General features: G+C 48.1%; 5 protein-coding genes, 1 non-coding gene and 1 pseudogene across 16 annotated transcripts; 3 read left to right on the forward strand and 4 right to left on the reverse strand.

Moving 5' to 3' along the window:
* Positions 1 to 23,471: 23,471 nt before the first annotated feature.
* Positions 23,472 to 48,689, forward strand: LOC146044980 (catalase). The gene is made up of 13 exons (XM_083163660.1): positions 23,472 to 23,630; positions 29,552 to 29,723; positions 30,409 to 30,519; positions 30,599 to 30,729; positions 31,314 to 31,418; positions 32,253 to 32,378; positions 33,810 to 34,001; positions 34,133 to 34,285; positions 41,153 to 41,291; positions 42,248 to 42,378; positions 42,892 to 42,999; positions 47,604 to 47,690; positions 48,058 to 48,689. The coding sequence occupies exons 1-13, from the start codon at positions 23,565 to 23,567 to the stop codon at positions 48,109 to 48,111; spliced, it is 1,575 nt and encodes a 524-aa protein (XP_083019786.1). The 5' UTR covers positions 23,472 to 23,564; the 3' UTR covers positions 48,112 to 48,689.
* Positions 48,690 to 49,014: 325 nt separating this feature from the next.
* LOC146044981 (catalase-like) lies at positions 49,015 to 105,872 on the forward strand. 5 transcript variants are annotated; one of them, XM_083163661.1, is made up of 13 exons: positions 49,015 to 49,083; positions 68,961 to 69,132; positions 70,378 to 70,488; positions 72,430 to 72,560; positions 73,038 to 73,142; positions 74,192 to 74,317; positions 74,583 to 74,774; positions 78,863 to 79,015; positions 80,995 to 81,133; positions 98,725 to 98,855; positions 100,487 to 100,594; positions 102,855 to 102,941; positions 105,265 to 105,872. In XM_083163661.1, the coding sequence occupies exons 1-13, from the start codon at positions 49,030 to 49,032 to the stop codon at positions 105,310 to 105,312; spliced, it is 1,557 nt and encodes a 518-aa protein (XP_083019787.1). In that variant the 5' UTR covers positions 49,015 to 49,029; the 3' UTR covers positions 105,313 to 105,872. The 5 variants fall into 5 exon arrangements, with proteins under 5 accessions (XP_083019787.1, XP_083019789.1, XP_083019788.1 ...); XM_083163663.1 differs by lacking the exon at positions 49,015 to 49,083 and adding an exon at positions 60,686 to 60,803; XM_083163662.1 differs by lacking the exon at positions 49,015 to 49,083 and adding an exon at positions 60,724 to 60,859.
* A 37,623-nt stretch (positions 105,873 to 143,495) lies between these two features.
* ELF5 (E74 like ETS transcription factor 5) lies at positions 143,496 to 164,167 on the reverse strand. The gene is made up of 6 exons (XM_083164997.1): positions 164,044 to 164,167; positions 153,058 to 153,282; positions 152,453 to 152,506; positions 146,898 to 146,966; positions 145,558 to 145,753; positions 143,496 to 144,502 (listed from the first exon to the last, which is right to left on the reverse strand). Exons 1-6 carry the CDS (start codon positions 164,165 to 164,167, stop codon positions 144,418 to 144,420), a joined length of 753 nt encoding a protein of 250 aa, XP_083021123.1. The 3' UTR covers positions 143,496 to 144,417.
* A 25,043-nt stretch (positions 164,168 to 189,210) lies between these two features.
* Positions 189,211 to 260,506, forward strand: EXT2 (exostosin glycosyltransferase 2). 6 transcript variants are annotated; one of them, XM_083163671.1, is made up of 15 exons: positions 189,212 to 189,441; positions 190,530 to 191,093; positions 193,490 to 193,579; positions 199,452 to 199,565; positions 200,261 to 200,456; positions 200,804 to 200,943; positions 202,223 to 202,316; positions 224,304 to 224,435; positions 234,844 to 235,033; positions 238,555 to 238,721; positions 247,549 to 247,692; positions 250,088 to 250,216; positions 252,158 to 252,240; positions 258,049 to 258,188; positions 258,235 to 260,506. In XM_083163671.1, the coding sequence occupies exons 2-14, from the start codon at positions 190,558 to 190,560 to the stop codon at positions 258,185 to 258,187; spliced, it is 2,154 nt and encodes a 717-aa protein (XP_083019797.1). In that variant the 5' UTR covers positions 189,212 to 189,441; positions 190,530 to 190,557; the 3' UTR covers position 258,188; positions 258,235 to 260,506. The 6 variants fall into 6 exon arrangements, with proteins under 6 accessions (XP_083019798.1, XP_083019800.1, XP_083019796.1 ...); XM_083163672.1 differs by having other exon boundaries at positions 189,211 to 189,450; positions 258,049 to 260,506; XM_083163674.1 differs by having other exon boundaries at positions 189,211 to 189,450; positions 190,535 to 191,093; positions 258,049 to 260,506.
* A 4,898-nt stretch (positions 260,507 to 265,404) lies between these two features.
* Positions 265,405 to 426,065, reverse strand: ALX4 (ALX homeobox 4). 2 transcript variants are annotated; one of them, XM_083163677.1, is made up of 4 exons: positions 425,989 to 426,065; positions 297,280 to 297,569; positions 280,798 to 280,926; positions 265,405 to 270,478 (listed from the first exon to the last, which is right to left on the reverse strand). In XM_083163677.1, exons 2-4 carry the CDS (start codon positions 297,526 to 297,528, stop codon positions 270,155 to 270,157), a joined length of 702 nt encoding a protein of 233 aa, XP_083019803.1. In that variant the 5' UTR covers positions 297,529 to 297,569; positions 425,989 to 426,065; the 3' UTR covers positions 265,405 to 270,154. The 2 variants fall into 2 exon arrangements, with proteins under 2 accessions (XP_083019803.1, XP_083019802.1); XM_083163676.1 differs by lacking the exon at positions 425,989 to 426,065 and adding an exon at positions 350,098 to 350,490.
* Positions 311,870 to 312,088, reverse strand: LOC146046476 (U2 spliceosomal RNA; annotated as a pseudogene).
* A 45,547-nt stretch (positions 426,066 to 471,612) lies between the features above and the next one.
* Positions 471,613 to 471,714, reverse strand: LOC146046504 (U6 spliceosomal RNA). Its single transcript, XR_014465905.1, has one exon. It is a non-coding gene; the product is annotated as a U6 spliceosomal RNA (small nuclear RNA).
* Positions 471,715 to 555,205: the final 83,491 nt, after the last annotated feature.

The following is a 555,205-nucleotide window of genomic DNA, read 5'->3' on the forward strand; positions in this document are numbered from 1 at the left end:
TACATTTTTGGGGAAAAAAAGGAATGAGAGATAGATACATTTACATTGATTCATCAGTGTCATTTCCCAGCACTTTACCAAGTATAGTATCTCCTACTAACTGCTTTGGGGCTCATCTACATTTGGATAGAAGTCATTTTAAAATATTCCACTCAGATATAGCAGTACACACCCACGCTTGTAAATGCCTCATTGACCAGCTCTTTTCACAATTTCTCCATATATGGAATTAGACACAGCCTTTGGGTGGAGCATGACACGCCCCCTCAATGGGGCACTGTGCAAAATTCTATTACCAACTATAATCTCCCTGAAACTCATTTTCAAAAGTAGGCAAGTATGCCACAGGTGGAAATAGCGTCCGGGATTGAATACCCCCTTAAATCTTGTAATTGATCCGCTTGTTCAATATTATGATGACACAAGACTTATTTAAATACCATAAATTATGTATTCAAAAATAGCAATACGTAACACAAAACATAAATGTACACATGTATACATGAATAATCACACAGAATAGTTCATTTAAAACCATGTAATGCGTTAGAATCTAGGGTTAGTTTAAAGCACCAACCTTTTATATTAATAGTAATCTCCGTTGCTCGCGTCCCAGCTAAATCTGAGTGGAAGGTTTGATCCTTGAAAAAACAGATGACAGTGAAGTTAGTAAATCAGCAAAGTTCCCTGACATGCATTTACAAATAGAGGACAGTAGTTCCTTAATAGCTCTTAAGGTGAGTACACACGGGTGCAATTTCATGTAAAATCGCTGGGAATATGGTCGCTGAGCGACCATATTGCCAGTGATTTGGAGCTCTAAAATTGCCAGCTAAAATCGCCAGCTGCGCGCTCACGTGTGCACTGCCTAATGGTCGCAGGAGCATGTTCCTGCGACCAGCGGCTTTCCCCGGCGATCGCTGTGCTGGGAGGTCAGCGCCGGGGAGATCAGCGTTGATCTCCCCAGCCCCGTGCCGCTGCTCCCTCCCTCCTCTCATCAAAGTGACAGCAGCAGCGTCTGCTGCTGCTGCGCTCCCCCTCCGCCCCGTAGCAGTGTCTCCTTTTCGCTGATGAAAAGGAGACACTGAGCAATATGATTGCTGGGGATATATTGCTAGCAATATATCCCCAGCAATCATATTACCCCGTGTGTACACAGCATCACTAATGGGTTAAGCTCCAGTCACTGACAGGTCACATTTGCAGTGAATATAAAGTGTGTAACCTTAACAGCAGGTACAATTTGATGCCATAGGCAAGATTTTTGTTGGCGCCCCTAGCAGATGATACCACCACCAAACTTGGTGTTTAGACACCTAAAATAACAAGTTGGTTTATGACACTTTTTATTGTTAAAGAAACCGGTGCAAAATGCACTATATATATATAAGCCAAAATTCATGTTAATGGGATTCATGTTAATGCCACACAAAATGATCCAAAATTCACGTTATGGAACCCAGATTGAGCCAAAATTCACATTATGCTACACCGAATGATGCAAAATTCTGTGGTGAAAAGAGGTCTCTTTTCAAGGCCCCCTCCACTAGTGAGGAATCACTTTAAAATGTAAAATGGAGATAGAATCTACCTCCATTTTACATTCCCTCTTCCCAGGACCCAGATAGCAGCATCTTCTACCTCCATTTTACATCCCCTCTCCCCTAGGATCCAGATAGCAGCATCTTCTACCTCCATTTTACATCCCCTCTCCCCCAGGATCCAGATAGCAGCATCTTCTACCAGGTAGAACCTGTTGCCAACCTGTCCCGCTGAGTCTAAAAACACAGGCAGTGGTGGGGTCCCGGCAGCAGATGGGAAGTCAGCGGCAGGGTTTCTGCGGCGGATGGGAACTAGTAGCAGTATTAATACCGCTACTAGTTCCCATCCGCCGCAGGGACCCCGCCATTGACTGCCCATCTGCAGCTCGGATCCTGCTGCCTCCCCAACGCTGCAGGGACCCCACTGCGGCGTTGTCCGGATCCTGCCTGCCTCTGTCCCGGACTGGGGGGGGCTGGTGTGTGTCTGTGGGGGCCCATTGCAGGGCCACACCCCTTCCCTAAAGGACATGCCCCCTTGAGCACCCACCAGCAAAAACATAAATTAGCACCCCTGGGAGAGGGGATATAAAATGGAGGTAGAATCTACCTCCATTTTACATTCCCTTGAAGCTGGCTTTCCTTGTCCCCTAAGATGCATACTGTGGCACTAGGAGCTGGCTTTCCCTGTCCCCTAGCATGTAGATTGTGCCACTAGGAGCTGGCTTTCCCTGTCCCCCACCCTAGCATGCAGATTGTGGCACTGGGAGCTGGCTTTCCCTGTCCCTCAGCATTAACATAGCTGCCCTCAACCCCCAAGAGGCAAGCAAATTAATTATATATGTGTGACAGTGCAGTAGTGCACCACTTTTTATAATCTGATCCCCAAGGTCTGCCACTGAGGAGAAATTCGCCGGGGGTCAGCGGGCAGCTGCCCAAGTGTGCTGCGCAGTGTCCATCAAAGAAGCAGAACACCAGTTTTGACTGGTGCATTAGCTCCGCTCAGCCCCGCCCCATCATCTCTCAATCCTCAGCGCCCCGTCTCTGCCCCGCCCGGCGCCAGCCAGACTCAGCATCTTGCAGCTGCATCACTGCCCCAGGCCCTGTCAGCAGCACCGCTGAGCACCCGCTCCGGTGCTATAGTGGGCGGGCGCCAGGCAGGCAGTGTTAATAGTATGCCTATGCCTAGGGCCGGCTCTGTCCTCAGGAATACCTCGCACATGCACATTATTACGTAGACCTCTGTTGTCTATATCCTCCAAGTGGTCGTGAAGGTTTTGGATTGCATCTGCCTGGAGCTTGATGGTGTTTACTAGGTCCTGCTGGAAAGTGTCTGAGGCCGCTTTGCTAGTCTCCAGGGCATCAACACGTGAACCCAGCTGTGTCAGGTCTGATCTAAGCTCTGAGACTTCAGCATGAACAGCCTCTCGTAGTCTATTTTCCAGGGAGTTGAGGTCTTCTTTGGTGGGCAATGATCGCAGAAGCCTAAGGACTTGCATATCTTGTTTGTCACTTGGGCCCGAGGCTGACGTAGAGGCTCCAATCTCAGAGGAGGTCTCAGAGGCAACCGAGTGGGTGGGAGAGGAAGGTGTCTATGGAGTGGACATGTCTGAGTCTCTTGGGGGGTTGAGGTAGCGTCTATGACCAGAGGAGGTGGGGGTCTTAGTTTGACGTGGAATGCTCTGTTTTTCCTTCCGCTTCCTACGGCTCATGAAAGGGCCGTTGTTAGCTGAGTGGTAAACTTCAAAAACACAGTGCGGTAGGCCGAGGGGCAAGCTTTCACAAGCAGGTATGGGTGCTCCAGTGGCAGGGAAGTCTGAACAGTGGTTAGTATGGTTACATGTGGGTATTAGGTTCAAATCATCGGTTCAGTATCGAGGAGGACATTAGCCACCTTCACACAGAGGGATTACATGATCGTTGAAGTAGGTGGAGACTCCCAGTGGAGGAGCATATATTCACATTGCGAAGGCAGCTTCCTTCTTATTATAATTAGTTTGTTGTTAATTAGGCTGAAATGTTAGGGGGTGTAGCTACAGAGCACACCACCAGAGGGAGCTCCAATATCAGGAGTTCTGCACCTCCGATGGAAAACAGGGCAGCTTTTAGATTCTGTATGGCAGAAACTTGCTATGTAATACTAGTTACACAGACCCTTATTCAATTAACATATCACTACAACTGCGTAGCTGTATGTCAGCATCCAAATATGTTATAACCACGGGGTAAAGTGTTGTTGGGAGGTCCCCAGCAGCGGGACATGAAAATAAATAAATGCTCAATCCAGTCTGTTAGGTGACACAGAGGATGAACAGACCGGTGGAACACTGCTGCCAGATGAATAAAGTAAATGGTGCTTAGCAGTGTTAACTGAAAATAAAAATGGCCGCCGCAGGGAATGAGGGGCACCCTGCAGAGTTTAAAGCGATGGGAGATGTGCAGCAGGAGCCCGGAGCAGCTCCACTACTCACTGTTACGCTGCCCTGGCCTGGGCACCAGGGACTATACGGGTTCCAGACGGTGAGATGATAAGGCGTGAGCCCACAGCCGGGACCGCCGGTTAGGACGGCCACAGCGGGTCCTACACTCTCTCTGTTGAGTCCCCGAGGCAGATGGCAAACCCCTGCGGAGCTAGGCTTCACCTGTGGCCGCCGCGTTCGAAGGAGCGAGTTAAGCCCGCTCCGACCCCGATGCAGCCAGGTTTTATGTGGTGACAAGGGGTAAGCGATCGCCACAGGGAAACTCAAGAGGATACGCTGACTAATGGACCTAACTGGAAACAGGCACCTAACTGCTGGCACCAGGCCAAGACGGGGAGTGCGACCTAGTCGCAGACACCAGCGGATGGAAGGGAGTCCCCAAGCATACACCAAAGGGACCGTGACTCCCAAAGCAGGGATCTGGATGAACGGTGACACTCCTGCCTAAACAGAACACTGATGATGGACGGGGGCAAGGGAACAATAACCAAAAGACGGGGACAAGGAGGCAACGAGGAAAATCAAGGATAATCCCACGGAGGGGCTAGCCACGGAGGGCCAGGGAACAAAAGAAGGGAAAAGACCAGGGCTCGACTGGAGCACTTATGTGACCCACGGGAGATGGAGACAGTGGGTCCACCGCAGGCTCACAGGCTGAGGATGGAATTCAGCAGAGGAGTCCAGGGAAATGCAGGAACAGAAGGATCCACGAGCAGACACAGACTGACAGGCTGGGAGACCAGGAAGGCTGCAGAGGAGAATCACTGCCAAGGATACTGGGATTGAGAACCCAGGGGACCGGAGAGCACAGCTGACAGCAAGAAATGAATAAAGCTATAACCGGCGTATGTGCCCAGCAGACGCCGGCTATTTATTTAAATTTCGCGCTGCCTGACTGACGTCAGGCACGCGCGTCCCTGGCCGCCGGGCGGAAGCTCGGGGACGTTGCCTAGCAACGCCCCGACGCTTAGCCTCAGAGTGAGGCTTGGGACGCTGCCCGGCAACGTCCCCCGCCATGTCAGATGACGCTGCGTCCGCAGCGTCAGATGATGCTGCACTCGCCGTCCGTCCGGGTGCAGGGATGCCCGGACGGCGGCGTGCAACACTCACCCCCACACACTAGTTACAGCTGCAGGATAGCTCCGGCCAAGCGTCTCCCCGCAGCCAAGCGTCGTCAGTGCTCTCTTACTGCGGGCAGGGCCGGATTTCCCATTAGGCCCGTGAGGCACGGGCCTATGGGCGGCACCTGCTGGGGGCGGCAAGGCATCCCCTCCTCCTTGCGTGGAGCAGGGTTAGTGATTTACCTGAAGGTGCGGTCGCCCGGTGGGTAGTGGAGATTACTGGGACGGCGTACCATTACGCGGCAGCTGAGAACCGAGGCGAGCAGCGGTGGAACGGCGGAGAGGAGCGGCGCAAGTACCCACGTCACAGCAGTGACAGCGCCGGAGAATAGAGCAGCAGCCGCAGAGGTGATCAACACCTGGGGCACAGGAGAGAGTCGGCCGTGGAGCAGATCAGCGGCAACCAGGCAGCAGCAGCGGAACCGGAGCAGGAAAGCAGATCCAGTGGTGGCTGGGGAGCTACTGAGTCGGGAGGCCGGCGCCATTGAACGGGATACCCACCGATGGTAAGAATGAGACCCCTTCCTCTCCCCACCCTCTCCGCTTCCACTTGTCACCTCTCCCCCTCTCACTCCAGTCTGATCATCCCATTTACCCCCTGTCAGCTCACCCAGTCACCTCCCTGTCAGCTTGCCCCCCCATCACCTCACCCCCTTGCAGCTCCTAATAGATGGTGGGGGGCGACAAAAAATGTGTTGCCTAGGGGCGGCCTGGCACTAAAATCCGTCACTGACTGCGGGGCGGGTGTCAGCCCCGCCTCAGCCGTCAGCTACCGGCTTCAATCACTCTCCAGTGCGAGTGCCAGCGTCTTCAAGCCTCAGGCGTCATTCCCCGATCCGGAGTCCGGGCCGCGGCAGCAAATCTAAGGGAGCGGGCAGGCCGTAACCCGCAGAGGGACAGGAGGTCCCTCCCGGCTCCGCGACAGCTACCCCTCCTGTAGTGGCAGGTGAGAGAGGGGTTTAGGACCTCCTCAGGGTGGTTTTGGGCACAGCAGAGGGTCTACAGGGCTGGGGATGAAGATAGATTGGGGAGAGCTCCACCAAGATCAGCCTGCTCCTGATGGCCGCCAAGCCACTCCCCCACTGTATGTGGTCCTGTACTGTTGTACAATCTCTCTGGTCTGAGTTTAAGGACTATATCAAATCGACCCTGCATATAGACTTTACCATATCCAGGTCTTGGGCGTTTTGGGGACGGTATTCCTCCCAAGAACGAAAACAATTCAATCCAGGCACTCGCCTTCTGCTTGTCAAGCTGTCAGCGACCATTAAAAAAACATATTATCCCAATGGATCTCCCCAGTCCCTTCCTCTATGTCGTTGGTTTCCCCTAGAATATCCAATATCCCACTTATTCATGATGAACTGGACAGAAACATCAACCCAAAAAGAGAAACTGACCGCAAAGTTTTTTGATACATGGATGCCATATATTTAAACTTTGTCACCCCCTCTAAAGGAGTCTCTTAGAAATTCTTTATCGAATACCTCTTGGTACCTTATAGACAGGGCTATTTTTGTGCAGGCTCCAGCAGGAACTGTGACCCTTATTCTAGTTCACTCTTTCTGACAAAATATTTCTTAGATGGACAAAACCATGTGCACTGCAGGTGAGGCAGGTGTTACTTGTGCAGAGATAATTAGATTTGGGTGGGGTTTTACACCTGCCTCACCTGCAGTGCACATGGTTTTGTCCATCTAAGAAATATTTTGTCAGAAAGAGTGAACTAGAATAAGGGCCACAGTTCCTGCTGGAGCCTGCACAAAAATAGCCCTACTTATAGAATCACTAAGTAAAGACCCCCCTTCTAACATATAATTATCATTGTTTGCTATGTAGAAGCTCTACCATGCTCTGTTGTAATGTTATGTATATCTGTAATATACCGTCAGTTGCTAATGTCTGATCGCACTGTATTGTGTTTTGTTGGTTTTTCCTGTCAATAAAAATTTCTTGAAAAAAAAAACCCTTGATATATTTGAAAGTTTCTATCATGTCCCCCCTTTCCCTTCTCTGCTCTAAACTATACATATTAAGATCTTTTAGTCTTTCCTGGTACGTTTTGTGATGTAGGCCATGCACCATTTTAGTTGCCCTTCTTTGTACAGTCTCTAATGTATTTATATCCTTCTGGAGATATGGCCTCCAGAACTGAACACAATACTCTAGGTGAGGTCGTACCAATGACCTATACAGTGGCATTATTACTTCTTTCTTTCTACTGCTGATACCTCTCCCTATGCAACCAAGCATCTGACTTGCCTTCTTCATTGCTTTGTTACATTGCCTACCTGCCTTTAACCCCTTCCCGACATTTGACGTACATTTACGTCATGGCCGGGATGTACTTCCCGACACATGGCATAAATGTACGTCATGACTTTAAACTGTCACTGCGTCTCGAGACGCAGTGACAGAGGGACGATGTCTGCTGTCCCTGACAGCAGACATGTCCCTGCATGCCCAGGGGGGGCTGCGATGTCGCCCCCCCGTCGGCGATCGCTGTGATTGGCTGTTCAGTGTGAACAGCCATTCACAGCGTTTTCCTGTGTTACCAGCGAATCAGACGCTCGGTAACACAGGTGTCAATCACCGCCGGGCGTCAGGGGGCATGAGGGGGTCATCGGTGACGATGACACCTCACCCCACCTGCCCCCAAGGCTGTGATTGGTCCGTGGGACCCACGGACCAATCACAGCCAAGGCGCGACATTTAAACTAACGGTGACTGCGCTGCAGACGCCATTCCGGTCTGGAATAGCGTGCAGAGCGGTCACCGTGCCTATCTGCCGTGATACTGACCTGATCCTTGCTAATACTTACCTGATCCTTGCAAATACCTTACCTGATTACCTGATCACTGCTTGTAGCGTGCTGGACGCTTCCTGGATCTGACTTCTTGGGACTTCCTGCTGCTGCTGCAGTGTGATAGAGAGATAGAGAGATAGAGAGAGAGATAGAGAGAGATAGAGAGATAGTGACAGAGAGAGCTATATTTTGTGTCTGCTACCCCCCCTTTTTGGGGGTGCAGGGTTTTTTATATATAAATAACTGTCAGTGCTGCTGCTGCTGCAGTGTCATAGAGTGATAGATAGTGATAGATAGTGATAGATAGTGAGAGATAGAGAGATTTGTGTCTGCTACCCCCCTTTTTGGGGGTGCAGGGTTTTTTTTTATATATATAACTGTCAGTGCTGCTGCTGCAGTGTCATAGAGTGATAGATAGTGATAGATAGTGAGAGATAGAGAGATAGAGAGAGATAGTGACAGAGAGTGATAGAGAGTGTATATTTTGTGTCTGCTACCCCCCCTTTTTGGGGTGCAGGTTTTTTTTTATACATATAACTGTCAGTGCTGCTGCTGCAGTGTCCTAGAGTGATAGATAGTGATAGATAGTGATAGATAGTGAGAGATAGAGAGAGATAGAGAGAGATAGTGACAGAGAGTGATAGAGAGTGTATATTTTGTGTCTGCTACCCCCCCTTTTGTGCTGATCAGTATATCTGTGCTGATCAGCAACTTTTTGGGGGCGCAGGGTTTTTTTTTTTTATATATATACCTGTCAGTTGCTGCCAGTTGCACTGTCAGTTGCACCAAAGGTTGTGCACCTGCTGCCCCTCACTGGTAATCAGTGTTGCATCACTGATCACCTTTTTTTTTTTTGAGGCTGCTGTGGGTCTTTTTTTAATTTTTTTTTTACACACACTGTGATTTTGTGGGTGTCCTGTGGCCACTGTGCGCTGATCAGTGACGTACATCACTGATCAGCTTTTTCGGCACAGGGTTGATCTATTTTTTTTTTTTTTTTGATCAAATTCCTGTTGCCTTTGAGCGCTGTTCAGTGACGGACGTTACTGACCAACATCTGTGCTCAATTTTTGGCGCAGGAGCTTTTTTTTTTTTTTAATTGGGTTCAAATTCCTGTATAAAGTATTTTTTTTTTTTCTGCACTACATACACACTACACACTACATACCCCCCGGGTTGAAATAAAGTTTGTACCCCCCCCTACACTATACACGTGTTGAAACATTTCACTACCAGTAACACAAAAATAAAAATGGCATCCCAAATGTCATCCCAAATGTCATCCCAAATGTCATCCCAGTCATCCAGAAGAATATATTCAGCGGAGGAGGCATATGCCATGCTTGCCTCTGATTCTGACACAGCCAGTGAGGCAAGCGGGGAATTTGAAGGATTCATCTTAAGCTCCTCTTCCTCCTCTAGTGATGAGGGACCCCCTCAAAGACGCCCCCGTAGAGCAGCTGAGACCCCCCCCCAATAATTGATCTCGTATGGACCCCACCACCAGACAATTTTGAGCCCCAGGTTCCTGAGTTTTTGGCCATGCCAGGAATCCAATTTGATTCCACAGGTCTCAGAGAAATTGACTTTTTCAAATTATTTTTCTCTGATGATTTTATAAATTTAATTGTGGACCAAACTAATTTATATGCCCAGCAGTTTATTGCTCAAAACCCCACGTCATCATTTGCTAGGTGGACCCCTGTAGATGCAGTAGAGATGATGACGTTTTGGGGTCTGGTGTTTCATATGGGCATAGTAAAAAAGCCAGAAATTAGGCAATATTGGAGTACAGATGTTCTGTACAGCACCCCATTTTACCGTATGGCCATGCCCCGGGCTCGATTTGAGACGATCCTTAAATTTTTGCATTACAACGATAATGCACAGTGCCCACCCAGAGATGATCCCACCTTTGACCGGCTATTCAAAGTCAGGCCGGTCATTGATCATTTCAGTGCCAAATTTGAAGAGATGTACATCCCAGATAAATTCATTTGCATAGACGAGTCCCTTATACATTTTAAAGGAAGGGTTAAATTCCGCCAGTACCTTCCCAGTAAGAGGGCAAGGTATGGCATAAAAATGTATAAGCTGTGTGAAAGCACCTCAGGGTACACCCACAGGTTTAGGGTATATGAAGGGAAGGATTCAAGAATTGAACCGCCAGAATGCCCCCCCTCCCTCGTAGGTGTTAGTGGAAAAATTGTCTGGGATTTAGTGCACCCCTTCCTGGATAAAGGTTATCACCTCTATGTGGATAACTTTTACACCAGCATCCCCCTGTTTAAGGCCCTTGGTTCAAGAGGTACAGCAGCTTGCGGTACTGTGCGCAAGAACCAAAGAGGCCTCCCAAAAACGCACATTGCCCAAGTAATGAGAAGGGGTGAAAGCAGGGGAATATGCACCGAAAATATGTTGTTGGTCAAATATAAGGACAAGAGGGATGTCCTTATACTGACAACAATTCACGGAGACAGTACCACCTCCGTCCCTGTACGAGGTACCAGTACCCACACCTCCAAACCTAATTGTATCCTGGATTACAATAGGTACATGGGCGGAGTGGATCTTTCAGATCAGGTACTGAAGCCGTACAGTGCCCTGCGGAAAACAAAAATCTGGTACAAGAAGCTGGCCGTGTATATCATCCAGATGGCACTGTATAACGCTTACGTGCTATTCCGTTCTACCGGCCAGAGGGGGACATTTATGCACTTTCAAGAGGAAGTCATAAAGGGCCTAGTATTTGGGAACCAGCAGGCAGAGGGCCCCAGTACTTCTAGTACTGGCCCCCGTATTGTACCAGGGCAGCATTTTCCTGATGAAATCCCCTCCACTGGAAAAAAGGGCAGGACACAAAAAAGGTGCAAAGTTTGCTATAAAAAGGGAATAAGAAAGCAAACTATTTTCCAGTGTGACACTTGCCCCGACAAACCCGGCCTATGTATAAAGGAGTGTTTTAAAATATACCACACATCTATGGATTTTTAGGTTCATCATTTCACCGTGCTTCGGGGGTCTTGCTAATGCCACATAGCACCCACCATTCATTCCACCAGAATCTGAGCCGCAAAATCCAAAAATCACTCCTTCCCTTCTGAGTCCTGCCATGCACCCAACTGGTATTTTTTGGTCACATGTGAGGCATTGCCGTACTCGGGAGAAATTGGGGCACAGATTTTGGGGTGCTTTTTCTCCTTCATACCTTCTGAAAATGAAAAATTTTGAGCCAGAACTGCATTTTTGTGTAAAAAAATGTAATTTTTCATTTTCACTGCCCAGTTGTATCGAAATTGGTGAAACCCCTGGGGGTTTGAAATGTACACTATACCCCTAGATGAATTCCCTGAGGGGTGTAGTTTGCAAAATGGGGTCACTTGTGGGGGGGTTCCACTGTATTGGTGCTTTGGGGGTCTTGCTAATGCGACATAGCACCCACCAACATTCCACCAGAATTTGTGCTGCAAAATCCAAATATCACTCCTTCCCTTCTGAGTCCTGCCACTTTTTGGTCACACATGAGGCATTGCCGTACTCGGGAGAAATTGGGGCACAGATTTTGGGGTGCTTTTTCTCCTTCATACCTTCTGAAAATGAAAAATTTTGAGCCAGAACTGCATTTTTGTGTAAAAAAATGTAATTTTTCATTTTCACTCACCAGTTGTATCAAAATTGGTGAAACCCCTGGGGGTTTGAAATGTACACTATACCCCTAGATGAATTCCCTGAGGGGTGTAGTTTGCAAAATGGGGTCACTTGTGGGGGGGTTCCACTGTATTGGTGCTTTGGGGGTCTTGCTAATGCGACATAGCACCCACCAACATTCCACCAGAATTTGTGCTGCAAAATCCAAATATCACTCCTTCCCTTCTGAGTCCTGACACTTTTTGGTCACACATGAGGCATTGCCGTACTCGGGAGAAATTGGGGCACAGATTTTGGGGTGCTTTTTCTCCTTCATACCTTCTGAAAATGAAAAATTTTGAGCCAGAACTGCATTTTTGTGTAAAAAAATGTAATTTTTCATTTTCACTGCCCAGTTGTATCAAAATTGGTGAAACCCCTGGGGGTTTGAAATGTACACTATACCCCTAGATGAATTCCCTGAGGGGTGTAGTTTGCAAAATGGGGTCACTTGTGGGGGGGTTCCACTGTATTGGTGCTTTGGGGGTCTTGCTAATGCGACATAGCACCCACCAACATTCCACCACCAAAAATCACTCCTTCCCTTCTGAGTCCTGCCATGAACCCAACTGGTATTTTTTGGTCACATATGAGGCATTGCCATACTCGGGAGAAATTGGGGCACAGATTTTGGGGTGCTTTTTCTCCTTCATACCTTCTGAAAATGAAAAATTTTGAGCCAGAACTGCATTTTTGTGTAAAAAAATGTAATTTTTCATTTTCACTGCCCAGTTGTATCAAAATTGGTGAAACCCCTGGGGGTTTGAAATGTACACTATACCCCTAGATGAATTCCCTGAGGGGTGTAGTTTGCAAAATGGGGTAATTTGTGGGGGGGTTCCACTGTATTGGTGCTTGGGGGGTCTTGCTAATGCAACATAGCACCCACCAACATTCCACCAGAATCTGAGCTGCAAAATCCAAAAATCACTCCTTCCTTTCTGAGTCCTGCCATGCACCCAAATGGTATTTTTTGGTCACATGTGAGGCATTGCCGTACTCGGGAGAAATTGGGGCACAGATTTTGGGGTGCTTTGTCTCCTTCATTCCTTGTGAAAATGAAAAATTTTGAGCCAGAACTGCATTTTTGTGTAAAAAATGTAATTTTGCATTTGCACAGCCCAGTTGTATCAAAATTGGTGAAACCCCTGGGGGTTTGAAATGTACACTATACCCCTAGATGAATTCCCTGAGGGGTGTAGTTTGCAAAATGGGGTCACTTGTGGGGGGGTTCCACTGTATTGGTGCTTGGGGGGTCTTGCTAATGCGACATAGCACCCACCAAAATTCCACCAGAATCTGAGCTGCAAAATCCAAAAATCACTCCTTCCCTTCTGAGTCCTGCCATGCGCCCAAATGGTATTTTTTGGTCACATGTGAGGCATTGCCGTACTCGGGAGAAATTGGGGCACAGATTTTGGGGTGCTTTTTCTCCTTCATACCTTCTGAAAATGAAAAATTTTGAGCCAGAACTGCATTTTTGTGTAAAAAAATGTAATTTTTCATTTTCACTGCCCAGTTGTATCAAAATTGGTGAAACCCCTGGGGGTTTGAAATGTACACTATACCCCTAGATGAATTCCCTGAGGGGTGTAGTTTGCAAAATGGGGTCACTTGTGGGGGGGTTCCACTGTATTGGTGCTTTGGGGGTCTTGCTAATGCGACATAGCACCCACCAACATTCCACCACCAAAAATCACTCCTTCCCTTCTGAGTCCTGCCATGCACCCAACTGGTATTTTTTGGTCACATATGAGGCATTGCCATACTCGGGAGAAATTGGGGCACAGATTTTGGGGTGCTTTGTCTCCTTCATTCCTTGTGAAAATGAAAAATTTTGAGCCAGAACTGCATTTTTGTGTAAAAAAATGTAATTTTTCATTTTCACTGCCCAGTTGTATCAAAATTGGTGAAACCCCTGGGGGTTTGAAATGTACACTATACCCCTAGATGAATTCCCTGAGGGGTGTAGTTTGCAAAATGGGGTCACTTGTGGGGGGGTTCCACTGTATTGGTGCTTGGGGGGTCTTGCTAATGCAACATAGCACCCACCAACATTCCACCAGAATCTGAGCTGCAAAATCCAAAAATCACTCCTTCCTTTCTGAGTCCGGCCATGCACCCAAATGGTATTTTTTGGTCACATGTGAGGCATTGCCGTACTCGGGAGAAATTGGGGCACAGATTTTGGGGTGCTTTGTCTCCTTCATTCCTTGTGAAAATGAAAAATTTTGAGCCAGAACTGCATTTTTGTGTAAAAAATGTAATTTTGCATTTGCACAGCCCAGTTGTATCAAAATTGGTGAAACCCCTGGGGGTTTGAAATGTACACTATACCCCTAGATGAATTCCCTGAGGGGTGTAGTTTGCAAAATGGGGTCACTTGTGGGGGGGTTCCACTGTATTGGTGCTTGGGGGGTCTTGCTAATGCGACATAGCACCCACCAACATTCCACCACCAAAAATCACTCCTTCCCTTCTGAGTCCTGCCATGCACCCAACTGGTATTTTTTGGTCACATATGAGGCATTGCCATACTCGGGAGAAATTGGGGCACAGATTTTGGGGTGCTTTGTCTCCTTCATTCCTTGTGAAAATGAAAAATTTTGAGCCAGAACTGCATTTTTGTGTAAAAAAATGTAATTTTTCATTTTCACTGCCCAGTTGTATCAAAATTGGTGAAACCCCTGGGGGTTTAAAATGTACACTATACCCCTAGATGAATTCCCTGAGGGGTGTAGTTTGCAAAATGGGGTCACTTGTGGGGGGGTTCCACTGTATTGGTGCTTGGGGGGTCTTGCTAATGCAACATAGCACCCACCAACATTCCACCACCAAAAATCACTCCTTCCCTTCTGAGTCCTGCCATGCGCCCAAATGGTATTTTTTGGTCACATGTGAGGCATTGCCATACTCGGGAGAAATTGGGGCACAGATTTTGGGGTGCTTTTTCTCCTTCATACCTTCTGAAAATGAAAAATTTTGAGCCAGAACTGCATTTTTGTGTAAAAAAATGTAATTTTTCATTTTCACTGCCCAGTTGTATCAAAATTGGTGAAACCCCTGGGAGTTTGAAATGTACACTATACCCCTAGATGAATTCCCTGAGGGGTGTAGTTTGCAAAATGGGGTCACTTGTGGGGGGGTTCCACTGTATTGGTGCTTGGGGGGTCTTGCTAATGCGACATAGCACCCACCAACATTCCACCACCAAAAATCACTCCTTCCCTTCTGAGTCCTGCCATGCACCCAACTGGTATTTTTTGGTCACATATGAGGCATTGCCATACTCAGGAGAAATTGGGGCACAGATTTTGGGGTGCTTTGTCTCCTTCATTCCTTGTGAAAATGAAAAATTTTGAGCCAGAACTGCATTTTTGTGTAAAAAAATGTAATTTTTCATTTTCACTGCCCAGTTGTATCAAAATTGGTGAAACCCCTGGGGGTTTGAAATGTACACTATACCCCTAGATGAATTCCCTGAGGGGTGTAGTTTGCAAAATGGGGTCACTTGTGGGGGGGTTCCACTGTATTGGTGCTTGGGGGGTCTTGCTAATGCGACATAGCACCCACCAACATTCCACCACCAAAAATCACTCCTTCCCTTCTGAGTCCTGCCATGCACCCAACTGGTATTTTTTGGTCACATATGAGGCATTGCCATACTCGGGAGAAATTGGGGCACAGATTTTGGGGTGCTTTGTCTCCTTCATTCCTTGTGAAAATGAAAAATTTTGAGCCAGAACTGCATTTTTGTGTAAAAAAATGTAATTTTTCATTTTCACTGCCCAGTTGTATCAAAATTGGTGAAACCCCTGGGGGTTTGAAATGTACACTATACCCCTAGATGAATTCCCTGAGGGGTGTAGTTTGCAAAATGGGGTCACTTGTGGGGGGGTTCCACTGTATTGGTGCTTGGGGGGTCTTGCTAATGCAACATAGCACCCACCAACATTCCACCAGAATCTGAGCTGCAAAATCCAAAAATCACTCCTTCCTTTCTGAGTCCTGCCATGCACCCAAATGGTATTTTTTGGTCACATGTGAGGCATTGCCGTACTCGGGAGAAATTGGGGCACAGATTTTGGGGTGCTTTTTCTCCTTCATACCTCCTGAAAATGAAAAATTTTGAGCCAGAACTGCATTTTTGTGTAAAAAATTTAATTTTTCATTTTCACTGCCCAGTTGTACCACAATTGGTGAAACCCCTGGGGGTTTGAAATGTACACTATACCCCTAGATGAATTCCCTGAGGGGTGTAGTTTGCAAAATTAGGTCACTTGTGGGGGGGTTCCTAAATTTTAGCATCTTATGGTGCCTAGAAACCTACATGGTGCCTAAAAAATAATCTCATAAAAAGGAGGCTCCAAAATCAAGTAGGTGCTCCTTCTATTATGAAGCCTGTGGTTTGGTCAACGTGCACACTAGGGCCACATATAGGATATGGTACTTGTGAGTTATCTGGACGCCCGATTTTTTGATTGTATGCCTTAAGTTAAGGCATACAATCAGATAGGATGCGATGCGATATCGCATCGCATCGCATCGCATGCGACCATCGGATGCGATGACCCGATTTTTCCATAGGAATCAATGTTAAAATGATTCCTATGGAAAAAGGGGTCCTTTTCATACCCCTACTATCCAAGTGGGCATGGAGTTGGATATAAACCTGTGGCGAGCGTAGCGAGCCACCGAGCCCGAAGCGTGGCGAGCGAAGCGAGCCCCGCGAGGGGACGGTATTCCGTGTCCCCTCGCGGGGCTCGCTACGCTCGCCACGCTTCGGGCTCGGTGGCTCGCTACGCTCGCCACAGGTTTATATCCAACTCCATGCCCACTTGGATAGTAGGGGTATGAAAAGGACCCCTTTTTCCCATTGAATTCCATGTTAAAATGGACTCAGTCCATTTTAACATTGATTCCTATGGAAAAATCGGGTCATCGCATCGCATCCGATGGTCGCATGCGATGCGATGCGATGTGCCCGATCCGACCCGATTTTGAAATCGGGCGTCCGGATAACTCACAAGTACCTAGGATATTTATGAAAACAAAAGAATTGGGGGAATCAATTTTTAGTCACATTTCTCTAGTAAAATGTACTGTGTTCCTTAGAAAAATGTATTAAAATTGCAAATCTGCAAAAAAAATGAAATTTTGAAATTTCACCTACACTTTGTTTTAATTCCTGTGAAACACCTAAAGGGTTAACAAACTTCCAAAATGCTGTTTTGAATACTGTGAGGGGTGCAGTTTTTGAAATGGTATCATTTATGGGGGTGTCTCACATACAAGTCCCTCAAAGTCACATCAGAACTGAACTGGTCCCTAAAAAAATCAGTGTTTGAAATTTTCTTGAAAATTTGAGAATTTGCTATTCATATTGTAAGCCTCCTAGTGTCCAAAAAAATTAAAAGGAAGTTGAAATAATGATGGAAACATAAAGTAGACATATGGTCTATGTTAGTTATTAACTATTTTGAGTGGTATGATTATTTGTCTCACAAGCAGAAAATTTAACATTTTGCAAATTGCAAAATTTTCCATTTTTTCACGACATTTTGGTATTTTTCACAAAAAAACACAGACTGTATCGACCCAAATTTACCACTAATTTGAAGTACAATGTGTCACGAAAAAACAATCTCAAAATCACTGGGATAAGTAAAAGCAAAAAAAAGTTATCCCCACTTAAGTGATACATGTCAGATTTGAAAAAAAGGGCTCTGTCAGGAACGCAAAAACTGGCTCTGTCAGGAAGGGGTTAAGTCACCTGAAATAGTGACACCTAGATCCCTCTCTTCCTCAGTAGTTTCCATTATAGTGCCATTTATACTATATTGAGTCTTTGGATTTCTGAGACCCAAGTGCATGATTTTGCCTTTTTTGGCATTAAACTGTAGTTGCCATGCTCTTGACCATTCGTCTAATCTATCTAGATCTTCAATCATTTGTTTTACCCCTCCTGGTGTGTCTACCCTGTTGCATACCTTTGTGTCATCTGCAAAAAGGCAAATTGTACCCTCAATTCCATTTGCAATATCACCAATATATTAAAAAGCACTGGTCCAAGTACAGATCCCTGGGGTACCCCACTGTAAACCTTTCCCTCCTGTGACTGCACTCCATTTACTTCAAGTCTGTTTTCTGTCCTGCAACCAAGATCTTATCCATTCAACCATCTTAGGATCCAATCCCAAGCTTTCAAGTTTATTTAACAGTCTGCGATGTGGGACAGTGTCAAAAGCCTTACTAAAGTCTAGGGACCCCATTTATCATTGATCGCATTTACAATGCGATCTGGGCGGAATATTACCGCCCAGGATCGCATTGTAAAATGCGATCATATCACCTGAATGTATGACCTGCTAGGCGCAGGGACAGGGCTCCGAAAGGAGCCCGTCCCTGCGATGCCCGTAGCCGGAAGCCGGGGGGTCTGCACTTGCGCGGTTATGCGCTGACCCCCGCTGACCGCACTGACGCTCGGGCAGTGTGATATGTAGCCATAGGCTACAATGGGCTATCGCCATATCAGAATGGCGATAGCCCAGGGGTGTGATGCCTGGCTGCCCAATGTTGATACATCGGGCAGCTTCGCATCCCCCATAGAAACCTATGGGGGATGCGGCCGGCGGCGCTGCAGGGGGGGATCGCAGCAGGGATCGGAGATTCCTGCTGCGGTCCGCTGTGATACATTAGGGGGATACTTAATATTTGCGGTTAACCGTTTAATTTAACCGCAAATATTAGTTGATAAATGCGGCCCTAGATATGCTACATCTACAGCCCCACCTAGAGCTATTACTTTAGTCAAAAAAGTCAATAAGATTTGTTTGACATGGTCTTCCCTTAGTAAACCCATGCTGTTTAGGATCCTGTAAGTTGCTGGTTTTGAGATATTCTACAACTCTTTGTCTTAAGAGTGTTTCCATCAATTTCCCTACTACTGATGTAAGGCTCACTAGTCGGTAGTTGCTTACCTAATCCTTGCTTCCACTTTTGTGTAGTGGGTCTACCTTTGCTATTTTCCAGTCCTCTGGGATTACACCAGTAGCTAGTGACTGGTTAAATAATTATGTTATTGGTTTTACCAGCTCCCCTTTAAACTCTTTTAGTATCCTTAGATGTATCTCATCTGGCCCCAGCGATTTATCAACTTTCAGTTTTGAGAGTTCTGTTAGGACTTTCTCCTCTGTAAATGTACTTGTTTCTCCCTCATTTTTCTGACTATACTTGAAACTTAACTCTTGCCCAGAGAGGGGGGACTCTCTTTCAGCAGTGAATACTGAGCAGATATAATTATTAATATGATCTGCTATTACATTGTCCCTGTCAAGAAGACTTCAACTCTGTCTTTCTCCACTTTTTTTTCCTTTCACTTATATACCTAAAAAAAGTTTTCCCCCTTTACAAACTGACTGGGCCATTTTCAACTCAGCCTGTGCTTTTGCATATCTGATTACCTTCTTAGCCTCCTTCTTTCTAATAAGATACACCTCTGTATCTTCGTTATTCTGCGTCTGCTTATATTTCTTAAAGCCCAACTTTTTTGCTTTCACAATACTTGCTACTTCTTTCGCAACCCACACTGGCTTCCTTTTCCTTGTGTTTTTCCTAACTCTTTTGACACAAAGTTCTGTTGCTTTTAGCATTGCACTTTTTAATTTTTCCCACTTGTCTTGCACTCCTTCCAAGTTCCTCCACTCTGCCAAAGAATCCCTTACAGAGTTTCCCATCTCTACAAAATCAGCCTCCCTAAAACTGATGAGTAAGTCTCTGTCTTTATTCTGAACCATACTGCTTGATGGTCATTGGATCCCAGGTTTTCACCCACATTTACATACACATTTAGATGTTCTGTCACCATTTGTAAGTATTAAGTCTAATATTGCATCCTTTACGAGTGAGCTCCCTCACCAATTGCTGGAGGGATGCTCCTTGCAAGGAATTCAGAATGTCCCTACTTCTGGTGGAACTTGCAACAGACACTTCCCAATTTACATCAGGTAGAATAAAGTCTCCCATGAATATTACCTCTCCTTTTAATGCCATTTTATTGATGTCCTTCAATAGGCTCTTGTCAAGTTCCTCTTCCTGACCTGGTGGTCTGTAGATCACCCCTATATGAAGAATCGACTTCTCCCCTGTTTCTATGGTCACCCAAAGGGCCTCAGATCTATACTGTCACCACTAGCTCCCTAGGAGGACATATCACATAGAGCTACAGGTGAGGAGCTGCTTGGGGATCCTGCTGTGATACTGTCCCCACTAGCTCCCTATTAGGACATGCCACAGGGAGCTACAGGTGAGGATCTGCTCGGGGATCCTGCTGTAATACTGTCACCACTAGCTCCCTAGGAGAACATGTCACAGGGAGCTACAGGTGAGGAGCTGCTCTGGGATCCTGCTGTGATACTGTCCCCACTAGCTCCCTAGGAGAACATGTCACAGGGAGCTACAGGTGAGGAGCTGCTCAGGGATCCTGCTGTGATCGGTCCCCATTAGCTCCCTAGGTGAACATGTCACAGGGAGCTACAGGAGAGGAGCTTCTCAGGGATCCTGCAGTAATACTGTCCCCACTAGCTCCCTAGGAGAACATGTCACATCGACCTACAGGTGAGGAGCTGCTTGGGTGTCCTGCTGTGATACTGTCCCCACTAGCTCCCTAGGAGAACATGTCACACGGAGCTACAGGTGAGGAGCTGCTCGGGGATCCTGCTGTGATACTGTCCCAACTAGCTCCCTAGGAGAACATGTCACAAGGAGCTACAGGTGAGGAGCTGCTCGGGGATCCTGCTGTGATACTGTCCCAACTAGCTCCCTAGGAGAACATTATGGCAACTGGGCAGTGACTCGATTGGTGCTCACATGAGGGCACTACACACTGAAAACAATTGGCATTGGCATAAGGTCTCTCCTGTGCTTTGCAAGCAGATGAGCCTGGCACAGAGTGTACTGTGTTCATCTGGGGTCAATGTTTTCTTTTTGTGTTCTTTGGGGGACAATTCAATTGTTTTTTTTTAATATGTGGGGACCAATGCAGGGTTGGCTACTTCTGGGATGCCCTCTGTGGGAGAGAACAGTTAGTTATTTAAAGGCAGCGGGTAAGGCCGCTGATGGGGTGAGAAAGGGGCAGGATGGGGCAGAGCTACAAGTAATGATGTGTTTGGGGGGCATGGTCTGAGCGATTGCATCTCCATGGCCATGCCACACGCCATGCAATGCTGGTATTTCAGGCATTGCACAGCGGGGGGCGGGGCTACAATGACATGTTTCATGCCAAGGCGGGGGGGGGGGGGGGGGGGGGCGGCCAAAGGAGACAGGCCGAATTCCAGGAGCCTTGCCCCCCTTTCTGGGGGCCGGGAGGGGGACACAATTTCTGGGACCCTCCTGACCATTCCGGGAAGGTAGGTATTCTGGACCAATGTGATAATTGTTTTCCTGTGGCTGCCAATGAGTTGGGGGTTTTCCCTGTGGGGGCAATGGGCTTGTGTTTTTCCTGTGGGGGCTATGTACAGTATTTTTCCCTGTGGGGTCTGATGGTGTGCTTTGGCAATTTGAAAATCTTGTTTGGTGTGCTGCAAGATGAAGAAGGTTGAAAGTCACTGTCAATGGGGGACATAATCTTCACTTGATCCAAGTGAGTTTTTATGCCTGCAATATGGCATTGTGTTTCCACTTCAGATCGGAATGAGAAGCGGCATTGCGGCAATGAAGAAAATGTGCCCGGCACCAGGATCCTGGACTACCAGAAGTACGACCCCCTCAACTTGTACTGATGGAAGGCGCCCCCCGTTCAGGATGTCAGCCATGTGTTTGAGGCACCTCACTATGGCCCAAAATTTGCAGCCTTGCGAGTCCCTTAGACGCCACGCGCTCCCCCCTCCCCCACCGCAATCCCCAGCACCCCTGCGAATTGGTGATTTGCATAAACATCCATTCTCCAGCGCACGCAGATCAGAGACAGCTCTATGGCAGGCATGTCCAAACTATGGCCCTCCAGATGTTGTGAAACTACACATCCCAGCATGCCTTGCCATAGTTTTAGAATTCCCTAATAGTAAAACTGTGGCAAGGCATGATGGGACTTGTAGTTTCACAACAGCTGGAGGGCCATAGTTTGGACATGCCTGCTCTATGGTGTCTCTGATCTGCGAACGCCCTGTGTGGGAAGTAGGTGGGAATGCCCATGAAACGCATAGTGCTCCCATGGGCTGTGCCCCCCCGCCACTGCCCCACGCCCCCCGGCACAACTGCAAGTTTGCCGTGCCCGCTCGCACCCTACATCTGCACAGAAATGCCCAAAACATTGGTCCCCCATCAGGGGTGGATTTATGGGTGAGGGCGCCCCTAGGCACAACAATAATGCCGCCCCCCGCCTAATTGTATTACTGTGACATTTTTTATTTGTTATTCTGTATGTATATTTACTAAGTAGGACAGTTTATCCATTTATACTCTATTCAAAATGGAATATGGTACAGTGCAGTAGATAATTTGCAGTTACTGGTACATTTCAGGCTAAGGGCCAGATGTATCAAGCTTCAAAAAGTGATAAAATGCAGAGTGATAAACCACCAGCCAATCAGCTCCGACCTGACATGTTTCAAACACAGTCTGTGACATGGCAGGCAGGAGCTGATTGTCTGGCTGTTATCACTGTCTATTTTATCACTTTTTAAAGTTTGATACATCTGGCCCTAACAGTACTATCACAAGCATCGGAGTGCCGCCCCCAAACATGTGCCGCCCCTAGGCACGTGCCTCACGGGAAATTCGGCTCTGTCCCCCATGCAAACGTACGGGCCACTGAAAGAACCAGAATAACCACCTGTATGTACAGAATCAGGCGGTGGGTGCCTCATCTGTACCTCCCCGGCTGGGTCACTGTTGATCCCTTCCCACTCACCCAAAATCATAACACTCTGGACCGCTAGCCAATAGGAGCTTGCGGTCCAGCAGCCACTCAGAAGCATTGGACTGCGAGCGCCTATTGGCTAGCGGTCCAGTGGGAAACTTGTGAATTGAAAATATCGGCGAGGAGCAAAAGAGCTGGGTGGTCGGGTGAGCGGGCTGCAGTCCCCTTGGCAACGGGCTATTTCAGTCCCCCTTGGCAATGAGCAATTTCAGTCCCCCTTGGCAACGAGCAATTTCAGTTCCCCCTGGCATCGAGCATGCAGTTCCTAGCAATGAGCATGTAGGTAAGTGGCACTTATGTGTCAAATGTGTAATGGGCATTATAGTTTGTTATATAGTATGTAATGGGCATTACAGTTTGTTATACGGTATGTAATGGGCATCATGTGTATTCATTATGTATTACAAAGTTCGCTATAATGTGCAATGGGCATTACGGTGTGTGGTATAGACCGTGCCCCTTTTTGCCATGCAAGAGCCTCGCCTACTACAAATCGGGGGCGCAAAACAAGCCCTTGCTCCGGGCACCGTGGCACCTAGCTACACCACTGCCCCCACTCCCAAAACTACTGCCATGTACATCTACCTACCAGCCACTGTTTATTTTCACATCCATCGATCGTCTATAAACATGGCCCGATAGACCTGAGCCTGCTCAAATCCTACCATTGGGAATTAGACAATCGATTAACACAGAGATCGAACATCGATGATATGACAACAACAGATGCCCATCACTACAGCCCGACCTCTCCTCGCCGTCCCCGCCCCTCCCAGTCCTCGCTCGCTGTCCCCATGTGACAGCCGCGCGACCTTTGTACACTGTTTTTTCCCCTCCCTCCGGCTCGTGCCTGTGAGTGACAGGTCCCACCCGCCAAACCGCCCCCTGATCCTCGTTGCTCTAGTCCAATCGCCGCCTCCGTGTGTCTGTGCGGGCGGGGCGCTGGTGTGTACGGTATAATAGCGAATGACAGCTGTGGCGGGCGCAGCGGCGCTGAGTGACTGAGGGGCAACATGGCGGAGCAGCGGGACAAGGCTGCGGACCAGATGCGTCTGTGGAAGGAGAGCAGGGGCAACCAGGTACCCCAGCACTGGCGTATGCTGCTGCTGCTCGGGGACTACTACTCCCAGCAAGCTCTGGCTGGTAGTCCCCCAGCACCTGAGGAGGCAGAGGTGGCTCATACTGGTAATGCCTCCTATTTGCAGAAGAGATGGACACAAGTGTGTAGATGTGGTGTGTATATATGCATGTGCATATTTGTATAGCTGTGCGTGTATAGATGTATGTATATGTGCTATGCATGTATGTATGTATGTATGTATGTATGTATGTATGTATGTATGTGTCCTATATAGATATGTATACCTGTGTGTGTGTGTGTGTGTGTATGACAGATGGTGTTATGGTAAGCATTACTGCCTCACAGCGCTGAGGTCCTGGGTTCCATTCCCACCATGGCCGTAACTGTGCGGAGTTTGTATATTCTCCCCGTGCTTGCGTGCGTTTCCTCTGGGTGCTCCGTGTTTCCTCCCACAATCCAAATATATACTGGTAGGTTATTTGGCTCCCAACAACATTAACCCCAGCGCGAATGTGTGTGTGTGTGTGTGTGTGTGCATGTACATGTGTTAGGGAATATAGAGTGTAAGTGAGGTCATACGCATGTTTGCTTTATTGGCGCACTGCATTGTTCAGTTACAGAGGGTGGAAGGGGCATATACAGAAGTCCCTGTGTTGTGTTCAGTGCTGGGGCGCACATCCGTTGTGGCTTCTTAAAACACCGACAGACGGGTTCCTGACTGCCACCGGCTATTCCCCCTTGTAAGGGTCCACGACCCCCATAGAGGGAGAATAGAATAGGTGGCGAGCGTAGCGAGCCACGGCGCCCGCAGCGCGGTGAGCGCAGAGAGCCCGCAAGGGGCTTTGTTGCACTAGCCATGCTGTCTGAGTCCGGCCAGTCGGGATCCCGACTGTCGGAACCCTATACCACACCCACACGTGTATACTTGGCATGTTCAGTGTATACTTGGCATGTTCAGTCACAGACTATCTGCAATGTATGTTCTCCTGAGTTCTATGCAATATGTGGGTGTTCTGTGCTATATGCAGCCTGGCATCTGGGTACATGGCAGTGCCCGGAGTTGTGCAGGACTGTGCAATACGGTATGTGGGTGTTATATGCAGCCTGGCATCTGGGTACATGGCAGTGCCCGGTGTTGAGCAGGACTGTGCGATACGGTATGTGGGTGTTATATGCAGCCTGGCATCTGGGTACATGGCAGTGCCCGGTGTTGCGCAGGACTGTGCGATACGGTATGTGGGTGTTATATGCAGCCTGGCATCTGGGTACATGGCAGTGCCCGGTGTTGTGCAGGACTGTGTGATACGGTATGTGGGTGTTCTGTGTTATATGCCGCCTGGCATCTGAGTTCATTGCGGTGCCCGGGGTTGTGCATGTGTTACTGCTGTATCAGGAGAGGTCCGAGGTTCCATCCCCAGCATGGCATTGCCCTCACTGTAGTACCATCTTTGTGGTTCCCTAGGAGATGGGTACTGTACCTCTGACGCACCACGTACATGGAAATCATTCTAATTAGATGTGATCTGCCGTTGCTGCAGCGATCTCACGCCTGCCACAGGCTGAAGTCAGCCCGAATTCACACAGAATAGCTTGGCGCCAGTGAGCCCTTTTGGTACAATTCATGCTGTCCCTATGATTTGCACTATATCATTGCATCTTATTGGACTGACCCCACCCCAGTCGTGGGCAGCTGCTGATATTATCACCTACATCATTTGCTCCGGGATATTATATTCATTTATGCAGCTGACAGTTCTAGCAAGTGGCAGCTTCTGTGCAGGACATAACACTGCATTGTGCCAGTTATTAAGTCAAGTTTGCAGGGATAAATAACTTGGGCCAGTTGCTGAAAGTTGGGGCGGTTGTCCATATGCAGGGGTTGGGGGCACATGGCTGTATGCAAGGGGGGGCGGTTGGTGGTATACAGGGGTTGTTTGGCCTTATACAGGGGTTGGGGGCGCATGGCAGTATGCTAGGGTTGGGGGGGGGGTGTGGTGGTATGCAGGGGTTGGGGGCGTGTGGCAGTATGCAGGAGTTGGGGGAATTTGCCCATATACAGGGACCTGACCTACTGTAACTAGGGCACAGGTCACTAATCGGCTGTAATCTATGTATCCTTGTTATCGGTTGCAGTGGTTTTCTGGACTTTAACCATGAACGCTCCGTCCTGTAGTAACATCGGTGAATGTGTACTGCGGTTCCTATATGTTGGCTCGCCACATTGGCTGGGTACACAGTGTGCCAGCTCTGCACAATTTGGAAGTGTGATCTGGTTGTGTCGTTACACAATAGGTGTGTGCTTGTTAACTTTTTTTATCGGTGGCAGACAACGTATGTATTATTGCAGACCCTGTACTGATAAGTGACCTTTACTATAGGGTTCAAGTCTGCTGGACTCTGCCCTTGTTACCCGATCACCTGTTTTCGGCTACCCTCCTGTGACCCGTAGTGCAGAGCGCCTTATTCTCTGCTACATAAGATGTTCCTGGGGTTATGAAATGCTTTGTACGCTCGCCTCCGGAATAATGCAGAAAGATATTACATTACAGGAGAGCTGGAAGTTCTAATCCCATGAAACTTGTTTGCAGAAACCTTCTTGCAGTGTTCTAGATCTGGCTGCTGAGCTGTTCTAGATCTGGCTGCAGATCTGTTGTGTAATACTGAAGAGTAAATAACCATTGTGTAGTGGGTGGAACAGATTTAAGGTCCTGAGTGTTTTTGCCCAGCGTGTATGCAGAGCGATTATGCTGAAAATCAGTGCATAGAAACTGAGCGATATTGTCCCGTTCAATCGATTTTTCACGGGGGTGGATGACTTTCCATAGCAGAATGCCGTCCACCCTGCCGCTCACCTGCTGGTAATTGGCGCTTGCCGCCTATCACCGTGCCATACACACTAGGCGGCTTTTGATCCCTGCCTGCCTGATCCCTGCCTGCCTGATCCCACCCTGCCTGATCCTGCCTGCCTTATCCCACCCTGCCGGGCTGCCTGCCTGGTCCCACCCGGCCGGGCTGCCTGCCTGGTCCCACCCGGCCGGGCTGCCTGCCTGGTCCCACCCGGCCGGGCTGCCTGCCTGGTCCCACCCGGCCGGGCTGCCTGCCTGGTCCCACCCGGCCGGGCTGCCTGCCTGGTCCCACCCGGCCGGGCTGCCTGCCTGCCTGATCCCACCCGGCCGGGCTGCCTGCCTGACCCCACCCACCATGCAAAATTTTATGGCTGTTGTGTGAGCAGCACAATGCTCGCACTTTACCCACTAGCTATGTAGCTGGGGATGGGGGCTTTTTGTGTGTTGCAGCTGCTGCAACTGCCTCCCAAATGATTGGTCGCCGCCACTACATCTGATATCTGCCATTTTCTCTGCAGATTTTGCCATGAAGCTGAATGGGGCCCATTGTGTGCTGGCTATAGCTGACCCTTCTGGCAAAAAAGGCAGCATTGGTGCGGGTGGCAGTGGATGTGTCGGGTCCTTGCAGGGTGCGTTGGGTGAAGTCAAGTTCTTGGCGGCAGGGAGTTTCCTGCCAGCCCGCGGAGAACACTGCCAGTGTGTATAACGCTGCTCGCTTCTGCGCCCATGGAGGCAGCAGTTCTTCTTCTACTATACGAGCAGTCTTCTAAAGACAAATGTCTTCGTGTGATGGAAAGGTGAACATGACAATGGTCAACCACAAGGTTTGAGGGGGGGGGGGGGGGGGGTTGTATCTTGTATGTATGAACAAAGAAAAAACAAATGAAGCACTAGTAGTAGTAGAAAAAAGTTTCTAAATAAATTGGATGATCTGAGGATTTTTAATAAGCAATAATTGAAAATGACACAGTTGGATATAAGACCAAGATAAGAAAAAGAAAAAATAAATGTTAAAAACTAAGAATAAATAATTTAGTAAGCGCCTTCTTCCACATTTTTGCAGCAGCAAAGGAGAGTCCGTTCCTATTAATGCCCAAGAATGAGTTATTTGTGAGGATAACAATTACCGCCCCTGGTTGTACAAGGATAGGTCCCAACAGAGTCCAAGTGGTCGGTCCAATGAGGGAAAAAATCACCGATCCCACTGGAAGGGGTGTTGTAAAGCTATTGGCAAATGGTGGAATACTGTATCCTTGGTCTCTCAATGGTAGTGACGCTTGAGGAGCGGTCACCTCTTATGATCTAAAGGTCCCAAGTGAGTACAGTGGAGATCAATATGAGGTCCTGATGGGCTGGTCCAGACTTCAATCCAAAGGTTGGTTTGTGGAAAGCGGGTAGCAGCAGTGCCTGAAGCGTTTCGCTGCACTTATCAAAGAAATCAACTAGCTCTGCATTTTTTTTTTCTTTGCTCCAATATATACAGGCCTAACTAACCTGGTTTAAGCAGCTGCTGAGAAACCACTCTTTCCAAGTGCCCCCAGTTCTGTCCCCCCACAAAGGGTCGGTCCACCCGCCCTGCTGTAATATTGTGTTGCCCGCTGTGACCTGAAGCCATGGGCCAGATCCTGGCCTGCTAGGCATATCTGTGGCATTGCAGTGTGGCCATAGCTCATTGGGGACCTATAGATGGCCTTACCCATCCAGTTCTGCCATGCAGTGGGGATGAGCTTCATATGCCAACAGTCAGGATTCAGGAGCCCGACTGCCGACATTACCGCCGGCCAGACTCCTGGCACTGGGGGGAGTAGTGGATGGGCCCTTTATTATAACTAACAAGTCAGCTCTGTTCTGCTGTTTGATCTTTGTCACAATCTCTTTTGAAATACACAAGTCTGAGCTGAAATCTCTGAGGTGGACCCAGGATCAAAGGCTGCCTGATGTCTGATCTCTGCTGCATTAAACAGTAACCAGGCCTTGGTGCTGTTTGCTACCCTCTGAGATCAGCAAATTTACTTTGGCAGCAGAGAAATCCCATGATCTGCAGAGGATACACATGATCTGGCTGGATGTGGAGCAAGAGTCTTTGGTTTTAGGCCAAGTTCTTATCCAAAAAACAAACTGTAGCGTCCATCTGCAATGTTTGTAATGTAGCCCGAGGTCTCTTTGACAATTACTGTAATGCTGCCCAACCATTTGTGCGATTGCACGCAATGTTTTCCTTAACTCTTCCCGTGCGATAAATCACATCTGAAGTGCTTTTTTCCAACTCATTAGATGAAGCTTCGCAAGGTCATCGATGGTTGCGTATACGCAGGTTCATTTCTGCGCATGTGCATACGGCAGGCTGGCCCATTTGCAGATGGGAACGCCCAGCGTTTCATGGGCGTTCCCATGATAATAGGCCGATGCCACTGGGGGAGGGCGGCTGAGATCACCAGATGTCAGCTGCCCGCCCACTTCCTCCCGAGCGTCCACGCATATATAAGTAACTTGAGAGTCCCTTATTCATATGCATTCGCCGACCATCGCATGATGTGGGTGGATACCACTAGGCATTGTGAGCGAATCAACCTTGCGAATGGGTGGTGGCTGGGTCACCATTCGCAAGGCGGGTGTGGTGGACTCTCAAGGCTGCAAGTTTGCAGCCTTGCAAATCAACCAGAATAACCCCCCTATATCTCTCAAGTCTATGAGCACCATAACACAATGCAACTAGGACGGCCTAGGTGAGCTGTGTGATATGTATAGTGTGTGTGTGTGTGTGTGTGTGTGTGTTGTGCAGAATAGATCTTGTATTGGGGAAAACTGTGGTTGCTATGGATGTGCCCCGCTACAGCCTTACTGCTTCCGTGGTGGCGTGCCAGGAGCAATCGCATCAGAGATGTGTACCATTGAAGTGAATGGGAGGTGGGCGTATGCGCAGGTCGGTTCTGATTCTAGTTAGTGGTATAGCAGCAGCGTGTGATTGTATACACCACGCTATGCTGCGCCAGCAAGGCTCCTTAAGATAAAGGCCAGTCCGGCATGACATCAGCCTTTATTCTCAGGTTTTTTTTTTCATTTGTTTACGCAGAAACCGGACGTCCTAACAACAGGTGGCGGGAACCCAGTGGCGGATAAACTCAACCTTCTGACTATTGGACCGCGAGGGCCCCTACTGGTGCAGGATGTGGTGTTCACAGATGAGATGGCGCACTTTGATCGGGAGAGGATCCCCGAAAGAGTGGTACATGCTAAAGGAGCAGGTAGCGCTTCCAACTGCTGTCTTATTATTTGTAGTAATGCTATTCCTGGTCATCCAGCGGCACACTAATAAGTACAGGTACTATAATGGGTGTCCTGAGATACATTTGTTATGGGGTATAGATATCGCCCATGGCTTCTGTGGTGTCAGTCGCAGGATTGATGGAGGCGTAGTGGTATGATACAATGGGATGCGGTCGGAATCCCGACAAACGAAATTCCGACTGCCGCAAATGCCGGCACTTGTCCCTCTATGGGTGTCCACGACACCCATAGAGGGAGAACAAATTGTGTGCCAAGCATAGTGAGGCACTGTGCCCGGTGCGTAGAGAGCCCGCAGGGGGGGGGGGGGGCTTGTCTGCATTTCGGCGGTCGGTATTTTGACCGTCAGGATTCCGACCGCCGGCATTTCATACCGAATCCGATACAACAGCAGACAGGATTTGTACACAATATAATTACACAGTTCTATGCTTTGTACTAGTATTTGTAAATTCTGATTAATAATTTTATTAATAATGAAACATTGTGGATGTGTTTTTCCTCCAATCTGTGGGGAGATGTGATATGCTGCACTGCAGCATGGCATTACCCTCGCATAGCCTGTATCCGTCTCCTTACACTATTGAGATATAACCATTTTCAGCCACTTCGTATTATAAACCAGTGGATCTTCCCTGTCTCTAGGGGCCTTTGGCTACTTCGAGGTGACACACGACATCGCCAAATACAGCAAGGCGAAGGTTTTTGAGTATGTTGGGAAGAGGACCCCAATCGCAGTGCGCTTCTCCACTGTCGGTGAGTTTCCTTCCCCTGTCTTATATATAGACAGAACACTATGGCCCTGCAGCAGCTAAGCCTCATGTCCTCTTCCCAGCTGGTGAATCCGGCTCCTCAGACACCGTGCGCGATCCTCGTGGATTCGCTGTAAAGATGTACACCGAGGATGGGAACTGGGATCTGACTGGTAACAACACCCCCATCTTTTTCATCCGTGACGCCATGTTGGTGAGTTTCCTCCGGCATTAATGATCTGACTGCTAAAGGTCGTCTCACACTTTCTAGGGAAATAAATTACAATTTGCGCTAAATCCTATAACAAATTAAATCACTAACTGCCGCAGTGAATGGAGTAGCCCAAAATCCCCCTATTGAAAAAAACAACAACCTCTTTTACACCTGAAATCAGGTTGTCACAGCTAATTCCCCCCCCCCCCCCCCCTAAGTTTTCAGTCCCACCTTGCCAATCAGATGGAAATACGTTTTTCTCATATCAATAGAGATGGGGTTCTCAAACTCGGTCCTCAGGACCCCACACAGTGCACGTTTTCCAGGTCATCCGACAGGTGCACTCATGACTCACTGACACATTTTAAAAGATCCACAGGTGGAGCTAATTATTTCACTTGTGATTTTCTGGGGAGACCTGTAAAACATACACTGTGCGGGGTCCTGAGGACCGAGTTTGCGAACCTGTGCAACAGAGTAAATGTTGATATAAGTTTGGAATTCGAGCATGCAAAAGCAGAATCCTTTGAAGTGGCCAGTGACATGTTGATCATTTTGTAAATAATACTATATTTGTCTTTCAGTTTCCTTCTTTCATCCACTCCCAGAAGAGGAACCCCCAGACTCATATGAAAGACCCAGACATGGTTTGGGATTTCTGGGCACTGCGACCAGAGTCTCTCCACCAGGTAATGCACCCCCTTTACTATTCCTGCCCCCTTGTTCAGTGCTGATAACCTACTGTTGGCACCGTTCTTGTTGGGACCCAAATGAAACCTAAGAAGAGCTTATATACTGTATGTTAGGGGACATTGTGGGTTGTTTGATGCTTTACATAGTAGTCAACACTGAAAAGACTTGGGTCTATCAAGTTCAACCCTTGTTGTATTTGTTATATCCCTATATGCGAATTGTGTATTTTGTTTTAATTTTGGACAAAATATGGTGGTTGGATGTTTTTAACCAATAAATGTTTGTCCTACCTAAATGCATTTATTGTGTCTGCCGACACCACCTCTCCAGGAAGAGCTTTCCAGAATTTGGTTACCCTCACCATTAAAGTTTTTTTTCCTTCTAAGGGTACGGAATCTTCTCTCCTCTAGTCTAAAGGCATGCCGCGTGTCCTGGAGTCCTTCCTCCTGCCGGTTCCTTATATTGGCCCCTGATCTATTTGTACATGTTTAGCAGGTCTCCTCTTAAACATCCCTTTTCCAGAGTAAACCATCCCAGTTATAAGCTAGTAATGGAGGCCTTGCATTGTAGGGATACTGCCACCTTGTAGCCAGCTGCTATACTCTATTGGGCTGTATGGTCCGTGTATCAACTGTATGGGAGATTCATTTTTCATTGTCACTTTGTGGGAATACTCTGCAGAATATCTCCCCAAACCTGATATTTAGTATATTACCAGCAGTAAGTTGCGAACCCTTTTTTGTGGCCAATGTGACTCTGGAATCGTGTGTGTGTGTGTGTGTGTGTGTGTGTGTGTGTGTTTCTCCTCTCACAATGGTTCGTCCCCCCAGGTTTCCTTCCTGTTCTCTGACCGCGGGATCCCAGATGGTCACAGGCACATGAATGGTTATGGCTCCCACACTTTTAAGCTGATCAATGCTAAGGATGAAGCTGTGTATTGTAAATTCCACTTCAAGGTATTTGCTACTGATACAATACTCTTGTATTTGTATTCTAAACGTCTACATCCAATTACTGTAAGATCTAAGTGATGCAGTTATGCCACATCGCCACTAGATGGCACCCACCACATAATCAATTCAATGCTGTATATGTTCTTCCAATTTGTAAGATGTTTGCAGCAGAAAACCATCCCATCTGCTAGGTGTTAGGGGACCGGATTTGGTACATAAAGCCCTTTATTGTCAGACCTCCCTTAAACACAGCGCTCGCACAGATGAGAAGGTGCATTATAATCACACATTTATTGGAAGGTAATGTAAAAACAATCGTCTCCTACATAACACCACCAGAGGGCTTTTAACAACCTCTCCTAATTATAAGATTGAGCAACAGTTTCCCCAGACGTTCCTGCAGAGTGCCCAAAGCTCAACAGAGGCCGTTACCCCGTTATAATACCGTTCCTACCAGGATCTCGCATAAACATCTGCAGCAGACTCTGCTTGGTCCTGTGGCCACTGTGCTGCACCAATATGGTGGGGTCCAAGCTACTTTACCCTGACATCTGCAGCTACAGGGTTATGACGGTGATCCTGTACCCAGCGTATGGGCGAGCAGTAAGTGCACGTGTGTCACTGAGGGAGAGAAGGACAAGCAGCACTCTTGGTAACGGAATGATTCGGAGTAAAATGAGCTCTGCCCAAGAGCTTACAGTCTAGTAGTGTTCTGTTGCAAGACTTGACACGGTTGTTTCATAACTATTGTAAAGTGATCTTTGTGTTTTTACAGGCACGCTGCCACGCTGCAGTGGGTTAATCTTTAAGCTGGTTTCTGGAACAACTTTGTTACTCGTCAATATTTGCATTAATACCTGGATTAAATGGGATGGTTTATACAGGTGGCCAATGCCTGGCACAATTAATGGGAATCTGTCTGTAGCATGATGTTGCAATCCCCACGATTGGCCCATGTTCTAAGGGAGGCTTATTTCTGATTTATTATGCACAAAAGGGGATACAGGGGTAGATATATTAAGCTCGGGCAAGTGGTAATGTGGCTGGTACTTTATCACCGGCCAATCAGCTCCTGACGGTGAAGTTCTAGGCTTGGTTTGAAAAATGACAAGTAGGAGCTGATTGGCCGGTGATAAAGACCAGACACTTTATCACTTCACGGAGCTTAATAAATCTACCCCTCAGTTACTACACTTTGGCTGCCTTCTCTGTGTGCGTCTGATTGGTGCATTTAGAAGCACATGTACTCCTATAGTTGCTGTAAGGGGGTAAGCTAGCCTTTATTTGTTGCCCCAGAAACGGCCACTGGATGCATACATTGGACCAAATTCCTGGTCCTTAATAGAAGCTGCTCTGATTGCATAATTGTCATTATCATTGAATATTGCATTAAAGTGTGATGCACTACATAGGTTATATGCTGTTTATTCTCAGACTGACCAGGGCATCCGAAATCTGACCGTAGAAGAAGCCAATCGCTTGGCAGCTGAAGATCCGGATTATGGTATTCACGACTTGTATGAATCCATCGCCAGTGGGAACTTCCCTTCCTGGACCTTCTACATCCAGGTCATGACCTTTGAAGAAGCAGAGAAATTCCCATTCAATCCTTTTGACCTAACTAAAGTGAGTTGCGTTGATGATATCGGGGTTCAGTAATGATGGCTAGTCGTACATTGCTGACTGCCATTGACCCTGTGCGGATCATTCATGTACTTTAGGATTATATGATGTCTAATACGATTTTCTTGTTCAAGGTCTGGCCGCACAAGGATTACCCTCTCATCCCTGTGGGTAGACTTGTTCTGAACCGTAACCCAACCAACTACTTTACAGATGTGGAGCAGATGGCCTTCGATCCCAGTAACATGCCCCCTGGAATAGAGCCGAGCCCAGATAAAATGCTGCAGGTGGGGAGATCTGCGATCGGTTACTATGTCCTTGCACTGACTGTAAATGCTGCTATTGTCACTTTGCTAAGTAGTAAGTGTGAATTAGAAACCAGACGGTGTGAGTCTGCACAGTTTCATGTCACAAAACTAGTTGTCCACTTAATATATATCAAGGTGCTTGTCCACTGGCTTTTGGAACCCCCCTGAAAGATGACCCAAGTCCAGCTCTGTCAGTCCACCTGAAAATACTCCATGTGGAACAAATCTTTCCTCTACCTTCCCCCATGGCAGCCATTACTATGGGTTCCTCCCTTCTGGGTAGTCCTTCGGAAAAGAAAAAAAGACACCAGCCCCTATAAGAAGGCTCCACCTCCCTGTTCCGGTGTCTTTTTTTCTTTTCCGGGTAGTTGGATAGTTGGATAGGGCTTACCCTGTGAAGTGCTGCCTGAAATACCGCTGCTCGGGTGTGAGGACCTTGCTGCAGCTGGTGGGGTCCGGTCCCTGTGATTGTGCCGCATGCAAGCCCATGCAGGGGTGAGCTGAGTCGGCGGCATCCTCAGGAAGGCACCATTAAGCGGCGCGGGATAGTGTCTGCGGTGTGCTTCCTGGCCTGTGTTAATCTCTGCAGAGAACAGGCAGGGTGTCAGGTGGTGCGCGGCGCGGCGGATGACGCATGCATAGCAAGTAGCCGGCTGAAGGAAGAAGCCGGAAGACGCCGAGTCGCGTGGACGCTGCTGCTGCTGCCGGACGGAGCGCGGTCTTCTGGAGGGGTAAGAAGAGATTCAAATATCCCACTGTACCACCAATGATTGCGGGGAGCATCCGGAGGTTGAGAAGTAAGCAGGCTTGTATTGTGCTTAAGTTAGTACAGTGCTAAAGGACGCAGGAGCAGTGGAGTGAGATCCTGACCAGTAGTGGGCAAGAGAAAGATTCTTAACCGGATTGGAGGTGATTGTGAATACAATGTTTTCCTGTGTATCAGAGGTGCAGTCGTTTTTATGCAAACTGAAAAACATACATATGTCTATACAGCGCACCACCTTAGAGATATGGAGGAGGAAAACCGGCAGGCTGGTAGAAAGTCAGGGTAAGCCCTAAAAAGAGAATGTGTTTGTAATGGTGGTGGTGATCAGTTTTTATTTTTTATAGCACCACTATGCTTGTTACTTAGGTAATATTCTTTGTTGGTAGGTCTGAGACCAGCAGAGAAAAGGAAGATAAGCGGAGGAGATCGCATAGAGCTAAATGCAGTTCTTGTGACAAAACTTTGCCTGAGAAGCATGTGGGCAGCCTGTGTGAGGCTTGTAAGACCCCGCTACAAATACCTATGGTTCAGATGAACAGTCTGGTTGATATGCTGAGGAAGTCACTAGCAGATACCTTTATGACTAAGGAGGATTTTTCCAAGATAAGATCCAAAAGGAAGCATGCTGTATTAAGTGATTCAGATGATTCAGTGGAAGCAGGCGGCAGTGTGCAGGTGCTGGATCAAGATCCTGACATTGATGATGAGGATCAGGTGCAGGACAAGTCTGAGTCTGACTTTAGCACTGACATGATTAATAACTTATTGGGACTGATTCACAAGTCTTTAAACATAGAGGATCCAGCAGAAGATCTTAATTTGCAAGAACTGCTGTTTAAAGATAAAAGGAAAAAGAGTAAAGTTTTTCCATTATCTCAGACTTTGAAGGGGGTGATTGCTGATGAGTGGAAACACCCAGATAAAAGGATTGCTATACCAAGTAGGATTGCAAAGATGTATCCATTTGAGAGGGAGCAAGTGTCATCCTGGGATGAGGCCCCTAGGGTGGATGCAGCGGTCTCTAGGATATCTAGGAAGACTACGCTTCCACTAGAGGACGCAAACATTTTTAAGGATCCCATGGAGAGGAGGATCGAATTGGGCCTTAAAAGGCAACACTTGGTAGCAGGAGCGGCGTTAAGGCCGGCTGCAGCAATGGCGGTAACCTCCAGAGTTCTCAGAGGCTGGTGTCAGCAGCTTGAGGCTGATGTACTTGATGGCATAAAGAGATCTGAACTAATCAAAATGATTCAGGACATACAACTGGCAGTCCAGTTTTTGTGTGAGGCCTCTTTAGACTCAGTGCGTCTGGCTGCAAGGGCAGGGGCCACTACAGCAGCTATCAGGAGGGCCTTGTGGCTGAAGCCATGGGCTGCAGACGTTCAGTCAAAGAACAAGTTAATGTCACTTCCATTTCAGGGTGACTACCTGTTTGGGAAGCAACTGGACGATCTGGTGACAAAAATTTCTGGGGGCAAATCGGTTTGGTTGCCTCAGGATAAAGCGGCCAAGAAAAATGTGCCTAGTAAGTTCAACAGATACCAGCCACAGGATTATAGGGAGGCCAGAAGCTATAGGCCTGGCAGAGCCTACAGAAGGGGATCCTGGATATCCAGGGCAAATTTTCGGACCCAAAGGGGCAGAGAAAATAGATTCCCTTCCAAAAAGGAACAGCAATGACGCCGACCCTCAAAGGGTAGGTGCCAGGCTGTTAAAATTTCATCAAGTCTGGCAAAGGTCCACCACAGACAGGTGGGTCTTGGAAATCATCCAGTCAGGATACAAAATAGAGTTCAAAGCGTGGCCAGGAAATCTGGTAGTAGAATCCCCTATTCCCAGGGACAAAGAAGAAAGGGAAGCTTTATTTTTAAGTTTGGAGGAGATGATGGCCCAAGGCGTGGTCACCATAGTACCAAGGGGGCAAGAACCTCTAGGGTGGTACTCTCGTTTTTTTGTGATAAAAAAAGCATCCGGAGGTTTCCGTACCATTCTGGATCTCAGGCGTCTCAACAAAAAGGTGCGCATCAGGCCATTCAAGATGGAATCTATCAAGTCCATACTTCCAGAGATAAGTCCAGGAGACTTTATGACTTCAATAGATCTCAAAGATGCATATCTTCACGTGCCAATATTCGAGGGACATCGAAAATTTCTACGTTTCAGGATCCTAGGGGTGAGTTATCAATTCACGGCCCTTCCATTCGGGTTGGCAACTTCTCCACGTACGTTCTCAAAGGTACTGGTAGTACTAGTGGCAAGACTAAGGCAAGAAGGCATCAAGCTATGGCCTTACCTGGACGACATACTCATAGTAGCAAGCTCCAGGGACATTGTGTTACGTCACACAGAAAGAGTGATTCAATGTTTGGAACAACATGGATGGCTGATAAATCGAAAGAAAAGCCATTTGGAGCCAACTCAGAAAATACAGTACTTGGGAGTCATAATAGATTCCAGTCAAATGAAGGTAGCATTGACCTCCGACAGGAGGGTGAAGTTGATTCAACAAACCAATATGATGCGGATGAGATCAGTTGTGAGGTCACAGGACTGTATGAAGGTGCTGGGTCTCATGGCCGCAGCATTAGAGACAGTACAATGGTCCCGGTTTCACATGAGGAAAATGCAGGCGTGTTTTCTCATGCAATGGAACAAGGACAGCAAGAATCTGATGCAAAGAATAGTTTTGACAAGGACGGCAAAATTAGATTTGGCCTGGTGGTCAGACGACGATCGGCTAAGGCGAGGAAGATCATTCGGAGTCATGGAACAAGTAGTCGTGACTACGGATGCCAGTCAAACAGGCTGGGGGGCAACTTGTGGTCCAGAGATTGCGCAAGGAAGATGGTCCCCATCATGGGGAAAGGCACACTCCAACGTCAGAGAAATGGAGGCAGTGGTCAGAGCGTGTCGTCAGTTCCAGAGTCAGATTCAAGGCAAAGAGCTCATCATCAGATCAGACAATCGGGCTGTGGTGGCCTATATAAATCGCCAAGGCGGAACAAGAAGTCGCAGTCTGATGGAAGTAGCAGACAGGTTGTTGGCTTGGGCAGAGACTTACGTCCTAAACATAACATCAGTCTTCTTAGCAGGGAAAGAGAACTACATGGCAGACGAATTAAGCAGGAAGACCTGTCTGCCAGGAGAATGGTCGCTCAACGACGAAGTTTTCACCATGTTGGTGAGGAGATGGGGGCTACCTCAAGTGGACCTCATGGCCTCAGCAGAAAACAACAAGGTACCAGTGTATTTTTCTCGCTTCAAGGATCCAAAAGCAGAGCAATGGGACGCATTGACGGCCACCTGGTGGATGAGGCGAGCCTATGTTTTCCCACCAATTCCGGTAATTCCGAGATTGTTGAGGAAAATTCAGAGGGAGAAAGTAGAGGTAATAGCGGTTCTGCCTTATTGGCCACGGAGAGCGTGGTTTGCTTCGGTGCGCCAGATGGCAGTGGAAGAACCGTGGACACTCCCGTCAAGACCCGATCTTCTAGTTCAGGGGCAAATATGTCAGCCGCAACCTTTGACCTGGAAGTTGACGGCCTGGCGGTTGAAACCAGGTCATTGACTGAGAAGGGTTTTGAAGGGGAAGTGGTGCAAACCTTGCTCAAGGCTAGGAAAGGATCCACTTCTGCAGCGTATTACAAGGTGTGGAAGAAATATGTGTCAAGGTGTAAGGAGAAAATGCAGTCGCCAAGAGAAGTTACATCAGTACTAAGCTTTTTGCAAGTAGGACTGCAGATGGGACTGTCCTTAAGTACATTGAAGGTACAGGTCTCAGCCCTGTCGGCAATGTTGGACTGGGACTTGGCAGGGGACAGGTATGTCCGAAGGTTTATTCAGGCAGTAAGAAGAATAAAGCCTAAATTTAGATCTCCCATGGCTCCCTGGGACTTGAACTTGGTACTAGGAGTACTTATGGAACCACCGTTCGAACCCTTACATGAAATTTCATTATTATTTCTTTCCTGGAAGGTTTTGTTTTTGGTGGCAATTACGTCTGCAAGAAGAATTTCGGAATTACAGGCGTTGTGGGCGGAAGAGCCTTTTCTAAATTTTTTTGAGAATAGGGTAGTTCTAAGAACTAATCCACAATTTCTACCAAAAGTTGTGACAGAGTTTCACATAAATCAAGAGATTATTTTGCCTTCTTTTTGTATGAACCCTGCAAACGAGAAGGAAAGGCGTTTGCATAACCTGGATATTGTGAGAGCGCTAAAAGTTTATGTTCAGAGAACAAAAGAAGTTCGAACAGTCAAGAATCTGTTTGTGCTAACAGCTGGTGCTAGGAAGGGGCAAATGGCCTCAAAGGCGACATTGGCGCGGTGGATTAAGGACTGTATCCTTAAGGCGTATCAAGTGAGGCAGAGAGAGCCACCTGTGAGTTTGAAGGCACACTCTACAAGAGCGATGGCCGCTTCCTGGGCGGAGAAAGGATCCGCTTCAGTGGAAGAATTATGTAAGGCGGCAGGATGGTCGTCAATACATACATTTACAAAACATTACAGACTGGATGTAATGTCTTCAGCAGACGCTAAGTTCGGAAGGAAGGTTCTTAGCGCAGCTCTGTGAAGGTCTGAAGAAGCTCTCTGAAACTATGATTTATGATTATTATGATTTCGAGGAGGCAACAATTCGGTGCTGGTTGTGAGTATGCCCTCCCGAAAATAATAAACTGCTGGGGTATGACCCATAGTAATGGCTGCCATGGGGGAAGGTAGAGGAAATATCAGATTATTACCTGGTAATATGTTTTCCTCTACTCCACCATGGCAGCATATATTCCCATCCCTTACGAATTGTTGTGTATTGTGTTATGTGGAATAATTATTTCTGTTTATATATTAAAGCTGGAGAATGCAAGACACCGGAACAGGGAGGTGGAGCCTTCTTATAGGGGCTGGTGTCTTTTTTTCTTTTCCGAAGGACTACCCAGAAGGGAGGAACCCATAGTAATGGCTGCCATGGTGGAGTAGAGGAAAACATATTACCAGGTAATAATCTGATATTTAACCTATAAAAGCTTTCGGTACTTGTTTCCTAGCACGGCGCCCACGATATTCAGTCGTATGGCATTGTATTCAATTTAACATTTATTACCATTGCATATGGCATACAATGCAATGCGATTTTTAATTGTATAAGCACCTTAATAGGTGCTTACAATGTTAAATGCACGCCACCGCCACTATCAACGCCAACCCGAAGGGTGGCGAGCCCGCAAGGGGTGGCGGTACATGTCCTCTGACCTTTTCATACCCCTACTATCCACGTCGGTGGGGAGTTGATTTTATATAGTGAGGGGACGCGTATTACTTTACATGTGTTCCGCGGGGCTCGCGCTCGCCACGCTTCTGGCTCCCCACACTATCTAAAATCAACTCCATGCCCACTTGGATGGTGGGGGTATGAAAAGTTCGGAGGACGCGTACTGCCGCCCCTCGCGGGCTCGCTGCGCTCACCACGCTTTGGGTTGGCGTTGATAGTGGGGTTGCTTTTTAACATTGTAAGCACCCATTACGGTGCTTATACAATTAATAATCTTATAGGGGGGCCATTTAACATTGAAAGCACCCATTAGGGTGCTTATACAATTTAAAATTGTATACCATATACAATGGTATACAATTTTAAATTGTATAACATCGGGTGCCATCGCATACCATTGTAAGACTTAGGGTATATGGTGCGATGGGTGCCGTGCTAGGAAACAAGTACCAAGCTTTCCCTGCTGGCTTATTGCTCCTTAGCTTGGTTGCGATGTTTGATGTAATCGGTTAAGCAGCTGAAACGGGTGACCAGAGCTGGCTGGCCGGCCACAGTCATCTCAGCAGGTTAGGTAGAACACCAGACAACAAGTAATGTATTGTGATAACTCGTGGAATGCCAACCGTTACTGGCTCCTTGGTTTGCCTGGCCTCCTACTTGGCAGTTCTGCTGACAAATCACGTGACATCAGTGCAGTGTACACAGCCGGACAGTAAAGCATTTCCTTCTGCTCTCCAGCTTGCAGTTCTGGACCTACAAATCCCTACACTTATGAAGGGGAAATGTTCACCTTTAAATCTGGCTTGTTACAGGGGCGCCTCTTCTCCTACCCGGACACGCACAGGCATCGCCTAGGCGCCAACTATCTGCAGTTACCTGTGAACTGCCCATACAAAGCCCGCGTGGCGAATTACCAAAGGGATGGACCGATGTGTTTCACCGACAACCAAGGTAATTGCCTTCGAGTCCTGCGTCTTGTAGCTACATCACACTCCAGGAGCTCCTCTATGGGAGAGACGTTTATCGAAGGAAGAGAAGTATTGGGACATGGGGAGGTGCGCTGAGGCTAGAGCAGGGGTGGGGAACCTCCGGCTATGGGGGCCGCATATGGCCCCAGGGCCTGTCTGAGTGGCCCTCCCGGAATTCTCAGGAGAGGTCGGTAGTTCTTGCAAGATTCCTATTAATCAACAGCAACTGTAGACTGTCAGTCTTATTCAGCAGCAGCCGCCGGAGCGTGGGACGGCTGCAGCAGGACAATTTGTAAGAGAAAGTTTTACATATGGCCCCGAAGGATTTTTTTTTCCCCCATACCAACGGCCCTTGGCACAAAAAAGGTTCCCCACCCCTGGGCTAGAGGCAGGGTCAAGGGAAAATGATTTCAGAGCGGGTAGTGGACACGTGGAATAGATTCCCATCAGGGTTGGTAGAGGCTAAGACCGTAGCCCGTTATAAATGCAGGGGATGGACAGAAGGGTTTCCTTACACAGAAGTTAGGATCAAATAATGTTTTAAATAACCATATGGTTAAAGGGTCAGAATGGTTCTTATATGCTGTCATGTTCTATGGGCTGTATTCAGTTGTTTTTTCTGCCATAGCCACTAGATGGTGCCCAACGATGACAAAACTGAAATGGGTGAAGTCACCTTAAATGTGCCCATTAGTTTGGTCTGGTTTAGCCACCATGCTCCCGTTTCTAGGTTTCCAAATGTCCTTTGTTTGCTACACAGTGTTTGTGTTTATTGCCGATAAACATGGAAACTTGAGGCCTTTATACTGTTAGAGCCCTTGTCCTCACTTGAAGCTGAGAACTTGCTCTAGAAGTTGCCATGTTTGGTTTACATTCCCAGTAAGTGACTGTTGCGTGAATATTCTGTACTTATTACTACGAAGTATTGTGTATCCACAGGGGGAGCGCCTAACTATTACCCCAACAGCTTCTCCGCTCCTGAGAATCAGCCTCAAGTGAGGGAGTGCCGCTTCCGTTGTTCGGCTGATGTGGCGCGCTATAACAGCTCCGATGAGGACAATGTCTCCCAGGTAAGTCATGGCACACACCCCCACCCCAGCAGCGCTGCATGCACTGCGGGGGACACGGTGATGTCACTGAGCAGGATCGTTCAGTGTGTACGCACAATATTGTATGGCCTTGGCATAGTGTGTACGAGATGAACTGTACCACCCCCTGCATATACAGTATAATATCAGTTAGCGATACATTCTCGCTCCATTGTGACATCTGCGTTTTGTGCAGTGTTTCTTCTTGGGATGTGAAGACATAAGGTGACGTATACCTGCCACGCAACCTCCCTCCGTCCCAGTGCTGACTGTCCTGTAAATAAGTCACACTCCCGAGCCGGCTGCCGCAGGCCTGTTCTCTGCTTGTCCTACACCTCTGACTAGGGGGGGTAAAAGTAAAAGTGAGGTGCAGAGTTAGGGGAACTGCTCCTGGTCATCCTCCGAGTGTACGAACAGTGTCCAGCCCGCACTGCGCTGCATCAAAGACTGCCCTCCTGTAACTGAGACTATAATCTCTGGTATGTTACCTTGCAGGTGCGGGACTTCTACACCAAAGTCCTGAATGAAGAAGAGCGCAAGAGACTAACTGCGAATATTGCTGGGCACATGAAGGACGCCCAGCTCTTTATTCAGAAGAGGGCTGTGAGTATCGTCGGTCTGCTTCCTATCCGAGCTTTCTATGTGTCGTTGGGCCGGGATTTAATGAGAAACTAATATTGCACTCTAACTCAGACACCAGAATATCTGACTCTTCCGAGCTCGGATAATGTAATGGTGTGCGACCTTTTACACTCAATAGGCAAATCTGATTTGACTGAAGGCCAATACACACAGTGGGCAATTTTGAGCTGGAAGCCACTCCGTTTTGTCGTTTGAGCTGCACAGAAACAAAATAACTCACTCAAATCTAATTCTCTCTGCACATTTTACATCTGCCCCACCTGCAGTGCACATGATTTTGTCCATCTAAGAGGGAATTTGTCAGAGAGTGAACCAAAAAAATAAACCCCCCCCCCCCCCCCCAAGTCTCACGCAGCCGCTCTATATAGTCAGACATAATTAGTGCTGGTTTGTTTGGGTGAGTTGTAATCAGAAATGTTTAAATAAGTAACATCTACAAAATAACAGCACATTTTGTAGTTAATCTCTAAAAAAAAAAAAGCAAAAATATACTTTCATTTGGCATAATGGCTTCTGTACCGTTCACGTCACTTTTCCGTTGTTTGTTTGTTTCCCACCCCTGTGAAATGCATCTTATGTGCATGGGAAAGCTATCTAAGAGCACAAGCAGCTTTTGCTGATTCAAAATATATATATTTGTCCAAAGGACCGGCACTCCGAATATCCAGGTAGGTACCTGGTTGCCTTCCCTCAGCTCCCGCAGTCGCAGAATCACAGATCTGTTGTAGGGCGGCACTCCAAGGTTTTGACAAAAGAGACCACACACGGCCAATCAGGTTGCATATATATATATACCATATTTAATTGTGCTTTTATCTGCATAAAGTGTTTTTCAGCAGCTGTGCTGCAGCCACCACCACTGTTTATCCGTTATTCACTGGTCTCTTACTTTCATGTGAGGACCAAATGATTTTATTTTCGTTACATGTGGGGACCAGTGTGATGTTTTTTTTTTAATATGGGGGCCAATGGGTTAGTTTGCTTTCTTCTGGGAGCCAATGTGTTTTTCAATGTGGTGGTCTGATGGTGCGCAGTGACCATTTTATAACTGACGTCAGGGGCGAAATGTAATAGGGTGCGTTTTTTTAGACTAAAAAAAAATCGCACCAAATCGCACCTTTAAAAATCGCGTTTTTTGCCGCGAATTCGCATATGTAATGAGATGCGAATTAGCGGCAAAAAATGCGATTTGCCGCGATTTTTAGTCATGAAAATGTGCGCATTTTCAGTCATGAAAATGTGCGCATTTTCATAAATGCGATTTTGTGCTAAAAAAAAAAAGTAAAAAAAAAAATGGCGTGGGGTCCCCCCTCCTAAGCATAACCAGCCCCGGGCTCATTGAGCCGGACCTGGTTCCAAAAATACGGGGGGACAAAAAGCATAGGGGTCCCCCGTATTTCTGAAACCAGCCCCGGACTCTTGGACCGGTCCTGGTTCCAAAAATACGGGGGACAAAAAATCTGGGGGTCCCCCGTATTTTGAAACCAGCACCGGGCTCCAACAGCCCGCGGTGTCATGCCACAGCCGGGGGACACTTTTTATACAAGGTCCCCCGGCCAAAACATGAGCACCGTGGCTGGTCAGCCTTGGACGGGGTACCTGGAGGAGTGGGGACCCCCCCAATAAAGGGGTCCCCCCCCCCCAGGCTTCACCCGTCCAGGGCTGAAGCCCGGGGCTGTCACCGGCGTCCGTGGCCAGTGGACGCCGGCCTGATAGGGTTAAATCCATCATACATATCATTACATTGCTTTTTACCGGCGAACTACAAGTGCCAGCAGACCTCCCCCGCATGCTGGGACTTGGAGAACCACAAGTCCCAGCATGCAGGGCATTAATGGGCCCGCTGGGACTTGTAGTCCACCTGTAAAAAGAATGTTTATAAAAAACACACACACAGAGAAGTACAAGTTTATTACACACACACACCTCAATTTTACACCACTATACTTACCATTCCTGGATCCAGCGCTGGTCTGGCTGCTTTACAGCCGGCTCCCCCCGCACTGACAGGCAGCGGGGAGAACCGCTTTCTCCGTTGCCTGTCACCGGCTTTCTCCGTAGCTTCTGTAGCTCTGTCCCAGTGCTACAGAGGCTGAGAGCGTGATTGGCTGAGCTACAGTATGCGTCTCCATGGAGACGCATAGCTCAGCCAATCAGGACTGAGCTATGCGTCTCCATGGAGACGCATACTGTAGCTCAGCCAATCACGCTCTCAGCCTCTGTAGCACTGGGACAGAGCTACAGAAGCTACGGAGAAAGCCGGTGACAGGCAACGGAGAAAGCGGTTCTCCCCGCTGCCTGTCAGTGCGGGGGGAGCCGGCTGTAAAGCAGCCAGACCAGCGCTGGATCCAGGAATGGTAAGTATAGTGGTGTAAAATTGAGGTGTGTGTGTGTAATAAACTTGTACTTCTCTGTGTGTGTGTTTTTTATAAACATTCTTTTTACAGGTGGACTACAAGTCCCAGCGGGCCCATTAATGCCCTGCATGCTGGGACTTGTGGTTCTCCAAGTCCCAGCATGCGGGGGAGGTCTGCTGGCACTTGTAGTTCGCCGGTAAAAAGCAATGTAATGATATGTATGATGGATTTAACCCTATCAGGCCGGCGTCCACTGGCCACGGACGCCGGTGACAGCCCCGGGCTTCAGCCCTGGACGGGTGAAGCCTGGGGGGGGGGGGACCCCTTTATTGGGGGGGTCCCCACTCCTCCAGGTACCCCGTCCAAGGCTGACCAGCCACGGTGCTCATGTTTTGGCCGGGGGACCTTGTATAAAAAGTGTCCCCCGGCTGTGGCATGACACCGCGGGCTGTTGGAGCCCGGTGCTGGTTTCAAAATACGGGGGACCCCCAGATTTTTTGTCCCCCGTATTTTTGGAACCAGGACCGGTCCAAGAGTCCGGGGCTGGTTTCAGAAATACGGGGGACCCCTATGCTTTTTGTCCCCCCGTATTTTTGGAACCAGGTCCGGCTCAATGAGCCCGGGGCTGGTTATGCTTAGGAGGGGGGACCCCACGCCGTTTTTTTTTTTTATAAAAACACTTTTACACATTTTTATTAACAGAACCATGCACAGATCTCAATGATCTGTGCATGGTTCTGTCAAATTCGCCTGTCAGAACCTGGTCTATTTTTTTTGCGATTTTTGGTAACATTGACCAAAAATCGCACCCTATTACATTTGCGAGTTGTATACTTTATAATGGGAAAACATCTGGATGCGAATTGAAATGTGACTAAAAATCGCACTTCTAAAAGTGCGATTTCGCGGTAAAAAGTGCGATTTTTTTTACCGCGATTTTCAACCTATTAAATGTGCGATTTTCGGAAAATGTGCGATTTCGGCCGTTTTTGACCAAAAATCGCACATGTCTAAAAAATCGCACTCTATTACATTTCGCCCCAAGTGTGTAAAAGATGTTAGATCATTCTGTTCACCCAAAGATGTAAGTAACATACTCTGCTCCCATTGGCTCGAGTTCTATATTTAACATAGGAAAACCTCTGGATCCAGCTCTTATTTGGCGTGGTAACCTTCCGTGTTTGAGTGAATTTGGATGCTATTGCATTATCTGATTTGAAAAATATCAGTTTGTTTTTGCGCAAAAATCTGACAATTCACAAATCATACAAATATCGCCTCCTATTATATCCCAGCCCTGGCCATCGCTTTCTTTTATGGTTAAACCCAAGGACACTCAATAGAAGGTAGATTTCCTATTCTGCCCATACTCCCAGCAGTTACCATGTTACTTATTACATAAGGGCTGGGGGTATATCATAGGACCCTGATATGCACTCGTAGCCAAATATATGGTCTACAGAATATACAGTGTGTATATTGTAGTAAGAATCAATTAAAACCAAACTTCAGTTTCCAAGCCCCAGATCCAAAATACCTGTAAAACATTTCTAGAGCTCCCTCTCTTCTCCTTTGTTGGTAATGAGCCTTAATCGCTGCTTTCCATCCTTTCCATTCCACCCATACCCGTATATAGTGGGTTCATCCAAGGACTGCATGTGTAATCTGCATACCTCCCAACTTCTGTCCGTATGAAATAGGGACACTCGCGCGGCTTCGTCCGAAAAGGGGGTGGGTCGTATGCAAATGAGGGCGCGGCTTATGCTAAATAGCCGCAACCTCATTTTCATACGAGAATAGACGCTGTGCGCATGCGCACAGCGTCTATTCTACTAGATTGGGGGTCTCCCAACTGCCACCCCCCGCAGCGGGACAATGCCTGCCGCGGGTGGGACAGCGGGACAGGACCCGAAAATCGGGACTGTCCCTCTAAAATCGTGACAGTTGGGAGGTATGAATCTGTCCCAGATGGTGACAGCCCCGAATCAGTCAGGTGGCTTGTATTTGGTGGTGTCCCTGTGTTCATGGACAGTAAGAGCGTTGTGTTGGTGCAACCATTTATAACTACATGAGCCTTGTATGTACAAGGCCTTTCACATGTCCTAAACTGCTATCTGTGTCCGCGCCAGCTTCATTTTCTCCTATAAGGATGAATGTTCTCTGCTACTGAAAGGATTTAACCTGTAACCTTCCCCCTTCTGCTGACAGGTGAAAAACTTCTCTGATGTTCACCCTGATTTTGGCAGCCGCATCCAGTCCCTGCTGGACAAGTACAATGCGGAAGGCCATAAGAAGGTAATCCTCATAGTCTGTGTGCTATCTCCCCATGTCGCTGTAGGAGCGGTTGGTGGGGGGGTGACTGCCATCTCTGTGTGCGTGCCGGGACTCCGACCTGGTCTGTATAGTAGCTGAATGTTTGCTTTTAATGAGCGCCATCTGTAGGTTAAATCTGCTGTGCTGGGCCACCCTGCTATTTCCTAATAAGTTCTGTTTTTACCACCCCCTTTGCCTCATTGCACAACTAGGAGTATGGCTAGGAGTAGCTGACCTTCGCATATGCAGGTTTACGGGCTTATACAGTGCAGCTGACTATAGACCTCATTCAGAATTTGTTGTAACAGCCAGTGCTGTGATTCTAACCAGACAACCCTTCCTCTTACAGAAAACTGTGCAGACCTACAGCCAGCACCCTGGGAAAGACAAATCCAACTTGTAACCTTCTTCATCCTTGTGCGATCCGTCCAGATCTCCTCCGGCCTTTGTAGTCTACAGCTTAGATGAGACTTCTACGAATGTAATGGTCACAGCAGATCTGTGCTGGACCAATACTAACGATCACCTTCAATTATTCTGTCTTCCGATTATTCTATATTGGCAATCAGTAAGATGGGTAAATGCTAGAAAAAGACGAGGCGATAATACACATACGAATGGTATAGTGCAGCCGGCTTCCATGTACTCTGCAGGTAATCTAATGATGCAGCAAGTGTAGCACCTTATATCGATACGCTGGGGACTGTTAAAATGATATAACATTGAGGATTCCTTCCTATGGTTGTAGCTGCAATTGGGCACAAACTTTAACTTGATGGTTTCAGAAGTTGGTGACAATCTCTGAAGCGGATTGTGAGCATTATGGGAATTGTAGTTCCTCTGGGTGATCTGCGGAGATCACTGCAGTATATATGTATACAGCAGTCTGCCCTCTGCTTGTTCTGCATCATCGCAAAGCGAATGTACACTAATTATAAACTGTTAATTTGTTTTTCTACAATAAATATATCTGATATAATACGCTCAGTGTCTTCAGTTACCTCCCACTGTTGGTCTGAGTAATATGGATGAAGGACCTTATTCATGTCCATACGCAGGGTGCGTGCACCCACGGCGAACATTCTGTCAGTGGACTCGCAAGGCTGCGAAATCAACCAGAATAACCCACTAAATGTAGTGTGTTCTAGAGCTCCTCCTTAACCCTTTAGCAATAGGTTTGTAGTGAGGGTCTCTGAGCTGGGGGGGGGGGGGTGGGGGGGGGGTTGCTGGTTATATGCAAAGGGTCAGACCATAATATTTAGTTTTTTAAAACCTGAGGCTGCTTAGATGCCAGTGTCCTCCCTGTCGCTCCACAGAGCCCATGAACTGTAGTCTGCAAAGTGTTTCTGGATCCTTGGATTTGGCCATCACAGAGGTACGGAGGAGAGAAATGTATAACCGCACCCTTTACTGCATGAAGTACAATACACTGGTCCTCAAGTACCTCCAACAGTGCATGTTTTTCCAGATCACCTGGCAGGTGCACTCATTATTCAGCCACATTTTAAAGATCCCCAGGTGAGCTACTTATTTCACCTGTGATTCTGTGTGGCGATGTGGAAAAGCTTCCCCCCCCCCCCCCCATAGCATCTAGATCAGTCCCCAGAGGCCACAAGCAGCACCTTTCTGCATCTCACCATGTAGTGGGGGGAGAGTTCCCGTACACAGGCTCCGTGCCGCCTCCACAGAACAAATGGAAGGTGTACACTGCGCTAGTGGATGAATATTACAGTTGCATTCATAGATAGGTGCCAATATTGATCAAATGAAAACAATTTATTAATACATAATAAAAACTAAGAAACATGAATAACAACAATAGGTGGCAATGAGTCCTCGAATATATGGAGCTTCTGGGAGGGAATAACCGTAAATAATCCGTACATACGGTACCGTATTTCTTTAGGGAGCAAAGGATGAGATCCGTTCCTATGGTGCCTTTTAGGATGTCCTTGTTGTGGTCCCCTTAAATGGGGGGTCCTGTTTCTGGTAGGATGGCGATGTATTTAGGGGGTAGCACTCCCCGGCCAGATGGTAAGGCGCCAAAACTTGGGGGAAGGACAAGATAAGGTTTGAGATGGGCTGGTTCGGACTCAGAAAGAATCTCCCAGTGCTTGCAGCAATTTGTATGGGACTGTAGGTTCCCTCTCCTCCACCAACGCGTTTTGCCTGTAGAAGAGGCTTTTTCAAGGTGTTTTTCCGTGCCGCCTCCAATCTGTGTGTAATGGGCCCCATACATCAGCAATCACAATTTATGGATTTTCAGATATAGGGATATTTTGGCCAGATAAATGGATTTTCAGATCTATCCGACTTTGCCCACACATTACAGTTTTTTTCAGTGATCGGCAGATTTTTCCCATCTAAAAATTGCATCTTCATATCTGGAAATTGCCCATACATCAACCTCAATCGATTGGCTTTTCAGCATAATTTAAATAATGGGCGGGGCACTGCGCACTCTGAGTCCCGTGCGGCCGTGCCCTACGAGGAAGGGAGGGGAAATAATCATAGCTGCCAGCCTGCCACAATACAACCATTTTAGGTGGCCCACTCCGCCCTGTGCTGAGCCATTGCCCTAGGCATTTGCCTAGCAAGGGGTGGGATGTTTATAGCTGGCCAGCGGCCGGATCTTTTATTATGGGCGGACCACCGGTGGACGCCTGCAGGACCTGTCAGCGCGGCGAGGGGGGATGTGGCTGGAAGAGCTGACACACTGCTCTCAGCGTGTCAGCTCTTCCAGCCGCATCTCGCCCCCCTCCCCTTCTCGATACCAGAGCGCTCACCTCACCACGTCTGTCTGTTCTCATCCTTCCCCTGCCGCTCATGTCAGGGAGGGAGTCCGGGCAGCGCTGCCCACGCCGCAGTTGTTCATGGCGGGGAGAGGGGTCCGGACAGAGCTGCCTGCGCCTATGATGTTCATGACAGGAGGGTGGAGGGGGTCGGGAAGCGCCGCTGGCTCAGCCACCCACCCCGCCCGCAGGACTCCCTGCTTGAGCCCAGTCATCATGGGGGTGCCGGGGCACAGCCATCCCCGCCACTCCCACCGATCGCAGGCCACCGGGAGAGGAGCTGCAAATAATTGAATAAGAATCCCAGAAAATAATCCCAGAGCCCAGACTCCCCCAACAGACCTTCCACACCTACCTCCCCCCTCCATCCTGTGCGGACGCCATGCTCCCGCCCCCAGACAAACATGGGGACTAAGTAAAAACCGGACTAATATACAATGATAATCGGCGGGACATACTCATTACTCTTGTATGTGTTCCTACATGCCAGGAGACATGCCACCAGCGCTAATCACCACCATGTACATACTAGTAACACATGTAGTGACCCCAGAACAACGGTATTAATGTTTGAACAATAGCGCAACCCCCTAAAAAAGATGTAGATGCACAAATAAAAAGTTTTAACAATTTATTGTGACATAGCAATTAATAACAAAACTTAGTCATGAATAAAAATACATACATATGAGTAAAAAGATGATGGTTTGAACCAGGCAATAAAAGGACCGCTGGTTTTAGCACATAGATAATGAATGTTCTTTTATCTCACCATAGAGGGAAGTTGCGGTGGGCTTTTACTTCCGATTGAAGTTCTGCGGCTCCACCGCAGGTGGCTTTCTATGGATAAAGTGCTTGTGCGTCCTTAAAGTGTCCTGGTGCTTCAAAGTGCAAAGTGGAAAGTGCACTAAATCAGGCAGTCTGTATCCAAAAAGGTAGCTGCAACGCGTTTCGGAGATCCATAAATGTCTCCTTTTTCATTTCTTTTTTTGAAAAAGGAGACATTTATGGATCTCCGAAACGCGTTGCAGCTACCTTTTTGGATACAGACTGCCTGATTTAGTGCACTTTCCACTTTGCACTTTGAAGCACCAGGACACTTTAAGGACGCACAAGCACTTTATCCATAGAAAGCCACCTGCGGTGGAGCCGCAGAACTTCAATCGGAAGTAAAAGCCCACCGCAACTTCCCTCTATGGTGAGATAAAAGAACATTCATTATCTATGTGCTAAAACCAGCGGTCCTTTTATTGCCTGGTTCAAACCATCATCTTTTTACTCATATGTATGTATTTTTATTCATGACTAAGTTTTGTTATTAATTGCTATGTCACAATAAATTGTTAAAACTTTTTATTTGTGCATCTACATCTTTTTAAGGGGGTTGCGCTATTGTTCAAACATTAATACCGTTGTTCTAAGATTTTCCTGGAAGGTGGTGTACCTTCCATTCTATGTTTGAAAAGCTGCACCTCACTTAATTGATTGCGCTATATTATTCCACAAACACCTGCTTTTTTGTGACATGTAGTGACCCCGGCACGTCTCATGGTCGCCTCAGCACAACTCTGTCATATTCTACATTCCACTACTAGACATTAATAACTTCCCCCTGCACTGTGCAGCACGGACCTGGCTGTGCTCCTAACGTGTGCCATGAATTGGATACAAATCCGGAACGGAGCAGCTCCCTGCAGCGACCTCTGCCACTATGCTACCCCAGCCCGGGTGTTGTCTGTGGCAGTGGAAACCGATGTGTGAGAGATTACAGCCACCTAGTATGTTCCGTACCATTCCGGCTTCTACCTCATCTCCAGAGCACACAGGGAGGCTGTGAAGATCTCTTCTCCTCCCCGGTGACAGCTGCCATGGGCACCCCCTGGACCCTACAGTGGCAGAGGTTGCTTCAGTTAGCCGAGCGTTCCGGATTGAATTCCACTCCCGCACATGACAGTGCACAGTGAGTATAAAGGTTGTCGGACAAGCGGCGCTCGCAGTACGGCATATGCCTACTGACCACTCGCAAGTTGGCATTGGTCTCCAGCAGCAGCCTTGCCTTTCTTCTCCCTCACAAATAGGCCACGCCCACATATACAATGATAATCGGCAGAACGGAATTAGGACGCCCACACATATAAAAAACGACCGCCGATAATACCAAAATATTAAGCATGCTTAAAAACCTGATTTGGCGATCCCCGATGGTTTTTGATCGGGATCGCCACAAGGAGGAGCCCACACATCTGAAATTAATTGTGGCAATCATCTCTATATCTGAAAATTGTCACAATTAATTGCTGATGTATGGGGCCCTTAAGGATCCCAGTCACAACCGGCATGATGAGCTCTTTGATCCAGTTGTCCTGCTCCAGCAGACAATTACTGCAGAGTCTGCAAGTTACCCGTGTTACTCCAGTTCTCAGGTGGTGGCCAGTGTCTGCCGGCATTAACCCCTCGTGTGCCTGTGTGACATGCAGGGATTGCAGCTGTCTCTGACAGAGAGTTCTAGTAACAAAACCACTATAAGCAGTAATATTGCAGAACATTATAACGCAGCTTTATATTAAAGTTTGTATTGGGGACTAAGGATACACGCGACGCCTGAACCTCCTGTGACTCCAGCATGGTAGGTCCCGATTCAAAGAAGAAATAAGTTGGGGCGTATGAATAAGTTCCGGCAATTTTTTTTTTTTTTTTTTTTTTCAGAGCTATCTGGATTTTTAGTAACATGGAGGCATGATCTCGTGCTTACATGCACTTCCAGGGCTCAGGCTTGCGGGCACTCCAGGTCTTGCACTAACCGCACGTGTGCAGAATCCCTGCATCTGCAGGACAATACATTGCACAGATAGGACACATACAGGTTGGATCCTGCAGTATATGCAATCCTTAGTAAATGGGCCCCTAAACCTTGATACGCCCTGTCCAATCTTTTGGCTTGAAATTAAAATCTTGTCATTACCCCAAACACTGGAAAACAGACAAAAATGGACATTTGATTTAATAAACTTATCCAAACAACCATTTTTGCCTGTTTTCCGGTTTCTGGGGAAACCATGACGCCAACCAGAAAGATTGGACAGATAATCTTCTAGTCTGTATCCAGCTTTATGCAGCGCTATGTCACCTGACAACACTTGGTGCTGGTTAGGTCCATCCTGGCATTCATCTGGGCCCAGCTGTGTCGGCCGTATGAGTCTGCAGACCACCTGTATGCACAGCCTGATGCGCCATCTACAGATATATCCGCCATCGGCGGTGCTGCACGGCCAACACCAACATACTGTCTGTATTCCCCCACTGACCCACTTGTGCTTTATCGGCCATTCCATCAAACGCTGTATGTAAGTCGTCCACAGTGTACCCGGTGTAAACGCTATCCGCCAATAACATAGACGGATCACATTCGCCTGCTGACCCATCTGCACCACATCTAGCTTCTGTCCCTAGCAGAGGCACCTCAGGGTGGGAGATGGAGGTCCCACGTCCTGTAATGGGACACTCGAAGAATAGAATAGAATCAACTTTATTGGCCATGTGTGCTTGCGCACACTAGGAATTTTTTGTGGATTACAGTGCAGCATCAGTGGGGGAGGGCAGAGCAAGCGTTCTCTGAACCTGTCGCTGTCGGCTACACATATAAAAACAGAACCTGTTTTTTCTTGCTGTCGGGCAGGTGACGCGTGATCAGAGCACGGCCTGCACAAGTATTCTATCCATGATACATCTGTGCACAAGTATTCTGTCCATCTATTCTATCGGTTATACATCTGTGCACAAGTAAGCTATCCATTATACATCTGTGTACAAGTATTACATAAAACTATTCTATCCATTATATAGCTGCACAAGTATTCTATCCATAATACATCTGTGCACAAGTATTAGATCCATCTATTCTATCAATTATACATCTGTGCACAAGTATTCTATCCTTTATACATCTGTGCACAAGTATTCTATTCATCTATTCTATCGGTTATACATCTGCACAAGTAAGCGATCCATTATACATCTGTGTACAAGTATTATATAAAACTATTCTATTCATTATACATCTGCACAAGTATTCTAGCAATAATTCATCTGTGCACAAGAGTTATAGCCATCTATTCTATCCATTATACATCTGTGCACAAGTATTAGATCCATCTATTCTATCCATTATACTTCTGTGCACAAGTATTAGACCCATCTATTTTATCCATTATGCATCTGTGCACAAGTATAGCCATCTATTATATCCATTATACATCTGTACACAAGTATTATAGCCATCTATTATATCCATTATACATCTGTGCAATATGTATGTGGGGGTGATGCACTAAACATGACAGGAGCTGATTGGCTGGTACTTTATCTCTCTCTCCGAGCTCTGATACATTTCCCCATATATCTGTAAGTATGTGAGAAGCGGACTGACATGGACCAGTTCAGGTGCCGGCTGGTTTCATGTTTGCGGTTCCTATGTCCTGAATTCCTAATTGGTGATACAATTATTTATTTATTTATTTATTTATTAACAGTTTCTTATATAGCGCATACAGATTCCGTAGCGCTTTTACAGAGTATAGTTGCTCATTCACATCAGTCCCTGCCCCAGTGGAGCTTACAATCTATATTCCCTACCACATGTACACGCACACACAGACATTCTAGGGTTAATTTTTGTTGGGAGCCAATTAGCCTACCAGTATATTTTTGGATTGTGGGAGGAAACCGGAGTACCCGGAGTAAACCCACGCAAACACGGGGAGAATATACAAACTCCGCACAGTTAGAGCCATGGTGGGTATTGAACCCATGACCTCAGCGCTGTGAAGCAGTAATGCTAACCATTACACCATCCGTGCTGCCCAATTATTCAGCATGTTCCATACACCACTAAACATACTACTCCCCCCCCCCCCCCCCGTGTGCCGCTCCAGCTGAGGTACTTGTGTAGTTTCACGGCGCCACCGCGCGCACAGTCTGTGTCTGAAACTTGGCAGCTTGCCAGATGCTCTGTGTTTACTGTGCGCGTGGCTGCTTTCCTTATGTAAGGTACGTTATCAGCATAGCGCTGGGCAGCAGCAGTGCACCCAGCACTGACAGGTCACTGTGGTACTTGTAGTTCCACAGTGAAATAGGCAGTCCTGCGCACCGCTGACAACCCGGCAATTTAGATGCTAAAGCGTCTAAATCCAGACTCCCTGAACTGGACACCCCGGCAATTTAGAAGTCTAGATTTAGACGTCTAAATCCAGACTCCCTGCAAACCACTAAGATGGGGGCATCTAAATTTAGACGCTAAAGCATCTAAATTTAGTAGGGTCTAGGGGTACACTATTAAACCTGTTCACAATGACACTAGTCGAAGTAACAGCTGTCGACCTTGTTAATTCCACTATCCACGCCAACCCGAAGCGTGGCGAGCGCAGCGGTACGCGTCCTACAACCTTTTCATATCCCCACTATCCACGTCGGCGTGGAGTTGATTTTATAAAGTGTGGCGAGCGGACGCGGATACCTTCACAGGTATCCGCGTTCCCTCGCGGGGCTCGCTGCGCTCGCCACGCTTCGGGCTCGCCACACTTTATAAATACCACAGTGACCTGTCAGCGCTGGGCAGTGTGCGCTGTTGCTGCCCAGCGCTATGCTGATAACGTAGCTTACATAAGGAAAGCAGCCACGCGCTGCACTGAGAACAGCTAGAGCGGCACGCGCACAGTAAACACAGAGTCTGGCAGACTGCCAAGTTTCAAATTTTCACTGTGCGCCCGGTGGCGCCGTGAAACTACACAAGTACCCCAGCTGCTGAACTACACATCACAGATGTGTAGTTCTGCAGCAGTTGGAGCGCCATGGGTTGTCCTGATATGTAACGCACTAGCTAAGCATGCTGGGAACTGGATAATATGGACATGTGACTTTACACCACAAAATGGCCTGCTGCAGATTTAGATCGTAGATGTGCGACCGTCATTATCCGCATACATGGACGACGTTGCTGAGTGTGACTCAGAATCAGGGCTACGAGCGTGTTACACTGAAATGATTGGGACACACTATTCCTGTAGGCAAGAGGAACTGGAAACACAATTGGGTAACGCACCTCTGACGTAAGCTCTGCTTCCTCCTCTGACAGCTGCAATCTGCTGCAGAAGGAGAAGTGATGCTCTGCAGGCAGCTGGGTCCGGCCACCCTGGCTGTAAGAGGGAAATACTTCTCATTTACTTATCATCCTTTATAGTATAATACTGCGCCATTCAGCAAACGTCATCTGGACCAAAGCGCCTAATGGGGCAGAAAAAACATTATTTGGTACTTGTTTAGTTTCACGGCGGCAGCGCAAGGACGCTCTAGCTAGGAATCTTGGCAGCTTGCCATCTGCCTGTACGTTCTCAGCGTTCTACGCTGACTCCTCCAAGGCAGCCCAGCGCTGGTACTCCTAAGCTCCTGTGAAGCCTAGTGAGCGCCTCTCACACAGCGCTTGTGCCGAGAGGCGCTCCATCTGTGTGAGACGTAGGAGTGTCTGCGCTCCATCTTTGTGATGGGATGCAGTTAAGATCCCGGCGGTCGGGATCCCGGCGTTCAGAATCCCGACGCCGGAATCCCGACCGCCGAAATGCCGACACATTCTCCCTCCTGGGGTGTCCACGACACCCCTGGAGGGAGAATAAATTAGTGTGCCGAGCGTAGCGAGGCACCGGGCCCGCTGCGTGGCGAGCGCAGCGAGCCCGCAAGGGGGGGCGATCCACGTCCCCCCCCTTGTCGGCATTTCGGCTGTCGGGATTCCGGCGTCGGGATTCTGAACGCCGGGATCCCGACCGCCGGGATTCAATACTGAATCCCTTTGTGATACGTAGGAGCGTTTCACGCACTCCAGCAGCAATGCAATGATACCCTCCTGTCTCTGACCTCTGAGTAGCTATTGCTCAGATGTATAATATGGCAGGTTTGAATGTGTTCCTGAAACACCCACGCCATCCCGAAGCATGGCAAGCGGCGCGGTACGCGTCCTCCTGACCTTTTCATACCCCCACCATCCACGCCATCCCGAAGCATGGCGAGCAGTGGCGGTACGCGTCCTCCTGACCTTTTCATACCCCCACCATCCACGTCAGCGTGGAGTTGATTTCATATAGCCCGGCAAGCGAACGCGGATAAATTCACATGTATTACGCGTCCGCTCGCCACACTATATGAAATAACCTCCACGCCGACGTGGATGGTGGGGGTATGAAAAGGTTGGGAGGACACGTAACGCCGCCGCTTGCCACGCTTCGTGATAGCGTGGATAGTGGGGGTATGAAATGGAGGCATTTGCCAATATGTAACATGGAGCACTGGCAAATGGCTCCTTCACTGTGCGTGATACGCAATTGCGTCCGCACCGGCTCTTTGGACTGGAGAGGTACGCACTGCTCAGACACAGGAGTCTCCTTGCTGGAGCGTCTGAGACGCTCCTACGCATCACAAAGATGGAGTGCCTCTCCGCCGGCGCCCGCATGATCCCCCTCTCCACAGAAGAGATGATATGCGGGCGCCAGCGCTGTGTGAGAGGCGCTCACTAGGCTTCACAGGAGCTTAGAGTACCAGCGCTGAGCTGCCTTGGAGGAGTCAGCGTAGGACGCTGATAACGTACAGGCAGCTGGCGAGCTGCCAATATTCCTAGCTAGAGCGTCTTCACGCTGCTGCCGTGAAACTAAACAAGTACCCATTATTTCTACCCATCTCTTATTGAAAGGGTATCAAACCTACAGGAGAGAAAAAGTGATGTTGCCCATAGCAACCAATTAGGTTCTAGCTGTCTAATGAGATAAACTGATTGGTTGGTCTCTATCTCTTCAAAACAACCTATGTGCGGCATCCGATGCGTTGGGCCTGATTCAGACTTACGGCAGGTTTCCTAGGCATGCCTGTGTTTCCTGGATAGTCCCAGCATTTCCCCAGCACTATGTATATTACCCAAAAGGAGAATAGGAAGATTGCGCAATCTTCCTATTCTCCTTTTGGGTAATATACATTTTGCTGTACAAGTTTGTGGTCCAGGATTGAATCCAGACCACAGACTTGGTACTTATTTTGCACTGACACTAGTGCAATTTTTGAAGATTGCTGCTCATTTAAAATATTATAGTAAAAAAAAATTTTTTTTCCTTACAAGTGTCCATTTATTTTTAAAGGGATATTAGCGCCCAAGTCCACCTCCGTTTCTTCGGTGGTAATACATTTCCCCAGCACTCCTGTGTTTCCCATACAGTAACAGCATTTTTTCCAGGCACTCCTGTTTTTCCTCAGACAGTCTCAGTGTTTCTCCGACACTCCTGTGTTTCCTGGATAGTTCCAGCATTTCTCCGGCACTCCTGTGTTTCCCGGACAGTCCCCGCGTTTCTCTGGCACTCCTGCATTTTCTGGACAGTCCCAGTATTTCCCTGGCACTCCTGTGTTTCCCTGGACACTTCCAGCATTTTCCTCTGCACTTCTGTGTTCCCCCAGACAGTCCCAACATTTCCTCGGCAACTCCTGTGTTTCCTCGGACAGTTCCAGCATGTCCCCAGCACTCCTGCATTTTCCAGACAGTCCCAGCGTTTCCCCGGCACTCCTGCATTTCCCGAACATTACCAGCGTTTCCCTGGCACTCCTGTGTTTCCTACCCGGACAGTCCCAGCGTTTCTCCAGCACTCCTGAGTTTCCCAGACAGTCCAAGCTTTTCCCTGGCACTCCTGCATTTCTTGGACAGTCCCAGTGTCTCCCTGGCACTCATGTGTTTCCCCGGACAGTCCCAGCATTTTTCCAGCACTCCATCGTTTCCCCGGCACTCCAGTGTTTCCTGGACAGTCCCAGCATTTCCCCGGCAATCCTGCATTTCCCGGACAGTCCCAGCGTTTCTCTGGCACTCCTGTGTTTCCCCAGACAGTTCCAGCGTTTCCCCAGCACTCCTGTGTTTCCCCGGACAGTCCCAGTGTTTCTCCAGTACTCCTGCGTTTCCCGGACAGTCTCAGCATTTCCCTGGCACTCCTGAATTTCCCAGAAAGTCCCAGTATTTCCCCAGCACTCCTGTGTTTCCCGGGACAGTCCCAGCATTTCCCCAGCACTCCTGTGTTTCCCCGGACAGTCCCAGTGTTTCTGCAGCACTCCAGCATTTCCCAGAAAGTCCCAGCATTTATCCAGCACTCCTGTGTTTCCCTGGACACTCCCAGCGTTTTCCTCGGCACTCCCACTAAACGGACGGTTTTCACAGCCAGATGCCTACTTCCTGTCAATCACCTTTCAAATGGTGTGCATTCAGTAAAAGTTAAGGAGTTCATTGCAGGATGACTTCACGCACGCGCAGTGTATAGATTATCGGCCACTGTGTGAAATTGCAGCCATGCGATCAGGTCTGAATCAGGCCCATAGTACAAATAATCAGTACTTGCTTGTGCAGGGCACATCCCTGACTGATTCAGGCCCAGTGCGCTCAGAAACATGGCCGCCATATGACTGTGCATCCTCCCAGCCACGGCCTCTAATCACACATTAACGGCTGTATCCGATGCACGGCCAGTAATCCTCCCGGCTCCTATACACAGTATACCACAAAAGCCACCGTGTGACCTCCAGCATCAGTATTAGGGTGAGATGTATCATGGCTACCAACAACCTAATCCCCCAGAAGACCTTTGTAAATAGCAGTATTTAGCCAAAACGCTGGCGATATCAGGGATCATGTGCAGACCACAGTCCCAGCTGCTGGACCCAATATACCAGGCTTAGCTTTACAAAGTTTGCATTTTTGCTGGAGAGGGATTTTCAGATCCCGCTCCAGTAGCTGCGGTGTGCATATGCGCAGTAGCGGCATCTAGATAGCAGAGTCTTTCAACGACAGAGTTGACCGGAGATCCGCTGACACAGTGCTATACACATCTCTGATAAAGTAAGGTGTTATCTATGGGGTGAGTATACCAATACATCATACATAGGTCGTAAGGCCAGAACAAAGCTCCCTGGGAGATGGAGTCAGTGTAACGCAGGCGGCCATTGCTCTCTCTGCATACAGAAGATGCTGCATATATGGCGCATGTATGAGGTTTAGGGATGAGTTCATCCGTCCTGTACGATCTGCGCACAGAGCTGTCTGTAAGTGACGGAAGGTTAGGTAAGAGATGTGTCGTCATAGGCTCCAGGTTTGGGGAGGGAGTAAGTATGAGGAAGGGAGGGGCGCCACTATTTACTCTAAACCTTAAAGTTCCTCATTTGTTCAGGTGCCGGGCACTAAGGAACTGACTGCAGCACAAAGGCGCTCACTATGGACCCACCCAGGCCACATACCCAGGTACTATGGGTTCATCTGACGGGGCATGTCTGCCAGGCCTGGCATCAGGAGCGCTGGTAATCTGTGCACAGAAAACGCATGGCATGCTGCCCACTAACATGTGAGGTCAAGGCGGGTGCTACTGTTTGTGCCAAGGGTAGAGGGATGGAGCTGTGTGTGTGCCAAGGGTGTGAGTGAAGGCATAGGATGACTGGGTGCCTGAGATAGGTCATGCCCGGGGTAAGTGATGTTTGTTTACAGCCTGAGGGTGAGAGTATCGGAAGAAGTGCAGCCCATGACCTGTGCCATGTAACCACAGACAGAATACATATATGTACATATAATACATCTGTAATGGCAGCACGCTGTGAGGAATGCAAGGGGTTAATGTGATGGCGCTGTGTGAGGAATGCAGGGGTTAATGTGACAGAGATGTGTGAGGAATGCAGGGGTTAATGTGACAGCGATGTGTGAGGAATGCAGGGGTTAATGTGACAGCAATGTGTGAGGAATGCAGGGGTTAATGTGACAGCAATGTGTGAGGAATGCAGGGGTTAATGTGACAGCAATGTGTGAGGAATGCAGGGGTTAATGTGACAGCAATGTGTGAGGAATGCAGGGGTTAATGTGACAGTGCTGTGTGAGGAATGCAGGGGTTAATGTGATGGCGCTGTGTGAGGAATGCAGGGGTTAATGTGACAGCGATGTGTGAGGAATGCAGGGGTTAATGTGACGGCGCTGTGTGAGGAATGCAGGGGTTAATGTGACAGCGATGTTTGAGGAATGCAGGGGTTAATGTGACAGCAATGTGTGAGGAATGCAGGGGTTAATGTGACGGCGCTGTGTGAGGAATGCAGGGGTTAATGTGACAGCGATGTCTGAGGAATGCAGGGGTTAATGTGACGGCACTGTGTGAGGAATGCAGGGGTTAATGTGACGGTGCTGTGTGAGGAATGTATGTTATAATGTGACCGTGCTGTGTGAGGAATGCAGGGGTTAATGTGACGGCGCTGTGTGAGGAATGCAGGGGTTAATGTGACGGCGCTGTGTGAGGAATGCAGGGGTTAATGTGACAGCACTGTGTGAGGAATGCAGGGGTTAATGTGACGGTGCTGTGTGAGGAATGCAGAGGTTAATATGAACACGCTGTGTGAGGAATTCAGGGGTTAATGTGACGGTGCTGTGTGAGGAATGCAGGGGTTAATGTGACGACGCTGTGTGAGGAATGCAGGGGTTAATGTGACTGTGCTGTGTGAGGAATGCAGGGGTTAATGTGACTGTGCTGTGTGAGGAATGCAGGGGTTAATGTGACTGTGCTGTGTGAGGAATGCAGGGGTTAATATGAACACGCTGTGTAAGAAATGCAGGGGTTAATGTGAAGACGCTGTGTGAGGAATGCAGGGGTTAATGTGACGGTGCTGTGTGAGGAATGCAGGGGTTAATGTGACAGCGATGTGTGAGGAATGCAGGGGTTAATGTGACGGCACTGTGTGAGGAATTCAGGGGTTAATGTGACGGTGCTGTGTGAGGGATGCAGGGGTTAATATGAACACGCTGTGTGAGGAATTCAGGGGTTAATGTGACGGTGCTGTGTGAGGAATTCAGGGGTTAATGTGGCGGTGCTGTGTGAGGAATGCAGGGGTTAATGTGACTGTGCTGTGTGAGGAATGCAGGGGTTAATATGAACACGCTGTGTGAGGAATGCAGGGGTTAATGTGAACACGCTGTGTGAGGAATGCAGGGGTTAATGTGAAGACGCTGTGTGAGGAATGCAGGGGTTAATGTGACGGCACTGTGTGAGGAATGCAGGGGTTAATGTGACAGCGATGTGTGAGGAATGCAGGGGTTAATGTGACGGCACTGTGTGAGGAATGCAGGGGTTAATGTGACAGCAATGTGTGAGGAATGCAGGGGTTAATGTGACGGCGCTGTGTGAGGAATGCAGGGGTTAATGTGACAGCGATGTCTGAGGAATGCAGGGGTTAATGTGACGGCACTGTGTGAGGAATGCAGGGGTTAATGTGACGGTGCTGTGTGAGGAATGTATGTTTTAATGTGACGGTGCTGTGTGAGGAATTCAGGGGTTAATGTGACGGTGCTGTGTGAGGAATGCAGGGGTTAATGTGACTGTGCTGTGTGAGGAATGCAGGGGTTAATATGAACACGCTGTGTGAGGAATTCAGGGGTTAATGTGACAGCGATGTGTGAGGAATGCAGGGGTTAATATGACAGCGATGTGTGAGGAATTCAGGGGTTAATATGACAGCGATGTGTGAGGAATGCAGGGGTTAATATGACAGCGATGTGTGAGGAATTCAGGGGTTAATATGACAGCGATGTGTGAGGAATGCAGGGGTTAATGTGACAGCGATGTGTGAGGAATGCAGGGGTTAATGTGACGGCGCTGTGTGAGGAATGCAGGGGTTAATGTGACAGCGATGTGTGAGGAATGCAGGGGTTAATGTGATGGCGCTGTATGAGGAATGCAGGGGTTAATGTGACAGCACTGTGTGAGGAATGCAGGGGTTAATATGACAGTGATGTGTGAGGAATGCAGGGGTTAATGTGACGGCGCTGTGTGAGGAATGCAGGGGTTAATATGACAGCGATGTGTGAGGAATTCAGGGGTTAATGTCACGGCGCTGTGTGAGGAATGCAGGGGTTAATATGACAGTGATGTGTGAGGAATGCAGGGGTTAATGTGACGGCGCTGTGTGAGGAATGCAGGGGTTAATGTGACAGCGATGTGTGAGGAATGCAGGGGTTAATATGACAGTGATGTGTGAGGAATGCAGGGGTTAATGTGACGGCGCTGTGTGAGGAATGCAGGGGTTAATATGACAGTGCTGTGTGAGGAATGCAGGGGTTAATGTGATGGTGATGTGTGAGGAATGCCGCTTCCCATTGTAGTAGTAATAGGGATCAGGATGGGTGTGTGCCGGGATCACAGTTACTGTTATAGGGCTGAGTGTACACCTGGGTGTGGCAGGCCCTATGTATCATCCAGGTGACATTAGTGTTGCTGTACTCGGCTATTGGGGGTTTCCAGCTTTCAGGATATGAAATGTGAGAGGCTGGTACAGTATTTGTAATTCCAGCCATAGAGCCATATATCCGGGGCCTGATGAAATGTCCCAGGTGCCCCAGGATAATACACATATAGCTCCCAGTGTAATGCTGTTATACATACGTGTATGGGCGCTCAGGGACTCACCAGTTATACGGGCCATGTGCATGTAATGCTGTTATACACATATGTATGGGCGCTCAGGGACTCGCCAGTCATACTGCCCATGTTCATGTAATGCTGCTATACACACGTGTATGGGCGCTCAGGGACTCACCAGTTATACTGCCCATATACATGTAATGCTGCTATACACACGTGTATGGGCGCTCAGGACTCACCAGTCATACGGGCCATGTGCATGTAATGCTGTTATACACACATGTATGGGTGCTCAGGGACTCGCCAGTCATACTGCCCATGTGCATGTAACACTGCTATAGACACGTGTATGGGCGCTCAGGGACTCGCCGGTCATACTGCCCATGTGCATGTAATGCTGTTATACACACATGTATGGGCGCTCAGGACTCACCAGTCATACTGCCCATGTGCATGTAATGCTGCTATACACACGTGTATGGGCGCTCAGGGACTCGCCGGTCATACTGCCCATGTGCATGTAATGCTGCTATACACATGTGTATGGGCGCTCAAGGACTCGCCGGTCATACTGCCCATGTGCATGTAATACTGTTATACACACGTGTATGGGCGCTCAGGGACTCGCCAGTCATACTGCCCATGTGCATGTAATGCTGCTATACACACGTGTATGGGCGCTCAGGGACTCGCCAGTCATACTGCCCATGTGCATGTAATGCTGCTATACACATGTGTATGGGTGCTCAGGGACTCGCCAGTCATACTGCCCATGTGCATGTAATGCTGCTATACACACGTGTATGGGCGCTCAGGGACTCGCCGGTCATACTGCCCATGTACATGTAATGCTGCTATACACACGTGTATGGGTGCTCAGGGACTCGCCAGTCATACTGCCCATGTACATGTAATGCTGCTATACACACGTGTATGGGCGCTCAGGGACTCACCAGTCATACTGCCCATGTACATGTAATGCTGCTATTCACACGTGTATGGGCGCTCAGGGACTCACCAGTCATACTGCCCATGTGCATGTAATGCTGTTATACACACCTGTATGGGCGCTCAGGGACTCGCCAGTCATACCACCCATTAGCATGTAACGCTGCTATACACACGTGTATGGGCGCTCAAGGACTCGCCGGTCATACTGCCCATGTGCATGTAACGCTGCTATACACACGTGTATGGGCGCTCAGGGACTCGCCGGTCATACTGCCCATGTGCATGTAACGCTATTATACACACGTGTATGGGTGCTCAGGGACTCGCCAGTTATACTGCCCATGTGCATGTAATGCTGTTATACACACGTGTATGGGCGCTCAGGGACTCGCCAGTCATACTGCCCATGTGCATGTAATGATGTTATACACACGTGTATGGGCGCTCAGGGACTCGCCGGTCATACTGCCCATGTGCATGTAACGCTATTATACACACGTGTATGGGTGCTCAGGGACTCGCCAGTTATACTGCCCATGTGCATGTAATGCTGTTATACACACGTGTATGGGCGCTCAGGGACTCGCCAGTCATACTGCCCATGTGCATGTAATGATGTTATACACACGTGTATGGGCGCTCAGGACTCACCAGTTATACGGGCCATGTGCATGTAATGTAGTTATACACATGTGTATGGGCGCTCAGAGACTCGCCAGTCATACTGCCCATGTACATGTAATGCTGCTATACACACGTGTATGGGCCCTCGGGGACTCACCAGTCATACTGCCCATGTACATGTAATGCTGTTATACACACGTGTATGGGCGCTCAGGGACTCACAAGTCATATTGCCCATGTGCATGTAATGCTGCTATATACACGTGTATGGGCGCTCAGGGACTCACCAGTCATACTAGCCATGTGCATGTAATGCTGTTATACACATGTGTATGGGCGCTCGGGGAGTCACCCGTCATACGGGCCATGTGCATGTAATGCTGCTATACACACGTGTATGGGCGCTCAGAGACTCGCCAGTCATACTGCCCATGTACATGTAATGCTGCTATACACACGTGTATGGGCCCTCGGGGACTCACCAGTCATACTGCCCATGTGCATGTAATGCTGCTATACACACGTGTATGGGCGCTCAGGGACTCGCCAGTCATACCGCCCATGTGCATGTAATGCTGTTATACACACGTGTATGGGCGCTCAGGACTCACCAGTTATACGGGCCATGTGCATGCAATGCTGTTATACACATGTGTATGGGCGCTCGGGGAGTCACCCGTCATACGGGCCATGTGCATGTAATGCTGCTATACACACGTGTATGGGCGCTCAGAGACTCGCCAGTCATACTGCCCATGTACATGTAATGCTGCTATACACACGTGTATGGGCCCTCAGGGACTCACCAGTCATACTGCCCATGTGCATCTAATGCTGTTATACACACATGTATGGGTGCTCAGGGACTCGCCAGTCATACTGCCCATGTGCATGTAATGCTGCTATACACACGTGTATGGGCGCTCAGGGACTCGCCAGTCATACTGCCCATGTGCATGTAATGCTGCTATACACACGTGTATGGGCACTCAGGGACTCGCCAGTCATACTGCCCATGTGCATGTAATGCTGCTATACACACATGTATGGGCGCTCAGGGACTCGCCAGTCATACTGCCCATGTGCATGTAATCAGGGCCGGTGCTAGGGTGTCCGGCGCCCTCCTGCAAACCATACATTTTGCGCCCTTTCACATTGCCATTGCAACAAGCTGCAGCCCGATTGTGGGAGTGTATGCAACATGCAATCCTATGGCGGATCTCGGGTGTATGTACATGTATGCATACACCATCTCAGTGCTGTGTCTGCAAAATGTTGCAGGCACTAAAGGTGCCCATACATGCTGCGGGAATCGCATACATTATGAGCTAGATCGCATCGCACGGCATGTATGCAATATGTGTGCGATGCGATCCGAAAGCAGTACAAAAAGAGGGGAGGAGATAGAGGGGGCGGAGTGTTGAGGACTGGCAGTGGCACAGCACACTGAGAAGAGGGAATGAAGGGGAGGCGGCGCTGCTGCCTGTTCGTCATTTGATTGACAGCTGACAGGCGCAGGGAACAAGGGGTAGGGGGCGGATCCGGATATAACATGTCATCCAGGCATTCACAGACAGTGCTACATGCCTCAGCGCATGTGTCCGTGAGGAAGAGGGGGCACGTCGCAGGAGGAGGACAGCGTGTGCGCGGTGCAGGGAGCTGCCCGCCTCTCCATACTGCCGCCTGCTATCAGACAGGCGCTGCGGGCGGCGTGCAGGAGGCAGTGACAGTGAGGGCTAAGGCAGCTTTAGCAGAGCAGGGAGGGAGACAGCGCCTTTTCAGCATGGCGCCTCCCTGCTTTGCAGGAGCTGCTGAGTGGGTAGCGCCGGCCCTGCATGTAATGCTGCTATACACACGTGTATGGGCGCTCAGAGACTCGCCAGTCATACTGCCCATGTACATGTAATGCTGCTATACACACGTGTATGGGTGCTCAGGGACTCGCCAGTCATACTGCCCATGTGCATGAAATGAAGGTCATACAGCTGGCATGTAGGATCTAATGCCTGTGGCGTGGGAAGGAGACTTTGGCGTTAGGCTGCATCGCCTAAGTAACACACACACACACACACACAGTACATCGGGACGAGTGATAGCTAACAACAAACATGCAAAAATGTTATTCCTCAGCTGTCACCTGCCCCAGGCTGCAGCCTATTGGTCAGTCAGGCCCTGCGTGTGTTGTCTTTCTCATGTCCCAACGGATGATAGTGTGAGATTATTGGGGTGCGGCTGTGTGCGAGTCTGTTTACAACAGATTACAGTATAATATCTATATACACATGGCTGGGACATTGGCTGCCTTCCGACCACTGAGCGCTCCCTCATGTCTGCAGCCAAGCACCACCCTAGTTATAGCAGGGCCGCAGCTAGGGCGTGGCATGGCCCGTGTGCTGGATGTGATACCCTTATGTGCATGCAGGGGGGGCATCCTTGTCCCTGGTGATGAGGATCCTAGTTTCAGGACTGTTTATAGCCTCACAGCTCATCACCAGATACGTCACAGGATGCAGCATGTGCAGAGCTCGGACCCCATAGGTAACTCTATCTGGGTGAGATGCACTAAGCTTTGAAAAGTGATAAAATAGAGAGTGATAAACCATCAACCAATCAGCTCCTACCTGTCATTTTTCAAACACAGCCTGTGACATGGCAGTTACGAGCTGATTGGTTGGTGGTCTATTTTATCACTTTTCAAGCTTAGTACATTTGGCCCTCTATGTGATATTACCCAGTAGAAGCCTCTGAGAGGGACCCTAAGAGATCCCTCCTCGCTCCCCTCAAAGTCCCAGGGTCACTCTGCACACGCAGAAGTCCTTGTAACATCTGTCCTTTGCCCTTGTAATGACATTTCTAGGTACATAGCGGCCCTATGACCCAATACGTGGCGGTGCGTACAGCCCGCCCTGTGATACTGACCTGCTGAGGTGGGAGGAGCTAACTAACTGCTCAGATGCCGCCAATTACTGAGTTTCTGTGATAAATAAGAGAAAAGGGGACAGCCATAATAACTAGACCACAGCTTCCTGGTAATGGGGTCCCATGCCGCCCCTGCGTTCTGCAATAATGCCCCCCTCCCCTAGGTTGGCACATGCGAGCGCAGATTGTGTAACGTCGGGGATGTGCGTTCATGTTGAAGTAACACATATCTGAATTAGATGCTATTGGGTATAATTACTATAGCAACCAATCCATTTCTACCATTTTCTAGGATGCAATAGAGAAATGAAAGACAGAGGGCCAGATGCACTAAGCTTCAAAAGTGATAAAATGGAGAGTGTGTTTGAAAAATGTTAGGTAGCAGCTGATTGGTTGCTTTTTTTTATTACTCTCCATTTTATCACTTTTAAATCTTAGTGCATCTGGCCCAGAATCTGATTGGTCCCCCTATGTGGTGTTCCACCGTCCCCTAAGCTCTTGTCCTTTGTTTCCAGGTGTCCTCTGTCCTGACCACCGGAGCCGGGATCCCCATTGGTGACAAGCTCAATGTCCTTACCGCTGGCTCCCGGGGGCCGCTGCTGGTGCAGGATGCTGTCTTCATGGATGAGATGGCGCATTTCGATCGTGAGAGGATCCCTGAAAGAGTTGTCCATGCTAAAGGCGCAGGTGAGGAATTATGGGTAACATATAGGCTGGGCACACACCTTAGCGATGCAGCAATATATTGTAGGGGGGCACTACATGGTGCCAGGCAGTGTATAGTGTGTGCCCAGCTCTAGGGGTACACACCTGAGCGGTGCAGCTATATATTGTGGCAGTACGGATGGTGTAATGGTTAGCATTACTGCCTCACAGCGCTGAGGTCATGGGTTCCATTCCCACCATGGCCGTAACTGTGTGGAGTTTGTGTATTCTCCCTGTGTTTGTGTGGGTTTCCTCCGGGTACTCCGGTTTCCTCCCACAATCCAAAAATATATGGGTAGGTTAACTGGCTTCCAACAAAATTAACCCTAGAATTCTACTATTGTAAAGCACAACGGAATCTGCTGCGCTATATAAGAAACTGGAAATAAATAAATAAATGTCTGTGTGTGAATGTACATGTGGTAGGGAATATAGATTGTAAGCTCCACTGGGGCAGGGACTGATGTGACTGTACAAATATTCTCTGTACAGCGCTGCGGAATATGTGTGCGCTATATAAATAACTGGTAATATTATTCTCTGTACAGCGCTACAGAATATGTATGCGCTATATAAGAACCTGTTAATAATAATAATAATGTAGGGTGGCACTACGTGGTGCCAGGCAGTGTATAGTGTGTGCCCAGCTCTAGGGACTGCAGCAATTCTGCGCCAGGTTCTGTCAGATGCGCAGACTCCACCATTCAGGTGCGCAAAATGTTCTTATTATTACCATATTTATTAATAAAATAAGAAAAGCGCAAGAATGCTGGCACTTGTAGTTACATAAGTGCAATATAAGCTGGGTACACACTGGGCGATATATAATCAACAATAAGGATGATATCGATATCGCATTATTGCTGCTTTATAACCTATGTTCATCATATCTCATTCATGTTCAGCGGGACGGATAGCACAATTGTTAGGTGATCATTTCCCCAGCAAGTTTTAGATAATGTTGTCCCTAGCAACCAATCAGGCTGTACCTATTGTATTACAGAATGTACTGGATAAATGCTATCACCTGCCGGTTACTGTAATACATCCATCGGTGATCCCTAATCATTAGATGCCCCTTCGGGTATCATTACTACATGCACAACTATAACCGCAGGATGACACGTGTATCCTGTAGTGTTGTGATGAGACTCTGCTGTGCATTTTTATGTCATTCAGAATATTCTCCTTTTCTGCAATATATTTGACGCCCCGTTTTATCACCAGGAGCCTTTGGATACTTTGAAGTGACCCATGACATCACGGCATTGACAAAAGCCAAAGTATTCGAGCACATCAACAAAAGAACAGACATCGCGGTCAGATTTTCAACCGTAGGTAAGACCCACGGGGGAGATGAACAACATAGACCAGTGGTGCAAGTAGTGGTACAGATAGCATTTGCCAAAAATCGCTGTGGTCACACAATATTAGGTGAGTGGTGACAATAGGGGTGTGTCCACATTATGCCACACACCGTAATGCCCTTTACACATTATGGGGGAAATTTACTAAAGGAAATTTGTAAAAAAATAGGTGTATTTGTATCCAGAAATACACTTATTTTTGACATTTACTATCCCGAAAATACGGCAATTCGTATTCGTATTGATAGCACATCAACACGAATACGAATTGCCGTATTTTCGGGATAGTAAATGTCAAAAATAAGTGTATTTCTGGATACAAATACACCTATTTTTTTACAAATTTCCTTTAGTAAATTTCCCCCTATATCACACACTGTAAGGCCTATTACATATTATACCAGACACCGTAAGACCTGTTATACATTATCATTAGGTGGGAAAGGGGAATGGGGAGGACGACCAGTGCACAGGTTTAGGTTTTTTAGCTGTAATAGGAGCAAAATAATGGTTTCCACAAATAAAATTTATCTAACGAGAATCCGTTGTTTCTCTGATAATTTGGGAGATGTGGAGGTGCACCCTTGAGAGTGAATTAGTATTAAATCGTATTAGCAAGAAAATAAGAAAATACTCTCTTTTTTGTTGGGGTACTCTTGTATTGAAATTAAATAGCTTAATTTATAATTAGTACGGGATGAGAAAAGATAGGTAGGGAAACGTAAAGGACTCAAGCTTGTGAAAGTTCAAAGCGAATGCTAGTATAACAATATGGAGGGGCGGGGAAGTGTGAGGTGAGGTAATGAGTGGAGTGTCTTTAAGAATTAACTTTTATTAATAATCTCTAAAATATTGCTAGACAGACATAAATAAAAATATAGACACACAACCTGGGCTGCTACCGGAGTACGCCCCCCGCAGGTTATTAATAAAAGTCAATTCTTAAAGACACTCCACTCATTTCCTCACACTTCCCCGCCCCTCCATATTGTTATACTAGCATTCGCTTTGAACTTTCACAAGCTTGAGTCCTTTACGTTTCCCTACCTATCTTTTCTCATCCCGTACTAATTATAAATTAAGCTATTTAATTTCAATACAAGAGTACCCCAACAAAAAAAGGAGAGTATTTTTCTTCTTTTCCTGTTATATATTATGCCACACACCATAATGTCTATTACATATTATACCACACACCGAAAGACCTGTTATCTATTATGCCACACACCATAATGTCTATTACATATTATACCACACACCGTGAGAACTATTATTCCTTATGCCACGCACTATAATGCCCCTTACACAATATACCACGCACTGCAATGCCTATTACATATTATGCCACACACTGTAATGCCTATTACATATTATGCCACACACAGTTTTGCTGCTGACACCATTTTATGTCTGGGTAACACTACACACACAATAGCGTAATTTTGCCTTTTGCCTCACCCCTTCCCAGTGCATTTTAGTGCCGCTTAAACGGAAAATGCCCCTTGTAGTGCCACTTTTACACATAGAGCCCCCTGCACTGCCGCTTACAAATATAATGCCCCTGTAGTTCCACTGTAATCCCTTGCTAGGGGGTTACATGCTTCTTGCCACGGGTTACATGTTTATTGCCAGGGGTTACAAGCTTGTTGGCATGGGGGTTACATGTTTGTTGCCAGTGGGTAGGTGTATAATGTGTGGCAGTGCTCCTGGTATCCGGCACTTTCTGGAGGTACTGGGCATGCTGCACTTCCAAGAGAAGCTAGTGGTCCAAAAGCCTCTGTCTCCTCCAAGGTGGCGGACATTTTTTGGGGAGCGCAGGAGAGGAAGCCTGGGGGAGCACAACCGGCGCCCGCAAACTGCTGGTGGTCCTGTAGTATGATTGTGACCCAGCTCTGTCCTCTCCTCCCCACAGCTGGAGAAGCCGGCTCTGCCGACACCGTCCGTGACCCTCGTGGATTTGCAGTGAAGTTCTACACGGAAGAAGGGATCTGGGATCTGGTTGGCAATAATACCCCCATATTCTTCATCCGGGACCCCATTCTGGTAAGTGATGAGTTGCTGAGCAGACTGGACACAAGGATCTGGGCATAAGCCCCCGTAATTCCCAGCCACCTCCCTACTGGACCATTAATATGTTGGGTAACATCAGCTGGTATCAGAGCATCGGTTATTGGGCCACATGGTTGGTGTTCCGCAGTTTGGGGTGACCGTCTTCATTAGATCAGTGGGGACACTCTGCCATAGTGAAAGCTATCCGCTATCCTGTCACACATCCATATGCAATTCAGGAAGCATCGAATGATTTCCCATTGTGTGCAGTCTGTGCGTAACTGGCCCTTCCACAAGTGTGGGACAGAGACTCTCATTGGACTAGCATTCCCGTGCTGAGAAATTTGTTCTGTCACAATAGGATTTCCTATTGTATGTTGCATACAGAATAGATTAGGATGGGAGCAATGTTATTACATAAGGTGTCCTAACCGCCTGGTTGCTGGGTATAATCCGATGTCTTCTCTGCAGTTTCCGTCCTTCATCCACAGTCAGAAGAGGAACCCACAGACGCATCTGAAGGACGCAGACATGGTTTGGGATTTCTGGAGCCTACGGCCGGAGTCTCTGCACCAGGTGAGTCGGGTCAATGCCACAAGGCCTATCACTGAGGTCAGTCCTTTCTGGGGTACTAGGCAACGTTACTCAGGGGGAATAATCTTGTTCATTCATACAAGTTATTAATCAATCATCTATTTGGAGTGCTGGGAGACAATGGAGTGCTTAGGAAACGATGGGGTGCTGGGGAAATAATGTGGTGCTGGGGGAACAATGGAGTATTGTGGGAACAATGGAGTCCTGGGGGAATGATTGGGGTGCTGTGGAAATAATGGGGTGCTGGAGGAACAATGGAGTAATTGGGGAACAATGGAGTGCTGGGGAAACGATTGGGGTGCCGGGGAAATAATGGGGTGCTGGGGGAACAATGGAGTGCTGGGGAAAGGATGGGGTGCTGGGGAAACAATGGAGTATTGAGGGAACAATGGAGTGCTGGGGAAACGGTGAGGTGCTGAGGGAACAATGGAGTATTGAGGTAACAATGGAGTGCTGGGGAAACGATGGGGTGCTGGGGAAACAATGGAGTATTGAGGGAACAATGGAGTGCTGGGGGAACAATGGAGTATTGAGGGAACAATGGAGTGCTGGGGAAACGATGGTGTGCTGGGGAAACAATGGAGTATTGAGGGAACAATGGAGTGCTGGGGAAACGATGGGGTGCTGGGGAAACAATGGAGTATTGAGGGAACAATGGAGTGCTGGGGAAACGATGGTGTGCTGGGGAAACAATGGAGTGTTGGGTAATCTGCCATGCTAGTTACTATTCACTGTAGTCCATGGATACTAAGGGGTAGATGTATGAAGCAGTGATAAGGGAGGAGAAGTGATTAAGTGCCTGGTACTTTATCACCAGCCAATCACTGCTTCATACATCTACCCCTCTGTGCTGTTGTGATTATCAATACGTTTCTAAAGATACAAGGGGCCATAATATGTAATACATGATAAAGTACCTGTAGCTGGTGCCCAGACCGTATTGCGATGGCGCCTGGGATTATTTTGTTCTTGTAGGGCCATTTCATCTTTATACCGACTATTAATAATTAATAATATTTTGTCACTGCCAGGTGTCTTTCCTGTTCAGCGACCGCGGTATTCCCGATGGACACCGGTATATGAATGGTTATGGGTCCCACACGTTCAAACTGGTGAATGCTGAAGGGACGGCCGTGTACTGTAAATTCCACTACAAGGTGGGTGTGATAGCAGTAATCCCACCCCTGGCCAAGCTGAGGGCAGTAATGGCTCCTGTAATGGCAAGCATTGTCCTGGCTCCTCCCATGTGCACTAGCATTAATTAGACCTTTACAGGGGAGGGGCATCGACAACTGCTCCGGGCACAGGTCCCATGTGAACAGAAAATACATTGATGGCAATTACAATGTGCCCGTCATTGATCTGGACTAGGGCTGTGGCTCTGAATATTGGGGTGAAAAACATGTTGGACCTTTCTTGCAGTCTAACCAAGGCATTAAGAACCTGTCGGTAGAAGAGGCGGACCGCCTTGTGGTGAGTGACCCCGATTACGGGATCCGCGACCTCTTCCAGGCCATTGCCAAGAAGGACTTCCCGTCATGGACTTTGTACATCCAGGTCATGACATTTGAGCAGGCTGAGAATTGTTCTTTCAATCCCTTCGACCTCACCAAAGTAAGTTCCGCTCGTTGTCGGGTCCCTTTGTGGACAGAGGCGGAGAATGAAATGACATTTATTGCCTAGGTCTGAGTTGTGTCATCATATTTCCTGGTGCCACTTATACTGCGCCCAACACTGTGTCATTGTGTTTAATGTATTGTGCAGTTGTGTTTTGTATTGTATAGATGTTTTATGGGTACTTCCTCATCTTTGCGGTCACCGATACGCCAGTTACTTTACCCGCTACTCAACCGCTACGTAAGGATTTTCAGCGAGGCAGTACCTCCTGTGTCCATGCTACCATTTATTACATCCAGTAAAGTTGTGGCGAGCAAAGCGAGCCCACGTGGGGACGATGATGCTATGTAAGTCCCATAGTGTAAGCGGTGGCTGCAAAGATAAGGAAGTACTGTTTTATGTATTGGGTAGTTGTGTTATGTATTATGCAGTTGTGTTATGTATTGTGCAGGTTTGTTGTCTTTTGTGGGTACTTATTTAGTATCTGGGCTGCCGATTTTTTGATTGTATGCCTTAAGTTAAGGCATACAATCAGATGCGATGCGATATCGCATCGCATACGACCATATCGCATGCGATGCGATGCCCCGATTTTTCCATAGGATTCAATGTTAAAATGGACTGAGTCCATTTTAACATGGAATTCAATGGGAAAAAGGGGTCCTTTTCATACCCCTACTATCCAAGTGGGCATGGAGTTGGATATAAACCTGTGGCGAGCGTAGCGAGCCACCGAGCCCGAAGCGTGGCGAGCGTAGCGAGCCCCACAAGGGGACGGTATTCTGTGTCCCCTCGCGGGGCTCGCTACGCTTCGGGCTCGGTGGCTCGCTACGCTCGCCACAGGTTTATATCCAACTCCATGCCCACTTGGATAGTAGGGGTATGAAAAGGACCCCTTTTCCCATTGAATTCCATGTTAAAATGAACTCAGTCCATTTTAACATTGAATCCTATGGAAAAATCGGGTCCATCGCATCGCATGGCATCGCATGGCATCGCATGCGATATGGTCGGGTGCGATGCGATGGACCCGATTTCAAAATCGGCAGCCCAGTTACTACATAAGTACCCTTTTGTGTAATTCCCAGGTATATTATGCATGCCACATGTTATGGACGGCATCGGTGCATTAGGTTATGGACGGCACAGGTAAAAGATTTGGGGAAGTTATTAACCTTAAAACACATACATAACTTTTGCAGCCATAAACACGTACGTGGAGTAACTTATTACTCCACTAATTAAAACTCATTAGCATTAATGTCTGATTATTTAAAAAAAAAAAATTGACCCTATGGACACCGCAAACGGGATAATTGCATTTAACACAACATATTTTTGTTTTTCGGTCCATAAGTGACATCTTCCAGATCTTAAGGGCCCCATACATCAGCAATTAATTGTGACAATTTTCAGATATGGAGATGATTGCCACAATTAATTTTAGATGTGTGGGCTCCCCCTTTTGGCAATCCCAATCAAAATTGCCAATCGATTGCTTAATCAGGTTTTTAAACATGTTTAATAATCTGGTGTTATCTGCAGATCTTTTTTATATGTGTGGGCATTCCCAATTCGTCTTCTTCATCTATTTACATTATGAACAGCAATCGATTGGGCAATTTCCAGATATGAAGATGCAATCTTTAGATGGAAAAATCTGCCGATCACTGAAATAAATCTGTAATGTGTGGGCAAAGTCAGATAGATTGTAAAATCCATTTATCTGGCCAAAAAATCCCTGTATCTGGAAATCCATAAATTGTGATTGCTGATGATGTAATGGATTTTACAATCTATCTGACTTTGCCCACACATTACAGATTTATTTCAGTGATCGGCAGATTTTTCCATCTAAAGATTGCATCTTCATATCTGGAAATTGCCCAATCGATTGCTGTTCATAATGTAAATAGATGAAGAAGACGAATTGGGAATGCCCACACATATAAAAAAGATCTGCAGATAATACCAGATTATTAAACATGTTTAAAAACCTGATTAGGCAATCGATTGGCAATTTTGATTGGGATTGCCAAAAGGGGGAGCCCACACATCTAAAATTAATTGTGGCAATCATCTCCATATCTGAAAATTGTCACAATTAATTGCTGATGTATGGGGCCCTTAAGTCACCTTCACCTCATGTGTTTGTACCCAGTATTCTTTCTATATCTTTAGATTTTACAACTTTTCTAGTCGACATTATCTACGAAATTAGAAAAAAATACATACAAGAATTACATACGTTAATACACACTGGGGTATTTAATTTCTGCAACATACCTAGAATTAAAAAATTATAAGGAATATTTTTAAGGCACCACTGACAAATGTTCATTCTTAACCTCAATTAAGACTACAAAGGAAATTGAGGAATTCCTATTGAGGGCGGCATCCCTCTACCAGAGGGCATCAATCTGTACAAAGCACGGCACATCTGTCCCTAGCACTCATATCTTGCTACTACTCAATTAAGAATACTAGGACACCCTCTAATGTACAACTAATGAAAGTGACATGGGCGGTAAGATCAAATTTATTTGGGGTATTTTATTACCCGTGTTCTAGGGTTAATACTGAATTCTCGCTCACCCTACAATATTCTTTATCTTTTAACAAATACTAGGATTTCCCCTTTAATGCCGCTTAGTAATAAGGACTCTGTACCTTTAATCACATTCATGGTCTATGTGTAATCAGGAATTTATTATTGTATAAAGAGAATGAAAAAAAACACCTTTATTTTGTGATAATAGAACAATGTGCTGGGTCAGACGGATTTCATATTCCTTCATCTCGTTACTGACAGCTGGACCCTATAATAAAGTACTAGCCAATTAGTCTTACACGCCAGGTGGGAGATGAGGTGGGTCAGTGTTATGCACCAGGTAGGAGATGAGGTGGGACAGTGTTACGCACCAGGTAGGAGATGAGGTGGATCAGTGTTACGCACCAGGTGGGAGATGAGGTGGGTCAGTGTTACGCACCAGGTGGGACATGAGGTGGGTCAGTGTTACGCACCAGGTGGGACATGAGGTGGGTCAGTGTTACGCACCAGGTGGGACATGAGGTGGGTCAGTGTTACGCACCAGGTGGGAGATGAGGTGGGTCAGTGTTACGCACCAGGTGGGAGATGAGGTGGGTCAGTGTTACGCACCAGGTGGGAGATAAGGTGGATCAGTGTTACGCACCAGGTGGGAGATAAGGTGGATCAGTGTTACGCACCAGGTGGGAGATGAGGTGGGTCAGTGTTACGCACCAGGTGGGTGATGAGGTGGGTCCATGTTACGCACCAGGTGGGAGATGAGATGGGTCAGTGTTACGCACCAGGTGGGAGATGAGATGGGTCAGTGTTACGCACCAGGTGGGAGATGAGATGGGTCAGTGTTACGCACCAGGTGGGAGATGAGATGGGTCAGTGTTACGCACCAGGTGGGAGATGAGATGGGTCAGTGTTACGCACCAGGTGGGAGATGAGGTGGGTCAGTGTTACGCACCAGGTGGGTGATGAGGTGGGTCCATGTTACACACCAGGTGGGAGATGAGATGGGTCAGTGTTACGCACCAGGTGGGAGATGAGATGGGTCAGTGTTACGCACCAGGTGGGAGATGAGATGGGTCAGTGTTACGCACCAGGTGGGAGATGAGGTGGGTCAGTGTTACGCACCAGGTGGGAGATGAGGTGGGTCAGTGTTACGTACCAGGTGGGAGATGAGGTGGGTCAGTGTTACGTACCAGGTGGGAGATGAGGTGGGTCAGTGTTACGTACCAGGTGGGAGATGAGGTGGGTCCATGTTACGCACCAGGTGGGAGATGAGGTGGGTCCATGTTACGCACCAGGTGGGAGATGAGGTGGGTCAGTGTTACGCACCAGGTGGGAGATGAGGTGGGTCAGTGTCACGCACCAGGTGATAGATCAGGTGGGTCAGTGTTATGCATCAGGTAGGTGGACTCTATGGTGACAGGCCCGTTCTCCTAGTGACACCAGGTTGTATGTCTCCATGTTGCTAGGTAACACACTGACCACACGTGTGCCTGTAGCGTGTGTGAACCCATGAGCTAATCCAAGCTGTGCTCTGCAGGTCTGGCCCCATAAGGATTACCCTCTCATCCCTGTGGGGAGACTCGTGCTGGACAGGAACCCTGAAAATTACTTTGCAGAGGTGGAGCAGATTGCATATGACCCCAGCAACATGCCCCCTGGAATAGAGCCGAGCCCAGATAAGATGCTGCAGGTAAGATAATGGTACTGTCCCTCTCTACGTGGTTCTCTGACTGACACTAGTGGGGGTACACTCTGTGTAATGCTCTGCAGGTGACATGGTGGGGTACACTCTGTGTAATGCTCTGCAGGTGACATGGTGGGGGTACACTCTGTGTAATGCTCTGTAGGTGACATGGTGGGGGTACACTCTGTGTAATGCTCTGCAGGTGACATGGTGGGGGTACGACTCTGTGTAATGCTCTGCAGGTTACATGGTGGGGGTACACTCTGTGTAATGCTCTGCAGGTGACATGGTGGGGGTACGACTGTGTAATGCTCTGCAGGTTACATGGTGGGGGTACACTCTGTGTAATGCTCTGTAGGTGACATGGTGGGGGTACACTCTGTGTAATGCTCTGCAGGTGACATGGTGGGGGTACCACTCTGTGTAATGCTCTGCAGGTGACATGGTGGGGGTACCACTCTGTGTAATGCTCTGCAGGTGACATGGTGGGGGTACACTGTGTAATGCTCTGCAGGTGACATGGTGGGGGTACACTCTGTGTAATGCTCTGTAGGTGACATGGTGGGGGTACACTCTGTGTAATGCTCTGCAGGTGACATGGTGGGGGTACACTCTGTGTAATGCTCTGCAGGTGACATGGTGGGGGTACACTCTGTGTAATGCTCTGCAGGTGACATGGTGGGAGTACACTCTGTGTAATGCTCTGCAGGTGACATGGTGGTGGTACACTCTGTGTAATGATCTGCAGGTGACATGGTGGGGGTACACTCTGTGTAATGCTCTGCAGGTGACATGGTGGGAGTACACTCTGTGTAATGCTCTGCAGGTGACATGGTGGTGGTACACTCTGTGTAATGATCTGCAGGTGACATGGTGGGGGTACACTCTGTGTAATGCTCTGCAGGTAACAGTGTGGGATTATGCTGGGTGTAATACTCTGCAAGTAACATTGTGGGGTTACTCTGGGTGTAATACTCTGCATGTAACAGGGTGGGATTATGCTGGGTGTAATACTCTGCAAGTAAAATGGTGGGGTTACTCTGGGTGTAATACTCTGCAGGTAACAGGGTGGGATTATGGTTATAAATTTCTCACTCTGGTCTCTCTTACTGCATTCCTCCCAACCGTCCCGTTTACCACAGGAACGTCCTGGTTTACGGGGACGTTTCCGCGGCCCGTTGTGGGCCAGCAGTGTCCCGCGGTTGCAGGGGGGCAGTTGTGAGTCCCCGCTGCCACCCTCTTGGCAGCGGGGTATAGACGCTGTGCATGCGCACAGCATCTATTCCCCGCAGGCAGAGGGGCAGCAGTGGCAAAATGGGGCGTGGCCCCGCGCAAGTTCCACGATTTGAAGGCCACGCCCCCGACATTTCGGGTGAGCGAAGGTCTCCCTGGACCACCAATAAAAGTTGGGAGGTATGTTACTGTCCACTCTCCCAGAGGCCTCTCATAACATTTTGTGGAGTTAAATTCATATGAGGCTCTCATGAGGTGCCACCCACTACTTATATACAACAACAATTTGTAGTAAAAAAAGAAAATAAGGGATACTTCCTCATCTTTGTGGCCACCGATTCCGCTACGGAACTTACGTAGTGTTTAGCAGCACAACTTTACTAAAGGTAATAGATGTGGACACAGGAGGGTGGCCGAGCCGTGGTCGCAAAGATGAGGAGCCTACCGACTCCTGATTGCCCGCTAGGCAGCCTGTGGGCCAATCAAAACATGTGGGCGAGGCTTATCGGGTGTCGGGGCGTAGCTATGCTCTGTGTCCACTTTGAAAATGAAACCAAAGCAAAACATCAGTTTTGCTATGCCATCGATGGAGGGAAACCATCTGGTTCTCCCTCATCGCTGACAAAAGTATTCAACATCGGCCATAAACCATCGATGATTTTGAATCATCCATGGTTGATGGCCATCCCTACGCATAGTACCTCCCGCCCATAGTCTGTTACTAACCTTGGACATCATGTTGTTTCTTTCAGGGTCGTCTCTTCTCCTACCCGGACACCCACAGGTATCGCCTGGGTGCAAATTATCTGCATATACCAGTCAACCGGTCACGGGGGGCAAATGTCTCCAACTACCAGAGGGACGGCCCCATGTGTATCTTCAGTGCTCCAAGTAAGGGCGAGCTGCCATACCTGACACGTATGTGTGCTCCTGCTGTATACCCATATACATCATATATAAATTATCCCCATACATGTATGTGTGCCTGTGTACATCCTGTATACCCTATACATCATCGGGGCCGCCATTAGGGGGGTGCTGTGGGTACAGCTGTCCCGGGCCCAGCCTGAGAGAGACGGGCTCAAGCCACTAATTTTGTCCACTGCACCCCCCTCCGCTGTGCTGCCTGTGCTGCTCAGTGTCTGAATGAAGCCCTGCAGGCTTCTTCACATCAGGACGCTGGCAGCCAATTAATATGCAGCACGGGGTGGTAAGCCATTCAGAGCTAGTGTACTGTAAGCCATTTAGAGCAGCTGCTGGTACATGAGCTCTGATTGGCTCACCACCCAGTGCCGCATGTTAACTGAACGCCAGCATCCTGAATCTGTCCGGGAGCAGGGCTTCGTTCAGCCACTGAGCAGCGCAGGCAACACAGCGGAAGGGGGGATGGGGAGCCAGGCGGTAAGTGAAAAGGGGGGCCCGGAATAGAAACCAGTCCCGGCCCCAAAATTCCTGGTGGTAGCCCTGTACATCATATATACATTATGCCCATACATGTATGTGTGCCTGTGTACATGCTAATATTCTGGAATGGCAGGGAGGCTCACAAAAATGTAACGATCCACCCAGACCCCCAGGAAGGTGGGCAAGTCCCCTGCTTTCCCTGGAGAAACCCAGCACCCTCCCCTTTGCCACCCACAACAGAGTACGGAAGAGGGGGCAGCAATGTATGGAAGTATAAATACAGGGGTGTCTGGAGACCTGCGCTTTGCCTGTTGTGCGGTGAGAGAAAGGCTGTCTAGACGTTGATGTGTATAACAAATGGTTTATTGAATAAAGCAAGAAAAAAACAACAATATTCTGCAAAGTGGCAGGTATTGGGTTAAATGCAGGGCTTAAAGTGCTCCTGGAGAGGTGGTGGAACTCCGTTCCCCTAACACAGACCCCCCCCCCCCCCCCCCCATTAGGCAGAGCCTAGACCAGTGCCAGGGAGTTTGTGCCCTACCACCCATAAAGGGACAATGGTCCCACAATACATATTAGCACAATCGTATACACATTACAACGCATGTAGTGCCCTTGATTCATATTAAATCACACAGTGATGCTTCTTATACACATAATGTCCACAATTGTTCATCTTAACTTTACATTACATATGCCAAGTCAGAAGAAGAAACCATTGGGACAGGCTTTCTTTTGGAATTACTGTTTAGGACTGTGGTAGAGGTGGAACTCAGTTCCCCCTACCATTAGAGGTGGTGGAACTCAGTTCCCCCCAGTTCCCCCTCACTTTAACCCCTGGTTAAATGTGCCAAAGAAGCTGGGGGGGGGGGGGGGAGGGGGGAAAAAAAGGGGGGGTGGTTGTCGGCTCACTGTTGCACCTGAAGAGGTGTCTGCAGCCTGGCTGACTAGGTAACAAGAGGTAAAACAATCGGGGCGAATGTGTGCAATAACTGTTTTAATGTTCACAGAATTGCATGCCTTTAGTTAAGAATAGGGGAGGGAAGAACCATGTAATAATGTCCTGGAGGTTCCCTCTAGCGGATGAATGAAATGAAAGTCCGGGGGGGTTTGAGGATGTCACACTGATAGCTGGTGATGGTGCAATTAGTGTCACCAGTGGCTGGCGTCCCTGCACTGCTGGTGGTGCACTAGCACATACCTTTAATCCTTGGCTTTCTCTCTGACTGTCCCATGTAGTTCCAGTCTGTGTGCGCCTGCAGGACGCTGTCTGTTCCCCACGCTGCTTCTAACACTGGTATCCGCTACTTCCGGGTTCTGCCTGTCAGCATAAGCCGGGAGCGCGGTACAGCGGAGTAGCGTGCGCCCGACTCCCTTGTTGGAGGGAGGAGACTTGGTGAGTGTAGGGTATAGCTCCAACGCGTGTCGACCTGCTGGAGGTCTTCTTCAGGGAGAGTGTGTAAGCTGTAAGGGAGTTGAATCCTTATATTGGCTGTTCGTGAATGCACGGTGGCCATCTTGGATGCTGGAAAGCCTGCCCTGACTGAGAAAGCTCATTGTATATGCGTCCAAACGGCCGGTGGCCATCTTGGTTAAGGGAAAAATGCCCTTAACGTATGTAAAGGCTGGTGGAAATGAACTGTTTTGTATAAATGGAAGGTGGTCACCTTCTTTAGGGGAAAGGTCCTTGCATATGTGGGGGGTACTGTGCATTAAAGGGTGAAAGAATAAATAAAAAAAAATAAAAAAATATAAATAAAAATAAATTAAAATAAAAATAGAAATAGAAAAAATAAAAATAATAATAAAAATAAAATAATAATAATGGGTTAAACGGCACTCTTGACCTCCTGGGTTTGCTGTATGGAAGGTACATAATGGGGATCTTCCTGAATATGGACTACTTATCTTGTTTTAATTAATCTTGTTTTAATTACATTGTGCTGATAGACCTGATCTCATTATCAATGTTCAGGCCTCTTGGAGTCAGTGTTTTTAATATATACATCCATCTGAGCTCCTCTTTGTTGATGGTCTTAATATAGTCCCCCCCTCTCCAATTTTTGTTGACTATCTTTATCCCTAAAATGGATAATGCATTGGGATTGCTCTCATGTCTATCTTTAAAGTGTTGGGACAAACTATGTGTCTCCTTTCCGTTACATATGTTCCGCATATGTTCACCAATTCGTACTTTCAACTTTCTAATGGTCCGACCTACATATTGAAGACCGCACGGACAGCTCGCTAGATATATCACGCCCGTGCTATTGCATGTAATGTAGTCTGTGATCCGGAAAGACTGCAGGCGCACTGTTAATGGCGATTAAATATGACCAGAGAGACAATAAGTGAAAAGCGCAGGTTACGTAATAAGTCCGCAACCTGCGTACCCTTTATACCTAACTACATGCGAACAAAACGTAGCGCAGCGTAGCGTACCTTTGATTGTATATTGTACACCAAGAACCAATACCTTAATAAGAGATTCCTTCGCAGTAATTTGTCTCTAATCTGCGAATATACCTTTAAGGACAGTGTCCGTAATATACCTTTATCGCTAAATGCGAATAACAGACACAAACCACAGTATAGAAGTAAGGACATAAGAACTCCATAAAAAGGTTGTATTTAAGTCCCTAATGGACAAAAGGGGGGTTACAGGAATAGAAAATACAGGTTTAACAAGTGATACAATATGCTAACAATGAATACTAAACAGGCTCTGCTAAGGGGAAAGAATACAGATACAAGACACAACCAGCCAATCAATACAATAAGGATAAATACCGTTAATGCAACCGTTACCCGTCTCATTAAATATGCGAAGCGCAGTCCGGTCAGAGCTCACTATCGTTCAGGGCTGAACTATAGTCCGGTAGACAGTCAGGGAAAGGTAGATGTGCCGAAGAGACTTTGGCTGCTCTGGGTCGCCTATCTTATAGGGTCAGAAAGGGGAGGTCAAAGGCCGTTCTCATTGGTCAGAGGTCGTATGTCAGGTCAGCTGTGATTGGGGGGTAAGATGATACACCTGGTTTGACTAGGTCCAGGGGAGTGAACTTTAAGAGTCCTTTGTTTGGTGGTTTCGGCGTCAGCAGTGATAAGAACTGGTTTCATCTAGATTCCTTTGTTACATTCTTTCAACAGAAACTGTCCCTGGAATATGGATTATGTCCATAACTGTCGAGCCGTGTATATTGTGAAATATTCGCAATGACCGGAATACTACGCATAAGAAACGGAACGGAACGGTACTAAACATGATACAGACAGATGTATGCAGGGCTAACTAAGCTATGTGTGGCGTTCTAAACCTTTAACTATATTTTATTTAGTGTCAGTATGTTATTATGAATTTATGTGTGATAGTATGGCTACTCTTCTGGTCCACTTTGTCACACATACTCGGGTATGGAAACTTTATTTGCGCAACTCTGCGAACCAAAATGGCGGCCATACTATCCTAAAATGGCGTGTGTGTAACTCGACTTCCATAGTCCACCCTTTAACAGTAAATATAAAACTGTTACATAAAAAAACATTTTACACGACAATACAGAAATTCATAATCCTAACAAAAAAATTGGGACCCATGAAATAAACATATAAGGGGAGTAAACCATCTGCTCTTGGCCGATCCAGGATCACGGATAAACGATGGGCCGCATTTATCGAACAATCTACTCAGGGTCACGAAGGATAATGTACAATTTTGGGATAAAAATAAAAACAAGGGAGGTTACGACATATACACGTTTTTCAGATATGGCATCCTTTGGTAGGTATTGTTTGTGACAACAGACCCTTGAACTCTTTGTTGTTTCTCTTTTTGGTATGCTTTTAAGTATGATGGTATTATCACCATCAAACATCCGGTCCTGGGTAATGTGTCAGGTTTATAGATTCTACCTTGACCTAAACTGGGACGGGTAACACACTCTCAGAACTCTGTATCGTCCGTCCAATGCCTGGCAGCACTGCGGCGGCGGTATCCTTGATTTTGAAGATAAGAACGGATAGTGGGGGGGGAGACAATAGAGAAAACAATAGAGAAAACTGAGAAAGGAAAAGATTTTTTGTTAGTGATCCTTCCAACCTGTTACCAGTGGGGTGTGTCACAGTCCCTTTTGTAGCTTGTACAGGTTGCTTGACCTTAGCTGCTCTCCAGTCCTCCCGAAATGGTGCCTCTTAGCGATTTCTTTCTTTCGCCCTCGAGTGTCAGGACCTTCTGGCTTTCTGTTCCTTTGGCAGTAGGACGAACGTACCCGAATCTCTCTCTCTGCGACTTTGTTATTGAGGTAGTGCTGGTCAACAAGATTTGGGGTGGTTCTTTCCAAAGGTCTATCAAGCAACCTGTATATGGCAAAGCAGGGGAAACAACAACATCTCCTGGTTCATGGTTATGACAGTTCACAACAGGTGTCAACAAAGTCCTTTTGCTGCAGTTTTCCAGGTGTGGATACATCACTTGCATTTGTGGTCTAGGATCTCCTTGTGGGATTACCCTAACCTGTGGCTGCCCGCCAAGCAATGTTTCGATGGGGACAAATGAGGTGGAGTTCTGAGAGTGATTCTACTACTACAAAAAGAGATTATGGGGTGTACCATCAGTCCCTGAAGGTTCACACATGACTTAAACCTTTCATATATATATTTGCATACTCAAGGGTGCTTCTGGGCTGCCATATCTATACACACAAACATCAACATATATATATATATATATATAAAAAAAAAATAACTTAAATGCTTCTAGAGTGGACTGTACAAAGCCAATTTTGTATTACCTGCAGAGGATCCTGCTGGAGGAGGGATGTGGAGATGGCTCTGTGGGAACAGCCGTTGCAGTTTCTTTCCCCCAGACAAGTAAGGCATGATCCTGTCGTCTTACCTGTCTGTGGGCACACTATAATTTCGGACTAATTTTTCCACCTACCTTCCCTGTCAAGACAAGTCAGGCCATGGGCTATCTCTGTCCTGACAGTTTGGCATGTTCTCAGAGTCACTGGTTTTCCTTGTCCATCTTTCTATTCCTGTCCACATCCCTTCTCCTTCCAGACTGCTTCTCCTGCAGGGGACACAAATCTTGTATTTCTATGTGAATATACTGACATTTACAGGGGGAACACAAACATTATCCGCAGAGCGCATGGCTCACCCAGCTGCCTTGCCAGCATGTTCATTATCAAGTGACACTGAATCCTCATCGAAGATGTGGGCTTTACACTTGATAACAGCCACTCTGTCCGGCAGCTGTGTGACTGTCAGAAATCTTTTAAACTTACAACGCTTGCGCCACTGGAGTGCCAGCTACTGAAACAAAACATCTGAGGCGCCATAGGGCCTAAGAGCTTCTGTATTACCCCAACAAACATACTTGGAGTCGGCATGAATATTGGCTGTTTTTTCTCTCTCAGCTCGCAGTACTACTAATGAGACTGCTGTTGCTGAGTGAGACGTCCAATGGGTTCAGCCTCTACTATGCCTTTTCCATCTATTACGGTATAGCCAGTGTACAATTTTTCCCTCTCGGTGTTGTGGAAAGAACGAGGGAGAGAAAAAAAAAATGAATTACCTCTTCCAATGGGTTGTTACCACCCTTTGGGGGCATGCTGCAAAAGGTCTGATTCGAACATGTCATGCAATCATATTCGTCTCGGCTCCCACTAAATTCCACCATTCCAGCAACCTCAGCACCAATCTACCCTTTGTGCCTTGGCGGGCACACCTGGTAAGAGTGTTGCTGGGTTTACAATATTACCCATTTTACTGGTAACATCAATGCAAGTTCCCATTTAGTGAACTTGGCTGATGAATATTTTTCACATGTTTAGGCAGAATTTTAGGAGTGTCCAGACTATATGAGGAGCATAAACAGTTAAAACACACCCCAACACCACATTCTCAGTTTTGTATACCGGTAGTGCTATGGCAACTACACTGTGTAGACAAGTATGAAGTGCTTAAGTAATAGGGTTTAATTGTACACTGCAGTACGACATTGGTCAGGCTGGCATCGCCAGGTTTCTTACGTCACTATATCTGTCGCCCCCTCAGCAGGTCTAATATTCTAAATCACATGGTCCCTTGTGTCAGTTTTACCCATGGCAAAAGGCTGTAATCAGGCCTGTTTCTTCTTCTTTACTATCCACATTTGTCTGTGAAGACATGGGTTTTGCGATTGTACCTATTTATATGTAAATGCGTTTTACAACCCTTTTCATTCTTTGTAGAAGGGGAATGCTTTGTGCATTACTTGGACTGCTTTTCACAAGATGGTGGCTGTGGTTGCCCTGGGTAACATTAGGAGCAATGCTTAAAGTTATTGGGACTTTGTTCAAGATTTATTGAAAAATATATTGTGACTACTCGCTTTATGGGGTATCGCATATTCACAATGGGTATTTTTCTCTGCTGGGAGTGCGACAGATTTTTCGAACTATTTTTCTATGATTTGTGGGTTTATGGTTACTAATGTGTCCCAGATTTCCCTCCCCCTCCCTTGTTCAGGCGCAACCGCAATCCGTCCTGAGATACCTTATGTCCTGCCTCAGGAGGATACACCAGAAGTTGTCTATCGCCAACTGCTGGTGCTGTGGATGAGGAAAGGACATAACAATAGATCATTAACCCATTGTATTGGTATTTACCCATTTGTGGGCCGTAAGGACAGTGTGCGATCTTGCAAGACCCGGGGGAGGGGCTTGGTGGCTTTCTGAGGTTTCTGGAACAGAAAAGTAGGGAAAGGAGAAAAAAAAATGGAAAAAGAGAGAGAAAAACTCAAAAAGGGTAGAAAATATTAATGACAGTAATGTGTACATTTATTTTCAACCGAAAATTTTTCTTTTATTTTGATGACACCAGGATTTAGCACTATGGGGGAATTGGCTCTCAACTATTTGGTTCTTACCCTTTTCAACTCCTGTTCTGATTTGTAAGCCCTCCCTTTCTTTCTGTTTCCCAGTGTGGTTGTGACTATGGGCTGTGTCTAGGGGTATTTAGCTAAAAGTTCCCTTTTGGGAACCTTGTTATTTCACTGGGTATTTTTCCAGCTCAACCTCAGATTTCGAATGGTGAAGCTGTACTTTGGGGCGCTATACTTTCTGTTTTTAACGGGGTTTCTATTGAAGCTATGGTTGCCATTGATCCTGTGTCCTTCCCATCTTTAGTTCAAAGGGAACTCGGTATTTGTGCTATAGTTTTTAGCTACCTTAGATGGATTTGACTCTATAATAGTGGAATACAACATTAGCCTCTGAGGACTGTCCAGCATATCTTGCACTTCTTGTGTAAGATTTCTAGGAGTGTCCAGAAATACCCCATCAGGGGTGCAATAGATGACACATCCCATTTTACATAGTAAATCTCTACCCAGGAGGTTAGTCGGGGCCGCTGCAGCCAACAGAAAAGAGTGTTTGGTATGCAGAGGCCCGCTTGTAACATCTGCTGGTTTCGTCAGTGGGTAATGCTGTATTTTTCCTGTTACCCCAATTGCTGCTACTAATTGCTTGGCACAACCTAGACCCGGAGGGAATGTTGTTAACGGGTTTGATACAAAAAGAACTTTATATTTAAACTATTCCACTTACCCATATCTGAGGCTCCTCCCTCAGATATTGTCTTATGTTACCTGGATGTGGGGTGTATGTGTGTCCTACTCCCTGTTTGCATATATGTGTCATGCTTAGGGCGGCGTTGGCTACTAGGTGGGGCTATGGCTATGTGTTGAGACCTACCTGTCTTCTCCCATTGTGTCTCTCAGTTACTTACATATGTGTTATGTTTTCTATGGTTACTTACCCTGCAATGTCTGGCTATGTGTCCATTGTTTCCACATTTGAAACATACTATTTGGTTTTGTCTTTCTGTCATAAATCGTTTGTCCAGATCAACAGCAGATTTCTTTAAAGTGTGTATTGACATCTGTCTGCCGTTGGGGTGAATGGTTTCTATGTTGGTTCTCAGATTTTCCCTAAGACCTTGTATCAGCACAGAGACAATCCCTCCCTTAAGATGTATGTTGTCCCTGGGGCTGGGGATACCAGAGTGTTTTGGCAACGCCTGTAAAGCACGGTTGAAATATCCGCTGGTGGACTCACCATCTTTCTGTGTGATGGTGAACCCTAGGGTATTTTCAACCGTCGCTGGGAAATATACACCCAATTGTATATTTATTAGGCGTATATTTTCCTGGTTGCCCTGTTCAGTTAAAATCTTATCGCCCTCCACACCACTGTCTCGAATGAACTTCTGGACATCTATGTGTGAAGGGAGGCAAGCTCTCAACATGTATCGCCAATCCTTATTGGTGGGCTCATCTGAATTTCCTCGCTCCCTTACAAATTTCTGACACTTTGCCAGATCTTTGCTGGGATCAGGGAAATTTTTGATGATTGAATGACGTTCCAATCGTGTCCATGTATTGTGCATGTTACTATCCTTTACAGGCATTACCTCATCCCCGTCTCCCCGTCCACAAGGAGGTTCCACTGTGTGCAGAGGGTGGATCTGTATCCCCCCTGCACCATTGGACAACATCCCAGGAGCAACTATCTCTGTGTTGTGTTGTGTGTACTTACCTGTGTCTCCAATCGTGTACCTGGCATCAGCCATCTCCTCGACCAGAATGGCAGCAGCAGCTTGGGCTGTCTCAGCCTCTCTCTCCTTTCTGCTAGCTTCGCAAGGGATGGCTGATGTCAGGCATCTCCCTTCTGGATCTATATCTTGCTTATAGGGGGTAAAAACAGGGTACAAGTTAGCAATGGATACATTATTACTCATGTCTTTCTTATGAGTCATTAACCCCTTCGGCACATATGGGGGTGGGGGAGCTGATTCTATTGTGGCAGCGGTTGCATTTTTATTGTGGCTGATTGCGTCAAGTATTGCCAGACCTCTGGTTCCCCATTGTTCCTGTCCTTCCTTCTGCCACAATTTAAGAATATCTATATGCTTCACTCTCTCCTTACGACTGGAGAGTAGGCATATTTCATCTTTTACTGCTGATAAGATTTCTGGATCGAAGCTACCAACACTGGGAAATTCTAACTTGCTGCCTTGTGTCATTTTTCTCCATTTATTTTGGTAAACAACTGCGAGTTCACCGTGCTTCCTGCACATAATAAAAGCAGCCGATCCTTTTGGCCGGCTTGCTTCCTCCCTAACATGCACGTTATCACAGCGTGACCCGTTATTACCCATAATTACAGGAATAAACGTTCACAGCTTAATAGATATCGGTGGGTTATTAATTGTCTGAGAGCTCCCCAAACACTCACTTCTACAGCTTCCTAGAACATCCCACAGTCAAGCAGGTGTGAAGGATACGAGGTACGATACTCAATCACCAAGTCTTTCAACTAGCAGCGAACTTCTAGCCAACTTGCTTGGTGCGGCACAATTTTTCCAGGGTATAACAAACTTGTTTTCCTATACCCCCAAAAATTGGATTTCTAAAGTAGCTAATCGGAAACAAGTGCGTTCCGATGTATCTTCTTGTACCCTCCTAGCGGAATCAATTCCACTGAAGGGGCAGTTCCTATGGGCACGTCGTCACGTGAACCCTGTCCTAACTGGACTGTCCTACACTGGACTACACTGCGCTTGAGTCGTGCCGTCACACACCCGTTCGCCTCAGTTATTTTTCACACTGGGCGCTGGTTACACCTTGGTCTTATGCATATATTTGAAATATTTCTGTACAGAAAATCTTCCCAGGCTGGTAGCTTTTCACTAGATACTTATGCAGGTATAAATCCCTTATAATACGCTATAGGAATCTATTAAAATAATGCTTGAGTTGCTTGCTTATGAGAAAATGAACAAAAGAAAAAAACTTATTTTCTCTTTATTAAATCACCGCCCCATCCACAGTATATTACTATACTGTTTTAAATAAGGCTAGTGGTTCAATACTGTTCACCTTTGAGTTCCTATGTGTGCTGCATGTGCAGTACCAATGAACAGCCACGTGTGTACGTGCGTTGCTCACAGGCCGCCGATGAATCGGCCACCCACGTGTTCTATAGTGTATTTGCAAGGTTGCACTCGGGTTTCGCTATACGCAGTAATTGCGCCTAAATGTGGAATAAATCCCTTAACTCCGTCCGAAAGTTACGTATCAAGATGCGAAATAAATCCCGCACTTAATCCGTAAATCACGTACAAAGATGCGAAAATTTCCCGATATGGGCACGTGCGCACGCACCTTGCGTAATACACAATAGACGCTTTACGTTACTGCAAAAGGCCCAGGGCTTGTCGCCACGTGGCGGAGTCTCTGGTTTTGCAGTAACTAACAATAAAAGTTATAGTTTTGCACAGAGGGGATCCTCTATGTACTATAATAAACACAGACTCCACGTGTGCGAACCTTATCGCACGTGGTACATATACTGTAATAAACAAGCAACTCAAAACACTATACCCCGTTAAACTACTTGTGGCAGGCAGAAGTACAGTTTACTAAACACTTAATATATGTTTTAAAACACGTGGCTTTCACTTATTGTACTCCGGGTTCAGCGCTAGCACTTCCCGAACCCCGCACCGCCGCGGACTCGGCCTATCCAGCAATAGAAACAAATAAATACTTCCACCCTTTTGCTGGTATAGGTCGGGTCGCACGCCTGGTACTGAGTTCTGGAATGTGGAGCGGACGGACGAGCCCTCAATTGTTAATGGCGATTAAATATGACCAGAGAGACAATAAGTGAAAAGCGCAGGTTACGTAATAAGTCCGCAACCTGCGTACCCTTTATACCTAACTACATGCGAACAAAACGTAGCGCAGCGTAGCGTACCTTTGATTGTATATTGTACACCAAGAACCAATACCTTAATAAGAGATTCCTTCGCAGTAATTTGTCTCTAATCTGCGAATATACCTTTAAGGACAGTGTCCGTAATATACCTTTATCGCTAAATGCGAATAACAGACACAAACCACAGTATAGAAGTAAGGAGATAAGAACTCCATAAAAAGGTTGTATTTAAGTCCCTAATGGACAAAAGGGGGGTTACAGGAATAGAAAATACAGGTTTAACAAGTGATACAATATGCTAACAATGAATACTAAACAGGCTCTGCTAAGGGGAAAGAATACAGATACAAGACACAACCAGCCAATCAATACAATAAGGATAAATACCGTTAATGCAACCGTTACCCGTCTCATTAAATATGCGAAGCGCAGTCCGGTCAGAGCTCACTATCGTTCAGGGCTGAACTATAGTCCGGTAGACAGTCAGGGAAAGGTAGATGTGCCGAAGAGACTTTGGCTGCTCTGGGTCGCCTATCTTATAGGGTCAGAAAGGGGAGGTCAAAGGCCGTTCTCATTGGTCAGAGGTCGTATGTCAGGTCAGCTGTGATTGGGGGGTAAGATGATACACCTGGTTTGGCTAGGTCCAGGGGAGTGAACTTTAAGAGTCCTTTGTTTGGTGGTTTCGGCGTCAGCAGTGATAAGAACTGGTTTCATCTAGATTCCTTTGTTACATTCTTTCAACAGAAACTGTCCCTGGAATATGGATTATGTCCATAACTGTCGAGCCGTGTATATTGTGAAATATTCGCAATGACCGGAATACTACGCATAAGAAACGGAACGGAACGGTACTAAACATGATACAGACAGATGTATGCAGGGCTAACTAAGCTATGTGTGGCGTTCTAAACCTTTAACTATATTTTATTTAGTGTCAGTATGTTATTATGAATTTATGTGTGATAGTATGGCTACTCTTCTGGTCCACTTTGTCACACATACTCGGGTATGGAAACTTTATTTGCGCAACTCTGCGAACCAAAATGGCGGCCATACTATCCTAAAATGGCGTGTGTGTAACTCGACTTCCATAGCACACAGACTGGAACTACGTGGGACGGTCAGAGAGAAAGCCATGGATTAAAGGTATGTGCTAGTGCACCACCAGCAGTGCAGGGACGCCAGCCACTGGTGACACTAATTGCACCATCACCAGCTATCAGTGTGACTTATCCTCAAACCCCCCCCCCCTGGACTTTCATTTCATTCATCCGCTAGAGGGAACCTCCAGGACATTATTACATGGTTCTTCCCTCCCCTATTCTTAACTAAAGGCATGCAATTCTGTGAACATTAAAACAGTTATTGCACACATTCGCCCCGATTGTTTTACCTCTTGTTACCTAGTCAGCCAGGCTGCAGACACCTCTTCAGGTGCAACAGTGAGCCGACAACCACCCCCCATTTTTTTTTCCCTCCCCCCCCCCCCCCCCAGCTTCTTTGGCACATTTAACCCAATACCTGCCACTTTGCAGAATATTGTTGTTTTTTTCTTGCTTTATTCAATAAACCATTTGTTATACACATCAACGTCTAGACAGCCTTTCTCTCACCGCACAACAGGCAAAGCGCAGGTCTCCAGACACCCCTGTATTTATCCATTATTGCCAAGAGGGTGGCCTCCCTCTTTTACTGGAGCCCCGCAGCTGAAAAACAGATCACCCCCAGAGAGCGCCAAACCCACCAACCTTTTTTATGTATGGAAGTATGCCTCAAGGGAAAGTATGGAGGTGAGGTCTTAGAAGTTCTGCAGCAGCCACCTGCATTAAGTACAACAAGGATTGTCACAGAATTCCTTGATATTTTGATAGGCAGACTTGGTGGCACCCCCCCAGATCCCGGCGCCCTAGGCAGCTGCCTTAAGTTGCCTAGTGGTAAAGCCGGCCCTGCATATATACATTATATCCCCATACATGTATGTGTGCCGTGTGCTCCTGCGATATACTCATATACATTATATATACATTATCCCCATACATGTATGTGTGCCTGTGTAAATGTTGTATACCCATATACATTATATATACATTATCCCCATGCATGTATGTGTGCCTGTATACATGCTGTATACCCATATACATTTTATATACACATTATTCCCATACACGTATGTGTGCCTGTATACATGCTGTATACCCATATACATTATATATACACATTATCCCCATACATGTACAGTATGTGTGCCTGTGTACATGCTGTATACCCATATACATTATATATACGTTATACCCATTGTGTACCTGGGGGAAGGGGCCACGTGTCCTCATGCTGTATACCCATATACATTATATATACGTTATACCCATTGTGTACCTGTATATATAAATATACAAGATGAAACAGTGCGCAGAGGTCAAAGAGTCTTTTTTAAAGGGAAATACAAGTCCCAGTGGTGAATGTCCCGAGTTTGAAATGGACCAAGTGTTTCACGATTCCACACCTATTTCAAATCTTTATAACACTTCGCTTATTGATAAGCTGGCAGCTCCACATAACACCCCAAAGGCTCTCCTCGATCCAACAGGTGAATTGATTCTAAAATGAAAGATGTGGGGGCTCCAATAGTGCAATTACCACTTTTTAAAATTGATTTTTATTGATAAGACATAGTATAGGACAATGGATGGGGTCACGTACCAAAAACAGCAGCTCTCAAAAGCCGCAGGTTTGACAACATAGAACAATGCACAGCACTTAGCAAGTGTTGGAACGGTTACAATCTCTCCAGCTCCACGTTCACGCCGGCGCTAGGTCATGACCCTAGGCGTTTCATCACGGAGGACTCAGAAGTCCTCCGTGACGAAACGCGTAGGGGCGTGGCCTATGGCGATCACAATCAGAGTCATTCTCTCACAGGTTTTTTACTAAATCATCTGATCTTACATGCTGCTTGAAAGATCAAAAGATTTATTAAAAGATCATTAGGAATACACAAGATAAACCTTTGGTGAAAATGTGCGCTTGCCTGAATGGTAAATGTAAGCTCACATGTTAAGATCGCTGATCTTCCTAGTGTGTGGGCACCTTTAGATTGGATTTCAGCCCCCCCCATCTTTCCCGTGGTGTCTGCAGGATCTGTAACCTACTTCTATATGTGTTGTGTAACAGTCATAAGACGTCTCCTGGGGATATCAGTCTTATTGGTGAGTCACACGCCTCATCTCCGTCATCTGCGGCTCACATGTCTGGATGAGCCTTCGGCTGCATTCCTTCTTCTTCTCCACTCATGGGATAAGCAGTGGGTCACGAGAAAGGGCCACCAAGTAAAATACAGGTTGTGTAACAGCTATCGGGATGGCCACATGTGGCATCAGTGGAAGGCCGATGCACATTCCTGATCGCCTACACATGTGTGGGAAATGTACAGGACATGCGTGTGCTGATATCACACCTCCAGAAAGAACCACAGAGAACTTTGAGGTCCAGAATCAGCCATTTGGGATAAAAGTTCCTGCTCACTGCGATGTCTAACGCTTCAGAGCCTTATTTCCGGCTGCTCGCAGGTGAGGTCCCGGGATACGCCTCATATATGTTAGCAGGAACATTCATATATTTGTGTAAGTTCCAAACAGTGCACATCTGACACATGGAGGAGATGTTCCAAGCACTATGCAGTACCAGTGGCAGCTCCTACCTCTTTCGGGGAGGTGGGCTGTCTCTGGCCACAGGCACCGCCCTCCCCCTGTCACCGCCGCCGTTGCCTCTTCCCATCCCTGGCGCCTGTCCTATGATGACAGGCGCCGGGACTGGCGCAGGCGCAGTACAAACATATGTACTGCGCATGCGGCCAGCTTCTATGGGCTGCTTCGGCAGCAGCCCATAGAAGTAATTATGGTCCCGGTGCCTGTACAATATAAGTTACAGGAATCGGGACCAGTGCGTGCGCAGTATCAATATAGGTACTGCGTATTTGCCATTTTTGCCCGGCAGCCCGCAACAAGCGTCCCTGAGGGAGGTAACACCTCCCAATGGGACTGCCTTTGTGACTGGCAGATCAGACTTCCAATAGGAAGTAACTGCCAGTCACAGTGAAGCCAGAGCAGTCTCATAGACTGCATCTGGCTTCACAACAGCGGCGGATTTTACCTGGGGGGGGGGGCTGCAGCCCTGCAGCCCATAGGTAAAAACCGCCACTGGTCAGTACTAGTACAGGAATTACCGCTGCCTTGTAGGATTGCCTGTGCAGGTAGAGTGAGCTGTAGTAAAGCAGTTAGTCTGTATATCTGTGCCGGGTGGGAAGTGAAGACGTTCTTCATCCCCTGGAGATGCCAATGGCTGGGTAGATTGTGGAGGTGATAGCAGATCCTTATGATACCTACAGTATAGAGTCCTAGACTTTTTCTATATCCCCCATCCTGCTGGAGGTGATGCTAATTGTACAAGTGGAGGCACTTCAGGGATTATGTTACGCTCTATTTATTTATTTATTTATTAACAGTTTCTTATATAGCGCATACAAATTCCGCAGCGCTGTACAGAGCATAGTTATGAGCAAACACAAAACAAAATTACATTACAAGACAGTTGAGGACAAGTACATGGTTAATACAGATAGTTGCATCAGGGGACAGGACACTGAAGCAAGTATCAGGGTGGCAGTGGTTTATATATTCTAAGAAAGGCACATGAGGGGAGAGGGCCCTGCCCGTGAGAGCTTACATTCTAAAGGGGAGGGTCTATGTGGTAACGCAGACATGGAAGAGTGGTGCATTACTACGTTCCCTTCTTATTTGCCTCCCCTGGGGCAGACAATCGCCCTGGAGAGTCCCCAGAGGAAAGGTTTGAGTGGAAGCAGAGACTCTGTGCCCGAAGTTCAGCTCAGATTTGGCAGTTTCAGAACACAGAGATTGTATTTAGAAACAAAGGCACTCTCAGGGGACTTTAAAGTAAAACTTATCGTATGGATCTTATGGATAGTAATTTTCAGTTGCTGATGATGTTATATATAACTAGAGGTTCAGGAGTTCCTGCTGGTTTCTGCTGAAAAGTACTCCTACTTGAGCATAAGTGAATCTAGAAATATGATAGCGGGTGGTCCCAGATTCAACTATTCACGTTGAAGGGACCCTGCCCATCGAAACAGCACGGCAAAAAGGGGCGTGGTCTCACAAAGGGGCGTGACATTACACAACTGATCTGGTGCAGACCCCCTCTGCTCTGGTGGCTGGTACAGGCCACCTCTGATCTGGTGGATGCAGGCCACCTCTGATATGGTGGATGGTGCAGGCCACCTCTGATCTGGTGGATGGTGCAGGCCACCTCTGATCTGGCGGCTGGTGCAGCAGGCCACCTCTGATCTGGCGGCTGGTGCAGGCCACCTCTGCTCTGGTGGCTGGTGCAGGCCACCTCTGCTCTGGTGGCTGGTGCAGGCCACCTCTGCTCTGGTGGCTGGTGCAGGCCACCTCTGCTCTGGTGGCTGGTGCAGGCCACCTCTGCTCTGGTGGCTGGTGCAGGCCACCTCTGCTCTGGTGGCTGGTGCAGACCACCTCTGCTCTGGTGGCTGGTGCAGGCCACCTCTGCTCTGGTGGCTGGTGCAGGCCACCTCTGCTCTGGTGGCTGGTGCAGACCACCTCTGCTCTGGTGGCTGGTGCAGACCCCCTCTGCTCTGGGGGCAGGTGCAGACCCACTCTGCTCTGGCGGCTGGTGCAGACCCACTCTGCTCTGGCGGCTGCTGCAGACCCCCTCTGCTCTGGCGGCTGCTGCAGACCCCCTCTGCTCTGGCGGCTGGTGCAGACCCCCTCTGCTCTGGCGTCTGGTGCAGACCCCCTCTGCTCTGGCGGCTGGTGCAGACCCCCTCTGCTCTGGCGGCTGGTGCAGACCCCCTCTGCTCTGGCGGCTGGTGCAGACCCCCTCTGCTCTGGCGGCTGGTGCAGACCCCCTCTGCTCTGGCGGCTGGTGCAGGCCACCTCTGCTCTGGTGGCTGGTGCAGACCACCAGCTGTCTATGATGGGTAATACAGATCTGGCAGTGGATATAGATTGCACAGTTGTGTGATACCATGCTCTTATCATGTCATATACCCAGTACCCAGTATCCCCTGGTAAGCTGCAGAGCCATGGCCGGGCTCTCTAGACCTTGGTAGTACTGGGCTGCCTCATACTGCCAATCTCCGAGGCCTCCTGTGGCTCCCGCCAGACCCTTAATGGTGAAATCCCTGGAATGAGTGGCATCTAGAAATGATGGATGGATGGCATTCTCACTTTAGGTTCAGCCTTTAACGTCATAATTTACCAAATGTCTCTTATTATCCAGGCAGTGTCCCGAACTATTACCCAAACAGCTTCATGTGCCCGCGAGATGTCCCCAAGCACAAGGAGAGCGCTTTCTCAGCTACCGGAGACGTGGATCGCCATGACAGCGCTGTTGAAGATAACGTGTCACAGGTGAGGGGTTGTATAATGGCAGCAAGTACAAGTAATGAGGAGACGATAAATGTGATGTCACCTTCTGCAATGTGACGTTACCTAGTACCATTTCCTGTCACTACTGCAATGAGATTCAATCCCGAGACCTGATTATTATTAAGTGTTATTTATAAGTGACCATAAGTGTTTCGCAGTGCCGTGCAAAGGGCACACACTACAGCAATAAATAAAATATCTGCTGGAAATTGGCTGCATACAATGCAGAAACACACTACTGGCACAATCCCCTGTTCTATCGATGCCTCGGTTGAGTGATCAGGAAATTGGACAATCTGTATTTGCCGATTGAGACCCAAAAATGCTCAAAATTGTAGAGTCAATGATTTCTCGGCATCTCGGAATCGCCCCTTAGTTGTATGGCTCACACTAGCCTTTAAGAATCTGTCAAATGGCAGCAGCAGAGAGTATTTCTGCATGTTGAACAGACAATTTCAGGCAAAAGTCCTCAAATAGTAGGAATTATTCTGGTACATTGTAGTAACTATTTGTAATACCACTTTCAGACATTCGACCCAGCAATCGCCTTGCATTTTGAGTGCCAGGTGCAGTCTGACCCCCTTTCACACTGAGCAGCAAATTACCTGGTTAAAAATGCCAACCCGGTAATTTGCTGAATTACACGGGTATTTCTTTAGTGTAAAAGGGTCAACCCAGGTCTCCTATCCTGGTAATACCCCTTTCAGACATGCGTGCCGGGACATTTTGTATGGCTTGTGTAAAGCAACCCCGTCTACTGTCGAATCAGGCCCTGAGTGATGGCTGGGGAACAGACCAGGCTCCTGTATGGAGCTGGATGGAAAATATACCCTGAGGTTCAGTATTGCTGCTGTATTTGTAGCTTTGGCACCTCCAGCGCCTGCACCAAACTGTGATTTCAGACACAGCAGACTTTTGCAAATAATACTCAGGCGCCATCTTGTGTACAGACACCTCCATTACCTGCATCTCAGATCCCCCGCTTACATACCAAGATGCAACACCAGGGACATGAGCAGCCCCATTGTGTCTCCACTAAGAGGCCTGGGCCGTAATGATATCTCAGTGGCTGATAAAGGACACATGCAGAAAACCAGGCAACACGTCTGCACCCGCCATCGCTAATGAATCTCTGCATATGCGTAGTGCGGCTGTAACACATGTGCAGTGGGCAAAGCTCGCCCCCAAATGTCCGTCAACAGCATTGCATCCAGCACGGAATCAGGCCCATGCCGCATTACGTCGCACCTTTCTCTGTCCTCTGAGCTTTTAGGGACTGATTCAGGGTTGAAGTTGTGTTTTCAAACGAAAGCGATGTGGCCCAATGTGGACTTTTGCGGGGAGATACTGGGTCATCCCCATCTGTGTCACATCTCATTTGTGGCGTAACCAGCGGCAATGTAGTCTACAGGGCAAAATTAATTGTGGCCACATTATTCATGTTCCACTGCGTTTCCAGCTGGTGCCAGTTCTTGGTCCTGAACTCAGAATAGCCCCTCAGCCATCAGGGCTTCTGAGAGGTCGGTCTTCTTGATTGCAAATAATATAAAGACATTTCCTTGTTATATTGGGGAATATGGTGACATCACAAGTGACAAAAAATTTGATTTCAGATGAGAAACTTCTACCAGAGGACGCTGAACGAAGCTGAGCGGCAGAGACTGTGTGAAAACATCGCCTCGCACCTGAAGGACGCTCAGATCTTTATTCAGGATAGAGCAGTAAGTGACGTTCAGTAACTCCAAACTACATATCTCATATGTTCCTCTATGCAAATGGGAATACACCCTTTGTGATGTCATGGGAATACACTCTTTGTGATGTCATCTGATAAAGCACAAAACATCCTCAGGGAGGAGAACCATTAGCATGCTTGTTCTCCGCTACTTCCCCATCCCATCCCTGGACCCAGACTCTGCAGTCAGTAACGGTAACATACTGCATGCTGGCTGAAGGGCACTGTGGTGATAAATGATCTCCTGTAAGATTGCCACCTTCCTCCATTACACTAAGGGGCCAGCAATCTAATAGGGCTACAGTATATATAATGTCGGTCCCATCTGGTGACACAGATATTGATAAATCCAGTAAAGTCAGCGGTTCTCAAACTGTGGGTCCTGACCCGTAAGTGGGTCCCGACCTTCTCAGCATGGGGTCCCGACTCCATGTTGCTGACCATCAGGCTGATGACTTTTCGAATCTCAGTCAGTGATTCAAGGAGTATGATAAATCTGTTGAATTGTCTGTTATTTTAGACTCCTCCCATCATTTTGTGCCTCCACAATGCTGCCATGTCTGTGCTGTCTGCTGTCTACATATGTGATGTGATGACCTTCTGCAGTAACTTGCTGGGGTCCCGCAATTATTTTTATTGTCTGATGGGGTCCCAGAGCAAAATAGTTTGAGGACCGCTGAGTAAAGTCATCCTGGGATGATCTGTAGCATAAATCCGTTGACTGTCTCTCCCACAAGTCTGTTTGCTTTATATTCTGGGCAAACGTTCCAGTAATTGCCCAATCACAGAATAGTTAAGGACAAACCTGCTTGATAATGATTAATGAGAAGGAAAAAAACTCAGAAATGTTGCTGGGTAAACAAGAAATGGGACCCTACTCCTCCTGATATACTCTGTGCTGCTGGGGACACTACTCCTCCTGATATAATGTGTGCTGCTGGGGACACTACTCCTCCTGATATAGTCTGTGCTGCTGGGGACCCTGCTCCTCCCAATATATATCTCTCAGTCTGTGGCCTTCTGCTGCCTCCATTCCCCCTCCTCACATCATGTCACTGTCCCTGTCACATGCAGCCCTGTCCTCACTGACACATCACTCATATCCTGTTATACTCTGTGCTGCTGGGGTACTCTGCTCCTTCCACTATATAACTCTCAGTCTGTGGCTTCCTGCTGCCTCCATTCCCCTCCTCACATCATGTCACTGCCCCTGTCACATGCAGCCCTGTCCTCACTGACACATCACTCATATCCTGATATACTCTGTGCTGTTGGGGTACTCTGCTCCTTCCACTATATAACTCTCAGTCTGTGGCTTCCTGCTGCCTCACATCATGTCACTGCCCCTGTCACATGCAGCCCTGTCCTCACTGACACATCACTCCTCCTGATAAACTCTGTGCTGCTGGGGACCCTGCTCCTCCCACTATATAACTCTCAGTCTGTCCTTCTAGTACAGTGATGGAGAGCCTTGTAACTAAACATCTCAGCATGCTTAAACTGTTGCAGGGCATGCTGGGATGTGTAGTTCAACAACAGCTGGAGTGCCAAGGCTCTCCATCACTGTTCTAGTGTGTACCCATCTTAAAACCCTATACACACATCGTTAATGACCCACTCCCTTGCCTGAACATGCACAGATGAGGAAGGTCCTTGTTACTGACACCCATGCTGCAGTTGCCTCGCTCCCCCCATCGCTTCCCCTGCCATCGCTCCCTTCCAGCCGGCATTGGCAAGTGTGTATGGATTTGCTGATGCTGGCACCCCTGCTGCTGCGAATATCGGCATCGGTGGGGATCATCTAGTGCAGGGATTCTGAAAATCTGTCCCCAGGTCACCCAGCAGGTGCACAGGTGCATTCATTACTCATTGACATATTTTAAAAGATCCACAGATGAAGCTAATTATTTCACTTGTGATTCTGTGAATAGATCTGCAAAGCATGCACTGTGTGGGGTCCTGAGGACCGAGGGGAAGATTTATGAAGCTATGGCGGGCAAGATGTTCATACATCTTGTCAGTCTCCCCTCCTGCTTCGCCTCGCTAATAAGGCGAAGCAGGAAGTGTTAACGCGCCGCTATAATACATCAACCCCCGAGTTTGAGAACCTGTGGTCTAGTGTGTATGGGGCTTAAGGTTGTAAGATTGTCATTGAAGGATTCCTTAGTGTCACAGTGCCACCTACAGGCTATAATATGGTATTACAGTCTCTGTTTCATGCATCCTAATCCTTTCTTAATTCCCAGGTGAAAAACTTCAGAGACGTGGATCCAGATTTTGGGGGCCGCATCCAAACCCTACTGGACAAACACAACGCGTCCGCCGGGAAGAAGGTACAGCAGCTTCTATAGGATAAAGCAACAACTGCACATAAAGTGATATTTGTGAACTGATTGGTGGTTTCCGTGGGGATATACAATGAGATTTCCCTTGTGATGTTCACACTTCCCAACATTGGAAGAGACGCAGGGGCAGATTTACCACGCGGTGGTGGGACTATGTAAAAACCGGACCCGGACTAAACCCCGGACCGTCGGACCGGACATCAAAATCTGCAGTCCAGAGCTTGTAGTGTCCGGTCCCGGGGGTGTCTTGTCCGGGGGTGTCCTGTTCAGGGGGCTGCCTGTGACACCTGGTTTTGATGTCCGGTCCCGTGTTCTTTTCCTGGTCCGGTTTTTACCCATACCCCGCGGTGGCTGCTCCCACATGGACTCTGGTTCCTGGTCCGTGACCCCTCTGAACATGTGACGCGGGCAGCCGCAGGGCATGCTGGGAGGGACCCGATTGCATAGGCTTCTATTGGATAACACCAGCTATAGCTCATACTTGCCTACCTGACCCTCTCCTTCAGGGAGAAAATGCTCTGTTCCTGGACTTCCCTGGTAATGTAGGATTGCCATTACCTGTGGGGAGCTGGGTAGTTGATAAGAAAGGTGTCACCACAGGTGATGGCAATCCTACATTACCAGGGAAGCCCAGGAACAGAGCATTTTCTCCCTGAAGGAGAGGGTCAGGTAGACAGCCATGCTATAGCTTCACCCTCCAAATTGGAGCCCTGGCGTCTGTACTTTAGTACATTTGGAAATGCGCATTTCTCCTCTAGCACATCCCACCAATCTCTCACCTGTGTACAAGCAGCCATATCGTGTGAAGGACTGGAGCACTGGTTCTTAAATGGTGTCCTCAAGATACCAAACAGTCCAGGTTTTTATGATATCCAGGCTTAGGCACAGGTGAATTAATTAGTACCTAAGTCAGTTTCATTATCCCAACACCGGACACTGCAGTCCTCAGGTAGGGTGGAGGGATGGTACCCATGTAGCAGGACACTACAGTCCTCCGGTAGGGTGGAGGGATAGTACCCATGTAGCAGAACGTTGCAGTCTTCTGATAGGTGACGAGATGGTACCCATGTAGCGGACACCGCAGTCCTCGGGTAGGGTGGAGGGATGGTAGCCATGTAGCAGGATGTTGCATTCCTCCGGTAGGGTGGCGGGACGGTACCCATGTAGCAGGACACCGCAGTCCTCAGGTAGGGTGGCGGGATGATACCCATGTAGCAGGACACTACAGTCCTCCGGTAGGGTGGAGGGATAGGACCAATGTAGCAGGACGTTGCAGTCCTCTGGTAGGGTGACGGGAGTGGTACCCATGTAGCAGGACACCGCAGTCCTCCGGTAGGGTGGCAGGACGGTACTCCTGTATAGGAACACTGCAGTCCTCTGTTAGAGTGGAGGGATGGTACCCATGTAGCAGGACACCGCAGTCCTCAGGTAGGGTGGCGGGATGATACCCATGTAGCAGGACACTACAGTCCTCCGGTAGGGTGGAGGGATAGGACCAATGTAGCAGGACGTTGCAGTCCTCTGGTAGGGTGACGGAGTGGTACCCATGTAGCAGGACACCGCAGTCCTCCGGTAGGGTGGCAGGACGGTACTCCTGTATAGGAACACTGCAGTCCTCTGGTAGAGTGGAGGGATGGTACCCATGTAGCAGGACACCGCTGTCCCCCGGTAGGGTGGAGGGATGGAACCCATGTAGCAGGACTCTGCAGTCCTCAGGTAAGGTAGCGGGATAGTAGTTATGTAGCAGGACGTTTGCAGTCCTCAGGTAGGGTGGCGGGATAGTACCCACGTAGCAGGACTGTCCAGCCTGGTTATGAGATATAAAGTGATGTAAGATTATGAGGCCATACAGAGCTGCCCAGACAAACTGTGGCCCCCCAGAGGCCATTCCAGGAGGTGCGATCACACTCCTTTTGGGAAAAGAATGAAGAATACCAGATGATGGCTCCTGAGGGGCCCGGTAAGCTGTGGATCGGTCCACTTCTCCTGCACAGCTTGCTGGGCAATGACAGGATTAGATGATCAGTACAACCTGTCCAGTCTGCACCCCTGAGGCCATATACTGTACATTACCCACTGGATGGCTACAATGATGGGTGGAGTCTGTCACAGGTACAGGTGTGATTGGAGCATTACCCACACAACCAGGAACTGATACTCTGTGCAGAAGCCCTGCAGGTGAAGGTCGCTAATGTTAACACAGCTTCCATATGGGGTCACGCAGTGTTAGTAATGCGCTATACAGTATATTAGGGTATATAATGTGCGGCTGATTGCCATTTATTGACTTTTGTTTCTCGCTGTCATTTAGGAGCCTCTGCACAGTTACACTCAGTGTGTATGTCCCTACGCAAAGTGACGGACAGGAAACGCGACGGGCGGCTTCCGATAAACCGTAACCCTGCAATGCTGGAAGAATTGTTTCATTGCTTATGCTGCGATTTCTGGCTCTTCAGTTGTTGTGGAACTACAAGACCCAGAATGTCCTTCTGAGCTGCACATTGTTCAACTGCATTTGCTTTGATTGCTTATTGTTTTATTGGCTGCAGGGAAATGTAATAGGGTCCGAGGTTGCGGGGGGTGCAGGATTTTGCCTGAGTCTTTTTAAAGCAGCAGACATAAGCAATCTCAGCCGAAATTCCAGACCCCCGCAAACTCGGACCTTATTACAATTCCCTGCATTACCAAATGTAAAAACCTTGTGGAGAGGTTCAGGGTTTAGTATGAGATAGAAAGTTATAAAAATGTGCAGCAAATAAACATTAGTGTGAAAGCGACACCTGCAGGCTGTGTGTGGTAGTGCAGGTCTTCCAAAAGAAAAATATTAAAACCCATTGTTTTATTGCTTTTTTTGATAGACAAAGCCAGTGACCAGTGATGTGATATGACTGATGTAGAAAATAAAAGTATATTTCATGATCGTGTTGCATACTTGTCGTGCTTGTGGATGTACTAAATGTTTCTTTTATACTTTAACATTTAATTCTAGCAGGACTGCATGGAAACGATGTGTCTGCCAACACTGACACCATACATACTACAGACTATATCATATGCCGACTGCAAAGTGATGGACACTCGGGGGGGGGGGGGGGGGGGATTATATAAAAACTATGCAAGAAATAAGGTGGAGAAGTTGTGTGCAGTAACCAATCAGCTTATACCAGAGTTGCCTAGCGCTGTCCATACAATGATACAATGACAGCTGGCCGCTATCGGCAACACCACACACACACACACACACACACACACAGATATTACACATACACACGCACACACAGAAACTACATAGATATTACACACACAGATATTACAGACACATTACACAGACACACAGAAACTACACACACTACACAGAAACACAGATATTACACACACTACACCAAGGTTGAAAGGGTCAAAAGGTCGGCAGGGTCTAAAGATTGACAGGTAAAAGGTCAACATGCTTAAAAGGTCGATATGGAAAAAGGTTGACATGAGTTTTTAAGGTTTTTAGGGTGCCTATATCGACATAGGTCGACATGGACACTATCTAAGTGTACCGCGTCCCCTCGCATGGCTCGCTGCGCTGGGCACACTATTTTATTCTCCCTCCATGCCCTAGTGGATGGTAGGGCATGAAATACCGCCTGTCGGCACATGTTCCTGCAGACCTGCTGGTAGATAAGATGAGCCATTGGTGAGGCTCAGACCGGTTTTTATGTTTTGCTTTGGTTCTGTTTCCCCAGCCAGTTAATGCCTGTATATGAGGTGGTGGCCTTCTTGGTATCCCTCTGTGCTTTGCTGAAGCACTGATCTCACCACTACAGTGGTCCCAGCTGGCGCTGCGAGAGTGGCTGCCTGTTACAGCATATCTTATTCTATTTACTTTGTGTAGTTTTCTGTCTATTTCTATTTTTCTATCTATTCCAGTCCACATTTATTTTTTTAATTTACTTATTTTTATTTTATTTTTTATTTGTTGTTGTAATGTTTGTGGTGGGAGGGAACCAGAACTGTATTGCGTACACCAGAGATCAACTGCTGGCTCTCCGGAGGGTGGAGACGCTAACTGCAGATAGACCAGTAGTTCCCCGCTAATTGAGGAGGAGGAGAAGGGGATGCCGTGCAGGGGTGAAGCGGAGGGATAGAAGAAGGAGATATAGGGCCTTATTCTGGTCGATGCGTAAATTTCCGAATTCTTTCGGATGGCGTTTTTTAGCCGTCTGCGCATGCGTAGGCAACGCTATGTGCATGTGCAGGGGCGCTGGAACGTTTTTAGGTTGGGGGGGGCAAGATATAATCTCATTTTGGCGCCCCCTAAATTGCTATGTTACCCCCGGGCACTATACACACTGGCAGCGGCATATACACGTGGGCATTATACACCGGGCAGCGGCATATATGCGTGGGCATTATACACAAGGCAGCGGCATATATGCATGGGCATTATACACAGGGCAGCGGCATATATGCGTGGGCATTATACACAAGGCAGCGGCATATATGCATGGGCATTATACACAGGGCAGCGGTATATATGCATGGGCATTATACACAGGGCAGCGGCATATATGCGTGGGCATTATACACAAGGCAGCGGCATATATGCATGGGCATTATACACAGGGCAGCGGCATATATGCGTGGGCATTATACACAAGGCAGCGGCATTTACGCATGGGCATTATACACAGGGCAGCGGCATATATGCATGGGCATTATACACAAGGCAGCGGCATTTACGCATGGGCATTATACACAGGGCAGCGGCATTTACGCATGGGCATTATACACAGGGCAGCGGCATATACACGTGGGCATTATACACAAGGCAGCGGCATATATGCGTGGGCATTATACACAAGGCAGCCTAGCCTAGCCGCCTCTCAGTGCGTGGCCGGCGGTGCTAATACTCGGGGAGGTCAGCGGGGGTCACAGACCTCTCCGCGCTCCCTCTGTCACCTGGCTGCGGCAGTCCCCGGCGCCGCGTCTCCTCACGCTGCTGGAGGTCGGCGGGGGTCACAGACCTCTCCGCGCTCCCTCTGTCACCTGGCTGCGGCAGTCCCCGGCGCCGCGTCTCCTCACGCTGCTGGAGGTCGGCGGGGGTCACAGACCTCTCCGCGCTCCCTCTGTCACCTGGCTGCGGCAGTCCCCGGCGCCGCGTCTCCTCACGCTGCTGGAGGTCGGCGGGGGTCACGCTGACGTCCCCGCTCTGCCGCTCAGCCTCCCTCTCTCCGTCCCCGCTCTGCTATTAACCCCTTCTCTCCTGGGGCTTACATAGGCGGACGGGCGGGGGCTGGATCAAGATTAATCAGCCGCCCGCCCGCACAGCTGATTTAGCGCCTCAGTAATTTTGGGGGGGGCAAGCTGCCCCCTCGCCCCCCCCCCCCGTTCCGGCGCCACTGTGCATGTGCCACGCAAGGTCTCCGTACTTGTTCTCACTAATACCGTACAGAAATGTGCACCGCATTCACTCGGGAGATATGGGCGTATTATGGGCGTCATTCGGAAGTACACAGGGGCGTAGTTTCAAAGTGGGCTAAACTGGGGATAAACATGGGCGTACACGAGGGAGTGCACTAATTCTGGTAGGCGTGCATTCAGACTGAACACCGACTGCAAACGAACCAAAAGGCAAGAAATATGCGGTGTCCATAAGCAAGTATTTCTTTGCTTCAATTGGAAAACTTGCAGCTTAAATGGTCCATTACAAAACACACAAATCTATGCTGAAAGCACGGCTGCATTTGTTAAACACATTTACACTGCAAGCAATGGACAGAAATTCCTATCACTAATATAAATATACATGTCACTTTTACATTTACCAATAACACCACACATTTGGGGATCAAAATATAAATTTATTAGACTAGGTCAAACATAAATACACCGCATCGGTGCGTACGGGCAGGTTCCCGTCCGTTCTGACGCTGTAAGACCGTACAGACGCTGTAAGTCCGTGCAGAATATGTGTGTGTCCACCGCACACGCATGGTTTGGATGTCGTCCGTAAACACGCCCTCTTCTGAAAGTGTGAGTCCGTCCGAATGCGGAGGACCGGTGGGCATTTCTTCGTACGATGTCCGCACAGCGTGGCGTGCGGACCGCTCCGAAAGAATTCGAAAATTTACGCATCAACCAGAATAACCTCCATAGACCTGTCCTTCCAACCGTCATTATGGGGAACGTTCGATCTCTCCCCAATAAAATGGAGGAGCTAACAGCGCTGACCTGGCACTAGCAGGTGTATCGGGAATGCAGTATCATGTTATTTACAGAAACATGGCTAACTGAGATAATACAAGACACGAATGCTTCTTTGGATGTCTTTTACTTGCTGAGGGCGGATAGGTCAAAAGAGAGTGGTAAGAGGAAGGGAGGAGGGCTGGCTGTATTTGTGAATAATAGATGGTGTAACCCTGGGCACATCACTATTAAGGATCAGATCTGCAGTAAGGATATTGAGCTATTAGCCGATGGCATGAGGCCATTCTATCTGCCTCGGGAATTCTCGCATGTTATTACGGTAGCTGTGTACATCCCCCCCTCTGCTAATGCTGATGAGGCATGTGATGTGATTAATACTTCTGTAAGCAAGATGCAGTCTCAGCACCCCAATGCCCTTCTTCTGATCTCGGGAGACTTTAATCATGCCTCTCTGGCCACTACTTTGCCAACATTTATTCAGTACGTCACTTGCAACACCAGGGACAATAAAATACTGGACTTACTATATGCCAACATTAAGGAGGCATATAGTTCATCATCTCTTCCTCCCGTGGGAAGATCGGACCACAACTTGGTACACATCCATCCGGTATATGTGCCTATTGTAAACAGGCTGCCAGTGTCAACTCGTACTGTGAAAAGATGGTCTGAGGAGTCAGAAGAGGCCCTGAAGGACTGTTTTGATTCTACTGTGTGGGATGTGTTCATAGACTCCCATGGGGAGGACATCGATGGTCTAACGGATTGTGTTACAGACTATATCAACTTTTGTGTGGAGAACACTGTGCCGGTAAAAACAGTACGGTGCTTCTCGAACAATAAACCCTGGATTAATTCTGGTATAAAGGCTCTTCTCAAAGATAAAAAGAGGGCTTTTAAGTCAGGCAACAAGGAGGAGTTGAGGTCTGTGCAGAGGGAATTGAGGGTGAAGATTAGGGAGGGTAAATTGAGCTATAGAAGGAGGATGGAGGAACAGCTCCAGCGTAAGAATGTTAGGGGAGTCTGGAGAGATCTAAAAACTATTTCCGGGTTCAAAGATGCGGTATCCCAGCCTAAGGAGGATTTTGAGTGGGTGAATAATTTGAACGTTTTCTTCAACAGATTTGATCAGACTGTCACCTCACCCCCGGTAAACTGTCACCACCAACAGCGGGGCCCTCTATCACCAAAGCCTGGGCATAGTTCCACCTCCACCCTGTCCTTTACAACAAATCAGGTGAGGGGAGAATTAAGTAGGTGTAATGTAAGGAAAGCTGAGGGCCCAGATGGTATCAGTTCACGTGTCCTTAAGTCCTGTGCTGGTCAGCTGTGTGGGATAGTAGCGTCCATCTTCAATCTAAGCTTGGAGCAAGGGAGGGTTCCGATGCTGTGGAAAACCTTGTGTGTGGTACCTGTGCCAAAGTCATCACGTCCTAAGGACTTCAATGACTACAGGCCGGTGGCGTTGACATCTCAGCTGATGAAGTCCCTGGAGAGGCTGGTCCTTGGCTATCTTCGACCTCTAGTGAGATCTTCTATGGACCCATTGCAGTTTGCTTATCAGCCTGGAATTGGTGTGGATGATGCTGTCATACATCTGATGCAGAGGGCCCTGCCTCATCTGGAGAGAGCTGGGGCCACCGTGAGAATAATGTTCTTTGACTTCTCCAGTGCTTTTAATACCATTCAGCCCATGCTCCTGGGGGAGAAAATGGTTGACTCAGGGGGGGATCATCATCTAATCACCTGGATCCTGGATTACCTTACAAACCGTCCACAGTATGTGAGGACCAAGGAGTGCCAGTCCGATACTATTATCTGTAGTACAGGGGCGCCGCAGGGAACAGTTTTGGCACCATTTCTCTTTACTCTCTATAGAAACATAGAAACATAGAATTTGACGGCAGATAAGAACCACTTGGCCCATCTAGTCTGCCCCTTTTTTAAACATGTTACCTCAAACCATATTTGATCCTTATTTTTTTGTAAGGATATCAATATGCCTATCCCAAGCATGTTTAAATTGTACTACAGTATTTGCCTCTACCACCTCTGATGGGAGGCTATTCCACTTGTCTACTACTCTTTCTGTGAAGTAATTCTTCCTCAAATTTCCCCTGAATCTTCCTCCCTCTAGTTTCAGTGCATGTCCTCGTGTTCTGCTGCTCCTCTTCCTGTGAAGAATGTCTCCCACCCGTACCTTGTTAAAACCCTTGATATATTTGAAAGTTTCTATTATGTCCCCCCTTTCCCTTCTCTGCTCTAAAGTATACATATTACGATCTTTTAGTCTTTCCTGGTACGTTTTGTGATGTAGGCCATGCACCATTTTAGTTGCCCTTCTTTGTACAGTCTCTAATGTATTTATATCCTTCTGGAGATATGGCCTCCAGAACTGAACACAATACTCTAGGATGAGGTCGTACCAGTGACCTATACAGTGGCATTATTACTTCTTTCTTTCTACTGCTGATACCTCTCCCTATGCAACCAAGCATCTGACTTGCCTTCTTCATTGCTTTGTTACATTGCCTACCTGCCTTTAAGTCCCCTGAAATAGTGACACCTAGATCCCTCTCTTCCTCAGTAGTTTCCATTATAGTGCCATTTATACTAGATTTAGTCTTTGGATTTTTGCAACCCAAGTGCATGATTTTGCATTTTTTTGGCATTAAACTGTAGTTGCCATGCTCTTGACCATTCCTCTAATCTACCTAGATCATCAATCATTTGTTTTACCCCTCCTGGTGTGTCTACCCTGTTGCATACCTTTGTGTCATCTGCAAAAAGGCACATTTTACCCTCAATTCCATTTGCAATATCACCAATAAAGATATTAAAAAGCACTGGTCCAAGTACAGATCCCTGGGGTACTCCACTTGTAACCTTTCCCTCCTTTGACTGTACTCCGTTTACTACAACTCTCTGTTTTCTGTCCTGCAACCATGCTCTTATCCATTCAACTATCTTAGAATCCAATCCCAAGCTTTTAAGTTTATTTAACAGTCTGCGATGTGGGACAGTGTCAAAAGCCTTACTAAAGTCTAGATAAGCTACATCTACAGCCCCACCTTGATCTATTACTTTAGTCACCCAGTCAAAAAAGTCAATAAGATTTGTTTGACATGATCTTCCCCCAGTAAACCCATGCTGTTTTGGATCCTGTAAATTGCTGGTTTTGAGATATTCTACAACTCTTTCTTTTAAGAGTGTTTCCATCAATTTCCCTACTACTGATGTAAGGCTCACTGGTCGATAGTTGCTTACTTCTTCTTTGCTTCCACTTTTGTGCAGTGGGACTACATTCGCTGTTTTCCAGTCCTCTGGGATTACTCCAGTAGCTAGTGACTGGTTGAATAATTCTGTTATTGGTTTTACCAGCTCCCCTTTGAGCTCTTTTAGTATCCTTGGATGTATCCCATCTGGCCCCATTGATTTATCCACTTTCAGTTTTGAGAGTTCTGTGAGGACTTTCTCCTCTGTAAATGTACTTGTTTCTCCCTCAGTTTTCTATACTTGCAACTTAATTGTGGCCCCTTCCCCTCTCTTTCAGCAGTGAATACTGAGCAGAAATAATTATTAATATTATCTGCTATTACATTGTCCCCCTCAAGAAAACTTCCACTCTCTGTCTTTAGTCTTATTATTCCACTTTTTGTTTTTCTCCTTTCACTTATATACCTAAAAAAAGTTTTCCCCCCTTTACCCACTGATTGGGCCATTTTCTCTTCAGCCTGCACATTTCACATGCAATTCATCAACCTGTCATCTGCAGAAGTTCTCTGATGACTCTGCTATTGTGGGCCTTATCGTAGATGGGGACGATATGGAGTACAGAGAACTTGTGCAGAACTTTGCTACCTGGTGTGTGGAGAACCATCTTCAACTTAACATGAGGAAAACTAGGGAGCGGGTAGTTGATTTCAGGAAACGTCAGCATACACCCCCCCCCCCCCCCAACTCCTGTGAGCATTCAGGGAATGGATATTGAAATCGTAAGAACTTACAAGTATCTGGGTTTTCACCTTAACAATAAACTGGACTGGTCTGATAATTCCGCTGCTCTGTATAGGAAGGGGCAGAGTAGACTTTATCTGCTGAGGAGACTGAGGTGTAGACACCCCAAAGGGGAAGGAGTTACCTTATAGATGCGGTGGGGGCCGTGCCTCCCCAAACTCACGGATCTCAGTCTGGAGTCTTCTCTTCATACAGGAATGGACACAGAACACTTGACCACTGGGTTAGGTTGACCTTTTATTTTCAAAGCAGTCACTATGGACGTCAACCTCTTTCAGTTAACAACTTAACAATATTATCACGACAAGTGAGCAAAGTGCAATAGTATAGAAACGTTTTACCAGATCCATCAACAATATAAGAAAGGTAGACATTGCACCATACCGTCGGTAAATGTAAGCGACAGGCAATGTTGCCAGGATTATTCCTTTACAATGCTAGGAGAGGAAACATGTTCCCAATACTTTTCAGTAGTACAACATGAAGGAAATGTTTTACTAAACTATCAGACATTACACAGAAGGAAATGTTTTACAGTGTTACTCAACAATACTCATTACCATTAAAGCCAATCAGTGCTTCTGACCTCTATTCAGGGTAGACTCTTGGCATTCACACAAACTAAGGTTACCGGTAACCATTACCACTAACTAAGGTCCCGAATTACAGGCCCTACTGACCTGACCCGTGCACAGGGATTTCGGTGGGGCCCAAGCGGTGATCCTAGCTGAAGAGGGGTCGGTTGATTGGGGCGTGGGTGAACCCCACTTGGAGTCCTGGAGGGGTTAGGTCAGTCTCGGGGGTTGGTAAGGAGGCCTTTGGCCCTTATAGTTACCCTGTTTCCTTACTGGGGTAAGTGTCTAATGGTCTAGGGGAGATAGCGGCCGTTAGCCTGGCAGGTGTGGGTAGGCGGCTGACAGGGAGGTGCTTGACCCAGGGGTAAAGGGGGCTGTCTCTGTGCCCGGTACAATTATAATGGGGCTGTGGCTGGTGTGGCGTCAGGCCTCTGGATGCCTCGAAGGCAAACTCACGGTTAGGTGCATCATTGACAAGATGGCGTCCGTTTCCTTCCTGGCCTGCGGGTGGCTGTCGGATCCCGCCTGCCTCCTCCTGCTGGTGCTGCACTACTCCTTCACAGGCTCCTTCTATGCTGCTGGTGCGGCTTGTGGACCGGGGCTGCAGGGCTCACAGCCTGTCCTCCCTGGGAGCAGCAGGACGAGCAGTGGTGTCAGTGGCTGTCAGGCTACGGCCATGATGTACATGCGGCTGCTGGCAGTGGGGTCAGCGGGGGTCACAGTCTCCCCGCGTTCTAATTGCGGCTGGTGGGTGCCGGACACTGAGGGATTCTTCCCTCTCTCTATCCCCCTCTATGTGCGTGGCCGGAGCGGCTGTTAGACGAGGTCAGCGGGGGTCACCGACCTCTCCGCGCTCCCTCTCCGGCTCTGTGCGGCAGTCTCTCCTCGCCGCGTCTCTCATCTCCGTCCGGGCGTGACATCACTCACCGCGGCTCTCTGCTCCCGGCGTCAGGTCACCGCTTATCTGCTGCGGGGCTTCTCCCGTACGCGCCGCCTGGCTCCAGTCTTCCTCTCCCCACACGCTGCCCTCGCGCTCTTCCTCTCCCCACGCTGCTGCCCGGACCTCCCCTTCCTCTCTTCCTCTCCTCCAATACGGTACGCTCCTGGCCCCGTCAGTCACAGGCTGTCGGGGCAGGTTTAGATTAACCCCTGGGGTGCTGGGGCTTACATCCGCCCATACTTTTTTTTGGTCGTGTCCTCACGCCACGCTACCAGAAACAAGTCCGAACCGTTCAAAAAGTTCTGCACACTGCTATTACTATATGCATAGCACAGCAGGCCCAGCCCTGACCGGGTTAATGGGGCCGGAGGCAGGGGCGAGCATTAATTGACAGCCCAGAGCTGCCAACGATTGGGGGAGGCAAAAGAAGGAGGAAGCTTAGGACTCACGTGAGGGGAAGAGGGCAGCGTGCGGCAGGAAGGTGAGGAGGAGAAGCATGGGTCCAGCCACCTTGATTGGAACCCCGCAGCCAGCCGGAGAAGAGAGAGCGGTGAGTGACGGCACGGGAGCGAAGAGGAAGAAGGCCGCGCGTCACCGTGACCCCCGCCGACCTCCAGCCGGGTGAGTCAGACGGGAGGCGCAGTGCAGCATCGCCCGACCTGCCGTGTGCACAGGAGGCTGTGACCCCCGCTGACCCCTCTACACACAGCGGGCGTCGGGAGCGGGGAGGCGCAGTGCAGCAGCGCCTGTCAAGCAGAGAGAGAGCGCCTGCACACATGGCTGGCTCTCTCTGTAGTGTTGGATTTGGCAGTGCTGGGCTCTGTAGTGCTCCACTCTGTAGCGCTGGATTCTGTAGGGCTGGGCTCTGTAGTGCCCCACTCTGTAACACTGGGCTCTGTGAGGGGCTGTAGGACTCTGTAGGGCTGGGCTCTGTAGTGCCCCACTCTGTAACACTGGGCTCTGTGAGGGGCTGTAGGACTCTGTAGGGCTGGGCTCTGTAGTGCCCCACTCTGGAACACTTGGCTTTGTGAGGGGCTGTAGGACTCTGTAGGGCTGGGCTCTGTAGTGCCCCACTCTGTAACACTGGGCTCTGTGAGGGGCTGTAAGTACAGCCCCTCACAGAGCCCAGTGTTACAGAGTGGGGCACTACAGAGTCCAGCGCTACAGAGTGGAGCACTGCCGAGTCCAGCACTACAGAGCCCAGCAGCCGTGGGACCCAGTACTTGCCGGCCATCCTGTGTAGCTGGGTCCCACACTAGCGTTCCCTGGAGGGTACACAGCACCGGCGTAGATCTGTGAACCCCAGCCAACCCCTGTCTCCCTATCCCTGCAGCAAAGAGACAACCATTTATTTATTTATTAAATATACTTATTTATATGCCAGCAGCCCACCAAGCCACCATGTGAGATGAGCTGCATCGGGTGCTGGGCCGGGGTCAGGGTGCCTGGGGACATGACCACGCCCACTTTACCCATGACCACGCCCCTTTTAAAAGTAGCCACGCCCCCTTGCCCCGAGCGCGCGCGCCTTCGGCGCGCGAATAATTACATCCTTATTTTTTGCATACCCCCACTTCTAAATTTCCACTTCGAGCACTGTATACACTTATATACATGTAACATTAGAACAGCATTATAAATAGCAGTGGAGCGTATTTATATACAGTACTGACAAGCCCTTGAGGCTTGGGAATTTATTCTTGGTATCGGGCTGGTAGCGTACCCCCAATACAGTTGAGTCCCGTCCGGTTCTCCGCTTCTGTGGACATTGATTGCTGCCGTTGCGTTCTTGGTGACCATGTAAGGTTCGGTCTCCCATGTATGGTGGAATTTACGCCGTAGACGACTGTTAACGATAGGGGCGAGGGGTGTCCATTCCTTTTCCGCAGCCGGCTTCTCTTCTCTATTGGCGGAGGCAGTGTTCACTCCTGAGGGTAGATGCCGTGGTACTGGGCTGATGGACATTGGTGCTCCTATCTACCCACCGCCATCCTCCACCGATTCCCCTGTGTGTAGAGTCCAGTGGGAGGGGGCATTGGCGTTGGTGCGGTAGCGCCCACCTCGACACCGGTAAGAGCGCCTGCGGGAAGGACGCCTGTCGGGGACAAACTGGTTTCCCTTTTCCGGCACCCCACCTGGGGCAGTTACGTTCACCGCTTTGGCACCCTTTTCTTCTTCTACCACATCGAACTCCATCGCCTCGCCCTCTCTGATACTGTGCAGGAACCTCCTTGGGTGGTTCCTCTTCATGGCCGTCCGATGGACAAAGACATCAGCTCTCGTGTCATTCCGGTTAACAAAGCCATATCCCTTTCGGACATTAAACCACTTGACCGTTCCTTGAATACGTGCGGTCGGTGCCCTCTTCTCCACCTGGCTCCCCTGGACGCAGATGATGTGTTGCAGGGTGATCTCCCCAGCCTGATCTTGGTTCACTTGCTCTTGCTTTAATGCCGCGATCAGCTCTTCAGGGCAATTTCTTAGTATGTTCATCCCCAGGATGATGGGGGCAACCCTTCCTTCCCCACAGGTGATCACTAAATACCCCTGTTTGGGTAAGTGTGTTCGTCCGATCTTCAGGTCGGCTTCCCAGTACCCGTTGCAGTTGACCTCTCGGCCGTTGGCAGCGACCACTTTTACTTCCGTGGGGGGCTGTCTAAATGGTACTTCTTTTCCCCAATACTTCTGGAGAATGGGTAACTGTATCATTGATACTTGTGACCCGGTGTCGATCATGGCCACTGTCTCTATCCCGTTGATCGCCACCTTGATCCTCGGGCATCGTCCTACGTATTGGGCCCACCATTCCTCCGGGTCTGAGTCTACTCCCGGTGTTCTCCCCGAGGTTCGGCCCTCTCCCTCGGGGCATTGCAGTTTAAATGGTCGGACGAGGGGCAGTTTCTCTCGACGCGCCCGGCCTCCTGACAGTGTCCACAGATGGGCCGGCCTTGAGGGTCGAATTGCTCCGAGGCTCGCCTCCTATCTTCTCGTGGTGGGTCCAATCGATTCCGGTTCGACTGCTGTCCTTCCGTCTTCCATCTGGCCTCCCCGCGGTTAGACGCGGTTTGCTGTGTCAGCTGGCGTATGTCTCGCTCCATTGCAGCCATCACGAGGGTCAGGTCTTCCACCTGGCGCTGGAGGGATTGGTCTGAATTTCCCGCTGGCGGTTGGCAACTCTGGATGGTCCGGTCTTTTAATCGGCCGACTTGTTCAAAGCTCGTGGCAACAGATTCTCGATCCCCCGCCATCTCCGGATATTCTGCTTCGGGGTCAGCGTGATTCCCGATGGTCAGGATGGCGGTGTTCTTAAAGTCGGCAAAGGACTTTCCCGGCATCTGCATCTTTAGGATTCGTAGCTGGGTCTTCATGATGGGGTTCGACGCTCCCTCCACGAACTGGAGAGTGAGAGCCTCGTCACTGTTACGAACCTCATCTTTGTCGGCCGCTTGGATGAGCTTCAGGGCCTTCTGTAGGCTAAGGGCGAAGTCCCGGAGGGTTTCGCCTGGTCGCTGTTTCCGACCGTAGAGTTGCATCTTCAACTCTGGGAGGGTGGCGGTCTCGAAGATCATGGCCAGCCGGTTCAAGATCTGTTCGGTGTCTGTCTTTTGGTCGTCCGCCCACGATTCGACCTCGCTGAGGGCGGAGCCCGTGAGTTGGCCGATGAGGATCTGTACCCTCTGCTCTTCTCTAGGGGTGTAGAGTTTGGCCATGGACTTCATCTGGTTCTTGAAGGCCGTGAATGTGGCGCCCTTGTTGGGGTCCCCACTGTATGTCAGCATCCATGGGGCCCCGAAGTAGTAGGGTAGTGTAATGGGAGCGTGAGGTGCCGTTGCGGGTGCAGGTATTACCACTGGGGCGGCCACCTGTTGATCGCCGCTGGGGGCCACGACGGGTGGTTGTCCACCTCCGACCTGTACTGCGTCCATCCTGGTATCGGATTATACTCCGCGTTGACTAGATCCTGTTCGTGACGCCAGAGAATTGTAGACACCCCAAAGGGGAAGGAGTTACCTTATAGATGCGGTGGGGGCCGTGCCTCCCCAAACTCACGGATCTCAGTCTGGAGTCTTCTCTTCATACAGGAATGGACACAGAACACTTGACCACTGGGTTAGGTTGACCTTTTATTTTCAAAGCAGTCACTATGGACGTCAACCTCTTTCAGTTAACAACTTAACAATATTATCACGACAAGTGAGCAAAGTGCAATAGTATAGAAACGTTTTACCAGATCCATCAACAATATAAGAAAGGTAGACATTGCACCATACCGTCGGTAAATGTAAGCGACAGGCAATGTTGCCAGGATTATTCCTTTACAATGCTAGGAGAGGAAACATGTTCCCAATACTTTTCAGTAGTACAACATGAAGGAAATGTTTTACTGAACTATCAGACATTACACAGAAGGAAATGTTTTACAGTGTTACTCAACAATACTCATTACCATTAAAGCCAATCAGTGCTTCTGACCTCTATTCAGGGTAGACTCTTGGCATTCACACAAACTAAGGTTACCGGTAACCATTACCACTAACTAAGGTCCCGAATTACAGGCCCTACTGACCTGACCCGTGCACAGGGATTTCGGTGGGGCCCAAGCGGTGATCCTAGCTGAAGAGGGGTCGGTTGATTGGGGCGTGGGTGAACCCCACTTGGAGTCCTGGAGGGGTTAGGTCAGTCTCGGGGGTTGGTAAGGAGGCCTTTGGCCCTTATAGTTACCCTGTTTCCTTACTGGGGTAAGTGTCTAGTGGTCTAGGGGAGATAGCGGCCGTTAGCCTGGCAGGTGTGGGTAGGCGGCTGACAGGGAGGTGCTTGACCCAGGGGTAAAGGGGGCTGTCTCTGTGTCCGGTACAATTATAATGGGGCTGTGGCTGGTGTGGCGTCAGGCCTCTGGATGCCTCGAAGGCAAACTCACGGTTAGGTGCATCATTGACAAGATGGCGTCCGTTTCCTTCCTGGCCTGCGGGTGGCTGTCGGATCCCGCCTGCCTCCTCCTGCTGGTGCTGCACTACTCCTTCACAGGCTCCTTCTATGCTGCTGGTGCGGCTTGTGGACCGGGGCTGCAGGGCTCACAGCCTGTCCTCCCTGGGAGCAGCAGGACGAGCAGTGGTGTCAGTGGCTGTCAGGCTACGGCCATGATGTACATGCGGCTGCTGGCAGTGGGGTCAGCGGGGGTCACAGTCTCCCCGCGTTCTAATTGCGGCTGGTGGGTGCCGGACACTGAGGGATTCTTCCCTCTCTCTATCCCCCTCTATGTGCGTGGCCGGAGCGGCTGTTAGACGAGGTCAGCGGGGGTCACCGACCTCTCCGCGCTCCCTCTCCGGCTCTGTGCGGCAGTCTCTCCTCGCCGCGTCTCTCATCTCCGTCCGGGCGTGACGTTACTCACCGCGGCTCTCTGCTCCCGGCGTCAGGTCACCGCTTATATGCTGCGGGGCTTCTCCCGTACGCGCCGCCTGGCTCCAGTCTTCCTCTCCCCACACGCTGCCCTCGCGCTCTTCCTCTCCCCACGCTGCTGCCCGGACCTCCCCTTCCTCTCTTCCTCTCCTCCAATACGGTACGCTCCTGGTCCCGTCAGTCACAGGCTGTCGGGGCAGGTTTAGATTAACCCCTGGGGTGCTGGGGCTTACAGAGGTCCTTTGGAGTGCAGGGAGCGCTCCTGAAGACCTTCTTCAACTGTGTAGTGGCATCGCCCATATTCTACGGAGTGGTCTGCTGGGGCAGCAGTGTTTCAACAGCCGACAGTAAGAGACTAAACAGACTGGTAAGGAAGGCCAGTTCTGTCCTAGGAATGCCTTTGGATTCTGTAGAGATTGTGGGTGAGAGGAGAATGATCAACAAGATGACATTATTATTGGATAATGCTTCACACCCGCTCAAAAACGTTTTGACGGATCTGTGTAGCACTTTCAGTGATAGGTTGCTTCACCATCGATGCTCAATGGAGAGATATCGCAGATCTTTCCTTCCGGCTGCAATTAGAATGTACAAATGTCATGTTCTGAAGAAGACCTGCATGTTCCTAGATTCTTGAGTTATATTGTTTGGATCTTATCTTATGTGTGTTCTTATTATTATTCTATTACTCTTATCTGTGCTTGAACCTTGCTGTAACGATTGAAAATTTCTCCATTGTGAGACGAATAAAGGAATTCTATCTATTCTATCTATGTTGACTGAAAATTTTGTAAAAAAAAAAAATGCATGTCGACCTTTTTCATGGCGACCTTTTCCATGGCGACCTTTAGTGGTCGACCATATGACTGTCTATGATGAGTCTATAGCCCTGTACGCACACATCGATTTGCTTTTGATTCGATGTTAGATGATATTTTCTATTAGATCTGGCATTAGATCTTTCCATTCGATTTGGCATTAGATCTGTACTTTTGCATTCGATATCGAATTCGATATACATTCATGGTACATTGTACACATTCGATTTACTGGATCGAATTCGATATTTCCTTGGCTGCACAGTCTATTTTTCTTCTCGATTTTGAGGAAACGGGAGCGCGCGTCGAATTGAATGCAGATCGAAAGTGACACAAAAACCATTCTATGTGGATTCGATTTTGCTTCTATAAGCAAAATCAAATCGAATATAGCCAAAAATCGATGCATGTGTACACAGCTTAAGATCAGTCCGGATACCCTCCCATGCACAAAACCTTTAGCTTCAAAAAAAAAATACATGCTGACCACAGGGGGTCCTAGCTAATGGGGGCCCAGTGGTACTGACCCCTGAGCCCACCCCCCCCTTAATCTGGCCCTGCACTACACAGAAAATACACACAGATATTACACAGCCACACAAACTACACTCACACAGACATACAGAAACTACATACACCGACACACAGATATTCATACCTCCCAACAGTCCCGATTGTCAGGGCCTGTCCCGATGTCCCACCCGCGGGCGGCAGTGTCCCGCGGTGTGGGGGGGCTGTTGGGAGTCCCCCCCTGTCAGCTGCTAAGCAGCGGGGAATAAACGCTGTGCGCATGCGCACAGCGTCTATTCCCGCAGCCAGGGGGCTGGGGGCATGGCTAGAGGCTCACAGAGCCTCTGGGTCATGCCCCCATAGCGGCAAAATGGGGGCGTGGCCTCGCGGGAGAGCAGTGAGTATATGCCATGCCCCCAAATTAGGCCACGCCCCCCGAAAATTTCGGAACGCCTCCGGCGCGCAGGAGCATCGTCCTGCCTGCAGAGCTTCAAAAGTTGGGAGGTATGGATATTACATACACACAAATTACACAGACACACAGAAACTTCACACACTGAGAAACTACACACACAGATTACACAGACACACACAGACATACAGAAACCACACACATGTACACACATAGAAACCACACACAAATTACACAGACACACATTGCAGACACACAGAAACCACACACACATTACACAGACACACTGAAGACACACACACACACATTACACAGACAAACAGAAATTACAGACACACATAAACTACACACACACATTACACAGACACACAGAAACCACACACACACACACACACACACACACATTACACAGAAACCACACACACATTACACAGGCACACTGAAACCACACACACACACACACACACACACAAACAGATACTACAAACACACATTACACAGACAAACAGATATTACAGACACACAGAAAAGACACACACACACTAGTGCAAACTGGAGACTCTAATTCTGGGCTCTTTGCTGCTATGTATCAAGGCACTGCATCTCGCACCCTTCGTGGACCAATTGCATGTTTTCTGGATATACCTGTTTATTGCCCTACTGCATAGGAATATGCAGGGTGGTTAGAATTGATTTAGCATTTGAGTCATACTTGCCTACCCTCCCGCATTTAGGAGGGAGTCTCCTGTTTTTTCAATCTCCTCCCGCTCTCCTGCAAATCCCTCCGTTCCTCCCGTTTTTTGTCCCATTCCCCCCCCCCTCCCCCCCCCCCAAAAAAATGGACTGCGCATGCTCGAGCGCCATGTTTTGGGGGCGGGGCCCTAGAGCGCGACATCATTGATTATGCAGGGTACCGCCCGGGGCTTTGTCGGTAGCCGTGGTGCGGCAGCAGCATTAGACTGTTGCAGTGCTGGAGCCGGGACTGGGGGTCGGGAGCAGCAGTAATAGTCTGTACACACGGGGCGATATGATTGCTGGCGATATATAGCTAGCAATATATCGCCAGCAATCATATTGCTCAGTGTCTCCTTTTCATCACTTCATGCTCATCACTTCATGGAGGCTAAACATTCTGTGACTATGTTAAAATATATGATCAACGACCATATTCCTGCCAGTCTTAGACGCGGTGACCGGTCTCTGAAATTGAGACGTGAAGCGCACTGGATACATCACCTTTATACATTGTCACCACAGTCACCTAGAGGCTTAAATGAGACTGATGGAGTGTACACACGGCAGGATATGCCGTGAGATGTGAGTCCCGATACGATCAGATCGTATCAGATAAGCCACTGCAGGACACACCCCTGGGTGGAAATAGATACGCCCATATGTGTCACTAGACACACCCTTTGGTCGATGACACACCCCTTTAATGGTGCGCGACGCTGCGCTCGGTGCATTTTGCTAGCATCTAAAATCTCCCTCATTTTGCTTTTCAAAAGTAGGCAAGTATGCACTACAAAGACACAGGTCACATGGGAGGGTCTTTGACAACTCCACTGTCAGGTAGGGGTCGCCATCGACCATTCGAAATCATCGATGGTTGATGGCCAATGTCAAACTATTTTTCCATCAATGGGGGAGAACCCGATGGTTTCCCACCATCGATGGCACGGCACAACCGATGTTACAGCACAACCGATGTTTTGCTTTTTTCCCCCCAAAGTGCCGGGACACCCGTGAAGCCCCATCCCCACATTCTGATTGGCCCACCGGTCAGTCCAAGAAAATGGATGACCATTTATAGGTAAACTATCAATGGCCAGTCATCACATTTAATTTTAGTTTATTTTATTTATTTTTTTATTATCTTTATTGAAAATTTTATAAAACAATACATAGTACTAATACATAGACAGACAAAGTTACAATACATTACACATATATATACACGTGCGCATCTATACAGTTACCCATTCATATTTAATCACTTTGCTACTTTTCAAATTCTCGATCTGCAGTTGTCCCTCAGGACTTCATTTCTTTTTAATCCTTTTATGTTATTTAATATGTAGAGGGCTGACAGGGAAGAGGGGGGGGAATGGATTATCAATCATATTTTATGGGAAGCAAGAAAGCGGTGGCAGCATTGGCGTAACTAAGTTTTTGGCGCCCCCCCCCCCCGCCGTTAGGGGGAGGGCGCCCCCCCAATCCCCCGCCGCCCATGCAAACCCCCCCCCCCCCAATCCCCTGCAGCCTTACCTATCGTGCTGGTCCCGGCGGCTCCGTTCTTCTTCTGCTGAGGACCACCACAAAATGGCCGCCCCCATACAGCAGATAGTTTCAGAGAACTGTGTGCTATATGGAAGTCGAGTTACACACACGCCATTTTAGGATAGTATGGCCGCCATTTTGGTTCGCAGAGTTGCGCAAATAAAGTTTCCATACCCGAGTATGCGTGGCAAAGTGGACCAGAAGAGTAGCCATACTATCACACATAAATTCATAAATACATACTGACCCTAAGTAAAATATAGTTAAAGGTTTAGAACGCCACACATAGCTTAGTTAGCCCTGCATACATCTATCTGTATCGTGTTTAGTACCGTTCCGTTCAGCTCATTATGCGAAGTATTCCGGTCATTGCGAATATATCGCAATGTACATTGCCCGAGAGATATGGACATAATCCATATTCCAGAGACAGTTTCTGTTGTAAGTAGTTAACAAAGGAAACTAGCTCAAACCGGTTCTTATCCTTGCTGACGCCGAAACCACCAAACAAAGGACTCTTAAAGTTCACTCCCCTGCACCTGGTCAGACCAGGTACAGCGTCTAACCTCCAATCACAGTGGACCGGACATATGATCTCTGACCAATGAGAATGGCCTTTGACCTCCCCCTTCTGACCCTATAAGATAGGCGACCCAGAGCAGCCAAATTCTCTTCGGCACATCTACTTTCCCTGGACCTTCCTACCGGACTATAGTTCATCCCTGAACGATAGTGAGCTCTGACCGGACTGCGCTTCGCATATTTGATGAGACGGGTAAACGGTTGCATTAACGGTATTTATCCTTATTGTATTGATTGGCTGATTGTGTCTTGTATCTGTTTTCTCTCCCCTTAGCAGAGTCTGTTTAGTATTCATTGTTAGTACATTGTATCACCTGTTATACCTGTTTATTCTTATTTCTGTAACCCCCTTCTGTCCATTAGGGACTTAAATACAAACCTTTTACGGAGTTCTAATCTCCTTATTCCTATTCAGTGGTCGTGTCTGTTTATTCGCATAATAGCGACAAGGTATATTGCGGACACAGTCCGATAAGGTATATTCGCAGATTAGAGACAAAGTACTGCGAAGGAATCTCTGAATAAGGTATTGGTTCTTGGTATACATAATACAATAAAAGGTACGCTACGCTGCGCTACGCTTTGTTCGCACGTAGCTAGGTATAAAGGGTACGTTGGTTGCGGACTTATTACGTAACCAACGCTTTTCACTTATCGTCACTCTGGTTATATTTTAATCACCATTAACAATTGAGGGCTCGTCCGTCCGCTCCACAGTCCAGAACTCAGTACCAGGCGTGCGACTCGACCTGTACCAGCAAAAGGGTGGAAGTATTTATTTGTTTCCATTGCTGGATAGGCCGAGTCCGCGGCGGTGCGGGGTTCGGGAAGTGCTAGCGCTGAACCCGGAGTACAATAAGTGAAAGCCACGTGTTTTAAAAGCATATCATACCTAAGTATTTAGTAAACTGTACTTCTGCCTGCCACAAGTAGTTTAACGGGGTATAGTGTCTTGGGCTGCTTGTTTATTATAGTATATGTACCACGCGCGATAAGGTTCGCACACGTGGAATCTGTGTTTATTATAGTACACAGAGGATCCCCTCTGTGCAAAACTATAATTGTTTATTGTTAGTTACCGCAAAAACAGGGACTCCGCCACGTGGCGACAAGTCCTGGGCCTTTTTGCAGTAACGTAAAGCGTCTATTGTGTATTAAGCAAGGTGCGCGCGCACGTGCCCATATCGGGAAATTTTCGCATCTTTGTACGTGATTTACGGATTAAGTGCGGGATTTATTTCACATCTTGATACGTAACTTTCGGACGGAGTTAAGGGATTTATTCCACATTTAAGCGCAATTACTGCGTATAGCGAAACCCGAGTGCAACCTTGCAAATACACTATAGAACACGTGGGTGGCCGATTCATCGGCGGCCTGTGAACAGTGCATGTACACACGTGGCTGTTCATTGGTACTGCACATGCAGCACACATAGGAACTCAAAGGTGAACAGTATTTAACCACTAGCTTTATTTAAACAGTATAACAATATACTGCGAATGAAGTGGTGATTAATAAAAGAAAATAAGTTTTTTTTCTTTTTGTTCATTTTTTTTTTAAACAAGCAACTCAAGCATTATTTTAATAGATTCCTATAGAGTGTTGTAAGGGATTTATACCTGCATAAGTATCTAGTGAAAAGCTACCAACTTGGGAAGATTTTCTGTACAGAAATATTTCAAATATATGCATAAGACCAAGGTGTAACCAGCGCCCAGTGTGAAAAATAACTGAGGCGAACGGGTGTGTGACGACACGACTCAAGCGCAGTGTAGTCCAGTGTAGGACAGTCCAAGTAGGACAAGGTTAGGGTTCACGTGACGACGTGCCCATAGGAACTGCCCCTTCAGTGGAATTGATTCCGCTAGGAGGGTACATCGGAACGCACGTGTTTCCGATTAACTACTTTAGAAATCCGATTTTTGGGGGTATAGGAAAACAAGTTTGTTATACCCTGGAAAAATTGTGCCGCATCAAGCAAGTTGGCTAGAAGTTCGCTGCTAGTTGAAAGACTTGGTGATTGAGTATCATACCTCGTATCCTTCGCACCTGCTTGACTGTGGGATGTTCTAGGAAGCTGTAGAAGTGAGTGTTTGGGGAGCTCTCAGATAAGTAATAACCCACCGATATCTATTAAGCTGTGAACGTTTATTCCTGTAACTATGGGTAATAACGGGTCACGCTGTGATAACGTGCATGTTAGGGAGGAAGCAAGCCGGCCAAAAGGATCGGCTGCTTTTATTATGTGCAAGAAGCACGGTGAACTCGCAGTTGTTTACCAAAATAAATGGAGAAAAATGACACAAGGCAGCAAGTTAGAATTTCCCAGTGTTGGTAGCTTCGATCCAGAAATCTTATCGGCAGTAAAAGATGAAATATGCCTACTCTCCAGTCGTAAGGAGAGAGTGAAGCATATAAATATTCTTAAATTGTGGCAGAAGGAAGGACAGGAACAATGGGGAAGCAGAGGTTTGGCAATACCTGACGCAATCAGCCACAATATAAATGCAACCGCCGCCATAATAGAAACAGCTCCCCCACCCCCATATGTGCCGAAGGGGATAATGACTCATAAGAAAAGTATAAGTAACAATGTATCCGTTGCTAACCTGTACCCTGTCTTATCCCCTTACAAGGAAGCCCGAGAGGAAAACGAGCAGCTGTTGGCACTGGCCGTCTCTCATGCAATTAATATGATTGAGGGAAAAGCTCAACCCGCTGTTGAGGCCCCAGCACAGGAGGAGGAGACGGCTGATGCCAACAGCATAGTATTGGACTCAGGTAATGATGCACCACACAGCACAGACACAATTGACTCCCAAGCAGGTCCCAGTAATGCGAATGTGGTACAAACATACCCTGTACGCACACTGGAGGTTCCCTATGGTAAGGCAGACAGAGAGGGTGTGATACCTACCAGAAAGATGACCATGCTAAACTCATGGACACGGTTAGAGCTGCGGTCCATCATTACAGATTTCCCTGACCCAAGGAAAGATCTGGCATTGTGCCGGAAATTTGTAAGGGATCTGGGAAACTCTGATGAGCCCACCAACAAGGATTGGAGAATCATGTTGAGGGCCTGTCTCCCCACTCACATTGACATCCCGAAATTCATTCAGGATAGTGGATTGAAAGTGGACAAGGAGATAAATGATGAGATCAACCAGGAGAATATACGCCTGATTAACTTACAGTTGGGAGTATATTTTCCTGCGGCAGTAGAATATAGCAAGATTTTCACCATCAAACAGAAAGATGGCGAAACTGCTGCTGATTATTTTACAAAGGCCTTACTGGAGGTATCAAAGTACACTGGTGTCTCCGAGCCTAAGGACGACCCCCACCTGGGGGAGATGATTGTCTCTGTGCTGGTGGAAGGGCTTAGGGAAAACCTGAGAGCCAGAGTCCAAACTTCTTTTCCAAATTGGCGTGGAATGACAGTGGATGCCCTACGGGAATCTGCTGTGGACCACGACCGCAACATTAAGAAGCACAGGGAACTGCAAACTGACAAACTGATGATGGTTAGCATCCAAGCCCTTACTAATGCCCCAAACAAAGCTGCATACCAACAACCACGAAACACCAGGGACACAGGTAGAAAACCAATTATCTGTTACAACTGCAATAGGGAAGGTCATTACTCAGCTCATTGTAGGGCAGGAAACCCCAGGAGTTACCAAACACATAAGCGAGAATGGTAATCTCACAGAGGTGAGACACGGAGATACCCAGCCCCTAGACAATGGGAGGAGACAGACAGGTCACGCAACATGCCTCCTCCCCATCTGATGGCTGACACTGTGCTAAGGGCAACCCAGGTCAGACCATAGGAAACAGGTCATACCTGTATCCTACAGCCAGTTAGACTAACACAACACCTTGGAGAGGAACCTCAGGTGAAGGTTGATATAGCTGGAGTAAGGCAAACCTTTTTGGTTGATACAGGGGCGGCCAGATCTGTTCTCAACACTCCTCTTCACTTGGGTTTCACTAACCAATCAGTAGCGGCAATTGGGGTAACAGGAAAAATACAACATTACCCACTGACGAAACCAGCAGAGGTTACAATCGGGCCTTTGCATACCAAACATTCTTTCCTGTTGGCTGCAGCGGCCCCGACTAACCTTCTGGGTAGAGATTTACTATGCAAAATGGGATGTGTCATCTATTGCACCCCCGATGGGGTATTCCTGGACACTCCTAAAAATCTTACACAAGAAGTGCAAGATATGCTGGACAGTCCTCAGAGGCTAATGTTGTGTTCTACTGTTGTAGAATCAAATCCATCTAGGGTAGCTGAAATTACAGCACAAATACCGGGTTCCCTTTGGACTAAAGATGGACAGGATGCTGGGCTAATGGCAAATGTAGCTCCAGTAGAAATCCGCTTAAAAGAAGGCAGGATAGCCCCAAAAATACCGCAGTACCCTTTAAAACCTGAAGTTGAGCTAGGAGTATTTCCAGTGATCCAACGATTGCTCCAACAGGAAATCCTAGTTAGAACTTCCAGCACGGCCAATAGTCCCATCTTTCCTGTGAAAAAGAGCGGGGGGAGGGGCTACAGACTAGTGCAGGATTTAAGAGGGGTAAACAAGGTAGTTGAGAGCCAATTCCCCGTAGTGCCAAACCCAGCTGTCATCCTAATGCAAATCCCACCTCATTGTACTCATTTCACAGTCATTGATTTGTGTTCAGCATTCTTCTCCGTCCCTTTGCATCCTGACAGCCAGTATCTGTTCGCCTTTACTTACAGAGGAGTACAGTATACCTGGACACGACTCCCCCAGGGATTCATAGACAGCCCCAGCATCTTCTCCCAGGCCTTGCATGATTGTTTACAATCCTTTCAACCCATGAGTGGTTCAATACTGATACAATATGTTGATGACTTATTGTTGTGTTCTGAGTCACTGGAGTCATCAGTGGATGACACTAGACAGCTGCTGATGCATCTCTCAGAGACAGGACATAAAGTATCAAAGGATAAGCTGCAATTATGCCAGACCAGGGTTAAGTATCTGGGCCACTGCCTTACCCAAGGGCTGAGACACCTCACCGACGACAGAATCCAAGCGATTCAGAATATGGTACTGCCACAGACCCAGCATCAGATCCGTACGTTCCTAGGCATGTGTGGATACTGTCGCAATTGGATCCCAGGTTTCTCTATTCTGGCATTACCACTACAAGAGATGGTTTCCTCAACTAAGCCAGATCGGGTCTCTCATACTGAGGAATCTGAACTGGCTTTCGAGGAACTAAAGGTGAGCCTAACAAAGGCCCCAGCACTGGGAATGCCAGATTATGGGAAACCCTTCGAACTGTACGGAACTGAATCAGGTGGGTGTGCGGCAGGAGTGCTTGTACAAAAACATGGTGATGCCAACCGACCAATAGCGTACTACAGTGGCCAGCTGGACACAGTAGCACGCTCACTCCCAACTTGCTTACGAAGTGTGGCTGCAATAGCACAACTAGTAAGTAAGAGTGAGGACGTAGTGTTGGGACACGATTTAACTGTTCATGCTCCCCATGCTGTCTCTGCCCTCCTAAATTCTGCCCAAACACGTCATGTGTCCTCAGCACGGTTCACTAAGTGGGAACTGGCGCTGATGGCCCCAGTAAATATTACCATCAAAAGATGCAACACACTAAACCCAGCCACATTCCTTCCTCATGTGCCTTCCAAGGCACAAAGGGTGGAGGGTGATGGGAATGTTGCTGAATATGGTAAAGCAGAGTTTAGTGAGAGTGAGGACAAACATGATTGCATGTCCTACCTGAATCAGACCTTCACAGCACGTCCTGACATAAGCGACAGCCCATTAAGTGAGGTAGACATAACCTTATTCACAGATGGTAGCTGTCATAGACAGACAGACACGGGAGAGCTGTGCACAGGTTACGCAGTAGTAGATGGAGAAGGTATTGTGGAAGCTGAACCCTTGGGACCACCTCACTCAGCACAAGTAGCGGAACTGGTGGCACTGACCAGAGCATGTGAACTGGCCCAAGGAAAATCAGTCAACATATATACCGACTCCAGATATGCTTTCGGAGTAGTCCATGATTTTGGAGCCCTATGGCGCCTCCGAAATTTCATGACGGCGGCTGGCACACCAGTGGCGCATGCGACATATATTAGGAGACTTCTGGGAGCTATTCAGCTTCCAGACAGAGTGGCTGTTATCAAGTGCAAAGCTCACACATCAGAGAAGGACCCGGTGTCACTTGGTAACAGCCGCGCTGATGAGGCAGCGAAAAGGGCCGCATGCCCTGTAAATATTTTCACCCATCCTACCAACCTTTGTACACTGAACATAGTATCCACATCCAAACTGATAGACATGCAGAATTTGTGTTCCCCACAGGAAAGAGCAGCATGGAAGTCGAAGGGATGTGGCCAAGAGTCTACCGGACTTTGGAGAGATGGACACGGGAAACCAGTGGCCCCCAGAGCATACCTTCCTAGTCTAGCCGAGGCGGCCCATGGGCTGACACATCTTGGGAAGGAAGGTATGTGCAAGCTGGTAAAGGCCTACTGGTGTGCACCAGGGTTCGCTTCTCAAGCAGGTAGAGTGGCAATGTCATGCCTCACCTGTTTGAGGAAGAACGTTGGAAAAGCCATCCCAACAGAGCCATCCCACATCCCTCCTACAGAAGGCCCTTTCCAGGTAATACAAATCGACTTCATACAGTTACCACCCTGTAGGAATTTGAAATATGTATTAGTTTGTGTTGACATGTTTTCTAGCTGGGTGGAGGCTTTCCCCGCTGCCTCCAACACTGCTACCTTTACAGCAAAGAAAATATGTCAGGAGTTTGTCTGTAGGTATGGTATCCCAAAGGTCATTGAGAGTGACAGAGGCACTCATTTCACAGGAGAGGTCTTCCAAATCATGTGTAAACTCCTGGGGATTAATAGTAAACTTCATACTCCATATCGTCCCCAGGCGAGCGCCAAAGTTGAGAGAATGAATGGTACTATTAAGAACAAATTGGGTAAAGTTATGGCTGAAACAGGGTTGTTATGGCCAGAGGCACTGCCTATTGTGCTGTATAGCATTAGGACCACTCCCAGGACTCCGCTCAACTTGTCCCCCTTCGAGATATTGTTTGGTCGGCAGCCACACATCATGATAGACCCACAGGATGATCTCAAATGTAACAATGAGCTAACTGTACAGTATCTCCTAAAGCTAAACAAACAGCTAAGGGAGCAACAAAAGCAGCTGAAACTACTGAACCCTGATATGCCTACAGAGAATTGTCATAATCTTAAACCAGGAGACTTTGTTATGATCCGAAATTTTTTACGCTCAGGTTGTTTGATAGACCGTTGGGAAGGACCGTACCAAGTTTTGTTGACCAGCACTACATCAATTAAAGTCGCAGAGAGAGAGACTTGGATACATTCGTCCCACTGCAAGAAAGCCAGTAACCCAGAGTCCCAGTGTGCAGAGAGCGAGAGAGAAGAAGTGTCGCTAGAAGCATTGTTTCGGGAACACTGAGAAGCAGCCAAGGTCGAGCAACCTGAGCGAACAAAGGTCTAAGAGCAGAGCAAAATAAAAGTCCCCTGGTAGAGATGATGGAAGGACTCCAAGCAAAAGGTTCACAGCTATGCATATATGTCTTTGTTTTCTTTCTGTGTTCTTTTATTCACCCAAAGATACTCGGTGGCTGCCACATCCTAGAGCGATCGGAGCGGAGTTCTGACAGTGTAATAATGGACCCAGATATGGGCGAGGTAGAATCCCTAAACCAGCTTGAAACTTTGCCCATGACAGGAGAAGGTAAAAGGTATGAGGGAAACGTAGTTCAAGGGCTATGTGATGAGTTATTGTCTGGTGAGTACTGTGTCTGTAGATATTGTCAACCTAAAATGGAAGAAGAATGCATCCAGCGATGTCAGTCGACAAGTAAGGCAACTACAGGCCGACATCCTTTGAGTGATTACCACTCACTAGTGGGTAAGGTCTTAAACCAAACAGAATGCTGGGTGTGTTCACAAGTGTTACATAAAAGGAGTAGTGTAGGCCTAGTCCCATACCCGCTTAATATTTCAGAGATAAGCGTATTAAATAAGGGGAGGCCATTGGATAAGAGATACCTGTATACCAGGTCCCCTAGTCTTAGATTACACCCATACCAAGTGGATAAATCCCTGGTATGTATGAACTTCTCAAGTTCCAGAGCGATTGGTACTTGGGAAGTGACATGGCATAACCAGACAATAACTTACTCCCAGCGTCCAGATGGAGAGCCTATTGATAAGGAATTGTTGTTAAAAATCCGAACCAGTGGGAGACACTATAAATATGTCTACACGGTGAAGAGAAGTAAAATGATGGCCGGCAGAGTATCAGCCGGCTACTGTAATGTAACCCTACAGCCAGAAATCTGTGAGGAACAAGTCAGGGAACAGGGGACGGGGATGTTCTTATGGATAATGTGTGACAAGATCATGAAATACTCTGTCCCCTATTTTCTCCCTGACGATGTTTATTATATTTGTGGTAGGAGGGCGTACAAATGGCTCTCCATGAACTACGTTGGTATTTGTTATCTAGGCAGAGTGTTACCGGAAGTGATGACCCTCACACATGATGAGATGATGAACATACACAGAGGTATTTCTCCTCCTTACACTCATACCCATTATGACCAAATCCATAAAAGGGATTTAACCATCAGGAAAGTACCCCTAGCTTCCGAAATGATACACGAGTCGTTCGGTATCCAACTCCTCATTGCTTTAGACATCACCCATACCGCCAGAGGAGTCATAAATTTTAAATATATACAAGCATTAGCCAGCTTGGTAGATAACATCACTGAGATTTATGATGACACCTTTAGATACACTGGGAAAGAGTTGCAAGCATACAAAAGAGAGCTGGTCCAACATCGGATGGTGTTGAACTATCTGACAGCTATGACAGGAGGATATTGTGTCACCCTTTCTACACAGTTTGGGGTGAAATGTTGTACATACATCACCAACAATACTGAAGACCCAGAAGAAATCATCGATCACCGGATGGATGAGATTCTTCAGCTTAAATGGGAATTTAGAAGGGAACATAATATCAGCCTGGCAGAAATAGGTAACAAAGTTAGTGAATGGACCTCCTGGTTGAATCCAATGCACTGGTTCTCTGGTTTAGGAGAATGGGCGCAAGGGATCATAGCTAGCATAGGAAAACTCCTTCTCTGTATCGGTGGTGCCATCATAGTCTTTGTGCTATTGTTCAAATGTATAAAGGTGGTGACCCGGGGAAAGACAAAACGTACCGAAATCATGAGTGTAAGAACGAGAGATACAGAGGAAGACCAGGGTTTGGTATATGACCCAAAAATCGAAACCACCTCCCTTTAAGGAAACCATATTTGTGAACGTGTATATGTTGTAACCACCCCTGTTTTTATTTTTATCCCAAAATTGTACATTATCCTTCGTGACCCTGAGTAGGTTGTTCGATAAATGCGGCCCATCGTTTATCCATGATCCTGGATCGGCCGAGAGCAGATGGCTTACTCCCCTTATATGTTTAATTCATGTATCCCAATTTCTCTGTTAGGATTATGAATTTCTGTATTGTCGTGTGAAATGTTTTTGTATTGTAACAGTTTTATAATTACTGTTAAAGGGTGGACTATGGAAGTCGAGTTACACACACGCCATTTTAGGATAGTATGGCCGCCATTTTGGTTCGCAGAGTTGCGCAAATAAAGTTTCCATACCCGAGTATGCGTGGCAAAGTGGACCAGAAGAGTAGCCATACTATCACACATAAATTCATAAATACATACTGACCCTAAGTAAAATATAGTTAAAGGTTTAGAACGCCACACATAGCTTAGTTAGCCCTGCATACTGTCACACTCAGCCGCGGCGGTGCGCGGCGGGCATATTACTCACCCGTCCGCGCCCGCCGTCGGCTAGCGTGTAGTGGTCTCCGGGTCAGCGGCAGCGGGCAGCGGCAGTCTGGTGGGCAGCAGGCAGCGTGGGACGTCGACAGGTGTAGCAGTGTGTGCTGTAATGGTGCCGGGAGGCCGGCGCCGCCATCTTGGTTAAGGGCAAAATAGCAGATTGGCCCAGGTCTGAGGTTTCCTCCCATACTGACCTGACAGCCAATGGCAGCCGCCCTCTTGGGATATAGGGGATCTGCCTAGGGCTGTTCAGTGTCAGTGCAAAGAGTCTCCAGAGGCGTTCACAGCTCCCAGCTGACTCCGGCTCTCTGACTCACCTCTCCTGACCTTGGTGCCTTGCTCGTGCTCTGTGTTGGTCTAGGTTGCTGCTTAACCCCATCGCTGCCAGTTCTCTCCACAGTCTGGTCTCTGCCTGTATCCCTGAGCTTCCTGGCCTAGCCCTTCAAGTCTCCTGCTTCCAAGCAATTCTTCAATCTTCATTCATCATTCATCTTCTTCCAGTCTTCAAGGATCCTTCATTTACCATCAAGTACATTCTCTTTCCGGATCCTCTTATTCTTCAAAGACCCCAGCCTGCCGTCCTATGCTATTTGAACTGTCATTATTCAAATGAACTTTCTTCTTCTAAAGTGCCTTACTGGCTCAAGTATTGTTTATCACTAACTGCCACTTTAAGAAAGTATTCAAGTGTGTATTGTTTCCATTTATGAATTCTATTATTAAACCTGCACGATTTAATCCTTCATCCTCTGGTCCGTCTCCAGTCGCTACACACCACACGACTTCATCCAGCCCTTCAGTCGTGACAGTTTGCACTGACCCGATGGAGTCGGGTGAAGTACAGGCTTCCATGGCGGACGTCTTTCAAGGTATCGTGACTCGTCTTGAACAAGTGGAAACTACCCAACGCCAAGTGGCTCAATTTCTTCAGGCCTTGTCCCCGCCCCAGGCGGCTCCCTCAGTGTCGGTTGCTCCAGCACCAGAGATTCCAGTTCCTGTTTCCACACCAGGATCCGTAGTTCCTCATCACATGCAACTCCCTACTCCCAGCAAGTATGATGGTTCGCCAAGGGCATGCCGTGGGTTCCTGAACCAATGTGATGTCCACTTCACCTTGCAGTCATCTCACTTCCCAACCTCCAAGGCAAAGGTGGCCTATATTGTGTCTCTCCTGGCAGGGTCAGCTCTGGACTGGGTGTCCCCTCTCTGGGAACGCTCTGACCCCCTGCTCAATGACTATGAAGCTTTTATTACCTCTTTTCGTCGCATCTTCGATGACCCTGGCAGAGTGTCCTCTGCCGCCACTGAAATCCTGAGGATTCGCCAGGGTAGCCGATCAGTGGGACAGTATGTTGTGCAGTTCCAGACCCTGGCCTCAGAATTAAAATGGAACGAAGAGGCTCTCCTCTCTGCCTTCTGGAATGGGCTGGCAGGTCGTATCAAGGATGAATTAGCTACTCGTGACTTCCCGGCTACCTTGATCGAGCTCATCTCTCTGTGCAACAAAGTAGATCTACGGATGCAGGAACGCCAACTAGAGAGAAATCGCTCTGATCGTCTTCGCCCTCGCTTCACCCCAAATGCTGTTCCCGTTCCTAGACCAAGTCCTTCCACAACTACACCACCTGATGAACCTATGCAGATCAATCGTTCTCGGCTCTCACAGGAGGAAAAGTCCCGTAGACGACGGGAGAATCTCTGCATGTACTGCGGGTGTGCTGCCCATTTGCTGTCCTCCTGTCCATTGCGTCCGGGAAACGGCCGCTCCTAACCTCCCCGAGGGAGGCCCGGTTAGGAGTCTTGCTTTCATCTCCCTCCTCAACTGTTTCCACCATTCCAATTACCATTGTGTGCCCTCAAGGGGAAAATAAAGTCCAGGCCCTATTGGATTCCGGAGCGGCAGGAAACTTTCTTTCTTCATCTTTCGTCTTTCAACACTCCCTGGCAGTACAACCCTTGACCCATCCCCTGGTTCTCACTGCAGTGGATGGGAGTCGTATCTGTAGTGGGCAAATCACCCTTAAAACCAATCCAGTGACAGTGCTAGTGGGTGCTCTACATCAAGAGACTCTAGAGTTCTTAGTTCTTCCTCAGTCATCACACCAGGTGGTCCTGGGTCTACCATGGCTCGCTAAACACAATCCTCATATTGATTGGACCAGCATGGAGATCAAGGCCTGGGGTACGAACTGTTTAACCACTTGCATGACTCGTATCATTCCACTCAATCAAATGAATCCTCAAGAAGAGGGAGGTTCCAGTCTTCCGTCTTCACCAGCTTCACCCTTGTCTATACCCACACCATACCATTCTTTTTCTGATGTCTTCAGCAAGGGAGGTGCCGATTCTCTGCCCCCTCATCGTCCTTGGGACTGTCCGATAGAGTTGGTACCCGGGAAATTTCCACCGCGGGGTCGTATCTACCCCTTATCTCTACCCGAGACCAAGGCTATGTCTGACTACATTCGTGAAAACTTGAATAAAGGCTTCATTCGTCCATCCACCTCGCCAGCCGGAGCGGGGTTTTTCTTCGTTAAAAAAAAAGATGGGACTCTCCGGCCATGTATCGACTATAGGGGTCTCAACGATATCACAATCAAGAACCGCTACCCATTACCCCTCATCACCGAACTCTTCGATAAGATCAGAGGGGCGTCTATTTTTACCAAACTGGATCTGAGAGGGGCGTACAACTTGATCCGAATCCGTTCCGGTGACGAGTGGAAGACGGCTTTCAACACCCGGGATGGCCACTACGAATACCTGGTGATGCCATTTGGCCTTTGCAATGCCCCGGCCGTCTTCCAACAGTTTGTAAACGACATATTTCGGGACTTACTGTATCATTCTGTCGTGGTGTATCTCGATGATATCCTCATATTCTCTCCTAACCTTCATCTCCATCGTCAAACTGTATCTGAAGTCCTGCACCGTCTACGCCAAAATCAATTGTTCTGCAAGCTAGACAAATGCGTCTTCGAGGTCACTTCCATTCCATTTCTTGGCCACATCCTCACCAGCACTGGGATAGAGATGGACCCAGAGAAAGTAAGAGCCATCCAAGACTGGACAGCGCCTACTACGCTCAAAGGTATCCAGAGGTTCCTGGGTTTTTCAAATTATTATCGTCGCTTCATCCGGGACTTCTCCACCCTTGCTGCACCCCTTACAGCTCTAACCCGCAAGGGAGTAGATCCTAGTCAGTGGCCACCCGAAGCCTCGCTAGCTTTCCAACAACTAAAGAATGCATTCGTCTCTGCTCCAATTCTTCTTCAGCCGAACCTCGACAAACCCTTCATTATCGAGGTGGACGCATCCTCAGAGGGAGTCGGGGCAATCTTGTCACAGAAAGGAGAGGACCAGGAACTTCACCCCTGTGCTTTCTACTCTAAGAAGTTTCTTCCAGCAGAGAAAAATTACCCCATTGGGGAGCAAGAGTTACTAGCAGTCAAGTTAGCGTTGGAGGAGTGGCGGTACCTCCTGGAGGGGGCACGACATAAGATCACGGTATACTCTGACCATAAGAATCTCTCATTTCTCAAGCATGCCCAATGTCTTACTGCTCGTCAAGCCCGCTGGGCCATGTTCTTCGAACGATTTGATTTCCAGATCAGATTCAGACCCGGGTCGATGAATGCCAAGGCCGATGCCCTTTCACGCTCCTTCGAGACTCCGGCCGACCTAGAGACTCCTCCTCGACCAATCCTCGACCCTCTGGTTTTTGCTCAAGTTACGGTCCAACCTTCACCTCCTCCGGGCAAAACCTTTGTTCCCCTCAATCTTCGCAAAAGAGTGCTGTCCTGGGCACACGCTTCCCGTTTTGCAGGACATACTGGTGCACAGAAGACCCTAATGTTCCTGTTACGTTCATATTGGTGGCCCACCATTCGTCAAGATGTAACCAGCTTTGTCGCTTCCTGTGTAAAGTGCGCCCAGCATAAGTCCCCCAGAACATCTCCTGCCGGTCCTCTTCTACCTCTAGCCATTCCTACAGAACCATGGTCCCACTTGTCTATGGACTTTATCTGTGAACTTCCTCCCTCCAAAGGGCATACGGTAATCTGGGTGGTGGTTGACCGGTTCTCAAAAATGGCGCACTTCTTCCCATTGAAAGGTCTTCCATCCGCTCCAGTTCTGGCTCAGCTCTTCATCTCCACAATCTTCAAACTTCATGGGTTGCCCAAAGAGATTATATCTGACCGTGGAGTGCAATTCGTTGCAAAGTTTTGGAGGGCTCTCTGTTCCGCTGTACAAGTCAAACTCAAGTTCTCCACTGCATTCCACCCACAAACCAACGGGCAGACGGAACGGGTCAACCAAGACTTGGAAGCCTTCATTCGTTTATTCATCTCTTCTTCTCAAGACGACTGGGTCGATCTTCTGCCTTGGGCGGAATATGCGCACAATAATTCTTATCATTCATCCTCCGGCACCACTCCCTTTTTTACTGTTTTTGGCAAACATCCCCGATCTCCAGATTTCTCAGACTTATCTTCATCCGATGTTCCTGCAGCTGCTGCTTCTTTACAACGGTTTGCGAAAATCTGGTCAGATGTTCATACCGCTCTCCTCAAAGCATCCGCTCGATACAAAAGGATGGCGGATAGGAAAAGAAGAGCGGCTCCCAAATTGAAGGTTGGAGATCGAGTGTGGCTGTCTACCCGCCACATACGCCTTCGGTTACCATCCATGAAGCTGGCTCCACGATTCATCGGACCGTTCCCAATCACGCAAGTTATTAATCCTGTTGCATACAGACTACAGCTTCCTTCTTCCCTGAAGATCTCAAATTCTTTTCATGTGTCTCTTCTAAAGCCCTTGAGATTGAACTTATATCAAAAGAAGGTGCCCAAACCGCCCAAGATTGGTTCTGAAAGAGAGATTGAGTTCGAAGTGAGACGCATCATCGACTCACGTTGTCGCAATGCCCATCTGCAGTATCTGGTGGAGTGGCTTGGATTCGGTCCTGAGGAGAACTCCTGGGTTGATGCTGCAGATCTCCATGCTCCCCGTCTGGTGAGGCAATTCTTTCAAAGGAACCCACATAAGGTGCGTAGGTGCCCTGGGGTCACCCAGAAAAGGGGGGGTACTGTCACACTCAGCCGCGGCGGTGCGCGGCGGGCATATTACTCACCCGTCCGCGCCCGCCGTCGGCTAGCGTGTAGTGGTCTCCGGGTCAGCGGCAGCGGGCAGCGGCAGTCTGGTGGGCAGCAGGCAGCGTGGGACGTCGACAGGTGTAGCAGTGTGTGCTGTAATGGTGCCGGGAGGCCGGCGCCGCCATCTTGGTTAAGGGCAAAATAGCAGATTGGCCCAGGTCTGAGGTTTCCTCCCATACTGACCTGACAGCCAATGGCAGCCGCCCTCTTGGGATATAGGGGATCTGCCTAGGGCTGTTCAGTGTCAGTGCAAAGAGTCTCCAGAGGCGTTCACAGCTCCCAGCTGACTCCGGCTCTCTGACTCACCTCTCCTGACCTTGGTGCCTTGCTCGTGCTCTGTGTTGGTCTAGGTTGCTGCTTAACCCCATCGCTGCCAGTTCTCTCCACAGTCTGGTCTCTGCCTGTATCCCTGAGCTTCCTGGCCTAGCCCTTCAAGTCTCCTGCTTCCAAGCAATTCTTCAATCTTCATTCATCATTCATCTTCTTCCAGTCTTCAAGGATCCTTCATTTACCATCAAGTACATTCTCTTTCCGGATCCTCTTATTCTTCAAAGACCCCAGCCTGCCGTCCTATGCTATTTGAACTGTCATTATTCAAATGAACTTTCTTCTTCTAAAGTGCCTTACTGGCTCAAGTATTGTTTATCACTAACTGCCACTTTAAGAAAGTATTCAAGTGTGTATTGTTTCCATTTATGAATTCTATTATTAAACCTGCACGATTTAATCCTTCATCCTCTGGTCCGTCTCCAGTCGCTACACACCACACGACTTCATCCAGCCCTTCAGTCGTGACACATACATCTATCTGTATCGTGTTTAGTACCGTTCCGTTCAGCTCATTATGCGAAGTATTCCGGTCATTGCGAATATATCGCAATGTACATTGCCCGAGAGATATGGACATAATCCATATTCCAGAGACAGTTTCTGTTGTAAGTAGTTAACAAAGGAAACTAGCTCAAACCGGTTCTTATCCTTGCTGACGCCGAAACCACCAAACAAAGGACTCTTAAAGTTCACTCCCCTGCACCTGGTCAGACCAGGTACAGCGTCTAACCTCCAATCACAGTGGACCGGACATATGATCTCTGACCAATGAGAATGGCCTTTGACCTCCCCCTTCTGACCCTATAAGATAGGCGACCCAGAGCAGCCAAATTCTCTTCGGCACATCTACTTTCCCTGGACCTTCCTACCGGACTATAGTTCATCCCTGAACGATAGTGAGCTCTGACCGGACTGCGCTTCGCATATTTGATGAGACGGGTAAACGGTTGCATTAACGGTATTTATCCTTATTGTATTGATTGGCTGATTGTGTCTTGTATCTGTTTTCTCTCCCCTTAGCAGAGTCTGTTTAGTATTCATTGTTAGTACATTGTATCACCTGTTATACCTGTTTATTCTTATTTCTGTAACCCCCTTCTGTCCATTAGGGACTTAAATACAAACCTTTTACGGAGTTCTAATCTCCTTATTCCTATTCAGTGGTCGTGTCTGTTTATTCGCATAATAGCGACAAGGTATATTGCGGACACAGTCCGATAAGGTATATTCGCAGATTAGAGACAAAGTACTGCGAAGGAATCTCTGAATAAGGTATTGGTTCTTGGTATACATAATACAATAAAAGGTACGCTACGCTGCGCTACGCTTTGTTCGCACGTAGCTAGGTATAAAGGGTACGTTGGTTGCGGACTTATTACGTAACCAACGCTTTTCACTTATCGTCACTCTGGTTATATTTTAATCACCATTAACAGCTATATGGGGGCGGCCATTTTGTGGTGGTCCTCATCAGAAGAACGGAGCCGCCGGGACCAGCGAGATAGGTAAGTCTGCGGGGGATTGGGGGGGTCTGCGGGGGATTGGGGGGGGTGTAACTATAGCACCGCAGCCCCCGGCGCCCCCACATGCACAGCGCCCCCCCCGCGGTGGCGGGGGCTGCGGTGCTATAGTTAAGCCGCTGGGTGGCAGGATGAAATGGGGAGATGAAAAAAAACAAAACAAAAAAAGAAAGAGAAAAGAAATAGAAAGAAGGGAAACAAAGGATGAAAAGGGGGACATGGATTTTTTTTTTTTTTTTTCATTAAATTCTTAAACATATTCGTGTGTGTAATGGCTACTACTTATTCACAGCCCTCACAGATACCCATAACTTCATAATTTACGATCTAGAGGTACTGAAGTACGTAACGCTTCTTTATAATTAGCTTCAGGTGAATAGTGTTGTCAAATAAGTGCAGTACAACTGGTATATATACTCTATACTAATACGGACAAAAAATGTAAGGTATTATTGTGCCAACTTCATATTCTATCGACGGCTCATTTACGTGAGTGAAGTCGTGGACCGTCAACGAGTTTACAGGTGCTGTGGTGCGTTATTATACATTGTTTTAATATTTCTCTGTGTCTTACAGTATCTATAACCATGCAGAGTTCCCAGTGTTCTAAATTTTAATTTTAGTTTAATACTATCGAAGGCTGGTTGCAGTATCACCATTGATGGTGACTGCACTGATGGCCATCCCTACTGTCAGGTGACAGATGGATGCCAAGAAGTAGAAGCGATCTCCTGCACTGGATTACAATGCGACAACACCTGATCCAGCTGTACTACTTATTTCCTCACTTCAACAGATACACTGGACGCTGCCATTGCACATTAGAGGCACTGAGGCACTTAGGGGGGGGGGGGCATTTATCAAACAATATTTGCAGCTAAAATCCCCGAAAATACCAGTTTTCAGGGGTTAGCCGCAAATATTAAGTATCATTGTAATGTACCAAAGGGGGACCACAGCAGGAATCTCCGATCCCAGCTGCGATCCCTCCTGAAGCTCCGCCAGCCGCATCCCCCGTAGGTTTCTATGTGGAATGAGAAGCTGCCCGATGTATCAACATCGGGCAGTCCGGCTTTACATCCCTGGGCTATCGCCACTCTGAGATGGCGATAGCCCACTGTAGCCTATGGGCTACGGGATCGCAGTGCTGCCGGGGCAGTGCGGTCAGCAGGGTCGCTGGGGGGGTCGGTGATAACCGGCATGCGCAACCCCCCGCCTTCCAGCTGAGTGCATCGCACGGGCGGGCTCCTTTCGGAGCCTGGTCCCTGCGAGTGAGAGATGATACATCCCACCTTTAGGTTCGCATTTTACAATGCGATCCTGGGCTGTAATATTCCACCCAGGTCACATTGTAAATGCGATCAATGATAAATGGGCCCCTTAATGAGAACAATGACGGATGAACAAGTTCCCAGGACACAAATATGCTGAGTTCTAGAAGTATTACTTCAGCCCATGAATGGCTTCCTTTATACTGTGTACAGTACACATCGCTGGAACAGGATGAGATTCAGAAAGTGAGAGATTTGGTAAGAAATCTACAGGTTTTTTTTTTTTTAAAGCGGCAATCATTTACACTGCAGAACCAGTTTTATTTTGCCGTGTAAGTGATTGCCGCTTTAAACAAAAAAAAAAAAAACCTGGAGATTTCTTACCAAATCTCTCACTTGATTCTCTCATCCTATTACACTTCACCCTATGTACCGCTCATATCCAGCGGGGACAGTTGTGGAGTATAAGAAAGTACAATACAACTAGAAGCATTGCAGCAGTGGAAGCTTCCAGGGCCGGTGTTCCTGCCACATACATATTATATAAGGAAGATGTTACACATACATACATACATATATATTTATTTTCAATTCCACTCAATAAGTTTTATATATAACCAGGAATTCCTGAAAATATTCTGAAATGAGCTTTTTAAAGCGACATGTACAGAGGCATAGAAATGAAGTCTATACACAGGGCCTGATTCAGGAAGAAGATGATGGTAGAACAAGAGGCTGCCGGATAATAAATAACATAACACACAGAGAACATAGACCCGGATGTTTGGCTCAGGGATCCCGGACCTTATGAGCCATAGAACAAAGAAGCCAAATAGTGAGGACTTTCTGTCAATTAACCATCGATGGTGATCCATTGATCGTTGGACTATGTACATGCCTAGATGGAAAACCACACATGTGCATATCGGGGATGGCAGCCATCATCAGCTGTAGATAAAAACACTCACCATCAGACCATCGATGGATGATACCCATCAATGGATACCTTTAAAGCCAGAAACACTGAGGACTGGTTCAGGAGAGCGATGAGACGATGGCAGAACAGGACACAAGGAGCTAGGGATGGAAGTGATAGGGGGTGATAGGATAGGAGGATAGGGGTAGCAGTACATACAGTCTTCAGTGCGCCCCGAGCCTGCAATAATATGACTGTACCATCATGGTTCTAGTAGGGGCTCAAATAATATCATTGCAGGGTGAGGGAGAGCCCAGTGATGCCAGGCTAACCTGCCGTAGTTGGGGGCATAGACTGGCAGAGGGGCCTCTTCTCTCCCACCTGCAATTGCGCCCTTGCACACTTGGTTCCAGCACCTTTGTGCTACAAGTTCTGGATGCTGCCTATGTGGGGCTTAAGGAATGGATAATACTGATGAAAGCCACAATTCTGCACCAGGCGGTGGCGATGCTTCAGTCGGGTGATTCATGGAATCTACATCTTAGTGACACTGAGGGTCCCCATCCCCTGACCGGCCACTGTACGCAGTGCGCAGCATGAAACGGGTCAGTGCCACCCATAGGCTTTCCTGCCGAACTTGTACACCAATCGCCGGTCCACTCGCTCCAAGATACCGGTCTTGTAGTAGTGCCTGCAAATACAGTATGGACAAGTCAGTGGTCTGGGCCCAGCGGCACCTTCCTATCCTTCCGGGTGTACAGCGCTCTAGAGGCAGCCATGGGACAGTTCTGGTCATTGTATAAAGCACAAATCTATAAAGATGCTAGCACACAAGCAGGCACTGCACAGGAACAACGCTAACATGTGTAAGTTACATGTATGAGTGCTGGGTTCAAACATGTTTCCAGGTGCAGTCATTACTCACTGACCCATTTCCCAGGTCCCCCGGCAGGTGCACATGTGTACTCATTACTCACTGACATTTCCCAGGTCACCCATCAGGTGCACATGTGTACTCATTACTCACTGACATTTCCCAGGTCACCCGGCAGCTGCACAGGTGTACTCATTACTCACTGACACATTTCCCAGGTCACCCAGCAGGTGCACAGGTGTATTCATTACTCACTGACACATTTCCTGGGTCACCCGGCAGGTGCACAGCTGTACTCATTACTCACTGACACATTTCCCAGGTCACCCGGCAGGTGCACAGCTGTACTCATTACTCACTGACACATTTCCCAGGTCACCCGGCAGGTGCACAGCTGTACTCATTACTCACTGACACATTTCCCAGGTCACCCAGCAGGTGCACTCATTACTCACTGACTCATTTCCCAGGTCATGTGACTCAATGACACATTGCCCAAATCATTTAACCTAGAAATCGCGTTGCATCGCATCTTAGGTTGCTTTGCAAATGCAAACTCCTTCTTTAATGGACAAAACCATGCTGCACAGCAGGTGGGGCAGATGTAACAGGTGCAGAGAGAGTTACATATGTGTGGGGTGAGTTCAAACTGAAATCTATATTGCAGTGTAAGAATAAGGCAGCCAGTATTTACCCTACACAGAAACAACATAACTCACCCAAATATAACTCTCTCTGCACTGGTTACATCTGCCCCTCCTGCAGTGCAGCATGGTTTTGTCCATTAAAGAAGGAGTTTGCATTTGCAAAGCAACCAGAATCACCTCCAATGTCCCTTGTCCTTCTGTTCTCTATCTATGGCCAGCACCCACCTCAGAGCCCTGCTGAGCTTCTCATAGTTCATCCTGTCGTTGCGTTTCCTCTGGCCCCACATCCGGGCCAGGGCCTCAGACTTCACAACGCGGAAGATCCCCTGCTCCCTATCCTCCCAGTCCAATATGCCATCATTGTCCTCAGGTGACAGGAGGAGGTCTCGGAGGAATTCCCACAGGTGAGAACTGTGTATACCTGCAAGATAGAGGACACCTGTGGTCCAAGACTGAGACATTCGCGGGAGCAAATAGTGTACGGTGCTGAGCGGGAATTAGCACTTATCCTGCTGTATTACATCCCTAATCCCTACTTTCCTATAGCATGCTGACCTCGGGTTGAAGTCATTTGGTCTACAGCATGATGGTCGACAGTCGTTAGGTCGACACAGGAAAAGGTCGACATGGGTCTAGGTCAACATGGTTCTAGGTCGAAAGGTCATTAGTTTGAAAGGTCATTAGTTAGACAGGTCATTAGGTCTACAGGTCATTAGTTCGACAGTGTCTAGGGTGACAGTCAAAAGGTTGACATGGGGTTTTTCACTGTTTTTTGAGCCGACAGGCGGTATTTCATGCCCTACCATCCACTAGGGCGTGGTGGGAGAACAAAATAGTGCGCCGAGCGTAGTGAGGCACTGTGCCCAAAGCATCGCGAGTGATGCGAGGGGATGCGGTGCACTTTTAACTGTGTCCATGTCGACTGCGTTGACATTAGGTAAAAAAACAGTGAAAAACCCCATATCGACCTTTTGACTGTCGACCTAGACACTGTCGAACTAATGACCTGTTGAACTAATGACCTTCCGACCTAGAACCATGTCAACCTTGACCCATGTCGACCTTTTCCCATGTTGATCTAATGGTGTTGACCTAATGACTGTCAACCATCATGCTGTAGGCTAAATGATCCCCAACCAGCTGACCGCTGACCGCTGACCTCTGTGTCTTATTAGCAGTTTGCTTCCAATTATTAAGTGTAATAGAATACGCTGGAGCTATAAGAGTAACTGTTAGTAACTAATAATAGCAGCACCAGATAATAGTTCAGGAGAGGTTGCAGAATTTGGTGATCATTAGACAAGGGGCGTGGCCAGGGCCTCACAGGACAGGGCATGGCCTAGCATCGTGGAATGGGACGATGGGGTGTAGCCTTGCAGGATGGGGCGTGTCATTGCAGGATTGGGCACGGTTTCATAGGACAGGTCATGGCATAGCTTACCAGTCTGCCTGCCCCTACTCTACGTCAAGTGTTACACATAATGTCACCGTTCAGCACCTGGCGTCCGTCACTGAGGAGGAGCAGCATTTGGTGCACCCCCGGAGGTTGGCCCCCGAACTCTTACCTGACCGACTCTGGTTGTGAGATCTCTGTTTATTCCCAGTTTCTGGTTTCGAGTCAGTTTTCTCCTCACCTGAAATATAAAGAGACCGAAATGTATTATTTCCCTCATTTTATAATCCCATTTATTACAGCTGCATAACATACAGATAGAGCCATCCTCATCCAGCCCTGTAATAGGATTAGTGAGACAGAACTCTTGGACATAGGGGCGCATTTATCAACATATTGCGATGCCGGCGCAGTGGCATCGCCGGACATCGCATTGCGGTGTTGAAGTACACCGCCTGAATGTATCATTAAAAGGGCGCAGGGACAGGGCTCCGAAAGGAGCCCAGCCCTGCGAAGCCCTGACCCGGAAGCCAGGGGGATCTGCGCATGCGCGGTTATGCTCTGACCCCCGCCGACCCCTGTGTCCGCACTACCCCGCTCAGCAGTGCGATCCCGCAGCCATAGGCTGCAATGGGCTATCGCCATATCAGAATGGCGATAGCCCAGGGATGCAAAGCCGGGCTGCCCGATGTTAATACATCGGGCAGCTTCGCATCCCCCATAGAAACCCATGGGGGATGCAGCCGGCGGCGGTGCAGCGGGGATCGCAGCAGGGATCGGAGATCCCTGCTGCGGTCCCCCTTTGATACATTTAAGAGATACTGCTGCATTGTTCTATGTATTGCAGCTGAGAACAATCGATGATAAGAAACCTTGGTGAGCCATGGCTCTCCAGAGAAGGCTTCATCACATAGACGCATATCTCCCAACATGACCCTCTCCAGGAGGGACACCATGCTCTGTTCCTGTTAATTTCTGATGATTACCATCACCTGTGGTGCAACACCTTTCGTATCCATCAACCAGTTTTTAAACAGGTGCTGGCAATCATAAATGAAGAGGGAAGTCCAGAAACAGAGCATTGTATCCCTCCTGGAATGGGTCATGTTGGGAGGTATGTAGATGGTGTTACAGGTCACCATTACCCCGGGCACCAAATGAATGATGTAAAAGTAAGACAAGACGCGTGTAAAATGGTCTTCTAGACTCTGGTGGCACCAGGGCCTTGGTCACCCTTCTCTGCCACCGGCCCCTGGGCCACTAATTCTGCACCTGCTGTACAGGATAATGAGTGTGTGCGCTGTAATGGATGAATATACATTTACCTAGATACAGAAGACGTGTGTGTGGGGATATATGTGTATGTTTGTGCATAGGCGTCCACAGCACATTTCATTAGGGGGTGCACCATCAAAGGGGTGTGTCTAGCACCACCAATTGGTGTGTCTAACACTGTCAATCAGCCGTGTTTACCACATACTTGCCTACCTGACCCTCTCCTTCAGGGAGAAAATGCTCTGTTCCTGGACTACCCTGGTAATGTATGATTGCCAGCACCTGTGGGGAGTTAGGTAATTGATAAGAAAGGTATCACCACAGGTGATGGTAATCATACATTACCAGGGAAGCCCAGGAACAGAGCATTTTCTCCTTCATGGAGAGGGTGACCCAGTGGCGGGCTGGGACGGGGGTCAGGATGCCATGTGCCCCCCGGGCCGCTCTACCAAGTAATGCTGCGGGCCGCCTGCTTGTTCGCCGGCTCATTCTGCTGTAGCCGGGGCTTTCAGTATATGGCCTCGGCTACAGTAAAATGGCCGCCTGCATTGATGACATGTCCAGGGTATGGCCGTGCATTCGGTTCCTCCTGGCAGTGACAGACGCAGCGGCCAGCGGGGGTGACGTCACGACGCCAACGCCACCCACCTGTGCATCTGCTGGAGGAAGAGCCGGCGGGTGGAAGGCGGAGGGCAGACTGCTGAGGACGGAGGATGACAAGCCAGGCAGGCAGGGTGAGCAGGCCTGTGGTGTCCTGGCAATATTTTTTTTTTTAAAGGGAGAGAAGCCTGTGGTATCCTGTTACTGTTATTATATAGTGGTGTGGTAATATTATTATTATACAGGAGGAGCAGGCCTGTGATGTCATTATTATTATTACTATACAGAGGGAACAGCCTGTGGGAGTACTCCTGTTACTATGCAGGGTGTGGGTGCATCTTGTGGTGTCCTCCTGTTATGCAGGGGAGCAGGCCTGTTGTGTCCTGGTATTATGCAGGGGAGCAGGCCTGTTGTGTCCTGGTATTATGCAGGGGAGCAGGCCTGTTGTGTCCTGGTATTATGCAGGGGAGCAGGCCTGTGGTGTCCTGGTATTATGCAGGGGAGCAGGCCTGTGGTGTCCTGGTATTATGCAGGGGAGCAGGCCTGTGGTGTCCTGGTATTATGCAGGGGAGCAGGCCTGTGGTGTCTTGGTATTATGCAGGGGAGCAGGCCTGTTGTGTCCTGGTATTATGCAGGGGAGCAGGCCTGTTGTGTCCTGGTATTATGCAGGGGAGCAGGCCTGTGGTGTCCTGGTATTATTATGCAGGAGGAGCAGCCTGGGGTGTTCTCCTGTTATTATGCAGGGGGGAGCAGCCTGTCGTGTCCTTTTGTTATTATGCAGGGGGGCTTAGCTGTTGTTATTATTATGCAGGGGGGGCTTAGCCATACCTCCCAACTGTCACGATTTTAGAGGGACAGTCACTATTTTCGGGTCCTGTCCCGCTGTCCCACCCGCGGCAGGCATTGTCCCGCTGCGGGGGGTGGCAGTTGGGAGACCCCCCAATCTAGTAGAATAGACGCTATGCGCATGCGCACAGCGTCTATTCTCGTATGAAAATGAGGTCGCGGCTAATTAGCATAAGCCGTGCCCTCATTTGCATACGCCCCGCCCCCTTTTTGGGCGCTAGCGCGGTTGGGAGGTATGGCTTAGCTGTTATTATTATGCAGGAGGAACAGGCCTGTGGTGTCTGGGACGTACTAAAAGGAATGACAGTGGAATGACAGTCTGATCTGCTGAAATGGAATGCCCATTGACTATAATGAGAGAAGATTTCATTTATATGTATATTTCAGAAATTATGAGACTTATGAACTATAATTTTTGTACACATCTTGCTAAGACCATTACACATACAAATAATGCGGAATGATGGCTGCCTCCTATGGAATGACAGCCCTTTAATTTGCATACTGGAGCTGTTTCAATGCTATTTTTGCTTAGGGATGGCGAATTAAACTGCCGTCATTCCATAGGAGGCAGCCGTCATTCTGCATGTAACATATATGTGTAATGGTCTTAGCAAGATGTGTACCAAAAATATAGTTCATAGGTGTAATAATTTCAGAAATATACATATAAATGAAATCCTCTCCCATTATAGTCAATGGACATTCCTTTTTAGCAGACCAGACTGTCATTCCACTGTCATTCCTTTGAATACATCCCCGTCCTGTTATTATACAGGGGGAGCAGGGGGTGGTGGTGGTTGTTGTTATACAAGGGGAGCAGCCTGTGGTGGTGTTATAAAGGGTGAGAAGCCTGTGGTGGTGATATACAGGGTGAGCAGCCTGTGGTGTCATGGTATTATACTCCAGTTGCTATAAACAACTGCAGGCCTAATCTTTTTTTATTAATAAGAAAACCCTCCATTTAACGCTGTTACTTATGGGCCAGTGCTCTGGACTTGCCCCCCAGGCTGAAAGTTGCCAGAAAGCCCCTCAGAGGGTCAGGAAGGCAACCATGGTCTACCATCATCTATTGGCAGTCACTGGAATATAAAACGTCTCTCAGCCACATAATCTCCGGCCTATATCAGTTAATCTTCTCATTACTCTGGGTAACAGTACATGCAAATGAAGTCACTACATATGTATGACACAGGTGTGTAGTGATATGGGTGGTGCAGGTGTGTAGTGATTTGGGTGACGCAGGTGTGTAGTGATATGGGTGGCGCAGGTGTGTAGTGATTTGGGTGACGCAGGTGTGTAGTGATATGGGTGGCGCAGGTGTGTAGTGATATGGGTGACGCAGGTGTGTAGTGATATGGATGACGAGGGTATGTAGTGATATGGATGACGCAGGTGTGTAGTGATATGGGTGACGCAGGTGTGTAGTGATATGGGTGGCGCAGGTGTGTAGTGATATGGGTGACGCATGTGTGTAGTGATATGGGTGACGCAGGTGTGTAGTGATATGGGTGGCGCAGGTGTGTAGTGATATGGATGACGAGGGTATGTAGTGATATGGATGACGCAGGTGTGTAGTGATATGGGTGACGCAGGTGTGTAGTGATATGGGTGGCGCAGGTGTGTAGTTGATATGGGTGACGCAGGTGTGTAGTGATATGGGTGACGCAGCTGTGTAGTGATATGGGTGGCGCAGGTGTGTAGTGATATGGGTGACGCAGGTGTGTAGTGATATGGGTGACGCAGGTGTGTAGTGATATGGATGACGCAGGTGTGTAGTGATATGGATGACGCAGGTGTGTAGTGATATGGGTGACGCAGGTGTGCAGTGATTTGGGTGACGCAGGTGTGCAGTGATATGGGTGATGCAGGTGTGTAGGGATATGGGTGGCGCAGGTGTGTAGTGATATGGGTGACGCAGGTGTGTAGTGATATGGGTGACGCAGCTGTGTAGTGATATGGGTGGCGCAGGTGTGTAGTGATATGTGTGACACAGGTGTGTAGTGATATGGGTGACGCAGGTGTGTAGTGATATGGATGACGCAGGTGTGTAGTGATATGGGTGACGCAGGTGTGCAGTGATTTGGGTGACGCAGGTGTGCAGTGATATGGGTGATGCAGGTGTGCAGTGATATGGGTGATGCAGGTGTGTTGTGATATGGATGACGCAGGTATGTAGTGATATGGATGACGCAGGTGTGTAGTGATATGTGTGACGCAGGTGTGTAGTGATATGTGTGACGCAGGTGCGTAGTGATATGGATGACGCAGGTATGTAGTTATATGGGTGATGCAGGTATGTAGTGATATGGATGACGCAGGTATGTAGTGATATGGATGACGCAGGTGTGTAGTGATATGGATGACGCAGGTATGTAGTGACATGACAATGGTCTAGTACAAGTAACAATGCAAAACACACATAACTGATTGATGGGCGCTTCTTGGAATATGGAATACAGTTCTAAAAAGTAAAAGTCTTTGGTAAAAGGTATTGCTAGAGACAGGGAGGTGTTTATAAGAGTGGGCACAGAATAAGGGTGTGCCTGTGCACACCTAACACTCAATGTGCGCACGCCTATGTGAGTGTGTTTGTGTATATGCATATGCGTGTATGTGTGTGCGCTGTAATGTATATTTACCTGGATACAGAAGACGTGTGTGTGTGTGCGTACGTGCGTGCATGCGTGCGCTGTAATGTATATTTACCTGGATACAGAAGACGTGTGGGTGTGCGTGTGTGTGCGCGTATATGTGTGTGCGCGCATTACACAATCTTTATAGTTACATAAATCCCGTACAGAAAGAGATAAATCTTTTAGGTGCAGAACTAGGGCAGTGAGCCTAAAGCTTCACAGTGTTGCCATAGTAACCAATCTAGAAACCGCTAGACAAATCTGCTTGGTTGCTATGTGCAACAACTGTCTGCTTTAGAAACTTTAGTAAATCTTTCCCAGGTCACTTCTCCGAGCCTATAGTACAGATGGAAAATGTTGTGGCACTTACGCTCTGCGCCGCGGGAAGGTGGCGCTTCCTCTGCCCTGGTGAGTACTGGTATGCCTGAAAGAATAGAGCAGGTTACTGCGAAACACGTGCCACACATTGCTGGTTATTCTCTAGAACAGGGGTTCCCAATCTTTTTTGAATCCCGGCACCCTAGAGTATTGGAATTTTTTCACGGCACCCCTAGGCCCCCCCAAAAATTATTAGATTGGGTTTATATGCAATTCTTAGGTTCAGTTATGTGGTAAAGGGCAGGATTTGCTTCTGATTGTACACATTGTACCATTGGCAGCCACCAGAACTGGTTTTGCCCATTAATAATTAACCATAAATAATTTGAATTGGTCCTGGATCACCAACCCGGGGCACCCCTGCAAGTGTTCCGAGGCACCCCAGGGAGCCACGGCACACATTTTGGAACCACTGCTCTAGAACATCATCATCATCATCTATATAAGGTGCAAGAGGAAATCTCTACCTGCACATAGTAAAACCAAACTGACTGAGCTACTAATAACGTCACCTGGGGTTAAGCATGGATATCCTGAAAACCTGGACTGTTAGGGTGCCCGATATAGGGAACCTCTCGATAGCTCAGGCTGCCTTACCATGTGTGCGGATGTCCTGGAGGAGGCTGTACAGATAATGGCCACATGCCCCAGCAGCCTCGGTGAAGTCCTCATTGGTCAGGCTGCAGAGCTCATGGCCCGTCACGTTGAACTTTGAGAAAGGGATACAGGTGGCGTCCAATTTGTAGTTGTCACAGCAGTACTGGAGCCATTCGCAGACGTGGTGCCGGGTCCAGTGCTCCGGGGGCAGGGAAATCCACGGGGCTGCGGGCACAGGCATTGGGAATTACATAGGACTCACACAGAACAGGGCTGTGGGCACAGGCAATGGGAATTACATAGGACTCACACAGAACAGGGCTGCGGGCACAGGTAATGGGAATTACGTAGGACTCACACAGAACAGGGCTGCGTGCACAGGCAATGGGAATTACATAGGACTCACACAGAACAGGACTGTGGGCACAGGCAATGGGAATTACATAGGACTCACACAGAACAGGGCTGTGGGCACAGGCAATGGGAATTACATAGGACTCACACAGAACAGGGCTGTGGGCACAGGCAATGGGAATTACATAGGACTCACACAGAACAGGGCTGCGGGCACAGGCATTGGGAATTACATAGGACTCACACAGAACAGGGCTGTGGGCACAGGCAATGGGAATTACATAGGACTCACACAGAACAGGGCTGCAGGCACAGGCATTGGGAATTACATAGGACTTACACAGAACAGGGCTGCGGGCACAGGCAATGGGAATTACATAGGACTCACACAGAACAGGGCTGCGGGCACAGGCAATGGGAATTACATAGGACTCACACAGAACAGGGCTGCGGGCACAGGCAATGGGAATTACATATGACTCACACAGAACAGGGCTGCGAGCACAGGCATTGGGAATTACATAGGACTCACACAGAACAGGGCTGCGGGCATAGGTGCCGATTTATGTTTTTGCTGGTGGGTGCTCAAGCCAAAATTATAGGGGAGTTGTTTCACGGGGAAGGGGCGTGGCCACAAAATAATACCAATTTATTTTACGCAGCACAGATGTCTCCATTATTTAAATTACGGCAGAAGAGTTACCCCCCTCCGCCAGCTCGTCACATTGCGAGCTGGCCAGAGGAGTCTCACCCCCAACTCCCCCCCCCATATGTGTCTCTTCCCACTCATATTACTGTTTTCCCCCGGACCACCTATCCATATATGCCTCCAAATGTGCCTGTTCCCCATATATATCCCGAACCCCACCTCAACCAGCACCAGGGCACATGCAGCACCCAGGGGTGGATTTAGGGGGGAGGGTGCCCCTAGGCACAACAATAATGTTTACTAAGTAGGACAGTTTATAGGGGCAGTATCTGCATGTCCTATCCATTTACACTCTATTTAAGATGGAATAATATACAGTACAGTGGATATTTTGCAGTTACTGGTACATTTTGGGCTGACAGTACTATCACAGGCATCCAAGTGCCGCCCCCAAACATGTGCCGCCCCTAGGCCGGTGCCTCACGTGCCTAATGGGAAATTCGGCTCTGGCAGCACCCAGCACCAGGGCGCACACCTCAACCAGCACCAGGGCACACACCTCAACCAGCACCAGGGTGCACCTTGCACTAGGGCTCACACCTCACCCAGCAGCAGGGCACAAACCCAGGGCACCCATGACTGAGGGAATCTGTGTACATGTTAGTTACATTGTATACTGAGGCTGGGGAGTGGGCATCATTAGAAACTAGTAGAAACTAGAGATGACTACAAGTACAAGTCTCCTACCTGGGACACAGACTCCGTGCTTCAACAGGACATGGTCAGGGGGATCTGTGAACTCTGACTCTACCTGCATGCTGTCCCCTCCTCTGAACAGCCACAGTCTCTAAGGGCCTTATTTTGGTTCATTCTTTCTGACAAAATCCTTCTTAGATGGGCAAAACCATGTGCACTGCAGGTGGGGCAGGTGTTACTTGTGCAGAGAGAATTAGATTTGGGTGGGGTTTTACTTCAAAGTGAGATCTATATTGCAGTGTAAAAATAAAGCAGTCAGTATTTTCCCTGCACAGAAACAAAATTACTCACCCAAATCTAATTCTCTCTGCACATGTTACATCTGCCCCCCCTGCAGTGCACATGGTTTTGTCCATCTAAGAAGGATTTTGTCAGAAAGAATGAACCAAAATAAGGCCCTTAGGGACCATGAGGTACTCTAACATCGGGCAGACAGCGGCAGCTCTGGCTGGAATGGTCAAGCCCCCCTGATGGTGACCCTGCTGCAGAGCCGGCCTTAGGCATAGGCAAACTAGGCAATTGCCTAGGGCCTTTGGAATGCATAGGGGCATCAGCAGCTTCTGCTGATTAAAATGATATGCAGCATGCCTATATTAAGTGTGTGAGTGAGGCTGTATCTGCATATGAAATAGTGTATTCATGGAAATCACTGTAACATATCATTCTATATGCAGGTACAGCCACAGTCACACACAGAATATAGGCATGCCACATATCATTTTAATCATTGGAAGCTCCTTGTGTGTGCTGGTCACATAAAAATGCAAATAAGACTAATTTTCAGCAAAAAATGCACCCAACGTTAGCAGAACTGGCCAGGAGCTGCATGGCTTATTGAGGCAAGATGTATGAGGAAACATCTGTATCCAAGCAGAGGCAGAGGTCACAGTGTTAGCGGCTGTGCGAGTGCTGTCTGTGGGTGGGTTGGTTGTGCAATAGTGTTCGGCATATGTGTAAGGGGCATTATGTGTGTCATGTATAAATGCATTAATAATGTGCAACATATGTGTAACAGGCATTATGTGTGTCATGTGTATAAGGGCATTAATAATGTGCAACATATGTGTAATGGGCATAATGTATGTCATGTGTATAAGGGCATTAATAAAGGTTGGCATATGTGTAAGTGGCATTATGTCTGTCATGTGTATAAGGGCATTAATAATGTGCGACATATGTGTAATGGGCATTATGTGTGTCATGTGTATAAGGGCATTAATAATGTGCAACATATGTGTAAGGGGCATTATGTGTGTCATTATGTGCATGATGGGCATTAATAAAGGTTGGCATAATGTGTAAGGGGCATTATGGTTATAAGAACATTAATAATGTGTGTCATGTGTAAGGGGCATTACTGTGTGGTATTATCAGGGGTGCCGAGAGAAAGGGGTAGGGGGTACAAATTACCCAGGCCAAAGTCTGATGGAAGGGCCCAGTGGGGGCCCTGGGCCCCCTCCCCTTAAGTGACAGCAGCAGCTGCAGCTCTTCTCCTCTGCCCAGCACGCACTACTTTGTGCTTCGTTGCAGTGTGGCCATGGAGGTGCTTAAAATACAATATTTTCTCAGGATTTTTTTCTAAGGGTATAATGTGTGATGTAACGTGAATAAGGGACACCATCGCATGATATAATGTGAATAAAGTGGCACTACTGTGTGGCATAATTTCAATTGGGGGTACTATTGTGTGGCCATGCCCCTTCCCAGCAAGAACACACCCCTGTTTGGGCTGCGCACCGAATGTGTGCACTGTTTCTATTTAAAATATTGCGGGTAGGAGCACCAAAATGATGACTGCTATGATGAGGGTTGATGGTGCTGGGAAAGGGGAGCAGGGTCAGAGGCGGAACTAGTGGCGGTGCTAGGGGGCACCAGCCAAAATCTTGCCTAGGGCGTCATTTAGGCTAGGGCCGGCTCTGCCCTGCTGTCCCGGAGCCGCCAGATCGGGAGGTGGGGGAGCGTGCGAGCAGGGTGGGTGAGCCGGCGGTGCATGGCTCTGGCGCCCTCCCTACGCCCTTGCTCCTGTGCCCCCTTCTACTTCAGCAAGTGGCCGTGGGCCCCTGTACTCCGGCCGGCTTGCGATGTGACATGCTGGCGTCAAACCACGCTCCCTCTCCCCGCCCTGCACTGTACTGACTCAGGAGGAGTACAGCGCAAGGCAGGGGAGAGCATGGTGTGACGCCAGCGTGTCCAGTGCATTATTATGGGTGGGCTGGCTGTGCAGCCAGCCACCAGCTGACTCGACGGATGGCGGGCCTGGTGGGTGCTTAAGATTTTCCGTGGGTGCTCAAGCCCCGGAGCACCCACGGAATCGGCACCTATGGCTGCGGGCACAGGCAATGGGAATTACATAGGACTCACACAGAACAAGGCTGCGGGCACAGGCAATGGGAATTACATGGGAGAGCGGTAAGTGTCAGTGCGGCAGGTGTAGTGCAGCAGATGTAGTGCTTCAGGTATCAGAGCTGCAGGCGGCAGGTGTCAGTGTGTCTCTGTCCACTTTATCTCTCTCCAAGGCTTAGTACATCTCCCCTTATGACAAATGTTGGCATGATAAAACAGATTGTTAATCACAAAGGGCCCCATTAATCGCATTGGCACAGTGTTCTGGGTATGACCCGCTGACCACTGACCACACATGTATAAGATACAGATGGCGAAAGCTGCGGGGGCTCTGCATTACAGACACTGGAAAATCGGGCAGTACCCATAGCGGTGGGAATGGAGGGATCGGACATATCTGCTGCCATCCTACATACTGTACATTCACCTGGAATGGGCCCCAATAAGTGTAATTATAGTATTGCAGCAGGATGTGCAGTCGCTGTACTAATAACGGATACATGACACCTGGGTGACGCCTGCGCCGCTGATTTGCCTACAGAGCACATGGGGAATCCCCGACTGCACATATAACAAGTACAGACATAGCAAGCGCTCACTGCCAACAGGTAATTAGTGGGAAGGGAATATTTAATCAGCAGCAGCAAGTGATGTCATCAGCAGTAATTAGGGTAATTATGTATTATCTGGGCTGCCGATTTTTTGATTGTATGCCTTAACTTAAGGCAAACAATCAGATGCGATGCGATGCGATATCGCATCACATCGCATCCGACCATATCGCATGCGATGCCATGACCCGATTTTTCCATAGGATTCAATGTTAAAATGGACTGAGTCCATTTTAACACGGAATTCAATGGGAAAAAGGGGTCCTTTTCATACCCCTACTATCCAAGTGGGCATGGAGTTGGATATAAACCTGTGGCGAGCGTAGCGAGCCACCGAGCCCGAAGCGTGGCGAGCGGACGGTATTCTGTGTCCGCTCGCCACAGGTTTATATCCAACTCCATGCCCACTTGGATAGTAGGGGTATGAAAAGGACCCCTTTTCCCATTGAATTCCATGTTAAAATGGACTCAGTCCATTTTAACATTGAATCCTATGGAAAAATCGGGTCCATCGCATCGCATGCGATATGGTCGGATGCGATGCGATGCGATGGACCCGATTTCAAAATCGGCAGCCCAGTTAGTACATAAGTACCGTAATTAGCATAATATATGCAGAGATGACAGCGACACGCATTAAACAAGATCACAAAAAAAGCTAAAAACTTGTTATAAAGCCATTGTTACAGGGTAAGTGCATAGGCAACATACAGATAGCATGATCATCTGTGCGGTTACCATCAATGCAGGGCATTGATGACGATACTGTAAGTAGTCATCGAGGTCAGCCAACTGTGCAATGGATGACCACACTACACAGCCCCGTGTCACCCTACACAGCCCCGTGTCACCCTACACAGCCCCGCGTCACCCTACACAGCCCCGCGTCACCCTACACATCCCTGCGTCACCCTACACATCCCTGCGTCACCCTACACAGCCCCGCGTCACCCTACACAGCCCCGCGTCACCCTACACAGCCCCGCGTCACCCTACACAGCCCCGCGTCACCCTACACATCCCTGCGTCACCCTACACAGCGCTGCGTCACCCTACTCATGATGGCGTTAGCTGACGTTACCAAGCTATGGAGGTAGCAATCAGACACATGGGAACCCCGATACCTGCTGTGGAACCCCTGTAGTTACATTATGTGTCCATTGCTATGGAGGCAGCTAGCACAATCAGACACAGGGGAACCCCGATACCTGCTGCGGAACCCCTGTAGTTACATTATGTGACCAATGCTATGGAGGCAGCTAGTGCAATCAGACACAGGGGAACCCCGATACCTGCTGCGGAACCCCTGTAGTTACATTATGTGCCCATTGCTATGGAGGTAGCTAGTGCAATCAGACACAGGGGAACCCCGATACCTGCTGCGGAACCCCTGTAATTACATTATGTGCCCATTGCTATGTAGGCAGCTAGTGCAATCAGACACAGGGAAACCCTGATACCTGCTGCGGAAGCCCTGTAGTTACATGATGTGCCTGTTGCTATAGAGGGAGATAGTGCAATCAGACACAGGGGAACCCCGATACCTGCTGCGGAACCCCTGTAGTTACATTATGTGCCCATTGCTATGGAGGCAGATAGTGCAATCAGACACAGGGAACCCCGATACCTGCTGCGGAACCCCTGTAGTTACATGTTGTGCCTGTTGCTATGGAGGGAGCTAGTGCAATCAGACACAGGGGAACCACGATATCTGCTGCGGAACCCCTGTAGTTACATTATGTGCCCATTGCTATGGAGGCAGCTAGTGCAATCAGACAAAGGGAACCCCAATACCTGCTGCGAACCCCTGTAGTTACATTATGTGCCTATTGCTATGGAGGCAGCTAGTGCAATCAGACACAGGGAACCCCGATACCTGCTGCAGAAAGGAGGGGAGGTTAGGGTCAGACTGCGGGAGGGGAGGTTAGGGTTAGGCTGCGGGAGGGGAGGTTAGGTTCAGGCTGCGGGAGGGGAGGTTAGGATCAGGCTGCGGGAGGGGAGGTTAGGTTCAGGCTGCGGGAGGGGAGGTTAGGTTCAGGCTGCGGGAGGGGAGGTTAGGGTCATGCTGCGGGAGGGGAGGTTAGGTTCAGGCTGCGGGAGGGGAGGTTAGGGTCAGACTGCGGGAGGGGAGGTTAGGGTTAGACTGCGGGAGGGGAGGTTAGGGTCAGGCTGCGGGAGGGGAGGTTAGGGTCAGGCTGCGGGAGGGGAGGTTAGGGTCAGGCTGCGGGAGGGGAGGTTAGGTTCAGGCTGCGGGAGGGGAGGTTAGGGTCAGGCTGCGGGAGGGGAGGTTAGGGTCAGGCTGCGGGAGGGGAGGTAAGGGTCAGGCTGCGGGAGGGGAGGTTAGGGTCAGGCTGCGGGAGGGGAGGTTAGGTTCAGGCTGCGGGAGGGGAGGTTAGGTTCAGGCTGCGGGAAGGGAGGTTAGGGTCAGGCTGCGGGAGGGGAGGTTAGGGTCAGGCTGCAGGAGGGGACGTTAGGGTCAGGCTGCAGGAGGGGAGGTTAGGGTCAGGCTGCGGGAGGGGTGGTTAGGGTCAGGCTGCGGGAGGGGAGGTTAGGGTCAGGCTGCGGGAGGGGAGGTTAGGTTCAGGCTGCGGGAGGGGAGGTTAGGGTCAGGCTGCGGGAGGGGAGGTTAGGGTCAGGCTGCGAGAGGGGAGGTTAGGGTCAGGCTGCAGGAGGGGAGGTTAGGTTCAGGCTGCGGGAGGGGAGGTTAGGTTCAGGCTGCGGGAGGGGAGGTTAGGGTTAGGCTGCTGGAGGGGAGGTTAGGGTTAGGCTGCGGGAGGGGAGGTTAGGTTCAGGCTGCGGGAGGGGAGGTTAGGTTCAGGCTGCGGGAGGGGAGGTTAGGTTCAGGCTGCGGGAGGGGAGGTTAGGGTCAGGCTGCGGGAGGGGAGGTTAGGGTCAGGCTGCGGGAGGGGAGGTTAGGGTTAGGCTGCGGGAGGGGAGGTTAGGGTCAGGCTGCAGGAGGGGAGGTTAGGTTTAGGCTGCAGGAGGGGAGGTTAGGGTCAGGCTGCGGGAGGGGAGGTTAGGTTCAGGCTGCGGGAGGGGAGGTTAGGGTCAGGCTAGAGGAGGGACGGTTAGGGTCAGGTTTCAGGAGGGGAGGTTAAGGGAGGGGAGGTTAGGGTCAGGCTGCGGGAGGGGAGGTTAGGATTAGGCTGCGGGAGGGGAGGTTAGGGTCAGGCTGCGGGAGGGGAGGTTAGGATCAGGCTGCAGGAGGGGAAGGTTAGGGTCCGGCCAGTGGCGTAACTAGATACATGTGGGCCCCATAGCAAAAGATTGTAAGGGCCCCTATTTATCACCTAATGCTGAAAAATGTATACAGCACATGATACTTTGACAGGAAAAAATTGGGCCCCTTTCAGCTCTGGGCCACATAGCAGGTGCACCCCATGCACCTATGGTAGTTACGCCCTTGCAGTGGCGGATTCAGGGGGGGGACACCCGGGCACTTGCCCCCCCTGTCATTTATTTTGTAGCTGAGGACTAGGGCTTTCCAACGAGCCCAGCCCCATGTCTCTAGCCCCCCGGGAACCGGAGATATCGCCTGGCAAACCTGTAACATTTTTTCCCCATAGGACAATATGGGACCCGTCAATTCCGACCCCCACCCGGTTCCGACGGCTGCCAGTTCCCGCACTGGCATCACAGAAGCTTGTGGTTGATTTCATTCAATTCCAAATCGCTGATCCTTCAATATGATACCAGGCTGGTCCAAATCGGTCAATCAGTTCCAGAGATATTGCGTGTAAACCGATTTTTTTATTTTTGAAATGTAATTTCAGGGGTATTATTTGAAATAGCCGGGACCTGCAGTGCTCTGAATACAGCCAGGCTCTGCCACTGTCAGTGGCTATCACTTCTGCCTGGCAGCGGCTGTCCCCCATTTACCACGAGCATGTATTCCCCCTTGGCAATGAGCATGTAATCCCACATGGCAACGAGCATGGAACCTTTAGCAATGAGCATAGAACCCTTGGCAATGAGCATGTAGAGAACCAGCACTTCTGTAGCATAATTTTTAATAGGCATTATGGTGTTTGGCATAACACATAATGGACATAATGGCGTGTAACTTAACGTGTAATGGACATTATGGTGTAAATGTTTAATGCTAGCCTTTGGTGGACAATGTCCCTGTTTATGAAGTGTATTGTGAATTTTGGCTTAATCTGTGTGGCATTATGTGAATTCTGGCTCAATCCATGTGGCATTATGTGAATTTTGTCTCAATCCGTGTGGCATTATGTGAATTTTGTCTCAATCCGTGTGGCATTATGTGAATTTTGTCTCAATCCATGTGGCATTATGGGAATTTTGGCTCAATCCGTGTGGCATTATGTGAATTTTTTCCCAATCCGTGTGGCATTATGTGAATTTTGGCTCAATCCGTGTGGCATTATGTTAATTTTGGCTCAATCCGTGTGGCATTATGTGAATTTCGGCTCAATCCGTGTGGCATTATGTGAATTTTGGCTCAATCCGTATGGCATTTTATGCATTTGGCTCAATTCGTGTGGCATTATGTGAATTTTGACACAATCCATTTGGCATTATGTGAATTTTGGCTCAATTCTGTGTGTGTTATTATATAAATTTTGGCTCAATCCATGTGGCATTATGTGAATTTTGACACAGTCCATGTGGCATTATTTGAATTTTGGCTCATTCCATTTGGCATCATGTGTAAGGGGCAAGTATAATGGGGTCTAGTATTTTGTTGCATAATGTGTAGAAGTTGCATATGGTGTTGAAACGCACCCTGTTGAGTGGCCACACAACCTTTTCCGGAGCGCGCCTTTGGCGCGCGCACAACTACATCCTTCACTTTTGTCGCCATGGTGGCCCTGCGTACTTTAAATGCCAGGGCCTATTTTTAATTCCATTCCCACCCTCTCCTGCCGCTCTCTTAGCATGTACACTGGCACCACTAACACCGCCCCTCCCCCACCCAAACCCTTTTTTATCATGGTGCCCCCCCTGTCATTTTATCCTGGATCCGCCCCTGCGCCCTTGGGTCCGGCTGCAGGAGGGGAGGTTAGGGTTAGGCTGCAGGAGGGGAGGTTAGGATCAGGCGGCAGGAAGGGAGGTTAGGGTCCGGCTGCAGGAGGGGAGGTTAGGGTTAGGCTGCAGGAGGGGAGGTTAGGGTTAGGCTGCAGGAGTGGAGGTTAGGGTCAGGCTGCAGGAGGGGAGGTTAGGGTGAGGCTGCTGGAGATGAGGTTAGAGTCAGGCTGCAGGTGGGGGAGGGATTAGGGTCAGGCTATGGCAGTGTTAGGCTACTGTGCTGTGCCACTGTATTCTGCGAGAGGTCATGTATACTCCTGTGATCACAGAAATTGGGAAGGGAAAGCACAGAATGTCTGGGTTGGTGCACCTTGAAAAAAATGTACAATAAAATGTAACTTTTAATAGGGAATGTCTAAAAGGTTGCGAAAAATAAAAACACACTAACACACATATACAAACAATGATTGTTAAAAAAGGATTAAATCCTTATGCAGTGTGCCCCCGAAATGTTTAGTTTAATATCGATAGGATGTCATATACTTCTCCTGGTATATCTGTGCACCTAGGAGAAACCCACTTAATAATGACTATCTGTTAATAATAAGGCAGATTGCGGTTTGTGCATAACCCATGTATCAGATCTACCATGAGATCGGGTTAGGAATGAATCTCCAGTCTGTAATGTAGGGAGGCTCAAGGCTTGTCCGGGTATGTAGGATATAACCCGTTGCGCTAGTAACCCATGCCGCCCGTCTGATGGTTACTGCTGCCGCGCCTAAGGTAATTGCCTGGTCCCTTACAGACAGAGGACGCCTGAGGTGTGTGCCCGTGCACAGCCTCAGGAGGACAGGACTGCTGCTATGGTCGGGTGACGGCCGTCAGACCCTGACCTGTCAGCAGTGGGGTTCCGTGTAAGCGGAGACCCGTAGGACGCAACTGGTACAGAAATCAAAATAGAATGGTAAGTGGGGAGGGGGTATCGGGGGACACACTGAGTGTGGTCGGCGCACGCTTCGCAAGAGCTTCGTCCTGGTCCAAAAGTGAATCCCACACAATCAACCAACCAATATAAGGGTCCAACCAATATAAGGGTCCACCCAATAACGATTGTTACTGTACTTTCCTGTGCGACTGGTACAAACTCTTGCTCTGTTTACTCCTGTGAGCACCACCGCTGCGCTGTGACACCATATACTGACCTGCGATGGTGGTTAACGCTATACTGCTCCATGATAATATTATCCTGGAGATTACTAGCATCAGATGCTTGCACATTACCTGGTGGTTCTCTGTGTGTAGGGTGCAGGTCGCTATAGAAGAGGTCTGTCCAAGAGAAGTGTGACTCGGTAAACGATGGCATAACCGTGCCGTGCGTAGCGGAGTCTATCATACCCTGTAACATACAAACAACAACACATCAAGGTCTCCTAATGGTGGGGGGGGGGGGTGCTTGCTGGGCATATAGTTACATTGTTGCCTACCCACAGTATATCAGTGTAATATAAAGATTAGGTGTTATCCTGATGATTAGTAACAGGACATGCGATTTGCTGGCCGCACTGATACCAATCCCCAATAGCAGTGATAGGGCTCATCGTGAGGCATCACAGAACCTGTACGTTTTCCCAGACTTTGGACAAGGGAGTATGTGGGGTAAGACGACTCCACAATAACATCTACAAACTCCCCTCCCATTGTTATCAAGATGTAGAACACAAACACAGCATTGTCCACACATCAACACAACCATTGTCAACACACACCCACTCACTGTGCAGGTGTCACAATGTATCTGCAGCGAGTCACAGAGGAATGCCGCCTGGTATATATGTCACCATATGGCAGCTTGGGAGATGCACGGTGTGTGTGTAATTGTAGGATCTCAGCCAAGTGTAACATTACCAGACACATCCACCTTTTCTAACAGATAGAAGTTCCAAAGTGGATGGGGGCTCCCTGTCCCGTCCCCCTGGGGCGTTACCCAAATCATGTTACCTGTGTAAATAAACAGACGTGAGAGGCACCTGTACAGTCACACGGAGGCCATCCGCACCTGTACAGTCACACGGAGGCCATACGCACCTGTACAGTCACACGGTGTCCATACGCACCATAACAGTCACACGGTGGCCATATGCACCTGTACAGTCACACGGTGGCCATACGCACCTGTACAGTCACACGGAGGCCATACGCACCTGTACAGTCACACGGAGGCCATACGCACCTGTACAGTCACACGGAGGCCATACGCACCTGTACAGTCACACGTTGTCCATACGCACCTGTACAGTCACACGAAGGCCATACGCACCTGTACAGTCACACGGTGGCCATACACATCTGTACCATCAGAAAATGGCGATACTCTTAGATACACCTGTGCAATCACACAATAGCGATACTCATACACACCTGTACAATCACACAATAGCGATACTCATACACACCTGTACAATCACACAGTGGCCATACACTAATACACACCTGTACAATCACTTTGTGGTGATACTCTTATACACACCTGTACAATCACACAGTGGCCATATACACCTGTACAATCACACAGTGGCCATACACACCTGTACAATCACACAGTGGTGATACACTTATACACACCTGTACAATCACACAATGGTGATACACTCATATACAGCTGTACAATCACACAGTGGCGATTCTCTTATACAGTTTGAATACATTCCACCCAAATGTAACTCTTTCAGCCTGTTACATCTGCCCCACCTGTAGTGCAGCATGCTGTTACCCAGGTCTCTCTGCACCTGTTACATCTGCCACACCTGCAGTGTAGCATGGCGTTACCCATCTGCAATAATTGCAGCCTCGCTAACAGGTCTGAATCAAGCTCATTTGGTCTCTGACAATGGCACATGTCACGGCACCTGAGTTACAGCCCTGGTTGCAGCTTTACAAACCGGTTGAATCAGGCCCAATATACACAAATAATCAGCTTTGAAGCTGAGCAGATCCACGTAGTGTGCGGCTGCAGGGGATTGGGTGGGCGACTGCACAGTACATACATCTGACTAGTTGCAATGGTTTTGAACTGACGTTTCCAAGTAACTTTGGCCCTTATTCTGATTGACGCGGACTTTACCGCGTACTTACGGATCGCGTCTTTATGGCGTCTGCGCATGCGTGGAGAACGCTACGCGCATGTGCCACGCCTTGACTCGGTACCAGTTCGGGCAAATCCCGTCCAAAACTGTTCACCGCTATCAGTCGGGAAATAGGGGCGTATTATGGGCGTCATGCGGAATGACACATGGGCGTAGTTTCAAAGTGGGCAAAACGGGGCGGAAACATGGGCGGACACGGGGGAGTACACTTATGTTGGGGGGCGTACATTCGGAAACCACTCCGAATGCACGCGATCAAAAAGGGAAGAAATGTGCGGTGTCCACAAGTGTACTATTGCTTTGCGGACACCACTCGTTCATGCGGTAGGCGAACGTACGCCTAATGACTACAAGCATTAACACCTGAACCCAATAGAATCGACTCCTTTACTCATTACTCACTAATAGGACGCTTGTCAGTGCTTTAATTGAAACCATTGCTGCTTCAAGGAACCCGTACTAAACACCCACATATGCTGTACTTGTCAGACACTTTCAAACTGCTAACAATGGACATGACAGATTTATTATTATTTGCACTTTAAATAGTATATGTGTAGATTGGTTATAATCTTTTACACAGGGTGTAATACAAACCATTGCACTTACATTGCTGTAAGGGTTAATGTGTGCAATGCATGTGTTAGGCATGCTTGTAAGGATATATTGGAATCTAATTGATTCCAATTCCAAATATGCATTTTTTTATGAGGATAGGTAATTGAATAAGTGGGTCATGTGATGTATAGCAGAAGATACTTCATAGTGGGTTGTTTGGCGTAAATACTCCGCTTACGTGCGGTAGCACCGCTTGGCTCCCGTTCGGATGCGGTATTCCCGAGCATACTCTGTAATACTCTGTAATACCGTGCCGAATCGGAGTGTTTCTCCCGCACACGCATGCTTTGTATGTCGTCCGTAAACACGCCCTGTTCTTAAAGAGTGAGTCCGTCCGAATGCGGAGGACCCGTGGGCGTTTCTACGGACGATGGCCGCACGCGGCAAAACACCGTGGCGTGCGGACCGCACCGTAAGAATGCGGGAATATCCGCACCGATCAGAATAAGGGCCTTTATGCAGTTCACATGCTTTCTATGCAGATGCACTTGAGTAAGGTGACTGACTGCAATGTAAGTGGTGATGGGTGCAAGTTCTGTGTATGACAATATTTATGTATGTATATCCTGTACTTACAGAAGCCTTGCTCTTGCCACTGTGAAAATCCTGGGTACGATTGGTAAAAATGTGTGATTTAAAGTAAAGGATATTGTGGCCCATTTGCACTGTGATCTGGGCATGATATTAGTGCACTGCAGAACGTGATCACATCGGGGAAGCATGGAGTCACTTCAGCGCAGTAGGATGTGGCCTTCGGAGAACGTGTCGCTAAATATGTCAGCGCTTCTGTATGACATATACAGAGATATATCTGTTCCCCTCAGGTGCCCAGGAAGCCCGCAGAGAAGAAAGTCTTCAGTTTACATGTAAATTACTAGTAATATCCTTTGTTATCATAAAAGGGTCAGCAATTAAATATGCAAATGTCCTCAACCAGGTGTAAGGAAATAAGAATCCACTGTAAACACATCTAATGCCAACGCCACAATATCTGCGCCCTGCCAGCCACCTGCCACCTCTACATCACGGTACAACCCTGAGCTTCAGACAGCTGATTGCAGGCGTCCATCCTCGCCACAAAGTGTCACCCATATCAAGTAGACCAAAGGGAGCACAATAATTATACATTAATTAGTCTAAATTTGGATAAAAAATATGAAATCAAATGTATCTAACAAATCTCTACAGTCATAGAAATATGTAGGGTGTGAAAATAGAGAACATATGATCCAAGCGCTGGGCGGTAGAAGGATCTGACCCATCCCGGCAGTGAAATAACCCCCACCGCTGGGTGGGCGGAAGGATCTGACCCATCTCTGCAGTGATATAAACCCCAGTACTGGGCGGGCGGAAATACCTGACCCATCTCAGCAGTGATATAACCCCCAGCGCTGATTGGGCGGAAGGATCTGACCCATCTCTGCAGTGATATAACCCCCAGCACTGGGCGGGCGGAAGGACCTGACCCATCTCAGCAGTGATATAACCCCCAGCGCTGGGTGGGCGGAAGGATCTGACCCATCTCTGCAATGACCCAATACATCATCGTCATCATCATCATCATCCCCTCTTTGTATATTTCGCCCCAGTGAGTACACAATGTTCTGGTGTCATATTCAGCTTTGCGAGTCCACCAGATGCTGCCCTGTGAATGCCAGTAAGCATGCCGCCCTCGCACGCTGCGTTCGTTTGCAGGGGCTGCGAATGGATGTTTTACATAAACACTGATTCGCAGTATGTGGGGGAACGCCCACATCGAATGATGTCAAAGGCCCACACACATCTAAGGTTACTCTGAGGTAACCTTAGATGTGCGTGGACATTCAGAAGGAAGTTGGTGGGCAGCTGACATCCGGTGATGTCAGCTACCCCCCTGGTGCCCATGTCACAGCCCGATTACAATGAAGCCCTGAAGAGGGATAAAGTAAGATCCCATCTCCCCTAGGAGATAAAGTATGGTCCCCTCTCCAAGGCTGCCTCTATGTCACCTGTCTAGGGCTGCTCTTACAAATGGATTTGGGGGTCACCCCGCTGGCAGCTGAACATCCTGGCAGGGAAGGTATCAATGCTTACCCTGTAGAGGTTCATCCAGGTCCCGCAGCAGCAGCAGCAGCAGCAGCTTTGTGTAGGACAGCCAGAGCCGCACTGTGATGTATACAGAGATGATTGCATGGGGACAGGTTAGGTCTGTTCTGCAGGTTTATAATCACACCCTTTATGTGACCAATAGGATGACTGTTCTGTGTGTAACACAGTCTCATGCTAAGATTCCCATGGACCACTGACGTTACCTGGTAGCCATCGATGGTCACCTCGTATGATATGTGTGTAGAAGAGGATGCACTGTACGGCATTACTGTAATAGACATGTTTTATATAAAGCATTAGTGCTATAGTCGCAACACTTACCTGGGTATGTCCTGGAAGTTTCTCAGACCTGATGATACAGTAAAGCAGGGTAGTCTGTGGGCTGGATGACAATGAACGACTGCATATGCGATGTTTCGTACCATGTGTGGAAGGTCATCCTGTGATAAAATCCTGATACTTTTTATATCACAGTCCATACGCAATGTACATACAAATACAGTAGTGCAATTTAAACATGCTTGGGATAGGCATATTGATATCCTTACAAAAAAATAAGGATCAAATATGGTTTGAGGTAACATGGTTAAAAAAGGGGCAGACTAGATGGGCCAAGTGGTTCTTATCTGCCGTCACATTCTATGTTTCTATGTTTGTGCACATGCTTCCAACCTCAGCCCACCTCCCACTTCTCTCATCATCCGACCTCTATCTCTTGAGTTAGTCCAGGGGCTGCAGAAAATCTTTATCAGGCAGCTTCCCCTCTCTTCAAAAACCACATTTGCTGATAAGCCCTGTCCCCTATTTCACTCTTTAGCCTCTTGGGGTGCTGGAAAAAAAAATCCTGCTTCCCATTGGTAAACAGCGGCCATCGTTATGTAGCCTGCTATGGGGGCAGACATATTTTGTTAGTTCCTACCACTGTATGTCTTTAGCTGTGTCCTGCAGTCAGACGGCTTCGAACACTTAAATTACACTGGCCTGGGGGGCAGATAGCACCCTGCCCCCCAGCCCAACCCGCCACTGCATATTAAGATATGTTAGTCTTTCTGGGTAAGTTTTGTGATGTAGGCCATGCAAAATTTTAGTTGACCTTCTTTGTACTTATTTATATCCTTCTGGAGATATGGCTTTCAGAACTGGGCACAGTACTCTAGATGAGGTTATACTAATGAAATATACAGAACTGGGCACAGTACTCTAGATGAGGCCGTACCATAGACCTATACAGAACCTAACACAGTATCTAGATGAGGTTGTACCAATGACCTATACTGAACTAGATGAGGTCATGCCATTGATACAATACAGGACTGGACACAGTACTCTAGATGAGGTTGTACCATTGATACTATACAGGACTGGACACAGTACTCTAAATCAGGTTGTACCATTGATACTATACAGGACTGGACACAGTAGTCTAAATTAGGTTGTACCATTGATACTATACAGGACTGGACACAGTACTCTAGATGAGGTTGTACCAATGACCTATACTGAACTAGGGGGGTTATTCTAGTCCATTCTTTCTGACAAAATCCTTCTTAGATGGACAAAACCATGTGCACTGCGGGTGGGGCAGATGTAACTTGTGCAGAGAGAATTAGATTTGGGTGGGGTTTTTCTTCAAAGTGAGATCTATATTGAAGTGTAAAATCATGCAGTCAGTATTTTCCCTGTACAGAAACAAAATAACTCACCCAAATCTAAGAATGAACCCCCTAGATGAGGCAGTACCATTAACCTATACAGAAATAGGCACAGTATCTAGATGAGGCCGCTCCAATGACCTATACAGAACTGAACACAGTACTCTAGATGAGGTCGTATTAATGACCTAACTCAGTGGCATTATTACTTCTTTCTTTCTACTGCTGATACCTCTCCCTATGCAACCAAGCATCTGACTTGCCTTCTTCATTGCTTTGTTACATTGCCTACCTGCTTTTAAGTCCCCTGAAATAGTGACACCTAGATCCCTCTCTTCCTCAGTAGTTTCCATTATAGTGCCATTTATACTATACTATATTTAGTCTTTGGATTTTTGAGACCCAGCATTTTTTTGCATTAAACTATAGTTGCCATGTTCTTGACCATTCCTCTAATCTACCTAGAACCTACCAGTGTATATTTGGATTGTGGATGAAAACTCCACACGGTTGGGGCCATGGTGGGAGTGGAACCCATGACCTCAGTGCTGTGAGGCAGTGATGCTAACCATTACACCGGTAATGGGCCAGGTAACATTACCTGGCTGTAACCCTCTGGTTGCTTGGGATCCAGGATAGAATGAGTCCTGCTGATATGAAGAGAAGTGAGTGTACAGTACCTACCAGTGTAGCAGAAGGGCTGATAGGGTAGGTGCAGCTTCCAGGTAATCCAGGTGTGGAATGTTATTTGGCCCTCAGGTGTTTGATTTGCATACATTACCAGAGAATTGTCGTTTCAGGAGAAGAGGATCTGCCAGAGATTTCACAACCATGGGCCGCGTTTCAAATACCTGCCAGCCGTCACCACCTGCGCTGTGTATAACAATAGAAATGTAGTATTATTATGTATCATATTATCTACGTCTGTACTGTGCGTTGCGTGTATCGGTGAGAACTGCTGCGATGCTGTGTCCTTCCCCACCACAAGCACACAAAAATTGCCCTTCCCCACACCCCTTAGAGTAAAGAGGTTGCCTGATAGGTCATTATATTGCTCCCAGGCCCTGATATTCTCAGCTTGTTTCCTCTTATGTCTATTTTCCAGGGTAAACAAACCTAGTGTTCCCAATCTGACCCCGTAGCATGATGACTACATCCCTAGTATTAGTTTGGTTGCCCTTCACTGAACTTTTTGCAGTTCTGTAATGTCCTTTTTAAAGTGTGGAGCTCAGAATTGTACCCCAAATTCCAGGTGGGGTCTAACTACTGCCCTGTAGAGTGGCATAATTACAATGACCTCTCTTGCTTCCATGTCCCTTTTTGTACATGCTAGGATCCTACTGGTCTTTGTGGCTGCTACATGGCACTGGGTACTGACCCCAAGTTTGTAATCTATATGCACCCCTAGGTCCTTTTCCGACTAAGTTCCCTAAAGGCCCATACACGCTGGGTGATTTTGAGCTGAAGTGTAGTTTTGCAGTATGAGCCGCTTTCAGCTCAGAAGACGCCCAGTGTGTATGGCCGGGCGATGATTGCTGATGAGCGCTTCCACATCGTCATTGACCACAGCTCATCTGCTGCTATTGGACAGCTTTCCATAGTGTCCTGCTAAAATTGCTTTGACAGGTGAAAATGCTCAGTGTGTATGCAATGAGCGATTTTCAGCCCAGTGATTTTTGAAATCATCTCTGTGCAAAAACGTCCAGTGTGTGCGCACCTTAAGTCTACCCCATTTATTAGAGTACCCATCTCTATCTCTATCTTTTTTTAGCTTAAGGTTTTGTGCATGGGAGTGGGGTAGTGCTGCAGCTTCACCTATCTGCCAATGTGACACTAATACCCCTTTTCCACTTGCAAAAATATCCCGGGTTTTTGCACATGAACGCGCATCAACCCGGGATTTAGTGCAGTGTGAAAGGGTCTTTGAGGGATATCCCGTGTTCAGCATTCCGGGATCTCTACCCAGGTCCTGACCTGGGTAGGACCCGGAATCGACACGGGATGCGGCCAGTGTGAATGGTCCCGTACCCGGGATCGGGTACACGGGACTTTAAAAAAGCTGCTGATTGGAGCTTTGTTTGGTCTCACAATGCTGATGTCATCTTTAATCGCACTGCAAAGCGGAAGAGAAGCCCTGGACGTGCGCAGATCGGAGCAGACAGGCATCATGGCGAACTGGACGGACCAGGAAGTGAGAGAGCTCCTGAGTATAAGGGGTGAGGAGGAGATAAAACGCCAAATTACTGGCACAGTAAAAGATGCCGTGGTGTATAAAAACATATCAAAGCTGCTTGAAGCCAGAGGCTTGATCCGGACACAACAGCAAGTTGTCAATAAACTGAAGACCCTGAGAAAGAAGTTCATGAAGGTGCATGACAACAACCGTAAAAAGAGTGGGGCTGGCCGCATCGAGTGGGAATATTATGACATCTGCGCAACAGTCTTCGGCCACACAGCTCTCTGCAATCCTGTGAGTCTGTCTTCAAGTTCAAAGTCCATTGCTGCAGAAACCAGCCAAGGCCCTGAAGATACACAGACAAGTGAAGTCTGTCACTCATCACCCCTGCTAATTGAGGACACACCTGATTGTAGTGAGCATGAAACATCCAGCCACCTGCCCAGCCCTGATGGCAGCATATCCGTCACCGGTGAAGAGGGCGTGGAAGCTGCGACCAGTGACAGTGGGTTTCCACAAAGTGCCGTCTCCCCAACTTTGCAGAGAAACAGTAAGTTTATTTTTTAAAGACACATAGCACACTATAGGGTTAGGTTGGGGGTGGGGTGGAGGTGGAGCATAGGGTTATGCACAGCATGACCAAATAGTGGTCCTCCAGCAGTTGTGGAACTACATATCCCAGTATGCCTTGGCACAGTTTAAGCATTGCCTAATAGCAAAACTGTGGCAAGGCATGATGGGACTTGTAGGCTGTGGGAAGGGGGTTTACAGGGTAAGGGGGGTGACATAATGTACAGTTATCAAAGTATAACCTGCAGTGATGTCGCAGTGTTAAGCAGTGTGTACAAGGGCGTAACTACCATGGGTGCAGGGGGTGCAGCTGCTATGGGGCCCAGAGCTGAGAGGGGCCCATTTTGCCTGTCAAATTATTATATGCTTTATGCATTTTTCAGCATTAGGTGAGAAATAGGGGCCCTTACAAACTTTTGCTATGGGGCCCACATGTTTCTAGTTACGCCACTGATTAAATAGTTTGCCAAAGCTTCTATTTTTATGTATGGTCATTTTGAATTTATATCTTATCTTTACAGTTTACAACGTTCCACCTAGAACGAAGAAAATGAACAAAGCGGCGCAAGCAGCTAGAGCCATGACAAGTGCCCTTGTTGAAGAACTCCGAGAAATGGACAATGCTATGTCCACACAGGAGAATGCAAGGATCAACACATTTTTAGAGGCCGAGCGTGAAATGCAGGACTCATTTCTTTCTAAAATCCTGTCAATGCAGGAACGCATGAATAGAGAGGCTCTTGAGCGTCATAGAGAATTGCAGCAAATGAACATGGCGTTCATGGAACGTTTGTTCAATAATCCAAAAGCTCCAAGCCAACACCACAGCTCACAATACCCTGAACCGGGTTATTCCACGTATAATCATGCACCATACTTTGGTTCAAGCAATGCTGCAAATGAGCAAACCTCAGAGTTTTCAGTTTTTCGCAATTTGTCTTAAAGCTATAGGCACATTTATTTAATTTTTTTTTGTTTGTTTTGCACTTAAAGTGCCTCGGCACTAGTTTACCTCAGTGTTTATGTACCTGTAGGTCATTGTTTTGCACTTAAAGTGCCTCGGCACTAGTTTACCTCGTTGTTTATGCACTACTAGTACATTTTGTGGTGCACTTAAAGTGCTTAGGCACCAGTTTACCTCAGTGTTTATGTACCTGTAGGTCATTGTTTTGCACTTAAAGTGCCTCGGCACTAGTTTACCTCGTGGTTTATGCACTACTAGTACATTTTGTGGTGCACTTAAAGTGCTTAGGCACCAGTTTACCTCAGTGTTTACATACCCTCCAACATGACCCACTCCATTAGGTACAAATGTTCTGCTCCTGGACTTCCCTGCCAGTGGCATTTACAGAGGTTGGACTCCAGCATAGTCCGCAATTCAAAGAGGGGGGTCACATCATGAGTCCAGGACAGTGATGTTTGGAGTGGCATTAGGTGTGGCTCCCCTTTTTGAACATTGGATTGTGCTGCAGCTCCAACTGTGCAACTGCCACTGGCAGGGAAGTCCAGAAACAGGGCATTTTGTACCTAATGGAATGGGCCATGTTGGAGGGCATGCGTTTATGTACCTGTAGTTCATTGTTTTGCACTTAAAGCAGGCATGTCCAACGTTGGCCCTCCAGACGCTCCGAAACCACACATCCCAGCATGCTCCGCTACAGTGTTGCTATTTGAGAATGCTAAAACTATAGCAAAGCATACTGGGATGTGCAGCCTCAAAACACCTGGAGGGCCAACGTCGGACATGCCTGACTAAAGTGTTAATGCACAACTGGTTGTGCATTCGGTTAGCTTGAAATGCTAAACTTCAAGCAATTCTTGTTTGGGATGGGGGGGTTGGGACGAGGGAGGTTGGGATGGGGGCGGTTTGGACGGATTGGGACGGGGGCGGTTGGGATGGGGGTGGTACGGGTGGAGGAGGGTTTCTTTATTGTTTTATTGTTTTATTGTTGTGTCTATACAAAGGCAAAATGAAAGGCAAATAAAAATTGCACCTATAATCCAAAGGTGCTAAACCAAATAAAAAAAATATAATTTTAAACACCCTTGTCATCACTTTTTTTTTTAAAATGACCATTTCATATGGTATTTGCAGGGATTTCCCGGGATCAGTATGAATGGGGCTGTCCCGGGTCGATCCCGGGTCTGAATGCAGTGTGAAAGGGTACATTCCCGGGTAGTGCCCCGGGAAGCATCCTGGGACACATTCCCGGGTCTGACCCGGGACTGCAAGTGGAAAAGGGGTATGATTAATGGTGTTGAGCATTGGGAGCCGAGGCACACTGAGTGCACAGGTGTGCAGTGCATTACTGGGAGTTCACTAAGTCCCATGAGACTTTGCACAAGAGGTCAGAGGCTGTGAGGGTCCCCAATCCGCGCTCAAATTTTGTGGAGCAGCACCTCTGAGGGATCCTCTGTTAGACAGAATCCAAGATACACATATGAAAGAGAAGGGGGTATTTCAGAGGGCGCTAGAGCAATAAAACAACTGTATTCACAAGTTATATTTAATACATAAAACATCGGGCAGCTTCACATCCCCCATAGAAACCTGTGGGGGATGCGGCCGGCGGCACTGCAGGGGGGGATCACAGCAGGTATCGAAGATTCCTGCTGCTGTCCCACTTAATACATTTAGGGGATACTTAGTATATGCAGTTAACCCCCGAAAATGGATGCTTTCGGGGATTTAGTCGCAAATATTACTAGATAAATGGGCCCCTTAATCTGGGCCTGTCCTGCAGCCAGCTACCTCTCCAACTACTAATGTTACCCTCTAGTCCACATTTCTTCAACCTGTGTCCCTCCAGATGTTGTGGAACTACATTTCCCAGCATGCCCTGACAGTTTTGGCATGCTCTTATAGGAAAAAATGTGGCAATGCATGTTGGAACATGTAGTTTCACAACATCTGGAGGGCCATAGGTTGAAGACCCATGCTGTAGTCCTAATGTTACACACTTCTATTATGTACATTACATGCTTTTATTATGTATATTACATGCTTATGTTATGTATGTTACATGTTTTTATTATGTATTATCAATACCGATATAAAAGTAACTAGAAGGACAATAAGTGAAGTGCGCAGTTTACGTACTGTTTCCGTAACCTGCTTACCCTTTAAACCTAGCTACGTGCGAACAAAGCGTAGCGCTGCGTAGCGGACCTTTTCCGTGTATTATACACGCTTAATCGACACCAGTAATTGAGTATCCCTTCGCAGCACTCAGTACCTAAACTGCGAATACCTTTTAAGGACAATGTCCGTAATACACCTTATCGCTAGATGCGAATAATAGACGAGACCAGGATATTACTCAAAGTGAGGAGATAGATTCTCCAAATAGTGTATTTTAGTCCCTAGCGGACAACAGGGGCTTACAGAAAGAGAGAACACAGTATAACACGTGATACAGTTAAATTAACTATACTAAGTACACTGCAAACTAACAGGGGAACAGAAACAGATACAGAATATAATCAGCCACATTACATAAACAGGTATACAAATGTTACCGTCATGGAATAGCGCAGCGCAGTCCGGTCGGAGCTCGCTATATTCAAATAGAACTATAGCCCTGTCAATGGTGAAGGGATAGATGCAGTGCCAAAGTGCCCGAGCCAGCTCAGGGATAGCTATCTTTATAGTGTCCAAACAAAGGGGGGGTCAAAGGCCGTTTCCATTGGTCAAAGGTTCAAATGTCAAGTCCTCAGGGATTGGAGCAGAGTACTGCACCCAATAAGGATTGGTGCAGGGGGAGTGTGCTTTGGTGTCCTTTGTTTGTTGGCATCGTCGTCGGGGTCGTAAATCAGCAACAAGAACCGGTTATAGCTTGATTCCTTTGTCTTACACAGTTCTAACAGAAATAGTACATGGAATATGGAGTTTGTCCGTAATTATCGGACCTTATGAGTTGCGAAGTTTTCGCTACGACCGGAGTGCTGCGCATGAGAAACGGAACATAACGATACTAAACATGAAAAGAAAGAATTGCATATTGTTAATTAAACTATGTGTAGTGCACTAAACCTTTAAATAAACATCCTTTACTCTGTTTTCTTGGGGTGGGTCCTGCGCACTGGGGTTGTTTGTGCGGTGCTAGCTGCTGCACTTGTCCGGTGACCGGTCCGGATTGTTTGGCAAATTGTTTTACTTTTGGGAGTGCTGCGCTTTGCTCCTTAGGTCGTGTGTGTGATAATGAATGGATGATTGCTGAGTGGTTGGAAATTACGTTTTATTTGAACAGGGTGCAAGGTTATACAAGGTGCATACAATGTAAATACAATGTATTTGTTACTTGTTACATAACGTGCAGGTATAAAATAACATATAAAATAACATATAAACATATGCGAATAATAAGTTCAAATAAAACGTAATTTCCAACCACTTAGCAATCATCCATTCATTATCACACACACGACCTAAGGAGCAAAATGCAGCACTCCCAAAAAGTAAAACAATCCTTTATTCTGTGTTAATGTGGGATATGAATTTATGTGTCTTAGTATGGTGGCTCTTAAGGTTTGCTTTGCTACACAGAACCTGTGTATAATACTTTATTTGCGCAACTCTGCGAACCAAAATGGCGGCCATACTATCCTAAAATGGCGTGTGTGCAACTCGACTTTAACAGTCCACCCTTTGACAGTGAATACCAAACTGTCACAGTACAAAATATTTCCTAAAAACACAACAGAAATTCATAATCCTAACAAAATTTTGGGATCCTTGAATTTTACATAAAAGGGGAGTAAACCATCTGCTCTTGGCCAATCCTGGATTATGGATAAACGAGGGGCCACATTTATCTAACAATTTACTGTGACTGTGATTTAGGGTGACGAAGGATAATATACAGATTTGGAATAAAAATAAAAACAGGGGCGGTTACACTATATACATTTTACAGATATGGCATCCTTTGGCAGGCATTAGTTGTGGTTCTAGGGTCACACACACACACCTCCTGGGTCCTGGGTAACGTATCAAGCTTAGGGATTCTATCTTGACCTAAACTGGGTCGGGTAACACACTCTCAGAACTCTGTATCATCTGCCCAATACCTGGCAGCAGTGCGAAAGCAGTATCCTTGACTTTGGGGACAAGAACGGATAGTGGGGGGGAAAGCAAAAATAGGACCCATAATAATGAAGGAGAAAAAATGAAAAACTTGTTAATGATCCTTCCAACCTGTTACCAGTGGGGTTTTTCACAGTCCTTTTTGTAGCTTGTACAGGTTGCTTGACCTTAGCTGCTCTCCAGTCCTCCCGAAATGATGCCTCTAGCGATTTCTTTCTTTCGCTCTTAGTGTAAGGACCTTCTGGGTTTCTGGTCTTTTGGCAGTAGGACGAACGTACCCGAATCTCTCTCTCTCTCTGCGACTTTGTTATTGAGGTAGTGCTGGTCAACAAGACTTGGGGTGGTTCTCTTCAATGGTCTATCAAGCAACCTGTATATGGCAAATCATGGGAAACATCAAAATCTCCTGGTTCAAGGTTATGACAGTTCACAACAGGTGTCAACAAAGTCCTTTTTGGCTGCCTTTTCCCAGGGGTGGATACATCATTGGTGTTATACTTGAAACAAGGGTCAGTTCGTGGTTGAGTCTAGGATCTTCTTGTGGGGTTATCATAATGTGTGGCTGCCAGCCAAGCAATGTTTCGATGGGGACAAATGAGGTGGAGTTCTGAGAGTGATTCTACTACTATGCAGCACAATGGGCAGTGCCCCTGGCCATAGCAATTCTCTTTCAGCTATAACTTTACCCAGTTTGTTCTTGATAGTACCCTTCACCCTCTCCACCTTAGCGGTTATTTGGGGTCAGCAGAGAGAGTGAGGTGTACCATCAGTCCCTAGGAGTTTACACATGACTTAAACGTTTCATATACACTTGCATACTCTGTGGGGTGCTTCTGGGCTACCATATCTATACATAAAACATCAACACATAGGAAAGGAATAACTAAACGCTTCTAGAGTGGACTGTACAAAGTCAATTTGTATTACCTGCAGAGGATCCTGCTGGAGGAGGGATGTGGAGATGGCTCTGTGGGAACAGTTTTTTTTTTTCAGTATCTTTCCCCAGACAAGTAAGGCATGACCTTGTCGTCTTACCTGTCTGTGGGCATACCAGTAAGTTTTGACCCATTTCCACCTACCTTCCCTGCCAAGGCAAGTCAGGCCATGGGCTATCTCTGCCCTGACAGTTTGGCATGTTCTCTGAGTCACTGGTTTTCCTTGTCCATCTTTCTATTCCTGTCCACATCCCTTTGGCTTCCAGACTGCTTTCTCCTGCAGGGGACACAAATCTTGTATTTTATGTGACTACATTGACATTTACAGGGGAGCAAAAACCATTATCCGCAGAGCACGTGGCTCACCCAGCTGCCTCGCCAGCATGGCCATTACCAAGTGACACTGAATCCTTATCAAAGGTGTGGGCTTTACACTTGATAACAGCCACTCTGTCCGGCAGCTGTGCGGCTGTCAGGAATCTTTTGAACTTACAACGCTTGCGCCACTGGAGTGCCAGCTACTGTAACAAAATGTCTGAGGCGCCATAGGGCCCCAAATCTTCTGTGTTACCCCAACAAACGTACTTAGAGTCGGTATAAATATTGACTGCTTTTTCCCTCAGCCCGTAGCACTACTAATCAGGCTACTGTTGCTGAGTGGGATGGTCCAAGGGGTCCAGCCTATACTATACAGTACCTTCTCCATCTATTACAGTATAGCCAGTGCACAATTTTCCCATCTCGGTGTCTCTGTGGCAGCTGCCATCAGTGAAAAGAAAGAGAAAAAAAATGAATTACCTCTTCCAATTGGTTGTTACCACCCTTTTGGGGACATGCTGCAAAGGTCTGATTCAAACATGTCATGCAATCATATTCGTCTAGGCTCTCACCAACTTCCACCATTCCAGCAACCTCAGCATCAACCCCCACCCTTTGTGCCTTGGAGGGCACACCTGGTAAGAGTGTTGCTGGGTTCACAATATTACCCATGTTACTGGTAACATTTATAAAATTCATCAATGCAAGTTCCCATTTAGTGAACTTGGCTGATGAATATTTTTCTCATGTTTAGGTAGATTTTTAGGAGTGTCCAGACTACAAGAGGAGCATAACTAGTTAAAATACACCCCAACACCATATCCTCAGTCTTGTTTACCGGTAGTGCTATGGCAACTACACTGTGTAGACAAGTAGGAAGTGCTCGAGTAACTGGGTTTAATTGTACACTGCAGCACAACATTGGTCAGGCTGGCATCATCAGGTTTCTTAAGTCACTATGTCTGTCGCACACTCAGCAGATGCCTAGTATTCCAAATCACAAGGTCTCCTGTGTCAGTCATACCCAGTGCAGGGGCTGTAATCAGGCCTGTTTTCGACACAACAACCACCAGCCATAGTGGCAGGTTCCTTTTTACTATTATCCACATGTGTCTGTGAGGACATGGCTTTTGTGATTGCACCTATTTATATGTAAATGCCTTTTACAACCCTTTTCATTCTCTGTTGAATGGGAATGCTTTGTGCACTTCTTGGACTGCTTTTCACAAGATGGTGGCTGTGGTTGCCCTGGGTAACGTAAGAAGCAATGCTTAAGGTTACTGGGACTTTGTTCAAAGTTTACTGAAAAATAGTGTGACTACTCTCTTGTCCACTTGTGTTGGTTTATGGGGTACTGCACATTCATAATAGGTATTTCTCTGCTGGGTGTGCGACAGAGTTTTGAACTACTTATTCTATCATTTGTGGGGTTAAGATTACTCCAGTGTCCCAGATTCTCCCCCTCCCCCCCACTCAGACACAACTGCAATCTGTCCTGCGATACCTTATGTCCTGCCTCAGGGGAATACACCAGAAGTTGTCTATCCCAATCTACTGGTGTTTTGGATGAGTCAGAACATAACAATAAATCATTGACCCATTGTATCGGTATCAAGCCATTTGTGGGCTGTAAGAACAGTGTGCAATCCTGCAAGACCTGGGGGAGAGGCTTCGTCGTTATAAAGTATCTGGAACAGAAGAGGAGGGAAAAGGAAGGATTAAAAAAAAATTAATGACAGCAATGTGTGCATTTATTGCAACAGAAATTTCTCTTTTATTTGGATGACAACAGGATTTGGCACTATGGGGAAATTGGCACTCAACTATTTGGTTTTCACCCTTTTCAAATCCTGTTCTGGTCTGTAAGCCCTCCCTCCTTTCTCTTACCCAGTGGGGTGTGACTATGGGCCGTGTCTAGGGGTATTAACTAAAAGGTTCTCTTTTGGGAACCTTGTTATATCACTGGGTACTTTTCCAGCTCAACCTCAGGTTTCAAATGGTGATGCTGTATTTTGGGGCGCTATGCTGTCTGTTTTTAACTGGGTTTCTATTGAAGCTATCATTGCCATTAATCCTGTGTCCTGCCCATCTTTAGTTCAAAGGGAACTCGGTATTCATGCTGTAGTTTTTAGCTACCTTAGATGGGTTAAAATCTATAACAGTACAGTGCAGCATTAGTCATGGAGGTATATCTAACAATTTTGCATCTTGTTCGTGCCTACTGTTCCTGTGGTCTCTAAGTTATGAATCTTCCGGAGCCCAGAAGCAGACATAACTTATCTTTCCAGGCGGTTCTGTGAATAGAAGGTAAATCGCAGCCGCTGCAGTCAATAAGACAGAATATTTGGTATGCAAGGGCTCGATTATGATCTCTATTGGTTTTACCAATGGGTAATGCTGCACTTTTCCTGATACACCAATTGTAACTACCGATTTGTTTTGCCCAACCTTAATCCAGAGGAAGGAAAAAAATTGTTGGCAGGGTTAAGCAAAAAAAACCTTTAGCTTTTAAACCATTACACTTACCCGTATCTGAGGCTCCTCCTTCAGATATTGTGTCATGTTACCTGGTTGTGGTAGGGCGGCGTTGGCTAATAGATGGGGCTATGGCTATGTGTTGAGACCTACCTTTCTCCTTCCGGTGTGTCTCCCGGTGTCTCCCGGTCACTTATATGTGTGTTTTAATCCCTATGGTTCTTTGTCCAGCAATTTCTGGCTAAGTGTCCCTTTGTACCACAGTTGAAGCATATCGTTTGTTTCCGTCCTACATCATTTGGGCCCTTATTCTGATTGACGCGGACTTTACCGCGTACTTACGGATCGCGTCTTTATGGCGTCTGCGCATGCGTGGAGAACGCTACGCGCATGTGCCACGCCTTGACTCGGTACCAGTTCGGGCAAATCCCGTCCAAAACTGTTCACCGCTATCAGTCGGGAAATAGGGGCGTATTATGGGCGTCATGCGGAATGACACATGGGCGTAGTTTCAAAGTGGGCAAAACGGGGCGGAAACATGGGCGGACACGGGGGAGTACACTTATGTTGGGGGGCGTACATTCGGAAACCACTCCGAATGCACGCGATCAAAAAGGCCAGAAATGTGCGGTGTCCACAAGTGTACTATTGCTTTGCGGACACCACTCGTTCATGCGGTAGGCGAACGTACGCCTAATGACTACAACCATTAACACCTGAACCCAATAGAATCTACTCCTTTACTCATTACTCACTAATAGGACGCTTGTCAGTGCTTTAATTGAAACCATTGCTGCTTCAAGGAACCCGTACTAAACACCCACATATGCTGTACTTGTCAGACACTTTCAAACTGCTAACAATGGACATGACAGAATATTAATACTAGCAATACACATGTGTATTTGACATGTACTCATGAAACCACACATTTTGGGTAAAGTAAACACATTTATTTATATTCATGTCACAGTCAAGTTTATGAGGATAGGTAATTGAATAAGTGGGTCATGTGATGTATTGCAGAAGATACTTCATAGTGGGTTGTTTGGCGTAAATACTCCGCTTACGTGCGGTAGCACCGCTTGGCTCCCGTTCGGATGCGGTATTCCCGAGCATACACTGTAATACTCTGTAATACCGTGCCGAATCGGAGTGTTTCTCCCGCACACGCATGCTTTGTATGTCGTCCGTAAACACGCCCTGTTCTTAAAGAGTGAGTCCGTCCGAATGCGGAGGACACGTGGGCGTTTCTACGGACGATGGCCGCATGCGGCAAAACACCGTGGCGTGCGGACCGCTCCGTAAGAATGCGGGAATATCCGCACCGATCAGAATAAGGGCCTTGGCCTTGTGTGTTGTGTGTTTTTGGTTGGGGCATTACTGAAAGCGTGACTGCTAACTGCCATCAATTTAAGCACACCATTTCTTTGCATTTATTTCATAATTCTTTTGTCTCGATCAATGGCAGATTTTCTTAAAGTACCTATTGTCATCTCTCTGCAGTTGGGGAAAATGGTTTCTATGCTGGTTCTCAAATTTTCCTTAAGACCTTGTATCAGCAAAGAGGCAATTACTCCCCTAAAGTGTACGTTGTCCTTGGGGTCAGGGACACCAGTGTGTTTTGGCAATGCCTGCAAAGCACGGTTGAAATATCCGCTGGCAGATTCACCATCTTTTTGTATGATAGTGAACGTCTGGATATTTTCAACCGTCGCAGGGAAAAATACACCCAATTGTATATTTATTAGGCGTATATTTTCCTGGTTGCCCTGTTTAGTTAAAATCTTATCGCCCTCCACACCACTATCCCAAATTAATTTTGGGATATCTATGTGGGAAGGGAGGCAATCTCTCAACATGTTCCGCCAATCCTTATTGGTGGGCTCATCTGCATTTCCCAGATCCTCTACAAATTTCTGACAAATTGCCAGATTTTTCCTGGGATCGGGGAAATTCGACATGATTGAATGACGTTCCAATCGTGTCCACGTATTGTGCAAGTCGATAACCCTTACAGGCATTAATTCATCTCTGTCTCCCCTTCCACAAGGAGTTTCCACTGTGTGCAGAGGGTAGGTTTGTATCCCCTCCGCACCATTGGAAAATACTCCAGGAATAACTATCTCTGTGCTGTGTTGTGTGTGCTTACCTCTGTCTCCAAGTGTGTTCCTGGCATCAGCCATCTCCTCGGCTAGGATGGCAGCAGCAGCTTGGACTGTCTTAGCCTTTCTCTCATTTCCGCTAGCTTCGCAAGGGATGGCTGGTGTCAGGAACTCCTCCTCCGGATCTGTACCTTGCTTATAGAGGGAAAAACAGTATACAGGTTATTCATTTGCATGTTTTTGTTCGTTCCACTTTGGACAGGAATTGTTCCCTCTTGTACATATTGGGAGGTAAAAACATTCGTATTCCTGTGGCTGATTACATTTGCATCTGATAAATAACCATGTTCCCTTTGAATTTTACTTTCCTTCTGCCACAAGTTTAGACATTCATTTTGTTCAACTCTCTCCTTGAGTGGCAAGAGCAGACATATCTTATCTCTAACTGCTGATAAGACGTCTGGATCGAAACTACCAACACTGGGAAATTCTACCTTGCTGCCCTGTGTCATTTCCTTCCATTTATTTAAGTAAACAACTGCTCGTTCACCGTGCTTCCTGCACATTATGAATGCCGCCGATCCTTTGGGTCGGCGTAATTCTTCCCTAAGTAGCACGACCCCCCTGTGCGAGCTACTGCTTCTCATTGTTCAAATTTGATTTATGAGAATGAGAGGTTCACACTAGAAGAGGCCGGTGGGTAATTTATCAGTGAGCAGTACCCAAAACACTCCTTCTCTGTAGCGTGGCACTCTTCCGCACTTAAGCGTGAAGCCCACTCTACGAGGTTGCGTCTACTCAATCACCACTCGCTTACGGTAAGTGACGCATCACAAACACGACTTGCAGGGTGCGGCCGAGTTTTGCAGAACACAAAAAAACTTGTTTTACCTGTATCCTCAAAACTGTTTTTTTTAAAGGGGCTAATCAGATTACTGGGTTCCGATTTAGCTTCTTGTACCCTTCCGGAGGATCCAAATAGGCGGGTCCACGAAAGGGGCAGTTCCTATGGGCACATCGTCACGCACACCTATATGTCTTATTTCAACACACAAATACTATCCTGATCTGGACTGCGCTGTGGGTCGCATCGTCACACGCCCGTTCATCCAATGATTTTCACACTGGATGCTATTTACACCTTGGCCTTACGCTTAAAACTTGAAATATTTCTGTACAGAAAACTTTCCCTGGTTGGTAGTTTCTCACTAGATGCTTATGCGAGTATAAACCCCTTAAATGGCTATAGGAATCTATTAAAATAATGCTTGAATTGCTTGCTTTTGAGAATAAACCAAAAATATTTACTTTTATTAATTACCGCTTTATCCACAGTATGTTAATATACTGTTTAAATAGAGCTTGTGATTAATACTAGCCACCTCTGGGCTCCTATGTGTGCTGCATGTGCAGTGCCCGCGAACAGCCACGTGTGTTTGTTAAAACCTGTTCACTGGCCGCCAATGAATCGGCCATCCACGTGTTCTACAGTGTATTTGTAAGGTCGCAATCGGGTACCGCTAAACACGGCAATTTCGCCGAAATGCGAAAATAATCCCAACACAAATCTGTAAGTTACGTACAAGGATGCGAAATAAATCTCGCACAAAATCCGTAAATTACGTACAGAGATGCAAAACTATACTTAACGTAAACACGTGTGTGCGTACCTTACGTAATACACTGCAGACGCTTTACGTTACTGTAAAAGGCCCAGAACTTATCCCTGACCCTGCAGTAATGGACAACAAAAGATTATAGTTTTGCACAGAAGGGATCCTCTATGTACTATAAAAAACACAGGCCTTTGCCTCCACGTGTGCGAAACTTTATCGCATGCGGCACATGTACCGTAACTATAAACAAGCAATTCAAGACACTATACCCCGTTAAACTACTTGTGGCAGGCAGAAATACAGCTTACTTAATACAAACACCTTATATGTTTAAACACAACACGCAATTTCTCTTTGGACTTCACTTATTATACTTCGGGTTCATACGCTAGCACCTCTCAAACCCTGAACCGCCGCGGACTTGGCCTCTCCAGCAATGGTTAAATGATCACTTCCACCCTTTTGCTGGTATAGGCTCAAGTCGTGCGCTTGGTACAGTGTTCTAGAGAATGTATCGCTCGGACGAAGCCCGCAATTATCAATACCGATATAAAAGTAACTAGAAGGACAATAAGTGAAGTGCGCAGTTTACGTACTGTTTCCGTAACCTGCTTACCCTTTAAACCTAGCTACGTGCGAACAAAGCGTAGCGCAGCGTAGCAGACCTTTTCCGTGTATTATACACGCTTAAACGACACCAGTAATTGAGTATCCCTTTGCAGTACTTAGTACCTAAACTGCGAATACCTTTTAATAAGGATTGGTGCAGTGGGAGTGTGTCCTTTGTTTGTTGGCATCGTCGTCGGGGTCGTAAATCAGCAACAAGAACCGGTTATAGCTTGATTCCTTTGTCTTACACAGTTCTAACAGAAATAGTACATGGAGTATGGATTTTGTTCGTAATTATCGGACCTTATGAGTTGCGAAGTTTTCGCTACAACCGGAGTGCTGCGCATGAGAAATGGAACATAACGATACTAAACATGAACAGAAAGAATTGCATATTGTTAATTAAACTATGTGTAGTGCACTAAACCTTTAAATAAACATCCTTTATTCTGTATTAATGTGGGATATGAATTTATGTGTTTTAGTATGGCGGCTCTTAAGGTTTGCTTCGCTACACAGAACCTGTGTATAATACTTTATTTGCGCAACTCTGCGAACCAAATGGCGGCCATACTATCCTAAAATGGCGTGTGTGCAACTCGACTTTAACAGTATGTAACACGCTTATGTATGTAGCACGCTTCTATTATGTACGTTACATGCTTTTATTATGTATGTTACATGCTTATGTTATGTATGTTACATGTTTTTATTATGTATGTACGGTATGTATGTAACACACGTATGTATGTTACACGCTTCTATTATGTTCATTACATGCTTTTATTATGTATGCAACACGCTTATGTTATGTACATGACATGCTTTTATTATGTATGTAACATGCATATGTTATGTATGTTACATGCTACGGTACTTGTATACTATCACGGCTCCCATCGCATGCCATATGCCTAATGCATTTGTGAAAAAATCGCATGCGATGCGATGCCATTATGCACAAAAATCATGGACATGTGTTCAAATCATGTAAAATGCACCCCAAATGGCATTTTTTCACACTGTATCACCCCCACTAAACGCCAACCCGAAGCGTGGCGAGCGCAGTGAGCCCCGCGAGCCCGCGAGGGGCGGCGGTACGCGTCCTACGACCTTTTCATACCCACACTATCCACGTCGGCGTGGAGTTGAGAATAGAAAGTGTGGCGAGCGCGAGGGGACACGGATTCACAGGGCGGGCTTCACAGGTATCCGCGTCGCCTCGCTGCGCTCGCCACACTTTCTATTCTCAACTCCACGCCGACGTGGATAGTGGGGGTATGAAAAGGTTGTAGGACGCGTACCGCCGCCGCTCGCCACGCTTCGGGTTTGCGTTGATAGTGGGGGTGATACAGTGTGAAAAATGACATTTGGGGTGCATTTTACATGATTTGAACACATTCCATGATTTTTGTGAAAAATGGCATCGCATCGGATCGCATGCGATGCGATTTTTCCCTGTACGATGCCCATCGTGGGAGCCGGGATAGTATACAAGTACCCATGCTTCTATTATGTACGTTAGATGCTTTTATTATGTATGTAGCATGCTTATGCAGGGACGGTGTAAGGCTTCTAAGCACCCTAGGCAAAACTTCAACCTACTGCCTCTCCCCCCCCTCCCATACTGCCACCAATAACCATTTTCCAACCCCGTAATGCATACTTGCCTAACATTCTGGAATGGCAGGTAACCTCCCAAAAATGTTGTGGTCCACCCAGCCCCCCAGGAAGGTGGGTAAGACCCCTGCTTTCCCTGGAGGCCCCCAACACCCTCCCCTTTGCCACACATAACAAAGTACAGGAAGAGTGGGCAGTAACGTAGGGAAGTATGCCTCAAAAGAAAGTATGGAGATGAGGTCTTAGAGGTTCCACAGCAGCCACCTGCATTAAGTACAACAAGGATAGTCACGGACATCATTGATTTTTTGATAGGCAGGCTTGGTGGCGCCCCCCTAGATCCTGGCGCCCTAGGCAGCTGCCTAAAGCTGCCTAGTGGTAGAGCCGGCCCTGCGCTTATGTTATGTACATTACACGCTTCTATTATGTACATTACATGTTCTTAATATGTACGGTATGTTACACACTTATTTTTTGTATGTTACACGCTTGTAATGGATGTTACGCTTCTATTGTGTACGTTACACACTTATATCACATTTTGCTTCTATAAGCAAAATCGAATCAAAAATCGTACACATGCATTTTGATCTTTCCCGATTTTTTATTCGATTTTGCTTATAGAAGCAAAATCAAATCGAATCCTAAACGAAATCAAATGTTTTTTTGTATCACTTTAGATCTGCATTCGATTCGATGCGCTCTCCTGTTTTCACAAAGTTGAACAGAAAAAACGGTACTTGTTTAGTTTCATGGCGGCAGTATGGCCGCCTGCTACTTCCGGGTTCGGCGCTCGGCAAACTATCTAAAATAAAGTCCATGCCAACGTGATATAGTTCATACCCCCACTATCCACGTTGGCATGGAGTTGATTTTAGATAGCATAGCGAGCCACCGAGCCTGCAGCGTGGGCGAGCGAAACGAGCCCCAAAAGGGGACACAGACGCTGCCGCCGTGAAACTAAACAAGTACTGAAAAATCTACTGTGCAGCCAAGGAAATATCGAATTCGATCTAGTAAATCGAATGTGTACAATGTACCATGAATGTATATCGAATTCGATATCTAATGCAAAAGTACAGATCTAATGCAAAAAAGAATGGAATGATCTAATGCCAGATCTAATAGAAAATCGAATCAAAAGCAAATCGATGTGTGTGTACAGGGCTGTAGTAATTACAGTGGTAGAAAATGACACCTCTGTACTTATGGGATACATGCCATGAGTCAGCCGCAGCAGTAGCACCGGGATTATATATTCTGTAGTTTATTAACATGCCGAGCAGCAATCATCGTTTAAAGCTGTAAGTGACCGATGGCGCTAATTATCGGATGAGCCCCCGCCATCGATGGTTACACATCAGGCAAAAGACCCGCCCTCCGGCGAGCGCCACCAAGCACCGCCCCTCGCTGCGATTGGCCCGCCGAGCAGTAGAGCGGGCATGTGACAGGAAGCGTGCTGACAGACGTGGTCTCTGGAATGATGGCTGCCGCTCACTGCCCTCCATGTTGGCGGAGACAGCTCGGAGGCTCCTCCGAGACCGCACTGTAGAGGGACTTGCTGTCTAATCCGCCCGGTGACGTGATATCTGTCTGCGGGATGAGGCTGTAACGGTGATTCGTGTGGGGGCGGCCCGTGGCCGGGAGCTGCTGCTACAGGGGTCCGAGGTTAGAAAGGTGGAGGTCTTCCCTCAGCTGCACCCGTCCATGTGATATGGTCCCCTCTGTCCTTCTTCCCCTTCCCACAGCTGCACCCGTCCATGTGATATGGTGGTCCCTTCTGTCCTTCCCCTTCCCTCTACTCTTCTCCGACTATCCCCCTACCTAATCCACCCCCCCTGGGCCATGACCAATCCCAACCCTCCTTCCTTACCCCTTAATAATCCTTCCCCTCCCCCCTCCTTCCCTATTCCCCTACTAATCCACCCCCATCCTTCCCTACCCCCCCTACTAATCCCCTCCCCCCTACTAATCCACCCCCCTCCTTCCCTACCCCCTAATAATCCCCTCCCTTTCCCTACCCCCTAATAATCTTTCCCACTACTTCCCTACCCCTTTCCCCTACTAATTCCCTCCTCCTCCTCTACTAATGTCCTTCCCCACCCCACTTACTAACCGCCTCCGTCCCTACCACACTTATCCCCTCCCCCTCCTTCCGAACCCCCTACTTATCCCCTCTTCCCCTTCTTCCCTCCACCCTCCTTCTATACCCCCTACTAATCCCCTCCTTCCATACCCCTTCCTCTCCTTCCCTTACCCCTGTACTGATCCTCTCTTCTCACCTTCTCTTCCTTCTCCTGTCTTTTGACTATAATTGCTGTTGCGTTTTGTTCACCATAGTAGTTGCACTGTTCCGCCCTTATGCAGACCACAACCATTTGCGTCGATACAGGTATTCATAGTCAGTGTGCTCTTGCACTAGCCCTTGTGTAAAAGATCAGTCAGAAATTGGGGTAACCCTGTGTAGCCAGCAATTGGGTCATCTCATCCTCACTGAATTAAGCGAAGACAGCCCAGTTACGCTCTGTAAGTCACAAATGGCTATGCACCTGCTGTGCATTGCCTGTAGTTCTCTTGCATGCGCAGAGGTAGAACCCACCATGTACGCTCCTGACATGGACTTACAACGTTTCATCGGCCCCCGCGGTTGTGAATGTTGTTTCTGTACTGATTTGCCTGTATCCCTTGGTTACTTTATAACTGCTGTACTGTGATGAGAGAGTTACTGATCAATGTCTGCTTCCCTTTGTCCGCAGCGCAGTGTCAGGGACTGAGAGGTCCAGTATGTGTGCCTCGGTTAAGTATAGCACACGGGGTCCGGTCCTCATCCCCAGAATGAAGTCCAAGCACAGGATTTATTACATTGCTCTCTTCTCGGTGGTACTGTTGGGTCTTATTGCCACGGGAATGTTCCAGTTTTGGCCTCATACTATTGAACAGTCCAGCGACTGGAGTCCGGAGAAGAGGAGTGTGCATGATGTACCCGCTGTTAAGCTGCCGGACGACAGCCCCTTACCCGAGAGGGGGGATCTGAGCTGCCGCATGCACACCTGCTTTGATGTGTACCGTTGTGGCTTCAACCCTAAGAACAAGGTCAAAGTTTATATATACCCCTTAAAGAAATACACGGACGAGTATGGGGGCTCAGTGGGCAGTACCATTTCCCGGGAGTACAACCAGTTACTGGCTGCGGTTTCTCAGAGTGAATTCTACACCGAGGATGTAAATCGGGCCTGTCTCTTCCTGCCATCCATTGATGTCCTCAGTCAGAATAACCTGCGCATTAAAGAGACGGCGCAAGCTCTGGCGCAGCTTCCAAGGTATGAGCAAACACTCCGCACAGGGACCACAGGTGGCATTATGTTAGTGGCAGCTTGTCGGCTACATCTGACAGTGGTGCAGCGAACAGCGGGCTGGGTGGGTTTACTGGGTTCACAGCACAATTTGGGTGAGACCTCCAGACACCAAGGACAGAGTGGGGTCCTCTTGTGAGTGTGAAAGAGCTTTTGTTGGTAGATTCGATATGACAGTCCGCCCTGTAATTCTACCACTATCCGGATGATAGGCCAAGACAAGACATGTTGTCAACATGGTCAAATAGTCAACATGAGGTGTATTTGGAACTTTTACTGCTTAACCATCCACGCGGATAGGACCATTACAGCATGCGGAGGGTACATGGTACGGTCCATGTGCCGAAATGTCTTCAAAGTGTCAACAAAAAACCTCATGTTGACCTCTTGCTTGTGTTTATCGTACCCATGTCGACCGTTTGGAGTAGACTAGACACTGCTGACCTTTTTAATACCATAATCTTGATACTCATCCTGCATATGTCTAGTGATAGAGATATGTCGTGGTGGCGATAGTGTGAGCTCACTTGGCACTGGCTTCACGTGTTATTATTATCGCCTGATGATGTAATAGTCATACACTGTATATCCGTGAAACGTAGCACCGAGTCCCCTCGTATGGCTCGGCACACTATTTTATACTCCCACCACACTGTAGTGGCTGGTAGGGCATGAAATACCGTCTGTCGGCATATGTTGGCTCAAAAAAAAAGGTGAAAAACCTCATGTTGACTTTTAAGAAATGGACTGTTCTCTAATAGGCTTGGCTCATTGATCGGGATACTTCTCTATATATACAGAGTGGAGGACATTATTATTCAAAAACCCGGGTCAATTTCATACAGATTTTATAGAAGGAAGGGTTTACACAGCGCTTAGAGAGAACCCTGGCGGCCTGCACTCCCGGGGGGGAAGTCCAGGTCCCCCTGGTCGTGAAGAAATTCAAGAAGGAGTTGGGAGTGTTGGCGCTCTGGGGTTGATGTGATTTGGAAACAGTTTACTATTGGGAAACTGGGAGCAACAACTGTAGGTTGTGATGGTGTGCGGACCGGGAGCGATAACTGTAGGCTGGGTGTTGGGATGATGTGCATATACTGGGAGCAATAACTGTAGGCTGGGTGTTGTGATGGTGTGCGGACCGGGAGCGATAACTGTAGGCTGGGTGTTGGGATGATGTGTATACTGGGAGCAATAACTGTAGGCTGGGTGTTGGGATGATGTGTATATACTGGGAGCAATAACTGTAGGCTGGGTGTTGTGATGGTGTGCGGACCGGGAGCGATAACTGTAGGCTGGGTGTTGGGATGATGTATATACTGGGAGCAATAACTGTAGGCTGGATGTTGGGATGATATGTATATACTGGGAGCAACAACTGTAGGCTGTGTGTTGTGATGGCGGTGTGCGGACCGGGAGCGATAACTGTAGGCTGGGTGTTGGGATGATGTATATACTGGGAGCAATAACTGTAGGCTGGATGTTGGGATGATGTATATACTGGGAGCAACAACTGTAGGCTGTGTGTTGTGATGGTGGTGCGCGGACCGGGAGCTATAACTGTAGGCTTGGTGTTGGGATGGTGTATATACTGGGAGCAATAACTGTAGGCTGGATGTTGGGATGATGTATATACTGGGAGCAACAACTGTGTGTTGTGATGGTGGTGTGCGGACCGGGAGCGATAACTGTAGGCTGGGTGTTAGGATGATGTATATACTGGGAGCAATAACTGTAGGCTGGATGTTGATGGTGGTGATAGGAGAGGGGAATTTCCAACCGTGGGTGATGGTATAGTAACCTGTCCCACGATGTGGCAATGCCTGATGTCTTATGGGCTGATGGTGGTGTAGCGATAACCTGGATTCCTCCACATCAAAACTCTGGGGAGGATCTGTGTACCTCCAAAGATAACGGCAGGAGTTCAGTATATGCAAATAGTGTATTATAAAGATGATAGTAGCTTACTGTGTGGTATTGATGTGTCGGCGAGTCTCACTCTGATGTTGGGTCCATGCAGTGCAAGTAGAAGGGCATACTGTCGCTGATCCTCTCCATGAGGGACTCCCTCATGGAGAGGTCTAATATTAATTCAGACCTGTATGCACCTCGTTAAAATTATTGGATATAGTCTTTTGACGGTCGACCAAATGCTTGTGTAGACATTCCTCATGTCGACCTAGTTGTTGTAAATCTAGTGACCGTATCCCCTTGGCTGACCTGGAAACCCCGTGGTGGGAACAGAGTCATATACGACAAGACTTGTACGTGCTTTCATCAGGAGAAATTTTTTCAACAGTTTGGAATCTAAAATTTTGCTGTGTCCCAAAAATGTATTACATGTCTCTAATTTGGTGACTTTTCAGGTGGGACCGTGGCACAAACCATCTTCTTTTTAACATGCTGCCTGGAGGACCCCCCGACTATAACACGGCTTTGGATGTTCCCCGTGACAGGTAATAATAATCCATATGCTCTTTTCTTGCTGTAGCACCATCGCCGTATGATTATAAGATGTCTGCGAGGCAGCCTGGGCGCTTATAACTAACCGTGACACCCCACCAACACCCTGGGCTGCAGCCTAATACATGATCAGACGCTGACCATTATCCTATGTATAAAACATTGGAATTGCAATATTTCTGTGTATACTGCATACAGGCATTACCACAATCTGAAAATGTTACAATCACAAAAAATGACATTACTAGCGCGCACAGAAGTGTCCACATGGGGGCACTCATGCCATTCGTGAGACAGTGTTTAAAAACAAACATGAAAGTTAGAGACTGTAGAATGGAAAGTCCTTGTAATCCCCTGGCGCACAGGTGCATTATTGTGATAAGTGCAACATCATGTATAAGGATATTATGGGACCTATTTATTAAGATTATCATCCTGGAAATTCATGGTGAAATAGCAGTTTTCAGTGGTTTTAGGTTTCCCTGCTATTTACCAAAAAGCTGAACCCACTAGATGTGAGGTCTTGCTCTGTCATTATGTAGCCAGGGTATAAAATAGTGTGTACACCCTTCTTGCTTCTGTATTGCTGCGGGAGGTAATCCCTGGGCAGTTCTGTTAGAACTTACTGGCTGCTGTTACCCACCGGGCACCTTCTCATAGCTGTCTTCTGTACGACCAGACTGAAAGGGAAGCTGATCGGTCTTCATGCACAAGACTTTGTTAGAGAACCTCTCCCAAGCAGTCCGGCATCATTGTAGAGGTTCCTGTGGGGATTTCTCTGAAGACCTGATTGTCTCAATCCTTAAGTTCACCACAAGTCCCTCTTTATACTGCAGTTGTCTAGTGTAGGGATGCTCCAGTGATTTTGTTTTGGGCCCCGTCAGACAATAAGAACTATTACAGGAACCCAGCAATTTACTTCAGAATGGCTGACACGTGTGGTCCGCAGACCGTACATACATGGCACCAAACAGAAGTGTACGCTAATGCAATCACTTAGGGGGTTATTCTTGTTCACTCGCAAAGTCAAACTCCTTCTCAAATGGACAAAACCATGTGCACTGCAGGTGGGGCAGATGTAACGTTCCAAGAGAATTAGATTTGGGTTGGGGTTTTACTTCAAAGTGGGATCTCTATTGCAGTGTAAAAATAAAGCGGTCAGTATTTTCCCTGCACAGAAACAAAATAACTCGCCCAAATCTAAATCTGTACAGGTTACATCTGCCCCACCTGCAGTGCACATGGGTTTGTCCATTTGAGAAGGAATTTGACTTAGTGAGTGAACCAGAATTATGGCCTTTAGTTTTTTACACAATTGCAATGACTAGTTCCTTATGGTGTTCCTGCCCCATAAATACATTTATGTGAATGTTAAAGCTTATTCCTGCTGTGAAGACTTTGGGGATGTCAGGGCAGCAGTGGGTGACAAGGGGAGGCACATGATGGAAGAAAGGCAGATAGTGGGTGATAGGGAGGAGCCAGAGGATTCCAGTGGGCGTGAGAGGATGGCAGTGGACTAATGGAAGCAATGGGTGACAGGAAGGAGACAGAGGATGGCAGTGGGAGACTAGGGTAAGCAGCGGGTGACAGGGAGGAGACAGAGGATGGCAGTGGGAGACTGGGCAGGCAGTGAATGACAGGGTTAGGCAGTGGGTGACCAGGATTAGGCAGGAAGTCTGTCTGATGACTCCTCCTATATCTGCACCAATGATAGGAGAAGTCTAAAGTAATGGACCATTCTACAGACCTTTCAGCCTCCTTGGATCACTGACTGAGAGATCAGAGAAGTCATCAGCAAGGTGACCCCATGCTGAGATGTTTATGACCCACTTTGGGGTCAGGAACTACAGTTTGAGAACCGCTGGTCTAGAGGAAGACATAAGGCCACCAGGGAAGTTTATCAGACATTGCATAGGACAAATATCCTAAGCGTGTCTGGTGACCTACAATAGAGTAGCTGGTTCATTTTATGTAGTAATGCTTTGAATTTGCCGAGTCAAGGTCCAGACCTCGACCAATTTTGAGATTCTGTCCATTGCACTTAAATAATGTCCCTTTCACATCGCCAAAATAACCCGGTTTCTACTACAAGAATTGTTGATCTGCTACAAAGATGAGTTCTGGTGTGTGATTGCGAATGCATCGCCATGGTTACGATAGATGGCAACCCTGATATTATAGGGACTCTTAGGGTAAAATCCAACACACAGAGAATGTCCTGCGGTGACCCTGATATGACTGCAGGAGGGAGTAGGAGTAGTAGTAGTAGGAGGAGGAGTAGGCGGCACAGGTGAGGTAAAGAGGTAGGGTAAGTACGTGAGGAAGGAGGGCCCTGCTCATAAGAGTTAACATACTAAAAAAAGGTGGGTGGACGAACAAAAAACAATAGGATAAGTAGGAACGGAGGCAGGATAGGAGAATCAAAAGAAGTTAGGAGGACGGATAGGCTAGTCGAAAAAAGTGGGTTTTTAGGGACCGCTTGAAGGAGGTAAGGGAATCAGAAAGCTGATGGGTGGCGGGAGGTTGTTCCAGTGCAGGGGGGCAGCGCGAGAGAAGTCTTGGACACTGGAGTGGGAGAAGGTGATTAGGTGACAGGTCAGCGATGGAGCGAAGAGGGAGGGAGTGTGGATAGAGATCAGTGAAGAGAGGTAAGGGAGCAGTGGAGGAGGAGAGAGCCTTGTAGGTCGTGGTGAGGAGTTTAAAGAGAACTCGTAAAGGAATGGGGAGCCAGTGAAGAGATAGACAGGGGGGGAGGCGGAGGTAGAGCGGCGGGAGAGGAAGATGAGCCTAGCGGCAGCATTAAGAATGGATTGGAGAGGTGCGAGGCAGGTGAGAGGTAGCCCAGAGAGAAGGATGTTGCAGTAGTCAAGGCGGGAGATGACAACAGAGTGAATGAGAGGAATGCGTCAGTGGAGAGGAATGGTCTGATGTGTGAGATGTTGCGTAGGTGAAAGCGGAAAGACTGTGAGAGAGCACGAATGTGGGGGGTGAAAGAGAGGGAGGTGTCAATGATGATGACACCGAGGCAGCGCGTGTGGTCGGTGGAGGTGATCTCGGTTTCACCAATGCTGATGGAGATAGGGTGGAAGAGGGGATGTTCGGGGGATGGAAGATTAGAAGTTCAGTTTTAGCCATGTTTAGTTTCAGGAAGCGCTGGGTCATCCAGGCTGAGATGGCCGTGAGGCATTCGGAGACCTTGGACAGGAGTGATGGGGATAGGTCGGGGGAGGAGAGATAGATTAGGGTATCATCAGCATAAAGGTGGTAATGGAAACCATAGGAGCTGATGAGGGTGCCCAGAGAGGTGGTGGAGAGGGCCAAGGACTGACCCTTGGGGAACACCGACTGGCTGCGGGGTAGTAGGAGAGGAGGAGCTCGGAGTGGAGATGGAGCGAACGGAGAGGTATGAGGTGAACCAGGAGTAGACCATGCCAGTGATGCCAAAGGAGCGGAGGGTGTTGAGCAGGAGAGGGTGGTCAACCATGTCAAAGGCAGCCGACAGATCAAGCTGGATGAGGATAGAGAAGAGGCCTTTGGATTTAGCCGATAGTAGATCGTTAGTGACTTTGGTCAGGGCAGTTTCAGTGGAATGTAAAGGGCGGAACCCGGATTGGAGGGGGTCTAGAATGGAGTTAGCAGTAAGGTGGCTTAGGAGACGATTATAGGTCAGAAGTTCTAGGAGCTTGGAGGCAAAAGGGAGGAGGGAGATGGACCTGTAGTTGTACAGAGAGTTGGGGTCCAGATTTTTTTTTTTTGAGAATTAGGGAGACAAGAGCGTGTTTGAAGGAGGAAGGGAAGATCCCAGAGGATAGGGAAAGATTAAAGAGGTGAGCCAGGTGAGAGCAGACTGACTGAGACAACGGATAATATTGGAGGGGATAGGATCGGGCAGGTGGAGGGAGAAGCGGATTGAAGGATAGAGTGGACTTCAGCGGCAGTGGTGGGGTAAAATGAGGACAGGGGTGGGAAGGAGGGGGGGGGAGTGGAGATGTAGGAGGGATCGGGTGAGGTCATGGCAGCAGTGATGGCAGTCCTGAGAGAGGAGATTTTGGTTGAAAAGTAGGTAGCAAAATCAGCGGCTACGATGGAGGACAGAAGAGCTGGAGGAGGGGGGGAGAGCAAGGAGTTGAAGGTGGCGTTAGTATCCAGCACACCTAGAATGTCCTGCGGTGACTCTGATATGACTGCAGGAGGGACTCTCAGGATTAGTATTCAGCGCATGTAGAATGACCTGAGGTGACCCTGATATGACTGCAGGAGGGACTCTTACAATTAGTATCCAGCACACAGAGAGAATCACCTGCTGTGACCCTGATATTACTGCAGGAGGGACTCTTAGGATTAGTATCCAGCACACGGAGAGAATGACCTGCGGTGACCCTGATATTACTGCAGGAGGGACTGTTAGGGTTAGGGTCCAGCACATGGAGAGAATGACCTGCGGTGACCCTGATATTACTGCAGGAGGGACTCTTAGGATTAGTATCCAGCACACTGAGAATGTCCTGCAGTGACCCTGATATTATTGCATTAGGATTAGTATCCAGCACACGGAGAGAATGACCTGAGGTGACCCTGATATGACTGCAGGAGGGACTCTTAGGGTTAGTATCCAGCACATGGAGAGAATGACCTGCGGCTCAGACAGGGAATCGGGCATCAGTTTGATCTGCTGGTTTTCTGCTTCTGTAATTATGTTCATTAGGTGTAATGGGAGGATAAATGCCTTGGTGATGACAGGTGCTTGTTATCAGTCTGACCCTGCTTTGCCCAAGCACACAGAACGTGTTCTCGCACCATTGGAGAGATGTCTGTGTCTCTTGTCAGTCTGTGCATTCCATTTGTGTCTTGTTAGGTTAAGCATAGCTGCCATCTGCATGTATGCTCGGGATCTCTGTAGCCTCCAGAGCTGGTCCGCATGGATATCTATTCTCTATTACATCATTGTGAGTGACAGCTGTGTACATCGTTCCCCTTTCTCCGGAACAGTTCCACTACTTTGTGCTGGTGTTGCCCAAATTCACATAAGTCGTCAGCCATCTTCCAACACAACTAGGACCTAAGTGAATACTGCGCTAAGTAATGTGATATGATACCAGTATACTCTGTGCGACTCAGTCTCCGATCTGTACATGAAGTGCTACAATGTATCAGATGCAGCTTCTCCCCAATACAAGTTCTGCTCTGTAACAGCTTTTGTCACCAGCAGTACACAGGTGTCACATATCACATTACTCAGCGCCGTCTGCTCCATATACAGCCTCAGTCGCACATCACATCACTCAGCGCAGTCTGCTCCGTATACAGCCTCGGTCACACACAGTATACAGGTGTCACATATCACATCACTCAGCACAGTCCTCTCCGTATACAACCTCGGTCACATATCACATCACTCAGCGCAGTCTGCTCCGTATACAGCCTCAGTCACACGCAGTATACAGCTGTCACAGATCACATCACTCAGCGCAGTCTGCTCCGTATACAGCCTCAGTCACACGCGGTATACAGGTGTCACATATCACATCACTTAGCGCAGTCTGCTCCGTATACAGCCTCGGTCACATATCACATCAGTCAGCGCAGTCTGCTCCGTATACAGCCTCGGTCACATGTATACAGACATCACATATCACATCACTCAGCGCAGTCTGCTCCGTATACAGCCTCAGTCACCCGCAGTATACAGGCGTTCCATATCTGATTAAGCAGCACAGTTTTATTAATATTAATCAATACAACTTCTGCATGGACACAGCCATATATATGCATTTCTATAGCACAGATCTGAGCAGTACCATTTCTATAGCAAGTACCACTACTACATTGTGGATATAAAGGTTATGGTTCCTTTCTTTCTTCCAGGGCGGTGCTGGCTGGAGGCGGGTTCTCAACATGGACGTATCGCCAAGGGTACGATGTCAGTATTCCTGTGTACAGTCCTCTGTCTGAGGTGAACTTACCTGAGAGAGCCCCTGGGTAAGTAGTCACCAATACAGAACTGGTACGCACCGGCAATGACTGTGGGGTAGCAGTCAGTATACGTGCGCAGTGCACCAATACAGAACCGGTACACACCGGCAATGGCTGTGGGCTAGCAGTCAGTATACGTGCGCAGTGCACCAATACAGAACCGGTACACACCGGCAATGGCTGTGGGCTAGCAGTCAGTATAAGTGCGCAGTGCACCAATACAGAACCGGTACACACCGGCAATCGCTGTGGGCTAGCAGTCAGTATAAGTGCGCAGTGGTCCAATGGGAGGGTATGAATACACAAAGCGGATCCTGATGGTCACAGTCCACCTCGCACGGCCTAATCCTAGCCTGAAGGCCTGTATTTACCTCCAAGTTCCTGATCCACTGGATCCCTCTGTCTGTATCCCGACTGGTGTATTCCCGTACAATATTTATGGGAAATATTCTGGCGCATCCAGAGGGAAAAAGGGGTTATGCCGGTTCTTCTGTACCCCTTATCGGGACATCTACCCTAATGTCCGCTCTCGGTGATATCGGTATATTGTAAGAAGTCACATTATGGTTTGTACAGTATGAAGGGTTATACTGTTTATATACTTTATTTAGAGAAATGCTAGAGTGGATATATAGAAGCTGTAACTTGGGGACTTTAGGACTTTGCTTGCAATGAGTATCCCTCTTTTCCCCTCTCTCCAGTCCCCGCACATTCTTCCTCCTGTCCTCCCAGACTGCCCTACACCCTGAGTTTCATGCCGACCTAGAGACGATTCGAGCAGAGAATGGGGAGTCGGTGCTGATACTAGACAAATGCAGCAACCTGTCCGACGACGCATCTCCTCACCGCAAACGCTGCCACAAGAACAATGTATATGACTACCCCCAAGTCCTGCAGGTAAATGGTGATCTATAACAATCACATAATGATCACACTGACCTGATATAAAGGGAGAAGAAGGCAGAATGTTCCTTGTGAAAAATAGGGATTGTATAGCATAAGGAAGTGCTCCTTAAATTGCAGATGGGACATGCCAGACACTGGTTACAGTAGCAAATCGCAGAATTATAGCAAAAAGGCATTTATTCAGTATGTGCTTACTGCAAATGAATATCTGCAATGCTGACAGCCACCACTAGATGTCTCACTGTGCTAAGAATGATTCTCCTGGGTATATGTACTGTATGTACAGCGTGGTGTGTGTGTGTACAGTATATCTAACTGTGCATCTATGGTATTTGCAGGAGGCTACCTTCTGCCTGGTCCTCCGCGGGGCCCGCCTTGGACAGGCAATTCTCAGTGATGTTCTGCAGGCCGGCTGTGTTCCCGTCATCATCGCTGATTCCTATATACTACCTTTCTCTGAGGTGTTGGATTGGAAAAGGTAATTTCTGATTTGTAGAGCCATTCAAACCAGCGAGAAAAGCTGCCCTTCCTGTAGCCGCGTTAAGGTCATGGGAAGTCAGGCAGAAGGTATAATGGCTTATAATGAGGTGTGGGTAGGGGGGCACTGTATGGCGTGGGTAGGGGGGCAGTGGAGCCCGTGGGTAGGGGGCGCTGTATGGTGTTGGAGCTGCATGGGTAGGGGGGCGGTGGAGCTGTGTGTGTAGGGGGGCGCAGTATGGCGGTGGAGCTGCGTGGGTAGGAGGGGCGCAGTATGGCGGTGGAGCTGCGTGGGTAGGAGGGGCGCAGCATGGCTGTGGAGCTGCGTGGGCAGCGGGCGCTGTATGGCGGTGGAGCTGCGTGGGTAGGGGGGTGCTGTATGGCGGTGGAGCTGCGTGGGTAGGGGGGCGCTGTATGGCGGTGGAGCGCGTGGGTAGGGGGGCGCGTTGGAGTTCTCTATATTGTATGGCACAGTGACCATTGGTTCCGAGAGGCTGTATTCTCATGAATATTCAGCATAACAAATGTCCGCTAGGGGTCATCTACGCACACCAAAGTCTGGTGTCGTATAACTTATTATTTCATTGTATATGATTGTATTTCTGTATATGGACAAATGTATTCAGACACCTGACCATTACACCAACAAGGACTGTAACGACATTGTATACTGTAATATGGAGATGGAGCCTGATGCATATTTATTCTGTAGGGCCCTAATGCAGGGTGAGCAGGCCTCGTGCTCACAATCTCTGTTCCAGTTCATCCCAAACTTGCCCAATAGGGTTGAGGTCAGGACTCCGTGTGGGCCAATCACGTTCTTCCACACCGACCTCCTTACACCAAATCTTTATAGTCATTGCTTTGTGCACTGGGGCACAGTCATGTTGGAATAGAAAAGGATCTTCCCCAAACTATAGTATTGTCCAACATAGCCTGGTGTGCTGAAGCATTAACCTCGCCCATCACTGGAGATAAGGGGCCTAGCCGAAACCCTGATACACAGCCCCCCTCCGCCAGTCCCAGGACCATTATCCCTCCGCCACTAGCCCCCTGTACCATTATCCGTCCTTCTCCGTCAGTCTCCCGTACCAATATCCCTCCTCCTCCACCATCCCCAGTACCATTATCCCTCCTCCTCCACCAGCAGTAGTCAGGCAACTTTCTCCTGACATCCACCAAACCCAGAATCATCCTTCTGACTGCTAGAGAAGCAGGATTCGTTACTCCACGGATCACGTGTTATCTTTATTTATGAGTTTTACTATGATTTTTCTTAGAGCATCTGTGGTGATCCCAGAGGAGAAGATCCTGGACATGTACAACATCCTGCAGGGCCTTCCCCAGCGACAGGTTGAGGAGATGCAAAGACAGGTGATTGTTTCTCCATGGATCTATTAGGGGATGTGTGGGAGTGAAAGTATTCAGCCGGGGCATTATGGAGTAGGGAGCTGGGATGCTAGGATGTGGGTGTAGGGAGCTGGGGTGTGGGAGTAGTCAGCCGGAGTGTTGGGGTGTAGGGAGCCGGGATGCTCTGGTGTGGGAGTAGGCAGCCGGGATGCTCTGGTGTGGGAGTAGGCAGCCGGGATGCTCTGGTGTGGGAGTAGGCAGCCGGGATGCTCTGGTGTGGGAGTAGGCAGCCGGGATGCTCTGGTGTGGGAGTAGGCAGCCGGGATGCTCTGGTGTGGGAGTAGGCAGCAGAAATGTTGGGGCGTAGAAGTGAGTGTATGGAGCCGGAGCACTAAAAAGCAAAGAACATCCCCTTCCCATCAGTCTGCAGTGACGGTGTGGGATTCTCAGTCTTTATACCTGTATGCAGGTGACCAATGTGAGGTAGCAATCTGCGTGAGTAGCTCATTCTCCCCCTGCTTCCCTTCCATCTGCAGGGAAGTAGTAGTGGAGAAGTTGTTACATAGTAGGTAAGGCTGAAAAAAGACTTGCGTCCATCTAGTTCAACCTGGTATAGATATCCATTGCTGATTTGGTAGGTTCTGGTATTTTACAGACAAATTATATTTCTTATTTGTACCCATGGATGTTTTTCTCCAGTAAATGTTTGTCCAACTTTGCCTTGAACGCATTTAATGAGCCAGCCGTTACCACCTCTCTGGGAAGAGAGTTCCAGAGTTTGGCTGTTCTGACCATAAAGAAATTCTTTCTACTAGCTGAATGAAATCTTTTTTTCTTCTAATCTATACTCATGCCCTCGTGTCCTAGATTCCTTTCTAGTAGAAAAGAGGGTGTGTGACAGTTCCTTATATTGGCCCTTGATATACTTGTACATGTTGAGCATATAGTCCCAAATTGCTTAATCTCTCCCCGTAGCTTAAATTCTCCATTCCCCTAATAAGCTTTGTTGCTCGCCTTTGGACTTTTTCTAATTCTATGATGTCCTTTTTATAGTGTGGGGCACGGAACTGCACTCCGTACTCGAGGTGAGGTCTCACCAATGCTTTATACAGTGGCATAATTACCCTTGAGTCCCTAGTTTCCATTCCCCTCTTAATACATGCCAGAATTGTGTTGGCCTTTTTTGTAGCTACATTACAATGGGCACTACACCCCAGTTTGCTGTCTATTTGGACTCCTAGATCCATTTCAAGTATGGAATTACCCAGTTCCTCTCCGCTAAGGTTGTAACTTGCACACTGGTTGTGTCTCCCAAGGTATATAACCTTACATTTATCTACATTGAACCTCATCTTCCATTTTTTTGCCCACTCATCTAGAATTGCAAGATCATTTTGAAGCATGGTGACATCTTCTGATGATTTGATGACTTTGCTAAGTTTTGTATCGTCCGCAAAGATGGATACATTGCTGAGTAACCCTATCCCGATATCGTTAATATAAATGTTAAACAAAATGGGCCCCAAAACCGAACCCTGGGGCACTCCACTTAGTACCGGTATCATATCTGATACGGCACCATTCACAACCACTCTTTGTTCTCTATTACATAGCCAATTCCCTACCCATCTGCAGATATTTTCACCCAATCCTAGGTTCTCCATTTTATTAATCAATCTCTTGTGTGGGACAGTATCAAATGCTTTAGCGAAATCTAGGAAAATCACATCTACAGCATTTCCATTATCGAGGTTTTCTCTGACATGCAGCAGGGACCACTGGAATCACATCGGGTATTAGAGCTGGGAATGCTGGGAGCTAGGCACTTCTTAATAATAATTAGGGGATACTGGCTCCTCCCCTCTAAGACCCACAATCCCCCAGTGAGAAAATTGTGCCAGGGAGTTAGGTCACAGTTTTTTCTGCTCCTGCACATTTTTCTAGTTTTTGCTATATACATAGATTTTTACATCTTTCGCTTGATAGCAGTGTGAATCCCTTCCCCACTTATTGAAAGGTGTGGGTCCGGGCATTCAGCGCCCCTGGAGTTCCAGGTCGTCAGTCAGGACCTCGCTAAAGGTACCTGCCTGCACGGGTTCCGTGCTCCTGCCGCCCCTCCATCAAAGGGGACGCCAGTCACGAAGGAGAAGCCTCCGGTGGTGAGTAGGGCGCTGAGCGCACTTTCCACACGCCGTCCCCTGCTTCTCCGTCTGCCGCGCTGTGCGCGGGTCTCTGCAGCGTTGTGAGGACGCCGCCATCTTGCAAACGGCGCGTACCTGTGTACTAGTCCCACGCGGCAGAACTAAGTGCCGGAGGCATTACACGCAGTGAGCGCTAGCAAGCGGGTGGCTCTGGGCGCTGTCAGGACTGCACAGGCTGGCTAGGTAGGAGGGAGAGGGGACACGCTGTTACACGGAGGCGGGCATGGCGCGGCCATTACGCAGATACACAGTAAGGCTGACTCTTTCCTGTTCACAGGTGACTGCAGCTTAGAGGGCTCTGAAAAAAGTTTTATTACTGACACAGTGTTTTGCGCTGTATCGGTCTTGGTGTAACAGGGCTCATTCTCCTCCAGGTCTCACAGAACCCTGAGGTTTCTGGCTTGTGAGAGGTGTATCTGTACTCAGTGTGTGTGTGTGTGCAAGATCCTGTATCGCACGCTGTTGTTGGACCGGGCGAGCAGGGATCATGACGGGCAAGTCCAAGGCCTCTCAGAAGGTTTTCGCTTGTACTGTCTGTACAGCAAAGTTTTCTCAATACACAGCTGAGGGCAATGCCACTGTTTGTCAGTCATGTTCAGGTGCTGAATCTGCATCTCTGGCGGGGTCTCAGGCGCCCCAGTGGGCCTCAACCTTAGTGGGTACTATGTCAAAACTCACTTCTGAATTGGCGCTGGCTCGCAGAGCAGAGCCATCTTGGGCTACAGCCCTAGCAAGGTCTGTGGAGGGGTTAGCTAACTCCATGAACAGACCAGAGAGGCCTTCTGCATCCAGCAATAAACGTCCTTATCAGGCTATTATTGTGGAGGATGATTTAGAGGAGGAACAGGATCCATTTCACGAGATGGAAGATGGTGAATGGGAAGAGGTTCAGGATGTCATTCCTGAGGGAGAGCCTACACCTTTAGGGATAGAGGCTCTTATTATGGCGGTAAAGGAGGTTCTTCGTTTACCGGACGATCCCAGACCAGAGCCGCAGGAATTTGATCTGTTTGGTGGGGTTCAGAAAACATCAGTGGTCTTTCCCTGTCCAAATCAGGATCAGCTTGTGGCTGCATGGAAGAACCCGGACAAACGGTTTCAGATTCCCAAACGTTTTCCTTCTCTGTATCCCTTTGAGCCAACCGCCCTAAGCAGGTGGGAGACTCCACCTCCTGTGGACACCTCAGTTTCCCGTCTGTCCAAGAAGACAACTCTGCCAGTCCCGGGGGCTTCGGCCTTGAAAGATCCCTCAGATAGAAAGATGGAGGCGACTCTCAAGGCCATTTATGTAGCAGCAGGGACTCAACTCAGACCGGCTATAGTTTCGGCCTGGGTAAATAGGGCAAATGTAAAATGGGCGGAGCTAATCATTGAAGGATTGGAGACAGGTATGCCCATGGATGAAATTCGCTGCTTAGCTGAACACGTTAAGGAGTCTGCTATGTTCTTAGGAGAGGCGGCTAAGGATGTATCCTTGATCTCTTCTAGAATCTCAGCAAGCGCCATTTCTGCACGGAGAGCCCTCTGGCTTCGCTCTTGGCAGGCGGACGCGGAATCTAAGAGAGCTGTGGAGGGGCTTCCCTTTTCCGGGGACATCCTTTTCGGTCCTGAATTAGATAAATGGATCTCACAGGCGACGGGAGGAAAGTCGGCATTTTTACCGTCGGCAGCTCCTCCTCCTCCTAGACGACAGTTCACAGGTCCGTCTTTTCAGTCCTTTCGGACTCAGCGCCCCTTCCGGGGCAGAGGAAGAGGTTTCCAGTCGACCAGAGGTTCCAGGGCCAGAGCCCGACCTCAGGCTGCTCCAAGAGTCCAGGAACCTAAGCCCCAGCAGAAGCCGGTGGCATGACGGTTTACCAGCTTCCGTCAACAGTTTACCCGTAGGTGCCCGTCTGTTGGCCTTCGGAACCCAATGGTTCTCCCTTTCGGAGGATCCTTGGGTTCGCAGGGTGGTGTCAGAGGGGTACCGAATTCAGTTCGATTCCACTCCTCCGGTACGGTTCTTCACAACGGTTCTACCAACATCTCAGGAAAAGAGAACGAGCCTGTTAGAGGCCATTTGGATCTTGCTGGAGGCTCAGGTCATCATGCCGGTCCCAGCAGCTCAGAGGAACACAGGGTTCTACTCAACCCTCTTTGTAGTCCCCAAGCCGGATGGGTCAGTCAGGCCCATTCTCAACCTGAAGCCTTTGAATCTGTTAGTCTCGTATCAACCATTCAAGATGGAATCAATCCACTCAGTGATTGCTTCGTTGGAGCCAGGGGAGTACATGATATCATTGGATATCAAGGATGCTTACCTACACATCCCGATTTGGATCTCTCACCAGGCCTTTCTTCGTTTTGCCATCGGTCGGGATCATTTTCAGTTCAGGGCTCTGCCTTTCGGATTATCGTCAGCGCCCAGAGTATTCACCAAGACTCTATCAGTAGCCGTCGCATACCTCAGATGTCAGGGGGTGACAATAATCCCCTATCTGGACGATCTCCTAATCAAGGCTCCAACGAGGGAGTTACTGGAGAGTCAGGCGAGGTTAACTACTCAGACGCTCACCAGCCTGGGGTGGATAATGAATTTCAAGAAATCCTCTTTAGTTCCATCCAAGAGGATCTTGTTCCTAGGTCTTTGGCTAGACATGGAGTCTCTGAGGGTCTTCCTGCCAGAAGACAAGATCCAGGCTATCTTGCTCCTAGTTCAGAGGATCTTACTTCCACAGAGGATCAGCCTCCATTTGTGTACCCAGCTGCTAGGGAAGATGGTGGCAGCCTTCCCAGCTCTGACGTGGGGGCGCTTCCACTCAAGACCTTTTCAGTGGGATCTTCTCAGAAAGGGTGCGGGCTCGCACCTGAATCTGCACAAAAGGATCCACTTGTCGGCCGAGGCAAGACATTCTCTTCTGTGGTGGCGACACAGAAGGAACTTAATAGAGGGTCGTCGGTTTGCAGTCCAGGACTGGATTGTGTTGACAACGGACGCAAGTCTCTGCGGCTGGGGGGCCGTAGTGCTTCATCTCTGCCTCCAGGGCAGGTGGGACCTGCAGGAAAGTCGCTTGTCCATCAATGTGTTGGAGATCAGAGCCATATACAATGCTCTGTTGGAGGCTCAGGAGTTCCTTCAGGGTCAACACATAAAGATAAGGTCGGACAATGCCACGGCAGTCGCCTATGTGAACAGGCAGGGCGGCACGAGGAGCAGCATGGCCATGAAGGAGGTAAAGAAGGTTCTTCAGTGGGCAGAACGGTCAGGAGCAATTCTGCTGGCAGTGTTCCTTCCAGGTCGGGAAAATCTAGAGGCCGATTTCCTCAGCAGGGAGGACCTTCACCCAGGCGAGTGGTCTCTCAACCCCGAGGTATTTCGGGAGCTCACCGACAGGTGGGGAGTTCCCGAAGTGGATCTGATGGCGTCTCAGAAGAATCACCAGCTACCAGCATACGTGGCACGTACAAGAGACCCTCAGGCCTTAGCGGCGGACGCTCTGTCGACTCCGTGGGAGTTCAGTTTTGTCTACCTGTTCCCGCCACTTCCACTTCTGGGCCAGGTGCTCAAGAGGCTCAAGAGGGAATCAGTGCAAGCTATTCTGATAGCGCCCTTGTGGCCTCGCAGAACGTGGTTTTCAGACATCCAGATGTTACTGGCAGACGAGCCAGTTCGGTTGCCCCTCAGACCGGATCTTCTTCTGCAGGGACCCTTCTTCCATCAGAATCTGCCACAGCTACATTTGACGGCGTGGCTGTTGAGACCGAGGTCTTGCGGGAGAGGGGAATTCCAAGAGCTGTAATCCCTACGATGTTAAGAGCTCGAAAGCCCGCCTCAGCAGCGCATTATCACAGAATATGGCGCTCATATGCGGGTTGGTGCGAGTCTAAGGGCTGGCCATTCCGAGTATTCAAATTGTCCCGCCTTCTGTTGTTCTTACAGAAGGGGTTGGATGGGGGTCTGAGACTGGGTTCTCTTAAGGTCCAGGTTTCAGCCTTGTCTGTTCTCTTTCAGAGGAGATTGGCCATCATTCCTGAGATACAGACATTTTTTCAAGGGGTGCTTCGAGTACAGCCTCCCTTTGTACCTCCCACAGCTCCTTGGGATCTGGACTTGGTACTAGCCTTCTTGAGGTCTGAGACCTTTGAGCCACTGAACAGGGTGGAACTGAAGTTCTTGTGCTGGAAGACAGTACTCTTGCTAGCCCTTGCCTCAGCTCGCCGGGTTTCGGAGCTGAGTGCTCTGTCCTGTAAGCCTCCGTATTTAATTTTCCACGAGGACAGAGCAGAACTGCGTACCCAGGCCGGGTTCCTTCCGAAGGTGGTATCCTCATACCACATTAACCAGCCTATCGTGGTTCCGGCCTTCCAGGGAGATTATCCAGAGCAATCCTCCTTGGACGTGGTCAGGGCGCTTCGGATTTACGTCAAGAGAACCAGGTCTATACGCAAATCGGATTCCTTATTTGTACTCTATGACGCTTTCCGCAGGGGTTGGCCTGCGTCAAAACAGACAATTGCACGATGGATCAAGTGGACGATCCGTAGTGCTTATCTTCATGCGGGACAGGTGCCTCCTGTCTCCTTAACGGCACACTCTACCAGATCGGTGAGTACGTCGTGGGCCGCTGATAGAGGGGCCTCTATCTCTCAGCTTTGCAGAGCGGCCACTTGGTCGTCTCAGAACACGTTTGTTAAGTTTTACCAGTTCGATACTTTTGCATGAACGATTTTTCACGAACCCATGTTGGTTAGTACTGAGTAGACGGTGATGATCTAAATCAGGCATGTCCAACGTTGGCCCTCCAGATGTTTTGAAACTACACATCCCAGAATGCTTTGCAATAGTTGTAGCATTCTGTAATAACAAAACTGTGGCAAAGCATGCTGGGATGTGTAGTTTCACAACATCTGGAGGGCCAACGTTGGACATGCCTGATCTAAATATTCCTGGATACCATCCCTTAAAAGCCCCTCCCAACAATCTGTCGACTTGGTCCGCGATGTGCCGTACCCGAGCACCCGGGAGGCAACAGACCGTGGGGCGATCGCGGTCCCGATAGCAGATTGCCCTGTCTGTTCTCCTAATGATGGAATCCCCTACCACCACTATCTGCCTTGGTACCTCACTAACTGTCATCCCGTTTGAGCTAGAGGGACCGCTCCTCTGGTTGCTAGAGGGAGCAGTCTCCTCCAGCTCCGTCATTTCGTCTCTATCCTCCCCCGAAACTTCATCCAACCGGGCAAATTTGTTCGGGTGTGATAGATCCGAAATGTCGTTCCTGTCCCTCTTGTTTCCCCTTCTAACAGTGACCCAGCTGGCTGCCTGATCCTCCTCCTCTACCAGTGACCCCATCTGCAACTCCTCCACCGTTCTATTTGGGCTTTGCTCAAGATTGGAAATGTCTCTCAGTCGCTGAACAGTCCGCTCTAGATCAGTGACCTGGGCTTCCAGGGCGGGCGTTCGCTCAGATCTCGTGCAGATGTATTCGCACTGGGACTCTTGCTCCAGGTGCGCATACATCTTGCACAACATGCACTGAGTGAGATTCTCAATCGGGGCCCCACCCATTTTATCTACCTCCCTGCAACTAACCCCCTAGTATACAATAGAGAGTTAAATTACAATGCAATTACACACTACAAGTTAATTTCTATCAAAATATAAGAAAGTTGATACTTATCTGTTCCTGCAGCTGTGTCACACTCCTGGTGTCCTCACACCTGATGTGTCTGCAGCAGCGACAGTAGGGCTCTAATCTTGTCCTCTGGTCTCCTGCTGATACTGGCTGTCTTGCAGTCTGCTGACACACCACTCTGTATCTGTCCGCTTCCTCTGCAATTTCTTCCAGTTGCACGTTTTCCTCAGTGGCCCACTCTCAGATCATGCAGCACACTATCTGCACTTTGTGGACCCTTTAACAGGTCAGGCACCTGGGCTTCAAGCAAGGAGAAAAAAAAATAAAAAAACAGAAGGGACAGAAGCCACTTGCAACCTGGTTTAACCCCTTCCTGAATGTTACTCCTTCTTGGATATAACTCTGCACTTATTAAAAATGGCACTTAGAATAAAATGGCAGTTCAAAATTCACAAGTTCATTACATTCACTTGCCCCCTGCTTGTTATTTGGTGCTGGGTCTCAGCTCCCTCCTGTGTTCCTGTCTGTCTTTTTTCCCCGCAGTATCTCCAGGACTCAGCCTGCAGCCGCATCATGAACCCGTTCTTACGGACACAATTTTCCAATCTCTGGTTTCCAAAGTGGATCTTCTGAACCTTGATCTTAAGCCTACGCGTTTTGTCTCCAACAGAGTTCAGGGTTTTCTTTATGTTGGAATAACACACGCAGTGCTATTCCCTTCAATAGCTCAACTATTTAACGTCACGAATATCGGGTGTGGTATGCGGTTCCGACAGTCGGGATCCCAACAGTCATTAGCCCGACGTCGGACTCGGACAGCGTGGCCAGCGCAACAAAGCTCCTTGCGGGCTCACTGCGCTCGCCATGCTGGACCCCCACGAGGGAGAATAGCCGATGACCGTCGGGAAACCGTCCGTCTGTGTTTTAACAGTCTGATTTAATGACTGTCTGGATCCCGACTGTTGGGACCCCTTCTGGCACCCACGAATATCACCATGGAACAAATCAGTCATTCTCTTGATCTGTTCAGTCACAGAGATCCCTTATATTGGATGGCTTACCCTAAATGAGCCGTGTTCTACACATACACACGTTCTAACAGGCTCACAGTATTACAATAACCACAGCTGATTTCACCTATAAAGTAACACTCTTCTTGTGTGTAATTAGCAGTATATTGTACTATACGCTTCCGCTCCCCGGGTCCTCTGTATCACTGAGCCAGCTGCTGCTGTCCTGCCACTACAAGGTGGAGTCTCATCAGTCCCCTCTCTCTCTGCTGTCTCGGGACTAGAGTAGAGGCTTCTGCCTATTATCAACTATAAATGGTGGAGTCTCTGCAGACCATCATTGATCTAGAACCTGAACAATCTGCAGCGTCTATGGACACCATGGGCTATATTCATTCTTCGGGACATGTTGGGCCACAGGCTTAGCGCTGGGTAGTGGAGTGGGAGAGTGAGCACTCCAGCACCCAATAGGTTAAACTTCTTCTGCCTCAATTTTATTTTAATTCTTACTTTTACACTGACTGTGTGGTCAGTCTGCATGGCTGGATTGCCCCCCCCTCCTCAGGGGTAGCTCTTCATCTCATCACCTCCATCAGCATGACTCTGGATTCACGGATTGAGAGGATGAACAGGATGAGGAGGAACCTGTAGGTGATGATGCTGAGGAGGAGGATGCCTCATAACGCATTGTTGTGGGGGCCTTAGTCACAGCTGTAAAAGAGGACCCTGCTGAACCACCTAAATCCTCGGGCTCTATTTTCAAACACCCTAAGCGGTTTCTGGCTTTATTCTCCAAGTCTGAAGACTTGGGAAAAAATCCTCTCAGAGGCTTGGGAGGTACCAAATAGGAAGTTTACACTTTTGCCTCCATTTACCCCCTCCCTCAGGAGTCTAGATTTTGCTGGGAAAGTGCTCCTAAAGTAGATGCACATGTGGCTAAGCTAGTGAGATCCTCTGTGCTGCCTATCCCAACTGCATCACTCAAAGACCCAGCAGACTGGAAGTTGAAAAACGTCCTAAAACTCAGTTACACCACTGCAGGTGCAGTAGCTAGGCCTGCCCTGGCTTCAGCCTAAGTGGCTAAGGCCATGGTGAAATGGGCAACTACTCTAGCAGCTGACGCTGCCGAGGGCGTGCCCACGGAAAACCTGTTGCCTACCATCGAGCTGGTACATCAGGCCACACTCTCCTCCCATGCATCCGTTTTGGCTGTTGCGGCACCAAGGTTTTTGTGGCTGTGCTCTTGGAAGGTGGACCCTGACTCTTAAGAGAACCGTAGAAGCACTTCCTTTTGAGGGTTCCCTCTTGTTTGGATCCGAACTGGATAAAATTGTGGCTACGGTAGCGGCTTCTAAGGGAGCTTTCCTACCATCCGCTCCTACACCACGTCCCCGTGTTGCCTTCCAGTCCTTTCGCTTCCAGGGCAGGGGACATTCTTCTTCAAGAACCCAGCCCCAAGTGGCCAAGTCCGCCAAGGGTAAATGTCCCTGGGCCACAAGGCACCCTGACTCTAAAGCTGGGCATACATCAAGGCGATTTGGTCCGATTTTGGCCGATTGCGACCAATCGGCCCATTAAATCGGACCAAATCGCCTCTCTGACATGTAGTCGGGTCCGATGCGTGGTCCTGTGAGCATTGGACCCGACTAGGTGGTCGGACCGGCTGGCCATCCGACCACCCGTTCTGGGACGGGCGCTAAGCAGGGACGCATGCGATCCATCACAACGGATCGCATGTGTCCCTTCCGCCGGAAGGTCCCGGCGGCTTGCAGTCCATCGGGTGTCCGTACACTGCTGCGAGACATCGCAGGCAGTGTATGGGCACCTTAAGTCAGAGGACAAACCATGGTGGGGCGGGCCTTCACCTGGGGGATCCCAAGGTGGGAGGCTGTCTATTGGGGTATTGAAACGTCTGGGTGGAAACCACAACAGATGCATGGGCTCTGGATGTTGTCTCCCGAGGCTACTCCCTCACCTTCTGGCGTTGTCCACCAAACTCGTTCTTTTCCACAAGTTCTCCAAAGGCCCTGGAAAAGTTCAGGGCTCTGAAGCAATCCATCCAGAAGCTCGTACAGTCCGGAGTCATAGGACTGGTCCCTTAGACTCAACAAGGCTCAGGATTCTATGCCAGCCTCTTTCTAGTCCAGAGACGGATTCAGTATTGAATCCCGGCGTTCAGAATCCCCCGACGCCGGAATCCCGACAGCCGAAATGCCGACAAGGGGGGGACGTGGATCGCCCCCCCTTGCGGGCTCGCTGCGCTCGCCACGCAGCGGGCCCGGTGCCTCGCTACGCTCGGCACACTAATTTATTCTCCCTCCAGGGGTGTCGTGGACACCCACGGAGGGAGAAAGTGTCGGCATTTCGGCGGTCGGGATTCTGAACGCCGGGATCCCGACCGCCGGGATTGTAACTGCATCCCGTCCAGAGACCCAATGGGTCATATCCCGTTATCAACTTGAAAATACTCAACAAGTTTGAGTCCTGATGTTCCGAATGGAAACTTTGAGGTCATTGTCTTAGCCTTACAACCAGGAGACTACCTGGCATCCCTGGACATCCAGGATGCGTATCTGTACATCCCCATCAGGCTGCAACATCAACGGTTCCTGTGGTTTGCACTGCAGCACTGTCAGTTTGAGGCTCTGTTTTTCAGACTGTCTACCGCCCCTCAGGTGTTTACAAGGTCATTGCCGTGATGGGCAGCAGACTTTGCAACCAATGTGTCCCGATACTTCTGTATCTAGATGACCTGTTGATTCTGGCATAATCTGCAGACGTTCTCAAGGACCATTTGAAAACAGTGGTGACGGTCCTAGAACATCACGGCTGGATCATCAATTTTTCCCAAATCATCCATGATTCCCACACAGTCTATGATCCATCTGGGAGCCCAGTTGGATACAGTACATCAAAGGATCTACCTGCCAGAGGACCGTCGCCGGACTCCGCAGTCTCCTCTCCTTCAGATGGGTGTCAGTTCATGCCTGCATGAGTCATAGGTTCGATGGTATCAGCCTTTGACATGGCGGAATATGCCCAATTTCACTCCCATCCACTACAACGGGAGATCCTCATCAAGTGTTCAGGATCCTACACCAACATCCCGTCACAGCTGATTATCACTGGCCGTTCGTCTCTCCCTCTCCTGGTGGCTTCTAGACCAGAACCTCAAAGCAGGGAGAACATTTTGGATCCACCAGTGGACCCTCCTAACAACGTATGCCAGCCTCCATGGCTGGGGGGCAGTAACTTGCCAAATATTGTTCCAGGGACTTTGGAAAGCTCAGGGAACCCAACTATCAATCAAACTCCTCAAACTGAGGGCAGTCTTCCGGGCTCTTTGCTTGGCGGAACCCTGTCTCGGGGGTTGTCCTGTGCAGGTTCAGTCGGACATTGCGACGACGGTTGCTTATATCAACCACCAGTCGAGCTGCTATGGCGGGGACATCCTGGAGACATTTTTCAATGGGCGGAGAAGATCCCTCTCTCAGCGATCTTAATACCGGGAGTCCTCAATTGGAAAGTGGACTTCCTGGCCAATGGGTCCTCCATCCGGAGCGGTTCCAGATGCTGATTCAAAGTTGAGGCAGACCCAAGGTGGACTTGATGGCATTGCACCACAACCACAAGGTCACACTCTACGGGTCCATCTATCGCGACCCAGGGGCTTGCATGGTGGATGCCCTGTCAGCCCCGTTTGCTCTCATGTATGCTTTCCTCCCATTTCACTTCTCCTGAGAGTGATCCGCAAGTTGAAGGCGGAGTGTGGCACACTGATCCTGGTGGCTCCCAGTTGGCCCAGATGGATCTGGTTTCTCATATCTACAGGCGCTCTCAGGGATCTGTACCCATATCTACACCCGGATTTGCAGTGTCTGACTTTGGCGGGGTTACTGTCTAGACCTCACTGTTAAGGGCTAGAGGTTTTAACTCCAGAGTAATCTAAACCTTCTTCGGATGGTGCTTTCGATCGCATCTGTCTGGCTTAGTTTTCCTGGTGTCGTGCTTGCCACATCAATCCCAGGGTTTACCGTTTGGCCAGGATTCTGTCTTTCTTGCAGAAGGGCCTGGAGGCTGCATTGCGGTTATCTTCTTTCAAAGGTACAGGTTTCGGCTTTGTTCATCTTGTTCCATAAGAATTTGGCGTTGTTGCCGGATGTCTGCACATTCCTGCAGGGCGTCCTACATATCCAGCCTCTCTCTGTTCCCCCGGTAGACCTGAGGGACTTTTCCCTGGCGCTTGCTGCTCTTAAAGCCCCACCGTTTGAGCCCTCATGGTCAGTGGACCTTTGTTGGCTTACCTGGGAAACCGTTTTCCTGTTAGCGAGTACTTCTGCCAGGAGGGTGTCTGATCTGCCAGCTCTGTCCTGTGGGTCCCCGTTTCTGATCTTCCATTCTAATGCGGCGGTTCTTAGAACCGTTCCTTCTCACCGCCCTAAGGTGATGTCAAGGTTTCATGTAAACCAGGAGATAGTGGTCCCTTCCTTTCGAGGGTCGGATGCTTTTCCTGTGCAGGCTTCCTTGGATGTGGTCTGTGCATTACATATCTACTGTATGTGCGCCGTGCTGAGACTCTCCGGAAATCGGACTCTCTTTTTGTGCTCTATGGGTTTCAAAAGAGTTGTTGGCTTGCTACTAAGCAGACGATTGCCCGCTGGATTCGCTTGTCTCCTGCCTTGGCTTGTTAAAAATTGAATTGCCTGGGCTGGAGGCAGGGTAGAGGAGAGGAGGAGCCTGGACTGCCTGGGAGGCAGAAGAAGTTTAAACTCTGTGGGGCTGGAATGCTCTCTCCCACTCCACTACCCAGCGTTAGCCCTGTGGCCCCTGATGTCCTTTAAGAGATTTAACAGGTAAGACATAAATCTCCTTTTACTGCAGTCCAGGATATGTTGCCCATAGCAGTAAGCCATTATAATCTTGAAGGTTTTGGATAAATAAGTACAATCGGCCGTCCTCCCTTCTCTGACCTCTGGGGGCCGCCGTCCTCCCTTCTCTCGAAGCACCGCCTCCCTTCTCTGGTCTGCTGATCCCTGCCACTGCCTTGCTGGGTTATGTCAGTCTTAGGCTGCATGTACTCAGTATCCATCAGTGGACTAGGAGATAAGGAGTGAACCCAGAAATATCCGATTGGTATACGGCTGCTACGCAGGATAGCCTAAGGACTAGCTGTATATATCACTGAATCACTGGAGTCCACCACCTGGCTGCATGTAACCTTGGTGGGGCTTTCCCTTCTCTTACTACTATTGTACAAAACACTTCAGAAGAAGTATTCTTTTTTGTATATTGTTGTAAACGTGGCAGATTATTGCAGTGATCAGGGATGGGATTTCACAGACATTTAGCATCGTTGTAATGACTTTCTGAGGTTTACAGAACCGGTCTGCCATTCAGTGAGAGGTAAGACAGGACAGCTCCGTTTCCTCTGGAACATATCAAAATATTGGCTTGGCTAGTTGCAGTTCCTACAGCTGCCTGCAGGTGTCGCTAGCGCTTCATGTGTTGCAATGTGTACAGAGCCAGCCTATGATCAGCATTTCCTCTCGCGCTCACATATATATACACACACCTGCAGAACAGCAATGCCTGTATTATTCCTAGCTGGCCAGTCTCACATGTAGAGAAGATATTTGCCTGATATCGCCGTGAGCCCAGAAATTCACCTAAGCTACCAGATTTCTCCTCCGTGCAGCCAGAATACAGCACTGGATAAATAGCATTGTATTCCCAGTATCTACAATGACCTCTGTCTTACATATCGAAGATGTCGCCATTTAGCTGACACTATGCTCTGCAAGGGATGAGTTTATCCAATCAGCTGGTGAGCCGAAGGCTACCTACCTCACTCAGATAATGGCTATACAGTATGTTGTGTACCTTATAGTTTCTGCTATTGTCGGTCTCCATCTGCTAACGCTCAGCATTTGTTGTTCCATTGGTGGATATCTAATGGTACCCATACACGGTGCGATAGCACCATGCAATGTGACAATCGCTCCCGCACCCATCGCATCTCACAGTACAAAAAGCATGTGCTGCACATACTTGTTGTACTGCCCTCGCATCGCATGCAAAATGCATGCGGTGCAATGCGATCCAGCCCATAATAGGTGCAATCATCGCACCGTGTATGGGCACCTTTAGTGTTCCCCCTATTGATCTACTATGAGGGCAGAAGACGTTCCCCTTAGTGCACCCCTATTCTCAGAGTAGACTTTATCTTTCAGGTTTAATGGACAGAGTGGACAGAGTGAAGCAAGAGGGGGGGATCTGCAATATGGCTGTCAGGTGATGTGTATACCATTCCCCACCAGTACTATTTAATAAGCCTATTCTGTAGCTGATGTAGTAGTAGTCGGTCTCTAATCTTCCAAAGTGCCGCACATTTCCCTTCATCCTACTAATATACCATCATACATTTGTTCAAAGAAAGAGACGTCTGTCTATATATTAGTTGCTAACAAACAGGACCAGGAAGGGGTTTGGGGACACGGGAGAAAGCTCTTAGCCCATTCTCACCCTTTTTCTGGTATAACTAAAATGTTGTCTGAAGAGCTGACGGTCATTTCCTCAAGATGTAGATCAAAAGTAACCTTTATTAACTGAACTTATGGTTTTTGACATCTCTGTTGGGTACATGAATCCCTGGTGTGTGTGTGTGTGGTTGTGTGTGTGTGGGGGGGGATCCATGCTAGCAAAGAATAAAACTGGCCCAAAACTAAATTTTAAGAGCTTTGATGGTCTAAGAAGTATTTAGGTGCTAATGCTCTCACACAGAACATGTTACGGGTGTATGGTATAATGTTACACACACTGTTACAGTGTATGGAACACAGAACATGTTACGAGGTGTGTGGAATAATAATGTTACACACACTGTTAGTGTATGACGCACACATGCTGCCATATTTCGCCTTGTGTTAGCCCACAATAGTATAGGATTGATCTGGAATTATTTGCCATTATAATATAATACTCCAGCCTCCTGTTTAGATAAATAACCTTTGGTTTTACTTTGTACAGCAGTGTCCTGTATTATTACAACCCCCCCCCCCCCCCCCCCAGAATACTGGGTGCCTATGACGGGACTGCAGGGTCCTGGGGGTAGCTGTGGAATAACATAGGCAGAGTACAGTAAGAGTGTATATGCAGATTGTACACAGTGATTGGCCGAGTGGTCATGTCATACAGGCAGAGAGGGCGCTAAGCACCTGTCACCTTCTTATATGCTACCCTGCTCAGCACCCGCCAACCTGTCATCACCACAGATAGCTTCCACACAGATGTGGCCACATACACCTATCCTCCGCATGCCACAGACTTTGCCACACCATGTATCCTACCACACAGGTTTGTAGTGCGTTTCCATCTTGGGGGTTATTCTGGTTCACTCGGAAAGGCACAATCACTCTCTAGTGGAAAAAAACCATTTGCACTGCAGGTGGGGCTGATGTAACATGTGCAGAGAGAGTTAGGTTGTGGTGTTTTATTTCTGTGCAGGGTAAATACTGTCTGCATTATTTTACAAACCCCACCCAAATCTAACTCTCTCTGCACATGTTACATCTGACCCACCTGCAGTGCATATGGTTTTGTCCATTAGAGAGTGAGTGTGCCTTTCTGAGTGAACCAGAATAACCCCCTTATTTGCATCACTAATGTAGTAACCAAATTTTCATAGTGTATCCTGACCACTAAACAGTCCTGAGATCTCCTTACGATAAATAACAAACATTTTACACCCCCCCCCCCCCCCCCCCCCCCCCCACAAAAAGAAATAGAGGTTTGACCTTGATACGTTGCTACTGATTGCTCTTGAAATGTAAGTTTCTCCTGGAAAGGGCAAATCCCCCGCACATCAGGTAGGACAGGAACAGAGCAGCATGTGGGGGTCAGGAGGCCTGGGGAGGTGGTAACAGATCTGTGAGTTATCTGCAGAGCGGCTTCTGCTGGCATTTGGCCGGTGGCTTCTGCTTGAGTAACCTCTAACCCCGTGAGACTGAAGTACGCAACTCCGGGACCAGCTCTGCTTTCAACTCTCCCATTCCGGCCCCTCTATCATTTAGGGGGGGACATTTGTGTTTCATGCTTTCCTCTCTGCATGTTGCTATTTCAGTGATGGTCAGAAAGAGGGATTTATCTCTTCACTTTCCCTGGAAATGTATAGCCGGGGAATTCTACACTGCATATTACTATATTCTCCCTATTCTGTGGGCAAATCATGTATTAGTTGGAGGACGGAAACCTTGAACGTGTATCATTTAATATTCTCTAACAATGATACATTGTATACATATTCCATTTTTTCATCAATGAGAAAATGGCATGTCTGCGATTTGTTAGGATGTTTGTGCTGCCTGTATCTGCAATCTGTACGTACGTATGTAGGAGATTGTCCCCGGCGGCTGTGGGATTGTGTGAGTGACGACTGCCGGTAAATATTCGACATTTAGCAATATTCTGAATGGAAGCCTGTTGCGGAGAGTTCAGTTCTTCTGTACCTAGGGGGGCAGCACCTTTAAAACCAGGTTGTGCCAGACCTACAGTCTATTAGCCGCTACGTGGATCGGCGATTGTCCCCTCGTGGGCTCCGTGGCACGCTCCGCTCGTCACAACTTTACTAAAGGTAATAGATGGTGGCGTGGACCCCGAGAACCCTCGCGGCTCGTCGTACGCTACATAAGTTCCGTAGCGTAAGCGGTGGCAGCAAAGATGAGGAAGTATCATAATATTTATCTTTAAGGCAGGTATCCCATTTGGGAGGATTGTGCCCAAAAATAACACTTGGTTCAACTATTTGAGCCACAGCTGCGATGAGATCACGCCACTCCCTGGTTCATTATACAGTTATGACGTAGTTGGCATGTAAGGTATCAGCCACTCGCTGGCACGACACTGGTCAGCAGAGAGCTGGAGACTGCCGGAACATCCCTATATAATGGTGACTGCCGCCTTGGAGGACATGTCACTGATTACGGCCGAGTCCCTGCAGTCGTTGGCAGGACTTTCACCAGGGGATTGAATTTAATAAGTAGGAAAGAAAACCACTCGGTTCCCTTTAGATCTTTTCCAGTATTTATTATATGCCTGTCCTGATCCTTGACCTGCGCTGCTTTGAGCTGGCGGAGAGGGGGGGAGTGTGATGGCCCAACTATCCCCACAAAAGAATTAAGAAGGGAAACAGGGCTTATGTAACAGGAGAAATGAGCACCCTGCGTCAGTTTCGGGGCTGCGCTGTCCCCTGGCGACACCGAGCAAGTTAATCACAGTCCCGGATAAAGAGGGGGAGGCTGAGAGGCCATAAATAACCCCTCTGAGTTATGGACGGCTGTATGTAAAACGTCTGCTCTGATTTGCCACTGAATATTTAAAGTGTGCAGCCCTTAATTTAAAACCCAAACCTTGCAAGCTTGGGACCTGGCCGTGCCAAATTAGGGGCTGCCTAACGAGGCAGGTTTGGGGAGTGATGGATGACTGGTGGCGCAGCGCCAAAGCCGCAGAACATTTAAAGGGCTACGGAGCTTGAAAGCTGTTTATTTTGCAAAAAAAAAAGGTCTTATACAAGCGGCAGCACTGGAGCCTGACAGATGATCAGATAAGGCTTTTGTTGGTGCGTAGTGTTCAGGTCCACATGTAGCGCGCAGGTAAACTCGGCTGGTCTGTCGTCCTATGTCTATGGAAAACGTACACTTTTTATGGGATGTTCACACTTTGTAGCACTTATTATTCAAGGGGCCTTCAGTGTGGTGTTACACAATCATTCTCTACCCGCCTCCCAACCTGCAGCCAGACAGTGAGTGGCTGCTATCATGGTTTTTGGTGGATGGGTAGAGCTATCCTCCAATCAGAATGCCGCATTCTCTATCCGCCCCCCAACCTGCAGCCAGACAGTGACTAGCTGTTGGCATGCTGGTTGTCGATGGCTATAGCTACTGTATGAACCAATCAGAGCGCTGACAGCTGGTCACTGCATGGAAGAATGCAGAGTGATGGCGTGCTATGGTTTCTTAAGCTTATTTCTTAAATCTGTAGTTGTAATATAACGTACTGGGAATGTTTTCCTTGCGCTCTTGTTGGGATCCTGCATTTTCACATAAACCGCGGCACTTGTGCAGTAACATTCCTCCTAATTAATGGGCGCTGTGTGTGTGTGTTTTAGGGCTTTACCCTCTGTCTGTTCGCTTCACATAAGCATGGCGATTCCAGGAAGGTGCACGCGTGTATAATCCTGGCTGCGCTGACTCTGTACACCTTGTGACGCCACACACACGTGTTATAACATTGCTGGATAGGTGATGTCACTGGACATGTACAGCCCTTACAACCAAGAATAAGTCATCCTGTGTGTGTGTGATGTCACTGGGTCCTAGTGACCTTTATAGGCTGGAGAATATTGACCCACAAAAATGTCAGCCTCCACTGTAGGAGCTTTTTTTGTCCACACACTAGAACACACTAGAACATATGGTATAAAGGTTGGAACAAACTTAAATGTTAAGTATGTTGGAATGAGCGTGGATATTCAGGGTCTGATTTACACTCACGTGTTGTATTGGACGTACAGAAGGCAAATGTGAAAAATACTTCTAATTGTACTCAAACATTACAGGGGTCGTCGGGTGTGGATCGTATTGTCGACCCGACTTAGGTCGACAGGGTTCTATGTCAACATGGGTGAAGGTCGACATGGTTTTAGATCGACATGGGGATCCAAACAAGAGCGCACGGGAAAACATTCCCAGTACGTTATATTCCAACTACAGATTTAACAAATAAGCTTAAAATACCATAGCACGCCATCACTCTGCATTCTTCCATGCAGTGACCAGCTGTCAGCGCTCTGATTGGTTCATACAGTAGTTATAGCCATCGACAACCAGCATGCCGACAGCTATTCACTGTCTGGCTGCTCGCAATGCTTCGGGCATGGTGCCTCGCTGCGCTCGCAATGCTTCTGGCACGGTGCCTCGCTGCGCTCGCAATGCTTCGGGCATGGTGCCTCGCTACGCTCGGTACACTATTTTATTCTCCCACCACACCCTAGTGGATGGTAGGGCATGAAATACCGCCTGTCGGCTCATATAACAGTGAAAAAACCCATGTCAACCTAGACACCTGTGGACCTAGTTGCCTGTTGACCCAACGATGTCGACCTAATGACTATCAACCTAAGTCGGGTCGACAATACGACCGTATCCCGGGTCGTCCACCTTTGGGCAGCCCTTGCTATTTAATAACTGTATTGATAATTTAATGGTAGAATAGTTCACATTGAACATCCAATAGACTTTTATCTCTGCCTGTTCAACAAATAATTCCCTTTATCAAACGCTGTTTGCTTTGTTTCTTGTGTTTTGTGTGTAATTTACCGTAGACAAGTCTTGTATTTAATGATTGCAATTAGCAGAAGTGAGGTGTCATGCATATATGGCACTGGGTAGGGACCAATTTCCCGTGTTACCTGGTTAATATAGACTATGTGATGGATTTTGCAGAGCTTGTACGAGCACTGAGCAGGGAAATGCGGTTTTAATGGGCTGTTAATCTTTATAACTTGTGTGCTCGTGTGAAAGCTTCAATCTATCCTTATGTCGTACAGGCTTTCCTGATTGGAGTGCGGTCCCAGCCTGTTGTGTCCTGTATAGTGCTTGGCCCATTGTCTGGCTGATGGAAGCACTTTCTACGACGGCTGTACACACAGACATTGGCTTGTTTCATGTCCTGCAATTGTCAGTCTTGACTATAAGTGTGATCTTCTATAAAGGGAGAGAACGTCTGCAAACGGGCTACTCACTGTAACGGTCCTGATCTTTATTGGTGCTTCCTGTGCGGACAGCCGTCTGTTCTCCAACGCAATTGTTTGTATATTTGTGTCCTAGCTCTCAGTCTTGCCCCTAAAACATGGAGCCCCCCACCCCTTCGTCCTCTCCCTCACTCGCCCGCCTTCATGTACAATTTCCACAGGGCCATACTTAAACCCTGGAGGCTGTAAATTAAAAGCACTTTATTTGATAGTCGGCCTGTCAGGGGCCCCTCTCCTTCAAACTTTTTGTAACTCAAGAGGCTTACAGCATGAGGTCAGGGTCCCTGAAGGTATAATGCTTGGCAGAGCGGGATTCTGGGAAAGAAAGGACGACTTCTGGGACTCTGGTTACAATGTAATATTCCAGCACTCTGATCCTTAAGAAAAACATTTCTCTCATCCTCTGTAGAATGTAATTTTCTGTTACATTTTGCGTCGTAGGCACAGCGGAACGCAGCTCACAGTATGGGTGACGCAGAGCTGCAACTTCAGATGCACAAGCAGGTGATCCGATGTCGGGTCACTATATATACAGCCCGCTGATCAGTGCGCACTAGCAGGTGATCAGATGTCGGGTCACTATACACACCCCGCTGATCAGTGCGCACTAGCAGGTGATCGGATGTTGGGTCACTATATACAGCCCGCTGATCAGTGCGCGCTAGCAGGTGATCAGATGTCGGGTCACTATACACACCCCGCTGATCAGTGCGCACTAGCAGGTGATCGGATGTTGGGTCACTATATACAGCCCGCTGATCAGTGCGCGCTAGCAGGTGATCAGATGTCGGGTCACTATATACAGCCCGCTGATCAGTGTGCGCTAGCAGGTGATCGGATGTCGGGTCACTATATACAGCCCGCTGATCAGTGCGCACTAGCAGGTGATCGGATGTCGGGTCACTATATACACCCCGCTGATCAGTGCGCACTAGCAGGTGATCGGATGTTGGGTCACTATATACAGCCCGCTGATCAGTGCGCACTAGCAGGTGATCCGATGTCGGGTCACTATATACAGCCCGCTGATCAGTGCGCACTAGCAGGTGATCCGATGTCGGGTCACTATATACAGCCCGCTGATCAGTGCGCACTAGCAGGTGATCCGATGTCGGGTCACTATATACAGCCCGCTCTATACACATTGTGTCTGTAATGTGTCTATGCTATGTGCCCTGGAGCAGCTTATATATATTATTAGTGGAACGTGTCTGTGCCTGTCCATCAATACTGACCATTATCAGTGATATCACTTGTTTTTCTGCAGTCTCATGAATCCAGGCCACAGAATGGCAGCAACCACACTGCGTAGGCAGTGGAGGCCTAGAAATATAATTGGGACAACATTAACTCCAACATAAATGTATTTTTTTTTTCAGGCCCGTTGGTTCTGGGAAGGTTATTTCCGCTCGATGAAATTAATCGCATTGACGACGCTCCAGATCATCAATGACCGAATCTACCCCTACGCCTCCAGATCATACGAGGAGTGGAACGACCCCCTGTCTGTGGTAACGTGTCTTCCTGTAGCATTATGCTTATACACATATGTAGCTGCGCGAAGAGGTGGCTATCCTGGGCTTTGTGGTCACTTCATGAAAAACGTGTGTTCAGCAGCAAAAGTCAGCATCCCCCTACAGGGGGGGGGGGGATAAAGTGAAAGAGACTCCGGGGAATGTTCTATCCAAGTCTTAGTAAGGAATGCTACCTGCTGGAAGTGGCAGCGTCTGCCTCTGTGGCTGATGCTAAACCTTGTTTGATGGATCATTTAGGACCGGTTTATTCTCCCCGTCCCCTTTCATATAATTTTATAAGATGGTTTCCATCCCAAACACCGCGAGTGTCGGCATTTGGACCATGTACGTAGCTTTGTATATAGAGAATTACTTTCTACTTTGAAGCATATGTTACACTGCAGAGAAGCATGTAATGCAAGGTCATATTAGGGATGCAGCAAATCCAGGTCTCCCTGAGCGGTCACCACTGAGGACTTTACCCTCACTTGGCTTCTGGCCCTTATTCAGATCTGATCGCAGTACAGATTTGTTCTCAAAATGGGCAAAACCATGTGCACTGCAGGTGGGGCAGATGTTACCTGTGCAGAGACACAGGTGACTTCATTAGCACCTCAGTCAGTTTGATTTAGCCATCTGTGCTTAGCCAGGGATATAATTAATCCCTGGCCCGAGGAACCTCGCCCATTGATCCTGGCCAGAGGAACCTCGCCCATTGATCCTATATGAAGTGCGTAGTCCAGTGGTTCCCAAACTGTGTGCCTAGGCTCCCTGGGGTGCCTCTTGACACTTGCAGGGGTGCCTTCGGTTGGTGGACCAAGATCAATTCATATTATTTATGGTCAATGTACCAGGCAAAACCAGTGGCTGCCAATCATAATATATGTGGACAAACAGAAGCAAATCCTGTCCCTCACCAGATAACTGTGACATATAAACACAATGCACTTCATTTAATATTTTTTTTTTCTGAATTCCTCGATAAAAAGCATTTGGCCTAGGGGTGCCTTGAAAATATGTTGATGCTCTAGGGTGCCATGATTCGAAAAAGTTTGGGAACAACTGGCATAGTCCAATGGATCGCAGACGCCGTCCTCAAGTCCCTCCCACAGTCCAGGATGTGGGGATATACATGATGGTCCAGATATTTAACTCGAGCTGCGTTACTAATTAAGTCACCTGTGCTCAAGCATGGCTAAACTTAAGAGCTGGACTGTAATTGTCAAGTCTGGGAACCTCTGGCCTTATCTCTACAGTCTCTGTAGTGGGTGGTGGTTTCACACGTTTTATAAGCTGCTTACAGGGTCCCCGTCTTGTATGTAAGAGGTGTCTACACTAATTATACCTGACCTTAATGAACTATATGAGGGGTTTCCAGCTCCACTTGTGGATGTCTGTAATCATGCACAGGTGAGACAATCTATGTTCCCAGGTCAGTAATTATCCCACCTGCGGACACAGGCAGACACCCACAGAACATAACCTGCTGGTGTGTAGGGCTCGCTGTATGGCCTACGCTGCCTTTCCCAGTGCTGACAGGACACCTGCCGACAGGTGTGGGGTCCCCAGTTGCTGTATATATGGGGGGATGTTCTTCCCTGCAATCAGAACTGGGAGCCTGGAGCTATTGTTTCCTGCCTCCCGTCATTCTTAAAGGAAGAGCACAGGTGGGGGACAGGACGTGTGACCCATCTACCCCTCAATTTGTCACCTTGAGGAAAGTGTCCCCCAGCGTGGTCCGTTTTATGCTTTTCATTCCCCCACCCAGTGACGGCACCGTCGCGTTTCAGCCTCATGATCTGCATTAGTGTCTGGTCACGTTACACTGATCATCTGCTACTTATTATCCCAGGCACAATAGACCCTACTCTCCAAGCCGGGACGTCACTGCAATCATGGGCGGGGTCCCATTATAGGGATGCCACGCCCCCACTCTGTCATGTGATGTATTGCATCACATTTGGCGCTGTCTCCCGCCACTTAATAATGGGAATGCTAAAAATATATATAGCTACGATATTGTGTGTTCATGTTTCGGCATACATGGCCTTGATGTGTGCTAGTGCGGCAGAATACACGGATGTGCGTCCTATAGAGGATAAGAATAGTTACACCGTGTTCCCCCGGTGGCTGTACCTAGTTGGGCAATAATCGCCAATGCCCGACGGTGACCGAAGTGTTTCCCCTGTATTCGGGATTACATTATTATTCTCGCTCGTTCTCTGTCCCATCACCAGTAATGCCGGCCTGGCAGGCACGTCTCGGCCAGGGAAGGGTTAATCGGGCTCCGCTTATGGCCTTTAACCACTGCGGGATGAGAATCATGCTGACATTCTTTCTCAGCGTATGCTGTGGAAATACATTGTGCATAATTGGAGCAAAACATAAAATAAATCAAGATTTTCCTTTTTCTAAGGTCTGGTAATTCATAATTGAAACCACATTGGTGGCTGCGGGTTGGTATTTAAGAAGCAGAAGAAGAAAAAATGTCAAAATACCAAGAGAAGCTAAAACGAGCCGTGGGCTCCATCCGTCATGACTGTGCGTTCACATGGCTGCCCGGCGCGGCCTTGTAGGCCAGGGATGAAAGGGAACGCGGAGGTGGGAGGGGCCATGGTGGCGGCAATTTCCAGGCCCTTGATGACAGCTGTATGTGCTTCTTACACTAGTAATGGCTGAACAATGATTGTGATCATTGATGGTCTGTCAGACACGGGACACCTAGAACCCCAGCTGTCACTGAGGAAAGCAGACTGTTGTAGATCAGACCTGGGTGACCCACGGCCGCTCAGATGTAGTAGAGTGGGGTTACTATGAGCCCCACAGTGCAGGAGAGGGACAAACCCAAAGTGGCTGCTGGTGCAGCCAGCCTGTGAGGACCCACGTGGTCAGACGTGATCATATTGTATGGCATACACAGCCTTTAGTAACCGATGACCACTTAGTTCCCAGTATCCTATTCGTGTAAGGGTGGAGGTGTGATCTGAAGAAATAGCTCTGCATGTCCGCGAGCCACTAACATGATGGAGCACCAAAGTGGCCATATGGCGCAGACAGGGATGGATGCGTGCTTGGGTGCTGTCGGGCCCTGACAGCAGCTTATATTCTGCTTTGCTGGAGTCGCCGCCATTTCTGAGATGTGTAGTTACCAGCGTCCTGGGTACATCTATCTCCAGAGACTGTTCCGGCACTCTCCAGTCACATGTTTATTATTCAGGGCTGCCTGTTACATGAGAGTATTCCTTCTCCTCCCACGCTTACATACATGTGCAATAATTATCTCAGGTTACCCCTCCCCCACACGCTTTCATACATATGTAGTGATCATCTCAGGTTACCCCTCCCCCACACGCTTACATACATGTGTAGTGATCATCTCAGGTTACCCCTCCCCCACACGCTTACATACATGTGTAGTGATCATCTCAGGTTACCCCTCCCCCACACGCTTACATACATGTGCAGTGATCATCTCTGTAACCCCCCACGCTTACATACATGTGCAATAATTATCTCAGGTTACCCCTCCCCCACACGCTTTCATACATGTGCAATAATTATCTCAGGTTACCCCTCCCCCACAAGCTTACATACATGTGTAGTGATTATCTCAGTGTAACCCCCCACCCATGCTTACACACATGTGCAGTGATTAACTTAGTGTTCAATCGGGAAAGCATATTAAAAATTAGTTTTTCTTCTAGGACGTCACAGTTGTGGGCAGTCCCAGGCCGCCGACGTCACAAAAGGGTCGTGCCCGGGCTGCAACATCATGAGATGGGCGGGCCCGGCCGCTGCCATCACTAAAGGGGGTGGGCCCGGTCCCGCCAAAGTTCCTGTACTGCTGGGGAAGCGCCGGGCATCGCCGTCTACAGCTTCCCCACGCACACCGTTGGGGCAGGCACCCAGGCTCTTTTAGCGGCGCGCTGCTAGAGGGGCAGGGCAAATTTTGCCCTTTAAAAATCGGGCAGGGCGCAGCGCCCCGCTAAAACAGCCTAGCGGGAACACTAGAAGTTTAGTTTACAAAAAAAAAGCATATATAAAAAGATACATACATGTGCACCAAAAAAACATGAAAAACTTGTGTCAATCACAAGCCCGTCTGTCTAATACTGCCCATACACTTGTGAGATGTTGCATGCAATCATTAGATTTCGACCACATCTAGCCGATTAAATTGAATGATTTGTATGCATTTTTAAGGAACCATTTCACACGATATCCAATGTCGCGTGGATATATAGCACAGAATATCTATTAAATTGCTGGAGCGATCACATGTGGCTACACTCAATTGCAATCCACGGGTGGAGAGCTCTCTCAGCCAATCAGGGGGCGGCACAGTGTTTCTGCCGCCACCACTGACCCCTGCTAGCGCTAAACTACGCCGCCTCCCTCTTCCAGCACCCGATGTGGCATCTCAAGCACTTGATGGCATGCGCCATCGGGTGCTGAAAGGGAGCAAGTTTTGAACGATAAGATGCGATCGGATTCGATGGGCATCACACTTCGATTTAGCATCGAATGCGATCACATAGGTGTACGAGTGGCATAACGCTTGCGTCTATTGCTGTGTACACACCAAAACGATTTGGATTTATCTTGCGATCCGATTTTGCATACGATCCGATTCCATCTGTATTCAGATGAATGGATCTTATACAGATCCAACCTGCAGCAGGTAGGATCAGAATCGGATCCAACCAAATGATTTTGACCCAATCTGCATCTAATCCGTCTGAATTGGATCCAGATTGATGGGATTGTGCCCAAATCGTTTTGGTGTGTACCCAGCATAACTTCTGTTACTGTGGATCTAGACTGGTTCCACTAAGTAGACTATATCACATACATGTGCAGGGAGTATCTCCACGTACTCTTCTCTCACAGCACACTGTATCACATACATGTGCAGGGAGTATCTCCACGTACTCTTCTCTCACAGCACACTGTATCACATACATGTGCAGGGAGTATCTCCACGTACTCTTCTCTCACAGCACACTGTATCACATACATGTCCAGGGAGTATCTCCACGTACTCTTCTCTCACAGCACACTGTATCACATACATGTCCAGGGAGTATCTCCACGTACTCTTCTCTCACAGCACACTGTATCACATACATGTCCAGGGAGTATCTCCACGTACTCTTCTCTCACAGCACACTGTATCACATACATGTGCAGGGAGTATCTCCACGTACTCTTCTCTCACAGCACACTGTATCACATACATGTGCAGGGAGTATCTCCACGTACTCTTCTCTCACAGCACACTGTATCACATACATGTCCAGGGAGTATCTCCACGTACTCTTCTCTCACAGCACACTGTATCACATACATGTCCAGGGAGTATCTCCACGTACTCTTCTCTCACAGCACACTGTATCACATACATGTGCAGGGAGTATCTCCACGTACTCTTCTCTCACAGCACACTGTATCACATACATGTGCAGGGAGTATCTCCACGTACTCTTCTCTCACAGCACACTGTATCACATACATGTGCAGGGAGTATCTCCACGTACTCTTCTCTCACAGCACACTGTATCACATACATGTGCAGGGAGTATCTTTTTTCCATCGCGTTCTTACCCCTGCACAGTAATGGGCCGGTAGCTGAGCAGTTTGCCCCTAACCTTGTGTCAGACTTCCGCCCCTCCTTCCAGCCCAGCTGATTTATTGGCTATCACATTGGAGAAGGTCAGGAGGTCTCAGACGGCAGACATGCAGGCAGGGGTCCGCCCTTTCACGACGTTTGGAAATAAACCTTAAAATGCCTATATGAAAGGGTTTACTTTACTGGGGTACTTTGTTATCGGGAAGCTTATAATGGCACGCCTGGTCCGGCTGTTGGAGCGCTGACCCCGGGCCCCTGCTCTGGCTGTCGGAGCGCTGGCCCCGGGCCCCTGCTCCTATGTATAAGCTGCTCATAGGTCTCTCCAAACCCGTCCAGTTCATTATTTCCCACTGCCCCGGCCACCAGCACCCGATACCCCATAACTGGCTGTGTCCCCGGTGTCCCGTCAGGGTCAGCAGGTGCTGGCAGGGACAGCTGCTGCATAGCGTGTGGGTAGAACCTTTTGATTACCATGGTCTGTATTCTCTTACTGGGCCACAGGTGCTGGTGTCATCTGGGTACAATGTTTCATGTCTTTACTATCTCTGGCGCATTGGGATTGCTGGTGGCAGAGCGAGATGCGGGCACATATTACACTACACAGCGCTTTATAAGGGTTATACCATTGTATTAATAGCGCTGACTGACCAATCACACGCTGGATACAAGTGAACCTATAAACTGACATGAAATGTTGCACCAACCTGTCCTGCAGCATATGCCAGTGGGTGTGTACTGGTGGAGTAGGTTTTATTGCACACCACCAATAATTATAAAGTTTGCCCCATTTGTATATTACTGCTGTAATGTGGAATTGATGTTTCCGTGTCTGGCTCAGACCACTAGCGGACCCTCCATCTGCGGCATTTGGCGCTGAATAGGTTAATATTGTAGTGAGACGGAGGGGGCTCTGGGTCACATCATACCGCAAGGTGCTGTGAAGTCTGACTTGTTTATACCGTGTTCCACAACAGTATAATTGCTAGTGGCACAGCCGGCTGACTGCTTCCATATGCACACCCCTACTTGTGAATATGCATCAGGGTGATGGACAATGGGGGCCTTGTGTACGGGGGAGGTACCGGGGATGTGCCCAATCTTATCCGTGCTTTGCTGCGTTCACCCTGGACCCGAGCTTAGCATGGTGTGCGCTGTACTCTTCCATGTAGCGTACAGTATATACCTCTATATGCGTTCTGTAGGAACTCCACGGGGCATGCTGGGACTGGATCTCTGTACTGGGTGGGGGGCTCTGTAACTGGGGACCCTTATCCTAAGTACTGCAGAGTACGGCGTCAGCTGACCTGCTCTTTGGTGACCTCATTGAGGCATGAGGCTCTTCGTGCCCCATGACTATGTTATATAATTAGTATTAGTGATTTCCTGCTCTGTGTTCTAATAACAAATGTTGGCTTCAGTTGTACGGATTAAGGTGGGTTCCAGTTATCGCAGATCATTGATCGCCGTACGTGGTCCTATTAGCCCCGATAATCAGGTGCCTCAGACGGGCAAGGCAAAATCCCCGATGGCATGTGGATGGCTGGCAGACCAGGTCTTGGTCATCAACATATGATCGACACAAACTATAGGTCGACATGGTCCCAGTGCGTTTTTCATTACTCCCCCCCCCCCCCCCACGTTTGTTTGGCCTTCTTCGCACGGGGGCTGGGATTGGGAATGGTAAAGTGGCTGAAGCATGGCGAGCGAAGTAGTGCACTAATTGGGGATTCCCGTGCCCAGGTGTCGTCATTGACCCAAATAAAAGTGAAGAACTGATGCTGACCTTTTCATGTCCACCTTTTTCCAGCGTCGACGTAATGCAGATCGACCTGCTAGACCACATCCGTCCCAGATAGGCGCCAGCTTTTTGGGGGCTTTGGAGGGGAAAACACAGGTTATATGGAAGCTTTGCCGGAATGTGTACCCCCGTTTATGGGTATTGGGGTGCTGGAATGTGTACCCAGTTTATGTGGATTGGGGGTGCAGGAATGTGTACCCTGTTTATGGGGGTGCACGCATGTGTACCCTGTTTATTGGGGTGCAGGAATGTGTACCCTGTTTATTGGGGTGCAGGAATGTGTACCCTGTTTATGGGGGTGCAGGCATGTGTACCCTGTTTATTGGGGTGCAGGCATGTGTACCCTGTTTATGTGGATGGAGGGTGCAGGAATGTGTGCCCTGGTTATGGGTGTGCAGAAGTGTATGCCCCGTTTATGGTGGTGGGGTGCAGGAATGTGTACCCTGGATATGGGGGTGCAGGAATGTGTACCCTGGATATGGGGGTGCAGGAATGTGTACCCTGGATATGGGGGTGCAGGAATGTGTACCCTGGATATGGGGGTGCAGGAATGCGTTTATGGGGGTGGGGTTGAAATGCTTCGTGGCGAGCGCAGCGAGCCCGCAAAGGGGGGCGATCCGTGTCCCCCCACCTTGTCGGGATTCCGACCGCCGGGATCCCGACCGCCGGGAAATCGTATCGGATCCAGCATAAGAATGGAGGTGTAGGACTTTTTATAAAATAGCCCCTAAGTCTGCCATGCACATCTCACCAGAACCAGACCACAGAGGCGTACTTACCCGGGAATATCTCTACCATAAATATATAAGGGGGTAAAAAATCCCAAACACAGTAAGGGTCAGACTCCCTGTAATGGGTGTTTATGGGAGAATGAAGTGATCATCTTGCTGACATTTGACCTTGGGACTGTCCATTCAGAGAGCAGCAAGACTGAGTAGTACTGCGTGTTAGTCACAGAGCTCACCAAGCTCCCAGAACTGTGCACGGGACGCATTCTCTGGCTTATTGTTGGCTTATTCATTCATGTGCCCGTAATGCTGTTTTTGTGTTACCTATGTGTTTATTGATTCCTGTCCAGTGGTGCCCATTAGGAAGTGGAGCGCTCCCACCCCCCCACCCCCTACTCCCTGTCTGCACAACTGTTGCTGGCGTTCTTATTAGGAACAGACTGTGTCCCCCTCGCTTGCCAACCCCTCTGGGTTCCATCTCCTTGGCAGGACTCGGGAGTGGGGCTTAGAGTCAGGGTCGCCCTAATTAAAATTCAAATCTTGTAACTCTGTAAAACGAATGTTATAAACGCACTCGTAGTTATTTCTCTTTAATGGACTCCTTGGCCATTTTGTCTTGCCAAAGAACAACTGTAGTTTTTGTTTGAGTTATTTAATCTGTCTCTATCGCAGACTATTTACCTTTTCTGTTCTGTCCGTGCCCACTTTGTGTCAGTGCTATGTCTTTGCTACACCGCGTTCCATTTCCTTTCCCAGCGTCAGATGCGCGGCACTTTCCAGCCGCTGCCAGGCTTTGAGTAGGGAGGGCGATTTCCACTCTGAGGATGACTTAACGGACTAACGTGAGCTGTTCTTTCCCCACGCCACTTCAAAGTCCCCCTACCCCCATCTCGCGCTCCTTCCTCTGCTATTATATTAGTGCAGACGATCGGACCTATGTGATACAGTCACGTCATCTGCTGCCTTAATATCTGCCAACTGCATTTAAGTTTTCTGGCTGCAAGGAGAATCTCCGGCACCCTTGGAAAAAGTTTATTGCACCTTCGGACGACTTTAACTTAGCAGTTGGTGTGTTCTCTCTTGCAAGTACATTGGTTTTTTTGTCTAGCTTCCCTCTGCTGTATTCAGCCATGTCTTTATATTATCAGTAGGTTTTATGTTGAATCCAAGCACTACAAAAGCCAAGTCTGCTTGTTGATATACATGAATGAAAAGCACAGAGAAATGTAGAAGGAAAGCTTAGGTGCATGGTAATAATGTGAAGGTGCCGGCTCCAATGTTTGGTCCTCCGATGCCGATATGTAAATAACATGAGCATCCAATCAGGTGATGACATTACATGGGCACATCCGGAGCCGACACACACTGAGCGCACACACACGCAGGTTACATATGTGTCGGAGTTGTGCTTTGCAGGGAAACTGCTCTGTATGATAAATACTGGGCCAGATTGTGGGTGACGTAGGAGCGCCTGTTTCTGGTGGAACAGGTGTAAGTACTAATAGCGCTGTGAATGTGCAGGCTTGGAGCAGTGCTGTTATACACAGAGGGTGGTAAATCTGCCACATTATTGTGCCTGCTTGTGTCAGGATTACAGTAACTTCAGTATTAATTATTAGGGTTATATATGATCATCATATGTTTCATGTACTTGGTTTATTTTGGATGTTTAATTTTGAGAGACAGAAATGTAATTGGAACGTGTGTTCTGTGGCACAGTCAGCTCGTAATAACGTGGCTGGTATTACGTGTCACTGATGATCCTGGTATTACGGGTCATAGAAACATAGAATTTAATAGCAGATCAGAACCACTTGCCCATCTAGTATGTCACTGAGGATCCCGGTGGTGCGCGTCACTGAGGATCCCGGTGGTGCGCGTCACTGAGGATCCCGGTGGTGCGCGTCACTGAGGATCCCGGTGGTGCGCGTCACTGAGGATCCCGGTGGTGCGCGTCACTGAGGATCCCGTAGCACCTAGAACCTGGCACTTCCCCAGTTACAGAGCTTCCTCATTACTCTGAGGTATTGTACAGTGCCGGATTATAATCCTTATGAACGTTCCCCAGTTGTCAGTGTACACACCATGGTGATGCCTAAACCTCAGCCATTTGTATCCCTTGTCTCCTGAATAAGAGGGGCTCTGTTAGTAATTTCGATCAGTGGCGGGGGGGAGCAGATTGGGTACGGTGGGTGACTTGGCCTGCGCCTAGCATCTAACATATGGTGTGTGTTTTATTTTGTCTTCTAGAAATGGAGTAGCGTGAGTAACCCCCTCTACCTGCCCCTAATCCCACCTCAGTCTCAGGGGTTCACTGCCGTGGTGCTGACCTACGATCGGGTGGAAAGTCTCTTCCGAGTCATCACAGAGGTCTCCAAGGTCCCCAGCTTGTCCAAGCTGCTGGTGGTGTGGAACAATCAGAACAAGAGCCCGCCTGAAGGTAATCCTCTGCCAGAATGTGCGCATGCAGGCCCCCCCCAACACACACACCGCCTCCGTCGTCTTATATAGCGCAGCAGATTCTATTACAGTCTTATATAGCGCAGCAGATTCCGTTACAGCGTCTGATATAGCGCAGCAGATTCTGTTAGTGTCTTATATAGCGCAGCAGATTCCGTTAGTGTCTTATATAGCGCAGCAGATTCTGTTAGTGTCTTATATAGCGCAGCAGATTCCGTTAGTGTCTTATATAGCGCAGCAGATTCTGTTAGTGTCTTATATAGCGCAGCAGATTCTGTTAGTGTCTTATATAGCGCAGCAGATTCCGTTACAGTGTCTTATATAGCGGAGCAGATTCTGTTAGTGTCTTATATAGCACAGCAGATTCCGTTACAGTGTCTTATATAGCGCAGCAGATTCCGTTAGTGTCTTATATAGCGCAGCAGATTCCGTTACAGCGTCTTATATAGCGCAGCAGATTCCGTTACAGTGTCATATAGCGCAGCAGATTCCGTTACAGTGTCATATAGCGCAGCAGATTGTAGACAGTGGTAAAACAAACATAGCGCAGCAGATTGTAGACAGTGGTAAAACAAAAAGACAGACTTAGGAGGTAAGAGGGCCCTGCTGCATGACAATTTACCATTCGGAGATGAGTCTAATCTCCTTTCCTGGGTGTATATAATGTGTGCACCAATCTGTGAGCGGAACCATTCAGCTCACCCCTTAGCGTGTTACAGCGTTGTATCTGTGATTACACTCCTTGTTACAAGGCTGGATGCCGTCCTTTAAGGCTGGATGCTGTCCTTCCATGCCCCCTCCAGTCTGTGACCTATCGGTCAGTAAGGGGACATACTATCTGGGACAGTGTATGGGGATTATGCAGGGGTCCAAGATAAATGCCCCACCCCCACATCCCCTAGCAGTGACCTTACCCATCAAAGCTGCTGTCATTTAGTGACCATTAAAGGCAGGATGTGTCTGAGGAGTTAAGCCTGAGGATTGGGTTTAAAGTGAGCAATAATCTTGACCGTGGCAGATAAGCCCCTTCTCATCCCTCCGCAGAGACACCTTTTATGACCACATCTATTCCTTGTAGTTGTAATGGTGTTCCACCTCCAGCCCTCTGATAGACCTATAAATATCCCGCGCTGGGTAAGTGCACTACATGCCGCTCCAGCCCTCTGATAGACCTATAAATATACTGCGCTGGGTAAGTGCACTACATGCCGCTCCAGCCCTCTGATAGACCTATAAATATCCCGCGCTGGGTAAGTGCACTACATGCCGCTCCAGCCCTCTGATAGACCTATAAATAGCCTGCGCTGGGTAAGTGCACTACATGCCGCTCCAGCCCTCTGATAGACCTATAAATATACTGCGCTGGGTAAGTGCACTACATGCCGCTCCAGCCCTCTGATAGACCTATAAATATCCCGCGCTGGGTAAGTGCACTACATGCCGCTCCAGCCCTCTGATAGACCTATAAATAGCCTGCGCTGGGTAAGTGCACTACATGCCGCTCCAGCCCTCTGATAGACCTATAAATATCCCGCGCTGGGTAAGTGCACTACATGCCGCTCCAGCCCTCTGATAGACCTATAAATATCCCGTGCTGGGTAAGTGCACTACATGCCGCTCCAGCCCTCTGATAGACCTATAAATATCCCGCACTGGGTAAGTGCACTACATGCTGCTGCACATGTATGTGAGAACCCATATCAGATTTACTGTAGTAAATGTTCTAGGAGATGGCGGTCTGTAGAGATGGCGGGTGGCTGTGTAAGGGGATATTGCTGCACAGCAGGCCGGGGGAATGTGTGTCAGAAGACTGTTAATGGTATGTACAAAGCGTGATCACAGAGGAGAACGTTGGTGCGGTGTGCCGCCGGGGGCCTCCTTACAGTAGCCGACATGAGTGATAATTAGCGAGCCTGGCATTGGCTGCGTCTTAGGGACGTCTGCAGAGATTTCCAGGTCTCTCCCTGGCTCTCCGCGTGTAGCTTTTATTTCAGTTAAATAAATAGTGCGGTCAGACTAGTGCAAGCGGCAGCGACCGCGCTCAGAGTGCAGCCAGCCCATACTAGATGTGTATTTACCTTCATCTGCTTTGATGCCCCGTCCTTCCACTACACTCATTTATTTAACTTTCTTCTTAGTTAAATGAAGTAAGAAATCAAATCTTGGAAATCAGTTATGGTCTAATGTAAGGGGGGGGGGTCTGTAAGATTGCGGGGGGGGGGGGGGGTTTCTGTAAGATTGCGGGGGGGGGGGGTTTCTGTAAGATTGCAGGGGGGTGGGGGTTCTGTAAGATTGCAGGGGGGGCTCAGCTCTCTAAGATAGCTGGGGGAGGGGGCTCAGCTCTGTAAGATAGCCTGGGGGGGGGGGGGGTCGGCTCTGTAAAATAGCTGGGGGGGGGTCAGCTCTGTAAAATAGCTGGGGGGGGGTCAGCTCTGTAAAATAGCTGGGGGGGTCAGCTCTGTAAAATAGCTGGGGGGGGGTCAGCTCTGTAAGCTAGCGGGGGGAGGGGCTCAGCTCTGTAAGCTAGCGGGGGGAGGGGCTCAGCTCTGTAAGCTAGCGGGGGGAGGGGCTCAGCTCTGTAAGCTAGCGGGGGGAGGGGCTCAGCTCTGTAAGCTAGCGGGGGGAGGGGCTCAGCTCTGTAAGCTAGCGGGGGGAGGGGCTCAGCTCTGTAAGCTAGCGGGGGGAGGGGCTCAGCTCTGTAAGATAGCGGGGGGAGGGGCTTAGCTCTGTAAGATAGCGGGGGGAGGGGCTTAGCTCTGTAAGATAGCGGGGGAGGGGCTCAGCTCTAAGATTGCGGGGGGAGGGGCTCAGCTCTGTAAGATAGCGGGGGGGAGGGGCTCAGCTCTGTAAGATAGCGGGGGGGGGGGGCTCAGCTCTGTAAGATAGCGGGGGGGAGGGGCTCAGCTCTGTAAGATAGCGGGGGGGGGCTCAGCTCTGTAAGATAGCGGGGGGAGGGGCTCAGCTCTGTAAGATAGCGGGGGGAGGGGCTCAGCTCTGTAAGATAGCGGGGGGAGGGGCTCAGCTCTGTAAGATAGCGGGGGGGAGGGGCTCAGCTCTGTAAGATAGCGGGGGGGAGGGGCTCAGCTCTGTAAGATAGCGGGGGGGGAGGGGCCTCATAGTTCGGTACCCTGAGGACAATCTTAGGCTCCAAACCTGTGTCGGTGTTTACCTTTATGCAATAAAGCATTTCTCTGCTAAGATGTTCCCTGAGTGCCATCTTCTTCGCTTGCTGTGTGTGTGTGTGTGTGTGTGTGTGTGTGTGTGTGTGTGTGTGTGTATATATGTGTGTGTATAAAGTTGGTTCCTTTTTGCACCATGTGTTTGGGATAAAACTTTTTTCCAGTTGATGATGAAGTCTGAGTGCCACTGATTTTTTTTTTTTTTTACCTCCAGTATGTATGTATGTATGTATGTATGTATGTATAGATATATCTATATCTCATGCACCGTCTGTTTACTCGCCCTTGATGCCGTCATATCTTACTGTTGTCCATTTTGCAGATAGTCTTTGGCCCAAGATCCGCGTTCCGCTGAAAGTGGTGAGAACTCTGGAGAACAAGCTGAGCAACCGATTCTTTCCCTATGATGAAATCGAAACAGAGGCGGTGCTTGCCATTGATGATGACATCATCATGTTGACATCGGATGAGTTGCAGTTTGGTTATGAGGTAAGAATCCTATTTGTCACTTGGAGAACGCAGCTGAATAACACGTTTTCCTTTATGGACCCATGGGAGCTGTGTTGGTAATGGCCCTGATTATGGCAGTTTACCAAGCACCTGAAATGGCGCTGCGCCGAAATACCAGCTACCGATTCCCTTCGGTACCGTGCGAGGGAATGTGTACAAGAACATGCCTCCCTTAGCAGGGGAAATCATTTGTGGATTCAGGAAATGGACATTTCTTCCAGATTTTAGATAAATCTAGAACGGAATAACAATAATAATAGAAAACCGGCACTGAGGGAGCGAGAAGGTGACTCGTGTTGTCCTGCCCATTCAATGCAGACCGGATCTGAGACCAAAGGTGGCGTTCCGCTATAACTGCAGAACTGTGATGCCCTGCGCTGTCTGTATAAACGGAACATAAACTTCCATACACTGGAAGGAGAACGAGGGAAGAATGTTATGTGTCTGTGATGTGAGACACAAACTATGTTCTGGGAAGTAACCCGCTTCTCTAGAAGCTGGCAGACCCACTTTCCTTACCGTCCCCTTGTGAATTAGGCAATAGCAGTGATGGTGCCAGCTGCCAGACAGCGTGGTTCTGTGGGAAGTGCGCCCCTTGCCGCCTTCCACGCTGTCCGGAGAGGGTACATTGCAGATACGGAGGAATAAGCCATGTGACTTCTATTTATACCGCACGTTGCTGCTTTTCTTCCCTTGTTATCGATTTGCCTCGTTTTCTGCTTTTAATACATTCGCTGCTGGATTTGTTAAATGCTTTGCAGCTATGTGTTTGTATCATCAGACTGCATGGTTTGCGTAGTGGAGGACGGCTTTACACGGGTCCCTGCAGAGTGTTGTAACCAGTGCACAGTGCTGCTGGGGCAATAGGAATCCTGCTCCTGATGACATACAGATCATCAGAGGTCTGATGTGGGGTGTGAGCTTTCCCAAATAGCCCATTGGAAACATATATACAGGTGTTTATATGTTATTGCATATGGGGAATAAGAATATTACAAGCACTGTAGCACTGTGTTGTGCATATAACCTTATATTGGGAATAAATAAGGTAACACACATGTGACATAGTACCGCTGTCACACCACACCTGTACGTCCTAGTTTGGTGGAAGGATACACATGTGACATAGTACCGCTGTCACACCACACCTGTACGTCCTAGTTGGGTGGAAGGATACACATGTGACATAGTAACGCTCACACCACACCTGTGCGTCATAGTTGGGTGGAAGGATACACGTGTGACATAGTAACAATGTCACACTGCACCTGTACATCCTAGTTGGGTGGAAAGATACACGTGTGACATAGTAACGCTGTCACAGCGCACCTGTACGTCCTAGTTTGGTGGAAGGATACACAAGTAACATAGTAACGCTGTCAAAGCGCACCTGTATGTCCTAGTTGGGTGGAAGGATACACGTGTGACATAGTACCGCTGTCACACCACACCTGTACGTCCTAGTTTGGTGGAAGGATACACAAGTAACATAGTAACGCTGTCAAAGCGCACCTGTACGTCCTAGTTGGGTGGAAGGATACACGTGTGACATAGTAACACTGTCACGCCGCACCTGTATGTCATGGTTGGGTGACTCCCTATATTTTGGTTTGTGTATTTTTTTTGTAACCAAATTGTTATTAGTACATTTGTGGCACAACAGTCACATGAAATCTCTTCCGCATTGTATATGAACATCTTTTACATGTGAGCAAACATGACTGGTTACGGGTGCAGCTTACATGCGAGCAGTGTGATCGGGTACGGGTGCAGCTTACATGTGAGCAGTGTGACTGGGCACGGGTGCAGCTTACATGTGAGCAGTGTGACTGGGCACGGGTGCAGCTTACATGTGAGGAGAGGTGACTGGGCACGGGTGCAGCTTACATGCGAGCAGTGTGACTGGGCACGGGTGCAGCTTACATGTGAGGAGAAGTGACTGGGCACGGGTGCAGCTTACATGCGAGCAGTGTGACTGGGCACGGGTGCAGCTTACATGTGAGGAGAGGTGACTGGGCACGGGTGCAGCTTACATGCGAGCAGTGTGATCGGGTACGGGTGCAGCTTACATGTGAGCAGTGTGACTGGGCACGGGTGCAGCTTACATGCGAGCAGTGTGATCGGGTACGGGTGCAGCTTACATGTGAGCAGTGTGACTGGGCACGGGTGCAGCTTACATGTGAGCAGTGTGACTGGGCACGGGTGCAGCTTACATGTGAGGAGAGGTGACTGGGCACGGGTGCAGCTTACATGTGAGCAGTGTGACTGGGCACGGGTGCAGCTTACATGTGAGGAGAGGTGACTGGGCACGGGTGCAGCTTACATGCGAGCAGTGTGACTGGGCACGGGTGCAGCTTACATGTGAGGAGAGGTGACTGGGCACGGGTGCAGCTTACATGTGAGGAGAGGTGACTGGGCACGGGTGCAGCTTACATGCGAGCAGTGTGACTGGGTACGGGTGCAGCTTACATGTGAGGAGAGGTGACTGGGCACAGGTGCAGCTTACATGTGAGCAGTGTGACTGGGCACGGGTGCAGCTTACATGTGAGGAGAGGTGACTGGGCACGGGTGCAGCTTACATGTGAGCAGTGTGACTGGGCACGGGTGCAGCTTACATGTGAGGAGAGGTGACTGGGCACGGGTGCAGCTTACATGCGAGCAGTGTGACTGGGTACGGGTGCAGCTTACATGTGAGGAGAGGTGACTGGGCACGGGTGCAGCTTACATGTGAGCAGTGTGACTGGGTACGGGTGCAGCTTACATGTGAGGAGAGGTGACTGGGTACGGGTGCAGCTTACATGTGAGGAGAGGTGACTGGGCACGGGTGCAGCTTACGTGTGAGGAGAGGTGACTGGGCACGGGTGCAGCTTACGTGTGAGGAGAGGTGACTGGGCACGGGTGCAGCTTACATGTGAGCAGTGTGACTGGGTACGGGTGCAGCTTACATGTGAGGAGAGGTGACTGGGCACGGGTGCAGCTTACATGTGAGCAGTGTGACTGGGCACGGGTGCAGCTTACATGTGAGGAGAGGTGACTGGGCACGGGTGCAGCTTACATGCGAGCAGTGTGACTGGGTACGGGTGCGGCTTACATGTGAGGAGAGGTGACTGGGCACGGGTGCAGCTTACGTGTGAGGAGAGGTGACTGGGCACGGGTGCAGCTTACATGTGAGGAGAGGTGACTAGGTACAGGTGCAGCTTACATGTGAGGAGAGGTGACTGGGCACGGGTGCAGCTTACATGTGAGGAGAGGTGACTGGGTACAGGTGCAGCTTACATGCGAGCAGTGTGACTGAGCACGGGTGCAGCTTATATGTGAGGAGAGGTGACTGGGCACTGGTGCAGCTTACGTGTGAGGAGAGGTGACTGGGTACGGGTGCAGCTTACATGCGAGGAGAGGTGACTGGGCACGGGTGCAGCTTACATGTGAGGAGAGGTGACTGGGCACGGGTGCAGCTTACATGTGAGGAGAGGTGACTGGGTACAGGTGCAGCTTACATGCGAGCAGTGTGACTGGGCACTGTGCAGCTTACATGTGAGGAGAGGTGACTGGGCACAGGTGCAGCTTACATGTGAGGAGAGGTGACTGGGCATGGGTGCAGCTTACATGTGAGGAGAGGTGACTGGGCACAGGTGCAGCTTACGTGTGAGGAGAGGTGACTGGGCATGGGTGCAGCTTACATGTGAGCAGTGTGACTGGGCACGGGTGCAGCTTACATGTGAGGAGAGGTGACTGGGCACGGGTGCAGCTTACATGTGAGCAGTGTGACTGGGCACGGGTGCAGCTTACATGTGAGGAGAGGTGACTGGGCACGGGTGCAGCTTACATGCGAGCAGTGTGACTGGGCACGGGTGCAGCTTACATGTGAGGAGAGGTGACTGGGCACGGGTGCAGCTTACATGTGAGGAGAGGTGACTGGGCACGGGTGCAGCTTACATGCGAGCAGTGTGACTGGGTACGGGTGCAGCTTACATGTGAGGAGAGGTGACTGGGCACAGGTGCAGCTTACATGTGAGCAGTGTGACTGGGCACGGGTGCAGCTTACATGTGAGGAGAGGTGACTGGGCACGGGTGCAGCTTACATGTGAGCAGTGTGACTGGGCACGGGTGCAGCTTACATGTGAGGAGAGGTGACTGGGCACGGGTGCAGCTTACATGCGAGCAGTGTGACTGGGTACGGGTGCAGCTTACATGTGAGGAGAGGTGACTGGGCACGGGTGCAGCTTACATGTGAGCAGTGTGACTGGGTACGGGTGCAGCTTACATGTGAGGAGAGGTGACTGGGTACGGGTGCAGCTTACATGTGAGGAGAGGTGACTGGGCACGGGTGCAGCTTACGTGTGAGGAGAGGTGACTGGGCACGGGTGCAGCTTACGTGTGAGGAGAGGTGACTGGGCACGGGTGCAGCTTACATGTGAGCAGTGTGACTGGGTACGGGTGCAGCTTACATGTGAGGAGAGGTGACTGGGCACGGGTGCAGCTTACATGTGAGCAGTGTGACTGGGCACGGGTGCAGCTTACATGTGAGGAGAGGTGACTGGGCACGGGTGCAGCTTACATGCGAGCAGTGTGACTGGGTACGGGTGCGGCTTACATGTGAGGAGAGGTGACTGGGCACGGGTGCAGCTTACGTGTGAGGAGAGGTGACTGGGCACGGGTGCAGCTTACATGTGAGGAGAGGTGACTAGGTACAGGTGCAGCTTACATGTGAGGAGAGGTGACTGGGCACGGGTGCAGCTTACATGTGAGGAGAGGTGACTGGGTACAGGTGCAGCTTACATGCGAGCAGTGTGACTGAGCACGGGTGCAGCTTATATGTGAGGAGAGGTGACTGGGCACTGGTGCAGCTTACGTGTGAGGAGAGGTGACTGGGTACGGGTGCAGCTTACATGCGAGGAGAGGTGACTGGGCACGGGTGCAGCTTACATGTGAGGAGAGGTGACTGGGCACGGGTGCAGCTTACATGTGAGGAGAGGTGACTGGGTACAGGTGCAGCTTACATGCGAGCAGTGTGACTGGGCACTGTGCAGCTTACATGTGAGGAGAGGTGACTGGGCACAGGTGCAGCTTACATGTGAGGAGAGGTGACTGGGCATGGGTGCAGCTTACATGTGAGGAGAGGTGACTGGGCACAGGTGCAGCTTACGTGTGAGGAGAGGTGACTGGGCATGGGTGCAGCTTACATGTGAGGAGAGGTGACTGGGCACGGGTGCAGCTTACGTGTGAGGAGAGGTGACTGGGCACGGGTGCAGCTTACGTGTGAGGAGAGGTGACTGGGCACGGGTGCAGCTTACGTGTGAGGAGAGGTGACTGGGCACGGGTGCAGCTTACGTGTGAGGAGAGGTGACTGGGCACGGGTGCAGCTTACGTGTGAGGAGAGGTGACTGGGCACGGGTGCAGCTTACGTGTGAGGAGAGGTGACTGGGCACGGGTGCAGCTTACGTGTGAGGAGAGGTGACTGGGCACGGGTGCAGCTTACGTGTGAGGAGAGGTGACTGGGCACGGGTGCAGCTTATATGTGAGGCTGGGCACGAGTGAGGAGAGCTGCCTGGGGATTGGTACAGTTCTGTGGGTATCGGACTTATTGTGTTTCTGTTCATTTTTAAACAAGGGGTAAATCTGTCCCCCGCCGTTCCCTCAACCTTCATGCAAACGTCTGACCTCTCCCTTCCCACTGCAAGACTGTAAATCAGGCCTAGTTAATGTGGCCAGTAGCATGTTTAACATTTTGGGGTGCTGCTAATGATGGCCCAGCCTGTTCTCATTTTCCTGTAGTTTTGATCCTCTTGTCAGCAGTGGAGTTATGGATGAAGTGACAGAGATGGGGTCTGATTGTATCCAGCTGCATACATTGGGGGTGACACATCTGTCTGCGGCAGCGTAACAAACCCTGCACAGCAACCCCTTCTGTCCCATGGCATTAGCTTCCCCTTGTCCTGCAGTATCCGCTGTGGATCATTGTGCAGAGCTGTGTCGTTATTGGGGAAGCTGGTAACAAATGAGTGAGGGTCATTACAGCGACACGATTACTATCGATGTATCCAACATTAGATGAAGAATTGGTCACATGCAATAGAGCGGGCAGCTCCCATATCCGTATATCACATTATACACATCACCCGGAGACAGACGCGCAGTCTGGTAGTAATGCACTGTGCATGCCGCTGGTTATATATCCGAGCAGCTCCCGTATCCGTATATCACATTATACAGATCACCCGGAGACAGACGCACGGTCTGGTAGTAATGCAGTGTGCATGCCGCTGGCTATATATCCGAGCAGCTCCCATATCCGTATATCACATTTTACACATCACCCGGAGACAGACGCGCGGTCTGGTAGTAATGCAGTGTGCATGCCGCTGGTTATAAATCCGAGCAGCTCACGTATCTGTATATCACATTATACAGATCACCCGGAGACAGACGCGCGGTCTGGTAGTAATGCAGTGTGCATGCCGCTGGTTATATATCCGAGCAGCTCACGTATCCGTATATCCCATTATACACATCACCCGGAGACAGACGCACGGTCTGGTAGTAATGCAGTGTGCATGCCGCAGGGTATATATCCGAGCAGCGCACGTATCCGTATATCCCATTATACACATCACCCGGAGACAGACGCGCGGTCTGGTAGTAATGCAGTGTGCATGCCGCTGGTTATATATCCGAGCAGCTCACGTATCTGTATATCACATTATACACATCACCCGGAGACAGACGCACGGTCTGGTAGTAATGCAGTGTGCATGCCGCAGGGTATATATCCGAGCAGCGCACGTATCCGTATATCCCATTATACACATCACCCGGAGACAGACGCGCGGTCTGGTAGTAATGCAGTGTGCATGCCGCTGGTTATATATCCGAGCAGCTCACGTATCTGTATATCACATTATACACATCACCCGGAGACAGACGCGCGGTCTGGTAGTAATGCAGTGTGCATGCCGCAGGGTATATATCCGAGCAGCGCACGTATCCGTATATCACATTATACAGATCACCCGGAGACAGACGCACGGTCTGGTAGTAATGCAGTGTGCATGCCGCAGGGTATATATCCGAGCAGCTCACGTATCTGTATATCACATTATACACATCACCCGGAGACAGACGCACGGTCTGGTAGTAATGCAGTGTGCATGCCGCAGGGTATATATCCGAGCAGCGCACGTATCCGTATATCCCATTATACACATCACCCGGAGACAGACGCGCGGTCTGGTAGTAATGCAGTGTGCATGCCGCTGGTTATATATCCGAGCAGCTCACGTATCTGTATATCACATTATACACATCACCCGGAGACAGACGCGCGGTCTGGTAGTAATGCAGTGTGCATGCCGCAGGGTATATATCCGAGCAGCGCACGTATCCGTATATCACATTATACAGATCACCCGGAGACAGACGCGCGGTCTGGTAGTAATGCAGTGTGCATGCCGCAGGGTATATATCCGAGCAGCGCACGTATCCGTATATCACATTATACACATCACCCGGAGACAGACTCACGGTCTGGTAGTAATGCAGTGTGCATGCCGCTGGTTATATATCCGAGCAGCTCCCGTATCTGTATATCACATTATACACATCACCCGGAGACAGACTCACGGTCTGGTAGTAATGCAGTGTGCATGCCGCTGGTTATATATCCGAGCAGCTCCCGTATCTGTATATCACATTATACACATCACCCGGAGACAGACTCACGGTCTGGTAGTAATGCAGTGTGCATGCCGCTGGTTATATATCCGAGCAGCTCCCGTATCCGTATATCACATTATACAGATCACCCGGAGACAGACGCGCGGTCTGGTAGTAATGCAGTGTGCATGCCGCAGGGTATATATCCGAGCAGCGCACGTATCCGTATATCACATTATACACATCACCCGGAGACAGACTCACGGTCTGGTAGTAATGCAGTGTGCATGCCGCTGGTTATATATCCGAGCAGCTCCCGTATCTGTATATCACATTATACACATCACCCGGAGACAGACTCACGGTCTGGTAGTAATGCAGTGTGCATGCCGCTGGTTATATATCCGAGCAGCTCCCGTATCTGTATATCACATTATACACATCACCCGGAGACAGACTCACGGTCTGGTAGTAATGCAGTGTGCATGCCGCTGGTTATATATCCGAGCAGCTCCCGTATCCATATATCACATTATACACATCACCCGGAGACAGACTCACGGTCTGGTAGTAATGCAGTGTGCATGCCGCTGGTTATATGTCCGAGCAGCTCCCGTATCCGTATATCACATTCTACACATCACCCGGAGACAGACGCGCGGTCTGGTAGTAATGCACTGTGCATGCCGCTGGTTATATGTCCGAGCAGCTCCCGTATCCGTATATCACATTATACACATCTCCCGGAGACAGACGCGCGGTCTGGTAGTAATGCACTGTGCATGCCGCTGGTTATATGTCCGAGCAGCTCCCGTATCCGTATATCACATTATACACATCACCCGGAGACAGACGCGCGGTCTGGTAGTAATGCAGTGTGCATGCCGCTGGTTATATGTCCGAGCAGCTCCCGTATCCGTATATCACATTATACACATCACCCGGAGACAGACGCGCGGTCTGGTAATAATGCACTGTGCATGCCGCTGGTTATATGTCCGAGCAGCTCCCGTATCCGTATAACACATTATACACATCACCCAGAGACAGACTCACAGTCTGATAGTAATGCAGTGTGCATGCCGCTGGTTATATGTCAGTGCCAGATGTCATGTGACTGGAGCTGATGTTACATGTCTTTTTACTCCTACAGGTATGGCGAGAATTTCCTGACCGGCTGGTGGGATACCCGGGGCGCCTGCACCTGTGGGACCATGAGATGAGTAAGTGGAAGTATGAGTCGGAGTGGACCAATGAGGTGTCTATGGTTCTGACCGGAGCAGCGTTCTATCACAAGGTAACAGACTCTTGTATAGTATTATAGCGTCAGGCTGGACCTAGTCACACATATAGACTGAAATAACACAGAGCAGTGGTACCCTGAAATTATGGTACCTAGAGTCTCCTATGTCACACATATACTGATATAATACAGAGCGATGGTACCCTGAGTCCTCTGTCACACATATAGACTGATATAATACAGAGTGGTGGTACCCTGGGATTATGGTACCCAGAGTCTCCTGTCACACATATACTGATATAATACAGAGCGGTGGTACCCGGAGTCCTCTATATTACACATATACTGATATAATACAGAGCGGTGGTACCCGGAGTCCTCTATATTACACATATAGACTGATTTAATACAGAGCGGTGGTACCCTGGGATTATGGTACCTAGAGTCTCCTATGTCACACATATACTGATATAATACAGAGCGATGGTACCCTGAGTCCTCTGTCACACATATAGACTGATATAATACAGAGCGGTGGTACCCGGGGATTATTATACCCTGAGTCCCCTATATCACACATGTAGACTGAAAGAATACAGAGCGGTGGTACCCTGGGATTATGGTACCCAGAGTCTCCTATGTCACATATAGACTGATATAATACAGAGCGGTGGTACCCTGGGATTATGGTACCCAGAGTCTCCTATGTCACATATAGACTGATATAATACAGAGCGGTGGTACCCTGGGATTATGGTACCCAGAGTCTCCTATGTCACACATATACTGATATAATACAGAGCTGTGGTACCCGGAGTCCTCTATATTACACATATACTGATATAATACAGAGCGGTGGTACCCGGAGTCCTCTATATTACACATATAGACTGATTTAATACAGAGCGGTGGTACCCTGGGATTATGGTACCTAGAGTCTCCTATGTCACACATATACTGATATAATACAGAGTGATGGTACCCTGAGTCCTCTGTCACACATATAGACTGATATAATACAGAGCGGTGGTACCCGGGGATTATTATACCCTGAGTCCCCTATATCACACATGTAGACTGATATAATACAGAGCGGTGGTACCCTGGGATTATGGTACCCAGAGTCTCCTATGTCACATATAGACTGATATAATACAGAGCGGTGGTACCCTGGGATTATGGTAACCAGAGTCTCCTATGTCACATATAGACTGATATAATACAGAGCGGTGGTACCCTGGGATTATGGTACCCAGAGTCTCCTATGTCACACATATACTGATATAATACAGAGCGGTGGTACCCGGAGTCCTCTATATTACACATATAGACTGATTTAATACAGAGCGGTGGTACCCTGGGATTATGGTACCTAGAGTCTCCTATGTCACACATATACTGATATAATACAGAGCGATGGTACCCTGAGACCTCTGTCACACATATAGACTGATATAATACAGAGCGGTGGTACCCGGGGATTATTATACCCTGAGTCCACTATATCACACATGTAGACTGAAAGAATACAGAGCGGTGGTACCCTGGGATTATGGTACCCAGTCTCCTATGTCACATATAGACTGATATAATACAGAGCGGTGGTACCCTGGGATTATGGTACCCAGAGTCTCCTATGTCACACATATACTGATATAATACAGAGCGGTGGTACCCGGAGTCCTCTATATTACACATATAGACTGATTTAATACAGAGCGGTGGTACCCTGGGATTTTGGCACCCTGAGTCCCCTATATCACACATATAGGCTGATATAATACATATATGGGTGGTACCCTGGGATTATGGTACCCTGAGTCCCCTATATCACACATATAGACTGATATAATACATAGGGGTGGTACCCTGGGATTAAGGTACCGGGAGTCCCCTATATCACACATATAGGCTGATGTAATACATATATGGGTGGTACCCTGGGATTATGGTACCCTGAGTCCCCTATATCACACATATAGACTGATATAATACATATAGGGGTGGTACCCGGGGATTATGATACCCTGAGTCCCCTATATCACACATGTAGACTGAAAGAATACAGAGTGGTGGTACCCTTAGTCCTCTGGGATAACCCACGCCAGTGTTTTATCTTCTCTGTGACACTCTGTGTGAGAAGCGACTGCTGCATCGCAGCAATCCGTGCACAGATATACGTGTGTCGCATATCAAAGTGATCAGTACAGTCTTGTCGCCCTTGACCTTATGTAAAATAACACCGCCCACATTTTGAGCGAGAGAAGATGCAGGGTCGAGTCTCCTCGGATTGCCAGGTTCAGTGGAAGTTTGGTGCAGCTGAGGACACGCCGCTGCGCTGAATTCTTCGATCGCTCCCCATCTTTTGACTGTAAAATTCTTTACAATACATAAAAATGTAGATTGCCTATTTAATCATTTTTTGTTCTTTCTTTGATTTTTCCGGCAGTATTTTAATTACATGTACACGTACAAAATGCCAGGCGACATCAAGAACTGGGTGGACGCCCATATGAATTGTGAAGACATTGCTATGAATTTCTTAGTCGCCAATGTGACCGGAAAAGCTCCAATAAAGGTGACTCCATTCTCTTATGCGTAAAGTACTCCTACATCTGCATGCACCCCCCAATCCAACACCCGCCCGTCAATTACTGCACAGATGGCCGCCCGTCATGTATCACAGGGTTCCGTACACACCTAGTACAGTATATAACTGCACAGATGGCTGCCCATCATGTATCGCAGGGTTCCCTACGTACCTAGTACAGTATATAACTGCACAGATGGCTGCCCGTCATGTATCACAGGGTTCCCTACACACCTAGTACAGTATATTACTGCACAGATGGCCGCCCGTCATGTATCACAGGGTTCCCTACATACCTAGTACAGTATATTACTGCACAGATGGCCGCACGTCATGTATCGCAGGGCTCCCTATGTACCTAGTACAGTATATTACTTCACAGATGGCCGCCCGTCATGTATCAGAGGGTTCCCTACGTACCTAGTACAGTATATTACTGTACAGATGGCCGCCCCGTCATGTATCACAGGGTTCCCTACATACCTAGTACAGTATATTACTGTACAGATGGCCGCCCGTCATGTATCAGAGGGTTCCCTACGTACCTAGTACAGTATATTACTGTACAGATGGCCGCCCGTCATGTATCAGAGGGTTCCCTACGTACCTAGTACAGTATATTACTGTACAGATGGCCACCCGTCATGTATCACAGGGTTCCCTACATACCTAGTACAGTATATTACTTCACAGATGGCCGCCCGTCATGTATCACAGGGTTCCCTACGTACCTAGTACAGTATATTACTGTACAGATGGCCGCCCGTCATGTATCAGAGGGTTCCCTACGTACCTAGTACAGTATATTACTGTACAGATGGCCGCCCCGTCATGTATCACAGGGTTCCCTACATACCTAGTACAGTATATTACTGTACAGATGGCCGCCCGTCATGTATCACAGGGTTCCCTACATACCTAGTACAGTATATTACTGTACAGATGGCCGCCCGTCATGTATCACAGGGTTCCCTACACACCTAGTACAGTATATTACTGCATAGATGGCCACCCGTCATGAATCACAGGGTTCCCTACACACCTAGTACAGTATATTACTGCACAGATGGCCGCCTGTCATGGCGTATCGCCCACATAGGAACAGTCCTGACCTTCTCTCATTGTCACTTGTTGACGTCCGTACAGTTTAGCGCGGTCCTGGTCTATTGAAGAGCAGACGCCAAGAACAACCATGGTCAGATGCTTGGAGCTGAATCCCTGGGTGCCCTATATAGAAGACCATCTGTCTGCCCGGGGACAGCTGACTAGAGGAATGTTAATTACAAATTTCACCCCTGGTGAATGTTAATTTGAAAGTGATCTTGCAATCATCTTCCCCAATCCCCCGGCATTACCGGGGTATCTTGGCGATAGCGGCCTTCCTTTGATCTCCAGGCCTTCACACATTCATTTCCTGTGGTGTCATGGGCAGCCTGTATCATCAGGTGCTGATGCGGCACCCCTTGGCTTGTAAGCGGCAATGTAGGTGTCTGACCCTTGGCTCCTGCCAGTTCTGTGAACGGTTTAAGGCCCAAAGCACTGGCAGTATTTATCTCCCAGGGATTACTCCGTGCTGATGCTGGTAAGGGGAGAACTCAGCCGGCTTGTTGTGTTGGGTGAAGGTTACAGAGAAGCCGCACACAGTTGGAAAACTCCCCATGAGCAAATTATGTTTACACAGGGACCTTGGCGGTGTGAGAAGTAATTAAAAGAGAATTAAAGGGCTTGTCATCACCAATTCTTTCTAGCACAGAATGAAGTAAGGGGGGGCATGGAAATCGTGTGATCTGTTTTCATTGGCTCAGCGCTGAGCTACTGGATTCACGGAGCTTTCAATGAGTGACCAGTATATACTAACAAAGTGATATTCTGTATTTTCTAATACGTTGTTTGCTTGCTGACTGCCTCCCTCTTCTATCTCGCCTACAGGTTACTCCACGAAAAAAGTTTAAATGCCCCGAGTGTACGGCAATAGATGGGCTGTCGCTGGATCAGACACACATGGTGGAACGGTACGTAGCCATGGTGCTATCCTGTAATTACCGGGGTACCTCGGTTCCTGGGCTAGTGTTACCAGAGCCTGCGCTATAAGTAATGTGATGATTGGTTGTACTGTAGAAATGATGGTCATACTCTGCAGGCTCTCACGTGCCATCCTGCATCTCCCGGATGTTGCTAGAACCTTTCATTGGTTCCTCCGCTCTGGCTAGGTCTGGGAATCACAGTACAATGCATTACATTTAGGTCAGCACAGTTGGCATAGTGGTTAGCATTACCGCCTTGCAACACTGAAGTCTTGGGCTCTTCTTCCATCTTTGGTCTGTAGTTTACATGTTCTTCCCATGTGTGCATGTACATGTGGTAGGGAATATAGAGTAAGCTCCACTGGGGCAGGGACTAACATTTCAAATATTTTCTGTACAGCGCTGCGGAATATGTGTGCGCTATATAAATAACTGTTAATAATATTCTCTGTACAGCGCTGCGGAATATGTGTGCGCTATATAAATAACTGTTAATAATATTCTCTGTACAGCGCTGCAGAATATGTGTGCGCTATATAAATAACTGCAGCAAGTACACTTTTGCCAAAGGCCGACTCCTGGGAGGCAAACGTATCAAAACGCAGAAAGATATTAGCGGACAACCAAGTCACCACCTTGCAAGGTTGCTCTGCTGTTGCACGGCCCCTAGCAACCCAAGACGCAACCACAGACCTCGTGGAATGAGCCCAAACCCCCGCAGAAACCACGAGGGAGGTGCAAAAGTATGTCTGCTTGATGACCGATCGAAGCCAGCATGCAATCATCTACTTAGAAGCAGGCCAACCTCTCTTTTTTGATACGCCTAGAACACAAAGAGAGAGTCTGATTTCCGAAGAGCCTTAGTGGGCCAAAGAACGGACCACAACTAGAAAAGACTGTTCAGGAGAGGCATCCAGTCGTCGAGAGGCAGGGAAGACAATCTCCTGGTTGACATGAAATTTAGACACCACCTTGATGAGGTGAGAATGAACGGTTCGCAGAACCGCCCAGTCAGGATGGTAGATTAGGAAAAGGGACTGGCGGGACAGATCCGATAGGTCAGACACCCTCCGGGCCAAAGCAAAAACTGTAAACCATTAAGGTTGGTGGACCTTTGTTGTCTTAAACGGTGGGGCGTGAAGAGCCCCGAGTACCAGGGAAATATCACACGGAGCAACTGGGGGAACAAAGGAAGGTTGGATATGGAGGACACCCTGCATGAAAGTGCAGACATCCTACTATAATGCCAACTTCCTACGGAACCGGTTAGACAGAGCCGAAACCTGTTCTTTTAAATAGAATAAGCGCAATCCAGCCTCCAATCCCTTCTGTAAGAACGTCAGAATCCTGGCCAAGTGGGAAGTCCTGGAATTGAATTGGCGAGTGCGACACCAGGAAAAGTAAGCCTGCCAGATACAATGGTAAGCACCAGCTGAAGACGGTTTGCGGGCCTTGAGCATAGTTGAGATGACAGGGACATTTCAACACCCACCCTATCAAAGCCAGACGCTGCAGGTTCATATGTAGACATGGACCCTATGTGAGCAGGTTTGGAAGTAGAGGCAGACGGATCGGAGGGGCCACTGACAGTGCCTGCAGATCTGTCTGAGCCAATGTGCCCCCTTCCACTTGTGGATTACGCTGAGGATGAATCTGTTGAGCCATTTCAAGTTGACAATGGGACGGAATTACCCGTTGGGCTTCCGGACCATGAACAGGCTGCCGTAGAAACCTGTGCCTCGCTGTAACCAAGGCCACCACATCAATGCGTGATGAGGCGTCCCCCCTGGATGGGTCGTCGTCATCATCATCTGTGTCATCTACCAGTTGCCCATTCTCCTTCGAATCAGTAGCCTAATGGAGGAGGGGTGGGAGGAAGGGGCAGCCATGACTGGAGTCTTGCGGTTCTCAGTCCTACCCTGTAAGGATTTTTGGATACCCTGGACAGGCTCCGGGTGGGCATACCCACTGCTCCAGCGAGGTGGGGGGTGCGGGCATATCCGCTGCTCCAGCAAGAAGGGGGGGGGGTGCAGACCCGCTCATCCAGCAGGGATTAGGGGGGTGCAGACCCGCTGCTCGTGGGTGGGGTTGTGCAGGCAGACCTGCTGCTCGGGGAGGGGGTCCTGGCAGACCTGCTGCTGTAGCCCTGGCTGTGGTCGGGGGGAGGTGTTTTCCAAGGGGGTGCAGATGTGTATAACGCTGGTCTATCCCTAGGGTGGGCGGGTTTGTGTATAACGCTGGGCGGGGGGAGGGGTGTCCTAAGGCAGAAGCTATGTGTGTATAACGCTGTCAATCACTCTGTGTTATAGACACAGGGGATAAGTGACAGATCTGGCTAAATATATGAGATTCCCTACCACATATACACGCACACAGACATTCTAGGGTTAGTTTGTTGGGAGCCAATTAGCCTACCAGTATATATTTGGATTGTGGGAGGTAACCGGAGTACCCGGAGGAAACCCATGCAAGTACGGGGAGAATATACAAACTCCGCACAGTTAGGGCCATGGTGGTCCCATGACCTCAGCGCTGTACGGCAGTAATGCTATCCACTATGTGCCCTGTGCTGTGGGGCGACACTTATATTTTAGCGTCCTGTGGCAGAACCAGGCAATGACTCGGACTAGCAGATGCTGCAGACATGACTTTCTCTGAGGGGGTTAAATGATTGTGAGCTTAGGAGGACTTTAGCTATGTCCATATATTTCCGCTATCCAGACCTTATCTAGAGCAGGGAATGGGGGGTTCAGGGCTGATTGCTCTCCTGATGCTCTGACAGGCGCAGGGCTTCAGGAATGGCAGGAATTTGGGGAGGATTGGAAGATACAGAGGAGAGAAAGTGTAGTAGTATCCCCTATGCAGGGCTCCTGCTGGCCTGTCAGGTTAACCCCTTATCTGCCCCAGCAGCTGGCAGATCTACCTGGATGTGCGTGTCTCTGGCACGAAGCACTGTCCCACTCTGTAAGATACGGTGCAGCGTCTTCTTACCGCTTCACTACTCCCATGTCATTCCATCAATCATTATTTGTAAATGTTTATAGAGAAGGATGACCCCATGGTGAGAGATGTGACGGAACAGAGAATTGTCATTTGGGGTTATTCAGACCTTATCACATCATTGCGATTTCGCAGCAATTAGCGATAGCGAGGCTGCCCTGCTGTAAAATCATGCACATTTTCTCGCTGTACGCAAGTTGAGTAACATGAGGCAGCGTTTGGGGTGGTAACCGACCGTTTTCTGGGGATGTCAGGGAATACGCAGCGTGTCCGGGTGTTATGAAGGAGGGCCTGTAACGTCCGCTCCTGCCCCCATCAGTCTGATTCTATGGCAGACTGCGCACACTGAGAATCATTCCATGGTGAGCGCTTGTTATCTGGGAGTGTCAGGTAATACGCAGGCGTGGCCAGGTGTATGAGGGGAAGTCATGTGATGTTAGCTCTGCCCCTGATCAGCCTGATTCTATCACAGCCGCTAAGTAAGTCCTGGGCTACACACACTGCACACACGGGGGAATCATTCCATGGTGAGTGGCTGTTATCTGGGAGTGTCAGGGATAATGTAGGCGTGGCCAGGTGTGTGAGGGGAAATCATGTGACATCAGCTCCGCCCCTGATCAGCCTGATCCTATCACAGCCGCTGAATTGTAGGCTACACACAGACTGCACACACTGGGGAATCATTACATGTTGAGCAGCTTGCGGATGGATTTGCTGGGAATTGCCAATCCAGCTACTTTGTGTTACAGGTGATGGATCCCCTGCAGGTAGGTGTGTACGTGTGATTGGGGGTGGATCCCCTGCAGGTAGGTGTGTACTTGTTACTGGGCATGGGTCCCCTGCAGGTAGGTGTGCATGTGTATGTGTGATTGGGATGGATCACTTGCAGGTAGGTAGGTGTGGAAGTAGTACTGGGGATGGATCCCCTAAAGGTAGTTGTGTACGTGTGATTGGGATGGATCACTTGTAGGTAGGTGTGTGATTGGGGATGGGTCCCCTGCAGGTAGGTGTGTGATTGGGGATGGCTCTCCTGCAGGCAGGTGTGTGGATGCTCCGGGCTGTGTGTGGGGTTGGGGTTGGATCCCCTGTAGGTAGGTAGGTAGGTGTGTACGTGTGATTGGGGATAAATCCCCGGTAGGCAGGTGTGTACGTGTGATTGGGGATGGATCCCCGGTACATAGGTGTGTACGTATGAAAGGATATGGATCACCTGCAGGAAGGTAGGTGTGTACCTGTGATTGGATCTCCGGTAGGTAGGTAGTTGTGTACATGTGCTTGGGGATGGATACCCGGTTGGTAAGTGTGTACATGTGCTTGGGGATGGATACCCGGTTGGTAAGTGTGTACATGTGCTTGGGGATGGATCCCCGGTTGGTAAGTGTGTACATGTGCTTGGGGATGGATCCCCGGTTGGTAAGTGTGTACATGTACTTGGGGATGGATCCCCGGTTGGTAAGTGTGTACATGTACTTGGGGATGGATCCCCAGTAGGTAGGTAGGTAGGTGTGATTGTTGATGGATCCCCTGGTTGGTAAGTGTGTACATGTGCTTGGGGATGGATCCCCGGTTGGTAAGTGTGTACATGTGCTTGGGGATGGATCCCCGGTTGGTAAGTGTGTACATGTGCTTGGGGATGGATCCCCGGTTGGTAAGTGTGTACATGTACTTGGGGATGGATCCCCGGTTGGTAAGTGTGTACATGTACTTGGGGATGAATCCCCAGTAGGTAGGTAGGTAGGTGTGATTGTTGATGGATCCCCTGGTTGGTAAGTGTGTTCATGTGCTTGGGGGTGGATCCCCTGCGTGTACAGATGAGAACACATGTATGTCCAGCAGTGAAGGTGATGCATCAGCAGATGCTTTGTCTGTACGACTGGACTAAATATCTCACTTCAGTTGTGAAACATTATGAGACTGTTGGAATCTGTTCCTGTCGGGATATCACCCCTACCTCAGGGGATTGTATTACATACATTTGCTGTATCTTAGTACATCACATACGGTTTCACTTCACAGCCTGCCACAGAGACGACCTGGAAATGGGCTCTGTACATATCCACGCGTACTACACTCCCCCCAGCACTGTTACATCTGTAACCCCCCTCCCCCCATGGGGTTACCAATGTTCAGATCCTTGTGCCTTTTTGCTCTGCTCCTAACTCATCACCGGCATTCAGCAATCACGGCGAGGTTTGGTCACTAACCTTCCCGCTCATAAACATCCGACATTATTATTATTATCGTTTATTTATATGGTGCCACAAGGGTTCCGCAGCGCCTAACAATACACAGATGAGCAACAACAGAGAACGAATTACAGTACAAGACAATTGAGGACAAGTACATGGTAAATAAATGTCACATCAGGTGACAGGACACAGAAGCAGTTATCAGGGTGACAGAGGTTTACATATTCTAGGAAAGGCGCATGAGGAGAGAGAGACCCTGCTCGTGCGAGCTTACATTCTAAAGGGGAGGGTTAGACAGACAGGGGTGACACAGAAGGAGGAGAAGTGAGCATAAACAGAAGGTTAGGATGAGAGCTGGTCAGGTTTTATGCAGTAGGGTGGGAACAGCTTTGGACATCTATATACGTTTAATCAGACTTTACCGATTGGTTCTGTCACATATCAGGGCTGCAGTGACATACTGTAGGTCATTGTGATTGGCCACATTCCATGTGTATCGGGCACAAGGCGCTGCATGATGCTGAGATTATATATATATATATATATATATATATATATATATATTACGTTTTTTTACTTAGTCTCCTGTTCTCTGATCTACCCACAGGTCAGAATGTATTAATGAATTTGCCACAGTGTTTGGCACTATGCCCCTGAAGGTGGTGGAACACCGGGCGGATCCTGTACTGTACAAGGACGACTTCCCTGAGAAGCTGAAGAGTTTCCCCAACATCGGCAGCCTGTAACCTCCACGAGAAGCTGAAGAGTTTCCCCAACATCGGCAGCCTGTAACCTCCACCATCACAGTGTGCCCTCAGACTGTAACCTGGAGACCATCGCAGTGTGCCCTCAGACTGTAACCTGGAGACCATCGCAGTGTGCCCTCAGACTGTAACCTGGAGACCATCGCAGTGTGCCCTCAGACTGTAACCTGGAGACCATTGCAGTAAGCCCTTAGACTGTAACCTGGAGACCATTGCAGTGTGCCCTCAGACTGTAACCTGGAGACCATTGCAGTGTGCCCTCAGACTGTAACCTGGAGACCATCGCAGCGTGCCCGCAGACTGTAATCCGGAGACCATCGCAGCGTGCCCGCAGACTGTAACCCGGAGACCATCGCAGCGTGCCCTCAGACAAACCTGGAGACCATCACAGCGTGCCCTCAGACTGAAACCTGGAGACCATCGCAGCGAGCCCTCAGACTGTAACCTAGAGACCATCACAATGTGCCCTCAGACTGTACCCATAGACTCCACCATCGCAGCGTGCCCTCAGACTGTAACCCGGAGACCATCGCAGCGTGCCAGCAGACTGTAACCTGGAGACCATCGGAGCGTGCCCTGAGACTAACCTGGAGACCATCGCAGCGTGCCCTCAGACTGTAACCTGGAGACCATCGCAGCGTGCCCTCAGACTGTAACCTGGAGACCATCGCAGCGAGCCCTCAGACTGTAACCTAGAGACCATCACAATGTGCCCTCAGACTGTACCCATAGACTCCACCATCGCAGCGTGCCCTCAGACTGTAACCTGGAGACCATCGCAGCGTGCCCGCAGACTGTAACCTGGAGACCATCGCAGCGTGCCCTCAGACTGTAACCCGGAGACCATCGCAGCGTGCCCTCAGACTGTAACCTGGAGACCATCGCAGCGAGCCCTCAGACTGTAACCTAGAGACCATCACAATGTGCCCTCAGACTGTACCCATAGACTCCACCATCGCAGCGTGCCCTCAGACTGTAACCTGGAGACCATCGCAGCGTGCCCGCAGACTGTAACCTGGAGACCATCGCAGCCTTCCCCTTAGACTGTAACCCGGAGACCATCGCAGCGTGCCCTCAGACTGTAACCTGGAGACCATCACAATGTGCCCTCAGACTGTACCCATAGACTCCACCATCGCAGCGTGCCCTCAGACTGTAACCCGGAGACCATCGCAGCGTGCCCTCAGACTGTAACCCGGAGACCATCGCAGCGTGCCCTCAGACTGTAACCCGGAGACCATCGCAGCGTGCCCTCAGACTGTAACCCGGAGACCATCGCAGCGTGCCCTCAGACTGTAACCCGGAGACCATCGCAGCGTGCCCTCAGACTGTAACCCGGAGACCATCGCAGCGTGCCCTCAGACTGTAACCCGGAGACCATCGCAGCGTGCCCTCAGACTGTAACCCGGAGACCATCGCAGCGTGCCCGCAGACTGTAACCCGGAGACCATTGCAGCGTGCCCGCAGACTGTAACCCGGAGACCATTGCAGCGTGCCCGCAGACTGTAACCCGGAGACCATTGCGGCGTGCCCGCAGACTGTAACCCGGAGACCATCGCAGCGTGCCCTCAGACTGTACCCATAGACTCCACCATCGCAGCGTGCCCTCAGACTGTACCCATAGACTCCACCATCGCAGCGTGCCCTCAGACTGTACCCATAGACTGCACCATCACAGCGTGCCCGCAGACTGTAACCCGGAGGCCATCACAGCGTGCCCTAATTGTGTCTAGCCTGTGGGAAATGTGGAATAATTACCCGGTTCTGGTCTCATGTATACAGTGGCCTTTTCTGGGTGGCCCCAGTTGGGCCGTTCTTGTAACACTTGTGCAATTGTTCCCATCCTGGTTGTTGCATTACTAATATTTTTATAATATCCTTGTTTTATGGTTTAACAAACATGCGCAATATTCTATATTTTATTCATTTAATCCTGTGTATGTGCAATAGATGTATATGACTGTAACCTAGACCCACCAGATGGCACATACCTTCCCCTATTATCACAGACCCATCCTGCGGGGACATCAGTCGGAACTGGTTACACATCTCATCTATGGGTCATCATTTCAATTGCTCTATAAATTATTTACTGACTTCTCCCTTAACTCTATTCAGCGTGAAGAAGTAATGCCTCCTAGTGCCCCCCCCCCCCCCCCCTCCCCCATTACATGTATTACAGGGGGTGGCACCTGTATTATGTTCCATATTCACCTCCTGCTGTTCTGAGAAATGAGACATTTCTGACCCGTCTGTGGCTGCCAGCCGGCGTGTAACTGTGAATAAAGCTAGTACCCCGTATTATTCTGTGTTACTGTAGCAATATATTGGGGATTCTAATGAAATGTGTCAAAAAGCACCCATATCATGTATATACTTGTGAGCCTGTTAGGTTTATATGGACAGCATGGTGGCACAGTGACTAGCATTGTAGCATCTATTTTTTACCACTAGTGTATGTGTATTATAGCTGCATCTACAGTTGTGCTCATAAGTTTACATACCCTAGCAGAATCTGTGATTTTCTGGCCATTTGTCAAAGAATATGAATGATAACTCACAGACTTTTCTGTCACTCAGGGTTAGTGGTTGGGTAAAGCCATTTATTGTCAAACAACTGTGTTTACTCTTTTTAAATCATAATGACAACAGAAACGACCCAAATGACCCTGATCAAAAGTTTACATAACCCAGTTCTTAATACTAATGTTTTGCCCCCTTTAACCTCAGTGACCGCTTGAAGTATTGTGTTGTAGTTGTGGATGAGGCTCTTTATTTTCTCAGATGGTAAAGCTGCCCATTCTTCTTGGCAAAAAGCCTCCACGTCCTGTCAATTCTCGGGCTGTCTGGCATGAACTGCACGTTTAAGATCTCCCCAGAGTGGCTCAATGATATTGAGGTCAGGAGACTGAGATGGCCACTCCAGAACCTTCACTTTATTCTGCTGTAGCCAATGACGGGTCGACTTGGCCTTGTGTTTTGGATCATTGTCATGTTGAAACGTCCCATGCGCAGCTTCCGGGCTAATGAGTGCAAATTTTCCTCCAGTGTTTTCTGGTAACATGCTGCATTCATCTTGCCATCAATTTTGACCAAGTTTCCAGTGTCTTTGTAACCCGTGTTTCACAGTAGGAATCGTGTACCTTTCATCATAGGCCCTTGATGGCTAACCTTGACACTCCAGCTGTTGTTGAACTACACATCCCAGCATGCTCTGCTTCAGTTTTGCTAATTGTCCATGCTAAATCTGATGCAGTGCATGCTGGGATGTGTAGTTCAACAACATCTGGTGTGTCAAGGTTAGCCATCAAGGTCATAGGCCTTATTGACTCCTCTCCAAATGTAACGTTTATGGTTGTGGCCAAAAAGTTCAATTTTGGTCTCATCACTCCAAATGACTTTGTTCCATAAGTTTTGAGGCTTGTCTCTATGCTGTTTGGAGTATTGTAAGCGGGATGCTTTGTGGCATTTGCGTAGTAAGGTCTTGGTGAGCTATTCTGTTCGTATGTTAACCTGATGTACCTTGACATTTACAGCTCGGTGTTGGTGAACGGCTGGAAGACTGACCCCTTCTCAGTTCTGTCTGGGGTCAGACAAGGCTGCCCTCTTTCACCTCTTCTTTTTGTTTGTGTTATAGAGCTCTTCGCTGTATCCATCAGGCAAAATCAAGAGATCAGAGGGATCACCGCACCGGGTCCAGACCACCCAGAGGCCAAGTGTTCGCTGTACATGGATGACGTCACTGTGTTCTGCGCAGACCAGAGATCGGTGACAGCACTCGTCCAGACCTGCGAAGACTTCGGCCGTGCTTCAGGAGCAAGGGTCAACCTTGGGAAGTCAGAGGCTATGCTCTTCGGAAAGTGGCACCTGTCGTCCTCCACTCCATTTCCATTCACGGTAAAGCCAGACCTCATCAAGATCCTTGGTGTCTGGTTCGGGGGAGATGGAGCGGCCCTGAAGTGCTGGGATGAAAGACTTGCGACAATGCGTCAGAAATTGGGATTGTGGAGTCTCAGAGACCTTACCATCGAAGGGAAAACACTTGTGCTGCGGAATGAGATTCTTCCCGTTCTTCAGTACACCGCCCAGGCCTGGCCACCTCTGGCGGCGATCTGCAAGGCCATCACACGGGCTGTTTTCCACTTCATCTGGGGCTCCAAAATGGACAGAGTCAAGCGGATTGTTATGTACAAAGATCCCCTCAAAGGTGGCAAAGGCATTCCAGACATTCCAACTATGCTGAGAGCCTTCTTTGCATGTAACTGTATCCGCAGAACTTTGATTGACAATTGTGCCGGCTCTGCGGGGAACTCCATGTCCCGCTTCTTCCTCCTACCTATGTGGAGGACCCTTAAATGGGACAAGTGGGACAGCTCCATCCCTTACAACTGGACTACTCCATGGTTCTACCTGGATGTGTCCAAGTTTGTGAGGGAGCACCAACTGGAGGGATTGAAGCCCGACTTGTGGAAACCTAAAACGGTCCACAAGCTCATCAGAGCCCAAGACGTCATGGAACCGATTTCAGGGCTCCCTTCAGCAACTGCCAAGTTTGTCTGGGAGTATGTGGCCTCCAAAAGGCTCACAAATAGACACAAAGACATGTCATGGATGGCCATTCAGGGGGGCTTACCTCACCGGTCATTCATGCACTCCCGAAACTTGTGTAGGTATAGACATTGTCCCTGGTGCCTTGTGCATGAAGAAACCTCCATGCACATCTTCTGGGACTGCACCTACGCACAGTTGTTGTTGGATGCCCTAGAGACTGAATTCAAGGACTCCGTGCCCAGGAACTGTCTTTCATACCTTTCGGTATTGTATGGACTATTCCCAGGCACCCACACGTATGGGGCGACCCAGGAAGCCTGGCGCCTTATAAACTGTGTTAAGGACGCTTTGTGGTTTGCCAGAAATCGTCTCATACTGCGGAGGGAGAGAATGTCCGTTCAGGACTGCCGCAGGCTGGTTCACAGCCTGCTCAGAGACTATTCCATTCGGGATAGCCCTGAGGAGGAAGAGGACTAAACCCCTTTTCTTCTGGTCCTTTCCCCTTGTTTGGACTGTTTTATAAGACTTTGGGACCGTGGCCCCTTCCCCCTCACTTCACAATGTCTGTTGTTTTGTTGATGTATTTCTATTTATTGCCCTCCCCTTATATGTGTCTGTCTGGTCAATAAAGCTTCAGGCATGTGATTCCTCCTCCCTCACCCCCTACTCTCCACACCCATAGTCTTGTATACTGTTGTGTAAATGTTACCGTTAGAATGCATAGTGCATAGTATAGTCTATAGTGTGAGTTTATCTTGTACTGTATTTTATAATATGTACTATACTGTTTGCATGTGTACTGTGTTTTGGCTGTGCTGCGACACGGTATATGTGTGATATTTGTTATCGTCTGTTTTTTGCATTCTTTATGTACAATAAAGACCTGCTTTTTCAATCAAAAAATGGCTTTCTTCTGGTGACTCGACCATGCAGACCATTTTTCTTCAAATGCCTCCTCTTGAAACAACCACACCACTTTTTTCTGTCCTGTATTTCAGCTGAAGTTATTTGTGGATTTTTCTTTGCATCCTGAACAATTTTCCTCACAGTTGTGGCTGAAATTTTTGTTGGTCTACCTGACCGTGATTTGGTTTCGACAGAATCCCTCATTTTCCACTTAATTAGAGTTTGAACACATTTGGCATTTTCAATTGCTTGGATATCTTTTTATATCCCTTTTCTGTTTTATACAGATCAATTACCTTTTCCCGCAGATCCTTTGACAATTTTTTTGCTTTTTCCATGAGTCATAATCCAGACATGTCATTGCAGCACTGGATGAAAGATGCAAGGGTCTTTCAGGAGACCAGAAACTCACTGACCTTTTATACTCACACACTCTGATTACAAGCAAACAGATCACAGGTAAGGATGGTTACCTTTAGTAGCCATTCAAACCCGTTTGTGTGAACTTGTGAGCATGTTATCAGGCCAAAAACTCCTGGGTATGTAAATTTTGATCAGGGTCATTTGGGTAATTTCTGTTGTTATTATGATTCAAAAAGAGTAAACACAGTTGTTTGACAATAAATGGCTTCACCCAACCACTAACCATGAGTGACAGAAAAGTTTGTGAGTAATCATTCATATTCTCTGATAAATAGCCAGAAAAATCACAAATATTGCTAGAGTATGTAAACTTATGAGCACAACTGTACAATAATAATAATGGCATGTGTATTATAGCTGTGTGTGTGTGTGTGTGTGTATGTATGTATGTATGTATGTGTGTGTGTATATATATATATATATATATATATATATATGTATATATATATGTGTGTGTGTGTGTGTGTGTGTGTATGTATGTATGTATGTGTGTGTATATATATATATATATTTTTTTTTTTTTGCAGCAGCATATATAACAATGTTGTGTGTGTGTGTGTGTGTGTGTGTGTGTGTGTGTGTGTGTGTGTGTGTATATATGTGTATGTATATATAGGTGTGTGTAATTTATTTTTATTTTTTATTTAGTGCAGCATATATAATATTGGTATGTGTGTTACTGGCTCATTCTCCTGTAACATTCCTGCTGCTTCTCCTTAGAAGAGGATGTAGAGATTCTGGGGGTCTCTCCGCCCCTCTAACAGCAGGACCCCACATTTCCTTGGTCAGCCGCCTCCTGTTTCTAATCTAGAGCCTCTCCAATCTGTCCTGTGCCTTGTCAGCAGCTCTGGGGCCGGTGCCTGGCCTGGACCTCTGCAGTCATATATTACCTGTGTGTCACAGTGTGAGGAGGAGAGCACCAGGGAGCGAGGTGCTGATTACTGCCGCATACTTGCACAACAGATTCATCAAAGCTGTGTAATCCTGAGCGCCACATCCGGAGTCACAGCTTGGGATTCATAACTAGAACCAAACGTGGCGTTCCTTCTTGCCGTAACGTCCGTTTACTTACATAATCACAGCTATAACCGATCCACCAATCAAATGTGATTTCTTTTAGCGGTCTTACATAGCCACATGGTGGCTGTTCTCTGATTGGATGTGATGGCCTGCTGGACGGGTTTATCACACTGGTGGCGGCTGTTAGGCGGAAGGATGATGCCTGGTTACCATGGAACAGAGGTTGCAAATAAAACATAGTTCGGATTTATTTAAGAACCATCATTTTAATACCTCATTGGCATAATACATATAGCGATGGCAACAGCCTATATACAACTTTTTTTTTTTTTTATTAATACTTTAATGTTAAAATGTGTTCAACCCAGTCTTGTTAGGCAAAAGCAAATGTATACTCAAGCAAAACCTTATACAGAGGAACGGCGTTACACTGAGGTTCTGTCCTCGCTCACCCCCCCCTCCTCCAATGGATTAATCTGCATCAGAATCAGTAGTATATAAAAGGGTTCCCCAACCAGCGGCTGCAGATTTGTGACGCCCGTTGACTCCTCTTTCCACTGTGCAGTTGTCACACACATCCCTTCTGTTACGGTTACACATGTATAGGGTCCTGTAGACACAGACACCAAGCATGTACCACAGCAATGCCTCTAGTGAGCCTATGTTAAGGGTGCAATGGGTTCAGGGGTCCAAAATGGGTGCAAGTTTCATGTCTTTATTGTATGAATGAAGCCCAGAGGTGGGTGGGGTGTATAATCTCCTGCTTCCCCTGCTGGCGGAGGTCATTATTTACAGATCAATGCTGATCCCCTGGGTTTAGGTGGTAGGATGATTGGCCAATCAGATCTGAATATGCGTAGCCAACGCCGTTATGTAATTACTCCTGCTTTCCTGGGTGGCGCTTTCACCCAATCACCTGGATTTATTCAAAGGTTCATTATCGTTCTTGTTGACTATAAGAACAACCCTAGCAGACTGTGTGACAGATGACATTGTAAGTGCAGTGTATGGAGCAACTGGGGCTACACCTCTCACTGTAGTGTATGGAGGAACTGAGACTACACCTCTCGCTGTAGTGTATGTAGTATGGAGGAACCAGGGCTACACCTCTTGCTGTAGTGTATGGAGCAACTGGGGCTACACCTCTCGCTGTAGTGTATGTAGCATGGGGGATCTGGGGCTACACCTCTCGCTGTAGTGTATGTAGCATGGAGGAACCGGGGCTACACCTTTCGCTGTAGTGTAGGTAGCATGGAGGAACCGGGGCTACACCTCTCGCTGTAGTGTAGGTAGCATGGAGGAACCGGGGCTACACCTCTCGCTGTAGTGTATGTAGCATGGAGGAACCGGGGCTACACCTCTTGCTGTTGTGTATGTAGCATGGAGGAACTGGGGCTACACCTCTCGCTGTAGTGTATGTAGCACAGAGGAACTGGGGCTACACCTCTCATAGTGTATGTAGCACGGAGGAACTGGGGCTACACCTCTCGCTGTAGTGTATGTAGCATGGAGCAACCGGGGCTACACCTCTCGCTGTAGTGTATGTAGCATGGAGCAACCGGGGCTACACCTCTCGCTGTAGTGTATGTAGCATGGAGCAACCGGGGCTACACCTCTCGCTGTAGTGTATGTAGCATGGAGCAACCGGGGCTACACCTCTCGCTGTAGTGTATGTAGCATGGAGGAACCGGGGCTACACCTCTCGCTGTAGTGTATGTAGCACGGAGGAACCGGGGCTACACCTCTCGCTGTAGTGTATGTAGCACGGAGCAACCGGGGCTACACCTCTCGCTGTAGTGTATGTAGCATGGAGGAACCGGGGCTACACCTCTCGCTGTAGTGTATGTAGCACGGAGCAACCGGGGCTACACCTCTCGCTGTAGTGTATGTAGCATGGAGGAACCGGGGCTACACCTCTCGCTGTAGTGTATGTAGCATGGAGGAACCGGGGCTACACCTCTCGCTGTAGTGTATGTAGCACGGAGGAACCGGGGCTACACCTCTCGCTGTAGTGTATGTAGCATGGAGCAACCGGGGCTACACCTCTCGCAGTAGTGTATGTAGCATGGAGGAACTGGGGCTACACCTCTCGCTGTAGTGTATGTAGCACAGAGGATTTGGGGCTACACCTCTCATAGTGTATGTAGCACGGAGGAACCGGGGCTACACCTCTCATAGTGTATGTAGCATGGAGGAACTGGGGCTACACCTCTCGCTGCCAGTCTGTAGTTAGGCCGCAGTGTATTGTACAGAATGGATGAGGCCAGGGCTATATAACCAGGGCTATATAACGCAGGACATGCACCAGTGTCGGGGTCCGGCTGCTCACTGACTGCAGTTCCACATTCAGGAGAATGACGCAGGATACGTCCTCTGTGTGTTCTATATCTGATTCTTAACAGCAGGCTGGTAATGTATATGCTTCTGTACCCACACAATGTGGCAAGTGGGACAAATTCATCCCATGCTGCTATACAAGGGGAGCAAATGCATTTATTTGTCTCTGTGCAGGGTAAATACCGCCTGCTTTTGCATGTTGCCCACAGATGTTAGACTGCTTAATTCTTACACTGCGATTTAGCTTTCAGTTTGAGCACACCCCACCCAAATCTAAACTCTCTGTACATGTTGCATCTGCCCCCTTGCAGAGAAGCATGGTTTTGCCCATCTGTGTGCTTTTTGTGCTTTGCTAACCTAGCTGAATCAGGCCCAGAGTGTGCTGCGCCGCTGTGCTGGCCGCTGAGTGGTTACGGGAAGTAGTAGCCACAACATCTACAGTTTGTGCTGCGCTTCTGGACCATCCGCTCCTGGGCCCCGTTCTGTCTATCTGAGCACATACAAGGGGCAGTGACGGGTCTGTAGGGTCAACTGGAATCCCCCCGAATATGTTGTTATAGAGCTCTGTGATTGTTACACCCCAGACTGAGAAAAGTGGGGGATCTTCCTTCCTTTGTAGTTTGGGCATCTCCCCTGGGTACTAGCCATAACGCCAGGAATCCGAGTCATGGGTCATTATCCCCTGGCAACTGGAGATATATAGTAACTGTCACACCCAGTACATTCCCAGCAGTGGTCTCGGTCCCCAAGTACCCCAACAAGTCACGTGTGCAGGATTTCCATGGGTCCTGCAAAATGGATTAACCTAGCTGTGCATGATAAAAAGAAATCCAGAAAACATGGCCTGTTAGAGCACTTCAGGACTGTACACATGGTGTTTTTGGCTTACTAGTGCCCTTACCCTGCAAGGGACGTGACCACAGATACCAACTGTAACTGAAGGCAAGTATACCTATAGTAAGGCAGCGGCGCTATGTGTGACGCGCTGGGTGCACAAAACGTCTCTATTCCACTGCAATATGAACCTAGCAGATCTCTCGGGCTTTGGGCTCATTTTCTAAGTAGATCACGCTTCATAAATCTCATCTCCCTGTGTCAGCGCCACTTCGCTTTCTGAGCGCATCTAACCCAGGAGACCGCTAATGGAGCTGCGCCGGGGGATTTACAAGACCACTTCTGTTTTTGTGCACTGGAACACGGAGAAGAGAAACGGCTTCTTTGGAGCTTTTCCAAATAGCTGGGGATAAAAGAGGACGTTACATGCTGATGTGTACACTTAATCCGAATACAGGGTTCTCAATGTTGGACGTCTGTACCTGCTATCACTACACACAGGCACCCAGGGGTGAAGTGGACGGTGCAGTAGCCAATTGGCTCCAAACTTTCATGATACAGGCTAGGTTTAGAAAATGACCAGATCTGATTGGCTGATGTGTTATCAGCTTCCACTTTATCACTTCACCAGGCTTAATCCATCTGCCCCCAGTCTCCGATTGCCAGGGCATCTGCCAGAGCATCTGCCAGAGCGTGATGGAACCGCATATAAGTATGGGCCCCACTACGTCCAGCTGTTGTATTGGATTTGGTGGACGCTGACCAGCCACAGTGGTTACACTGCGCCTGGGCCCAGATGAAGCCATTTCGCATGTGTGTTTTATACGTTCCAGGTTTCAATGGCTGATCTGGCTCTGAACTCTGAAAGTTTATTGAAGAACACAGCGGGGAACCTTTCGGAGAACAATAGTTTGCATTTAAGCTGTACACGCACAAAGCAATCTCGGTCCGCCTGCTGGCTGGTTCTCTGTGGGTGGTTCTAGCATGAGAGCGGCGATGATTAAAATAAGTGCAATCAATGTATTTATTGTGAGGGGTTAAGGGACTCTCCGCACATATGTGGGTTCTATTGTGACTTTCACCTTGTACTAGCTTAGTGCATTCTGCAATGACCTCTGTATTGTGTATTGTTTGTGAATACCACAACCATTTTGTATATGACAAGCCGGCTTGGGGGTCTTAAAATTCACCCCATGGGGTCAATTCAATCAGCTGCGAGCGGCACCACACTGCCATTAGAGAGATGTGGAAAGGTTGGCATCACCGCCTCGTCATCCCGCAGATGTTTGGGCAACTAACTGAATTGATCCCTGTAGCTCAGATCTCGCTGCTAAGAAATGAGGATGAGAATCCGCACTCACACAGACACACGCCAACCGGAATCCCAAACGTTACAGCATAAACTCCGCCTCTGCGTAAATTGACAGCCGCCCGGACTGCAGCGTTTCCTTGTGGGCTCTTTGGGAAATGATATAACCTTAGGGCAAGTGCCAAGTTTGCCTGAGTAGGGTAGCGCCGGCCAGGGCAGGGTCCCAGCTACCCGCTGCACCTTGGCCTGTTGAACCTGAGCAGGAACAAGCCAGTGGAGGAAGATATTCTAGACTCAGTGATACCTCAGTATTACAGGCCTCTATGTGCTGCAGCCATCCTTGGCGTGAAGGTGAAATATCCCTGATTTATTAACCACATCTATGTCTGCATCGTCCATTCATTTAACCCACACTCGCTCTATCTGCAAACCCAGCATTTCGTCAGCAGCGGGCAAGGTTAGCTTCTAGTCCTTGGGAAACTAAGTAGCAGGCATCCCCATTATACATGGTGAGTCCGGGCCACGAGACTGGTGTAGCGTCAGTGTCTGGCTGGCAGCAGGTAGCGCTGTCATGTGGCCCAAGACATGGCCGCACTGTGTTCCTTGGCTTTCATCCTGAGCGCCGCAATGCTGGAACTCTTGCGGTCGGGCTCAGTGTTCAAGTCGTAACCGTTCATGCCAGGTCCCACGGCTGCGCTGCTGAAGATTCCGCCCATGTGTGTCTGAGCTACGTGCGATCCGGGACCTTGGACGCTGAGATAATCTGACACTCCACCGGCAGTGTGCGGATGAGCGTGGGGAGACATGCAAGATGACACCGTGTCACATGGCACCACGCAGGCGGGGACCGGAGAACCCCCACTGTTATTCCCAATCCAGGACGGGTTCTGGATCTGTGGGGAGACAAGACGGGACATTCATTAGTGCAACGCAAGCCTTCAGTATTACAACCAACAACACAACATCACAACTCTTCAGTATTACAACCAACAACTTTTCAGTATTACAACCAACAACACAATACTTCAGTATTACAACCAACAACACAATACTTCAGTATTACAACCATGGCACAGTTTTACAACCAATAACACAACATCACAAGTTTTCAGTATTACAGCCAACAACACAACTCTTCAGTATTACAACTAACAACACAACACTTCAGTAGGTACTTGTTTCCTATCACGTGCCCATGATTTTCAGTCGTATCTCATCTTATGCATTGTATCGCATCGCATGCAATATACCCGCATGCGATGCAATGTGATTTTAAATTGTATAAGCACCCTAATGGGTTTTTCAATGTTAAATGGCCCCCCTATACGATTTTTAATTGTATAAGCACCGTAATGGGTGCTTACAATGTTAAATGCACCCCCACGCCACCCCCACTATCAACGCCAACCCAAAGTGTGGTACGTGTCCTCCGACCTTTTCATACCCCCATTATCCACGTCGGCGTGGAGCTGATTCTATAAAGTGTGGCGAGCCACCGAGCTTGAAGAGTGGCGAGCGGAAGCGTATTACTTTACATGTATTCCAAGTCCCCTCGCAGGGCTCGCTGCGCTCGCCACACTATCTAAAATCATCTCCACGCCGACGTGGATGGTGGGGTTATGAAAAGGTCGGAGGACGCGTACCGCCGCCCCTCGCGGGCTCGCTGCGCTGGCCACGCTTCGGGTTGGAGTTGATAGTGGGGGTGGCATGGGGGTGCTTTTAACATTGTAAGCACCCATTACGGTGCTTATACAATTAATAATCTTATAGGAGGCCCATTTAACATTGAAAACACCCATTAGGGTGCTTATACAATTTTAAATTGTATACCATTGTATATGGCATACAATGCGATGTTATACAATTTTAAATCGTATACCATCGGCTGCCATCGCGCAACATCGCATCGTATACCATTGTATGGCTTATGGTATGAGATGCGATGGGCGCCGTGCTAGGAAACAAGCACCCTTCAGTATTATAACCAACAACACAGAATCACAACTCTTCAGTATTATAATCAACAACAAAACATCACAACTTCAGTATTACAACCAACAACACAACACTTCAGTATTACAACCAACAGCACAACATACTGCTTTGTGGGGTGGGGGGTTCCTTTAAACAGCAAGCATTAGAATGTTTAGGTATGTATCTTTTTGTTATGTGTCCTTCATATTATCTCCTTTTCAATATCTCCCTGGAGGGCAGACATGCATGGCGCTTCTAACAGTCCCAATTGTTAAAAGGGGCAAATAAAAAGCATATAAAAGGCAAAACCACCCTGGATATCTTGTGAATCATTTCCCTTTAAAGCATTGGGCAGACTCACCAGAAACGCGTTCATGTCGGTAAATCACACACTATCACATTTACCCAACATTCCAGGTTTTAAGTATATCCTTGGCTCAGAACAGATGGTTACATCCAGTGCCAGATTAAGCCTTCGGGGGGCCCAGGGCACTTTAGACAGGGGAGCCCCCTTGCACTTGTCAGTACTGGCCGCAAACTGCATGGGGGAATATTACACTGTCAAAACACAGAGTAAAGGCAGTATAAACTTGGTCAATGGGTAACTTCAGGGGATATATATATATATATATATATATATATATATATATATATACAGTACATACATACATACACACACACACACAAACACATTCACACACACATACATACATACATACATACATACATACCACATGCAAAGCCTGTGTTTGTCCCTCTGCACCTTACTCTGTAGACCTCACAGTCCCAGTGCTACCTCTGATTAAAAACCCTCCCATGACTAGGCTGCTGCTGTTATCCATGGGCCTGAGAAGCATGTAATGTGCTCCACCAATCAGAGCTCAGCACAAACGTCTCAGTCTCTGCCCTCTGGTGCAAAGTGTCATCGGACTTAGTCAACTCCCAGTAATGCACTGCACACTTGGCTCCCGATGCTCAGCACCATTAATCATTGTCACATTGGCAGATAGGTGAAGCTGCAGCACTACCCCACTCCCATGCACAAAACCTTTAGCTAGAATTTTTTTTTTAAATACATGCCAACCACAGGGGGCCCCTAGCTAGAGGGGGGCCCAGGTGCACTGACCCCTTGTGCCCCCATTATAATCCAGCCCTGGTTACATCAATGTGACTGGGATACTAATGAAGTCATCTTCAGCCAAGCATGGATATACGTAACACCTGGGCCGTGGAAATGCTTGAGGATGAGTTTTGGATCCTCTGGAATTAATTTGCTAACATGGGAGTTCTATTGACAATGGGATGTTGCTATGGGTAACCAATTGGATTTCATCTATTATCTTCTATAAGGGTCTAAATAAATAAGATTGTTTGCTATGAACAACATCCCATATTCAATACAACTCGTGTCTTCGTAAATAAACCCTTTAGAAAGTCATGTGTTTGAGAGGGGACGAAGGGGGGGGGGGGGATTTTACAGACAGAGCTCATAAGGGTGGTCTAGAGCTGCTTTGCTCACTGCATCATGTGTTGTTGTCACATGACACTGTGGAAACTGCTGATTTGTCCATCATTAATAGCAGTCTGAAGAAACAAACCAAGGAGAAAAAGAGGAAATTACAAGGATTCTTTATGTATCCTGCGGCAGTTATTTGTATTGAAATATTGAAATCCAGGATTACGGATGCCATGTCATAGTCATGTAATAAGCCCGAAACTAATCAGTACTGGATTAAACCCTGTGGTGGCCCCTAGGGGCCCTTTAGCAAATTATTTCATAATACTCTTTTAAAACTTTATCAACAGTCTACGATGGGTGTTAGCAGTTTCCTATGTGGACTGACAGCCATTTTTATCCCTTACTCATATGTGTTGGGTGTTCATCTCACTTTTAGGTGTGGTGGTGGAGGGGGGATCGGCAGAATGTTCTGTTAGTAAACTAGAATCTGGCTGGGATGCCTGAGTTTATGTGCTGGGATGGCTGATGTACCGTGCTGGGGTGCCTGATGTTACGTGCTGGGGTGTCGGATGTTACACACTGGGTTGCCTGGTGTAACGCAATGGGATGGCTGGTGTAACGCAATGGGATGCCTGGTGTTACGCGCTGGGGTGCCTGATGTTACGCGCTGGGTTGCCTGATGTTACGCGCTGGGTTGCCTGATGTTACGCCCTGGGGTGCCTGATGTTACGCGCTGGGTTGCCTGATGTTACACCCTGGGGTGCCTGATGTTACGCCCTGGGGTGCCTGATTGTTTGCGCTGAGGTGCCTGATGTTACGCACTGGGCTGCCTGGTGTTATGCGCTGGGTGTATCCTGGGGGCCAGGGATGGGCAGCGCGATCCACTTAATAGGCCGCTCCCAGTCGTGTGAAAGGCCCATATACTGTTTATTAATTGGTGAATATGTTTCATCAATGGGACACCTACATGTAATAACGGCCCTCTAACCCCCAAGTCTGTCTGTTGTTACCCAGTTTGTTTTATCACTGTCTACTATTGTAAAGCGCACCGGAATCTGCTGCGCTATATAAGAAACTGTAACGGAATCTGCTGCACTATATAAGTAACTGTAACGGAATCTGCTGCGCTATATAAGACACTGTAACGGAACCTGCTGCGCTATATAAGTAACTGTAACGGAACCTGCTGCGCTATATAAGTAACTGTAACGGAATCTGCTGCGCTATATAAGACACTGTAACGGAATCTGCTGCACTATATAAGAAGCTGTAACGGAATCTGCTGCGCTATATAAGTAACTGTAACGGAATCTGCTGCACTATATAAGAAGCTGTAATGGAATCTGCAGCACTATATAAGAAACTATAAAGGAATCTGCTGCACTATATAAGAGACTGTAACGGAATCTGCTGCACTTTATAAGAGACTGTAACGGAATCTGCTGCGCTATATAAGAGACTAACGGAATCTGCTGCACTATATAAGACGCTGTAACGGAATCTGCTGCGCTATATAAGTAACTGTAACGGAATCTGCTGCACTATATAAGAAGCTGTAACGGAATCTGCAGCACTATATAAGAAACTATAAAGGAATCTGCTGCACTATATAAGAGACTGTAACGGAATCTGCTGCACTATATAAGAGACTGTAACGGAATCTGCTGCGCTATATAAGACGCTGTAACGGAATCTGCTGCACTATATAAGAAGCTGTAACGGAATCTGCTGCGCTATATAAGAAACTATAAAGGAATCTGCTGCACTATATAAGACACTGTAACGGAATCTGCTGCGCTATATAAGAGACTGTAAATAAATAAATAACAGTCAGGGTATTAAACATCTCCACAAGTTCTGACAATCACATATGACTCAAAGTATGGAGATGGAGGATGGTCACAGTTTTGCAGCATGTTAGTAAATGTCTCCTTACACCTTTAAAACAACATTCCTCAATACAGGTTTATTTTTATTTTGCTGTGAAAATATGGACTAAATGTGACGATAGTGGACGTGGTCGTGTAGAATATCCCGTTACTACGTTATTACCCGCGCCATGCTTCCATTACCCGACGAGATGTAAATGTGGAAATCGCATACAGAACTAGATCCAAACCCTGCATTCTCTCAGCTTCTCTCGCTGCCACTTAATGACCTGCAGCCCATATATCTCCTATTCCGCTGTAACTGGAAACTCGGCTTCCTTCTACAAAACTCTCCATTAACGTGAAACCCTGAATGACCTCAGCACATCTCCAGTCTATAAGGCCCAGAGCCGCACGCTACGCTAACATGAGCGCAGTCCCGCCATATTCTATGTACTACTGAAGGCGGAATTCTGTTCCTCCCATTCATTATCAGTGGTGTTCTTTCCCCTTGTTCCACAAAGGGGAGAGGGGTTTATCATTTGTTTACCCTGTAACAACTACGCATGTGGCCGATTGTTACCGCGCCTGACGGAATCGGATCCGGACGCAGGAAGGGAGGGTTTTAGTGGCCTTTTCTGCTAGATCTTTTTTTTTTTGTGACATATTTTTAACAATTAGGCTTTTTAGTCTCTCTTAATACTGCAGCATTTGAGCAATAGTCATTCAGTTCATCATTATGACATCATTAATGCGTGTGACATAAAGGGGACAAATCTTCCATCTCTCCCAGAGCCGGCCCTAGCCTAAATGATGCCCTAGGCAAGATTTTGGCTGGTGCCCCCTAGCACCGCCACTAGTTCCGCCTCTGACACTGCTCCCCTTTCCCAGCACCATCAACGCTCATCATAGCAGTCATCATTTTGGTGCTCCTGCCTGCAATATTTTAAATAGAAACAGTGCACACATTTGGTGCGCAGCCCAAATAGGGGTGCGTTCTTGCTAGGAAGGGGCATGGCCACACAATTTTACCCCAAATTCAAATTATGCCACACAGTAGTGCAACTTTATTCACATTATATCATGTGAGAGTGTCCCTTATTCATGTTACATCACATTGTAGTACCACTTTACCTTATATACATTACTCATCAAATTATACCCTTAGAAAAAAAATCCTGAGAAAATATTGTATTTTAACCACCTCCATGGCCACACTGCAACCCAGCACAAAGCAGTGTGTGCTGGGCAGAGGAGAAGATCTGCAGCTGCTGCTGTCACTTAAGGGGAGGGGGCCCAGGGCCCCCACTGGGCCCTCCCATCAGGCTTTGGCCTGGGTAATTTGTACCCCCTACCCCTTTCTCTCGGCACCCCTGATAATACCACACAGTAATGCCCCTTACACATGACACACATTATTTATGTCCTTATAACCGTAATGCCCCTTACACATTATGCCAACCTTTATTAATGCCCTTCATACACATGACACACATAATGCCCCTTACACATATGTTTCACATTATTAATGCCCTTATACACATGACACACAAAATGCCCATTACACATGTCGCACATTATTAATGCCCTTATACACATGACACACATAATGCTTGTTACACATATGTCGCACATTATTAATGCATTTATACATGACACACATAATGCCCCTTACACATATGCCGAACACTATTGCACAACCAACCCACCCGCAGACCGCACTCGCACAGCCGCTAATACTGTGACCTCTGCCTCTGCTTGGATTCAGATGTTTCCTCATACATCTTGTCTCAATAGGCCATGCAGCTCCTGGCCCTTCTGCTAACGTTGGGTGCCTTTTTTGCTGAAAATTCGTCTTATTTGCATTGTTATGACCAGCACACACAAGGAGCTTCCGATTATTAAAATGATATGCGGCATGCCTATATTTTGTGTGCGACTGTGGCTGTACCTGCATACTGAATGCTATGTTACAGTGATTTCCATGAATGCACTATTTCATATGCAGATACAGCCTCACTCACACAGAATATAGGCATGCTGCATATCATTTTAATCAGCAGAAGCTGCTGATGCCCCTAGGAATTCCAAATGCCCTAGGCAATTGCCTAGTGTGCCTATGCCTAAGGCCGGCCCTGATCTCTCCGCACATAATAATGAGATTCACCAAGTATATACAGACGGATTCGGTATGAAATCACGACGGTTAAAATCCCGACAGGGTCAAAATACCGACATATAGAATGTACAAGTGAAACAGTCAACATGACTTTTCGTCGACAGGTCGCGAGGTCGACATGGGTTTTTTTTTTTTCGTTTTTTTTACCCGAATGTCGACACAGTCGACATGGACACAGTTGAAAGTGAACCGCAGCCCCTCGCAATGCTTCGGGCACACTATTTTATTCTCCCACCACGCCCTAGTGGATGGTAGGGCATGAGGGCATGAAATACCGCCTGTCGGCACATGTCGGGTCAAAAAACAGTGAAAAAATCCATGTCGACCTTGTGACCTGTCGACGGAAAGTCATGTTGAGTGTTTCACCTGTACATTCTATATGTCGGTATTTTGACCCTGTCGGGATTTTGTCCTTGTTGGTATTATGACCCATTCGGGATTTTGACCCTGTCGGGATTTTGACTGCATCCCATACAGACACCTTAGCGGGCTCGCCGGGGACGGAAGTCTGTTCTGCTTGGTGCAGCAGTAAATGATTCTGAAGTTGCCGTATTCTCTTACAGATGTGCACGTTTCATACCACAGTCAGATATAGGTAAAAACCGGACAGGATTCATTTATCAATATATGTAATTCTGGAGCTTGTAGTGTCCAGTTTTACGACAGTCTGGCCTATCAGGGACGGGCTGCTAGTCACTAATGCTGTGTACACACTTGTACAATGTGCATGAGATTGCGCATGAGATGCGATCCCGATGCGCGCTCCCGTATCGCAGCAGATCTGCACTATATGGTCTAAATTGTAGGCAAATAGTCAAAATTGTATATATTGTATGCAGATAGTCTAAATTGTAATATAGTCATGATTGTACAAGTGTGTACACCCCATGAGTGCAATGCGATGTGCACTCCCGCCGGCATCGCATAGCACAGTACAAAAAGTATGTGCTGCGCATACTTTTTGTACTGCCCGCGTATCGCATCACACGCAAATTGCATGCAAAACGCATGCGTTGCAATGTGATCTGCCCGATAACGCGGCGCATTGCACACTGTTATTGCATGGTGTATGGGCACCTTAACACATAGTCACTTCCTGTTTGGGAAATGTACACAATGATGATTGTTTTGCAGTTGAGCGATTATCAGCCGACTGAATAAGTCACAAGGGTCTTGCAATGGCTGCCACAGAGTGACTGCCGTATTTCAGCCAAATCTGGGTCTTGCTGGCGCACATGATAATTGTATGATCTGCGATGGACGCGGCACCTTTGCACGCAGTTGCCGAGATTTGCGCGGCCACTTGTTGGCATTTACATATTTTAGCACATGAGCTGCTGCGGATGCGTCAGCCTCCGTCTCTCAATCAGGCCCGGTATGAGTTCTGAATTATTGTGCTGTCAGGAAGGCAATTCCATTCACTGACCTCAAAATATTATTTACTGACGGGTGAAAATGTTGCATCTGTTTAACTGAAGCACAATGAAGTGACAGATGTTGGCAAGTGAGGTGGCTGGTGACACGGTCAGATTGTGCAGATACCCCCCATGTCCAATGAAGCTTCAGCTCATATTTCAGAGAGCGGACCCCCATCCCTGAGGGATAAGAGAAGGGAGTATGCAGAGAAGGAATGCAGGAGCAGAGCATCCAGATGGGAGAGAGGAGCCTGGAATTCCAGCACTTCTCCCGTACATCTGACCTTCCTGCAGATCATTCCTCTCCCTGCTCCTGTACATCTGACCTTCCTGCAGCTCATTTCTCTCCCTGCTCCTGTACATCTGACCTTCCTGCAGCTCATTCCTCTCACTGCTCCTGTACATCTGACCTTCCTGCAGCTCATTCCTCTCCCTGCTCCTGTACATCTGACCTTCCTGCAGCTCATTCCTCTCCCTTCTCCTGTACATCTGACCTTCCTGCAGCTCATTCCTCTCCCTGCTCCTGTACATCTGACCTTCCTGCAGCTCATTCCTCTCCCTGCTCCTGTACATCTGACCCATACTTGCCTACTTTTGAAAACTAGTTTCAGGGAGATTATAGTTGGTAGAATTTTGCAGAGCGCCCCATTGAGGGGGAGTGTTATGCTCCACCCAAAGGGCGTGTCTAGTTCCATATATGGAGAAAGTGTGAAAAGAGATTGTGAACGTGGCACCTAGAAGCGTGGGTGTGTACTGCTACATCTGAGGGGAATCTTTTATAATGACTTATATCCAAATATAGAAGAGCCCCAAAGCAGTTAGTAAGAGCGACTATACTTGCTAAAGTGCTGGGAAATGGTGCTGATGAGTCAATGTAAATGTATCTATCTCTCATTTCTTTTTTCCTCCAAATATGCGACAGTGTAATGTGGACTAGGTGAAATGAGGGAGATTGGTAGACTAATGAGGGAGAGAGGGAGATTGCTGTTATTTCAGGGAGTCTCCTGCAGAATGCAGGAGGGTAGGCAACTATGATCTGACCTTCCTGCGGCTCATTCCTCTCCCTGCTCCTGTACATCTGACCTCCCTGCAACTCATTCCTCTCCCGAACTTCCTGCAGCTCATTTCTCTCCCTGCTCCCGACCTCCCTGCAGCTCATTCCTCTCCCTGCTCTGCTCCTGAACATCTGACTTCCCTGCAACTCATTCCTCTCCCTGCTCCTGTACATCTGACCTCCCTGCAGCTCATTCCTCTCCCTGCTCCTGTACATCTGACCTTCCTGCAGCTCATTCCTCTCCCTGCTCCTGTACATCTGACCTCCCTGCAGCTCATTCCTCTCCCTGCTCCTGTACATCTGACCTTCCTGCAGCTCATTCCTCTCCCTGCTCCTGTACATCTGACCTCCCTGCACCTTTGGTGTGTTTTCTTTATTCGAGTGCCGGCATCCTCATCAACCTTGCATATATGTGAACAGCCTCGCTGCTTCAACATTGGAGGGCACTGATTTATTCAGCTATCTTTATGCATGACTGGGAGTGCCGCCTTAGAGATATATATATAAGCGGGGTAGCCGGCACTCAGCTCCAGAAGTTCCTCTGTGCCCCGTGCCTTCAGTAAGGACCCTGGGTCAATGTACAAACAAAGGAGGGACCGCGGCACTGGGGTCTAAAATAATGAAGACTGACGCTTGCCTTTGCAGGTTAACGTTTCAGCCTTTATTCAGGCTTTTGTCAAAACAGCATACATGATGCTGTTTTGACAAAAGCCTAAATAAAGGCTGAAACGTTAACCTGCAAAGGCAAGCGTCAGTCTTCATTATTTTAGACCCCAGTGCCGCGGTCCCTCCTTTGTTTATATATATATATATATATATATATATATATATAAATATAAAAGAGGTCGCTACAGGTACCATCCTCTCGTATATGTACTAGAGGTGCAGAAATCCCAACAGGACATTTCCCAATAAGAGGCGATTACAGAAAGTGGGTCACCCACCTTGGCTCAATAAAGTGTATCCGTCCCCTTCATTTTTATAATTAGCAATGCATGATACTCAATAATCCGATAACACACGATAATGGAGATATTGGTGCATGCAGTCTGTGTATCTGGCTCAGTGGACAGGTGCTGGGTGCATGCGGCCGGTGTATCTGGCTAAGTGAACAGGTGTTGAATGCATGATGAGGCTGGTGTATCTGGCTCAGTGAGCAGGTGGGTGCATACGGCCGGTGTATCTGGCTCAGTGGGCAGGTGTTGGGTGCATACGGCCGGTGTATCTGGCTCAGTGGGCAGGTATCATTGTAAGATGAAATACCTGTGCATAGTTTTCAGCTCGGGTCAGTAGTGGCAGCTCATACGCAGAGGAAAAGTGAGTTCGCACTTGTTGCATTTGGCCAAACCTCTCTCTTTTTCTCCACTTCGCCCTCCGGTTCTGGAACCATACCTAAAAGACAGATGAGACACACAGACACATGCATCATGTTCACAGGTAATGGCACAGAATGATACATTGTGCACTACAATTACCAGCATACTCAGATGAAAGGACAAGAGAGGATCCAAAGGTCAACATGACAATGATATTATTAATTTCTTTTATCCCTGTCCACACTTAGGCATCACTCATTTCCTGATATACTCTGTGCTGCTGGGGGACACTGCTCCTCCCACTATATAACACTCAGTCTGTGGCTTCCTGCTGCCTCCATTCCCCTCCTCACATCACTGCACTGCCCCTGTCACATGCAGCACTGTCCTCAGCGACACTTCACTCATCTCCTGATATATTCTGTGCTGCTGGGGGACCCTGCTCCTCCCACTATATGACTCTCAGTCTGTGGCTTCCTGCTGCTCCCATTCCCCTCCTTACATCATGTCACTGCCCCTGTCACATGCAGCACTGTCCTCAGCGACACATCGCTCATCTCCTGATATATTCTGTGCTGCTGGGGACCCTGCTCCTCCCACTATATAACACTCAGTCTGTGGCTTCCTGCTGCTCCCATTCCCCTCCTTACATCATGTCACTGCCCCTGTCACATGCAGCCCTGTCCTCACTGACACATCACTCATTCCTCCCCTCCCATCTCCTGATACTATTCCTATGTACAGTACGTTTATTGCTTTGTGTGTTTTGGACACTTGATTATTATGACATTGTAGCAGCAGCTCAGCTACAGCCATCGCCTGAACCATCTCCTTGCAGTGTCTGGAGATCAGATTTAGGCAGCTGCATTGGGCACAAATTCAATAATAATCCAACATACATATCCTAGTTTATGTACATGCGCCTGATGTACAGGTCTATTACATGCTATCTTATGTGTGTGTGTGCCTGATGTACATGTCTATCACATGCTATCCTATGTACATGCATCTGATGTACACGTCTGTCACATGCTATCCTGTGTATGTGCGCCTGATGTACACGTCTGTCACATGCTATCCTATGTACATGCATCTGATGTACACGTCTGTCACATGCTATCCTGTGTATGTGCGCCTGATGTACATGTCTGTCACATGCTATCCTGTGTATGTGCGCCTGATGTACACGTCTGTCACATGCTATCCTATGTACATGCATCTGATGTACACGTCTGTCACATGCTATCGCTATCCTGTGTATGTGCGCCTGATGTACACGTCTGTCACATGCTATCCTGTGTATGTGCGCCTGATGTACACGTCTGTCACATGCTATCCTGTGTATGTGCGCCTGATGTACACGTCTGTCACATGCTATCCTGTGTATGTGCGCCTGATGTACACGTCTGTCACATGCTATCCTATGTACATGCATCTGATGTACACGTCTGTCACATGCTATCCTGTGTATGTGCGGCTGATGTACACGTCTGTCACATGCTATCCTATGTACATGCATCTGATGTACACGTCTGTCACATGCTATTCTGTGTAGGTGTGCCTGATGTACACGTCTGTCACATGCTATTCTGTGTATGTGCGCCTGATGTACACGTCTGTCACATGCTATCCTATGTACATGCATCTGATGTACACGTCTGTCACATGCTATCCTGTGTACGTGCGCCTGATGTACACATCTGCCACATGCTATCCTATGTACATGCATCTGATGTACACGTCTGTCACATGCTATCCTGTGTATGTGCGCCTGATGTACACGTCTGTCACATGCTATCCTGTGTATGTGCGCCTGATGTACACGTCTGTCACATGCTATCCCATGTACATGCATCTGATGTACACGTCCGTCACATGCTATCCTGTGTATGTGCGCCTGATTTACACGTCCATCACATGCTATCCTGTGTATGTGCGCCTGATGTACACGTCTGTCACATGCTATCCCATGTACATGCATCTGATGTACACGTCCGTCACATGCTATCCTGTGTATGTGCGCCTGATTTACACGTCCATCACATGCTATCCTGTGTATGTGCGCCTGATGTACACGTCTGTCAAATGCTATCCTATGTACATGCATCTGATAAACACGTCTGTCACATGCTATCCTGTGTACGTGCGCCTGATGTACACATCTGTCACATGCTATCCTGTGAACGTGCGCCTGATGTACACATCTGTCACATGCTATCCTGTGTATGTGCGCCTGATGTACACGTCAGTCACATTCTATCCTGTGTATGTGCGCCTGATCTACACGTCTGTCACATGCTATCCTGTGTATGTGCGCCTGATGTACACGTGTCACATGCTATCCTGTGTATGTACGCCTGATGTACACGTCAGTCACATGCTATCCTGTGTATGTGCGCCTGATGTACATGTCTGTCACATGCTATCCTGTGTATGTGCGCCTGATGTACACGTCTGTCACATGCTATCCTATGTACATGCATCTGATGTACACGTCTGTCACATGCTATCGCTATCCTGTGTATGTGCGCCTGATGTACACGTCTGTTACATGCTATCCTGTGTATGTGCGCCTGATGTACACGTGTCACATGCTATCCTGTGTATGTGCGCCTGATGTACACATATACACAATAATATATCTTTTTTGGTCATCAAAATGCCCACTTAAAATATGAACAGTTAAGAAAACTCAGATGTGAAACAAAGAGTACAACATAGACAAGAACAACATGAAGGGCGGGATGTACTAAAGGGAAAATGCGGTAAAACTGGGGTTTTAACGCCTTTTCCTATGTCCTATTACCCGTCCGCCCCGTTTTCGCCAGGCAGGGTATCGCCACCCTCTGGGTGGCGATACCCTATAGAAGCCTATGGGCTTCTTTTCACCGCCCGCCGCGACCTCGCCGCCTCGCCGACCCCCCCCATTTCCCCCTTCCTTGGGCTTACCTTCTTGCAGGTCCTCCAGGACCCCGGAAGGTAAGCCCTTCCTCCCCCTATCAACGCAGCCGGACGTCCTTCCGGCTGCAGGGGGGAAGAGGAGGCGCCGGGGACAGCCTGCTTAGCTGTCCCCGGCGTGTAGGCATCAGGAGCCGGCAGGGAGGAGACGCAGACAACAGTACAGGTATCGCGGGGGGTCTCCGTTACCGCGATGCCAGACGCATATGTTAGTACATATGCGGCAGCATCGCGGCGGACACCCGGCAAAGGGTGGCGATGTATATTAATACATACCGCCCGAAGTGAGCAACATCTGAATACAGAACCGCGCTTCATTACAGCCAATGCTCCTACTAATTATTTAATGTAAGAATTGCTGCTGGAAAGAAACTCTCTAAACCGTCCGGCTCTACACAGGATCCTTCCAAATATTTTTGAGATTTCCATGTACGTGTTGGATACTTGGTAAGGCAACCCCGATTATTCTACGTGCCATTGATACCACAGAGATTTACGGTCAGCGGCAAAGCAAGGACCAAACCATACAAAAACACTTTCAATAATACAAGAATAGAAATTCACCAGAGTTCTCTTGCACAGACCATACAAATTTAGTTTCCTCAAGATAAACATCCGCCGGTGAGCCATCTTTATGACAATGTTTATGTGCGTACTCCATGACAGATCTTTTGACATGTTTATGCCCAAAAAATGTAAAAGACAACTGCCTCAACTTGTTAGCCATTCAAAATTAGTGGACAATACCGTATGTATCTTGGTGGCACCTCCTAAAGTCCACAAAGTCTTATACACATTGAGGACCAGACAGTTGTCCCTACTCCAGGACTCCAATCGGAACACTTCCAACCTGTACTCTGTTTCGTTACTGTTAACAATAAGACCCACTATAGCAATGTCATCTGCAAATGTAGTAATTTGGACAGATTCAAAGCTCGAAGAGCAATCGTAGGTAAATAATGAGTACAGCAGAGGGCTCAAGACACACCCCTGTGGGACCCCTGTACTGACCGTCCCTTCACCAGATACGTGGTCTTTTATTCTGACAACCTGCGGCCTATCTGAAAAAAAGTCTAAAATCCATCTACCCACGCACCCGCTCAACCCAATATTAGAAAGTTTGCTCACTAACGATGATGATATTACTGTGTTAAAGGTCGAACTATAGTCTACATATAAAACTCAAGCAAAATAACCCTTTGAATCAAGGTGAGCCAGAGTGCCTCTTTACAAGGCATTGGTGAGACCACACTTGGAATACTGTGTTCAGTTCTGGGCACCGCACCTTAAAAAGGACATAAATGAATTGGAACAGGTACAGAGAAGGGCGACTAAGCTAGTAAAAGGTCCCGAATCACTAGAATACAAAGATAGGTTAACCAGGCTGAATATGTTTTCACTGGAGAAACGGAGATTGAGAGGTGATATGATTGGTATGTTCAAATACAGGATTGGGAATCCTATGGAACTGGGAGATGATTGGTCACTAACAGGCCTATACTTAGGACACGCGGGCATGTACTGAGGCTCGAGGAAAAGAAATTCCGTACTGAATTAAGAAGAGGGTTCTTCACCATTAGAGCAGTAACATTCAGGAACTCATTGCCGGTGGGGGGTGATTACAGCAACTACTGTTAATGAATTTAAACTGGATACATTTTTGGTCACTAGGAAAATCCTAAAGATATGACTTACTCAAGTCATTAGTTACAAGTTAGATAGGTTGAACTAAATGGACTAGCGTCTTTTCTCCCTCCATTGCTCGGGATTAGAGGTTACTGTAGGACTAGTAGATGGTCCCAAGCCCCTTTTCCTGCCCAGTATTGCTCCCACCCTCCGGCCCATCTATCATCCAGCCCAGGCAGCCAGACTCCACCACATGAGCACGTACATGGCGGGAGGTGTATGAGGTCACAGGAGCTCTGTACGGACTGTACAGGGAACCATCAATCAGGTGTTAGGTACAGGAGACCCCCGAGCCTCTGCTTCACATTGGACATGGCTGCTGTACAGTGATTACCAGGGGCTAGCGGTGTCAGATGGGTGACAGTCCTCACACCCGATAACTGGGGGGGTTTACAGATTCAGGGCAATCCCCTCCCATTACTAATGCGCCAGGGTCACTGGCAATGCATTATATCATCAGTACATGGGCGGCTGTGTCTCACCCCCCCCCCCCCCCCCCTCCTTCCCCTCCATTTATATTTTTTCATGCCTGAAAGGTGAAGTGCATGCAGTCATTGAGCAGAGGAAGTGTAACGGAACAGTCCTGCCAAGCCTGGTGTATGGTGCTATATGCCCCATCAGGAAGGGGCGGGGGCTAGATGCCCCATCAGGAAGGGGTGGGGGGGGGGGGTATATGCCCTGTCAGGAAGGTGCAGGGGGCTATAATAATGACTGTAGGATTTGCTGTAGGTCAGGTGGCTGAGGGGGGGAAATATGCCCCATCAGCAAGGGGTGGGGGGTCAAATGCCCCATCAGGAAGGGGCAGGGGGCTATATGCCCCGTCAGGAAGGGGAAGGTGGGTATATGCCCTATCAGGAAGGGGCGGGGGGCTATATGTCCTGTCAGGAGGGGGCCGGGTGGGGGGCTATATACCCCATCAGGAAGGGGAAGGGGGGTATATGCCCTGTCAGGAAGGGGTGGGGGTATATGCCCGTCAGGAATGAGCGGGGGCTATAATAATGACTGTAGGGATTTGCTGCGGGTCAGGCAGGGGGTGAATGCTATATAATATTAACGCTGCAGATGCCACCCTTCCCTGGATCCTTGCGCACACTACAGGGAGACCTCGGAGCACACTGTCAGCACTGTGTCCTGGGAAAACAGCTTGGGATGAGGGGGTCAGATAACTTGTGCTTGTTTGTATTGCGTCTTTAATTTCCTGCAGCCTGTAGTTTTCCCTGACACAGCCCCCCGTGGTTTGTGGGGGGAAGGGATGGGGGACAGTGAGTGCACAGAGAGATGCAGGATAGAACACATGCCCAATGTGCAGTAAAGGTGTCAGGGCAGAGGTAGCCACTGGCTGTTGTAGAACTACAAGTCCCAGCGTACTGACACATATACAATAACTGTATTTGCACTGCAATATGAGATCACCCCATGTAATAATGAGCATTGAGCAGTGTCCCTGCGCAGCTGAAGCAGGACTTATGCGGACTGCTGACCATGGGGGCCATTGCTGGGGAGGGTTCTGAGGGAACCCTCTGCTGGCTAACTATGCACAGTGTGAGAATGGCTGGGGGGGGGGGGGTGTTCAGGCTGTGGAGGTGGGGGTTAGGGTCAGGCTGCGGAGGTGTGGGGGTTAGGGACAGACAGTGTGGGGGGGGGGCTAGGTCAGGATGCAGATTATCAGATGGATTTGCATGGTTTCTTATACAGCGCAGCATATTCTGTTTTGTAGAGGCTTACTTGCCTACTTTTGAAAACTAATTTCAGGGAGATTATAGTTCGTAGTAGAATTTTGCACAGTGCCTCATTGAGGGGGCGTGTCATGCTCCACCCAAAAGGCGTGTCTAGTTCCATATATGGAGAGATTGTGAAAAGAGATTGTAAACGTGGCACCTAGAAGCGTGGCTGTGTACTGCTACCTCTGAGAGGAATTGTTTAAAATTACTTATATCCAAATGTAGATGAGCCCCAAAGCAGTTAGTAAGAGATACTATACTTGGTAAAGTGCTGGGAAATGGTGCAGATGATTCAATGTAAATGTATCTGTCTCTCATTTGTTGTAATATAGCAGTGTAATGTGGGCTAGGTGAAATGAGGCAGATTGCTACACTAATGAGGGGGAGAGGGAGATTGCTGCTATTTCAATGAGTCTCCTGCAGAATGCCGGAGAGGAGGTAACTATGATGTAACAGTGCAGGGCCGGCGCTAGCCGCTTAGCAAAGCAGGGATGCGCCTTGCTGGAGAGGGCACTCATTCTTACTCCCGTCGCGCCTATGGTCCCGACTCGTGTGAGCAGCTGTCTCTTTCCCTTCCACCCACTTCCACCCACTTTATACACAGTGTCCCGGCCCGGCCTCCGGGACCTCTCTCCGAGTCCCTCCCTATCTGTGATGGCGCACTGAGCGCGCTTCCTCCCTTCCAGGAGGAAACAAAACCTTTGACAACTTATTGCCCTCAGCCTGGGTGCACTCAGGTAGGCACCCATGTTACTTTGTATACACATATACAGTATACAGTATACGCATATCCAGCACTACAACCCCTTTTTTTATAATAATATATATATATATATATATATATATACTAGGTGATTCATCGCGCCCTACGGGCGCTCTTCACACCGTCGTAAGGGGCTGCGCCCCCTTAATTTGTGAACATTTGCATATGAGAAAGATGGTTAGAATTGTATGAAAGATGGCCTGTATTGCAACTTGAGTTATAGGTGAAATGTGTTAAATAGAGAGCATATGATGTGGAAGGGGGTGTGTATTGTTTTGTTTAATTAAAAAGCGGTTACAGAGTAAGATGTACATTGATAGTGTGGATGGTACAGTGACATTTGTGGGTGTGGGGGGGGGGGGCTGTGTGTGCATGTTGTTTAGGTGTGTGTGTGCAATAGTATAGGTGTTTATGAGTCAGCGGCTCCCCACTGGCGGATGCCACGACACAGGAAAACAGGAGGCTGGGTAGTGATAGGGGTGTGTGGGCATAAGGGGGACTAAAGAGGAGGGTGGGAGATACTGTGCAGCTTCTGCCAGTGGGTGAGGGTCCAGCGTGGCAGCACAGGAGTACAGGATGGTGGCCCTTAGTCAGTGTCTCCTCCTACTGGGTGGGAGTTCGGGTGCATGAGAGCAGGAGGCTGGGCTATGAGGCATGATAGGGGCATGTGGGCAAAACAGCGTCAGCAAACTCCCCAGTGGTGGAAGTTACTGTTCAGGAGAGCAGGAAGCTGGGTAGTGATAGGGGTGTGTGAGTATACGGGGGACTAAAGAGGGGCTTAGGGGTGCCGTGAATTGCGGGAGGGGCGCGGGGGTGCCGTGAATCATGGGAGGGGGGGGCGCAGGTGTCGGCGAATCGCGGGAGAGGGCGGGGGTCCGCAAAGCGTGGGAGGGGGCGTGAATTGCGCGAGGGGGGGTTGCGAATCGCGGGAGGGGGGTGTGCTGGGGGTCCGTGAATTGCAAGAGGGGGGGGGGGCACGGGGCGCGATGAATCACCTAGTTGGTTATATATTCTTGTAGAAGGATGGTAGGATGTTGCTGTCATTCAGAATGCATTTACATAAACAGTAATAGTAGCAGTAAAAGGTCTGACTTAAAACACCTACAGTAAAACAGAACAGGTGTTACATATTATACAAAGAATTGGTTGATGATGTGTAGGTTGACGTGCACATAGTACATAGTTGTCACTGGAAAAAAATTGCTACAAGAAAAAATCAACACAGAAAGTTCAACACATGTAAATATTGACATAAGTGTGGCACTTCATCGGTGTCCATGTCGACACATGAGAATGAATATGAAAACATTCAAAAAAAGAAAAATAAATCTTCAAAAACTCATGTCAACCTTTTTCATTGTCGACCATAGCCGTGCCAGTGTTTTGCATGTGCCATTTAATCCTGGGGTTGCCGTGAATCGCGCGCGGGGGTGGGGGGGGGGTGGAGGGAGGAGGTGAGGGGTGTCCGCGAATCGGGAGGAGGGGTCGTGGGTGGATGCCGCGAATTGTGGGAGGGGGGGGGCGCGGGGGGTTGCAGTGAATCGCGGGAGGGTGGGTCGCGGGGGCGGGGGGTTGCCGCAATGACAGGAGGGGGGGTCAGTGGTGGGGAATCGCGGTAGGGGGGGTCGTGGGGGGCACCGTGAACCGCGCGAGAGGGGGCCCGGGGGGTTGGCGCGAATCGTGGGAGGGGGTCGCGGGGTGCCGCGAATCGCAGGAGGGGGGTGTGTCACGGGGTGGGGCCGCGAATCGCGGGAGTCACCGGGGGTGCCGCGAATTGCGGGGGGTGCCGCGAATCGCCACAAGGAAAAATCAACACAGAAAGTTCAACACATGTAAATGTTGACATAAGTGTGGCACTTCATCGGTGTCCATGTCGACACATGAGAATGAATATGAAAACATTCAAAAAAAGAAAAATAAATCTTCAAAAACTCATGTCAACCTTTTTCATTGTCGACCATAGCCGTGCCAGTGTTTTGCATGTGCCATTTAATCCTGGGGTTGCCGTGAATCGCGCGCGGGGGTGGGGGGGGAGGGAGGAGGTGAGGGGTGTCCGCGAATCACGGGAGGAGGGGTCGTGGGTGGATGCCGTGAATTGCAGGAGGGGGGGTCGCGGGGGTGGGGTTACATAGTTACATAGTAGGTAAGGCTGAAAAAAGACTTGCGTCCATCTAGTTCAACCTGGTATAGATATCCATTGCTGATTTGGTAGGTTCTGGTATTTTACAGACAAATTATATTTCTTATTTGTACCCATGGATGTTTTTCTCCAGTAAATGTCTGTCCAACTTTGCCTTGAACGCATTTAATGAGCCAGCCATTACCACCTCTCTGGGAAGAGAGTTCCAGAGTTTGACTGTTCTGACCGTAAAGAAATTCTTTCTACTAGCTGAATGAAATCTTTTTTCTTCTAATCTATACTCATGCCCTCGCGTCCTAGATTCCTTTCTAGTAGAAAATAGGGTGTGTGACAGTTCCTTATATTGGCCCTTGATATACTTGTACATGTTGAGCATGTCCCCCCTTAAACGTCTCTTTTCTAATGTAAATAGTCCCAATTTGCTTAATCTCTCCCCGTAGCTTAAATTCTCCATTCCCCTAATAAGCTTTGTTGCTCGCCTTTGGACTTTTTCTAATTCTATGATGTCCTTTTTATAGTGTGGGGCCCAGAACTGTACTCCGTACTCCAGGTGAGGTCTCACCAATGCTTTATATAGTGGCATAATTACCCTTGAGTCCCTAGTTTCCATTCCCCTCTTAATACATGCCAGAATTTTGTTGGCCTTTTTTGTAGCTACATTACAATGGGCACTACATCCTAGATTGCTGTCTATTTGGACTCCTAGATCCTTTTCAAGTATGGAATTACCCAGTTCCTCTCCGCTAAGGTTGTAACATGCACACTGGTTGTGTCTCCCAAGGTGCATAACCTTACATTTATCTACATTGAACCTCATCTTCCATTTTTTTGCCCACTCATCTAGAATTGCAAGATCATTTTGAAGCATGGTGACATCTTCTGGTGATTTGATGACTTTGCTAAGTTTTGTATCGTCCGCAAAGATGGATACATTGCTGAGTAACCCTATCCCAATATCGTTAATAAAAATGTTAAACAAAATGGGCCCCAAAACCGAACCCTGGGGCACTCCACTTAGTACCGGTATCATATCTGATACGGCACCATTCACAACCACTCTTTGTTCTCTATTACATAGCCAATTCCCTACCCATCTGCAGATATTTTCACCCAATCCTAGGTTCTCCATTTTATTAATCAATCTCTTGTGTGGGACAGTATCAAATGCTTTAGCGAAATCTAGGAAAATCACATCTACAGCATTTCCCTTATCGAGGTTTTTGCTAACCTCTTCATAGAACCCTAGTAGATTAGTTTGGCATGAACGATTTTTCACGAACCCATGTTGGTTAGTACTGAGTAGATGGTGATGAACTAAATATTCCTGGATACCATCCCTTAAAAATCCTTCAAATAGTTTACCCACAATTGATGTTAAACTAACGGGTCTGTAATTAGCTGGATCTTCCTTTTTTCCTTTTTTGAATATTGGCACTACCTCTGCTATTCTCCAATCTTTTGGTACTATACCTGACGATAGTGACTTGCTAAAGATATAATGTAGGGGGGTAGCTAGTTCATCCCTTAATTCCATTAATACCCTCGGATGAATCCCATCTGGCCCTGGTGACTTATTTGCTTTGAGTTTGCTTAGCCTCAGTATTATTTCTTTCGGCGTGAAATCCACAATGAGATCTGGCGTATTTGTCCCGTTTGTGGTAAATGTTCGTTCCACAGTCTGCTCTCCCTTAGTAAATACTGATGAGAAGAACTCATTCAACAGTTTTGCTTTTCCCTTGTCCTCAGTAACACTTTTTCCACTAGTATCAGTTAGTGGGCCTATGTTTTCCTTAATTAAACGTTTACTATTTATGTATTTAAAAAACTTCTTTGGGTTGGTTTTGCTTTCAGTGGCTATGCACTCTTCATATAATATTTTAGCTGCTTTGATTACCCCTTTACAAGTTTTGTTTGATTCTTTGTATTTTGCGAACGCCTCCTCATTCAAGTTATTTTTATAGAATTTAAAGGCTCTGGTTTTATTGTTGATAGCTGACCTTACTTCTTTGTCCAACCATGGTGGCTTTTTTTTGTTGAATGGGTGTGTGGGTGCCGCGAATTGTGGGAGGGGGGGGGCGCGCGGGGGGTTGCAGTGAATCGCGGGAGGGTGGGTGGCGGGGGCGTGGGGTTGCCGCAATGACAGGAGGGGGGGTCAGGGGTGGGGAATCGCAGTAGGGGGGGTCGTGGGGGGCACCGTGAACCGCAGGAGGGGGGGCCCGGGGGGTTGGCGCGAATCGTGGGAGGGGGGGTCGCGGGGTGCCGCGAATCGCAGGAGGGGGGTGTGTCACGGGGTGGGGCCGCGAATCGCGGGAGTCACCGGGGGTGCCGCGAATTGCGGGGGGTGTGCTGCAAATCGCGGGAGGGGGGTCGCGGGGGTGCCGCGAATTGCCACAAGAAAAAATCAACACAGAAAGGTCAACACATGTAAATGTTGACATAAGTGTGGCACTTCATTGGTGTCCATGTCGACACATGAGAATGAATATGAAAACATTGAAAAAGTGAAAAATAAATCTTGTCAACCTTTTTCATTGTCGACCATAGCCATGTCAGTGTTTTGCATGTGCCATTTAATCGTGGGGATGCCGTGAATGGGGGTGGGGGGGGGGAGGGAGGGAGGTGCATACCTCCCAACATGACCCTCTCCAGGAGGGACACATTGCTCTGTTTCTGGACTTTCTTCTTAATTTATGGATTACCATCACCTGTACTTAAACACCTTTCTTATCAATTACCCTGTTTAAAACAGGTGATGGCAATCATAAATTAAGATGGAAGTCCACAACCCAGCGTTACAGCTCCAGACACACTTTGAGTGACAGATGTAGCCAAATATATAAGAGATATATATATATATATACACACATATTTATTATATATTTGCTTATATTAATTGATTTAGGATATAGGTGGGATTGTTGTTGTGTTTGAATATTGTTTGTTTATTTTTTATTATTTTTTATTTATTTGTTTTTTTTTGTAATCTTTATTACACACATGTTGTGTGTAATTAGTGGGTTGCTTACACATTCAGGGGTAGATGTATGAAGCAGTGATAAGGGAGGAGAAGTGATAACATGCCTGTACTTTATCACCAGCTCCTGACTGTTAAGCAACGGCCTGGGTTTAAAAAGGGACAGTTAGGAGATGATTGGCCAGTGATAAAGTACCAGGCAGTTATCACTTCTCCTTCCTTATCACTGCTTCATACATCCACCCCTCAGGGCCTTATTCTGCTACCTTTGCTCCCCCACACATTCACACGGGGAGCGATGTTTGGCATCTGCACATGCAGATGCTGGGTGAGAACGGACATGGCGAACTGCAAGTTTGCTGTCCCATTTGCATGCACCAGTGCATGCAGAGGGCATGGGGTGGCGGCGGATGGACGTTCCCATGGAAATAAGGCAGTGTTGCGGCTGTCTGGGGCAGGCAGCTGACATCAACAGATATTACACAACGCTATGTGGGCCAACACAAATTAAAGTAAGCGGCACTACTACTGTGGGCATTGTGTATAAGGGTTATTGCTGTGTAGCTTAACATGAAAAAAGGGGTACTAATGTGTGTCATAATGTGAATAAGGTAGACTACTGTGTGATGTATTGTGAATTAGTTTGTGCTACTGTGTGGTGTAATATGAAAAATGGGTACTATTGTGTGGCCATGCAGTTCTTTTTGTTGCTGTTGCAAGGGCGCAAATTTATATTTCGCAGGAGGGCGCCAAACACCCTAGCACCGGCCCTGTAACAGTGTAATGTGGGCTAGGTGAAATGATGGAGATTGCTACATTAATGAGGGTGAGAGGGAGAATGCTGCTATTTCAGGGAGTCTCCTGCAGAATGCAGGAGGGGAGTTAACTATGGCAGGTATTCAATGCGGCTGGCAAGGGGGTTAAACAGCGAGGATTGCAGAAAACCAGAGATCCTCGCTGTTTAACCCCCGCGCCGGCCGCTTGCTCTATTCAATGTTCTAGGGAAATCAAAAACAGCGAGACCCGCAGCTAATGCAGAAAACTCGCTGTATTTAGCTGCGAGTCTCACTGCTTCTGGAGCCGCATACGCCAATTCCCCCTCGCTCAAAAAATGGAGCGAGGGGAAATTTGTGTATGAGGGGGCTGCGTTGAATACTGACAGGGTGAGTGGTCCCAGCAAGCAGGAAGCCCTGCTCGTTGTCGCCGCTCGCCCACAGCATTGAATACCTGCCTATGATGTAAGTGTAATGTGGGCTAGGTGAGATGGGGGAAGATTGCTAGACTAATGAGGGAGAGAGGGAGATTGCTGTTATTTCAGGGAGTCTCCTGCAGAATGCAGGAGAGGAGGTACAGTAACTATGATGTAACAGTGTAATGTGGGCTAGGTGACATAGAAACATAGAATTTGATGGCAGATAAGAACCACTTGGCCCATGTAGTCTGTTTAAACATGTTACCTCAAACCATATTTGATTTTTATTTTTTTGTAAGGATATCAATATGCCTATCCCAAGCATGTTTAAATTGTTCTGCTGTATTTGCCTCTACCACCTCTGATGGGAGGCTATTCCACTTATCTACTACTCTTTCTTTGAAGTAATTCTTCCTCAAATTTCCCTTGAATCTTCCTCCCTCTAGTTTCAGTGCATGTCCTCGTGTTCTGCTGCTCCTCTTCCTGTGAATAATGTCTCCCACCTGTACCTTGGTAAAACGCTTGATATATTTGAAAGTTTCTATCATGTCGCCCCTTTCCCTTCTCTGTTCTAAAGTATACATATTAAGATCTTTTAGTCTTTCCTGGTACGTTTTGTGATGTAGGCCATGCACCATTTTAGTTGCTCTTTTTTGTACAGTCTCTAATGTATTTATATCATACTTGCCGACTTTTGAGCTGCTCTGTTCGGCAGGTGGGCGGGGCCATAGCTGGGAGTGAAAAAGAGCTGGTTCGGGGGCGTGGTCACACAGATGCTGCCCTGTTGGGGGTGTGCCTACAGCATCACATCATTTTAGCCCCGCCCCCGCCATGCAATGCCGGTATTTCAGGCATTGCACGGCGGGGGCGGGGCTAAAATGCCGCGATCGCATTAGCTGTATTTTACCCGCGGACCCCCCTGCCGAGGGACACATCGCGGGAGCTGGGGGGGATATGCGGGAGGATTGCCACCCTTTCCAGGGGGCCGGGAGGGGGACCCGATTTCTGTGACCCTCCCGGCCATTCCGGGAGGGTAGGCAACCCTGATTTATATCCTTCTGGAGATATGGCCTCCAGAACTGAACACAGTACTCTAGATGAGGTCGTACCAATGACCTATACAGTGGCATTATTACTTCTTTCTTTCTACTGCTGATCAGGGGTAATGCTTAAAAGTTAATTTTGGATATGGACAAAATGGATATGATTAAAAGGACAAGAAAATATCAAATAAAAAGGAAAAAATACAAAATAAAAAGTAAATTAAAGTCCTTATGGTACCTTCAGTGCACTTATCAAATAAAACATTATTAGCCGCCTTTTTTCTCTCCCCCACCTTCCCAGAAACACTCAACCGATTTACCAAGTCAGCCATGGGAGAAGTGGGCTGCCACCCCACAGACCTGTGTGTCATGTGACCTTCAGCACCTAACCTAACACTGGTTACACTCCTCAAATAATCACACTCCTACTGTATATATTCCAATATGGGCACCTTCATTGCTGTGACTCCTTATAAGTTATATGCAGGAGCGTTGTCTTTTTCGTTTTCTTCCTAACGCTCCGAAGCTCAGCTGTGGTCATGTGGCATAAGGGAGAACAGGGGTATGTAAATAATATGTGACCTATATCTCACAGTAACTATTGCTCACCTGCAAAGTGACAAAGAGATGAAGGGGACGCCACGCAATGTGCCACAATTCCACACACCAAACAATGCCCTTAAACAACATTTTGGTTGGTAAGCTGCTCAATCAGAGGTGTGTCATTCAGGTGCCAAAAGGGAGGGGTAATTCTGTCTAGGAAAAAAAAAAAACATTTTGTATCCCAATTGCACACTGAATGAGAAAATAACTACATATTGATCAGATAATATCTGATCAATATGTAGTTATTTTCTCATTCAGTGTGCAATTGGGATACAAAATGTTTTTATGCCCTTAAACAAATCATTAACAAACACATATCGGACTTGTACTCTGTTATCATACATCATATGGAGAGTAGTGACCTGAAACCCAACGAGTTTCATCCTTCACAGCATCATTCAGGACGTCCTCAGGGGTAAGAGTGCAAATCACATTACCACACTCTGTACCTGGCATCTGTATGGAGTCACCATGTATGAATCACTTGCCCGCATGTAGCTGCTGCCAGTGGGAAGGATAATAAATATTTGGGTATTTCATGAGCTGGCAGCAAATGGGACTTATGCCGCCCATACACGCTGCGATTTCCGGTGGTGTGATGTGTGCTTTGAGGTGCGCACTACCGCGGCACCTCATCGCACAGTACAAAAAGTATGTGCTGCACATACTTTTTGTACTTGCTTTTCATCACATCGCATCGCATTGCATGCGCAAGGCATGCAATGCGATATGATGGATGCTATTTAAGCCCGGAACGCACGCTGGGATCGCAGCGTGTATGGGCAGCTTTACTGCTACTGTAGTTCTGAGGTGGGAGCGGAGCTAAAAAAGCCCTTGGTCAAAGCACGCTAGGTGCAGATACATTTATATATAATGCATGCAGGGCGAATACTGTCTGCTTTTACATGTAGCCTATGCATGCAGGAAGCTTTACGTATTATATTAAATACATCTGCATACGCTGCTCCTCAGTTCCTAATCTGTCTGTATAAACCAGCCCCATCTGCAGGGTAACATGGCTTCACCCCGGGCCTTGTCTTATATGTTGTGCTCCCAGATCAGAATCGTGGGGTCAGAGAACTTACAGATGACATTGCTCGGGTACCCTCCAGCTGCGGTAATATACTGTACCACCCTTAGATATGTGCCCCAGCAGGTACCCACAATCCTGTCTTGCTGACGTACACCCTTCTCTGTGTGTTATCATGGCAATATATGCCAGGTCAGCTAAGATGCCCGTCCATAAGGCCGAGGGCGCAGTTAAGGGCAGCTTGCGTGAGGGCGCAGTTTTATGGCATGTTGCGCAGATGCTTTGCTAGTACTGGGCTGCCAATCAATCACTGTACCTGCACTCTGGCCTCCGTTAAGTCAGTCCTCATGGCCAGCTGCTCCCGGGCATAGACATCGGGGTAGTGCGTCTTTTGGAAGACCTTCTCCAGCTCCTCCAGCTGGTAGCTGGTGAACGTGGTCCTGTTCCGCCTCTTCTTTCCTTTGTTGCTCTCAGACTCTGTCTTGTCCATGGCCAGATCACTGCTCCCTCTGTCCTGGGAGTTCTTTCCTGTGGTCTCCTTACTGGTTAGGTAGCCACTGTCCATTCCCGGGGGGTCACTGTTTGGTGTCAGGGAACCTTCTTTGCCTGCAGAAATAAAGCATAAGAGTTTACCAGGTATTCTCTGAGAGAGAGGATGGAGGGGTCTCACCCATTGGTGTGTACTGCGACGTTCTGGTCTACTACAGGGGTATTTACCAGGTATTCTCAGAGAGAGAGGATGGAGGGGTCTCACCCATTGGTGTGTATAGCCACGTTCTGGTCTACTATAGGGGTATTTACCAGGTATTCTCCGAGAGAGAGGATGGAGGGGTCTCATCCATTGGTGTGTACTGCCACGTTCTGGTCTACTACAGGGGTTGTTACCAGGTATTCTCCGAGAGAGAGGATGGAGGGGTCTCACCCATTGGTGTGTATAGCCACGTTCTGGTCTACTATAGGGGTATTTACCAGGTATTCTCCGAGAGAGAGGATGGAGGGGTCTCATCCATTGGTGTGTACTGCCACGTTCTGGTCTACTACAGGGGTATTTACCAGGTATTCTCCGAGAGAGAGGATGGAGGGGTCTCACACATTGGTGTGTACTGCCACGTTCTGGTCTACTACAGGGGTATTTACCAAGTATTCCCCAGAAGAGAGTATGGAGGGGTCTCACCCATTGGTGTGTACCGCCACATTCTGGTCTACTACAGGGGTATTTACCAGGTGTTCTCTGAGAGAGAGGATGGAGGGGTCTCACCCACTGGTGTGTACTGCCTCGTTCTGGTCTACTACAGGGGTATTTACCAGGTATTCTCCAAGAGAGAGGATGGAGGGGTCTCACCCATTGGTGTGTATTGCCACGTTCTGGTCTACTATAGGGGTATTTACCAGGTATTCTCCGAGAGAGAGGATGGAGGGGTCTCATCCATTGGTGTGTACTGCCACGTTCTGGTCTACTACAGGGGTATTTACCAGGTATTCTCCGAGAGAGAGGATGGAGGGATCTCACCCATTGGTGTGTACTGCCACGTTCTGGTCTACTACAGGGGTATTTACCAGGTATTCTCCAAGAGAGAGGATGGAGGGGTCTCACCCATTGGTGTGTATTGCCACGTTCTGGTCTACTATAGGGGTATTTACCAGGTATTCTCCGAGAGAGAGGATGGAGGGGTCTCATCCATTGGTGTGTACTGCCACGTTCTGGTCTACTACAGGGGTATTTACCAGGTATTCTCCGAGAGAGAGGATGGAGGGATCTCACCCATTGGTGTGTACTGCCACGTTCTGGTCTACTACAGGGGTATTTACCAAGTATTCCCCAGAAGAGAGTATGGAGGGGTCTCACCCATTGGTGTGTACCGCCACGTTCTGGTCTACTACAGGGGTATTTACCAGGTGTTCTCTGAGAGAGAGGATGGAGGGGTCTCACCCACTGGTGTCTACTGCCTCGTTCTGGTCTACTACAGGGGTATTTACCAAGTATTCCCAAGAAGAGAGTATGGAGGTGTCTCACCCATGACCTGGCCATGACCATAATAAATCTATTGCACCCTATACAGACATAGGACACCCCAACATGTCCTGACCACTGGCCATAGTACTTCTAGTACATCTTATACAGACATAGGACACCCCCAACCCCAACATCTACTGACCACTGGCCATAATACATCTATTACACCCTATACAGACATAAGACACTACACCCCAACATGTCCTGACCACTGGCCATAATACATCTATTACACCCTATACAGACATAGGACACTACACCCCAACATGACCTGACCACTGACCATAATACATCTATTACACCCTATACAGACATAGGACACTACACCCCAACATGTCCTGACAGCCAGCCATAATACAACTATTACACCCTATAGAGACATAGGACACTGCACCCCAACATGTCCTGACCACTGGCCATAATACATCTATTACACCCTATACAGACATAGGACACTACACCCCAACATGTCCTGACCACTGACCATAATACATCTATTACACCCTATACAGACACTACACCCCCAACATGTCCTGACCACTGGTCATAATACATCTATTACACCCTATACAGATATAGGACACTACACCCCAACATGTCCTGACCGCTGCCCATAATACATCTATTACACCCTATGCAGACAAAGGACACTGTTCCCCAGTTTGGGGCCATGAGTGCATATTCTTGTTCTCTCTGCCTATTACTGTGACAGTACCTATTGCAGAGGGCCGATGCTCCCTTTACTACTGGTGCAGTATATATGTAACTATGATAAAGGGTAATAATGCGGTTTGTGCCCAAATTATTATTTATTGGAGGGAGCTACACAAATGTATTTGACCATAATACATCTAGGGCCCTATTCTGCTTGTTTCAGTAAGCAGCGAAAGTGTGGGCAGGTGCTGACATCCTGTGTCATCAGCCGCCCGCCTGCCTTCCCATGGTCCAGCGCCGCTTCCACCCCTGGCCCTCCCTCCCCACAAGGAGCATCCCAGCGACTGTGTAAGTCCTCACCGCCATTCGGTGCCGGGGTGTGCACATGTATAGATAGGCGTGTTCACAAACCTGGCCCATCTGGCAGGGGCCAAATTCAGATCACAGTAATCCTGAATCGGCCCCTTATTACGTTCTGTTCCACACCTAGAAAAAGCTGCTTCCAATGTTATGGTTGATATCGTTCTTGTTGACACGTTACATGTCAGAATTATAACATCCATGTCGACATTCTGTACCACACTCACAATGTGCATTTTCTAAGATGTCGATGTCACAATACCCCAGGAAGACCCCCAGCTCTATTCCCCCCTCAGTCAGCACACAGCTTCTCTATTCCCCTCGTATGGGCCTTGTGGGGAGGTGGGGGGTTGTGAGTAGGGGAAGGGGGGCAATGTCGGTTAAAATAACAAAATCCCTCAGCTTCAGGATTTACAGGATTTAGAACCGATATTTCCTAACTCAACTTTGTCTGACCTCTGATAGTCATTTGTGTCTTACTGGGCCCACAGCGGCACATTAGATTGTCAGCTCATCTGGTGGCACTGATTCATTGCAGCCACAACATCATAATGAAGGGAGATATATGGCTGTGTAGGGCCTGGAAGGATTTGTATAATCCCGGTGGTGCTGGGGGATCTGGCCGCAGTTATCTCTCAGACGTTATGATGTAGTTATGGCTGGGGTAAGGGCGGGGGAGATAAAGCTGTGTAATAAGTTACATCTCATGGGTTACTACTGGAGGCATCTGGGCACCCTCATTACGGCCCCACCAAAATCTTATTATTTTATGCTCCTTATGGAAGAGACGGAAGATCTGTCCTTGGTGGGAATTATCACAAAGGTCACGAAGCAGCGGAACGATTTTCGGTCCAAGGCGACACTGACCGGAGTCAGGAAATGTGGCCCTATGGATGGCCCGACCAGTACCATACAGACAGACACAAGCTAGTGCAATATTTCTGGCGCGTGCACTTGGCTGGCAGCCTGACTCTCGTTTTCTATTTAACTATGAAAAAAGTAGAAAAATATAAAGACCCTCAAACTGAAATTTTTTATTTTATTTTTTATTTATAGCATTTTTAGCTGTGGGCCCCCGTCTATAGCACCACCCAGCGCATTAGTGTACCAACACGGCATACTGTGGCTGAGAAATAGGCTTTGCCATGCTGCCATCGCAGGTAGTACTTAATAACATGTAGGGGGGAATTTACTAAGATGTGTATTCTACTTCACTTGTGATGTTTCTATGGGCAATGCTATGGGCAACCAATCAGATCATGTCTACTACCTTCTAGAGGGTGCTAAATAAATAAGAAGTCGTTTCTGATTGGTTGCCCATAGCAACATCACAAGTAGATTGCACATCTTAGTAAATTTCCCCCGTAGTATCTCTCCTCATTTCTACATACAATAGATTAGGAAATACCAATAAGTACTTATCCCTCATTTACATGTTTGCATATATTTGCATGTGTGCGCTAAAAGTAGTCATACACCGTGGTACACGGGGGAAAATGTCTAGGTCAACGCCAAAAGATCAACACGCACAGTCGACACATGAAAATGCCAACATGAGTTTTTAATGTTGTTTTAGTGTCAATGTCGACACCTGAGCGCATGGAACCCCAAATAGTGTACTGCGTCCCCTCGCCTCTCTCACCATGCGTTACTGATCCCTCGTCAATGATAAAGTCCCAAAAATTTGAAAAACTTGTGTCAACCTTTGGCAATGTTGACCTTGTAGTGCCGGCCTGTTGCTTTTTGACCCAGACACTGGGCCAGATTCTCTAAGCTTCAAAAGTGATAAAATGGAGAGTGATAAACAGCCAGCCAATCAGCTCCTGCCTGCCATGTCACAGGCTGTGTTTGAAAAATGTCAGACAGGAGCTGATTGGCTGGCTGTTTATCACTCTCCATTTTATCACTTTTGAAGCTTAGAGAATCTGGCCCAGTGTCCGCCATCTGGATATCGCTGTCACGCAGGTTCTCGCCAGCTGTATCCGTGCATAGTGATGCTGGGAATAATGGCGAGTGTACAGATTAGGGGGTGCACTGGGTGCAGGTCTTCTGTGGGGGCGTCTGAGCTGCAGCAGAGGCTTCGTTCTGTGATAACCTGATAACCTGGTCATAACTCTGTGCTCTCATTCCCTCCCGGGCCAGAGACAAGCAGGCGCTGGGAGAGGCCGCAGATAAGGGCCATGTGGTGACAGATCCGCACCTGGCCACTATGTTCAAAGGCGGAAATGTCTCCATGCAGAGGTGTGAGGCATTAATATGACTGAGGGGTCTATTCCACATGTGGGCTGTGCACTGGGAGGAAGAGGTTATTCAACTGGGTCAGGTCTGAATCTGACCTGGGGGAAGTGTGTGCGGCGTTGTACACTCGCCAGTGACTGTGCAATAGATACATAGGATGTATGTGTGTGTCTGCTGCCTGTGTGTGTGTGCGCACCTGTGTGTCTGTGAACCGGCTGTATATGTGCTGCCTGTGTGGATAGTTGCGCTCAGACACCAGGGTACACAGAGGCCTGGGAATACCTGCTGATAGCTGTGCTCAGACTCCAGAGTACGCAGAGGCCTGGGAGTACCCACTGATAACTGTGCTCAGACACCAGGGTACACAGAGGCCTGGGAGTACCTGCTGATAACTGTGCTCAGACACCAGGGTACACAGAGGCCTGGGAGTACCTGCTGATAACTGTGCTAGGAGACCAGGGTACACAGAGGCCAGGGAGTACCTGCAGATAACTGTGCTCAGAGACCAGGGTACACAGAGGCCTGGGAGTACCTGCTGATAGCTGTGCTCAGAGACCAGGGTACACAGAGGCCTGGGAGTACCTGCTGACAGGGCCGGTGCAAGGCACCGGAGCGCCCCAGGCGAGTCGGGGTGGGGGCGCCCCGGTGCCGGGCGGGGGGGGGGGGGGGGGGGTCTTGTTTGGTACCTGCGTAAAAAAAACTTCTGTCCCCGGCGTCCCTGCTGAGTGCTGGTGTAGGGGTGTCCGTGCCGCCGGGGGAGCCTGCGGCGCTGTTATCGTGTATACGCTTGTCGCGCCCGGCGGGGTCCCTACAGTGCATAGAAAATAACTAGCGCTATGCGCGCGGCGTTATTTTTTATGCACTGTAGGGACCCCGCCGGGCGCGACAAGCGTATACACGATAACAGCGCCGCAGGCTCCCCCGGCGGCACGGACACCCCTACACCAGCACTCAGCAGGGACGCCGGGGACAGAAGTTTTTTTTACGCAGGTACCACAGTGCAGGGGGTGAGGGGCGAACTGCCGCCCTCCAGGTGCCGGCGCCCTAGGCAAATGCCTAGAGCTGCCTAGTGGTGGCGCCGGCCCTGTGTATACGCTTGTCGCGCCCGGCGGGGTCCCTACAGTGCATAGAAAATAACTAGCGCTATGCGCGCGGCGTTATTTTTTATGCACTGTAGGGACCCCGCCGGGCGCGACAAGCGTATACACGATAACAGCGCCGCAGGCTCCCCCGGCGGCACGGACACCCCTACACCAGCACTCAGCAGGGACGCCGGGGACAGAAGTTTTTTTTACGCAGGTACCACAGTGCAGGGGGTGAGGGGCGAACTGCCGCCCTCCAGGTGCCGGCGCCCTAGGCAAATGCCTAGAGCTGCCTAGTGGTGGCGCCGGCCCTGCCTGCTGATAGCTGTGCTCAGACTCCAGAGTACGCAGAGACATGGGAGTACCCACTGATAACTGTGCTCAGACACCAGGGTACACAGAGGCCTAGGAGTAACCACGGTACTTGTTTCCTAGAACGGCCACAATCGTGAGTGATCGTGGCTCTTAATTAAGGGACACGATCCTCACGATGTGGCCGATTTTTTACAATTTTTTCCCTTTGATTGACAGAAATCGGGTCAATCGGTCGGTCGCGACCAATTAAAATCGGCCGCGATGCGACCGACCGATTGACCCGATTTTTCCATAGACTTCAATGTTAAAAAATCTTTTAACATTGAAATCGGTCGGTCTTGTGCCATTATAATGGCACAAGATGAGATGGGCTTGATTAAGTCCATCTCACATAGGGAAAAATGATAAAAAAGGTGAAATGGGCCAATATGACCCATTTCACATTTTTTATGTGCCCGCCATGACCCCACGATAGACGTCAACCCGAAGCGTGGCGAGCGCAGCGAGCCCGCGAGGGGCGGCGGTGCGCGTCCTCCGACCTTTTCATTCCCCTACTATCCACTAGGGCGTGGAGTGAGAATAGAATAGTGTGGCGAGCGCAGCGAGCCACCGAGCCCGAAGCGTGGCGAGCGCAGCGAGCCCCGCGAGGGGACGCGTATACCTGTGAAGTTATACGCGGCCCCTCGCGGGGCTCGCTGCGCTCGCCACGCTTCGGGCTCGGTGGCTCGCTACGCTCGCCACACTATTCTATTCTCACTCCACGCCCTAGTGGATAGTAGGGGAATGAAAAGGTCGGAGGACGCGCACCACCGCCCCTCGCGGGCTCGCTGCGCTCGCCACGCTTCGGGTTGACGTCTATCGTGGGGTCTAGCCCACTTAGTAACATTTGGGGGGGCAATTGAAAATAATCATGTGAAAAAAAAAAAAATCGGGTGAAAAATCGGTCGGTCGGATCGGTCGCATCGCATGCGACCAGATCGCATGCGATGCGATCGATCCGATTTTTTATCTTACGACCACAACGATCTAAATCGTTGTGGCCGTTCTAGGAAACAAGTACCGTAACCACTGATAGCTGTGCTCAGACACCAGGGTACACAGAGGCCTGGGAGTACCTGCTGATAACTGTGCTCAGACACCAGGGTACACAGAGGCCTGGGAGTACCTGCTGATAACTGCTCAGACACCAGGGTACACAGAGGCCTGGAAGTACCTGCTGATAACTGTGCTCAGACACCAGGGTACACAGAGGCCTAGGAGTAACCACTGATAGCTGTGCTCAGACACCAGGGTACACAGAGGCCTGGGAGTACCTGCTGATAACTGTGCTCAGACACCAGGGTACACAGAGGCCTGGGAGTACCTGCTGATAACTGCTCAGACACCAGGGTACACAGAGGCCTGGGAGTACCTGCTGATAACTGTGCTCAGACACCAGGGTACACAGAGGCCTGGGAGTACCTGCTGATAACTGTGCTCAGACACCAGGGTACACAGAGGCCTGGGAGTACCTGCTGATAACTGCTCAGACACCAGGGTACACAGAGGCCTGGGAGTACCTGCTGATAACTGTGCTCAGAGACCAGGGTACACAGAGGCCTGGGAGTGTAACCTGCTGATAGCTGTGCTCAGACTCCAGAGTACGCAGAGACATGGGAGTAGCCACTGATAACTGTGCTCAGACAAGAGGGTACGCAGAGGCCTGGGAGTACCCGCTGATAACTGTGCTCAGACACCAGGGTATACAGAGGCCTGGGAGTACCTGCTGATAGCTGTGCTCAGAGACCAGGGTACACAGAGGCCTGGGAGTACCCACTGATATCTGTGCTCAGACTCCAGAGTACGCAGAGACATGGGAGTAGCCACTGATAACTGTGCTCAGACAAGAGGGTACGCAGAGGCCTGGGAGTACCCGCTGATAACTGTGCTCAGACACCAGGGTACACAGAGGCCTGGGAGTACCTGCTGATAACTGCTCAGACACCAGGGTACACAGAGGCCTGGGAGTACCTGCTGATAACTGTGCTCAGACACCAGGGTACACAGAGGCCTAGGAGTAACCACTGATAGCTGTGCTCAGACACCAGGGTACACAGAGGCCTGGGAGTACCTGCTGATAACTGTGCTCAGACACCAGGGTACAGAGAGGCCTGGGAGTACCTGCTGATAACTGCTCAGACACCAGGGTACACAGAGGCCTGGGAGTACCTGCTGATAACTGTGCTCAGACACCAGGGTACACAGAGGCCTGGGAGTACCTGCTGATAACTGTGCTCAGACACCAGGGTACACAGAGGCCTGGGAGTACCTGCTGATAACTGCTCAGACACCAGGGTACACAGAGGCCTGGGAGTACCTGCTGATAACTGTGCTCAGAGACCAGGGTACACAGAGGCCTGGGAGTGTAACCTGCTGATAGCTGTGCTCAGACTCCAGAGTACGCAGAGACATGGGAGTAGCCACTGATAACTGTGCTCAGACAAGAGGGTACGCAGAGGCCTGGGAGTACCCGCTGATAACTGTGCTCAGACACCAGGGTATACAGAGGCCTGGGAGTACCTGCTGATAGCTGTGCTCAGAGACCAGGGTACACAGAGGCCTGGGAGTACCTGCTGATAGCTGTGCTCAGACTCCAGAGTACGCAGAGACATGGGAGTAGCCACTGATAACTGTGCTCAGACAAGAGGGTACGCAGAGGCCTGGGAGTACCCGCTGATAACTGTGCTCAGACATCAGGGTACACAGAGGCCTGGGAGTACCCACTGATATCTGTGCTCAGACTCCAGAGTACGCAGAGACATGGGAGTAGCCACTGATAACTGTGCTCAGACAAGAGGGTACGCAGAGGCCTGGGAGTACCCGCTGATAACTGTGCTCAGACACCAGGGTACACAGAGGCCTGGGAGTACCTGCTGATAGCTGTGCTCAGAGACCAGGGTAAACAGAGGCCTGGGAGTACCTGCTGATTGCGTACTCTGGAGTCTGAGCACAGCTGAGACATGGGAGTACCCACTAATAACTGTGCTCAGACACCAGGGTACACAGAGGCCTAGGAGTAACCACTGATAGCTGTGCTCAGACACCAAGGTACACCGAGGCCTGGGAGTACCTGCTGATAGCTGTGCTCAGACCCCAGGGTACGCAGAGGCCTGGGAGTACCTGCTGATAGCTGTGCTCAGAGACCAGGGTACACAGAGGCCTGGGAGTACCTGCTGATAGCTGTGCTCAGACTCCAGGGTACGCAGAGGCCTGGGAGTACCTGCTGATAGCTGCGCTCAGACCCCAGTGTACCCCGAGGCCTGGGAGTACCTGCTGATAGCTGTGCTCAGACATCAGGGTACACCGAGGCCTGGGAGTACCTGCTGATAGCTGTGCTCAGACATCAGGGTACACCGAGGCCTGGGAATACCTGCTGATAGCTGCGCTCAGACCCCGGGGTACACCGAGGCCTGGGAGTACCTGCTGATAGCTGTGCTCAGACCCCAGGGTACGCAGAGGCTTGGGAGTACCTGCTGATAGCTGTGCTCAGACTCCAGGGTACGCAGAGGCCTGGGAGTACCTGCTGATAGCTGCGCTCAGACCCCAGTGTACCCCGAGGCCTGGGAGTACCTGCTGATAGCTGTGCTCAGACATCAGGGTACACCGAGGCCTGGGAGTACCTGCTGATAGCTGTGCTCAGACATCAGGGTACACTGAGGCCTGGGAATACCTGCTGTTAGCTGCGCTCAGACCCCGGGGTACACAGAGGCCTGGGAGTACCTGCTGATAGCTGCGCTCAGACCCCAGTGTACCCCGAGGCCTGGGAGTACCTGCTGATAGCTGTGCTCAGACATCAGGGTACACCGAGGCCTGGGAATACCTGCTGATAGCTGTGCTCAGACATCAGGGTACACCGAGGCCTGGGAATACCTGCTGATAGCTGTGCTCAGACCCCAGGGTACCCCGAGGCCTGGGAATACCTGCTGATAGCTGTGCTCAGACATCAGGGTACACCGAGGCCTGGGAATACCTGCTGATAGCTGCGCTCAGGGTGGAGTTTATTCAGTTGTCCCTGCAGCGCACTCAGATACCGGCTGGATGATCCGCCGCAGGAATCTCTATAGGAATTGCCGTAGCTTATTTCTCGCAGGTCTGAGAAAATAGTGTGGCACTACAAATCCCAGCATGTACTGTCAGCAGCTGCAGTGCCTATCCCTGGTCTAGAGGAAAGACATATTGGGGGAAATTATGGGCAACCAATCAGATCCCGTCTAGAGTCTAGAAGATAGTAGACAGGATCTGATTGGTTGCCCATAGCAACATCACATGTGAAGTAGAATACACATTTTAGTAAATTTCCCCCATTGTATGAAATATAGTAATAAAATGATAATAAAATGATAATAAAATGAAACTCTTGGAAGACACAAACTGCAGATTGCTCCACATGAAGACTCCATTGTACTGGATACAATAATATATTTCCAGCACACATCTGTCCTGCTGCAGAATAAGCCCCGGACGTGGCGGCCATGTGTGGCCCCGCGCCTTCTGTCCCAGCCATGTGTGGCCCAGCGCCTTCTGTCCCAGCCATGTGTGGCCCAGCGCCTTCTGCCCCGGCCATGTGCCTATATACGTCTCCTATTATATACGCTGTCTCTCTACTGGCTGCTGTCATTAAATACATCTGGGCTACACAGAGCAGGAACCACTGGAGAAACCAATGATGTCAGTGGCCTCTCATTAATAGTTCTGTCATATTACTTTGTGGATCGGGGACGACACTCGCGTCACAACAATAAAATGCCTGCTAAATAATTTGTCTCTGCCTGCAGCACATCTCCTGCACTGCGGTGTAAACTGGAGACCGACGTGCAGCTTCCTGGGGGAGCGTAACCAGAGCGCAGGACGGGGCGATGCGCTAACTGTAATGCTGTGTACACACGGTCCGATTTCCTTTCCGATGTTGACGATATAGTCAACATCGGATCGGCATCGGATCAACATCGGATGCAGATCGCAAGGGTTTTAACCCTTGCGATCCCGATCCGCTCCCGATGCGCGTTCACGTATCGGAAGCCAGAAAGTCTTGGCTGCCTTGTCTATATAGTGCAGATCTGCACTATATAGTCAAGATAGGATGCAAATCGGATGTGCCTTAAGATCCTATCCACGATCCTATCTGATCAGATCGTGGATAGGATCTTAAGGCACATCTACTGTGTGTACACACCATAACGCCAGACCCCGTTAGGATAATAGAGAACTTGGATGGCTGCTGACGGCTACGGCAGTAATCCTGCACCCCACCTCCCCACATTTGTAATAGGTGCAGGGTGTGTGGTTGCTATGGGATACGCCCTGACAGCAGCCCAGGCTCTAGAATCACTCCCTAATGTGGGCCGCTGCCTAGCGCATAGATACAGTAAATAATTAACAGCAAGCGCAGGAAGTAAAATCTGTGTAACAGGAGGTTTATTATGAGTGGTTCCCGGGGTGCGGAGGTGATGACGGGGCTCCTGGATGTGATGCTGGGCTGCTATAATCCAGCTCTGGAGCACAGTGGAAATGACAGGAAAATCCCTTTTATCTCTGGCAAAATGAAAATTCAGGATATTTTCTTTGGCATGAGCTGCGGAGTCTATGGAGCCGCAATCTCACTGCACTCAGCTCCCAGGCTCAGACCAGAGGTGTCTGTGGCTCTGAGTGTGACAGGGGCCACGTGCTGCCCACACCACGCACCCTTCTCACCCCGCTCCCAGGCTCAGATTATAGGTGTCTGTGGCTCTGAGTGTGACAGGGGCCACGTGCTGCCCCCACCACGCACCCTTCTCACCCCACTCCCAGGCTCAGATTATAGGTGTCTGTGGCTCTGAGTGTGACAGGGGCCACGTGCTGCCCACACCACGCACCCTTCTCACCCCGCTCCCAGGCACAGATTATAGGTGTCTGTGGCTCTGAGTGTATTACAGGGGCCACATGCTGATCACACCACGCACCCTTCTCACCCCACTCCCAGATTATAGGTGTCTGTGGCTCTGACTGTGACAGGGGCCACGTGCTGCCCAAACTACACACCCTGCTGACACCGCTTAACTCTAATCACACTGGCCGGGACCATCAGACACACACAGCTGATCACACTGGCTGGGTTCATCGGACACACACAGCTGATCACACTGGCCGGGTCCATCAGACAGACACAGCTAGTCACACTGGCCGGGTCCATCAGACACACACAGCTGATCACACTGGCCGGGTCCATCAGACACACACAGCTGATCACACTGGCCGGGTCCATCAGACACACACAGCTGATCACACTGGCCGGGTCCATCAGACACACACAGCTGATCACACTGGCTGGGTTCATCAGACACATACAGCTGATCACACTGGCTGGGTTCATGGGATACACACAGCTGATCACACTAGCCGGGTCCATCAGACACACACAGCTGATCACACTGGCCGGGTCCATCAGACACACACAGCTGATCACACTAGACAGGTCCATCAGACACACACAGCTGATCACACTGGACAGGTCCATCAGACACACACAGCTGATCACACTGGCTGGGAATATCGGACAAACACAGCTGGTCACACTGGCTGGGTGCATCGGACACACACAGCTGATCACACTGGCCGGGTCCATCAGACACACACAGCTGATCACACTGGCCGGGTCCATCAAACACACATAGCTGATCACACTGGTCAGGTCCATCAGACACACACAGCTGATCACACTGGCTGGGTCCATCAGACACACAGATGATCACACTGGCTGAGTATATCGGGGACACACAGCTGGTCACACTGGCTGGGTGCATCGGACACACACAGCTGATCACACTGGCCGGGTCCATCAGACACACACAGCTGATCACACTGGCTGGGTATATCGGCCACAAACAGCTGATCACACTGGCCGGATCCATCACACACAGCTGATCACACTGGCCGGGTCCATCAGACACACACAGCTGATCACACTGGCCGGGTCCATCAGACACACACAGCAGTTTGAAGAAACTCAGGAGCCCGAGGTGTGCTCCCTACCACCAGTGCTGTGCCTAAACACGTGCAAAGGGGGCCGTGCGATCTAATGGGCTTATCTCCCGAAGGAGACGGGCCCCGTTTTTCCCCTAAACCCTCTCAACCATAAGGCCGAAGAGGGGAAAATAGGGAATGGTGGGTCCTCTTCGCCGAAGCTTAGAGAGACCCTCTTTCCTCAACCCCCGGAAGCAGGGGCGTAACTACCATAGGTGCAGGGGGTGCAGCTGCTATGGGGCCCAGAGCTGAAGGGGGCCCATCTTTGCTGTCAAACTAATATGTTTTGCATAAATTTATCACCATCAGTTGCTAAATAGGGGGCCCCTTACAAACTTTTGCTATGGGGCCTACGAATATCTAGTTACGCCTCTGCCCGGAAGGGTTAGGACGGTGGGTCCTCCGCACCCGAAGGTTTGGAGAGACCCTCAGTGGACTTCCCTCTGCCTTGCGGCTCGGGGTCGTCCTCGGGGGGACCGCAGCTCTCCCCAAAAGGCGAGAGCTTTGGCACGTTGGGGAAATGGAAGGCCCGTAAGGGTCGACCACACTACCCAAAAAAACGTGACAAACTACAGAAAACAGAAAACGTGAAAAGTGCACGAACGTGAAGAAGAAGAGAAACAAATAATAAAGAGGACCCCAGACAGAAGGCCGGGGTGGGGGTGTGAAAAATTGTCCTACCTCATCCAAAAGGACGAGGTAAGGACGTGAAGCGATAACCTAGAGGGAAGTGCGCAGTGCTAGTGCATGGTGATTTTGGGATCACCCGTGCATGTTCGGCACCCCCGAGTTTCCCCGGGGGCACAGTGCAGCCTCGGACTCCAAGCAGCCGACCGATCAGCGTCCGACCAAGTGTTTCTCTGCTCCCATCGTAGGGCACTTTCCAGCCCCTGGCATGGGAATGGGTACTCCACTGGGTTTTTCGAAAGACTCCCTTAGGGGCTGCAACCCCCTCGGAAGAGCAATCTACTCAGTCTTAGTGTTTCTCCGATCCCAAGGTTAAGGTACTAAATTGGGCCTTTCGCGGTCTCCCCATCAGAGGCTACGAACCTCTGGAACAGGAGCCATCTACTCAGTCCCAGCCTTTCTCCGCTCCTTGGGAATGGATACTAGACTGAGCCTTTCGCTGTCTCATCCTTCGGGGGCTACGAACCCCGTCAAGAGAGTCAAACTACTAGGCCCAGTGTTTCTCCCCCCCTCTTACCAGTGGATTTACGGAAACAACACCTCCTACCAAAGGCAGAGGTGAAGGTACTCAGCCAGACTTTTCACCACTCCCAGGCAAAAAAGAGGGGTCCCACACCCTCCGCCATCAGAGCAGCTACTCAGTCCAGCCTTTCTCTATTCTCTGCCAGAGGCCAGTCCATACCCACTGATAAGAACAGATACTACACTTGATCTTAGCCAAAAGGCCGAGAAGCGATCAGACACACACAGCAGTTACACATGTGCGATAATATGCCAATGCTGCGTCAATCTCTGCCTCCTGCAGGCTGCTGTGATCCGATGCTGCGTCACAGGATAATATCTTATGGTGGTAATATATCACATGCATTGTGTTCAAAGGCCCGAGACCCTATATCAGGCATGCCCAAACTATGGTCCTCCAGCTGTTGTAAAACTACAAGTCCCAACATGTCTTGCCACAGTTTTGCTATTAGGGAATGCTAAAACTATGGCAAGGCATGCTGGGATGTGTAGTTTCACAACAGCTGGAGGGCCACAGTTTGGACATGCCTGCCCTATATTATAGCAGACCCCCAGAGAAACATGGGGGCCTGCCTCTGCGTCCAGCATCTTTGGATGTCCATTATTTGCCAATAGCTCCTGAAATTGGGGGTTTACGGGGATATCCAGCAGTATATATACGCCCATAGCAACACCGCTGGCTGTTAGTTTGCAGAGCTCCTGAAAACCTTTCTTTCCCCTCAACATGAATTCAGAGAGATGTTCCAGACCTATCTCTATGGTGGACGTATGAATTCCTGGCAGCGCTCAAACTCAGCTGCCAGGTGACGTTTGAGTTATGAGTCCTCACAGTAATCAGCAGCGATGCGAGCTGATTGGCTGGCACGGGAATGCGTTCTGTACACCCTGGAATGGCAGAACGCTTTCCCCACTTGCTGGCTTAGATAAGCCCCCGAAACGGAATCAGCCGCAGTCACCGCACTTCCCCCACACGGCGTTGTCCTTAGTAACCTACAGAAGAGGCGGCACATTAACCATCCATGCACCACGAGGATGTCAGCCCTCTGAATAGTTAAAGGAGGAACGTATTAGTCATGTGTCTGCACTTACAGATGTGGAACATGGCCGAAGCCCAGAAATAATAGACATGATTCTTTGTATCAGAACAAACATAAGTAGCTTAAAATGGTATTCAGGCATTTTATGGTTCATAAACATTTATGGAAGCACATATCTCTCTCCAGAAGGTAGGCGATGATTTACAGGCCCGCGGAGCAGACCGCCTTATCCCGTGCTGAATACTATTACAGCCGCAGGGTTATGGGCCCTGGGGGGGAAGTAGGGACTCTGTGACATAATGGCCAGTGTCACCCACTCGCTGGAGTGTGCACTCGGCTTAGTGCAACATTTGAGGATTTGAGATCTGTGCTGGATACAGGCTAAGGGGCCTGATTCGGAGCCGCATGCTGGAGTGTGCGGTCTGCAGCTTTATGCGGATGGCCTACAAACTCCGTCCGTGGTGTACACAACAACACAAGCAAAAAGGGTCGACCTGTGATATATTAGGTCGACAGTGGCAAGAATGTTGACACACTCCGTACCCACACCTTATCCACCTATCCAGGTTTGAGGACGAGCTTCACAATGATGCTCAAGGTGGATGGCGTTCCCTATAGCGCGTGATCAGATCACCGTTTTACAAGGCCACATCAATTACTTCGTTTGGTGCCACAGCTAGTGGCCGCCAGCACTCAAAACACTTGAATTTCTCCCATAGAGGTGAGGAGTAGCGTTTGCCTTACATCATATAGGCTATGTTGTACTTTTTGGATCTGCTTCACAGCTGTTTAAATGACTCTACCCAGGGCCAGTGACCGGGTGGTCGGTCCCTGACCGTGTAAGGGGCCCCAAGGTTCTGAATACCTCCCAACATGACCCACTCCAGGAAAAGTTTTTGGATTCCCTCTTTCTCAGCGGGATGTAATACTATACATTGCCGCCCAGCCGCCGCGATGCTACACATATGCAGTAACATATGCGGCTAGCATCGGGGTACGGTGACGGAGACCCCCGCGATACCTGTAATGTGCGGGGGTCTCCGTCACTTCCCGGCGGCTGTCAGTGTCCCCGGCGTCTCCTCCTCCCCCTGCAGCCGGATGTCCTCCTGGCTGTGACACCTGTGCGGGCAGCAGGTGGCGATAGAATCCCATAGGGATTCTTTCTGACAAAATATTTCTTAGAAGGACAAAACCATGTGCACTGCAGGTGAGGCAGGTGTTACTTGTGCAGAGATAATTAGATTTGGGTGGGGTTTTACACCTGCCTCACCTGCAGTGCACATGGTTTTGTCCATCTAAGAAATATTTTGTCAGAAAGAGTGAACTAGAATAAGGGCCTCAGTTCCTGCTGGAGCATGCTGAAAAATAGCCCTGGGTATTGCCACCCAGAGGTGGCGATAGCCTGCCTGGCGGAGACGGGGCAAACGGGTAATGGTACATACGAAAATGCGGTAAAACTTCCATTTTACCGCATTTCCCCTTTAGTATATCCCGCCCAATGTATGATTGCCGTCACCTGTTCTAAACAGGTAAATGGTTAAGAAAGCTGTTTCCACAGAGGTGATAGCAATCATACATTAAGAGGGAAGTCCAGGAACAGAGCAAAATGTCCCTCCTGGAGATACACCCTGCCTGGTATAAACAGCAGCCCTAACCTGAGGCGCGCTGCTGACAGATCCGCTGCCACGTCACGTCCACCAGACGCGAAGCACAACATACAATAAGTAGACGATAAATCGGCAGCTGCAGCGTTTATCTACGGCAGTGGCGTCTGCTCAGCCGCACAGGAAGATTTATTACAGGAATATACAGCTAATATGTATACAGGGGAAATGTTTATTAGAGCCACTTACTTCCGCATCAGCGGATATCCTAATAAATATGGCAAGGTGCGGCGATCATAGGGTGGTATTCTGGGTGAAATTTAATAGGGTGAGTTTCAGAAAGTGAGAGATTTGGTAAGAAATCTACAGGTTTTTTTAAAGCGGCAATCATCTACACTGCAAAATCAAACTGGTTTTGCAGTGTAAATGATTGCCGCTTTAAAGAAACTGGGGATTTCATACCAAATCTCTCGCTTTCTGAATCTCTCATCCTGTTACATTTCAGTTCTAGTCGGGGTCAGATTGACGTTTCCATAACATCCCTCCCATCTCTCGTCACCAGGGACGCGCTCACCATTTCACTACTCTGCTCTCCAAACCAGAATAATCATAAATAATATTTAGCTAGCTGTGCTATTAGGGCAGCGTTCCAGAAGTACAATATCCAGTGCTCTAAGACTTCCTTCCCTAAGTACTGCGCGGTATTGTGTTACCACCGGGATTCCGGGATACGGTGGTGGCGGTCAGGGGTCTGGGACGCGTGGCGCATACAGTGCAGCCTTGTTTCACAAGGTTACAAGTTAATTATCTTTATGAAGACGAGCTCATTTCACAGAGCAGCGATAATAAAACTGATTGGGAACATTTTCACTAGAACCTACAACCAGATGTTGTTTGTGATAAGAATAAGTTATTTAGATCTATTGGCGAAGACCCTGATACTGAAATAACACAAAGCAAAAGTATCTGTGTGTGTAGGATTGGCGATGTGTGTTACACAGGAGGATGTCTGGGCGGGGCCTGTGTGTAGGATTGGCGATGTGTGTTACACAGGAGGATGTGTGGGCGGGGCCTGTGTGTAGGATTGGCGACGTGTGCTAGACAGGAGGATGTCTGGGCGGGGCCTGTGTGTAGGATTGGCGATGTGTGGGTGGGTCCTGTGTGTAGTATTGGCGATGTGTGTTACACAGGAGGATGTGTGGGCGGGGCCTGTTTTTAGGATTGGCGATGTGTGTTACACAGGAGGATGTGTGGGAGGGACCTGTGTGTAGGATTGGCGATGTGTGTTACACAGGAGGATGTGTAGGCGGGTCCTGTGTGTAGGACTGGCGATGTGTGTTACACAGGAGGATGTGTGGGCGGGACCTGTGTGTAGGATTGGCGATATGTGTTACACAGGAGGATGTGTGGGCAGGGCCTGATATGGCTGCAGTCTAGGGCACCAGGACTGTGTGTGTGGGGGGGGGGGGGGGGGGCTCATCTTCCTCTATGCTCCCCCTAACCCTCCTTTTCCTTTGTATCCCCCTATGCCTCCTCTTGCTCTGTACCCCCCAAGGACTCCTCTTGCTCTGTACCCTCTAGCCCTCTACTCCCTCTGTACCCCCAGCCCTCCTCTTCCTCTACACCCCCAGGCCTCCTCCTGCTCTGTACCCCCCAGCCCTCTTCTCCCTCTGTACCCCCCCCCCCCAGCCCTCCTCTTCCTCTACACCCCCTGGCCTCCTCCTGCTCTGTACCCCCCCAGCCCTCTTCTTCCTCTGTACCCTCCCAGGCCTCCTCTTCCTCTGTACCCCCCAAGGCCTCCTCTTGCTCTGTATCCTCTTCCTCTGTACACCCCTCCCCAGCCCTCCTCTTCCTCTACACCCCCAGGCCTCCTCCTGCTCTGTACCCCCCAGCCCTCTTCTCCCTCTGTACCCCCCCCCCCCCAGCCCTCCTCTTCCTCTACACCCCCTGGCCTCCTCCTGCTCTGTACCCCCCCAGCCCTCTTCTTCCTCTGTACCCTCCCAGGCCTCCTCTTCCTCTGTACCCCCCAAGGCCTCCTCTTGCTCTGTATCCTCTTACTCTGTACACCCCCCCCCCCCCCCCAGCCATCCTCTTCCTCTACACCCCCAGGCCTTCTCTTGCTCTGTACCCCCCCCCCTAGCCCCCTCTTCCTCTGTACCCCACAGCCGTTCTCTTCCCCTGTAAACCCCTCCCCCCCCAGGCTCCCTCTTCCTCTGTACTCCCCCAGCCCTCCTCTTCCTCTGTACCCCCAACAGTTCTCCTCTTCCTCTGTACCCCCCAGCCCTCCTCTTCCTCTGTACCCCCCCAGCCCTCCTCTTCCTCTGTACCCCCAACAGTTCTCCTCTTCCGCTGTACCCCCCAGCCCTCCTCTTCCTTTTTTCCCCCGCAGCCCTCCTCTTCCTCTGTAACCCCCAGTCCTCTTCTTCCTCTGTGACCCATCCCCAGCCCTCCTCTTCCTCTGTACCCCCCCCCAGCCACCCTCTTCCTCTGTACCCCCCAGCCCTCCTCTTCCTCTGTACCCCCCAGCCCTCCTCTTCCTCTGTACCCCCACAACCCTCCTCTTCCTCTGTACCCACCAGCCATCCTCTTCCTCTGTAAACCCCCCCACCCTCCTCTTCCTCTGTAACCCCCCTGCCCGAAGCGCAATTGTTTCCTGGATGAACCTGTTTGTCTATATACCAGTAGTAACTATTCTATAAAGGCTACATCTGTGTCTGGATTCAGTATGAAAAACTGACGGTCAAAATACTGACGGTCAAAATACCGACAGCTATTGACCGACGGTCAAAATCCCGAAAAGGTCAAAATCCCGACATGGTCAAAATACCGACATTTCAAATCCCGACAAGGTCAAAATCCCGACAAGGTCAAAATACCGCTATTTAAAATCCCGACAAGGTCAAAATACTGACATATTGAATGTAGACAGGTGAAAAAGACAACATGACTTTCGGTCGACAGGTCGTGAGGTCAACATGGGGTTTTTCACAGTTTTTTACCCGAATGTCGACATGGACACAGTTGGAAGTCAACTGCAGCCCCTCACAACGCTCGCTTCGCTCACGATGCTTCGGGCATGGTGCCTCGCTGCGCTCGACACACTATTTTATTCTCCCACTACACTATTTTGACCATGTCAGTATTTTGACCTTGTCGGGATTTTAAATATCGGTATTTTGACCTTGTCGGTATTTTGACCTTGTCGGTATTTTGACCTTGTCGGTATTTTTACCGTCGGTCAATGGTTGTCGTGATTTTGACCGTCAGTATTTAGACCATCGGGATTTTGACTGCATCCCCTGTGTCTTATGCACACTAGTCTACTTTTTTTAAAAAGTATTTCAGGGACATTGTAATGGTGACACCTGTAAGCGCAGTGGGCTGGTTCTGTTACATCTAAGAGGCACGTCATACAGTATGTAATGGCTCACATCCTAATGTAGATGAGCCCCAAAGCAGTTAATAAGAGCTACCATACTAGTTGTAGAATAGACACTGATACGTGTCAGGGCTTGTTCATGTATTGTGTTTTACACGTGGTTCCAAGTGGCCATGAGAAACCACCTTATTTATAATGCATGCAGCCATAGGCATCATTGTGCCTTCTAACCAATGCAGGGAAATACCACTGATGATCCCATAGGAATGTATTTATCTTGGATTTCTATTTGTCCCCTGGCTGTATAATATGGGTTAGGTGAAATCAGGGAGATGCTGACTCTGCAGGGAGAGAGGGAGATTGCTTCTATTTCAGGAGTCTCCTGCAGAATGCGGGAGGGGAGGCGGTTAATGGTCTAGGGATGGCCATACCTTCTATGTTCTTATGAGAGTAAGACCTGCATCTGGGCACGGGGGCACATTGCACCCAGACAGTATGGCCTGCATCTGGGCACGGGGGCACATTGCACCCAGACAGTAGGGCCTGCACCTGGACACGGGGCACATTGCACCCAGACAGTATGACCTGCACCTGGCCACGTTGCACTCAGAGATTATAAGGCCTGCACCTGGGCACGGGGGCACATTGCACCCAGACAGTATGGCCTGCACCTGAGCACAGGGGCACATTGCACCCAGACAGTACGGCCTGCACCTGGACACGGGGGCACATTGCACCCAGACAGTATGGACTGCACCTGAGCACGGGGGCACATTGCACCCAGACAATATGGCCTGCACCTGGGCACGGGGCACATTGCACCCAGACAGTACGGCCTGCACCTGAGCACGGGGGCACATTGCACCCAGACAGTACGGCCTGCACCTGGGCACGGGGGCACATTGCATCCAGACAGTATGGCCTGCACCTGAGCACGGGGGCACATTGCACCCAGACAGTACGGCCTGCACCTGGGCACGGGGGCACATTGCACCCAGACAGTACGGCCTGCACCTGAGCACGGGGCACATTGCACCCAGACAGTACGGCCTGCACCTGGCCACGTTGCACCCAGAGAGTATAAGGCCTGCACCTGAGCACGGGGGCACATTGCACCCAGTCAATACGGCCTGCACCTGGGCACGGGGCACATTGCACCCAGACAATATGGCCTGCACCTGGGCACGGGGGCACATTGCATCCAGACAGTATGGCCTGCACCTGAGCACGGGGGCACATTGCACCCAGACAGTACGGCCTGCACCTGGGCACGGGGGCACATTGCACCCAGACAGTATGGCCTGCACCTGAGCACGGGGGCACATTGCACCCAGATAATACGGCCTGCACCTGGGCACGGGGCACATTGCACCCAGACAGTACGGCCTGCACCTGGCCACGTTGCACCCAGAGAGTATAAGGCCTGCACCTGAGCACGGGGGCACATTGCACCCAGTCAATACGGCCTGCACCTGGGCACGGGGCACATTGCACCCAGACAGTACGGCCTGCACCTGGCCACGTTGCACCCAGAGAGTATAAGGCCTGCACATGGGCACGGGGCACCCAGAGGGTAAGGCCCATGTCTCGGGAGGACAGTCAGATGGACAGGAGACCTTGCTTGTGTCTGCAATCACTGCTCCATCAGCCCTCCTGGCTCTCTGCACTCCCTTATTGATAAAATATGTGCACCACACAAAGGGATTTTGGCTGTGTGCGATACCCTCTCAGCTGCGCCCCGGAGCTCCCTCTCTCCAGCCAGAGTTGCTTTATATATCTCCCTGTTTTGAAGTTTTGGACAGAGTTAAGACTGACAGATACAGAGGACTGGAAACCACATGTTAAAAGGTTCCGATTTCTGCTTTTACCCCCCCCCCCCTCATTCTTTTTGAGAGCCAGATGTGGCAAGAAAACTTTTTCCTTTAAAGTCAATCACACATGGGAAGCAAATGGGGGGAGGCTGAGAGTCCCTGACTCCAGAGCTGAACTTTCGGATATTCAATAACTGAGGACAAGAGGAATCGACATCTCCAACCAAATGAAAGAGACGCCTGGTGATCAAGCCTATCCCCTTCCAGGGTCCCGGGAACTCGATGCTTTCCACGTGCCATGCCCTGTGCAGTCCTCAGTCTCATTTATCACAGCATGCTGGTGTTGGAATCATGTGCAATATGTATCCACATCTGCCGTCTCTGACGTCCCACCGCTCTTGCGCGGAAATCAGATTGGCAGGTACACAACCCATGTGGATTATTATTGCGCTGGGTCTTATACATGTAAACAAAGCAGCTACGTCCTGGCATGCCCGCATGGTCGTCTGACCATTACCGCCACCCGATAACAGACGTAATACACACAACACTTCACCTAATATCTACTTTATTCATTTATTTACACAGGATTTTTGTGTTATTTTTGTACATTCAAAACCAAAAATTCTAATTTGCCTCTTGGTTGGATGCGCCAGCGGGCAGCACGTTTAGGGGCTCATCTGACCTAAGGGTACTTCAGATAAGGCGTGCTCCCCGTAATCCAGCGCCAGGCGATTCCGGCAGCCTATAGATCATAGGAATAATAATAACATAAAAAATATGTTACACTGTTCTACATGCGGCGCCATGTGTAAGGACCAGCTGTGTCATTCTAGAATAACCATCATATATATATATATATATATATATATATATATATATATATATATATATATATACAGAACAGGAACAGAGTGTGCTTAAGAGTGAAAGTACACAACTTTTTCCACAATGTAAAAATTGAATAAAAGCCCACAACACGGCTCATAAAAAAATACAGTGATAGTACGGTCATGTATTGGAATCAATTTGACAAAATCTGTGATAATTCAGTACAACAGCAGGCCCAACGCGTTTTCGTCAATGCATGACCTGATGAAAAGACCGCACAGGTCTTGAAACGTTGTTGGCTGCACTGCAATTATGCTATAAATTTGCTTAAATATATCTGCACCTTAACTAAACCCGTTGGAGTGCCGCCTTCTTTCTCAATCATTCCTGTAACAAGGTAAAGGCGAGATTCTGCTGCTATATATATATATATATATATATATCAGGGACGTGCGGTGAGGTTTGTGGTTGGTGAGGCACTGGTTTGGTGGAACCAGCGCCGACAGGCTCTGTGGGGAGCATTGGGTACCGGTTGCTCCTGCGCTGACAGGCAGGTACGGTAGCTGCCCCCTGCATAAGCAGAACAGCTCCTACCTGTCAGCGCTGAAAGAAGCAACCTGTACCCAGCGTTTGCCATCGCTGGCTCCACCAAGCCGCCATGGCGTCTGCCCACATACATTTTTTAATTTAAAAAAAATGTGGCCAAATGTAATAGCCTCTTAAGGGGCAGACTTGTCTGTGTTTGTGTTCTGACAGAGTTGTGTATCTGTATATTTGTGTAAAGTGACAGAGGTGTGTGTTTTGTAAAGTGACAGAGGTGTTTCTGTGTGATTGTGTAAAATAAGTGTCATTTTAAATGAAGTATATTGGCCCAATACATTTTAAAAGAACCTCTGAGGCTAGTACATTGGGCAAATATACTTCATTTAAAAACACTCATTTTACACAAACACACAGAGACAGTACACACCTCCACCTCTATCACTTTACACAAACACACACCTCTGTCACTTTACACAAATACACAGATACACACCTCTGTCACGACACAAACAAGTCTGTCACTTAACACAAACACACACACAAACACATGTGCCACTTTAAAAAAAAAAAAACAGCCCCCAGACACACATTACCGTTTGGCTCAGGGTCAGGCACTGCATGGATTCCCAAGCGTCCAGGGACAGGCACCTGGACCAGTGGCGAAACTGGCGAACCATGGGCACAGGTGCAAAAAATGCTCTGGGCCCCCCTGCACAATCATTTTTCAATATGGGGGGGGGGGGGGGCGTTCGCTGTAAAAATATCAGATGGGGCACAGAAAAATAGTTATATATATATTTATATATATATATAATATTAATATATATGTTTATATATATTAATAAATAACACCACATTCCCTGTACATTTCTGTGAAAAAAAAATAAAATTATAATATATATATATATATATATATATATTTATATATGAACCAGGGCCTATAGACACTGGCTGAGGGAGTGCCTGGCCACGTCCTACAGTATGTGTGTATATATATAGTGGATGCGGCTTGTCACCCCCTCAGCTAGTGTCTGTAGGCCCTGGCCTGGTGCCTATATATATATATATATATTTCACAGAAATGTGCAGGGGGAATGGAGGTATTTATTAATATAAACAAATACGTACTTTTCTGTGCCCCATCTTTTTATCTTTTTACGGCAGCCCCCCCCCCCCCCCCCCATATTGAAAAATGATTTAGCGGTGCAGTGTGGCCCCATTCCCCGTTTTTATAATGTGCCCCCAGTCCCCCCTTAAGTTTACTTACCTCGGCTGTCTGGAGTCGCTCCTCCGCGCCACCTGCCTGCTCAGCCTTGGAGCAGAATCTCTTCCTGTAGCGTGCGCCGGAGACCAGATACAGTAACAGCAGGAGCTGGGAGCCGTGCCCAGCTCTGCCCGCTCCCCCTGGCAATACAGGTGAGCGAACAAGCCGCTCACCTTTAAAATCGGCACTGTGCTATACATGGCAGGCACCCCACCTATAGCAGTGCCACGGTGATGGACATCAGGGACGTGCTTTCTGCCTATATGAAAGCACGCCCCTGTCACTGAGACAACACCACTGTGCCCAATCACATCTGTCTCAGTGACAGGGGTGTGCTTTCACATAGGCAGCAAGCACTTCCCTGTCACCGAGGCACCGCTATAGGTGCCGCCTATATGACTTTTTTAAATGCGCTTTTACAGCCCCGGAGCTCAGCCCTGCCCACTGCCCGCCCCTGTGTCTGCTGCTTTAATATAGACAGCGGGAGGCATCGCTCATGATGCCTCCTAATCTAATAAAAAAGAAAAAAGAAAAAGAGTAAAAATGATTATAATAATACAAAGCATATACTTATGACACATAATATGTGTCATAAGTATTTTCTTTGAATTGTATTATTATATTAATCATTAATGACAGGGGAGGCACTGCCTCCCCTGCCTCCCCTGACTGCACGTCCCTGATATATATATATATATATATATATATATATATTCCAAGAGATGATGTCACTCACCAGTCTTTATGTCAGTTGAAAACTTTTTAATCAGGCAACATGGCAGAGGGTACAAGGCATCATATCATAGAGATATATATATATATATAACTATATATATATATATATATATCTACATAGATACATATATCTGTATATATAAATACTAGTAAGCCCGCTCAAAGCAAAAGCATGGGCAGTGTAAACGGGTATGCCGGGTCATCCGACCTGGCTCCCATTTACAGTTATGGGGAAGCCCAACCTCCGTTGGACGGGGGCGCGCACACAGCCTCCGCTGCTGGTTGCTGTACTCTGCAGACAGTAGCGGAGGCAGGGAGGAGGTGACTGGATGCCTGTGGGAGGCATCCATCCTAGCGGATGGGGCTGGGGGGGGGGTAGGTGTCACGGAGGCTGGGGGCAGCCCTGCCGCTTACTTTGGGGCTGGGCTTGCCCCCAGCGCAGCTATGTTGTTGCGGGAGTCCCGGCTGGCAGATTTTACAATGCTTTGAGATGATGTAATTTTTCAAACGCTGGCTCACGAACCGCCTCCGCTGGGGGAAGGGGCCTGCCGGTGAAGTTAGCTGGGGCAGTCTTCGGTGTAAAAGGCAACCAACGCTGGGTTGCACCTGAGTTGAAGCTGGGTCCAAAAACCCGGGTGCGACCCGGCCTTTGGTGTAAAAGGGGTATAAGTAACCAAAGACAATACGTCCTCAAAGTGAGTTCTTATTATGGCGGAATTATTCACAATATACACTACAACAATATCTACCATTGGTCAGTTTACTTTAGCGCATACCTACTTCATACAGAGGGTTAAATGTTACTACTGTGACTAAGGGCTCTATGTACTATGCCTTGGAGAGAGATAAAGGGGAGAGCGATAAAGTATCATCCAGTCCGCTTCTAACTTTGTCATGGGTGGGTCTAAGATGTCAGCGCTGACCACGTCCACCCTCGCAGATTAGTGGCAGCCTCAGGCCTGCTCACATTTGCACAGACTTCAGAAGCCTTTCGATGTTTGGGAATTGCGTATAGATCTGTAAATGTGACGTCTCACATTAGCGCTCCATGATGAGTGTCAGCAACAGGCCCGCAGTCCAGGTAAGTGACCGTCAGCAACAGACCCGCAGTCCAGGTAAGTGACCGTCAGCCACAGGCCTGCAGTCCAGGTAAGTGACCGTCAGCCACAGGCCTGCAGTCCAGGTAAGTGACCGTCAGCAACAGACCCGCAGTCCAGGTAAGTGACCATCAGCCACAGGCCTGCAGTCCAGGTAAGTGACTGTCAGCCACAGGCCCGCAGTCCAGGTAAGTGACCGTCAGCAACAGGCCCGCAGTCCAGGTGACCATCAGCCACAGGCCTGCAGTCAATGTAAGTGACCGTTGGTAACAGACAAGCAGTCCAGGTAAGTGACCGTCAGCAACAGTACCATCCTATATCATGGATGAGAAATGAAGCAGGACAGGACAGCAGGATTACAGTAGAACTGTGCTCCTGGTATTGAATTAGTTAAGGAGAGGGTGACAGTAGTTTGGGAATTCCTGCTCTGCAGCTCCCCATGAGGCCGCTGGTAGACTCCTCGCTGGAGAATCAGTTTCCTGCATGAGAAGCTCAGACTCGTGTTTGTACAGATTGTTCTTCATCAGACAACATGAACCTGCTGATGTAACTGTCTGTAGTGCAGGGGAGCTGGAAATCTCTGCAGCAGGGCAGGGGAGCTGGAAATCTCTGCAGCAGGGCAGGGGAGCTGGAAATCTCTGCAGCAGGGCAGGGGAGCTGGAAATCTCTGCAGCAGGGCAGGGGAGCTGGAAATCTCTGCAGCAGGGCAGGGGATCTGGAAATGTCCGCGGCAGGGCAGGGGAGCTGGATATCTCCGCAGCAGAGCAGGGGAGGTGGAAAAATCCACAGCAGTGCAGGAGAGCTGGAAATCTCCGCAGCAGGGTAGGGGAGCTGGAAATCTCTGCAGCAGGGCAGGGGAGCTGGAAATCTCCGCAGCAGGGTAGGGGAGCTGGAAATCTCTGCAGCAGGGCAGGGGAGCTGGAAATGTCCGCGGCAGGGCAGGGGAGCTGGATATCTCTGTGGCAGGGCAGGGGAGCTGGAAATGTCCGCAGCAGGGCAGGAGAGCTAGAAATCTCTGCAGCAGTGCAGGAAAGCTGGAAATCTCTGCAGCAGGGCAGGGGAGTTGGAAATCTCTGCAGCAGGGCAGGGGAGCTGGAAATCTCCGCAGCAGGGCAGGGGAGCTGGAAATCTCTGCAGCAGGGCAGGGGAGCTGGAAATCTCTGCAGCAGGCGACAGGAGAGGAGGAAATCTCCACGGCAGGGCAGGGGAGCTGGAAATCTTGTAGCTGCTGTAGCGCATTTTAGACCTAGACCTTATCACACAATGGGCCAGATGCACTAAGCTGTAAAAGTGATAAAGCGGAGAGATAAAGTAGCAGCCAACCAGCTACTATTACATGATTGGAGCTGATTGGCTGCTACTTTATTTCTCACCACTCTATCACGTTTTGAAGCTTAGTACATCAGGCCCAGTGTTTGTCTGTAAGCGCGGGTGTGTGCAGGACCCTTCATCCTGGTGATGAATTAATCTATGTAATAATCCATGCCCTTATATTGGAGCTCACATAAATCCCAAAACAGCCTCCAGGTGACCTTAAGAACCCCATCTACCTCTTGCATAAATAAGATAAAAGGATAAAACATAGGGTAATATTTACAAAGATTTGGGCAACCAATCAGAAATTACCTTCTAGAACAGGCATTCCCAACCACGGTCCTCACGGCACACCAACAGTGCAGGTTTTAATGATATCCAGGCTTCAGCACATATGGTTTAATCAGAATCCCTCAGGTACTAATTAAGTCACCTGTGCGCAAGCCTGGATATCTACAAAACCTGCACTGTTGGTGTGCCTTGAGGACTGTGGTTGGGAAAGCCTGTTCTAGAAGATCAAAGACAACGATCTGGTTGGTTGCCGATAGTAACATCACATGTGAAATAGAACTCTCCATTTTAGTAAATTCCTCCCATTGTCTGCAGTCTGTAACATGATCATATACTGTATAATAATCACAGCAGTGGTGGCAGTAATGACACATAACCCCCCAACTGTCCTGATTTCTGAGAGCCTGTGGGGGTCCCCGGCGGCAGCACTGCGGAACGGGCTTGCCCCAGCGTCACCAGAAAGCATGTACTGTTCTGAAAGGATATTGCTTATATTTATGTAGTTTGAGGGCCAGATGTATCAAGCTTCAAAAAGTGATAAAATGGAGAGTGAAAACAGCCAGCCAATCAGCTGCTACCTGACATGTTACATCCTGGGTTTGAAAAATGTCAGACAGGAGCTGATTGGCTGGTTGTTTATCACTCTTCATTTATCACTTTTTGAAGCTTGATACATCTGGCCCTGTGAGTTAATTGTCTCCCTGATAGGAGGATAGGAGAAAGGGGCTACTGAGCGATATCGGCTCAATATGTGCGCTCCTGTGCAGAATCGTTAAGATAGAACGAGGGCTGCTTGATGGTTGTTAAATAAAGCTGTTGAAGATAGTACAAAGTACTCAGGGGAAATCTCAGGTTGAGTGGCAGGTAGATCTGCCAATCAGGCAGGGCCGGTGCAAGGCACCGGAGCGCCCCAGGCGAGTCGGGGTGGGGGCGCCCCGGTGCCGGGGGAGGGGGGGGGGTACCTGTCCTGCGGCGCTGTCCGGTGCCGGGGGAGGGGGGTACCTGTCCTGCGGCGCTGTCCGGTGCCGGGGGAGGGGGTACCTGTCCTGCGGCGCTGTGTATTTAAAGCTGGCGGCGGAGGCAGCGGGGGTCCCTGCAGTCCATTAGAAATAACGAGCGCTATCTGCCGGGCTATGCGGAAGCGCTTCTGTTGTGAAAACACTGGCAGCACGCTGATTGGCTGAGATCAGCGTGCGCCGTGCTGCCAGTGTTTTCACAACAGCGGATAGCGCTCGTTATTTCTAATGGACTGCAGGGACCCCCGCTGCCTCCGCTGCCAGCTTTAAATACACAGCGCCGCAGGACAGGTACCCGGGCGGCACGGGGGAGGGGGGGGGGGCAAAATGCCGCCCTTCAGTGGCCGGCGCCCTAGGCAAATGCCTAGATTTGCCTAGTGGTGGCGCCGGCCCTGCAATCAGGTAGCATAGGGGCGGCAGCTTAGAGAGGGGTATATGAGGTGATGCTGGGAGGTAGTACTTCCTCTTTGATTCTGGATCCCCACCCTCCCTATCCCTTTCAAACTTTGCTGCTACCTGGCCTCCGGGCCATTCACCAAATTGGCTTCTATAGGCTTTAATTATAAATTGGCCAGAAGGCGCTCTCGACTAGCAGTCAGGAGAGGTGACGGCGGGCGAATTCCGACTCAGCAGGGGGGGGGGGGGGGGATGTTGGACACTTCCTGGAAGTGTCCTCGCCAGGCCATAGAGGGGGTGGTATGTCCGTCACAGCACGGGCAGTACCTCACAATAAGGGGTGTTGTCGGAGTGGGCATTTTAGTCGCTACCATGAGTAATGCCCTGGACTGGTGCTGGTCCGAGTGCTTTCTTTGCCATCCCTTAGACAAAGAGGGGCCATACCATTACAATAAATATTCATGACCTGTTTAAACTTACGCAGTGGTTGTCCGTGTCATTATTTATAGAATAAGGTGTTTTGTGTGAGTCATTTCTAGGCATAATGCTGTGTACACACGGGGGCGATAGGGGCTGAAATCGCTGGGAATATGGTCGCTGAGCGACCATATTGCCAGTGATTGGAGTGTGCACCAGCGATAAATCGCCGGGTGCGCGCTCCTGTTTTCAGCCCCTGAATGGTCGCTGGTCGGAGGAGCATGCTCATAATCCGTAAGTAAAATGACGCGATCACGTCAATTTAACCCCGCCCCCCACCGTGCAATGCCTGAAATACCGGCATTGCACGGCGGGGGGCGTGGCTAAAATGACGCGTTCACTGTAGCACGCCCCCCAAAGGAAAGCCCGTCTGTGGCTCCGCCCCCAATCTGCCTCTTTTTAGCTCCCGGAGATAGCCCCGCCCCCCTGTACAACAGAGCTGGCTGCCCTCTCCCGGAAGGTAGCCAGCAAAAGTAGGCAAGTATGATATATTGCTAGCGAACAAATTGCCCCGTGTGTACGCACCTTAAGAGTTAAGTAAAGGTATAGGCCAAACAGCATAATTCATTAGGCGCCTTATGATTAATGATGTCTTCTGAACATGCAGGTCAATTTGGCTATAAAGCTAAAGGCCTGTTCAGTGGGTTCCAGTGTCAAAACTTACCAATATTAGCAGCCAAAATCACTCAGGCCCTTATTCAGATCTGATCGCAGTACAAATTTGTTTGGAAAATGGGCAAAACCATGTGCACTGCAGGTGGGGCAGATGTAACATGTGCAGAGAGAGAGTTCAATTTGGGTGGGGTGTGTTGAAACTGAAACCTTAATTGCAGTGTAAAAATAATGCAGCCAGTATTTACCCTGCACAGAAACAAAATAACTCACCCAAATCTAACTCTCTCTGCACATGTTACATCTGCCCCACCTGCAGTGCACATGGATTTGCTATTTTGTACTGCGATCAGATCTGAATAAAGGCCTCAGTGTGTACACAAATATCGGGACCCGTGGACGCTATTGTTAATTATATCTGCCACAGCCCTCGTGGTTTAGTTTGTACGGAGCCTTTGTCAGCGCTGGTACAGTACACGTCCCCTTTTTCCAGACATTGGGGCTTCAGACACACTGAGCGGCTTTCCCCCTGCCCGGCGCTGTCGGCGGGGAGAGGGACGGCTTTGCATAGCGCAGAGCTATGCAAAGCCGTCCTCAAAGCCGCTCATCTGCTGGTAATACCAGCAGATGAGCGGATTTCCCGGGGATGATGCAGGAGCGCGCAGCAGCGCTCACTGCTCATCACCGGGCCGTACACACTGGGCGGCTTTGAGCTGAAAGCCGCTCAAACTTGTTGTTTTGAGCGGCTTTTAGCTCAAAGTCATCCAGTGTGTATGAGCCTTTAGATTTGGGTGAGCTATTTTGTTTCTGTGCAGAGTAAATACTGGCTGCATTATTTTTACACTGCAATTTAGATTTGAACACACATCACCCAAAACGAACTATCTCTGCACCTGTTACATCTGCCCCACCTGCAGTGCAGCATGGTTTTGTCCATTAAAGAAGGAGTTTACTTTGGCAAACCAACCAGAATCTCCCCCATTGGGTATTACAATGACTCCCACCGGACAGAGCGATGAGTCATACATGGAGCTCATGGGGAAGATTTAGCAAAAGCTTGGAGAGCGATGGAGTATCAACCAATCAGCTCCTTCCATTTCACAAACACAACCTGTAGCATGCCAGTTAGGAGCTGATTGGCTGCTACTTTATCTCTCCAAGCTTTGATAAATCTACCCCAGATTCTTTACAATACAGCAATCACTACAGTATATTGGGCCTTAAACAACTGGGGTGAAATGTAATAGCGTGCAATTTTTGGTAAAAAATGTCCGAATTCGCATGTTTCCCGAAAATCGCACATTTAATAGGGTGTGAATTGCAGTAAAATTCGCACTTTTTGCCACGAAATTCACACATTCTAACCTGGCGACTTTTTCTCACACTTCAATTCGCATCCAGATGTTTTCCCATTATAAACTATACAACTCGCAAATTTAATAGGGTGTGATTTTTGGTAGAAGTCGCAAAAAAAAAATAGACCGGGTTCTGACTGAAGAATTTGACAGAACCATACACAAACCACTGAGGTTGTATGGTTCTGTGATAAAAAATGTGTAAAAGTGAAAATGAAATAAAAAATGGCATGGGGGGGCATCCTAAGCATAACCAAAAATACGGGGGACAAAAAGCGTAGGGGTCCCCCATATTTCTGAAACCAGCCTCGGACTCTTGGACCGGTCCTGGTTTCAAAAATACGGGGGGACCCCAGTTTTTTTTTCCCCATAATTTTGGAACCAGGGCTGGTTATGCTTAGGAGGGGGGACCCCAACGCAATTTTTTCTTACTAAATACCGCACTTTCATGTCTAAAAAAAATTGTACATTATCAATACTAAAAATCGCACATGTCTAAAAAAAGGCACTACTTCATCGCATGCAAATTCCAACTTTGTCTAAAAAAATCGCACCCTATTACATTCGCGAGTTTTTAAAAAATGTGTGATTTTTTTTTCACATCACAAAATCGCACCCTATTACATCTTGCCCTTGGTATCTACTTGTCCAATGCTGGAACATTCACCAGAATCTCTGAACTACAACAAATTCCACTACACTTCTGTGATCTATATCTATCTCCTATCATCATTATTAATGCTCCATCGCTCAGCTGTGAAGGCAGTGGGGCGATTAGTATAAGGCACAGGTTCCCAATCTCGCTCCTCAGGACCCCACATAGTGCTGTTTTCAGGTATAAAATGTAACTGTTTTACAGGTACACGGTGCCGGGTGACCTGAGGGCCGAGTTTGGGAACCACTGGTATAATGGTAGAAAGTCTGACCAAGCACACAGATCACAGAGTTGTGGTATAATTATTTCCCTTTTACACCGAGGCAAAAACCCGGGTTTTTTCCTGGTGGACCCGGGTCAGCGTCAGTGTAAAAGGGGTAGCTGAAAAAAAATCTGGGTCCATTTCCCCACGAATCCGACCCTGGTGCAGACAGCAGCGAAGGCAGGGAGGAGGTGAATGGATGCCTGTGTGCGGCATCCATTCACCTCGCAGACAGAGGCTGGGGGTGGGTGCAGAGAGGCTGGGGGCAGCCCAGCAGCTTACCTTGGTGCTGGACTTGTCCCCAGCGCGGCGGTCTCGGGCTCTGGTGCAGTGATCGGTGGTCCTGGTGCTTGGAGATGATGTCACCGCAGTCGGCACCACAGTGTAAACAGATAAAATCCTGGATCCGACCTAGCTTGGAACCGTGTTCCAAATACCGGGTCGGATCCGGGATTTTGGTGTAAAAGGGGTATTATTGAGGGTTACACAGCTGCATCCAAAATCCTAGGCTGCAGCTCTGAACAACAACGTTAGCAGCCCACACACGCACCAATCCCGGCGTGTGTTGTGGGCTTAACTAGCACACATAGCATCGCATCGTATGCCTTGTGCATACGATGTACATGCGATGCGATGCTATGCTAGAAAAGGCTAGTACAAAAAGTATGTGCAGCACATACTTTTTGTACTGTACGATGAGGTGCCGCGGGAGCACGCACCCCATCGTACAGCATCGCACCGCCCACATCGGTGCGTGTGTGGCCTCCTTAAGACTAAGCAAATGTAGCACAGCAATCTCTTGTACTAAATAATCTGCGATTAGGATTTGCCCACAAAAACGCCGGGATTTCGGTATTAGACTGTGCATGCACAGTCTAATGCCGGGCAACGTCTGAGCACCCGCTCAGACGCTGCCTGGCTTCTCCTGTCATTGGCTTATGGCTCTGCAAAGCATGACCTGATCAGAGGTCGCGCTGCGCAGGCAACACACCCGCTCTGCCCGGCTCTCAGATGCACTGTCTGTACTGCCCGCACTGCTCGCCCTCCGCACCGACCCCCTAGCTCCCGTACCGACCCCCTGACTCCCGCCCACTCAGCTCCCGCAACCACCCGACTCCCGTTTGCACCGGCATATGGTAAGTAAATATGTGGCGCGGCCGGGGCATTTTTTAGGGAAGACAATGCCGGGATCCCGGGAATCCTGGGATTGAGGATTTTTCAAACCCGAATCCTGGGATTGGAAATATGCCCCAGGATTTGTTTCCTTATCTGCAATATATGTGGTAAATATCTTTGGTGTTAAGTTAATATTGGATATTTCATAATGATATTTGCGTAACACATACATTTATATAACGCTCCGTAGTCGCGCACATCGCTATCCCTCCGATCTGAGCAAGCTGGAAATTATAATAATATCATTGAAACTTGCAAAGAAACGTTCTGCATATTGTACGCGGAGCCCCGGGTGGTTTCCTCGTTAAATGAACCTTTTAACTATTTCTTTCCACATTGGTCAGTTCTGAGGGGGCGCTGGTGCACATCGCCCCAAAATCAATTAATGGGGTGATATGAATTTTCTGCACCATGAGCAGTGACATCTGCATACTCTGGGCGAGTATCTGCCGACTTTGTGCTGTAAATTGAGCATAATGGCTTTTCAGGAAAGCCTGAGTAAGTGCCCTGCGGGGGTTATTTCCTGTGTAAAAAGGTTCAGCTGAAATGTTTTTAGAACCGTAGATCATGAAAGGAGAATGAGAACTGTTCACTTAAAACAAACTAAGGCAATCTGTGGCCTTCAGCCACTGGGACACTGAGTGTCCCTGGACATACTTTCCGATAGCATGGCATGCTGGGACATGTAGTTCTACATCAGGCATGACTCATGTTGGTTCTGTCTTGGGATATCACCAATTGTGAATGGTAAACAGTCTTACCGGTATCAGAACATATGAGCAGATCCTGGCTGAAAGCACACAGGGGCCTAGTGAGTAAGAGTCACTAGTGGGGTCAGATCCTGGCTCACAGCACACATGGGCCTAGTGAGTAAGAGTCACTAGTGGGGGGCAGATACACGGCTTACAGCACACAGGGGCCTAGTGAGTAAGAGGTGTAAGACCCAGCATTTGCAGTCTGAAAGCGGTTTAAGAGTCACTAGTGGGGGCAGACCCTGTCTCACAGCACACAGGAGTGGGGGCAGATCCGGGGTACACAGCACACAGGGGCCAAGTGAGTAAAAGTGTAAGAGTCACTAGTAGGGGGCAAATCCTGTCTCACAGCACACAGGGGCCTAGTGAGTAACAGTCATTAGTGGGGGCAGATTCACAGCACACAGGGGCCTAGTGAGTAAGAGGTGTAAGAGTCACTAGTGGGGGGCAGATATACATCTCACAGCACACAGCTGCCTAGTGAGTAATAGGTGTAAGAGTCACTAGTGGGGGCAGATATACATCTCACAGCACACAGAGGCCTGGTAAATAAGAGGTGTAAGAGTCACTAGTGAGGGCAGATCTACATCTCACAGCATACAGTGGCCTGGTGAGTAAGAGGTGTAAGATTCACTAGTGGAGGCAGATCTACGTCTCACAGCACACAGTGGGCTGGTGAGTAAGAGGTATAAGAGTCACTAGTGGGGGCAGACCCTGTCTCATAGCACACAGGAGTGGGGCAGATCCGGGGCACACAGCACACAGGGGCCAAGTGTGTAAGAGTCACTAGTGGGGGCAAATCCTGACTCACAGCACACAGGGGCCTAGTAAGTTAGTGGTGTAAGAGTCACTAGTGGGGCAGATTCACATCTCACAGCACACAGGGGCCTAGTGAGTAAGAGGTGTAAGAGTCACTAGTGGGGTCAGATCCACATCTCACAGCACACAGCGGCCTAGTGAGTAATAGGTGTAAGAGTCACTAGTGGGGGCAGATCCACATCTCACAGCACACAGCGGCCTAGTGAGTAATAGGTGTAAGAGTCACTAGTGGGGGCAGATCGACATCTCACAGCACACAGTGGCCTGGTGAGTAAGAGGTGTAAGAGTCACTAGTGGGGGCAGACCCTGTCTCACAGCACACAGGAGTGGGGGCAGATCCGGGGCGCACAGCACACAGGGGCCAAGTGTGTAAGAGTCACTAGTGGGGGCAAATCCTGGCTCAGAGCACATAGGGGCCAAGTGAGTAACAGTCACTAGTGGGGGCAGATTCACAGCACACAGGGGCCTAGTGAGTAATAGGTGTAAGAGTCACTAGTGGGGGCAGATCTACATCTCACAGAGGCCTAGTGAGTAATAGGTGTAAGAGTCACTGGTGGAGGCAGATCCACATCTCACAGAACACAGCGGCCTGGTGAGTAATAGGTGTAAGAGTCACTAGTGGGGGCAGATCCTTGTCTTATAGCACGCAGCGGCCCAGTGAGTAAGAGGTGTGAGAGTCACTATTGGGGGCCGATCCACATCTCACAGCACATAGGATGGTGGGATGGTGCCACCCCAGTGCCCATCACTGGACATCTTGTGCTGTGGTGCAACCATTGCTAAATTGCTGCAATGTTCAGCGCCTGTGGCCACAAAGTGAGCAGCTGGTGGATTCACCAATCATGTGCCAATCACACTACGTTACCCACAGCTACAGGCAATCAGATCCTGTACAAACCAGTTCAGAGGATGTGATCTGACTGGTGGGGGCACCCAGATGTGACTTTGGAGACACAAATACAAACTACACTGACACAACGTTATTACCATGGTAACGCATTATATGGTGTCGCTGGAGACTACGGCTGACTATCCCCTGGCATGAATGTGGTGGGTTAAGGTGTATACACTCTGGGCCAGATGCACTAAGCTTCAAAGTGATAAAATGGAGAGTGATAAACAGCTAGCCAATCAGATCCTACCTGCCATGTCACAGACTGTGTTTGAAAATTGTCAGGCAGGAGCTGATTGGCTGACTGTTTATCACTCTCCATTTTATCCCTTTTGAAGCTTAGAGCATCTGGCCCACTGTGTGATCTTGGCTATACTATAGATTGTACAATTGTGATGCACACATCAGCATCGCAAGCTGCATACACACAGTGCTATATGTGCTATGTTTTCTACTGATAGGGACTGTATATAGTTGGTATCGGTTGGTATCGGGGGCTCATATTGCACCATGCGGGTTATTCTGTAATGGACAAAACCATATGCACTGCAGGTGGGGCAGATGTAACATGTGCAGAGAGAGTTAGATTTGGGTGGGGTTTGTACTTCAAACTGATATCTATATTGCAGTGTAACAAAAAAGCAGCCAGTATTTACCCTGCACAGAAACAATAAAACACCCAAATCTAACTCTCTCTGCACATTTTACATCAGTCCCACCTGCAGTGCATATGGATTTGTCCATTAGAGAGTGATTGTGCCTTTGCGAGTGAACCAGAATAACCCCCCATGTGTATGTGACACATGTTGGCCATTTGCTTGTATGTAAGGCCAGATATATATATTTGTGATGCGCTGACCAGCTGAGTCTGACATTGCGGCATATCGCCGTAGTGTTCGCGTTACGGGCTGCGCCGAGAAATAGCAAGTCCCTGTCCCTGGAGAGCCTCACTGCAATACAACGGGAGCAAATGCAATACATCTACTTGCATGCAGGGTAAATAGCGTCTGCTCTTATATGTAACCCACAAATGCTGGAGAGCTTTATTCTTACATTGCAATATGGACTTCAGCTTGGACACGTCCCACTCAACCCTCTGCACAGGTCTCACACACATAGGTACCAGATACCCAGGTTCATGCATGTTCCTGGTATTAAGGTAACATTGTATAATACAGGCTGAACCTGGACTGGGCATTCCCCTATACCCCTATGGGCCAGCCCGACCCTGCTGGTAACGTTATGTCACTCAGTAGTAAATTTCCTGTGTACTCTGCAGAAACCATTCCCAACACACTCAATATATAAACCCTCCAGCCACCAGGTCCACAGATCTGGTAATAGAGAATCACTATCAATGAGACGTCATTGTGACCCATTGTGAGCGCGTACTATGCCCACCTGCCCACTGCGACCGCCTGTCCACTGCGGAGGTCTGCCCACAGCTTCATTCAATTCTTATTATAATACTAATAGTGTTAATAATAATAATAGTTATTACTACTTTCAATATTTTTGCTGTTGTTGCTGTAATTATAATATTATTAATAATAATAATAATAATAATTATTATTATTATAATTATTATATTTACGTACTGAAAATCTCTGAAATGTAATTGACAAATTGCATACGGAGGAAATTTTCTGTTAATACAAAAACTATTTACAGTGTATGAAAAAAAACATTTTGTATCCCAATTGCACAGTGTGCAATTGGGAATCAAAATGTTTTTTTTTTTTTTCCTAGCCAGAATTACTCCTCCCTTTTGGCACCTGAGTGACACACCTCTGATTGAGCAACAAATGTGTTGCGTATTTACAGTATATACTGTATATGTATATATTCTTTGACAGGGCTGTGTTTTTTTAGGGTCCCTGAAAACAGGTCTCTGTGCAGAGTATTAAGGGAGATTAGAAGAATATGGAGTCATAGAAATCCTATATCTGCACTGATCACCTCCTAATGAAAACAGATTGTGGGTAACCAGGTTTCAACAGGCTTCACGCCAAACCATGTGGGCAAAAGAAATGACACGAGGCACTTGTACTGTATATACCTTCCTTGTACCCAAATCCTATGTGGGCCACATTACTGTAGAAAATCCTCTAAACCTGCTGAAATGACAAAGTTCCCGAATGTTCCGTACAGACGCACAAGTACATTACTAACAGATTACTAGTATTAGGAAACCATTCTACTCTGCAAGAATTTCCAGGCCGGTGTTGCCCAGCGGGCGCATGGAAGCGATGCATGCACAGAAATGTCTAAGCAATCTAAATATTATTATAGAAAAACTCAGAGAATAATACGAGAAAGTGATGGAATCTGCTGCACTATATAAGAAACTGTTATTAATAATAATCATATATATTATTTCTCGAAGGTGACTTTTGGTGACGATCCCTTTTTTTTTGCCTTCATACTTAATCAAAATCGATAAATGAGGTACTATTTTAAAGATTAAGTTCTCCACTTCCGAAGAATTGTTAAGTCTCTCTGCTTTTCTCAATCTATACCTCCGCTCTTGGCAAACTAATCAACTCTTTTGGATTTCAGTATCATCTGTTCACTGATGATGCTTAAATGTATATACAGGTTGAGTATCCCGCATCCAAAATGCTCGGGACCAGGAGAATTTTGGATAACGGATTGTTCCGTATTACTGAATATTTTAATATTTCAATTATGTATTTTGAAATATCTTGCATTTATGCTGTATAAATACATCAAATACATGAAATGCACACAAATATATTTTATTTGTTCAAAAAACAAGGTTTCAAAACATGAAACAAAATTTGTGTACTATCTCAGATATTGAATTTGAATGCCAAGCAGTCATTGCCTTGCACATATATAGTGCCAGTTACATATCATGTCCTCAGTAGTGCTGCTACAAATGTCCCCAGTGAGTTTTTAGCAAAAAAAAATTATTTATTTTTTCACTTTATGGAATGTATGGTTTTCGGAATAATTCGGATAACGGATATTCGGATACGGGATACTCAACCTGTAAATATATATATATATATATATATCTCAACCCTTGAATCTTCGCCATCAGTTTTGCTCTGTGTCTCTGAATGTCTTTCTGCCATTTCATCTTGGATGACATCTCGCCACCTCAAACTCAACATTTCCAAAACAGAATTAATCATATTTCTACCTGCAAAGAGCAGTTACCAACCTGATATCTCTATCACTGTTAAGAACACAACAATCTACCCTACTCCACAAGCTCGCTGCCTAGGGGGTCATCCTCGACTCTGAACTGCCCTTTATTCCTCACATTCAATCTGTCTCTAAATCATGTTACATGCATCTAAAAAACATATCCAAAATTCATCCGTACCTTACACAAGACACTGCAAAAACACTAATCCATGCACTCATTATATCACTCATTGATTATTGCAATAGCCTCCTTACCGGTCTTCCTAAGAAAAGACTCTCACCACTACAATCCATTTTGAATGCAGCTATGATGCTGATCTTCCTGGCTAGACGTTCGTTGTCTGCTGATCCGCTCTACCAGTCCCTCCATTGGTTGCCGGTATATTACCATATCCAATATAAAATACTTCTGCTCACATACAAAGCCATCACTCTGACTACACCGACTTATATCTCTTCGATTATCTCAAAATATATCCCCACCCGACCTCTCCGCTCTGCACAAGATCTGCGTCTCTCATCCACACTCATTACTCGCTCGCTCTTAGACTTGCAGGATTTTTGTCGAGCAGCACACACCCTATGGAATGCCCTTCCACGCACACTAAGACTCTCCTCTAGCCTCCAAACTTTCAAGCGTTCCCTGAAAACTCACCTCTTCAGGCAAGCTTATCATATTTCGGAACCCCCACACAACCTCCAGTAGCAGTCATATGTGATTGCATCCCATCAGGACTGTCTTGTAATCTGGTGGGACTGCCATGCTATGGAATTCTATCCTTATATGTCCCTCCTATTATCCCTATAGACTGTAAGCTTGCGAGCAGGGCCCTCCTACCTCCATGTCGGTTTGTTTCTACCCAGTTTGTTTATCACTGTTGTTCCTAACTGTAAAGCGCAACGGAATATGCTGCGCTGTATAAGAGACTGTAAAGAAATACAGGAAATATATAAGTTAGAACTGCACATTGGCCCCGCACGTTGCTATCACCCCAGAGAACAGAAAAAAAGAGGGGGCGGTGAACCGAATCAAAGCGCTGTAGGTCTGCAGGTGGAAAAATGGAGTGCTAGTGGTAACCCCGTACCACCGGGAACGAGTTTTCAAAGGGTAATGTGCACCAGACACATATGTTGCATTCCACAAAGATCCTCCTGCGAGCTTCAACCATACAAAAGAAGGGGATGAAAAAGGACGTTCCTATCTTACTAGGAGCGCTCCTCTTCTCCGATTTCAGCAAGACAAGTTTAAAGTCACCACAGTGTATCCTTAATCGTAAATGGGATAGTGGATAACCTTCTACCACACTTCAGGGGTGAGGGGGAGGTACCATACGTCCCTTGTCAGGGATAGGTGTCTCCTCTTCTCCGAGCGATAATATATTTCACCAAATGACAGGTCACATCAGAAACCTTTTATCCTCTTCACATGTATCCATATGCCAATAAACCATATAGGGACAGAATAGAACCGAAATATGGTGTAATACAATTTCATTTATTGGTCACAAACATACAGATAGGGAACAATGATAAAAAGGTGTTTCTATGGTCAGATGGGAAAAGAAAAAAACCATATGTAGGGATTCAAGCTATTACCAGAAGTGATGGAGAACTTAGGTGGCACAAAGTTCTCAAACGAGCATCAGAGGTAAAAAAGTCCCGGAAACTTTTTTCCTCCAGACGGGTGTACACCACAAGGTCCTGGTAACGCGATCCTCAAATGGGTGAGTGACAGCTGGGTCCTACGCGTTTCAACCGCCTTCTTGCCTTCTGCGGTCTTTGACAAAGACCGCAGAAGGCGGTTGAAACGCGTAGGACCCAGCTGTCACTCACCCATTTGAGGATCGCGTTACCAGGACCTTGTGGTGTACACCCGTCTGGAGGAAAAAAGTTTCCGGGACTTTTTTACCTCTGATGCTCGTTTGAGAACTTTGTGCCACCTAAGTTCTCCATCACTTCTGGTAATAGCTTGAATCCCTACATATGGTTTTTTTCTTTTCCCATCTGACCATAGAAACACCTTTTTATCATTGTTCCCTATCTGTATGTTTGTGACCAATAAATGAAATTGTATTACACCATATTTCGGTTCTATTCTGTCCCTATATGGTTTATTGGCATATGGATACATGTGAAGAGGATAAAAGGTTTCTGATGTGACCTGTCATTTGGTGAAATATATTATCGCTCGGAGAAGAGGAGACACCTATCCCTGACAAGGGACGTATGGTACCTCCCCCTCACCCCTGAAGTGTGGTAGAAGGTTATCCACTATCCCATTTACGATTAAGGATACACTGTGGTGACTTTAAACTTGTCTTGCTGAAATCGGAGAAGAGGAGCGCTCCTAGTAAGATAGGAACGTCCTTTTTCATCCCCTTCTTTTGTATGGTTGAAGCTCGCAGGAGGATCTTTGTGGAATGCAACATATGTGTCTGGTGCACATTACCCTTTGAAAACCCCAGAGAACACTGTCCATGATAGATCGCTCAGCACACAGCGCTGACACAGCGCTGTGTGCCGAGCAGTGTTGCTGAATGATAATCATGATCATAATAAAATAAATAAACTACTAAAAAATAAAGAAATAATAGAACGAGTTTACCTTATATAGGAAATATAATATTTTTTTACAAAACATTTTTTTTTTTAATTTATATACCAAATGTGAACGACTCCAGCATTTTTAGTGGGTATTTTGTACATCTCTTATAGATATGTTGCACTCAAAGGGTTAAAGGAAGAACTGCACAATGCAGTTGGACCAATAGTGAAATATAAATATATTTCTAAGAACAATCATTTGCTGAAAAAATGAAATAGAATCAGGGAAAGACCGCAGAGGTAGCAATCGGCCCAGCTATATAACTGGGGTACAGCCTATCAATATACGAGCTTACATACACTTATGTGTATTACATTACAAAATGAGGTTCTACCAAGGAAAGTGAATCTTCTGTACTCAGGACAGTGCGACCTGCAGGGCAGTACTGTCCTTTCCGTAACATTGCTGGTCCTTGTAGTGCACACATTAGACAAGGACATAAGTACATCACATCTCTGATGGTGACCTGTCCAGGTATATATTGGGGTGCCCTGGTTTGGGGGTCCAGGACCAATTCAAATGATATATAGTCAATGTAGCAGAAAATACCAGTGTGGGAGGCTGCCAATCAGCGATTCCAGCCCCTTACCACTTATTTAAACCTAAAGATAACATTTAAATACATATAACATCATTTAATATTTGTTCCTGATTTGTAAATAAGAAACTTTTGGCCTACGGGTTCTGTGAAAAACATTCTGATACTCTAGGGCGCCGCGATTCAACATTTTTTGGAAAGCGTTGATCTAGTCCATGTCTGACATTTCTGTGCCCTGCATTCGCCAGTCTCTTGTTTTACCAGTTGTTCTGCTCCCAAGGATTGATTATGTGGTGGATAATGAGGCTGATGTATACAGGGAATAATGGAAAGAAATATACCACAGTCACCCCCTATACTCATAGAAGTGCACATGGGTAGGTCAGTGAGCGCCAGCAATGCCCAGCCTGCCCGGGACTCTAATCATTTGCAGGACAAGACGTGTAGGCCTGTAGCAATCAGCCGTTGTAAGCTGCCTGATTCAACTTACACAAAATAGCAACCGCATAGAGCCAGATTGAACCCACTGTATCCATGCGATTGAGTTGCAGATATGCTGGACCTTTTACCCACAAGCCGAAACGTGATCTCCGTTCCCCTTAATCTCTCTGCCGCTAGTTTTTGGTCTTTTATTTTTTTAATTTTACAGGACTGTGGGACCAAGCTCACCCCGTCCCCACAGCTGTCTGTCACAATTACATCTCTTCCGTACGTTCTCTCTGACTCTCCTGCCCCCCACATCTCCGCGTTCCAATGTCTTTTACTGTTACAGAATATTATATATATGTTATTTAGCGTAACGAAGTCTGTGTGACTGGGGGCTGCCCGACTTCTTTGCAAGATTGGAATTGAATACCATGCTGTGCTTGGTAATAGATTCCAGGCCCCTCTCGGGCAGGGAGCGGGCACTAACATTTGGGGTACTTTACTTTATGACTCACAGGACGGTTGGCTTGTAACGTCCTCTGACAGCACATGCCTAGTGTAACATTTATATCTACCTTGTGTGTTCACATATGGAATACATATCTCTGCCACGGCCCACGTATATCGGCCCGGCTGCTGGATAAGAACACAGGTGGTTTGCAAAAAGCAAGAAAATTTGCTGAGATTATTGTTTATGATCTTCAAATCCTTCTGTTTGATGCGGACAATTAATATTACTGCGATATAAAACTGGGAGGCTCAGCGGATCAGCATTGTCAATGAAAGGGATAAAAGGCACCTATCATATACAATAAATATTACTAAGTAATATGCTGAAATAGAGACATGATGTTAGACAGGGGTCATTGTACACATGTGAAAAGAGCATTCTATTCTAATGTTCTACAGTGGAAAAGATTGCAAGCTTTTGGGCACGCACATATGGCTGATGCCTATATGCAGAGCTGCATGAGTCTGCTTTGAGTCATATCTGAATCTTGACAGCTATATTATGTATTATGCAATACTATGAATACTATCACCCATTACTTGTAAAGTGGAAATATATTCAGAAAGGGGCAAATAGGTCACCGCGCTCATGGATACATCAGGTTAGGAGGCCAGATAAGTCACGGTATAAAGATCCGTTACACTCCAATGTGTGCGGGAAACAGCAATGGGGTGATTAGTGTCACAGTATAGACAGAGATCCGTCAGGCTTTAATCCTATATATATATATATTTATTTATTTTATGCCTGAAGACGAAATAAGAATAAACTTATTCCCGAAACGTTGCAAATGCAAACTATGTCCTGAGTGATCATTTATTAGCAGCAAAAAGTCCGGAGAGTGTCGTATAATCAGAGGAATTGTATGTATACTTTTTACGTGCACCAAGGCATGGGCTACATATATATATATATATATATATATATATATATATATATATATATATATATATATATATATATATACTCCAATGGAAAAAACTGGCACTCGAGAGGCAAACAACAATGCAACAAGAAGCAAGTGTATTGTAGTCAAGCTTTCGGGGAATTAAACCCCTTCATCAGGACATATACCTACAGCCTGGCTGTCCTGAAGAAGGGATTTAATTCCCCGAAAGCTTGACTACAATACACTTGCTTCTTGTTGCATTGTTGTTTGCCTCTCGAGTGCCAGTTTTTTCCATTGGAGTTTGTATTTATTTCCTTTTGGGCACCGGGGACTGTTGCATCTATTACTGAGTGCCGGCAGGCTTGGACAGTATATATATATATATATATATATATATATTTATTTATTTATTAACAGTTTCTTATATAGCGCAGCATTGTGCTTTACAAAGGAGACAGTGATACAACAAACAGGGTATTTACAGACAGTCAAAATGTAGGAGGGCCCTGCTCGCAAGCTTACCATCTATAGGGAATATATATATACAGCAGCAGGCAGGTGGGTGGCACTACCAGAAATAACGACACTAGGTCCAACGGATAAACCAACGTTTCAAATGTATTGTGACATTTTTCATCAGGGTATATATATATATATATAAAACAATGCTTTGTTAGCACTGAAACATTACTGTTGTTCTAATAAACTTATGTATATATATATATATATACATATACATATATATATGTGCTATATGCTATATATATATATATATATTGCTATTTTTCAGCAGAAACTCAGTTCCTAAACCTCTAATTAAATATGACATCATCGGGAACTGGATTCCTGAATCTTTCTGGGCCAAAATTACTTTCCATAAGATAAGTTTTATGTTAAAGTCCCCTGTGAGTGCCTTTGTTTCTAAATACTATCACTCTCTCTATATTTTTATTTATAATCGATTGACCCACCCCCAGACCCAGAGTTCCTGGACATATCTTATATATATACACACACACACACATATAAATGTAAAGGAAATATAAGCTGTGTGCCTTGATGAGCTAAGCACAGTAAAATACTAAAGTCATAAAATAGGGTAACTATACAATAGGACAACCTCTGACCTCTCCTAAAATTATTTATCTACTTTTAAATGGCTTTTCTACTTGATTTTCTAAGCAATAAAATCTCATTTTCATGGGTTGGCTACTGTTAATCAGCGGCTGCTGCTATATATAAACTCTATTTGAAATATATGTTCATAACATTGCAGCAAAAATTTGCCAGAGGATTGTAAGAGGTTGTTTTACAAATCAAATGCAGGTTGTTACATTTTGAAATCCTTCCAATTTTTTGTATATACATTTAGTATGTAAATTGATAAGACAACATAATAAAAAAAACAAAAAAAAACAATTGATTATTTTAAGTTGCCCACAAAGTGCTTTATTAAAATATATAGATACTTTTTATTTATTTATTTATGGTAACAATTTCTTTTTTTCGTTAAGGGTTTATTATTATTAATAATAATACTAATAATAATAATTATAATAATAATAATAATTGCCAAATATAATTGTGGTGGACATTAACTATCATAGTTAACTTAAAAAAGTAAAACCAAATAAAAAAATATATATTTTTATATTGCGGACACAAACAAAATAATAAGTCTTGTGCTTTTGGAGCGCTACATATATAATAATATCAGTTTATTATTAATATTATTATTATTTATATTTTGTTTCATAATCTTGATATTTTATTAATTGAATACATTTTCTGGTCAGTTAAAAAAAATATTGATTATACTGGGACAATAAAAGGATATCATGTATACAGATAAAAGTCAATGGGTGAAATTTAATAGGATGAGAGATTCAGAAAATGAGAGATTTGGGAAGAAATATCCAGTTTTTTTTAAAGCGGCAATCATTTAGACGTCAAAATTAAACTGGTTTTGAAGTGTAAATGATTGCTGCTTTAAAAAAAAATGTCTTACTAAATCTCTCACTTTTTTAATCTCTCATCCTATTAAATTTCCCTCAATATATTTCCCTTAATTTAGATGCAAAACTATTGAAAACGGGTTTATAAATTAATCTAATGGTTTTTAGTTATTTATTTATGATCAATCAATCAGGAAATAAGGTTTTAAAAAGAAAGGTTGTCAGCTTTGTAATGGAAAAACAGTTTCCCCTTACAAGGAGATTTACTTTCAATATTTTACCACTTATTACAAATATTTTCAAGTGGCAATAAAGTTAAACCACTGTTCCACAAAAACTTTTCTTTTCCTCTCAATCAAGCCAAAATAATGCCTGAGATTTACTTTGAAGACATAATTACACATAAATAATTTGCTACTTGCGAAACTAAAATGTAAATAAATATATATATGTATATATATATATATAAATATATATATATATATATATATATATATATATATATATATGTATAGGCTAAAGTGGAAAAGCTTTGAAATACAGACATAAATTTCCACATAGAGAAGGGAAATATCTGCTAATAATACTTGATTTGGTATATGAAGAGTTGAATGCTGTAAAACAACTTGTATATTTGCCTACATAAAATGATTTACTCAATGAAAAAAAGATTTCTAAAAATGTGTTTGATTTGCTTTCCACTAATTATTATAAACCAAATGCGGTGGCTTCTTTATGTACATGTAAACACAGATGATTTTTTTTCTCAACATGGTGTAAAATTTAAAAAAGAAAAAAAAAAGAAAAAAGGTTTACACTTGAAACTTAAAGCCAAGAAAAATTAAAAGTTAAAGCCAAGAAAAATTGAAAGGGACATATTGATTTAGGGTTATACTCTGATAGGAACACTGATAGGGCAAAGACTTTATATTTAATTACGCACAATAAATACGGAATCTTTAGCATGGATTAAAGCCTATTTTTCAATTGGATACATTTCAAAATTTGTGTCATTCATAAAATAAAATACATTTTATTGCAATTGTTGGTACTGATTCATTTGAACAATTTAAATATTTTAAAAAAATCTGAAAATTGACTTCAATAAAAATAGATACTTTGGTGAATTTAAACAATATGTATATATTACAAGATTATCTTTAATTAGAAACCGATATAAACTATTTTTTGGGCATTATTGTTGTGAGTATCCCTTTAGAAACTATGCACATAATGGTGTGTAGTTACACTGTGTGAGTTGAAATCTCACAAGGACACAAAATATAAATAATGCTTTAAGAAAATATTTTGTAAAAAAAGAAAAAAAAATCCTAATTTGTGTGACTTTTTTTCAGAAAATAGATCAAATTACAAACTTCTGCTTGTATTTTAATATCAAAATAAAGAAAATGCACCAGACAAGTGGGAGGGTGATGTGGATACTGATTTGACAACTTCTCCAACTTTAAATATGTATAGATGTCCTTAACAATTATGTTTTTTTGGTGAAAAAAAAAAGTTATGAAAGGCATAACAGTGTCCCTATACGTGGGCCTGGGGTTGCTCGCAATGTGCAGTCATGTGAGGAGAAAATATACACAGGATATTTATACACAGAATATATATTTATAATATACATAGAACATATATATATATATATATATATATATATATATATATATATATATATATATACAGTATACACCCACTTCAACATTTTTATTTAACATTATATATATAAGATTAAGGCACATGTGAGCAGGCATTATTGGGTGATTTATTAAAGGATTGAATGTCCCCCAAACCCCCGATCATTGTTGAATGTTTTATATGATATTGATATAACAGTAGCAACAGGTATGCACAATTCTAGAAGATAATGCCAGTTGTATAATTCCTATAACCTAGTGATGTAAGGGAGGACCCTATAGCTCAGAACCCTCTCCAGACATATGATTTCATTAATAGAAAGGGAAGCAATAAATCATTTAAGACAAATCATCACCTTTACAATTACAAAATGTAAGAATAATTCTACCAAATCCATATGAATAATTAACTTATAATCAATTATTTGATGCCATCTATGTTATACATATGACCCTGTTTCCCAATATTTAGCGTATACGGGACTGCTATAGGTGTATATGTAAAATGTAGAAAATGATATAGGCGCTTTATCTGATTTAACTTATATAATTAACATTGTTACACAATACAGTACTCCCTCATCCCTGCTTTTAAGGGATACTCAGCCCCATAGAAACATGAAATTAGAAGAAAGTAGGAACCATCCAAGCAACTGGGTAATTAGATATAAATGTGATCATACATATATATATATATATATATATATATATATATATATATATATATATATATATATATATATATATACGGAATATATATCTAATTACCCATATGATTTATTTCTGACTCAATCATAATGATGTCAAATGAGATACAAGATACATTTATTATCTGTGTATGAAGCTGTATTAGTTCCATACATGAAGAACCAGTCTATTAGAACGCTCAGGGAAGTGTCAGGTCTCTTCCACGACTTTGTAATCTATAGAATGTTCTCTGCACAGACTGGGTCACAAATCAGCTAACTTAAACCCGTCTGATCTAAATCCAGGGGGAAATAAATATATATTTTTTCTGTTAAATCAGAAGCAGTTGTCATATCCCAATAAATAATCAGAGTGTTTGAAGGACAGATTTAAGGCTACATCCTTCTTTTTGGGATGATGTGACCAGTAACAACCCTAATAATGAGCACAGGGGCGTGATATGGGAACACTACACTATTACAGGGACAATCATTAACTTACATCTACTCCCAAATACATAGATTAGCTCTAGATATGCAATATATATATATATATATATATATATATATATATATATATATATATATATATATAATAAAACAATGGAAATACAGAACTGAAATGGGCACCTAACAAATGATTACACTAGCTGGCAATATTTAAGCATATGCAAACTATAAATTCTATCCATGAAACTAGTATTATATGCTGTCTATTGTAAGCTTGCGAGCAGGGCCCTCCTACCTTTTGACTGTCTGTAAATACCCAGTTTGTTGTATTTTGTACAGCGCTGCGGAATATGCTGCGCTATATAAGAAACTGTTAATAAATACATGAATAATACTGTATGTAATAATACTGTGTCCATGTTTGTATGCATTGCAGCAATGTCGTGTACCTGTCACATGAGCAATCATCCACTGTGTGTCCATGGGAATTATTGTATATGGGATGTACTGAGATTGTGTCAGGTCCTTAATGGATTTCACCTCTAACCTTCTGTTCCTCTCATTCTGGATGGTGTTTATTTAGGCCAGGACAAATCATGACTGCTGTGATTATATTGTTATTATTATTATTATTATTATTATTATTATTATTATTATTATTATTATTATTATTATCCTTTTCTCGATACATCGGTGTAATAACTATTTTATTTCAAATTAGTCACCAAACTTGCTTCTAACGCATCTGCCTCCTTAGTGCATGTGGAACTGCGTATTTTAATTGCGTAAATGCGCAATACGTTAAAGTCCCTGACACGGAGTAAAGTGGGTTGCAATTATTTATTTTAAATACTACTGTAAATTTAGATGTGTGTGTATATATATATATATATATATATATATATATATATATATATATATATATATATAATATATTCACTGGACAGTAGATTTAGCTTTATAAATCGTAACATGTTTGCGTCACATTTGCGCAGCGCAGAACATTTATCAGTCTCAGTGCTAAGCCAGCCATCTGGGCCCTGAACTCCTTGGATCCTGTTACAGTAATGTGGGTTTTAGGATACGTTTTTTTTTTATCCTTCTGACAGCAACAAATCAATATTACAGTAAGCGCTATCGGAGTTGATCGCCGCACTTCAGCAGTGCCCTTGATTTATGAACGTGGAGAGTACAGCCTGGACATCGCCGTCGGCACATTAATCATGTCATAATTCTAATCAATTCAGATATCAGTGTTTAGTTTAATTCCTTTCATCCTGCAGCTCGAAGGCAGTTATTGCGCCAAGAGCCGGTCATTTTAGTACATACAGCGCTAATCCTATTAACCACATCAATGAAGGCATTAGTTACCACTGCGTAATAATAATACTAATTATTATTGTTATTATTATTATTATTACTATTGTTACTTCGTTGACTTGATTCCTATTGTACAGATGTATTCCACACTTGACTGTGATCATTATGTATAATTGTAGGTGATTTCTGGTTTCTTATACTTTCTATAGGACTATAGAGGTAATAGGGAAATAAATGTAGAAACCTTTTAAAAACACCAGACAATAATAATAATAATAATAATAATAATAATACTTAAAACCCATAAAGTACAGTTTTCCTGTGCTGGATATAATCGGTTACATCGCTCGTTATCGTATACTCACCCCGCAGCTGTCAGCATCACTGGTGATAATAAACCTTTGCAGTGGGGTGACCTAAACCTTTTATAAATAAGGCACAGCCCGTTCCCAATGCAAACACCCAACGGGGCACCGCGCGTTAAATGACATTTAATCCCCATTAATTGTGAGCAGAGAGTAAAGCAGTCTGTAAATGCGTCTAATCAGGCATAAAAGGCTGCGGCACTGGGGCTGGGGTAAAATTAGTACCTTGGGGTCATTTAGATCATTTAGAGGATCACAGTGGATTAATCTGATATTATTACCCTGAATATCATCATTTCTAAATATAAAACCAATTATCCACCAGGAAATATCACAGTCATAATTATTAATAGCCTCCAATAATTATTAATAGCCACCAATAGGAATGACGCAGACTGGGAATATCACACAAAAGCATTAAACAAGTAACAATACAATTCTCCCAGCCCCAACACAAACCGCACACAGTATATGATAGTACATTGGTTTTGTTGCGTTGGATTCTCGCGTTTATGGGAGCAGAGGTTTAATACAACTGATGGGAGACGCAATAAACTTCGCAAGACAGAAATGACATTTGTACATCACAATGAGTCCAGAGTAAAGTATAAAAGTGATGGGAAATAAACTGTATGAACACAGTGTAACCGCACCAGGATCGCAGCTCAATGGGAAGCGGAGAACTGGGATCTCTGTCTCTGGGTAACATGAAGGTGCATGGTGGGGAAACGCTGACAGAGGGGGTACAGGGGGCACACTGATAGAATGGGTGCAGGGGGGCACGGTGACAGAAGGGGTGCACGGGAGGCACGCTGGCAGAGGGGGTGCCGGGGCGCACACTGACATGGGGGTGCCGGGGGAACGCTGACAGCGGGGGTGCAGGGGGCACGCTGATAGAGGGGATGCAGGGCGGCACGCTGAGAGAGGGGGTGCAGGGGGGGAACGGTGACAGAAGGGGTGCACGCTGACAGAGGGAGTGCCAGGGGTCACCCTGACAGATGGGGTGCCGGGGGGCACACTGATAGAGGGGGGGCACGGTGACAGAAGGGGTGCAAGGGGGGCACGCTGGCAGAGGGGGTGCCGGGGCGAACGCTGACACAGGGGGTGCCGGGGGGAACGCAGACAGAGGGGGTGCAGGGGGGCACGGAGACATAAGGGGTGTCGGGGGGAACGCTGACAGAGGGGACGCCGGGGGGCACGCTGACAGATAGGATGCCGGGGTCACACTGACAGTGGGGGTGCAGGAGTGTGTGAGATAAGGGGTTGCGTGTGTGGGTGTGTGGGGGGGGTCACGCTGGCAGAGGGGGTGCTGTGGGCACAGGAGGCTTCTCTTACCGTAGCAGGGTATCAGGGGGTCCCCGGGACTGTCCTGCAGTTTCAGACTGTCGGATGGAGACTTGCAGGAGCTGTTCTGCATGTAGATGTGGGGCTGGGAGTGGTGAGGTTGGTACTTGCTGAAAGAGCCTGACTGCTGCTCGCTCCCATCCAAAGACTGGCACTCCGGCTGGTAGGTGCCCCTGGACTTATCCCCAAAGCCTTGTCCTTTGCTGGCCAGGAAAGCAGGACTAAACTTATCACTGGGCTGGAATGCCCTAAAAGGAGAACTCTGCAGCTCTCTGCTGTGAGGACCCGGGCTGTAGTAACAATCCATGGCGGGGGGTTCACAATAAGAGACACATGGATCAGCATTCATTCCTAAAATAAAAGGCCCGATGCGTCCTTAATTTCTGGAGGGGCACCAGAGTCTCTCCTCAAGCTCCCTCCCCTCTACCCCTCTCTCTCTCTCCCCCTCTCTGTCCTGTTTCCTCTCTCTCCCAACTTTCAGACACTCCCTGGCACTCTCCTCCTGGTCTGTCTCTGATTCCAAGTGCGCTCTCTCTGTGCGCTTAGTCTGTGCGCTCTCTCTGTGCGCTCTGGCTCCCTCCTTCCCCCTTTGTCTCCCCTTCTCCCTGTCTGTCTCAACCCCTCTTCCTCTCCGGTCTCCCGTTCTCTCTGCCCCTGTGCTCAGGGTGTCCAGTCCCTTCGGGTTTTGGAGCTGGGACTTGCAGACAGAGCTGACACCTCTCCCCTGATCCAGACGCAAGATGCGCCCCACTGTCCGTTCAGCAGACGCAGGAATCCTCCTGTCTGGTTAATAAGAGGGTGGTGACACAGGGGGAGGGGGGTCTTGGTGTATGGACCATTAAACCTTCTCCATAAAAAAAGCCTTTCAGATAAAAATAAGAAGAAAGGACACATGACAGTAATGTTATTAGGGGTGAATGTGAGTCTGTGTCCGGGGAGGGGGGAGCTGCCCGGATAGGGTCACACTTCATTTGTTATGGGTGCTCTCTGCCCAGACTAAGGTGGTGGGATGTATGCGGGGGAGGGAGGGGGCTGCTGTATTTGTGGGGGGCTGGTGTGTAGTATACGGGGGGCTGGTGTGTAAAGTGGCGGACAGGGGCTGCAGTGTATGTGGGGGGCTGGTGTGTTATGTGGGGGGCAGGGGATGGTTATAATACTATAGATCCAATTATAAATAATACCCTCTGTGAGCCCCGGACTAGGAAACTGCGGGTTACTCTATCTGCTCCAGTGACCCCAAGTTGTGCGCATTTATATATGTGTAACTACCCCAAGTCCCCAGGCTGTGAGGCAGTATTATATTATATACCCCATGTTCCCAGGCTGTGAGGCAGTATTATATTATATACCCCATGTCCCCAGGCTGTGAGGCAGTATTATATTATATACCCCATGTTCCCAGGCTGTGAGGCAGTATTATATTATATACCCCATGTTCCCAGGCTGTGAGGCAGTATTATATTATATACCCCAAGTTCTCAGGCTGTGAGGCAGTATTATATTATATACCCCATGTTCCCAGGCTGTGAGGCAGTATTATAATATATACCCCATGTTCCCAGGCTGTGAGGCAGTATTATATTATACACCCCAAGTTCTCAGGCTGTGAGGCAGTATTATATTATATACCCCAAGTTCCCAGGCTGTGAGGCAGTATTATATTATATACCCCATGTTCCCAGGCTGTGAGGCAGTATTATATTATATACCCCGTGTTCCCAGGCTGTGAGGCAGTATTATATTATATACCCCAAGTTCCCAGGCTGTGAGGCAGTATTATATTATATACCCCATGTCCCCAGGCTGTGAGGCAGTATTATATTATATACCCCAAGTTCCCAGGCTGTGAGGCAGTATTATATTATATACCCCATGTTCCCAGGCTGTGAGGCAGTATTATATTATATACCCCATGTTCCCATGCTGTGAGGCAGTATTATATTATATACCCCATGTTCCCAGGCTGTGAGGCAGTATTATAATATATACCACAAGTTCTCAGGCTGTGAGGCAGTATTATATTATATACCCCATGTTCCCAGGCTGTGAGGCAGTATTATATTATATACCCCATGTTCCCAGGCTGTGAGGCAGTATTATATTATATACCCCATGTTCCCAGGCTGTGAGGCAGTATTATATTATATACCCCAAGTTCCCAGGCTGTGAGGCAGTATTATAATATATACCCCATGTTCCCAGGCTGTGAGGCAGTATTATATTATATACCCCATGTTCTCAGGCTGTGAGGCAGTATTATATTATATATCCCATGTTCCCAGGCTGTGAGGCAGTATTATATTATATACCCCATGTTCCCAGGCTGTGAGGCAGTATTATATTATATACCCCATGTTCCCAGGCTGTGAGGCAGTATTATATTATATACCCCAAGTTCCCAGGCTGTGAGGCAGTATTATATTATATACCCCATGTCCCCAGGCTGTGAGGCAGTATTATATTATATACCCCAAGTTCCCAGGCTGTGAGGCAGTATTATATTATATACCCCAAATTCCCAGGCTGTGAGGCAGTATTATATTATATACCCCATGTTCCCAGGCTGTGAGGCCGTATTATATTATATACCCCATGTTCCCAGGCTGTGAGGCAGTATTATATTATATACCCCATGTTCCCAGGCTGTGAGGCAGTATTATATTATATACCCCATGTTCCCAGGCTGTGAGGCAGTATTGTATTATATACCCCAAGTTCCCAGGCTGTGAGGCAGTATTATAATATATACCCCATGTTCCCAGGCTGTGAGGCAGTATTATATTATATACCCCATGTTCCCAGGCTGTGAGGCAGTATTATATTATAGGTACTCTTTACCTAGAACGGCCACAGCGATTTAGATCGCGGGCATCGCGAGTAAAAAAAAATTGCGTCGGTCGCATCGCATGCGGCTAAAAACGCATGCGATGCGACCGACGCGATGCCCGCGATTTTACATAGGGAATAACGTTAAATGGATAATTGAACTCAATTTAAATAGGGAACAATGTTAAATGGGCAATTGAACCCAATTTAGATAGGGAACAATGTTAAAGGCACCCTGAAGTGTGAAATGGCCCCCCCAATTGTTAACGCCACCCCACGATCAACGTGAACCCGAAGCGTGGCGAGCGCAGCGAGCCCGCGAGGGGCGGCGGTACGCGTCCTCCGACCTTTTTCATACCCCCACTATCCACGTCGGCGTGGAGTTGAGAATAGAAAGTGTGGCGAGCGCAGCGAGCCACCGAGCCCAAAGCGTGGCGAGCGCAGTGAGCCCCGCGAGGGGACGCGGATACCTTCACAGGTATCCGCGTACCTTCACGGGCTTCACAGGTATCCGCTGCGCTCGCCACGCTTCGGGCTCTGTGGCTCGCCACACTTTCTATTCTCAACTCCACGCCGACGTGGATAGTGGGGGTATGAAAAGGTCGGAGGACGCGTACCGCCGCCCCTCGTGGGCTCGCTGCGCTCGCCACGCTTCGGGTTCACGTTGATCGTGGGGTGGCGTTAACAATTGGGGGGGGGGGCATTTCACACTTCAGGGTGCCTTTAACATTGTTCCCTATGTAAATTGGGTTCAATTGCCCATTTAACATTGTTCCCTATTTAAATTGAGTTCAATTATCCATTTAACATGTAAAATCACGGCCATCGCGGTCATTGTAATTTAACTTTATTCCCTATGTAAAATCGCGGGCATCGCGGTCAATATACATTTCACATTATTCCCTATGTAAAATCGCGGGCATCGCGGTCATCGTGCAGGCCATTATAAATTAGCTGCGATGCCCGCGATTGTGGCCGTTCTAGGTAAAGAGTACCATATTATATACCCCAAGTTCTCAGGCTGTGAGGCAGTATTATATTATACACCCCAAGTTCCCAGGCTGTGAGGCAGTATTATAATATATACCCCATGTTCCCAGGCTGTGAGGCAGTATTATATTATACACCCCAAGTTCTCAGGCTCTGAGGCAGTATTATATTATATAACCCATGTTCCCAGGCTGTGAGGCAGTATTATATTATATACCCCAAGTTCCCAGGCTGTGAGGCAGTATTATATTATATACCCCAAGTTCCCAGGCTGTGAGGCAGTATTATATTATATACCCCATGTTCCCAGGCTGTGAGGCAGTATTATATTATATACCCCAAGTTCCCAGGCTGTGAGGCAGTATTATATTATATACCCCATGTTCCCAGGCTGTGAGGCAGTATTATATTATATACCCCATGTTCCCAGGCTGTGAGGCAATATTATATTATATACCCCAAGTTCTCAGGCTAGGAGGCATTATTATACCCCAATGTGAGGCAGTATTATATTATATACCCCATGTTCCCAGGCTGTGAGGCAGTATTATATTATATACCCCATGTTCCCAGGCTGTGAGGCAGTATTATATTATACCCCAATTTCTCAGGCTGTGAGGCAGTATTATATACACCAATTTCCCAGGCTGTGAGTCAGTATTATATTATTACCCCATGTTCCCAGGCTGTGAGGCAGTATTATATTATATACCCCAAGTTCCCAGGCTGTGAGGCAGTATTATATTATATACCTTAAGTTCCCAGGCTGTGAGGCAGTATTATATTATATATCCCATGTTCCCAGGCTGTGAGGCAGTATTATATTATATACCCCATGTTCTCAGGCTGTGAGGCAGTATTATATTATATACCCCATGTTCCCAGGCTGTGAGGCAGTATTATATTATATACCCCAAGTTCCCAGGCTGTGAGGCAATATTATATACCCCATGTTCCCAGGCTGTGAGGCAATATTATATTATATACCCCATGTTCCCAGGCTGTGAGGCAGTATTATATTATATACCCCATGTTCTCAGGCGGGGGGGGGGGGGGGGGGGGATTGCCATCACCTGTGGGGAGCTAGGTAAAGGTGTCTCACAACAGGTGATGGCAATCATACATTACCTGGGAAGTCCAGGAACAGAGCATTTTCTACCACATGGAGAGGGTCAGGTAGGCAAGTATGCCTATAGGGCTGCGGCTCATTAATATCCAGCCCTAATTAATGGTAGTTACCTCCCATAACGCTGTTTCCAGTCACTTCTCACATTGTTACAGGATAGAACAATCTATCACGAGTTTAAGGGCAAAATAAAAATAACTAATGTACGGCCTACTTTGCCCAAGAGCTGACACTCTATAAACAGGGATATCCCTGTGGTCATAGCCCTGGACACGGGACAGAGTTCTACCATATAACCAAAGCCAAAGACAGCTTGCAGTAACCTCCCGCTGTGATCCTCTGTGCTGCTGCCTAATTCATTCCACATTTCTCCCAGGGTTTAATAAAAAACAAATCAGATGGGGGTTTCCCTATTCCCAGGCTGCTGAGATGGAGACACAAATGACCACATACCCCCCCCCCCCAAACACACACACATAGCCTGACCACATACCCCTCTGCCCAGGAATGGGTGAGTAATGCTTACCCCAAGCCCCCCCCCCCGCCCAACACCCCATCCCCACCCCCCAACCTGACCATATACCCCTCTGCCCAGATCCAGGTAAGTGATACTGATCCCAGTTCCCCCCACCTTGACCACATACTCCCCCACATCCCTGATGGCAGAAAACCTCAGGTGGATTGATCTCAGTACTGCATACACTCATTGTGGCATATATAGGGTATATACTGTGCTGTACATATACACTGTGCAGTACTGCATACACTCTTCGTGGCATATATACGGTATATACTGTGCTGTACATATACACTGTGTAGTGATGCATACACTCTTCGTGGCATATATATTTACGGTATATACTCTGCTGTACATCATACTTGCCTACTTTTGAAAACTAGTTTCAGGGAGATTATAGTTGGTAGAATTTTGCAGAGCGCCCCATTGAGGGGGGCGTGTCATGCTCCACCCAAAGGGCGTGTCTAGTTCCATATATGGAGAAAGTGTGAAAAGAGATTGTGAACGTGGCACCTAGAAGCGTGGGTGTGGACTGCTACATCTGAGGGGAATCTTTTATAATGACTTATATCCAAATATAGAAGAGCCCCAAAGCAGTTAGTAAGAGCTACTATACTTGTAAAGTGCTGGGGAATGGCGCTGATGATTCAATGTAAATGTATCTATCTCTCATTCCTTTTTCCTCCAAATATGCGACAGTGTAATGTGGGCTAGGTGAAATGAGGGAGATTGGTAGACTAATGAGGGAGAGAGGGAGATTGCTGTTATTTCAGGGAGTCTCCTGCAGAATGCAGGAGGGTAGGCAACTATGCTGTACATATACACTGTGCAGTGCTGCATACACTCATTGTGGCATATATAAGGTATATACTGTGCTGTACATATACACTGTGCAGAACTGCATACTCTTCATGGCATATATACGGTATATACCAGGGTTGCCGACTTTGAAGAAATCCTCTCCGGGAGAAGCCCGGAGAGGAATCTAGCATTACTCGTTTTGGGGGCGGGGCTTAACTGTGACGTCATTAAGCCCCGCCCCCATTACAATAAATAGCCGAAATGACAGTTATCCATGGAGGGGGCGGTGCTAAAACGTCACGATTGTGCCGTTTTAGCTCCGCCCCCTCCCCTGAGACCCGCGGATTGCGGCATATAAATGCCGCGATCGGGGGGCTCAGTGGGGGTCCCCCTGATTCCGGGAGGGTTGCCCACCCTTCCGGGGGCCGGGAGGAAGGACCCGATTTTCGGGAGACTCCCGCAAATTCCGGGAGGGTCGGCAACCCTGGTATATACTGTGCTGTAAATATACACTTTGTAGTGCTGCATACACTCTTCGTGGCATATATACAGTATGCTGTACATACAGTATACACTGCATAGTGCTGCATACACTCATCATTGTATATATACAGTGTATACTGTGCTGTACATATACGCTGTGTAGTGCTGCATACAATCATTGTGGCATATACATATGGTATATACTGCGCTGTACATTTACACTGTTCAGTGCGGCATACACTTATCATGGCATATATACGGTATATACTGCGCTCAGCTGTACCTATACACTGTGTAGTGCTGCATGCATTCATCGTGGCATATATACGATATATACCAGGGCTGGGCAACACCGGCCCTCCAGATGTTGTTGAACTACATATCCCAGCATGCCTTGCATCAGTTTCAGCATGGCCACATAGCAAAACTAATGCAAAGCACCCTGGGATGTGTAGTTCATTAACATCTGGAGGGCCGGTGTTGCCCAGCTCTGATATATACTGTGCTGTACATATACACGGTGTAGTGCTGCATACACTCATCATGGCACATATACAGTATATACTGTGCTGTACATTTACACTGTTCAGGGCTGCATACACTCATCGTGGCATATATACAGTATATACTTTGTTGTAAATATACACTGTGCAGTGCTGCATACACTCATCATGGCATATATAGGTAAATACTGTGCTGTACATATACATTGTGTAGTGTTACATACATTCACTGTGATGGGAAACGCTCAGTCCTATGCAATCCCGGGTGATAAGTGGTATACATACGGAGTGATGTTGTGCTCTTTTCTAAGCAGTTAGTAAAGTACACACATTGCGATGTCAGTTAGTGTGTAGGTGGCCATCAGTGGCTGTCAGTAGAGTACACACATTTGGATGCGAGTGTGTAGGTGGACTTCAGTGGCTGTTAGTAGAGCACACACATTGTGATACGAGTGTTCAGGTGGCCTTCAGTGGCTGTTAGTAGAGTACACACATTTAGATGCAAGTGTGTAGGTGGCCTTCAGTGGCTGTTAGTAGAGTACACACATTGCGATGTGAGTGTGTAGGTGGCCTTCAGTGGCTGTTAGTAGAGCACACACCTTGCAGAGTGTGTAGGTGGCCTTCAGTGGATGTTAGTAGAGCACACACCTTGCGATGTGAGTGTGTATGTGGCCTTCAGTGGCTGTTAGTAGAATACACACACATTGCGATGTGAATGTGTATGTGACCTTCAGTGGCTGTTAGTAGAGTACACACATTGAGATGTGTGTGTAGGTGGCCTTCATTAACTGTTAGTAGAGTACACACATTGTGATGTGAATGTGTAGATGGCCTTCATTGGCTGTTAGTAGAGTACACACATTGTGATGTGAATGTGTAGATGGCCTTCAGTGGCTGTTAGTAGAGAACACACATTGCAATGTGAATGTGTAGGTGGCCTTTATTGGCTGTTAGTAGAGTATACACATTGTGATGTGAATGTGTAGGTGGCCATCAGTGGCTGTTAGTAGAGTACACACATTGCGATGTGAATGTGTAGGTGGCTGTTAGTAGAGTACAGACATTGCGTTGTGTATGTGTGTAGGTGGCATTCAGTGACTGTTAATAGAGCACACACATTGTGATGTGAATGTGTAGGTGGCCTTCAGTGGCTGTTAGTAGAGTACACACATTGCAATATCAATGTGTAGGTGGCCTTCATTGGCTGTTAGTAGAGTATACACATTATGATGTGAATGTGTAGGTGGCCTTCAGTGGCTGTTAGTAGAGTACACACATTGCGATGTGAATGTGTAGGTGGCTGTTAGTAGAGTACACACATTGCGATGTGTGTGTGTGTGTGTAGGTGGCATTCAGTGACTGTTAGTAGAGCACACACATTGCAATGTGAGTGTGTAGGTGGCCTTCAGTGGCTGTTAGTAGAATACACACCTTGCAAAGTGAGTGTGTGGGTGGCCTTTAGTGGCTGTTAGTAGAGTACACACCTTGCAATGTGAGTGTGTAGGTGACCTTCAGTGGCTGTTAGTAGAGTACACACATTGCGATGTGAGTTAGTGTGTAGGTGGCCTCCAGTAGAGTACACACATTTGGATGCGAGTGTGTAGGTGGCCTTCAGTGGCTGTTAGAAGAGTACACACATTGCGATGTGAGTTACTGTGTAGGTGGCCTTCAGTGGCTGTCAGTAGAGTACACACATTGTGATGTAAATGTGTAGGCGGCCTTCAGTGGCTGTTAGTAGAGTACACACATTGTGATGTGAATGTGTAGTTGGCTGTTAGTAAAATACACACATTGCGAAGTGAGTGTGTAGGTGGCCTTCCGTGGCTGTTAGTAGAGCACACGCATTGCGATATGAGTGTTTAGGTGGCCTTCAGTGGCTGTTAGTAGAGTACACACATTTGGATGTGAGTATGTAGGTGGCCTTTATTGGCTGCTAGTAGAGTACACACATTGCGATACGAGTGTGTAGGTGGCCTTCAGTGGCTGTCAGTAGAGTACACACATTTGGATGTGAGTGTGTAGGTGGCCTTCAGTGGCTGTTAGTAGAGTATACACATTGCGATGTGAGTGTGCAGGTGGACTTCAGTGGCTGTTAGTAGAGCACACACATTGTGATATGAGTGTTTAGGTGGCCTTCAGTGGCTGTTAGTAGAGTACACACATTTGGATGCAAGTTTGTAGGTGGCCTTCAGTGGCTGTTAGTAGAGTACACACATTGCGATGTGAGTGTGTAGGTGGCCTTCAGTGGCTGTTAGTAGAGCACACACCTTGCAATGTGAGTGTGTAGGTGGCCTTCAGTGGCTGTTAGTAGAGCACACTCATTGCAATGTTGGTGTGTAGGTGGCCTTTAGTGTCTGTTAGTAGAAAACACACATTGCGATACGAGTGTGTAGGTGGCCTTCGGTGGCTGTTGGTAGAGTACACACCTTGCGATGTGAGTGTGTAGGTGGCCTTCAGTGGCTGTTAGTAGAATACACACATTGTGATGTGAATGTGTATGTGACCTTCAGGGGCTGTTAGTAGAGTACACACATTGTGATGTGTGTGTGTAGGTGGCCTTCATTAACTGTTAGTAGAGTACACATATTGTGATGTGAATGTGTAGGTGGCCTTCAGTGGCTGTTAGTAGAGTACACATAGTGTGACGTGAATGTGTAGGTGGTCTTCATTGTCTGTTAGTAGAGTATACACATTGTGATGTGAATGTGTAGGTGGCCTTCAGTGGCTGTTAGTAGAGTACACACATTGCGATGTGAATGTGTAGGTGGCTGTTAGTAGAGTACACACATTGTGATGTGTGTGTGTGTAGGTGGCATTCAGTGACTGTTAGTAGAGCACAAACATTGCAATGTGAATGTGTAGGTGGCCTTCAGTGGCTGTTAGTAGAATAAACAGCTTGCGAAGTGAGTGTGTGGGTGGCCTTCAGTGGCTGTTAGTAGAATACACAGCTTGCGAAGTGAGTGTGTGGTTGGCCTTCAGTGGCTGTTATTAGAGTTCACACCTTGCAATGTGAGTGTGTAGGTGGCCTTCAGTGGCTGTTTGTAGAGTACACACATTGCGATGTGAGTTAGTGTGTAGGTGGCCTTCAGTGGCTGTCAGTAGGGTACACACATTTGGATGCGAGTGTGTAGGTGGACTTTAGTGGCTGTTAGTAGAGTACACACATTGTGATGTGAATGTGTAGGTGGCTGTTAGAATACACACATTGCGAAGTGAGTGTGTAGGTGGCCTTCAGTGGCTGTTATTAGAGTACACACATTGTGATGTGAATGTGTAGGTGGCTGATAGTAGAATATACACATTGCGAAGTGAGTGTGTAGGTGGCCTTCCATGGCTGTTAGTAGAGCACACACATTGCGATACGAGTGTGTAGGTGGCCTTCAGTGGCTGTTAGTAGAGTACACACATTGCGATGTGAGTGTGTAGGTGGCCTTCCATGGCTGTTAGTAGAGCACACATATTGCGATGTGAGTGTGTAGGTGGCCTTCAGTGGCTGTTAGTAGAGTACACACATTGCGATGTGAGTGTGTAGGTGGCCTTCAGTGGCTGTTAGTAGAGCACACACCTTGCGATACGAGTGTGTAGGTGGCCTTCGGTGGCTGTTGGTAGAGTACACACCTTGCGATGTGAGTGTGTAGGTGGCCTTCAGTGGCTGTTAGTAGAATACACACATTGTGATGTGAATGTGTATGTGACCTTCAGGAGCTGTTAGTAGAGTACACACATTGTGATGTGTGTGTGTAGGTGGCCTTCATTAACTGTTAGTAGAGTACACATATTGTGATGTGAATGTGTAGGTGGCCTTCAGTGGCTGTTAGTAGAGTACACATAGTGTGACGTGAATGTGTAGGTGGTCTTCATTGTCTGTTAGTAGAGTATACACATTGTGATGTGAAAGTGTAGGTGGCCTTCAGTGGCTGTTAGTAGAGTACACACATTGCGATGTGAATGTGTAGGTGGCTGTTAGTAGAGTACACACATTGTGATGTGTGTGTGTAGGTGGCATTCAGTGACTGTTAGTAGAGCACAAACATTGCAATGTGAATGTGTAGGTGGCCTTCAGTGGCTGTTAGTAGAATAAACAGCTTGCGAAGTGAGTGTGTGGGTGGCCTTCAGTGGCTGTTAGTAGAATACACAGCTTGCGAAGTGAGTGTGTGGGTGGCCTTCAGTGGCTGTTATTAGAGTTCACACCTTGCAATGTGAGTGTGTAGGTGGCCTTCAGTGGCTGTTTGTAGAGTACACACATTGCGATGTGAGTTAGTGTGTAGGTGGCCTTCAGTGGCTGTCAGTAGGGTACACACATTTGGATGCGAGTGTGTAGGTGGACTTTAGTGGCTGTTAGTAGAGTACACACATTGTGATGTGAATGTGTAGGTGGCTGTTAGAATACACACATTGCGAAGTGAGTGTGTAGGTGGCCTTCAGTGGCTGTTAGTAGAGTACACACATTGTGATGTGAATGTGTAGGTGGCTGATAGTAGAATATACACATTGCGAAGTGAGTGTGTAGGTGGCCTTCCATGGCTGTTAGTAGAGCACACACATTGCGATACGAGTGTGTAGGTGGCCTTCAGTGGCTGTTAGTAGAGTACACACATTGCGATGTGAGTGTGTAGGTGGCCTTCAGTGGCTGTTAGTAGAGCACACACCTTGCGATATGAGTGTGTAGGTGGCCTTCAGTGGCTGTTAGTAGAGCACACACATTGCGATGTGAGTGTGTAGATGGGCTTTAGTGGCTGTTAGTAGAATACACACATTGCGATGTGATTGCGTAGGTGGCCTTCAATGGCTGTTAGTAGAGTATACACCTTGCAATGTGAGTGTTCAGGTGGCCTTCAGTGGCTGTTAGTAGAGTACACACCTTGCAATGTGAGTGTGTAGGTGGCCTTCAGTGGCTGTTAGTAGAATACACAAACATTGCGATGTGAGTGTGTAGGTGGCCTTCATTGGCTGTTAGTAGAGTTTACACATTGCGATGTGAATGTGTAGGTGGCTGTTAGTAGAGTACACACCTTGCGATTTGAATGTGTAGGTGACCTTAAGTGGCTGTTAGTAGAGTACATACATTGCAAAGTGAGTGTGTTGGTGGCCTTCAGTGGCTGTTAGTAGAGCGCACACATTGCGATGTGAGTGTGTAGGTGGACTTTAGTGGCTGTAAGTAGAGTACACACATTGCGATGTGAGTGTGTAGGTGGCCTTCAGCAGCTGTTAGTAGAGAACACACATTGCGATGTGAGTGTGTAGGTGGCCTTCAGCGGCTGTTAGTAGAGTACACATATTGCGATGTGAGTGTGTAGGTGGCCTTCAGCAGCTGTTAGTAGAGTACACACATTGTGATGTGAGTGTGTAGGTGGCTGTTAGTATAGTACACACATGTTATTAGTGCAGGGGAAGCCTTTAGTTGGTGTTAGAAGTGGGCTATATTATCATCCCACCTTGCGAGCTAGTGCCCTCAGACCATCAGAGACATAACCAGCTGCCACAATGACCAGAAATAGTACATAAAGCTGGTGTAACCATTCGTCGTGTGAGAACCCCCAGCCACTTATATAGGGGTATTTGTTCTTGTTCTTCCTCAATGGGCCCAATTTTCAGAGTCTTCTATGAATCTTATAATACGTATTTCATGATTTATTTACCAGTGTAGTAAATGTCTGCAACGTAATGCCATTGACACACTGAGAATTGATGACTGACCTGCCGTACACAGTGCCTTGCCTTTTCCCTACATTTACAATTGAATTAGAGACGTCAGCACAATTAGATTCTGTTATGGAATTTACTCAGAATTTATCTTATGCAAGAGAAGAATAATTCGCTCTGGGGATTAATGTTTCTTTCTGTTGAGCACAATCTGATGGAGAATCTGCTCCACCAACAATGAGTTTCCTTCCTGCAACATGTTAGCCAGGGTCTCATAGACGTTATCGGGTCTTGGACTGAGACCCAGTGCCATCAACCCTAAGTAGCCAGGGACAAGTCACTTTGTATCCCTGGCACCAACTACTGTTGTAGACTGGAAGTTTAGGTGGTACCTGATTCACATTGAGCCACAGTCGTGCCTCTGTCTTTATGCTAATGCTGCTGCAAAGTGTAAATCCTTGTGTCCAATGGCGATGGTGGAAGGGCTGCGACTTTGTACAAACTTAGGACATATGCAGCTCAGGAGCATATGAAGAACATGTCTTGGCTGCGCCCTACATGAGTAATGCACCTGATGCACATTGAGTCCCATGACCACATGTATACGGCGTGCATCCAGAAATATTGCGTAGTATTCCGGCAGCCATGTTATCACGCTGCCGTCTCTGAACAGGAAGTGAAATATAGTTTGTGTTTTCGCTTGTAGGGTATTTGTATAATTGCTCTCCTCACACAGCAAAAGCATCTAATCCAGGCGGTAAGTCCTGTTTTCATAGCACCTGGTACATTTAGAACATCTTAAGTACCTGGTGTTTTCCTATGGTGTCGACAGAAACTGAGTTGGTTTTATCCGATGCCAAAACATATAGCGGCTCTTGGCTGCAGCGTTCCACGAAATCCTGTGTGCGTAAGTGAAGCAATGTGTGCTGGGCCCGTGCTATGTCATGTACTGGGGGTGTCTGAGCTCAGCCAGGGGTCTCAGAGACACAGGAACATCCCGGATCTGTAGTACACGAGACAGTGTACAGTGGACAAATGCCATTTACTAACCGCAAGATGCCTGAGATACATCAGTGTGTAGCACCGCAGACCTGGCGCATGGTGCATACGGGGAGATTTATGTTCTACCTGCAGCTTCCTAGCTCCGGGAGAGTGTCAGTCAGTAGCACTCGCTTTGGGCCAGATGCACTAAGCTTCAAAAGTGATAAAATGGAGAGTGATAAACAACCAGCCAATCAGCTCATGCCTGACAATTTTCAAACACAGTCTGTGACATGACAGGCAGGAGCTGATTGGCTGGCTGTTTATCACTCTCCATTTTATCACTTTTGAAGCTTAGTGCACCTGGCCCTTTATCTCACATATGGGCCCAAAGTAATAGGGTGAGGGAATCAGAAGGTGGGAGATTTGGGGAGAGTTTTCCCAGTTCTTTTTAAAGCCGCAATCATTTACACTGAAAAAAAAAAACAGGTGATTTTGCTATATAAAGGATTGCCGCTTTAAAAAATGGGAAAATTCTCCCAAATCTTCTCTCAGATACAGTACATACATATACAATACATACTTAAACAATACATACATATACATATACAATACATACATATACAATACTTACTTATACAATACATACATATACATTACAAACATATACAATACATGCATATACAATACATACTTATACAATACATACATATGCAATACATACAAATACAATATATACATATACAAAGGATGGGGTATAATCCAACTTGTTTGGATGTTTGCATCATGACAGTTGAATTATTCTCCATCCTTTCTATATATTTTTCTAGTTTTATGTCTCCGGATCATATATGGTCAGTATAAGAGAATTAGCAATTAATGCCATATTCTGAATAAATTATTTTTTCATTGCAGACTATTGTTTACATTGTTTGGGATTTGGATTTGCATAATTTATAAAACATTTAGGCTTGATGTCCCTTAAAAACAAGTACAGGTTGAGTATCCCTTATCCGAAATACTCTGGACCACAAGCATTTCGGATAAGGGATTTTTACATTTTTTTTTTACATACTTACCCGGTCGTCGCCCCCCCCCCCCCCCCCCCCGATGGTCCCACGGGGCCCCCTGGCATCCCCCGGCAGTCTGGATCTTCTCCAGCAGTCCCAGGGGTGCATTGTGCGAGTTTTCAGGCGCACCAGTGCCGTAATCGGCACGTCCGCGCATTGCACTCTTGGGACCGCTGAAGAAGATCCTGAAGGCCGTCGTGGACATCGGGGGACTTGGTAAGTTTGAAAAAGGGGGCAGGGGAAAAAAAATCCGAAATATTCTAAAAAAAACACAGTTTTTGGAATATTTCGGATAAGAGATCTCCAGATACGAGAGACTCTACCTGTAATCTACTTGTTGTTGTTGGATACTATGGGGCATATTTATAAGTGCGGGTTTGCTGAAGTGGAGATGTTGCCAATGGCAACCAATCAGTTTGGACCTATGGTCTTCTAGAGGGAGCTAGATAAATGATACGTACAATCTGGTTGCTATGTGCAGTTTACACAGCCCCACTATAGTAACTATCCCTCTAGGTGACTGCGTTACTGTAAAGGAAGCCGCCGCGCAGTAATCTCGCATGTGACTTCCCCATTAGGGTAGCGCTGCATTTGTAGCTTGACCAATGCAGAATCCTGTTATATTTATAATTGCATTTAATATTATGAAACAGTCAGATCTAAAATTAGAAAGACACAAATCTATTTATGGCATAAAATCGTGTTAACACGCGCAGGACGGGAAACTCGGGGTATGGGAGCTTTTTTTTAATTCAAGTTATTCAACTTATAATAAAGTTTGCAAGATATTTTGGGTGAAAGGGAAGTGTAATGTTCCAGCACTTACTGCGCTATTCTCAGCCATTGCTGATATATAATGTGTCTATATAATGTGTCTAGGAGGGTGGGTGTGTTTTCTGCCGCACGCTGCCACTCCTGCGGCTAGTAAAAGGATGGGGTATAATCCAACTTGTTTGGATGTGTGCATCATGACAGTTGAATTATTCTCCATCCTTTCTATATATTTTTCTAGTTTTATGTCTGCGGATCATATATGGTCAGTATAAGAGAATTAGCAATTAATACCATATTCTGAATAAATTATTTTTTCATTGCAGACTATTGTTTACGATTTGGATTTGCATAATTTATAAAACATTTAGGCTTGATGTCCCTTAAAAGCAAGTACAGGTTGAGTATCTCTTATCCGAAATACTCTGGACCACAAGCATTTCTGATAAGGGATTTTTACGTATTTTTTTTACATACTTACCCGGTCGTCCCGTCCCGTCCCCCCCCCCGATGGTCCCACGGGGTCCCCTGGCATCCCCCGGCGTTCTGGATCTTCTCCAGCAGTCCCAGGGGTGCATTGTGTGAGTTTGCAGGCGCACCAGTGCCGTAATCGGCACGTCCGCGCAATGCACTCTTGGGACCGCTGAAGAAGATCCTGAAGGCCGTTGTGGACATCGGGGGACTTGGTAAGTTTGAAAAAGGGGGCAGGGGAAAAAAAATCCGAAGTATTCTAAAAAAAACACAGTTTTTGGAATATTTCGGATAAGAGATCTCCAGATACGAGAGACTCTACCTGTAATCTACTTGTTGTTGTTGGATACTATGGGGCATATTTATAAGTGCGGGTTTGCTGAAGTGGAGATGTTGCCGATGGCAACCAATCAGTTTGGACCTATGGTCTTCTAGAGGGAGCTAGATAAATGATACGTACAATTTGGTTGCTATGTGCAGTTTACACAGCCCCACTATAGTAACTATCCCTTTAGGTGACTGCGTTACTGTAAAGGAAGCCGCCGCGCTGTAATCTCGCATGTGACTCCCCCATTAGGCTAGCGCTGCATTTGTAGCTTGACCAATGCAGAATCCTGTTATATTTATAATTGCATTTAATATTATGAAACAGTCAGATCTAAAATTAGAAAGACACAAATCTATTTATGGCATAAAATCGTGTTAACACGCGCAGGACGGGAAACTCGGGGTATGGGAGCTTTTTTTAATTCAAGTTATTCAACTTATAATAAAGTTTGCGAGATATTTTGGGTGAAAGGGAAGTGTAATGTTCCAGCACTTACTGCGCTATTCTCAGCCATTGCTGATATATAATGTGTCTATATAATGTGTCTAGGAGGGTGGGTGTGTTCTCTGCCGCACGCTGCCACTCCTGGTGCTAGTACCAGGGGAGAAGCTGCCAGCCAGACGGGGCATAAAGGAATCAAATACAGCAGCAGTTTCCTGGCCTTCAGGTTATATCTGTCGTGGTCCCCCATCAGGAGCAACATTATTTTACATATATGTACATGTACTATGCTACACTTCCAGCATTTACAGTATTTCAATATAAAATATACCTGGTTTTCTGTTGAATATAATCACTCCTTTAAATCCAGCAGTCTAAACTGCTGAAGAGGTGGGTGTGATGAACGCGTCGCTGTGGAGGCACCTGGGGAATGTCGCATTGGACACCACCAAAAGCGATGCATTTGTCCCCAAACATAATGCTTAGTTGGAAGAGAAACAGGCAGACAGCCGCTGTATACAGTGTAGAAGCTGTACTATGGCAGTGTATAATGAGTGAGCGTGGATGGTAGGAACCAGACTGGCCCACTTATACTCATATACCTACGCAATACCCAAGGCGTTCTCTGACAGAGTTACCTGTACAGCACTCTACTGGGTGTGATGTATGGTTTCTGTTTGGCAGAGTTACCTGTAAAGCGCTCTACTGGGTGTGATGTATGGTTTCTGTCTGGCAGAGTTACCTGTACAGCCCTCTACTGGGTCTGATGTATGGTTTCCATCTGGCAGAGTTACCTGTACAGCACTCTACTGGGTGTGATGTATGGTTTTGTATGGTGGAGTTACCTGTACAGCGCTCTACTGGGTGTGATGTATGGTTTTGTATGGCAGAGTTACCTGTACAGTGCTCTACTGGGTGTGATGTTTGGTTTCCCTCTGGCAGAGTTACCTGTACAGCACTTTACTGGGTGTGATGTATGGTTTCTGTCTGGCAGAGTTACCTGTACAGCGCTCTACTGGGTGTGATGTATGGTTTCTCTCTGGTGGAGTTACCTGTACAGCACTCTACTGGGTTTGATGTATGGTTTCCCTCTGGCGGAGTTACCTGTACAGCACTCTACTGGGTGTGATGTATGGTTTCTGTCTGGCAGAGTTACCTGTGCAGCACTCTACTGGGTGTGATGTATGGTTTCTGTCTGGCAGAGTTACCTGTGCAGCACTTTACTGGGTGTGATGTATGGTTTCTGTCTGGCAGAGTTACCTGTACAGCGCTCTACTCGGCGTGATGTTTGTTTTTTGTTTGGCAGAGTTACCTGTGCAGCGCTCTACTGGGTGTGATGTATGGTTTCTGTCTGGCAGAGTTACCTGTACACTTGTATTGTGGAAATGGGATAGCTTGGCGCACATTCACAAATAAAATGTGAGTTGTTTATACTTTAAAAACAACATTTATTAGCATAAAAATACATACATATTACACATGGACACTTTTGTAAAACACTGGGATAAAATACAGATATTTGACCTCACCCTAGTTGATGTTTGCGGTGGGCTTTCTCTTAAAAGAAATAAGACCTGCGACACCACCGCGTGCGGCACCACGCGTTTCGGAGAATGCTTCTCCTTCCTCAGGCTATACAGCCTGAGGAAGGAGAAGCATTCTCCGAAACGCGTTGCTGCTTAATCTGCCAGTGCACTTGCACTTTTTGGCACCTGGACACTTTACGAAAGGACGCACTTGCACTTTCCCCTGGGATCCTTACCCTCAAGCCTTCTGCGGTGGTGCCGCAGGTCTTATTTCTTTTAAGAGAAAGCCCACCGCAAACATCAACTAGGGTGAGGTCAAATATCTGTATTTTATCCCAGTGTTTTACAAAAGTGTCCATGTGTAATATGTATGTATTTTTATGCTAATAAATGTTGTTTTTAAAGTATAAACAACTCACATTTTATTTGTGAATGTGCGCCAAGCTATCCCATTTCCACAATACAAGTATACAGTCTAAGGAGGATGGTATCCCTCCTATGGGAAGATAGCAGGCTGCCATTCACAATTGATGCGCATTGAACACAAGTAAATTATATATAACAGAGTTACCTTTGCAGCGCTCTACTCGGCGTGATGTTTGGTTTTTGTTTGGCAGAGTTACCTGTACAGCGCTCTACTGGGTGTGATGTATGGTTTCCGTCTGGCAGAGTTACCTGTGCAGCACTCTACTGGGTGTGATGCATGGTGTCGCAGCTTTGTGAGTCCACCAATTTTCTGCCCACTACCCTCACTGCCGCCCCCCCCCCCCTCGTACGACCAGTGACCCCAGAATGCATGCAAATGGATGTTTTGCATTAACATCCATTCTCAGCTTGCATGCGGGGAGGAAATCATTTGATGGTTGGCGATCTACAGCGCTCGCAGATGTGAGACACTCCTCTGGTGTCTCACATCTACGAGCGCCACTGCCCACACTGCCAGGTGCAAATGGGACAGAGAGCAATCAGTTCGCCATGCCCGCTCGCACCAAGCATCTGCACATGCGCATAAATGCAGACACTTGCCATCGCTCCCCTGTGCAAACACGCTGGGGAGCGAGGCAATGAGAATCAGGACCATTGTGTGTTTGGGTTTTCTCCTGACTTTCTTACAAACCCAGCCTGTAACTTGATAGTTAGGAGCTGCTGTGTTATCACCTTTCACTTCATCACTTTATTAGTCTTAATACATTTGCCCCAATGTATCCAATAACAGTATGTGGTGCACATGGGGGGACACTGTACAGTCGATACCATATTGCCGAGCCGGGACCCGCAAGACAGCCGGGATCCGCAAGGGGGGGTGTTTCCCAACCCCATGGGGGGGGGGGGGAGGGAGGTGTTAACCCTACTGGGGGGGGGGGGGGGGGGGGGGGGCGCAGACCTTTTTGTCCAGGGCCCCCACACACCTTAATCCGGCCCTGTGACAATGATTGATGGTGCTGAGCATCGGGAGCCAAGGCACACTGACTGCACAACTTGCAGTGCATTACTGGGAGTTGATACATGAGACTTTGCACAAGTGGTCAGAGGCTGAATAGCTTGTGCTGAGCTCTGATTAATGGAGCTCATCACAGGTTTCTCAGGCCCATGGAAGACAGAAGCAGCGGCCTCGTCATGGGAGGGTTTTTAATCAGAGGCAGCACTGAGCCTGTGAGGTCTCCTACAGAGTAATGTACAGAGGGACAAACACAGGCTTTTCATGTGGTATATATATATATATATATATATCCCACCCTGCAGCTACCCATTTACCAAGTTTATACTGCCTTTACTTTACTGTGTTTTGACAGTATAATATACTCCTGTGCAGTGTGCGGCCAGTAATGATAAGTGGAAGGGGGCCCCCTATCTAAAGTGACCCGAGCCCCCCCGAAGGCTTAATCTGTCCATGGCTCTGCTGCAGCATAAAATGTCACCAAGAAAATGGCGTTACTCCCCCATCTGAGGAGATGGCTTTTATCATGATTATAAAGGCATAGCTAAACTAGGGGACACCCTCAGGAATTAGTAGAGGGTGAGACTGGTGGGTGACATATGGCAACAGGTGTTGGCAGAACGGATGGTGCATGAAGCAGTTGACCTGAAATACCTACTTATGGTTAGGTATCCTTACTTACACTCCTGGGGGGTTAGGGAGACTCCTGGAAGAGTGGGTGACCTCCCACATCCCCGACAAGAGGCACAATACTGCCAGCTTTCAGCCCATGTGCAGGGAATGGGGCCAATATGGGAATCACGTCATTTTAACCCTATTCCATTCCCTCCACCATTATTCCATGGCTTGGGCCTAATGAATCCCAGGCCTGGTCCTCATTAGCTGCCAGACTTCTCCCGCAGAGGACAAATGAGCAGAGGAAAATACATTTATACTGCATTATTGTCGGGCACAGTGCGCACATTTACAGAACCAGTAGACAGAACCATTGGGCAACAAAAAATATTTGTATCGACCCCTCCCTGACCCCCGATGATGCCATACGCCACTTAGCGTAATGACACTATGCGATGTTTAACAGAGCAGTAAATGTGTTTTACATATGCATAGAGGAAAGGCAGTGAGTGATGATGTCACTTCCTGTCACCAGGTATATAAGCTGGCCCGGTGAGGTAGTTGAGGTGTGTCCTCTCAGGAGGAAGGATGCCATGTTGCCTGTCTGATGTTTTCTATTGAAATGCTGTACTAATTCCTGATGATGGTCTTGAGAAGACCGAAATGTCACGTTACGTCGGAATACAACATGTTGCTACATAAACAATAAATCTACAAGTTGAACCTTGACCTTGTTGAGTGCCCATTTCTCCCACGTTATATACTGATGTTCAATTCATCTGGTGGAGCACCCCCCTATCATCATACATGAGAGCAGAGTGCGGTCTTTTTTTTTAGATATATATATGTTATTTATATATATATATATATATATATATATATATATATATATACTGTACAGTGCACGGTACATTGATAAAGCAGACAGGCAGGGCACTCTGCCCACCAGGGACACCTCCTAGTCCGGCCCAGCCACAGCGCCGCATCATTGTCTAGCATTCCCCTATCCTCTGCCGTGCAGCGGAGCCTCTCACAACCTCGTCCCAGTGGTCACACAGCTCTGCGCGAGCCGAGGGCTAACGAGGCAAGGTGTTGATTATTGGGGCTCGTTTTAATTTGGCCGTGCTAATACTGATTTGGGGACGAGCTTCCGAGGTTCTGTAAAACGACAGCTCTGTCATCCAGTGATTACGACCACCTGTCCCTCAGAGCGGGCTCAGATTTATGGAGTGCCACGTTTTAATAAAAAACACACACCTCCCCACTCGCTGCATTAGGAGATTTCAGGCAACGCAGGCCGGCCCAGCCATAAATCTCCCTCTCAAGTAATAACTCAGGCCTAAGCCCCGCAGTATCTCAGGGTTCTTTCTGTAGATGGCGAATGTCCAAATAAGGTTATGTACCAGCACCCCTGCGGCGAACTCTGGGCAATCGCCATTAACCCTCGCAGTGACACCAAAACATGCTTAATCCCAGTCTATAGGAGGGACGTGTGACTGGTGAGCTGGAACCTAAATGTGGCCCCTGGAAGACTTTCTGGTCCTAATCTCTCACGAGGGCCCCTGAGTCAAAGAGGCGCACACAATACACCCTGCACCCATTACTTATTTCACAGTACATTTTTTAGGGTGTAGGGGGGGTATGGGTGGGTTCTGGTTTATGGAAAGTTGCAATGGAGCCCCACCAAGGGCCTGATTCAGAACCAAGAAAACACACCCTGTGTGCGAGTGTATTGCAAAAAAATCGCTAACCGCCTTCCCGTCGTACACGACTCACTCAACATCAAATGATTTTCCCAGTCTGTGTAAATGTGAGTAAGTAAGTAAATGCACAACGTACGACAGAGGCGGGCTGATGTCACAGACTCTCCCTTACAACGCCTGAGTATTATCAGACCCTCCCTTACAATGCCTGGCCATGCCTGAGTATTATCAGACCCTCCCTTACAATGCCTGGCCATGCCTGAGTATTATCAGACCCTCCCTTACAACGCCTGGGCCTGTCTGAGTATTATCAGACCCTCCCTTACAAGGCCTGGGCACGCCTGAGTATTATCAGACCCTCCCTTACAACGTCTGGGCACGCCTGAGTATGATCAGACACTGCCTTACAACGCCTGGGCCTGTCTGAGTATTATCAGACCCTCCCTTACAACACCTGGGCACGCCTGAGTATTATCAGACCCTCCCTTACAACGCCTGGGCACACCTGAGTGCTATCAGACTCTCCCTTACAACGCCTGGGCACGCCTGAGTATTATCAGACCCTCCCTTACAACGCCTGGGCACGCCTGAGTATTATCAGACTCTCTCTTACAACGCCTGGGCACGCCTTAGTACTATCAGACTCTTCCTTACAACGCCTGGGCACGCCGGAGTACTCGCAGACTCTCACTTATAACGCCTGGCCACACCTGAGTATTATCAGACCCTCCCTTACATCACGTGGGCAAGCCTGAGTACTATTAGACTCTCACTTACAACACGTGGGCAAGCCTGAGTACTATCAGACTCTCCCTTACAACGCCTGACCACGCCTGAGTACTATCAGACTCTCCCTTACAACGCCTGGGCATGCCTGAGTATTATCAGACTCTCACTTACGCCTGGGCATGACTGAGTATTATGAGACACTCCCTTACAATACCTGGGCACGCCTGAGTATTACCAGACCCTCCCTTACAACGCCTGGCCACGCCTGAGTATTATCAGACCCTCCCTTACAACACGTGGGCACGCCTGAGTACTATCAGACTCTCCCTTACAACGCCTGGTCACGCCTTAGTATTATCAGAAACTCCCTTACAACGCCTGGGCACGCCTGAGTACGATCAGACGTTCCCTTACAATGCCTGGGCACGCCTAAGTATTATCAGACTCTCCCTTACAACGCCTGGGCACGCCTGAGTATTATCAGACTCTCGCTTACAACGCCTGGGCCACGCCTGAGTATTATCAGACTCTCACTTACAGCGACTGGGCACACCTGAGTATTATCAGACCCTCCCTTACAATGCCTGGGTGTGCCTGAGTATTATCAGACCCTCCCTTACAACACCTGGGTGTGCCTGAGTATTTTCAGACTCTCCCTTACAACGCCTGGGCACGCCTGAGTATTATCAGACTCTCACTTACAACGCTTGAGTATTGCATACCTCCCAACTTTGAAGGACCAGGAGGAGGAACAACGTTGATGCGCGCCGCAGGTGTGCCGAACTTTCTGGGGGGCGTGGCCTATACTCACAGCTCTTCCGCGAGGCCACGCCCCCATTTTGACACTATGGGGGCATGACCCAGAGGCTTTGTGAGCCTCTAGCCATGCCCCCAGCCCCCTGGCTGTGGGAATAGACGCTGTGCGCATAGCGTTTATTCCCCGCTGCTTAGCAGCCGACAGGGGGGACTCCCAACAGCCCCTCCTCACCGCAGGACACTGCCGGCCGCGGGTGGGACAGCGGGACAGGCTCTGATAATCGGGACTGTCCCGCTAAAATCGGGGCTGTTGGGAGGTATGGTATTATCAGACCCTCCCTTACAACGCCTGGGTGTGCCTGAGTATTATCAGACTCTCCCTTACAACACCTGGCCACGCCTGAGTATTATCAGACACTCCTTTACAACGCCTGGGCACGCCTGAGTGCTATCAAACTCTCACTTACAACGCCTGGCCACGCCTGAGTATTATCAGACCCTCCCTTACAATGCCTGGGCATGCCTGAGTATTATCAGACCCTCCCTTACAACGCCTGGTCACGCCTGAGTATTATCAGACCCTCCGTTACAACACGTGGGCACGCCTGAGTATTATCAGTCTTTCCCTTACAACGCCTGGGCACGCTTAAGTATTATCAGACTCTCCCTTACAACACCTGGTCACGCCTGAGTATTATCAGACCCTCCGTTACAACACGTGGGCGCACCAGGGTATTATCAGACCTTCCCTTACAACGCCTGGGCACGCTTAAGTATTATCAGACTCTCCCTTACAACACCTGGGCATGCCTGAGTATTATCAGACCCTCCCTTACAACGCCTGGGCACGCCTGAGTATTATCAGACTCTCACTTACAACGACTGGCCACGCCTGAGTATTATCAGACTCTCACTTACAACGCCTGGGCACGCCTGAGTATTATCAGACTCTTACTTACAACACCTGGGAGTGCCTGAGTATTATCAGACTCTCCCTTACAACGCCTGGGTATTATCAGACTCTCCCTTACAATGCCTGGCCACGCCTGAGTATTATCAGACTCTCCCTTACAATGCCTGGCCACGCCTGAGTATTATCAGACTCTCCCTTACAACGCCTGGGCACGCTTGAGTATTATTAGACACTCCCAGAAAACATCCGGTTACAAGCCCCAAACACCGACTTTCTGTCCTTACGTTTTCTGGGCTCATGCATGTGTGCTAAGATCTGTACACATGCGCATTCATTCCATAATCTGTCAGCAATCAGCTCTGAATCAGGCCCCTAGTCTTTAAATACCCCATGTACTGATTGACGTCTATATACACATTAGAGGTACGTAATTGTGTCTAGGTCAATATTCAGTATGCCTCAATTAGACCAAAGTCAATGCGATATTCCATCTGTTCACAGATATAGCCTTACGGCTGTCGGTGCTGTGTACAGTGCTGTACGCAGTTCTGTGCTTGGTGCTGTACGTGGAGCTGTGCTTGGCGCTGTAAACAGTACAGTATGTGGTGCTGTGCTTGGTGCTGTATGCAGTGCTGTGCGCAGTGCTGTGCTTGGTGCTGTACACAGTGCTGTGCTTGGTGCTGTAGGTGGGGCAGTGCTTGGTGCTGTATGTAGGGCTGAGCTTGGTGGTGTGCGCAGTGCTGTATGCAGGGCTGTGCTTGGCACTGTGCGCAGTGCTGTATGCTGTGCTTGGTGCTGTACGTGGACAATTAAAATGCTGCAGCAGCTTTTGAGCCAATCAGAGCTTGCGTACCGGCAGCCAATCAGAGCGGCTACTGGTACGCAAGCTTTGATTGGTGCTGCATTTTAATTGCCCGTCGGCATCCATGGCTGAAGCAGCCTGCGCTCTGGGACCTCCGGGCTGCAGCTCAGTGGAAGAGAAGATGGGGGAGCAGGAGCCGGGTTACGCTAAGTCAAGTGAGGAGGGGGGGGGGGGGGGAGGACTGGAAATGAGTCCCGGGCCCCAAAATTCATGATGGCAGCCATGCTCACCTTCATATTGGGCAGCTGCAGCCTCCCCTCTGGGTGGGGTAGGGTAGATGGCGGGTTTGGGGTAACTGTGGCTTCTGCATGCTCATCTACAGCATCTGTCCCTGCAGCATAACCAGCACCAATGCTAGCCGGCATTGGATGCCCCATGCCAACCACACCGCTGCTGGTGGGACGAATATCAGCCAGTAGTGATAATCGAGCAAACACTTACCAAGCTCTGACCAGCAGATCGAGCATCGCTCACATGTGCCAGCGTTTGGGGACCGCGCACCCACCCAATGACACTCATCCATGTCACCTTTATAGCTGAACGCTGACAGCCTACCTCCAGTGTAATGTAAATAAGAAGATGCATGGGACCCTCACCCCCAACAAACTGGCCACACCGGGGGGGGGGGGGGGGGGGGGGATTTGTTGTGTGGTATAGCCATCCTTAGAGCTAATAGCTGTTCAGCTCTTCCCATACCATGCTGCCAGGGGCTATAGGGGAATAATCTGGTGCACTACAGGTACCAGCATACTGTGATTGGGGAATAAATACACATATGGTGGAATGTAATATGAATATGGAGGGTTTCCACCTGCAACGCAGTGTTCCCCAGATGACTCCTCGCTCCCCACTAACCGCACATTTATGTTTTGTCAGTACTGGCACCATGAACTGCTTGAAGAACTATGAGTTCCAGCATGCCCTAGAACATTCCTCCCAGCTGTCCTGCTTATGGTGGGATATTGGAGCACCTTGAGGTTAGGGGGTAGTGGTGGGGGGGGTGCACCGCTGCCTTCTGCTCTTATTGGATTTACTTCAAAGTGAGATCTATATTGCAGTGTATAAATAAAGCAGTCAGTATTTACGCTGCACAGAAACAAAATAACTCACCCAAATCTAATTCTCTCTGCACATTTTACATCTGCCCCACCTGCAGTGCACATGGTTTTGTCCATTTTTGCAAGAAGGAGTGAACCAAAATAACCCCCCTTGTCTCCCACGTTGCCTATATCCTGGAGAGAACAGCAACACATGACTTTTCCTCCATGAGTTGTGGAACTACATCTGCCAGCATGCCCCACATCCGATCTGAGGGTACACCCCAGCAGAGAATGCCACCGCTAGGCGCTACTCTCCGGTGAGAGAGACGACTTATCAGAAACACCTCGCTGTCCCCCGGCGTCTCACGACGGGTTAATACATCAGAATCAGAATCAGAATCAACTTTATTGGCCATGTGTGCTTGCGCACAGTAGGAATTTTTTGCGGATTACAGTGCAGCATCAGCAGGGATGAAGGGGGGGGGGGGCATTACATACATTACATTGGACATTACATGCGGGGGGCACATACCCGCTGAGCTGCGCAGCACCTAGGCAGCCATCAGCGGCGCCACTGGTCGTTGCAGAAGCCAGGTGAGTAACATATAAGCAGGGACAGTACAGTTATCACACGGGAACACATATCCGCCGATTTGCTCAGCGCCCAGGCAGCCATCAGCGGCGCCACTGGTCGCCGTAGCATCCAGGCAGGTGACAAAATAAGCAGGGACAGTACAGTTATCACACTTGGAACACATGCCGGGGACACATACCCACCGAGTCGCACAGCGCCTAGGCAGCCATCCGCGGCGCCACTGGTCGTTGCAGCAGCCGGTGGGTAACAATATAAGCAGGGACAGTACAGTTATCACACAGGGGACACATGCCCGCCGAGCTGCACAGCGCCTAGGCAGCCATCAGCGGCGCCAGTGGTCGTTGCAGCAGCCAGGTGGGTAACATTATGAGCACAGTATGAGGTAACAGTGTGGGCAAGACAGTACAGTTATCACATAGGGACAAGGGATACATATGGCTGAGTGCACAGTTCCTAGGCAGCCATTTGTGGCGCCCTCTTGAATCTTCCTGTAGGGAGAGCCGCGGGCAGCGTGGGTGGTGGCGGTGAGGGGGGTTGGAGAGAGAGTCACTGAGGCCTGGGCAGAGTCAGTGAGGCCTGGGGCTGGAGTTGGTGGGGGAGAGAGAGTCACTGGGGGCCAGGGCAGAGTCAAGTCGAGTGGGGCCTGGGGCTGGAGACTGGGCCTGCAGGAAAGGGAGCCACCGCTGGTCTCCTGGGGGCAGAGGCTTCCTCTCCTGTGGTCTGGGGATGAAACTGCAAGCTGGGGGGGGGCTACCGCTGGTGTCCTCACGCAGCTTCCCCTCACCTCACCCTCCGATGGTCGCCGGGAGCCTGGTGGACGGGGGTCCTCATCAGCCATTGCGCTTGTGGCCTCCTCCATACATCCAGGTGGGGCCTCCGCTAGGCCGGACCGCCGCTGCCTGGGGGATCCCTCTCTCCGAGTCCTGGTGACCTTCTCGCTTCACACGGCGCGATTAATTTCCAGCAGTGGGGGGGCCGGGAGCTCCGTGGATGGAGCGGGAGCTCCACAGTGTGCGTCCCCAACTGGGGGAAGTCGTCCGCCCGCAGGCCGATGGTGCTGCGCCTGCCGTCCCGCTGGGGGTGCCGTTTGCAGCGCTTGCCGCCGGGTGTGCACAGCGCTTGCCGCCGGGGGTGCACAGCGCTGCCTCCCCTCTCCGCCGTCACGCTGCCCGCCACTCCGGAGGCCGGGGATGGTGGAGCTCCGTGGATGGGGGACCGGAGCTCCACGTGCATGCGACCATCCCCGGCCCCCACCGGAAGTGAAGATGAAACGGCCGAGGAACATTTCTGTAAAATCTTTTATAAACCCAGTGGATTTGGCGGCCGGCTCTGCTGTTCCCCCAATGTCACGGTCTCCTTTGGTCTTCCTTCACCCCTGTTGGAAACAGCAAGTCTGGGCGATCCATCACTATGGGCCGACTCTACAGGGAGAGGCCCGACTAAGTAGCAAGGACTATGGAAGTAGGGCCCAGCAGGCCCATAAATCAGGGGAATTGCTTCCTTAACCTTCCTAATTAACCTCTCCCTCTGACGGCTAGGAGGTGTGACACGCCGCTGCAATGGATTAGGCCTCTATGAATTTATGAGGTTCAGGAAGAAGCAGAGGCTTGCAGGCTTCGTACCACAGGTCTGGATACTCGCGGGGCCTCTGGGTCCGGATCACAGCCGCTGGCGATGCCGACGAGCGATTATCTGCTACTGTGCATGCATGATAATCCCTAAGACCGCCTATGGCGCATGTGTTACACAGGGTGCCTGCACAGAGGTGCTGCTGCCATAGCGACGCACCATATTACAGAAAAGTACACACAGCGTTTCATGGCCGGTGTGTCATGGAAGTATTTTGGACATGTAAGGTGCGTGTTATGGACATATCACAGGTGCCTCATTGTTACCATACCTCACCACTAGTAGCTGCCTCAATAGTAACATACCTCACCACTGGTAGCTGCCTCATTGTTACCATACCTCACCACCAGTTTTTACCATACAGAACCACCGGTAAACACCTCATTGTTACCATACCTCACCACCGGTAGCCGCCTCAGTGTTACCATACAGAACAACTGGTAGCCATCTCATTGTTACTTTACCTCACCACCGTAGCCGCCTCATTGTTACCATACAGAACAAGTGGTAGCCAACTCATTGTTACCATTCAGAACGACCGGTAGCTGCCGTCATTGTTACCAAACCTCACCTCTGGTAGCTGCCTCATTGTTACCATACAGAACCACCGGTAGCTGCCTCATTGTTACCATACAGAACCACCGGTAACCCGCCTCATTGTTACCATACAGAACCACCGGTAGCTGCCTCATTGTTACCATACAGAACCACCGGTAGCCACCTCATTGTTATCATACAGATGTACCGGTAGCCTCCTCATTATTACCATACAGAACCACTGGTAGCCACTTCATTGTTACATTACATAACTACAAGTAGCCACCTCATTGTTACCAAACACAACCATGCCTTGTTGTTACTATACCTCACCACCGGTAGCTGCCTTATTGTTATCAAACCTCACCACCGGTAGCTGCCTTATTGTTACCATACAGAACCACCGGTAGCTGCCTCATTGTTATCATACCTCACCATGGGTAACCGCCTCATTGGTACCATACAGAACCACCGGTAGCTGCCTCATTGCTACCATACCTCACCATCGGTAGCCGCCTCATTGTTACCATACAGACCCACCGGTAGCTGCCTCATTGTTACCATTCCTCACCACCAATAGCTGCCTCATTGTTACCATACCTCATTACTGGTAGCTTCCTCATTGTTACCATACCTCACCACCGGTAGCTGCCTCATTGTGACCATACCTCACCATCGGTACCCACCTTATTGTTACCATACAGAACCATTGGTAGCTGCCTCATTGTTACCATACCTCACCACCGGTAGCTGCCTAATTGTTACCATACCTCACCACCGGTAGCCGCCTCATTGTTTCCATACAGAACAACTGGTAGCTGCCTCATTGTTACCATACAGAACTACCGGTAGCCACCTCATTGTTACCATACAGAACCACCGGTAGCTGCCTCATTGTTACCATACAGAACCAGCATTAGCTGTCTCATTGTTACCATACCTCACTACCGGTAGCCGCCTCATTTTTACCATATAGATCCACCGGTAATTGCATCATCGTTGCCATACAGAACCATCGGTAGCTGCCTCATTGTTACCATACAGAACCACCAGCTGCCTTATTGTTACCATACAGAACTACCGGTAGCCTCCTCATTGTTACCATACAGAACCACTGGTAGCCGCTTCATTGTTACCATACAGAACCACCAGTAGCCTCCTCATTGTTACAATACAGATCCACTGGTAGCCACCTCATTGTTACCATACAGAACCACTGGTAGCCGCCTCATTGTTACAATACCTCACCACCGTTAGCCGCTTTAGTGTTACCATACAGAACAACTGGTAGCCACTTCATTGTTACCATACCTCACCACCGGTAGCCGCCTCAGTGTTACCATACAGAGCAAGTGGTAGCCATCTCATTGTTACCATTCAGAACCAACGGTAGCTGCCTCATTGTTACCAAACCTCACCACTGGTAGCTGCCTCATTGTTACCATACAGAACCACCGGTAGCTGCCTCATTGTTAGCATACAGAACAGCCAGTAGCCACCTCATTGTTACCATACAGAATAACCGGTAGCCGCCTCAGTGTTACCATACAGAACAACTGGTAGCCACCTCATTGTTACCATTCAGAACCACCGGTAGCTGCCTCATTGTTACCAAAACTCACCACTGGTAGCCGCCTCATTGTTACCATACAGAACCATCGATAGCTGCCTCATTGTTACCATACAGAACCACAGTAGCCGCCTCATTGTTACCATACAGAACCACCGGTAGCTGTCTCATTGTTACCATACAGAACCACTGGTAGCCACCTCATTGTTACCATACAGAATAACCGGTAGCCACCTCATTGTTACCATACAGAGCCATCAGTAGCCGCCTCATTGTTACCATACAGAACCACTGGTAGCTGCCTCATTGTTACCATACCTCAATACCAGTAGCTGCCTCATTGTTACTATACCTCATCACCAGTAGCTGCCTCGTTGTTACCATACCTCACCATCGGTAGCCACCTCATTGTTACCATACCTCACCACTGGTAGCTGCCTCATTGTTACCATACAGAACCACTGGTAGCCACCTCATTGTTACCATACAGAATAACCGGTAGCCACCTTATTGTTACCATACAGAGCCATCAGTAGCCGCCTCATTGTTACCATACAGAACCACTGGTAGCTGCCTCATTGTTACCATACCTTAATACCAGTAGCTGCCTCATTGTTACTATACCTCATCACCAGTAGCTGCCTCGTTGTTACCATACCTCACCATCGGTAGCCACCTCATTGTTACCATACCTCACCACTGGTAGCTGCCTCATTGTTACCATACCTCACCAATGGTAGCTGCCTCATTGTTACCATACCTCACCAGTGGTAGCCGCCTCATTGTTACCATATAGAACAACCAGTAGTCGCCTCATTGTTACCATACAGCACAACCGGTAGCCGCCTCATTGTCACCATACAGAACCACCGGTAGCTGCCTCATTGTTACCATACAGAACCACTGATAGCCGCCTCATTGTTACCATACCTCACCACCGTTTGCTGCCTCATTATTACCATACAGAACCACCGGTAGCTGCCTCATAGTTACCATACAGAACCACCGGAAGCTGCCTCATTGTTTCATACAGAACCACCGGTAGCCGCCTCATTGTTATCATACAGATATACCGGTAGCCTCCTCATTATTACCATACAGAACCACAAGTAGCTGCCTCATTGTTACCATACAGATTCACCGGTAGCCGCCTCATTATTACCATACAGAACCACCGATAGCCGCCTCATTGTTACCAAACACAACCACCGGTATCTGCCTCGTTGTTACTATACCTCACCACCGGTAGCTGCCTCATTGTTATCAAACCTCACCACCTGTAGCTGCCTCATTGTTATCAAACCTCACCACTGGTAGCTGCCTCATTGTTACCATACAGAACCACGGGTAGCTGCCTCATTGTTATCATACCTCACCATGGGTAGCTGCCTCATTGGTACCATACAGAACCACCGATAGATGTATCATTGCTTCCATACCTCACCATCGGTAGGCGCCTCATTGTTACCATACAGAACCACCGGTAGCTGCCTCATTGTTACCATTTCTCACCAATAGCTGCCTCATTGTTACCATACCTCATCACTGGTAGCTTCCTCATTGTTACCATACCTCACCACTGGTAGCTGCCTCATTGTGACCATACCTCACCACCGGTACCCACCTTATTGTTACCATACAGAACCATCGGTAGCTGCCTCATTGTTACCATACAGAACCACCGGTAGCTGCCTAATTGTTACCATACCTCACCACCGGTAGCCGCCTCATTGTTACCATACAGAAATACCGGTAGCCGCCTCATTGTTACCATACAGAACCACCATTAGCTGTCTCATTGTTACCATACCTCACCACCGGCAGCCACCTCATTTTTACCAAACAGATCCACCGGTAGCTGCCTAATTGTTACCATACAGAACCAACGGTAGCTGCCTTATTGTTACCATACAGAACTACCGGTAGCCTCCTCATTGTTACCATACAGAACCACTGGTAGCCGCTTCATTGTTACCATACAGAACCACCAGTAGCCGCCTCATTGTTAAAATACAGATCCACTGGTAGCCACCTCATTGTTACCATACAGAACCACCGGTAGCCGCCTCAGTGTTACCATACAGAACAACTGGTAGCCACCTCATTGTTACCATACCTCACCACCGGTAGCTGCCTCATTGTTATCATACAGAACAAGTGGTAGCCACCTTATTGTTACCATACAGAACCACTGGTAGCCGCCTCATTGTTACCATACAGAACCACTGGTAGCTGCCTCATTGTTACCATATCTGCCAGCATGTCCGGGGGTCACCTGTGTGTCTGGGATCAACCTGTGTGTCCTGGGTTCACCTGCGTGTCTAGGGAGCACCTGTGTTTACGGTGGTCACCTGTGTGTCTGGGGGTTACCTGCGTATCCAGGGGTCACCTGTGTGTATGGGGTTAACCTGTGAATCCAGGGGTGACCTGTATCTGGGGGTAACCTGTGTGTCTGGGGTTACCTGTGTGGCCGGGGCACAAGAAGAAGGGCTGTGTGCCACCATGTCTGGGGTCACCTGTGTGTCTGGGGGTCCCCTGTGTGTCCAGGGGTCAACTGCGTTTCTGGGGTTCCCTTTGTGTCTGGAGGTCACCTGTGTGTCTGAGGGTTACTTGTAAATCTGGGGGCCCCCTGTGTGTCTGGGGGTCACCTGTGAATCCAGGGGTAACCTTTGTGTCTTGGGGTCATCTGTGAATCTTGGGGACACCTGTTTGTCTGGGGTCACCTGTGTGTCTGAGGGTCACCTCTGAATTTGGGGGATAATCTGTGAATCTGGGGATCACCTGTGTGTCTTGGGGTCATCTGTGAATCTGGGGGTCACCTGTGTGTCTGGAGATCACCTGTGACTCAGTATGTCACCTTTTTCGGGTCCCCTATGTGTCTGGGGGGTCGCCTGTTTGTCTGGGGGTCACCTGTGAATCTGGAGGTCACCTGTGTCTCTGGGGGTCACTTGTGAATACAGGGGGCCCCTGTGTGTTTGGAGTCACCTTTGAAGCAGGGGGTAACCGGTATATCTGGGGACACCTGTGAATCTGGTGGTCAACTGTGAATCCGGGGGTAACCTGTGAATCAGGGGGTCTGCTGTGTGTGGCTGGGGGGTGGGGGAGGGGTCCCCTGTGTGTCTGAGGGTCAGGCAGAGTAGCAGTGTTTTATATTTGCAGATGAGCTGTAGTAATAATCACATCCTGACAGGACAATTAATAATAATTAATTTTGAAAAATAAAAGTAAAATATTACATTTTTTTGTTTCTTTAAATGCGCCCCCATTGTTTTACAATTATGAGTTTTTCGGTTTTGTATTTCCATTGTAAAATACCATATGTACCATCGCACAAGGACAGAATAATGACAGAAAACACATTTATATGTGAAGGAAATGTTCCAAATAGTTTTTTTGTATTGGTAATTAAAAAATAAATCTGCGCAATTACGCGTCCAGTCCCCTCATGTAATCACGCAGTCCATCCAACCAAATAATGTATTTTATCCCCTTTTCATAATTTTTCTTCAAGTTTATGGGGTCGGCAAATTAACTCCACATGGACATAACAGAGCGCAGGAATGTCTGGACGGACGCGGAATTCCGGAGAATACCCACAGTCTGTGCGGATCGCTCTCCCCAGTTCTCAGGGTCTATATTCTCTACGTGAAATCTAAATTCATCTTTTAAAGAAACATTACCAGAGTCTGAAAATATCAAACATTTCCCAACAAAAACTTTCCCTGAATAGTTATAGTGATGACAAATGATAGAAAATGTTACACAAAATCTGGTAAAAGGATAAAACATCATGATATCGATACGGGGTGAAATCGCTATACGTACCACATGCGGAGTGAGTGCACTATGCGCGATAGCCTTATGGTTACATAGATGGATGCAGTATTGGGATGAAGGAGGTGTAACAACTATTATAAAGTCAGGTTACATATGTTTCCACAAGGTTTTACTGCTTGTCATAAGCTGAGTTTTTACTCAATTTGTGTAGGAATTTCTCTTTCCATCATTTACAATTTAGTTGAATACAAGTTACAGATTTCTCACATATATTAGTACATTTCCCCCGCAGCAGTGTATTGTTATTGCATGAATGGTAGAAGATGCTGCAACTTAAGGCCCATACACACTGGGCGACTTTGAGCTGAAAGTCGCTCAAAACAAGAGGTTTGAGCGGCTTCCAGCTCAAAGCCACCCAGTGTGTATGGCCCGGCGATGAGCGGTGACCGCTGCTGCGCGCTCCCGCAACATCACCGGGAAAGCCATTCATCTGCTGGTTATACCAGCAGATGAGCAGCTTTGAGGACGGCTGAGCGGCTTTCCCCGCAGCGATGAACGCGATCATCGCTGTCCATACACACTGGGCATAGTCGGCCAGTTTGTATGGACCTTTAGAACCATAAAATACAGAACGTAAGAAGTCCCGATGTGGATGGAGCCAGTCAGAGATTTAATGCTTGTTTTGCTGTGTTCAATAACCCACAGAATATGCATGAGACTGGAGCGGGGCTCAAGGTATAAAGGTGCCCATACAAGGAGCGATAACTCTGTGGGTGAAATTTAATAGGGTGAGAGAATCAGAAAGTGAGAAGAAGAAACCTCCAGGTATTTTTTAAAGCGGCAATCAATTACACGGCAAAACCAGTTTGATTTTGAGGTGTAAATGATTGCCGCTTTAAAAAACTGGAAATTTCTTACCAAATCTCTCAATTTCTGAATCTCTCATCCTATTACATTTCACCCCATGCGTTTTGAACTGGATTGCATCGCATCTAGTTCAAAACGCATGCGATGGGTTAAAACACTGTGCGTTTTGAACTAGATGCGAGGCAATCTGGTTAAAATAGCCCTGCCCCTTCGTTCCGTGTATGGGCACCTTAACACAATAACTCTATATAGGAATCACATATAAGAGACAGGTGCAGAACACGATACATGCTTCTGGGGGTTTGTGGGAACACAATAGAACAAGTATAAAATGTTTGAAGCTTAATCATTATTAGTTATTTAAAAATAGAATAAAATAGTTGTTAAATTAATTGTCCAAACATTCCAGGGTAACAGCACCATAAGTTCCTGCAGCTAGGGCTGATAGATAGATGGACAGATGGATATAGATAGATAGATAAATATACAGACGGACGGACGGGTAGCTGGATTGATTGATAGACAGATACAGATATAGATAGATAGACTGAGGATATATAGATATAAAATAGATATATGGACAGATGAACGGATAGATGGATGGATAGATAGACTGATGACAGATAGATAGACTGATGACAGATAGATGGATAGATAGATAGACTGAGGATATATAGATATAAAATATATATATAATAGACGGAGGGATAGATGGATGGATAAATAGACTAATGACAGATAGATAGACTGATGACAGATGTACTTTCCAGTCGATTTATTTCAGTCACCTGTGAGTTCTTTTGTTTCTAAATACAATATATACATCCCTCTCTCTCTCTCTTTTTATTTAATTGATTCACCCCCAGACCCAGAGTTCCTGGACCTATTTTTCATAAAAAATAGTACTGGATAGGCGGGTACATAGATAGGCATATAGATAGACAGAAGATAGACATATAGATAGATAGACTAATGATAGATATAAAATAGAGATATGCTATATATATATAGTATATATGGGCAGTACGGATGGTGTAATGGTTAGCATTACTGCCTCACAACATGACTCTAACTGTGCAGAGTCTGTATATTCTCCCGTACTTGCGTGGGTTTCCTCCAGGTACTCCGGTTTCCTCCCACAATCCAAAAATATACTGGTAGGCTAATTGGCTCAGAACAAAATTAACCCTAGGATGTCTGTGTGTGCGTGTACATGTGATAGGGAATATAGATTGTAAGCTCCACTGGGGCAGGGACTGATGTGAATGTTCAACTATACTCTGTAAAGCGCTGCGTAATATGTGTGCGCTATATATGAAACCGTTAATAAATAAATATATATGGTACTTGTTTCCTAGCACGGCACCCACGGTTTTGATCTTACAGAATCTTATACATCTCATCGCATCGAATATAGTGGCATGCGATGCGATTTTTAATTGTACAAGCACCCAGATGGGTGCTTACAATGTTAAATGCACCCCCATTGTGAACGCCACCCCCACTATCAACGCCAACCCTAAGCTTGGCGAGCGTAGCGAGCCCGCGTGGGGCGGCGGTACGCGTCCTCCGACGTTTTCATAACCCCACTATCCACGTCGGCGTGGAGTTGATTTTACATAGTGTGGCGAGCGCAGCGAGCCACCGAGCCCGAAGTGTGGCAAGCGAAGCGACGCGGATGACTTAACATGTATTCCACCTCCCCTCACGGGGCTCGCTATGCTCGCCACGCTTCGGGCTCGGTGGCTCGCTGCGCTCGCCACACTATCTAAAGTCAACTCCACGTCGACGTGGATAGTGGGGGTATGAAATGGTCGGAGGACGCGTACCGCCGCCCCTCGCCACAATTCGGGTTGGCATTGACAGTGGGGGTGACGTGGATAATGGGGGTGCATTTAACATTGTAAGCACCCATCAGGGTTATACAATTAAAAACCGCATCGCCATTTGGTGGCATGCGAAGCTGTGCGATATTTAATTGTACAATCCGGCTCATTTACCAGATTACCTTATGTAATGGTATGCGATGGGCGCCGTGCTAGGAAACAAGTACCATATACAGTAGATAAATAGATGTTAGATAGATAAATAGATAGATAGAAAGAAAATAGACAGATGATAGATAGATAGATGGATGGATAGATAAACAGAAAGACAGACGGATGGATGGAATGATAGATGGATGGATGGATAGATAGATAGACAGACAGGAGGATTGATGGACAGACAGATGGATAGATAGAGATGACAGACATATGATAAATAGATGGATAGATAGATAGACGGGCAGGCGGATGGATGGATGGTTAGATAGAGAAATAGATAGACAAATGATAGATATAAAAGAGAGATATTACAAGGAGTAGAGGGAGGTTATCTGCGCACCAAGTATATTGTGCAGAGGTAGTGGCTGCTAGAGGGAGAGCGGGACGATGGTGATGGTTAATATGAGGAATCAATTGGATAGTCCGGCTCTTTTGTGGTTGTGTATGAATAACGATCAACAATGCAGTGTAATGGGTAAAACAAGGTTTACTTAATAAAACAATACACAATCGTGCTGAAATGACACAATGCAGGGGTACAATTTGGATTGGTGCAATTAAATTGAATACAATTAGCATACAATAAGACAAGTCAGAGATCTTATCTCTGCTTCACTGTAGGTGGTTCAATGGTCACTTATTGTAATTGTCCCAGGTCCTGGTGGGGGGATGGAGAGGGAGGTAAACTACAGTCTGGTTGGAGAGATGCTAGATAGATAAATAGATGATAGATAGATAGACTGATGATAGATAGATAGATAGATAGATAGATAGATAGATAGACGGTTGGATAGCTGGATTGATAGATATGATAGATATATAGAAAGATACAGATATATAGATAAATGATAGATAGATGGACAGATGGATGGATAGATAGATTGATAGATAGACGGACGGATAGCTGGATTGATAGACAGATACAGATATATAGATAAATGATAGATGGATGGATAGATAGATAGACTGATGATAGATATATAGATAGATGGATGGATAGATGGATAGACTGATGATAGATATATAGACGGATGGATAGCTGGATTGATATATAGATAGACTGATGATTGATTGATAGATAGATAGATGGACGGATGGATAGCTGGACTGATAGAGAGATAGACTGACGATAGATAAACGATAGATAAATGGATGGATAGATAGATGGATGGATAGATAGACTGATGACAGATGATAGATAGATGGGCAGATGGATAGATGGTTGGATAAATTGATAATAGATAGATGGATGGATGGCTGGATTGATAGATAGACAGATACAGATATATAGATAAATGATAGATAGATAGATAGATAGACTGATGATAGATATATAGATAGATGGATGGATAGATAGACTGATGATAGATATATAGACGGATGGATAGCTGGATTGATATATAGATAGACTGATGATTGATAGATAAATGGACGGATGGATAGCTGGACTGATAGAGAGATAGACTGACGGTAGATAAACGATAGATAAATGGATGGATAGACTCATGACAGATAGATAGATAGATAGATGGATAAATAGATAATATATAGATGGATGGATAGCTGGATTGATGGATGGATAGCTGGATTGATAGATAGACTGATGATAGATAAATGGATGGATAGATAGATGGACAGATGAATGGATAGACAGATATAAGGGGGAGCAGCCCCATCCATGCAGATATGATGAAACCCGTGTGTCTGCCCTGAGTTAGGGAGATGCTTGGAGTGTTCCCAGCAGAGCCTGCGGCACTATCCCCCCCCAGCCATGCAGAGCGCTCTGCAGCCTACCTTGGAGAGAAGCTCTGCTCTGACCTGCTCTGCCTTCTTGGGGCCTTCACCTAGAACTGAGAGGTTTCTGAACAAAAACAGCTTGGAGCAATTCGCTTAAAACAGATCCAAATGGAGAATATCAGGTTTCCCTGCCGGGGAGAGGGAACGCTTGTAGGACCACAAGATGGGGACGCGTCTCTACAAACTCATTTATACTTGGCTGCATTTTATTTCCAGCTTTACTTGTTTAACCTCCAGCAGAAGCCAGCGTGGGTAATATGGATTCTGTGCGCACCCGGCTGCGGCCTCTGAAGAGACAGCACACTATTCTCTGCTCAGGGTTATATACAGTGTGTATATATATATATATATATATATATATATATATATATATATATATATAGTCTGACAGGATGGCCGGCATGACTTCAGGCCTCTATTTCTCTCAGGGTTTTTTATATATATATATATATATATATATATATATATATATATATATATAAAGAAAATAACCCCTTCAATGCGCTACTATATAGAAGGCTGCAACCTTATGTGTCCCCTCTGTTAGTAGGAGAAAAGAGAAAAATGAAAAGAACAGTATATAAGGTGCGCCAGAAGTGTACCATCACTCAAACAGTTATTTGCAATGTATAACAATATGAACTGAGTTCTTTAACATATTTAATGTAGTAAAAAATATAAAATACAATAAAAAGTTCAATCCTTGCACATTTCATTCCATTGAGTTGGTTTTCATAATTCACAATAACAGATAGAGTGACCCGACGCGATTCGTCATTTAGACTTCATCAGGGGTAACGTTTCGATAGTTGTGAATAGAACCGATACGTGTTAAATGAGTTACAGTGATATATAGGTCCTCTTGGACTCCTTATGCTTGTATGCAACCACAAGAGAATCACTAGGAAATGTGAGCTTCGTATACCGAAAATTAGGGGTATACAGTATTTTTAATTCTGCTTTTAATTCTAAATAAAACGGCTTATAAATCTCAATCAGCGTGCATCATCGTGTGCTGCTCCCAAGTAGAGCAGATTTATCTACTCTAAATATATATATATATATCTCTATAGGATGGCCGGTATGACTTCAGGCCTCTATGTGGAGGTCGCATACAATGAAGTAAATCAATCAGTTTTGTTGAATGGGGTGTGATATGTGCCATGTCATAGCCCTGTTTCATGGCCTGTAACTCCATGTCACCCTATTTCCACGCCCCATCCGAGCCTTGACTGTGAAATGCTCCATTTTTCCGCCATTCAGACGATATTAATGGATGGAAGCCTCCGTGAAATTGTTCCCTTTACTCCATGAAATGAGCCTGTGGCACTGATCTCTCACTTGCCCTTTGTCCACAGATCAGGTTGCCAGGGATTATACATGGGGGATCAGCAATTCGCCACTCACTGTGTCTGATGTCATCATGATGACCGTCACATTATTTATTATCATCGTTATGACTTAGTAACAGTTATTTATATAGTACACACCTATACTGTGGAGGGTTACAGAGAGTCAGTCGCATCAGTGCTGCCCAAGAGGAGCTTACACTCTCTGGGCAAAATTCAGCATGAATCGGTAATCGTAGAATTTGCAAATCAAGCGATTATTGTAAGATAGCACAGCATTCACAATGCCTGCACAGGCCACAGTCCACACTGCAAGTGCCGCCTCACCACAGGCCACAGTCCTCACTGGGAGCGCCACCTGACCACAGGCCACAGTCCTCACTGTGAGTTCCGCCTCACCACAGACCACAGTCCTCACTGAGAGCACCACCTCACCATAGGCCACAGTCCTCACTGCGAGCACCACCTCACCACAGCTGAAGTGCAGACCACGGTCCTCACTGCGAGTGCCACTTCACCACAGTCCTCACTGTGAGCGCCACCTCACCACAGGCCACAGTCCTCACTGTGAGCACCACCTCATCACAGGCCACAGTCCTCACTGCGAGCGCCACCTCACCACAGGCCACAGTCTTCACTTTGAGCGCCACTGAAAGCCGCCGGGATGTGACGGAGACCCCTGCACACCACATAACAGGTATCGCGTGGGTCTTCCGTCACCGCACCCCGATGCTAGCCGCATATGTTAGTACATATGCGGTAGCATCGCGGCGGCTGGGCGGCGATGTATATTAATACATCCCGCCCTTAGTGATAACATGACGTTACATGGCAGCTGCTCTGATCTTCTGCGTCATACAGTACATGAAAGTTTCCATAGATTTGTGGCGATTTCAGATGTTCCGGAAATACAGTAATAAAGAGATCATTTACTTACTGCTCCTACCTCCAATCTCTGTCTTCACAGTTCCCTCACTTCATATCCAGCAAGTTTGAAACAGATCAGTGACCTTGCAAAAATTGCTTTCACTTTCTGTTATGACCCTCTTTTAGCATACACATTAGTAATTTGGTCCCTTGAGTGGCCTCTAGTGGTCAATTGCGGTACTTCACCTCATAGAGGTAAGGGGTACAAACACACACTAGTAAGCCCGCTCAAACCAAATGCTTAGAAAGCTAGATGTAGTTTTACTCTTTGCCAGCAGATGGCAGTGTTTCAGAGACACACAATCAGACACTAGACATATATAGATGACTGCATGGTGGAGGGAATGCAGCTTGACAACTACAGCCATGTCACTATCATGAGGCTAAGTACACGCACCTTCTGCCTTTTTTTGTACTGATTGCACTATACTGTTTATGCCTTTTTGAATAAATATGAACTTTTTATAAGATGTTGCTGGCTTTCTAAATACATTTTTGTATTACAACATTTTATAAGCTCCAGCACTCTGCTTTGCCCTGTGCAGTGTGTGCACCGGTTAGGCCCATACACACTGGGCGACTTTGAGCTGAAAGTCACTCAAAACAGCAGGTTTGAGCCGCTTCCAGCTCAAAGCCGCCTAGTATGTATGCATACCTCCCAAGTGTCACGATTTCAGCGGGACAGTCCCGATTTTCGGATTTTCGCTGTCCCACCCGCGGCCGGCATTGTCCCGCTGCGGGGGTGGCAGTTGGGAGCCCCCCAAGCTGATTGAATAGACGCTGTGCGCACAGCGTCTACTCGCGGCCGAAAATGGAGTCGCGGCTAATTTGCATAAGCCGCGCCCTCATTTGCACAGGCTTCGCCGCGCGAGTGTCCCTATTCTAGCAGCCAAGAAGTTGGGAGGTATGTGTATGCACCAGCGATGAGTGCTGCTGCGCGCTCTCGCAACATTGCTGGGAAAGACCCTCATTGCAGGTACTTGGCTCATTGTGGCCAGTATGTGGCTCGCTGTGGCCGGTAGGTGGCTCTCTGTGGCTGGAAGGTGGCAGGTTCTTTACTCGTTGTGGCAGGTACGTGGCTTGCTGTGGCCGGCAGGAGGCTTGCGGTGGCTGGTAGGTGACAGGTACTTGACGCGCTATGGCCGGTACGTGGTATTATATGACTTGTAAGTGGCTGGTACGTGGCTGATGGTGGCTGGTAAGTGGTTCGCTGTGGGAGGTATGTTGCTCGCTGTGGCCGGTATGTGGTTTGCTGTGGCTGGTACGTTGTTCATTGTGGTCGGTACATTGTTCATTGTGGTCGGTACGTGGTTTGATGTGGCTGGTACATGACTCGCTGTGGCAGGTACTTGGCTCGCTGTGTCAGGTACGTGGCTCGCTGTGGCTGGTAAGTGGTTCTATATGACTGGTAAGTGGCTGATACGTGGCTCAAAGTGGCTGGTAAGTGGTTCGCTGTGACGGGTATGTTGCTCAATGTGGCCAGTTCGTGGTTTGCTGTGGCTGGTACGGTGTTCATTGTTGCCAGTACGTGGTTCGATGTGGCTGGTACATGGCTAGCTGTGGCTGGTACGTGGCTCGCTGTGGCAGGTACTTGGCTCGCTGTGGCCGGTACGTGGCTCGCTGTGGCCAGTACGTGGCTCTGGGAAATACCATTTGAATATTATTAAACAGCAGAAGCCCATTATGCTGATCCTCGCCCGGACCGGTTATATGTGATTACAATGTATAATATGGGAAGCGGTGACGGTAGAACTTTCTGGAGAAGATTTCTATCCAGCTATCACAGGCCGGGACTATAGCTGTAAGCAGGCAACCATTAGCGTCACTGTTATTTATATCACGTCGCGCTCGTCTCCTCGCATTACCTAACAGACTGCGGCAGGAATGATGATTACCGGGGGTAACAGAGGAAGTGGAGGTGTTGTTTGGAAATTGTTATATGGCAAGCGCACAATTCACTGTTATTAATACCACATTATTCTCCCGTCTGTATAATTCTATGTGTGTATTATATAACATGGTTATATCTCGTTATCACAGTGTGTACAAACAGAGCATCGCCACTTCTGCATCAGGTACTAACGCAACTAGCGCTGACGTGTAAGACTCCTGTACACCTCCTGTGACACCTGGCACAGGTAATGCCATCACATATCGCTCTACATATGGACGCAGTGCTGGCTGCCATCTGGCTGTCTGCATGGAATATACTCAGAATGGCGCTTCAAAAATGTCCGCCGCCTTAGAGGAGACAGATGCTAGAGGTCCTGGCTACACCCAGAAGCTTAGAGGCCACAATCGGCCTGTGGGATGACCTGTGATAACCCTCAGTCTGAGTGCCTGTGACTGACAGAGACTCTGATCTGAGAACACTGAGTCTTTATGGGCTGATTCTTCATAGCTGCCCCTCTGCATGCCTTAGTATAACGCTGCCCATTGTCCTACCAGATAATTCCATCCAGTTTTACTGATCCACCAATCACATTCCCTTTCCCTGGCCACCAGACTCATTCCACGCTTGGTCCCGGCGTAAGACACAGATTCCTTTTACACATCTGTATATTATATTCAGGCCCCAAGCTTAGCAGCACATATTAGATACAGAATATTATATACTGGATATAATGATGGCAGTGCCTGGGGGAGATGTATCAATCATTGGAGAGAGATACAGACCGGGTTTGAAAAATGTCAGTTAGGAGCAGACTGATTGGTATTTGATCTCTCTCCAAGGTTTAGTACATAGCACAGCAGTTAGGGTATGACTGGTTGGCACTTTCTATCTCTTTAAGGTTTGCTACATCTCTCCCATAAAACAATCTGTAACCAAATGAAAATCTCTTTTTTCTTATGGCTGAATTTTTTAAAATTTTTACTTTACCAATTGTCCAGGTTTATGGTTGCGGTTGCTAGGTTGTAGTTGCTAGGTTGTAGTTGCTAGGTTGTGGCTGCTAGGTTGTGGCTGCTAGGTTGTGGTGGCTAGGTTGTGGTTGCTAGGTTGCGGTTGCAGTTGCTAGGTTGTAGTTGCTAGGTTGTGGCTGCTAGGTTGTGGTGGCTAGGTTGTGGCTGCTAGGTTGTGGCGGCTAGGTTGTGGCTGCTAGGTTGTGGCGGCTAGGTTGTGGCGGCTAGGTTGTGGCTGCTAGGTTGTGGTTGCTAGGTTGTGGCAGCTAAGTTGTGGCAGCTAGGTTGTGGTGGCTAGGTTGTGGCTGCTAGGTTGTGGCGGCTAGGTTGTGGTGGCTAGGTTGTGGCTGCTAGGTTGTGGCGGCTAGGTTGTGGCGGCTAGGTTGTGGCGGCTAGGTTGTGGTGGCTAGGTTGTGGCTGCTAGGTTGTGGTTGTTAGGTTGTGGCAGCTAAGTTGTGGCAGCTAGGTTGTGGTGGCTAGGTTGTGGGCATAGAGGGAAAATATCATAGTGTGCCGAGCACAGCCGCCATGCGGGGCAACACGGTACACTAATACAGTGTCCATGTCAACATAGACTCCAAAAAAATATTAGATCAAATATTAAAGATATTATTATTATCCTCATTATCAATATTATTATCATCATTATCAATATTATTATTATAATCCTCATTATCAATATTATTATTATAATCCTCATTATCAATATTATTATTATATAAAAGTTCCTTTTTCCTCGTATTGGTTCAGATATCCATCTGGGCTTTTTCAAATAATACATTATATAACTGTCACTACTGGGGACATGATATGTAACTGGCACTACTGGGGATTTGATATGTAACTGTCACTACTGGGGACATGATATGTAACTGGCACTACTGGGGACATGATATGTAACTGGCACTACTGGGGACATGATATGTAACTGGCACTACTGGGGATATGATATGTAACTGGCACTACTGGGAACATGATATGTAATTGGCACTACTGGGGATATGATATGTAACTGGCACTACTGGGGGCATGATATATAATTGGCACTACTGGGGATATGATATGTAACTGGCACTACTGGGGATTTGATATGTAACTGGCACTACTGGGGACATGATATGTAACTGGCACTACTGGGGATATGATATGTAACTGGCACTACTGGGAACATGATATGTAATTGGCACTACTGGGGATATGATATGTAACTGGCACTACTGGGGACATGATATATAATTGGCACTACTGGGGATAGGATATGTAACTGGCACTACTGGGGACATGATATATAATTGGCACTACTGGGGATATGATATGTAACTGGCCCTTCTGGGGACATGATATGTAACTGGCACTATTGAGGACATGATATGTAACTGGCACTACTGGGGATATTATATGTAACTGGCACTACTGGGGACATGATATGTAACTGGCACTACTGGGGAACATGATATGTAACTGGCACTACTGGGGACATGATATTTAATTGGCACTACTGAGGATATGATATGTAACTGGCACTACTGGGGACATCTGTAACTGGCACTACTGGGCAAATGATATGTAACTGACACTACTGGGAACATGATATGTAATTGCCACTACTGAGGATATGATATGTAACTGGCACTACTGGGCAAATTATATGTAACTGGCACTAAATATGTGCAAGAAATTATTGCTTGGCGTTCAAAGTCAGTGCCTGATATAGTACCCAAACTTTGTTTCATGCACAAATAAAATATATTTGTGTGTATTTCATGTGTTTGTACAACATAAATGCAATATACCTCATTGAAATATAAAAATATTCTGAAATATGGAGCTGTTATCCAAAGTTAACCATTAGTATCAGGGGGCAGAGAACAAGAGATCCACAGCGCCCTATTACACAGTATATAACCCAGGAGACAGTGACTTACAGCTAAATACAATAGAGGACAAGTACATTGCACATAACCATAGCTGCATCAGCAGAGGACACTGACATAAGTATCAGGGGGGCAGAGAACAAGGGATCCACAGTGTCATATTACAGAGTACATAACCCAGGTGACAGTGACTGACAGGTGAATACAGTAGAGGAAAATGACAGGGCACATAACCATAGCTGCATCAGCAGAGGATACTGACATAAGTATCAGGGACAGAGAACAAGGGATCCGCAGAGCCCTATTACAGAGTATATAACCCAGAAGACAGTGACTGAGAGCTGAATACAATAGAGCAGGGGTCCTCAAACTATTTTATTCTGGGACCCCTTCAAACAATAAAACTAATTACAGGACCCAAGCAAGTTACTGCAGAACATCACATGTGTAGGCAGCAGACAGCACATACATGGCAGCTTTTTGGTGGCACAAAATGATATGAGGAGTCTGAAGTAACAGACAATTCAACAGATTCAGACACCATGACTGAGATTAAAAAAGTCATCAGCCTGATGATCAACAACAAGGAGTCGCAACCCCATGCTGAGAAGGTTGGGACCCACTTTGGGGTCAGGACCCACAGTTTGAGAACCGCTGCAATAGAGGACAAGTACAGGGCACATAAGGGATTTGCAGCGCCCCATTACAGAGTATATAACCCAGGAGACAGTGACTGACAGCTGAATACAATAGAGGACAAGTACAAGGCACATAACCATAGCTGCATCAGCAGAGGACACTGACATAAGTATCAGGGGGCAGAGAACAAGGGATCTGCAGTGTCCTATTACAGAGTACATAACCCAGGTGACAGTGACTGACAGGTGATTACAATAGAGGACAAGTACAGGGCACATAACCATAGCTGCATCAGCAGAGGACACTGACATAAGTGTTAGGGGGCAGAGAACAAGGGATCCGCAGCGCCTTATTACAGAGTATATAACCCAGGAGACAGTGACTGACAGCTGAATACAATAGAGGACAAGTACAAGGCACATAACCATAGCTGCATCAGCAGTGGACACTGACATAAGTATCAGGGACAGAGAACAAGGGATCTGCAGTGCCTTATTACAGAGTATATAACCCAGGAGACAGTGACTGACAGCTGAATACAATAGAGGACAAATACAGGGCACATAACCATACAGTAGCTGCATTAGCTGAAGACACTGACATAAGTATCAGGGGGCAGAGAACAAGGGATCCGCAGCGCCTTATTACAGAGTATATAACCCAGGAGACAGTGACTGACAGCTGAATACAATAGAGGACAAGCACAGGGCACATAACCATAGCTGCATCAGCAGGTGGCAATCACATAAGTATCAGGGGGCAGAAACCGCAGGATTTGGTGCCATTGAAGATGGTTTAAGTAGGAGTAGGAGAAGCACATGAGTGAAGAGGGCCCTGCTCGTCAAAGCTTACATTCTAATTGAAGGCATTACATTTATTTTTAACCAGTTTCTTATACAGCGCAGCAGGTTCCGTTGCACTTTACAATAGGAAATTAGGATAAAACAAACTGGTTAGTTAAAGACAGTCAAAATGGTAGGAGGGCCCTGCTTGCAAGCTTACATTCTATAGCACACAATTATATGCTAAAACCAGTAAATAAAATAAAAACAAAACCTGCGCTGCACCCCCTGACACTTTCTAAACCCCAGAAATGATCGGGGTGCTTCCTCTTCTCCAGGACTTGTCGTGTTTGGCAGGAACTCTCGGTGCAGCTGAGACGTTCTATCATTGTGGCGTGTTCTGGGATCTGTAGCCCTGGAGGCGAGTGATCCTGCGCAGGTTGTGTTACCGCATTCTGCTTCCTCGCTGTGCTTCCAGGCCTCTGTTGTTTGCTGAGTGCGGATAAGGGAAGCTTACTCTATGGGTTAGGTATGCTGAATGGGGTTTGTATAACCAATACAACATGTTCGGAGTTTTAGGCAATCATATTTCACTGGAGAACACAATGTCGGAGAAGACAGCCGAGGCTTCGCAGGCGCTGGGGCACTTGGCAGTAATACAGCGCTCAGCCAACCTCCCGCTAGGTGTTTTTAAGTCTGCACCCCTACTGGATGTTTTTGCCATTTTGCTATGGCTTGACAACCCATGCCAAGGGTTCCGACCTGTGGGTTAGGGCTTCCTGGATTATAATGGTTATTATAACTGATGGTCAACCACTTATATCATAGGGTAACACTGGCTATCATGCATTTACGCCAATGCCCAACACCCTGGCCGCCATTTTTGTTCCTGGCAATTCCTTCCTGGTCATGCCATACCTTCTCCTTTGTGGGGCCCTGGGGATGGAGAGCCATGAATTGCTGATGGTGGATGATGACGTGTCCCCGGAGTACACAATAGTGACCAATCCGCTGAAGTTAACAATGATAATAGGCAGGGCAGGTTGGGTCTCAGGGGGCTGGCAGAATGAGGGTAATAGGGGATCTACCATCAAAGGAATACAGCGTCGAAAACAAAGTAGGAGTTGTTGTCTCCGGCCAGCATCGGTTCCTAAGTGTAGGATTTGGGGATTATGTTTTCATACTTTAGCATCCACGTGGCTTGGAACGTACAGTGCCGAGCGCAGTGGTAACAGATCCAAGGGATGCGAGACACTAATCCATATGCTCAGGTGTCGACATAGAAAATCTGAGAAACTCAACATTTTCATATGTCAACGTTTTCCACTTTGGTCTTTTTCTGTCACCTAACTGCTGACCTTTGATAAAGCTGCCATGATAGCAGGGAACGCATCAGGTATAACCTTTGACCTGAGGATTGCTGTTTGGCGACAAGCCTAGGACTTACTTCATCTAAGGAGGTCGCCTTTGTATAAGTAAGGAGAACTTTCTCTGTTAGAGGAACCGCTTATTAACAAGGAAGCTGATTGCTGGATTCCCACAAGGAGCAATGGCACTGCTTTCCATTCCAGGATAACCATCCACTCCATTTGTGGCGACCAGCTTGGTAATTATAAATCACCTCCGGAGACACCCCTTACACCTCCATTGAAAAATTATCAACTAAGGCTATTATATATATATATACCCCAAAACCGACTACAGATTCATGTGGAAAGGAGCACCTCAGTTCCATTCAATTGCCATGCCTTTTTAATATTGTGATTTTATTTTGTGTATGTATTTTATTTATATATTCAGATTAAAACATTGTTCATTTTAATGAAATCGTTCAGCGCTGCTTTTTGTGCTTATGTGGTTTCCACATCAGCATACTATTGAATTCTTTTTTTTTTTTTTTTTTGTGAGGTCTGACTACCCTCTACACAAAGCAGCTGCTATAAGAGGATACAACTCATACTAAGCGCTCAATCTGGTTACTTTGGTTACCTAATTGCTATCTTCTGACCTAGACATGGTCTGCGAGCTGTACTATACCTGGTGGCCTTCAGGTGGTATAAAGGCAAGAGTGCCCCATAATCTGTGCAGCCCTGAGCATGAGCCTCGGGGGCTGACCACTACCAGGGGGCTAACCTCTACCCAGGGGCTGACCTCTACCCGGGGGCTGACCAATACCTGGGGGGCTGACCTCTACCCGGGGGCTGACCTCTACACAAGCGGTGACCTCTACATGGGGCCTGAATTCTACCCGGGGGCTGACCTCTACCTGGGAAGATCGGGAACTTACCCACAGACCCCAGATAGGGAACACGTGACCACGTCAGACCTGGTGACAGGGGGGGAGATCGGGAACTTACCTACCAACTCCAGATAGGGAAAACGTGACTGTGCCAGACCTGGTGATGGGGGGGGGGGGGGGATCAGGAAATCACCTATAGACCCCAGATAGCGAACACGTGACAGGTGTCAGACCTGGTGATGGGGGGAGATCAGGAACTTACCTACAGACCCCAGATAGGGAACACGTGACCACGTCAGACCTGGTGACAGGGGGGGAGATCAGGAACTTACCTACCGACCCCAGATAGGGAACATGTGACTGTGCCAGACCTCGGTAATGGGGGGGGGGGGAGATCGGGAACTTACCTACAGACCCCAGATAGGGAACACGTGACAGGTGTCAGACCTGGTGATGGGGGGGGGGGAGATCAGGAACTTACCTACAGACCCCAGATAGGGAACATGTGACCACGTCAGACCTGGTGACAGTGGGGGGGGAAGATCAGGAACTTACCTACAGACCCCAGATAGGGAACACGTGACCGCACCAGACCTGGTGACGGGGGGGAGATCGGGAACTTACCTACAGACCACAGATAGGGAACACGTGACCGCGCCAGACCTGGTGACGGGGGAAGATCAGGAACTTACCTACAGACCCCAAATAAGGAACACGTCACCGCGCCAGACCGGGGAGCCTCCCTGACACCCACTTGAACCTTGAACTACGAGGCCGCCCCTCAGGGTGACAGAACCGTATCTCATGGGGAACTAAGGGGCTGGAAGACATTACACAGATGAAGGCAAATGCCCCGGTGGCACAAGTGGATGGCTACGGGCTGGCTGAGGGCACAGAATTGCCCCGAAGGTGACCAGTTATACAAGGAACAGAATTTACTCATTGAGGCTTTGTGTTTTATTCCGTGTAATTATCAATTACAGAAAGGGAAGCTTCTAATAATCTAAACCATGAAGACGGCTTGTTTCCTCCAATGGACTGAGACTTCTGTGCTGAATTAATGGTCATATTAATTGGTGGCATGTGACCACTTCAGGGGGAAATGTGGGATTTCTGTCTGCTGGAAACCAGATGTCAGTGACCCGTGTCATGTGCTAATACGGCCCAGGGATAAGTGCAGACACCGGACAAGATGGTCCCGAAGGTTTCGCCTTGTTCCCAGCCTGTCTGACCGGCTGCAATACGAAATCAGGGGCCTTATTCATATAACACAGGGATGATAATACGATCTGCAGCAATGGAGTGTAACCTGAGAAAAGGATAGCGGCGCCTGCTTGGTTGCTATGGGTTACATCTCATTTGTGCTTGTAGCACCGGTTTATGACATGAGCCCCACTGTGAAGCCGACATTAGTTAAATAGGAGCTTTCCATAGGGATAAAAGTAAGCCCTGTTTTTAGGATTCCCCAGGGGACCACACAGTATAAGTTCGGTCATCCGCAGAATGAAATCCTCATTGTCACAATGTTGAAGCACTTAAGGATGTTTTTGAGAATTTTTCAGCTTTTATATTTCTTTAGTAATGGTATTATAAACCTGAGAGGAAATTGGCTCCTTAACCCCCTATCCCTTGCTTTGTACAGCGATTGCAAAGTATTCTTATTATTTCTGCCTTGTTGGCTGCAGACGGTAAAAGCAGAATATATTCAGATGAATCTGGGCTCGTCTGAATAAATGATGTCCCCCGGGAAATCCGGCCAATCAGCAGGGCCTGATCAACCAATAGGCTGAAGCGCTGGGTTCTGGGGGATACAGCGCCGGCACAATAGATGCTGCTGCTGTACCTACTACTGGAAGCTGTGGCGGGGGTTCCCAGGTCTCTGCAGAGTCCATGCCTACTAGCCCTCTAGCGCCTGTCTGGGGAAGGCAGCATGCCCAGCGCTACCTAGAAGCGCGGAGGCTGTGGATGGTTGAGCTCCGTGGATGGCCCCATCGGAAACAGAGAATATGTAACCCCAGGCAAAGAGCAAGTAACCCCTGGCAACGAGCATGTAACGTAGCTGATAGTTGTTTTATATTTAGAATCTGGTTCTGCCTTAAAGCTGATAACCGCTTTGTATATAGCAGTTGGTTCTGCCTTACAGCTGATAGCCATTTTGTATTAGCAACTAGTTCTGCCTTACAGCTGATAGCCACTTTGTACTTAGTTGCTGGTTCTGTCTTACAGCAGATAACCATGTTGTATTTAGCAGCTGGTTCTGCCTTGGCCCCCTTACACTGGTCCAACTTTTTGTCCAACAAGTTGGAACTGATTGACTCGAGATTTATCCTATGTGCAGGAGGATCAATCTCTTGGTTATACACAATGGCACATGATTGTGCATTCGGTCCTACACATCAGGCACATAAGATTTTGTCAGACAAGCAAATCAGATTTTGTCAGATAAATTGACCTAATCCACCTGAATTGGGTCAAATCTGACAAAATCTCACAAGCTGATAGCCACTTTGTATATAGCGGTTGATTCTGCCTTACAGCTGATCGTGGCTTTGTACTTAGCAGCTTTGTATTTAACGGCTGCTTCTGCCTTACAGCTGATACAGAAGCTGCTTTTTTGTATTTAGCGGCTGCTTCTGCCTTACAGCTGATAGCCGCTTTGTATTTAGCAGCTGGTTCTGCCTTACAGTACTACCCTACAGCTCCACAGACACTACTACCCTATCTGATAGCCATGTTGTATTTAGCAGCTGGTTCTGTAATCACCCTTTAGGATTTATTTCATATAAATGCTGCTGGAAGAAACAGGGGAGGCATATCAAGCCTTCTGTAGAGCGGGCAAATAGACAAGTGGGAGAAGTTGCCCCTAGCAATCAACAATCTTCTACCTATAATGTTATAGAATGCACTTGATAAATGCTGATTTGGTTGCTATGGGCCACATCACTTGTCTGCACTTAATCGCTCATGTTGGAGGCAATACTCAGCTGTGTAATCTGAATCTGCAGATTAATATGCGCAGCGTGCACCTAGAAAGGTTTTGTGGCAGCACAGGTGCAACGATCAATAGACACAGACAGGGGTGCGTAAAATGAAGCCGAATATATTGCTAATGACAATTAATGAAAACCAGTATAATAAAGGGGCAGTTTGTACATTTTGCTATTTTACACGAATGGGGTTTCTCTATCTAAGATTCTATATTTGCATCAATGTGCGCTGCCAGCTCTTTCCTATAGACATGGAGGTGTAACTCCAAATCTGTGCATGGCGGGTACCTGCCCACGATCGTTTCCACAGCAACAACATGCAAGTCACGCTCCGCAAATGGGCGCAGCCCAGATCCGCTGAATGCGTGACTTCCGGGGAAAAACTGATTCCCCCCCATGCTTGTCTGGTGCTCATACGTTGTAGCAGCATCGAGTATATATGGCAGACACAATGGGCGGCCCAATTGCCACACCATATTTCTAATTGAATAGACCCCAGTATTATACTAGAACTAGATTATAGGTGATAACCCCCTGTTCTAACCATCGATATCTCCTCACATGCCAACCTCCACCGCTGGAGAAGCTTCCTTGGGGTAATACGTTATCAATGCGGACTGTGTGGGCTTCCTGGGGCAGCGTTCCCCTATGGAACAAGCTGTGTACTTTCCCAGGGCCTCTGGCACAGAGCATGGGGACTGCAGGAACTGGTTATCCACATACAAGACCTAATAAATAGCTGGCAGTCATTTACAAAGATGTTGCCCTTAAACAGGGAATGAAGGCAAAGGGCAGCGCTGGATTTGCTGGTGCCATCAAAGTGTAGCTGGTAATTGAATTAAGTATAAGGGATTCCGAAGTCCATCTTCCTAAAGCCAGAGGCCTGTCACTGACCCGATGTCTATTTATAAAGCGGAGAACAAGGCCCTTGCTCAGTGAACAGCGGAGCGCAGTGCTGGACGGATGGATACGGGAATTATGGCTGTCAGTAATAACAACTGCTCTGGTTACAGAACTCTCCTGTGTTTGCAATAGAAAAGCAAATCTTAGCGGCTCGTTAACTCTTCCCGGTTGGTTAACAAATGAGAGAAACCCGTTGTTTAGGAGATCGGGTCCTTTTTCTTTCTAAGATGTTTGGTTCTGATTCAGATATTTGTTATTTGGATGTATAAGGACGAGAATATACGAGACGCGTACAATCCCGCAGCACACGTACAATCCTGGATCACATGTACAATCCTGCATCACGCGTACAATCCCGCAGCACGTGTACAGTACAATCTCATGCCATTTATTTCCCGAGACAGCTTTTCTTGAATCGCCTGATGACAGGAGCCCCCCAACACTACTACCCTATGTGCTATAGTGCTCAGGGGCCACACAGAAGCCCCCCGACACTACTACCCAATATGCTATAGTGCTCGGAGGCAACACAGAAGCCCCCCCGACACTACTACCCTATGTGCTATAGTGGTCAGGGGCCACCAAGGAGCCCCTGACACTACTACCCTATGTGCTATGGGGCCACATAGAAGCCCCCCGACACTACTACCCAATATGCTATAGTGCTCGGAGGCCACACAGAAGCCCCCCCCGACACAACTACCCTATGTGCTATAGTGGTCAGGGGCCACCAAGGAGCCCCTGACACTACTACCCTATGTGCTATGGGGCCACATAGAAGCCCCCCGACACTACTACCCTGTGTGCTATAGAGCTTGGAGGCCACACAGTAGCCACCCCGCCACTACTACCCTATGTGCTATAGAGGTCAGGGGCCACCAAGGAGCCCCCTGACACTACTATCCTATGTGCTACGGTGCCACACAGGAGCCCCCTGACACTACTACCCTATGTGCTATAGTGGTCAGGGGCCACACAGGAGCCCCCAACACTACTATTCTATGTGCTGCAGTGCTCTGGGGCCACACTGAAGCCCCCCGACACTACTACCCTATGTGCTGCAGTGCTCAGGGGCCACCCAGGAGCCCCCCAACACTACTACCCTATGTGCTTCGGTGCTCTGGGGCCACACAAAAGCCCCCCGAAACTACTACCCTATGTGCTTAAGTGCTTAGGGGCCACCCAGGAGCCCTCCAACACTAGTACAGGACTCGCTTCTGACTGCTGGTTATATCCCCATTATGTCCCCATGGAGTGTGACGTATCAAGCCTTGGAAAGTGTTATTTATTTATTAACCGTTTTTTATATAGCGCAGCATGTTCCTTAGCGCTTTACAATAGGAATGTGGAGAAGTTGACGAGAGCAACTACTTACCTCCAGGCCGTACCACCACTTACCTCCTGGCCGTCATTTTACAGAGTACTCCTGATAAATAACAGAACCTGATGGATGCTTTCAGCAACCCACTACATATTTCCGCAAGACTTGATTCTTCTCCCCCATTTAGTTCTACACTGACCACCTTACCAATATCTGGCGGACTGCAGTGGCGGCCATTGCTCATGAATTTCCATAGTCTGGGCCTTCAATTAGGGGCGGGATGTACTAACCTGAAAACATGTCTGTCAGGATTTGAGGATGGGTTAGAGGCCCCGTTGTGACGGTAGTGGCCAGTGGCAGACACTAGATATCAGGACCGAAGGACTTTGAGATTATTACTGCTTGCAAAGCATTACTTACTGAATTCGGGGAAGCTGGAATATCTCTATACAGTCTCTGTCTCTGGATGGGAGCAACAAAGAATGTCTCTTGGCAAAACAACTGAATAATGCCTCCTTGGCATTGGAAGGATCCAAGAAAGTATAGGAGATGCTCAGGTAGACCAGGTAGTGCTGGTAACACTAGGCAGGAAAATTCCTAACAGAAGGTGGAGATTACTGGACCAGGACAGGAACCAGAGATGACTGGATCCGACAGTGTTGTAGAGCAGACCAGAGGCTATCCAAGAACTAGACCAGAATCGGTGAACTGCAGAGTACTGTAGAGCATACTGGAGAATGACCAGGAACTGGACCAGAGTTGAAGGACTGCAGTGTAGCTACCGTACATACCCATAAAGGGTTCCGGGTATCTGAATGTAGCAGCAACATTGCTGAAGGCAACTCTTGAGTTTGAGAGCAGGATATTTATCCCCCCTAATTATTTTATCTTTGTTGTATAGGAACTGACTACTCCTTTTAAGCAGCTGCTTTGAGGTAGCAGCACCTGCTGAGCGCTCTATAATGAACTTTGTTAATTTCCTTTTTTCCATATTTACCCTCCTGCCTTGCATGGATTGGCAGACTAACTGTAGTCTCAGGAGTGGAAGTAGAGGATTACAGTGAGAGTTCTGAGTGCCAGTGATCCATTGTAGTCCCTTGTAGTCCTGGGAGAGGTCTACTATTGGTGACCCATACCATACCCAAGGTCCTGTAGAACACCGATCATTCTCCATGCGCTCATATAGGCCCTGAAGACTCATCCCCCAGCGCATACACAGAGCACCAACACTGTCACGGCTAAAGGGCTGGATGGAGTCGTGCGGTGCACAGGAACCGGAGACGGACCAGGAGGAGTAGGATTGAAACGTGCAGGTTTAATAACTGATTTCATAAATGATAAACTTCACTCAAATACTTCTTTAAGTGACAGTTGGAATAAATTAAATAGAGTCCAGCACAATACTAATAACGGGCAGGGAAATCTGGAAACGTATACTTGGTGAGCCAGAGTACATAGATGAGGATCCGGAAGGAGGTTGATTTGATGACAGAAGAAATGGATCCGGATGACTGAAAGATGATGGAATGAATGAGTTGTATGAAGGAGGACAGCGGAAAGCTGTGCAGGGTAATTCTGGGACACAAGCAGGAACAAGCACTAGGTAGGACTTGCAGCATTGGTGTCAGGAGAAAACTTCCTTGTAGCAAGATGCAGGGAGCAAGACACCAGAGTCAGGAGAGAAAGAGCCAGGATCCGGGAATCAGCTAGGAGTTGTGAATGACTCCAAAGACTCATTGCACTGACACTGAACAGCCTAGGCAGATCCCCTATATCCCCAGGGGATGGCTGCCATTGGCTGTCAGCACAGGATGAGGAGGGAACCTCCACTCTGGGCCAATCTGTCTCCTGCCCTCAACCAAGATGGCGACGCCGGCCTCCCGGCACCACTACTGCTGCCATCCCTACCCAGAGCTGCCGCTACCCGCACACCGCAGACCGGAGCCTGCACACGCTAGCCGGCGGCGGGCGCGGACGGGTGAGTACTGTACCCGCCGCGCTCCGTCGCGGCTACGTGTGACAGTACCCCCCCTTTTCAGGGTGACCCCAGGGCGCCTATGGGCCTTGTGCGGATTTCTCTGGAGAAATTGCTTTACCAGTTTTGGAGCGTGCAAATCAATGGAATCCACCCAAGAGTTCTCTTCGGGACCAAACCCAACCCATTCCACCAGATACTGGGTACGAGAATTGCGGCAACGAGAGTCTATAATGCGTCTTACCTCGAATTCAGACCCGCTTTCGGAGTTAATCTTGGGCGGTTTGGGAATCTTCTTTTGATAAGAGTTCAACCTTAAAGGCTTGAGGAGGGACACATGGAAGGAATTCGAAATCCTTAGGGAAGGAGGAAGTTGAAGTCTATAAGCGACAGGATTAATGACTTGGATGATAGGGTATGGCCCAATGAACCGGGGAGCCAGCTTCATAGAGGGCAGACGGAGGCGTATATGGCGGGTAGACAGCCATACCCGGTCTCCGACTTTCAATCTGGGCGCTGCCCTTCTTTTCCTGTCTGCCATCCTCTTGTATCGGGCGGAAGATTTAAGAAGAGCGGTGTGGACATCCGACCAGATTTTAGCAAAGCGTTGTAAAGAAGTGGTTGCTGCAGGAACTTCGGAAGAGGATAATTCTGAGAAATCCGGAGATCGTGGATGTTTGCCGAATACTGTAAAGAAGGGGGTGGTTCCGGAGGAAGAGTGATAGGAGTTGTTATGCATATATTCTGCCCACGGGAGAAGATCCACCCAGTCATCTTGGGACGACGAGACAAACAGTCGGATAAAGGCCTCCAAGTCTTGATTCACCCGTTCTGTCTGGCCATTGGTCTGGGGATGAAAGGCAGTGGAAAACTTGAGTTTGACCTGTACCGCGGCACAGAGAGCTCTCCAGAACTTTGCAACGAACTGTACTCCGCGGTCGGATACAATCTCTTTGGGCAGTCCGTGAAGTTTAAAAATGGTTGAGATAAATAGCTGAGCCAGTACTGGAGCAGAGGGGAGACCTTTTAGTGGGAAAAAATGGACCATTTTCGAGAATCGGTCGACCACTACCCAGATTGCGGTATGACCTTTTGAGGGAGGTAGTTCGCAAATGAAGTCCATTGACAGATGGGTCCATGGTTCTGTGGGAATGGTTAGAGGGCGGAGAGGACCAGCGGGAGTTGTTCTGGGCACCTTATGCTGAGCACATCTTACACAAGAAGCGACGAAGTTGGTTACGTCGTGGCGGATGGTTGGCCACCAATAAGAACGTGACAGGAACATCAAGGTCTTTTGTGCTCCTGCGTGCCCTGCGAAGCGGGAAGAATGTGCCCATGACAATATTTTCTTGCGGAGTTCGGGGGGAACGAACGTTTTACCTGGAGGAGGAGATGGCTGTATGGTTACTTGGGCGAAGACCAGCGGATCGAGGATTGGACGAGGAGGTGTCTCTAGGTCAGAGGTCGTCTCAAAGGAGCGGGATAGAGCGTCTGCCTTAGTATTCGTGGTTCCAGGTCGGAATTTAATTTGGAAGTCAAAGCGTTCAAAAAACATGGCCCAACGGGCTTGGCGGGCAGTAAGGCACTGAGCCTGTTTAAGAAAGGACAGATTTTTGTGGTCTGAATACACGGTGATCTTATGCCGTGCCCCCTCCAGAAGGTATCGCCACTCCTCTAACGCAGTTTTGACTGCAAGCAACTCCTGTTCCCCGATGGGGTAATTCTTCTCTGCCGGGAGGAATTTTTTGGAGAGGAAGGCACAAGGGTGTAATTCTTGATCCTCACCTTTTTGTGACAAGATGGCCCCGATCCCTTCCGAGGATGCGTCCACCTCGAGAATGAAGGGCCTGTCGAGGTCTGGTTGGAGGAGGATTGGTGCCGTTATGAATGCTCTCTTTAACTGCTGGAAGGCAGAGGATGCTTCTGGCGACCATCGGCTTGGATCAGCTCCCTTGCAAGTGAGAGCAGTGAGGGGAGCAGCGATAGTAGAGAAGTTCCGGATAAATCGCCGGTAATAGTTTGAGAACCCTAGGAATCTCTGAATTCCTTTGAGTGTTGTGGGGGCTGCCCAGTCTTGGATGGCTCTCACCTTCTCTGGGTCCATTTCTATCCCAGTGGCGGAGAGAATGTGACCCAAGAATGGAATGGACGTGACCTCAAAAACGCACTTCTCCAACTTGCAGAACAGTTGATTTTGGCGAAGACGTCGTAGGACTTCGGACACTGTCTGTCTGTGAAGTTGAAGATTTGGAGAGAAGATGAGTATATCGTCTAGATAGACTACGATGGAGTGGTACAGCAAGTCCCGAAAGATATCATTTACAAACTGTTGGAAGACGGCGGGGGCGTTACAAAGGCCGAAGGGCATCACCAGGTATTCATAGTGGCCGTCGCGCGTGTTAAAAGCCGTCTTCCACTCGTCACCTGGACGGATCCGGATCAAATTGTAGGCCCCTCGCAGGTCCAATTTAGTAAAGATTGCTGCCCCTCTGATCTTGTCGAATAGTTCTGCGATAAGGGGTAAGGGATAGCGGTTTTTAATGGTGATGTCGTTCAGGCCCCTATAGTCGATACATGGCCGAAGACCGCCATCCTTCTTTTTCACAAAGAAAAACCCGGCCCCGGCCGGAGAAGTAGATGGTCGAATGAACCCTTTGTTTAAGTTCTCTTGAATGTATGAGGACATGGCCTCAGTCTCAGGTAGCGACAGGGGATAGATGCGGCCACGAGGAGGGAATTTCCCGGCCACCAGCTCTATCGGGCAGTCCCAAGGACGGTGAGGAGGCAGGGTGTCGGCACCACCTTTACTGAATACATCTGTAAATGAACGATATGGTGCGGGTATCGACAAGGGTGGAGCTGAAGAGGATGAAGGATAGTTACCCTCACGTTGTGGATGGGTCTGGTAGACCGGAAGGATCTGAGGAATGCAAGTAGACTGGCAATCTGTTCCCCAGGCCTTGACCTCCATATTGGTCCAATCGATGTGTGGGTTATGTTTGGAGAGCCAGGGAAGGCCCAGGACCATTTGGTGTGAGGACTGTGGAAGAATGAAGAATTCGAGGGTCTCTTGATGTAGAGCTCCTATGAGCAGTGTCACCGGGGTGGTCTGATGGGTGATTTGTCCACTACGAATTCGACTCCCATCCACTGCAGTGAGGACCAGCGAGTGATCCAGGGGTTGCACAGGCAGGGCATGTTGGGTGACAAAAGAAGAAGAAAGGAAGTTTCCCGCTGCTCCAGAGTCCAATAGGGCCTGAACTCTTTTTCTCCCTTGGGGACACACAAGGGTAACCGGAATGGTGGAATCAGAAGAAGAGGGAGATGGAAGCAAGACTCCTAATCGGACCTCCCTCGGGGAGATTAGGAGCGGTCGTTTCCCGGCCGCAGCGGGCAGGAAGCCAATAAGTGAGCTGAGGAGCCACAGTACATGCATAGATTCTCTCGCCGTCTTCGGGACTTCTCTTCGAGAGAGAGACGGGAGCGGTTGATTTGCATGGGCTCATCTGTTGACACCGCAGGAGGCGGGGTTGGTTTGGAGGCTGGTGCGACATTGGAAGGAAATCGAGGGCGAAGGCGATCAGAGCGATTCCTCTCAAGTTGGCGTTCTTGGAGTCGCAGATCGACTTTGTTACATAATGAAATGAGTTCAGCCAGGGTGGAAGGAGAATCGCGAGTTGCTAACTCGTCCTTGATGCGCCCGGCTAGGCCGTTCCAGAAGGCAGAAACGAGAGCCTCTTCGTTCCATCTGAGTTCGGAAGCCAGGGTTTGAAATTGTACGACATATTGTCCCACTGGGCGACTGCCCTGACGAATCCTTAGGATCTCTGTGGCTGCGGAGGACACTCTGCCAGGCTCGTCGAAGATGCGACGGAAGGAGGCCACAAACTCTTCATAGTTATTGAGGATGGGATCCGCACGCTCCCAAAGGGGGGACACCCACTCCAGGGCTGGACCCGCCAGTAGGGACACGATGTAAGCCACCTGAGTCTTGGGAGAGGGGAAATTGGAAGGCTGGAGGGTAAAATGGACGTCACATTGATTCAGGAATCCTCGACACCCCCTCGGGGACCCGTCATATTTACTGGGGGTTGACAGGTGTAGATGGTGAGGAGCAGCTGGCCCAGGGGGAGCAGCAGAGGCCGAAGCTCCGGAGGTTGGTGCTGCTGAAACTGAGGGAGCCACCTGAGGTGATGACAAGGTCTGGAGAAATTGAGCCACTTGACGCTGGGTAGTCTCTACTTGTTCCAATCGAGCCATGATGCCTTGAAGAACATCCGTCATGGAGGCCTGTGCTTCACCCGATTCCATCAGGTCAGTGCAAACTGTCACGGCTAAAGGGCTGGATGGAGTCGTGCGGTGCACAGGAACCGGAGACGGACCAGGAGGAGTAGGATTGAAACGTGCAGGTTTAATAACTGATTTCATAAATGATAAACTTCACTCAAATACTTCTTTAAGTGACAGTTGGAATAAATTAAATAGAGTCCAGCACAATACTAATAACGGGCAGGGAAATCTGGAAACGTATACTTGGTGAGCCAGAGTACATAGATGAGGATCCGGAAGGAGGTTGATTTGATGACAGAAGAAATGGATCCGGATGACTGAAAGATGATGGAATGAATGAGTTGTATGAAGGAGGACAGCGGAAAGCTGTGCAGGGTAATTCTGGGACACAAGCAGGAACAAGCACTAGGTAGGACTTGCAGCATTGGTGTCAGGAGAAAACTTCCTTGTAGCAAGATGCAGGGAGCAAGACACCAGAGTCAGGAGAGAAAGAGCCAGGATCCGGGAATCAGCTAGGAGTTGTGAATGACTCCAAAGACTCATTGCACTGACACTGAACAGCCTAGGCAGATCCCCTATATCCCCAGGGGATGGCTGCCATTGGCTGTCAGCACAGGATGAGGAGGGAACCTCCACTCTGGGCCAATCTGTCTCCTGCCCTCAACCAAGATGGCGACGCCGGCCTCCCGGCACCACTACTGCTGCCATCCCTACCCAGAGCTGCCGCTACCCGCACACCGCAGACCGGAGCCTGCACACGCTAGCCGGCGGCGGGCGCGGACGGGTGAGTACTGTACCCGCCGCGCTCCGTAGCGGCTACGTGTGACAAACACCATCTTATGACACAATGATAAGCATCTGTATTGTGTGTAGAACATCACTGTGGCGATGCTGGGTGTAATTATAGCAGTGGGCTCAGTATAAGTGACGGGGCTATAGTCCTCAGAATTGTTCCGCTCCGTCCTCACTCTGCCACATCTACTGATAAATTCCGTGGAGAGGTAGACTGGTCATAGGTCCTGCAGGGAAGGACCACGCTGGGCCGTCGTAGGCCATGTTTGCTGACATGTGGCCCCACTCACCACAGACAGCCTGCTGCCTGCATTACACTGCATTGTACCCATTCATTCTACTATTCCACGTCTGCAGTACAGTACAGATGGAGCCGGCTTTATCTTTGGCCGGCGCTCGCCAGATCCCTTGCACTGGCGAGCGCCGGCGATAGAGACTGGGACGCGCGTGCGTCTCACGCGCGTCGCAGTATCACGGCCGCTGGGCAGCATCTCCCTGCCCGTCTCCGCTTCAGGGAGACGCTGCCCAGTTCGGGGGGGGGGGGGTGTCGGGGCGGCCAGGGGGACCAGCGGGGGGGACCGACGGCAGGCTCCGTTTGCCCAGGGACGCGTGAGCGTCTTGTGCGCCCGCGCCCCTGGCGGTAGCCGGCCGCTGGCGGGGCTGGCGTTAGAATCGCCAGCCCCTGCAAAGTTAAAGCCGGCTCCATCTGTGCCTCTGCCCTCCAGTGAGGGCGCTATAGCCAAGCAGCCTGTTTTACTCCTGGTGGTAATAAGAGGGGGACATAGAACACTCAGAGCATATGCACATATACCCTACATTTTATTTTTGATACTTTATGTAAAAACTAAGAATATTGTTCACATTTTCCAGCAAAAAGTATTCTTTGTTCTTTTGAAATAATATTAATATTAATAAAATAAGAACTTCTAAAGCGGACTCTAAACAGGGGTTTGGCTCCGACTGAAAAAATTGTTCCAAAATGGAACTTAATAACATCGGGAAAATTTCATAAACCAAATTGTTAGATCTTAGTCAGCGACTCAGGAAAACAAAAACGATTTGTATCCTTAGCGTATGGGAAATTCATGCTTATTAGATCCCCAAATACAGCCAGAATGGCGCTCATATATCTAACGCTGCAACTGGTTCAGAGATGGACGCAAACCTGATATTCTTACCGTTGAACGATTATAGGTACAAGCGTGCAACGTGCACTGCATGTGTGCACCATGTATTGTCACTTATGTGGGGTACCGCAGTGAGCTGACCACATAGAGGCGCATTGCAGACATTGTGTGAGTGGGGTCCTGTATACAGACACTTTGGATGAAAAGCCTTGAAAGGTAATAAAATAGAGAGTGATAAACCTCCAACCAATCAGCTCCTACCTTTCATTTTATAAATGCACCATGTGACATGTCAGGCATGAGCTGAGTGGCTGATTGTTTATCACTCTCCATTCTGTCAGTTTCGGCAGCCATACTTAGTGACCCAGGAGTTACAGAACTCCGCACTAGTGTCAGACTGCGGCAGACTGTCATGTGGTAACTACACGCTGACACACATGTACACACATGTCATACATAACACACAGAATAGTCCAGTAACCGTATATAATTAATCATCATTAGTACAAACTCTGGATTTTCGATAGTTATAGTGGCTCAGGGTATAAGGGCGTGGTGGAATCTCCGTGGCACCCTGTAACACCTCTGTGCTCCTTGCCCTGGTTCTCATTGCTGCCAATGTTGATTAAAACTCCGGGGAACGGGAGACTGGAGACCTTTGTGTTACTACAATAAACAATATGTTTACTAATAACCAACCACTGTCCTCATGATTCCGGCAGGAAGGGTGAAGGGAATTTTGGGGAACAAAAAAAATACATTTTGTTAAGTCTGACATGACAGCAGTGGCAGAACTACACTAGTGAGACCTGAAGCATGAACTCTTATTGGGGCTCCTCCGCTACCAGCAATAATAGGGCAACATCCATGAAGATCCGTAAGTCTCCCTCTCACAGAACGACCCCCCCTCCTTCCAAAGATGGGCCAACTCAGCCTCCATGTCCTGGACTGCTTCCTACCTGTCATTGCTCCCAGCCTCCTTTCTAGGACGGGCCCTCTCAGCCTCCATGTCCCGGGCTCCTTCTCACCTGTCATTGCTTCTAGCCTCCTTCCTGGGGGATGGCCCTCTCAGCCTCCATGTCCTGGGCTTCTTCTCCCCTGTCATTGCTCCCAGCTTCCTTCCTAGGACGGGCCCTCTCAACCTCCATGTCCTGACTCCGTCTCACCTGTCATTGCGCCCAGCCTCCTTCCTAGGACGGGCCCTCTCAGCCTCCATGTCCTGACTCTGTATCACCTGTCATTACTCCCGGCCTCCATCCTAGGACGTGCCCTCTCAGCCTCCATGTCCTGACTCTGTATCACCTGTCATTACTCCCGGCCTCCATCCTAGGACGTGCCCTCTCAGCCTCCATGTCCCAGGCTCCTTCTCACCTGTCATTGCTCCTGGCCTCCTTCCTAGGACAGGCCCTCTCAGCCTCCATGTCCTGACTCTGTCGCACCTGTCATTGCGCCCAGCCTCCTTCCTAAGACAGGCCCTCTCAGCCTCCATGTCCCGGGCTCCTTCTCACCTGTCATTGCTCCCAGCCTCCTTCCTAGGACGGGCCCTCTCAGCCTCCATATCCCGGGCTCCTTCTCACCAGTCACTGCTCCCAGCCTCCTTCCTAGGAAACTTGACAATTTGTAAACTATCCCTGTGCACCTGCCAAGTGGTCTGGAAATTGTGATAGTTATTTTCAGCCCCATTAAGCAGGGGTACTACGGGGTATCGACTCCTAAGAGAGTCAAAATGGGTAAAATGTTCTACCCAGCAAATCTTTGCCTGGCGTGACACCAGTCACATCAGCTAGCAGAAACCTAGGGTTAGGTGCAGTTGTGGGGAGTATGGAGTAGATTGTGTTATAAATAATGAAAGGAAAGCATATGAGGTATGAGGGCCCTGCTCACAAGAATATGCATTCAAAAAGGGAGGAGCAGGGAGACATAGCTGGGGTAGACATGGGCATCATATGAGGTTTATTCCCCTTTTCCAACTCTCCGTACACCAAAGGAGCACTTCTAAGTTGCGGAGTTGCCTTCACGATCAAGGGGTATCCATAAATCTCACCCAGACGTACAGGCGCAATCCCGAGATGTCATCCAGGCACATTGATCTTCGGCGTGTCACGGAATCGCTGCACTCCCCTCTCCGGAAGGGAACAGGTTAACACCATTGGTTCTGGTCGCGTCCTGACACTGGCTTCTCATGCAAACTCTCTCCACATTTCCACAGGACAATAGCAGCTTTGTTGCCGGTAATGATGTTAATTGGCTCAAACAGAGGATCCCGGCTGCTCTTTAAGAAGCCGCTAATTTAATAGGTGAAACGTCAGGCCAAAACCCAGCGCCGACATCTTTCTTCCTTCATTCTGCAGCAGAATAATCCGGTTTTATGGGTCGCGTCTCTTGCAGGGAAACATTTGTTTTGCGTCGGAGAGAATTAAATACGGGAAGTGAAAATATCAGAAGGGTCCGACGCAAAGAGAAGAATAAAGGGTGTGGTTCATTAGGCCGAGAACGTCTATGTCGGCAATGTCAATACCAAAAGGTCGACAGTGACAAAATTTCAATACAGGCAAACATTCTACTCATTTTTGTGTTAGCGTCGACACCTGAGCAAGAGAACCCAGAATTATTGTCCTGCGTACCCACGCTTTCCATCAGGATTCCAGAAATAAAGGGCCTGATGCAGATGCTCTACATCAGATGTCTTCTTATGTGAGATTGTTGGCAGTGCCCCCACGCCGCAACATGAACTGGGGATGAAGCGGGGTGGCACTGCCAGAATTCTTGGAGTGACGAGGTCCATGTGCGCATCTCCCTCCCCAGCCCAAAAAATTTCTGGTTCCTCCCCAACATTAATAAATAAAAAATGTTCATGCTTGTTGCCAAGGGTTACAAGCTTATTTCCAGGGGTTTCTTGCTCGTTGCCATGGTGTTTCCTACTCATTCATAGGGGGAGGGACCCTAGATTGTACACTCTGAACACAAAATGAGGTGCAACCTACTGAGACTTGTAGTGCAGCAAGCAGAAGGAGGAGAGTGCAGATGCACACTCTAAGGGCCTTATTCTGGTTGACTCGCAAAGCTTTGCGAGTCATTGAAACGCCGCCTGCAGACCACGCAGGGCTAGGTGTAAACAGGACGACGAACCAGCAGTTTATGTAATGTAATGTGGAGGACACTATAATGTTACATAGTTTCTGCACTATGGGCCAAATGTAATATGGTGTGAGAATCAGAAAGTAAGAGATTTTGGGAGAGTTTTCCCATTTTTTAAAGCGGCAATCATTTACACTGAACCAAACAGGTTGATGTTGCCATGTAAATGATTGGCGCATTAAAAAAATGGGAAAACTCTCCGAAATCTCTCACTTTCTGATTCTCGCACCCTACTACATTTGGCCCCATCTTCCTATTAGCATGTGTTATTTTTATGGGATTCCCTAGTGTTCTGTAGTACTGTACATAAGAGACTGAACATATAATAAAATATCATTAGTACGCAAGACAAGTATACACGATTATATAATTACAAACCACAAGTCCCATAAATCGGTATAGGAGACAACAGGAGAGAGTTCCCTGTTACCATGAGCTTACATTCTAGAGGGTATGTGGGTGCATACACAAACAGGGATGGGAATTGGTCATTTGGACATTACTCTATGGGGGGAATTTAATAGGATGAGAGATTCAGAAAGTGAGAGATTTGGTAAGAAATCTCCAGTTTTTTTAAAGCTCCAATCACTTAAGCTGGGTACACATATGTACAATCGTCGGGCCGTTCTTCCGTTCTGCGGACGAACGGCCGTTCGATTGTATATATATGTACGCAGTCCCGATCCCTTCGTTGCGATCGATAAACGGCCAAAAACGCTCTTGGCCGTCCACGGTCGGTCGGTCGAAGGTTCTTTGCTGCTTAATATTCTTCCGACAGGACGGCTCCATATCGAAAGAAAAGTGACATGTGTACGCACGTTCGATCGATATGCAGCCCGTTCCTGCGATCATTCCTCCCAAAAGCAGCACGCCCATGTGGGTGTTGACTAGCTGCGTCATCCCTCCATCAGCACAGCATGTAAACAACAGGAAGTCTTCTCCCCCGTACTTTCCGCGCCATGCTGTTAAAGAATATTCGTTGTGTGTGCATTCCTTTTGAAATAAATAATCGTTGTGTGTGCATTCCTGACAGATATAGTTAGTATATAGCCAGATCGGGAGAGTGTGTACGGTGGTACAATCTTTTTCTTGCGATTGTTTGGACGGGAGTACATCGGACGTCGCAAGTAAAATTGTACATATGTGTACGCGCAGATCGGTCGTATGCTTTGGACGGTCGAACGTGTATTCGGTCGATCGAACGGTCGCAAGAAAAATGAAATTGTACATATGTGTACCCAGCTTTACACTGCAAAACTAGTTTGATTGGTTTAAAAAAACTGGAGATTTCTTTCCAAATCTCTAATTTTCTGAATCTCTCATCCTATTAAATTTCACCCTATGTATTAATGACTCTGCTTAAACTTAAATACGCTTTGCCTTTACACAGTATTTACTGCTAGTGAGATTATGAATAACACTATCTTTTCCTGCAATTACCATTCATGGGACAGAGAATCCGAAATGATTTACAGAGTCCGAGAGCTATTCATCTATTGCTGTGTACACACGGGGTAATATGATTGCTGGGGATATATTGCTAGCAATATATCCCCAGCAATCATATTGCTCAGTGTCTCCTTTTCATCAGCGATGAAAAGGAGACACTGCTACGGGGCGGAGGGGGAGCGCAGCAGCAGCAGACGCTGCTGCTGTCACTTTGATGGGAGGAGGGAGGGAGCAGCGTCACGGGGCTGGAGAGATCAACGCTGATCTCCCCGGCGCTGACCTCCCGGCACAGCGATCGCCGGGGAAAGCCGCTGGTCGCAGGAACATGCTCCTGCGACCAGCGACCATTAGGCAGTGCACACGGGAGCACGCAGCTGGCGATTTACCATATTGCCAGCGATTTTACATGAAATTGCACCCGTGTGTACTCACCTTAAATGTCGCTTGGAGATATACGGGGCATATAACATGCAGAGGCCACTAACTGTCACCCAGGAACCCTTCGTGCCCACAGCGCCCATCCTCACCATATCTCCTGTCCCAACTCTTTTAAGTTTGTTCCGTCACAGAGGAAAAAATTGAAAGGGATTTCAAAGACATGTAATTCAATAAACACAAGAGGAACAGAGGGTTTCTTAATGACAGATCCATAAATTGGGCTCACATGAATCTTGTTGTGTGGGACGCGAGGTCACTGATTATGTTTATCTTAGGAAATCAGAAGCTGGGTGGGGAGGGGTCGGGGAGACTTCACTAACGACTTTCATTTACTTAGATGGTGCTCAAATTCTACTGATACCCAGGAGCCCTAATAATATTATTTTACAAAGTTGCTTCTTTGGGACAACAATGTACAAACATTGTAATTACACAATTCAATGTATAAATTATGGGGGTGTCCCTTTAAATGGTTAACTTTTTAATGTTAAAATGTCAGTTCTCACAGCTTTTCTTTTACATTCGGCTATTGATAATAAGAGGATTCGCAATAGTTACTATTCCAGATGGGAAAAAAAAGGTATAGAAACATAGGTGATTATTCTGGTTCATTCCTTCTGGCCAATTCCTTCTTAAATGGACAAAACCATGTGCACTGCAGGGGGGCAGATGTAAAATGTGAAGTGTGTTAGATTTGAGGGAGTTATTTTGTTTCTGTGCAGGGAAATACTGACTTTAATGCTTTATTTTTACACTGCAATATAGATCTCACTTTGAAGTAAAACCCCACCCAAATCTAACTCTCTCTGCTCTAGTAACATCTACCCCATCTGCAATGGACATGGTTTTGTCCATTTGAGAAGGAATTTGCCAGAAGGAGTGAACCAGAATAACCTCTATAGAAACATAGAATTTGGGGGCAAATTAGAACCACTTGGCCCATCTAGTCTGCCCCATTTTTAAACGTTACCTCAAACCATATTTGAACCTTAAGCAGCCCATACACGGCCCGGTGCCGGGCTGTGCGTTCCTTGCTTTGAGGTGCGCACTCCCGCGGCACCTCATCGCACAGTACAAAAAGTATGTGCTTGCACATACTTTTTGTACTTAGGTTTCATCACATTGCATGCACAACGGATGCACATGCAATGCAATGCAATCCGTGCTAGTACAGCACGGAAAGCACGCTCACAAAGCAGCGTGCATGGGCAGCTTTATTTCTTTGTAAGGATATAAATATGCTTATCCCAAGCATGTTTATATTGTTCTACTGTATTTGCCTCTACCACCTCTGATGGGTACCACTTATCCACTACCCTTTCTGTGAAGTAATTCTTCCTCAAATTTCCTGAATCTTCCTCCCTCTAGTGTCAGTGCATGTCCTTGTGTTCTGCTGCTCCGCTCCCTGTGAAGAATGTCTCCCACCTGTACAAGCCCTTGATATATTTGAAAGTTTCTATCATGTCCCCCTTTTCCCTTCTCTGCTCTAAATTATACATTTTAAGATATTTTATTATTTCCGGGTAAGTTTTGTATTGTAGGCCATGCACAATTTTAGTTGCCCTTCTTTGTATAGTCTCTAATATATTTATATCCTTTTGGAGATATTTATTATTTATTAACAGTTTCTTATATAGCGCATACATATTACGCAGCGCTTTACAGAGAGTATTTACATCAGTCCTTGCCCCAGTGGAGCTTACAATCTATATTCCCTACCACATGTACACGCACACACAGACATTCTAGGGTTAATTTTGTTGAAAGCAAATTAACCTACCAGTATATTTTTGGATTGTGGGAGGAAACCGGAGTACCTGGAGTAAACCCACGCAAGTATGGGGAGAATATACAAACTCTGCACAGTTAGAGCCATGGTGGGAATCGAACCCATGACCTCAGCACTGTGAGGCAGAAATGCTAACCATTACATCATATGTCCTCCAGAACTGAACACAGTTCTCTAGATGAGGCTGCACCAGTGACCTATACAGAACTGAACACAATACTCTAGATGAGGTCGTACCAATGACCTATACAGTGGCATTATTACTTCTTTCTTTCTACTGCTGATACCTCTCCCTATGCAACCAAGCATCTGACTTGCCTTCTTCATTGCTTTGTTACATTGCCTACCTGCTTTTAAGTCCCCTGAAATAGTGACACCTAGATCCCTCTCTTCCTCAGTAGTTTCCATTATAGTGCCATTTATACTATATTTAGTCTTTGGATTTCTGAGACCCAAGTGCATGATTTTCCATTTTTTGGCATTAAACTGTAGTTGCCATGCTCTTGACCATTCATCTGATCTACCTTGATCATCAATCATTTGTTTTACCCCTCCTGGTGTGTCTACCCTGTTACATACCTTTGTGTCATCTGCAAAAAGGCACATTGTACCCTCAATTCTATATGCAATATCACCAATAAAGATATTAAAAAGCACCGGTCCAAGTACAGAGCTATGCAAAGCCGTCCTCAAAGCCGCTTATCTGTAATACCAGCAGATGAGCGGCTTTCCCGGCGATGATGCGGGAGCACGCAGCAGCGCTCATCGACGGGGCATACACACTGGGCGACTTTGAGCTGAAAGCCGCTCAACCCTGCTATTTTGAGTGTCTTTCAGCTCAAAGTCGCCCAGTGTGTATGAGCCTTTTCTGTAATCCAGCTGGGCAGCCATATTGCTACATGTGATTCCCAATTTCTCTATCTACTGTATATCCATGGAGCATTAACAGCCAAGCTAACACCTATATCCGTCAGACCAGCCTCAGATTCTGCTAGAGGATTACAATAGCCCCCACTGTATAACAGGTGCACAGTGCTGTACGATACTGTACACTTCCTGTCTGCCACTGTCAGCTCTGATCCTTTGTGAATGAATAAATATGGAATTTGCAAACGTTCCCATTTCTTCATCTTCACCACCGGTGGCCATTACATTATTTAATAGGAACGCTGGAATTAGGATGTTTGGTTAGTTGGAGCACACGGGGTTAATCTGAGCAGCCAAGTCTTTCGGGTCACCTCCGAGTTCCTCCTCACGGTGGCTTGCTGCTTCGTCTAGTCCAACCCAACAAACAATGAAGTCTAATAATGATCTGAATACTTAACAAAACCCCAATTTTAAAGGGATTACTGCTAGACCCTTGTAAAGAGTGTTCAATAAGTAGAGGCCTTAAAACCCAGGTCTGTAATGGGCTGAGTGCCTGTCTCGCAAAGCAGATCATTTCCTCAGGGTAAAACGCTCATTTTTTTTAACTCATGCAATCAAAAATGCAGAGCGAGCCCCGGTCAATAATGGACACTTGTGAAAGGCGCGCCTGGGCGTTTGATTGAGACCAGGTGGCCCATGGCGCACGAGCCGGTGGTGGGAACTTGGCCTTTCTACTCATTTTTACCCAAACCCAGTGACATAAAAAAATCTGAATTCTTTTTTTTTTTGTACTAAACTCACATTAACCAGGTCATTGGGCTATAAATTCTCCATCTTTATGGACATGTGGTCTTATAGCAGGAGATTTGTGCAGCGCGTTTCGTCCAGGTAGGCCCACGTCCATTAAGAGCAACCTGGTAGTCCCATTATTGAAGGTGGATATAAAAGACCAGGGTTAGGAGTAAAGCCACTTGACAGTCTACAGAGGTAGGAAACCAGGCAAATTAATCATGCTAGCATGTAATAGGAAATGATTGGGAAGGGGGAGGTTGCGATGCCTGTGAGCAAAGTGTAACGCGGGCCAACTCGTCTGCAATAACTGGTTGCACCAAATGAGCTGAGTGCGCGCTAAGCTCCACCTAATCATTTCTCAAGTCATTTCCTGCTCTTCCCATTGGACTGGCTCTGAAGGCAGCTTTTATTATGTGATAAGGTTCGTGTCTGGCTTGTGGGTGGCCACAATGACCTGCCGAGAGATTTAGCCTGTTACTGTATGTTGGTGGGCACAATGAACTGCTGAGAGATTTAGCCTGTTGATGCATGTTGGTGGTCACAATGACCTGCCAAGAGGTTTAGCCTGTTGCTGAATGATGGTGGTCACAATGACCTGCTGAGAGGTTTATCCTGTTGCTGCATGTTGGAGGTCACAATGACCTCCTGAGAGGTTTAGCCTGCTGCTGTATGTTGTTGGCCACAATGACCTGCTGAGAGATTTAGCCTGTCGCTGCATGTTGTTGGCCACAATGACCTGCTGAGAGGTTTAGCCTGTTGCTGCATGTTGTTGGTCACAATGACCTGCTGAGAGATTTAGCCTGTTGCTGCATGTTGGAGGTCACAATGACCTCCTGAGAGGTTTAGCCTGTCGCTGCATGTTGTTGGTCACAATGACCTCCTGAGAGGTTTAGCCTGCTGCTGCATGTTGTTGGTCACTATGACCTGCTGAGAGATTTAGCCTGTTGCTGCATGTTGGAGGTCACAATGACCTGCTGAGAGGTTTAGCCTGTTACTGTATGTTGGTGCCCACAATGACCTGCTCAGAGGTTTAGCCTGTTACTGTATGTTGGTGGCCACAATGACCTGCTGAGAGGTTTAGCCTGTTGCTGGCCACAATGACCTGCTGAGAGGTTTAGCCTGTTACTGTATGTTGGTGGCCACAATGACCTGCCGGGAGGTTTAGCCTGTTGCTGTATGTTGTTGGCCACAATGACCTGCCGAGAGGTTAAGCCTGTTGCTGCATGTTGATGGCCACAATGACCAGAGCATTTAGCACTTACTACATTTCTCTTGTCGCTAATTAGATTCTGAGCACAATAACTTTTACCGGCTTCTATGTTTTTGTCTCTTTCCCAAGTCACCGTGCCCTGTGTATACTATATAACCATTTACACATCTATGGTTTCCTTTTGATAACTGTAAAATCATTGATGGTTAACCCAACGGTGTCCACCAATGAATCTGTTTTTATAATATTCAGTGTAATAGAAGAACAGGTGCCAATGATACAGTTATTATATTCTGATAAGTTATCCCCTATCACAGGCTAATGGCCCCCTACGGACCTACCTGTTCTGGTGGATTCATCAGCATCTGCCATGTTCTAGTGATGCCCTACAGCAAAGGCTGCGTGCTGCTAGAGGGCATAATCCGGAGGTTGTAGACACTGGGCAGCTGCTAGATGGGGGATGGAACATTGGACCTAGCACACTATTACAGTGGCATGTGGCAAGCTGGCAGTTGTAGTTAGGCTGCAGAAGGGGGTGGGGGGGGGCAGCCCTAGCCAATCTGATGCTCTAGGCAAAATTTTGGCTGGTGCCCCTAGCACTGCCGCTAGTTCCACTTCTGATCCAGAAACCCTCTCATAGCAAAGCACCCATAGCCCAGCAGCACAGATCCCAGGAGCAGCCAGCAACTCCCACATCCACTGGCGTATATATTATAGGTGCAAGGTGTGCAGTGCACATGGGCCCCTGGGTCCTGGGGGCCCCCATGCACTGTACACCCTGCACCCATTTCAGTCTACTCACTTCTCAGCAGTAAAGATCCCTGTGAAAATGGTGTCTGCTGCCATTTTCTGGTGAATCACGCATGCGCAATAGAGGTGTCCTCAGGTACACAGCATGGGTGCCATGTTCCTGGAGACAGGAACTCCAGAAACATGTACTGTAATACAAATATATGGGTAATATGAATATGGGTCACTACGCACTGTTTTATGTGAATATGGATCACTATAATCTGCGTAATGTAATTATGGGTAACTACTAGCTGTGTAATGTAAATGTGACAGCACGTAGTGACCCATATTCATATTACACGGTGTGTAGTGACCCATATTCACATTACACAGCACGTCTCATGACGCGTCACACAGCAACGTGACCGCGGACCCACTTGCACTCAACTGCCTGCAAGCGCACTCTGCCACCTCCACAACAGGAAGTAGGGACCACATTATCTGTGTGGGTGAGAACCTGTGTGCTGTATTATAAGTGGGGGGCCCTATGTGCTGTATAATTATCTATTGGGGGGGACCTATGTGCTGTATTATCTGGGGAGGGGGCTAATTGCTGCATTATAATCTGGGGGGCCTATTTTCTGTGTATTACTATCTGTGGGGGGACCTATGTGCTGTATTATTATTGGCTGGGGAACTTATGTGCTGTATTAGTAATTGGGGGTATGTGCTGTATTAATTTCTGGGGGGGCAGGGATTTGGGGCGCTGTATTGCCCCTGCAGTTCAGGTCCTGTCTCCACACATGTTACTGTGCCTGGTGTGATGCGATGATGCCATATTGTGTATAGTTTTGTGTATAGTGTAAGGGCCATTACGGTGTTTCGTGTAATGGGAATTACCTTGCGTAGTGTATAGTTTCAGTGGCATTACGGTGTGGCATATAGTCTAGCTGGCATTGCAGTGTGTGGCATATAGTCTAGCTGGCATTGCAGTGTGTGGCGTATAGTCTCGCTGGCATTGCAGTGTGTGGCGTATAGTCTAGCTGGCCTATAGTGTAAGGAGCATTACAGTGTGTGGCATATAGTGTAAGGTGCATTACTGCGCCAGGCATAAAGTGTAAGGGGCATTACAGTGTGGCATATAGCGTAAGTGTATTGCAGTGTGTGGAGTATAGTTAAGTGGCATTTTGGTGTGTGGCGTATAGTGTAAGGTGCATTACGGTGTTTGGCGTATAGTGTAAGTGGCATTACGGTGTGTGACGTACAGTATAGTGTAAGCAGCATTACTGTGCCAGGCATATAGTGTAAGGGGCATTACAGTGTGGCATAAAGCGTAAGTGTATTGCAGTCTATGGAGTATAGTTAAGTGGCATTATGGTGTGTGGCGTACAGTGTAAGGTGCATTACGGTGTGGGCCATATAGTGTAAGGTGCATTACGGTGTGTGGCGTACAGTGTAAGTAGCATTATGGTGTGGTATATAGTGTAAGGGGCATTACGGTGTGTGGCGTACAGTGTAAGTAGCATTATGGTGTGGTGTATAGTGTAAGGGGCATTATGGCGTGGACAGTTGGGAGTCTCCCCCATGCACACAGCGTCTATGCAGCCGGAGGGGCTGGGGGCATAGCTAAACTGCTGGGCATGACCCCAACAGCGTCGGAAACAGGGGCGTGGCCTCTCGGAGTATAGGCCACGCCCCCAACATTTCTGGCGCGCCTTAGGGCATACTTGCCTACCTGACCCTCTCCATACGGGCGAAAATGCTCTGTTCCTGGACTTCCCTGGTAATGTATGATTACCATCACCTGTGGGGAGCTACTTAATTGATAAGAAAGGTGTTTGACCACAGGTGATGGCAATCATACATTCCAGGAACAGAGCATTTTATCCCGCATGGAGAGGGTCAGGTACGACCGTACGCGCGCAAATGTTTGTCCCTCCTCGGTAAGGGATACAGTTGGGACTTGGGAGGTATGTATTGTATACCCATACACTCACCCTGGTCTCAGTACCTTTTGGTCGAGTGAGAGTGACCGCAGGAGCCAGCCACAGAGCAGGAGGCAAACCGTTACCGCACACGCACACAGAACATGAATGATCCGAGTCCGAGACCGTCACCAAGCAAAGTTGGAGGCGTGGCCTAATAGCGGATCCCCCCGTGACCACGCCCCCTTTAAAAAAATCATGCTGCAGGAGCTGAGCACTGTCAGGTAAGCACTGAGCAGGTGTAGAGTTAACAGTATTTCTGCTAGGATGTGGGCAAGGTGCCATTGTGCGCAATCATGCACAGTGAAGTGGGTGGGTATCAGTAAGGTGGGTGTCATCTTGTTCATTGAACTGGGTGAGTGCCAGGAGAGTGGGTGTCATCATGACGAGTGAAGTGGATGAGTTCCAGGAGGGTGGGTGTCATCATGCCCAGTGAAGTGGGTGGGTGCCAGGAGGGTGGGTGTCATCATGCCCAGTGAAATGGGTGGGTGCCAGCCATGTGGGTGTCCATGCCCAGTGAAGTGGGTGGGTGCCAGGAGGGTGGGTGCCATTATGCCCAGTGAAATGGGTGGGTGCCAGCCATGTGGGTGTCCATGCCCAGTGAAGTGGGTGGGTGCCATCATGCCCAATGAAGTGGGTGGGTGTCATCATGCCCAGTGAAGTGTGTGAGTCCCAGCAGGGTGGGCTACTCTCCGAGGAGTCTGGGATCTCACCACGTTTGGGTGTCTTGTAGACATATAGGGAAGTGTGGTATGTACAGTATATAATTAGAGACATTCTTAGCTTTTTTGTGACCTTTTTGAGGTTACAGTTAAACAAATGTTGGTGCGAGTTATGCTGGGTACACACCAGGACGACTAGGGCACGATTCTGTCAATTTAGATCCAATTCCGACCGGTTGTATGCAGATTGTATGTACTATCGTGTGTTTTTGACATTTATTTGATCCGATTCCGATCAAATGCGCGTTCACGCCGCTCGTTTGGTCGCATCTTTGGTCCTACGTGCTGCAGGTAGGATCTGTCAATCCCAGGCCGACCGACCGTCAATCGTATGCAGATCGTGAGTGTTTTTTGCCGCCTCCGTCGTCCGTCCGTCGGTGCGTCCGTCGTTTGATCCAGCCTATTTGAGTGGCATTTCCTAAACACTCCCCCGGCGCCATGTTTTTCCACATAGCAAACAGCGCTGGCGCAGCAGTTGGACTCTCCTTCTTGTCTCATCTCCCAGAACAACAACCTGGTATGTTTGCACTCCCAATGCTCTTCTATGCATGCCCACTGTTGCCACCAATGTATATAGTGTGTATAAAGCACTGGTTTGGCAACCGTGCACCCGACCATGTCACTGTTTTTTTTGGGTGGGCCCCATGTCTGTGTGTATACATATAACCAATGTCCACCATTGCAGTATTCCAAGCACTCCTCTCTGCTAGGCCCCATTCACCTGTGTGTGTGTGTTTGTGTATATATAGATATATATACATAAACCATTGTCCACCATTGCAGTATTCCAAGCACTCCTCTCTGCTAGGCCCCATTCACCTGTGTGTGTGTGTTTGTGTATATATAGATATATATACATAAACCATTGTCCACCATTGCAGTATTCCAAGCACTCCTCTCTGCTAGGCCCCATTCACCTGTGTGTGTGTGTTTGTGTATATATAGATATATATACATAAACCATTGTCCACCATTGCAGTATTCCAAGCACTCCTCTCTGCTAGGCCCCATTCACCTGTGTGTGTGTGTTTGTGTATATATAGATATATATACATAAACCATTGTCCACCATTGCAGTATTCCAAGCACTCCTCTCTGCTAGGCCCCATTCACCTGTGTGTGTGTGTTTGTGTATATATAGATATATATACATAAACCATTGTCCACCATTGCAGTATTCCAAGCACTCCTCTCTGCTAGGCCCCATTCACCTGTGTGTGTGTGTTTGTGTATATATAGATATATATACATAAACCATTGTCCACCATTGCAGTATTCCAAGCACTCCTCTCTGCTAGGCCCCATTCACCTGTGTGTGTGTGTTTGTGTATATATAGATATATATACATAAACCATTGTCCACCATTGCAGTATTCCAAGCACTCCTCTCTGCTAGGCCCCATTCACCTGTGTGTGTGAATAGCAATCTGCACAATAAAATGTATAGTGGTTTTCATAAAAGTTTATTAACATTTTAAATACTTAAAACATAAGAACTAGGTAAACTGGTAACTATAACTATAAAAATTTAAATATGAAACAAAACATGGGTATAACTATAACAACTAAAATGGTTTTATCTTTTTACAGTCCCAATGTCCAACGCAAAGGAACAAGAGTTTTTGGAAGGGTTTATTGAAAAATATCGTACACACGAATGCCTGTGGAGAACCAAATCCAAGGAGTATTCAAACAAAATGAAAAGAAACCAAGCCTTGGAGGAGTTGGCACGCTACAGTCTTCCATTTCACCCAGAGGCCAATGTTGAATGGGTGAGGAAACGCATCCAGAATATGCGCACGGTGTTCTTAAAGGAACACAAGAAGATGGAGGCTGCAAAGAAGTCTGGTGCTGGAGTCGACGAGATGTATCAAACATCGCTCTGGTACTATGACCGGTTGACATTCACCCTCAGCCAGGAGTCGATGAGGACAGGAGTAGTCCTTATGGTCGAACAGGAAAACCAAGAAGTCGCGGCGCAGGAGGAGGAGGAGAATTCGCAGTCTGCATCGGTGAGTCTATTTTTTTGGCTATCTAATTGATTCCTCCTGCCAATCCACAGCGCCCTCCCCATTAAAGTAGGCCATGTACTCTTCCCTCACCTGTTTGGCTCGTGCACTCCCTGTGTAGCGTTGTGTTGGGGTTTGCAAGGAGGATATCTGCACTACCTCCTCTGGCAGTTCTTGGTCTTCTTGGAGTGCTGTGCCTGTAGCCCTTTGCTGTGTGGCTTTTCTGCGGAGCAAATTGTGCAGGACACAGCACGCCGTGACAACCCAGTCAATTTTGTCCACCCTCAGGTTAATGGCAGTGTGAAAAATGCGAAACCGGCTTGCCAGGATGCCAAAAGCATTTTCCACAACATGCCGTGCCCTGGATAGCCTGTAGTTAAAGATCCTTTTGTCATGGTTCAGGCCCCTTTGCGCATATGGCTTCATGACATGCTCGTGCAGGCCAAAAGCCTCGTCAGCCACAAAAACAAAGTTAAGCCCCTGTTTAGTTTCCTGGACAGACGGCAAGTGAAGGGTGTTCGCTATGAGCCTTTCGTAGAACTTTGTGTCCTTGAAAGTGCCACCATCCGATGCACGGCCATTCCTTCCTACATCCAGGAAGATAAACTCATAGTTGGCATTCACCACAGCCATTAGTACAATGCTAAAATAGCCCTTGTAATTAAAATAGTAGGAACCACTATTGATAGGCTGGGCTATGCGGACATGTTTGCCATCAATGGCTCCACCGCAATTTGGGAAGTTCCATCGCTGTTCAAACTCCTCTGCGATGACTTTCCATTCATTCACGCTGGTAGGGAACTGAAATTAGAAGTAAATAGAATTGATTAGTAAACATGTTCAATTTTTTTACAGCTTGGTGACTACCCACCTGCAACCCCAGACCTATCTGTCCTATCTGATAATGCATGCACATCTAACGAAGTTCCTACTCCGGCACGCACTCCGCCACCCACCCTGGAACCCACTCCACCACTCCCCCGTGCCAAAAAAATGCGTGGCAAAGGAAAAAAAGGAGAAGCAGCGGCACATGAAGAATTTATGATGCGGGCACATCAAGTCCTGCAAAGAAACCCGGACAAACATGACAACTACTTCACTTATGTGGCAGAGTGTGTTCGCAACATGGCTCCTGACCAGCAACTTACTTTTGAAAAGTTATGCATGGAGTTGGTGTATAATGGCAGTTTAGGGTATCTCAACAGTGGCACTAAAATAGTTGGCATTGGTAGTGCACCAGACACACCACTGTCATTAGAATCACCAGTGCCTACTCCGCCTGCCACCGTAGCAGGCCAGTCGAGCACAATTCCAACACATACCCAGTCAACACCTACACAGCCTTCTCAACCCCCCCAGTACCGTCAATTCTACAGTTCTTTACTGATAGAAGATCCAGAGTGTCCTGTTTTTGAGGATCTGTCTTAAAAAATAGGCTACTTTATCATTTACCATCGACATGGTCTCAGCTGCAGGTATGTGATGGCCACTGCTCACATGGCGTATGGCGCACATCAATGGGGCCGGGACCATTGCATCTGCGCCATGCGCCATGTGGGCCGCAGCCTTTACATATCTGCAGCAGACATCCTCTGCCACACAAGGGCCACAGTGTGTATTTTTGTTTATTTATATGCTGCTACCTGTACCTGCATTACCAGAGGGAGAACAGGATTCTCCTCAATCTGGATAGCAAACTCCATTTATTGCCCTTTTTTCTTTGCCAATAGTATGGGGTACTGTGCGGCAGACATGGTCTCGGCTGCAGGTATGTGATGGCCACTGCTCACATGGCGTATGGCGCACATCAATGGGGCGGGGGCCATTGCATCTGCGCCATGCGCCATGTGGGCCGCAGCCTTTACATATCTGCAGCAGACATCCTCTGCCGCACAGTACCTTATCCCTACTGTTGTAAGGGCATGTTCCAGAAGTTACCAGAGTGTCTTTTGTCTTGGTTTTCTACATATATGCTGCTACCTGTACCTGCATTACCAGAGGGAGAACAGGATTCTCCTCAATCTGGATAGCAAACTCCATTTATTGCCCTTTTTTCTTTGCCAATAGTATGGGGTACTGTGCCGAAGACATGGTCTCAGCTGCAGGTATGTGATGGCCACTGCTCACATGGTGTATGGCGCACATCAATGGGGCGGGGGCCATTGCATCTGCGCCATGCGCCATGTGGGCCGCAGCCTTTACATATCTGCAGCAGACATCCTCTGCCACACAGTACCTTATCCCTACTGTTGTAAGTGCCTGTTCCAGAAGTTACCAGAGTGTGTTTTTTGTTTTTTTATATGCTGCTACCTGTACCTGCATTACCAGAGGGAGAACAGGATTCTCCTCAATCTGGATAGCAAACTCCATTTATTGCCCTTTTGTCTTTACCAATAGTATGGGGTACTGTGCGGCAGACATGGTCTCAGCTGCAGGTATGTGATGGCCACTGCTCACATGGCGTATGGCGCACATCAATGTGGCCGGGACCATTGCATCTGCGCCATGCGCCATGTGGGCCGCAGCCTTTACTTATCTGCGGCAGACATCCTCTGCCACACAGTAGCCCGTACTTATTGGGAAAGTTTAAACTGGGTCATACATACTTAAATCTTTATATATAGTGTGTGTTTTTGTACAATATCTTTTATATATGGTATTATAATATATTTTTGTTGACACAATCTATTTACTATTTTACATGTTTTAACCATGAAAGGCCTAAAAAACCTGTTTCTGTCCTAGGCCTAAATTATAAATAAAAATATTTTGTTTGCACAATAAAGTGTACAGTGTATATTTCATCCTTACCTTGCAATACTGGTACTGCAGCACCTTCACAATGGCTTTGCAGGTCTCCGGGATGATGAGGCCCAAAGCTTGCGGGGAGATGAGGGATCCAAACTTTAGGTCAGCAAGAGACCGTCCTGTCGCCAGAAACCTCAGGGTGACCACCAGCCGTTCCTCAGCAGGGATAGCCATGCGATACTTGGTATCCTGCTTCTCGATGTGGGGAGTCACCAGACGCAGCAATTCCTGGAATGTGGCATCATCCATCCTCAAGAAGTTACGGAAATCGTCTGGGTTATTCTCCCTGATGTCCCTGAGCAGTGGCATGTGCGAACGAGTCTGACGCTGAAGTAGCCACTGCTTTGTCCAGCATGATCTTTCTCTCCTGCGCTGGGCTCTCTGACGCCTGAGCTTCAAAACTGCATAATAGAGCAGGTACTGTTGCTGGTGACTACCCATCACTGCATTCTCCATAGTGCAGGGTTAAAAGACACTTTGTAATGGCAGGCAAAACAAAGTAATGTGTAAATAGCTATGTCCAGCGTTCAGCAGGTATAAACCAAGCCTCACTAGTAACAAAGCAGAAATACACTGGTTTAAAATGGCTGCTGCTATTCCTATCCCCCTCTGCTAGTCCTCCCCCTCTGCTAGTCCAGCCCCTTCATTCAAATTTCAAAGGCCCATCTGACGACGGTCGCATGTGTTCTTGCAAAAAAAACAAAAACCAGCGATCCGACCGTCTTAACGACCATCGCGGGCGCATCGGGATCGGATCTAGATCGTTCCGCAAAAAAACACAATTTTTGCTAATCGTTTGCTGGGGACTGCCTGGGAGCTCCCGGGAAGTCCAAGGGAAATCGTTCCATGGTCGTCTATCGGTCGTGAACGACGGTGGTCGTCCTGGTGTGTACCCCACATTACACTGACACCTGCCTCAGGGAACCCCACAGACCTGCTAATCCTATAACACCTTTTACTGGCTAATGAATTCTCACATCTGGAATTAGGGCAGTAAGGACCCCCCACACACGCCACCAATACCACATCCTCTGTATATAAGTGCTGGCTGTAATACAGGATCACACTTACTATATGTAGCTACTTATTATTGATCTGGAACCTTCCAGAAGATAATAGCCTCTGATTGGTTGCCAGGGGCAACATCTCCCCATTTGTAAATCCGCACTTTAGTAATACACCACTTAGTGGTGCAAAGTTATGTAAGCAACTTTTATAATGATGCCTTCAGGGCTCAGCTTTAGGGGTACACAGGGCTATTTTTCAGTAGGCTCCAGCTGGAACTGAGGCCCTTATTCTAGTTCACTCTTTCTGACAAAATATTTCTTAGATGGACAAAACCATGTGCACTGCAGGTGAGGCAGGTGTAAAACCCCACCCAAATCTAATTATCTCTGCACAAGTAACACCTGCCTCACCTGCAGTGCACATGGTTTTGTCCATCTAAGAAATATTTTGTCAGAAAGAGTGAACTAGAATAAGGGCCTCAGTTCCTGCTGGAGCCTGCTGAAAAATAGCCCTGGGGGTACATATAGGTTTATATACTCCTGAAATGCGGAAATGGTTTACACCTTCGGCGCTCTGCTAAGTAATAGTAATGTTATTTATATAGCGATCATTCTCCAATAGGACTCCAGCACAGCAACCATGAGGCACAGCAACCATGAGGCACAGAAATCATGAGGCACAGCAACCATGAGGCATACAAACCATGAGGCACACAAACCATGAGGCACAGAAAAGCTTCTCATAAAATACAGAGGTCACGGCTATACTAGCGGTAAAATTAGTGAAACCCGTGAGTAACAGGAGGGTCCTGAGTGTGAGAAGGAGTCTATAGCGGAGGGCTCTCATGCTATGCGGTGTTGAGCCTTACAGACAGCCAGAGCTGCATGGCTGAAAGCTGGATGCCCGGTGAGTCCCGGGAGATCCTAGGTGCAGCTTATGTACACATGGCAGTAATAGAGCAGGCACTGAGGAATCAGAAGCTGCGTCAGGCCCCTGGGCCCCGGTTACATAGGGCCCAGGTAACCAATCCTGAAATACATTCTCCATCAAACAGGCAGCCGGTGGAGGGAGAATGGGTGATATAAGGCCGGGTAACAGCTTGGCAGCTGTATTCTGTACCATCTGCAATCATTATGCTGGGAGGCCCAGGTGAAAGGCATTGCAGTAGTCCCTGGTACAGGTGTAGGACTGGAGGGCAGTGCAGTAGTCCTTGGTACAGATGTAGGAATGAAGGGCTTCGCAGGAGTCCCTGGTACAGATGTAGGACTGGAGGGCATTGCAGTAGTCCCTGGTACAGATGCAGGACTGGAGGGCAGTAGTCCCTGGTACAGATGTAGGAATGGAAGGCAGTAGTCCCTGGTACAGGTGTAGGACTGGAGGGCAGTGCAGTAGTCCCTGGTACCAGAGCCGAATTTCCCATTAGGCACGTGAGGCACGTGCCTAGGGGCGGCACATGTTTGGGGGCGGCACTTGGATGCCTGTGATGGTACTGTCAGCCCAAAGTGTACCAATAACTGCAAAATATCCACTGTACTGTACCGTATTCCATCTTAAATAGAGTGTAAATGATAGGACATGCAGATACTGCCCCTGTAAACTGTCCTACTTAGTAATATGTATACATAATAAAAGAACGTCACAGTTAGTGGCTTTTTTTAATAAATCCATTATATTGGCTATTATCAAATGAGGGCTTATAAGTAATCAATAAAAATAATATAATTAGACAGGGGGTGGCGTTATTGTTGTGCCTAGGGGCGCCGTCATCCCTAAATCCGCCCGTGGCTGGTACAGATGTAGGACTGGAGGGCATCTCAGTAGTCCCTGGTACAGATGTAGGACTGGAGGGCATCGCAGTAGTCCCTGGTACAGATGTAGGAATGGAGGGTATTGCAGTAGTCCCTGGTACAGATGCAGGACTGGAGGGCATTGCAGTAGTCCCTGGTACAGATGCAGGACTGGAGGGCAGTAGTCCCTGGTACAGAGGTAGGAATGGAGGGCAGTAGTCCCTGGTACAGGTGTAGGACTGGAGGGCAGAGCAGTAGTCCTTGGTACAGATGTAGGACTGGAGGGCATCGCAGTAGTCCCTGGTACAGATGGAGGGCATCGCAGTAGTCCCTGGTACAGATGTGGGACTGGAGGCCAATCGAGGGGAGGTAAGGGCCCGATTCTTGATATATTATGCTATGCCAGCTCAGCTAGAATGTTATTGGAATCTCAGTACCTGGAGCACAGGACAGGTACAGGTGTGTATCACCTGCATAGCAGAGCTAGATCCGGCCATGACGTCTGATGTCACCCAGTGGTAGCATGTATACTGCATATAGCATGGGAGATAGTATAGCGTTGTTATTCGGATCTCAGTACCTGGAGCACAGGACAGGTACAGGTGTGTATAACCTGCATAGCAGTGGTAGACCCGGCCATGGCGTCTGATGTCACCCAGTGGTAGCATGTATACTGCATATAGCATGGGAGATAGTATAGGGATGTTATTGGGATCTCAGTGATTGGAGCACAGGACAGGTACAGGTGTGTATAACCTGCATAGCAGAGGTAGACCCGGCCATGACGTCTGATGTCACCCAGTGGTAGCATGTATACTGCATATAGCATGGGAGATAGTATAGGGATGTTATTGGGATCTCAGTACCTGGAGCACAGGACAGGTACAGGTGTGTATCACCTGCGTAGCAGAGGTAGACCCGGCCAAGACATCTGATGTCACCCAGTGGTAGCATGTATACTGCATATAGCATGGGAGATAGTATAGGGTTGTTATTGGGATATCAGTACGGGGAGCACAGGACAGGTACAGGTGTGTATAACCTGCATAGCAGTGGTAGACCCGGCCATGACATCTGATGTCACCCAGTGGTAGCATGTATACTGCATATAGCATGGGAGATAGTATGGGGATGTTATTGGGATCTCAGTACCTGGAGCACAGCACAGGTACAGGTGTGTATCATCTGCATAGCAGTGGTAGACACGGCCATGACGTCTGATGTCACCCAGTGGTAGTATGTATACTGCATATAGCATGGGAGATAGTATGGGGATGTTATTGGGATCTCAGTACTTGGAGCACAGGACAGGTACAGGTGTGTATCACCTGCTTAGCAGTGGTAGCCCCGGCCATGACGTCTGATGTCACCCAGTGGTAGCATATATACTGCATATAGCATGGGAGATAGTATAGGGATGTTATTGGGATCTCAGTACCTGGAGCACAGGACAGGTACAGGTGTGTATCACCTTAATAGCAGTAGTAGACCCGGCCATGAGCTTGTATACTGCATATAGCATGGGAGATAGTATAGGGTTGTTATTGGGATCTCAGTACCTGGAGCACAGGACAGGTACAGGTGTGTATAACCTGCATAGCAGTGGTAGACCAGGCCATGACGTCTGATGTCACCCAGTGGTAGCATGTATACTGCATATAGCATGGGAGATAGTATAGGGATGTTATTCGGATCTCCGTACCTGGAGCACAGGACAGGTACAGGTGTGTATAACAGGCATAGCAGTGGTAGACACGGCCATGACGTCTGATGTCACCCAGTGGTAGCATGTATACTGCATATAGTATGGTAGATAGTATATGTCACGACTGGGGATTTGGGACCCGGGAGTGACCTTGGTGGCTAGCTGACAACCCAATGGAAACAGGACGGAGGCAAGTGGATACAAATGAGTAAAGTTTATTGCATAGAATGAACTGGTACAGGGGACATTTGAAAGTCTGTAAAAGTCTTTGGAAAGCTGGGAACTGATAACAGTTACTTGGAGGCACGTAGTAGAGGCACAGGAGCTGGAAAGCACAGAGTAGGTCCACTGGAGTGCAGGTGCCGGAAGCACGGAGTTAGACCACTGGAGAGCAGGTGCCGGAAGCACGGCAGGCAGTGGTGAAGGTGGTTGCGGGTGCAGGTACTGAGGCACGCAGAGGCAGGTGGACACAGGTGCAGATGCTGGAGCGTGTGGGTGCAAGTGGTCACAGGTGCAGGTAACTCGAAAGCACAGGTGCAGGTAACTCGAAAGCACAGGTGCAGGTAACTAGAAATGCAGGAACGGATGAACACTGGTGCAGATGAACACAGGTACAGGTGAGTCGGAAGCACAGGTGCAGTAACTCAGAAGCACAGGTGCAGGTAACTTCGGAAGGCAGGAACGGATGAACACTGGCACAGATAACTTGGAAGCACAGGTGCAGGTAACTGGAAGCACAGGTGCAGGCGACTCAGGAACACAGGTGCTGGGAAAGGAAGCAGGTACTGGATACGGGTACAGGGTAACACTGGTGCAGGTACTTGTAATGCAGGAACAGGTGAACACTGGTGCAGGGTCTTGAAGGCACACAGGTGTAGGAACGCTGGTGCAGGGTTTTGGAGGCACACAGGTGTAGGAACGCTGGTGCAGGGTGTTGGAGGCACACAGGTGTAGGAACACTGGTGCAGGGTCTTGGAAGCACACAGGTGTAGGAATGCTGGTGCAGGTACTTGGAGACACACAGGTGTAGGAATGCTGGTGCAGGGTCTTGGAAGCTCACAGGTGTAGGAATGCTTGGAAGCAGGATACAAATGCTGGGTAACTGGAATACCACAGAGCTTAAGCAGGAACACAAGCTGAAGCTTCCTCCCAAGTTATTGACAACAATGCAAAAGCAAAGCGTCTATGCAGGGCTGGGAGGATAACCCCTCAGAGCAGCACTGATTGGCCATCCGGGTGATTGGGAATGGCCACACCTGGAACAGTCTCTGGATAAGGCCAACAGGGAACTTGTATAAATCCTTTAAAGTGGTAACCACATAGTTAATGGCTGAATCAGATCACCCAGGTGCTCATTACAAGCAAATACTCAGATCTTGCTGCAGCAGGCTGAGAAACAAGACTGACAGGCAGGTAAGACAGGACAAACACACTGAGTTCTGGCAGGATTATGACAGTATAGGGATGTTATTGGGATATCAGTACCTGGAGCACAGGACAGGTACAGGTGTGAATCACCTGCATAGCAGTGGTAGACCCGGCCATGACATCTGATGTCACCCAGTGGTAGCATGTATACTGCATATAGCATGGGAGATAGTATAGGGATGTTATTGGGATCTCAGTACCTGGAGCACAGGACAGGTACAGGTGTGTATCACCTGCATAGCAGTAGTAGACCCGGCCATGATATCTGATGTCACCCAGTGGTAGCATGTATACTGCATATAGCATGGGAGATAGTATAGGGATGTTATTGGGATCTCAGTACCTGGAGCACAGGACAGGTACAGGTGTGTATCATCAGCATAGCAGAGGTAGACCCGGCCAAGATATCTGATGTCACCCAGTGGTAGCATGTATACTGCATATAGCATGGGAGATAGTATAGGGATGTTATTGGGATCTCAGTACCTGGAGCAGAGGACAGGTACAGGTGTGTATCACCTGCACAGCAGTGGTAGACCCGGCCATGACGTCTGAAGTCACCCAGTGGTAGCATGTATACTGCATATAGCATGGGAGATAGTATAGGGATGTTATTGGGATCTCAGTACCTGGAGCACAGGACAGGTACAGGTGTGTATCACCTGCATAGCAGTAGTAGACCCGGCGATGATGTCTGATGTCACCCAGTGGTAGCATGTATACTGCATATAGCATGGGAGATAGTATAGGGATGTTATTGGGATCTCAGTACCGGGAGCACAGGACAGGTACAGGTGTGTATCACATGCATAGCAGTGGTAGCCCCGGCCATGACGTCTGAAGTCACCCAGTGGTAGCATGTATACTGCATATAGCATGGGAGATAGTATAGGGATGTTATTGGGATCTCAGTACCTGGAGCACAGGACAGGTACAGGTGTGTATCACCTGCATAGCAGTAGTAGACCCGGCGATGATGTCTGATGTCACCCAGTGGTAGCATGTATACTGCATATAGCATGGGAGATAGTATAGGGATGTTATTGGGAGCTTAGTACTTGGAGCACAGGACAGGTACAGGTGTGTATCACCTGCTTAGCAGTGGTAGACCCGGCCATGACATCTGATGTCACCCAGTAGTAGCATGAATACTGCATATAGCATCGGAGATAGTATAGGGATGTTATTGTGTTATCAGTACCTGTAGCACAGGACAGGTACAGGTGTGTATCACCTGCATAGCAGTGGTAGACCCGGTCATGACGTCTGATGTCACCCAGTGGTAGCATGTATACTGCATATAGCATGGGAGATAGTATAGGGATGTTATTAAGATCTCAGTACTTGGAGCACAGGACAGGTACAGGTGTGTATCACATGCATAGCAGAGGTAGACCCGGCCATGACGTCTGATGTCACCTAGTGGGGGTATGTATACTGCATATAGCATGGGGGTACTAGAGAACCTTGTGGGACACCTATGGCAGTGACACTGATAAATGTACTGTGGACTGTCGGTCTGCTGCCTTCCTTCTTACTAGGTCGCAGGGCCCGATAATCAGTACTTTGCGTATGCTTGTGAAAGTTTTAAAAATTGGGAAAAAAAATTTCCCCAAAAAATGAAATTATTACTATCATTTGCAATAATTTTCTTCAGTTTTACGAAATCAGCCACCATGAATGAGCTTATAACCCTGCGATAGCTATTGTCCTCACCGTTTTCAAAAGAAGCCAAAATGCGCCACATCTCCAGCTGCAGCCTGTGCGCTTGTTACCGCTGGGAAGATTACAAAATAGTGCAAACATCAGTGTTGAAATGTACAATTTTTTGTCAAAGTCGGAATTCGCATGCAATTTAGTGCGATTTTTAGTAAGGAAAATGTGTGATTTTTACTGCATTTCGCATCCTATTACATTTGCGATTTTCAGAGAACGTGCGAATCCGGAGGTTTTTTGTGAATATTTTGCAAAAGTCTAAAATTTGCGCTTTATGACATCTGGCCCTAGGTGTCCCCAGTCACAAGTAGGCTGCAGGACAACTTCTCTTTCCTGCTACCAATGAGCTGGATATATCCTTCAGTGGCATTTCCACCCTTCCGTCAGCTTTTTATATGCTCCAAACTGGCAGAGTCTCATCGTGCTGAGTGTCAGAACAGCGCCAATAAGCAGCAGCCGGGGAAAATTCTACAGCGACCAAAGTAGCAGCCGAAAAGTCTGGCGCAGAACATCGCAACGTGGGTGGCAGTTGATACGTACCCATTGTTTTTAATAATTAAGCTATCCAATGAATCGCATGATTGAAAAAAATAAGAGCGTGCTATAATAAAAAACATTCTGGGGAGCGCCATTTAAACAAGGGGCGGGGGAGGGGGCATCATTACTTTGTGAGAGGCTGACTAGTTACAGCTGAAGAATTCATTCCTTGCATGAGCAGAACTCTTCCATTGAGGAGATCTCCGCAGCATTTTAATAAAGGAAAATTGGCATCAAAGGGGGCTGACATTGTGGGAATGGCGCTGGATGTAGATAATTACGCGGGACAGTGTCGTGTAGCTGAGTCGCTGTAACAGTTGTTTTAATCATCGCGACCACAACTCAGTCCAAGGCTTTTGTAAAGTGAGAGTAACGGGGATGATAGCCGGAGGCTCTGCTTTTATGGAGGGGTTATGTTTAATTAACCCATCCTCTGCCAATGTGGCAGCAAACTGATATGTAATGGGGAGGCGGAAGCTAACTCGAATTATACAGTATACAATGGGGATACGGTCCTTAGGCAGGCCCAAGAAAGGTTGACACTCCTTAGGTCGATATAAGAGTCGACAGACAGAAGGTCGACAGGGACTGAAGATCGACAGGGCCCTTAGATCGACCGGCGGAAGGTCGACAATGCATAAGGTTGACATGGGTTTTGGGATTTTTTTTCCCCCACTGTGGTTCCGGAACAGGTGGGATTTCATGTCCTACCATCCACTAGGGCAGGGGTAGGCAACTGGCGGACCGCGGTCCAACTCCGGACCGCAAAGGACAGAAATGCGGACCGTTGAGTTGTGGCCATTACGTCGATGATGCCTCTCCTGACCCCATTCACCTCCTAAAGCCTCTTCTGGCTTCAGCGGTCCCGGTAATGCATTGTGCGGGTGTGCCGGTGACATCAATACGCACCGCGCACTTTAAGGGCTGAGAAGCTGGGGCAGTTTGGCGAGAACATGAGCAGCAGAGGCGGGAACGGTGGCAGTGAACGGAATACAGTGGCGGTGGCAGCGGCAGAACACAGTGGTGGTGGCAGCAGGCAGAATACAGGTGCGACAGCAGCGGGCAGAATACAGGTGCGGCAGCAGTGGGCAGATTACTGCTGTGTAAGTGTAAAATGCTTGGCTTTTTTTCCCCTTTTAACATGTGGTTGCTGTGGAGGGGGTGTAGAAGGGGGGGGGGGGGTCTCTCTTTATCCCAGTTCAATATGATGGAGCTTTGTGGCCCCCTTGGAAAAAACATAACTTTTTTGGGGGGGAGGGGGCAGTCCGGAGGGGCACAGGGACTGGGGTTTTATGTGGCAGTTTGGTGTTTGTCATCAGAGGGTGACCCTTTTTGTTAGGTTGGTGGACAGAATCACTCCGATTCTGTGTGTCATAATGTGAATTTTGGCTCATATTGTGGGGCGTAATGTGACATGTGTAAGGGGCATATTGCAGGGAATATTTTGCACAAGGGGGAGATGCCGATAGATTACCGGTAAGAGTAAAAATAGTAGATCCTGGGCTACAAAAAGTCCGGCCACCCCTGGCCTAGATTATTTTGGTGCTGAAACTTATACTTACATTTTAGTATAACTTCCTGCACCAAAATAAAACCTCTTTATTAATTACATTACAGATATTTGATTTTGGGGACCTCGATCCAAATAATTGGAAAATATCCGGACTCAATAAAAAATGACTTGCCTACCCCTGCACTAGGGCATGGAGGGAGAATACATTAGTGTGCCCGAAGCATCACGAGCGCAGCAAGCGACGCGTGGGGCTGCTGTACACTATAGGTCCATACACACTGGGAGACTATGCCCAGTGTGTATGGACAGCGATGATATCAATCCTTGCTGCAGGGAAAGCCGCTCAGTGCATACACACTGAGCGGCTTTCCCCCTGCCCAGCGCCAACGGAGGGGGGGAGGACGGCGTTGCATAGCGCAGCGCTATGCAAAGCCGTCCTGAAAGCCGCTGGCCCACCAGACCTCTTCATGTGGCCCGCGCAGCCGCTGCCAGCCTTCACCTTTTATTCTCAATTTTTTTTTTTAAACAAGAAAGCCGCCTCTTCAGCGCATGCGCGGCAGCCTACAAGCCAGAGAACGTCTGGCCTCTAGCGCAGTGCCGCCGGTCATCAACCCCTCCTCCGCTCCCACCTGCTGTATAGGAGCCAGAGAGAGGAAAGAGCAGGTCCGTCGTGGTGAATGGTGCTGCTGCTGCTGTGCGCTCCAGGTCACTTACTGCTGAGTGTGCACTGCACAGTGACCGGGAGCACGCTGCCCCCAACTCCTGGAGAGATAGTGCGAGGAGCGCTACTCACAGGAAGGAGGGGGAAATGCGCCTGTGTGAGAGCGCAGCTGTGTCCTTGGTGGTGGAGCAGCTCAGACTGGAGTGGATGCATCAGAGCGGGTAAGTGTCAAACTCTCTGCCTATGTGTGTGTGTGCGCACTGGCACATTGCAGCCCATCATTAATTGCTGTGTTCCATGATTATAAGCAGGACATATGCCCTATGACTGAGTGCTGCCCCCCTGTGCAGGCAGCGTGTGCCCTAATGCACTGCAGTTCACAGCAATAGCAGGAGGTAAATGCTACTGCCGAGTATACAATAATTGAATGCAGTGACAATAATTTATGATAATAAAGAGTGGACACATAGTCCTACAGATACAACCGGCCCTTTGAGGGTGACCAAACTGCTGATGCGGCCCCCGATGAATTTGAGTTTGACACCCCTGCTAGAGAGAACATGACTACACTACAGTAGTACCCAGTACGGTATATGACCGTATTACCACCTTGGCATGACTCATGGGGTGGAATAAAGCACAACATGCAGTACCTGCTTTCAAATATAAATGTCTCTGCTATTCAAGGGGGCAAACATGTTCATTCTTTTCCTATGCAGGGTAATTACTATCTGGCCAACAGAAAAAGATATGGAGGTGACAGCGCTAATGAACAAATTATAATATGCTACTCAAATCAATATATTAAGGATATTTAATATACAATTTCTAGCATACAATGTACAATAAAAAATCATTTTAAACGATTTTGAGTTTTTAAAAAATGAGGAAGGGGAGGGGGGAAAAGGGGGAGGATATCAGGGGTGACTTTGACCCACTGCCCTCCCCTGTCCCCACTCCTCCTGAGCGCACTGCCCCCGCTGTCTCCACTCCTGCTGAGCGCCCTGCCTGTCCCCACTCCACCTGAGCGCACTGCCCCCGCTGTCCTTATTCCACCTGAGCGCACTGCCCCCGCTGTCCCCACTGCTCCTGAGCGCACTGCCCCCGCTGTCCCCACTGCTCCTGAGTGCACTGCCCCTGCTGTCCCCACTCCTGCTGAGCGCACTGCCCCACTGTCCCTACTCCTCCTGAGCACACTGCCCCCGCTGTTCCCACTCCTCCTGTGTGCACTTCCCCGCTGTCCCCACTCCTCCTGAGTGCACTGCCCCCGCTGTCCCCTCTCCTCCTGAGTGCACTGCCCCTGCTGTCCCCACTCCTCCTGCGCGCACTCCCCCCCATTGTTTCATTTAATAGGTTAGTACAGTCTTTGCCGAACTTTTTGGAATCATGGCGCCACAGAGTATCCGATTTTTTTTCACGGCACCCCAAGGCCAAAAGTTTCTTATTGAGAACTTTTGAAAAAAATGTTAAATTAAGTGAATTGTGTTTATTTGTTCTTTTTAGGGTTAATTATCTGGTGAGGCACAGAATTCACTTCTGTTTGTCAACATATTTTATGATGGGAGGCCGCAAGCACCAGTTTTACCTATTATACAGATGGAGCGCCTGTCATTTAGGAAGGGGCTGGCGGTGGATTCGCCAGCCACCAACCCCCGCCATAAGGGGACGCGCGCACGAGGAGTGCATGCGTCCCCTTACAATGGAGCTCCCTGCCTCTGGTTCCCACATCCCGACTCCCCTCCCCCCCCCCCCCCTAACCCTGCCCGTCTCCCTGAAGCGGAGATTGGCAGGGTTTGCGCCCCCCGCCGAAACGGAACTGGGATGCGTGTGCGTGTGGGACACTCGTGCGTCCCAGTAGGATGAAGCGCCGGCGCACCAGCGGGGGCGGTCTGGAGAGCCCCGGAGCTGAGCGACAGGTGCTCCATCTGTACTAACCAATATGAATTTGAATTACTCCTGGACCACAAACCTTAGGCACCCCTGCAAGTCTTAAGGCACCCCAGGATGTCACGACACACAGTTACAGAATCACTGGCTTAGTAAATAAGATTTCTATATCTAGAATGATATTGGAACCGGCTATAAACAGCCGCTGTACAGTCTGATCAGTACAAACCTGCACAGATCTTAGCGCTGAGAATGGACCTGGAATTTGTCTCCCAATATGTAAGCTCTGTGGGTTTTAATATGAGAGTGTCTTGTTCAGTTTAAAGTCCTGGTAAGATGAGCCCATGGCGGTCATACGGTGAGAGAGAGAGAGACTCCCGCTTGGGGCCCACATCTGTTCCAGGAAGCGACTACAGATGAGCGCGATGCACAGAGGTTATCTGATGATCAGAATCTGTGCATTGCGTGACTGGTGACACTTTGTTTATACGAAACATTTTAACCAGCTTCATATGTATCTGGTCTTGCAGAGACCAGTTTTATTAAAACACAGCACCTCCAATCCTGGAGCTGTCACAGACCTTCACCAAGAGCAAATAAAGTCACGTTACCCCCCCTCCCGAATGCAGACAGAAGGATTCCCCGCTCATGAACCCACAGGATGAAAAGACTTCACGATACAATCTTACGACCTTCGACCTTCACCACTGTTTTTGTTTCCAAATCATGTCCCCTATTTCTGTTTTTTTTTTTCTTCCCTTTTCTCGCCCACCCCTCGCTTTTCGCCTGGAGGTGAGGTGGATCTGCGCTGCAGCCACAAATGAATTCTCTCTTCTCTATAGTCTCTGAATTCACCTCCTGTCTTCCTCCTGCTCACTTCCCGGTCAGGGTTGTGTTGTCGTAGCTGTGACCCCTTACACCCCCCCCCCCCTCCCCGCATCTTCCCTAATTCCCCCTCCAAAAATAGAAAAAAAAAACTTCATTAAAACTATAAAGAAAAGAATGTCCTGGAAAAGTATAACAAATGAGGATTCTGGAGATCAGAGATGGTCACTGCGTCATTGGCTGCGTTACCCGTTATGTCGGCATTCATTAAAGGAATTCCCAGTGTTAACTCGTTGGTCGTCAGTCGATGCAAATTGCGCATTCTTCCTATGGTTTAATCACGGATACATAAAAACAAACCAACAAATACAAATTCATGGAATTATTTTGCTCCATTTTGTAGTTATTCAAAATTTGGTTAAATCTGATGTTCCGGGTACAGAACTGTGCGGCAATAATCTGCCTTATGGCCCGATAGCGAAATGGGGCAGCTGCCAATATTCTGGTACGTAGGAATTAGCCCCTAATAGAGAACAGTAAAACGTCTACATTGGAAGCTTTCGCACAAATCCTTGTTTTACCCAAATGAAGTTGGACGTGATGGCGCTGTAATGGCGTATGTTTGGAGGATGAGGTCCCAGCATTCTACCATAAACGAGGTGATGCCCCATGAGTAATATGATACAAGGCACATGTATATCCGTGTGTGACTAAAGCTGAGTACACGCTAGGCCATGTGTGTGCACACCATGGCTATATTGGGGGCAGAGGGGTGCCGGCATTGGGAAGTGCATACATACTTGCCAACGCCTGTGTGGAGGGAGCTCCAGCGTGCGTGGTGGGGTAAGGGGTATCGACAGGGAGAGCGAGGACGATGATCGGGGCAAAACAATGCATTTGGGCCCCTACACACACACATTCATTTTTTCTCCAGCCATCCATCAATCAGCAAGCTGACAGCCATTCACTGTTTGGCTGCAATTAGGAAGATGCCCACAACCCAATCTGCCACAGCTTGAAGGCCCCTAGGATTGAGAGGCCCTCTGCCATCTGCACATTGAGCCCATAGGATAGCTTAGCTTCCTCAAATACAAGTGCTGCTCTGTATACAGCCTCAGTCTACACCCAATGACATGGGCAAGGGATTGTACCACCACATCTACACAAAGTGACGGGAACAGGGGATAGTACCACCACATCTACACCCAATGACCGGTACAGGGGATAGTACGGCCACATCTACACCAAGTGACGGGGACATGGGATAGTACTACCACATCTACACCCAATGACGGAGGCAGGGTATATTACCGCCACATCTACACCCAATGACAGGGACAGGGGATACTACCGCCACATCTACACCCAATGATAGGGACAGGGGATACTACCGCCCCATGTACACCCAATGATGGGGACAGGGAATAGTATCACCACATCTACACCCAATGACGGGGACAGGGGATAGTACCGCCACATCTACACCCAATGACGGGGACAGGGCATAGTACTGTCACATCTATACCCAATGACAGGGACAGGGGATAGTACTGCCACATTTACACAAAAGGACAGGGGATAGTACCACCACATCTACACCCAATGACAGGGACAGGGGATAGTACTGCCACATCTACACCCAACGATGGGTACAGGGGATAGTACCGCCACATCTACACAAAATGACAGGGACAGGGGAAAGTACTGCCACATCTACACCCAATGATGGGGACAGGTGATAGTACCATCACATCTACACCCAATGGCAGGAGATAGTACCGCCACATCCTCACTCAATGACAGGGACAGGTGATAGTACCACCAAATCTACACCCAATGACGGGGACAGGGGATAGTACCACCACATCTACACCCAATGACAGGGACAGGGGATAGTACTGCCACATCTACACCCAACGATGGGTACAGGGGATAGTACCGCCACATCTGCACCCAATGTCGGGGACAGGGGAAAGTACTGCCACATCTACACAAAATGACAGGGACAGGGGAAAGTACTGCCACATCTACACCCAATGACGGGGACAGGTGATAGTACCATCACATCTACACCCAATGGCAGGAGATAGTACCGCCACATCCTCACTCAATGACAGGGACAGATGATAGTACCACCACATCTACACCCAATGATGGGTACAGGTGATAGTACCACCACATCTACACCCAATGACGGGGACAGGGGATACTACTGCCACCTCTACACCCAATGACGGGGACAGGGGATAAAGCCACCACATTAACATCCAATGATGGGAACGGAATAGTACCGCCACATCCTCACCCAATGAGGGGGACAGGGGATAGTACCACCACATCTACAACCAATAACAGGGACAGGGGATAGTACTACATCCTCACCCAATGACGGGGACAGGGGATAATACTGCCACATCTACACCCAATGACGGGGACAGGGGATAGTACCGCCACATCTACACCCAATGACGGAGACAGGAGATAGTACGTCCACATCTATACCCAATGACGGGTACAGGGGATAGTACCACCACATCTACACCCAATGACGGAGACAGGGGATAGTACCGCCACCTCCACACATGACACAAATGTAATATACAAAGTCACAACACATGTAATGATTTAATGATAATACTGCCACATCTACAACCAATAACAGGGACAGGGGATAGTACTACATCCTCACCCAATGACGGGGACAGGGGATAGTACCGCCACATCTACACCCAATGACGGGTACAGGGGATAGTACCGCCACATCTACACCCAATGACGGAGACAGGGGATAGTACCGCCACCTCCACACATGACACAAATGTAATATACAAAGTCACAACACATGTAATGATTTAATGATAATACTGCCACATCTACAACCAATAACAGGGACAGGGGATAGTACTACATCCTCACCCAATGACGGGGACAGGGGATAGTACCGCCACATCTACACCCAATGACGGGTACAGGGGATAGTACCGCCACATCTACACCCAATGACGGAGACAGGGGATAGTACCGCCACCTCCACACATGACACAAATGTAATATACAAAGTCACAACACATGTAATGATTTAATGATAATACTGCCACATCTACAACCAATAACAGGGACAGGGGATAGTACTACATCCTCACCCAATGACGGGGACAGGGGATAGTACCGCCACATCTACACCCAATGACGGAGACAGGGGATAGTACGTCCACATCTACACCCAATGACGGGTACAGGGGAAAGTACCACCACATCTACACCCAATGACGGAGACGGGATAGTACAGCCACCTCCACACATGACACAAATGTAATATACAAAGTCACAACACATGTAATGATTTTTCTCCAAAGTTCAATTTCACTGATTAAGTCCATGTAATTTGTGGAATTATTGGGAGGTTTTTTTTATTGTAGAAATATTTAATTCTCCAGTGAGCTAAAATGGGGATTTCAATGTTTAATACTAACCATAAAATATTAAAAAAAAACAAAAAAACAGTAAAATGTGTTTTGAATTGTTGTCACTATATGCTGGTGGTGCGTCATGTATCATCAGCAGCTGGAACATCCTAGGCTTATTATCCTGGGGAACCTTGAATTATCACCATGTACCATAATAAATACAATGCAGCCAGCTGTATGTACGCAGCACACAGAGCGTATGGCCATTGTATATGCCGCTGACTGACACAATGCTGTCAGATATATCATTCAAGATTTATGCTGTGGTCTTTTACAGTATAGTTCCTGTAGTACCTTTTCCCGCCTGCAGGTGTCCCTGTTCTTATGATGACCGAGAGGTTTTATAAATCTTTGAGAGGCCTGATTGCTATATAGGGTGTTCCGGAAACATGGAAGGAGGGTTATTGCAAAGGGCATGAAGCAAATGCCGAAAGTTCAGAAGAGTCAATCAGAGGTCTGTTATCTATTCCTTGTAAATGCTACGCTGGCCAAGCTGGCTCTCATTGTGGTAATGAGATTACCATTCTGATGCCGGGGTACTGATACAATAATGGCCTCCTGCTAAATATGCACAGATGACACCAGAGTTCTGCTGCTCCGAGATCACTTTTGTGCCCCCTCCCTTCAAAACAACATCTTGGTGATGAGAGCCCCCTTATATTAATTCTTTCCACCTGGGTCAGCATTTCGACAGGCATAGGGCCTGAGTCACAGTTGTATACAAACCCGATGCACAGGACCGGAGGCGGATTTAGAGCTCATGGGGCTCTAGGCAAGATAGTAGTTTGGGGCCCTCCTCTCTCATACAATCCATAGCACTATATTGTTCCTGCTGATTGTACGCGACAAGGACATTAAATACTTTGGGAGTGTGAGCAGGTCCATGTGATGTCATGATGGCAGTGTGGGCAGGTCCATGTGATGTCATGATGGAGTGTGGGAAGGTCTATGAGATGTCATGATGGGAGTGTGGGCAGGTCTATGTGATGTCATGATGGGAGTGTGGACAGGTCCATGTGATATCATGATGGGAGTGTGGGCAGGTCCATGTGATGTCATGATGGGAATGTGGGCAGGTCCATGTGATGTCATGATGGAGTGTGGGAAGGTCTATGAGATGTCATGATGGGAGTGTGGGCAGGTCTATGTGATGTCATGATGGGAGTGTGGACAGGTCCATGTGATATCATGATGGGAGTGTGGGCAGAACCATGTGATGCCATGATGGGAGTGTGGGCAGGTCCATGTGATGTCATGATGGGAATGTGGGCAGGTCCATGTGATGTCATGATAGAGTGTGGGAAGGTCTATGAGATGTCATGATGGGAGTGTGGGCAGGTCTATGTGATGTCATGATGGGAGTGTGGACAGGTCCATGTGATATCATGATGGGAGTGTGGGCAGAACCATGTGATGCCATGATGGGAGTGTGGGCAGGTCCATGTGATGTCACGATGGCAGTGTGGGCAGGTCCATGTGATGTCATGATGGAGTGTGGGAAGGTCTATGAGATGTCATAATGGGAGTGTGGGCAGCTCCATGTGATGTCATGATGGGAGTGTGGGCAGGTCCATGTGATGTCATGATTGGAGTGTTAGCAGAACCATGTGATGTCATGATGGGAGTGTGAGCAGGTCTATGTGATGTCATGATGGGAGTGTGAGCAGGTCCATGTGATGTCATGATGGGAGTGTGGGCAGAACCATGTGATGTCATAATGGGAGTGTGGGCAGGTCTATGTGATGTCATGATGAGAGTGTGGGCAGGTCCATGTGATGTCATGATGGGAGTGTGGGCAGGTCTTTGTGATGTCATGGAGTCATGTACAGTAGTAGTCATGCAATGCTCCTCTTGAAACGTTTGGCTGACCAGGATATCTGTATGAGGCCTCTTGGGACTTGCTGGGCCCTAGGCAGGGGTCGTGGTTGCCTTGTGAAAAAACCCGCCTTATTACAGGACCTATTCCTTAGGACCCCCTAAGTCTCAGCCTAAATGACCATTTGGGGGCAGGGAAGGAGTGGCGTTGGCCAGCACAGGTGAGGCAGCCAATGAGAGTAGCCTTAGGCTTGCTCAGATTGTGACCGATGTTTGCAATGGTTATCGATGATGTGTCTTCAGACGGAGCACTCAGGTCTGTGATGCCATTCTCTCCAGCGGCTGTGATACTACAAGTCCCAGCATGCCTTGGCCAGCACATAGGGGGAGAGGTATCAAACCTTCTAAACAGGACAGGTAGAGATGGTACTCACAGCCAGCAATCATAGTCTGTCTGTCATTATATAGGATGTACTAGGTAGATTCTAGCTGGATGTTAGCAAAAGTTGGTACATCTCTCCCAGCAGCATTGATGCATCTCCCCCAGCATAACGGTAACACTGCAATCTCAGGGCCTGGATACGGTGAAAGCTGCAATTACTGGCACTAACAGGGTAAACACAGACAGATCGCGTTGCCAAATCCTCCCTTTACTTCAGATCAGAGTCTTGTTTGAACAACTTTCACCTCTGACAGAGGCTGTACCTTTACCCTGGGTCACTCCATCGCCGCAGGCTACTTGGAGAATCCATCCCATTTAGTTACCATGGAAATGTCTCCCCCCTGCCCTCATCCCGTCTCCGTCATCCCACCAAATCCCCCCAAGCCCACTTCCCACTTTGATATCCTTCCCCAGTCTGTGGCTGCACATTCCTGTCCATGCTGAGTGAGAGCTTCTTGGATCTCACTGTCAGTAATTGGATTAAGGACGGTGAAGAAGATCTGAGGTAGGGCGAGTGGAGGATTGGGGCCGGGATCCCAGATTTCAGGCCCAAAATGCCTGAGGTATAGTGAAAGTATTTAAAAGAAATAACAATGACGATTTTCATGTATATATTATTTATTTAACTAAAACCACTTTCACGAGTATAAAGGTATATTAGTGCAATACTCAGAGAGTTACTCAGTGCATTTCTCGGATTAATACTCAGTGCATTAATCTGTGTATTACTCAGGGCATTATTCGGTGTATTACTCAATGCATTACCCAGTGCATTACTCAGGGCATTAGTTGGTGCATTACTCATTACATTACTCAGTGCATTACTCATTACATTACTGAGTGCATTACTCGGTGCATTACTCAGTAGATTACTCTGTGCAATAATCAGTGTATTAATCAGTGCATTACTCAGTGTATTACTTGGTGCATTACTCAGTGTGTTATTCGGTGCATTACTCAGTGTATTACTTGTTGTAATACTCGGTGCATTACTCTGTGCATTACTCAGTGCATTACTGAGTCCATTACTCAGTGCATTACTCATTACATTTCTAAGTGCATTACTAAGTGCATTACTCATTACATTACTGAGTGCATTGCTCAGTGCATTACTCAGTGCATTACTCGGTATATTACTCAGTAGATTACTCTGTGCATTAATCAGTGTTACTCAGTGTATTACTCTGTGCATTACTTGGTGTATTTTTCTGTGTATTACTCGGTGCATTACTCTGTATATTACACCGTGCATTACTCTGCATATTACTCGGTGCATTCCTCTGTGTATTAATTGGTCCATTACTCTGAGCATTACTCAGTGTATTATTCTTTGCATTACTCAGTGTATTACTCAGTGCATTACTCAGTGTATTACTCCTGCATTACTCTGTGTATTACTAAATGTATTACTCTGTGCATTACTCAGAGTTACTTAGTGTATTACTCAGTGCATTAATCTGTGTATTACTCAGTGTATTACTCTGTGTATTACTCAGTGCATTAATCTGTGCATTACTCTGTGTATTACTTAGTGAATTACTCAGGATATTACTCAGTGTATTATTCGGTGTATTACTCAGTGCATTACTCGGTACTTATGTAATATCTGGGCTCCCGTTTTTCTTATGAGACCACGTCCCCTCGCGTTGCTCGCTGCGCTCGCCACGCTTCGGGCACGGTGGCTTGCTGCGCTCGTCACACTATATAAAATCAACTCCATGTGTAGTTGGATAGTAGGGGAATGAAAGAATGGGGTGCATTTAACATGGGAGCCCAGATAATACATAAGTACCCTCGGTGCATTAGTTGGGGCATTACTCAGTGCATTACTCAGTGCATTGTTCAGTGCATTACTGTGTATTATTCGGTGCATTACTAGGTGCATTACTCATTACATTACTCAGTGTATAATTCGGTGCATTACTCTGTGCATTACTCTGCATCACGCAGTCTATTACTTGGTGCATTACTCAGTGCATTAATCATTACATTACTGAGTGCATTACTCAGTGCATTAATCATTACATTACTGAGTGCATTACTCAGTCCATTACTCAGTGCATTACTCTGTGCCTTACTCATTACATTACTGAGTGCATTACTTGGCCCATTACTCAGTGTATTACTCATTACATTGCTCAGTGCATTACTCCGTGCATTACTCGGTGCATTACTAGGTGCATTATTTAGTGCATTACTCAGTGTATTACTCTGTGTATTACTCAGTGTATTACTCTGTGCATTACTCTGTGTCATTCAGTGTATTACTCTGTGCATTACTTGGTTTATTACTCAGGGTATTACTCAGTGTATTACACAGTGCATTACTCGCGTATTACTCGATGCCTTACTCTGTGTATTACTCAGTGTATTACTAAGTGTATTACTAAGTGTATTACTTGGTGCATTACTCAGTGTATTACTTACTGCATTACTCAGTGTATTATTCTGTGCACTACTCGGTGTATTACTCAGTGCATTACTCAGTGTATTACTCAGTGTATTACTTAGTGCATTACTCAGTGTATTACTCGTGCATTACTATGTGTATTAATAAATGTATTACTCTGCATTACTCAGAGTTACCTAGTGTATTATTCAGTGCACTACTCTGTGTATTACTCAGTTCATTACTTTGTGCATTACTCTGTGTATTATTTGGTGCATTACTTGGTGTTACTCAGTGTATTACTCGTGCATTACTAGGTGCATTACTCTGTGTATTACTTCGTGCTTTACTAGGTGCATTACTCTGTGTATTACTTAGTGCATTACTCAGGGTACTACTCAGTGTATTATTCGGTGCATTACTCAGTGTGTTAATCGGGGCATTACACAGTGTATTACTTGGTGCATTACTTTGTGTAATACTCTGTGCATTACTCATTACGGTTGCCGGATGGGGTCCCAACAGTTGGGATCCCGACAGGCATTTAACCGATGTCGGGCTCCCGACTATCAAAACACCGACAGCCGGGTTCACGATGGCCACCTGCTATTTTCCCTCGTGGGGGTCCACAACCCCCATAGAGGGAGAATAGAATCGGTGACGAGCGCAGCGAACCCGCAAGGGGGTTAGTTGCGCTCACCATGCTGTCTGAGTCCGGCCAGTCGGGATCCCGATGTCGGGCTAATGACTGTCAGGATCCAGACTGTCGGACCCCTATACCACACCCACTCATTACATTACTGAGTGTATTATTCAGTGCATTTCTCGGTGCAGTACTCAGTGTATTACTCAGTATATTACTCTGTGTTGCTCAGTACATTACTCAGTGTATTACTAAGGGGATTATTCTGGTTGACTCGCAAAGGCACAACCACTCTCTAATGGACAAAACCATGTGCACTGCAGGTGGGGCAGATGTAACATGTGCAAAGAGAGTTAGATTTGGGTGGGGTTTTATTTCAAAGATCTATATTGCAGTGAAAAAATAATGCAGTCAGTATTTACCCTGCACAGAAACAATAAAACACCCAAATCTTACTCTGTATGCACATGTTACATCAGCCCCATCTGCAGTGCAGTGGGTTTTGTGCGTTAGAGAGTGATTGTGCCTTTCCAAGTGAATCAGAATAACCCCCATAGTCAACACTAAAAAAAGTCAACAGAAGCTGCAAAATTCGGCTCCTGATTGGCCACTAGGCGGTCAATAGAATCATTCGGACGAGAGGCGCGGAAGATGTAACATCTCTGCGTCTCTCCTCAGTCCATGACAGGGGATCGCCGGGACACTCGCGTTTTTTTTATTTATTGGACTACTTCAGGAGAGAAGAGGACAGATCTTCGCCATAGGATGCTTGTAAGTATAATTTCCTTCCACAGGTCCATATGGATTACTTCTGACCCCGGACCCAGACACCGCCGACATGGACCCAGACCAGGACACCGGACCAAGACCCAGTGACCTACCTACGGGCTCAAGATAGGTAAGTATCAGTATGTGTAGGCTTTGGATGTAATAAAGCTTTATTTTTCTTGTGTGTCAGTGTGTGTTTATTTGACTATTTTTACTACTGTGGAACTACAATTGCCAGCGGGCCCTTTAATGCCCCGCATGCTGGGACTTGTGGTTCTCCAAGTCCCAGCTTGTGGGGGAGGCTTGCTGGGACTTATAGTTCCACAGTATTAAACAATAGTTTATTCTATTTTTTTACACAACTTCATCAGCCTGGTGACCACCGCTCCAGGGCCACCGGGGACAGCACCAGGCTTCAGCCTGCTCAGGTAAGTCCTGGAGAGGGGGGCCCCTTTATTGGGGGGGTCCCCACTCCCCCAGGGCCCCTGGCCAGGCTGACTGGTCGGTAGGGTGATGTTTTGGCCGCGGCAACTTATATAATAAGTGTCCCCCGGCTGTGGCATTACCCTGCTGGTTCGTTTGGCCTGGGGCTGGTTCTTAAAATACGGGGGACCCCTAGTCATTTTGTCCCCCATATTTTGGGAACCAGCCCCGGACCTGGAGCCTAGGGTTGGTTTTAAAAAATCGGGGAACTCCTATTTGCCGGGTTTCCTGATTTTTTAATACCAGCACCGGCTCGTTCAGCCTGGTGCTGGTTACGGCTGTGGGGGGACCCCTCCCCGTTTTTTAAATTTATTTAATCAGTTTTTTTTACACTCTGCAGCGCAGACTGCCTGTACGAATTTGTATTAGTGGCCGCAAATACGAATCATTACGCCATCAGATGGTTACAAAGCAGTCGTATTTGACTTCTTTGTAAATTCCCCTCCGGAACACGACTTTGCATACGGCTGAAACAGCCATATGCAGTCGTATTAATTCGAATTAAGAATAGGAATACGATTTTTTGTATTCGTATTCTTTTTTTGAATAAAGTATTTTTATTGTACAGGTCATACGTACAGAACAGGACATTAACTCAAGCAATATACACAAATAGGAGTCGCTTAAAGTCCAATAGTACATGTAAGCTGTATATTGAGTTTTCATACAGTATTAACACGTTACATATTTATTTAGAGTGAAATAAAGTATCAATTCAGTACAAAATAATGGTGTCCCTGTTCTGTTCTAGCTGGTTATCAGTATTTCAATTTTCTGATTTATATGTTAGAGTACATAGAAGAAAGGGAAGGAAACAAAAAAAGAACGAGAAAAAAGAAAAAAAAAAAAAAAAAAGGGGAAGGGAGCATTAGTCATGCATTGGTGTATATGTATTAAGGGGTTCCATCCTACTCAAGGCGGCGTATCTATACAATATCTTAGGGTAAGCAGTCATTGTGTTTACATTGTGACTATTAGTATCCTTATATAAGATCACCATCCAATCCTGCTGCGTTAAGGATGAGAGGAGTGCGGAGACTCTATCCACCTGCCCCAGATCTTTTCAAATTTAGGTAAGGTGCCGCGAGACATGTAGACATATCTTTCATGTTGTACAGTGGTGTTGACTAAAGCCCTCCACTCCGCCAGCGGAGGTCCAGATCTAGCCATCCAATGTCTGGCGTGGCGTGTCTTGGTGATGCCAGGGCCTCCTCCCACTCCTCCTCCTCAAAACCACCCACATCAGCCTCCCACTTAGCCCTCAGAGCGGGCAGTGAATCCCTGTGTACAAAGGATAGTAAAAATGAGTAGGCTAGAGAGATAGTTTTAACCTGTCCCAAGTTAGTAATAAATATTTTTGCCGGGGAGGGTAGTAGAACCGGGGAAGCGCCACTGAACTGGGTGTTTAGAGCGTGGCGTAGCTGCAAGTATCTGAAGAAGTACACCTGGGATAGTCCGTACTCCTCCTTCAGCTGTTGAAAGGATTTTAGCACAGCCGCCTCGTATAGTTGCCCGATCGTCACCACTCCCCCAGCTGACCATAGCCTCCTGCCCGACAAACAAACAAGTTCGGATAACCTAGTGGAGTGCCAGAGGGGAGCCTCAGGATCTATAGCCGTATACCCCATCAGGGACTGGGTCTCTTGCCATATCCTAATGGCTTGAACCACCAGTGGGGGGGCCCCCGCAGGAATCTTCCCGCCCAGGAGCAGCTGCAGGGGTGAGGTGTCGGGATACATTTGGTGTAGGAATGCGGCCGGGAGCGGGGCTTGGTCAGTGTCTTGTAGCCAATGCCTGAGGTGGGAGAGTTGGCCAGCATAATAATATAATTTGAACTGTGGTAAAGCCAAACCCCCATCTGCCCGTGGTCTAGTGAGGGTACCTACACTGATTCTGGGGCGCTTGTTCGCCCATATCAGTGAGGATAGCAAGCTGTTTAAATGCCTGAAGAACGAGGCCGGCACATACACCGGGGACTGGTTGAGAACATACAGTATTTTGGGCTGTAAAATCATTTTTATTAGATTAACCCTGCCAATGACATTTAGGGGTAATTTGGTCCACACCGACAGTTTATCTTTGACAACGGATAACAGTGGACGTAGGTTCCCAGGAAGAAAGTCCCGAGTATCATTGGTTATTATTATCCCCAGATATTTAAATTGGGATACCCAACTGAGTGGGAGAGGGGCGCCTGTAGTCAAAGGTGGGGGACCACGCAAGGGCATTATGGAGGACTTAGACCGATTAACAGTGAGTCCAGAGAAGCCACCAAACTCCTCCATTAACTGCAGCGCTACAGGCATAGAAAGTCTATAGTCCTTCAGGAAGAGAAGTAAGTCGTCAGCGTAAAGTGCCACTGTGTCTATCCTCTGACCCACCCGGAGCCCAATTATGTCTTGGTGATTCCTAAGAATACAGGCCAGCGGTTCAATAGCTACCGCAAAGAGCCCAGGGGAGAGGGGGCACCCCTGTCTAGTACCCCTTCCCAGAGCAAAAGGGAGCGAGACATGGTTGTTGACAGAGACCCTGGCCACCGGATGGAGGTAGAGTAGCTGCACCCATTTTAAGTATTGCGGGCCGAAGCCCATACGTCGCATTACCTGCCACAGATAAGGCCACTCGACAGAGTCGAAGGCCTTATTGGCATCGAACGACACAATGGCAGAGTGAGTCTCCTCCTCCATGTGAGTAGCCTGGATATGCGTAAACAGCCGCCTTAGATTCGTACTGGTTGACGAGCCTGGCATAAAACCAGTTTGGTCTGGGTGGATAATGGACCGTATCACACCATTCAATCGAATAGCCAAGACCTTCGCTAGAATCTTGACGTCAGTGGTGATTAAGGAGATAGGCCTGTATGAGTCAGGGTAGTTGGGGTCTTTCCCAGGTTTGGGTATAACCACTATGATGGCCTCAGACATAGAGTCCGGTAGGGCATTAAGCTCATAGAGGCCATTAAATAAATTCAACAGTTTGGGGGCGAACAAATCCAAGTTCGATCTGTACAGCTCCACCGGGACCCCATCTACGCCCGGAGCCTTCCCCCCGGGAAAGGACCTAATTGCAGTCTCTATCTCGATAATTGTAACGGGTGCTTCAAGGGAGGACCTAGCCTCCTCAGAAAGTACGGGTAAGTCAATATGGTCTAGATAGTCAGAGAGTTCTTCCTGTGCGCATTCCAGGCGTGAGCGGTATAGCTCCTGGTAGAATGTAAGAAACACATCTGCTATTTCCCTAGTGGATGTCCTCAGTACCCCATCAGTACCATATATCTGGGCCACAGAATTATTTGGGCGATCCGAGTGCACCAGATGGGCCAGGAGACTGCCCGTCTTATCGGCGTTCATGTAAAGTTTATGGGAATTAAATAGCAGGTTGCGAGCGTTGCGCTCCTCCAAATGGGAAACCCAGGTAGCCCGTGCCAACTCCCACCGTGCCCCAGACTCCTCCGAGCCATCCTCCAGGTGCAAAATCTCTGCCCGCCGACACTCATCCTCTAATTCTGTACCCCTAGCCCTGTGTGTTCGTTTAATAGAGGCAATTTTAGATATTAGAGTACCCCTCAGATATGCCTTGAATGCATCCCATACTACCGGGGTGGAGGCCGTACCTGTGTTATCACCAAAATAACCATCCCATAGAGTCTGTAGACTCGAGGAGTCACCAATCTGCAGTAACCAGGAAGGGTGTAATTTCCAAAAGGACTGTCCCCTCCGGCACTCCACATCCACCGTCAGCAGTAAGGGAGAGTGGTCTGAGACCCCACTTGACTTGTAGCAGACAGCCAGGAGTCTAGGCAGCAGCGAGGGAGAGACCAGAGCCAGATCTATACGTGAAAAGGAGTGGTGAGTCTTAGAGAAGCAGGAGTACTGAGCATCAGCAGGGTGTCTCTGTCTCCAGGCGTCCTTTAAACCAATTGAGTCTATATAATTTGCAAAGCCCGTGGGACGGTCATCAATGGGTGCGGAGCCGGGGGGCCACCACTTGTCCAAAGCATGATTCATTAGCTTATTAAAATCCCCAAGGCATATAACCGGCGTGTCGGGGGATTGGGCCACATAAGTGGCCGCATGTTTCAGGACATCATAAGTAAAGGGAGGGGGGATATATACCGCTAGGATAAAGAAAGGCTGGGAATACAACCTGCAATGTAGGAAGACGTATCTACCCAGTGGGTCTGTCTTAACAGCAAAAAGGACAAATTGCACCGCTTTATTAATCAGTATTGAAACTCCCCTAGAGTGAGTAGTGTGGGAGGCATGATATGCCCAGCCCACCCAGGGTCTGCGTAGGGACATTAGTCTATTGCCCTCCAGGTGGGTTTCAACCAGGCAGGTGATGTCCGAGCCATATTGCTTAATCATTTTGAGAACTAAGGAGCGTTTAACTCTATCATTTAGCCCCCTGACATTCCAGGTGAGGACATTAAGTTGCGTCATATTGGGTTAGAGAGTGTGAGATACCAGGAGCTGTCATACCTGTACTGCTACCTCGTATGGCTAAGTGTAACACAATCATTGCATCAAATAGTATCAAACCCCTCTGTTTAAGACGTAGTAAATTGCTAAGCACTGCATGACAAATAGAAAAAAAAAAAGAGAGAAAAACATAGAAAAATAGAGAGACATAGGAAAACAATCCCAACAAAATACACCCCCTCCCTGTATACCTCCCCGAACTGTGGCATACTTATATCCCTAACCTAGTAACTTTTGAGACCAAAAGGGTCGGTAACTACCTAGGTAACTTGAGGGCAATCAACTAATAACTACCAATGCAAGCATCGGAGCCCCCCGGCCATATAGTAGGCCTATAACTTGTCTAAAGCAACACATATGTAAGGAGATATAGTGCATAGTTATAGTTCCCCCCCCCCCCCCCCAACAGAAAGCATGATAAATAGCATAACAGTTATACCACATCTATAATAAGAAATATAGTATAAACAGTATAGGCGCTCCCTCAAGAGTGCAATATAAGCATAGTAACTATGACATATCTATATTAATATTTACGCTGCCTGAGCATTGGGTTTTCTTAAGCATCTAGGCCCATGATGACCTCCAGGAAGTGGTGTAGAATGGTGCAACTTGTCCACAAATATGCAGTCCACTGCCGCCACTTGTCAAGCATGAATGATCAGGGCGGGGCCAGCTGCCTCACAGCAGGTGCATATCGATCCAGCCAGGCCGCCGCCTCCCGAGGATTACTGAAGAATTTTGTTTCTCCCTCTGCCACCACTCGTAGCCGGGCCGGGAATAACATAGAGTAGGGAAGGTTTAGGTCACGTAACCTTCGCTTCACCGGTGTGAACAGGGCCCTCTCCTTCTGTACATCAATGGCAAAATCAGGGAACGTGGAAACAGCCACCCCATTCCTGACCATGGGGCCTTTGGTGCGGTTTAGTCGTAGGACTGCGTCGCGATCTTTGTAGTGAAGGAACTTGGCTATGAGTGTCCTAGGAGGAGCCCCCGGAGGAAGCGGACGAGTGGGGATTCTGTGAGCCCTCTCGACAGCAAATTGAGGGGTAAAGGATTCCTTTCCATATAGGTCAACTAGCCAGGTCTCCAGAAAGGATTCTGGTGACGAGCCCTCCTCCCTCTCTGGTAGTCCAACGAATCTGACATTGTTCCTCCTCAAACGACCCTCCATGTCCATGAGTTTATTCTGTATACCTGTGACTTGCTGTGTCAGGGTAGTGACGGCATTTTTTAGGGGATCAACTGCATCCTCTACCGTAGAGACCCGCGTCTCCACCTCACCAACTCTCTCCCTGATGCGTTGTACGTCCTGCCTAAGTAGGGATAGGTCGCACTGGACTTTTTCCATTTTATCTGAGAGCCTTTTTTCGCTACCAGCAATGGCGTCGAGGACTTGTTGTAGAGAGAGGGGTTCAGGCAGTGTCTCATTTAGGGAGGTTTTAGAGCCACTCGGGTTGTCAGAGTCTGGTGTTTCTACCACATTTGACGCCTGCTGGCCCTGTGTATCAGCGCCCCTGGCATATTTGGCCAGTTTGGCTGCGGGAGCGTTGTGATGCTGTTTCACCATGATTAGGGAGCACAGGTCTGCACAGGGTTGTACAGCTATTCGTACTCTCAGGGTAAGAAGCAGGGTAGGTTGTAACCGTGGCTTTATGGATGGGCAGTCGCTGCGACGTCAGGCGAGCCGTCCCGGCTCGGGGGCTCCCGATGGGGTAGCTGTAGCAGTTGGTAAGAGTCAATAGAGTGTACTGTAGAGGGCAATAGGGCTGAGGGAGGGCAGCAGCAAGTCCAGAGACAGTCCCCCTGCACTGCGACCAGTCTCCCAATATGGCCTCCGGAGCACAGGGCAGCAGGGCAGATGGAGAGCACTGAGGCCAATGTCAATGTGGCCAGTGGGGTATAGGCCTCGCAGCCCCAATGTGGAGGCTGGAACCGGCAGCGGAGGTTTGTAGGGTGCCTGTAGAGCCCTTTAGGGGTATGTAGGGCAGTAGGGCAGAAAGATAACAGTAGCAGGTTCTGCACTGCGGCTGGTCTCCCAATATGGCCGCCTGAGCACGAGGCTGAGGGGCAGAGAGGGAGCACTGAGGCTGGTGCTTGTATGTCCGCTGGGGTGCAGGACTAATAACCCCAATGTGGTGGCTGGTATAGGCAGCGGTGGGCTGTGAGGAGACTGCGAGGCACTTTTTAGGACGGAGGGACAGCAGCAGCAGGAGTCAGAGTGTTTTCCCCTCCGCGCCGCGACGGGCTTCCAATATGGCCGCCGGGGCACGGGATCACAGTGTGTAGGAGGTCACAGCGACTATCGGAGCCCAGGGAGCCGTCCGTTAACGGAGGGGGCCGCCGCTCAGCAGAAAGACAGTGCCGGGTCAGTTATATGTGGCGCCGCAGCACTCACCCAACCTCCGACAGCGTGAGAGGATGTGCGCCGGCCGGAAGTCCACGCGGCAGCACGGCAGTCAGGCCGCGAGTCCCCGCTCAGTCCAGGCAGCTCAGAGGAGGCCCCCGACACCGGGTATATGATGGCTGAGATGCGGCGGATGTCAGGGGAGGCTTGGGTAGGTATCTCCCTGCGTTGCCCGACTTCAGGATCAATTATCAGGATGGGTGACCAGGGAGCTCCGAGTTCACGCGTCCTAGCTGCTCGCCGCCGTAGCCACGCCTTCTTGTATTCGTATTCTTAGTAAATTCCCCCCTAGATCTTAAAGACTAAAACCTGATGCCGTACAGCCCACCATACATCACTTGCATACTGCCCAATGGGAGCGTCCTCTGTATTAGAAGATCTTCCGGCTTTAGGACCATGGAGTCCTTCTGTACATGAGCAGAATGATGCGGGGAGGGATCTGATTGGATCCCTCTCAGTGGAAATGTGATCCCATTGGCCTCTATGCCACATGCTTCTGTCATACATGGTATAGAAATGGTTAGTGTTTACAACATTATGCTGGAGTGACGTCACTTCCATTTGTCCGATGTCACAACGACTCTTCCAGCACCATCCAGAATGATGCTGGTTCCCTGCCTCTTCACCTACGCAGCTGTCACTGGAAGCATTTATCTCCCCGTGGCTGGCAGAGGTTACAATAACCAGTTAGGATCCCAGTCGCTTGCTGGGACCTCTGAAAGCCGATGCTGTTCCTCTGGTTTCCCTAAATGATCCGTCATCAGAACACTTAGCTAATTAGCTGAGACGTGGAGCAATTAGCGGCTACATAATAGCCCCGACAATGCATCACAATGACTGGCATGAATTAAGGTTTTCACCTGCAGCTAAGAAGGATTTTCTGCGACACTAACCAGCCGCTGCACTGCTCTGCACTACAAACAGAACACGGTGACGGCGGATAAGAGGCAATTTCCTGTGCATCCTGCGCTGCGTACCGTGATGTTGTCCAACCACAGACATAGGGGGTCATTCAGACCTGGTCGCACGGCTGTGAATTCGCACAGAGGCCGATTATCGATAGACTGCGTATGCTTACGGCCCAAAGTCCTGTGATGAAATCCTTCTACTTATTCTATTAGCACGCCATCCACAAGGTGATTGACAGGAAGTAGGCGTCTGGGGGTGGTAACTCGTCATTTCATGGGAGTACTAAGAAAAACGCAGACACGCCAGAAAGAAACGTCTGGGGAAACGCTGGGAGTGCCCGGGGGAAACACTGGGAGTGCCCAGGGGGAAACACTGGGAGTGCCCAGGGGGAAACACTGGGAGTGCCCAGGGGGAAACGCTGGGAGTGCTCGGGGGAAATGCTGGGAGTGCCCAGAGGGAAACCCTGGGAGTGCCCAGGGGGAACGCTGGGAGTGCCCAGGGGGAAACGCTGGGAGTGCCCGGGGGAAACGCTGGGAGTGCCCAGGGGGAAACACTGGGAGTGCCCAGGGGGAAACACTGGGAGTGCCCAGGGGGAAACACTGGGAGTGCCCAGGGGGAAACCCTGGGAGTGCCCAGGGGGAAACGCTGGGAGTGCCCGGGGGGAAACGCTGGGAGTGCCCGGGGGGAAACGCTGGGAGTGCCCTGGGGGAATCGCTGGGAGTGCCCGGGGGAACGCTGGGACTGCCCGGGGGAAACCCTGGGAGTGCCCAGAGGGAAACCCTGGGAGTGCCCGGGGGGAAACGCTGGGAGTGCCCGGGGGGAAACGCTGGGAGTGCCCTGGGGGAATCGCTGCGAGTGCCCGGGGGAACGCTGGGAGTGCCCGGGGGAAACACTGGGAGAGAAATGGTGGTATGCAGGCAGGGGGTGGTATGCAGGCAGGGGGTGGTATGCAGGCAGGGGGTTGTAAGCAGGCAGGGGGTTGTATGCAGGCAGAGGGTGTTATACAGGCAGGGGGTGGTATGCAGGCAGGGGGTGGTATGCAGGCAGGGGGTGGTATGCAAGCAGAGGGTGGTATGCAGGTAGAGGGTGTTATACAGGCAGGGGGTGGTATGCAGGCAGAGGGTGTTATACAGGCAGAGGGTGTTATACAGGCAGGAGGTGGTATGCAGGCAGGAAGGGGGTGGTATGCAGACAGGGGGTGGTATGCAGGCAGGGGGTGGTATGCAGGCAGGAGGTTGTATGCAGGAAGGATGTGGTATGCAGGCTTGAGGTGGTTTGCAGGTAGGGGGTGGTATGCAGGCAGGAGGTGGTATGCAGGCAGGAGGTTGTATGCAGGCAGGAGGTTGTATGCAGGAAGGATGTGGTATGCAGGCTTGAGGTGGTTTGCAGGCAGGGGGTGGTATGCAGGCAGGGGGTGGTATGCAGGGGGTGGTATGCAGGCAGGGGGTGGTATGCAGGCAGGAGGTGGTATGCAGGCAGGAGGTTGTATGCAGGAGGTGGCATGCAGGCAGGAGGTGGTATACAGGCAGGAGGTGGTATGCAGGCAGGGGGTGGTATGCAGGCAGAGGGTGTTATGCAGGCACAGGGTGTTATACAAGCAGGGGGTGGTATGCAGGCAGAGGGTGTTATACAAGCAGGGGGTGGTATGCAGGCAGAGGGTGTTATGCAGGCAGGAGGTGGTATTCAGGCAGGGGGAGGTATGCAGGCAGGGGGTGGTATGCAGGCAAGGGGTGGTATGCAGGCATGGGGTGGTATGCAGACAGGAGGTTGTATGCAGGGGGTGGTATGCAGGCAGGGGGTGGTATGCAGGCAGGAGGTTGTATGCAGGGGATGGTATGCAGGCTAGAGGTGGTTTGCAGGCAGGGGGTGGTATGCAGGCGGGAGGTGGTATGCAGGTAGGAGGTGGTATGCAGGCAGGGGGTGGTATGCAGGCGGGAGGTGGTATGCAGACAGGAGTGTTATGCAGGCAGGAGGTGGTATGCAGGCAGGAGGTGGTATGCAGGAAGGTAGGCAGGCAGGGGGTGGTATGCAGGCAGGGGGTGGTATGGAGACAGGAGATGGCATATCTCCTAACATCTGTATCTCGCTAATCGGAACACTCGCCTGTGGAAAGGGGGTACAGCATCTATTCCCGTCAGGCTGTGGGGACCCGGGCAGGGCGCGGGAAGGTCCCCATAAACCAGGACGTTCCCACAGAAAACGGGACAGTTGGGAGGTATGAGATGCTGGCAGGAGGTGGTAGACCGGCAGGGGGTGGTATGAGCGCAGTTTATTTAAGGAACCAATCTGAATCAAACCCATAATACGAGAAGCAGAAATTCTGGTCGCCACTGTGACCACAAATAATTCAGATCAGTTTTGTAAGATTTATTAAGTGTATTCTGTAACATTATAAGTAGCAGATGATTGCAAGGGCATAACTACCATAGGTGCAATAGGTGCAGCTGCTATGGGGCCCAGAGCTGCAGGGGGCCCATCTTTACTGTCTATATAATGGCCCTTATTCTGATTGAGTCGGACGGCTGCGTGTTTGGTCGGATGGCCAATGAATTGTGTTTGCGCATATGCAGAGGCGTTTCTGCGCATGTGCGAACGCCGCGCACGTCCGCATACAGCGTGAATTCTGTACACAAACTGAGCGGTCAGAACAATCCGAGCAGGGGGTGGAGAGGGGTGTAAAGGGCTGTTAGGGCTCGTTACCATATGCGTACGCCCCGCGTTTCATGGGCCTTTCCATGAAAACGCTGGGCGTACGTATGGTAATGCGGCCGTGACGCACGTATGGGGTTCGACAGCTGACATAGCCAGATGCCAGCTGCCCGCCCATATCCCTGCTTTCTGCTTTCATACGTAGAAATGTTTGAGTGGTCTGGAGCACTCGGAGCTGTCATTTGATGCTTGACGACCATCAGAGGATGGGGGAGGTTCCTACAGATGGGGGAGTTGTTCACATGAAACATCCACTCGCGGTCCGTTTGCTCGGCATCTTACCGCATTCGGACGGTGTGAGCGATCCGTACGGTAGGCGGGGCTAAGAACACTCGGTGGCCGTCCGATAATACGCATCTGTCCGAGTCATCCAGAATAAGGGCCAATATGTTTGACATAAATTTAGCACCATCAGTTGTCCTTAGGGGGTCCTTACAAACTTTTGCTATGGGGCCTATGAATATCTAGTTATACCCTTGGATGATTGGTTGCCATGGGTAACTTCAAGTAATACCATTTACAGTGACAGTGCAGAAGATGTGACGGACCATGTAATGCAGAATCTATTCGTATAAGTTATACTCTAGTTACACGACATGAGGAGTTGGCGTTACCTAACAGTAATGCCCAATCAGCCATCAGAGACATGCCACACAGATACATCTGAATCAGCACCGCATCGCTGTAAGTTGCGTATGTCGGCTGGGATGTTACAAATTGCGCAGTTCAGCCATATCCGGACTTGCGTGCACTTGAGAGTGTGAGAATGTTGTGTATGTGGATAACTCTGGATGTATATAGTATGTACATAGTCCTTCCACTGGTTAATGCTGCCAGTATCTTATACCGGATGCGAATGAGCACAGCCAGCCTTACATTAGGTAATGTGCAGGCGGTGCAGGAGACCTGCTGATATATTGCAGAGCATTGTTCTGCAGAACTTCCTACCTCGGGAAATCAGGCCTGGACCACAAGGATTCTGGGAATTGTCAGTGATGCTCTTCATCACCCTATTGGTATGTGTCATGGATGATGGGAAGAGGGTGGGGCTTCAGAGAGGGCGGCTGCTTCTGTGCCTTAAATATCTTCCCCCTACGTCAGGGACAGACGAAGGATGGTGGAACAAGCAGATACAATTACTTCTGTACATGTAATAAGGAATTTCCCACCATAGATGGGAATGTTCCCGTTCAGCACAAGATCAGACCGTAAACATGGTGCTGCAGCGATCTGCGCTGAAAATTAAAACAACAAAATGATATTCTTCGCAAGCTCTGTACAGCACGGGAAAGAGACGCCCTCTGTGCACAATCTCCTCCATCGCTCAGCTCACTCTCCATTACTGCAGGGTCCAGGGCTACTTTCTGCACCCCAAGATTAACCCCAGTATGGGCACAAGCATTTTGGACTCTGTCACCTGACTCACCACTACCACTCAAAGTGCAGTTTCCAGTCAGCTGATTGCAATGGCCAATCAGCACAGACTCTACCCTATAAATTAAATTTCCTGATTGGCTCAACTTGCCAGTACAACGTCGTTCCACAGAGCATGCAGCGCTTGTTGGTATTATATTCTCAGCTAGGATTCTACAGCTTCCAAAGTCTGGTTATTCCTCTGGTTCCTGTCCAGCTGCTAATTAAATCTTCTACAGCTTCCAGGTCGGTGTCCTTTACCAGTTGTACATCTGCGACTTTACACAAATGGCGCTACAAGGTCCTCCCCTGATGCAAGTCCGATATGACTGAGACCCCCACTGTTGGTGTCCACCCTGAAATACCACCTAGTGTGTTCTTGGATGCACAGCCCAAGGCAGATGTGTCTCATACATGTGTAAACTAACTCTGGGCCTTATTCAGCATGGCGCACAATCTCCCACAATCGCCAATGCTAAATTAGGCCCTCAGTCCTCTTCTCCTGCACAAATCTTCTCTTGTCCTATTGCTACCATGGAGTTTTGGATGCCTGATTTACAGATGGGCTGACACAGGGGGTAAATGTAATAGGGTCCAAGTTGGGGAGAGGGAGGGGCGGGATTACGTCCAGAAGGGCTGTATTTTTAAAGCGGCGATCATTTACAAGGCAAACCCCAGTTGGTTTTGCCTTGTAAAGGATTGCTTCTTTAAAAATCGTTAGCGTGCCCCAAATAAGGTCACAGTGACGTCCCCAGGGCACCTACGTCAGTACAGCCATGATTCGTAGTGGGGAGATGTTTGCAGGTAATGTAATAGACACGGACAAAGATTGCTGTAGCGGCTCCGAGCTTGCAGTGTCCAATTATACGTAATGTAATTAGACTCCAGTTTAGAGGCGTCCTTTATGTGCCAAGATCAGATATGTCAGTCACATGCGATGTTGGATCATGGACAGATCCCCCTTCTCACCCACCACAGGCTTTTTTGATCTTTTTGGGGACAAAAGACATTTCTGTGCCTCTTAATAGGTTGATTTAATATTTGTGTGCGCATCACATTGCTATAATTCCTGATGCTGTTACGGGCTTGTGGTGCTGCGGACCATCCGCCTCTGCAACCGGGGACTGGCTTTAGGCACAAACACCGGCCTTGGTTTACAAAACAGACTTCACTTCTTGTACAAACTCCTATATTCACTTAGCTCTCAGCCCCGGGGGAGGGGGGGGGGGGTGTATGTGTTTGGGTGACAGGCACACGAGTGTCAGGGACATAAGGACTGTCAGTCTTGCCTCCGGCTAGCTCGATAGTGATAGTCATACTGTTCCTCGTACAATGGAGGCTTAGGGTCCGTCCAGCAGCGACTAGAAGACCCACAAACCCTTCCCTGATTACCTTCCGATAACTCTATTGGCTAAAATGGCTTTTGCCAGGGGCACTCAGACCCCCAGTTACACGCCTGTGTGTACCATAACTTTTACTCAGTAAAGGAACAGTTTATCTTTGTGACTCTGACATTTTCCAGCTTTTACTGAAAATGAAGCAACCAGTGTGTGGATGTTTGTTGTATTGTGCCTCTGCAGCAGGATGCAGTGAGTAAAGACACACTTCTGCAGCTCTCCAGAGTCCTGGGTTGATTTGCACACAGACCACTGACAATGGTACAAAGACAAGTGGAAAGCCGCTACAGGTAAAACAATTTACTTTAGCAGAAAGTTGGAAACTGAAAAATAACGTCATTTTGTAAAGGATGAGATGGGAACTTACAGCTGTTCTGCAGCAATGATAATGAGGAAGCATGAGCCACGAGGCACTGCCGGGACTTCTGAAGATAGGAAGTAGCCTAATGGACTGATGAGTCCAAATGATAATTCCTTGGTTCATCGCACAATGTTTTTTGTATGCCATAAAGTAGGTGTAAGGACGATTCCCCAATGTTCTGGTCTATGTACTAATCGGGAACACCGTTGGCCAAATGTAGTAAGGTGTGTCAAATCACACCCTATCGCAAATGTCAAAAATCACAAATGTAATAGGGTGTAATAGTCCAAATTTACTTGCGATTTTTGCCAATTATTTAGTAATGTGAATATGCAGATTTCTTTAAATAACAGCAACAGGAGCAGATTGGCCCTGGCGGGAAACCAAGCCATTTTCTGGTGGGCCAGACCAAAACACAGTAAAACCCGCCACTCAGACTGGGCTGCGGACTGTGCAACCGCAGCTTTGACAGGAGTCAGAATGGCCGCGGGTGGGCTGCTGCGCATGTGCGGCCGCACGCAGCTCATCCCGCAGTTCTTTGAGTCAGGCGCTCTCCTTGCTCTGTTTCCCTGCTGTGTGTTGCTGCTGCGCCTGTCACTGTGAACCTGAGTGGTATTACTAACTAATTGAGCATCTACCATTATTCATATGTCTGTCATTGGGCAGTATTCAATGAGAATTTTGACGATGTGCAGCGAATCCTGTTTAGGATTCGCTGCACATTCGCCACTGCCCGCCGGCAGTATTCAACGAGCCAGGGGCTCACTGCCCCTGACCGGAAAATTTTAACTCCTGCGGCGATGCCACAGGGAGCCTGAGGACGGCGGCAGGCAGGGAGATGGAAGTCTCCCTGCCTGCCCCAGAACGTTTGTGGGGGGAGGTGGGCTCCCCGGGAGCCAGGCAGCACAGGCTCAACCCCGGGATAGCCAACAGGGGACCGGGTATTCACTACACCCGATCGTGCATATGTAATGATCGGGTGCAGTGAATATATGAATATCTAATGAGCGGCTCGGCTCCGGCCCCCTGCTGGCTGCTCTGTGTAAAAAATATATATATATATTTTTTTATTAAATATATATTCATGTGCTTACATCACATGAATAAAAATAGCATGCCCCTCCTCAGAATAAAATTCCTGATTTTTTTACACCAAATGTAAAAAAAAAAACACTTTATTTTCTAAGTTCACATTCCACTTCACCATAAAAAGATAGCGATTGCTACTCTGTGAATCATGGCGATAAAATTCTTGAAATGTATTCGCCATCTGGTCATTGAATAGGGTGATTCACCGCTTTAGTCAAAAAAATCACCTTACAGCAAAATAGCACAAAATCGCCATAAAACATGGCGAATCAGCCTCATTGAATACTGCCCATTGTGTCTGGGAGGCAGCAGCAGCGACAGCATTCTTCTTTAATGCTATACACTGGACGGAGCAATCCTTTCCAAAAGAAAAATGTAGATGACATCACACTGATGGACGCGGGGTGGAGGGGCGACTCTCCCGCCCCCTCCCCACGCCATGGGTGAACTCTCTCGAATAGTGGCAATGGAAGAGGGTATAAAGGTATGTTCATTTTATGTGTGTTTGTTTGCATATAAACTGAAACGTTGTTATACGACCTCTGATTGTGAGCTTATTATTTCCGAGTGCCGCACCCCTGGACACATATTGAATTTTTTGTGAGGGCACCGGAGCTGTGTTGCTATTATTTCATTGGCAGTGCCCGACCCAGAGCTTTATATATTATATAATGGTACCCATATGTCTACGCCAGGGCTGGACTGGCCATCTGGCTCTTCTGGCAAATGCCAGAAGGGCCGATGGCCTTGTGGGCCAATTTTTTTTGAATAATGCAGCGGTGCAGTAGCACCGCTTATGCCTTCATTTTGTTGAGCTCACGGAGCTCCGGGGACAGCGCAACGCCGGGTGACGTCATTGGAGAGCGGCGTCTCACCCAGAAGCCGCCGAGCTCTGTGCTGTGGGGACGGACACTGCCTGCCTGCGGTGCACGCAGGAGGCAGCTACAACAAGGACACCACCGAGGGACAGATCAAACTACGGGGGACTACGGGGGACCTGTGGTCACACTACATCCGCCAAGGTACTGCTGTGGAGGCTGACTATAAGTGACTGGGACGCCAGTTCAACTTAAGCAGCTCCTGAGATCTGCCTGTATCTGGCACTGTGGGGCATGTGTATCTGGCACTGTGGGGCATGTGTATCTGGCAATGTATACAAGAGGTGAGTGTGGATCGGAGTGGCACTGGGATGGGTCACTCCGAAACACACCTCCTGGCGCTTAGCAGTCTTGATTATGTTCAAATGAACTAAATTGATAAATAGTATAATTTTACAGCTGCAGCATGCACTTCTGTGAGCCCGTCTAGACTCACAAAAAGAGAGAAAATTGGGGGGGTTGAAGTGAATTGCGCTGCTGGTTTAAAAAATATATTATTGATAACCCCACACTGATTTGGCTGAGTAAAAATGAATGCTGGACACACTGTTACTTTTGTAAATTTTATATGGAAAAAATATATAGTAATACATAAACATACATTTATTACATAAAAACAATATTAAAAAACAATGAAAAATAAATCATGAGTTGGGATCCCAATTATATAAGCTAAAATAGCTTTTCGGGGGTTTTCAGCAATATAACTTGTTTCAACAAGATTGTGCAAAAATATGCATAGGGTGGTAGTTTGCAGTATCAAATGGGGGATATTGTTTTTATGTAATAAATGTATGTTTATGTATTACTGTATATTTTTTCCATATAACATTTACAAAAGTAACAGTGTGTCCAGCATTCATTTTTACTCAGCCAAATCAGTGTGGTGTTATCAATAATATATTTTTTAAACCAGCAGCGCAATTCACTTCAACCCCCCCAATTATCTGGCAATGTATAATGGGCATTACGGTGTGTTCAATAATGTGTAATGCCTCCTTTTTGTGATGCCATGCCTCCTTTCCACGAGGCCACGCCCCCTTTTTGCGACGTGGCTTTGCCGCGCAAGCGTCCCGCCCACGTCAGGTGGGCCTGTGTACTCAAAATGCCAGGGCCTATTCCTGGTCCCAATCTGGCCCTGGTCTATGCTTTTCCCTTTTTGATAAAGCTCTTGCTTTTGAGAAGAGTACATCCTATGTAACTATGTATCCTTTCCCATCAACAGACCCCGCCTCTCTGCAGACTCCACCTCTCAGCAGACCCCGCCCTCATTAGGGCTGCTTCCAGAAATTTCCCGGGCTGGTTTTATAACCCAATCCACCCCCTGAACAGGAGTGTGCGGATTTCTGTTACATTTTACAAAAGAATAGCGATATATCTCCAATTATGTAGAACAAATACAGATTACTTCATGAATCTGTGTGTCATCCTTGTGCGGGGGCCCTGCTAATCTCTGCATTGTCCCAATCTTAGTACATGTGCGGGTGAAGCGAGCAGTGCCTGAATAGAATACAGGTTACGCTGAGGAGAAAACATTTAGCCTATTAGCAGATGGGTGAAGATATACGCATTATGTCTGCCCAACATCGCAACCAGATGGGCATTTTAATCTGTCCACCCAGTTGTGATGTCATTGTTGGGAGATCCTGCAAACTACTGAATGGGTTGGTCAATGTACAGCCAGATGTTCCAGTATATATGCAAGGTATGTCGATATTGGCTGTACTTCTAGGCCGATGCGATATGCCTGTAAATGACGTAGATCACAGACATATATCAGGTGCACACACCCACTGATATACCCATGGTATTTAGTTGCCCATTATAATGAGTGATATATCACATAGTATTCCTTATGCTGGGTACACACTATGTGTTCCGTTGATTTGCATGCTGACATCTTTATGGGATTCATCTGAGTGATATCAAAAATTCGCAAGAGCAAAATGGAAACAGAATTGTACACAACGGACACTTGGAATAAAATAACACAATGGCATACATTCCAGCTGGGTTAAGGTCCAAGGTGGTGTCCCGCAAGGTTCAATATTGGGACCCGCCTTGTTTAATATATTCATTAATGATATTAGAAGTGACATAGTGTGTTCAGTTCTGGGCACCGCACCTTAAAAAGGACATAAATGAATTGGAACAGGTACAGAGAAGGGCGACTAAGCTAGTAAAAGGTCCCGAATCACTAGAATACAAAGTTAGGTTAACCAGGCTGAATATGTTTTCACTGGAGAAACTGAGGCTGAGAGGTGATATGATTGGTATGTTCAAATACAGGATTGGGAATCATATGGAACTGGGAGATGATTGTTCAGTAACAGGCCTATACTTAGGACACGCGGGCATGTACTGAGGCTCGAGGAAAAAAAATTCCGTACTGAATTAGGAAGAGGATTCTTTACCATTAGAGAAGTAACATTCTGGAACCCATTGCCGGTGGGGGTGGTTACAGGAACTAGTGTTAATGAATTTAAATCAAAACTGGTGACATGTTTGGCCACTAAGAGAATCCTATAGATATGACTTATGCTGGGTACACACCAGGACGACTAGGGCCCGATCCCCTCAATCTAGATCCAATTCCGACCAATTGGATGTAGATTGTGTGGTGATTGGGCCCTTTTCTGTCCTGGTGTGGACCGATACCGATCCGATGCGCGGTCCCGCGGGTCGGTCGGTCGTTATTGAGATCCTACCTGCTGCAGGTAGGATCTGAATGACGACCATACAGCCGGATGCGGGTCGCCATCAGATCGGACCCGCTCACGTTGCACATCGTGAGCGGGTCGTGCCCCCCCGCGTCACCGTGAGCGGGTCGGACGAGACACTGACGACCCGCTCACGATGTGCATTGTGAGCGGGTCGTCGTGGTGTGTACCCTACATTACTCAAGTCAGTAGTTACAAGTTAGATCGGTTGAACTTGATGGACTAACGTCTTTTTTCAACCTTGATTACTATGTTACAATTTTACAAAGATGGAACATGTCTGGGAGGAAGATGCTGCAATCTCAATAGGATGTTAATATTCCACGTGTCCCAAAGTCACAAGTCAGGGAATGCCAGTAAAAGTGCCCACTCAGGGAACCCCTGGAACAGGTTTGCCCACACAAACCAGGCATGTCGGCTGGGCGGCGCTGGCTGGGCAGGGGTTAAATGGAAGCAAGTGAGAGACTTTAGACGAAAATGTAACGCACCAGCTTCTCCATCCCTGCACTCGATCATCCCCACGGCAGGACCAAAGCCTTTAGAATTTTGGGGATTGTCAAAGGGAAATCCCAGCGGATCACATGTCAGTTTGTGTAATATATCCACAGCCCAGTGTACAAACCGTGGAATTGAGGGGCTCTGCTTCTCTTTACTGGGACACACTCCAGGCCCACACATCCGCTAACTGCGGTGCTCATAATTACTGTGTATGTTCCTGCCAGAAAACTGTTCAAACGAAGGCTCAGAGTTTTCCAGGCCTGGTGCTCGGTGCGGACGCTGCGTCTTCCATAGGAGGATCTGCAGATGGTAGAATGTCCAGGATTTGCAGTGCTCTCCACTGATTGGTCGTGACAGAAAGATACTCCCCCCCTCCCCCCTCCAAACTGGGCCTGATTGGCAACACTTTCCAAAAGTTCTCAAGCGCTTGGGCTCCAATCACCCAAAGTGTGAGATTCTATACCTTGTTTACAGCCAGGCCGAGGCACGGAACACAATGGTGTCCTTGAGGCGCAAGCAATGATAAATATGAATACAAGGGTGGGTTACATGCGGATCAGCGAGACATTTCGCAGTCCTCCAAATGTCACCGGCCTCACAGAAAGCAGCCGGCGTTGTTTATCAGAGGGTGGTGTAAGACGTACCACTATATATATATATATATATATATGAGAGGGGTGAGATAGCCCCCTGACCTGTGATATCTTACAGAGAAGGAGTTTGCAGAACTTCCGCATAACCAGAAACATGAAGACCATGGCAACACTGGCGAATGGGAGGCACAACGTGTGCAAGTGCCACCGGGACATTACCTTGCTACCCACATTTCACAAGGGATGGAAAATAGGCCGACCATGGTGGATTGGGAGGGGGTAGTTACCGCAGGTGCTGGATAAGAGGAATGGGGCACTGTGCACCTCTTCTGCATTCAGGAGATTGCTACTTGGAAGTTGTAGGAGATGCATCTCAGCAATCAAGCACACACATAAACATACACACAGACACACACACAGACACATACACACATACAGACACATACACACAGACACACACAGATATATACACACAGACACATAAACACACAGGGAAATTTACGCCTTAAAAATCGTATTTGTATGAGTAATTTGAATTTTTTTAGGCATATTAGTATTTTCAATAGGGCCAGTAATTATCAGCAATTAGCGGGAAACGGCCGCTAATTGCTGTTAAAATACGCCTGAAAAATATGCTTCATTTTCCAGGCGTATTTGGCATCTGACTGATCCGTGCAGGCTTCAGTGCAAGAAAAATAAATAAATAATAAATAAAAAACAATGTGGGGGTCCCCCCCCCCCACCACGGTCGTAACCTGCCCCAGGTCCTGGTTCCCAAAATACAGGGGACAAAACTAATAGGGGTCCGCCGTTATTTAAGAACCAGCACCAGGCCCAAGCAGCCAGCAGGGTAAGGCCACAGCCGGAGGGGAGACTTTTTATACAAGTCCCCCCGGCAAAACCATTAACCCCCTGACCTGTCAGCTTGGGCAGGGGTCCTGGGGGAGTGGAGACACCCCCCCCCAATGAAGGGCTGTCCCCTCTCCAGAATTTACCTGCCCAGGCTGAAGCCTGGTGCTGTCCCCGGTACCCCTGGGCTGTGGGTACCGGGCTGATTGTGGTGTTAAATTAGAATTAAATCATTGGGTTTTGCTGTGGAACTGTGAGTCCCTGCAAACCTGGACAGCATACTGGCACTTGGAGAACCACAAGTCCCAGCATGCAGCCCATTTATGAGCTTGCTTGTACAGTTAGTTCCACAGCAGAACCAATAGTTAAAAAAAAACACACCGGAAAAATAAAACTTCATTCCATACAGAGCCCTTTCATACAGATACTTACCTATGTTGAGCCCCCGTAGGTAGGTCTACATCCATCCGCTCGTCCTGGTCCACCGGCGTAGATCACGTCCTCTTCGTTCCAAAGTACAGATGGAGCCAGGCTCTTCTTTGCAGGGGATGGCGATGGCGACGCCATCCGCCATCACCCGCCATCTGTATTCCGCATCCCCTCGCCTCGGGCTCGTTTTGCGCGTCCCCTCGCAGGACATGATGCGATTTGCATACGATGCGATCTGCGGGCAGTGCTGACTGATCCATGCAGGCTGCCAATATAAATTTGTATTTAAAATACAAATTCGTATCGGAAAAAATACGAATTGATACGCCATGGAAAATAAGAATCAGTCAACTACTGATTAGTACATTTTCCTCTGAAACACGAATTCCTAAATGCAATACAACAGGAATGCCAGTCGCATGCGTTTGTATTAGGAATACGAATATGATTTTTCATATTCGTATTCTTAGTAAATTTCCCCCACAGACACACACACCTGGAGTGCAGTTCCAGTACAGGCCTCATTCTGTAGGTACAGCTATTATTTACTGGAGAAAGATTGGTCCCCCACCCACAGCAAGTGTCTCCATCAATATGCCACAGTAACACCCACAGCAAGTGTCTCCATCAATGTGCCACCGTAACACCCAAAGCAAGTGTCTCCATCAATGTGCCACTGTAACTCCCACAGCAAGTGTCTCCATCAATGTGCCACCGTAACACCCACAGCAAGTGTCTCCATCAATGTGCCACTGTAACACCCACAGCAAGTGTCTCCAATGTGCCACCATAACACGCACAGCAAGTGTCTTCATCATTGGCGGATTCAGGGGGGGGCACCCGGGAATTTTTGTAGCTGAGGACCATGGCTTTCCAACGAGCCCAGCCCCGTGTCTCTAGCCCCCCGGGAACTGGAGATATCGCCTGGCAAAGCTGTAACGTTTTTCCCCATAGGATAATATGGGACCCGTTAATTCCGACCCCCCACCCGGTTTCGACGGCTGCCAGTTCCTCCACTGGCATCACAGAAGCTTGTGGTTGATCTCATTCAATTCCAAATGGCTGGGTCTTCAATAGGATACCAGGCTGGTCCATTTCGGTCAATCGGTTCCAGAGATATTGCGGATAAGCCAATTTTTTTTTAATTTTTGAAATGTAATTTCATGGCTGTTCATGTTCTTTGAGGGCAGATTACTCTGGAACCAAACATTCCAGTTTCACTGGACCAAAATCATTCAAAGACCACTCAAAAGTTCTTCAATATGATACTTGTCTTATGTAAATGGGTAATTTGGTTCCGAAGATATAACCAGTTAAATGAGATAACTGGTTAAAGGGGGGGAGGGGTGGTTTTCTCTCCCCCTCACACCAGAAAATGCAGGGACTAGGCTGGTGTAAAAGGGGCCAACCTGGGAATGCCTTTTCTGGTGTGAAAGGGGTATTATTTCAAATAGCCGGGACCTGAATACAGCCAGGCTCTGCCACTGTCAGTGGCTATCACTTCTGCCTGGCGGCGGCTGTCCCCCATGTATTCCCCCTTGGCAATGAGCATGTAATCCCACATGGCAACGAGCATGGAACCTCTGGCAATGAGCATGGAACCCTTGGCAATGAACATGGAGATAAGCATCACTTATGTAGCATAATTTTTGGTACTTGTTTCCTAGCACGGCGCCCGTCATACTTGATTGCATACCTTAAGTTAAGGTAACTTAAGGTATGCGATCAATGCGATGGACGCGATTTTCTTTTAATTACCGGGTTTAATTGCCGGCAATAAGAAAATCGCATTGATCGCGTTCCATCGAATGCCATTATAATGGCTTGCGATGCGACCGCCGCGATCAACGCGATTTTACATAGGGCTCAATGTTAAATGAGCTTTCAATGTTCGATCAACGCGATTTTACATAGGGAACATTGCATTGTATATGCCCCCTATTGCTTTTGAACTATGTTAAATGCCCCCCCATTGTTAACGCCACCCCACTATTGACGTGAACCCGAAGCGTGGTGAGTGCAGCGCGCCCGCGAGGGGCGGCGGTACGCGTCCTCCGTCCCTTTCCATACCCCCACTATCCACGTCGGCGTGGAGTTGATTTTATAAAGTGTGGCGAGCCCGAAGCGTGGGGAGCGCAGCGAGCCCCGTGAGGGGACGCGGTTACCTGTGAAGTTATGCGCGTCCCCTCGCGGGGCTCGCTGCGCTCGCCATGCTTCGGGCTCGGTGACTCACTGCGCTCGCCACACTTTATAAAATCAACTCCACTCTGACGTGGATAATGGGGGTATGAAAAGGTCAGAGGATGCGTACCGCCGCCCCTCGCGGGCTCGCTACGCTCGCCACGCTTCGTGTTGGCGTCAATAGTGGGGAGGCGTTAAAAATGCGGGGCCATTTAAACCATGAGGGGGGGTTTGCTATTAAATTTGGGGTTTTTTTTTTTTTTTTACATTGGAATCAATGGGTACCTAATTTTTAATAGGCATTATGGTGTTTGGCATAATACATAATGGACATAATGGCGTGTAACTTAATGTGTAATGGACATTATGGTGTAACTGTTTAATGCGCGCCTTTGGCAGACAATGTCCCTGTTTTAGTTTATTGTGAATTTTGGCTTAATCTGTGTGGCATTATGTGAATTCTAGCTCAATCTGTGTGGCATTATGTGAATTTTGGCTCAATCCGTGCGGCATTATGTGAATTTTGGCTCAATCCGTGTGGCATTATGTGAATTTTGTCTCAATCCGTAAAGCATTTTATGAGTTTTGTCTCAATCTGTGTGGCATTATGTGAATTTTGGCTCAATCCATGTGCCATTATGTGAATTTTGACACAATCCATGTGGCATTATGTGAATTTTGGCTCAATCCATTTGGCATTATGTGAATTTTGGCTCAATACGTGTGTTATTGTGTGAATTTTGGCTCAATACGTGTGTTATTATGTGAATTTTGACTCAATACGTGTGGCACTATGTGAATTTTGACACAATCCATGTGGCATTATGTGAATTTTGGCTCATTCCATTTGGCATCATGTGTAAGGGGCAAGTATAATGGGGTCTAGTATTTTGTTGCATAATGTGTGGAAGTTGTATATGGTGTGGTACACTACACTCAAGGACACGCCCCCTGTTGAGTGGCCACACCCCCTTTTCCCGGGAGAGCGCACAACTACATCCTTCACTTTTGTTGCCATGGTGGGCCTGCATACTTTAAATGCCAGGACCTATTTTTAATCCCACTCCCACCCTCTCTCTGCCGCTCTCTTAGCATGTACACTGGCACCACTAACACTGCCCCTCCACCACCCAAACTCTTTTATTATGATGCACCCCCTGTCATTTTATCCTGGATCCGCCCCTGGTCTCCATCAATGTGCCACTGTAACTCCCACAGCAGGTGTCTCCAATGTGCCACTGTAACACCTACAGCAAGTATCTCCATCAATGTGCCACCGTAACATCTACAGCAAGTGTCTCCATCAATGTGCCACCGTAACACCTACAGCAAGTGTCTCCATCAATGTGCCACCGTAACATCTACAGCAAGTGTCTCCACCATGTGCCACCGAAACTCCCACAAGTGCTGGTTTTAAAAAATACGGGGAACCCCTATTCAGTTTGCTCCCTGATTTTTTTTTAAACCAGGACTGGGTTTTTGAGCCAGGGGCTGGTTACGGACGTTTTTTAAAAACTATTTATTATGCTTTTTTTTTTTTACACTGCAGCCTGCACGAATCTGACTGATCAGTGCAAGCTGCCAATATGAATTTATATTTAAAATACAAATTCATATTGGAAAGAATGCATTTGTATTAAGAATACGAATATGAATTTTCGGTACTTGTGTATTATCTGGGCGCCTGATTTTATCCTTGCAGGCCACTACTTAAGGCATGCGATGCAATTTTTCATTGTAAAGACCCGATTTTTAATTGTATAGTCACCCATGAGTGATTTCATACCCCCACTATCCAACTACGCATGGAGTTGATTTTATATAGTGTGGCGAGCGCAGCGAGCCCCGTGAGGGGACACGGATTACTTTACATGTATTCTGTGTCCCCTCACGGGGCTCACTGCGCTTGCCATGCTTTGGGCTCGGTGGCTCGCTGCACTCGCCACACTATATAAAATCAACTCCATGCGTAGATGGATAGTGGGGGTATGAAATCACCCATGAGTGACTATACAATTAAAAATTGGGTCTTTACAATGAAAAATTGCATTGCATGAATTGTATGCCACTATATTGCATGCAATGAAAAAATCGGTCGCCCAGACATTACACAAGTACCGAATTTTCGTATTCTAATTAAATTTCACCCACAGACACACACACATGGAGTGCAGTTCCAGTACAGGCCTCATTCTGTAGGTACAGCTATTACTTACTGGAGACAGATTGCTCCCCCACCCACAGCAAGTGTCTCCATCAATATGCCACTGTAACTCCCACAGCAAGTGTCTCCATCAACGTGCTGCCGTAACAACCACAGCAAGTGTCTCCATCAACGTGCTGCCATCACACCCACAGCAAGTCTCTATCAACGTGCCTCCGTAACACCCACAGCAGGTGTCTCTATCAACGTGCCGCCGTAACACCCACACACACATGGAGTGCATTTCCATACAGGCCTCATTCTGTAGGTACAGCTATTACTTACTGGAGACAGATTGCTCCCCCACCCACAGCAAGTGTCTCCATCAATATGCCACTGTAACTCCCACAGCAAGTGTCTCCATCAACGTGCTGCCGTAACAACCACAGCAAGTGTCTCCATCAACGTGCTGCCATCACACCCACAGCAAGTCTCTATCAACGTGCCTCCGTAACACCCACAGCAAGTGTCTCCATTAACGTGCCGCCGTAACACCCACACACACATGGAGTGCAGTTCCAGTACAGGACTCATTCTGTAGGTACAGCTATTACTTACTGGAGACAGATTGCTCCCCCACCCACAGCAAGTGTCTCTATCAACGTGCTGCCGTAACAACCACAGCAAGTGTCTCCATCAACGTGCCGCCATCACACCCACAGCAAGTCTCTATCAACGTGTCTCCGTAACACCCACAGCAAGTGTCTCCATCAACGTGCTGCCGTAACAACCACAGCAAGTGTCTCCATCAACGTGCTGCCATCACACCCACAGCAAGTCTCTATCAACGTGCCTCCGTAACACCCACAGCAAGTGTCTCCATTAACGTGCCGCCGTAACACCCACACACACATGGAGTGCATTTCCAGTACAGGCCTCATTCTGTAGGTACAGCTATTACTTACTGGAGACAGATTGCTCCCCCACCCACAGCAAGTGTCTCTATCAACGTGCTGCCGTAACGCCCACAGCAAGTGTTTCCATCAATGTGCCACCGTAACGCCCACAGCAAGTGTCGCCATCAATGTACTACCCTATTTGTAGAATGCATGTTTCAGTATCTGGCATTTCATCAGGGCTGTATCGGTGGGAACCTGCTATTCACCTGATTAGAGGACAAGGTATTACACCAAAATCTAGCTCTCTCTGCACATGTTAAATCTGCCCCACCAGAAAAAGTCATTTACGATTATTGCTTTTATTGTTCTCTTGTCCCAGAGCTTTCTAGCAGCAATTGATCCCATTTTCCGGGTGAGCTGCGCTCTGCACCGTGACTGCTAAATAATGTCAGATCAGAGACAGTGACAATGGTGGCCCAGTGTGGCTGCTTGTGTCCGTGCCTAGGGACAGAGGATGTACAACCCTCCCGATTTGCACAGCTAATGCACTCGGATGCGCTCATGAATGGCTCACAGGAGGCCGCCCGCTGAAAGGCACAATTCAGCTCCTGGCCATGTGGGGCGAAGAAAAGATCTTTGTGTCGGCCTAAGTGGCCGCTTCTTGTGACATCTTAATAAAGGGCTGAAGAATAATTATCAAAACTTCCTCAATGTCCCAGTCTTCGCCAGGCGTCCGCGGGTCACGAGGATACATCCATAGATACAGATGGGACACATTTGGAATAAACAAATTGCACAACTAAAGGCCTGCAGCGGACCTCGATCCGGGAGCCTACGCAGCCCCACTGCCATCGCCGTATAGTGTGTGAGCCTGCAGCGACCCCGATCCGGAAGCCTACGCAGCCCCACTGCCATCGCCGTATAGAGTGTGAGCCTGCAGCGGACCCCGATCCGGAAGCCTACGCAGCCCCACCACCATCGCCGTATAGAGTGTGTGCGTGCAGCGGACCCTGATCCGGGAGCCTACGCAGCCCCACTGCCATCGCCGTATAGTGTTTGAGCCTGCAGCGGACCCCGATCCGGAAGCCTACGCAGCCCCACTACCATCGCCGTATAGAGTGTGAGCCTGCAGCGGACCCCGATCCGGAAGCCTACGCAGCCCCACCACCATCGCCGTATAGAGTGTGTGCGTGCAGCGGACCCTGATCCGGAGCCTATGCAGCACCACTACCATCGCCGTATAGAGTGTGAGCCTGCAGCGGACCCCGATCCGGAAGCCTACGCAGCCCCACCACCATCGCCATATAGAGTGTGAGCCTGCAGCGGACCCCGATCTGGGAGCCTACGCAGCACCACTATTATCACAGTATAGAGTGTGAGCCTGCAGCGGACCCTGATCCGGGAGCCTACGCAGCACCACTACCATAATGGTATAGAATGTTAGCCTGCAGCGGACCCTGATCTGGAGCCTATGCAGCACCACTACCATCACAGTATAGAGTGTGAGCCTGCAGCAGACCCTGATCCAGACCCTGCGCAGCGCCACTACCATCACGGTATAGAGTGTGAGCCTGCAGCGGACCCCAATCCGGGAGCCTACGCAGCACCACTACCATTGCGGTATAGAGTGTGAGCCTGCAGTGGACCCCGATCTAGGAGCCTACACAACGCCACTACCATCGCAGTATAGTCTGTGTGCCTGCAGCGGACCCCGATCTTGGAGCCTATGCAGCCCCACTGCCATCGCCGTATAGTGTGTGAGCCTGCAGCGGACCCCAATCCGGAAGCCTACGCAGCCCCACTACCATCGCCGTATAGAGTGTGAGCCTGCAGCGGACCCCGATCCGGAAGCCTACGCAGCCCCACCACCATCGCCGTATAGAGTGTGAGCCTGCAGCGGACCCTGATCCGGAGCCTATGCAGCACCACTACCATCGCCGTATAGAGTGTGAGCCTGCAGCGGACCCCGATCCGGAAGCCTACGCAGCCCCACCACCATCGCCGTATAGAGTGTGAGCCTGCAGCGGACCCCGATCTGGGAGCCTACACAGCACCACTATCATCACAGTATAGAGTGTGAGCCTGCAGCGGACCCTGATCCGGGAGCCTACGCAGCACCACTACCATAATGGTATAGAATGTTAGCTTGCAGCGGACCCTGATCCGGAGCCTATGCAGCACCACTACCATTGCAGTATAGAGTGTGAGCCTGCAGCGGACCCTGACTCAGGAGCCTGCGCAGCACCACTACCATTGCAGTATAGAATGCGAGCCTGCAGTGGACCTCGATCCGGAAGCCTGCGCAGCACCTCTACCATTGCAGTATAGAGTGTGGGCCTGCAGCGGACCCTGATCCAGGAGTCTACGCAGCACCACTACCATTGCAGTACAGAGTGTGAGCCAGCAGTGGACCCTGATCCAGGACCCTGCGCAGCGCCACTACCATTGCAGTATAGAGTGTGAGCCTGCAGCGGACCCTGATCCGGAGCCTATGCAGCACCACTACCATCGCAGTATAGAGTGTGAGCCTGCAGTGGACCCTGATTCAGGAGCCTGTGCAGCACCACTACCATTGCAGTATAGAATGTGAGCCTGCAGCGGACCTCGATCCGGAAGCCTGCGCAGCGTCACTACCATTGCAGTATAGAATGTGAGCCTACAGCGGACCCTGACCTGGGGCCTACGCAGCACCCATACCATCGCGGTATAGTGTTTGAGCCTGCAGTGGACCCTGATCCGGGAGTCTGCGCAGCACCACTACCATTGCAGTATAGAGTGTGAGCCTGCAGCGGACCCTGACCCGGAGTCTACGCAGCGCCACTACCATTGCGGTATAGAGTGTGAGCCTTCAGCAGACCCTGATCCGGAAGCCTGCGCAGCGCCACTACCATTGCAGTATAGAATGTGAGCCTGAAGCGGACCCTGACCTGGAGCCTGCGCAGTGCCACTATCAGTGCAGTATAGAGTGTGAGCCTGCAGCGGACCCTGATCTGGGAGCCTACGCAGCACTACCATCGCTGTATAGATTGTGAGCCTGCAGCTGACCCTGATCTGGGAGCCTACACAGCACCACTACCATCGCAGTATAGAATGTGAGCCTTCAGCGGACCCTGATCCGGAAGCCTGCGAAGCGCCACTAACTTTGCAGTATAGAATGTGAGACTGCAGCGGACCCTGATCCAGAGCCTGCGCAGCGCCACTACCATCGTGGTATAGAGTGTGAGCCTGCAGTGGACCCTGACCCGGAGACTACGCAGTGCCACTACCATTGCAGTATAGAATGTGAGCCTTCAGCGGACCCTGATCCGGGAGCCTAAGCAGCACCACTACCATTGCAGTATAGAGTGTGAGCCTGCAGCAGACCCTGATCCAGGACCCTGCGCAGCGCCACTACCATTGCAGTATAGAGTGTGAGCCTGCAGCGGACCCTGATCCGGAGCCTATGCAGCACCACTACCATCGCAGTATAGAGTGTGAGCCTGCAGTGGACCCTGATTCAGGAGCCTGTGCAGCACCACTACCATTGCAGTATAGAATGTGAGCCTGCAGCGGACTTCGATCCGGAAGCCTGCACAGCGTCACTACCATTGCAGTATAGAATGTGAGCCTACAGCGGACCCTGACCTGGGGCCTACGCAGCACCCATACCATCGCGGTATAGCGTTTGAGCCTGCAGTGGACCCTGATCCGGGAGTCTACGCAGCACCACTACCATTGCAGTATAGAGTGTGAGCCTGCAGCGGACCCTGACACGGAGTCTACGCAGCGTCACTACCATTGCGGTATAGAGTGTTAGCCTTCAGCAGACCCTGATCCGGAAGCCTGCGCAGCGCCACTACCATTGCAGTATAGAATGTGAGCCTGAAGCGGACCCTGACCTGGAGCCTGCGCAGTGCCACTATCAGTGCAGTATAGAGTGTGAGCCTGCAGCGGACCCTGATCTGGGAGCCTACGCAGCACCACTTCCATCGCTGTATAGATTGTGAGCCTGCAGCTGACCCTGATCTGGGAGCCTACACAGCACCACTACCATCGCAGTATAGAATGTGAGCCTTCAGCGGACCCTGATCCGGAAGCCTGCGAAGCGCCACTAACTTTGCAGTATAGAATGTGAGCCTGCAGTGGACCCACTGATGTATCTAACCAGAGGGCCACTGATGTATCTAACCACAGAACCAATGATGTATCTAACCACAGTACCACTGATGTATCTAACCACAGAACCAATGATGTATCTAACCACAGTATAGTGTACCACTGATGTATCTAAGTATGTCTATCGTTCCAGAAGCTTACATTCCCTACGTCCGATGTGTTACAGGCTAAGTTTGACAAATAGCTAGGAGCTGACTGGTTGGTACTTTGGGGGATATTTATCAAAACATGGAGTGAGATAAAGTACCAATCAATCAGCTTCTGATGGTCAGTGTTGCTCCAGTGTTAAAATGGTTAACACCAGTTCCAGTGCTGGAGGCTGCCCTAGCACACGCAGGCCACTATCTGAGGATTTCCCCCCAGTCACTAGCAGTGGCTCTGGAGACCCAGCGATGATTACACAGACCCCATCTCTTTGGAGGCTGCTGGGTCCATGTACTAATGAGGAGCCTGTCTCAGAGGCTGATCTTTCACAGATGGCGGGACGTAGGAAGTGCAATTATGCGAAAATTGCAGAGAGGCAAACGAGAAGTTGCCAAGTGCTGCCATTGCCCATTACCTACCTGGGCTGCCTGATTGTTCTAGACAACAGCTGTTTAAGAATACAGAGAGATGCAAAGTTCTGCATGGTGCTAGGTAGGGAGCATGGAGCATGTACAGGGGGAGCGCAGAGCATGCACAGGGGGAGCATGGAGCATGTACAGGGGGAGCACGGAGCATTACAGGGGAGCACGGAGCATGTACAGGGGGAACATGTATAGGGGGAACACGGAGCATTACAGGGGGAGCGCAGAGCATGCACAGGGGGAGCACGGAGCATGTACAGGGGGAGCACAGAGCATGCACAGGGGGAGCATGGAGCATGTACAGGGCGAGCGCAGAGCATGCACAGGGGGAGCACGGAGCATGTACAGGGGGAACAGGGTGCATTACAGGGGGAGCGTGGAACATATACAGGGGGAGCGCAGAGCATGCACAGGGGGAGCACGGAGCATGTACAGGGGGAACACGGAGCATGTACAGGGGGAGCATGTATAGGGGGAACACAGAGCATTACAGGGGGAGCATGTACAGGGGAAAGAGTGGAGCATGTACAGGGGGAGCGCTGAGCATGGAAAGGGGAGCGTGGAGCATAGACAGGGGGAGCGCGGTGAGTGCACAGGGGCAGCATGGAGTGTGCACAGGGGGAGCGTGGACGGGGAGCACGGAGCGTGCACCGGGGCAGCATGGGGTGTGCACAGGGGGAGCGAGGACAGGGGGAGCACGGAGCGTGCACAGGGGGAGCTCGGAGCGTGCACAGGGGCAGCATGGAGCGTGCACAGGGGGAGCGTGGAATGTGCTCAGGGGGATGGAAAGAGCATGGACAGGGGGAGCATGGACCCTGCACAGTGGCAGCACAGACAGTGCACAGGGGGAGTGCGGAGCGTGCACAGGGGCATCGCGGAGAGTGCACAGGGGGAGTGCGGAGCGTGCACAGGGGCAGCGCAGAGCGTGCACAGGGGCAGCCCGGAGAGTGCACAGGGGCAGCGTGGACAGGGGGAGCGCAGAGCATGGACAGGGGGAGTGCGGAGCATGGACAGGGGGAGCGCGGAGCATGCACAGGGGGAGCGTGGACAGGGGGAGTGCGGAGCATGCACAGGGGAAGCGCGGAGAGTGCACAGGCGGAGCGTGGGCAGGGGGAGCGCGGAGCATGCACAGGGGGAGCGTGGATAGGGGGAGCGCGGAGCGTGCACAGGGGGAGAGCGAAGCATGCACAGGGGGAGCACGGAGCATGTACAGGTGGAGCACGGAGATTCCTATTGCAGCGGTTCTCTGCATATAAACATAAATCGGCCCCCTGGACATCAATACATAGCTAAATCTGTGTATTACTCAGACTGAGGCCCCCATTTATCAAGATCGCATTTACAATGCGATCTGGGCGGAATATTACTGCCCAGGATCGCATTGTAAAATGCGATCATATTACCTGAATGTATGACCTGCTGTGCGCAGGGACAGGGCTCCGAAAGGAGCCTGTCCCTGTGATGCCTGGAGCCGAAAGCCGGGGGTCTGCGCATGCACGGTTACGCGCTGACCCCCCGCGACCCCGCTGACCGCACTGCCGCTCGGGCTGTGCGATATGTAGCCATAGGCTACAATGGGCTATCGCCATATCAGAATGGCAATAGCCCAGGGGTGCGATGCCGGGCTGCCTGATGTTGATACATCGGACAGCTTCGCATCCCCCATAGAAACCTATGGGGAATGCGGCCGGCGGCGCTGCAGGGGGGGATCGCAGCGGGGATCGGAGATTCCTGCTGCGGTCCCCTGTGATACATTAGGGGATACTTAATATTTGCGGTTAACCCTCGAAAATGGGTGTTTTCGGGGATTTAGCCGCAAATATTAGTTGATAAATGCGGCCCATAGGCTGGAGGCCTCCAAACTGGGGCCAATGAATGCTAGCTGTGCCAAAAATAAGAAAACAGATTATATATGGACTCAAGTAATCTTATAATGATTAATGTAATTTCTTAATACAGTAATTGTGTTCTATGTCCCTTGAAATGACTACTGAATCCTGCCTTTACCTAGAAGGTTGAAGGTTGAACCACTTATCTTTGGACTCTGGACACTACCAATTACATCCCCTTGAACCAGCTCTCTCATTTCCCCCACGGGCCCACTCACCATCTTCTGGCACCTTAATACTGGACATACAAACTGGGAAACCACCACCTGCCTATTCATTGGAGCCAATCCGAGAAGTGAGGTATTACCATCTTTTGCCCACCAGTGGATTCACAAAGTAAGGCTTCCAGCAAGGTACACGGATACCCATTATACCAGTAATTCCGGACCCCATATTGGATTACAAAAAACCAACGAGAGGAGAGCATATGCCAGGAACAAACGGGACTTACATAAGTATACTCCAGTGTCCTTCCACTTCCCATTCCCCCAATAAGTGGCTTACTGTATGTCAATTTGTTTACATTTGTTCATCAAGTGCATTACTTTTTATAATAGTTTGTGTATTTTTAACAAATGAATTATTACATTTCTTATATGAGATCAATTAAATGAATTTATATATCTTAATGTGATACCCAACTGATCATTTTTTATCATTCAATATTTTATTATTATTATACTCTAGTGCACTCCACAATTTCCTTTTTTGTCTATTTTATCCTGTTGTTAGGGGCCTGAACCCCCCCTCTGTGTGAGCAGCCTACAAAACAGCCTACACCATAAGCGCCTTAATCACCTGGGGTGATTTTTGTACTACAAGTTCCAGCGGGCCCATTAATGCCCCACATACTGGGACTTGTGGTTCGCCAAATCCCAGCATGAGGGGAGGCCTGCTGGCACTTGTAGTTCACCTGTATAAAGCAATGGTATGAATGAGTGTTTTAACCCTATCAAGCCGGCGTCCAAAGCCCAGGGATGCCAGTGACAGCCCCAGGCTTCAGCCCTGGAAGGGTGAAGCCTGGGGGGGAACCCTTTATTGGGGTGGTCCCCACTACCCAAGGGACCCCGTCCAAGACTGACATGTCAAAATACGGGGGACCCCCAGATTTTTTGTCCCCCCGTATTTCTGGAACCAGGACCGGTCCAAGAGTCCGGGGCTGGTTTCAGAAATACGGGGGACCTCTACGATTTTTGTCCCCCGTATATTTGGAACCAGGTCCGGCTCAATGAGCCCGGAGCTGGTTATGCTCAGGAGGGGGGACCTCACGCCATTTTTTTGTAACACAAATTCGCACATTTCCTCAAATTTGCACATTTTCATGACTAAAAATCGCCCATTATCGCACTTAATTGCACTTTTTTGCCCGGAATACACAGCTCATTAAATATGTGAATTTGCGGCAAAAAATGCGATTTTAAAAAGTGCAATAATTGGCGATTTTGAAAAGTTACTAAAACTCTCATCCAATTAAATGTCTCCCTTTGTCTCTACAATACACACAAAGGTGTAAGCATGAGCATGAATGCTGCTATATATCTAGATAGATAGATAGATAGATAGATAGATAGATAGATAGATAGAAACATGGGTTTCCTTTTGTCTTACAAATGGGGAAATGACTTCACCTGAAAACAAGAGAACAAAACAAAACTCTTAAAGAAATGTGCTGCGGAGAGTGTAGAAGAAATATAGGTGCAGTAAGTGTCACCATGAAGCCTAGGCTGTCCAGAATATATAACCATAGTTGGTAATAAATAACTAAGGTGTCCATCATTATTATATAGTGAATAGGAGTTCTCTTACTTCTGTACAATGAGAGATAGATAAGGCTCTGCTTTCCCCCATTACAAGTGATGCCATGAACCACAGATGAGAGCCCTTCAGGCAGCAGAAGATTGACATCAGAATAGGGCTGTGCCTGCTGTCAGTGCTCTCCTGCTAGTACCCCCCCCCCCCTCCTGTTGCACTGCAGGTACAGTATTGCGGCCTGTGAGATGTATGGTAGTGTAGGGTACAGGGGCTTCGCCGTATGGTCAGTGCCCTGTGTGTATGCGGGGTAACTGCATCACTGTAATGCAAATCAGATTATGAAACTTTGTAACACTCAATAATTTGTTTCTGTGATCAACGTTTTCCCCATTGATAGTGAGTTTGCAGTCTTTGCTCACCATCCATGACTGTATGCCTGGCTGCTGATTGGCTGACATCTCCTATATAATCCTGGTGATGTGGGATGTGCATTTAGACTGGCACAACGCCAATGTCAGACCGAGGGAGCCTTTTGTACTCGGATTAGAGTCAGTTGAATGGCGCAGGGCAGCTGCTAGGCCAGAATGGTGTCTGGTGAATGGCAGCAATCTAGGAAGGCATTAAATGGTATCTCCAGTTCCTATTGGTCTCCAAGAAGGGGCAGATGGTCTATCTCTATACAGCCTGCAGCCAGACAGTGAATGTCTGTCTGCATGCTTATTGGTGGATGACTGGAGCTATCCACCAATCAGAGTGCTGAAACCAGTTACTGTATGGAACCATGGGTAGAGATGGCGCAGGACCGCAGGAGGGACATTTTATGATTTGATATAAAACCAGTGCATGGGTTTGTAGGGGGCATGCATCCTCCTTCATACATGGGGGGAAGCTTCCTACCCCTTTACCTCTCTCCAAGCAGGTTTCATATCACCAATATTCCTTCTGTTGGACTGAGTGGAACTACAAGTCTCAGCCAGTCTACTTGCTCTGTCAGCTGCTTATCTTCGTCTTATCTTTTCAATCGCCTGTAAATTTATCGTTTGTGGCAGAAGCTTATTATATGGGGTGGACAGGACTTAGCTGCACAGTATGTATATGGGGTGGACAAAACTCAGCTGCACGGTATGTATATTGGGTGGACAGGACTCAGCTGCATGGTATGAATATGGTATATGGGGTGGACAGGACTCAACTGCACGGTATGAATATGGTATATGGGTGGACAGGACTCAGCTGCACGGTATGTATATGATATATGGGGTGGACAGGACTCAGCTGCACGGTATATACATGGTATATGGGATGGAGATCACTCATGGTATGTATATGGTATATGGGGTGGAGATGACTCAGCAGCACTGTATGTATATGGTATATGGGGCGGAGATGACGCATGGTATGTATATGGTATATGGGGTGGATAGAACTAAGCTGTATGGTATGTATATGGTATACGAGGTGGACAGGACTCAGCTGCACTGTATGTATATTGTATAAGGGGTGGACAGGACTCAGCTGCATGGTATGTATATGGGGTGGACAGGACTAGCTGCACAGTATGTATACGGTATATGGGGTAGACAGGACTCAGCTGCATGGTATGTATATGGTATATGGGGTGGACAGGACTCAGCTGCACGGTATATATATATATATATATATATATATGAGGTGGAGATAACTCATGGTATGTATATGGTATATGGGGTGGAGATGACTCAGCTGCACGGTATGTATATGGTATATGGGGTGGAGATGATGCATGGTATGTATATGGTATATGGGGTGGATAGGACTAAGCTGCACGGTATGTATATGGTATATAGGGTGGACAGGACTCAGCTGCACTGTATGTAAATGGTATAAGGGGTGGACAGGACTCAGCTGCATGGTATGTATATGGTATATGGGGTGGACAGGACTTAGCTGCACAGTATGTATACGGTATATGGGGTACACAGGTCTCAGCTGCACGGTATGCATATGGTATATGGGGTGGAAAGGACTCAGCTGTACGGTATGTATACAGTATATGGCGTAGACAATACTCAGCTGCACAGTATGTATATGGTATATGGGGTGGACAGGACTCAGCTGCACAGTATGTATAAGGTATATGGGGTAGACAGGAATCAGCTGCACTCTACGTATATGGTATATGGGGTGGACAGGACTCAGCTGCATGGTATGTGCAGCCCCCTCTGAAATGGCCTTGTCTGGTTAGATTGGTGCGTAGTGCCGGTCAAAATGTGGGTGTGGCCGAATATTCCATTTGGAAATGTTTGCTGAGGCGTGAATTAAGGAGATGCACTTTAATGGGTGCGTATGCAGTTTACAGAATGGCTGCCTCACAAATGGATATTCGACTAAGTTGCATGCGGACCCTAATTCAGACCTGATTGCAGTACAAATTTGTTCTCAAAATGGGCAAAACCATGTGCACTGCAGGTGGGGCAGATGTAACATGTGCAGAGTTACATTTCGGTGGGGTGTGTTGAAACTGAAATCTAAATTGGAGTGTAAAAATAATGCATCCATTATTTACCCTGCACAGAAACAAAATAACTCCCCCAAATCTAACTCTCTCTGCACCTGTTACATCTGCCCCCCCCCCCCTCCCTGCAGTGCACATGGTTTTGCCCATTTTGAGAACAAATTTGTACTGCAATCAGATCTGTATAAGGGTCTGCGTGGCCTGTAGTTGTGTATGCTTAGTGACAACGTATGCACTGAGCGGAATGTGCAAGATGTATCCTGCAATTGGACACGCCAACAGCTGCAATAAACGCTATAGGGCCTCACACCCTCTTTGTTGTAACTCACGTGGACGTTAGTTTTATAGATTTCTGAGTCTCTGCAGAGACACATGGCGCAGTGTATATTCCTGTGAATACGCACAGCGGCCTACAGTAACCAGTGGAATTACGACAATGATTTTGTGCTGTGCATTCCACTCTCCGATCAGTGAATGAGCCTCAGAATCCCTGCCCCTGACCAGCAGCGCTGCTTTCCTTCCTGTGCATTTAATTAACATAAGAATACATGAGATGTGTTTCATTTGCACACGGATGTCATAAAAGTGGCTTTATATTGCAGATTCACCACAACGACACCACTTCGCACACACACAAGAAGCCGGCGTCACCCTGTCCAGCAGTGCCGCCTGTGCCTTAGGGGACGGTATAATACCAGGATGCCAGGCCAGACAAGGGACTTAGTGCTGTAACCAACCCAAACATTTTCCATGTCGTTCTACAGTAATGAGCCTCCGGAGCCAAATCTTCCCACCTTATTAACTGTGACCCAGGACGGCTCAATCCCAGAATGGCTCCATCTTACTCTGTGACATAGCGAGCGAAGAGCAGACATCTGTGTGACCATACACTGCGCATCCTAGTGACACTGCGCTTTCACTGTGTCCCCCTTCATCTAGAAGACAGTAGGGACCCAGTGACACCACTGAGGCATGAGGTAGCTGTGGCATCACAGAGGCATGAGGTGCAAGTGATAATTCCAGCTGCTTACACTGCAGCATGCTCACCTTAGTGCCCCTCACAGCCCTGCCACTTGTTATGCCCAATCCGCCGGCCCCGAGGCTCCATCATCTCCAGCTCTGTCCCCGTCCGTCAGGGAATCCTGCCAGATGTCACTCACACGGAACATTCTCAGGGTAACGTCTGTAGTGAGAGCACAAGACATAAAAGTTGTTACTAGTTTCCACTAAAGCTGTCATGAGCGGCATCAGCTGCGATCGGACCACGCCGCAGAGTATTACCCCAGCCATGGCAGCTTTAGGACAGATGTTACACCTTGACAGTGCAGGGAGATTGATATCTTCCACATGTTACTGTATCCAGCTCCCTCCAGGGATCATCCCAGCCTCTCCCCAGCTACGTTCTCTCCCCCCAGACTAGGCTTCAGCCTCTCCCCCGGCTACGCTGCGGCCTCTCCGGACTCAGAATCTGACCTCTGTGCCTCCATATTGGAAACGGGAGCGACAAAGGAAAAGACGTGGGCACTGAGTGTGCACCGGGTGGGGGAGGGCTGGCCCCTGAGTTACCAAGAGTGCATAGCAGCTCATAAAATACAAGCCCTGAATGTTATTGGGGTCTGGATTTTGATCTCAATAAAGCGTCGTCGTCAAGCAGAGGATTTAACATCAAGCTCCAGATGTGAATAATAACAATAATAATACGTTGTATTTATGCCGCATTTCCAATTTCAAAACACTTTGCAATAAGACTTGATGATGCGTTTACCCCGAGCGCAGGAGAGCTGGCGGCACACGCAGGGCCCAGAAGGGGGATATAAGAGCGGCCATCTAAGCCAGCGATTCTCTAAGCTTCAAAAGTGATCAAATGAAGAGTGATAAACAGCCAGCCAATCAGCTCCTACCTGACATTTTTCAAACACAGTCTGTGACATGGCAGATAGGAGCTGATTGGCTGGCTGTTTATCACTCTCCGTTTTATCACTTTTGAAGCTTAGAGAATCTAACCCAGAGTCCTACTGTTCCCCTCAGCCTCCCCCTGTGCAATAACCGCCTGACCGTCATATCTGCGGAGGGGTCATGGCTGGGCCCCGGTGGGGGTCTGCTACCCTCATACCTGCCCCTCCGCCCCCTATAGACCCAGCAGGGGGGGTAAGGGGAGGGATGCCCAGCAACCAGCGATGGTCTGCCACAGACGGCACCGATTGCATCATCATTGTTTTGGGTGGTATATTAGGTCGGCAATGAAAAGGTAAACAGTATCTAGGTTAACCCCAAAAGGTCGACAGGCACAAGGGGTCAACATGATTTATCGTCAATTTATAGATTTCAGAGATTAATATAGGGGTAAATTAACTAAGAAGTGAGTTTTGTTGAAGATGGGATGTTTCCCATAGCATACTTCTTATTTATTTTATACCTTCTAGAAAATAATAGATATAATCTGATTGGCTAATTATTTGGCAGTACAGCAGGGACAAGCGATGGTTTGATAATTGCAGAAGTTGTCACGCCACCAATCAGCACGCTGACAGACTTTCACTGTCTGGCTGCTGGTTGAGAGGCAGGTAGAGGATGGAGCACTCTGATTGGTGGATAACCCCTGCCACCCACCAATCAGCATGCTGATAGACATTCACCGTCTGGCTGCTGGCTGGGAGGCAGGTAGAGAATGCTGGACTTGAAGAGATGGTATATATAGAAAGAGAGACAAACACAGTGTGTGTGTGTGAGAGAGAGAGAGAGAGAGAGAGAGATAAAGTACCAGCCAACCAACTCCTGACTGATTTTAATACAGCCTGCAAGGTGGCAGTTAGAAGCTGATTGTCTGATACTTGTCTGATCTCTCTCTCTCTCTCTCCCCAAGGCTTAGTACTTTGGTTCCAAAGTAGAAGCTTATCAGCTCCCGACTGACACGTTACAGTCAATTTAGAAAATGACAGTTAGGAGCTGCTAGGTTGGTACTTTCTCTCTCTCTGATACTTAATACTTTGACCCCAAAGTAGCAGTCCATCATCTCCTGGCTGCCGTGTTACAGACCGTTATTTATTTTTTAAATGACAGTTAGGAGCTGTTTGAGTTTATCTCTCTCCAATGCCTAGTACATAGAGCACTTGATGGGCATGGCAGGTGGTTTATTAGTGTAATACGTGCCCTGTTTTCCTCAGAGAGATGTGACGGCAGAAGCTTGCCATACGGGAATAACGGTACATTGTACTATTATCCCATCAGACGCAGCAGCCAGGAGGAAACTGACTACAGAGTAATTGTCAGCGATATTCCCTTCCCATTAACTAGAATGCCCTCAATGTCCAGGCAAGCGCTAGGATAACGACGTGAGTGAGCAGTGCCGACAGGTAATGAGTGCCTGACGAATGATGCAAATTAATCAAGGATGTCGTTTAACAGATGAGGCCTCAGCTAAATACTTCCAGTAATGTACAGTGCTGGAGATGCAACGCAAGGAGAGAGGGCACTGACAGAGGGTGGTGCTAGAGATCCCAGCCCAAACTACCCTTCACTCCCTCCATGGTGAGATTTCAATCATGTGAACATGATATAGCATCCCACAGGGGGAGGAGTTTCTGCTAATCACCCCACGGACTGGCATCCCCACCTAAAGGGGGAGGAGTTTTCTGCTAATCGCACCGCAGACTGAGAGACCCAACTATAGAGGGAGGAGTTTCCTTCTAATTGCACCATGGGCTGGCAGCCCCACCCACAGGGGAGGAGTTTCTTTATAATTGCATTGCAGACTGGCAGCCCCACCTACAGAAGGAGTTTTTTCTAATCGCATCACAGAATGGAAGCTATATCTACAGGGGGAGGAGTTTCCTGCTGAAAGCTCTTTGCCAGTGCAGAGTGGCAGCCCCACCTACAGGGGGAGGGTTTCCTGTTGTGGGTGGAGCAAAGCGCTGGGTTCCTGCTTGAGATCACTGGGGGCAAAATCCGCCACTGGTCTCTGGGAATAAAGGGCCGCAAGCCTAAGGCATAATTTTAATATTATTTTTATTTATTACTAGTTATTTATATAGCGCACACATATATTCTGCAGCGCTGTACAGAGACAACAACAATATCTCTAAAATTGTGCTATATTCCAATGGTGGTCGCTTCCAACACTAAGTCCTCTACTAGTAAGGACCAAACAAGAACTACAATACCAATAGTGTTTTCTTAGCGCCCAATAGACAATTTCACATGAAAAAATAAATGTATTCACTATAAAACATTTATAAAAAATCCGATAAAAGTAAAAATCAGTAATTCCTTTTACACAGCTCCTTGTGGCTGGAGTAATTCACAGTGTGCAACAGTTGTTTTTAATTTACTAATTTGTAGTAGTTTCCCAACGCGTTTCGTTTCAATAAGAAACTTCATCAGGGGAAAACAATCAATCTTCAGATCAATATATATGTATATATGTAGGAGAGTAGTAATCCTCCTTAGTTCCTAACTGAAATTTTATAGGTTCAAAATTGTCTCTCTCCTCCCATTGGGAACATCGATAGAACAGCTTGTTCTAATTCTCCAATAGTAAAATATTAATTACTCCTTACTGTGACGATCTCTATGTTTGCTGGTCTCCTAATAAGGCAGGCCTTCATAGAATATGGGAGGATTATTAGAACTTCATAGTTATAAGTGGACTATCTTTTTATGTGAGAAGAATAATGTTCTCCTAGAGAAAGTCGTAAAAACTTATTCATGGAATGGATTTAAACTCCAACTCCTCTATTCTCCAGTAATATGTGTGCTCTTCTTGGTGTCCAGCTAACAGAAATAAGTGTCTCACTTAAATTCGGAAATTGCCATTGAACGGACAGAGTAACGATTACTCAGACATCTAATATAATACAATAAAGATTGAAAAAACTTAGGACTAATATATCTGAACAAGCAATACAATTTTGCATAACTAAAAAACGGTGAATAGAGATGGCCGACGCCCTATTGTGGTTCGCTATATGTAGAACAAAGCTTTGCCTTTTCCTTTGAACAATCATGTTTGTGAGCGTCCCGATAGAGGTGGACAGAACAGGGGAACTTGTGTCATAGACGGTGTGACTGCAGCAGAATCAAGCCGATGACTCTTGAATTTTACTATAAATTGTTTTTTTTTAAATGTAAACTTTTTAAAATAATCATATTAACTTTCAAATGAAAACATATTTTTGAAAATTCCTAGATGTCTTCAGAACATAAATATAGTGCATTGCTGACTAATGTAAATGTCGCTTCCACCACGCAACGATGATTCATTGATGATTCAGCGATGACTGGCAATCGGAGTACCTTATGCTGCTTTCACATCGCAAAACCTGTTTAGACCCTGTATTTAAAATGTTTCTTAAAACGGGTCAGAGCATGTTGTAAACGGTACTGTATATTAAAGTTTAATTACCGTTTTTACACCTTTCACATTAAACCCGTTTCACCCATAGAAAACAGGTGGGGTGTTTGGTGCACCCCCCCCCCCCCCAACACTCCCCAAATACCCCCCCAAAAAATCATATATGTTGCATGTATACAGCTGGTCCCGCTCGGTGCATATCTAATGAGCGGGACCCAGCTCAATGCATATTTAATAAGAGGGTCCCCGCCCCCTGCATATGTATTGAGCGGGACCCGCTCTGCTCCGTGCAGTGCATATTTAATGAGCGGGTCCCCGCCGCCTGCATATGTAATGAGCGGGTCACGCTCATTAAATATGCACTGCGCTGGCTCCCCCTCATTAGATATGCACGGAGCAGGACCAGCTCAGTGCTCACTGCTGCCTGGGTCCTAAATACCGGTCCCCCTCCCGGCCCCCCGGAAAGGTGGGCAACCCTCCCGGATTCCGGTGGACCCCCCACCCCGCATGTCCCCGGTGGCAGAAGCTTTAAATGTTCGTCATTTGTTGGAAGGGGGCAGGGTGCAAAGTGCTCATATTTAGCCCCACCCCCTCATCAGAGACCCCCATATTGCGGGGTTTGTATTACTGGGGGGCAGGGACTGATGATGTCTCCATCAGGCCACACCCCCAGAAGTGATGCTGACAGTCTCCTCTCCAAGGTTCTCCCGGAGACGAGACTGTAAAAGTCGGCAACCCTGTGGTAGAGTAGGCTATGCTTTATAAACGCATACCAGCAGGGCCCTCCGAACGATTTGTCTATCTGCTCTTCCCCAGTGTCATTTTATTATTGTTTGGTTTCCAATTGTAAAAAACAAAGGAATATTCTAGTACTATATAAATACAGGTTAATGCAGTGGTTCCCAAACTGTGTGGAGTGGCACCCTCGGTTCCTTCTGAAATTTGCAGGGGGGCCTTGGATTGGTGGTCCAGGACCAATTCGAATTATTTATGGTCATTATAATAGGCAAGTCCTGAGGTGGTGGCTGCCAATATAACCCCTCACCACGCTAATTATGATATAGAAACACAACTTAGTTCTTTTATTTTTTAACATTTTTCAATAAGAAACTTTTGGCCTACGGGTGCAGTGAAAATAAATTCTGTTACTCTAGGGCGCCGTGATTCAAAAAAGTTTGGGAACCACTGGGTGAAATAAGTAAATAATAACAAAAAGATCAGCAGACAACACTTTTTGGGTATATAAATGTATTATTATATTATTATTTCACACATTTAGCCATAAAACAAAATAAATTAAAAAAACATGAAAAACTTTAGCTATAAATCGTGGTCCTCAACTGTGTACAGTGATTGCAATGTGGTCTGGATCCTGGAAACACTGAGGCGCAGATAGAAAGTAATTCAAGGAAGCAGAATAAAATTACATGTTAGAGGAGCTCCCCCTAGTGGTCACCCACAGAATGGTCCTATAGCCAACATTTGCCTCAGAGTTTCTGATTTTTAAACCAGGGGCCTCATTCAGCAGTAGACGGATCTGCATTACACAAGCCGCTTTGCAAATCCATCCACTGAAAATGCAAATGCAGTAGGCAGACACGTCCTTACTGAGCAGGCAATTATCTGCACTGCCACAATCGCGCTGTTTCGTCACAGGGCGCCTTGCGAGGCCAGGAAGTATGCGTCTAAAGACCCTGACCATGGCCTTGCAGGGGGACACTGCATGTGCAGATTCCCCATATTTCTCAGTCTGCGGGGGCTTCTGAATCAGAGTATTTGGCAAATCAGGCCTATTGTAACAATGTCTGTATTCGCTGGAGGCACAAGGAGTTTGGAAAATCAATATTTTGTTTTGGATGATAAAATCAGATCACGATCCGGAACTCCACAGTGGTATAAGGACACATTAGAACATTATTGTGTGTCTGAGATGGAAGTTCTGCAAAGTCACTGGAAACATTCAGTATATCAGACATAGGGGGTTATTCTGGGTGATTCGCAAGACTGCAAATTTGCAGCCCTGAAAATCCACCAAACCCCACCCTGCGAATGTCAGCCCACACGCCCCCCCCCCCCTGCAGCGCGGGTTCCCCCGCACAGGCTGCGAATGGATGATTAGCATAAGGTGGCTTTCAAGTCACTTCCATATGAGTGTACACTGGGACAGATATGTGCGGGCATCTGGTGATGCTGTGTGCCCCCCACACCCGCGTCACGGCCTCATTACCATGAAAACACCCAGCATTCTCATGGGAACGCCCATGGAACGCTGGGCGTTCCCATATGGTAATGGGGCTGCCCGGCGCCCCTGCCCTTCTCCACCCCCTGCACGCCATGTAGGGTGCGTGCACCCAGCGAACTGAAAGCAGAAGCGCAGATGCACAACATCAGTCTTCCGTGCGAATGCAGGGAGGACCGAATGAACATGAATAACCCCCTATAATTCCAGGTAACTGATTCATAACGAGTGCAAAACAAGAATCCAAACACAATTCTAGAACCAATTAGTGCCATGTCAGCATTCTCTGCCCGACAACACTCTGCCGACGCACTTATTGCAGAGATTGTGACTGTTGGGAAAGGAACTACAATCCTGGGTTACTGATGGCGCCACTTGTTGCATATCATATCTTCCCAATGGGAGATGCTCTATATTGCTGCCATACATACACGCTAGATAAGCCATTGGTGTGACGAGGTATGAGGTCATCGCTGTCTCTGAATATGACCATTGTGGATCTTTTTATGTATGTACTTATATAAATAGTAGCAGCCAATCAGCTCCAAGCTGACATTTTTCAAACACCGCCTGTAACATGGCCGCGAGAAGATCGTCCGGTACTTTATCTCTCTACAAGGTTTAGTACATCGCACCCATCTTAGTCTCCAAGCAAACATGGTAAATACTAACAAATAATGGAACAATGCGCCCTTTACCCCGGCGTCCCGTCTGCGTGGCACAAGATCCTGCGATCCGTCAGCTGCACCTCCACGCCGCACAGAGACCTGTTCAGCCGGCATGTCTTGCCATTCAGCCGTTTGCAGCGGAGCAGAGGAGCGGCTGACTCTGTGCTTAGCATGTCCTCTAGGACAGGAGGAAAGGGAGCCAAGATGGATCATCTATACGCAGAGACTTCATCCGTAAACCATTAAGCATATGGCCTTGGTTAGCGGCACACATGAAGGCCAGCACAGGAGAAGTGTGCAGAACATACTCACTGAGTGACATACTTCATAATAAACGCTCTACCTGCTGAGTGTTCCCTTCACTACATCAACTGCTGAAAGTGGCATGGAAAAAATTGCATTCATGTGACTAAGTAAAGGAACATACCGCATTGCTGGGTTAAATGGGGCACAAATCTCTGGAAGCCGTTCGTCACCAGCGCTATAGCACATAGACGGAACATTGTCCGCCTCACTTTCTGCCTTCTCCTTAGAAAGGATCATTTAAGCCAAAACAGCAAAGTTCAGAGAGAGAAGCTGTTCCGTAATACATACACAATGCGCATAAAGGTAAAGCATTCCGATAGGATCAATAACGTCTCCCGTCTGGTGTTTCGGTGTCCTGGAGCCTTGCCCAAAGTCACAGCGGAAATCAGGGAGGAGCAAAGTTGCGCCGAGGGGTGTTTTACAGATGGGAGAATACATTTGCGTGTTTTCGCCCTGCGCCTGGCCAGACACAGTATATACGCCAACAGTATACGCCTTTCACACTCAACCGCAACACTGTTACTGATAACCCTTTCTGACCGCACTTACTATCGGGAAAAATGCATTTTTTTTACCGTTTCAAAACGGTAATATGTGCGGTGTGAAAGGTACGTTTTGAATTTACCAGTTCAAGAAAACCGGTAATTCAAAACGGTTAAAAAGCAGGGTTCTACCAGTTTCTGTGTAATGTGTTGGGACAAAACGGCATTGAAATGGTAATACCCCTTTCAGACCGCACTTAAACAGGTAATATACCGTTTAAGATATGCGGTGTGAAAGGGGTTAAGGCTATCTGACCCATTTTTTAAAAAACGTTTTCAATTACAGGGTCAATGCCGTTTATGCGGTGTGAAAGCAGCATTATACAGCTTCTACTTCAGGCACTCTCTGCTTCCTTATTCTAAATGCTCAGTTGACTTTATAATGCTGATATCTGGATAATAATGGCATTATCCAATTTATGAGTATTGTACGATATTTTGAAATAATCTTTAATATCTATTCAAATACTAATGTGGCATAATGTTTGTAAGCGGCTCTATTGAAGCACAATATGTATAAGGTGCTCTGCGGTCAGGTGAAACATGTATACAGAACTCTATTGTGCTGTGTATATGATGTGAATGTGACGTGAATAAAAGACACTACTGTGCGGTGTAATGTGAATAGAGGGCACTACTGAGTGGTGTAATGTGAATAATGGGCACTACCGTGCGGTGTATGGTGAATAAGGGACATATTGTAAGGTGTAATGTAAATAACGTACAGTGGCCGGGGTGAAGGACAGGTGGCGGGGCAGGCTGCGGTGATTCAGCAATGGCCTGGCGGGGGGGGGGGGGGGTGGTGTGTTTAGATCCCACACACCACACACATAACACCCACTAACACAATCATATGGCCACTATCCACGTCCCACCCCCAGTGTCCACATGGACGAGGAGTTAATTATAGAAAGTGTGGCAAGCGTAGCGAGCCACCGAGCCCGAAGCGTGGTGAGCGGACGCGCATCTGCGTCACCTCGTGGGGCTCGCTGCGCTCACCACACTTTCTAAATTTAACTCCATGCCCGCGTGGACACTGGGGGAAGGACGTGGATAGTGGGCATATGATCCTTTATGTATTAGCACAGCTAATTAGTTACGTAAGTTAATTTACGTATTGTCAATACACCACTACGCAAACTACATAATGGGCGCCCTGCTAATACATAAGTACCCATTACTCACACCACACCACACAGTAGTGCCTTTTAAACCTATTACACCGTTCAGTAGTGTCCGTTATTTAAATTCTATTGTAAAGCGCAACGGAATCTGCTGCGCTATATAAGAAACTGTAAATAAATAATAATAAATAAATTACAGCGCACAGTACTGCCCGTTATTCACATTACACCTCACAGTGCAGTGTTATGTGAATAATTTACGTAATTTGCGTAATTTACGTAGTTTACGTAGCCAGCATAGCACCACTCTTGGTATTCTCACCACTATTGGTATTGGCCTTTTATTCCCATTACACCGCTCAGTAGTGTCCGTTATTCACATTACACCTCACAGTTCGGTGTTATATGAATAATGGACACTACTATGTAGTGTAATGTAAATAACGGACACTACTATTTGGTGTACTGTGAAAAACGAACACTACTGTGAGGTGTAATGTAAATATCGGGCCCTACAGGCAGCAATGTATAATCATAAAGGATGAAACTACAGTTGATAACTCTAGTAGTAGTACGTTTATTTATAAGGCGCCACAAAGTGTCCGCAGCGCCGTACATAGCAAACAAAAAAACAAATTACAAGGTAACATACAGGGTGTGTTGATAAAATACAGCATAAATAGGGGTATAGCTGGTAGAACTAAAATCTCAAAACTCTCAAAACAAAAGCAGAGAAAGAAAATTCCACCGTTGGTCGTGCAATACACATACACATATACAAACGTGGCCTATTGACCTCTGATATTAACAGAAATATACTCTTCATTTGAGTCCTTAAGAGCGGGGTGCGATATGAGGCAGAATAAAAGTTGTTGCCCCCCAGTGGCCCTGTCTTGCACATGTGCTGACATCACATTATCTCTCACAATTTTATTTCTCTCCAAGCTATGATAACCCCCTTAAAGTTTCATAATAATTAGTGGATTTTCCAACTTCTGTTCTCTTTTCTTTCAATATATAAGACACAGCAGCAGCAGAGCTGTAGATCACTGTAGACCTTTGTGAGCTTGGTCAGCAGTGATTGTAACAAATCACTATGAGTGGAGAGAAATCTGTCCCAGTTTAGCAGCCTCCTCGCTCTTACTTGGTGCCCCTTTGGCAGCTGGAGTCCAGAGGCCAGTGCCTCCAATGTCCCTGGGTGTTACGTCTCTGGGACTGCTTCTGGTTCACTCCTAGTGAACAGAATTCAGCTCCTGCCCCTATGGTTGGGGCTTGCACATGCACACGTGCATTTCTGTGCATGTGAAAACCCCAGCTGCGCAGCAACCGCATTCCCTCCGCCCTCGTGTACAGCGTACCATACCATAGTTATCCATAGGTTAGGTGTGTAGGGTGTATTGAGCTATTTCTTATATATATATATATATATATATATATATATATATATACACTATATTGCATTGGTTTTGGCACTCCCATTATTTTATACTTGCTGCGATGCCAAATGTATATTACACAGGAAACTGCACTTTCCATAAACGATCAGACAAACCCTATTACAGCACCAACATTTCGGGTTTATGCGAAACATCCATTTGCAGCCTTGCGGGGAACTCGCCGAGCGAAGGGGGGGTGGGAGGCTGTGTGAGCGGTGGGCAGCATTACATTCGCAGCGCTGCGTGTGGACTAGATAGAATAAGGTCCATTGTGCAGCGTAGACACATTCCCCACTCACTGATAGGCTAGCTATACTTCGGCGCGTTTAATCCTGGCGGTTCCACAAGGCGCTCACACCCGTAAGCCATTAAACCTAAGCCCATCATCAGTCCCACGTGAGGCAGCCATGGCGGATGCTGGACCACAAAGGTTTAGATCTCGCAGCAACCGTAACACAAGATAAATGGGTCCTTTACGTAACAATACACGGCGAGATGTTCAGCCTGCGCCAGAGCTCTGTGTTCTCTCCCTGCCCGGTCCCCAGAGTGTGTCTGGGCTCCTCTCTCTCCTGGAAGCTGGGAAGATGGACGATGAGCCAAGACAGCATTTCCTAAAGTCTGTCTGCGCCGGCCTCTGTGCGGGGAGGACACTTACTAGTTCTGCATCTTGTTCTTTCTCTGGAGCCTCCAGAGTTTTGCTTCTCATTAACTTAATTAATTAAACAAGAGACGTGAGAGAGTAACGCGGAACTGATCACAATCCTCGCCACCAATAACGTATATCGGCGCCAATGCTGCACGCCATTAGGTAAAAACATGGATTTAAACGTATCTAAAGCATTGTTATAAAACATATATTTGTGTAAAATATCGGGTTTTCAAACTTCGGATCATCACCATCGGAACACTGTAAACATTGCCATCATCGCAACCTTGCCTTAGCGGCTGGGGTGGGCCTTAGTTACTTCTATAACATGGGCCCCTACGTCCAGGGGGCCCACACCGCAAACACTGCACCCATATATTATACTTACCCCTCCCACAGCGGCGGCTCTGCATGCACAAATGACTCTGAAAATGGCTGCTGCGCGCATTTCTAAATGATTTGCGCATGCATACTGGAGTTGTCCCCAGGAATAATGCGCAGGTGCCATGTTCCTGGTAAATGTCCAGTGGCCCTGGCATAATGCTACTCACTGTCAGAGACAAGGGGCGAGATTCTCTAAGAATCTCCGCCCCCCTTCGCCGCCCATCGCATATTTAATTATCGCATATGTTGTAACATATGCGATAATTTAGGCAAAGGACAGCTCTTGCGTTAAGAGCTGTCCTTTGCGGTGAGAGTCGCTGGGTCCCAGCAGGTCCCGGCGGCTCCCCCCTCCCTCACACACCTGGAGCTGCTGCTGCTGCGCCGGGCTCTCCTCCTCCCTGCACCCGGAAGAGGATCAGTGCAGGGAGGAGGTCACAGGTACGGGCAGCACAGCTCTGTGCTGCCCGGACACAGGTGAGGGCGGAGGGGGCGATGCGGGGAGGCAGGGGGTTGGCGCGGGGCGGCGGAGGGTTGCGATAGAAGCCCATTGACTTCTATGGGGCATCGCCAGATTTTTCTGGCGATGCCCCCCGCCGCGGTAACCCGGCGGGGGATGCTTACAGCATCCCAAAATGCGGTAAAAACCCAGATAACGGGGTTTTTACCGCATTTTTAGCTTAGAGAATCTCCCCCAAGGTGTCCCGCAGTGGAGGCTGCATGCGGCCCCTCTCCCCTCTTAAAATGCCCTGGGGTGGGGGTTAATTTACGATTCCTGGGAGAGCCCTCTGTGATTGGCAGCCGCTAGAAGATTATATTCTGGTAGCCGGCCAATCACATTCTGTCTATCATTTTATAGTATGCAATAGAGAAATGATAGACATCTGATTGGTCGCTATGGGCAACATCATGTTTTTTTCATGTTTCGAAACATTTGTAATTTTAACCCTGCCAAATCATATGCGACCGCTGTGGTACCAAACAGGGCTACCATGCCAGGTGAGTGGTCACGGAGCTCAGTGTCGAATGTGGGTATGAAGGGCCCACCGGAGGGACGCAGTGGGAGGGGCTAACCAGAGTGCATGGTACTAGCGCATACAGGAGAATGCACCAGGCTAACAGCAATGTAGAGAATACACCAGTATAATGTATAGTCTGGAACCTGATCCCTGATCAGCATGAGAATAGACTTGCTTGGCAGTAGTGCACGCAGGGCGGTTTCTGAGTACCCAGAAACCCCCCCAAGAGTCTAAGGGCTCTAGGTTGAAAGCTGAGGGTCCCTTCTTTCCATGGGTATAAGAATTTTAAAAATTGGCCCTTGGGAACCGGAGATATCTGACTTCAAAGCAGTGGTCCCCATCCATACCTCCCAACTTCTGGCCGGAGGAAATAGGGACACTCGTCCGAAAAGGGGGCGGGGCGTATGCAAATGAGGGCGCGGTTTACGCTAATTAGCCGCGACCTAATTTTCATACGAGAATAGACGCTGTGCGCATGCGCACAGCATCTATTCTACTAGATTGGGGGGTCTCCCAACTGCCACCCCCCGCAGCGGGACAATGCCTGCCGCGGGTGGGACGTCGGGACAGGACCCGAAAATCGGGACTGTCCCGACGGAATCGTGACAGTTGGGAGGTATGCCCATCCAAGCCTATTAATTGCTCTTCCCAGGCCAATATTTCAGGTTCTGTCTGACTTAGAGATTTTATGAGGGTATATTCCAAAAGCTGGGACTCTCCCCCTTTGATGGACACTGGTAACGTGTCGCTTCTATTCCCAGAACCAGAGATATCGGCCTTCCAGCAGCTGGTTACTGCTCCAGCTCCACACACCTGGTATGTAGTTTTATACACTCATTGGCAGATTGCTCTGCCTCCTGAACTCTGATCCCCTAGTGCCCAGTACCATTTGGTAGGTGGGATTCTCTAGTTTTTAATTCCATTAAAATCTAAGAAATCTATTTAGAAACATAGAAACATAGAATTTGACGGCAGATAAGAACCATTTGGCCCATCTAGTCTGCCCCTTTTTTTACCCTTCAGGTAAACTCAACCCTTTTTAATCCTTATTTCTTTGTAAGGATATTCATATGCCTATCCCAAGCATGTTTAAATTGTTCTACTGTCTTAGCCTCTACCACCTCTGATGGGAGGCTATTCCACTTATCCACTACCCTTTCTGTGAAGTAATTCTTTCTAACATTTCCCCTGAACCTACCTCCCTCCAGTTTCAGTGCATGTCCTCGTGTTTTATTACTTGTTTTCCTTTGAAGAAAATTTCCCACCTGTACTATGTTAAAACCCTTGATATATTTGAAGATTTCTATCATGTCCCCCCTTTCCCTTTTCTGCTCCAAACTATACATGTTAAGATCTTTTAGTCTATCCAGGTAAGTTTTGTGATGTAGGCCATGAACCATTTTAGTTGCCCTTCTTTGTACACTCTCCAATGTATTTATATCCTTCTGAAGATATGGTCTCCAGAACTGGACACAGTATTCCAGATGAGGTCGTACCAATGACCTATAAAGTGGCATTATTACGTCTTTTTTTCTGCTACTGATTCCTCTCCCTATGCAACCAAGCATCTGACTAGCCTTCCTCATTGCTTTGTTACATTGCCTCCCTGCCTTTAAGTCACTTGAAATAATGACTCCTAGATCTCATTCCTCCTCAGTAGTTTCCATTATAGTACCCTTGATACTATATTGAGCCTTTGGGTTTTTGAGTCCCAATTTCTGGGAACTGGAGATATCTGCAGTCAAGCAAGCTGTCCTCCCACCAGAAAATTATGAATAATAAGCCCACTCCACTATATACCCCTCCTCTGCATATTAAACATCCTCTACCACCCTGGAAGTTATGTATCAGGGCCCCTTCATTTAGCCCAATGCCACCTTCTCCCACCTCATCTCCCACCATCTGTGCAGTAAAGGGGTAATTAGTTGAAATTACTGATCCAGGCTCTACATGCTGAGCGGTTGATATAATACCCCCTACCACCCGCGGGAAATCAAAGCTTCCCCCACCCTTACCGCTGGAGGATCGGTAGGGGCCCCAATACATTGTTATGCCCAGGGGTCTACACTGTTGTTGACGCCCCGGTATGTATATATATGTATGTATATGTATGTGTATAATATATGTGTGTGTGTGTGTGTATATATATATATATATATATATATATATTTATTTTATTTTATTTTTTATTATTATTATTATTATTATTATTATTTATATACATTTGGTCTATCTATGCGTTTGCCCCTGGTGGGACCTGTAGTTCCACAAGTAAAATACAGAATTATTTCTTAATTTTACTGGGAGGGATCTGATTGGCTCTGGCACCACAATTTGTGTGACGCAGAATCGTCCCATTTAAGTAAGGGATGGACATTCACCATCACTGGTTAGCGACAAATGGTTGAAGGCTCTACTACCAATGCCAGAAGGTGCAGCGATAACCCCTCCCCCATGTTAAGCCCCGCCCACCATGACCTACATAACAGCGCCGCCTGCAGCCCGCTAATTTTCCCCGCATCAGTCATTAATGGTGTAAACCACCAATAATTCCCCCTTGATGGTTTCCTGCCACTGATGATAGACCCACGGATGCCCATCCACATTTCCCTGCTCTTGTTTGCACTTTGTACTATATGTAGCCTCAGGGCTTATTGCAGCATTAGATATAAAGCAGGCGTAGGTTCTCTAACACTGCGTGCAACGCCCGTGGCTCCTATGTGTGCCTAGATGGGGCCACAACAGACATGAAAATAAGTTGATTTGAAATGGGAACCACTTAGTTCTAGCGCAGCACAACCTACAGGATACAAACGTGGAACATTAACCAGAAATCTCCTCAGGCTGCGCGTACAGTGGTCATAGAGGTGGTGGAACTCATTCTCCTGCCACCTACCCACTTCCCATTATGCGGAGCCAAGGCCAATGTTTGGCAGCCCCCTGCACACTATACATTTGTGCCCTACCTCCCATTCTTTATAAACCGACAGTGGTCTCACAAGGAGGGTTGTAGTCACACAAGAGTACCCCCAATTTGAATACACAGTAGCAAAATTATATTCATATTACACCCCATAGTTGTGGCCTTTAATTACATTATATCACTACTCAGTAGTGTCCCTTGATTCATGTATATATACTCCTTATACATGTATGCCACACAGTAGTGTCACTTACACACAATGCCTACAGTAGTAGTGCCCCTTACACATAATGCCCACCGTAGTGACCTTATTCAGGTCCCCAGATGCAGTTCTGCGCATTTGCAGATGCAGGGTGCGTGCGGCCAGCATTTCATGGGCGTTACCATGTGAAAATAGGGCATTCCCATGCAAATCGCCCAATGATATGGGAAGGGGGGGGGGGGGGTCACCAGATATAAACTCCCCCCTCCCCCCCACTTCCTTCCGAGGGTGCACGCATATCCAAGTGACCGGAGTGACATATATATCCATGCACCTTCGCTGTCTGCGACCATAGGATGATGGGGGGTGGTTCCTACTAACCTGCGAATGGATGTTTATGTTAAACACAGTAGGGGAACCCGCGCTGCAAGGGGGGTGGCTAGATGCAGGCTGGGGTTTGGTGGACTCGCAAGGCTGCAAATTTGCAGCCTTGCGAATCAACCAGAATAACTCCCACAAAGTCCACAGTAGGAGTGCCCCTTACACATAATGCCCACAGTAGTAGTGCCCCTTACACATAATGCCCACAGTAGTAGTGCCCCTTACACATAATACCCACAGTAATAGTGCCCCTTACACACAATGCCCACAGTAGTAGTGCCCCTTATACACATATCTGCCTCTATCCTTTCAGCAGCAGCTTCTCCTCCTCTGTGTCCCTCCAGACCCCTCTCTACAGCACAGAGGCTGCTCCTCTTAGTCACTCTTCATTTTAGTGGTGATGGTGGCATGACATCTCATACGCCGTGCCGTGGGGAATTACTGTGCAGGGCTGCGATGGAGGTTGAACTAATTTCCTATATCATTACAGGTGGTGACCAGTTCCACCCTGTTCTCACCCACTTTATTCCCTGTCCGTAAGTATTATGAGGGGGTGTATTATAGCCGATGGCAGACACACAGGTTGCCAGGTGCGGATTAAGTCATTGAGGACCCGGGCCACCTTAGACAGGGGGGCACCTCCCACTTGTCATTACTGACTGCAAACGGCACGGGAGCATATTACACATTCAAAACACAGAGCAAATGCAGTATAAACTTGGTCAATAGGTAACTGCAGAATGGGGAATTAATATAAATATAAATATACACCACATGAAAAGACTATTTGTCCCTCTGTAGATTACTCTGTAGGAGACCTCACAGGCTCAGCACTGCCTCTGATTAAAAACCCTCCCATGATGAGGCCGTCGTTGCTGCTGTCTTCCATGGGCCTGTGATGCATGGAAGCATGTAAAGAGCTCCATCAATCAGAGCTCAGCACAAGCTTCTCAGCCTCTGACCTCTTGTACAAAGTCTCATGGGTCAACTCCCAGTAAATAATGCACTGCACACTTGTACAGTCAGTGTGTCTTGACTCCTGATGCTCAGCACCATTAATCATTGTCACATTGGCAGATAGGTGAGGCTGCAGCACTACCTGACCCCCTGAGCCCCCCTTTAATCCAGCCCTGCAGGTCGCATCTGATTTCACAGAACAGATGCAATTAAGTTCAGCACTGTGTGAATGAAGCAACAGTTAAACCCCCATTATTGTTATATGGCCGGTGTCGGAATGTTGTCCATTATTCCGAGCCCCACCCGACAGGACGCAGAATATCGGTTTAGGGCTTGTGGTTTTTGTGTCTGCAGAAAACAGACATTATTGTGTTTCTCATTATATAACCACACAACTGTTGCATCTAATTATATTAAATTACATTTCTTCTAGTTTTCACTGAAAATTAAAGAGATACTAATTATTTAAACAAATCTTTATTCTAGGATAAGCTACAGTAGGTTCTTACTGACCATAACCCCACACCTACTAACATTCCTGGCAGAGAGCTGGCACAGGACAGGTGGCGTTTGGTGATCGCTGAGTGGCGTTGTGAGTCTTTGGGCACAACTGTGGTATATAGTATGTACAGGATTCAGGCTGGCACAACCGTTGTATACAGTATGTACACAATTCAAGCTGGCACAACCATGGTACACAGTATGTACACAATTCAGGCTGGCACATCCATGGTATACAGTATGTACACGATACAGGCTGGCACAACCATGGTGTACAGTATGTACATGATTCAGGCTGGCACAATCATGGTATACAGTATGTACACGATTCAGGCTGGCACAACCATGGTATACACCATGTACACAATTCAGGTCCCTGTGGCATTGCCTGACCCCAGCACCATTCTGCAGGCAATTAGAGGCTGTACAGCATGTTCTTTTAGCGCATAATTAGTGCTGTTGTACAATGACTGTATACTGGGTAAGCACTGTCATTGTCTGACCGCATTATCTGCCAACCCCAATCAGCAGGAAAGATTACTCACAATGCTAATTGGCACACTCAGAATATGTTCTATGGCTTATTTATAAAGACATATAAAATAAAACACACAGCACCCCTATGAGGAGTTCTGGGGTCACTGCAGAGCAATATAAAGATTTCTGGTCACTATTAAGCTTATTGCTGGAATATGGCCCTTATTCAGATCTGATCGCAGTACAAATTTGTTCTAAAAATGGGCAAAACCATGTGCACGCGAGTGGATGTTTCATGCGAACACCTCCTCCATCTGTGGGAACCTCCTCCATCATTCGATGGTCGCCGACCATCGAATGCTGGACCGAGTGGTCAGGCAGCACCGAGTGCTCCAGACCACTCGGACATTACTCCATGCAAAAGCAGGGATATGGTCGGGCAGCTGGCATCCGGCTATGTCATATGTCCGTCCCCCACACGTGCGTCATGGCTGGATTACCAAACATACCCCCAGCGTTTTCATGGGAACGCCCATTAAATGCGGGGCGTACGCATATGGTAATGAGCCAAAACAGCCCTTCATGCCCCTCTCCACCCCCTGCTCGGATTGTTCCAACTGTTCGTTTTCTGTACAGAATTCACGCAGTGTTCGTACATGTGAGGCGTTCGCACATGCGCAGATACGCCTCTGCACATGCACAAACACCAACCATCGGCCGTCCGACCGCACTCGGAGCCATCCGACTCAATCAGAATAAGGGCCATGGTTTTGCCCATTTTCCAAACAAATTTATACTGCGATCAGATCTGAATAAAGGCCTTTGCCTGACAGGAAGCCGGCTTTGGGGGTGGCCAGGCGTCTATGAGGAGGGTCATGCGCGAATCTCCGCTGCGTTGTAGAGTCTGAGCATTAGAGCGTTCAGACTCCACTGCATATGCGCAGATTGTTGGAAATATGTCCACCCCTGCCGATGCACTATGGAGGGTAAGTATTACCAAAATGGGTGTAGTGTGCGCGGTAAGGGCCCCCTGGGACTCATGGGCCCGTGCACACTGCACCCATTATAGATGCTGTCAGCCATAATCCAACCTTCCAGCTGTATTACAGGACACACTGTCACTTGCAGGGGGTGACATCAGCTGTGGTGTTGGGTGGGGAGCAGGATGTTCTGGTATCCCCCTGTCACTGAGCATTGTGGGGTGTTTGCCTCATTCCAGGAGCCCACACAACAGATGTGTCCTGTCACCATGAGGTCACATAATGGGGACATTAACCCTCCAGTTACACAGCACTGCACAATAAACTGATAATTACACATTTGTTTCATTTATAGTTACACAGCTTAGACTGTAATGACTGGAAATGCCTGGTAACATGTCGCGGTACGTATGGTTGCTCGCTGCACGCTGCTGGCAGTCGCACCCCAGACTGACCTCCCCCTCTCGGTGGTTTCCGGTTGATAGGTCGCAGTAATTCATTCTACTACTATTGATTGACAGGCAACAGTTTGACACACGAAAAGGTCAGCATGGTCTAGGTCGACAAGCAAAAGTCAGCACACACATATATCAGCCATATACCTGGTGTAAGAGATCCATCACCCTAGAATCTTCTGTGTATGGTATTCTATGTGAGCAGGAGAGCGCCCAATTTCACCAACACACCCGTCGCACGCCCATAAGTCAGACTGTAGGTGGCCATGCAACAGGACGACCAGCATCCGATCTGAGTCATCGAGCGATTTCCCCTGCAGCTAAGATCTGCAGCTCCGGCATACTGGTCGTTAGCAGCATCTTCAGATCATGTGTGCAGTACATAGCCCCCCCCTCTCTGATCTCCCGCTCCTAGAAGATGCCTCCTTCCCTCTTGATCGCCAGCTCCTCCCAGATGCCCCCCTCCCTGATCTCCACCTCCTCCCAGATGCCCCCTCCCTCTCTGATCTCCAGCTCCTCCCAGTTGCCCCCTCCCTCCCTGATCTCCAGCTTCTCCCAGATGCCCACCCCCTCCCTCCCTGATCTCTGGCTCCTCCCAGTTGCCCCCTCCCTCCCTGATCTCCAGCTCCTCCCAGATGCTTTTCTACATTTACATATTGCTCCCTGAAAATATTCTGATTATTATTTGCGTTAATGCCATGTGGAGAATTTTGTTATTATTGAAAGTACTATTCCTCTGCCATATTGGAATAATCCTATATTACTTCTCTAGCAACATCCTACACTATTCTGCCAGTTATACTAGCCTCTACTGCCTGGGGATTAAGACCTGGTGGCATCCTAAGTACTAGTGTATGCATAAAACATAAAGGGAACGATGGGTGGCCCATTTTAATGGCTCTAGGAGTCTTATGTAATTGGGCAGGCATTTCATTATAGGAAGAAAATGCTTTGTTCTGAGGTCAGACTAGGACTAGTAGTATGATACTCTCATCTTGCTGCTGGACTGGGTACATGCACCACTTTTACTGACTGCCTCCCTATACATTTAACTTACATATTGAACATGTCCTGTGCTAGGCACCATGTTTTAGGTCTGATTTAATCTCTTTAGTCCCTAAGAGAATCTCTGACCCTAAGGATTTTATTTATTAACAAAGTTATAATCAGCTATGCCTGAGAATGTGGCTCCTTTCTTATGGGGGTAAAAATACCTCTGGGGTACACAGAAAACCAGGTGTAAGAGGTATGGCGTTACTCAACATGCTGATGGATGCCACACAACACCATAACTACTCACATGTTGATTGGTCTGACTTCGGACAGGAAATACAAATACTAGTGAAGGACTAAGGGTCTCTCATTTCATATGTTGTGGGTGGTACTGCCCTTAGACCATAGTATTGCAGTGCCACCCATATGATTAGCATTGCATTAGGGGTAGTAATCCAGGTTGAGCACACAGCTCTTTCAGCAGGATAATAATGGATTCATCATCCTGGTCTTTGTAGATCAAAGGGGTTTCTGACTGCCCACTCACGGAAGTTCCATCATTCTCTCAATGACAGCCAACACCTGCAAAACTAGTAGTGGCCCAGGGGCTACAGCCTTCCTGCCTCCTATGCTGCCCCCCCCCCCCCCGACGCCTGACAATTTGATGAGCACAGAATGATACAACGCACATAAGAGCGTTTCCCTTTGTAGTATCCATAATTTCCAGGATGAATGGTGCCAGCGGAACCCTGGACCTTCTCTGCTGGTTGGCACAAGGTCTCGCGACTTATTGCCTATAAAACATTATTCGGTACTTATGTAATATCTGGGCTCCCATTTTTCTTATGAGACCGTGTCCCCTCGCGGGGCTCGCTGCGCTCACCACGCTTCGGGCACGGTGGCTCGCTGCGCTCGCCACACTATATAAAATCAACTCCATGCGTAGTTGGATAGTAGGGGTATGAAAAAATGGGGTTCATTTAACATGGGAGCCCAGATAATACATAAGTACCCATTATTCTAATAATTTCCTCCCGCAAATATAATTTTTTCGGCTTTATAGCCGCACTTCCTACGGTTCCAGATGATCATAAACGGTTTCTGTTGGCGAAACACTACAGGACACAAGGACAGAAGGGGTGATGGAGATGAAGCCTCTCGTTACTTCCGTCCTACCGCCGGCATTCAGGATTCCAGGAACATGTGGGGTGTGTGAGGGCTCCGACGGGTTTAATAGCAGGATATCTGGCTGAGGCCACCCTGCGCTGGTTGTGAAGAGGCTGCAGGCGCTATAAACATCTCATTGGCAGCGCATCTCCTCATGGGATCCAGCTGTGACATCTTCTGGAGCCTCAGCTCTTGGCTCCCTCAACAGCACTTTGTGGGACTTCATAAATAATCTGCTTTCAGCTAATCCCACACTGACAGCAGCCCTTTGTTTTGTAATTCCTCTCTGGATCCTGAGCGGGCGTCTGCGCAAAACCTCACAGTGCTCTGTGCACGATGATTCTGGTCCTGAGTATCCCCCGATATCTAGCTCTAGAAACCAGATAAGGGCCCTGTTCAGAATGTTACTCCAAATTACTGTCACATTTCAGCATGGGAGGTGTAGTGCAGAGTTGCCGGCGTCATGGGCGGATTTTGCAGAAAAAGAAGTGCACGTGAACAGTCCATGTAATAGTCCTGTATGGTTCTGTGAGGCGTAACTCACACACGTGCACCCATGGTTGTAAACATTTATTCTCCATACAAAATTTGCATTAGCTAATAGGCAGCAGTACGATAAAAGGCGCACACAACAGCATAATGGCCCTTATTCTGTTTGAGTCAGATGGCTCCGAATGCGAACGAACGGCCGTTGGTTGGTATTTGCGCATGTGCAGAGGCGTATCTGCGCATGTGCGAATGCCTCACATGTCCGAACACGGCGTGAGATCCGTGCAGAAAATGATCGTATGGATACATCCAAGCAGGGGGTGGAGAGGGGGCGTGAAGGGCTGATTTTGCTCATTACCAAATGCGTACACCTAAACGGGCACAGATGGAGGAGGTGTTCACATGAAAAATCCAGTCGTGGTCCGTTTGGTCGGCGTCTTACCGCATTTGGACGGTGTGAGCGATCCATACGGAAGGCGGGGCTAAGAACACTCGGTTCCTGTCCGAAAATACGCATCCGTCCGATTCAACTAGAATAAGTGCCAATGTGTAATATGCGCCAAGCAGCTAGCATCGGGAAAGTATTTGCAAGCAGCGGTTCGCTAGTGCTGGTGACAACCTCACTCCGCTAAACCCTGGCACTTCAGGCAATGATCTAGACCTGGAGAGAGATAAAGTACCAATCACTCAGCGCTTTGCTGGTATTTATTAAAGTGGTGCGATTAGAATCTATTCCTTGCACACTTGTGGGGGGGGGGGGGTAGGCAAAATATAAATATAAATAGTTTTTCCTACTTTCTAATGCTCATTTTATAAGTATATACTTAGATAGGTCTGCCTCCTACTTGTACAAGATGTTTTATTAAGTGATAATGGATGATCTAATTTTGCACAGGTGCATGTTGTTTTACAATCAAAGGGGGTATATAAATCCCATCCTTAGACCCTACCAGACACCTTGAAAAAGCTGTATTACTACAGCGAAACGCGTCGGGTGGAAAGGCATTTATCACCCAATATCTCCATCTACCAATGAAAGAGACCCATATGACCACATTCAGCAGTACTCAGGGGCAACCTCCTTGTAATTTTTGGCATCAGGAGAAGGAGATTCTGAGAATAATCTTGCTGACACCATACAGCACTCTCCTCCCCACAGAGGCAAGCCACCTGTCCAAAACAATTCTCTCGTACCTGCCCAGTCATTGGGGCTGATTCAGACCTGATCTCAGCCCTGCGATCAGGTATGCGCTGCCTTGCCACTAATTCTGCCTCTGATCCAGTTCCCTTCTCCCAGGAAAGCACCCCTCACCCTTAGCAATTCTCATCCACAGAGCCATACATCGAGCATTGGTGCCTCCACCCCCAATATTCTAAATAGGTACAATGTGCAGTGGTCTTGCTGGGAAGGGGTGTGGCCATACAGGAGTATCCCCAACTCAGATTATGCCACATAGTAGTGTAACCTTATTCACATTATGCATCACAGTAATGCCTTTATTAGGTACTTATGTATTAGCAGGGCGCCCATTACTTAGTTTGCGTAGTGGTGTATTGAGAATACCAATACGCCACTATGCTGACTACGTAAACTATGTAACTTACGCAAATTACGTAATTTACGTAAACTACGTAATTTAAGTAACTGGAGCTGCGCTAATACATAATGGATCCTACACCCACTATCCACATTATACCCCCATTATCCACATGGGTGTGGAGTCAATTTTTGTAAAGCGTGGCGAGCACAGCGAACCACCGAGCCTGAAGCGTGGCGAGCGGACGCAGATATGCATCCCCTCGCGGTGGAGTCAGGGCCCTGTGGACCCAAGTTCCCCAAATACCAGCAGGGAGTGGCAGCCATTAATAATGGCCTTGATAGGGCATTTTAGGGCCTGTGGTGCCCCCACCATTCAGCGAGGGGCCCAACATTGCCTGAAAATCTCCACAATCCTCCCTGGGCACATATGTACTTGGTGCAGCACTGCAGCGTAATGCTATACATGTAGGGCCCCTCGGCATGTGGGTGTAGTGCTGAGTTGCTGGATATAAGGGGCCTCTCACTGCCCCATAGTGGCAATGGGGTCTATGTTGCAGATAAATGGCCTTTACTGTCTTACAGTATAATATGCAACAAACAAGGAGGATCCAGAACCTTTTTTACCAAGCTCCAACAGCGCCACCTGCTGGATACTCAGCATACAACGATGTAATTATAGAGAGATAACAATGGGCCTGATTCAGACCTGTGTGCTGGGAAGTGTATATTCGCTACCTATCAAGCAGGTAAATTCCGCCCCCCCACCAAATGCTATACCCCCCACAGAGCGAATCCTCGCACAAGTATGTGAGTGGATGCATTCGCATATACTCACAGGTGGCCGCACGGACGCTCACAATTCGATGGACGCTCACAATTCGATGGACGCTCACAATTGAATGATTTTTGTAGATAATAGTCAGTATAAACTGACGTTTATCCTGGCCGGAGATATTATGTACTGCCCCCTTGCCAACCTTTCCCTTCCACTGCGTCCCCACCGTATTATTTACTGCCCCACCAGCCACCCTCTCCCTTCCGTTGTCTCCCCGCCTTATTATTTATTACCTCACTTGCCACCCTCTCCCTTCCACTGCCTCCCAGCCTTATTATATAGTGCCCCACATGCCACCCTCTCCCTTTCACTGCGTCCCCACCTTATTATTTACTGCCCCACCTGCCACCCTCTCCCTTCCACTGCATCCCCGCCTTATTATTTACTTCCCAATCTGCCACCATCTCCCTTCCACTGCCTCTCCGCCTTATTATGTACTGCCCCACCTGCCACCCTCTCCCTTCCACTGCCTCCCCACCTTATTATGTACTGCCCCACTTGCCACCATCTCCCTTCCACTGCTTCCCCGGCTTATTATGTACTGCCCCACCTGCCACCCTCTCCCGTCCACTGCCTCCCAGCCTTATTATGTACTGCCCCACTTACTTCACTCTCCCTTCCACTGCCTCCCCACCTTATTATGTACTGCCCCACTTGCCACCCTCTCCCTTCCACTGCCTACATGCCTTATTATGTTCTGCCCCACTTGCCACCATCTCCCTTCCACTGCTTCCCTGGCTTATTATGTACTGCCCCACCTGCCACCCTCTCGCGTCCACTGCCTCCCAGCCTTATTATGTACTGCCCCACTTACTTCACTCTCCCTTCCACTGCCTCCCCACCTTATTATGTACTACCCCACTTGCCACCCTCTCCCTTCCACTGCCTACATGCCTTATTATGTTCTGCCCAACTTGCCACCCTCTCCCTTTCACTGCCTCCCCACTTTATTATGTACTGCTCCACCTGCCAATCTCTCCCTTTCACTGCATCCCTACCTTATTATTTACTGCCCCACCTGCCACTCTCTCCCTTCCACTGCATCCCCCCTTATTATGTACTGCCCCACTTGTCACCCTCTCCCTTCCACTACCTCCCCGCTTTATTATGTACTGCCCCACTTGTCACCCTCTCCCTTCCACTACCTCCCCGCTTTATTATGTACTGCCCCACTTGCCATCCTTTCTCTTCCACTGCCTCCCCGCCTTATTATGTCCTGCCTCATTTGCCACCATCTCCCTTCCACTGCCTCTCCACCTTATTATGTACTGCCCCACTTGTCACCCTCTCCCTTCCACTACCTCCCCGCTTTATTATGTACTGCCCCACTTGTCACCCTCTCCCTTCCACTACCTCCCCGCTTTATTATGTACTGCCCCACTTGCCATCCTTTCTCTTCCACTGCCTCCCCGCCTTATTATGTCCTGCCCCATTTGCCACCATCTCCCTTCCACTGCCTCTCCACCTTATTATGTACTGCCCCACTTGTCACCCTCTCCCTTCCACTACCTCCCCGCCTTATTATGTACTGCCCCACTTGTCACCATCTCCCTTCCACTGCTTCCCTGGCTTATTATGTACTGCCCCACTTACTTCACTCTCCCTCACCCTTGCCATGGGTTAGGTCGACATTCAAAAGGTCAACATGGGGTTTTTCACTTTTTTTTTACCCGTCGACATGGACACAGGTTAAAGTGCACCGTGTCCCCTAGCATGGCTTGCTGTGCTCGCCATACTTCAGGCTCGGCACACTATTTTATTCACCCACCACGCCCTAGTGGATGGTAGGGTATGAAATACTGCCTGTTGGCACATGTCGGCTCAAAAAACAGTGAACAACCCCATGTCGACCTTTTGACTGTCGACCTAACCCATGTTGACCTAATGACCCCGCCGGCCTAATGACCCTATCGACCTAACCCATGTCGACCTAGACTCATGTCGACCTTCCTGCATGTTGACTTAGACACATGTCGACCCAGAGGCAGAACTCTGGGAGGCAATGGAGTCATCTGCCGCCGGGCTCCTGCTCCCAAGGGGGCACCTCTCTTCCCCATCACGTTTGAATCAGTTAATTGAAAGCAGTTGATATTGCTAATGTGGCTGACTCCCCCTTCTAACATCATTTTTGCAAGTATCACAGCCTGATTGCAAGTATCACAGCCCATAACTTATCTTGCCTCCGGGCAACTTGGATGAACTTACGCCACTGTGTCGACCTAAATGCATGTCGACCTAAAGACTGTCTAACAACTTCCTGTGACCCAATGATCGTATCCCCTACTGCCTGAGTCCACCAACAAGGATGTATCAAATGGAAAATGCAGTAAAAACCCCATTTCCGGATGTATCAACAGATTTTTCTGGCATTACCCTATATAAGCCTATGGGCTGCGTTTCACATCCCCCACAACCTGCATCAGACCTGTGATAACCACAGGTGTAATTAGGTGCGTAGTCTTACCGGTGTTGCCGCTTCGGTGGTGCTGCTGCTTCGACGTTGTAGGGGATTAAAAGCAGGAAACTCCGAATGGTTCAAGGACATCAACAATTTTATTTGCGCAGTATTAGGCAACCTGCGCCTTCAAAGAGCAATAAAGAATGCACAGTACAATTAAATAATTCAACACTTGCCTGGGTAACTACGACTGTCGCTACGTTCTCTGTTTCTAGCGTTTAACTCTGCACAACTACTCTAGGCTTCCCATTCACTGGCCTGTCACCTTGGACATACTATCTGCATAAATCCAACCAATTTGCATATTCACTAGTATCTCTCTAACGATAAACTAGCCTAGTTAAGGCATAGATCTCAACAAACATACAGGTATCTCTACTGTATAAATAATGACAAACAGTTCAATATTCAACGTTAGTGCATATGTCACGATAAACTGATACTTATTGCATGGATCACTGTAAACGAGTAAAGGCTATTATTGCGCAATAATAAATGTTCCTAAAGTGCACTTTGGATACCTGAGTGATATCACTATCAGTCATTGACTTAATGTCTTTCCTCTGGTACGTCCCAAACAGAGTCTTTAATAAGAGTTCCTTGTCCCCAACTGGGGCCTGACAGGGGTATTTGTAATCCAAGGGGTTAAACAGGGTCCTTAGTCAGTTGCAGGCACAGGTGTCTTTCCTGAGGCTTCCTTAACTGGGTTAGGGAGGGAGTAGCCAAGGGGTTAATAATTCTCAGCCTGAATCTCTTCTTCTCTCCAATGCCTTGCGAACTCAACCCACTGGACAGTGGTGACCTGGGATCCAGTGTCTAGCAGGGCTGGTAAGGTGACTCCGTTAATCTCAATCTCAATCATGGGGCATTGGCCTACATATTTAGGTAGCCATTCCTGGGGTAAAGGACCTATTGCTGGGGGTTCTCCCGACGGTTGGTCCTGGACCTCGGGAGTTCTTCGTTTAAATGTTCGGGTTGTCTACAATTTCGCTCAATGTGCCCGCTTCTCTGGCATCGCCTACATATCGGCCTTCCTTGTTCATCGAATCGATCTGATGGGAGGCGACCCGAATTCCCCGGAGTATTCCTCCATTCATTACTGTATTGGGGTTCCCTTTCCATCCTCCACGGTCTCGGTTGAGGAGGGGTTTCTTTTAGGGCTCTCAGTTCTCGGCAGAGGTCGGCCATCCCTTGAGTCAAATCGGCGATCTGTCCTTGCATTTCTGCGACCGGGTCTTTCGCTGCGGTGGCTTGGGCTTTCTGCTGAACAGCTACTTCAGGATTCGTAGCCACTTTCCTTTTGCTAGGCTTGTCCCCAAAAACCTTGGCCGCCAGTTCCTTGAATTTGTCGAAGTCTATGGGTGCCTCTTGTCGGTGTAGCATCTTCAGTTGACCCTTTGTGTTTTCATCGTATATCCCATCCAGGAACTGGTTTGTAAGTGTCTCATTTTCTGCTATGGCTTCGGTAGGGGTGCATTCCTTGATGGCCTGTAGTGCCTCTTGCAGCTCTACGGCGAATTCTCGTAACGTCTCCTGCGGTTGTTGCTTCCGAGCGTAGAATTGTGTCTTCAGTTCTGATAATGTCTTAGCATCAAAGATCGTTGCCAGTTTGTTTGATATCGCTTTCACTGATTCTTTCTGATCTGCTGGCCATGATTTTACTTCTCTCTTGGCGAACCCCTTTAACTGCGCCATTAGGATTTCGATCTTCTGCTTTTCATTCAGCCCATGTACGTTAAATAGGGTCTCCATCTGGTCCCTGAAGTCACGAAATCCGCTGGGTTCTGACGATCTGGTCTCTCCTGTATAGGTGGGGAACCACGGTGCTCCGAAGTAGTACGGCATGTTAATCGTCGCCGGCATCCGTGCAGTAGAGCCGCTTCCTCCGGCTGTATCACCTTGATCCGTGCCCTGCATGGCTTGCGGGTTTCCTTGGGCTTCCTCCTGTGACATCTTGACCGATGCTGGGTTGGGCTTTCTCCGCTTCTAGTGTACGTATCCTGTTCGTCAGACGCCAAGTGTGATAACCACAGGTGTAATTAGGTGCGTAGTCTTACCGGTGTTGCCGCTTCTGTGGTGCTGCTGCTTCGACGTTGTAGGGGATTAAAAGCAGGAAACTCTGAATGGTTCAAGGACATCAACAATTTTATTTGCGCAGTATTAGGCAACCTGCGCCTTCAAAGAGCAATAAAGAATGCACAGTACAATTAAATAATTCAACACTTGCCTGGGTAACTACGACTGTCGCTACGTTCTCTGTTTCTAGCGTTTAACTCTGCACAACTACTCTAGGCTTCCCATTCACTGGCCTGTCACCTTGGACATACTATCTGCATAAATCCAACCAATTTGCATATTCACTAGTATCTCTCTAACGATAAACTAGCCTAGTTAAGGCATAGATCTCAACAAACATACAGGTATCTCTACTGTATAAATAATGACAAACAGTTCAATATTCAACGTTAGTGCATATGTCACGATAAACTGATACTTATTGCATTGATCACTGTAAACGAGTAAAGGCTATTATTGCGCAATAATAAATGTTCCTAAAGTGCACTTTGGATACCTGAGTGATATCACTATCAGTCATTGACTTAATGTCTTTCCTCTGGTACGTCCCAAACAGAGTTTTAACAAGAGTTCCTTGTCCCCAACTGGGGCCTGACAGGGGTATTTGTAATCCAAGGGGTTAAACAGGGTCCTTAGTCAGTTGCAGGCACAGGTGTCTTTCCTGAGGCTTCCTTAACTGGGTTAGGGAGGGAGTAGCCAAGGGGTTAATAATTTTCAGCCTGTCCATTTTTGCCTTACTCTCTCTTTTTAGGTAGGGGAGGTGTAGATAAGCAGTCTTGGGAGCGTGGGGGATCAAGTGCCCAGACAGGGAGGATAATAAGCAGTCCTGGGACATGGGGATCAATCACCCAGATAGGAAGGTAGGATAATGTCCATGTACTTGCAAGGGTGTGAAGGGGTTAATGTAGGACTCACCGCCGCTGGATAGTGACTGTTGCTGGCCCCCCACGTGTGCCTCTCTCTCCTTCTCCGTGGTTGCTGGGTGTTCTGCTCCGCTGCCGTGCTGCTGCTTCTCTCTCCGGCAGTCACCCCCTGGTGTGGAGCGCCAATTGCTTGCTGCAGCTCTGGGAAGTCACTGCGCCTGGTTCTTCTTCTCTGGCGGCTCCTGTCACGCTCCTGCCGCGCTCCGTTCCCTCACTCTTTCCCCCGGCTCTCCTCTTCCTCCTCCCTTCGCGCTCTTCGTTTTTCGCGCTTCCCCCTCCGGATCCTGCCCCCTTCCCCCAAGTCATCATGGGGGATGTAGTCTTTTTCGGTGTCTCCCTCTCTGCGCACGCGCGAGGCTGCGATAGGGAGCACAGCCCCAGCGTGCACAAAGCTGTGTGTGCCCCGCAGGGAGCCAGTCCTCCTCCCCATAAGCGACCCACCAACAGCCCACATATACCACAGACCCTACCCATGCCCCCTCACCCAGAGGCGGGCTGGGCCGGGGGGCAGGGTGCCATGTGCCCCCAGGCCGCTTTATCAATTAGCGCTGCGGGGCAGTAAGGGCCCCCTGGTGGTCCAGTGAGTAGCCCTCCAGCTCCTACTGTCAGCTGTGCTGGTCGCGGCTCTTAGAAAATGGCTGCCGTCCTCCTGCACTGAGGACATGTATAGACAGAGCAGGAGGCAGCTACAAACTGGGCAGGGCTGTGGGCTGGATGTAGGCGGGACGAGGGAGGCCAGAGCAGGCACGAGGAAGGAATCATGCCTCTGCCGATCATGGATGGCACCATACTAGTGCTGCAGGCCTGCAGCCTTGTTGTTCTCATCCGGCGGCGAGATCCGCCTCACTACCGCAGGTACTACAGTAGTAGGCTTCCGGAGAAGCCTGTGGTGTCTTGACTCCTCAGTCCTGTTATTATGCAAGGAGTGCAGCCTTCAGTGTCCTGATGTTATGCAGTGGGAGCAGCCTGCGGTGTCCTCCCATTTTTATGCATTTGGAGCAGCCTGTGGTGTCCTGATGGTATGCAGGGGGAGCAGCCTGTGGTGTCCTGATGTTATGCAGGAGGAACAGCCTGTGATGTCCTTCTGTTTTTATGAATTGGGAGCAGCCTGTGATGTCCTCCTGTTGCAATGCAGGAGGAGCAGCCTGTGGTGTCCTCCTGTTAAGTAGGAGGAGCAGCCATTGGTGTCCTCCTGTTATGCAGGGGAGTAGCCTATGCATTATGTGTACTGGGCATTACACAGTGTGGCATTATAATTTATGGGCATTATGTTGTTGGAATTATGTGTACTGGGCATTATTGGGGTGTGGCATTATATTTAATTGGCATTGCGGTGTTGGCATTATGTGTAATGGCCATTACGACGTTGGCATTATGTGTATGTGTAATGTGTATGTGTAATATGCATTATATTTAATTGGCATTACGGTGTGGCATTATGTTCAATGGGCATTACGGTGTGTGGCATTATATTTAATTGCCATTATGGTATGGCATTATGTTTAATGGGTATTATGGTGTGGCATTATGTTTAATGGGTATTACGGTGTGTGGCATTATGTTTAATGGGCATTACGATGTTGGCATTATGTGTAATGGCCATTATAGTGTGTGACATTATATTTAATTGGTATTACGGTGTGTGACATTATGTGCAATGGGCATTACGGTGTTGGCATTATGTGTAATGGGCATTATGGTGTTGGCATTATGTTTGATGGGCATTACGGTGTTGGCATTATGTTTGGGCATTACAGTGATGGTTTCATGTGTAATGGGCATTCTGGTGTGTGGCATATGTAATGGGCATTACGGTGTTGGCATTATGTGTAATGGGCATTACGGTGTTGGCATTATGTTTGATGGGCATTACAGTGATGGCTTTATTTGTAATGGGCATTACGGTGTGTGACATTATATGTAATGGGCATTACGGTGTTGGCATTATGTGTAATGGGCATTACGTGTTTGGCATTACGGTGTGGCATTATGTTCAACGGGCATTACGGTATGTGGCATTATATTTAATTGCCATTACGGTGTGGCATTATGTTTAATGGGTATTAAGGTGTGTGACATTATGTGTAATGGGCATTACGGTGTTGGCATTATGTGTAATGGGCATTACGGTGTTGGCATTATGTTTGATGGGCATTACGGTGTTGGCATTATGTTTGGCCATTACAGTGATGGTTTTATGTGTAATGGGCATTATGGTGTGTGGCATGTGTAATGGGCATTACGGTGTTGGCATTATGTGTAATGAGCATTACGTTTTGGCATTATGTTTGATGGGCATTACGGTGTTGGCATTATGTTTGGCCATTACAGTGATGGTTTTATGTGTAATGGGCATTATGGTGTGTGGCACGTGTAATGGGCATTACGGTGTTGGCATTATGTGTAATGGGCATTACGTGTTGGCATTATGTTTGATGGGCATTACAGTGATGGCTTTATTTGTAATGGGCATTACGGTGTGTGACATTATGTGTAATGGGCATTACAGTGTTGGCATTATGTGTAATGGGCATTACGTGTGTGGCATTATATTTCATTGGCGTTACGGTGTGGCATTATGTTCAATGGGCATTACGGTGTGTGGCATTATATTTAATTGGTATTAAGGTGTGTGACATTATGTGTAATGGGCATTACGGTGTTGGCATTATGTGTAATGGGCATTACGGTGTTGGCATTATGTTTGATGGGCATTACGGTGTTGGCATTATGTTTGGCCATTACAGTGATGGTTTTATGTGTAATGGGCATTATGGTGTGTGGCATGTGTAATGGGTATTACGGTGTTGGCATTATGTGTAATGGGCATTACGTGTTGGCATTATGTTTGATGGGCATTACGGTGTTGGCATTATGTTTGGCCATTACAGTGATGGTTTTATGTGTAATGGGCATTATGGTGTGTGGCATGTTTAATGGGCATTACGGTGTTGGCATTATGTATAATGGGCATTACAGTGTTGGCATTATGTTTGATGGGCATTACAGTGATGGCTTTATTTGTAATGGGCATTATGGTGTGTGACATTATGTGTAATGGGCATTACGGTGTTGGCATTATGTGTAATGGGCATTACGGTGTGTGGCATTATGTGTAATGGGCATTATAGTGTAAATTTTTGCAATGCGCCTTCGGCGCACACTGTCCCCATTTCTGGTGTATGTGTGTGGTGGGGCAGGATTGTTTAATCCTTGCTGCATACTAGAGGGGAGAGGGTAAGGTGGTGAAACGATGGCGATGGTGATGAGCCACTTGCTTGTGTTGCCCCCCAGGCTGAAAGTTGCCAGCCAGCCCCTGCCCTCACCTGTGTCTGGGCAGCCTCCTGCTGTGCTGCCCGGACCCAGTGGCCTCCTCCTCCCTGGCTTCAGCACTTCCCCTTCCGGGGTCAGGGAGGAGGAGCCAGGGTGTCCCTGCAGCTGTCTTCAGCAGAAGGCTCCTGGGCATAAGAGGTGAGAGGAACCCGTGAGCACCCTCTCACCTGACGCCGGCGGCTTCACAAAGAACAGCCCTTTCCGCAAGAGCTGTCCTATGCAATACTAATCACATATCTTCGTACATATACAATTAGTATCAATGCGATGTGTCATCGGGATGTACCAAAATTGCTTAGTACAGTACATCCCACTCTAAGACTCCTCACCCCTGTCCTATACCGATTGTCACTGCCATTTCTCACCACTCACAGTTCCTACCCACTACCCACTCAGAGTCAACCGATTCAATCACATCCACATCTCCCACGTCAATACTCCTGTGCCCTGTGAATTGCCTGATATCTGCACTATATCCGTGACCTCTTTCTTTCCAGCTCTCTGAACCTTCTCACCATCACTGACATGTCTCTTTCCTCCTCTGACACTGCCTACCCTGCTGCCCTCTCCTATAGGGGCATCTCCTTTATTCCATCAGTCCTGATGGCCACCAAGGTGGCGGAGTGGGTATCCCCCTGTCCCCCTACTGAACCTTACGTGTCATCCCACCTGAACCCTCCCTTACTATATTCACCTTCAGGGACCACTCTGTTTGTATCTTCTCCTGATTTCATCTCCTTGTTGTGGCCATCTACCATCCCCCATTCTCCTTCACCTCTCAATTCCTTGACAACATCAATACCTAACTTCTGCACTTCACCACTGACCTGCCCTCTATCATCCATCGCAACCTTACCCTCTCTATTGACATAATTTATAAAGCATCCACCAATCTTCTTGCTGTAGCTTTCTCCTTTGGCCTTTTTCAATGGACCTCCACCTCAACCACTATCTTGGCCACTCCCTTGACCTTGCACTCACCAATCTTTGTGCTCTATCTGACTTCTTCAACTCTCACTTCCCACCTCTGACCACCATCTGCTCTCTCACTCTCTCATCTCCTCCACTGCTCCACACGGCCAAATCCACCATCACCATCCACTACTTTTTTCTCTCCTCTATCCAACATGGCCTGCCCCAACCTGACAGTCTTCTTCTATTCCACACGTTCATGGTTAATTCCATTTCCCCCATATCCTCTGCCCCCCTACACTCTTCCAAACCCTCAAAACTGACCTGGTTCCTGCAAATTATGCTTGGATGCTGGATGAAATCTCGCTCTCTGGTGGACTTCCTCCACTTCATTTCATCCTCTCCTCCTATATATATATATATATACGTACAGGGGCATCAACAGCAGTGTAGACCCCTGGGCATAGCAATGTATTGGGGCCCCTACCGATCCTCCAGAGGTAGGGGTGGGGGAAGCTTTGATGTCCCGCGGGTGGTAGGGGGTATTATATCAACCGCTCAGCATGTAGGGCCTGGATCAGTAATTTCCACTAATTACCCCTTTACTGCACAGATGGTGGGAGATGAGGTGGGAGAAGGGGGCATTGGGCTGAATGAAGGGGCCCTGATACATAACTTCCAGGGTGGTATAGGATGTTTAATATGCAGAGGAGGGGTGTATAGTGGAGTGGGCTTATTATTCATAATTTTCTGGTGGGAGGACAGCTTGCTTGACTGCAGATATCTCCAATTTCCGGAAATAAATTTCTTAGATTTTAATGGAATTAAAAACTAGATAATCCCACCTACCAAATGGTATTGGGGACTAGGAGATCAGAGTTCAGGAGGCAGAGCAATCTGCCAACGAGTACATAAAACTACAAACCACGTGTGTGGAGCTGGAGCAGTAACCAGCTACTGGAAGGCTGATATCTCTGGTTCTGGGAACAGTAGAGACAAGCAAGTAGTGTTCATCAAAGGGGGAGAGTCCCAACTTTTGGAATGTACCCTCAGAAAAACTCTGTCAGACAGAACCTGAAATATCTGACTGGGAAGAGCAATTAACAGGCTTGGATGGGGACCACTGCTTTGAAGTCAGATATCTCTGGTTCCCAAGGGCCTATTTTTAAAATGGAAAGAGGGGACCCTCAGCTTTCAGCCTAGACTCGTGGGGGTTTCTGGGTACTCAGAAACCCCCCCTGCGTGCGCTAATGGATCCACCCTCACAAAATAATCATCCCTTCTGTCACTCATCTCCTTTTAGTTCAGAAATTCATGCTGCCTCTTTTATACTTTAAACACTCTCTCTCACCCAGACCCTGCTCCTCTTCTATCCGAGACAGTCTTTCCTTCTTCTCTTCCAAAACTGATGCAATCTATCATGAAATCTCCTCCCATCTCCCTGCTGCAATCCACCTACCATTTGCTCTCAGGGCCGGTGTTACCCTAGGCAAAACATCAACCTACTGCCCCCCCCCAGGGACGTAACTCCCAGAGGCAATGGAGATGCCACCCTCTGAACTAACAGCACTGGAGGGACACCTGCATGTACAGCAGCACCAGTGCGGTTCACAGCGATATCCAATTTTAAGCGCTGCTTTTTCAATGTAGCTCTGCGACACAGCCACATAGATAACTGGCTTTATCCTAGGATTCAGACTCGGTGGCGCCCCTTCCCCAGATCCTGGCACCCTAGGCAGCTGCCTAAAGCTGCCTAGTGGTAGAGCCGACCCTGTCTGCTCTCCCTACCCACCCCACTGTGTGCTCTTTCCACCCCACCATATATGATGAAGCTCACTCACTCATCCTGTCCTCTCCACCTCTATCATCCATAGTTTCTGCTCGCCATTATTTCTCCCTTCTCTGCTACTCTCCACCACTGTCTGCTCCCAGATTGCTCACCTCTTCAACATAACTCTCTTCACCTTTCCCTTACTGTCCAAACAAGCGGTTAGGAAACTGCTGCAAATTATATAAGACCCCTAGAGCCACTAGGTAGGGTCTTCTACCTATAATAACCACCCATTAATCCCTTAGTGCAGACATGTCCAAACTCTGACCCTCCAGTTGTTGTGAAACTACACATCCCAGAATGCCTTGCCATAGTTTCAGCAAAACTGTAGCATGCCATGCTGCGACTTGTAGTTTCACAACAGTTGGAGGGCCAGAGTTTGGACATGCCTGCCTTAGTGGTTTATACGCAAACCAGTACTTAGGATTCCACCAGGTCTTAAACCTCCAGGCAGTAGAGGCTTATATTGGCAGGAGATTGTAGGCTATAGCTAGAAAAGTAATGCAGGATTATTCTGATATGTCAGAGGAATAATACTTGCAGACATCAAGACAAATAGTAATCAGAATATTTCCAGGTAGTAAAACACAAATGTGTATAAGCCAAATGTGATAGTTTTAATCTCCTGGGAAATAACACAAATCCTCTCAGCACTATAATGTATATTGTTCTATACAAGGTACAGGTAGTATCCACAGCAGGGAAATGAACACCATTCAAAACAGGAACTACTAATGAAGTAGAAATAATAAAGTATACTGGTTTATGCAGCCTCATTAGCAGCAATAACATAAGTGTAAGCAGTGGTGTAGCTAGGTGCCACAGTGCCCGGAGCAAGGGCATGTTTTGCGCCCCCCGATTTGTCGTAGGCGGGGCTCTTGCATGACGAAAAGGGGCCTAACATTTTACCACACACCGTAATACCCATTGCACATTTTAGCAAACTTTGTAATACCCATTACACATAAAGCCTCATGCCGTAATGCAAATTACACGTAAGGCCACACGATGCCCATTACATACTATATAACAAACTGTAATGCCCATTACACATTTGACACATAAGTGCCACTTATCTACATTGCTAGGAACTGCATTCTCGATGCCAGGGGGCGTCATGCTCGATGCCAGGGGGCTTCATGCTCGATGCCAAGCGGGACTGAAATAGCTTGTTGCCAAGGGTGACTTCAGGGGGACTGAAATAGCTAGTTGCCAAGGGGGAATGCAGCCCGCTCACCCGCCCACACAGCTCTTCCACCCCCAGCCGCTATTTTCAATTCATAAGTCTCCCGCTGGAATACTAGCCAATAGGCGCTCGCAGTCCAGCAGCCAATGCTGCTTCTGATTGGCTGCTGGACCGTAAGTGCCTATTGGCTAGGCCAGGCCAGTAAAGAGGACCTGCCGGGGAGCAAGAACTATCACCAGCAGAGGCTGGCTAGGCCTGAATCCCTTAAAAGGGATTCGTTGACCAATAGTCAGTGGCCAGGCTGACCAGCCCCCCAGCCTAATGGTGCACAGGAGTAATGGCGCGCCGGGCCGGCGTCCCCCTTTGCCTTGGCAACAGCCTGGAGGAAGATCCGCCGTCCGGAAGCGCCTGAGTGTCTCTGGTTGCCGAGCGACTGGCACCAGAGACGCGACCCCCGCCAAAGGCGGAAGCCAGAAGGAGAACTAGAGATGCAGCGGAGCTGACAAGAGGCTGTGAAACGGGGAGCGGGCGAGCTGGGGGAGCAGGGCGGAGGAGCTGGCGGCAGAGCTTGATGCCCATATTTGATGCGAAGAACCTCCATGTTGCTCTACGTTAGATGGCAGAGTTTATCACAGTTATTCTTTGCAGTACTTAGTAATATAAAGTGCACAGTTAAGGGAGATCTACACAAGTGTGACCTGGGAGATGGGGCCATGGGAACATACACACTGGTGATCATGGAAAGATACAGACTGCTGGTAAAATGCAGCGACTTTGACACATTGAAGAATGGAGGTTGGGGGGCATGGGTATGGTATAAGCTAGCGACAGGCAGGAATCCAACAGGGGTGTGAATGCTGTGCTCGCCACAGGTTCTATTCTCCCTCTATGGGGGTTGTGGACCCCCACGAGGGAGAATAGCCCCTCTCCATTGTCGTGAGTCTGACGTCAGTCTACTGACCGTTGGAATCCCGACTGTCAGGAGGCAATCCGGCACCCGGATGGAAAAAATTTTATACACAGGAGACTGGGCGAGATATGAAATGACTACAACAATGTTCTAGAAACTTTGCGGGATACAATCAGAAGAAAGAGGACAAGCTTGTGTGAAAATGGTTTCTTACTCCATCAGGACTATGCAGGAGAGTGGGAAGAGGTCAGCTTAGTCTTTGAAAATTTAAATCTACAAAAGCGCTGGGTCATCAAAGAGTAGATAGCAGAGAGACAGTTGGAGATATGAGTGAGGATCAGAGGCGGATTGGGCCACCGGGATACCGGGAGAAATCCCGGCAGGCCGACCCAATCTACCCTCTGTTGGGCCGGCTGGTCCTGCGGCTGCCTGCTGGCCGGCCGTCCTGCCTAGTAGGTCAGAGGTCAGTCCGCCGGCCGCCTACAGCGCTTCCGGGCAGCTGTGGAACGGGCGGCCTCCCATCATAGGAGTGCGCACGGGGGGGATGCCAGGGGTGCACATGCAGTCATGCACCTCCTAATGACGCGCCCTCCCCGACCTTTAAAGATGCTGCGCTGGCCGGATGCTGCCCGGCGCTTCCTTCACATTCGGCAGCTGCCATCCTGCCTCTGCACAGAGGTATGATTACGCCCTCCTTACTTCCTCCCTCCGCCCTCCGCCCGTCACCTCCATCTCCCCTCTGCCAGTCAGTGGCTGCTTTTCCCCCCCTCCGCCCATCAACGGGAGCTCCTTTCCCAGGCGCCTCCTTCCCTCCTCTGCAGCGGCAGGTTTGTCCCCACACACCGCTGCAGTGGCAGCTAGTGGCAGGCTCCAGGCAGCTCAGTCATATATACATGCCACTGTGTATATAGTACAATGGGGGCATTATATGTGTGTGGCACTACAGGGAGCATTAAGCATGTGGCACTACAGGGGCATTATATGTGTGGCACTATGGGGGCAGTGTGGATGTGGCACTATTGGGGCATTGTGTGTGGCACTAAAGGTTCAGCGTTATGTGTGTGGCACTATGGTGGGCAGTATGTATGTGGCACTAAAGGGTCAGCGTTATGTGTGTGGCTCTGTGGGGGACATTATGTATGTGGCACTATGGGGGGACATTATGTATGTGGCACTATGGGGGGGCATTATATGTGGGCATGTAATCCTCCCAGACAATGAGCATTTAATCCCGTGGGCAATGAGCATGTAATCCCTCCTGACAATAAGCATGTAATTACCACTGGCAACAAGCATGTAGTCCCTGTGGCAATGAGCATGACCCCCCCCCTGTGTGAAGGAGCATGTAACCCACTGGCATGGAGCATGTAAACCCTGGCATCGAACATTTAACTCCTGACAAGCATCTAGGTAAGCGCACTTATATGGCATAATATGTAATGGGCATTATGGTGTGTAGCGTAAAGAGAAATATGGTGCATGGTATTATATGTAATGTATACATTTATACACCATATAAGTGTGGTGTAATGGGTCACTTGGTGTGTGGCATACTGTGTAATCGGCATTGCTGTGTGTGGAATAATGTGTAATAGGCATTACAGCATATGGCATAATGTGTAATAGGCAATTCGTTGTGGGGCGTAATATGTCTTGTGCATTATGGTGTGGGATGTAATTGGCATAACAGTGTGTGGCCTAATATGTAATTGGTATTATGGTTTGTGGCATAATATGTAATTGGCATTACGGCGTGAAGCGTAATGGGCATACACAGTGTGAGGCACAACGGCATTACAGTGTGTGCTATAACGTGTCAGGTATGTGGTATACTATGTAATGGCTGTGTGATGTGTAATAGGCATTACGGTTTAAATTTTTTACGTGCACTGTCCCTATTGTCAAGCCCTGGCATAATGTGTGATGGGTATTACTGTGCGTGGCATTGTGTAATGGCCATTACTGTGCATGGCATTATATGTAATGGGCATTACTGTGTGTGGCATCATACTTAAAATTTTTGCCACCGAGCCGGAGCTTTCCACCGCTTGCAGGGGAGCAAATCTCCTCGTGAGATCCTGCCCCCCCCCCCCCCCCCCCAATCATAAGGGCTGCTTTGAGAATATTCCCAGGCTGGTTTTAAATCCCAATCCGCCCCTGGTGAGGATAGAGGGAGAGAGATCAGGAGAGGAGCTGTAGATTCCGGTATTATCAGCATAGAGGTGACAGTGGAAGTCGAGTGAGCGAATGAGCTCACCCAGAGAGGACGTATAGAGGGGAAGCGGTCATCTATTAGAATGAACTTAGGTCTACAGTCATTAGGTCGACCCCACTAGGTCGACTGGCAGGAAGGTCGACCTGACTTAAGGTCGACATGGCCCAAGGTCGACATGACTTAAGGTCGAATTTGCATAAAGGTCGACATGAGAAAGGTCGACTGGTCATAAGGTCGACATGGGTTTTTCACTGTTTTTTGAGCCGACATGTGCCGACAGGCGGTATTTCATGCCCTACCATCCACTAGGGCGTGGTGGGAGAATAAAATAGTGTGCCCGAAGCATAGCGAGCGAAGCGAGCAATGCGAGGGTCCGATTCTCATTGCCAACTGTGTCCATGTCGACTGTGTCAACATTCGGATCAAAAAACAGTGAAAAACCCATGTCGACCTTATGACCAGTCGACCTTCCTCATGTCGACCTTTATGCAAATTCAACCTTAAGTCATGTCGACCTTGGCCCATGTCGACCTTAAGTCAGGTCGACCTTCCTGCCAGTCGACCTAGTGGGGTCGACCTAATGACTGTAGACCTAAGTTCATTCTGACAGATGTACCGATTCCGTATAGAGATAGAGAAGAAGAGGACCAAGAATAAAATGTGGGGGAAATCTACTATCAATGGAAGAGCAGGAGAGGTCAAGTCATTAGAGGTACAGCTGTGCATTTCCAAAACAGACAGTGCAAGTACAGGCATTAACAGTGATAGTAAAAGTTTCAGCAGATGTAGAAATGGTGATACTGTATTATGGCTGAATAGCCAGATTAAGCAGCCAGGAGCAGTATGTTGTGAGTATGAAGTGAGCTCACTCAAAGCGGTCCTTTGATTTTTTGAGTTGCTGTTGTTTTCTGCCCTTCTGTTTCACTTTGGTGTAACACTGGTATAATGCTGCAGTTATGATTAAAGTATGCAAACCATGGCTTTCCGACATCTTGGATTAGTCACGTGATTTAGACAGAGGGGCGGATGTTAAGCCCTCTGTCAATCACAACTGCCCTATTGCAGCCTGGCTGGGCTGATAAATCCCAGCAGGCTGCAGGGTCCTGTGCTGGTGCAACTTCTCAGTTGCAAGCACTAGCTTGGAGTGCAGCCTGTGCTCTGATACCTGTCCCAGTGCTACCTGTGGAAGCCTTAGTACCTTTTGGTTATCCAGCACTAGTATCCCGAACCCTTACTACCTAGTTGGTTCGTTATCCTGCCTGTTTGTTCCTGATCCAGCTGAAGCCAGTTAGGCCATTTACGTTTCATTATTTCCTCTGGAAGTGTTCCACGCCAAGTCGGCCATTTGAGTTACCCCTTTGTTTCTGTTCGTCATTGTGAGGTCAAGTCGGCCATTCAAGTTCTGTTCCAGCCGCAAGTTTAAGCCAAGTCGGTTATTTGAGTTCAGCACTATCTCCTCAGTATCAGTGTCTCGACCTACGTTCCGCTCCAGAAAACCCCTGACTCATCGTGAGTACTTCTGAAGAGGGGCCGCGACCTGCTGTCTGGACGCAGCGAAGCCCAAACTCCCTTGTGGGGGTCACTGGCGAAGACCACCGGGCAGTTAGATTCCTCGTTAAGGAGTCCCGTCAAACTCACGGCCAGGTCCCTACATGCGTAGGTCCTATATCTTGCCGGGCAAACTACAAGCACCGCCATCGCAGCTCGTTTCGGTCCTGCAGCCTGACACGGATCCTCAAACCCCACAGCATGTGACAATATCTATAGTCCGCTTTCACTTGTCAGCATAGTTTACAAAATCTGTAGTTGGGCGCTGCGGAATCGGATCCCTTGTTGTGCCATATAGATAGAGGATAGTAATACACGTATATCATCTACTAGATTGTAAGCTCCTCCGAGCAGGGCCCTCTTCCGTCCTGTTGTTAAAGCCCTCTTCTCTTCACATTTCACTCACAGCTCTCGTATACTCAAACAATCAGTGACCATCTTCGTCCGCATACTTATCTCCATCATTGGCCTCAAGCCTCTTATAGTATGTTGATTGAGTCCCCACTACTTATATTTAAGCTGTAATGTGTATTGTACTGTGGCTCTCTTTATTTGTACTCTATTTTTGTTATTTATTCAATGTTATGCCAAGTTTTGTCTCCATGTACTGTTCCTTTGTACGGTGCTGCGAAACACTTGTGGCGCCTTATAAATAAAATTATAATAATAATAGTATATAATAGGGGACTGTACTGTATGTGTAAAGCCGTGTAGCCCTTGTTGATGGCTGCACTTCCGAATCAGGCCTCAGGGTGGCGCCATATAGATAGAGGATAGTAACACATGTATATAATACAGGTCTGTATGTAGGCAATGTTGCTGGATGCAGTTCCGGCTTAGGTCACAGGGTGGCGCCATATAGATAGGATAGGATAATAATACATGTATATACTACAGGTCTGTATGTACAGTCATAGGCGAATCTAGGGGGTGGTCCGGGGGTGCACAGGACCACCCATTAGCCCAATTTGTAGCTGAGGGATGGGGCTTTCCAACGAGCCCAGCCCCGTGTTTTTAGCCCCCTGGGAACCGGAGATACGGCCAGGCAAAGCTGGAACGTTTTCCCTATAGGATAACATGGGACCCGCTAATTCCGACCCCCACCCAGTTCAACGGCTGCCAGTTCCCCCTTCGGCATCACTGAAGCTCGGGATTAATCTCAGTCGAACCCAAATCTCTGGGCCTTCAATCTGATACCAGGCTGGATCCATATGGGTTAATTGGTTCTAGGGATATTGAGGATAAACCGTTTTTTTTTTTCATTTCTTAAATATAATTTCTTGACTGTTTATGTTATTTGAGGGCAGATTTCTCTGGAACCAAACAGCGCAGTTTCACGGGATCAAAATCATTCGAAGCCAACTCAAAAGTTCTTCAATATGATACTGGTCTCATGTAAATGGGTCAGTTGGTTCCGAAGATATAGCTGGTTGGTTAAAGGGGGGAAGGGAGAGGGTAGTGGTTGTCTCTCCCCCTCACACCGAAAATGCAGGGACTAGGCTGGTGTATAAGGGGTCAGCCTAAGAATGTCCCTGCGTGCTCCTGGGACCGTATTCCCGGGTAAATCCCTGCATTTTCTGTTGTGAAAGGGGTATTATTTCAAACAGCCGTGACCTGAAGTGATCTGAATACAGCCGGGCAGCCCCCTGCTCTCTGCCCAGCTGTCAATGACTGTCACCCCTGCAGCTTCCGCTCCAATTCTTCTGCCCGATTTCACCCCCTTTAATCATGTGGTGCCGGCGCCCGGTGTGCTCCCCCGATGTCACGCACAACAACAGCGCGCACAATATTTAAAATGTCCACTCGGCTAGAGGGGACACCAGGAGGGGAGTGGGAGCGTGCTCTGCGCTCTGCTCCTCTCCCCATAGAAGCAGCTGCACCACTCTCCATCTCTCCCTGCAGCAGCAGCGAAGGCTCATATAAAAATTTACAGTAAGTGGCACTTTTGGGGGCATTGCTTAAGGGACGCTACAAGTGGCAGTATGTGGGGGCATGACGCATAATGTGTGGCTTAATGTGTAAGGGGCATTACGGTGTGCAGCATCATGTGTAAGGGGCATTATGTGTGCAGCATTATGGTGTGCAGCATCATGTGTAAGGGACATTATGTGTGCAGCATCATGTGTAAGGGACATTATGTGTGCAGCATCATGTGTAATGGGTACTATGGTGCGCGTCATCATGTGTAATGGGTACTATGGTGTGCGGCATCATGTGTAATGGGTACTATGGTGTGCGGCATCATGTGTAATGGGTACTATGGTGTGCGGCATCATGTGTAATGGGTACTATGGCTAAGCAAGAATCCCCTAGCAATGAGCACGTAGGTAAGCAGCACTTATGTGGCAAATATGTAATGGGCATTACGGTTTGTTATATAGTATGTAATGGGCATCATGATGAGTGGCACAATGTGTAATGGGCATTATGGTGTGTGGCCTTATGTGTAATGGGCATTACGGAGTTTGCTAAAATGTGTAATGGGCATTACTGGGTATGGTCTAAAGTGTAATACCACACTCCTTTTTGTGATGCCACGCCTCCTTCACATGAGGCCATGCCCCTTTTTGCAGCGCGGCTACGCCGCGCAAAGGTCCCCCTGCTGTTGTCTCTAGATCTGGGACCACCCATTACCATAATTCTAGATTCGCCTATGTGTACAGTATAACGCAATACTGCTGGGTGCAGTTCCGGCTCAGGCCACAGGGTGGCAGCAGAGAGCTCCCCCTGCTGCTGATACAATGTATCACTCCCGGAAAGTTACTAGTTTGCAGAGAGTCAGGGTCAGAGCAGCAGCCGGCGGAAGGATCACACACACCGGGGCTCAGACACCGACACCACCCGCTGTCATACACACAGGTAAGCGGGGAGAGGCAGCTGCTGGCCTGCTGCTGCTATGGGAGGCATCTCCAGGATCTGTGCTCTAATCACTGCGGGCACCTGTGCTACGTGAGCGGACGGGGAGGGGGGGAGGAAGGCCGGGGGCTCTGCACTGGCTACAGCGGGAGTAGGTGTGTGTGTATTACAGCAGGAGTCTGTGTTACACCAGGAGTGTGTGTGTTACAACAGGAGTCTGTGTGTGTTACACCAGGAGTCTGTCTGTGTGTGTGTGTGTTACAACAGGAGTCTCTGTGTGTGTGTGTGTGTGTGTTTTACACACCAGGAGTCTGTCTGTGTGTGTTACACACCAGGAGTCTGTCTGTGTGTGCGTTACACACCAGGAGACTGTGTGTGTGTTACACACCAGGAGGCTGTCTCTGTATGTGTGTGTGTTACACACCAGGAGTGTGTGTGTTACACACCAGGAGACTGTCTGTGTGTGAGAGTTACACACCAGGAGACTGTGTGTGAGAGTTACACACCAGGAGACTGTGTGTGAGAGTTACACACCAGGAGACTGTGTGTGAGAGTTACACACCAGGAGACTGTGTGTGAGAGTTACACACCAGGAGACTGTGTGTGAGAGTTACACACCAGGAGACTGTGTGTGAGAGTTACACACCAGGAGACTGTGTGTGAGAGTTACACACCAGGAGACTGTGTGTAAGAGTTACACACCAGGAGACTGTGTGTGAGAGTTACACACCAGGAGACTGTGTGTGAGAGTTACACACCAGGAGACTGTCTGTGTGTGTGAGAGTTAAACACCAGGAGACTGTGTGTGAGTTACACGCCAGGAGACTGTGTGTGTGTGTGTGTGTGTGAGTTACACGCCAGGAGACTGTGTGTGTGTGTGTTACACGCCAGGAGACTGTGTGTGTGTGTGAGTTACACGCCAGGAGACTGTGTGTGTGTGTTACACGCCAGGAGACTGTGAGTGTGTGTGTGTTCCACGCCAGGAGACTGTGTGTGTGTGTTCCACGCCAGGAGACTGTGTGTGTGTGTTCCACGCCAGGAGACTGTGTGTGTGAGTTACACGCCAAGAGACTGTGTGTGTGAGTTACACGCCAGGAGACTGTGTGTGTGAGTTACACGCCAGGAGACTGTGTGTGTGAGTTACACGCCAGGAGACTGTGTGTGTGAGTTACACGCCAGGAGACTGTGTGTGTGAGTTACACGCCAGGAGACTGTGTGTGTGTGTGTTACACGCCAGGAGACTCTGTGTGTGTGTGTGTTACACGCCAGGAGACTGTGTGTGTGTTACACGCCAGGAGACTGTGTGTGTGTTACACGCCAGGAGACTGTGTGTGTGTTACACGCCAGGAGACTGTGTGTGTGTGTGTTACACGCCAGGAGACTGTGTGTGTGTGTTACACGCCAGGAGACTGTGTGTGTGTTACACGCACCAGGAGACTGTGTGTGTGTGTGTGTCACACACACCAGGAGACTGTGTGTGTGTGTCACACACACCAGGAGACTGTGTGTGTTACACACCAGGAGACTGTGTGTGTGTGTTACACACCAGGAGACTGTGTGTGTGTTACACACCAGGAGACTGTGTGTGTGTTACACACCAGGAGACTGTGTGTGTTACACACCAGGAGACTGTGTGTGTGTGTGTGTTACACACCAGGAGACTGTGTGTGTGTGTTACACACCAGGAGACTGTGTGTGTGTGTGTTACACACCAGGAGACTGTGTGTGTTACACACCAGGAGACTGTGTGTGTGTGTGTGTTACACACCAGGAGACTGTGTGTGTGTGTGTGTGTGTGTGTGTTACACACCAGGAGACTGTGTGTGTGTGTGTGTGTGTGTGTGTGTGTTACACACCAGGAGACTGTGTGTGTGTTACACACCAGGAGACTGTGTGTGTGTTACACACCAGGAGACTGTGTGTGTGTGTTACACACCAGGAGACTGTGTGTGTTACACACCAGGAGACTGTGTGTGTTACACACCAGGAGACTGTGTGTGTGTTACACACCAGGAGACTGTGTGTGTGTTACACACCAGGAGACTGTGTGTGTGTTACACACCAGGAGACTGTGTGTGTGTTACACACCAGGAGACTGTGTGTGTGTTACACACCAGGAGACTGTGTGTGTGTGTGTGTGTGTGTGTGTGTGTGTGTTACACACCAGGAGACTGTGTGTGTGTGTGTGTGTGTGTGTGTGTGTTACACACCAGGAGACTGTGTGTGTGTGTTACACACACCAGGAGACTGTGTGTGTGTGTGTGTGTGTGTGTGTGTGTGTTTCACACCAGGAGACTGTGTGTGTGTGTTACACTAGGAGTCTGTAGCAACCAATCCAATTCAACTTATTTATTTAGCACCATCTAGAAGATAATAGATAGAATCTGGTTTCCCATAGCAACATCTAGGATCCATGTTCATGAAATGTGGGAGGAAACTGAAACACCCAGAGGAAATGCACAAACATGGGGAGAACATGCTAACTCCAATCCCAAGACCTCAGTGATGTGCCGCAGTAATGCTCTCTTGTCTGTGTGTGCAGGTATCGGAGTGTCACTGTGATATTGTGTGTCGGCAGATAACCCTGATATCAGTAAAGTTTGCTGCGTTGTATATCACCCCAGGGTCCATCTGTTCTGTTTGCGCACTGTGGGTGCTGCACTGAGTCTGTCCTGTGATGGGCACTGTGCGTGTGCCATGGTGCTGCTCTGAGTCTGCCCTGTGATGGGTGATGTGTGGGCACTATGGGTGCTGCGCTGAGTGTGTCCTTTGATGGGCGCTGTGCGTGTGCCTGTGGTGCTGCGCTGAGTCTGCCCTGTGATGGGCTCTGCGCACTGAGTGGACTGTGATGGGCCTGGGGACCATTGCAATGAATTCCTGACCGCTCCCAGCTGCCGATGGACTGCGTCCTGGCACTCATCCCCTGGGTTATGCAAACACTGCTGCTCCCTGCAGACTTATTACGTAACTGCAAAATATACAAAAATAGGGATTTCCAACCACGGGCGCAAGATGGATTGTAGTCTCTGGGTCTTCCTAGGTTCTCCTCAACGGTTTCTCGACCATATGGGGAAAATTCAAAAGGAAAGATGGTGGTTACTACTGACCATCCCAGGAACCCACTACACCGAACACAATGAATATTTTTTGTGAAGGAAAGATAAGCATACCCTACTTACAGTAGGCAGGGCAGCGTAAAGGCACATAGCGGTTTCTTTTCTTATTTCTTTTTATTCTCTTTCCTTCCAGGGACTCACTTTCGCGGCATATTCCTCGAATGTTGTCAGCAACACGTGTAGCGGGAAGAAAGTGCAATATATAGATTTATACTATGTTGACCATATATCAGAAAAATCAAAACACCCTGTGATTTGACGGATGAAGGAGTGGTGATTGGATCGTACCTAACTCACCAATAGTATAAGCAAGGTACAAATATAGAGGTTTCTTTCACTCAGAGAGATTATTCTTCCATCTATAGACCATAAATATAATGGCGTACCCCAACTCACGTCAAAAGATGTTTCTTTACACACGTAGCGTGTTCTTTATTTGGTGGGGCTCGATTTTGATCAGATGACCATATTTCTCTCCAAATGGTGTAGTGATAAGTAAAACAATATAATAAAAATTGTGTTAGATCAGATTCATATACCTCCATGAATTAAGAGGTATAGGAATATTAGTAAGGGGTGTTCAAATTAATGTGACCAGAAGGTACTCATATCGTACCATAACTCACACGTGATGGTGCAAAACAAAACTTGTAAAGTTTTGTTTTGCACCATCACGTGTGAGTTATAATTTTTATTATATTGTTTTACTTATCACTACACCATTTGTAGAGAAATATGGTCATCTGATCAAAATCGAGCCCCACCAAATAAAGAACACGCTACGTGTGTAAAGAAACATCTTTTGACGTAAGTTGGGGTACGCCATTATATTTATGGTCTATAGATGGAAGAATAATCTCTCTGAGTGAAAGAAACCTCTATATTTGTACCTTGCTTATACTATTGGTGAGTTAGGTACGATCCAATCACCACTCCTTCATCCGTCAAATCACAGGGTGTTTTGATTTTTCTGATATACGGTCAACATAGTATAAATCTTATATTGCACTTTCTTCCCGCTACACGTGTTGCTGACAACATTCGAGGAATATGCCGCGAAAGCGAGTCCCTGGAAGGAAAGAGAATAAAAAGAAAGAAGAAAAGAAACCGCTACGTGCCTTTACGCTGCCCTGCCTACTGTAAGTAGGGTACGCTTATCTTTCCTTCACAAAAAATATTCATTGTGTTCGGTGTAGTGGGTTCCTGGGATGGTCAGTAGTAACCACCATCTTTCCTTTTGAATTTTCCCCATATGGTCGAGAAACCGTTGAGGAGAACCTAGGAAGACCCAGAGACTACAATCCATCTTGCACCCGTGGTTGGAAATCCCCATTTTTGTATATTTTGCTGTATTTTGGTTATTGGGTGATAACTGGGGGTCGGTACAGTCCATAGGCAGCATAGCGCCATCACAGGTCATTTCCTATTTTCTCGAGAGTTATTACGTAACGGTTTATAATGATGCCAGTGAGGTTCCCGGACCTGATGGTATCGGGCCCCAGCGGCTGATGACCCCCGAATGACCGGATCACATTCGCAGAGCGCAGTGGGTGTAGATATTCCTGTCCCTGTCCTCCACTCCCCTGTGAGCAATGATTTAACAATGTCCTGGCGCTCTCTGCTGATTTGAATGCGATATAAGTAGGCATATTATTGGCTAGGCCACGGCGCGTCATGGAGACAGGTCCGTGATATCCTTGGTTTACAACTCATTGCTGATCTCATATGGAATCTGTCATTGTTGTCTCCTCCCAGGGCCCTGTGCTTGAGGTGCCGCACCCACGCCGGGGCCCTGTGCTGGAGGTGCCGCGCCCACGCCGGGGCCCTGTGCCGGAGGTGCCGCGCCGGGGCCCTGTGCCGGAGGTGCCGCGCCGGGGCCCTGTGCCGGAGGTGCCGCGCCGGGGCCCTGTGCCGGAGGTGCCGCGCCGGGGCCCTGTGCCGGAGGTGCCGCGCCGGGGCCCTGTGCCGGAGGTGCCGCGCCGGGGCCCTGTGCCGGAGGTGCCGCGCCGGGGCCCTGTACCGGAGGTGCTGCGCCGGGGCCCTGTGCCGGAGGTGCTGCGCCCACGCCTGGGCCCTGTGCCGGAGGTGCTGCGCCCACGCCTGGGCCCTGTGCCGGAGGTGCTGCGCCCACGCCTGGAAGCAGTTGCTATGCAATCGTCACTCTATTTCTTCTCTGAGCAAAGAGTGAATCACCCTGAATGGGCGCTACAGTCCTTTCCATCACCTGCTTATTTATAACCGGGGCCATGCCCATTACTTCTCAGGATTTGCGCCCTGTCTGCTTGCCTTATGCCCATTGCGGCTCAGGATTTGGGTCCTGTAGCAGTGACTTCTCAGGGTGGGCCGCTGTTCCGTCCAGCATTGGTGAATAGTAACAGCACTTTTGCCTCAGGGAACACGCATCTTTCATTCACCTGGGCTCTTGTCTGTACAGCTGCAGCGTTACCCACCCCCGGCCGGGCTCCCAGGTGAGTGCAGCAAAACAAAGAAAGTTAATCGTTATCCCTATGCTGAGAAGGTGCTGGGGGCGCGCGGCAGTGTTCCGCTCGGCAGATCCGGCCTGGTCAGGGATTTCAGGCCTTTCTGGTTGAATCCAGGGCTTGGAATCACTCGCAGGAACACATGATTGACTGTCAGCCCATTTTACATGATCTGGGGCTGGTAATGGTTTGTTGGCCATCGTGGGACATTCGCTGGCGGTTATTTGTGGCTCGGTGGAGCTCTCGTGTCCATGCTAATCTTTGGCACTGCCAGGAGCGATGGCGTTCCGTGTCCCAGCGTGACCACAGATGGACGCACAGCACTTCCCGAATCTTGCGCTAGCTATTATTCCACCTTAGGTGACTTCCCAGCTGCTGCGCAGATCTCGGCCTGGCCGCCAGCTGGTTAGGACAGGTTGCCCTCCATGGCTGCGCAGCGCGAGGTGGCGCAGTGGAGAAATCAGCTCATGTATCTGTATAAAAGCCGTTCTCTGTGGACACAATAGAGCGATTGTGCAATGTGTGTTTATGGACTTACCCTGTTACTGACTGATAGGGGATTTCCACCGCAGCGTCCTGGATATGACCCAATGTAACGTGGACAAGCTCTGTCTTTATCAGTGTCCTAATCTGCCATGGTCACCACTACCTGCAACTATTTATTTACATAGCGCACACATATTCCGCAGCGCTGTACAGAGATTATTATTACCAGTTGTTTATATAGCGCACACTTATTCCGCAGCGCTGTACAGAGAATATTATTACCAGTTATTATATAGCGCACACATATTCCGCAGCGCTGTACAGAGAATGTTATTACTAGTTATATTACATAGCGCACACATATTCCGCAGCGCTGTACAGAGAATATTATCACCAGTTATTTATATAGCGCACACATATTCTGCAGCGCTGTACAGAGAATATTTGAACATTCAAATGAGTCCCTGCCCCAGTGGAGCTTACAATCTATATTCCCTACCACATGTACACACACACAGACATTCTAAGGTTAATTGTGTTGGGAGCCAATTAGCCTACCAGTATATTTTTGGCATGTGGGAGGAAACCGGAGTACCCGGAGGAAACACACGCAAACACGGGGAGAATATATAAACTCTGCACAGTTAAGACCGTGGTGGGAATGGAACCCATGACCTCAGCGCTGAGAGGCAGTAATGCTAACCATTACACCGACCATGTGTATATAGTGTCTGGGACACTGTCAGTCCTCCATACTGTGGCTAGTGCAACTTGTACTGGGCTAACGGGTGTCGACATTGACACCCCAAAAAAGTGGAAAACTCATATTGACCTTTTCCGTGTACCTCCTTTTCAGAGTCAACGTTTGGGATGGGTGTGTTTTCCTCCTGTGACCTTTATCACACCGACATTCAGACCCGTTTCATGCAAGGAATCTATTGCAGTGATATCCAACATGTGGAACTACAAATACCAACATGCCCTGATAGCTGAACTGTTACAGGGCATGCTGGGATGTGTAGTTCCCTTGCACCTTGAGAGCCTGGATGTGGAATATACACAGGTGGTGTCCTGTTGGAACGTTATCTGGAAATGCTGGCGCTGTCCTCTGCTGATGGCTTTGGCTCACCCCTCCATCCTGTTTTCCGTCCTGCACAAGAGGTGAGAGCCTACAAGTATGTTCCATGTCGGGCTGGTGCCAGGAACGCTGGGGAGAGGGTGCGGACCACCGATGCCGCAGGTGGTGCTGATAGAAAGTCTTCCCAGGGGTCTGACTGGAGTGGTGTGCCTCAGAACAATGTGTGGGGGGTCCCGGGCCCCTAGGTGTGTTGTTCTGATAATAATGGTGCTGGAGTCGGACCACACACACAACGGTTCTAGCTCCATACAGTGGCGGTGTGATGAAAACTGCTCCAGCACGAATGTTCTGCATCCTGACCGCCTGCGCAGTGATAGAACGGGGAATATGGGCAGAATGGAGCGTAAAGGCGGTATAACGTAAAGAGGTTAGACATATTGGCGGAGCCGCGGAGAACACTGAGCCCACACGTGGGCCGATATCTGTCAGTGACATCACCTGCTCTAGCTCCGCACACGCGGATGCTGATGATATTGTGAGATTGAGCTGTGGGGAGAGGGGGGCCCACTAAGGACCCGCAGGCATGCGCATTGTTAACAATATTGTATCTACACTCTGGACGATATATGTGCGATACTGTTGATGATATCCATATGGGTGACATATCGTTTCCAGCGCAGAGATTATTAGGCGCCCTGCGCTCAGCGATGTCTGCGGAACTTTCTGTTCCCCAGACCTGTAGAATGTAAGCTCTGAAGTGCAGGGCCCTCTCTCCTCATGTCTGCCACCCTGATCATTACCTCAGTGCCCCATGTACTTGTCCTGCATTGCCTTGTTCTGTGTGTTGTCAGGCGCTGCGGACCCCTGTCACTGTGCGTCCAGCACCTGATTCGCTGCTGGTGTCTTCTGGGACCTCGTTCATGTGACTGCAGTAATGGGGACAATCTCCAGCCGTGATCATCGGTCACCTCTAATGTGGCCTTCAGAAGTCACAGCTGATTGTGTACTCAGAGTACTGCACCTGTAGGGGGCGCTCTGTGTACTACTTGGTGCAGAGCTGTGTGGTGGTGTGTACTGTAGCAGCGTGGGTGCTATGCGTTGTTGCAATACTGTTGTTGTGGTGGAGTGGCATTGTGCTGTGCACTGTGGTTATGGTGGTACAGGGCAGACAGAGCTGTGTACTGTGGTTACGGTGGTACAGGGCAGACAGAGCTGTGCACGGTGGTACAGGGCAGACAGAGCTGTGCACTGTGGTTATGGTGGTACAGGGCAGACAGAGCTGTGCACTGTGGTTATGGTGGTACAGGGAAGACAGAGCTGTGCACTGTGGTTACGGTGGTACAGGGCAGACAGAGCGGTGCACTGTGGTTATGGTGGTACAAGGCAGACAAAGCTGTGTACTGTGGTTACGGTGGTACAGGGCAGACAGAGCTGTGCACTGTGGTTATGGAGGATCAGGGCAGTACAGAGCTGTGCACTGTGGTTATGGAGGATCAGGGCAGTACAGAGCTGTGCACTGTGGTTATGGAGGAACAGGGCAGTACAGAGCTGTGCACTGTGGTTATGGAGGAATCGGGCAGTACTGAGCTGTGCACTGGTTATGGAGGACTAGGACAGTACTGAGCTGTGCACTGTGGTTATGGAGGTATAGGACAGTACTGAGCTGTGGTAATGGTGGTACTGAGCTGTGCACTGTGGTTATGGAGGTACAGGGCAGTACTGAGCTGCGCACTGTGGTTTTGGAGGTACAGGGCGGTACTGAGCTGCGCACTGTGGTTATGGTGGTATAGGGCAGTACGAAGCTGTGGACTGTGGTTATGGTGGTATAGGGCAGTACGAAGCTGTGCACTGTGGTTATGGTGGTATAGGGCAGAGCTGTGCACTGTGGTTATGGTGGTATAAGGCAGAGCTGTGCACTGTGGTTATGGTGGTATAGGGCAGAGCTGTGAACTGTGGTTATGGAGGTATAGGGCAGAGCTGTGCACTGTGGTTATGGAGGTATAGGGCAGAGCTGTGCACTGTGATTATGGAGGTATAGGGCAGAGCTGTGCACTGTGGTTATGGAGGTATAGGGCAGAGCTGGGCACTGTGGTTATGGAGGTATAGGGCAGAGCTGGGCACTGTGGTTATGGAGGTATAGGGCAGTCCGGCTGTGGTAATGGTGGCACAGGACAGTAATAAGCTGTGCACTGTGGTTATGGTGGTACGGGGTAGTACTGAGCTGTGGTAATGGTGGTACAGGCCAGTAATAAGCTGTGCACTGTGGTTATGGAGGTATAGGGCAGAGCTGTGCACTGTGGTTATGGAGGTATGGGGTAGTACTGAGCTGTGGTAATGGTGGTACAGGCCAGTAATAAGCTGTGCACTGTGGTTATGGTGGTATAGGGCAGAGCTGTGCACTGTGGTTATGGAGGTATAGTGCAGAGCTGTGCACTGTAGTTATGGAGGTACGGGGTAGTACTGAGCTGTGGTAATGGTGGTACAGGCCAGTAATAAGCTGTGCACTGTGGTTATGGTGGTATAGGGCAGAGCTGTGCACTGTAGTTATGGCTGTATAGGGCAGTACTGAGCTGCGCACTGTGGTTATGGAGGTACAGGGCAGTACTGAGCTGTGGTAATGGGGGTATAGGCCAGTAATAAGCTGTGCACTGTGGTTATGGTGGTATAGGGCAGTCAGAGCTGTGCTGTACTGCTATAGACTGTAGCTCTCTCTATGTGATATGCCTCAGTCACTTGTAGAGGTATAGTGTGGGAATCTCGCTCCCTTCCCATCCCCCCAGCACAGGAGAAGATTGGGGACAGCCTGGATGGGGGAGGAGAAGTGCAGTGAGTATAAAGGGGCTTAGCGCAGACAATAGCGGCTGTCAGGGGATACAAGCGCAGGGAGCTGCCAGTCTCAGTGGGTAATCTGCGCTGCATCGTCTTTATGTAGTGCCACCCCCTCCTCCAGGCCAGTGCGCCAAGCGGGACCTGTACAATCCACTTTAACCACTTGGTGATCGCACACTGCTGTCATTGTGTGATCCCCATATTGTCACCAGAAGTGCCTCACACACCTCAGAGAGGTATAGAATCCACCAATGGTCTCTAGAGTGTGTCACCATGACTACCACGGGGCGAGGCCACGATCACCACGGCGAGTTTATGCTGCATTAGCATTTACTGCTGGGCCCCATCCTTGGCAGAGCCCAGTAGCTCCATGTCCTGCGCCTGAAGGAGCTATGTCCCCCTCCAGGCGCAGGACATAGAGCTACTGACCGCGTTGACCTTTTTCAGGTGTCGACCTCCTCCTGTCAGATTGCGCTCTATCACGCACCCACATATTGGGGGTTATTTTGGTTCACTCTTTTTTACAAATTCCTTCTTAAGCTGTGTACACACGGTGCAATTTGGTCGCTGGGTGATTTTGGCTTAAAATCGCTCAGCAATGTATTGCTCAGTGTACTGTTTTCATCAGCGACCAGCGATTATGGCTGAAAATTGCGGGCTATTCTGTCTCATTCTGTCTCTACCTCATTTTGACTAGAAATTGCTGGTGCACAGTGCATTGTGCACCAGCGACCAGCAATTTTTAGCCATAATCGGAGGAACCTGCAACCAGAGAACATGAAGGGCTGGCAGCAGGAGCGCGCTCCTAGCAATTTATCTCCCACAATCACTGGCAATATGGTCATATTGGCAGCAATATGTGCTGAAATCACCCTGTGTGTACACAGCTTTAGATGGACAACACCATGTGCACTGCAGGTGGGGCAGATGTAACTTGTGCAGAGAGAGTTAGATTTGGGTGGGGTTTTACTTGAAAGTGAGATCTATATTGCAGTGTAAAAATAATGCAGTCAGTATTCACCCTGCACAGAAACAAAATAACTCACCCAAATCTAATTCTCTGCACATGTTATATCTGCCCCACCCGCAGTGCACTTGGTTTTGTCCATCTAATACCCCGTTCTCACTGCCGCAAAAACCCGGGTTTTTGCAAGGGCAAGCAGTAATTTCCTGTGTCTTGTCTAAGTATGAAAGAGTCTTTGTGAAATTCCCGGGTGTTATGCCCTGGGAATTACACACAGGTTTTTTGCAGGGTTTTTCCTGGGTAATACACAGGTGTGTGGCAGTGTGAACAGGCTAGACCCGGGTTTTTCTCACAAAATGCAAAAAAGCTAATTCATTGCATTGCTCAAAGCTGCTTTTTAAACAGCCAATCAAAGATCCTTTTTAAACATCCAATCAAAGCTGCTCTTAGATGCCACACACTTGATGGCAGGCATACCAAGGGAAGCAGTGTGAACGGAGCAGACACGGGAATTTCCTGGGTCTAAGGTGCAGTATGAATGGGGTCTGTAGAGCTGAGATGCTCTGTGCCCCGCCAAAAACACAGGAACAAAAACCCAGGATTTTGCAGGGGCACGGCAATGAGAATGCAGTATTAGAAGGATTTTGTCTGAAAGAGTGAACCAAAATAACCCCCTATGTGTAGATCTCTCCTATCTCCCCTCAGTCAGTCAGTACTGCGCCCCTGCTGCAGCTCCCACTACAGACCTGTCCTGACGCCGGCTGCGCTGGTGCTTTCCGTTCTTCTCTGAACCAATTACTGTGTAATAAGCACAAGGTGATCCTCCCTGTCCAGGGAATCCCTCAGATCCGCTCCCAGGAATGCAGAGGCCAATTAGGCGTCACTACCCTGCACCGACGCAGCATTAACCCTACTAATCCCTGCCGACAGCGGAAAGGTCTACATCACATGTCACTATACACACGTGTGTGATGGCACCAGGGGGATGGGGACGTTCCTGCGCTGGCACCATGCCCCAAGTTCCCCCATAATAACACACATCCTATATTTACATTGGGGATTACAGATGCGTGTCACGGTGCACCGAACGCTGTCCGTGTGTGTGATCAGTACAGTCAGGTGTGTGTGCTGTAACATGGGAAGGCCATGTGACTGCATGTTTACCTTCTGGATTATCAGTTTACCTGAGGACGAAACCCTAGGCTGGCCCATCTCTCGTCAGGTGTGAGGCTCATCACCTGACATTCATTGGGTATAATCAATAAAAACAATGGGGGTCTATGAACTAAGCATTGTCCTCTTGTGCGCTCTCGCTGTTCTGCAGGAGATTGCTGTGATCAGGAAGCAGACATAGAGGACTGACAGTCTTGTTTATTTATTGACAGTTTCTTATATATAGCACACACATATTCCACAGTGCTGTACAGATAATATTATTACCAGTTATTTATATAGCACACACATATTCCACAGTGCTGTACAGATAATATTATTACCAGTTATTTATATAGCGCACACATATTCCACAGTGCTGTACAGATAATAATAATACCAGTTATTTACATAGCGCACACATATTCCACAGTGCTGTACAGATAATATTATTACCAGTTATTTATATAGCGCACACATATTCCACAGTGCTGTACAGATAATATTATTACCAGTTATTTATATAGCGCACACATATTCCACAGTGCTGTACAGATAATACCAGTTATTTATATAGCGCACACATATTCCACAGCGCTGTACAGAAAATATTATTACCAGTTATTTATATAGCGCACACATATTCCGCAGCGCTGTACAGAGAATATTATCAGTTATATTATATAGCGCACACATATTCCGCAGCGCTGTACAGAGAATATTACCAGTTGTTTATATAGTGTACACATATTCCACAGCGCTGTACAGATAATATTATTACGTTATTTATATAGCGCACACATATTTCACATCGCTGTAGAGAGAATATTATTACCAGTTATTTATATAGCGCACACATATTCCGCAGCGCTGTGCAGAGACTATTATTACAAGTTATTTATATAGCGCTCACATATTCCGCAGCGCTGTACAGAGAATATTATCACCAGTTATTTTTTTATTAACAGTTTCTTATATAGCGCAGCATATTCCTTTGCGCTTTACAAAGGAGACAGACAGTCAAAATGTAGGAGGGCCCTGCTCGCAAGCTTACAATCTATAGTTATATAGCGCACACATATTCTGCAGCGCTGTATAGAGACTATTATTACCAGTTATTTATATAGCGCTCACATATTCCGCAGCGCTGTACAGAGAATATTACCAGTTATATTATATAGCGCACACATATTCCGCAGCGCTGTACAGAGAATATTACCAGTTATATTATATAGCGCACACATATTCCGCAGCGCTGTACAGAGAATAATTGAACATTCACATCAGTCCCTGCCCCCAGTGGAGCTTACAGTCTATATTCCCTACCTCATGTATACGCACACATTCATTCTATGGTTAAGTTTTTGTTGGGAGCCAATTAACTTACCAGTATATTTTTGGAATGTGGGAGGAAACCGGAGTACCCAGAGGAAACCCACGCAAGTGCGGGGAGAATATACAAACTCCACACAGGTACGGCCATGGTGGGAATGGAACCCAGGACCTCAGTGATGTGAGACAGTAATGCTAACCATTACACTATCCATGCTACTCAGTCTGCAGGATAGCACTTTGTGGATTGGTTCCATTGTGTGTTGGAGGTGTGACAGTCATGTCACAGCAGCACAAATGCATCCATCTCCACTGTATGGCATAACACAGATAAATACAGGACGTTGTCCTCTGTATGTAAGAGGAGCTGATGCTTTCTGGTGGTCTCTGTACATATGGCTTCAGCCTGCCATAGTGATCTATACCATTCCCTACAGTATAAGCCTGCGAGCAGGGCCCTCCTACCTCTGTCTTTTGTTCCCCAGTCACACCTTATTACTGTAATATGTAGCCGTTATCCAGGTGTATCACAGACTGCGAGCAGATGTGGCGCCAGCTATAAAGACCGCCAATATAATACTTGCCCATACTCCCAGAACGGCTGAGAGGGTCCCAAAAATCAGGTGGCACTTCCGGACCCCCGAAATGAGGGCACGTCTCCTGGAGCCTACCCACGCCAAGCCGCCTGCACCCCCTGTACCTCCCCACAGCTGCCCGTACAGCCCTGCAGCTACCCGCACCCCACAGTGATCTGTTTACCTACTGAAAGGGGGCGGAGCAATGATGCACTTGTGCCGAACCGTATCATAGCCACGCCCCAACTCTACATTGCCAATAATATGGACATTGTACAGTCGGCAGTAGTATGGTGGCCCGCCAGACGGGATCCGACGGTCAATATTCCGACATCAGAATCTCGACTGCCGGTACTCCGACGGGGACGGGAACATGGAAGCTCTCTGTGGGCTCGATGCGCTCGCCACAGGTTTTATTCTACCTCTATGGGAGTCCTGCACCCCCATAAGGGAGATCAGCCCCTGTACGTGGGTGTCCTGACTGTTGGGAGGTCATGCGGCACCTGTAGAGTCAGGTATGGGGCTGCTATGATGCGTTGGCGCCCCGACATCGCCCACAATCCGATGCTGTGCCTTTTGTCGACCTGACGGTTTCTCCCATCGGCATGTGTGACTAATACTCCAACCTGCTTTCTAGCACAGATGTAAAGTGATTTACCCCCCCCCCCCCTCATTAGCATAGGAATGCTCACAGTTGCACAAAGTATTTCAGGAGAGCAGTTTCCTGGTCTATGGGAGGCAGTGGCCTGTGATGGTGAAGGATTGGGGTCATGTCCTATTATAACACGTTACGGGAAAACCTTCTACTTCTTCCTTTTTTCTTTTTATAGACAGAAATTTATACAGTATAAACGTTACAATGTATGAGGACGCGCTGTGTATGATGGGTCCGGGGGAAGGGGAATGTTACACATACACAGATCTATGCGTGAGAGGATACAGTATATAGACAATCTCTGATCTAGTACAAGGCTGATGCTGCTCCTCATCTCTGTGGGGGGATTTAAGTCTTTTGTACACTGGCAGAGGAGTAATACACTATCTCTATATCATGTAATTCCTGCTCACCCAAATGATGCACGTTCCTGCCGAACAATGAGGGTAGTGTCTAGATCCCCTTCAGTTTTGACAATTTTCCCATCATGCCCTTGGTCCACGTATACCTGGAGGGGGGATGTAAATCTGTGGCGAGCAAAGCGAACCACGAGGCTACAATGCAGCTAAGATAAAACAAAATAACCTACACCTAGGTGAATTACAGATAAAATTAAAACCGTTGTGAGGGTATCTAACAACTTCCGCCCTCACTGAACATCACATCCTGTAATCAAAACTGAAGGGAATCTAGTCTCTACCGAACAATGAGCAAGACTGGAAATCCCAAACATGTGTGGCATGGGGATAGGGAGGGGAAGGATTAATGAGAGGGTACTGGTAGAAGGGCCCACAGTCCATATGAAGGTCACAACTGGGATGGGGGTTATTGGGGCGGTATAGCCTTATATACCCTGGTCCGGCTCAGATCACAGGATGTGTACCCTGGTCCGGCTCCAGTCACGGGATGTGTACCCTGGTCCGGCTCCGGTCGCGGGATGTGTACCCTGGTCCGGCTCCGGTCGCGGGATGTGTACCCTGGTCCGGCTCCGGTCGCGGGATGTGTACCCTGGTCCGGCTCCGGTCGGGGGCTGTGTATCTTTTTACTAAGCCTTGGGTATGAAGTACCAGCCAATTGGCTCCTAGATGCCATTTCCCAAACCAGGCCTGCAACGAGAAAGTGGGGAGCTACCTGGGTGTTACATTATACATACCTCCCAACTGTCCTGATTTTCGTGGGGTAGTCACACATTTTTGTGACTGTCCTTCGTCTCGTTCTTGGCCGGCAGTGTCCCACGGCATGGGGGGGGGGGGGGGGATGGAAAGAGAGAGTCCCCTGTCACTCACTGCTTTCTGCGTGCCTATTCACTGAAGGGAGGACACTGGGCAGGTACATAGTGCTGGCCCCACCCCCACAGTGGCGAGAATGGGGGTGTGGCTTTGCAGGAAGTAACTGGATTCTAAGTCGCGCCCCCTGTCCGAGGCCACAACCTCCTAATGTCGGGAACGTGCCTTTATCCCCATTTGGCATTCGGAGAAGTTGGGTGGTATACTTTATCTCTCTCCACGTTATCACTCTCCAAGGCTTAGCACAGAGAACCCTCCATCCTTATTATCCACACTAAAGTCCTGCTGGCAGCCAGTAGGCAGAATATGGGGAAGGGGGTGATCTGGGGTTATACAAAGCAAATGATCTTTATAAGCGCCCGATGGAGCTGGGTGGTCATATAAAGGTGTCCCACGGGACCACCCTCACCATACTGCATGGTAACCTTTGTCCGTTTTTCCGCTATGTAGGACAGAGGATGGGCACGTTTGGCACACCACGTACTGTGGAACTACAAAAACCAGCATGCCCTGCTTCAGTCTTCACATTCCCGAACAGGCATGCTGGGATGTGTAGTTCACACACCACATGTTTGTCTGGTTGTTATTGGATTAAACCAGCAGCACACAGTTATTATATTAACCTTGATTTCTGTGGTTATTAAATGGGGATAATAGCAATTATGTAAATGACCAATTACTGTCATTATATAGATGTTGTGTGATGTGAGCTGCAGATTCCCACGGCAGGATGTCACACCCCACATCACAGAGCCACCGAAACGTGTACTCGGCCGTCTGCACAAATATGGCCCTGATTTCATAGTACCTTCCGCCATGGGGCCGGTCCTTCTGCAGCGCAGCTGGTCTTTCTGCAATGCGGGCAGTCCTTCCGCCGCGAGGCCGGTCCTTCTTCCACGCTTCCATTGCATCTGCCGCGGGGCCGGTCCGTCTTCCACGCGGCCATTGCATCTGCCGCGGGGCCGGTCCTTCCTTCCACTTATATCAGTGGTCAGGGAACTCGGTCCTCATTACCCCACACAGTGCATGTTTTGCTGGTAACCCAGCAGGTGCACAGGTGTACTAATTACTCACAGACACATTTTATAAGGTCCGCAGCAGGTGGAGTTAATTATTTCACTTGTGATTCTGTGAGGAGACCTGCAAAACATGCACTGCGTGGGGTAATGAGGACCGAGTTCCCTCACCACTGACTTATATGAACCGTTATTTGAGCGCGCAGTCCAACAGCAATAGTAGATTGGGCATAGCGCTAATGGGAACATGTATTATATGGATTTGTAACAATTGGTTCCACACGGAGTGGTATGTATAGGTTGAGTATCCCTTATCCAAATATCCCTTATCCAAATTATTCCGAAAACCATAGTCTCCAAAATGTACTTCTTTTTTTTTTTTTGCTGAAAACCTTCTGGGTACATCTGTAACTGGCACTACTGGGAAAATAACCTATAACTGGCACTAAATATGTGCAAGGACAAGATTGCTGGGCATTCAAATTCAGTACCTGAGATAATACAATATACAAACTTTGTTTCATTTTTTAAAAAAAACATGCACAAATAAAATATATCGATGTGTGTTTCATGCTTTTGATGCGCTTGTACAACATAAATTCAAGAAACCGCATTGAAATCTAAAAAGATTCCAAAATACGGAATAATGTGTTATACAAAATTCTTCTGGTCCTGAGCGTTTCGGATAAGGGATACTCAACCTGTACTAAAGCTGGCCATACACTAGAGCGATATAGTGTATTGTCGTGGATTGTGTGCACATCGGTCCCACAGGTCGAGAGGTCGATCATACTGGCTGCACGTATAGTCTGTCGGCTTTGCTCGCAGTCAAATCCAGATCGTACAGTATGTGCTTTTAAAGCACCAACCATCACTCTTACGATCTGCATATGATCAGGTCATTCTGATGTATGCTGCCTTGTGCTATGGCATTTACTACAGTACCACTCCATATGTACTGATCTAGATAATGGCAGATGACTGTACAAA

This window comes from Crinia signifera, chromosome 11 (genome assembly GCF_055691185.1).
Source record: "Crinia signifera chromosome 11, ASM5569118v1, whole genome shotgun sequence".
Lineage (NCBI taxonomy): Eukaryota > Metazoa > Chordata > Amphibia > Anura > Myobatrachidae > Crinia > Crinia signifera.

What these genes read in the sequence shown, in the direction of transcription:
- LOC146044980 (XM_083163660.1), top strand. Translation starts at nt 23,565, where the DNA reads ATGGCGGAGCAGCGGGACAAGGCTGCGGACCAGATGCGTCTGTGGAAG. An exon ending in GGTACATGCTAAAGGAGCAG is followed by an intron (nt 29,724 to 30,408) that starts GTAGCGCTTCCA and finishes CCCTGTCTCTAG; the next exon opens with GGGCCTTTGGCTACTTCGAG. An exon ending in ATGAGGACAATGTCTCCCAG is followed by an intron (nt 42,379 to 42,891) that starts GTAAGTCATGGC and finishes GTTACCTTGCAG; the next exon opens with GTGCGGGACTTCTACACCAA.
- ELF5 (XM_083164997.1), bottom strand. Translation starts at nt 164,167, where the DNA reads ATGTTACAGGGTATGATAGACTCCGCTACGCACGGCACGGTTATGCCA. An exon ending in TACACACAGAGAACCACCAG is followed by an intron (nt 153,283 to 164,043) that starts GTAATGTGCAAG and finishes CTGTGCCCGCAG; the next exon opens with CCCCGTGGATTTCCCTGCCC. An exon ending in TCACAACCAGAGTCGGTCAG is followed by an intron (nt 145,754 to 146,897) that starts GTAAGAGTTCGG and finishes TCTATCTTGCAG; the next exon opens with GTATACACAGTTCTCACCTG.
- LOC146044981 (XM_083163661.1), top strand. Translation starts at nt 49,030, where the DNA reads ATGAACTGTAGTCTGCAAAGTGTTTCTGGATCCTTGGATTTGGCCATC. An exon ending in GGCCGGAGTCTCTGCACCAG is followed by an intron (nt 73,143 to 74,191) that starts GTGAGTCGGGTC and finishes TGTCACTGCCAG; the next exon opens with GTGTCTTTCCTGTTCAGCGA. An exon ending in GCCCAGATAAGATGCTGCAG is followed by an intron (nt 79,016 to 80,994) that starts GTAAGATAATGG and finishes TGTTTCTTTCAG; the next exon opens with GGTCGTCTCTTCTCCTACCC.
- EXT2 (XM_083163672.1), top strand. Translation starts at nt 190,558, where the DNA reads ATGTGTGCCTCGGTTAAGTATAGCACACGGGGTCCGGTCCTCATCCCC. An exon ending in TTGGATGTTCCCCGTGACAG is followed by an intron (nt 193,580 to 199,451) that starts GTAATAATAATC and finishes TCTTTCTTCCAG; the next exon opens with GGCGGTGCTGGCTGGAGGCG. An exon ending in CCGGAAAAGCTCCAATAAAG is followed by an intron (nt 250,217 to 252,157) that starts GTGACTCCATTC and finishes TCTCGCCTACAG; the next exon opens with GTTACTCCACGAAAAAAGTT.
- ALX4 (XM_083163676.1), bottom strand. Translation starts at nt 350,455, where the DNA reads ATGAATGCTGATCCATGTGTCTCTTATTGTGAACCCCCCGCCATGGAT. An exon ending in TAACGGAGGCCAGAGTGCAG is followed by an intron (nt 280,927 to 297,279) that starts GTACAGTGATTG and finishes TCTGTCTTTTAG; the next exon opens with GTATGGTTCCAGAACCGGAG. An exon ending in GAGCTGAAAACTATGCACAG is followed by an intron (nt 270,479 to 280,797) that starts GTATTTCATCTT and finishes GTCTCCCCACAG; the next exon opens with ATCCAGAACCCGTCCTGGAT.